The sequence below is a fragment of the Anabas testudineus genome, chromosome 7, assembly GCF_900324465.2.
Source record: "Anabas testudineus chromosome 7, fAnaTes1.2, whole genome shotgun sequence".
Taxonomy (NCBI): Eukaryota; Metazoa; Chordata; class Actinopteri; order Anabantiformes; family Anabantidae; genus Anabas; species Anabas testudineus.
In genome coordinates this window covers 15523179-16099894 of record NC_046616.1, presented here as the reverse complement: position 1 = coordinate 16099894, position 576716 = coordinate 15523179, and the positions used below count along the sequence as shown (strand labels likewise).

General features: G+C 41.3%; 17 protein-coding genes and 1 long non-coding RNA gene across 31 annotated transcripts; 9 read left to right on the top strand and 9 right to left on the bottom strand.

Moving 5' to 3' along the window:
• Positions 1-43786: 43786 nt before the first annotated feature.
• On the bottom strand, positions 43787-51737 carry LOC113167477 (YTH domain-containing family protein 1). The gene is made up of 6 exons (XM_026368116.1): positions 51288-51737; positions 50441-50465; positions 48502-48581; positions 45532-47184; positions 45297-45341; positions 43787-45084 (listed from the first exon to the last, which is right to left on the bottom strand). The coding sequence occupies exons 1-6, from the start codon at positions 51312-51314 to the stop codon at positions 45058-45060; spliced, it is 1857 nt and encodes a 618-aa protein (XP_026223901.1). The 5' UTR covers positions 51315-51737; the 3' UTR covers positions 43787-45057.
• A 2243-nt stretch (positions 51738-53980) lies between these two features.
• On the top strand, positions 53981-57598 carry birc7 (baculoviral IAP repeat containing 7). Its single transcript, XM_026368607.1, has 7 exons — positions 53981-54488; positions 55052-55151; positions 55320-55401; positions 55561-55606; positions 56328-56537; positions 57178-57243; positions 57332-57598. Exons 1-7 carry the CDS (start codon positions 53996-53998, stop codon positions 57529-57531), a joined length of 1197 nt encoding a protein of 398 aa, XP_026224392.1. The 5' UTR covers positions 53981-53995; the 3' UTR covers positions 57532-57598.
• Positions 57599-57683: 85 nt separating this feature from the next.
• nkain4 (sodium/potassium transporting ATPase interacting 4) lies at positions 57684-95574 on the bottom strand. The gene is made up of 7 exons (XM_026368687.1): positions 95305-95574; positions 82074-82211; positions 80406-80486; positions 75692-75892; positions 67689-67749; positions 61492-61576; positions 57684-59946 (listed from the first exon to the last, which is right to left on the bottom strand). The coding sequence occupies exons 1-7, from the start codon at positions 95356-95358 to the stop codon at positions 59937-59939; spliced, it is 630 nt and encodes a 209-aa protein (XP_026224472.1). The 5' UTR covers positions 95359-95574; the 3' UTR covers positions 57684-59936.
• Positions 95575-99497: 3923 nt separating this feature from the next.
• Positions 99498-135072, top strand: LOC113167561 (transcription factor mef2A). Of its 5 annotated transcripts, none has more exons than XM_026368289.1 (9): positions 99498-99808; positions 123105-123308; positions 124738-124792; positions 124959-125046; positions 125165-125580; positions 126046-126213; positions 126714-126875; positions 128906-129040; positions 132066-135072. In XM_026368289.1, the coding sequence occupies exons 2-9, from the start codon at positions 123181-123183 to the stop codon at positions 132618-132620; spliced, it is 1707 nt and encodes a 568-aa protein (XP_026224074.1). In that variant the 5' UTR covers positions 99498-99808; positions 123105-123180; the 3' UTR covers positions 132621-135072. The 5 variants fall into 5 exon arrangements, with proteins under 5 accessions (XP_026224074.1, XP_026224071.1, XP_026224072.1 ...); XM_026368286.1 differs by having other exon boundaries at positions 99499-99808; positions 124956-125046; XM_026368287.1 differs by lacking the exon at positions 99498-99808 and adding an exon at positions 100148-100306 and having other exon boundaries at positions 124956-125046.
• Positions 135073-137143: 2071 nt separating this feature from the next.
• Positions 137144-174043, top strand: si:rp71-79p20.2 (zinc finger protein 704). Of its 2 annotated transcripts, XM_026367729.1 has the most exons (9): positions 137144-137597; positions 139045-139280; positions 159213-159313; positions 160248-160486; positions 163282-163382; positions 164972-165245; positions 166264-166404; positions 167749-167876; positions 168275-174043. In XM_026367729.1, exons 1-9 carry the CDS (start codon positions 137355-137357, stop codon positions 168384-168386), a joined length of 1575 nt encoding a protein of 524 aa, XP_026223514.1. In that variant the 5' UTR covers positions 137144-137354; the 3' UTR covers positions 168387-174043. The 2 variants fall into 2 exon arrangements, with proteins under 2 accessions (XP_026223514.1, XP_026223515.1); XM_026367730.1 differs by lacking the exon at positions 166264-166404 and having other exon boundaries at positions 137145-137597.
• A 218-nt stretch (positions 174044-174261) lies between these two features.
• zbtb46 (zinc finger and BTB domain containing 46) lies at positions 174262-230039 on the bottom strand. Of its 4 annotated transcripts, XM_026367651.1 has the most exons (9): positions 229801-230034; positions 210723-210945; positions 209642-210566; positions 188809-189090; positions 184185-184495; positions 182674-182716; positions 182457-182582; positions 178726-178901; positions 174262-178622 (listed from the first exon to the last, which is right to left on the bottom strand). In XM_026367651.1, exons 2-9 carry the CDS (start codon positions 210906-210908, stop codon positions 178182-178184), a joined length of 2490 nt encoding a protein of 829 aa, XP_026223436.1. In that variant the 5' UTR covers positions 210909-210945; positions 229801-230034; the 3' UTR covers positions 174262-178181. The 4 variants fall into 4 exon arrangements, with proteins under 4 accessions (XP_026223436.1, XP_026223435.1, XP_026223434.1 ...); XM_026367649.1 differs by lacking the exons at positions 174262-178622; positions 178726-178901 and having other exon boundaries at positions 179546-182582; positions 210723-210942; positions 229801-230039; XM_026367648.1 differs by lacking the exons at positions 174262-178622; positions 178726-178901 and having other exon boundaries at positions 179546-182582; positions 229801-230038.
• Positions 230040-247248: 17209 nt separating this feature from the next.
• uckl1b (uridine-cytidine kinase 1-like 1b) lies at positions 247249-262540 on the bottom strand. Of its 4 annotated transcripts, none has more exons than XM_026367675.1 (15): positions 262398-262540; positions 256467-256660; positions 255928-256034; positions 254668-254838; positions 254233-254304; positions 253616-253805; positions 253397-253458; positions 250908-250927; positions 250079-250177; positions 249856-249949; positions 249276-249338; positions 249007-249129; positions 248573-248680; positions 248315-248471; positions 247249-248190 (listed from the first exon to the last, which is right to left on the bottom strand). In XM_026367675.1, exons 1-15 carry the CDS (start codon positions 262433-262435, stop codon positions 248111-248113), a joined length of 1578 nt encoding a protein of 525 aa, XP_026223460.1. In that variant the 5' UTR covers positions 262436-262540; the 3' UTR covers positions 247249-248110. The 4 variants fall into 4 exon arrangements, with proteins under 4 accessions (XP_026223460.1, XP_026223457.1, XP_026223458.1 ...); XM_026367672.1 differs by lacking the exon at positions 262398-262540 and adding an exon at positions 259666-260443; XM_026367673.1 differs by lacking the exons at positions 250908-250927; positions 262398-262540 and adding exons at positions 252108-252124; positions 259666-260442.
• A 1003-nt stretch (positions 262541-263543) lies between these two features.
• znf512b (zinc finger protein 512B) lies at positions 263544-288864 on the bottom strand. Of its 3 annotated transcripts, XM_026367720.1 has the most exons (18): positions 288677-288864; positions 287828-288390; positions 286259-286393; positions 278782-278861; positions 278502-278630; positions 277965-278140; positions 277581-277864; positions 277402-277473; positions 276547-276681; positions 276000-276127; positions 274086-274178; positions 271956-272054; positions 271146-271400; positions 270689-271030; positions 269393-269494; positions 269176-269238; positions 268670-268768; positions 263544-267456 (listed from the first exon to the last, which is right to left on the bottom strand). In XM_026367720.1, the coding sequence occupies exons 3-18, from the start codon at positions 286389-286391 to the stop codon at positions 267112-267114; spliced, it is 2535 nt and encodes an 844-aa protein (XP_026223505.1). In that variant the 5' UTR covers positions 286392-286393; positions 287828-288390; positions 288677-288864; the 3' UTR covers positions 263544-267111. The 3 variants fall into 3 exon arrangements, with proteins under 3 accessions (XP_026223505.1, XP_026223506.1, XP_026223507.1); XM_026367721.1 differs by having other exon boundaries at positions 271146-271298; positions 287828-288864; XM_026367722.1 differs by lacking the exon at positions 278502-278630 and having other exon boundaries at positions 287828-288864.
• Positions 288865-292155: 3291 nt separating this feature from the next.
• On the bottom strand, positions 292156-348618 carry samd10b (sterile alpha motif domain containing 10b). The gene is made up of 5 exons (XM_026368947.1): positions 348487-348618; positions 312436-312620; positions 303775-303943; positions 299008-299148; positions 292156-293792 (listed from the first exon to the last, which is right to left on the bottom strand). The coding sequence occupies exons 1-5, from the start codon at positions 348497-348499 to the stop codon at positions 293770-293772; spliced, it is 531 nt and encodes a 176-aa protein (XP_026224732.1). The 5' UTR covers positions 348500-348618; the 3' UTR covers positions 292156-293769.
• Positions 322272-323583, bottom strand: LOC113167957. Its single transcript, XR_003299325.1, has 3 exons — positions 323524-323583; positions 323191-323253; positions 322272-322433 (listed from the first exon to the last, which is right to left on the bottom strand). It is a non-coding gene; the product is annotated as an uncharacterized LOC113167957 (long non-coding RNA).
• An 8027-nt stretch (positions 348619-356645) lies between the features above and the next one.
• On the top strand, positions 356646-368411 carry prpf6 (PRP6 pre-mRNA processing factor 6 homolog (S. cerevisiae)). Its single transcript, XM_026368494.1, has 21 exons — positions 356646-356864; positions 357703-357865; positions 358023-358141; positions 358246-358324; positions 358742-358918; positions 359318-359446; positions 359571-359665; positions 359750-359906; positions 360133-360295; positions 361110-361228; positions 361353-361571; positions 362439-362561; positions 362675-362796; positions 362983-363121; positions 363251-363370; positions 364330-364506; positions 364620-364753; positions 365134-365225; positions 365441-365555; positions 366874-367000; positions 367511-368411. The coding sequence occupies exons 1-21, from the start codon at positions 356677-356679 to the stop codon at positions 367661-367663; spliced, it is 2910 nt and encodes a 969-aa protein (XP_026224279.1). The 5' UTR covers positions 356646-356676; the 3' UTR covers positions 367664-368411.
• Positions 368412-371416: 3005 nt separating this feature from the next.
• aar2 (AAR2 splicing factor) lies at positions 371417-374171 on the top strand. The gene is made up of 3 exons (XM_026366895.1): positions 371417-372486; positions 372574-372803; positions 373226-374171. Exons 1-3 carry the CDS (start codon positions 371721-371723, stop codon positions 373391-373393), a joined length of 1164 nt encoding a protein of 387 aa, XP_026222680.1. The 5' UTR covers positions 371417-371720; the 3' UTR covers positions 373394-374171.
• Positions 374172-414898: 40727 nt separating this feature from the next.
• Positions 414899-427968, top strand: LOC113166782 (EMILIN-3). The gene is made up of 6 exons (XM_026366932.1): positions 414899-415517; positions 423270-423392; positions 424354-424676; positions 424853-425199; positions 425318-425668; positions 425810-427968. Exons 1-6 carry the CDS (start codon positions 415333-415335, stop codon positions 426953-426955), a joined length of 2475 nt encoding a protein of 824 aa, XP_026222717.1. The 5' UTR covers positions 414899-415332; the 3' UTR covers positions 426956-427968.
• Positions 427969-435620: 7652 nt separating this feature from the next.
• On the bottom strand, positions 435621-459838 carry b4galt5 (UDP-Gal:betaGlcNAc beta 1,4- galactosyltransferase, polypeptide 5). Its single transcript, XM_026367430.1, has 9 exons — positions 459013-459838; positions 441415-441534; positions 441156-441269; positions 440779-440906; positions 439060-439176; positions 438731-438918; positions 438523-438645; positions 437869-437970; positions 435621-437410 (listed from the first exon to the last, which is right to left on the bottom strand). The coding sequence occupies exons 1-9, from the start codon at positions 459116-459118 to the stop codon at positions 437263-437265; spliced, it is 1146 nt and encodes a 381-aa protein (XP_026223215.1). The 5' UTR covers positions 459119-459838; the 3' UTR covers positions 435621-437262.
• A 2415-nt stretch (positions 459839-462253) lies between these two features.
• On the top strand, positions 462254-478529 carry slc9a8 (solute carrier family 9 member 8). The gene is made up of 16 exons (XM_026368419.2): positions 462254-462573; positions 463070-463251; positions 464478-464558; positions 465803-465861; positions 469919-470002; positions 470601-470702; positions 470829-470863; positions 471586-471729; positions 473245-473386; positions 473472-473577; positions 473681-473797; positions 473888-473970; positions 474055-474166; positions 474371-474591; positions 475310-475456; positions 476906-478529. The coding sequence occupies exons 1-16, from the start codon at positions 462341-462343 to the stop codon at positions 477017-477019; spliced, it is 1962 nt and encodes a 653-aa protein (XP_026224204.1). The 5' UTR covers positions 462254-462340; the 3' UTR covers positions 477020-478529.
• A 38590-nt stretch (positions 478530-517119) lies between these two features.
• Positions 517120-524893, top strand: opn7b (opsin 7, group member b). The gene is made up of 5 exons (XM_026368679.1): positions 517120-517210; positions 517294-517456; positions 518960-519087; positions 523940-524274; positions 524393-524893. The coding sequence occupies exons 1-5, from the start codon at positions 517123-517125 to the stop codon at positions 524891-524893; spliced, it is 1215 nt and encodes a 404-aa protein (XP_026224464.1). The 5' UTR covers positions 517120-517122.
• Positions 524894-543790: 18897 nt separating this feature from the next.
• spata2 (spermatogenesis associated 2) lies at positions 543791-553133 on the bottom strand. Its single transcript, XM_026368106.1, has 3 exons — positions 553078-553133; positions 551233-552063; positions 543791-550474 (listed from the first exon to the last, which is right to left on the bottom strand). The coding sequence occupies exons 2-3, from the start codon at positions 551581-551583 to the stop codon at positions 549119-549121; spliced, it is 1707 nt and encodes a 568-aa protein (XP_026223891.1). The 5' UTR covers positions 551584-552063; positions 553078-553133; the 3' UTR covers positions 543791-549118.
• Positions 553134-554411: 1278 nt separating this feature from the next.
• rnf114 (ring finger protein 114) lies at positions 554412-560360 on the top strand. The gene is made up of 6 exons (XM_026368824.1): positions 554412-554589; positions 555543-555693; positions 556158-556264; positions 558046-558160; positions 558265-558372; positions 558469-560360. Exons 1-6 carry the CDS (start codon positions 554453-554455, stop codon positions 558532-558534), a joined length of 684 nt encoding a protein of 227 aa, XP_026224609.1. The 5' UTR covers positions 554412-554452; the 3' UTR covers positions 558535-560360.
• Positions 560361-576716: the final 16356 nt, after the last annotated feature.

Genomic DNA, 576716 nt, shown 5'->3' with positions numbered 1-576716 from the left:
ATGAATAACCCCCCACAGCCACAATATGAAGTCATAATAAACCAAAGTCTAATTCTTAATCAGGAGGACATAACATATCACGCAGGTAACACGACAAGTGTTCTTTACAAGCAAAAGGTTTCTTGGGTATAATACACAAGTGTCCTAATTGCTATGAGCTAAGTCTGAAACTTCATAGTGAGGAGAAGGCTGCCACTCCGTGTCCAGTGTGGAGCATTACACTGATGAGCTTGTGGTGAACTAACAAACTACAGTTTGAGTTTCCATGTGACTTCCTGCAGCCTCCTGGTCATTGTAGTCTATATTCTTGGGGAACTATTGAGGTGATGATGCCACCTTTTGAAGAAGGAAGATTATAAAATGGTTCTAACCCAGCAAATACTGAGCTTCATAAGTTTTTTGTTATGTTTTGTTTGTTTTGCTGTTCACTTGCACTGAAGAATAAATCAGTTTTGCTCTTTATAACTTCACGTGGGATGTTTGACCTTTGCAGTGCAGAGCAATACAGAAACCGACTCTTTCATTTATATGTTGAAGGGGAGAAGTTTCTCTGTGTTCACGTCAAATCTGGACCCAAAATAAATAACACTTACAACAAATTCATTGTAACAGTCAACTATTTCCAGAGATGATGCGAATGAAATGTATTTCAATGAATTCAGTGTTTCTGTTTATTTGAGTGCCGTTGTACTTCTCTGTGTTTGTGTCAGTTCTGAATACAGTCCAGCGGTGAATCATACAGCAGCAAAACGACAAGCAAGAACATAAAACTGTGGAAAAGCAACTCAAGATAAATGTGCCAAAACAGGTGGGCGACAAGGTAAGAATTCATGCACACAACGTTAAGTCAAAACAACATGGTGTGAAAACACAGACAAACCAGGTTACAGAAAGCAAATGACAAGTTAAAAACCTTATAAACACACAGAAACATTTATAGACGTTTGTAGTATTTTTAATCTAAAAGAGAAATAGATTTCGATATGACACAAACAACAAGAAAAAGCTGCAACAGTGTTTTCTCATGACAGATAATGTGACTTCCTGTTGTGGTAAAAGCTGAAGTGTGTTCTGCAACAACAGTGTGATGATATGTTCTGGTTGTTATCATAGCTGTACACTGCTTCAACTAGCCTCTGACATTTCACAGCATCATACTAATGTTTTCAAGCCATTCTGACCCACTGTTCTAAATCCACTGTGAGAACATCAGAAGCAGTTTTCTGGACCGTGACTCACAGTGACATGTACAATACTTTAGCCAGCAGATGGCACAAAAGCCCATAAGTTGTCATTATACCTCAACCACAAGATTGACAACGCACTATTAATGTGTTATTCAGTAAAACTGTAGCATTTTGTGGGGTAATATTTAATGATTGTGGGGTAATGTTTTATGATTTAGTTCTCTGATTGGATATTTATTAATAACAACTGAAGAAAAACTATTCGTCAAGAGGCTGCAGACAAAAAAATGTCCATTTCTTTAAACCAGAAGGTGAATTGTTCACTTTAAAACAATTGAAAAATGTAGTAAGAGGTAAGAACAATATCCAGCACATGAAAATATTGACACAATTTTACTTCTTAGGTCGTTGTGATCACATCCCCTAGCGTTCACCCGCCAACACTGCACAGTCATCACCTTTTTCCAGGAGAACCGAGCACTAAAAGCTTCTGATTCACTGAGAATGTAAGAAACACAAAAGTGTCAACACTCCTACTAATAATACGTGATGCTTTTAAAGCCTGTGCTGCAGCTCTGAGTCACTATGGCAACTACATGCTTTAGCTCCCATACAATGGTGGCCTACCGCATTTGGCAGTGACTGGGTTCTGTGCACTGCAGTGACAGAAAAGGACCACCATGGGGCGGAAAAGTATTTTCTATTGGTGGGGATAAGGGGGGGGCTGTCATATTTGACAGAAATGGTGCATGTACGCCTGTATGAATGCATGCATGCATTCAGAGATTCACAGGCAGTGTACATGCGCTGTATCATCCCTATAGGCGTTCATTTTGTAGTTTCTAGTTATGTGAATGCAGTAGACACGGAGTCTTTTGCGTTTTAATAGGACGTTCAAAGTTACACCAGTTCTTCATTATTGCTAATATGACGTATATCAAGACCCAGCAGGCTCCGCGAGATCAGTTTTCTCTCAAGTCTGTTTCTCATATTTTAATTTTCATCCCCACTCTTGCTGTCCGACTGACTCACTCTCCTTTTTCCCTAACTCTCTCTCTCTCTCTCTCTCCCTCTCACACACACACACACACACACACACACACACACACACACACACACATCAAAGTGCTGCTCAGAGTAAAAGATGGAACAGGCTCCTTTGATCTCTCCCTGCCGACTCTGATTAATGTGTGGATTTACAGTGCAGACCTACAGGGACCTGGCAGCCATGACACCCCTCTGCTGCACTGGAATCTAGTTTTCCTCCCAACCAATCACAATCCTTGATTTTGTTCATTGCTCCAATCATGATGCTTTCAGTATAGGCACTCACAAAAGAACGAAACAAACTCAAGCCTCACACTCATTGAGCCTTAAGCACCCAACCCAAAGTCTGCGAAATCCCACCGCTGTCACACATTACTGGACCACTTTCTCTGTACTCGCCCAATCAGAGAGATTTCACAAAGTCTCTTCTCTGCAAAGCCTTCTCCCCAAATCCAAACCCTTTGCTTCATCTTAGAAGAGACAGAAAGTTGCATGAGGTATAGCTGTGGATCAGTTCGGTAAATGTTTAATTCAGCCTCTCTTGGCAATCATCTGCAACGGTGGATATGGTGTTGGTGTTTGGTGGGAGGTTTGCTGACAACGATGGAGCAAATGTTGGAAAGATTTAGCACTGAGCGTCAAAAGAAGTGTTTGCATGCTGCACATTGCACGTTGTACTTTGTGCATTGCACATTGCACCCACGTTTCATCACGAGCCAAGCCGGAATAAGTAAACAAAATACCCACTCTGTAGTCGCTCTTTTTTCCCTAAACCTTTCTCCTCCGTGTGTTCCCTCATTCCTTATCTCTCTCTCTCTCTGCTTTTCCCACTCTGTTCCATTTTGTATGGCAGCTGAGCATGCAGTGCAATGCAGACTTTTTCACAGGGTGGAGGAGGTATGGTAGAGATAGGCGGGGTCCCATGAATAATTGTTGAAGATATTTTTACTCTGACCCACTTTAGAGTCCCTTTTGCCCCCCTTAAAGGTGCAGCAGCCTAACTCTGTTTAAAGTCAACATAGGATGTTTAAATGAGTGCCACAGTAGCATGAACTAATTCACAGGAAACTTGTGTGGTCTCTGGTGTCAGATGAATCCTACAGCCATCTAAGAACCAATATGAGCAAGGACAGTCTACTTAGCTATAAAACCAAAGTGCCCACTCAATACTTTTATTGAAAGACGAGCACGAGATTTAGACCTGATAAAAAAAGGTTCCAGAAAGGCTGACACGCTATTCTCAAAATGGTCGAAACTGTGCATGGAATAATCAGCAATGTAGAGGTGCTCAGTATATACGAGCTCATCTTGATCCCCAAATTCTCAAGCTGAGACCCACCCTCAGTGGGGTGGATTATATGGGCAGTTAAATGCATTTCTTTTTGAGCAACAAACCTGCCTTGAAGATGGAGTGTTTGCTTCTTTTTCCTCCCTGTCAACAAGATACTGTCTCCCAAAATAGCCATATTTGATATTTCCAAATTAGACATAATGGCAAAAATATTCCCCAACAGAGTGATGCTTATAATAGATGCAGCCAATCCCCAGTCGATACATACATACCGTACGTGCTGTGGATCTTTATCAATCTTTTAGTTTGAGATATTATTATTATAACAGTCCATCAGGTGATTGATACACCTTTTGACCTTAAAACCTTTAACGTTGTTCGGCCCCTCCACATTTTCAAATATGTCCATTTCAACACAAAGCATCATTGCATTTACTACCCGTCCGATCACCAAAAAGACATTTAATTAAATGGAAGTAGAGTTGACTTAGAAGCCCAAATGAGTCCCAAATGAGAAGTTGACTTAAAGATGTTAGGACACAGAAAGTCATAACGGAGTCTGGAGAGAGAGATGTTTGCCTAATACATCACAGTGAGCTCTGGCTCAGCTGTCCCTTAACATCCATCCATGTGAATGTCTTCTTTATGGAATAACACATGCTGCCCCTGGACCTGGACAGCTTGCAATCATTCAGGGCAAAAGTAATTCCCAAATTTATCAAGGTATTCTACGGGATAATGTCAGCAATTCGAAGTTCAGAGGAAGCTGGTTGATGCAGCAACACAAGGACCCTACAGTCCAATGGAGATGCTGTGTTATGACCTGAAGAGAGCTGTCCGAACCAGACATCTTAAGAATATGTCTGAGCTGTAGAAGCTGTGAGAGAATGGTTGCTCCTGGACATTGTGCAGGTCTAATTCACAGCCACATCAAGCGCTTGCTTGAGGTTACTGCTGCACAGGGTGGTTCAAGCGGTTCTTAAAAAAATAACAGTTTCACTTTGTACGTTTAACAGGAGTGTTAACTAATAACGAAAGGGAGCAATTGTTTGTGTTTTAACGGCTGAGAAATGTTGTTTTTGTTGATATTTGTGACTTTGGTGAAGATCAGATCACGTTTTATGACCGATTTATGCAGAAAATCTGGAGATTGACAATAGTTCACTGACATTTTCTTGCAACTGTACAGTTACACATTAACTAGTTAACAGATTATAAATAATTGGCAGACCTGTTGAGAAATAGGCAGATTGCTGTGTTTGATCAAGTTGTGAGACTTCAGACGTGACACGGACTCTAAAAAAAAAAGACTCAACACTTGACTTGAACTTGTATTTTGAGACTTATGAAGCATCACTTGGTGAAAGACTCCGAGCTCATGTATTCTCTTTTAACGCCACACAAACGCATAACAAATTATTTATTTATAATGCAACAGTGAGCTGAACACAGCCTTCGAAAAATACAAAGGAAGCTATCAGATTTGAACATTTTACATAACTTCACATTTCTGAAAAAACTGTTTGATGCCAGACAGATTTTAAGCCTTTGAATTCTGAATGTTATTGTGCTGATTTTGGAGACCAACTCATTTTCCTCCCACTGCTTCTTTATCTTCTGCTATTTCTTCTTTTCCTTTAGTCTTATTTTTTTTTTGTCTGTGTAATGATTTTATTACATTTGTTTTCTATCAAGGTTTCAAATATAGATATAAAATAACACAACACAAAAAAGGGACACAGTGAGGATGTAAAACCGACCTGGTGTGTGCTCTGTGCAAATTTAGAGATCTGACAGGTCGTCGCCAAGTTCCACCTCACTGCTTCTGTTAACTCGCTTTGCTTGTCCTTTTTTTTTCCCCCAGCTCTGCTATATTTCTCTCCCTTTGTCTCTCTGTGCAATAGTTTCTTTTTCTGCCTTCATCTCCCATACACCCCTCTCCACCCCATATTTTACAATTTGAAAAGTCACCCAGAGTTTTCCTTCCAGGGTTTTTGCGGACAGGAAGTCCATATTTAATGAAGTGACTCTCTTGTTAAAATGCTTTTAAGTGCTCCTGTGCAAGGCTCCGGGCTGGAAGGGAGGGGAGGAGGTGGGAGCCGAGGCTTTTATTTATTCATTGGGCGGTTCAGTGCCTCTTCCACGCTCCAGCTCTGTGAAGAAGGGAGAGGATTAGAGGAATGAATCCCCCTCCCCAACACACACACACACACACACACACGCACACCCTTCCTTACTCTCTCTTGCTGGCCGTGTTCCCTCCCTCGGGGGACACCCCTGCGTCAGTCCACATTAACATCCATCAGAGCATGGTGCTCTGGAGGGGGACGAGCCTCTGTCCCACTGAGCTGCACATACATGCACAAATACACATAGGCTCCCGCAAACTCACGCACACCCATGTGCAAGGCAAGTGTGCGCACAGGAATATGCACGTTGTAGCAGCAGACACACTTTCAAATCAACAATCTACAGAGCTAGGAGTCAAAGATTCAAAGTGTCTGCAGTCACTCTACTGCTGTTCCTGCCTTGAGTAACACTCAAGCTCAGTTTTGTTTATGTGCCACATTCAAATTGGACGTGTTTCCAGAGAGCCCTACAGCATTTGAGTTACACAAGCGCAACTGTCCCCTAATTGATTAGTAGGAGCATTTGAACAAGTTTGAACAAGCATCTGAGGACTGTTGGGAAACAGACGGAGGAGAAAAGAGGTGGAGAAGAAGGGAAAGTTTCTCCGAGCGAAGGCTGAGATTGCGCGTTGCGCTGATTCCTCTCCTCTTTGTGTGAAGTTGTGCGAGGCTGTCTGCTCCCTCGTTATCTCTCCTCGCTCGCAGAATGGGAGGGGAGCAGAGACTCGGGCTGGATGAGAGAGGCATATCATTAACCAAGAGTGTTTCTACAACAAATCGCAGACTCCATCAAATCCCACTCATTCCCACACAGTGGTGTCACACTCATTCTCCAACACTGAACTGCTGCTTGAAAAAAAAAAAAAAAAGCCCTCATTTGTTGAAGGCACACATCATTTTTTTGTCAGCAGACCTAACAGGCCTTTAATACTTTCCTCACTCAAATATTTGAGATACTAATGTTCACATCTAAAATTGGATTATACTTGTGTAATGCTCAAATGATGCATGTGTGCGAGTGTGTTTGTGAGCGTGTGTGTGTGCGAGTGTTGCGTGCATGTGAAAGCACAACTACACAGATCCTCATTGGAGGTTCGCTGTAGCCACTCAGGGGGATGCAGATTTTTTTTTTTTTGTAATTCACCACGCTGACCTAGATTTCAAAATCAAGTACGTAAAAACAAGAGCTGTTGCCCCATGCCAGCAGGCACCCACATGCTCAAACGTGACAGACTAAAACATATTAACCAATTGCGCACCCTGATGTGCTGCGAGATCTCGTCAAGTTTTACCTTGAACAATCCCAATAACTGTTTCAGTCCGTACACACCAAAATCACACGTCTGTAATTCCTCCCATTTTGTTCATTTCAGTGCTTCTTCTCCTTTCCCTTCTCTTATCTTGGAATCTAGCTTCAGACCGAAATGTTAAAATGCAAATTAATTTTTTCCATCTAGCTCAGTTCACACAAACTTTATAATTGGATTCTGCCTATTAATATAAAAGCTTTCTTTATCCTCATCATTCGATCTCGTATTAGTGTCTCCACGATGCACACAGAGTTGCCCCATTCCACGATAACACAGATAGAAGAAGAAAGACAGAGAAGCAGAGGAGGCCACGGAGGACAGACGTCTCATTAGCATGGGAAAGTGTCTTATTGGAGTAAGCACAAACCAAGGTAGCATAGTCAAAAAAAATTAGGAATTAATCTGCAACATGATGAAAGTGTTCACATGTGTCTGGTTAATTTAAGGCCAGTGGTTTTCCTCTCAACATTCTTCCCCTTGGTCACACTAACCCTTCATTTCCCCTCCCCACTAGCCTGCTGCATTAAAGCCAATATTTTTTGAGGTGAATATTTTTAATGTGGATGTGAGATGCAATGCTCGGAGAGGCAGCGGAGGTGCAGCCACGCTCCATGACCTGTGCTAACCAGCATATCCAAGCTGAGAAAACACAGGGACTGATCCTAGCGGATGACAGAGAGAGGAAAAAGAAACGGAGAAGCAGAAAATCAGCGTGTGACAGTTGGGAAAGAGACAGACGGCCTGAGAGAGAGCACCAGATGCTGTGTGGGAGGGTTATTTAATTGATGATATCACACCTCTTTCCCTATTTCTCTCCCTCTTGTTCTCCCTCTTCTCTTTCGCAAACACACACATGCACGTCCACACACGCACACATACACAGAACAACACCCGTGCACACTGTATTTGCCCTGTCACCTTCTTATCCTTGCATGACACACCGCCTACTCTTCTCCCTGCTCCATCATGCCCACCTTGGCCCCCCTCTGGGATTCGTGAGGCCTGTAGCTTATGTGAACCCACAAAAACAAAGTTGACTCAGTCACTCCCATCAGAGCAAATAAATAATGGTGCGTGCATCCAAGATTAGCATCAAGAAAAGAAATGATTATGAGTGTGTTTAAACACACGGAAAACATATAAAGGATGAGCGGCGTCGTTTGAAATCACACAACGGTCGCTTCAGCTCTCACTTCACTTTCTAGCTTCTTGGCCTCGTTTTCGTCTTAGTCCGTACATGCAGGTAGAAACTGTTCCACATGTTTTCTGCCAAACTAGAAACGCCCCAGAAAACGAGTCTCATTAATTAGCTTCTCATTTGTAAATGCAAATGAGCTTAATTAAGAAATAGACTCTCCTTTTGTGGGCTTCAAAGGGAGACAGTGAGGCCTAATCAGGAGGTTTGTTCAGCTGTGGCACTAATGAGACATATTTGGCCTAACGAGGGAGCATTGCCCTAATTTGTTTATGTTAATGATATGAAACAGTGCTTGTCCTTTTGGTTTATCTGGGAAGGGATCAGTCACACACATGCCTCTGTGCGATGTACCTTCAGGGTTTGGTTCGGTGTTGGCGAGGTGGTGCAGCGATCTCACTGAATTGTTTCAGTAGGTTAATTAGCTTAATTAGCCCAATAGAGATCACTGGGGCGATGACTCAATGTCAAGGCGTATGTGGGTTTCTGAGGCATTTTCCATGCAAACGGTGTGCACCGAAAGCGAACGAAAAGAATATATAGCGCCTCTTGCCACAGTATAACATATAAAAGATTAACTCCCTCAGACTTTTCAGAACAAATATTTCTGGAGTGAAGTAAACAAAGAAAAACAAACTATGTACAGTTCAAGTGGGATCAAGTCCTCAAAAGACATCTCAGATGGCTTTTGAAAACGCAGCACCCTCACCAAACACTCCATCTGGACATAAACAGAAGCAGTTAGACACTGGTACAGACTTAAAGACTTAAAGCTGCTCTTGTCATTAGTTTATAAAATTAGTAGACATTCATGGTGATCCCCTAACTTTACTGTCAGTTGACAGTTTTAATTTTGAATAAAATGTCTCATTAAATTTGGCAAGAATTATGAATTGTACTTTAGGTTCACCGCTAATTAGCTGGTGTTGGCATACTTCCATGCTGAACTGCTAATATCTCCTAAAGATCATCATGTTAACAGTGCCATGATGTGCATGTTAGTATGCTAACATTTTTATTTGTCTCAAAGCTGACGGCCTCACAGAGTTGCTAGCATGCCAGTAGGCTCGTTATATGGATAGTAGCTCAAATACATCTATTATATTACAGGCATTATGTGTAAAGCTCAGTTCAGAACTATACTAAGGGGTTTTCACTGATGTTTCAGGTGTAATCTGGTCACACTAATTTATTGCAATGAATGTAAGAAATAATGGGCAGAATCCAAAATACCGCAGTAATAAACAGAAATTACTATTTAGGGCAAAGCAACATAATTCAAACTAAACTGATTCCAAATTGTGAGCGTGCTACGTTTGGTTTCTTATCCATCTTATGTGCCGTTCATTCTCATGCACATTTGTGAGTATGTGCGCTTCTGTGCGCGCTGTACGTGCATGCACGTGTTTGTGAGTGAAAGGGGTTCTCGCCACTATTTTGTTCACCGTTCACTGAGTGTGAGGCCGAGTGAGACGGCGGCATGGCTGGGCCTCACTGATAACTAGGCACAGCCAGAGCCCTGTGCTCTGCTCTGTCTATTCAAAACACACATGCATGCACACGCGGACATACACATGCGTTAATTAATCCAAAAAACGGAGGGGAAATTGAAAAAAACACTATCTCTACTTTTAATTGGACTGACTGTCGTCCAACCATAAAGAGAAAACAAGTTCAATCATTCTCCTCCATCTTGTCGCTTGTTGAATTATTGATGATAGACGGGGAGAAAACCGCACTAGAAAATGAAATGGGGAAGGAGCTCTTGGCCCGAGTGTGTTTGAATGTAGTGATAAAATTTGATTATTCATGTGTGATGCATGCTGTGTGGATTCTCATAACAGAGTGAGGAGGAGTACTGACTTTCTCCATGGTGACTGTAGAGAACCTGTATGTGCCAGACAAGCCAGCTGGTATCTTGTTGTACAAGTACACAATGCTCCAGCAAGAAGGGAAAAAAGGAAAAAAATAACTGATGTTGCTGAGGTAGTTAGTCAGAAGACATTTATTATTCAGTCATATCTGAATCACTGAGTAAATGCTCATCTTGTACCAATCATTACACGTTGCCTTTTTGAACCTTTCCCTTTTAGCTTGACCAGTATAGAGCATTGCCCCTGTGCACACTCTCTGAAAACACTGTAATCATCTCTTCATGTTTTACTCCGCATCTTGAATTAGCTGGAGAATTGGTCATTTATGTCAGACTGGCTTTCTCCCACAAGTTGCTCAGATTTTTTTTTTTTTTTGAGAGAAGATTTTGGAATCTGAGCTTTCTATTGTCATAATATTTGAGCTCTCATACCTGAGACTGACTGAAACCAGTGAGACCTTTCTACTAGTTGAGTTAAAAACTCAACTGTGGCACATCTTTAAAATCAAATGGTAGTTAGCATCCCTGTAGAGTACACATTATATTATATAGGAGATCTTTAATGTGGCAAATTAGACTTTAAGTCTCCATTACTGAAATGAATAAGTCTACACTGTTTTGTGGACCTTTTACTATATGACACCTTAATAGAGAGGCAATTAAAAACGATGACCTCTAATTTCAAGATACCTCAACCAGATAATGAGGATGGGGAAATCCCTGAATAGGCGTCTGTGCTTTGACAGTGACAAAACATGTTCAACTTAAACTTCTAGAGGCCAAATCGAGACCTTGAAATATTCCCCTCATCAATTAATCTCCATTCAATGACACACTGCTTTACTTAGCCAACCATTCAGCCTCCTCTGGCTGCTATAATTGTCCCAGTTAATTGCTTTTCAACTCTCTTTGATTACAAGGTCGGATTTGAATGGCTGGTGTACATGGCTCAAAGTTGGGTGCTGCTTGCTCTTCCCTTGGCCCCTCCTAGTTTTCCATCCAGCTCCTTATGCTCACAATGTCTTTCGTCACAACAGGTCACTCCATCCCTCCTCTCCTCTCCTCTCCTCTCCTCTCCTCTCCTCTCCTCTCCTCTCCTCTCCTCTTTCCCTGACCCCACAGTCCAAAGTATCAGTATGGCAACGTGATTTTCATAGACCTATTCATCACAGTGACATGTGTATTAAACATACTTTGTCTTTGATATACTGATACATAATAAACTCATGCACTTCAATAATGGCCATGGTAGAAAATAAATAAATCCTCAGGACTGGGGGAGTGGGAGGTGGGATAGTGTCGCAGTTTCACACAGGCAGTAATAATGTGTAATACAAGCACAAGAGAAAAAGGCAAACGTGTCAGTTGATTTATCATTTATAAACACATTATTGTACATTGTAATGAGATTGTAAACCAGTGATAATTTATGTAATTGTCAACAACTATAAGTCATCCTCCTGGCCATAATCTGAGGCTGTGACAATGAATGACAATATAGAAAAACAAAGTTATAGTAAAATGAAAAGTTAGTAAATGAAAATGTTCTGCATACAGCTGCATACAACTACATTATATTGGGTTTATGTTCATGTACTGCTTATAAATGCTAAATTGGGGTATTAACAAAAATATACAGTTTGTTTAAGTATCCTTATTTCACCATGAAGTGACAAAGTGGAAAACGCAGAGAAAAATATTCATGGGGGAAATGTGGAGAAATAAGGGTGTGTGTGTGTGTGTGTGTGTGTGTTGCCCCTGCATGTTTCTCCTCTCCCTCCACAGCTCACACGGAGGCGACAAAGTCCCGCTCATTACTGAACAGCAGAGCCCCTAAACAAAGGCTCACACACCAACGGCGGCGCGTGTTCAGTACCGATAACTAGTGTGGCTTCTCATGTGAATTCAGATGCTGTTGACACAAATTCCCAACAACACGAACACACACACACACACACACACACACACACACACACACACACACACACACAAGTATACATAAAAAATAACATACATACACCCTTATATGTAATTATACACACACATGCACACATACTCATCCAACAAACTCTTGGGTTGAACACAGTGATTACCAGATTACTCTGCAGTGGCAGCTTATATGCATTCAAGCTTTGCGTCGTCAGCATTCACTTTTGTTCACTTTTGTGGAGAAGAGCCGTACAAAGCCTTCAGACATCAAAGATCCTGAACAGAAATAGCAAATTGCTAAATACTAACTGTGGTTGTGAGGTACGCTGCTGGGTTGCTGCATAGACAAACCATGCAAATAAGCAACGCAGCCTTATTTCTGCTCCACTTAAATGTAGTTTTCTCCTCATCTGGCCTTCTGCACGTTTCACACCTGGCTGGTTAACTGTGCCACTGTGCCTTGAGATGTCTGCTGGAGGGTGAACAGCAATGAGGCAGCGTATGCACGCAAACGAGCGTGCGCGCAAACACGTGCACTCACACCAGGCCAACCTTTGCTCTTCCACGTTCATTTTAGACTTCGCAAGTGTCATTCGGTGTAAGATCAGCAGAAAACTGTGGCTTTAAAACATGTAGCCAATGAGCTCATTGCTATAAATAAATACCTTTCTCCGTTTGCCATTTGTGGACACCATGTGGTCAAAGCAGGCTACAGAAATTTTACCTCCTGTTGTGGCTAATATCTGCAATCTCCCAGTCTCTCTGTCACACACAGTCACAATGGCTTATGTTATTATTTATGTTGATGTCATATTTCTTTGATGCTATGCTTGCTTTTTCCTTTGGCTCGGTCAATAGTCTCTCTAGCTTAATGCAATAGCAGCAGGGATCAAAATGGGGGGCTTTTAAAACATTTTATGTTCTGGGCATGCAACCGCACACATCAATAATTGCACATTTGTGGCGAGAATGGAAGACTTTGCCCCTGTGAGTTGTACTATCTATATTTCAAAGGACACTTCAACACAGATGGCAGTCACCCTTTTTGCAAATGAGTTCAGGGTTAAGGAATATTTATCCAACAGGCACATTGCATGTCGTTTCTCATGCTGATAATGAGGGGGAAATGTGAGGGAAGAAAACATGGAAGAGGAGGAGTGGAGGAAGAAAAAGTGAGGAGAGGTTGAGTGCAGGAAGGGAAGCATGTCATCATGTGGATGACTGATAGCTTTCTGTGAAAGCTTCTCTTGTTGTGCGTGCGCGAGGCAGGCTTCTAATTGAGCGCTGCTGCCAATCACAAGTGTGTATGTGCGTATGCAGTGTTACATTCCCCCGCTGAAGCACTGAACACACACACACACACACACACACACACACACACACACACACACACACACACACACAGAACTCTGTGTCTTTGATCGTCTGAGTGAGACTGTTCTCTCCATGTTCTAATTAGCTTGGTGTTAAATGTGAGAGACAAGAGAGATCAAGCAGCAAAGCCAACAGATGATCAGTGCATAGTGAGAATGTAACTATCACCCTAAACTATCAATATCAGCCTGTAGGACCAACCATCCATCAGTGCTTACATCACTACTACAAAGACATACAGTGATATTTCTTTTCAATCTTTTGTTGCATATTCTACAAATGGGATGACTCGTACAAGTCACTACTGTTAGATGTCTCAAGTGGAAATGAAAAAATTAAAGTTAATCTGATTTAAAAGAGGTTTGTTTTTGTCTTTAACTTACCTCTAATGAACTAAAATGGCTACGGCTAAGTCCCAAGGCCACTGTGAGCTGTGAATAACAAGCATGTTTTTACTAACCCATAATTCTTTTGACTTCCTTTTGAAAAAAAAAAAAGATATCCATTTGAATAACTTTCTAAAAGGTCTTTTTATTCACCTGCAGACCTCATGTGGGTGTGTGTGTGTGTGTGTTTCATCCTGCACTTCCTCCCTCTGCTGGTCCACCATCTCAGCACATACAGACATGCGGGCAGCTCAGAGACAAGTAATATCAGTGTCTCCCACCTCCCCGCCATCCTTTATTACCCCTCTTTTTTGTAGTCTCTCCCTCTCTGTCTCTCCCTCATGAATAAACATCCCTTACATTCACTCAGTGCTGGCATGAAATGGCCACACAGCCCCTGGCACACGCAGGAGTAATGCCGCAATCATTATTCCACTGCAGTGGTCCTACACAAGCATATTTCACCAATCATGTGGCTCTCTCCCCTGGCTTTTGTTTGGATGACTTAAACAAATGATGTGGCAGTGAGGAGGGCGTGCGTACCACAGCTCCCCCTGTTAACACGGCAACCGTTGACACGGACACAGCAAAATTTGCATAAGAGTATGCTTGAGTGGTACTGGCAATTCCAACAGGGTTCCGCAGATTTTCCCTCCCTTTCTGTGAGAGGGTGGAGCTGAGGGTAGTGGTGTAAATGGGGGTGTGTTGTGTTATTTTTAGTTCTCCCGCTTTTCTCCTTCCTTTCATCCTGTTCTCCCTCTCTCCTGCGCTCCTCTCCGACTGCCAACTCCTCTTTTCTCTGGGGTTTAGTGCTGAATTGGAAGTAATGAAAGATCCACACATGCCATGAGCCTGACTGGGCTTTCAGCAATACAGATTGAGGAAGTCTATTTGGCAGATCTATAAAAAACACACAAGATAATGGTTGCATCCTAGAATTGGGCCAGTTACAAGTCACATTTACTGCACTGTGTAGTGGACCTGAAGCTGACTGGTCAGACTGGCAGTCACAGAAGTACGGTCTATGTTTTAGTAGGAAGATATAATTGTTTCTAATTAAATACTGCTGCTCTCATTTTTTTTGAATATATCAGCAATCGCTGGAGTATTTCTGAATGATGAGGATTGTTACGGGGATAGGTAAAGGGAGGAAGATTTAATAAAGTCCGATATGCGAAAGGGAGAAGGGCAGTGATACATGTAACAAGGACGGTGCTGCTGATGAAGGTGAGGAAGAGGAAGATAATCATTATAATACTTATTTCTGTTTTGCCTTTTTTGTTGATGTTAATATCTGAAAATAGAACAAGGAGTGCTGCATCCAGAGAAGTTAATCAAGCAGCCCGAAGGGCCACTTCTCTGTCCTTTTATGTGCCTATCTCACTCTCCAATTCTCCTATCTCTATCTCTTTCATTCGCCTTATCTTGCCCTGCTTTAATCACAGCATATCAATGTGACTGATACATCTAAGAGATCTATTTGCGTGCTGTTCACTTTGTGAGAAAGTTCTGTTTGAATTCCATGAATTTGCTCTCCGCTGACTTTCAGACTTCTCACAGTTAGACAGCAGCGCACAAGAATACCAAACAATGAAAACAAGCGACTCTGTCTTTCCAAATGTTTATGCTATGTACATGTGCAGCTAATGGGCGTGTATAGGTAACAATGACTCTGCTGAGTCCTTAGGGTGGGTGTGGTGCTCCGCCGTGCAAAGGTTGTCTCCATAGTGATAGATGTGGGGTCATCTCCATGACGATGGATCGCAGGGGATGTTGGTCGCCAAGGTCGCCGACCAAGGACAAGGCGAGAGTGATTGCAGCCACACAGACAGGAAATCGAAGAGGAGCACTCCAAGGGGGGGTCTAGGAAAAAGGTGCAATTTCACAAGCCAAATTACTTCTGGGATGGAGGAGAGAAAAATATCACAGCAATAACGGCACAAGGGATGAAAGGAGAGAAGGAAAGGGAGGTGGTGAAGGAGCAGGAGGCAGCAGGAAGGAGGAGGAAGGTCCAAAACAAAAGCTCAGTTATAAGTCATTGAACATGTATTCTCACACACTGTAACAAATAGAGTGACACTCTATTACCTTGACACCGTACAAACTTTCAGCCTCAGCGAGAGGCTTTTTTTTTCCGAGGTATCTGTCAGAGTTGAGCTGTGATTTTTCCATGTGGTTTATCAAGCTCGGTTTATTTCTGAGACTGATGCCGGCTATTACTAGAAAATATTGATTGAATTGTGCAACATGTTCCGCTGCAGCCCTACTGATTTCTTTTTCTGTTTTGTCTCTTCGCTCCTCCTCCGCTCTCTGGTGATTCCACAACATTAGTAATGTGGAACAACAGCACATCAGTAAATTGTTAACGAGAACAGGCTCGGTGAATAAATGACAATGTCTTGAAATTTCTGCCTTGCTGCCTTGTTCTCTTTCTGCTTAGAGTTTCCCCAACGTATTTTCTGCCTTAGTATGCGCTTTATTTTCTCTGTGCGTGTGTGTGTGTGTGATGTGAGTGTCTGTATCAGCAGGCTGAGTGCATTGAATCATTAAGTCCACAGTGCCACTGTGCCCATTGCCTCATTGCACCTAATTAAGACCCTTTTGTTTCCTATCAATTAACATTGTAATTAAAACTAGTCATGTTTCTGTTTATCCAGAGCCTGCTGATTCAGAGGAAATGACACACACACACACAGTGATGTGCAGGAATACAGCTCTTAAATGCCTCAATGACATATGCATAAACATGCAGCACTGGATGTACAAGTACACATCAAGACCAATACGAGTTTGCCTGTGATACTGTGCATCCACACACAGTCTCGCTCCGTCTTTTGCAGCGAAGCTCAATCGGGCCTCTCAGTTTACTCAAGAGTGTGATAGAACAAGGGGTGCTGATGGGAAATGAGAGCAGAATCCTTTGGTGTGTGTGTGTGTGTGTGAGAAAGAGAGCATGTGTGAACTTCTCTTGAGTCGTTAACAGAACCAGGGGATTCACCTTCTTATAATCTCACACTAATCACCTAATCCTCCATCCCACAGGTGAACCAACGAAAAAAAGAGTACTTGACATCAAGTGGAAGCCCAACAACATGAAATCCACTCTCTCACACACACACACACACACACACAAACACACACGTATGCATCCAGTTTACAATTAGGTATGTACACACAGACAAATGATTAAGTCAAAACAGTGAGTGCTATTCCACCCCACCCCCACCAGTCCCATCCTCCTTCCTCAACACGCCAATGTACATTTCACCAAAAAATATACACCCTACCCTCTTGTTTCCATGACAACTGATCGTAGAGCTGTGGGTATATGAGGCAGCAGGCGGCGGGCGAAATCACTGGAGTGAGAGGCGTATTGGTCTGTCACCTCAGCCTCCCCAGAGGAACAACACATAACACTGTACTACTGTACTCTCTCCTCCTTGTTTCTGTCTTTGCATCCGTTGCTCCAATTTTTAGGAGCGCGCTGATGTATCTCCGCGCACACTGATACACCATCTTCCATGTTGTCTCATGTACAGTAGCTAAGGGGAGATGCTATGACATCTGAATGTTAAACATATGGTCTTATTTAAACATGGACAGAACTGCCACCCAGACACAGCACCCATCACATTTTTTTTGTCCTGTTGGGGGCGAATGCTAGTGCTGATAGAGGCCAACCTGTCCTTCGGTGCAGAAAAGGATTACAGCAGCACACATCATGTGACCTTAATTCCCCTCTGCCTACTTCTGCCATGCTCAGCCAATAGGGATCAAGGATGAGCCAAACATGTATGCGTGTATGTTGTGTGTCTTTACTTGCAGGCTGCCGCGTTTGTCAAGAGCGCTTGTCTCAAGCGTACATTCACTAATAGATGGATTAAGTCAGATAAAAGGGCAATGCCGTGAGGTTTGATTGTGTATACATTTAACCATATGTGTGAGCTTGTGTTTTTAAAAGGGGGGTGAGGGGGCAGTTTGAATAAGCGGCAGCAGCCACCCTGGCACGTGTCGCACATTCAGACGACCTCATTCATCCCTAGCAACCCCAAAATCCCCATGCTCCTTCCCCTAACCCACAAACAGACCTCAACCCCCACACAGCCTCCGCTGTCAGCAGGCTCAGCTGGTGGCTGAAGGGGAGGAGGGGTGTGACAAAAAAGATGGAGCAGTAGATGGATGCATAGATGGACGGATAGAGGGAGGAGGAGGGCAGGTGCTGGGAAGATCATTTATTATGCAGCAGTTTTTGTCGTTGCTTGTGTTTTGTTTTGTTTTTTCTTAAGATGGAGCAGCAGAAAAGAACTGTAACAAAAAAAAATGTGGAGGGCCGTGAGGAAGGTGGGGAGGAACATGGGGGTGAACATCTGATCATGTGACAGTAATATGTATGTGTGTAGTGGGGGTAGAGGTCAGAGAGTCTGCACTGGGGGGGGGGGGTGCCAATTAGATATGGAGATCAGACAGAATAAGCAGTAGTTTAAACATGAGCATTACATTGGGGGAGACGTCCAGCTGTTACATCGGCTTGCACCCGCCAGATAAGGCCCGCAAAGCTTTGTGCGTGTCTGTGCCGAGTGTGCACGTCTTTGTGTCTGTGTGACGCAGCAGATGTAACAGACACAGCACCTTGCCTCATAAGATACCCGTTGTTGTTGTTGTTGGTGACCTTTGACCTTAACCAAACCTTGACCCCGGCAGAAGGAAACTGATTTACCCAACAAAGAGAGAGATGACACAGCAGAGCCTGAAGCCAGCGCTAAACTCCGACCTCCAACCCTCCAACCTGCCCTCACGACACACACACACACACACACACACACACTCAGACAATGAAGCAGGAGAAGCAGCACACTCATCTATCAAAGCAGAGTAAAACCAATACTACAAAAAAAACATACATATGCAAGTGACGCTATTGTTATTATGCTAACTAGTTCAGTTTGCTCATTAAAATGAGACATTTTAGTTTATCTGTCTTTGAATAAAAAGAAACTGTGTTGTCACCTTCTAAATCACAATTTTAAGTAAAGCTATAAAAACATGAAATATTATTTTGGATAGTACACTTTGGCTCTTTGGTCTCAAGCAGATATTAATTTTGGAGAGTGGAAAAAAAACAAAGAATGAAATAGCATTTTGAAAAAAAGCATGAACATTTCAAAGAGCTTAGTTTTTTTTTCCAAATGTATCACAAAGTTAACTAAGCTATTTTATTCAACTCAAAATACTAATTTGTTCTTCAGGGGCTGAGCAAAAAAAAAAAAAAAAAACTAAACAAAAAATATCACACCAACAATTCATTTCTGCACATAAAACAATCCAAAAATAAGAAATATGAAATTGTAAAAGAAATTCTTGAAACATGCAAGGGCTTGTGGCAGTGGCCAAGTTACATATAGTTATATATGTGTCCAACACAAAGGACATCATCATAAAGGAAAAGTGTTTTCCCTTTTCTTAATGCTTTTAGTTTTTTTAAATACACAGAATACTCCATAAATCATAAAATACTGAGAGATAGCATTCAAAGTATGTATACAGTATTTTAAAACGCAACATCATTGACAATTAAATATTGTTATTTTCAAAAAAGCTCTTGCTCCTTTGATCCGAAACAGGATACGTTTCATGTAAATCGTATGCAGCCCTGTCATGCATATTAACTACATATGGTATCTGGATGTGTTTCTGTCTCTGAGTCATGCAAAGTAAACGTCTGACCCCTTGCTCTGCCTGTGTGTCTGTGACAGATGGTGTGTGTGTGTGCGTGCGTGTGTGTGGGTGTGAATGTATGTGTGTGCGCGTGTGTGTGTGTGTGTGTGTGTGTGTGTGTGTGTGTGTGTGTGTGTGAGCCTGGCAGAAACACCTTGTCGCACTGTGGTGCATCATGCCAACTGCTTTTGGCCAACCATGCAGCGTCTTCCATTTTCTTGCCCTCATTTCCAGACTTGCATCATTTTCTTTTTGATTGTCAACAGTGAAAATGCAAACTAACATATTTTGTTCAATTTATGTGATTTTACATGCACCACACGATGACAAGAAAAAAAAAGTCTCATTTGAGTTACAAAAGATATATTAAAAATGCACTTTTAGACACAGAAGTCAATTATTTTGGGTTCTTCTCCTCCGTAAAAGTATCACTTTTATATATTTCTTGCACACGCCCCTTCAATTTCTATGCATACCAACGTTTCCCAAGTAAAATGAAAGTTTCTGAAGCTACCTTCAGACAGTGCATACTAATCTGCACACAGCATATTTGACACAATACAAACCTGTCAGTGTCATGGCTGCTGATCTGATCCTAGAGATAGACAGATAGATAGATAGATAGATAGATAGATAGATAGATAGATAGATAGATAGATAGATAGATAGATAGATAGATAGATAGATAGATAGATAGATAGATAGATAGATAGATCTTAAACAAAGAAACTAGTCAACACAAGAGGAACAAACATAAGGTCCACCGAGGATCACATTTCTCTGGTAATCCGTAACAGATTGGGCTTCAAAGTTTTCTCAGCAAACTTTGTGGATTCATTGAAAATGTGATTGAAATGACAAAAAGGGAATGAGGGCGATGAGAAGGGAGTGTGCAAGAGAGACCCGTTCACGCCTCTGAAAATCTGTCAAAGTATTTTGGAATTCATGAGTGTTCCTTGGGAAAGACACACACACACACACACACACAGAGATACATGGATTTCATTTCATAAAAGCAGAAAATGCAATACCCAGCAGACGAACGACGGCACTACAGAATTCTCTTTGGCACCACTTTGGTACCATCAAGAGCCGACTACAAACAGCACACCAACACTGATTTGACACGTGTCATGGGTGTTTTGTAAATACTTTGGATATTTTCCTCCCCCAGCATTAGACTATGGCTGCCTCCTGTCACAGTGCTGCTGCTGTGACAAATACGCCAAAGCACCCTTTCTCACAGGTCAAGCGCAAAACATTTTCAGGGTTTAATGTGGGCGGGTGAAATTTTACATTCATTAATAAAAGGCTGGATGGATTAGCAAATTATTATTTTCAGCAAGGAGATGGAGTAGGTGTGAAAAGAAGCAGGCGTGTGAACTTGCAAACATCTTAGTGGATGTGTTTTCTGTTTCCAGCCCCTCTCTCTCTCCCTCTCCCTCTCTCTCTCTCTCTCTCGTCTGTATGCAGACTCTGTCTCAGGGTTTCTCATGGCGTGCTGCTGCTGCTGATTCTGCTGCTCAGGGAGGCAGAGGTAGGCTTGGGCTTATGGTGGGAGCAGCGGGGTGGGTGACAGGGCAGCATCCATGCCCAGACAGACACAGCCTCTCCTGGGTTGATGCTACCAACATTCCCTGCTTGTGGAGACACGCACAGATGAGCCCTGTCTGGAACCGCCGCTGCAGCCACACAGCGTCTTTGTCAGTGTCGTCAAGCGTTTGAGCGTGTGCTTGTTCTCAGATGTGGTCAAGCTGGTGGTGAAAAGAAACATATTATATATATTTAATCATTTATGGTACTTACTATGGGGCTATAATCTTATAATATATAAATGGAGTTTGATATATCACACTACTAGTATCATAAGAATTTTTCATATAAAATCTAAATGACAACGTGAAAACAATGTCACAGAGAATTACAACCGAAATCTGCAGGGTCACTGTCACTGTCCTAACATAATTCTGATACAGACACAGCCGGTGAACATACAGTGGTACATTTAGCAACTGAAGAGCCAGATAGTTACTTCAGGGGTTGGTAGAGACCAAAAACATAGAGAAAATTGAGTGAATATTGCACATGTTGCATAACATTCACCAGGTGGCCAGAAACTCCAAATGAACCCTAATGTTGCTTATTAACTTCTGGATGTGTGAATAAGCAACTGTTTGCTAATGTCTCAGTGGTGTGTGCCAGTTGACAGCTGTCCCTGCCGCACACAAAAATATGAAGAGTGAATCAAATATGTATAATGTCTCCAGAAACGGCTCACCCTGGTGGATGTTTTCATGTTTTAAATTGGATTCAATTTGGCATTTTGACACTGATCAAAAGAACAAAACCTTGAGTGAGTAATGCAGATAGTGAGACTCAGTGTCCAGACTCTGAGCTGTAACTGCTGCTAATTGTGTTCCTACAAAATTATTAAATCTGTAAAATAGCCGAATAATTCATTTTCATTTTGATTTATCAAAACATCACATGTAATGCTGTTAATACTGTATACCCATTTATATAAAGTTATTAAAATAAGCTCCACCTCGACAAGCGTCGATAACTTATTTCTGTCTACAGAACATGTTAATGCAATATCAATCAATAGCAATAATTCAATAATGTTTGTACCAGCCTATATAAAAACATAACCCTGTGATAGGGGCATTACTGCATTATTACTGTTACTTTTGGAACTTAATATACATTGTGATGAAATTACTATTCTTTGAGTTGCATAAGATTTTGTCAATTTTTTGAAGCTGCATTTTTGTCAATATAACTTCTTAACATACTTCTACTACCAAACATCTTGTAAAGATACTGTATGATAATTGTGAAATGTTTCATATATTTTTAAAGATTTAACTAGTTAAACAAAAAAAAATATATATATATATATTTAAAATATCTAAAGGTATGTCTGAGTCAACCAGCTACAACATTGTGCTTAAATGTAAAGATTCTCAGTACTTACTATATCTTGGTACTACTTTGATAGTTGTTTTTAGGTTTATTGGGTACACCTAGACCTAGAGTAGATAACACTATTCCAGCCTTAAACAACAGTCCTGCAACAAATCCTACCTTTGTTAGGACTGTAATTGTTTTATTTGAAGTCTGTTGCACCAGTTTTAGTACGTAATACGCTGATAGTTGAGTGTAATTGGTGCTATTGTATTTTTGGTAGTATTCAAAATCCACAGAGCACTTAGTGAAAGCGTGTCCAAATCAGCTTCTTCATAAAGACAATCAACCTCTCCACTACATCCCACGTGAGTGACTGGTGGAGCTGTATAGGTGCAATGAGATGAGGTGTCAGGGGTGAGGGGCAAAAAGGGGAGGGGGAGCAGGGTCACTGGGAGAAAAGAAACGATGGATACAGTGCTGCAGGGTCTTGGCATCGCCTCCTTATAATGATATTACAGTGGATAGAACAAGCGGCAATGAGCGACACTGTTATTAACCTCTGGCTGGGCTATAAATCAACATCAGTTCACGCAAATTAGAGCAATTCCCCTCGATCTGCCTCCAAAGGCCTTCTCTAGGACTGTGCCATTATAAATTACAAACGGGAGGAGGAGACGCACAAACACAGACACACACACACACACACACACACACACAGATAGGCAAAGAAACCATGCAGACACTTTTATTGGTAGTGTTTTACACTGTGAGTTATATAAGCTAAAATAATTACATTTCTCAGGTTGCCCTTTGTGATTCATACATATTTTCACCATGGCTGCTTATTACAGATAGCATTTCATTTTGTCTAGGGGCTTAAAGATATACAGTAAGTGTCTGAGATTTACAGGTGTGAAGAGGAAATAATTTCATTTCATTTTTCTCAACAGCAAACAACAAGTTAACAACATCTACACAAAGAAGATGTTTCCCTTTTCACCATAATATGATTTTTTTTTTCTATAGACATTTTCCGCCACATTAGGATTGGGCTGCTGGTGAACTGTGCTTGTGTCCTTGCAGGGTGGTGTGGGGAGAGGGATGGACAGCTGCCGTCTCTCAGCAGTCGTCTGTACGAAAGAGTACATATTGCACGTCACTCGGAAAGGTAACAGATATGGCAGTATGTCCCTGCCATCTGTCACTGGAGCGTCACACGTCCACACAGACAAAAGAGAGTCAGGCCGCCGAGACAGCAACATGGCCCCAGCATGCTATTGTCCTTCAGGCTCGTGGGCGAATGTAGGGCCCCTTTATAATCAGACCCTGCTGGAGGAGTGCAGTGTGTTCACCACACAAACTTAACCTAGAGGATAATTTACATTTTAGCACATCATTTCTAACAGCAGTAATAATTCAGCTGGTGCCACGAATCCAAGGTTTTATACAGAATATTAGTACATCAGCTGAGGAATATCTAAAAACTGTAGTCAGTTTAGCTTGTTTGATTTGTCTGTCACTGATTTCAGCACTTATTTTTTTTGGCCTTTTTCATCCTTTGAATAACTTCTTAAATGCACACACTTCCATCCAGTGCAGTGTCCCACAGATAAGGTCTCGGGCTTAGTGGACAGGGTCGATTTTCCATTATGGAATTTTATAATAAAGATAAACTGTCACAGCAATCAAAGCATCACTTAAGGCTATCTTAAAGCAAAGCCAGGACCTCTGTTTTCATCAAGCACGCCCCTGACTGACAATAATCAGCCTCAATCCTCCCAAACACTGCAGACTCTCCAAGAGACCCATCTTTTCCTTCATCTCTTTCTTAGAAGAAAAAAAAAATTAAATATGAGGAAGGTCAACTATCTGTCAGCAGTAGATAAAGACGGATAAGCGAAAGAAGAGGTCGATCAAGAAATCTCAAAAACTTCTGTTTAAAACATTTTTGTTCTGAAAAGAAAACAGGAAGATAAAGTGCTGTCAGACTCCATAAGTCCCCAAGTTTCTGTGTTTATTATTTGGAGCTGGTGCAGTCATGACATGTATGTGTAAAATTCTTTCTTTGTGTCTGAATGCAAAAAAAAAAAAAAAAAAAAAAAAAACAAGCTTCACTAACTCCTTTTTTTGGACAGCCTCGCAGAGCAACATGTGAGATTACACCAGCTAATCCCTGTGTAATCTCTGTGTTCCTTTGCTGTGGAAGCTCTCTCAGCATGAAAGTCCAGTGGCCTTGCAAATCAGTTTTTAATACAGTAATGCAGAGTAGAGGGCAACAAAATCAGAAATAAGCTGAAAATGGGAACGTATAATAGTTCTGGGGATAATTATATCATTGCAAGACATTTTAAACCACTTTTTAAAATGATCTTAAAGATTCATGGTAAAAATAGCAACAATCAAAGTTAACGTTTGATGTATGAGACGTAGCACTGTGAAAAAAGAAGAGTGAGGTGTGGTAAGAGTTTACAGAGAAAGGTGACAACATAAGAAAACTACTGTCATTAAATGTTGGGGTTCACAGAAAAAAAATATGCCCTTTTCCAAACTGAGCTCTGCCCACTTTCACACTAAGAAACTGAATTAAATGAATTAAAAAATACGTTCCAAGGCCTTTAAAGACAATTTCATTATGAATGCACACTGAGTCCTGCTGTGCTTGCGTGGAAGGTGCAGCTGAAGGGAACCGGCACACCCCTCATCTGAGGAGGTCAAGGTCTGACCCCTCAGATGAAGGCTCCCTGTGCGGGAGGGTGGCTCCTCCATGTTTTGAAGTTGGATTTCCAATCGAGCAGATTGGTGTTGGGGGGCCCCTTATGACACGAGGGGCCCAGCACTGCTTCACAACCCTGGTAAACCAACTGGCAGCTTCTCAGGAAACCTATTTCAATTACCATAAGAGCCTTGGCTTGTTTCCCTCTATCCTATCCTTTAATGGACTATGCATGTAGCATCTCATGCAAATGATTTATAACAAGGTGCTCTCTTTCTAGTGCTTCTGTTTTTTTCCACCATGTTTACTTGGTGCTTGTTTGTGCCTCTGCATGTCGGCGTGTTTCCCCCAGTGCATCTCAGTGCATGTGATTATAAAATCTATTATCTGTGAGGCTTCTCTGACCCTGTGGCCCCAGTGTTTTGGGACATTTGATGAAAACAAAGACTCCAGAAACATACAATTGCTGAGGCAGTCTGTGTTGACATTAAATGAACAGGAATGATATTTAGAAACCAACCAAAACAAGCATTAGGAGCTCTAGATCAGACACAAGTCATATCTGTTTGTTCTTCAGAAGCAGAGGGGGAGAGACCCCGACGAAAGACCGCAGCGACAGAGAAGATGAGCTGGGAGGAGGGCGTGAGCAGGCATAACGTTGACCGTGTTCACCGTTTTAGTTTTAGTTTTTTTAGTTTAGGCTGATTGTTGGACATGTCACACAGTTTTGTGGGTATTTAACAATCCCGGTGATGTGTTTTAGTGGCTGTACAGATAAACTGACAATTCGAGTATTTAATCTCAAGTCAAATTATCCTAGAAGCCAGTAGTGTCTCTTACATAAACTGTCATTTTTAAACCAGTTAGAGACTTTTCTGCAAGCTATGCAGGGATAGCCCCATTTCGCATCATGGAGCAGGTCATAAATTGATCTCTGAAGTAGCTGAATTACTCTTACTCTGCTCTCCACAAGCAGTGTTGGTAAACGATGCCTCTTACTTGAACTTAAGCACATTTCTGAAAAAATGATGTCCCCTGCAGCAAAAAGGTTGCATCTCCACACTCACTTCAGCTCTCCTATTGGTTTGGGTACATGCTCTGCATAACATTTGTTGGTAATCACTCTAATTCAATAGCAGCTGAGGTATTTCAGTCTCATGCATAGTGGTGGATTGACCCAAACGCTGACATGTCCAGTCCTAGCGCTAAAGCTAAAAATAAAACGTAAATACATGCAGTGGTGGCATGCATTGATGAAATCAATGTTGTTGTATCTCTCCAGAGACTTGTCGAATTTATGCCGAGGTGGTGTGTTGCAGCTTACTGAAACACTTTAAGCTGTGTGGGCCTTTAATTTCTTATCATTTCATAAGTCTGCATAATGGCAGTTGGAGCACATTTAACAGTGTGACTGCAGAATTTATCTTGCGTTTATGGCTCCTCATTTATCAACATGATCTATGTTTGCTCATGTTTCAGTTGCTCGTGTTAATTAGCAAGCTGGGTGAGGTATTGCACAGATGTGAAAGAAGGACTGAGCACCCATACAATCAAATAAAGTCGTTATTAATGTGTATGTTATCCGTAAATAAATACATACTGGGACTGTACAGAAGGCATACATGACGTGTTACATGTTCTGTACATTAGCTACACACCAGGGTGTGGATGTAGGTATTTCATTCTTCTGAAGTGAAAGCAAACCCAACTACAACTCTGGACCTGCATGAGATCCAATTATGAGAGGTGGAGGAGATCTTCCTGCTGCTCTCGCCAGGATAAGAGTTCATCTGCCAGGGATGAGCTGTGGGATTACCTGGCCATGGGACTGATTTTAAGGCCACAGGAAAAGTCTATTAGGTACTAGGTAATCTTCCGTAGTTAAAAGAGGTGAACGACAGCATGCTGAAACAGATCAGCTTTCTATTTTATTAAATTTTTTGGTTTATATGTGTGTTTGAGTGTGTGTCCATCTATCCAGTGTCTCTGATTAGTATGCTCGAGCCATGAGGCTACACTGACAGCGAGGCCTCTGAGAGCGCCGGTGCCATGAATTCTTCAGCATGAGCTTGTATGTACCTTTGCTCTCATCACGCCTGAGAGGACAAGTCCAGTCAACAGGAGACAAGGAAACACACACACATACACACACACGTGCGTGCGTGCGCGCAAACCATCATTTGCCGCATTATGCCTGTCAGCCTACTCCGAGTTAACTGAAGGTCCCTCTGGCCTACTGTACATGCAAACATACTCTGCATTTAACCATCTCATCAGCACTCAACACATTTCCCTCTGACTCATAGAAGAGGAGCCAAACATGTCCATGTCCACACATTTTCTCTCTCCCTCTGTCTCTCTCTCTCTCTCACACACACACAAAAAAAAAATCTAAGGGAATTTTCAATCTCTTCTTCTCCTTTTCTCTCTCCCTCTGCCTGTGGAGAACACTGGCAGGAATCAGGGAGAAGAGCAGGGTTGCTAGGCAACAGGTTGTGGTTGCCATGGTGAATTTAAGTGGAACAGCTGGTCCAATCAGCATAAAGTGCGGGCAGGCGGGGGCAGAGCCAGGGAGGCTCATGCCAACACAGACAGACAGGAAGGAGAGGCTGCTAAGGCATGCAGGATGGAGAGGAGAGGAGAGGAGAGGAGAGGAGAGGAGAGGAGAGGAGAGGAGAGGAGAGGAGGAGAGGAGAGGAGAGGAGAGGAGAGGAGACTAATGAGTGAAAAAGACCAAATGATGGGAGGATGCAAAAAAGGAGAGATGAAGAAAAAGAGGTATAAGGTCAGAAGGACAAGAACAGGCTCAACAAGGAAAGATTGCAATAAAAGAAGCTGGAGTTAGTTCAGGAACACTGTGTATTGCCTCTCAGAGATCCTCATCAGCACAACCACAAACACCGCTTTAGCAATCTCACGTGTTTCACCATGGCACCGCAAGTAAAGTGGGAGCCATGGTGATCAAAACCTGACGGAAAATATTTAAAGGCACAACACAGACTGGAATAGAGAAAATCAACACAGGCCGCATCCCAGTTAGATGCAGCTAATGACAACACGATGATAACATGGTGATAACGATAATGGGCTGGGAAAACGTGTGGGTGTGGGGATCGGGGATTTCACAGTCCCATCATCGCTGTGTGTAATGGGGCCTCTTTTGTTGTTGTTGTTGTTTTCTTAAATAAAAAAAAACAGGGTTTCTGGAGGGTGTTAGAAGACAGGGCCTGTTTTGTGTTAAAGTTTTTTTAGCCAAGTGCAATCAACACATTAATTGGAGGCCTGAGGAATCCAGGTGAGACTTTAATGATGCAGTCAGAAGAGGCCTGTGGATTATTGTTCCAAAAGGACTAATTAATCTGCAGAGACAACCTTCAAACCTTTGTAATTTATCACCATTTCACTGCTTACTATTGCCTTTACGTGTGCATATTCATGGCTGCCATGTTTGTTTACCTCATCTATGTGTCACCTTTATTTTTGCATGAAAGCGGCAACAGGAAACAGAAACTCTCCAAACAGTTGCGCTACACGTCAGACAGCACCTGACAGGAGCTCCCCAGCTCCCCCCTGATTTTGCTTATCTGGTCAGTGTTCAGAAAAAGATCCGTTTCAGTCAGTTCAATCAGTTATTGCTTTATCACTTTATCAGCCTTTTGAGATTAAACCCTGCACAGACACACACGCATTAACACAAGATGTGACATGCAGGAGTTGATTACACTGATTTCTCTGACAGTCATTGCAGCACACTTGTATACATACTTGTATTATTGTGGACTTTACTAGTACTACTGTGCAAACTGTCCTTTAACAAATTAACCGTACACATATTACACACTTTTTACAGACGCACTGTACGATGCAAAGCTGATATCGAGTTTTACTCATATTCAGAGGAAAATGCAGACTAACATTCTGTGGACGCTCATGTCTTCTCGAAGGAGGACACACTCTCAGAGCGTTTCGCATGAGCAAGCACGGAGGGGAGTGAGATGAACACAGACTGCCACTGCTGTAACCAATCATGGCAGCCACTTATCCTGCTCATTCCCCTCAACAATAAAATTATGTTGCAGCTATGCACGTCTCTTCCCTGACAATACGAACTTGAACTTGAGCAGAACAAGGTAATTGTAAGATGTTTTTGCTTTCCCTTCAGGTTTGGTAAAGCGATTGTACAGAACTGATGAGGATGATAATATTGTTTCCAGAATGTGAGAGCATGTGAAGGAAACAGTGCATTTAGGCATTGTTGATTGGAAGAAAAGGTTTTAGAGCTCGCACAGCTCCCAAGATGTCCATTTGCACAAAGCTCTCACTCTGTCACACCTTCCTCCTGTCACTCACACAAAGCATGCTGGGAGGCATGGTTTCCAGGGCGACCAACAGGCACCTTTCCTTGACAACGGTTCCAAATGCGTAGATGGAGGACATTAGCTTGCACCTCAGGTGTGGCGATGTGGGTGCCTATAGTTCGACCGTGAGCAGAACAAAGCAAGCATGACCACTTTGGTGGAGACAAAACAACACAAGAGTTTGGGATAAAGCAGCGGGAACATACAAGAAAACAAAAATGACAGCAGAGCACACGGAAGAAACAGCAGACGATGTGGGAAGTGACATTACCAACAAGCAATTGTTCCTCAATGAACTTTGTAGTTTTTGGTTTTGCAGCTAGTTAGAGCTCAGCGTGACAGAGGACCTACTGGGAGTTGAAACAGCTCTCTGGGTATCTCCTCGCAGTGATAAATGAACTAAGCTGCTTCACACTTATAGTGTGAATTAAAATTTCACACACACTCTCCCTCTCAAAAGACCCTCACACACTGTCCTAAATATGCAATAACACACTCCTGAATCCCCCTCAAGGCTCCAAAATACATCTTCAAAGAAACCCTCAATCTGCTTAACACATTTTACACACTGCGCACACACACACACACACACACACACACACACACTCTTTCTCATACACGGATGGTCATAGCTGCGCACACGGGTGCACAAAAGAACACCTTCAGAGCAGACAGATCAATGCAAAAAAATGGGCAGCCTTTGTAATACTGTGTTACTCTCAGCAAAGGCCAAACCCATGAAATTCATGAAGAGGAGACAGAACCAGAGACGGGTGTGCCGTGTGCACAGAAAATACACAGGGAAGAAGCACAGAGTCACTCACACGTCTCAAAAGAAACACGCGGCACAGGGCGAGAGAAAATGTGTGTGTGTGTGTGTGTGTGTTTGTGCAAGTAAGTGAGAAGGAGACCGAGTGCATAGAGAATTGAGTGCAGTTAGTAGTGTTTCCCCCTCGGCTGAAGCATTAACAAGCCTATAATGGACCCTCTTAAAAAGCCGACTAGGATCTCCTCCAAAACTAACTGATTTAGAGTGGCCAGGGCCCCCATGGGCAGTGGCCAAGTCCCCTTCTGTCCCTCCCCAGCACAGCCACAGCCAGCCCCGGTGGCAGGCGGCACAGAAACACATTGTGTTTGTCTACTGAACCAAAAGCAATAGCAGTTTATAACACAATAAAACACCATGAGGAGGCATTAATTGGATATAATAGCCAGGGAATGATTTAGATGATTTAACACCTTTTTTCCAAGACGAGTACATAAAAGAGGGAGAAAATAAGAGCGAAATAAAAGGGAATTATAATTGACTTACACACCGTTTTTTGACTTTGATTTTGAATGCCACACACACACACACACACACACACACACACACACACAAATATAAATGTAAACACACATTAGTATACACAGCCAGCTGTGTTTCAGTTTATGATACTATAGTCTATCTAATGCATGTACAGTCAAATATACATATTTATGGTAAGACATGTCTGCAACAAATTAAACTGTAATCAAATAAAGTAATTGACATGGTTGAATGCAAGAATGGAGATATAGCAGAGTGAACAATCAGCCAATCTAACAAATAAAATAAAATCATCTAATCTGTGTTGCATCAAAACCAAACCAGTGTAATACTCTGTCTTTCTGGAATCTGGTAAACCTTGAAATGAAGACAATAATCAGTCCATCACCAATGCAGCTGATGCTGATAAGATATGACAGGCTGGCTAGTAGAAAAAGCACACACACACACACACACACACACCACATAACCTCTTTATTGCACATCAGTGTTTCCGTGGCAGCATTTTATTGACAACATAAGGATCAGGAAAATAACAGAGAAGATTCTTTGCGGCAAATTATTCTCAAGACCTGCCCGCTTCCCCTTCAAGATATTCTGTCTCCTTATCTTTCCTCGCCTCTCTTTCTCACCTCTCTGTCTTTTCAGTCCACATAGAGCTGAAAGGGAGCAGGGCCTTGCATGTATGTACATAATTGGCACTTTACTGTCATATCAAATTCATATCAGCGCAGGGTCTCGGGCTGGGAAGAACAATGAGGGCCAGACAAAAGCGTGGCTCCGTGCACTGAGAGTTGCCCTGATAACTGCAGCATAGGCCGGTCAATAAAACCAATCATCTCTAATCTTCTTATGGGGGACTAAACAGTTCCCCTAGATACTCCACACGAGACCCAATGTGCACCACACTGTACAAATATAAGAACTGCACCAGCAGGGAGGAAAACAATGGCTGCACCGTAACCTCAGTGTGCGACCTCATCAACCTTTTTCTAATATTGAATCACTGGCACCTAAACATGCAAAGTTCTTCGGCACATAACATTAAGAAGCATTTATGGGATTTACAGCAAGATGTAGAGATTGTTCTGTTTAATAGAGGTCGGGATGTGATGCACAGTTTTTTTTATTTATTTCTTTTCTAAAAATAATGTTTGAAGGAAACCAAACATGCCGTGCATTTCAAAAAGAAATCTACTTAAAATAGCTGGAATATTTTGCACCAGTGTCTTCTTATAAAGTAGTCTTGCAAAGCCACTTATTACCTTTCATCATATTTTTAGAATAAAGCACAAGCGTTCGGAGACTGAGCCGTTACACAGTCTGTATGTCCTTGCATTCTCTGCTCTGTGTTACAGTGATGGCGAAAGATGTAAAGAAACACTTTGATCTCCTGGACTCCCATTTCTGCTGTTTGTCTGGAAGCAGCTCCTACAACACATAACAGAGATGATTAAAGGTCAGCACCCTCATCTTTTAGCATTTAACTTCCACCTTCCAGCCTTGTGATTTGCCGTGATGCAGCAATTCTCCCGCCGCTGCTGCTGTTGTGACCCAAATACACAAAAAAATATTTAATGATGCAAATGTCAGATTTGATCACATTTTTTACAGAACACTGCTACATTAGCCTGTCAATTGAGTTGCCCCGGACTTACATACAGCTGTATGCAAAATCTCTCTGATGCTCCAATGCCCAAACCTCTCTACTGGGGCCTACCCAATCTGTAAAGTAAGTATGGGGGATGGGGGAGGTCATGGGGGGTACGCTATATAGTTAGTGTAGCTTAATCATTCACAATGCATTTTTTAAAAAGATATATACAATGTCCTTTATCCAGCAAAGTGCAAAATATATGTCAGGCGGAGAAAAACAAACACACACCACAAGATTTATAAAATACAACATGTAAAAAATAGAAGAAAACTCCCCATTTAAAATGATGCATTTACAGAAAAAGTTAGCTGGTTATTTAAAGTTTTTCATGTTTAAATTTCCTATTTATGTGTGACTAGATCCCAATTTATCACGCTCTCTGTTTATCTGTCTCCCCTCTTTCTCTCTCCCTAATGATGTTTGGCTGAGTTGCAGGTTAATTGCAGGGTTAACTGGCTGCACACAGGAGCAAGGTGCTGTAAATATGAGACCAAAACAAGGTATGCTGTGCTGCTGGTGGAAAACCTGTGCACAAGCTTATTGAATTGTTGCAGGTTTGCATGTGTGTGTCGGTGAGTGTGTGTGTGTGTGTGTGTGTGTGTGTGTGTGAGAGAGATACAGCTGAAAAATAACTAAAGAAGGACTTGTGTGTCTGTCCTAGTCCACATGAACTTACAAAACAGCATCAGGGTGTGAATGAGCATCAGTAAGAGCAACGCTTTAAAAGGAGGCTAAATGTGCACCTTTGTTTGTATGTGAACGACTGACGTGCAGGATTTGTGTAAGACTCACTGCAGCAGCAGTGTCACCTCTGCTCTCTGTCTCAGCGGAATAAATAAAAAACTACTTTTGCCGCAGCAGAAGTGCACACTGAGTTTTGACTTGTTTTATACCATGAAGTAATGAATGTATCTATGAAGGCGCTAAATGTTCCTGGTTATTCAGTGTGTCCTGTTCAGCCTCCTGACTGGTCAGGCTTCAGTACACGACTAAGAAACAGCTTCAGCATATTTGTATGAAGTAATAGGACACATGTACGTGTGAGAGACCCTTTCAGGTGAATTCTGCACCACTTGTATATGAATCTGTGCCTGTTGTTGGACATTATCCGCACCCAGCCGTCCAGGCTGACTCTTCGTCCATTTATTCCAGTAGATATTGATTTGAGGCGTCATTGTCTTGTCACTTAATACACACACACGTACATGTTCAGATGCAGACTTAAATGTGCGCACTCACACTCACTTGGGGGAGAGTTCAGGGGACATCTGAGATTCAGCAGCCTTTCAAACATACAATAAACGTACAGAAACAGACAGGATAATGACCCTTTTTCTACTGGCTGTGTCACAAACAGATCAATGCAAACAGCTCATGACATTTATCAGATAGAGACAAGGACCTCCACATTAGTACTGATGCTCAGCTCGCTGCTCAAGTGGCTCAACATTATTGATATGGAGTCCACAAAGAAAAGGACAAACGTAATTCATTCATTCTATGTAACATCCAAAGAAAAAAAGAAATTGCTAAAGGCTGCGTGCATCAAATGATGATTTGAGCAATCACCCTTTTTGGTGTTTACAACGTGCCAGAGTGTGTGTGTGTGTGTATGTGTGCGCGCTTGTGTGTGTGTGTGGACAAGTCATTGTTCTGAGACATACAAGTGACAGTCCATCTCTCAACAAATGTGCGGAGCAATTTTTCTCATTGGGAAATGATGAACAGTGACATCTGGGATTTTTTGGTCTTTTTTTTTTTTTTTTCTTTATTTTTGTGCGGCGAAGATTCAACAGAGTCAACACAGAAAAAGGACGATTTTAAACACAGAAAACTTTTCTTTTTGCTCTTTTTCATTTTTTCTGTGTGTGTGGATGTCTGCATAAAAGGATTGATTTTGCTTGAATATAGTAAATTAAAAACAAACAAAATAAATTTAAAAAACACAAATTTTAACTGCAGACAGGATTTTTGCAGGTTAAAACAACTCTAAAATAGCAGATAATAATAACACGCCTGCCTTCATGGATAAAGTAGAGTGTAAACTAAGCCTTAAAATATTAACTAACATCATAATATTTAGGATCACCTTGGGAACCTCTGAACAACTGCAGCAATCAGATAAGGCTGTAAAGTTTATTAAAATGTATTATCACATTTCATTTCTATATTTATAATAAAAAATGCTAAAAGCTTTTCTATAATTTTTGGAAATATTTCCAAGCTTACCTGTAACCACGTGGAGAACATAAGCTTTACTGAGCCTCTAAAGACATCAAGTATCCTGAGAGCAGCTGTAAACTCACTGTATCCAAACAGTAACTTACAGGAAACTTGAAGTTTTTCTCCAAACTTGCAGGTTTTCAGCTTTGTCTGTCGCTCTCTGCTGTGCGTGTGCGCGTGTGTACAGGACGTGGTGGCCTGCACGGTTTCATATAGGCTACTGTTTGTTATATCTTGTCATATATTACCATTTCTCCTTGGAGGGGCCCCCTTGCATTCAAATCAGCGGCCGGCTGCCTGATCGTAGAGGACAGCTTACTAGGCCTCTTGAATTGTTCACTGGGAACAATGGGTGCCTTTGTCAACGTGTTTCTCTTTCTCTCCCTGGACAATACTAGAGGGTCCTTCTGGCTCTCTGCACTTAAGAAATGTTTGCAAAATTACACCTCTTTATATGCCTCTCAAAACAAGAGGCAGTGCCAGAATAAAAGTGTGGGAGGTTTAGGAGAGAAAATGCACCGGAGATTCGTTTCTTTTCTCTTTGATAAACTTCAGTCAGTGCTTTAAAGGAAATTTCCTGTATTTAAGAACAGCTTGCCAACACTTTTTTGTTTTGTTTTGTTTTGTTTTTTTCCTGCAGCCCTTCGCTGATTTGAAATGTTTTTGCCCACCAATAAGCTGTAAGTGAATAAAACAACAAGAAGAAAAAAAAAAAAGCAGGGGTAACCTACATATTTTAAAACACATATATATAAAAAGGGAAGATATGAAACTGCCACAAATAAAACCTTTGTGTAAAAAAATGAACGCAATACGTCAAACTATTCCAAAAATCTGTGTTGGAAAATGTTAAATTGGCGCATTGACTCCCAAAATGCTTCTGATTACCTGGCGAAGGTGATGTGTTTAATCTCAGGATGTTTCTTTTTTCGTTTTACACGAGATCCCCGTTGAAAAGTAGGAGCTGTGTATCTGCATAACAAGCTTATGGTGCGGAGCTGGCCGCAGCGCTGACCTCTCCCTCCTCCTGATGAATAGGCCCATAAGCAGATGCCCAGCTGTGCCTATTCGGGCCTTCAACAGCATTTCGGAAATCGGTATGATTTCCCTGGGAAAGCTGGTTCTTCACACCAAGAATATTTCTCCAACAATGTCCACAGTCTCAATCTGGCATCTATATTTATTATTATTATTATTATTATTATTATTATTATTATTATTATTATTATTATTATTATTTAATTAGATGAGATGATTGCTGCTCGCTTGTGTAAATGATCATCTGCTGTACATTTTTTGAAAATCCCTAATTTTCAGAACACATATTTCTGTGTTTCTATGAGTGTATCCATTAGGCTACACTAAATAAAATTGTCTGTGCCCGGTGTGGTGTTTGAGGTCGTGCAGTTTGTCCGCAGTTGGCGTCTTGTATGGTCGCTGTCTCGCCAATTTCACTCAGCGGTTTGCGCCAACTTCGCAGTTTGCGGGGACTGTGGCACCCTGTGCGCGCCCTTCGCGATAAAACCAGACCACGCTGCCCTTGTTACATCACACTTGATTAGGCGTTTTATTTTGAAAGGGCTCCTGAAGACAGGCGGGTACACATTAAAATTAGTTTTGAGATGCTTTTGGTGACAACCCAACATTAAACTCCGCCGCGGCACGTTCCTTAATATGATTCAAATGCACAGGAAATTTTCCCAGCGTACCTCCAAAATCCAGGGGCTGCAGTCCGCACAACTGGGGCCGACTCCCCTCTCTCTTTTGTTGGGGCTATTGTATGGGGTCTGCATGTTGGGATTGGGGGTGTAATGAGGGGGCTGCGACCCCCCGATGGGGGTGCATTTGCTGTCCAAAGACCGTTAGACAGTGGCTGAATGAATGGGGCCTGAATGTCATTGTAATGCACAGGGACAACTCCCCCTTCATTCAGCTTAAGATGTGGAGGCCGCTCAGCTCGGCAGAGGGAGAGACGTGGGGAGAAAAAGCAACTGCAATTCAGTTCTCAATCTCGCTCTCCTTTCTTTTTTTTTTTTTTTTTTTTTTTTGGCTTCGCCGTGCATGAGGGGAGACGCGGAGGCTCTTTTCACTGAAGTTGGGCGTTATGCTGCTGCATCCCCGTGCGTTTCTGCACAGCGCGAGAGGCCTGCGCTTGCACAAAATGGAGAGAAGATGTGGTGGAGCCATATCATGGTGCACAAGCTGAAGGATACTCGCAGCGACGAGAGTAAGACTGAACAAAGGATTGTGAGTCCAAGCCTGGATTTATCAGTGTAGGCTATATTTGGACAGAGGACGCCTCTCCTGTAGCAGGTGGCAGCAAGTGGGAGCTGGGTTATCACGTTTTCCTTCTTTTTTGGCAGTGGGGCACCAACAGACCTATAGGCCTGACACATGGCTTACATCAGTGCATTTCCTTTCATTAATGTAAATGCAGCACGCTGGTTTTGAGATGTAGATTGCGACGGAGACGCGAATGAGACAATAGGCATGCCTGTTAAAGTAGTTAATAATTGCTTTTGTTTGAAAAAGACCACATTTGCGCTTCTATAGGCTCCGTTATCAGGAATAAAGGGCAGCGGTTTGGTCCTGAAACGCTGACGGTTCCACCTCTCCAGCTCTTTGTTCAGCCAACAGTGGGAGGTAGATACAAGCTACGGAAGGAGGGAAAACATTTGAAAATCCAATGACATTTTCTTCCGGGACAAAAATCAATATATTGCGCGCAGCGTTTAATTGGAACAGTGTTTAAATGCATTGAAAGAAAACACATAGATTTGCTGCAAGGACTTTTAAAGCAAAAGATAAATGTTTACATTTATGATATATAAATGTATTGCATTATTTGAGCTGCAGAATATCTGACCACACCTTTGGGTCACTTTGAAAAGAAAAAAAAAACATATGTGGTTTAAAAAATTATAATAGAAAATAATAAGTATGCATATAGATAAGCTGACAGACGTTTAGGCCTAATATAGGTCGTAACACCAAACTTGCAGACAGCACATCAAGTCATCTCCTCTCAAACTAAATCTAAATATCTCTCTTCCCCCCTTTTACGCAAATTACAAGGTGATGCACGGTGCAGCAGCATGTGGTGTTCGTCCTGACCATCTGGGATCCCAGGTCACAGGCCTTAGAGGAATAATCAAGAACACAGTCACAGTACTCTTACGCACATTTGGCATAGACTACAGCTCCGAGTAGATGTTGCGTAAAATATTTAGTCCTAATAGGAAAAGAAGGACATGCTACGTTGGCCTACTTGCACCTGGAAAGGTTGTTGAATGTTGTGAGGGTTGGTGCATTTACTAAATCTGAAAACCAGAAAAGCAGAATCCATTTATTACATCTCAGCGTAATAGATCTGTAAAGTCCACCAGGCTGAACCTTGGCACTAAAGTAAAACTTTATTTGGTGCTTTTTGGAAATGAGTTTTGCCTCTCAGGGATCATAAAGTACAGCTCACATTGGAACATATTCACCTTGCTATTTACCAAACACTGTTATATTTGTTTGAAGCAGCAATTAGCTGCTTGACAAGCACCTGCTCGGGTAATACCTTCAAGTATTTAGGTGCACGCAAGTGACGGTGGAACAGCCACGTTATTGTGGCATCTTCTGCATGCAGGGTCCATAGCACTCGTTAGCAAATGCAAACCATCCGCTGCCACTATTATCTGGAAACAGTCGTCTGCCCCGATGCATGCATGCATGACGCGCTGCAGAAAGTCAGACCGATGGTTTCAAGGACATTTGGGGCTGATGAGGATTTGGTTTTAATGGGGGGAGGGAGGGAGGGGGGGGGGGGGGAAGGAGTGGGGGAGCTTGGGCCTCGGGCCATGACGTCATTGTGCGCCCATGTAATCCTCTTGCGCTGAAGCCCAATCAGCAGAGACTCGCAATTGTCTAGGATGGGAAGAGAGGGGCGCTCTAATCCGGGAGGCAGTGGATCACACAGCCGAAAAGAGAGAGAGGAGAACGAGAGAGGGGGGCATGCATCCAGGACTGGAATGAGCCTGAAATGGGTCAGATTAAAAAGACGCCAACCGAAAGGGGGCTGACGGACTCTCGGCGGAGAAAAAGGACCTTTCTGAAGACGAAGCAATTTTTTTTTTTGCCTCCTTCAAACACGAGAAATCCAGCCGTCTGGTTCAAACCAGCTTTAGGGATATGCTAGAGTGCCACGAATGTGTGGCGCATAGAAGACCCGCTTGCTTTTTCATAGATATGCTGTGTCCTTATGTAAAACTAGCCTTCTGTAGTGTGTCAGCTGGTTGAGAGGAGAGAGGAGAGAGGAGGCACCGCGCGTTTTGTCCGAGGGCGTTGATCGTGGACAAGTCGGGGAACTGCATTCAAGCCAAGTTAATGGAACATACAGTGCTCTTCGCAGTGGGATGTACGACTTCTAACAAATAGCCGTGTGATGTGCCACCATCGTTATTTTCTTGCTTTTCACTTTTGCCTTGTTTTGCCTATGTTGGGTCCCACTAATGTAAATTGAGCGGTTTTTAAGGAAAAAGGACAAAGCGAGAGCCCCGTGTAGCTTCAGCTGTCATTCTGTGCGAGGTAACCTGCCGAGAGATGCGTAAAGACGCACAGCGACAGAATCTGAGGGCAGAAGTGTTTACAAGCGTTATGCCTATAAGGCTCTTTTTTTTCAGGTGCAGGCTTTGATCCACTTCCTTTCAATATATGGGCCGTATGCTAAAGGGCTTTAATGCCGAGCTGTGTCGCAGTGATATCAATATTTCTTTTGAGGCGCAGCAGAAGAATGTGGCCGCACGCATTGTTGCTGGTGTAGGCTTTAAATCGGCTTTACGTTTAAGTGTCTCCATCCGTGTGAGTGTGTGTGTGTGTGTGTGCGCGCGCGCGCGCGATTGTGATGCAAAATCGGCTTTAAATTCTTGTATGTGTGTGTGTGTGTGTGTGTGTGTGTGTGTGTGTGTGTCCGGGCGCGCGCACGGAAACGGGGAGCTGTACTTAAATTGCAGCCGTGCCAGCGTTGCATCCTCGCACATCCTCTTTGGCGGCAAACGCTGGAGTTTTGAGCGTGTGGAAGTCAGGCGGGGTCGGGGTGGCTCGCTGGCTTCACTCTGCTCTCATCAGCAGCGTGAGAAGGCGACTTCTTGGAAAAGGGTTGTCACTCTGCGTGTTCACAGCGGACCTTGATTTAATGTCCATACAATTAAGGCACGCGGTGAATGCCAAGAGAGGAATCTACGCAGCATCACGCTTCGCATTTTACCCCCTTCGTTGATTCACCAGGCCGCAGGCTTTAGTTTTCTTTGACCCCTAACGTTGCAGAAACAGGGCCCTGGCTGCCAACCATGGCGGCAGGATGGAGCTGACTGCTGTGCTGTCAAAGAGCTGCGCGTGAGTGTGCGTGTGCGCACGGGCATGTATGTGAATCTGATCTGTGTGGTGCTTTGACTGCGTGGACGCAATGCGTACTTTAATATTACAGGTGTTATTATAGGTATTACAACATGGCGTGACGTTACTCCGGGGTAACTCTGATGTCGTGGATTTCATTGAAAAGTGTTTTTTTTTTAAATGTGTGATTGGGTGAAAACGCGTAAAACGCGTCACACAGAAAACAACGCACGTTTACGGAGGCTGGTGGACTTCAGCCAAACAGGGTCAGTGACCTACCTCGAGGTTTTACAAAAAATATGGTCGGAAGTTATTTACATTTTGTAGCTCTAGCTGCATTTTAATATTCAGCTTGGCGAGAGGCTATCTTCATTTTCAAGTGCGCCATTTTTATCCATCCGAATGCATAAAAATCTGTTTATCGTAATCATAAGGTTTAAAAGCGGGAGACCTAGATGTTGACTTAAAATATAAACCCAGTCAATAAACTGGAGCCATTTCAAATACAGCCTAACGTTTGTGAAAGCTGCCCACAACATGAAGCGCCTGATGCCTTAGTGTTCAATCATTTCTCTTTAGGAGCCTGTGCGGTTTTCTCTACAGGCCTCCGGGCTACAATAGGAGCTTTAGATCAAACTGGTCTATGATAAACTGCTTCCTGGGCAAAAGTAGGCCAAGACCTCCAGTCCACCACACGTCGAGCGTGCGGCTCAGACCTCGGGCCTACAGCAGGAGGACACTGAGTGACGACGGCTTAATGTCATTGAGTTTAGTCAGAAGGAGCCAACATATAGAGATATAAGTGATTTAATGCCACCTACAGGCGTCCACCTGTCAGCGCAGCGTTAAACTGGAGCGCACAAAGGCCGCAAGACTTCATACTGGATCAAGACCAGACTAAGAGAAACACACATAATAATCATAATAATAATAATAATAATGCAACAACACTTTCCTCTAGGGGATCAATAGACTATTTCATTATTATATATTCAAACAGCTAATTTCAGTGTAACATGGTTTTAAACTTAAAGAACAAACACATATTTTTAAATAAACACTTCACTCAGTATGAATCGATAAAAAAAACTAACATTTAGAATAAAAATGACTAGACAGCAGAATGTGACAACATGTACTTTCTTTCTTTCAGTTCACAGTTTACGTCACAAGATTGGTATGTAACTATAGAGCATTCAGGTTGTTGTTGTTTAGATGTAAATAACCTCAATATATGTCCCTGTTCTATTTATAATTTGAGCGTTAGGCCAAATATATTTTCTGTATGCTACGCTGATCTCCTCAGTCTGGATCTCTCCAACTCACCTAATTTGTCTCAGCTGGATGCATGCTTTGTAATGATGTGATGACAAATAAAGCCGGAGCTGCACTGAGTTTTATGCTTGTTCTTGTGATAATTTATAAGGAATTGTACATGGCATGCATGTCCATTTGTTCACCGCATAAGCAATATCTACAGAAGCACATCTGAACCAAGTTATGATTCCGAATAGTGGTGTGAAAACGTGTTCTTTTCGAAGGCATTTCAACAATACTGAGAGGTGTCTGTGTACCAGAGAAGTGCTGATGTAAAAATCCCCGTGCAGCACAATATTTTATGGTTTACATTTTACATTACAACATTTTTTAAATACATTTCTATATCACACAAACACCTAAATCTACATTTCTTGTGAGATCACTTACTTGTGAGAGGAACGTCCCACCAGAAGCTCCTCCGGATGATGAAATCAGCACCACAGAGAGCTCCTATCAAGGAAAGAAAAGAACATCTTTTGGCATCTATGGAACAAATATAACTATTATTACACAAACTGGTGTCAAAGACTAAGCTATTGTAGATTTTTTGTATCCAGAACAGCATGTGTGAAGGTAATATTAGGCTAAAGCTTGGATTACTGGAACTGAATTATCAAAAGAGGTATATAGAAGTGAACAATATGAGGTGACCTGTACCATCTAACAGGATCCAATACAGCTGCTCTGCCATGAAGTTTGTTATTTCTCAGCTTTTGTTGAAACTGTCAGAAGGGTGATCATCCTACTGTTTATTTTTTAGGTGATGAAGGTGACAGTGGAGGATAAATATAGAGGTTTCTAATGCTTTTGGGGCAAAACTTTGCAAACACCTCTAAATATAAGACATTGTATTATAACCTTGTAAATATGGAATTCACTTTAGACGAAGCTGCTGCAATAGATTGCATTAGATGTGAATAATAATGACCTGGGGCATCCTGATTTCAATGGTTAAAGTGAGATAGTTCTATTTAATATACTTTAAATAGAATGAACTTGAAGGGTCTGCTTTGACAGCAGCATTTATAGATAAAGTAGTCAACTAGTGAGAGCATGAAAGAAGCGATCCCAACTGAGAAAACCTTTCAGTGACATTTAAGCACTGGGGCTGCACTACAGAGCGTCATGTCTTTGTATAAGGCCACTATAGGTGCATATATCTTTATAAGAGAATTCATGAGATCAAGACAGAGTAATTTCTGAATGGACAGTTTATTAAGGCTTGATTTCCTCTATAAAGAAAAACCAAGATAGATCTTTTGAACAAGTTATGTCCACTACAACGGTGGTCTATAAGATGATCAACGTTTCTTTAATATTTCTTGTCATTAATTCTTTTGTAGTGTTGATACATATACGTTCATGGCTAACCTGACATCCCCATATTGCAGTACGCATGTTAGCCCTGTTCTAAAATCACAACCAGCTCGTTTCCTGTGGCTGCAATGTCGACAGCATCCTTCAGCTTCTCGTCTCCCCGACTCTAAGCCGGTTAGAGTGCACGGTGTTGGTGAAGGCAAATATGTGACGGGAGTTCACCGTATTGCTTAGGATCAACCTTGCTATTGATTAGCGTAGGTGTAGGTAAAAAGGACAAGAGATGGAGAAAAAAAATGTATCCTGTTAGAGTGCAGCTCTTTAGATTACAGTGGGACACTCTAGCCAGATAAAAAAAAAAAAAAAAAAAACACAGCTTCACACATCTGGAAATGCAGTTGTGAAGCATACGATTCATTTCCACAGTCAAGTGATTTCAGCAAAGTGCAGTACTCCTACCAGCTCAATGCTATAACCGAGCAAAGGTCTGACATAATCAACATCGATCATAGCATTTACATGGTCTAACATCAAATGAAGAGACCGATGTGAGAGAGAGAGAGAGTCCACATTTATATGAGGCCACATTTCCTATACAGGTCAAACCGTCATTATTATTTCAGTTTCAAATCAAATACTGTTAATATTTGATTTGGTTATCACAAAGCTACACCAGATTTTAAAAAAATGTCAAAAAGAGAAAAGGTCCCTTAACATGAAGCCGTCTCTCCATGGCTATTAGCAGAATTCCTTTCAACAACATGGTAACTTTGCAATCTACAAAATACTTTGGTGACAATGTTGAACTAATTAAGAGGACAGAACCTGCTGATCTCAAATGCTCATCAACACATAAACTGCATTCTGGTTCTGAATGACACAAGGGGCATTGTCCTTTACAGGACTAGACAACATCACCACTCACACCTCACCGACAAGCTGCAGGATGGATAATAGTTTTAACATTTCCAGCAGAATTACTGTAATGCAGCTTGCCACGCATGGCACAAACATCTATTAGTGACTTTGTTCTTTTAATAGCCTTAATTTTTTCTCCCTTAACATACCTGAAAGTACTTTACTGTATCATCATCAATTGTTTTAGTCTAGAACTTTTTTCTTTTTTTTTTTTTTTGCAACAGCCAAAATAAAAACCACAGAAACCATGTTTCATTCTTATTTTTTCTTACTCGATAGTAAATCAGTTACATTAATTTTTAGGTTATACATTTTAGGCTTTCTCCATGAATATATAGGCTCCTACGTTAAAGCTTAGCATTACGACCAACATGATAGACTTAGCAAAACCAAATTCAAGGAAAACAAAAACAGGATTAAGACAGACTGATGGTGAATGGACTAATCAGTGAACCCTCCCCCCCATTCTGTGGAACAAAAATGCAAAAGCAACAATTCATTCAATGTAGCAGTTACATCATTACATAATTCTGATTATAAAACAATTTAAAATGGTGGATGCGACAATTCTCTCAGACTGGGTTGCGTACACAGGCAGAATCTCCTGATGAAACATACAAAAGGCTCCTTCAGACAAACATCAAAAGAAAGCAAAGCAGAGGGGTGTGAAGGATGTCAACAGTACAATTTCTTTTATTTAAATGGTGAGAGTTCTGGTTGTGGAGGGCACATCTATTATTTCTTTTCCAGAGGCCTTTGCAATTCCTCCTCTGAAATGTCTCGAGTCCCGTGTGACTTCACACTATCCCTGATTTCTCCAGCAGTGTCACTGTTTGCGCAGTTCTTTTGAGAAGTCACCAATAGTTAGAAAAAAAAAAAAACATTAAGGCTCCAGAAAACAGGTTTCTGAAATGAAAATTGTCAGTAGTAAGCCAAAAAATAGAGATTTTGTCAATCTGAATGAAAAATAGATAAACCATTGAAGTTTATTATCGCACAGTTCCAAGTCCGACATTGCCTTTGGGATCCTCCAACCCTGTTGGCACAGTTAAAACTCTGAAGCATGGCAATGTTGCCCCCAAATGGACAAAATGGGGCAGGACACATCCGTTCCTGATTGTACTGATATATAAAGTGGCAGATTTTTTTTCCATGGTGCAGTCAAACCCTGATTCAATTGGAAAGAGGAGAGGGTTGGGGGGGGCAGGAGAGAGTAAACCAGTCTGGCGAGAGAAAAGTACAAGATGGAACAAGAAGAAAAAAAAAATGTATTAAAAAAAAAAAAAAGAACTGTGTGTGGTGGTGGCTAGGTAATACATTAAATCAGCTTGGTATCCCTGCACAAGAACTGGGTGGAACATGGGCAAAAAAAGCACAAGTTTCAACGATGGCAAAGATTCACCAGGATTAAATAGAAAAAAATCTTTTTGAAGGGCTTGGTTGCATTTTCATATTCTTCTGTCTTTTAAATCAAAAGTCCTAGTGTAACTGTTGATCAAGCCGAAGATAAATGTCTTCTATTGTTTATTCCTGTTCTGGCGCTCCTGTATGGAAAAGGCAATAAATAAACATTAAACATAACACAGTAAACATGGTCACAGATAACCTAAAATGTAATCTAAAACAACATAACCAAGAGCAATTGTCAATGACATTAATAAAAAAAAGTAAGAAGAAGAAGAAGAAGAAGAAAAAAAAAAAACAGCACTTAATATTTCTAGTATGAACACAAACGAGAAAATTTGACATTATTTACCTGATCCAACCGAGAGCGGTTCTGTATCTGAGCAGGTTCAAAAGTCTGTCAAAAGCAGCAAGTGAAAGCAAAAGAGACATGAGAATTAGGCTCTCACACATCAGATGCAAGTTATAATAAATTAAATGATAAAAGAAAATACCATCTACATAGCGAAAGTGATAATGTCCCTGTGTCTTAGTAAGACGTTCCAAAGAGTTATGGAATATTTAAGGTAACAGAGAAATGGACCCACCTTGCGCACCTCCTCCTCTTCTTCCTGCCTCTTCTCATAATGGGAGAAGTCATCAAAGATGGAGGTGGTGTGTTTGTAGGTGGCGATGATCTTGAGCACCTGTTTGGCCTTCTCCAGAGGAACCTCCTGGGTGTCACGGGAGTTGGTCACTGGCTTGTTGTCGTTGTTCTCCAGGCGAATGTGGCGCAGCTGACTATTAGGCACGTCCTTAACAAACAACCAGTCCACGTCAAACTTGCCCTTCCACTTATCCTGTGCCCAAACACCAGCACTGGTGCCATAGTCCACTGGAGAACGCATCTCTGCCACTCCACAAAAATGACCACTGCCATTGACGCTGAACAACAGGTACACAGGACCTTTACCATTCATGGCCCGGAAGGCGGAGTCCAAGCGCTTGTTTCCGTGCTCCGTGCTGCACCAGATGGAGTACTTGATGGAGCGATGGATATCATCCTCAGAGTAGCTCTTAATGATGAAAACACGGCCATTCTTCAGGTTCCATTCAAAGTCCTTCGGGTTGTAGCTGTGGGAGGCACGCAACTTCTCCAGCACTGGGTGGGACTCTCCTCCAGGTCCTTGGCTGGCAGAAGTTTGGGAGCCATTGTTCCCGCTGCCAACCACACCCATCATACCACTACCATCTAGTCCGGGGCCACCCTGCCCGTAGCCTTGGTTACGGTTGCGAGGGGCAACCCAGCGGGTCTGAGGTTGTGGGGGCTGGGTATGGTTTTGGTAGGGCTGTGGTGGTGGCTGATGGTGCTGGTGATGGGGAGGCTGGGGCTGTAAGGCCATAGGTTGCATCTGGGGCTGCACCAAAGACTGGGGAGGGGGCGGCTGCATGGGTCCTTGCTGCATGGGGGCTTGAGGTGGCACAACATGAGGCAAGCCAAGAGGCTGCTGCTGTTGCTGCAGTGGAGCTGTGGCTACTTTAGTCACTGGGCCCTTGTCCCAGGTCCCAATGTTCATGTTGTGTTTGATGGGTGGAGGAGGCAGAGCTCCCCCTGGGTTGGGCATTCCCGGCTTCACTTTAGCTTTCAGTTGCTGTGGCTTGGCAGGCTTGCTGGCAATGGCTGCCCAGGAGGTGGGTTTGGGTGGGGGCATGCCAATAGGTGTGGCTCCGTTTCCTGTGGCTGCCACCCCAGGTCCACCAATCACAGATCCCACAGCCTTGACAGCTGACCCTTGGCCAGTGACATCCCCTCCAATCTTCAAGCCAACCATACCCTGCTCCAGGCTGTTCATACCAGGGGCTTTGTTGAGGGTGTCACTGTGAAAACCTGTCTGACCATCAGCCACCAGGGTGCCCCCCAAGGAGCTGGGAGGATAGCTGTAGCTGCCACCATAGGCTGAACTTTGAGTCTGCTGGCCCTGGGAGCCACTTGTGCCCCATGCAGAGAAAGCAGGGTTTTCAGGGAAAAAGTTAAACCTGTGGGGATAGATGCTGCTTCCCAGGCCCCCTGGCTGGCCAAACACTGTGTCCGGCATGAAGTGATGGTCTCCATTACTTAAGGGTCCATAGGGAGTGAGGTATGGAATAGGGGGGTCCCCACCTGTAGACCAGGGAGCCTCACTAAGGGGGTACGGAAATCCAATAGAGGGGGCGTAGTAGCTGGACATGTAGGGATCGGTGATGGACTGGTAGCTGTTGTTCTGGATGAATGAGTCAGCAGAACCACAACATAAGCAAATGACGTAAAATTTGATTTAAAACTACACTACACTATATACAGTGGCCAGAAAAAAAGTATGTGAACCTTTTGGAAATTTGTGGTTTTCTGCATTAATTTGTCAAACCGTTATCTGATCTTCATCTACGTCAAGAGTATTAACAAATATGATGTTCCTAAGAAAAACAACAAATTCTGATCTTTTGCATCTTTATTCAGATTAACTATAAAAACCTCATAGTGCTAGTGGAAACACTATGTGAACCCTTGAAATAATGACCTCGAAAAAGCTAACTGAGATCCGGTGGTAGCATGCCTGAAATTTCGTTAAGAAAACTAGTTTTAGCGCCGGAAAGGATTACAAAGTCACTTCAAAGACTTTCTTTGGAAATTGACCGGTAGAGTTAGGAAAACAAACTACAAATGGAGACACTGGGACTGTGACTACTCTACCAAGAATTGGGCAGTCAAAATGACCCAAAGAGCACAACAAACACTCATCAATGAGGTAAAGAAACAAACCAGAGTGACAGCCAAAGATTTGAAGGCACCATTGGAAATGGCCAACATCTGTATTCATGTGTCTACAGTAAGTAAAACATTGAACAAGCAGGGTGTCTATGGCAGGACATCACACCTGATGTTTGCCAAAGAGCACATTAACACTCCACAGCAGTATTGGCAAAATGTTTTGTTTCTAATGAAACTGTATTGAACTATTTGGAAAGAACACACAGCACTACATCTGGCGTAAAGAGAGCACTGCATATCATCATGAAAACATCATCCCAACTGTAAGGTGTATGGTGGAGGAAACATGATTTGTGCCTGCTTTGTTGCATCAGTGCTTGGCCAGCATGCAGTGATTGGGGGAAGGATAACTTCCCAAGTTCATGAAAAAAATTCTTCAGCATAATGTGAGAATATCTGTACATCAGTTGAAACTTTGCAGAAATTGGGTGACTCTACAGGACAATGACCCAAAACACCAAAGCAAGACCACAAAAGAATGGCTTCAGAAAAGCAAAATCTGCCTTTTGGAGTTGCCAAGTCAAAGACCAGACCCCAAACCAAAGGAAAACCACATAATTCAGCAAAAGGTTCACACACTTTTTCTTGCGACTGTATGAATAGTTAATTATACTTAATTAGAAGCACCTTGTTCTACTCCATACAAAATATCTGTTTTCTAACATCATTGAACACAAATTATCAACCAGTTCTGGTGAAATGATCATATTCTCCACACCATATATCTGTTTATTATTTGCATTTTAAATTTCAGAAGATGAAGCTTTACCTGAGTTGACTGACCAGTGAGGTATGGCTCAAAGTCATTGTCATGGACAGTTTCCTTCTGATGCAATGAACCATTTTGCACTACAACAAAACAAAATATCACTGGTGAAGATGTAAATATACAGAATATTATTTTTAAGGAACAGATAGTACTGTTTTAGGCAAGTAGTTTTTCCAAACTTACACAGTTTATGCAGATATTAAGTTGTGGTATAAGGAGTATATAAAAGAGATACTCGTAGCATTTAAAACAATTAACAGTTTTAGTAATCAAATATGTCTGTCTCTATTGAATGTGCTCTTTCCAAAAATAAATAAATAAATAAATAAAAATAAAAATCAGTTAGCCATGTCAAACCGCTTGTTATCCTGTTATCCTGGAGGTGAATCAGCATGTGGCTTGCTGCCAGCCAGAACCTAAAAGTACTGAATGAGTCAAGACCTGCCAGCTACTCAACCTCATCCAAAAACTGCAGCAAATCAAAGATGACATGAACATCATCACTATTATGAGGCCATAACAACACCATCCACAACATTAAGTTTAGTAACGGTTAACAATAAACCAATTGTAAATCATCTTGAAGTTTAGTGGTGGTTTTGAGAGAACAGTGAGATTAGAACAGCCCTCTCATCCAAAATTATACTGACTGATTTATGTTTACCTTTAGACATAATAGTCACTAGAGACACTGTTGGACACTAACAGGGACATAGATAGTGACTATAACGATTGATTTGTTAAAAATAAATAAAATAAATAAAATAGAGGCCCAGATCAGATTTAGTGCAGTCAGAAAGTAAAGCAATGACTTTGTTGAGAAAAAAGACTCATAACTAAACTAAAACACCTGCTTTTTCCTGTTATTCTACTCTAGTATGTTTGCCGTTGAACAGTCAAGGTTATTTATTATTAAAAAATTATAATAAAAAAATTAAAAAATTTAAATCAACCCTGGTGCCCAAAGATATCATAACAGACAAAACAAACAACTGCTAGTTGGATGCCTCCTGCAGTTACAACTGATTCTGATCACAACAATTTTGTCATGATTAATTTTGTGGACCAAAGCATGAAAACTGCTCAAAATTGCTATATAGGTTTCAGATTTTGGTAAATCTGTGGAGTCCTAGGACATTGTCTTCAACTGCCACACAGGTGGTGGCCAGGAGACCTCCTCCTTCCCAGTTCTGATGGACTAATGTATGAGGAGGAGATTCACAATTAATGTGCACAAACCAACAACTGGCACGTTGTGAGGACCAAGACTGAACCAGTGTGTTTGTCCAAATTTGTGATATAACTAATAAAAGAATCAGAGGTAGCAAAGTAGATTTGCTGTAAATGTGGTTTGAACAATTTCTACTAGAAAAACCAAGCTGACCACAAGCTCCATTATGTATGAAATAGAAATTACAGACATTTTAAGGACATCTCTAAAAGCTACAAAGCTGTTTATGTCATACTCAAAAGTTAGAAATAAATAAAGTATCAACACATAAGGAGACTAAAAAAACAAAAAAAAACTATGAGCATCATGGGCATCTTCCTATCACACTATATAAAAGCAATAAATACTTTTCTGCACACATGTTGCCACTGGTGGTGCAGCTCAATATTTGTATTGAATATTCATATTTATCTTCTGAAGAATCTATTCCTGACGCAGTGTGTCAATCTATTTAGGATGAAATGTTTATCCCTAAATAGTACTGGTCATCCCAGGTAACAGTACAAGATTTAATTTGCACATTTTTAATCACACTGTGTCCTGCATACACAAAATCGTGTGTAGTCCGATAGTAATATTAAACAGAGCCAGATTATGAGGCCATGAAAGGCTAGTGCATACAATGCTGGTTTGGTCAGAAAAGATAGGCCCAAACTAGATTGCTAAATCAATCATCCTGATTCAGTCTTCTGTGATGCCGCAACTCACCTTTAGATGCTTGTCCCTTTGATCTCTGCATCCACGTTGGGCCATAGAAAGAAAGAAAGAAAGGAAGAAAGGAAGGAGTGACATGGTTATTTTGAGTTGGTTTGAGGTTTCGCAGATGGGTACAGACTCAACTGTTATGCATTTGTTGCTCAGGAGCTTAAGATTACTTCTTGCAATGCAAACATTTCATCTAACGCTATTCTACCGTGAAAGCTGATCCTTACAGTTGACTACTGTCGCTATTGCCACTTGTTTGGTGTATTGCAAAATTGGGGTTCCGCTGTTATTTCATTAACCAGCTAACGTTATGTTAGCGTTAATTCACACAACTTTGCTAACTAACGCAGCCCTCTCATCGGGGCTTTCTAAACACCAATAGCATTTTTTTCAACCTTGCTACTCAGTTTAAGTGGCTGCACACATCGGAGGCAACCTAGAAATCACTGAGGTATTTGTAGCTGCTTCCATTAAAAGTTATGAATCACAAGATAACTTAGCGTTAGCTAGCTTAAGCCTCTGTGTGATTCTTTTAACGTTAGCTTTAGGTTTCACATATTCAGCCATCCGTGATGAGTTTTTCCTGCTGCATCAGATAAACAAACTTATAGTTGGAGTTACAGGTTTGACAACGACCTGCACTGTAACACAGAAGTGCCGTCTTTCTTAAATGTCCATTAAAACATTTAGCCGTTTCACGGAATATCGCTAACTTGCTAGCTACACGCACCGGCCACCGCTAGTGGTTCGTAGCACTTCCGAGGAATAGCCGTAGCCCAGTGAATCGTTAACGTTAGCAGGTGGCTAGCTTGCAAGCACTCTACAGGCGAGATAACATCGTCCTTCCTACCTGAGGGTCAATGCTTGTGGCAGACATAATTCATCAAGCAAATCCCTGGATTCTCACAGAGCCTGAGCTTGTGACCGAATTTCAAGCCCCGTGATTTGAAAGCAATTCACAGCTCACAGTTAGTTAGCTATGTGGCTAGTTGTGCCGCTTAGCGTGTGGCTAGTAGTTGCAGCGCAGGCTCAGCTGTAACTCTATTTTCCGCTGTGTGCTCGTATCCCAACTTCCACAGTTCAAGTCTGTCGCCTCCGATACTGTGTCCGAAAGCAGTCAAGTCCTGGTACAGGTTTTCAAGTTAAGGTTATGTGTCGCCGAACGGGCCTTTCGGATGTTGAATATTTCTGTCCTCGGTCGCCTTTTACTTTGTCTTTTTTTATTCCAGAGAGAGAGAGAGAGCCCTCCTCGGTTACGTTAAAGCCCTGTGCACTTCCCCAATGGCTGCTCCATCCGGGCTTTGAGCCACCGCTGCAGTTCACCGTGTTCACCGCGAGGTGGCGAAGCATCCTCTCCATTTAACAACGTGACTGGAGCAGGCAGCTGGAAATTAGACTAATAATCTGAGTCAGTATTGATATTTATGTTATAAAGTGAGGGGGCTGTAGGTGCAACTCAAGTCTTTTACAAGACCTTATTCAATGCATAACGTATGATGTTTATTACAGAATTGAATCGACTACAGTGACTTAATAGAAGCTGATGGTTAATTCCCACTTTATTTCTAAAACTGTAGATCTGTATAGTCTTGCTGCAAAGTTAGTGTTATTGAAACCATATATAAAATGCAAACGGTTCAGTTAGTCTATCAGATGGAGTGAAAGAATGAAATAAAACAGTCATGGTGAAAACAAACCATCACTCTTTATTCCTGCAGCTCAATAACAGTACTCTAAAAACCCAACTTGCTGCTTTTAGCCAGCAGATTTTAATTAGTCAGCTTACTGATGATACAGCGGTTTTGTTTTCTCAAAAGTCTAGAATAAATTCCCAGAGCACCTGATTACATTAACATGTTTCTCTAAAGCTTCTGGTTTAAAATTAAAGCTTAATAATGGTAATTGACGCCCCTCAAGGATTGAGCCCTCACTGTGGTGTATCACACAGGCCTAACTGTAAAATCATCTGTCAAATAACTTGGCATTTATGTAGCATAAAATGATTGCAAGTGAGAACTTAGATGTATGTAAACTATAAACTACTAATATAAACATATGGACTCAAAGAGACATACATTTGGGAAAGAACGTGAGAATTAGCAGATGTTTTTAAGGTGGCCCTAATCCTCTTCTGTCTGAACCTGACAATCATAAATATGAACCAAATTAATCATCTTCACAAACAAATCTTTGCGTTATCACCTTACCGACATAATTAATCAAAAGGAAATGCAATTAATCAGATTTTTCCCTGAACAAAACACTCATAGAATACAAAATATCTCAGATTTCCATGATATGCATAGATGGTTGAAAGGATATTATAGGCTATGTAGTATGTCACTTCCTGAAAGTAGATCAGATTTTCTTATACATGTCCTGCTTTTATATGGGAAGTTCTTTATTCACAAATGTAATACCTAAAAAGCAGAGCCCGCTTCTCAGTTTTCACAAGAGCTCTAGAAAATAACTTAATAAAAATGGGATGAAGTTGCTCACTATATGTCATCATCAGTGAATATTAAAGGCACCCTCCAGCCCGCTCTTCTCTTCTTCCTCCTCCTTTGTTTGCTGGTTTATTTCCATTTACTTTCCACACTTATTTTCTCTTTGTTTTGTGTAATTATTTTTGGGAAATTCACACACTGTTCAAAAAGTATCATATTATTAAGTTCATTCATTCCCCTTCATGTGGATCTACTCCAGCTACTCAACCTTTTCAGTGAAAAGCCCAGGGCTGCTGAAGTAGGCTCCACATTATCATTTCTATTTAGTAACACCAGGCTGATCATATTTGTGCATGTGGTAGAAATAGTGTGCTGTGATATATTTAAATAACTGACATTTGACAAAAGTAGGCTAAATGCAGAACCAGCCTTTTAAATAAATAAACTCCTTCTGCCGAAATTATTTGCTCATGTGCATCCATCAAGAACTAATGTACATTTGCGGTCTGACAGATGTGAGCACAGTGAGAACTCAGAATGCATTTTTCAATAAATATGCAGATGCTTGTCAGACTGAAAGTAGTTATTACTCTCATTCTCCAGCAGGAGGTAGCAACGATGCAGCCACAATCCCCTGAACTCTGTGAACATCTAATGCTACATATTAAAGGTAACACCTTTAACTGTATTTTCAATGAAAATATAAGTACATGTTACCAATAACACAGATACTATAAGTTTAATTTTAGTAAATAAAGTGTCCTATTCATACAGCTGAATTTTCTGTAAGATCTTTTTAATACACAACAACCATTTTAGGCCACATCATGCTTCTGAAACAATTTGCATGATTGACCCTTTTTTCCTAAGAGGCTGGGCAACACGTTATGTTCAGGCTGTCATTCATCTAAGCATCAATGAGCATAGCTTCTGGCATTTAGTGGCTTTTCTGGAAAGCAGTCTCCTGTAGGCCCCTGTGCATGCCCCCACAGCTGATCACATTATTTCAGCTGGGGTGCTGCACTCACCTTCAGTGCGCGCTCCACTATGGACCGCAAGAGAGTTGACTGGCACAGGGCAGATAGAGGAAAGAAAACCTTTATGTCACAGAATGATGGATGACAGCAGTACTATGCTACACGTCCTCGAAGAGCCTCAGATGCGGAGAGAAGTGGAGAGACTTCGAACTTTTCAGAACTGGCCGGCAGATGCGCCTGTCACATCTGAAGAGCTGGCCAAAGCAGGCTTCTTCTTCCTAGGCCCTGGGGATAAAGTACAATGTTTCTGCTGTGGTGGGATTTTAAGATGTTGGGTGCATGGGGACAGCCCGTCCACGGAGCACCAGAGGCATTTCCCCACTTGTAGTTTCATACTAGGCCGGGCCGTGGGAAATATTCCTCTCCAAGTTGGATCTTCAGACTCTGTGGACGGCCAGCTGTTGAGTCAGCTCCAAAGGATGACTATGGATGATCAGGGGACAGCAGGACAAGCTGTTTACCCAGAAATGGAGGCGGAGGATTCCCGGCTCACCACCTTCCACAACTGGCCCACTGAGGCCTCAGTCGAGCCAGATGTTCTCGCTAGAGCAGGATTTTTCTACACAGGTGCTCACTGTCTCACTAGAAACCCTTTAGAACATTTATAAGCTAATCATCGCCTTCCTTCAATATTTTTTAACGTGTGTACGCATGAGTTTATTGCAGTGAGATATTCAGCACTGACCCAGGCACTGCTAGAGTGACCTCTCTTTGTGAGAGAGTTCATGGTACAATTGTCATGCTGAATCATGATGTTGTGGACAGAACAACCTGGACAAAGCTGGGGCTGCTAAAGAAGTAGGGTCTCACAGCTTCAGGCAAAACACAGGGTTGAGCACATTATCGTGAAAACCTATACAAAGTAATCCAATCAGATAAAGTAGCTTAACAGTGACTAATAATGTTAACATTGTGTTGAGACTGTGTCGGAGAAAGGTGGATTCCCCTTTGTTTTAAGTTTTACAGGCATTAGTTTGCTTCTATGTCATCAAACGTATAAGTTTAGTCTTAAAATATGAGTTGTTTTTTGTTGCTGTCTGTTAGTTTGTTTATTTAAGAGGAAGGAAGTGAAAAAATGTGTTCTGTGTCTACTCCGTGTCAGCACTTTCTCCTCCTGTTCATCTTGACAGGTCATGGTGACAATGTCAAATGCTTCTACTGTGATGGAGGGTTGAGAAACTGGGAGCCCGGAGATGACCCCTGGCAAGAGCACGCCAAGTGGTTTCCACGGTAACAACAGACAGACATAAAGACATGGATTGAATACAAAATATATCTATTCACTGTCTATTTTTAAAGTTATTTTTCCAATACACTGGAAAGACAACAGTATTAGACAAAAAGCAAACAAATGCTTTTGTTTTGTGCTCTGCATTTATGTGTCTTCATATTTCTCAGATGTGAGTTTTTAATCCAGTCGAGGGGGCAGGATTATATCAGCAACATACAGGATACTCACTTCCATCTGGGTGACACTGTGGTGAGAACCTTTTTCCTCTCATCTGCTCAGGATGAAATCTATTTGCGTCATATTGTACACCTAATAATAGTCACACATTGATAAATCACTGGTTGTTATTACTGTATTTAAGTCCTTCATGACTTTAGTTGTCCATTTGGATTATGATTACCTTTCTAGGGTGGATCACAAACCTCAACAGGCAGAGATGCTGGCTCCAGACATGGTAAGTCATATAAAGCGAAAAAGGCTGTGAGCGAAGGCAAACATCAAAAAACTTAATTTCTATCACGTAGACGGGGATAACAAGACTGCAACCTCCTGCTTTGATGCCAGTAATTATCCTTGTGCATCCTGCAGTGCAAAGCACCAGAGTGTCAACATCCACTCTTGCCTGATCACACAAAAAGGGGAGAGGTAGAGCAAACATTTTGAGTTGCTACAGGTTTAGCAGGGAAAATAAAATGCCTTGGTTGAAACATGGATTAGAAGCATAAAAGCATAGTTTGCACCAGCACTTCTTAAAATCTCAAACGAGACACCGAGCGGGCTGTTTTGCATTGTTTTTCTTTGTGAGGCTGCTGAAAACGAAATAACTGAATGTTCAATTACCTGAGTTAATGTTTACTCTGGGATAATTAGTCAGTGCTATGGAAACCATTTACTGTTGCTACTGGTTGCAGGGCAGTCGTGAGAGGGCAGCTATTCCCAACAGTGAAGGAATCAAAGTTCAATTTCAATTTCAGTAGATATGCACAAGACGGAGGTTTTAAATAGCAATATATGAACAGACAAAAGTAAGCAGCACAAGTTATTACCTATCTCTACTTATCTAGTAGGTTGTGTAGTGTGTGGCACTTGGCCCTTTATAAAATTGACCCTCCAGTGACTGGTCGCTATGCTGCTTCTCTTGTCTTCCTCATTCTCCCCTTCCTCTCATCTGCCAGACATGGTCGGAGGTCTGGGAGCGTCCTCGGCCATGCTTTCTCCTGTGGTGCAGACTGTGATCCAGATGGGCTTTGAGGCCAGCCTGGTGGAGAGTCTGGTCCAGACTAAGTACCTTTTGACAGGCCAGCATTACACTTCTGTTTCTGACCTGGTCACTGACATACTGCAGGCAGAGGAGGAGGACAGACATAGGGAGCCACAGAGCAGAGGTAACAGTCAGTGGTGGAGAGTAACTATTTACTGAAGTCCTGTATTTAAACACAAACCTTAGGTGTTTTCCTTTATCATTTCCATTTTGTGCTGCTTTTTACTTTTGTTCCACAACAGTTCCATTTAAAAGTAGCACATTTAACTAACAGCAGAAGAAAGTAGATATTTTTTAAATTCATGTTTTACATTAAGCACATGATAAGAACATGAACATGTTGTTAGAGATGAAACTAGTGGCTTCCCACCTTCTAGGCACATGATCTATTACAAGAAACTTCTGGTTTGAGCGACTTGTCTTAATTCAAATGAGAGTTTTCAGCAGTTTCTTAGAGCGGATTCTCTGAATTTCAAACTTGGTTTTACTTAAATCACCATCATCATTTGAGTCCCAGAAAAGAGGAATTGTTTGATGTTCCATCAAAAATCCAAATTCAAAGAGTTTTGTAGTGGAACTTTTCTTACAGTCTCATTAATCATCTACACTGCTGACTGAATCAGTTTTTGACTATCTAACATACAGTAGCGCAGTGCCACTCTCACTCAATATACAGTAATATAGAAGTGCCTTCACTTATTAATTTAGTTTAAATGGATGTCTGAGCTGATTCTGAGGTTTTTTTTTATGTTTCTGTGCTTCAGAGTCAGACGTGAGACAAGGCTCCAGCGCTGGAAATGTGACGACACAAACACCTATCAGAGAAAAAGGTCAGGGGTCCACCCCCTATATGATTTGCAATCTGTGTATGTGTGTGTGTGTGTTCAACTGTTTTTCTCTATGTGGTTTCTCTGACAGTCAAGGACCCCAGTCCAGAGGAGCTGCTGAGGCAGCTGCAGGAGGAGAGGACCTGTAAGGTATGCATGGACAAGCTGGTGTCCATTGTCTTCATCCCCTGTGGTCACCTGGTGGTGTGTGGTGATTGTGCTGCCAGCCTACGTCATTGCCCCATCTGCAGAGCAGTGATCAGAGGCAGTGTCCGAGCTTTCATGTCCTAAGGCTGTAATATGAAGCAACTGCTATACAAGTGTTTCATGAGTGGCTTTGAGTATTCCTCTCAATTCATTTCCCAATTTTCTTTAATAAAAAAATATGCTATTAAATTTGTGAGTTTGTCTACTAAATGACACACAAATCATTAGAAGCACATTCTTTTATTAACAAACACCTATTTACATGAACATAAAGCACAAATCTGGATAAATAGGATCACACAATAAGGTCACGTGGGTACAGAGCGACACAGGACACAAAACAGAAGAGAGAAATACAAAAAAAAAAAAAACATCGTTTCCACTTCCTATACAAAGAAAGAGATTTATCTACAAAGAGCTGGAATCTTTTTTTCAGTGGAGACTAGCACTGTTTAGATTAAACTAACTCTAGTCACAAGGTTTTAGGAAGAGGCTGTATTGCACTCAGAGGAAGACTAGTTTTTACATAACAATTTTAGTAGCATTTGACTACTAATACTGATTATGTTACAATATGAGGTGCTTTGTGTTTTTACTGACCCACACACCAGGTAGTCTACCAGCAGTATGTAAACCTATAAACAAATAAATTATTAGATGGGTGACCAACAGTATATAAAATAAATGGATCTCTTTGATCAGTCTGAAGAAGTGGTTTGATCATTTTTAGAATCATAGGAGTTTGTAGATGGGTTCTCTGGCAGTGAAGTACATGTAACACTCAGCAGGATATTTTCAGGTGCTGACAACAGATAAAAAGGCTGAAATTATAATAAAAAAAACCCATTTCTCTGCTGTTATTTTGGTTATAGAACAAAAGATCGGTGTGTTCAATATAAGTCTGGCACCTTCTCTTACAGGAAATGAAGTCAGTGTTAATATACCATTTCATGGTTTACCTTTTTACATAGATTGGTGAAATAAAATAAACAACCAAAAAAACTAAGAAACTCAGTGACCTTGCAACATGTCCACCAGGTGGCAGTAGGGACACACAAACAGTAAGGCAACAGGGGATCTAACTATAACTGACTAAGTCCTGACAGAGGAAACACTAAGAAAAGAGTTTGGGAGATACAATCGGGGTGTGTGCACTTTTGCCTATGAATCAGAATAAAATAAAGCAGAGTTATGAACTACTCAGTTTCAGCTACAGATTAAACAGCTCATATGTAGCCAGCTATTTTTTCATGACTTAATATTGTATACACATAATTACAATACAAACCCTGTAAAAAAAACATGCTATAAAACAATCACAACCAGGACTATCACCACGGAGCATCTAAACTGCTGAACTGACATGAGACAATGCTCTGATCCACTCAGGTACGGCCATGCTACCTCTATACTTAGGACAATACCCAAACGACTCAACACTGTTCTGTGCAACTTGAAGAGCGAGACAATTTCTATTGTTGACTTGAAGTTAAGAATATATCTAACCTTTTCTTGAGTGTGTGTAATGATCACCCCTGTCAGCAGCCTGATGTGTCAGTAGTCAGAGAAGTGAAGTGAAAACAATGCTTTCAGAAGGTCGTCTAACACACACACACACACCTGACACTTCAGATACACTGACTTCTATACTGATTGTAGGTGAATTAAGTCACAATCACACGATTCCAGATATAAAAGTAAGACTCACATGCCATTCCTTGTGTTTGAACACGTCTTACGTGCTCTTTTGCATTCTTGATAGTTCACATTTCAAACTCTGAATCCCAAATTCTTCTCCCCTTGTTCCATTATTTACATTTTCTATTTTTGACAGATGCCCCTGTAGGTTTGGTGCTTTTTGTTCCCTCCCCTCCTTCTACCTCTCTACCCCCCCTCCCTGCCTCTTCCTGATTTGCTTGTGTATTTATGCACACAGATCCTGGCCTAAAGTAAACAGGGAGCACACAATAGCTCATTCCACAGACTCCACTGTAATTCAGCCCTCTGGCCAAGATCTGAGCCAAACCAGCAATAATATGCTAAATCACTGAGTCTTCTAAGACACAATACCACAGACTGGTAATGCTGGGCAGTCCCTGATTACATAGACATTGTATTTACTGTATCTGCTGTACATGCTCTATCCAGTCATGTTCGTGAGAAGTATTAGACCGTTATGGGCAGGTAACAGCTATGGGACCTCAGCAGAGAACTCAACACAAAGGAGACTGATACCTCCCTAAATACACAATATGAGGCTTTGTTACACTGTAATCCCCTCGTTCCCTGAATCCGTCATCCCTCCCTAGAAAACAATGGACCCTGACTGACAAATGTTGGCTTTTCTGGGCAGGACACCAGTAAATGACATGTTTAAAGTACTGAAATCAAGAAGGGGAGGAATGTGTACTGGGATGTTTGTTTCAAAACAGCCATTTCGCCTCCGTGGGAATCTGATGTGTCACCTTCTTGCTGGGTCACTCTCCTATTTACGTAGACCTGAAGAGAAGAAAAACATGGGATAAAAAGCAGGGGCTTAGTGGTTTTTGAGCAATTCATATATTTATATATCATATACACATTTATACATACAGCCTGCTTGTCTGGGTGAATTTATCTACAAGGTATTCCCAGTACATTGGGATGGTAAAAACTCCACTAAAAACTCAGCCTATATGATGAGTATTTCAAGCACATTATATTGACCCACAGTTTGGTTTAAATGTTAGGCGACCTCTAGTGGCTGTCGCAATTATGATGCGATCCAGGAAAGGGAGTCTAGTCGAGCAGCATAAAAAACAAAAGGTCCACAAAGGGAGGAGGTCAGGGTGGTGGGTGGTTCGACAAAACGCAGCAATCTGACCACAGGAGATGAATGTTTATTTCCTGTTTCAAACAGATGGTCATTGTTGTTCCTTTTAACCATGACCATTTCATAATCTTAAATGCGTGTGTATTACTGTAACCATGGCGATGAAGGTCAACTTAGCTTAACAACGTCCTTAACTGACTCAAAACCATAGTTGTTCTCTAAACCCGACTAAGTTGTTTTTGTGCCCAAGGCTTACCAAACCACGACTTTCCCGTAATTAGAACCACGTGTATATTGTTGTAACCATGATAATGCCAGTCTGGACTTCATCTTGCTGTAGGAACGTGGCTTCAAGAAACCCTCCTATGGCTTGTACCGGTGGATAGTGACAAACGACCCAGGCAGGAGGACGTGTTACTCTCATTAGGATAATAATCCAATTGCAGACCTCACATATGGGGACACTCAGGTCTGTGAGCCAATGGGAAGAGGCTAAATTCACAAATGTGACGTCTGCAGTGGGGCACTATTGCCGATTAGAGACGGAGCTGATTAAACTGTCAAGAAGCTAATAAAATATTCATTTCATGTTGGCAGAGAATTATTACATGACTTCCCAAGCTTATTGTTATCAAGTTCTCTGCAGAACCTAATTGATTAATCCAATTTTAGGCACATTTTCTGTATCATTCTCCGCTGCCTCAGGTGTGAGGCCACACAAGCAAAGTCCACACAAAATCACACAAGAGTTTTGTTGTTATTCAAAGCGCTGTGACAGGACGTAGCATGTTTCACACAGTAGTTTTCTACCGAGACATGACTCAAACCTCCAGATACTGAGCAAGCAACCACCTCAGTGTTGTGTTGAAACCTACTGGATCCCGTTCAAACGTTGAACAGCTCTGGAAAAAGTAAGTACGCAAATCTTGACTCAAATAAATCTCTAATAAAATCCCTGTATTGATTGATGACTAGTTTTCCATCTGTGAAGGTAACCTTGAAGAGGAAACTATTACATGTAGGAAATACAAGCCCCATTTTCAGAAAGGGTGGGACGTTTTCTGAAATCTGTGATCTGTCAATGTGCTTTTGTTGGATGAAGTAACAAATCACAGATTCCAGCAAATAAACACATACAGTGCAATTCACATGCAAATTCACATGCACCTGCTCTTACAGTCACATTTAAAAGACACAGGAACACATACACATGATGGGATGATCATACTTACGGGTACATGGGCTTTAAGAGGAGATGAGATGGTTTCTCATTGACATGGTAGAGTGGGAATGGGTCAAATCCACCAATAAAATCAACTGAAAATAAGGATTAAACACACACATTATGGAGTAAATCAAACGACAGCCAATAAATGAATAACTTAAAAGACATGCATGATCAAAAAAAAAAAAAAAGACAAAAACAAGCTGAATGGGGACTGAAATGGAAACGAAAGGTACAGCAGGAACAGATGTTATGCAGGGATGTTGAAAGGTAGACAGCTTGCCAAGAGTGGTACATGCTGTAAGCTCTTCTTTTGTTTGTTTGTTTTAACTCAAACAAATTCAAAATCCTGAAAAAAAAAATAAAAGAAAATCGCTGCCTAAACTTTTTTTCATCTGCGTATCTGCCTCAAGCCAGAGGGGAAGCTCAGGAACAGGTGAAAGCTGGCCAGCTGTCAAAACAGCCTAAGCCTTTTATCAGCCAGAAACAGAGGTGACCTTCAGCCACCGACCAAATGCTCAACCCTTTCTGTTTATTCTCTCACACAAGAGTTCAGACACCAGACGAAGTGCGGATGAGCAAACGAGTGTTATGTCATGCAAGAAGGACGTGGGACATGCCGGTACCAAAGAGCTGTGTATTTTTCACAGATGCACAGATATAATTTTCAGATGAAGGAGAATGCTTGCAGCTCATGAGATGGAAAAATGGGGGCGTGTAATGTTTGCTGCTCTGACCGACAGTGGCCAAAGAGATTAGGTTGAAGAAGTGCATCCGAAACAGGCCAGCATGTCCAGGAGCTTTGAGTGTGCTGTAAACACCACGAGGGGAGGAAAAGGAGAAACTGAGATTTAGGGGGGGGGGGGCACCAAGCAAATACTGGAGAAAAACAAAAATGGGCAGATCGGTTACTTTCTGGGAACCACCAGCTATGGGGAAAAACAGACACAAGCCAGCCATGGAAACTACTGTAAGGCCAAATCAGCTCTATCCTGATAAGAAGAGGCAAGCCTGGCCTGCCGAATGCTGATAGGTAGACAGGATGAGGTCCTTTTCCTCTGACCCTGCCCTGGTTTCCTGGGATTCTCTATTTCACATGTACACCAGATAGACACAGACACATACACAAACACACACAGGGACCTCTTCTCTGCCCTTTTCTGTTAGTGATTTCCTCATTATAAGCAGGTGGGGATCCATCACCCGCCATGATAATGATGGTTGCCATTTTTAGACACGCTGGCAGCTCAGGGGCATGGCAATGTCAGTAGGTCCACCTGTCAGTCTGCCAATCCGTGAAATATCATGACTGGATGGATTGTTGTGGGATATGAAGCAGATATTCATTGTCCTCATAGAACGAGTCCTAGCGACTTTGGTGACATCCTGTTGTTTCATCTAATGCTACAAACAGGTCATGTTCACCACAAGAACAAAATACCTTTCATGCAAATGTCCAAATTCCTGCTGCACCTGTCTCTTGCCCTTTATTCACAAATAAAGTCTCTGCACATACTTCATCTTAAAGCTCAAACTGGTGCTTCATTTGGTGTCCCTAAGTGCTTCTGCCTGCTCTTACTCTAATTAAGACATCCTGAGTGTCAAACATCAATTAGCACCTTATTAAATGCTTCATTTAAAACTCTGATCTCCATCCTTCCTACACACTGTATAGTGTATGGCAGCTAGTTAATTGCTTGTCTCTCACTGAATCTTTTTTCTAATAATTATTACACACGTTGGTCTGACCCTGACCTTCTATGCAGCACACTAATCGCTAATGGTTGAGAAAGTGTTACATACATATATGTCAAGTAAGTTGGGGGAGAGGGACTATTAGAGACCTCTGAAGCAATCTGTTTGTTATGATTTATCTGTAAACAGCAAGCAACCCTTGAAACGAATGTGAAAAGCTGCTCAGATTAAATGTTGGAAATCTGCAACCCTGCAGACCCATTGATTCTGAATAGATTTTTTAAGAACATTTCTGTTTTGGCATTCAAATGTGGATGGAAAACATTTGAAAACCCCTGAGTAGATGGAAAACTTTCAGCATGAAATCATGTATTTTATTTATCCTTTCTGGTGTGCACAGTGGTCTCTCCCAGGGAGGGGTAGCAAGCTGAATTTCACTTGCAAGGACACACACAAGAAATGACGTGTGTACAGTAGGTCAACAGTTAAGCCCTTAAACAAACTGGGTGTAATGTAAGACAATTGTGTTTCGGTTCAAGTGAAGGGCTTTGTTGAAATAGGAGAGAGAGTGACAGTCAATCTACAGTATACTTCCACTACTGTGTGTGCACGTGTGTGTCAGTTTGTGTGTGAGGAGTTGGTGAGCTGACAGTGAAATGAAACAGAGGCATAGAGAGAACGGAAAAAAAGACCAGGAGGCAAAAAAACAGGGTTGGTGAGAATAAAAGAGCAGAGCGTGAGGAAGATCAAGACAGACAGAGGGAGATACAGGGCAGAGACAAAGACTGAGGAGAGAGAGAGATAAAGGGCAGACTCCTAGTTTGAGATTTCAGAGCCTGTCTGTAACGCTGTAAGAAATGAGATACAACATACTGGTGGGGTTACTCTGTCAGACACACTGTCTTTCTCTCAGCCCCTCACACACTCTGCATTTAAGGGAGCGCCTCGCACTCGGCTCCATTCTTCAACACGGCACCTTTTGTCCTCACACAGTATTACACAGCCACCAGCGCTGAACAGACTCCTCATTTACTTTAAAGACCAGTTCAGCGGTTTTATGCTTAGTTATTTTGTGTACAAATACTTCAGGTATGTTTGACTGAGAGCGTATTTAAAGTTAATCGTCCATACAAAGAGGAGAACGGTTCCAGGAAAAGGCGGAACAGAAAAACCTGAGCAAGTGTTTGTGAGAAATGAAAAGGAATAAGTATAGAAATATTGAATTGATGAGAAATGACTTTTAATTTGAATTTAAACACAAATGGAAAACAAATCGCCCTCAATGGGCATAAAAGAAAGAACGAGACCATAACTTTTAAAGCTAAATAACATCTAAAGCAAGTATTATTTTAAAAGTTACTTGAATGCATCCCGGTTTCACAACAGCGAGCAGGAAAAGCACACGTGTTACTAATAACTTTAACAGTGGCTCTGTTCTATTCAACTGCCCAGATAAGCCGGGACAGCGACAGCGAGTCAACATGCGCAGCACCAGGACCCTTGATATTGGACACTGTGATGCTTTTTTGATGTTTTCACCTTTTCACTCATTTCATCAATCCATCCATCCAGCTGCTCTGTCTGGAGGATTTTCTGGGGATGTGACTCAGCACAGAGGGCCACAGTATAATTAGCAGACATGCTAAAGTGAGCTTATCCCAGCGCTAGGAGGCTAACTCCATGACCTACTTTACAAAGAGGATTTTCCCCACCACTCACTCTGCCGGTGTGTCTGCTCAGCACCGATAACTCTGCGTAAAAGATTCATACACAAAACGCACACAAGCACTGACACTCGAACAGTTCGTCACACACGCGCTTGCAAAACAGAGGAGCAGAGGAAGAGAGCAAGTCACATCCAGGAGGTGGTCTCACGCGCGCACACACACACACACACACACACACACACACACACACACGCACACTTGAAGAAACAATGAGCAGAATATCAAGCATCATATACAATCACCTCAGGGTTTGACATGGCTTTCAGGCTTTATTACTGATACTATGTGTGTGTGTGTGTGTGTGTGTGTGTGTGTGTGTGTGTGTGTGTGTGTGTGTGTGTGTGTGTGCGTTTCATTACGTTATTCTTTACGCAAGCCTGAGCACTCAAATCTAACTCACCCCTTTCCCTGGAGAGTGAGAAAGTGCTCGGCGTGAGAGGAATTCCTGTCTTATCTAATATATTCGCAAAAAGCTCATCTTGTCTCATGTTGTTTGTTCCTCCATATTGCCCCATCTCCTTTTTACCCCCTTGGCTTTGTCCTCACAAACACGTCCCACTGCTCCACTCGTGTATTCATCTGTATTTCTTTCCCTCTCTCGTTCCTCTCCTCCTGTGTCTCCTGGGGATTCTGCCTACCTGTCTGGTCTTGGCGAAGCGCAATCAACTGTGGAAGTTATTGACCAGCAAGGCGCTTAATGAGGCTGATACACGAGTGACCAGAGACCTCTAACTTTTTACAAGCACACCTCATTAAAGCAGAAAATCCAGACGGGGGGAGAGACAGAGAGAGGGAGACGGCAAAGATTTCTTAAAGATGCTAAAATTGGATTCTGATACATGATTATTCCATCTACCTGTGAAGAAACTGGGGAATAGACATAAAGCGAACGCGGGAGAAGTAAAGAGAAGTTCTGAGTAGGAGGAGAGATGCTGAGGCAGCCGGGGAGCTCAATGCAGAAGCTTGCTTTAATCTACACATCAAATGAGAGGAGAAAATGAGAGCAGTAAGTAAGTGCCTTGGCTGCTTTTTGTGTTGGTGCGAGCGCGTGTGCATCTGCGCACCTGTGTCTGCATGAACAAATATGTGTGTATGTGGGTGCAGGCAAAGGGCTGATTACAATAACAAAGAGCTAGCAGTTGGAAGCGATACAGCAGCATTTTATTCTGCCACGGCCTGGATCAGAGTAGAACTACCTAATAATTAAAACCAATAAAAATCACAACATATTTAGTTTTCAACCCGAGCTTTTATCAAACCAACTTTTCTTTCTTGCCCTGTTGCAGTTTTTTTTTTTTATCTTTGTTTCTGCTTGTGTATAAATTTGCTATGATTTGTAACAAACACAGTATCAGTAGAGTCAATAGTCCATTCAGGGAACGAATGTGGCTCAAAGGTCATGGAAGAAAAAGTCTTTTTTTTTAGCTGACCGCGGTTCTGCTGAAAAGGTATGACCCTCAGAGGATTACTTAGGGGTGACTGGTGATTAAGTGGTACTGGCCAGAGCTGGGAGGAGGGGATCAGTTACAGAGTCAGCTATGCCAACCACTCACATCCAATGAATCTCTGGTATGTGACCACCAAAGAACAGCTTCAACTTCTGTACCATTAGTCAACAGCAACACACACAGAAAGCCCATCCGAAATCCCCAGACATACAAGAGCCTGCTCTTTAAGATGCAATTAGTATGTGTAGTGTTTTGTTCATTAGGCTGTTTTCAAATCAAAACTGGTTTGGATTTCTACTACAGGGACTGACATGATTAACACCAGGCACCAGATTCATCCTAATTAGTATTCTAACAATCGCACATGTAGGAATATGTACCTGAGAAGCTCTATGTAATTCCTGCTAATCCTCACAGATAGCAGTGGTTCCATTCAGCCTTTGCAAATCAAGCTATCTCAGCTATGCCATTTCAGATTTGGTTTCAAAGCACTAGTTGAAATATTTGTCAGGGCGGATTCTCATGCATGTGGACACAGATATGTGTCCTGTAGAGTTACTGCTGTGTTAATCTGATATTTATGACTCCCACTGACCTGTAGATAAAAAGGGTTCCTGTCCTCTGATTGGTTTACGTCCAGGACCTCTGACCTCTTCCTAGTGAGGTCACAGTAGCTGAGTCATTTATTACAAGTGTTTCTCGTTTCTCTGTCTCATTTAATGGTCCGACGCCATATTTTCCCAACCCCCTCTTCTCTGCATGTCAAAGTTAACTCAGCTCATTTGACTCCAGGTTAAATGTTTAATGCAACACACGACAACACAGACAAATGCTGAGACGTAGAGACTGGTATGGAGAGGGAAGGTGTGTGTGTTAGAGAGAGCTGGAGCAACAAACAAGAGGCACATGGGCAGAAAACAGCAAGGAAAGTGAAAGCCAGAGTACATTAAAGGAGCCGACGACCACACAGGACAAAGAGGAGGAGAGATGAGGCGACAAGTGTACATGTGCAAGAAAAAGAAAAGAAAAGACAAGGGCTGAATGAGGTGTGGAGAGTGAACACATGGCTCCTTTGGTTCTGAAGGGATAGAGAGAGCCCAGCTGGTGTGGGGGAGGAGAGAGAAGAGAGAAAGGGGAGAGCTGGAGTGGTGACAGTGTGGGGTGGGATAGGAAGAGAGGGGGGACGAGGATCGGTGTCGCTGTGCTCTCCTCAACTTGGGTGTTTTCCACTTCGTCTGTGTGAGTGAGTCTGGGTGTGATTCATTCACTGTTGTACGGCTCTGTTTCAATAATGCGTGTGTGTGTGTGTGTAAGGGTGAGGTCAAGAAACTCACAGCTGTCCTCCTCCTCGGTGATAGCGCTGACAACATAACAGGCGTATACGAAGCCCAGGAGCTGTGAACACACAAGCAAACAGGAGAGGTTAGACTCCACAGCGCAGGCAGTGTCCAGCCGATAAACAGCTGTGCGTCAGCCTTTTTAGACAAAAAGATAATACAGAAAGAACATCTGGAAAAGAGGGAGCGTGTGTGTCTCATTGTTTTGGTTATCAGTCCCATAATTTTACTGTTCTGGTTGGATCTGGCTGCTCCAATCTTTTCCAGCTGCAGCAGGCACCTGAAAAACCCAAAACTGAAAGCCCACAACCTGCCTAGCACCAAACGGCAAACACAATTATCGACTAGTTGGTAAACATAATGGAGCATTCATTTGCCAAAGAACCAGACATTTCCGAATCAAAAGTAACAAGAGAGTGAATACATTTCCTGACAAATCAGGTGGTCAGGAACATGACTCCACATTAATGTTAGTGTTGCTCCGTAACTGCTGGATGTATAAACTAAAAGTTCACCTTATCTGCTCAGTAGGTGATAATGTGATAGTGTGGTGTTTACAGCTCTACTGCGTTCTGTACTGTAATATCTGTGTTGGCACTGCAATCAGACCTGACAGGGTATGTTGTAGAGCGCGCACACAGTTCACAAACACACCAGGAAGCTAAGGAAAGCGCCACAGTACGGTGGCACACACGTGTGGGCAAACACACAGCGCTGAGAATAGCCTGTGGAACTGGCAGATGGCTGTCGCAGACTCCGAAACAAACACAGCGAGAGACAGTCTCTCTCCATCCAGCCGTCCATCCATCCATCATTTGGCACTGTGCCATGCCAATTAAAGCTGCGTCGGGCACGCTGCCCTCCTCAAACACTGGGTACACAAGAACAGAACCCAAGGGGGGGGGTGACTGTGTGTGATGGCACACATTTATATAAGATTCATCCAAACTATACAGCTTAGGTTGGCCTTGTAATTATAAGAGGAACAAAGAAAATACGGCATCTCTATCATTTGGGTTTCATTTCATTTTTCATGCCTATAATATATTTTGGCCTTTATTGAAGTTGGTCCAGATGTAGATTAAATGTTTTATTTATGAGTGAAGTACAGGTGGTGTCTAGTGCAAAAGGGAATGGGTCTCTCGCCGTGTGGGTTAGATAAGAAACACAACCCTCTCTCTCTGCCTCTCTCACTCAATTTTTCCCCTCTCGTATCTAATTGCTGGTCTCACCCCATCCATTACGGTTGCGGCAAAATGGAGGTGAATTAGCTTATGTGTAAAGCCAGTGTCAAACACAAGAGAGTTTTAACAACTGAGGGCACACCCTGTATTTCAACTGTATTGTGTCTGTGCGTGTGTGAGACCAGGTGTGTTTTTTTTTTTATGAATACACGGTTGTTGGATGGGCTCTGATTGCTGCTGACAGCAGAGGAGATTTGACGCAGAGAAAGAATCACGGTGTTTGTGTAGCGCACATGTACAGTAGGTGGGTGACAAATTAAAGATAACCACATTATGTGGATTAGTGAGGTGTAGGACCACCACAAGCTGCCAAAACAGCTTCAGGGCACCTTGGCACAAGTGCAGTATCTCAACTCTTAACCATTCTTCTCCACAATATATCCCCTTATTTTGTTTTAAAGATGGTGGTGGAGAGGGGCTGCCCTGACACAACCTCTCTCAATCATTTTACTGACCACAAAAAAAGTTTTACCTGTTCAACACTTGACACAACGTGACGAGACGTAACACTGTTGAGTAATCAAATGCGTGCAAGAGCGCGTTCCTGGCAAACAGCTTTGTAACACAGACAGGATAATTCTGCTTGTTTATCCTCAGTGAGACAGACAATAAAATAATTGCTGCATGATTACTTTCCAGAGTTGTAAAAGCCCGTCTCACTGTATCGTAAAAGGACGTCTGCTAAGTCTTAGTCGTCATGGACCCGTTTTACAAAAGTAATTTGTGATTACTGATACACTACTGCACTCATGATCAAGACTAAACATTTTACATTTAAAGTGAGAGGAAACTACCTCTGCTGCAAATCCCAGCTTGCAAGGTGCATATTTTGGTGAAACAGGCCCCTGGATTGTATTTCACAGCCTGAAACCAAATGTTACACAAACCCATTGTGTGAAAAACATTTTTATAGAGGAACCTGAGAACATCTAGACCCAAGGTGAACAGACTCGAGTATTATTAGACCCGGTCCAAAATGTGAACACTAATCTAGCAGCAGCATGATTATTGCATATGCTGTACATATGTTTCCGAGTCAAAGAAACTAAAAAGAATGATGATGACAGAAACATTATGAAGCCAGTTTTAGATCTGAGGCCAGGCTACTGCCCCAGAGATAAAAAGAACACAATATGACTGACACGCTGTGGCTACTTTTAGCTTCAGTGCACGCTTATAAATAGCAACGGTGAGTAAACAGCAGAGTACACATTTCCTGAAATTGAATACCTTTAATCAGTACAGCCCAAATGTCCATCACTGTTCAGCATTAGGGAATCACTGCCATGTCTCACATCTGGTCTGATAATAGCTGACAGCAAGGTAGTCTTGACAGTGAATTTGGATGGATTATGAAGAGGAACTGAGAGCAGTATCTCTCCTAATGCCTGCCTTTCCTTTGAAGAAGGTATCACTTTGACTCCTAGCTTTCCTTTGTGCTGCTTTGGTACAGTTACTGTGATGTATGGGGGGCTGATTAGATCAGAGAAGTGAACTTGAATCACTTGGTGATTTTTTGCTAGAGGCACTACTGTCCGTAGCCAATATAGGTCAGTGTCCTCAATAACAAGTGACAATTCCACTTATACTTACTTGCATATTAAATAACTCTCTCTCATACACACACACACACACACACACTTTCACTGACTCTCTCTGTCACTTCTGGAGTTCAGGGATCATTTTAGAAATTAATGTCATATTAATTAAGCTCATAAAGCCCCCGCATGTCCTCAGAGACTTGATCTCAGTCTGTCTATGAGGACATGACACATTGAAGTAAACTCTTCAGGCTGTCAATCTTTTTTTTATTGCACTCTGGACTTTTATTTTGTGTGTGTAAGTTACTTTCCAGACTCAAGTCTCCACATCAGTCACTCCACAACCTGCCCATCTCCTCTGTCAGTTTTTCCCCCACCTCTATATGTGTCCCTTTTTATTGTTAGTCTAAAAGTATTGCCACCCTCTCCTCTGTTGTCTCTCCTCCTCTGCAGGTTGCTGCACGGTGACCGGTGGTCTGGACAACTGACAGAAGGAAGCATGAAGGCAGAAAACCAGGCACAAAAAGTTCAGCAATGGATGTGGGAATACATCAAAAGCAGAGCTGTTCTCCAGTGGGCTCTTTATTTAATATTTAATATGTTGCGGAGAAAACTAAAGGAGGTATTTGTGATAGCTCAGCACTATCTTCATTTCCTCTCTCAGATAATGAAGAGTGAAAAGAAGTTGAAGGCTCGGGCTTTCATGTTTGTGGGCGTGAGAAGAAGGCCAGATGCTGAGCCAGAAAAAAGGTTACGCATATTTGCATAAGCTAATGAAGGTCACGTTTATATTGAATGTGTCCGTCCTACCTTTGACAACACACACATACACACCCATAAACACCAGTCCACCGTGCACGTGTCTTCATTATGATTAGTCCCTTTCACTGTTTTGAGCCGTTACAGACAAGTACAATAAATTAAAGCTAAATTCACTTATTTTGTCAATTGTTTGTCTAGGAATTCTAAAACTACATTTTTAAAAGAAAATATTTGTACTTACAGCTTCTTAGATAATAAAATCTGTCTCCTGTATTTTGTAAATTAAGCATTTTTGGATTTTTGACTATTGGTTGGTCAAAATAAGCTGAAATATACATGTGAACTTTTGATGGTTAATTTCTCAGATGATTTATTAAATTAGATCCTATTTATCAAATAGGACATAACTGCTATTTTGCTGTAGCATTCTCAGTTTAAATGCGTCCTCTTCACAGCCGACCGGCTTGCGCACGTGTGTGCAGTGATGGATATCTGAGTCGATCTACAAGCTAATTAACACACTATTGATTGTGGCTCAGTGTCGGAGAAAACTCACTGAGCGAATAAAAGGAATTTGTAGGTAAAATATATCACACGGGAGAGAGGAAGAACAGAAAGGAAGGTGGTGCAGCTGTCTTGTGGGTTAATTACACAGGACTTTTGTCTGACAATAAGGCACAAGCTTCTCTGCAGAAAATTGGATGTGTGTGGGCAGCTGCATGTTTAATGGCAAAACATGATGAGATCAGTACGCCAGAGACCACATCCACCTGTTCTTTTCTACCAGCCCCCCTCTCCAAATGCGAACACAGTGAAACGCACATATATCTTTGCAGTTTACATATGGTCGCATGGGATTGTTAAGAGTCAGTGGTGCTGATTTGCATCTTCCACAAATTACAGCATGTTAACGTCCAAAACCGGTCATATACACACACAAGAAGCTGTCCGTGTAGAAATAAAAGCTGTTTTTCACATACGGCCCCCAAAAAAGAAATTTTACTAACAAATGAACAGACTTGCATGAGCATGTTTCTACAGTAAGAATACTTCTTTAACTTCTTTTATGTTGTTTGCTTTTCTCTTCCGCAATCCTCTCTGTTGCCTCTTATATTCTCAAAACCCCAGAAGTTTAAAGACCAAATATTAGAGTAAAAATAATCACAGGAAAATCCATTTCCTTGCAAAACAGATTAACAATTAAAGCTCTTGGCTTAGACAGCCTTTGAAATACAATGGCGGTAGTCATGTTTTTATGATGTACTGTGAGTAGCCTGACATAATACTCAGTGGCCCACTGGAGACTGATTCCCTTCTCTGGTCTTGGGGTCTTTCTCTTCTTCTCCCTGTTTTTTTGGCAGAAGCAGGCAGACTTAATAACTGCTCACTACTGCATCATAAGTCTTTTAATCCTGGGATCTCTGTAATCCTTTGACGGAGATGCTGCAGAACTTACAGCATAGTTACAGTGCAGTGTTGACATATTGCAGAGGTGCGTTATAAATCACTATCACACTAGACAAAGTAAGGCCTGGACAAGCCTGGATAAATTACTGGACTTCAAATACAAGCACATCAAAGACCCCACCCCACCCCCAAAGCCACATAAAGTGGCAAGAAAAAGTATGTGGAATTTCATGGCTTTCTGCAATAATGTGTCATAAGGTGAGAGTATTAACGGATATGATATGCCTAAAATAATAACACAAAAAATCTTTATTGAGAACAACCATAAAAACCTCACAGTGATAGTGGAAAAACATATTCACTCCAGTGGTGACAACTGTTTAGCATTAGAGATTGAAACGATACCATGGACTAATGGACTTATCAAAGTAGGCACCTCTTGACCTTTTGGATGAGTGAGGGGGTGGGTGGGGTCGCCGTGCTGCTTTCATACAGCTTAATTGAGTGAACCTGAACCATCACAAAACAGAGAGATGGCCCTATAGGGAAGCACACCCCCAAGTGTTATTTAGAGGGGTCAGAACACGCCTCATCCCCCACCCTAGCCTCGCCCCTGGCTTTAAAACAAGAGGTTAGACTGACAAGGCAGAGTCTCTAAGCTGCAGAGAAAATGAGCAAAGCTGCAAAAGTGCAGCGAGTAAGAAATGCAGGAGGAGAGAGAAGTGCTTTGTCATATTTTGTCATTTAAGATCGACGTAAAGGTCAAAGAGTGTCGGATCTGAGCAGGAAAAAGGAGACAGGAAGACAGACAGCGGAGAGATTGTGTTAGTGGAAAAACAGATGAAAAAAATAGGAAATGAGCAATGGAACGAGAGAATGACGCAGGCTGCACACAATCCTCCCAAAGCAGGTTTACTGGGAATAGGGAGGTAACAGAAGAAAGCGTTGCCTGTGGCAGCAATAACCTTCACTAAATGATATGATATGTGTGTGTGTGCGTGCGTGTGTGTGCATGTTTGTGCGCTGTCTTTGGCTGTTTATGAGAAGCAAAGCAATTCTGACAACCCCTTGACATATTTCACTATTTCCTTTAGCATGTAAGAGTTATGTCTACAGATGTAAACTGAATATCACATCTTGCACCATTTTTCTTCATCTCTCTCATACCTTTCTTCCTAAGTACCCTCCATCTCGCTGGAGGGGTGGATGTTTTCTCAGACTCGACTGTTTTATTTAAGAGCGAAGGCGGTGCACAGCAGCAAAAGCAAACAGGAAAAAAAAAATTGTGTGGATTTTTTGCTGACCACACTGTCAGGGAAATCAGTCACTATTATGACAGGAGTAGGGAAACATCAGCCATTCAATAGCAATCAGTATTGTAGGATCGATGGAGAAGGTGGACTTAAGTCAAGACAACAAAGAATATGTCGACCTTAAAATATTCTCCCCACTTGCTGTAAAAAAATGAATAATATGTTATCCCAGTTTGAAAATGGTTCATGCTCATCCTTTAAAACTTTTTAAACTCCTTAAAATTACTTTTGGCTGAATGGCTTCTTAAACAGCTTCCTACTAACTTATGATGAATCAGAACAGAGAGATGACAATGATATCTCCATTAACGCACAATGGATCTGCATATTTCATCTCGAACATCCAACATGCACCTTGACCCCCAAACTAAATATTTAATGGTCTCTCGCTGTGACCTTGAAACCCCTCTACCCTTCTAAAGACAAAAGGGGCACCCCGCTTCCATCCTTTTCTTTTCATTCATCCCTTCCACTCTCTTTCTGTCTTGCCCGCTCTTCAATCGGAGAGGAAAAAGCACAAACCAAAACAAAAGTGGACATCTCAAAGGACTTCCTAAGCAGTGCTCTGCTTTTAGCGAGGATGGGTTTAGACATGCATAAGGAAAAAGATGCCATCTGTGGCACTGGGATTTCAGTACCAATTTCCCTTCTCCTCTAGGGAGCTGTTCCCACAGAGATGCCACTGAATTCTTGGTTGGTCGATACTATGTAAAAATGTAATGCAAAGTGGTGCCGTTTCATAAGGATAAGTCCATAGAAAGCAAGGAAAAGACAATTTCCTGTCTGCACTGTAAGGGCTAATGAGATTCAGTAAGAGAGTTAAGGCTGTATAGAGAGATCAGCCATTTTATTACGTTTCTCCATGGGGCGATGGGATGAATGGTACAATCCAGTGCTTCTTAACACAGGGTCCCTCTGCTGGCTTTCTAATCTGTCATGGACATTTAGAGTGCTTACTCAGGTGGAAATAAGTCCAAGAATCGATGGTAAGAATCATATTCGACAACAATCTGACAACCGCTGATATCAGACTGATACTGTACTGTAGTTGAAGCTGCTGTGTTATAGAGCTCTCTCTCTCTCTCTCTCTCTCTCTCTCTCTCTGTCAGCCACCAAGTGCCACCTTTAAATCCACTCCACATACATTAAAATGATAATGTTTACAAAAAATATGTTTAAGTGTGTATATATGTATCACCGTGGAGTCAGTAAGTGAGTTAATGTGTGTAATGTGCATGTCTAAACCCAAGTGCCTGCTGTGGTAGCTGCTACAAGTGTCCTGGCCCGCATCCAATGTGGGGTTAGTCAGTCATACATGAGTGTGTGCAAATGTGAATGTTGGCAGAATGTGAGTTTCTGGTGTATTTACAGAGAGCTGTTAAAAGAGGAGAATTCGAGTCCTCCCAATGTTTCGTTAACCTGTTTGCAGCTGGCAGGTCACTCAGACAAAACAACGGATGTATTTTTCATTCAGGGACTGGGGCAGAGGAATGGAGGCTGCAATAGACAAAATAACAGACACTGCGGAAGCATATAGGGAAAAGTGCTTGAAAAGAAACAAAAACATCACCTTCTTTTCTGTCATTATCACCTTTCACACACATGAATCCCCCCTAGTGAGTGTGATTACTGCTGGTGTTAAGCATGTAATATGATCAGTTCCCATGACATGTTGACACACGCATGTATCCACATGTGAATATGTCATGTGTGCATTTTTAACTTGTACTTACAGCAACAAGAATTTGAGTGCCGCTGTGCATAACCTCAATGTACTGGTAGTCCATGAGGCAGCCCATCACAGTGATGTAGGAGTGGCTCTCCGTGGTGTGGACGCCTGACGCCTGTGGCATCTCTCTCCTCACACAGCCGGGTCCATGTTCGCTCCACCAGGAGTGATGGGCTGAGATGTTAAATGTTAGGAGATCACTGTCCTGGAAGGAGAGAAGAACATTAACGTCTACATTTGCACAGGAGAAGTGAAATCAGAACCACATTCAAAATGGCATTTCTAACGTCACCTATAAATACAACTCCAGCCTTGTAACACAGCCTTTTTCAACAATATGTTGTGCAACATCATTGGTGTGTTAAGATAAGGACTACATTACTGTAGGCTTTTCCAACAATTATCTAATATCGTTGTTTATCCGATATTTAGCTTTGTAGCAGCCTTTGAAGCCTTTAAAGCCTTTCCCATGAGCCCTAGGAGTTCGCCGGCTAGACTCCATGGCTCAACAGAAGACGTGAGTCTGTGACTGAGTCAACGGGTCACAATGGGTTCAGACATGTCTGAAATAACAGCAGAACAGAGAGGACGGGATCCTGTAGGAAGCAGCGATTACAACTAGAACATTGAAATAACAACTTCATAGACACTGTTGGTGAGTGATTACGGATGTGGCCAAAACCATGTTACAGTTGTGTAAATAGCTGTATTTTGAACTGTATAGTCAAAACTGATATGTTGACTATTGTTCTTAAAGTTACAAAGGTTTTAATTTCCAATAGCTGGTGTTGTAGTGGTTGGCAACTGGTCTTGGAATAAGAGAAGAATCACAAGGAAAATACTTCACTTTTAACAAAGGATGATAAAATACATGGCTTAATGGAGTTGTTGATGATCCAGAGACTGGATGTAACATAATAGGCATCACATTGTCCACATTTGTGTGTAGCTTCAATTCCTTCACGACATGCCCCTAACATTTCAGAATGAGGAATACAGCTTATTCATTTCACTATTTTGACACCTAAGTATACCTAATATAAAAAGTAGATTTTTTTTGTCAGTTAAATTTGGCTAGGTGATTAATAATGTAAATGTAGTTGTTTTCACTTCTGTGAGCACTACAATTAAAATTACATCCACCTGCATGGTTAGATACCTGACTTGTGATATGCAAAAATATACAAATCTTAGTCATTAAAGTAAAAAGAACAATGAAAAAACTGAGACAGATGATGATGTATTTGCATGCATGTCATTTCCTGGAGATACACTGGTCACAAAGTTTCACGAGTTCTTAAACTTTAGAACTTTATCGATAAAGTCACTTTGATGGTGATGTCCAATTTGCACACACGCCATATGTGCCCGTACACACAGATGCTCAAACCAATCAATACCCCAATACACCATCTTATCCTGCGTCTGCCCCTCAGTGACAAGACATGCATTATTAACAGAGCCAAGTGCTGTCAGGAAACGTCTCTGATTCCTATCAACGCCCATTCACTCATATGCGGACACATCAACAACACGTATATGGCTTCAAAAGCAAGTGGCATTATTCCTTCATCCTACTCTCACCTTGTTGATACATCCCCTACTCACACACACACACACTGTGACAAAAACAAGGATAGCTGAAGGTCAGCGGGTAGGATTGAGAAGACCAATGGGTTGACAAATGCCATTGATTAAGCCTGCGAGCTCAAGGAACCATCTTTATCCAAGTTGTACACTACAACATCACTACATAAAGCACCGTATTCAATACTGGGAAGGATTTTGGCAACTTTCTGTCCCGAGTGTTATTGTTATGCTCTCATGCACCCCAAAGCACAAATCAATTCCTCCATATCATAGATTCAAGGTCAGTCTACTGATACTGCTCGAAATATTTTCATTAACAAAGTCAATACATATTTGGAGGCAATCCTGTAACTGGAATCACCAGAGACACGGGCTTCTATAAAGCTAAACATGAAATGATTAGTATTTTCTTTCTCATGATTTATTGTGTCTGAAGTATGGAGAAAAAAGTGAACGTTTCTGTGATCACACTGCAGAGAAAATCTGAGTGGCTATCTGTCTGATGCTCTTCACCGCTCTTCTGACTCTGACTGACTTCTGACACATTGTCTTAAATTTCCTGAAGGTGTCCATGCACTGGTTGTTGCATATTGATTCTGGAGCTGGGGACACTTTGCTCATGTTAGTCTGCTATCATCTCTAAAACAAAGTTTGCAGCCACTGTGTGTCTGAGGGGAGAGGGATAGCAAAATGACATTTGTCTATATCCAGTGTTTATTTCAAACAGGTACTGGCACCCTGATACTAACGATGTGATGTTAACGTTACGTCATACATGAAAAAATGATGAAGACTCCATACGACATGCAGCTGTAAAAATTACTTTCAACTTAATGTAAACATAGTGAGATCTCTATCTAAAAAGGGCTTATGTCTGCACCACCCACAGAGCGAGAGAGAAAAAATAAAAAGACAGGCAGTGGGTGACTGGGGACTGTTTAAAACAGAGGTTTGTGTAGACTAGCAGGGATCTGTCTGTCAGTCTGTTTTGCACCATGGGGGAGGAGATAAGGAATCAATAGGAGGTGACAGAACATGTGGCATATGACTCTGCCAGCCTGCCCTCTCACTTCGAGGGTCTTGTCATCTATATATATACAACAGTCACACATACATGAATACAAACACACCCTCCAGCACTGTTCTGTCAGCATCAGTCAAGGCAAGCCAGACAGAATAAGCAGACTCCAGTTTATGATAAAATATGTTGGGGTCCTCTCCGAAAGCTGTGAGTCCGGCATGCTCGCATGGGGTGTGGGTGTGTACTCCATTAGCCAGCTTTCCTCCTGGCCACCATATGCAGGCCTGTGAGCCCAGGCTGGCTCCATCTGTCGGGTTAATGCCCAGTCTCAGCCCCAAGCAGCTGGCCCCTACAAGCCTCATTATTCACCCACACATAGTGGGGACACATATGCAGTGAGAGACTGACATACTTGACATGAGCCATGGTCCATCTTACAAGGGAAAAAGGTTGAGATGGTGTTTTTGAACATTCTTTTGGCTGCCTGTTGAGCTAGTGTCAGATGAATGTTGCCTACATGAACTCTTTTTTATATACTGTGGTCAGGTAGGCAACTGGGCAAGATACCCATTAACAGGGCAGGAGGAGACGGGAATGCTCAGAAGAAAAGATATGCAAACTTGCAAACTCTTGTGAAGTAAATTTCCATATGTCAAAAGAGCACAGGTGACAACTGGATAAACACATATCTAATCTGCAGAGTGGAACCAGCGAGGATCTCCGAAGATTTAAGTGTGTATATGTGTGAACGTGGTGGTTTAAGAGGGCGATTGTTCCAGATTATTTGCCTATTAAGCTATAACCTCCACTTGAAACTCTACGGGGAGGAAACGGTCCTCCACGGGTCAGAAGAAACACACCATGCAAATGATTTTCCACAAACCTGCACATTTTTCAAGCCCATGTTATACATCTTTGCTCGTGTATTGCAGATGTGTATGCTGCAGATTCCTAAAGTGTTGGGAGTTATTTTTGGTGCAGAATTCATACTAGATCACTGTGTCGTATAGTCATTATGTTCTTCAAGCATGTGACGCATTTACTTACCAGGCTCGACATAATCAAAAACACCTGGTGGCAGTGCATCATATCTAATTATGGCTGAAATATATGTTCAGCACTGATAAAGCTGACAAATGCTCAATTATGCTTTTGTATTTTACAGCAGCTCTCATTGGAGCAGATACGCCTGGTGTAATAAACATAACATTGGCACAAGGTCAGAATTAAAGCTGGATAATTTTGAGAGGAGAAAAACCAACAGAGAATCATCTTTGCTTTTATCTGTGCCTGTTCCATTCGCTCTGTGAACAGGCGCTTTAGAAGAGATGGTTCATACCAACAATCCAACATTAGTACCCACTTTGTGTAATGACTGGCCAATTGTTGTGACAGTATCTCTCTGAATTATTTTTTACAGTCTTCACGCAGTTGTTTGTGCTTTTTTATAAATACTTTTGCTTTCTGACACGGTCAGACAACACGTCTAACAAACTAACTAGCATAAGCCGAACCCTTAGCCTAATTTAATCCGACACTGACGAGGGGGAAAAGAGTCTATACTGAACATCTGATGGTGGAATTTCCTGAATCATGATTAAAAATCAATCTACAGTATATTAGGACATCTCTCTTAGTGTATTTATGTGTTTATATAGTGGTCTGTCACCACTGGAAAAACATAAGCTTAGGTTAAACCATCAACCATTACATTTTAAAGCGAAATCAGTATCACAGTAACTGTTTGCTGAATTTCTTACAGTGGTTAATGTTAATATGTTTCAAGCATTTTCTTTTTTTGACTACTATGCATATTGGTACCTTAGGAAAAAAGCAATATCTGGCCATGACAAGTCTTCATTAGTCAAGACTGGGTTTTTCAGTGTGACTACAAAGACGTCTACAGTGTAGGTGGCTAGGTTCTTGGACACAGGAATATAAATCAGGCTACACTCCCCCACCAGCCTGAAAGCATGACCTTAGAAAGAAAAGAATATTCATCACAGTACAGACAAAGAGCCCTTCAGACTTTGCTGATAGATGCATGTTGAAAGATTAAAAAAAAAAAATAATTAAACAGAGCTGAACTTAGAACTGAAAGTCTCACCTTGGACAAGCCTCCCACGTTCAGGTAGAAACAGATGATGAAGATGTTCCAGGCTACCCACAGAGCAGCCCATACTGTATACTGGAAGACAGCGACACAGACAGATTAAACATAAAGGGAAGAAAAGGGGACCTGAAAAGTAAAGGCAGTGGCCAGTCTGCTCCCACACATACATTCTAGCCCTTTGCAGACATGGGATATGTAACATTGTTGGTTTCATCAGTCTGTTGATTCGGCCCCTTGTTAATGTTCTTCAATCAACATAAGACGACTGACGGAGAGGGCCACAGTACGTGCACAACATTTGCCATAAATGCCAAATTCTTTTCAGACTACTTAATGTGTGAGCCACAACAATATGACTGGTTTTTAACATCAGTCCTGTGTGTTTATCTAAAAACATTACTAACAGACTGATGCTCTGAAATAGTCTTTGCATTTTTCAGAGCAATAAATTAATGAATGTGTGCAGCCTCTGAAGTTTTGAATTTCAGATTAAGTGAAGCATTAAATTCTTTGAAAGCTTGTGTGTCACATAATGTGGCTAACATACTGTACCAGTCAGGCGAACAGATAGATGAGTGCGTTTTATAGTTAGGTCCTTTTTTTTTTTTTGAAGGTGCCAGTAAGTTCAGCGAGTCTATTTGGGCCCTGAGGGAGACGCAGCTTTTTAAACAGTTGAGGCTAAATGAAGTTCACAACATAACAATTTATGAAATTGTACAGTCAGACAGCCAACTGTTGACAGACTCAGAGCGATACATAATGGTATTCACTGACACAGAGAGAGAGTCATCAGTGTGAAGGTCGTTAAATCCTCTGACGCATGATGGGCTATGTGCTTATAATGTCAGAGGTGTCAGAGGAAGAGCGGAGGGCAAAACAGCACCTTTGTAAAAACATGCATGTTCAATCACGAACCACCTTAGCTTGCTCTCTCTAATTTTCCACTTACCATGAGACAATAGCTCTACTTTCTCTCTTCCCGCTCGTCTTTTCAATTCCTGTTTCCTCTCTTGCTTCATTCTATTCTGTGTAGCTCACAAATATGTTTCTGCAGCTCCTCTGCCTCTCTTTATTTACTACATTTTCCTCTGTATCTTTTTCTCCTTCCCCCAATTTTATCCCTAAATTAGGGATAGTCATTAATTAGTCATTAACATCACCATCTGCACTTGTGCTAATGCTGCTAAAAGTAGGCTTTTAATGCCTCAGACGAATGTGACGGCGTAGGATAGTGTGGCTAAAGTGCATAAATCACATTTATGAAGCCTCATAGTAACGCTTTCTAAGAAAAGCAGTGAATCAACAGGCAGTACATGTTTTTCACTGTGTGAAGAGAATGACCTTCTCTGTCCAGAAACCTGAAGGAGACCATAAATCTGATGAGCTCCTTAGTCCCCCAGCTCCCCACCCCCCTTTAATTAGCCCTAATTACCATGGGATTAGAGTGATTTAAGGGTGTCGCACAATGCACAAGAGAATGGAGCACACTTCGTAATTAGAGAGGAAAGGCATCAACATGTCCAATCTACATTACATGCACAGGCAGAGGGCTAATGCAAAGTGATGTGAAACCACTTAACAAAACTGTGAGGAACAGGATTATGTGACAGACCGCACCAAGTTTCACATGAACTTTTTAGCCTTTTAGTTACGTGTACTCACCACAACAATGTAGCGGGGCCGGTACTGGATGGTGCCAAAGAGGCCGAGGATGACGATGATGATGTGGAAGAAGTTGGCAAGGATGGGGGCCCACTGGTAACCCAGGAAGTCAAAGACCTGTCTTTCCAAAGCCAACACCTAAAGGGTGGAACAAAAAAGGAAAAGGGTTATGAGGTTCACTCAGACCATAAAAACTGCCCTAGAACAACGGCAGCATACAGGCAGCACGCACACTGCCAATATGGTCATGTGCTGGTAACAGTAGCTGGTGAACAATCCTTCACAAAGTGTGATGACATGAACAACTTAGTCTCCTACAGTGGGAGTGCCCAGAGGTGAAGACTAGAAGTTTCATAAAATAAACAATGACAGATTTATCAATTCAACCCCTGCTGAGTTAAAGACCAGTTCACTGTTTCCAGCTTTCCTGCCAATGGCTGCAAGGAATATAAATGTTCTGGGAACTTGACGGGAAGTGAGGGCATTCTTTAATAATAACACCGGAGTGAGCTAAGGTGCTTATTAAAATATGCGCTCACAAACAGCATGCGTATATGCGCAAGGACAGTTAAGCCTTCTACAATGAGTAGCGCCTTTTCTCAGTGCACCTCAGTCCTTCAACGCCAACAGCTGTTTGAGGCCAGGTCTTCTCACATGAAATACATTCATTCCTCATGTAATTTTTTTAACCATAGATTTGTTTTTCATCTCATCTTTACCCTCCACCTGAGATCCTTCTGTTGAACACCAAAACGAAAACGAAACACAAATTTGAGCCGTTAACACCGCAAGTCCCTATTTGCATCAAGTCAATTAGCATGCCATTTGGGTGAAAATACGGGGAGGGGGTGCGAACCATTTAATTAAAATTCCATTGCCAAACCAATTCCATTCTCAGTGTGTATGTGTGTGTGCTTGTATCTCAAGCAATGATGTGTTCAGTTGTGTGTCGACATGTCATTTCCAGCCAAGCGCTTGAAGATGGATGAGGGAAGGATGAATCTCGTCTCTTGCAGCGAGAGGATGCACCAATGAGCACATTCGCAGAAACACACACACACACACATATGCACACACACAGTCATGGCTGCTCTTCCTAATGTAATGGAAATGTTACCGGCGACCTGGTGAGACATTGTGACAGGCAGGGGACTGAAATGATCAAATAACGAGTGATAATTAAAAATGAACACTTCTTTTTTTATAGAGGCCGAGGGCAGAAACAATGCAGACACAACTGAAGGGGGTGAAGTGAGGCGAACTGGGATTTGCACCAAGTGTTTTGCCAAGTCAAGTCTAGAAACCTGAAGATAAAGCCTTTCACTCCAGTTGAAGTAGGAAAAATACTGATGTCTGGGAAATTAAAGTGGGGGATTGTAATGTCAATGAGTGCAAACCTTCATCCCCCAAGCGCACATACCATAGTTCCCCTGATGGCCATGGACTCTTACCCTAAAATATTTTTACCAGTCATTGAATTAAAGAAGTGTATAGGCATGAGGCGCACTGTGTCCTGCATGTGTGTGTGTGTGTGCCTGCTCTTGTATTCTTTCCTCTGAGATGCTGTACTAAGCCTATCACGTTCGCTGCTAACTCAATAATCCACCAAGATGACAACAATCAATCAAGGCTTGAAACGTCTCTGCCCGCCCAGACGCACACAGGCACACGCGCGCGCACACAATCACACAAACCCATATGGCACAATTAGCCCGCAATTCATAGGAAGCAGGTTGCTGGAGAGTGGGGTAGAATTGGATCAAAAGATACCAATGCTCTTCCAGGAATAGAGAGCCGGCTACATAACGGCCCGTAAAAGCTTCCCACCGACCTCCAGCAGGCACAAATGACTCCCTCTAGGGTGACGGGATCTCTTAGTGTGTATTTTGGTTTTGGGTGTGTATATGTGGAGAGGCATGTTGCCCACACATACCATTCCTCCCACCATAAATACTAAGCAGTTAGGGGGTGTGTACAACAGCAGGATGCAACAAGCCCCTCTTACACCTCCACTACTACTCATCCTGTGTTTGCACCATTGTTCCTTCTCGATTTACACTTTTTTTTTTATATCTCCATTCCAGGCTTATTAAAACCATTAATTACACTCTCCTTTAGCCATGCCATATTAGATTCTTAACAAGGATGGCAAATCTACTGCTTCTGGTTAGATAATGTTAGATGGTATTTGATGTGGATAAATGAGCAAACACAAACAGAGCAATGAGGAACACACAAGTGGATACAGTCTTACACTGTAATCCCTCCTTTCCTCAAAGTCCAAGCTGAGAATATTAAAGTCCCAAAACATTTCAATCAGTTAACATGGCATGAAGAAGATGAAGAAGAAGAAGAAGAAGAAGAAGAAGAGGGGGAAGTAAGCCACAGATAGTAGCAGTGAGAGGATCAGAGTAAATGTGTCTGAGAGAGAAAAATGTTTGATCCACATAATATGAGAGCTAATTAAAATGTGCATGTGTGCTCAAGATAAGTGGCTGAAACGTATGAAAAGCAGTTCAGCATTCAACCGGGATTTCAGACATTGAACCAAACGAGTGTCTGGCCTGACAGCTGCTTATGATAAATACGTCAACCGCGCTGACTGTGTTGTCACATGTTGCAGTAGTAGTGCGCACTTCTGACGAAGTGTTACGATGCATTCACACCTGCGGATACAAAGTAGTTGGCAGTATGTGGCCTCTTGTGAATCTGTAGTTGCGTGTTGAGCATGCAATGTGCATGTTCTGCTCCAGCTGGACAACTGTTTTCAGATGTATCCAACAATGTGTGCACACAGCCACCTTAGTTAAAAGAGTTTTCTTTACATAGTGAAGTAGTACAAAGCCCCACCGGTCCGTTAGAACTGAAGAAGATTTTCAGATTAGAGGTGAAACATCATCAAGATCTTTTTTGCCACAGTTTTGGAAAAATCATGTAGTAAATGACAGTGTGTGTCTGTTGGTTTCTCTAGAATCAAGATGATCATAACGGACTCTAATCCAGCTGTTGCTTGCACTGCATAAGAACATATTCACATACAGCTGAGCCTTCCTGAATCTGTCACGTCCTGATGAAACTCCTGATTGAAGGAATAAAGAACAAAATAAATGATGAGCTGACCGTCACAGTCTCCCAGTTTTTGTGTCTTTAACCTGGATATACTTGGACTTCCGTTTTTTTTATTATTCTTAATGTTATACAGAAGTAATCAACTCTTTTCCACTCGTGTCAAGATAATCACAAGTGTCTCTCTCTGATGCACTGCAGGCTGGAGAGGATATCTGCATTCATATTCAGCATTGAGTCCATCAGACTCAGCAGGGGTGCATGAGTGGATGGTTGCATCTTTTTCACAATGGATAGCAGCTGTCACTCACCTACCTTTTTCAATGTGTACACGGGAAAAGCCAGTTACGGGTAAAAGGAAGCGAGACAACAGAGGTGACTGCTCCCCCTCTAGATACTTATCAGCACTTCTCTTTCCATGTTTCCTCTGATAACATGTTACTGAATGTGTCATCGGGATCTATCGCTTTCAAAAGTATGCCTGTGTGTGTATTTGTCCATTATGTATGACTTTAGGCTGCATGAGTCAGTAAAACTCACGCAGCTGGGCAACACTGAGGAGATGTAAGGTGTGAGTTCCCACTACTAAGTTATCTTACTACACATTAGTCAATAAAGCCAAGTCTGACTAAATGATACTGCTTCAGCTGCCAACATGGAGACAGTCTATCCTGACTGCTGCAACTCACTGAGAATAAAGACAAGCCAGGGCAGGGCACGGCACACAGGAGAACTTCACAGATAAAGGATAATAAAATAAATATAATAATATCTTAGCTGCACAAACTCTGAGCGAGAATCACCATTTGGATTAAGCAGTGGAAATCTGTAGAAATGGTATAGAAACTATCACAAGAAGAAGTGGAGCTGAGATCTGACATGGGCTTTGAATCAAAATGAATGGCTACATACTATAAGTGATTACATTGTCATTCTCAGTGTCATAGTTTTAGAATTTGATTAGCAGATATTAAACTGGTTAGAAATGTATTACCATCCATCTATATCAACCACTTGGCTATTGACTGGGTAAAACTATTAAATTCATCTTTGAAGCATTTAAGCAAATTTCTGAAACTCTAGAGGGGAAGGTTGTAAAAGAGACAAGGCTAGCATTGTTTAATGTGCCTCTCTTTGCCCTGGCTTGTCTTTGCTCTATGACTCCCAGCAGGCAGTAAAGTATTTCTAAAAAACCTTCTTCAATCCAATTTTTCACCTCTCGCCCGAGTAAAGTCATTATACTCTGGTGTCTGCCTGGTCCTTGTGTAACTAATGGTGCCAATCTCGGTATGTGTGTGATCAGATGTGTGTGTGTGTGTGTTGGGCACATGAAGAGTTGGGTAGATAGATAGCCCTTGGTGGTGCCTGGTCTAGCAGAGCTGAGACAGGGATTAAGAGGCAGGGTGCCTTCAAAAGCCACTTTCTTCTTCACTGTTTGAAATATGGGCTGCACAGTAAAACACACAGCAGCTAGACCTTTTGTACTCCACTAAGTACCACTTGTTTTAGGTGGTGGTGCTAAGCAGACAGTGAGTGAAGTGCTCATCGTAGCTCTGATACAGTATTTGCAAAGTGACCATTGAAAGCTCATACGTATCAAAGAGCTCTTTATTTAAGATGAAATATGCTAAACCTCCGGTGCTCTTAGTGCTAATAACACACTAATCTCTCGGTACTACTGGGAACACACAACACCCAAATCCGTCCCACTGAAGGAAACATTATGAAGCCAGTGCTTTGAAGCGATTCTCCCTCTGGACACTGACACAATACGGTATTTTCAAGTTTTGCCTTTTGTAACATGTCCTGTGTTATAATGTTTATATTATAACACAGGACATGTTATATTATATATTATAATTATAACAGTTCAGTGGAGTTGGCAGCAGGTGAGTTTCATTCATTTGGGCTTGATCGGTTTCGCTGAATGAAGCTCTCCCTTCTTTACAGTTTATGTTCAGATTAATTAAGATCGTTTTAATCGTTTTTGCCCTCTCTGGTCCGACGACTGCCCTTGTCTGTGGTTAAAGTTCCCACTCTTTCTAACTCTCCATCTTGTCATCTGCTTTCCTGTTTAGTTTTGCAGTTAGCTCATCGAAGAGAAATAATGCACATACATGGGTGCCTGTCTACATTTCAGACAGTTAACAAACCCTATATTTCATTTGAACTAAACTTTCCATTAAGTGAAATTTAAATGATCTCCTTGATAAAATGATGTGTGGCACAGTTATGCAGGGATCACACATTCATGCACCAATCAGGACTCAACAAGATTTGAATAAGACACTGATGACATTTGCTGTTCAAATATAAACCAAACCACACTTACACAGTCGCAGTCGGTTTCTGAGTTTGAATTGCTGTGTATTTAGTCGTAATTAGGTTGCTAAGTCATACTTTGCAAGATTTCAGCCTACAATTTATTAGCAAACAGGCATTCATTCTACAATTCACAACTGACCAGACAGCATTTAAAGGATTTCAGCCCATAAAGTCAAAAAGCTGACGTGATTCATCAACTATGACAGTAAACATTCTTCCTCACATGGCTGGTATCTCTTGCAAAATGTCTATCTTGCTCAGTCGCTCATCTCTTTCTCCCTTTTTCTCCCTTCCTTCACTTTGCCGTCAGCCGTCATTTATTAAGTTTATCTGCAAAGGTGGCAGCAACGTTTGGATTATTAAAGGCTAATTTTGACTTTGCAGCGTCAACTTGAGGAGGAATGCAGCAGCAGCACTGGATGCTACGAGTTCAGCCTCAGCCAAAGGGATTAATGTCACTTGTGAGGTTTTTGTCTCCTTTCTCTGTGACTCACACACTCGCTCCATGTTGTGTGGGGGCGTTGCATGGAAAATTAGAGATGAGACAGCAGGCAGCATCACACACAGGTACATGTAAACAAAGTATATGGGGTATCAACCAATGTTCATCTACAAATACAGAGACACAAAAGCACACACACACTTTAATTTCTGACAGAAGAAAAGCATAATACCTACAGCAATACATGCACACAAACAAAGGATAGGATGGAAGAGAAGTGACGAAACGAGAGCAGCTTATACCAGCCAATCCTCTCTTCCTCACTGTCTCTCCCATGTCCCATATCCAACAAAAAGCTGTTTATGTTTCGCCCTAATTAACAAGTAGTCGATTTAGCTGCAACAGAGGAAGTTCTCATCAAGAATATGCAGTCAAGAACAGCAAACAGCTGTCAACAGTTTGTACCCTCCAGCTCTACTTTCCATAATTGAGTCAGGGATGTTGCTCTTTTCATCATAATAGCATCACTCCTCAACTTTCATCCACCAAAGTTATGCTGCGTGCGGCCCTGCTGTCCAATCATCTGATCACACGACACAATCAGGTCAAAAACATCCGTGAAGTCATCAGCTGCTTGTAAAACAAGGACTGAATGCCAAAAACAGTAGGGGCGGGGGGGGGGGGGTTCGAGTGAGATGAATATGCTTTCCAGCCATTCAACTGAGTGTGATCTGTCAAGATAGTCATCCCAGCTGTGGTGCTCCCAAAGCAATTTATTCGATGGCACACTATAACAAATGACACCGCTGGAACTGCTGGAATGGAAAAAGAGAAATGGGCTTGCAAATAGTTCTAGTTTTATCTCCATTATAGCTTAATATTGGAGCGTCATTCATGTGGAACACACACAGACACACTCACATGAGCCTGTGCATGGAAGTGTACACACACTCACATTTGCCAGCCCAAGGTTTTCACTATAACCACATAATTAATGGTCTGTTAAACTGAAGACATTAAAATGGAGAACTGCTGTAAAAAAGGCCACTAGGCAGAGAGAGAAGATGGCTTTTCCAAGAACACACATATTATTATAAACCAACATGCACGGAGCAAAGGCGGGGGGGGGCATTCCCGAACCTGGGGAAGGTCGAGAAACAACAGGAAGGTCACCCCCTCCTCTCAATTATCATAAAACCTACATGTAGTTGCGTTTAATCTCTGCTTCACAAGTAACCTCAGACAAATGTATAAAATAAATACAATTCACATCGAGTGGTAAAGCTGCATCTGCCTGGTTGCTATGCTGCATTTTGGGTGGATCATTTCTGTGGTGAGGTTAAAGGCTATATATGTAAGTAGAGCTATGTTTAGAGTGACAGTTGTCTTGAGAGCACGATGTGTACTGAGACCCATGTTCTGTGCAGCCCAACCCCCCCCACGAGGTCGTCTACCAGCACTACTCTCTCTCCTCAGCACGCTAAATCAGATTTGCATCATAAATTCCCATATCTCCATTTGACAGGTTGATTCTTATTTCCTGCGAGCTCGTCAGCATCTTATTGTATATGTAAAGGTTGCCACGGTAACAGTGCGCCAGGAACAGGGAGGGGAAAGGGATAGAAAATGAAAGAGAGGGAAGCCTAAATACGGAGACCTCAGGTCTCTAGGGCCATGCTCATAATTGGCCCAGAGTGAGAGGTCAAACCACCACCCTTCCCCCTCGTCTCACTCTATTGCTCTCCACCTCTCTATCCGCATCTCCCCCAAATCTCCAGTGGCTTTAGCCTCGCTGATAAATCAGATGGTAATCAATAATTCAAACATATTCCAACCTGGCATCCCAGAAGGAGGGGAAATGAGGAAGAGAGAAAGGCCTTGTTGTGTTTTAACAAAGGATACACATTATGGGTGGAACGTGAACATTTATTACTCATTGGAGCAGTGCTCCTCATCCCTGAGTGTCCTGGTTACACTGAGCTCTCAGGTGAGACGACGACACACTGGGGCAGCTCCACAAGTCTGAGCTGTGAGTTTGGGAGAATTGATTATATATTCACCTTGCCTTGTGACCTACAACACACACACACACACACACACTGGTGTTTAATTGTCTTTTTTGGTGGGCCTGTACTTGAAGCTAAGGCCAAGCAGGACCTGTCAGGGTCTGCTCTTCTGTGCATGGGGGCTGCAGGCACAGCAATCACAACAGTCAAGACCACAATCATCACCACAACACCAGGGGTCCAATTGACAACACAAGCACAGGACTCGCACACAGTACATAATTATGGTGACCTTTTGACCTCTAAAAGGAAAAGAAGAAGCTCCAGAGACAATGTAAGACCTTCATTTCTGAAATCATATCACTGCTTCTCGTGCAGCCTATGATCCCATACTGTACTGTTAGAACCTTCTGCCCTTCATCCTCCACTTTTACAATGTCTCTGGAAAGATAACAAACATGCCAACATGTGAACAATCATTTTAAAAACTGGCAAAGTATAATATGTATTTGTATATGTTGCAGTCTTGCAGAGAAATATTTGAGCAGTGTAACCCTAACCCTAAGTAGATCTTAATCAATTATTGTGTAATTCATTTTAATTGACTGGGAACATTGTTTCTATCAAGGACTGGGCACTTCCTGATTCTAAGCCCACAGCCTTTAGCGTGTAAACTGACGAGACAGTAAAATATGTGTCTCTCAGTCTTGGACATAAGTGGCTATAGGGCTGTAATCAATTTAACATTCATTTCTTTATTTTATCCTAATGTTAGCCTCTCTCTGTTTAATGATGGTCAGTGCTGGTACCACATGTTAAAAAATGGTAATGCAACAAAATAAGAGTCTCCGAAAAACTATGTTTCTATACAACTTAAGTACAGTCACAAATGCATTTATGTGGGAAACGTAACTACTGATTACGTTTTCTATAAATGCAATGTAACAATCTAATTAAGTTTGCCACAGAAATGTACACAGACTTGCAGTTTAGTTGCATAGAAACAGGCTTAAAGGCGGACTGTAACAGCTAACTTAAACATTATAAAGCAGTTAGGTATATGGCATCTTTAATAGGTTTAGAAAATCCCAACCAAAGTTGACATCTGGTGAATACACTCATGAGTGTATATGGCTGTTGGCATCTGTTGGCATATGGTATGTTAAATTACATACTGTATGTCTGTGTTTAACACACGGAGGCACCACATTTTGTTTCTGCATGGATAATTCAGACAGGGATGCTATCTTATTCCACCGTCGTCTGTTCAAGCCTAAGCAAACAGTAAAAAAAATATGTGTTTCTGCTCACCATGATATGAATCACTGTCCAGAGAGGCTTTATGAAAACTTAATAGCAGGCCCAGAAAGGCGAAGACGAACCGAGAGAAACATAGAGATAAAAGAGCTGTAACCATCCACTCTGTTCCCGCTGGCCTATCTCTTCCATCAACCTGGCAGTGCCAAGGAAACACAGTTCATTATCATTGATCACGCTACACTCCCCACTCACACAGACACTCTAAAGGAAGTTGCACGCATGCATTTACAAAAGCACCGACCAGACAAGTTACGCTAAGCAGATGTCTGTAGCATCTGTAAGCGGTAAAACTGAAATCATCTAGGTCTGGCCAAGAATAGCTTTTGTATTTCACAAGTTAACAGGTTTTGATGCAACACCTCAGGAACAGTGCACAAGTACGAGTACACAACAGGATTACGCGGGAGCAGTAACTCTCACACCCACAGCATACAATGTTTTATTGCGGTCCAATCTGTCCCAGCTGCAGTAATTACTCTTAATTACGGCTGCGCAGCGCATTAATATCAAAGCCATGGACCAAGTGTGTGTATGTCTGTCAGCCCACGTGCACGCGTAGACTGGTGAGAGACAGCGTGCTGATAGATACCCAGCATCTCCAAGCTCATGAATATTCAACTGAAATTTTGAATGTTAGTGCTTCCATAAAGCAAACGAGTTAGCGGTAAAAGCAGGGAAGGAAAAAAAAACCAAAAAAAACAGAGTAAATCCTTTGTAATGTGTGGGAGATGACGTGATGCCTGCCAAGGAAATAATGTTGTGCTTTTAGAGATAACACTCTTCAGGATGAGGAGCGCTTCTGCTCCTCTCCGCTGAAACTTTCTTGGAAGCACTTTGGTTGAACTCCGTCGTCTTCTCTGAAGCCTGCTCTACAAAGTTGGTGTATTCTCCAGCTATGTCATCAAAAGAGTGGAGCAAAACTGGGCAGCATGATGCAAGATATTACACACGTAGGCACTCGCACGGTGTTTGTGAGTAGTCTGACAATTCTGGCATGAAGATGAGGTAAAACTTGCATATCTCTGCCGCTACGCACTCTGGGTCACCGCACTCACAGCACTTCGTCCATTCAGGCCGTTCACTGTGCGAGATGGACCCTTTTTTTTCTCGTCCATGTCTGAGATCAAATAGAAGCGCTTCCAGCTCCTTTCCTCGTTTCTCTCATTATGCCAGAGGCACACAGGGCTGAGCTTCCTCCCCTCATACAAAGGCTGTAATCTTTACTGAACACTAGACCTACTAACCTATAACTCACAGTTCCAAATGTGCAGCTGTGTGTGTGTGCGTGTGTGAGTGACGAGGGGCTTGTGTGAGGTAACATCCATCAGCGCTGCCAGCACAGTTATGGCCAGGCATTTTCAGGGTCAATGTTCAGTTCTGAGCTCATTAACCTTGTTCCCTGTGATTATGTGTGTGGGTACTTGTGCGTATCAGCCTGTTCGCCCTTTCCCCCCCCAAAAAAACCAAAGCGACTGACGAAGAGGACTCTTTCATCAATCACCTGCTGTCCGCAGAGCGGCATTAACCAGCCGCTCCATTCGCGACCACGTCCGTGGCCTAGCTGCTGACATTCACAATATGTCTGGGCTGGGTCCCTTATCTGACCAATCGAAACGCTTCCACGCCGGTTCAGTTTCAGGTCAACACCTCTAAAGAGCGACCCGTTGAGACAAAAAACGAGCTTGACTGCGTCTCTGAGTACAAACAAATCATTAGACAGACAGGGCTTCCTTCCAATGCTTGCCATTCTCTGGGGTTGATCGGGGTTCTGACAACCATCCAACCCTACTGTCTGGAACAGTTAGGCTGCAGAGAGAAGAGGGAACAGAGGCGTTTCGATCAATACAGGCTCATTATCTGTTGCCTTCTGTCCTAGAGAGACGAGTCCCACCGCTCAGCCTGTTGATGAGGAAAGCGCACCACAATTCAATTAGGGGATGGCCGAGATGCCAAAAGAGGTTTGATCAAAGCACTCTGCTTGGCTAATTAGCACACACAGCGGTTCACAAGGGCTATTTTTACATCTGAGGAGCAGGGTATGTTGTTTTGTTAATGGTAGTTTTACCCTGTAATGGACTGGGAATAACCTGGCTCATTGTCAATGCATAGGTTTCAGCCAGGGGAGAGCGTGGGCCCCTTGTGCTGCGGCGCACGCACTCACACATGTTTATTAATGTGAATAGGCAAATGTATACACGCACACACACACACACACACACACACACACACACACACACACACATAAACACATTTGCCTACAACCTGATGACCTTTGAAAGGTTGTGCAGGGTTTAATGCAGCCCTTCCTCACAGGTTAAACTCATTAGAAGTGTGGAGGTGTGTGTGTCTGTGCCTGTGTGTGTTCCTGCAGACAGGAAGTGTCAGGTCATCCAGAAATAGTGCCAGGGGAAACTAAAGCTGTTTCCAGGAGTGTTCAGGGACTTTTTAGGCAGCCTGCTGACAGCTTTATAAACCCCTTAACAAATTGTCAACCTCCTTCTGTCTAATGAGGCAAAAAGGTCCAAAATCTGGCAAAGAAAAACAGGTGTGTCCCTCAAGATGAGCTCCCAGCCTCCGAGCGTGTGTTTGTCGTCAGACAGCGAGTCATAATTTCTAACACAGAGCATTACTGAGACCACTGCGACCAAAAGCACCCAGATTTCAGTTTCCCCCTCTTCCTCGCATCTAATGAATGTAGAGAAATGAAACCTGAAAGACACACACACACAAACACACACACATACACACCAGCTATTCATCTGGAAGATGAAGTGGGGGGAAAAAGGTAGCGGGAAACGAAGGCCGGAGGCAGTGGGATTTGGTTCAAACGGCGAAAAAGAAACAACTGCAACAAACACTTGTCTTAATCATGTTACTGGGAAAAAGCAAAACAGACTTGGGAAAAGTATTTCAACTCATTTGCAATCCACATTATCAGCTTCTTCTATTTCTAACCAGCAGTTTGCTTGAGAAGACATAATGAAACAGAATCAGTGCAATGAAAGACTTATCAATGGTATCAAACAACACCACCCATCATTCAGCCTTTCCTTTCATCATGTTTTCCTATTTCCTTTGTTTCTGCATCCTCCTGTGTGTGTCATAATACATTACAACTTTCCCCCTCCGACCCTTTTGTCTGAAGAAGATTTTATTGCTCCCTTAGCTGTTAAAAGCGGCATTTACTCAGGGGCTTATGGCGTGAGCAAGCTCAGTTATAATGCAGCCATAAATAACATTTCTCGCCGCCTGTCAAGTGAACTCCACTCACGGCTAGTGGCGAAGGCAGGGCTGGCCTGCGAGTCAGTGGGAAGCACAGTGCGAGACCGAGGCGGCTACCATCAGGAAAATGTCACAACCCACAGTTCACTGATCAAAAACTGAAATGTTCCATCAAGCTGTTAAGTCTCTGTGTCGGCCCGTTGGTGTGTGTGTGTGTGGATCAGCACTTCCCAACATACAGTGAGTTTGATTCTTCACATTTTGAGATAAGAGCACTGAATGTATTAGCAGACGTCTCATGAGACAACAGAAGCCCCTGATATCACTGTGCAACATATTACTTCTGGTAACACTGTGCATTTGAGTGGATCATATACTAGGTCATCATTACAATATTAAATAAATAAATGAAGAGCAAATGCATCTATTTGCTGATGCACTTTGATCATACATCACACAGCACAGTTACCCCAATACTGTCCATCACTGGTGCCACTGCTGACCAGGTCCAGAGCATCCACAGCACCACACGTCTCACAACAGTGAATTTCCTCATGGATCGAGTGAACACAAAACATGACTTTTACTTTCTTCAAATGGACATAAAAACACAGGGACGTGTTAGTGGGATAAGTTAGGGAAGTTTTAGGACAGGCTGGTGTTTCTGGAACACGTTTCACTTTCCACCGTGTGACTCCTCATCCAGCTGTGCGCTAAGTTTTCACACAAGACATCTCATTGCAGTTTTTTTTTTTTCTTCTTCTTCTTTTAAATAGGCTATAAAATTGTTAACCATAACCCTAAAAAAAAAAAAAAGCCAAACAGAACAGACGGACGCGGCTCGACTCACCAGCTGTAAAGTGCAGATGAAGATGAGGGTGCATCGCCCGCTGCAGCAGCCCATTGTGTCAGCGGCGAAAAAACGTGACTCTGCCGGGAGGAAGGGGACCTGGAAACAGGTCGGATGATCTTTCAGTGTGCCGACCAGCCTCAGTCCTGACTCGGATCACCGGGGTCTCATCCTCCTCTCGGTTTTGATCTGTCGGATCGCTCTCTGGCCGCTCTGCGTCTGCTTGTTCGCCTTCGCTCCAGCCGCCCGGTCGCACTTGAGGTGACTGGCTGGGTGGATGGCTGCGAGCCGGTGGGTAGAAGGAGGAGGAGGAGGAGGTGGTGGAGGAGGAGGAGGAGGAGGAGAGTGGGAGGCGGTGGTGTGGGGTGTGTGAGGCGCCGGGGCTCACCGCTCTCTGCAAACTGTCTGAGCGCGCTTGTTAGTTCAAAACAGTCCAAATCAACCAATTTATTGCCATGGCGACCACATCAGTTCCTATTAGACGAATGATCATGTGTGATCGGAAATTACAATTACAGCTGAAAAGAAGAAGCTTCGTTTCAGGGATTGATTTGAGAGGGAAAAGAAACATTTAGGTGTTTGTAAATAATGAATGTTGAACAACTTCATTGGGAGATTTAATGACTTTTCGGACGTCGAGCTGCTGGTGGAGAACAGGCGCCACCCTGTGGCCACGACGACGCATCGTCAGGCTGGAGGAAAAGCGCCGCGCCGCGCGTCCTGTCACCAGTTACACGATCATTACTTAAAATGGAGGCCAAACGTGTGTCAGCTGGATGCTTTCCCACACTCTGACTCCCTGTGCTCCTCCAGCGGGTCCGGGGCCACTTTGCTGGTTGAATTCTAACTTTTTCTTACTAGTTTATGTTTAAGACCTGTTCTCTTTCACTAGTGCTCTTTTTATTTGTCTGCACACCTTTTGTTCTCCATTACGCAGCTGAGCAGCCAGTTACTGTATTAAAAACACACTCTCTCTTCCTCCTCCTCCTCCTCCTCAGCAGCAGCTTGATGAATCTTTGAGGCGTCTGCGGCCCCAGTGAGGAAGCACTTCACATCTCATTTCATCACACACTCCTCCGCCGTCTCACGTCCACCTGAGTCCAGAAGATCCTCCCTCCCCCCATCAAGCCAAAAATAACCTGGGTTTATTTATAAAAACTAAAAAAAAAATCATCATGAGAGCCCAGCTTCTCAAATAATAAGCATCACTTTGAATCCTGTGTGTCACTAACACACACACACACACACACATACACACACACACCTATCTGCATCTGTCTAGCTTCAAGTCGATTAGGACTTGTGTGTGTGTGTGTGTGTGTGTGTGTACTCCAGTCATTATGTTCCAGTCATATCCGTGCAGCAGAGAAGAGTTTGCAGGCACAGCTCTGTCGTGTTATGTAAGCTGTGCACAGTCAGCCAGTAAATCCTGACATAATGAGTGTGCACATGTGAATCTACTGTACGTCTGCTTACGACTTTAAAAGCTTGTCTTCTTTCCGGGCTCACAGATACTTCATGTAGATTCTAGTTTTCCAGTGATGATAAAGACTGTGGGATATGGTTCGAGGGACCTTGTACCTTGAGTTGGGATCAGGTTTTTCAACAATGCTTCATATTTCGCACGAAATGTTCAAATCCATGTTTTATCTCAGCGTTACACGAACCTCATCCTTTACACACTTCACACCAGTAATAACATATTTACTGCTGTGTTTCATTCAGAGAGTACGAAAGCTGAGTTAGTAGACAGTGGACACGCCTCAGCTTTAACGTCTCTTATGTGTCTTGTGTGTCTTGTGTGCAGTCGGTGCATGCATGAAGATCTGCATTTCTTATGAGAACTTGCTTTCCAACGGTGTGCAGTGTAAAATGTGAGTGTCTGTGTGTGTGTGTGTGTGTGTGTGTGTGTGTACTTGGGTTGGTGGGTGGGGGACAGAAAGGAGAGTCGAGGCTGAAATAAGGTCACTGTTATACTACTATTAGATGCTGTGATGGAGGTTCTCCTTGTGTTCCCATTTTGCCCACTTTGCCTAACACCTCCTTATCGAATGTGTGTATGTGAGTGTGTATGTGTGTGTGTATGTGTGTGTGTGTGTGTGTCCAGAGCGCTTCTTTCATGACAAGTGTGTCCTTTCTCCACTAAGACACTAATGTGAAGTGACAGAACAGCCAGTGGTGCTCTGCTCTGAGGGGACCTGCTTTGTGGAGGAGACCCAAGAGTCTGGCTCATAGTGGACAACAATAGAAAAAAATAGGAGCCCAGAAGGACGGGGCTTTTCTGTCTTTGAAAGCGTCTCAGGCTGTCTCGTATTCTTTTCTTATCCTTCTCACACATTTTGGCGCTCAAACACAACACCAGTCTTCGCACACACACACACACACACACACACACACACACACACACACACACACACTCAAGGGAAGCCCGTTTTTGTCCAACAGCCAATTCAGCATTTCTGAGGCTGATGGAGACTCGAGAGCAAAACTGATTATATCCTTTTTTTACACTTCCAGCAGCCTGAATTACTCGACTTCCCCAAATTATTGTGGCTCAACAGTACCACAGGCGTACTAATGATGCTATTATTCATGCTGAATTATTGTATGGGTGCTGCTGTGGGTAACAGAAACAACAACAGGGCATTTTGCATTGATCCAACAAACACTTACTGTGACGAACAATCTATCATAAGCGAACCTTAAATCAGCAGCTAAACAAGCTGCCTTCATTTCAGTCCTCCACTACATTTAACAACACAAACTAGCCCACATAGCTGCAAAACCGCAGCTGCAAACTACCACTGGTTCTTCAACATGCATATGAATGCTTTTCACTTGGTCCTAGCTCATAAAAGTTTAAGATGGTGCATGTCCCCTTGAAGGCAGAGTCTCATCTGATTTGTTTCGACTATGAAGAAAGTTCCAGAGTCGATGAAGAATAAATACAAAGGCTATTGCATATCAATTATTTATAACTGGATTAAGCTTTGCTGAAGAAATGCTGAAATCATATTAGCAGCGTGTGTAATTCTAACAGCGGCCACCTGAGGGCGTCTGTCTGTGTCAGGTCGATCTCAGTTGAATGAGCTCCACCAAGTTAGACACAAGCAGGGGCAGTGCAGGAAACGAGGCAGATTCCCTTCAAAATAAAAGCTGACCAGTATTTACTACAAATGTAGCCAGTGAAGCTGAATTGTATACACAGTTTCTCCGTTCAACACGTTAAGAGAGGGGGGATTTGACTTATTTATTTAAAAGGCATATTCTAAGAAACAAGTATAAGAACTCACACATCTTTTTTTTTCCCACAGTTTAGCAACTAACATAAAGACTTAACAGAGCTGAGTGCAAGACGGCATCATTTAGCTACAATAATGGTAAATAATTTCATAAGCCTGAAAATAATAATGTATCTCTCAAGTAGTCTAATTGGTTAAAGAACCAGTTTCTATTTCTCCAAGGGGATTAATAAAGTATGTCATTATCATTATCATTAAACATAGCTATTGCTCACAGAGATTAGTATTATGTGTACCTGTGCATTGTTGGCTAACATTAGCAAATCCAGGTATATCCTGTCTTGCTTAATCCTGAATGTGAGTCGAAAATCTTCTGGTATTTCAGCTCCACTTTGTTGTAGAAACACTAAAAATGCATATTTGTTAGCGTTTAAAATGTTTAACTATGCTCAACAGCATGATAATAATGTGCCAATGGTACCTGTACAGTCTGTCATGTCTGATATTGTTTACTGGATTGAAAGTGTTTTATTAGTGTTTTGTGATTATTTGTTTAAATATAGTTATATCGTGAACTATGTCAACAGGAGGACACATTTGTATTTATTCTGCAAGAGTCATTAAATTAGCATTTAAGCCTTAGCTTTAAATGAAAGTGGCTACTAGTTGATTGATGGTTGTTTTCATCTGTATTTTCAATAAAAACGACATATTGCTTATACAAACTACACTATATATAACGTTTTCTCAAAGCATGTAATTTCATCATTTGCTGTTTTAGACTATGTCAGATTTGACCTCTTTGTTATTATTGTTTTATTCCTGAGCTTTACTAAAGTGCCTTACTTTTGGGTTGTGACTATTTTATTTTGAAAGCCTCCACCGGAAACCGCAGTGGCTCTCCCCTCTGCTTGACGGTGCTGCTAACGGAGAGAGCTGATGGAGCCAGATGCAAAAGGCAGGAGGCGAGCCCCTCCGGTTGCGCGTCAGCATCCCCTCAAATAGGAATCCGCTGCTGTCACTTGTGCTCTACATACTGAGAGACGGACGGCTGTGGCCCTGAAACGGCACCGAAAGGCGAATTTCTATTTGGCATGCAGCTGTTTTTTTCTCATGTGATGTCAGAGGAGAAGAGTCAGGGGAGGCTGTGAGGAGGCTGCAAAGAATGAGAGTGAGGATCAAGGCGCGCTGTCCCAGGAGAACTCATCCGAAGAGCTGGCCGTGAGAGACCGGGATGCTCCTATAACGCACCTGGGGGGCGAGTGAGTACATTTATTTCGATGCGTGCTTCTTTCAATGTGGTTCCACTTTGGTGACATGTGGCCAGTTTCGGCTGATGCCTCAGTCGATCACATCTGAGCGATGCCCTACTCGATCCCAGCGGTCTGATCGATCACTCGCAGGTTTCTTACTAAAGTGCTGCAGAACCGGTTGCTCGACGATGTGTGAAAGTTGCCATGTTCCACTGATGCACTCCCCCCCCCCCCCCCCCCCGCGCACATCCCCCTAACTTAACGCTCGTCCGCTTGAAGTCGATCCCGTCCCTTTAAAGTTTTGATTGGAGAGAACATGTGTGGCTAATTAACGAAAGCCTTTTGTCAGGGGCTCATCATTAATGCGCTGACGGCCCGGAGGGCGTGGGTTTACAGTGTGTGATGATAAGAGAGAGGCATCAGGCCCGCTTGCACAGAGGGGTTGATTAATTATGAAGTCGGAACTGATGAACTCGTTGGCTGTTGGGCGCACAAGAGGAGGCACGGGTGAAGTACAATTTCACTTTAAGTCATTTTCACTATTGATCAGTGAGGCTGAGGGTGGTTCTGACTAAATGAACAGCACCTGGCTTGAATGAAGGCTGCCTGCCTTCAAATGGCGTGGCTGCTGGGTGGTCATGCGTCTTTGCCTCCTCTACTAGTCCGACTGTAAAGATTTTCTCACCTGTGATAAGCTGCGTAGTGAAATGTTGGCTGTGCTGCTGAATGTGTGGGTGTGAGTGGAACTTCTACAGCAGTCTCAGTGCATGTCGATGAATGAAATCCACTTACTATGCTGCAAGGGTTCCCATCTCCAGTGTGTGTGTGTGTGTGTGTGTGTGTGTGTGTATTTCACCTCATTACACTCATTGTGTTGACTTAAGCAGGAGGGTCACCCCTGAGGCCCGTTCTCTCGCCTTATTGAGGAGTGAATCCCTGAATTACACTGCACACACATTGATTGCAGGAGTTTAGGAGCCAACTGGGACGAGACATTTCAGCTGACATGTTAACATGACTGGTTTTTGTTTTTTTTTGTTTTTTTGACAGCGGCATCGTGTATCAATGCTATTTCCTGGTACAGATAAGTCAAAGCATTACACGACCACACGTGTGGTGGGGTTCCTTACTCACAATAATTCAATTTTGTTAAAAAGGTGCTTTCCAGCTTCAGTGATCCTCTATGTCTGGTTCAAATCCTGGGAAATTCAGTCCACAACCTCTCCACACACACTTTGTGTAGGAGCGCCTCTATTCTTGGTTGTTCTACAAGCTGATAAAAACCTTCTCTCTTACAGCCTGTGTGCTGCATTTCTCTCGAGGCATTCTGAATATTCTCCCTGTGTATGTATTAAACATCCAGCGTGTCGAACTGCAGGCACAGGGCCGAGCACTTAAAGGCAGAGTCAGCCTTCTGTGGATGGTGACAGAACAGTCAGATGGCCCCCAGGGCAGAGATGCACCCAAGGCGACAGGAGTGGAGCGCTCCTTCCTCCTCCCTCCTCTTTCATCCACCCTCCATCCCATCATCCCTTCACACTTCATCTCATAGAAATAAACACACTCTCTCAGGCTCACTTGTACACACCTGCACCGCGGCTTCTTCCCTTTCATCTCCCGCACATACACACATGCGTGGATGAAAAATCCCTTTCACAAACACACGTGCAGACATTTGACTGAGGAGTAATATTTACGCGTGGTCTTAAGCATCACTATACTTTCCTATACATCTTATTATATCTATAGTAAGCAGTATTCTACTGTAAACAACACCATCAGTAATAAACATATAGGCCTAATTAAATTTATAAAGATAAGATAGAGCGTTTTAAACTTTGTAGAGGTTGAATTTATAAAAAAACAAGCTAAACAAGCTCAAACTGAAATCAGGGCAGAGCCTTGAGGTGATGCCTTTGCATAGAAATTAGTGGAAAGATGCAAGTAGAAGTGAACAGACCCAGTAAAAAATAGAGAAACAGGAAGAAAAAAAAAGAGAAACTGGAGAAAAATAATATAAAGAACTCAAGTTTCTGTTATTTTCAGGGAGGTCAGCTGTTACAGTGGCTAAACAGTGGCTGCATAAAGTGGATTTGTATGAATAAAGCAAGGCATGGAAAATAATAGTATACTAGTGTGTGACTGACAATGTGTAGTTTGTGTAAAACAGAATACACACACTGTACACTGTGTCTGGGGGAAAATACAGCGTATGTTACTTACCTCTCTATGTATGACAGAGAGGTTTGATTGAAATGTAAATAGCATCAAACTCTGTGAAGAAGGGAGAGCAAATCAAACAAATTAAGGCTCTTGTGACCTTGTTGTTCTGACAAATCTAGATGAATTTCAAGTTGCTCTTAAATGCAGAGAAGCTTGATTTAAATTCTCCTTGAAGCCTAAACATTGCTAGTGAGCCCACTGTGTAATCTGCTATAGGCCAATCAGCAACTGAGAATTTAAACTTCCTGTTCAATCACTATGCCTTCCTTTTCTAATTTCTAATTTCTAAGTACCACCGCCACACACACACACACACACACACACTTTCTCACTCATTATCATTCTCAAACACACACACACACACAGTTAGTGATACACACACCATTATATAAATGCATGTTACGCTGTATTGTACATAGCAAATGTTCGGTCTCACTGACAATCACACATTTTCTCTTGTAAACAGTGTAATCATTCCTCATAAAAGTGACCATTCCCTCCATGTACATAGTGTGTAGAGGGTGTATGATGGTGTGTTTGTTATTACAATGTTCATGAAAGTGAGCAGAGAGCACAGTGCTTCACTGAGGAGCACTGAGGAGTTTGAAAATGTCAGTCACAGGTTGTTGCTTTTAGTTTGTGAGAGGTGTGAGTGAGCTTTACAGGTCACAGAATGAATGCTTTGTGAAACCTCAAAGAGTGTACGTATGTGCACATGCACGTGTGGGTTAGCTGTGTGCTAAGGATCGGGGGCGACGTGGATTGGCCAGTGGGCCAGACAGATGTGTCCTAACCTGGACTTGGGAGTGCGGAGCCTCAAACTGATCTGCCACCCATCATTAGTGCCATGGATCTGTGACCAAAGCGCTCAGTGCACCAAAACTCACTGTCTGCATAAAAGGCTTTCAATTATTAATGCTGTGTATAGGGCAATAAGAGGCATTGCAGGAAGGAAACAAGGAGATGGGCACAGAAAGAAAGAAAGAAAGGAAGACAATGAGTCAACAAGGGATGTCAGGCAGACATAAATAGAATAAATCAAAGAAGGAAAAGGCTTTTACATAGTTGTCTTATTTATTTATGTGTAATTCAAGAGTGAACTAAATGTTGACAGTAAGGCCCGTGTAATACCCAATTTAAACAACAAAACATCACCATGGCAACCAGGGATAAAGGAAATGATGGTGCAGCACATTAGTGATACTCTCACCTTAGACACGTACATAGAAACAAAGATGAGTAAGACTTTTATTTTTCACACTGCATCTCAAAATGCAATATGGTTGGGATTTATCACTCCATATATTTAGAAGACGTATAGAATATTATACAGAATACTCCTCATTAATACCCACGTTTCTGGGTCGTTTAGCATCCGCTGTCTCAGTGTGCATAAATACATGCCAGGCTAGAAACAGTATTGCAGTACCTTGCTTTGAGTATTGAGTACTACAGAGTAGAAGCACTGTAATTCATAACTATTGATTCATGCCTCAGCAGCACTATAGCATAATGTTCCTGTACACACATATATACAAGAGTAATCGCAATAAATAAATCAGCAAAAACAAAACCCAGTAACTTTGATAGATACACTGGTAAGCCCTCATTATGTCTAAAGTGATACAATCATGAAACAATATTCTTTATTTTGAACACTGCAGCTCCATTATTGCGTTTCCATAATGTAATCTGCTCCATCCTCTGCTCCCATTTCAACCAAATCCATCCTCAGCTGAAGCTCGTGACAGCGCTTGGTGTTTTATTAAGTAGAAATCTACATGAAGTCTTAGTCTACATTAGTTTTTTTGGAACAACAGACCCACTATAGAGAGCCCGCAGTAATAGAAAGCTGCAGTGTGTGCACTGCATTTGTTTCCGCAGGTCACAATGCATCCAACGTAGCAACTGGTTTGAAGCGTTTGAAAACATCTCTACGTCGCAGTGGCAAGTGAAGCTTGAAACCTTTACTCATTTAGCATTACGCTGCTCTTTGATTTATTAGCCTAGCCGGTAATGACTTGTAAAAATGTCTTTAGAAATAAGCAAGTGAGTGTGGCATTTCATCTGTTACAGGGCCATCTGTTCCCCGTTCCTCATAACTTCCCAGCAAGCGTACACGGCACTCACTAGTTTAAAAGCACAAAAACACATTGGGTAAAGCCCGACCGTTCAGTGTGGATCTCATGTCTAAAAAAGTAAAACTCCAAAAGGACATGGAGATGTTTGTGCAAGTGCAGAGTTACTATTTTAAGTATGTTCAGTCAATCAGATTTGACTTAGCGTGACCCTTTGCAGCACTGTGAATACTCTGCAGTATGACCTCAGCTTCATGCTGCTGGCTGTTGGACTTTTCCACTCAGCAGTCAGTGTTCAGCGCACCACTGTAGCCTTACAGCCACAGTTACAGCAGCATGCTGTGTATCCACATCTAAAAAAAGAGCAGACAGTTTTGTTTTTCATTCTTAAAGTTTGTCACTTATTGTGGGTGGAGAAGGGTTTATACCAACAACAGTTTAATGTGCGCAAACAGAGCAAGTCATCTGGGTCTCATTAGCGGGGATGGGATTGTCTTCGCTATTTTGTGCCCTGTGCAGCTAGATTGGCATGCTTTAACATAAAAACACCGCCTGCTCCGGCTTTAGAGAAGGGGAGAATGTTATATAACTACTGATTTAGTCTGAGCGTCATTTCAGTGACATCATGGCTACAGGTGTATTTCTTCAGAACTCAACACAGTGTGTATCATAGTACTAATCAATGAAATTACAGCATTTTAAAACAAGTTTTAATGCAGTGTAGTCTTCTCAATTAATGTGCCGCCACTGAATTTATCTTGTGTGGTGATAGACTGATTATGAAGTAATTCATGCATAATGACTGAGCAGAGTAGGTGAGCGGCATCTTATATGGATTTAATGCAGTGTTGTGTATGATGTCTGTGTTTATGCAAGCATGTATGGGAATGTCTGTGTTTGAATTCACACGTTGCGCATTTATATTTGTATGTTTTGCTCATCACAGCTACACAGTTACTGCACTTCTGTGAATATAAACTGTGTCACTCTTCCTGTTCCAGACACAGACAGCCAGCGCAAACATTGCGTGCGCTGCTGAGCGAGTTCACCTTTGCAACAGTAGCTGCTTATTGATTTCTCTGACAGTCACACAGGTGTTGCAGATGGAGGAACAGCGTCTGCACTCAAAGAGCAAGAGGACAACAGAGCGTTCATGCTGACTGGTGTGCTTATTTATTCATTAACAGGCGGTGTGCTCCTCAGCTTTGCCTCACAGGACCATTGTCACCCGTTTCACCTCCTGAGGTTTGAGGCAGCGGTGAATTTGGACACACACACACACACACACACACACACACAGTAGCATACACTCCACACTCATGCCTACCATGAATGAGTGAGACTACAGGGACAGTGAAAGCTGGAGGAAGAATGAAGGGTGGAGTCGAGGCCTCCAGGGACCATGGCGAGGCAGATCCTTTATTGATTAGTTTAGTAAGAGAATCCTCGGGCTTTTAGTGGTGCTGCTTAATAAGAGTGGCTTGTGGAAAGAGAGATCACATCAGCTGAACTCCACTCCAGAGGCTGCCTTCAGCTTTCAAGAACAGTTCACAGCAGAATCAAAACATAAGCAACCAAGCGCCAATCCATTTAGATTATGGTCATCAACTTTTAACATTTGGAAACATATCTTCACATGAGGACTAGCGTCAAACATTGTCGGCTTAACATTTTCTCTGTCAGGTCATTTAGGCTCTTCAGATTGTCGAAAGTGAAACAAAGGTCATAAACTTTTGTTTTTGCGCAACCAGGTGTGTGATCGCCCTAAATTGAAACCGAAGCAACCCAATCTACGTGTGTGTCTCACACATACACACACTACCTAGCAGGAGCACGCCTCGCGAGTGGATCTCCAGATCTTGCAGCGGCTTTGTGTGCTCGTTGCAGCATCGATGTTGTGGTTTGTGCGTTGACAAACTCTTTTTTTTTTTTTTTTTTTTGCTGCACGCACCATATCTGTCTATCTTAGCGTTAAGTCAAGAACCTGGCTTCAGAGAAACACTGAGCTATTTTAGGAAGCAGCACATTGTGTTAAGTGAGGAAGCGAAGTGACACAACTGGGGTTGAGATTTCATGGTGCCTGAAAACCTTGCAAATATCTTTATTTAGTACTTCGCTCCCCCGACACCTTGCAGATTGCACCTGCCTTCTATCAGATAATGGAGAACTACAGAGGCATGCAGCGCATCAAAGACTGAAACTGCACAACTACACACTGACAATTATTTTTTTTTATACTTTTTGTGTTATAAAATGACATTTATAGTCAGGAAGAGCGTTGTCTCTGTAGACCATTTTAGGTCACTCTTGTATACTTGATGCAAAAAAGATCTTTTTGTCCCCATTTTTAGATTATTCGATTTGAATGCTGTTCAACCAACATAACTTTGAAAAATGTTGAGCGTATGTAACTTTGTGTGGATATTGGTGAGAAGGGCTGGGATTATTTTGGGCTTTTTGATGATACAGTAATTTTATTATTTATGTATTCACCTCCACATGAAAGAGAGCTGAGGTCCCAGGTGGTCTCTGTCTTTTTCTCTCTCACACACTCCTTCTCTCTTGTTCATGCAAACACACACACACACACACACACACACACACACACACACACACACACACACACACACACACACACAAACCATATTTATTCAGCTATTAAGGATGACATTTGTAAATACCCACCTTTACTTTGAGCATTTTTTATTTGATAGGATTTATTTACAGCCATCCCGCCCCGGATGTGTCAGAATGAGGTGTTCCAGTGTAATCTGACATGTGTGTCTGTGCAGTTCATTGTGTTTGCACTTGTTTAATGAAAGCACCTGCTGGGTTTGTCCTCTTCATTCACCCATCTGATCGATAGCAAGCTGAGTCAGTCAGCATGGTAGCTGTCATGGAATCTTTGCTAACCCAATTACCAAATCGAGCACAAACAATTAGCAGAACCTCTGCACTATATTAACCTGATTCTCACAGTCACACACATACATCTTACTGGGATCAAACATGAGGTCAAACAGGTCAAACATCAAGTGAAATAACTGATACCATCTGCCTCTTTCATACTGTGCAGTACAATGCCTTCAAAATACTAATGTGATGTAATTGTGCCCTTTGTTTTACTTGTTGCATTCATTGAAATGTCTGAGAAAACTCTCATCACTAAAATAACAATATGCTTAGCACAGCTAAGTAAATAACTAACTTTTAAAAAAAAAAGTCATACATAAGGTTTCTGGGTCAGGTCTGAACTACAAAATGATCTGTATAAAAAGTAATTACAATTCATTAAAATCTTGCAAAATATACTACACTATATTTACCACAGATCATATCCTCTGCCCCTAGATGTTTAATAAAAAGTGATCTAAGGTCTAAGGAGAAATAATCAAAGCAGGAAAAGTTAACGTACTGAAGTAAAAAATATTAAATAAATAAATATTGAAACCCAATGTGGGTGCACACAAAAATATATAGGGAATATTTAGATAAATACTCTTTAATCAGTATTTAATTTCTACAGTAGAAAATTTTGATTATCCTATCAAACAGAAAAGCAGACGTTGTACTTCAGGTGAATAATCACCCCTCACCCTGATTATAATCTTGATTATGTCACAAATAACAGTTACAGAATGAGCATGCAACAAAAGTGTAGAAGTGACTATTAAAAGGGTAACAATGTGCCTATTTTAGTTTAAACCATGGTCAAAACTCAAATCGTGAGCATTATGTAATCTCCCAGTTAGTTGCATAAATGTCTAAATACACAACCACTGGGAACAGTAAATATTAAGCATAATCCTAACAATAAATAAAAATATACCAGCTATGTAACAGTATCAAACTGATAAACAAGACCCATCTAAAATGTAGCTCCAGATATACATGTTTGAAGTAATAAAAAAATAAAGAGAAAGAGAAATCATCATTTAAGCCCCTGGGTTCTAGGTTATCTTGTGAACTACGCTGGATAGCGTCAAAATGCTCCTGCCTGTGTTTTTACATGTTTAATGCCTACAAGTCATTTGATGAGTCTGGGATGTTATAAAGGGTAAAAAAAAAGAGAACAAAAAGATAACTGAAGAAAACAGTCATCGAATTAATTATGCATATAAAACTTAGTGTCAGCCGTAATTGAATTTAATATACACTACCCGTCTACATGGCTTCTCCTTCACTGGTTGTGATGGTGACAGAGACGCTGTATCCAAACTCTAACATTTAACATCATTCAGTCTGCTGAATGACATATACTAATGATATGCTGCTAATTAATATAAGTCATACACTTTAAAAAATGTCCCTGCAGCAGCAGGTGTTTTACCTAGGTCATATTAGTCATCTGTGACTTTTCTACTGTGTCAAAGGCTGTGAGTAGTGTAATGGATGAGCAGGCATAGTAAGTTGGCAGTGGCTCTGCTTGAGAGGAGGTGTAAGGTAGGTGGCCTTGGACATGAAGTGTAATGAAAGGCAGCATGACTCACCTAGAGAGGAGCCTGCACACTCCATTGAGAAGCAACCCACAAAGCTCGCTCTCCTGTCTCCTCTCCATCTGTGGTGCTGTGTAGGATAGTCAGAGAGAGGGGGAGTGATGGCAAACATGCATGTAGGTTAACATTTCAGAATTCACCAGGGGTAATGGTTTTTCTATAAGCTGCCATTGTTGAGGCTGACCTGGCCTGTAAGACTGAATCAAATCGATGGCTTCTCCGTCTGAGGCTGGGAGGAGCGGTGCAGCTTCTCTCTGTCTGCTCAGCCACGATAACACTGCTCAATGGGCACTAACCACCTTTGTAAATGGAAATGGAATATCCAGGGAAAATCAGACACAGTCATCTGGATGGTACTTAGTACTGGGCCGTAAATGGGAGATGCTAGAGTGACGGTTGAAGGGTGTGTCTGTCTATAGCTTTGTTGTGTCAGAGCTTCGCTTTTACACAGCATTAGGGGTACGTGTTGTACTTTCCTCAAGATTTGCAAACACAAATAGACACAGAAACTGTGTTGCATACTGAGGGTTGTAAGACTGGTTGCAAGCTTGCAAGTGCAGAGAGTGACTCACCTAAAACCATGGGGGTGTGTGCTACAGGCAGTATGCTAACTTACAGTATACAGTCATCACACTGTCATTCAGTTCATTCTCCCAGTGTCTCTTCCTCTCTGTCCCCACATCTTTACTTCCCACCTCTCCCTCTGTCCTTCATTAGCTTCCAAACATGTTTGCACACCCAGGGGTGGATTCCTGAATTGCTGACATAGAAAACAAATGATCAGATTGAGCACCAGCTCAATCCTGCAAAGCCCCCCGGGAATGATTTAAAATAAATCATAGATTCTGCCTGCCCTAAAGATTAAAGTGGAAGAGGTTTGTGTGTGACTGCATGTGTGACAGTGTGATCTGTCTAAGGGAGACAGCTAGGTCTGCCTGTATGAGTGTATCCTTGTGTTTCTGTGACTTGCCTGCATGCACACAGTGTCTGTGTGAACTGTAAACCAGATGAAAAGAGCCACTGGGTGGGTGTGCTGTGGTAAATGGTTGCATGGAAGTGTCGACATGTGTAACTGCTCCAATTGGCTCTCAGGAGTTGTCCTCAGGGAAATAAAGGCAGCAGCACAAGTAGAGATAGGCTGCCACTGGCAAAGGGGTACATGTACTGTATGTGTCTACATGTGCACATTTTCACTTGTTTTAAGCCAAAGACTGTCATAAAACACACACATGTGTATTTGTATGCCTGTGTCAGTACATGTGCATGTAATTGGGTTTGCATTGTTGTTATATTTAAATAATTTGTGTGTGAAGACTCGGTTTGGTCATGTACATGTGCATATGTTTAAGGAATGTGTGTGTTTAAAGGCTATGTATGTGCAGTGTGTTTGCTTAGGCCTTCCCAGTACCCCATATGGTGTCAGGGGTGATCAATGTGCTCTAGGGGCAGCACACAGCAGCTGCTTCTGGACCCATGGCAGCATGCACACTGTGTAATGGCCTTTACAGTCAACTGCGTACAATACACAAATGTGTATTTTGCAGGTTTGAATCACCACCTCATTGGCCTCATACTTGATCTCTCTCCTGATACTGATATTTTCAGTTTGGCCCATTTCGAGTGGCAGCATATGATATATAGTGTGTGTGGAAAGTTTAACTTTACAATGTAAAATGTGTTTTGGTTTTAGACAGCAGGAGAAAGACTGTACAAGTTGCTTAAAATGCTCTCCTGTTAAGAGAGGTTGAATTCCACAGTAGCTGAGTTTCAGTTTTGCTGGTAATTCAAAAAGTCTTTTTCTTTGTAACCGTTTATTGAGCTAGAGAGGATTGGAAGGTGCACAGTTGGGCGCAGAGAGAAGATAAGGAAACTAATTCCTTCCCTCTTCTCTCCGTGCTCTTTGATCCTCACCTCCCGCTTCATATCGCTTTGATTGCCATGTTTATGACAGCTCCTTTTCCTTTTCACCTCTTGCCTCTCTCCTCTCCTACTGTTCTGTTGGAGGTCTGCTCGCACATGCGTGCACACTCAGGTGCTCACAAAGACACGCACACACAGAAAACACACCCGCCCCCTTCCTTAAAGAGGTAAAGTGAGTGCACCAGCATCCACAATGAATAATTGAGTTATCTGGCTCCGTGCAGAAATAGCAATCTCCCCACACAAGTGTGAAAACATCACTCGCCACTGGAGACCTGAAGGAACTAGCACTGCCGTGTGGGTCTACACGTGTGTGGGTGTGTGTGTTTGTGGGTGTGTGTGTTGTCTTGATTTGTGTTTTCTGAACATTTCAAACAGGTGTAATGCTGAAATCATCAGATGTTGCACTTTAGTACAAACTGAGTACTTGCAGCTTATTGTGAGAAAGCCCTTGGAAAAGGAAAAATCTTACATTTTGTTTATTAAATTCACAAATCTTGGCAGCCTTGAGTTGAGTGATAACGATCTCTGTGGGATGACAAAGATGTTTCGAGAGAGCATGTAACTCTGCTTTTGAGTCCATGTGCAAGAGAAATGTATCGTTTTTTGATCACAAAACACACACCATGAAGCAGGGTCGATCTTTGTTCATGACGTAAATTCTAATGCAACACAGCATAGTAGCCCTGTAATAAATTCTACTTTTGGGAGACTTATATTGTACTTTTAGACATCGTAATAATGGGATTAATTTAATTTTGTGCACATAATTTGCTGTATGGTATTATTGAATGGTGCTTGTAGTATTCATACATTTTTATTTTGTATTATTTATATTTTAGCATTTTATGTGAATTATATTAAAATAAATTGACAATGCCTCATAAAGACTGAGACTTATTTTACAACCCAGTTTGTTAGTAATGACAGCACCACTGAACATTATTGTAGTTGTTGAAATTCTCATAACTAGTGTTACTTGTAGATCTTAAACATTTCGTCTGTCTCTGTGAGGACTAACCGGATGTAAATCAGTAATGAGGTCTTGCATATACTCTCCATGTGGGCAACTCCCTGGAGCCTTCTGAGGCAATCTGAATGGTGACATGACAACGCTGAGGGAGCAGAATCGCAGCAAGCTGACAAATAAGGCCAAATCTGACAGGCGAATCCTCAGAGCAGCTCCATCGTTTGACAGATACTTCAGCAGAGGAGCGTGAGCCAACGCCCTTCACAGCAGCAGTATTCATTTATGCTATTTCATAACACTACAGTAGAAATTATCACATAGAAGCAAGGCTGCATGAAGTAATGAACTGTGTCACACAATACGGTACAGTACTGGAGCATGGCAAGGTTGATGGTGAGGTTAGTGGGTGTCCACAGCTAAAGGTAGCCTGTATGGTCCTCTGTTGAACAGATGCAACCAGCTGTTTAGTCTAAAAGCTCAGAGCTCCGTTATGGGGCGACAGCAGCAGATTAAACAGCAATCCTACTGATCCAGCCCACACATTTAGCCACCCCCCTCCCCCTCCCCCTCAGACACACGCACATATCCATCGTGGTGAAGAGGTGCTGCTACGAGTGACCACTTTATTGTGTGCTGGGTTGTGACGTTCCACAGATCTGCTCTGTACATGCAGCCAGGTAACAAACCTGGACGAGACAGAGGCTGAATGCGTGGGGTTAAATCTGGGACAGGCTGTCCCATCATGGACAGCTTCACCAGTTGCCAACGTGGATGTGGTTGACTGGATGGGATGCTGAGATGATCCTGACATTATGAAGGTACTCGAGCCAGTAACAAATGAGTGTGCAGTGAATCAAAATGGTAGTTCCCAGCATCACCATGCAGTTAGAAAAGTGCTCGCCTGTGTTTGACAGTGAGTGTTTGCTCTGGCATTCACATTGCCACTGAGATTTAGCAACAGCACACATTTCGCTTTCAGGCTAAATAAAGTGAGCTTCGGGCCTGTGGTCTTTGCTCCCTCTGTGTTTTTGACAGGGTTAAGAGCCTTTAGTGTGGAAATCATCATTAATCTGTTCTGCACAGACAAGTCAGACCCAGAGCTGGGAATATCAAAACATGTAGGGAGAAGTCTCCCAGGATCATTTGAAATCCTGTTTGGATGTTTCACTACATTGCAGCGGAGGGTATAGCCATTCCTGCTCCTGCTTTTCTGCATCTGTCTCTCTCATTCTTTTGTTCTCTCTCTCCTTTCTCTTTTTCTGTGTTTTTTCTTGTTCTGACGTTCTTGCTGCGACTTCTTTCTCTCTAGTCTGCCTGTCTCTCTCTCTTGCTTCTCCTCTTTTTGGTGCTAGCTGGGGGATAGGGAGGGTTCCTCCAAATTGGCACACAGATGAATAATGCATCTAAAGAAAAAGCTGAGAGCTGGGGTTGGATATATCTGTCTGTCAGACTCTTTCTCTGTATTACAGTTATGCAGGGAGTTGGGCTGATACTTCAGATGAGAAAAAACATGTGCAAAAAACATCTTTACCCAGCTTCCCATTTACTTCTCCCGCTGTCAGTAACTCTTTTAATGGCAGTAAATGTGTGCATGCATGGTCACAAATCGCTATGGGTAACATGCTTGAAAACTGATATATAGGAAGTTTTTTGATAAGGCTTCTAGCTTTTTTATAAACAACACATCCATAATGCATGTGTAGGATGCTGATTTCATTTGATTTTTTTTTTTGTCGCTGCATGCATGAGTTGTGTGTGTGTACATTTCTTGCCTTTCCCGAATTGCGGTGCTAAAAAGCAAACTACACTCCTGAGCCTAAGCTCACAGTAGCACCATCATTAAAGTAATGAGCAGGAAGTTAGCATTGAAGTCAACCATATACAGAGAGATAGAGAGAGCGGGAGAGAGAGAGAGAGAGAGAGAGAGAGAGAGAGAGATCCCCAATCCCACAAGGATAAATCTTAAATCCTGAATGTTGCTTCTGACTCATTCTGGTTAATTAAGTTGAGTCAAGTGAGAGGAAAATGGGGTCTTGCCTTGCCTGAGTCTGTGGGATCAGCACTCTGCTGTATTTGCATGAAGTCTCTCTCTGGAACTGTCCTCTGTACACTCAGAAAGCAGAGATAGAACAATTTGTATCCAGAGTATTTCTCCTATTTTTATTAGCTTGACCCGTGCAGCTGCTTTATTCACACGTGCCCTCAGGTTTTTTTTTTAAATTTATATACACACATGAATAAATGCTCTAATTCAGCTTTGGATTTCAGGGTATGCACACTAACAGAGTTTTCTTTATCACACTTTATCATTCAGCCCCCATTTGTTTTAGATGCTATTTGCACATTTTGCACTCAGTGGTAAAACACACACACACACACACACACACACATATCCAACCCGAAACTTAGAGAAACAAAGAAATGTTCTGAGCAACCTTTGGGATTTTCTTTGTTGTTTGATGGTGGAAATATTTCGCCATGCGACACAGGATGAGGCAAACAAGTAAAATGTCAAAATCCTGTGTTACTCTAAAAATAAAACTACACAAGGGTTGCCATTTGAGCACATCATAGGCACACGATTGGGTGTGGAACAGATAAAACAAACAGTTCTTTATACCCAACAGCAACCGGAGTGGAGCTTCCAACTGTCCTCTTCTGAGAATAGAAGAGAGTGGATTTTACAAATGTTTATGTACACTACCCGTCCAAAAAATAGTCACCACCTGGATGTAAGTAAGCAAATAGGTAAGAGCCTCCTATTGGATAATTACTGAATGGATGATTATGTTTCAGTTGCCAACAAGTTATTTAACCCTAACTGATATAGTCAGTAAATTCTCATTTCAACTATGTAAGAAGACACATCCTGTCGTGGAAAATATATTAATCTGTTTCAGAAGGGTCAAATTATTGTCAGGCATCAAGCAAAGAAACCATCTAAGGAGATTGTTAAACTACTAAAACTAGGTTAAGAACTGTCCAATAGTAAAAGGTCATGTGGTCTGAGGACTCCAGATTTACCCTGTTCCAGTGTGATGGGCACATCAGAGTAACTAGGAAGTGATGCACCCATCATGCCTAGTGCCTACTGTAAAAGTCTGTGGGGGCAGTGCTATGATCTGGGGTTGCTGCAGTTGGTCAGTTCTAGGTTCAGTAATGTAATGTGCCCAAAGAATGTGGTCAGCTGAATATACTGAATGACCAGGTTATTCCATCAAGTGGTTCAGGAAGCGAAACACATAATTTTCACACATGGATTCGGCACCACAGAGTCCAGATCTTAACCCCATTGAGAGTCTTTAGGATGTGCTGGAGAAGACTTTGTGGAGTGGTACAACTCCCCCATCATCAATACAAGATCTTGGCGATAAATGAATGCAACTCTGGAATAAATTTTGTGACATCGCAGAAGTCAAAACGAAACGATGCCACATAGACTGCGTGCTGTAATCAAAGCTAAAGGTGGTCCAACAAAATATTAGAATGTGATTTTTTTTTTTTTTTTTTTGGCAGGCAGTGTATTTAAAATGTTGTACAAAGTCCCTGCAAGATTATAATTTTTTTTCACTACCTGTAGTCATGACAGACGAACAAAATGGATATTTTAATCACATTATAGAGGATCACGATCACTGATCAAAGTGCAGCCGTAACAACTGTAACATTCATTATTTATTTCTATCATACTTTAATGAGGTTGATAAAAGAAAAAAAAATAAGGACACAAAGTTCTTATTTGAAACTGACATCTGCAGCACATTATGTAAAGAAAAAAAGCAAAAAGATTAATATTTAGTAGCATCATGCCAGCACTGCAAATCCTTTCTTGATCACAAAATAGATTGAATTTGCAGTAGTTTAATAATTATAATGATAAGTTATTTCCTAACACGGCTCTGCCAATTTCTCTAGCAATTTATACTCATACAGGAGTAAATTTATGGACTATTTATAACAGGTTTTGGATCAGACAATGAGGACTATTTATGGGATTTGTTAAAAATAAAACACAGAACATCAATGCCCTTAACCGTTAATCTATCAGCAAAAAGAGGTTTTATGTAAATCTATTTTTTTAACACTCTTGTTTAACCCAATACTTTACACTTACTACTCTCGCTTGAATCCTCTCATTAAGAGGATGATTATAGAAGCTGTGAGCAGACTTCAAATAAGATTTGTTCTTGCTTATGAGTTTAGGTTGTAAGTCCAGGACAAACAGCTCAGCAGGTTATGATCACTTAATGTGTTACATGACTGCTTGTAACAGGTCACTCTGGGATAGGTACAAAATTGCAAAGTGAATTTCCAAGTGCCGGTATTTGGTCTTAGTCCTCACAGGGTGTGTGTGAGGCTTAGAGATAGGAATTGCAGCTGATGGCAAAAATGTCACAGGGTTAAGCTGTAACCTCCCCTCCCACCAGTGCTTCCCACTGTCTCTCTGCCTCCCTCTCTCTCCCTTTTTTCTTCTCTGTCTCCCCATCACTTCGTGTTGTCATGCACAGTACAGCGGTGTCCCGCGGGGCTGGAGATTGCCATGGACATGATGTGATTTCTCATCTCCTCTGAGCTGTAATGTGCTGTAGTCCGGGCCTCTGATGAACTTGTCTCACAATGTTTGGAAGACATGATGTCCTCTACACTCCCCTACTCCCTTCCATATTCACCATTTTTCTTCTGGCCATCGCAGATGTGAAGCATATAGAGGACAGTTTGCTTGATCAGTTGATATAAGTTACAGTTTGGTGCTGAAGAGATGATCTAATTGAAAATATTTCATAGTGTCTGATAAGGATTGTTAGCCTGTAACTTTATGTCTTTGTTGTTTAAACTTTGTTAAAGTAATTTCATTCTTATATTGAGCGAGAGCAGTGCTTTACACTTCCTCATACACACATATACAGCAATTTTCACATCTCTGGGGTTTACTCCATTGTTGCTCTTGATAATAATCACTTAGTTGGATTTGTCCTAATGTGATGACACAGAGTGAAAGCTGCGCTACACAGGGACATATCGGCCTTGTGAATCTCAGGCTACAATTAGGAAAATTGCATGGGTGCTGGCCTTGTTAATCCAGTGTTGAGTGGGAAAAGAGGCTTTTTGGGGGAGTCCTTATGTGGGAAGTACAGTCAGCCTCGGCCGGAGACACACAAAGGCCAGAGAGCAATAGAAGGAGTGAGCTGTTCTAAGGACGAGCACCAGATCATATAGGTCATGTACTGTATGTAGAAAGAATAAACAGTTACACTTGATATTTACTGTCATTAAGGAGCATCTTAAAAATGTTCTCAAATGTAGAGCTGGAAAAAATACTAGACTTGTTTCTTGGACACACATGATGAATATTATTATACAGCATTTTGAAAGGACAGGCTAAGGTTTAGTCTGAGGTCTAATGCATTGACCAACCATATACTAACAACACATAATAACTTAATACCAGTTCATCCAAATCATATAATCAATAATGCAAAGGAGATGAATCTAAGCTTGAGTAAGGAAATAACTTGGCATTGTTTTCAAAATGGATTAAAATATTTAGAATTCAAAAGTCTCAAATGACCTTAATTGTATTGGATTAATGTCAAATGTATTTTGGCACGTACAGTTACCTATCAACATAATCATGCTCAAGTGTTGGAGGGATTGAGGGAATGTAAATATTTAGTATCATTGTTGTTATGGAGCTACATAATAGTAGGCACAGTTAGCTACGAGCATTTTCAGTTTGCAATGTCACCATGGAAGCATAATTATCACTGGATTTCATAGATACAGAAGACAACTTTAAACAATGACGATTTCTTCCAAGACTTTTTATTTTCTATTTCTAAGGATATTTATGGAAGTTTATTCATGAGAGACATCAGTAATAAAGATAAACTCTACAAGGTTTCTGTTTATTATGCAGCCTCTGCAGTACAACTTTGGGAAGAAATGAAGTTCTGGCAGGGTGATTCTCTATGTGTTCCTGTTTTTCTCACATGAACAAAACTATTTTGTATATTGTCAGGACAGAACAACAAGCTTCTGAACCAGCCATGAATGAAGCTAGTATGCATGTTCCCTTTTCCCTTCTCAGCACCACTAAGTGGTCATTATAGGAAAAAACTGTAGCAGAGCTTAGCTCACTGAGGAATTCAACCTTATTGGAGTGTTTCGCTAATCTGGAGAAGGGCATGAGTTGAATTTCTGAAGTGAAGATGTACTATACTAGTGAGTGTAAATGAATACTCGGGAACTGTTATCTGTGTATAATACTAGTTGACAGAGTATTGGTTGAGAAATGCTGAATAATTCAAATCTCTATTTGTGAATAAGAAAGTCGTCACATTTTAAATGATAGAATCAACCAAAGAAATGCTGAGGTTCACCTCTGTAGACTACATTAGACCACATTTTCTGCATTAATTTGTCATAAAACGTGAAATTCTGATTTTAATGTCTTTATTAAGAACAACCATTAAAACCTCACAGTGCGAGTGAAAAATGTGTGTGAACCCTTTGAATAATGACTTCAAAAGAAAATTAGTTGGTAGGTGTGAGCTAGAGCTAATTCAAAACAAAAAACACTCAAACTTTTTGAGTTTGCTCCGCACAAGAAGAATCCGCTTATGTGAGCCATGCCTCACCAAAAGGAGCTTTCAGAGGATCTGTGATCAAGAATTGATGATTTACATAAAGCAGGAGAAAAGCAGTTGCTAATTCCAAGGGTTTGTGTTATTATTTTAGGCACATCATATTTGTTAATACGCTTGACTAAGATGAAGATCAGATCACATTTTATGACAAATTAATGCAGAAAACCATAACATTTCAAAAGGTTCTTGCCACTGTACACACAGTCTCCCTGTGCGCTGCACAGTTCAAGCTTTATACAGTATTTAGCTATGGTAGGTACTGAACTCAATGCTTCCTTTTCTTCTGCTCTTTCAGTAAAAGCTACCCCATCAAAGGAAGCTGAGCCAACTTCTCCTGTCGACTGAAAACATTTACAATCTACTTGTTGTGTTGTGTGTGTGAACTGTAAATCTAAATTTCATCCCTGAAACGTAATTGAAATCAGGTTATACTTATTTTTAAACCTTAAAAATTGACCCACTTTTTAAGCATTACTGCAATCCAAGATACCCCAGTAGGATATTTTCGCAGTCAAAAGCATTGTTTATGAACCAGTTTCTTGGTAATTAATTACTCATTTAAAAATCTAATTAAGCAGATGAGACACTAAAAGACTGCCATATGCACGTTATTTGAAGAAGAAAAACATAATTACTTAGCCACCTTTTTTTTTATTTAACCTACAGGTGAGGAGGTTGGACAGCACTGTGAATAAATATATATAGGCTACATTAAAGAAACTATACTAGATACAAAAAGGTGAAAATGAATTGGTGTCCTTTGAGCTGCAACAGCTCTGATTATCTCAAGATCTGTTTTAATTCCCTCAAAAAAACAGCTGATCTTTGAAAATAGTCTATTTTAAGCATAACTGGGAGTAGACACTATAATTAGCTTTTGTTGAGCAAACATTCCAAAATTAAGAGGTTGCAAAGTCTGTTGGACCCCCAGTGGTACACGTGAGGGTTAAACAGTATGTCGGTTTGATATTTCATTCATTTAAGGGGTTGGTTGCGCAATAAAAAGATTGTTGTTAGATTTTTAACTTGACACGTATGGCATTTTATGCTGCTGTATGTGTGCATGTTAGTTGTGTGCGGTGTGCGTCTGTGTGATCTCAGAGGCACACAGAGGAAACCTTCCACCCTGTGGTTGCACTGCACCGCTGCATCCTGCTCGCTGCTCTGCCAGCTCTGCTGCCTGCATCCGCCCTTCAACGTGTCTCTCCACACTGCTGTTTAACCCCATTATCACCATTATTACAATCAGTATCAGTAGCTGCACCTTCACCACCATCAACATCACTGGTATCTTTATTAAAATCATCACCAGCAGCAGGCAGCAGTGGGTCTATCGCCACTGTTGTCATCATTCTCTATTTACTGTTATTGCCAGTGTCATCACTTCACTCATAATGCTCTGAAATGAAGACAGATGTTAGAATAAACATTGTTGCGCCCTAATTGTGCGCTGTTGTTGCGTGTGCTGCAGGGGCGTCGTGCACAACGTCGTGCCTCTCCTCCTCCCGAGTCTCGTTCACCACTTGTGAGCTTCACATGCTGTTGAGGATGCTGTTAGACATGTGCTCCCATCTTGCTTTGTGTTCGCTGGCGGTTCAGAAACGCGCCCTTTGTATGTGTTTCTTGTCTGAATATTTCAGGAGGTGGGGGCTGACAAAATGCAGGCAGAAACAGACCGCTGATGACCTCCTTCTCATTGCCTCCTCCTCCTTTTTTCTCCCTCTCTGTGCCACCCCTCCCTCCCCTCCCTGCGCTCATCGCACATTCTCCCAGGCTTCCCCGCAATTTCTCTCACTGTCTTCATCTTCCTAGTCTCATCACTCTTTTCTCTCCTCCCTCCTCCATTTCTTATGACACCCTACCCTCAAACACTGTGTTTCCCTCTTTTTCTGTCTCCCCCTGTTTTCTTGCATCTTCTCTCCCAACTGCCTGTCCTTTGATCCCACTCATTTACCCCCGTGTCTCAACACCTTCGTCTTCCCCTTCCCCTGTTTTTCCTCCCTACACAGCGTTGTACTCTGTCTGCCTGCTCGTCTGTCTGTCTATTCCATAAAGGGCTATCTGAGGCCTCTGCTGTGCTAATTCATTTGCTGTGCTTCGCCTCACATATCTGCAGGGTCAGGCAGACAGACAGACAGAGAGAGAGAGAGAAGAGGAGGAGGAGACCAGATCTGGAGTAAGAGAGAGGGAGAGGGACCAAGAAAAGAGGACATTGGAAAAAAAAAAAAAAAAAAAAAAAACAAGAAGCAGTTTTATCTCCAAGAAACAGAAAGCTAGAGCCAGATCCTGTGGTGGTATATTCCAGAATTGCGCTCACAAACACACACACACACATATATATATATATATATATATATACAGGAGCTTGCCATGACCTCCTTCTACTCACTGCTTGCTTTGTCATTTGGATCCCTGATGTTCAGCTTTTTCTCTAATCTAATACTTTACCACATTGTTGCCATTGTCTCTGCAGGAAAAGGAATGCACAGCATATGTAGCTTATGCGTGTCTGTATTGTTCTGCCTCTAGAAAATGTGCCCAGCAGTAAGGGCAGGTATTGACAACTGCTTTAAATTCCAAATGTGTTGTGCTGATAAAACAGTAATTCCAAACATACTGTGAACGCGAAGACGAGCACACTCTCTGCTCAATTTAAATTTTAAATTCAGATTAACATTTTGAAGGCTATACAGCTCTTTGTACATTCAAACTAGTCTATGTATAACTATGCGCTGTACCACATAGGCGTAGAGGTGTGCCAGGTGTAACTAAACCAGCAAACAAAGCTTCGTGATTGATTCAATTCAGTTCAATAAAATACCATCATCAGGGTTAATAGACTGCGACCAAAATACTCAAAATGCTGTTTTATGGTCTGTCTGGCTGGGAAACCTCAGCTAACATAATCCAATAATTCATTTTAAACTGCATGCATATTGCTAAAATCTGAAGCTCAGGTTTCAGGTCCACCTTTAGCTTTGATTACGGCACTCATTCGCGATAAGCTTCTGCGATGTCACAACATTTATTCTCGTCCTTAAAAATGTTTCGGCAAGATCTTGTATTGATGATGAGAGAGTCTGAGCGCTGCACAAAGTCTTCTCCAGCACATCCCAAAGATTCTCTCTGGTCTCAGCAGTCTCTTTAGATGTTTTCTTTGCTTGATGCATGACAATAATTTGACCCTTCTTAAACAGATTAACATCTTTTCCACGACCGCAGGATGTGTCTTTTGACATAGTGGTTTAAGAAATGAGCAGCTACTGACTGTATCAGTTAGGGTTAAATAACCTGTTGGCAGCTGAAACATAATCATCCATGTAGTAATTATCCAGTGGGAGGCTCTTACCTATTTGCTTAGTTAAATCCAGATGGTTCATTTTTTGGACGGGCAGTGTGTAATAAAGCAACAAAGGATTTATAGATAAGTTGAGTTTATTGTTTGGTTTAAAACTTTTTTTTTAAGTTTTTGTTTACCATTGCTTTTCATAGGGCAGTGATGCAGATGTTTCCTAGCAACTGGTGTACACATTACCAAGTTTTTTAAGTGCAGCTGCATTTTGTAACTAACTACATGGTAGTTACATGGTAACTAACACTATTTTTATTATAATTTTATTTTTTATCACTACTACTATTAATAGAGGTACATATTATTAGAAAACAAAATATATTCAGAAGAATTCTTTCAAAGTATAATAAAATAATTTTATTATATTAGCCACTGCAAGAGAGGCCTTTAGTTCCCTAAAAGTTACTGTGGCATCGGAGACTACGTGTTGCTCTTGGTGTGACCTGCTTGACGGTCAACTGGTGGAATCCAAACCCTGATCCAGCCTGGTGATCAGCCACAACTCTTCTTCTAAGCTTTTCAGAAATCTCCTTTGTTTAAGCCATGACACACTTTTTCAAACCCGTGTTGCCTTTCATAGCGAAGACCCAGATATTTCTCCTTTAAACTTTTGCCAAAGCTAATATTTAAGATTTCGTTTCCCTTTATCTAGTTTCAGGACTTACATAAAAAGCTGATTGTGTATTAGTCATACAGTATTTGTGTTGCACTCTGCAATAATCTGCAACATTATTAACAGCAAAATTCCTCATTTATGACTAATTGTTCCTTTTACAGGGTTTAGCCTGTAAGAAGCAATGCTTTATTAGTGCTTGGTTAGTTTAAAGAAATAAGTCAACATTTTGGGCTCTATTTGCTTTATTTCTGAGGATTGTATGTTGTAAGAAGCTGTTAGAGATGCAACAAACAAAATATGATGAAAATACCTCAGGTGATAGGCTGACAAGCATACTTTAACATAAATCTATCTGCAAAGTAGTGAACACATCTGTCCCATGTAGTCAAATAGCATACAAACCTCATCAGAGATAGTTAGATGTGTATGTAGAGTGGGTGGTTGTGGTGGTTTGTTTGCACTTGTGTGTCATAAAGGTAGAAGTGTTAGAGATTAATAAATGATCGTTCAGTATTTAATACTGTTTAACCAAGTGAAACTCTTTGGTGTGTCTGAGCCACTGTTGACGGGTGAAAAAGGAAAGTTCTGTGTCAGGAAGCAGAAGCGTAGCAGCCGTTGATCTGGTCCGTCCGTCAGTGAGATACTACTCTGGGGAGCTCAGTTGGTTTTTCCTGGCTAGTCAAATGAATGTTACATTATCATTTGATCTTTTTTTAACCACAACAAGAAAGGGTGTGATGAAACCTTTTTTGGCACGCTCATACTGGTTGCCTTGTAAGGCGTTCTATTTTCTGTGCATTATCCTTCTAGCGAGTCAAAAATAGAAACTGATATGTCAAAAAGAGACAGTGACAAAAAGCCAGAGGCAAACCCACACATACACACACACACACACACACACACACACACACCTCACTCTCTGCAGCATCTCCTCAGTCCGTTCTTACCTCTCATGTCACTCATATGTTGTATTTTTTTTATTTTTCTCTCCTTATCGCTGCAGGTTTTCCTCAGCAGACTGTCTGCGTGGCAGAGTTTCAGCTTGAGTGCAAGTGAGTGAGGGAGAGGGAGTGTGTGTCATGGAGAGTGAAACTAATAATAGGGAGGGCCCTCCCTACCAAAACTTGCTTCTCCTGGGAGCCATTGCTGCAGCCTCTGCTTTTGTGGTCACCATCCTGATTGTCCTCGTCTGTGTTGGCTGCCAAAGGTAAGAAGTCACATAACTTGAGAAATGTACATTAGAGGTGTGGGTTGAAACAGAAAACAGAACAGCCATAGTTTTTTTCACTTTTCAGCTTCATTCCTGCTCTCGGCTTTTTGTGTCCTCTTGGATCCCTCTTCATTACCCACTCCTTCTTTTATGTGTCTATTTGTCTTCTCAACTCTTCTCCTCCTTTCTTTCTATTCCATCTAGCCATCATCTCCGTCTCTTTTATCCCCTGCTCAGAGCACAGTGGCAGTAATGAATGTTAATGACTGCGAGTGTCAGATCAGATGAAATTATGTTTACAGGACACTGAGAAGACAGGCCAGCCAGAGTCAGAGCAGCATCCTATCATCCCTTATGAGTAGACTCCTCAGCAGGCAAAAGCAATAGAACACTCCACGGTTTAAAGAGGATCAGACTCTGAGCCAGGCAAGAGCAATGGAACAACCTAGTTTTTTTTTTCAGACCCCTCAGGGACCAATCAGAGGCTGCACTGTGGCTTTGTTGCCATGGGATACACAGATAAGGATGTAGAGAAATGACAAACCAGCACATATCATTGAAGTAAAACCACACTGTTAAGATCTAATGATTTAAATATGTGCTTCCCACAGTAATGTTGTCGGGTCGAGTAGTTCAGCAGTTTAAATTGACTGTGCCTGGAAAAAGATATCCACGTTTGTTGATTTCCTATTATTGATTTAAAACTGGTTTGTTGTTATTCAGTGGATTACGGTTGACATCTTGTAGGATCTCAGTCTAAACATTAAAAAACAATTGTTCATATCATTTTTACCTTAACCCTTCTCATGTACCATGTTATTATGAACATCTCCAATGGGAGCTCTCTGCACCTTCTCATGGTCCCCTAGGGGTATGACGGCCATATGTTTGTACTAATAGGAAGGAGTTCCAGCTCACTAAAGGAGACAAAAGCTATCTGCAGTAACATGGAGTGGACACATATTTCAAGCTACTTGTATATAAAATTAAACAAAATTTTTATGTATTCTTGCTCATTTTTTTAAATTAATTAATAGCATTTATTGCTACACTGAAATTTGAGGCTTATCAGAAAAATCTTGCATATTATGTGATGCAGATCCAGAGAAAAGACACGGGGTAGAACAGTTCTCACATTCACACCTGCACCCAGGAGCTTTGGTCCTCTTACTTCATTTCGTCACTCTTTCACCACATCAACAGTTTCCTATAGCTACTGTCACCTCCAGGGACCCACAATGGAAGCACTGAAAGTTTAAACAGCGAAGGTAGTATATAATAGTATTATTGACTTGTCATCAACCAAGGACTGCTATGCCCTAACCAGAGGTGGCTGTTGATAGTACTGTATCTATCTGCTTGGTGTGTGTATGTTGTCTCTGTCCACTGGCTCCTGTTGACCTTACTTACTTTGATCTTGTGGCAGAAAAAGCAAGACCAAGCACCCCCAAGCTGGAGAGAAAGGGACATCTGTAAATATGGTGAGACATGCTTTCATTATACTCTCTCTCTCTATCCCGGTCTAAATCTCCCTCTGCTCTTTTCCCTGCAAGTGCTCTTCCTCATTCTTATTCTCATATACAGATGCACATGCATGTATTTGCATGTTTCATTTCTGTGTTAACACGACCATGTGTGTGACAGCAGGGTACACTTCGGCATCCAAAACTGAACTCCATGAGCAAATCTGACACCAGGCTGCACGAGATCAACCGCTTCCCCTGCAATGGAAACTGTAAGTGATGACTGACAGTTCTTTGTCACCACATGGGATGTAAACCCCTAAGTTTTGACACTATTTCACTCCAGCCTCCTCGAACGCTTCCTTTTTCTTTCTTCTCCTCTTTGTACAGCTGTTAGTAAAAGCCGTCCAGCCAGTATGGACCTCCTGCTCCTTCACAGTCGGCGTTCCCAGACAGACCTGAGGCCCTCTCATGGGCGCCAGCTTCCCCAGATCCCTACCAGCCCCCAGGGATCTGGCAAGGGAGGAGCAGAAACAGGAGGAAATGGGGGAGGGGGAGGAGGAAGAGGAGGGAGCGAGACCAGAGACCACACCTACACAGAAGTCGGCTTGCGTAACAACCCCACCCCTACCCACTGCCTGGATGATGGTCTATATGAAAGTGTAGGAGTCCGGGAAAGTGACACGAGCCCCAAGGTACCCTCTGCCCCACCACCTACATCAGTCAACACTCCAGCTACAGTCAGAGCTGCCCAGAGCCCTCCAGCTCATGCCAACGGAGCCCGTAATGGAAACGGGCTTGGAAACGTATGTATGAACAAACAAATCCTAAACTTACAATATGATTTTAAATCACCCCATGGAACTTTATTCCTAGTCATACACCCAGTGTACTTTCCACTAGGCCCTTTCTAGAAATGCTAACCAGTTTGCCTACAGAAAATGAGATTACAGTATTAGCAGCAGCATTTTTTAGCTGCAGAGGTACCTGTGTTTATGCCAAATTTCAACCCTTGTGTAACTTGCATAAAATTGATGTACAGATTATTTTTTGTTTGCCTGTACGTTAGCGTGGTATCAGGTTGTCATATGTCAAGTGTAGGATCAGCAGCTCTGCTGCTGAATGACATCGCTTTGCTAAGAATGCTTTGCATCAGTGGTTTTGTGTTTACTTGTTCATGTATTTGTGACTGCAATTTGTTTGTAACTGACATCTTTAGTAATACAAAACCATGTGTGTGTGTGTGTGTTTGTGTGTGTTTGTGTTTATAGGGTGGCAGAGGAGGGAATGGCAGGGGGAATGGCACCTTCAACGGACAGATGACCGCAAGGGGTAATGGGGCGAGTGGGGTCAACAGGTCTCCTCTGTCTTCTGTAAACTCTCTGGCAATTCAAGATCCACCTGCAGCTGAGTATGCATCTATACGGAAATTCAGGAAGGTAACTACATAAACATATTGTTTTATCACAGTTGTTTAGGTGATAACTTGAAAAGAAAGAGGTTACACAAGAGATGCCACACAGAAATAACTGACAACCGAAAAATAAAGGCTGGTCTAATTAGCCTTAACCTGTTAGGATGTTATATTTCTTAGGAGGAAATGCTGAAGTTAAAAAGTAGTGTATTGAGAATGTGCATTATTTTACACCTGAGTGGAACAGTTTACCATTTACCACAGTACAAACTTTACACTGTGCAGAGTGACAAATAAAGACACTCACTTTACAACTTGTTTGTAATTGGGAAAAATAATAAATCAAGCGAAATTAAACAATTTCTTCTAGATACTAGTCAACTAGTATCAACTTAGCAGATCTAAAATAGTCCTTTGACATACACTAAATCTGAAAAATCTGAAACTATTTCATGATGTGGACTTCTTTGTTGCATTCTTGCACGCTTGTTTATAACATTTTCTTTGGTGACTCAATACCTCAAGGTTGACAAGACAAACAGGAAGGAAAATAACGGGGTCGACAGCCAGTCAGACAGCCAGTCGAGCGTGAGTGATTCACCCTCTGCTGCTCCTCCACCGCTACATCGAAGTCAGGAGTTTTCACGCAAGCCACTGGAGCCGTTTCACCTGCACTCATTCCCAAAGGTACAGGAATCATTGGATCAATAAGCTTCTTAGGCATTGAACAGTATCATTCGCACGTCTACCTTTCCACGCTGTAGGTTTTTCTGTTAACCACCAGAGGGCAGCGTCCACAAACAAACAGCTCATCATGATCACATATGGGGATTTATATTATATTGAATAATATATATTATACATATTTTACCATAATGCTACAACCCTTCATTATCATTGTCATCATTAATTGATATTAATATATGTAAATGTTCCAAGTGTGCATACAATTCAGAACCTCAGTGTCCAATCATTAGAACTTCTGTTTTTATCATTTTGGCATTCATTTGAATGTTTTCTTCACATAATACATTTGCATGACCCAGCTGGGATGTGCTTATAATCAGTCAAGGTCACAGTTTAGGGCAGTTCTAAGAGGGAAACGGTAGGACAATGATCGGATGGTGATCAGCCTTTCCTGTGGGTTTGCTGGCACACATATCTATTTTTCGTGTGTGTGTGTGTGTGTATGTCGGGGGTAATATGTGTTTGGCAGCGCATGAAGCAGGTGGCTTTTCTTTTGTGTTACTGATTTAAGTAGATTGATAAGGTTGTCTTGGTTATGGATGACAGCCCTATTGTTGACCTCTACTTTTAATCTGCACATGCTAAATCCTTGAGAGCGTGTGTGTGTGTGTGTAATGTGTGGGTATGTGCATATTTGTGTGTGTGTATGTATGTGTGTGTTTCCACCCTTTTGCACTATGTTGTGCAGTATTAGAGAGGCCTAAGTAAGGATGGATTATGTAAGAGCTTGGCAGGCTGCCAAAGCCTGTGAGTGTGTGTGTGTTCCTGTTGAATCTATCAGCAAGTCTATCTAGAAACGGGTAACAGGTAGCCAACAGCCACTGTGGGGATAAATAATGTTCACATATTGAAGCCATTTACTCTGCCCTGGCTTCTATTACTCATTCTCACTGCACAGGGGGAGCATATAAAAGTTTAATCATCATCCTGGGTTGTATGTGCACACACCACTACATGCTTTCTAATTGGTTTCTAATTGGTTTTGATCACCAGAAGTGATAAAAATTTAACAAGAGCATTACTTGTTTTATTTCAGGCAGCTAAGATTACATATAAACAGATACAATGCAAATACAGTTGGGGGGTTATGTTTTTGCAGCAATCCATCTTACTTGACAGCAGTCTGTCAGCAGGATATTTTTGACTGTGGGGATTTGGATGAAAATGTGACAAAGTTGAGTGCAGAGATGAAAATAATGAACTTATTCAACAATTGAGCAGGCGTTCCTTGACATTTAAATAAGTAGGAAATTAAACATTTGTTATTTCTGCTGTGGTTTTTGTAAAGAAATAGAATTCATTTTGCAATGAAACTCCCCATAGCAACAGAAAGGAAACGGTGGGGTTTTGAGGTATACTGTATACTATAATAAGATGTTAGCATCTGATTCTAGTTAGGAGTTGGTCTCAGAGGAGCTACCAGTTAAAGGGGCCATTTCTAATGCTTACTATATTTTACTATATTAGTGAATTTACAATAAGTAAGTACTATAGAAATAGAAGCATCTACCATGATAAAGAAGTGACACTTGATTGGAATAGTACTAACTAAATTTTATAAAAGCAGTCCGTATTCTTCCCACAGAGTGAGTGTGTTATCGTTCCATGCAGTCATGACCCTCAAAACAAATGCCCTCTCTCTCTTTCTGCCTCTCTCTTTCACACACAGACACATGCGCAATCTGCCCATGCTGTGCTACAAGGTCACTGTTTACCTGAGCATAGAGCAAACATGGCAAATGAAAACTTCCGCAACTCACAGGGCTTAGCACAGACACAGACAGCAAAACAGAAAAAAACACCAAGTTAGGCACGACACAATATATTGTATGTAATAACATTTTGTTGCTTTTTTACAAATGATGCACCGTTTCTATTAATTTTGTGACTTACTTTTGCATAAACACTTCTGTATCACAATTGCAAAGTACCTCAGTGCCTGACCTCCTTAATTTTCTTTTGCTTACCAGGAGCCAGTGTTCATAGGCAATGGGGAGCAGTACATCTGGAAGCCTCCAGAGGATGACGACATCATTACTTTGCACCCCCCTCCACACCGCGGAGAGAATGGACAGGGGCACCCATCTCCCCCAACTGCGAAGGAGGTATTTTCATACATATATATAAATATATATGTATATATATATATATGTGTGTGTGTGTGTGTGTGTCAACCTGAGGTGGTGGTTGGGGGGATGGTACCAGCTAGACAGACAGCTCTCTAATTTGTAACTGCTGTGTTTACCGAGCAGGGCGCCTATTTGATTGGGCATGCCCTGTGACCCACCTGTCATATGAGGAGTCTGCTTACAGCCAGAGGTTACATTACATAGATCCAGCACTTCCAGCTCCTTGCCTGAACCCTTACCTCAACCTCCCAGTCCTCCACTCATCTGTCTCTAACACACAACTGAACAGGCAGATTTGACATCGGTATCACCTACTCGCATATAATTGGCACTTTGCATTCCTAGAGATGTCTGTTAAAGGTCAGCTGCTTGACATCAGCAGGCCACGCCGACAGAATGTGATCTGTCCTGACTCGGATGCAGACTACAAACTGACCTAAATACATGTTGTAAATATGGTATAGTATGTCTCGTGGTGAGAGGGGGAAGTTTGTAGTCGCCAATCATGTCACATACACCACCACATGTGCTTCCACATGCAGCAACTCCACCCCCACCTCCTCACTCTGAATCTTTACTTGCCGGTAGACAAAGCACAACATGCTGAAAGAGTTAGAAGGGCCTGCCTGAGGGTTTGGTAGAGTAAATCTGCGTAGATGGAGGCTTGTTCCTAAGTAGACCACTGTCTATTATTAGTCTCCATTTGACTGAGCTTCTCTTTTCCATTATTTATATCTTCATCTCAAGGAATTGTTTTATTCCGTCTGCAACTTCATTTGTATGTTTATAACAGAGGTGAAAGTCAATCACTGTGTGATTATTATCATCTAAAAGAAAAATGAAATCTTAACTCTTCTGTAAGAGTTAAATCAAGTAGCAGACCTGACAGGTTTTAGGCTTGCCTACACCAGCATTGAGCCTTAGAGTTTGGATACTGTAAGTGGAGATTAAGGGGTTAAGTCTCTGCTGTTTGCCTCATAAATTAAACTCCTCCTCTTCAAATCAGACTGGTACACAGAACAGTTGGCCTTGAATGCATTCTGCAGTCTCTCACTCAGTTTATTTTTCTTTCTTTCAAACTTTTCGGTCATGTTTTTTTTTCTTTTGAAAACTTTTTCTGTCTTTTACCTGCTGTGTTTTTCCGTTGCCGAGTTTGTTGTTGTCCTAACATGCCCATATACTTCGTATCTTCTGCTATTTGTCAAAAGGTGTTGAGTTTCCACTCCCACTTAAATCCTTTCCCCTCCTCTGGCACTCTTTTCTTGTGCTCCACTCCCTTCCTGGCTATTAGGGGGCGCTGCCCTCCCCAGCCAATCACGTTGCACACAGTGTGTCTTACCAGATGAACATCAACTGTCTACAGACTGTTTGGAAACTTGTGCCATATTTGCTATTCATAACATTGATCGCACACAGATGCATCAGTCATACTGTTGTGTTTCCATGGATAATCAGTGTATGCAGAAATTCAATTTGGCTTCTAAAAGCCTCGTTGTGAGCAGAGAGCTAAAGCTGTATCAGAAGAGACATAGCAGAGAGAAGCACAGACACGGTGGAGGAAAAAAGAAAACATACAATGCACAAGCTTCCTCAACAGCTGCAGCCCAGTTTTGAAATCCCCATCATCTTGTGACTTCCTTCCTCTGCTGCACAGAGCTGCAAATACTGTGTGCACAAATGCTCACGCACAAACACACACTGCACGTTGTCTGCACACACTTGTAGCATACGCCAGGGTCTTTGTTTATCCAAAAAGGTCACACAAGAGATTTGTGGGGGCAGGGTATGTGCGTCGTTGTAGGTTTCACAGAAAGATAAAGAAATGTTCACAGCAAAAGTCACAGGGGTTTGCACTTTAATCATATTTGGTCAGCTTAACCATAATATAAACTTCCCCCATGTAAGGCTAAGAATATAAAGAAAGTAAAGGCAAGATGAAGACACACAGACGTTATACTCTGCAGTTTCTCTGAGCTCCCAGGTTTCAGTCTTTTTGAAAGCAGAAAAAAAATAGGTTAATCTATGTGTGCGTTTGTGTGAGAGAGCGAGAGTTTGCATAGCCAGAGATTCTCAGGGCCACTAGAGCAGAGCCGCTGGTCTGGGCGTGAACATGGAAGGTAAACATGACCATGTCCCACAATCCTCTTCTCTTGTGTCCGTCTCGTGGAACATTTCAACACAAATGCCAGTCACACTAAACATGTACCTTTCAGTTGTGTGTTGTAGATATCAAATCTTATTGTAGATGCTTCACTGTAAGCACAAACCAACAGTTAACACTACATGTGTATGGCCTGCACCTGCAGTTCACACAGTTACAATAACATGTACAGCACTGACTCTCCTATTCAAACTAAATGAGACGAGAACAAAGTCCATTAGTGAACACTACTGAACAGGTTTTTTTTTTAGCAAGTTGGCTGTTATCCAGATCTTTCACACCATGCCCTGCTGTTCTGTTGCCAAAGCAGTTGTGGTGACATTTTAACAGGTCCATCCACTGTAAAGCTAACTCTCTCTGCCTAGACTTCATCAGACTGATAACACGGTTTACTCTGTCATATCCTACCCTGTCAAATTAGGTCAGGTTGCAGCACAGAGCAAGTTCGGTCAACACATGTGCGCACACACCCACACAATTCATGATCAACCATTAATTTGCCGACATCAAATTCGCTGCATGACATGGTTACACCTACACTCATATATTGTACCTCATGAACACAGAAGTGTATACATAAGTATAAGATGTCTACACATATTCTAAGGTACTTGACACATAAAAGAGGGAAAGAGTTGATCCAGTGGCTGTCCATATAAAGCACAATACACCCGAGTGGTTGTGGTTTTAGACATTCCCTATAGAAACAAGGCCAAATAAAGCGGAGTAACAGCTACCTTCTATTTCAGAACTGTAGTTCATAGACATGATTGAGTTGTACTGTAGTTTAGTGACATTAACTGACAATGGGATCTGCTCTCCTTCTATTTTTTCTTACAGATTGCAGACACATACTCTATTGTGTGTAAAACACAGAAAAAGAAACCACCTATGGAAAACAATGGCGCAAAGACCCTCCCACGCTCTTTTGGTGGGGAAAAAGGCAATGCGGGTTCCCGAGGTCGAGGCAGAGGAGTGCAGGGCCAGGCACGTTCCCAGGAGGACCCCTGCTATGAGCCGGTAGGAGACAGGTCCTGGTCCACATGTGCCATGGCTGAGGCTGACCCTGCGTATGCTACTATTGACACCCATCGGAAACGTGAACAGGGGGCAACCAATAATGGCACAAATGGGGGTAATGCCACTCTGAGGAGAAAGAAGCAGACGCCGCAGCCACAGCCACAGCCACAGCCACAGCAGCAGCAGCAGCAGCAGCAGCAGCAGCAGCAGGTGGCACCTCAGGGCTCAGGACCTACTGCTCTGCCTGCTAAAGGCCTGCCTGGTGGCGAAAACTTCTATGAGACCATCAGTGATGTGAAACAAGGGGGCAGCTCTAGCACCACCACCATCTTCACCTTCAATGATGGTATGGAGATGTATGTCACTGGCCTGTAGCTGGCTGACAGGCAGAAAAGGCCCAAGGTGCAGAGTCATGAAAGGGACCTTCCTGATCACCGGCTAACAGGTTGCTGTACATAGATACAAGGCCCTCTAAAGACACACAACATGACGATCCATTTTGTGTTGACATCAGGTACAAACAGGGTCTTAAACCAGGTTCAGACATCCCTTGATTGGTCTGTACTTCAGAACCAGCCTAAGCCTAATCCAGCCTAAATATGGACCAAATACATTTCAACCAAAAAAAGAACAAAAAAAAAAAAAAAGAAAGCTGGAGTAGACATCTTCACCCTACTGTGTTACTGACCACATTCACCTGGTTTGTGCATCATTTTTCATAATAACTTTATTTTTATATGAACACTGTAATCTCGCAGTGTATCTCACAACCTGAGAAAACACAAAAAAAATGTGCATGCATTGTTCAAACTCAAACACACACACACACACACCTGAAAATAGGCAGTGGTAGCAAGGAATCTGGCTGTATTAGGAGCACAATGGACACTGTTGGCTACTGTCGCCCATATATGCACACACTGGTAATCTTGTAGGGGATACATCTGTGTTTTGATATATGGAGATGAAACAAATAATGTGGCAGGTGGATGCTACATAGACTAGCGGTGCTTAGATCTCCCTAAGAAAATACCTGATATGGGTTCTCTGCACCCTCCGGCCTGTTGCTGGGCAGCATTGTGCTGTTTTGTTTAAGCACTATAGCTATAATTTACAGGCCTGCTTTAAAAAAGAAGTAAGTGAAGGCTATTATTGAATTGATATCAGATCGACCCTTAATGTGCCTCTATTAGCAGTTATCAATAATATAATCAATATAAGTGACATTTTCTTAAAAATTTAGCCTTCACATAAATTGTGAGTTTAGTTACAAATCCCACAAAATGGCAAACATCTGTATGATGACACACCCCAACACATTCCCCACACAGATACACACATACTTGACAGAGTTGTGCAGGGTAAGGCAGTCAGGTCAGGGCCATTGAGGGAGTTGTGCAAGAATTTCCCCAGAGTGATGTGGGTGACAGATTTCACAATGCAAAACCTTAACTGTATTACTGGGATAAAGGACGGAAAAAAATTTAAAAAATAAGGAAGTGAAAGTGTGTTTACAATAACACAGGATGCTTCATCCTGTACAGTTTGTATGTCATGTCTTTTGGGCACTGTAAACATCTGATTTTATAACCATTGTAATTTTTGTAACAGCCGCAGGGCTGGTTGATTCAATTGCATATGAAGATACTGTAAAGGGCATTTCCAAGCACAGCTCTGATTCAGTCTCTGGTCTCAGGTTAAAACCAGAGCTCCCCTTAACTTGCCAGGCAAAAGTCTGGTGGTTGAAATAGCAACTGAGGCCTTGGACTTCCAAGGAAAATAAAGAGCTGGGCATAAAATTACCAGCTAGTGTCCTTTGGAAGGTTGACCCTCGCCCTCTCCCCCGTCATTCTCTTCCATTATAAATAGTGTCTTTCCCACGTAGCTTTGGGGAGCATTAAAATAAAGGGAAAGAACAGGGGACAAAAACAAAACAGAGTCTTAAATAATGGGCATAAAGATAGGAGGTGAACAGGGATAGAAACATCTCACAGAGCGAGAGCTGAAGGATGATCTCACTGTGAGGAAACCATGCAAAGAAACAAAGATTTATAATGGTTAGTAATGTAAATGCTACTGTGTCAGAAAGTATGTAAAAACAAATGCACTCTGTATTTTAATGCACTGTTTATTTTTTCTTACCTACTGACAATGCCATTGGTTAAATAGCTCATGCCACTGCCATAAAAACTGTCCGTTTTTGTTGTTGGTGCAGTTTTTTCCTGCTTGATCAAAAAAGTGCATGCTTTGATATATGGAAACAAATATTGTGGTACTTAAATGATCTCTCGTTTGTTGATCTTTTTTTGTTGTACCTTTTTTTTTTTGCCATGTGAAGCATAGCGGCACTAAGTTATTTCCAAAGCAACAAGTTGGTGGAGGACTTGTGAGAGACGGAGAAGGAGAAAAGCCACTGGGGGGTTTAAGGCAGAGCGTTGTTTATCCGGCGCTCTCTGGGAGCAAGAAAGAGGTGTGGGAGGGAGATGAAGAACAGCCAGTAAAAAGCTGGATGAGGATCACTGCAAATGGACACTAACCCAAAAGACCCTTGTCCACCCGTTCGTGTTTGTGTACATGCACACACACACGCTGGCAGGCACACACGCACCACAACACTGAGCGTTGTGCGTTTTCCAGGTTAGAGGAGGAAGCACATTTTGCTTCCACTCGGTCTGGCTGTTGCACACCCTCCCTCCCCCAGCTGTGTTCATCCTCCAGTTACTGACACAGACCTCTCTTTTCTCTGCTTCACCTCTCTTCCTCGCTGCGCAGGGGAGGGGCCTTTGATGTCCAGTTCTGAGGGACTCAGGGAGAATTATGGGGTTGGGTGGGGGGGGGGGGGGGTAAAGGCCGTGGGTCAGGCCAACCCCAGTCTGATATCAACACTGCACCAATGGCTCAACTACTGTCTGATATGAGAAATGGCTAACAGCTGAGATGCTTTAAAAAGCTGTGTTGAGGCTTCCCCTAAACAATGCTGGCTGGAAATTGCTATCACACTTAATCCCTTTTCTCTGGCTGTCACTTCACGTGTCACTTTTTCTTTGAGAGAAAGCACTGATATGATATATTTGTTGAACACTGTTATACACTGATCGAGGCAGATGTTTGTTGCACAACAAATACAGTATAATGATGTAAATGTGTAAAATATTCTGTTGCTGTTCTGATGTTGTTCCAATGTAACATACAGTATATATTATATTTCTTGGGAAAAAAAAGATGGTAATCACAGACACATTGTACTTTGTGGATGCAAAATGTTTCATGCTTTCCATGCTGATACAGATGCTGTTGGTTAATTGTCTTCAGATATAATTATGGGCCAATACTGCTGTGACAGCTGTAGCCAATGTTGTATGTTCTTAAAGCACAGGGTTTAGTTTCAAAATAATAAATATAATAAAATATAGTGTGACAGTGAAGATATGCAAAAGATTGTAATGTTTTATATTAACCTTCATAAAATATTAAATATTGAGTTTTTACTTTTCTAATAAAGTGGCACATTATAACGTGTGTTTGTTTGTTGCCTGCTGTCTTATTGCTTTGTATAGGGTATCATACTATGCAGCACTGCAGTTAAAGCGCTTTTAGCAACCTCACAGTAATAACAATAGCTTTCACTAAATGAAACTTGCAATAATATGTGTTTATATTTTACACTGTGTGTATTACAGTGTAAAACTGGGGTCTGCAGACATTGATAATAGGTTAGATAAAAAGGCATTTAGGCATCTCTAATTACTATAAAAGAAAAAAAAAGAGATATGAAAGAAAACAAATGTCATTATGGATACATTTGTTTGATAATGTTCATTAATTCCACATTTCTACTAAGCGTTTCAATTCTGGGTAGAGATATTTGTTGATTAAAGATAATATTGAGAGGCAGAAACACTTAAGTCTGTATTGTTGCACTGTGATTACTCTCTTCACAGTGTGCAGGAAGTGGAGACATGAACACGGTGCAAAAAAGAAAAAAAAAAGAGAGAGAGAGAGAGAAATAAGAAACGTTTTGTGAAACTTTATTGCAACCGCCTTAATCATGAATTGCAGTATATATTGCAAAGGGAGCCCTTTTTTTGTTGTATCCACCTTATAATGCAATCAAGTCCAAAAGAGGACCTTGACATTAGCACAGATTTCAATCAAACACACCTATGTAACAGTATAACCTATTATAATTATAAATATTGCTTCACACACCTCTGGATTGAACCTACTGCAAAGATATTGTAGTAAACACTTGTGCATTAACCTGATTTTTCCTCCACCACCTCTGTTTTACACGTTACAAGTTATTTTCCAGGTCAAGATTGTAAATCTCCAACATACACTGCAGATGCATTCTTATTACTTAAACTACATGTCAAAATATGAACTGCTACTCTGACAGCCTTAAAATACTATGTGTTATGTGCAGACACCACTTTAACGTTTTAACAACTATGGATGTCCGCATATGAATATTGTACATTTGTAATAATAGAGCGGTTTGTCACTTCTGGGGGAGTAAATCTGGCCAACGGTGGTTACGTCTGCGATAATAAGGCGCCTGTAAAGTGCAGTTAATGCCAGTTTAACACGAACCGCTAAAGCATCATTTGCTTTGCAAAAACATAAATGCGCAGTTTCCCGTGCGGGCCTGCAGCCCCCCCCCCCGCAGACCGGCTCGTCGTCGACAGACACCGGCCGGTAAACTGCTGGACACGCCCCCCCCTCTCTCTTCCACCCACTCGCGTTGGAAAAGAAAAGTGATTGACGCGGTGAAACGGGCCAATCAGAGGCCGCCTCGCCGTGGACGCGTGCCAAAGTGTAATGTTTATGTACGCAGCGGACCAATGGGAGCGCAGCAGAGGGGGCGTGGCATTCTTTTGGAGAAAAGAGGCAAAACAATGTTTTCTCCTCCTGAACCGGGCGGCGTGTAGGAAACCCCGAGAGGCGGCGGTGGAAAACTGTCCATGCAGACGAGGACGGAGGGCAGCACACCGACTTCACTCATCCAACCGCGACAATCTTGATAAATGTATCGAACTCCAGCAATTTGCACTAAAATCTATAGAAAGCTGGTTTTCTTCCTTTAGTCTCCATTCGCCCTGCCCGAGTATGGATTCCAGATATATTTTGGAGAAGCCTTTGGCCGGGACAAGGGTCGGCGGTCCGGATTTTAGCTGCCGGGCAGGCCGCTCCGTGCTCCACGACACCCGGGTCCACACGGTGGAAAAAAGCGGCCCCGTCCTTTACAAACATGCAATGGACGGCGGCTGTGCGGCGCTGAAAAGCGAGAAAGTGTCGCCAAAGGGGAACGGACTGTCTCCAGGGGGTCGAGTGTGGCACGACATGGAAAAAGTAAGTGTGTTTTGGTGTCGGCGAGTGGGCGCGCACCGCTCCGTGTGCCGGTAAAAGTCAAACGCGCAGCCAGGTGAAGTTGCAGCGCAGATACCGTGACGCCTGCTACGTGAGCCGGTCATTTAGCTGAAGTTTGGCAGCTCACGCCGCCCTCACACGGCGCTATCGCGTCGGAGCTGTTCAAATGTGCGACAGTGGTGATTACGCGAGACTCCGGCTGCTGCGCATGGTGTCGCACGGCGCACTGAACACTGGCTGTTGTGCTGTTTTTACTAAGTGTCAACTGTTTTTTCCAGCTTCTACCAACGCGTGCTCTCCGCTCATTACGTCGTATCCTAACCATTTTAAATGGCGGCTCATTCTGTGTGCAAAGTTTACAGAAAAGGGGGCAGGGACTCCAAACTACTAACCTTACCCCCTCCCCCATAACTTCAGGGTGGAGCTACAGTAAGAGCTTCCTGGCTGCACCGCACGTCCCGGCTCCTCACTCACTGCTGAAAAAGCACCTTTAGGAAGATATGGTGTATTTTTCTTTTCTTTCCCCCATGTAGCAGTTTTAAATGTGCATCCTTCTTAAGTTTGCATGTTTTTGCATTGCATTTTAAGTATTCTCTGGCCCGTACGTTTTTATCTTTGCAGGAATAGTAATTTAATGTGTCATGTGTTAACCCTGCAACATCAAATATACATAGATGGGGATATGCAATATCTACTAGTAGTAGGATAGAGGCAAGATTTTCTTTAGGTTTGTTTTTTTTATAACATGGAAGTAGGAGTAGGAATGAACCAAAGCTTTATTGTAGGTTTTTGTGAATGGACATTTGAATGAGTAGGTTTGCAATGGTTAACTTTTTTTTTAGTCATTATTTCAAGCAGCAATGTTCCTTGGCTACAGCTCCCAAATGTCAGTAATCAGCAGTAAGACATATCCAATAATATACAGATTTATCACAAATCAAAATGATGGTTAGCCTTTACATGTAATAAGTGTTTCACATGCAAAGTTAGCCAACTGCAAAAGAAAATCACAGAAAGTCACCCTCACATTTTTTAATTAATTCATACCGTAAATACAGTATTACTTTTTGAATCTATTCTGAATGTATACATAATTTGTATCAGGCAGCAGGGACAGAAGGTCAAGCTTAATTAGAGACTGCCTTCACTTGTTGGTTCCTGAAGGTTCATGTGCAAAAGTGAAAGAGGACAATAACCTCTGTGTTATTAAGTAAGAGTGAGAAACATTAAACAAGTACTTCTCTTTTTCTACTTTGTTCTAAAGTTAAAAAAAGTTAAACTCTGAGAGCACTGCCTTACTGATGGACCCACTGTAGGGTTTCTGTGATCAGTCAAATAGACAGCTAAGGTATCACAAGATATAACGTTTCTGTAGTAGCTGGCCTTAAATTTGAATATTGATTTTAATGTTTTTTTTTTTATCTTTTAGAATGGCCTGGGGGACCAAAGAGACACGGGTTACACTGGTATCCTGAAGAGGGCCAGTCCCACTCACTGCCCAGGCATAAACAGGCAGTTGCCATGCAGCTTCATGCATTTGGATATCAGGAACCCAGGGAAACAGGCAGATCTGGTCAGCAGCCTCAGGGCAACGCAAGGGCCGAATGCACCACTGACAGAAAAACAACCCCTCCCCTCCACCCACATCCCTGTCCCCAGAAACAGGTATGGAGAGACTGAAGATAGTGAAAGCCACGAACTCCTGTTGTCTTTATCTTTGGTTTTATTTTTTGAGGGTTGCATGGTATTTATATGTGAGGTGTTTCTACTTTTGGCCGAGCAGCTGAACATGAGATTCGGGCAGGTGTGTAAAATTCTGGACCATGTTGTGAACTGTGCACGTCTTAATTTGACATTGAATTTGTGGTGATTAAAATAATCAACATAGGCAGATTTCATTCTCGACTCCAAACCTGTGTTCCTTAACAGGGTTTTGACTGGAAGTGGAATTCACCCTCTGGCTATAACTGCACAGTGGTTTTGGGCATGAATGGTGTGGGGGCGTACTGGTCAACTGACCACATGTTTGGTGTTCCATCCAAAATAGTTTCGAAATATGCCCTAAGAGAGTCAGAGAGCCAGCATTGCCCAATCACTTGACACAAGGAATTGAGAGAGAGAGAGAGAGAGAAAGATAGTTGCAACTCTGTTGGTGTTGTGCATTGTTAAATCAGTGAACTACGTTTTGGAAAGTATGTACTTTGAGGGGTGGTACAGTAGTTTGGTGCGTTCCTGTGTGGAGTTCTCCTAGTGCCTGTGTGGTTTTCCTCTGGGTACTCTGGCTTCCTCCCACAGTCCAAATACATGCAGTTAGGTTAATTGCTGACTCTAAATTACCCATAGGTTGGATGAGTTGTTTCTCAGATGATGTATGGATGTACTTTTAGATTAGTGGATATGTCAATGATGTATGTGTGATGTGTATGTCCAGCAGGAAGTTGAGCTGTGTTGTGTGCTAGTGTGTTTTGTTTAAAGTTTCAACTTTTGATACCAGTGTTTTCACATGCACATTTCTGGCCAGTCTTCCATAGTCTTTGGGCAAACATACAGGCACATACAGAGCAAGCAGAGAGTGCATCCAGGAACAAGCCTGGTGCGCTGATAAGTGATTATGTAAAAGGACTGGGAGAGGCTGTAGGAGGTGCCTAAGCACTCTTTCCACAGCTTTGGGGATTGCCTGTGACAAATTGGTGTCTATGTGTCAAACTGTACTTAGACATTAGCAAAATGTGAACAATCTGTGCAGCTCTGTGTTTAATACATATAGAGTAGTTTTTTTCACAGTCACAGTATATTATAATTTTTTAACGTTAGCATGTTAAAGTCTTTTCCATGACACTTAGGCTTACTTACACTGCTTGACAGCAGGCCTACTGTGTGATGGGGTTAGAACAGCACACTTATCATCACATGAACTTTATGTACAGATGGTCATGTATGACATGATGGGGTGTCTCTGGGGAGTATGCTAGACTCAGTGTGATTTTAAACTTGAGTGATGTTGTACTTGCCTTTTGTGAGTGTATGTTGGACTGTGTATTCACAGTTGCCCACTATAGAGAGCAAAGGGACTGTAATCATTCCTCAGTTCAGATCTGAATCAGATTTGAAACACAGCATGTTGACAGCTACCTCAGCACACAGCTACCACAGTAACAAACTCTGAGGTGACACTACACAGCCACTAAAAGAGGTTGCATAATATTATATAACTGTGTGGTCATATTAGCCATGCCTTTCTGATGCTCCCTTGACCTTTCATGTTATCTTCCTGTCTTTAACCTGCTCATCTTGGCCCTTGTTTTGCAGCTGGTTCCACTGTTATTATAGGACAATCAACCTGATTGATTGACATTTTCGTAAAGGCCATTTTAGTATTCAGTCTATTGGGTGAACTTTCTCAAGCTCTTCCCAGCGCTGTCTGTTATCCAGATGTGTGTGTGTACACATATGGTTTTCATTACAAATTATAAGCATGGTTTGAAAAGGGACTCTGGTTGTTACATAAACAGTATTTTTGTTTGAACAAACAATTTTACACAGTTGTACTATGCTCATATACTTTTGACTACAAAATGAGGCACCTGTTTTTATCCAAGTAATGGTCACAGTGGCGAGATTGTGCTTGACATCCTAGTGTGTGTGTGTGTGTGTGTGTGTGCACAGCAGTGTGTGTGGGTGTGACCCATTGTGCTCAATGCCCTGTTCTGGATAAAGTCAACAAAACCATTTATTTTCATTTGCTCCCCACCAGTTTAGGTAATCCTACCATTGTGGTACAGGATTAAATATGTTTTAAGAGAAATTAAAGGTAAAGTTGTTTCTCACCTCTATATTTTTCATTGTAACAATTGCATCAATTGAGCTTTGTTTCGTTCTGGCAGTGCAGTCACATCTTGTCTTGTCAGTTTGCAAATGCTGCAAAGTAGGTCATGTCTTATAAACAAGCCTGGACAAAGATCCTGGAAGACGAAAGAGGAGGAACTAATACATTCATTTGCTCACACATGTGCATATTCATCTAAACACATTCAAACCTGCGCTGCATATTTAAACACTCCAATTCCCTTCCTTTTCCATGGGTGTGTGTGTGTGTGTCTCTCTCTCTCTTTCCCTTGTTCTGTCTGATTAAGTCTCTCTTTCACTCACACCCAAAAGCAGAGCTCGTTCTTCCTGTCAATACTCATCAGCGTGGGATCCAGCAAACTGATAACGAAACAAAGACCAGTTTGAATGAAGAGAAAAAGAAGTCTGATGAAATGAAGAGGGGAGGGGGCGTTTTGTTTTGATGTGAAAGGCTTTTCTTTCTTATCTGTCCTTGCTCAGGTACACTGTCACCGCAGTAGGCTAACATGAATAGAAAACACAGAGTCAGCACAAACAAGACACCAGAGCAACCAGCTACAGTTGAGAGGGGTTGGTGTTGGAGGGGAAAACTATAGCTCTGTTTTTAACATAATTACTCCCCAGCCGTTGAGTCAGTCATCATAGAGTCACCAGGGGGGTTTAGGTTAGGCAGGCAGGCAAAGTCCATCACCTTTCCATCCCCCATCCACCACCACACCACCAGTCGTCTTCTCCCAAAGCACAGTCAGTTGTTGAAAGTCAGAGTAACAGCTACCTGCCCCCACTCTTGTTTGGGATGTGTAACCCACATCCACACTGCTGACATGGTCGCGAGTAGAGCAGCCCACTTGGGTGTCTGTTGTCAGCCTAATGAGAGCAGGACAAAGATCACCTGTCCTGAGGGGTACTCTAATTATTTAGCTTAATGCTTTTGGCTCAGTATCGACAAATGTCTGTGCACAAGCCAGGAATCTAGGAATCATCTTTAAATCTTGACAAACAAATGCATTCTGTTGTCAGCAGTAGCTTCTTCTACATAAGGTAAATCGTTTTTCTTTTTCTTTTGAAGACTTTGAGACAGTCTTGCAAGTTTTCATTACCTCTTGTCTGATTATTCCGGCTCTCTTCATGTAGGAGTCAATCAGTTATGTCTGGCAGCTAGTTACAAATGCAGCAGCGAGACCTCTCACTGGTACCAGGAAGAAGAGCACTTTTCTCCCCTCTCCTGGTCTCTTTTGAATGGTTATAACTTAATTGTAGATTTGATTTTATTATTTTATTTATTAAAAAAAAAGGGGGTGAAAAAATGTATTCATCGTTCAGAGCCAGTGCTGATTTTCAAACCAGTTCTTTGCATTTCTATAGCCAAAGAACTGGCTCTTGGTCAGGAAACTGGTTTCAGAGTGGCACCAACTCTTTCCTGGTCTAGAGGGAACTGCTTGTGTCGTGGGCTGGAGGGCCAAGGAGAGCCACCTAAACCTTGTCGTAAGGATACAAATAAGTGCACAATAACATACATTAGATTAGTTTAACTGCAGAGTAATTCAAAATAAGTAGTTAGTGCTAATTAGGTAGCTAAAGGCTATAGCTAACATTTGCTAAGGATATTGATAACAGTATGTTTTGCACCTGCATGAGGAGAAAAAATAACTCCATACCAGCAGGTGGCTGTAGTCTGTATTGAAAGTGGAACACCTAGGACTGTGGATACAACCATAATCAAAGCAGACTTTGTTTGCCAGTTTCACACCACCCTCACTCGTTTCTATTTCTGTATTTCACATGACAAGTGTTCTTAGGTGTGTTGCCTACTTTTGTCACCACTGTTTCTCTTCTCATGCTGATTGATTAAGCTGAACAGCCATCAGATTTGTCTCTCACACTGATGGGAACCACCTCTAATTCAGTATGTCGAATTGACTGAAAAGCCGCCAGCTGGGGTCTGACTAGTGTTATTGGTGCGGGACATATCGTTGAGTCCCCATTATAAGTAGCATAATTACTCCAATCTACCTGTCACTGAGCATTTGTGGTTCTGTCATTAAACTTGTTTTAACTTGTGGCCTGCATTATGAGTGTCTCTACTCGTCCACACTTGTTGTTTTTGAATGTGCTCCGTAAATTTGAGTTCACTTTACTTGTCAATATAAACCATATTTGCTTTGAATGTAACATACCACTATCATTATTAGTTGTTAAATTACTTATGACTTTGATGCAGCAGTTTCATTCTTCACAGACAGTTTTCTTATTTCCAGACCACAGGAGGTTAAGGCTCTTCACACAGGCCGAGGTGAAAGGTTGTCTTCAGTGAATGGAGTCATGCAGGGGGTGGGGCCCCGCTCGTGTTATATCAGGACACAAGCAGGCATCTGGCATGTCCGCAAGTTCATCCTCAGGATCTGGGTTATGTGCTGCACAGACAATTTATGACCGCAAAAGATTGCAGGGGACAGTTCACCACCTCACACAGCAGACTTATCTGTGACTTTGAGGTGTATGGAGGAGTGAAGGATGAGTAGCCGAGAAAAAAAAATGCATTTAATCAGTATTTTTAGGGTGCAGCTTGGTGGCTGGCTCTGAATCATTCATTCTTTAACACTAATGAGAGCCTCTGGAAGAAGCGCTTGCTAATGAGTGAAATATGTGTACTGTGTGTGTGTGTGTGTGTGTGTGTGTGTGTGTGTGTGTGTGTGTGTGTGTGTGTGTGTGTGTGTGCGCACATCTCTTTCTGTGGTTGTGCAGACAATTTCATTTTCATACCATTGTGGGGACTTTTTGAACAACTTCAAAGGTCTGTTCGAGAGAATTAGTTTTGGCTTAAGGTAAGAGGCTAGTGAAGGCTTTATGTGAATAAGTGTCCTGACAAAGATAAAAGAAGATGAGACATTAATCATCTCATGTAGTGAAGGAGAGAGGCTAAATCAATTTCATAAGTGCAGAGGAGAGTAGCAGGCATGAAGGAATGTTTTTTTTAGCAAACTTCCTGTCTAAATTGTTACATAGACCACGTTACAAGTCGTTTCATTATACGTTTATTATAGCTTCCATTATACTCAGAGGTTTACGTTATACTGTACATCTGTCTCTTGTTGCTCAGCGCTGGCATTGCTGCAGTAAAATGCTTTATCGCTTGCTCACCCACACTAATAGTTAACCGTCTCTTCTTCTCGTCAGTCAGTCTTTGTACTACCAAGCTCTTCATACCAGAAGCAGCTGCTCTGTGGCTTTTCCTCTTGTCAAACCAGCCTCTCACACCTTCTCATCGTATTCATTATATCTCTTCAACTCTTTCTTTATTTTTCATACAAATATTATCGCTGTCTTCAGATTATTCCCTTTCTATCAAAGAGTCATGACTCATAAAAGTGCCTAAGATTATGTTAGAGTGAGGTCAGAGTTTACCTTAATGGTGGTGCTTCCTCAGTAGTGATGGTATACTGTATATTTTTTTGGTCCTAACTTTGATACCACAGTATACAAAATAAAAGTAATTACACCATCATTGCAACATATTTTGCTGAAATGTTGAAACCTTTTCTGTTTTGTTGTAAAATGTTCATACTTCTCTTTTTATGTTTTTTGGATTCCATACATCCCATTTTCCATTTTCCCTTGGTCTTTTGCTCTGTGCCCCTTTGTTTGAAGAATTTCTAGCTAAGTCCTCCTCAAATCCAGAAGACATGAAGCTTAACTAAACCTGGTCTTCCAGGTTCCAATTTGTTACACGTAGTCTTTCTTGTTAGCACATTTTCAGCACTGATGTAATACTGTTTAATTAGCACTACTTTTCAATTGCTATGTCCATTCATAGGGTAGAAAATGATACCGTACTCATCAATGGAATGTTAACAATGTTACCATTGGCTGGAAAATGGCACATTCACAGACACGACTCTCTCATGCCAAGGGTTGATTTTGGTTAGATGTATTTTTCTACACTGTTAAGCATGTTCAAAGTTTAAAAGTCACAGAAGTTGATTAGATAATCTAAATAGCAATAATGCTAATCTTGCAGGTTTTATTACTTCTCTCTGTGGCAAATTAATCAGAACACTTTAGGAAAGTTTTCTGATTGTACTGTGCAATGCTCCACTGAATTCAAATTGGCTTCAAAAACCAGATCCATAGAAGCGGAGGATAAGCCATTTAAAGTCTGGACTAACAGTTTTTGAAATGTTCTATAAGCTTTTAGTTTCATGGGTTTTGCCTTCTCCTGCTCTCATTCACTGCATTTATAAATATCCTCACATACAATCTCTCTCTCTCTCACAAACACTCACACACTCACACACACAAACACACACCACACACAGTGTCTTGCGCAACTCTATCATAAGTCATCCAAGTTTGCTGATGACAAGCAATGAAATGCAGTCCAGGCTGCAAACAGAGAGAGGTCTGAGAAACGCCTACCATTTTGTACTTTGCAGAGCTGAATAGCTCACATCTGTTTTAAAGTCAGTACTTTTCTTTAGTATTAGTGCTCATTGTTGTAGTTAAAGAGGCTGCCATTTATTTTTCAAAAAAACATTTTAGTTTTCTTTCTCTGTACTTTAATCCTTTATTTTTAATGGGGCTGCTTTTTCCAGCAACATTTAGCATGTTTAAGTGTTTTATATGTTTATAATTCAGCAGGTAATAATCTCCATTTCTACCATTTCCCTTTCAGTCCCCATAGCTATGTCAGCAACCCGTGAAACATCACAGTTACCTTTACCTTACTCTGGGTGGACTCGTTTGCAATTAAAGGATTATCGATAGACTTGTCCTTTAGTTTAATTGTGGAAGACAGCTGTACTAATCTTCCAGCATTTCAGTAGATGTTTTTGTCGACATGGTTAAGTAATGCGGGCATTGAGTTTTTAAAATGCTTGAGCTTACAAGAGACCAGGCAACTGCAAAAAAACCTTAAAGTGCTGATTAGGTTGAATAGATTGAATAGTTGTTAATAACATTGTTATAATGTATGTCAAAGATTCAGCTTGTTTAAACTATTTTAAGCTGCAGGCCACACCCAGGCTGCTCCAAGGGGCTGCTCTTAGAGACCCCTGTTCATTGCTATGCTCTGTGTGTGTGTGGTTGTGTGCTTGTTTGTGTGTTTGTGTGTGTATGCATGTGTGTGTAGACATGCATGTCTTTGTGGAGCAGAACAATAGAGCTTTGTGGGCTGACAAGCAGTCAAGCACATCTATACTGTAGGTAAGCAGGTTACTTGGTTTTCCTTTTTTCTCACCTATACTGTCATTCTTTGGCCATAGTGAGGTATTGAGGCAGTCAAGTCAGTCAAAACTGCTTTTATCACTGTTTTCTCACATCTTGGATATTGCATCACGTATTTTCTATGCTCTACTGGGCCGGTCAGTACACTGTTGCTTATCTTAAAGTACTCCTATTGTACATGGCTACTTTTTGCTTTAAATGCACAACATTTGTTTATTCACAGCTTGGGATCTGTGGTATCCATCCTGTGACTATGAAGTTGCCCCTAAAGATAAATATCCCATTTTTCCTAGTTTAAGTCGAGTAAAGAGTAGATGAATATATGAAATTTTAATGTCTGAAGTAATAATTTCCACAGTGATAATTGTGTTTAATCAGAATTAAGGCAGCATCATTTATTTCATTGTTATTAGTATTAAAACATATAGATTAGATTAATCTAGTGTGTGTTGTTGTAAATAGATATTTTTTAGAGATAAATTTATTTATTTATGAATTTGTGCTGAGTAGTCTCTTTAAACCGGCGCAGACACACACCCAAGGACTCCTGTGACTGCTGCCAAGATAATGTGGAGATTTCCGGCCTTGGGGAGAGGTAGAAAGTATTCCTGCTTACAGCACTGACATGAAACTGGACAAAGCAGTGAGTGTGTGAAGCTGTTAAGTCAGGTCCAGAGCAGTTCACTGCCCAAATAACCTCAACAATTCCAGGCATTGGACGACTGTGAGATTTTCACAAACTGGCAATTCTCTCTGATTGGCCCATTTCCACTCACACTTTTACCCAGACACACAAATGTTCACATTTTGTCTTGCTGATTTACAATAGGCAATGGTTTAGTCCCTTCAAGCATGGCATATTATAAAGTTTCACTTGTTTGGGATTCATGTAGAAGACAAGGTTGATGTCAAGTCTCTTGTCTAACAGCTTAGCTTTTTCTCGTTCCTGTCCGATCTGCCCCAATCCGGTTTGGACCAAAAATCAACACCATGGTCACAGTATATATACTAAGTTGTGTTTACAGTGTGTTTTCTTCACCATAATTACACCATGTGGAAAACAGTGAGGGCAGGAGTGACACAGACAAACACAGAGCGAAAAGGAGAGGAAGGGAGGGGCATAGGGAACCTAAATGCTAATACCAGTAAGTGTAAAATCTGTGACAGCCGTCTCCTTCAAATTGCATACAGCTGGTGTAACATCAAGATATTAGGGTTCACTATCTGTTGGAAGAATCAATTTGCTGCCAATTTCACTGATTTATCCAGCCGTATGTATAAAGTCAACCAATAAAAACTGAGAACTTAATTTGCTATTATCTTCATATCAGTTCATCACTTTATGCTCTGCTTCCTGTCAGTCATGTGGTGTCAAGAAGATGATAAACATGTTGTCTTGATATATTTTATTTTGTGTGTTTTTGTCTTTCAAGAAGAAGTAACCATAAAAAGATTTGGCATGTATTGCACAATAAAACAAGGTTTCTTGTGGATTACCTGCATCTTAAAAAGTCTTAAATTTGATTTGTTAAAATTGCAGGACCACTGAGTAAATGAACTATAACCAAGTGACTGCAAGATTGTTGTTTAAAACACTCAGATTAAAACAAATAATGAGGTAAAATGGAAGAATTAAGGGCATTTCTGTACTGAGGAGTAGAGGGGATCAAGGATTGGTGCCTCACTGTGATTTTTCTTAATGGGTGGTTCATGTTTGCTCCCTTATGTTTGCCCAGATTTATTAGAGATGTAGAGGCACTAACGAAGACTCAATATGTCAAGTATGTGCATACTTGATCTATCTGCAGCCTTTGAAACAGTTTGATCCTCTTTCTAATTTGGGCATCACTGGTCCAGCTCTGATCTGTGTTAAGTCCTACTTGTCACATACCTTCAAGGTATCTTGGCATGGGGACGTTTCTAACTCTTACTGCCTCTCCACTGGTGTGCTGCAGGGCTCAGTTCTTGGTCCTCTTCTCTTTTCCATCTATACTACATCCCTAGGTGTTATTATCCAGTTTCATGGCTTTACCTGTCATTGCTACGCACGACACATGGCTCTTTCAGTCCTTTCCATCAGATGACACTGTCTCACTATGCATCTCTGCACTCCTCGCCGACATTGCTACTTGGATGGGAGAGAGGCATCTTTAACTAAACCTTTCCAATACAGAAGTTCTTGTCTTACTGGCTGGATCAGCATCAACAAAAGGTCTACAGTGATTGTCCCAACTAAGTCTTCAAGAAATCTGGGGGTGATCAATGATGTTCAACTGAGCTCTTTACTGACCACATCTTCTCTGTCTCAAGGACATGCAGATTTGCCCATTACAACATCAGAAAGATCAGACCCATTCAGACTATACAACACAACTTATTGTGCGGGCTTTGGTCGTATCTCGTCTAGGCTACTGCAATGTCTTACTGGCTACCAGCAAGGACTGTCAAACCGCTCCATATGATCCGAAATGCAGCAGCATCTCATTTGTGATCGGCCAAAAAGGTCATGGTCATGTTATCACTTTTCAGATCTCTGCATTAGCTTCCATTAGCTACCCGCATCAGGTTTGAAGCCCTGACCCTTGTCTACAAAGAGGTCAACTGAACAGCACCAGCCTACCTGAACTCCCTTATCCACGTCTACAGTCCCTCCTGCCCACTGTGCTCTGCCAGCGAACAACGTCTTATGGTTCCCTCACCTCACTTCAAAAGATCCCAGGCAAAACTTTTCAGCCCAGTGATTCCACAATGGTGGAACGACCTACCCACCTCTGCACGGTCAGCTGCCTCACTTGCTGAAAACAGAACTCTTCCGAATTATTCTTCACACTTAAATCTTTTTCTGCACAATCTTGCATATATACCCCATGAAACTGAAACGGCTCTCCCTAGAGCTCTTAACTCCAAATAAGTAAATGTAAATGTTACACTGTAACTCCCATACACTCTGCACAGATGTCCCTGCCCCTTGTCACAAGTATTTGGGTATTTTTCCCCATGTGAGGAAGCATCAGACTCAGACAATCTTTCGCTGTTTGGTGCCTCTACATCTGTAATAGGCTGAAAGAGAAATCTCAAAGGTCCCTCTTTCCACTTATTCAATTGGTTCTCATCAGCATACTGAGTATGCTCAGTGGACATAGAATTGTAGATACGTGAACACTGATGTGTGCCCATACACAAATAATTGTTACTTTTTTATATTCCCAAGTCGGCAATTCAATATTTTGCAACAGTGAGTATATTGAATGTTTTTTTTATGTTGGCTGGGTTTGCCTATGTGTCTGAAATTGAAGAGGGTGTGAGAGGCCAAACTGTTCAATATAAAAATACAAGGCATGACTTTCCCTGGGCCAGGACTGCAAGCTGCTTTTGGCAGACTCTGGTAAAAATGGTATAAACAAGCAGCCATTTAAGAGTCAGGGTTTTTAATTTCCTCTCTGAAATCTCACGGAGGAGCAATTCTCTGTCTCTTCACAGCTGTCTGTAGGTAGATGTTTTATCATCATCATCTCTCTAGTGCTTCCATGATGTGGTCTTATTGCCTCCATTCATCTTATTAACTATCCCACTGCTGGCATTGCTGGGTTATAGAGGGGCCATTTTACTTTCCTTACTCCGTATAGCGTCACTACTTTCTCCTGCAAGATGTTGAAACTTGAATGGCAATTGTTGCCAGAATGTCACTCCACAAGAACACTTAAATCACCCACAATCACAATGTATATTTATACAAAAGAGGATTTGATTCTGCTAGTGAAGTTAAACCTGTATTTTAATAATATGCATTAATATATCTGTTAAATATATCTGATAAACATTTACAAATGACTTCACCACTGTCCTATGTGGTGTACATTGACTTTATGATAGGTGATAATATATGTTGTTATATTATATATCATATATTATATTTCAAAGAATGTGTTCTGACATCAGTTTTTGCTCATAGCTTGTGATGATACAGCTCAGACATCAGATCTTAGCTTTATTCTCACAGTCAGTTCTACTCTGTCATATCTAAAAATCAAAGTATTTATGTGGTTGTACCCATTTTTATCCTTTTTTGTTATTACTGTGCTGCATATTTCTTGGTACTGGTGGAGGCAGATAATTGTGACATGCAGGCTTTGAGCATTTGAAGGGCATATTTTTGTCCTTGTTTAGTTGTTTTCCTTCAAATTATTTCATCATTATTTATTTCTGTTTCCAACAGCATCAAAGCCTTTGAAGAGTGCCTGCTTCTCACTCACCATCTCTATCACAGACACTCTCACAAAAAATATAAAAGTAAACAAAACATTGCTTTCTTGGGATTGGAGTTACTTCTGGCACTGCATGTCTAGGTGGGAGGAGTTTTAACTCCATAGGCCTCACCACACTGTAGACCTCAAAAGTCCTCATCCTTGCTTCCACTAACAGCTTTTCCCCCGCTTTAAGCATTTCTTTTTTCTAGTTCTAGCTCCCTCGCTTTCTCCCTCTAGAAAAAGATTCTGATCAGTTTATTTTTCTGGCAGAAGTCTTTGTCTGTCTGATGCTGCCCTGCAGTTATTTGACTCTATGGGAGTAAGCAGAGTAAAGTGGGGATTGGAAAAGCATTGGTTTGCTTTTGCAAAACACAGGAAACCAAGTGAAGGCCTGCTCTGGCTTGTGATGGCAGTAGGGCAAATTTCAAGAGCAGGCTAGAGAGGGAGTGGGACGTCAAGAATGAGGAACAAAATATGAGGATGAGTCCTGCACATGGAGAACTGACCGCTTTGTTTAGGGCCCTCCACTATTTTAATCTGTTATAAATTGCAAGACATGGTTCCTTCTATTTACTTTGGTTCCTGTCTTCTCTTGCTTCTCTCTACTTGCATGTTTTACTTCTGAATTATATATTTAGGTATGTGTTGTGACATCATCTGTATATTTTCTTCTGTTTTCTTATTAAAGTCCGATGGAAACGGGCTTAGTTGGTGACATGTTCAGCGAACTAATCTTACTTTATTTTTTCTGGTTTCCCTCAACTTCCACAGACCAAAGTAACATATCAGTTTGATATGATATGATTGATATGTAAGCTGCAGAGGTGATATGTTTTATGATTCTACAGGATTAAAATCTCAGTCTGTCACAGCGTGAGTGGGTTAGATTATTAGATACATAAAAATGAACGGATGTCTGATAGGAATAAAAGGTTTTCCAGGAAGAATGTAAAACATCCAGTTACTTAGCTGACTTCTCTGGTTCACTGCATCAACTCATGACTCCAATGAAAAATGACATGTGTTTTGATAAGGAAGCAGTGTTTTCAGGCAGAAGAGCCTATGTTGTTTGGTAATCTCAGTAGAAGAGGGTGAAAGTACTTAGGCCACTACTTAGGAGAGACTGCCCTGCATTCCCATAGCAACAATATTGTTATCAAGGAGGACTGACAGTATTTGCAAGGGAAGTTGCTATAGCTACACGATAATCTTATTGTATTATTGACAGTGGGGTAATAACAGAGTTTTTAGTTTTTTGTCAAACTAAGCAGCAAGTGCTCCATGTGTAGACCAATTGTAATTGTCTTTCACACAATGTTGTTTTTAATAGTGTTAGAGGTACAAATAACAGTATTAGGATTTATATCATAAAGTGGGCTATTAGCAGTAAGCAGAACTGTAATTTCTTTATTGGATAAAACTAGGAGTCATTGCGTGGTATATATCTGTTTTTAGATTAGATAGTTTAGACAGTGACTGTGTTTGCCAGCACTGCACTGACCTGTGTAGAGCTCACATTGCAAACACAACGACCAAAAGTTTCCCCATGTCTAGCCGTTTCCACAAGATGTGGGCATGGCATGCAAGTCATGAGGTGCGTCATGATCTACTCTGGTCAGCCAGTTAATTACTTGTGCTGTGTCAACATTTTCTCAATGTAAAATGTGCGTAACAAGCATTGCTCCGATCTTGGGATTACTTAATGCAGACTGACCCCTTTTCACTGATCTTTGACCTTTGATCTGCTGTTAAAGTAGAATAGTGTATGTGTACATTATTTTGTCTGTGTAGTTTATAACTTATATATAGAGCAGACATGGGGAGTTACGCACCATAGAGGGAATCATGCTGTTTGCACTGTGTCCATCCTGTATTTTTTTTGCCAAAACAAAGCTATCTGTTGTCTGTACTTCTCCCCAAGGCTACAGATTGCATTTGAGGATCAAGAGCGAAAGAGAGGGCTTTTTGTCCCAGGACTGAATAGCCATTACATTCACAGCCCACATTAAAGAGACACGACTCCTGCCTAACAGCCTCTACCTCTCAAGGGGGTTTAGACCCTGTGGATATGTGCAACGACTATGTATTGACTGCACAATAATGGCCGATTACTGAACATATGATACTGATGTTTACCCATGTTTATATATTTACATTATGTATGCAGTATGATGCAAATAATGGCTGAAATACAAAACAGGAAAAATGGAAAGTGGCAGCAGTCAAGACAGAGGCATCAAATCAGAGCTGTAAACATGGTGGGTGTAAGCCTGTGTTGGGTCAGTGGGCTAGACTGTTTACTGCCAATCATGACCATCTGCCTGCAAAGTGAGCAAGGAAGTGAAATGGATAGAGAGGGATGTTACATAATACATTGTATTCTAGGCAGGATGAAGGGGGATGGCCTAATTGCAGGATGGAGAGCAGTGGGTGTACTATTAATATTGGGTATGGATATAGCAGCTGTCACGACTGCACAGCAAACAAAAGAGCCTCTAGCTTGGTCAGTTTGGATACCTTCATTAGGCAGCATATACCATTTCAATTACCTTGTACCATTCCTTCTGCTCCATACAGGCACTGACAAGTAGCAAAACTTGATGTATGATTTTTATATGCTTTTACATGCACACTGGCTCTTTCTACATAAATATTGTGCAGTCTCATTTCCCTTTGGAGCCAGTAAGAATCCTGCAAGCTTTGAAACGAAAAAAAGGCAAAAAGAAAGAGAGATGCATATCAGAACATGTGACAGAAGAATGTATGGTTAACAATGCTCTTGTGGGTCTGTGGTTCCTGTCGCTTTCTCTGTCAACCTCCCTCACATTCTCTACCTCTGAGTCTGTCTGAGTGCCTGAGTGATGTGAACATATGTTTTAGAGATGAGTTAATAAAAAGCTTTGCCTAAGGAAAAGTCTGTCTCATGTCTGGAAATATTACCTCTATTTTTAGTGTACATATCTCTACTGCTGTGTGCATTTGCATTTGTTTGTGTTTAAGAGAGATAAAGAGAGACACTGAAAGAGACAGAAACTAATGTGAAAACACACTGAGTGTGTGTTGAATATCAAGACTGTGCTGTGTGGTGTTTTAAAGTTGGTTGTTTATGTGCATTTTATGACTCTTTTACTGTCAAGGACAAACACTATCTTCAGGCCAATCTAGGGTGCACATAACTGCTTTGGTACACACACATATACATACAGTACATACAGAAACACACAAATACATCCCAGTGCACGATGTCATTTTGATCATATTTGGATGATAATGTAAGTACCACTGGTTGCAAACCAGAGATTATTGTTGGCAACGTACAATCCCAGTGAAATCAAGACCAACCAGGGCAATGTATGTAGCTCCCTTCTCCCTTAATAATTGGTATGGTTTGTAGACAGTAGACGAATTACTAAATCTACAACTACTCAATCATGAAAAAGTGAGTTAAGATATTTCTTTCTTCATATGATCGGTATAACCAAGTAAAGGACCACCACATAACCTTTCTGCCTGTGATGGGTGTTGAGTGTTGCAAGAAATATTATATGGATTAGATAAACCGCCCACCCACCACCAAAAAACAAAAACAAAAAACAAAACAGCATTGCCTACCATATTAAACTCCACACAGCTTTGAATCTTCCTGATACATTAACGGATAAGCTGTGTGGTCAGCCAGCTCAAAACAATGTTGTCTACTGATACTGCCAAACTTTCCACTCTGTCTTCCTCTTTTCTCTTGACCTTCTAAAACTAGCTAGTTTCTTCCAAGCTGTCTGTGCAACACACAGTTTTTGTTCCCTGGTAAAACAAGATAGCCCTCTAGTGTGATACCCAGCGCTAAAATGATAAACCACCCAAAATCCATTCACTGACAATGAAACAATGACCTGTATATTTTGTATATGTATTTATTTTGCTCTGTCACCAACAGTGTACGTTGTGTGTAAAGTGATGTCACGTGTGGCATGCATATGCAGAAAGGTAGTTTGATTTAATTAGAAAAATGGAGATTAAAACATGCCATAGGAGTCAGTACATTGCTGATAAAAGTAAAGTTTTTAGCTATGTGTTTCTTGTCTCTTTGTGTGTGTGTGTTTGTGTGCACACCCGTGTGTGTGATTAGGTTTTGTGACAGTTGGCCTGGGTCTTACTTGCACTATAAACCAGGCAGATCCCGGGGATTTCTGGTGGGCTGATAAGTAGAGCAGAGGTGCTGTGTTAAATATAGAGGGACAGCCCTGTCATCTCCCCAACAACAGCGGAGCGCTGGGGTGGGGCTGGTACGTTGGGGAGGCCAAACAGCCACATGGTAGCATCATATCACCATTGGCTAAATCAAAGTCCAAGTTTCCTCTTAGTTTGAAAATCTACTGTGTTGGAAAGTTTCTTCCAAGCGTATTCATGCAAATCAACTCACAAAATTACTTAGTTGGGGCTAAACTCAAATGTAAGTTACTGCACTGTAGATGCAGTAAGGTCTACAGAGCTTATCCTTTAATTGCACATAATACACAGATACACACTCTTGGGTAAACGTTACTTTCCCCTTTTCTACACTCCAAGCTTGTTGTTGCTACTTGTCTTGGCTCAAATTGGTAGTCTCTCTCTCTCTCTCTCTACTCTCTGTATGTGCCTGGGCTTGGTTTGTTGACTTTAGCTGGCCCATGTGTTGTGCAGCTGCCAAAGGGGAGGGTTCTTGGCCGAGCCAAGGCCAATACATGTTGAGAGAGGAAGGAGGTAAGAGGGTGGGTGTGAGAGAGTAAGTGTATTTTGTTTGTGCATGCATTTAAGAGTGCCAGCTGCCTCAACCAAAGGCACTCACAAATGCTTGTTTTTCTACAGTTGCGAGGGCATTCGTCAACATAATACATTCTAAACCCTAACTTTAAGCTAAATATAATCTTAACCTTAAAAAAACAACAACTACTACTAAGGTTTAACTTAGAAACAGCCCCACAAAGTCGTAGAGACTGGCCAAAATGTCCTGACAGTGGTGATACTGAACAAATATTGCCCACACATCCATGGAAACACACTTGTGTGTGCACACACAAACACACACATATATACATATACTGTATGCAGGTATAGTAACTGGGCTTTAGACTTGTCCATTGATGCGTAGTACCTGTCTCATAAAACGCATTTGACAGTAACAGGGTAGCTCAATGCTGTTAACACCTCGATCACCACACAGTTCCACATGTTTATCTGCATTTGTGGTGAAGGACTGTTGTGTTTATCATGTCATCATCATTCAATTTACTGTATGTCATAAATATACCATGGTTAGGCTGAAAGGATCTTGTAAACATCCAGATTTGGGTCGTCAAGAACCAAAAACCCTAACCCCACCCTCAAACACGCATAAACATACATATACCATACACACATACACACAAGCAAGCTTTGTTGACAGTGGTCTCTTTTCTCAAAGCACCTCTTCCTGGGCACTAAATACTGTCATCCCCAAATTAACTCGGTCCAAACAAAACCTCTTAGAAGACGATTCAGGCAGATTTACTGTTGTGTCGGTGCAGTCTCTCCCCTATTCTTAGCATGTCTAATAGCTCTACATCACAGTCAGAGGAGGATTGATAAAGAGACCAGTAGACCGTGTCATTTACAGTAGGCCTACCTGCAGGCTCTGATGTTTTCATCTGAGTAGGCAGTGGACAGCGATGGCAGTGCTGTTATCTGTGAAAACTGGTTTTGTGATGGCTGAATGTGGCGGCCATCTGCTTCTAGCTGTGTAAATATTAATATCAAAGTAATTCTGATAGCAACAGTAGATTAGCTTCCCCGCTGCCAGTAAGACTTACAGTCAATCATAGAGTGGCCCTGTTAGAAACAGTGTCCCAAACATGCCACTAGTGTTTTATATTGATTAACACATGCACACATATTAAACACTGGCACCAGATGTGATGAAACTGCTGTGAAGTATCATGGTTCTGCCGGGAAACAGAAGAAGGAAAAAGCTCAATGTCAGGAAATCTGGGAGGGCTGGGAAGGGGAGTATTAATACGGTCTGTGTTGGTATCTGGCATCGTGTGTGTGTGTGTGTGTGTGTGTGTGTGTGTCTGTGTGTGACTGGCGAGGGAGAGAAAGTAAGAAGGATATCAAAGTTTAAATTAGCTCTGAAATAAACTAATAGGTCATTTGCACTTCCAGTTTTTGTTTGGTTTCTAATCTGTCTCACTGAAACATGCACAGACACACACTCACACACACACACACACCAAAAACAGACTGCATTACTGTCTAAGTGCAATGCAATTAGTTTACCACTTTTCTGCACAGTATGTAGGCAAAGGTGAGCTTAACCAGGACTCAGATATTGTAACTGGAAAAACTGAAAGGGCAGATTCTTTACCTCCAGAGTCAAACCAACAACGCATTGGCAACAAAATGAACAAAAACAAATGACAGAGGGACATAAATCAATAGTATGTCCCCGAATGGCCCTGTTTAGTGCCAAAAACAAGGCTAATGATTCAACAGGACACAGCTAATCTTGTTATCTTTTTATGTCTCATCCAACTGTGCGTGTGTGCATGAGTAACAGTATATTGCGCAGATGTGTGTTACCCGCCTCTCTTCTGTGTACGTCTTCTGTTTTAGCTGTGGTGTGAATATTATTCTTTGCGTAGTGTGATTCTCTTCATGTTGGTATTTTATAATTATACACAACTGTTTTGCCAACTCCCCGCATTGTAGTCAAAGCTCACAAACATACCCACACAGACAAACACACTTAGGCCATGTTTTGAGATGTTAAAGTGTAAAACCAGCATATTTTGTTTGAACATCACTGTTCGGTATGCGACCGATGCCGTTGTATCTGGTGCATTCCTCTGCAATTTGTTTGCGCCACATCCAACACATTCTCATCAGCGTGGGAGCTGAGATACTTTCTGAACTTTTTTCTATGTCCATAAAATGTTTTTATGGACACAGAAGTCTAATCACTTCTCAAAGAATGTGTGTGCACAGACACACGTATGCTTGCTGATTTACAGCATACTTTTGTACATGTTTGTGGACTCAGGAGTGAAGTTTTTGCGATGAGTGTGTGTGTGTGTGTGCGCTGAGTCTCACAGTGGATCTCTGCCAGGGCTTAGGGCTTGGCTGAGAGAACGCTTCAAACCAGTTTACTCTGGTTGTGTAGTGGAGAAGTCTGGGGGCGGGACGAGGACCTCTTAAAGCTGCAGACCAAGCCTGTCTTTGCCTCTGTCTGAGCATCAGTGTGTGTCTGCTTTGTGTCAGTACATCTGTCGTTGTGTGTTTGTGTGTGTGTGTGTTTTCAGATGTCAACATTTTACAGTATTTGGATATTAGATACAGTACGCAGTTGATGGATGCTGAACGCATTGCATAGGCCTTGAAAACACATGCTGGATTTTACATGAGAATTGAAATCCGCTTGTGTGTGAAAGTGCACACAAGTGTGTGGGTGTTCTTGGCCCTGCCTTGAATAATTTTCCCTGTATTGCTTTCAAGGACAGAAAGAACAGGGGTGAGGAGTGCAAAATAGAATAGATTGAGAGGATATAAGTGTATTGAAACAGAGACATTTGTGCTACATTGAAGGGTGACACATTATTACTGCAGTGTTGGTCACATTTTTATTAGAACACCAGATGCCTAAGCACACTCTTAGGGCTCACTTTGCATGTGAATGTGTTTTTTTTATGAATGCGTAGCTGTGTGTATGTGTATGGTGCCAGTTCAAGTGGGCAGTATAAATAAGGTTTGAAATGAGGGTGGACTGCTCAGCATGGGGTGCACTGAGCAGGAAGGGAGGAACAAGCATCTCTCCCCCTCTCTCTCTGTCGAGGTTTCAAAAGCAGAAACACACCATCAAACCCTTTCAGTCTAGAGCTTTCCTTTACATCCTCATGTACACACATGTAAATACTTACAGACAGGCGTTGGCCAATGTTTATTGTATATTTAATGAGATATCTCTCTGTGTTCTGGCTACTTATTTTTAATGGATTTGTTTGCCCCACCTTTCAAAGTTCTTCTAACATCAGTGTTGATATTTTTGGGGCTACAGAGATTTTGCCCCAGGGACATGACCAGGTCTTTTCTTCCAAAATAACTTTCCATTACTCTGATAAACCGTCAAAACAACCAACTGTTGTACAGATATTGGCTGACGTTTCTTGAGATCCTTCTGGGTCCTCTTGCATTCGAGGTGAAGCAGGGACATGCACATCTCAGAATTTCTTTCCTGTGTGGCTGATCAACAGTTTATTTTTGTGTTTTGCAGGAAGCCCTCAGGTCATGCTGATAAGGAGGTGATGGCTGCAACTGTGCTGACATCACTGTCCACATCCCCTTTGGTGCTGTACCCTTCTTCTGCACCCACAGGTAACATCACTGCCTCTTGAGTTACGTAACACTTGTGTATTTACCCAAGCCCAGCACTTATTGCCACCTTTTTACCCTTGACCATATCGCCACACCTCGTTTTGCTGTTTCCAGTATTGCTGTCACCATACCAACCTCAACAGACAATCAAAGTCCTGTCAGCTTTTTTATTTATTTTTATTCATTTTTTACCTCAGCATTAAACAAAGGCACCTGTAATGCTCTCAGTGCGGCATGTAGCAGTTCAGATTCATAGTGGCATTATCCCTGGAGTTCAAATCCATATAATAGAAAAAAATATCGAGCAGTGTTTTCAGCTTTTACTAGATCTTGTCAGAGGATGCTGTGGGTTTGGGAGGAGCTTTGCTTGATGATAGGCTTAATAGACACAAAATGTTACAGAGAGGAGATGCTGGCTGATTGTTTTGCTTTATCACAGTTTCAGAAAATGTCTGTGTGTGCAATTTGAGAGTGTGTCAATGCACCCCCTCTCTTAACACCACTCACTCCATGCCTCCCCAAACACTCCTTTATTGTTTTTTATGTTTAAACATAATAATGTGTTTTTTAAAAGAGTTGCATGGCTTGACAATAAAAGATTTGTGACAGTATTATGTTTCTTGTGCCTGTTATCTATACTATTTCAATATTAAAATGTGAATTCTGCACCTTATTATTTATATTAACTATTAGATATTAGTTTTTGGTTGTTATAATTGTATCCTTAACACACCCAATATTAAGCATTGGTCTATGTTTATGTTGCGTGACTATGAAGTCCTGTAAATTAAGTATTACTAGACTAGTCAAAAGGCCATAGAAAAGTTTGTGTGGCAAGATTTGAGAAAGCTTGTAGTATCTTGTCCAGGAGAATATTGTTGGCTCAAATATGTCAAATATGACACATCCTCTTTGTGTATTCTTTCAAATGCAGTTCCAGAGCCAGCCAACAGGGCTTGGAAAGAGGTGCTGTCTGCTAGCTACAGCAGTTCAACTAGTGGCAACTGGAGCTGGGATGCCAGCGACCAATCGGTGCCCTCCACACCGTCCCCTCCTCTCTCGAATGATAACAACAAGAACTTCCTCCTCTCATCCCACGGTGATGATGTCAATGAGGATATTACAGAAAGCACGCATTTCATGTTTGAGGACCCCATACCTAGGAAGCGAAAGGTAAAGATGGGGGGTCTGATAAAACATTTCTGCCACATCAGTCAATACATTTTGTTATGTAAATAGCATAGTTGTATGTATTTTCATGCGAATGGGAGGCTTCTGCCAAATTTCTGCTTGTAATGTTTAATTGAAAGCTAATTTTATCATATTTGTTCTTAGTCAGAAGCTCCAGTTACATTAATTTAGTAATGTTTCAACTTTATGTTTTAATGTTTCATCTTTTTCATTGTATTTTTTCAAAATGTCTTTATTCAGTGCTTGTAAAGCAGTGTAATACTGTATATGTGTGTCATCACAGCATGTGTAATGTATTTTTAAGATTAGCATATTCAGTTGAGCTAATGACAGCAGAGTCATAAAGGAGGTGATATGATTAATGTCAGCATTTCTAGATGTGGAATAAATGAGCTTTCCAAGTATGTTTCATAGTTATGGCTAAAGAACCTATTCTGACTTATGAGCAGATGGATTTTTATTATGAAACATCTGCAGAACTTTCATTAGTTCAATGACAAAGCACAGCAAAGGATCAGCTTAGTGATCTTATTGCTCAGAATCACACACACATATAGGGCCAACTGTATATAGTGACATATTCACTCAAATTCAAAAGTTGACTTTCACTGTCTCAGTACAGTTTCTTGACTCCACTTGTTGCTTGACACAGCCATGGTTACCACAGCATTCCCAGATGCTGTCGTATCCACTTTTAATTTAAATTAAAGACTTCAGGGCCACAGTTGTAGAAAAACAACTGTGATGCACTTATTATTTCTTTAATTTAGCAGCAGGGGGAGACCTTGGCAAACAGACCAGAAACATTCTAAAAATGTAAACACCATGTAGTTTAACAGCCCCTGAGCCCGTCTCTTTCTACTTGTGTTGATGATGGATTATTTTCTCTCACAACTCTTGCTCTCATTTTTCTTTTTGCTGCAGAAGCAGACTAGAATGTAGGAAAGGGATTTCACTGTCAGGAAGCTTTCCGTTGCCCTTTCAGCCTTTACAAGGGGAGAGGTGGGACTGTTTAGTGACGACAAGAAAGCAGGTGGGGGAAGAGATGAACAACAGTAGGTAGCAAAAGGTTCAAAGGATGAATTCAAATCAGTATGGTCAGATGGAGGAGAGTAGAATTGATGCTCAAGGTAGTGGCAGGAGGAATAATGGACGTCAGCGTTTCCTCCAGCCATACAATGACAGGAGGAGGGAGGAACACTCAGACACTGTACATTATGTGGGAGTTCTTACCTCCCAGGAGTGGGGCAGCAGCAAAATAATTTTTTGCTGCTGAATATATGAAAGCATAAAGACTCCAGGGAGGATGCTGCCAGAGACCTATGCCATTTCGCAGACAAGCAGACAGGAAATGAAATAGGACGATGGTGGGAGGAATGTAGACACACGTTATGTGGAAAAGGGCTAAAACGTGAGCTAACTTGCTCACTAGATCTATGTTGTAATATAGCTGACGCCAATCCCAGAGGTCTAAACCTTCTATGAACAGCTGCCCCTTTGATTGTAGGCTGTTTGATTTTGTGCAGGCTGTTTGTTAAGAGGATTATTAAACATGGCAATCACCAGTCTTACTGTAACAGCGTTAAGTTGCAAGAAAAACGCTTAGGGAATTAAGTGATTTGTGATTGTTTGTGGGATTAAAGACTAGCTTTACTGTGTAATTTTTATTAGGACAGTGGGTTTAAATGGCACCGTAGGGGACATGCACATAGACTGCACAAAGTGAGTGATAATCAGTTGGAAATACAAGGGGAGCAGAGAGATTGGAGATTCAGGACAGTGTTAGTAAAGCAATGGTAAAAAAGCAGTTCCACTCTCACTTATCCTCTGCCCAGCTCCCTTCCTCCCTTTTTACTTGGCCCTTTTTCTCCAGAGGTGAAAGCTGTTGAAAAGTAATGAGAATGAGTACACACTCACTGTCTTTCATTAGCAGTGGTGCAGGTCCCTGCCTGATCATGGGACAACTGCCAGCCCCTGATATGTGAGAGAGAAAATGAATAGAACGCCCACTCTATTCATCCATCTTCTAGCAATCACTGCTTATGAACCTAGGAGGGGGGGGCCTCTGGGTTTTAACAGATTTATCAAAATCGGATTTGTGAAGATGATCAGAGGTTAAAAAGTTAAAAAGAGGTCACAGGTGTGCTTTTGTTCTTGTGTGTTTATATATTACGTATGCACAGAGAAGCTAGTGTACATGTATGTTGTGTTTATTGTTAGGGGCAGCCCCAGCCTGCACCATAACACCAAACAATTTCCGTTATGATAGTGTGCACTTCCCACTGTGTGCACAGATAGCAGGAAGAGATCAAAATAGCACATTTATTCTGCTCGTCAATCTGTGAACATGAAAGTGCTGTCGGGTAGACGGAGAAGGGTACAGTTTCATTGTACCCCGTCGGTCCCTCTCTTTTTCATCTCTCTCTTTCCCTTTTACTTTGTATCTGTCTAAACTTGTCGCATATCAGGTTTCTATTTTTATAGACCTTCTTTCTAATGAGGTGTAGTGTTTGGCCCCTTGTAGAGTGGCAACCAATCCCACAGTGAGGCCTTTCTATTGAGCCTGCAAGTGAGGTACACACATACTATCTAAACCTCTATTTCCTTTTAAATAGGATCCCTTAAGATTACTTATTTTATGACTTTATTTGTCTACATTTGTGACACTACCTAGAAACACTTCATTGCGTTTATACTAACACTGTTAGTATAAACACATAAAGCTGTTTGAATCAACAGCTAATTCTTGTTGGTTTTGTGGTGATTGTCTCTTTCAGAACTCCATGAAGGTGATGTTCAAGTGCTTGTGGAAGAACTGTGAAAAGGTCCTCAGCACCTCCTCAGGGATCCAAAGACACATCCGCACCGTCCACCTTGGGTGAGTTGCTCTTCATCAGGGACACCACAAACACAGTTAACTTCTGTCAATAGGTCTGCATCAGTCCTATTTTCAGGGACTATGCAGTAAATGGTTTACATAACAGTTCAATCATTTAGTCTTTGTTTAATTTCTCCACATAGTCTCATATGCTGACTAGTTTTGCTTGTCGTGCACGTAGCCATTGTTTTTGTCTTAGCTAAATGCGCAGCACTAGCGGACAGTATGGTGATCTTCATGAGTCACACTCATGCTCCATACTGTTATTTATAGCTGTGTTTCTTATTTATATTCATATTAATAAATCATTTTCTGGATTTATCAGGATATCTGTTTGTATTACAAAACTAAGACCTTCACTGTGTAGGTGTCACTTTAGTAATCCTTTTTCAGCAGCTTTGCAGTAGCAGTGTCAAACATTGTGATGTAAATAGTGTGGTAAGACAAGAAAAGTGACACACATAACACAGCCCGGATGCTTTCCAACTGCCTGCCTTTACACCGGATTAGCTGAGCTTGTGCTGCCTCACACATCATCACGCCTTGTGCTTAAAGGTGTCCAATGCCGACTGATGATGTAAACATACGGTCTAAATGTAGGCATAAGATGTGATGCGTTGCAAATGATTCATATTGTGAGGTTTTTAACTACACAGCACTTGTTTACATCCACTGCTCTTGCTGACAGACAGACAGACAGGCTAAAGATAACAAAGCAGCAGGTGTTGTTAGAAACATTTGAAAGAAATTGCAGTTATGATACTTTTATGTGCCTCTATTACTAGAAAACAAGGAGATTCAGGGTGTCCTACTGTTACACCATGCATTAACTTAACCTCATACATTTTTAGAGGAATCAAGCCGCCTTGGCGCTTGGTGTTTCATCACCAGCCTGTTTGCAGCACACTGGCTTTCACTGCCCCCTGCTGTTGGAAAGAGTGACCATTTTGTTCACGGTTGATGGCTGTGCTTATTTATTAGTCAGTGGGACTTTAGTAAAATGGATCATTGTGGCAAAAACAGAGACATCTTTGTAAACCATTACAATTTCCAGAAAAAAAAACAATGTTAAATATGACACTGAATACAGATTTAAAGTTAAAATCATTCACACTTTCCCCTGAATAAAAAAAATAAAAATGTGTATATATATATATATATATATATATATATATATATATATATTTGAATTTCGAGATTGCGAGACGCCAAGTGCAATATATCACAGGCTTACTCCGCCACCTAGTACTGGTTTCAGTCTTTACCCTGATGCCCTTTAGAAGAATGTCAATTTGAGTTAATAGACCTCAGCCACCAAATTAGTGGTTGTAGATGAGAGCGGGAATCCTTTCAGATACCTGATATTTTTCGGCACCTATGTTTTTTAGATGTTAAATACAGCTAGATAATAGCTAGATAATAGCTACGTAATGAAGAAAAAGCTTAAAGGTTTTTGGGGTTTATTATGACTTTATAGGATTAAACAGAAATTCAAATAGAGTTATAAGAATCTGAAGTTGGAGAAATTGTTGTTGTTGTTGTTGTAGTTGTTTAGTCATTGTTAAGTATTTGCTGCTTCTCTCCTGCAGGAGAAACAGTGACTCGGACTACAGTGATGGAGAAGAGGACTTTTACTACTCAGAGATCGAGGTCAACATGGACAGCCTAACAGAGGGCTTGTCCAGCCTCACACCCACCTCGCCCACCACGGCTGGTCCTCCGCCTGTCTTCCCTCCACCGCTCACTGATGTCCCTCACTCTGAACACATCAGCATGAACAATTCGCAGAGCCACACCCCTTCATTGCTCAGTCAGTCAGCTCCCTCCACGCTCTGCCACATCCGCACTGACCATGCTTATCAGGTAATTCACACATGCAACAAGACAGATATTGGACACATACATAGAAACACCACGAACTGCAACTTTTTAGATATTCTACTGCAGAACCCATAAAAACAAGACAAAACACTAAGCACATTGGATGTTACTAAGCCACAAAAAAAGTTTCATTGTTCTATTCTTATGGAGATCAGTGTAGAAAAAAAAGGTCTCAGGTCAGGCTGAATTACTTAACTCCTACACCAGTGTGGGTGTATATATCAGGGAGAAAAAGAAAACAATTTCTTCTTGCAAATAGATACAGAAATTCACATGAAGAATGAAGTCAGAATATTTTAAAGCCAAATAATATGTTACAAGACTTGAGCTTAAGTTAACACTTTACTGAAACTGCTTTGTTGGAACTTTCAGCATAAATGCCTCCTCACTCTTCCTCTCCTTGTCTTTCTCCTTTCGTCTTTGTTTAACTGTATGTGGGCATTGCTCACTTCTGTGCCCTTACAGGAATAAAAAAAAACGTCTTCAGGTCAAAGAACATGCTTGGTTTAAGTATAAGCTTTCAAAGGTTTCACATTGAATTTGTTTTTCTACGATACTTTAAGTACTGAACTTTTAGTGGCCGTGATAACATAAAATGCACATATAAGAGACTCATATTATACATGTACAGTGAAACTACTTCCCATCTGTTGTTTTCTCTGTATTGCCTCATACTTATACTTATTATGGTCTTAGAAACTGTGTTGTGACCTGTCCTTCAAGGGTCTGCATATATTATTGAACTGCAGCTTTATCGTAAAGTGTAGTGGTGTGTTCTGCTAGACTTTTGTGTTAGGCCGTTGTTTTGATCTTGATTCATTATCAGTGTCTATATGAAGGTACGTTTCAGATTAAGAGGTGGAGAAATGCCTTCCTTACTAATCATATGATCTTTTTTTCTTTTGCGTCCTCTTTCTGTTTTTCTCTGAACCTTTCCTGTTCCTCCCTGTTTCTGTTGTGTCCTCTCCTGGCTATGTTGGGGTGCTTGTCCATGTTCCAGGCCACTGCGCCAGTGAGTATCCCAGCGGGTCCTGAGCTGGCTGGGTTAGGCAGTGGTAATGGGACTGGGCCTGGAACTGGGACTGGGAATGCCATCAGTGTGTCGTGGCAGTCCCCTCATGTCATTTTCAAAGGCGCCCCGGTGAGTGAGGCTTTGTCTCACGCCTTTTCTTTCTGTTTTTTTTTTTTTTATCTGAACTACTCTACTGCTGTTTCTCTACTTGTAGCCATTTGAACATGGTGTTTCACTCTCTCTGTTTCCTCATACCATCATCTTTTCATGTAGAGAGGCATCAATCTTTCTGTATAAAGCATTTTTCAAAAGTGCTAATGCTTTTTAAAATACAAATGTAATACAGCAGTACATCACACTATGTACTGTTGCTACTCTAGTTATGTAAAAGTTACCCAATGAAAATAAAACAGAAGTTAGAAATCAAAAGAAATTGAAGCAACATGTTATAACCATTTCAAGTACAAGTAGCACGTCCAGTGTGCTGTTTAACAGACTGGGATCATAATTGTTAAAGGCATCGCTACCTTGAGTCTAAGCTCATAGGACAACCAGGAGACAGGAGATACATATTGTGTGTTACAAGCCTTACATATCCATTATCATTCGAGATGTCACAGCTGAAGTGAAGCCATACCTGTGTTGATATCTGAAATACAGCAGTGCAAAGCTAGATGCCATCCAATTAAATATGACAACTGTGTAAATATCTTCCGATGAGGAAGTTTACAGAAGTTGCGCAGCACAGAGCTCCACTGCGTGATATTTGTGATTCTTGTAAATCCAAGCGAATAAATAATTATCTGCCAGTAAAATATCATAGGAATGGCAGCATTTACGGTGTCCAGTCTACTTCTAGGAACTAAAAGAGTAAACACATCAGTATTTAAAGATGCACTAGACTGAGAAGAAAAGACAAGCAACACTGATCCTTAACACATTCACAGCTGTCGCTAAATCTGTCTCTGTACTGTTAACCCTTTGTGTTCATGTCAGTTACACTCATAATGACTGTTACGAGTATACTGTGCTGTATATGAAGGCTTGGTTTGCTTTGAGAACTAAGAGACTATGGATAAAAATAAGAAAATGGAAGTTTTTGTACTTTATTATCACAGGGCGTCTTTCTGTACAGCTGTTGTTGTCATTTTGTTACACCTGTGGTTCTTAAACTGGGTCCTCAGGCCCCCTGCCCTGTTTGTGTTTTAGTGTTCAGTCAATCAGAAGCTAGAAAATACATCAGAGATGGTTTCGTCCAGCTTCTGATTGACTGAACACACCTGATCCAAGTAACCAGCAGTGGGTAGGGATAGCTGGAAAAACAAGCAGGACAGGGGGAGACTAGTTTTGGGAACCACTGAGCTGCACTTACAATAACTGATTTCTGTCCACTGTCTCATATTGAGTGTAGACCAGACACTGTGTCACTGCAATGCAGAACAGTCCACTTAAAATGTCTTTCTGCTTTTGCAGGGCCCTGTGACTCATGTCCGCACAGTCAGCATCGGTGAAAAGCGGCAGCCGGCAGCCAGCACACACACCACTGTTAACAAGAACCATGCTTTAATAACTCCGGCAGCTAAATCGACACCAGGAACCAGGTATGTAGCAGCTGCTTGCATGTGTCTATGTGATTGTGTCCTAAGAACTAGTTTAAGTCGATCACATAAAGGTGTGTGAAGGTTAATCAAATGGAAAAAAAGGACTGGCATACTCTAATTCATAGCATGATACTAATGCTGTGATGTTCCTGATCACTGTTAATCCCTATTGATCGTTTTTTTTTTGTCACATAAGTACTGTGGCTTCCTAATACTTGGTCACATTGATATTGACATCTCTGTAGGTGAAGCCTGTTGATTCGACCTCTACATTCGTATGGGCACATATAAGTGACTTTAAGCACACTGTACATACAGTATATGCATGTGTTTTGCCCGTGTGGGTGTCTGGATGTCTGTGTGCATGTCCTTATGCTGTCACATCTGCTGTTACCAAGGAAACCCCGCGGGGAGGCAAAGAAGTGCCGAAAGGTGTACGGCATGGAGAAGAGAGACATGTGGTGTACAGCCTGTCGCTGGAAAAAAGCCTGTCAGAGATTCACCGACTAATCCAGTCCGCTTCCCCTGTCCATGAGATGAGCTCTTCTTCACTCACAGTGACAGCGAGGTGGACTCTTCCACTGAGGAGATGAGGGGAGATTTCTTTATAATGGAGCTCTCAGTGCTGCTTCCTTCAGCCCAGCAGAGGCTTCGCCTTCGCTCTTTTCGATTTCCAAACACAAAAAGAAAATAAAACTGGTGGGTAAAAATAAACAACCACTCACAAAGAAAAAATAAAAGCGTTATGCAGGTTTGGAGACTTTTTTTCTAAGACTGAGACATTTTCATTCTGTTGATGGATAAGGAAAAAAAGAAACATTTAAATTGGATTCTGAAGCTTCTGATTTGATTTTTGTTTTTCACATGTCGTTTTCACAGCCTCAACGCAAGGCAAAAGACTACAGATAAGCTTTTATGGTATACTCTGTTGTGTATTATAGGAGCATCATGTAAGCTACTGTGTATGGGGTGGTTCATGGCTCTTATTGGAGGTTCCAGGGTTAACACCAGATTGCCCGGTTACACCTCTGTAGCATATCTGTTTTTTATTGTCACTGTTTAAGGGATTTCAAACCAACCAAAGGCAAAAAGCCTGTTCACGTATGAGCAACAATCTAGGTGGGAGTACCCAATCTAACATCACTGTCCTCTGCAGTCTTACTGGATATCAACTGTATGTTTGAACACATATTGTTCTATTTCTAACAGCCTGTTCTTTAATCACAGTACAGCCAGCCATACTTGTTGTAATTTTGCATAGATGCACAAAACCCTCACACCAAGAGGTACAAAAAAATGTTCCCCTCAACTTTCCAAAATATTTTTGAGAGAGGTACACAATATATGAAATATATTTCCCTCTCTTGCTTTGTATACTTGTGCCCTAGAGATATGCACCTTGAAGAAATAAGTTGTCTGTTTGAGAATCAAGTAACCACAATGTATGCCTGAGAGAGTGGATATCCATTTCTTATATAGAGTTTATTTTCAGCAGTTACTTGCTGAAGCAACTAGTAGTTGCAATGTGCAATCAGCAGAGCAGCATTTAATAATGTCTTTCTTACTTTGTGGTTATCATTGTTATTAAGGTGAGCTGTTGTTTTTTTTCTCGGACAGCTGATGTTCTGAAAGAGATTATTTACCACAGTGACTGATACATGAATGAACTGCCCGTTGAGTCTTTAACTTACAGCATGGCTCATGTAAATTGTGTATGTAGGTAATAACACACAGTTTGTAAAGCAAAAATCACTAACTGATAATATGTCGTGCATTCAAATTAATTTCATTTAGATTTTTAAACAGATAGCTTACTCAAGCTTTAGTCTTTGGACTAATCATCATTAAACAGCATTTGTAGATATAAACCTTCCTTTTTAGGAATCAAGAGTCTTTTCCCATGTTTTTATTAGATGCTGTGTTTAATGCTTTAGAATAATTTTTCAGTGTGGTCTAACATTTGAAAAAGAAAAATCATAATCAAATCAAGTCAGAGCAGCAGGTTGTCGCCTTTGACAAGTGACTCATACAGAAGTCGTTGTAGCAAAAGTTGTAGAATATAACCAAAAGTGGAGTCACTTTTTAAAAGCTGTCGATAAAAGAAAATGGCTGGTCACATTTCCAAGCTTTAGAGAAAACATAGGTGGTAGTTTTTTTTTTAGAAAGTAAGAAATTGTTGTTGATGTAGTCCGTTCTTCTGTGTTTTACAGAGGCATCAGTTTCCAGCAATATTGGCCAATCTAGGAAAAAACATTAGCTTTTAATTTCAAAGTCTATTTTGTCACATATTTGAATTTATAGATGTCCAAGATGCAAAAGAGGGGAAACATGCATTTGTTTTTTCTAAACATATTTCTAAGATGCTGCTCTGCAACTTGGTGATTTTATTAATCAAAGTAGAAGACAGATCAGTTTCAAGTAACTCAGAGATCCCCAGAAGAGTTGAGCTTATCTTTTTTCTTCCCTCATTAGTAGCATACAGCCACTGTTAAATTGCTCTGTGTTGACTCCAATATTAGATTTAAATAACGGTGATGAAAGACAGTACTGATTATTTCAAGAACCTGTTTCTCCACCCAGCATAAAGTCAGTTCATCGGTTAATTCATTTACAGTATATAGCTGAAAATCACAAATTTGCCTTAAAGGGCTCTACAGTGTGTAATCTCTCAATTCAGACAAGGATGAACTCCACAAGGAAAAAAAAAACTCTATCAGGTATTTTTCTGCTCTGTTCTCAGAGGAAGTGTGTATTTTTGAAGATTCACCCTTGTGCTATTTGTTAGCAGCTTTTTGAATGTAGATTCTGCTGCGTGCCCTCTGACAGTGACCTGTCCTGATCTCCATAGCTACACACACATACAAACACGCGGTGTCTGTAGTCCTTTATATGAGCAAACCACCGTTAAGCAGACTTCTTGACTGAGGTACAGTACGACATCAGACCTCCGTCACCATAGAAACACCTGTGCTGTCCTCTGTCGCCACAGGGTCTGCTGTCGGCCGACGAGAGCAGGGAGGCAGATGCCTGGCTATTAATTGGTGGCTTGAAGTCAATGGTCAGAAATGTATTAAGCACACATAGTTGCTGTAGTCAGTGATATTTCGTTCATTCTTGTTATAAAAAAAAACCAACATATTGTCCTGAAATTTAATTATCCTGCCTGTTGTGTGTTTATTCCACTGGCATCCCAGATAAGCTAGGTCTCCCATCCTCTCGGTATGTAGAGCAGGGGCAGGCCTCGTCGGGTCAGAAACTTCACAAAGTGCCAATGAAAAGAACATGAAAAGAAAAAGGTATACTGACCTAATGAAATTGCACTACATTGCACTACGCATAGACATGTTTTTATACATGGAACATTTTTAAATACACAAATTTGAAGTGAATTTTTTATTTTTTTTTTCCAAGGGGGTGGGAGGAGTGTCGTCACTGCCCGATGGGATAAAAAGGGTATTAGGGGTCGAGGTCCTGTACCTCTGGGGTCCCCCATTTTTAGCAAATGATCTCCACAGTTAATGAAACGCTCTCTGTGTCAGACGTATCGTACTGAACATAGTGGTGCCGGCAGTTGTAGTGTGGTACTGGAAAGTACAGTTTGGTACTTAGTCAGTCACTTTGCCTTTCCTTGGAGGAGTGCCAAGGGCCGAAAGCAGCACCTGCCTTGTCTCAGTGATGGGAAAACACCAGCCTCAGTCAGTAGCTACATATTACCATCTTTATAACCAATGCTTTACAGTCTTTTATTGCCTGGAGGTTTTTTTTTTCACAATATACACACAAAGTTCATCTTTGTGCTTCCTTTACTCAAAAAAAACAAAAAACAAAAATGAAGAAAAAAAAACAGGTTTTTGCTTCTTTACATTTTACTGAGCTGAGGTAGTAGCTGTGTAGATACTGTGTAGATACTGTTATTAGTGCTGGATACCACTTTTAATTCTCTTATCTCTGGTTTGGTCGTTGGGCTAGGATCAAGTGTCAACTGCAGCCCATCAGCTCTCTCCATCCTCAGCGTAAGCACTTTTTGATTTCACCGGCAGGGTTAGAGGCCGATGCTCTTGCTGGCAGTGAATGGGACTGTTAGCGTTTGTTGAGCTAACAAGTTCCTGTGCTCGCCGGCCACTTCTCCACCAGTTTTCGTTGCACTAAACTGGTCCGTGACAATTGAGGCCCGGGGATGCATCATGAAGAGCTCGGCTCCTCATGTGACTCCATGACCACGAAAGAATTCTGGGTACAACGTTGTACGCTTGTACACAGCAGAACTTTATAGGTAAACCTTTGAAAAGGAAGATTAACAATTATAATTCTCACCCAGATAATGAGAGGAGGAGAAGCTGTTAACGGGTGTGCAGGGAAACTGGAGATTTACAGTGGATGGAGAGCAGACATGAGACACGCAGTGACGATATAGATGGATTTGCAGTTTCAGGGCTTTCTTGTACATATGCAACATAATAAGAAGCGTATTGTTTTCTTTGTTGTCGTATCTCTGTTATATGAAAAGGAAACCTTTTTTTTTTTTTACCATACATTTGCAGAATATTTTTCTTTCGTTTTTCTTTTATTTTTAAGTCAATTGAAAAGCTATAGTGAACATAACACGTAAAGATTCATTGTATATTGTAGCTTAGAGGCAAAGGGGAGAAAAACAACTTGTTGAATGTAAAACCTACAAAAAGAAAAAAGTCTTGTGTGTTTTTTGTTACATTTTGCTGGCTTGTTTGTAATGCCTGTACTGAACCCGTAGCGCGTCCTGATTTTCGTATCCAAATCTTTTTAACACCCACAGACAACTGTCGCCACACTGCAAAATCATATCAAATAACACAACCGTGCAGTATTGCTTATTCTGTCTTACTTTGTGCAATGAGAGGCTTTTAAAATGCAACAAGAACTAACTTTTGGAGAATTCTTGGGGCTCCTCGCTCACACTGTTGCCGTTCATCTTTTTGTCTTTCTCCCTGCCAAATGGTGGTTTTTCTCAGAATATGTGTGGTTATTGTTGTCGTGGATGTTTGTTGGTGGCTTTGATGTTAAGTTCTTGTTAGGCAGGATACCTTTCAGCCTTGTTTAACCTTGTGGGAATCTTTATCCTGCCCTGCACATTCCAACACACAGCACGCTTTTGGTGTCTTCCACTTGTTTCCTAATACACATATAGACATATCCTCCCCGTTCTCCTTCAAACTACAGTGATTCTGTTTTGATCACTTAGTCCTTTTCCATTTTTTCTATTCTTGTGCTATCCAGCTTTACTGTGGTGCCACCCAAGCCTTTACCCAGTGTATTAAGCTAAACTAAACCCTTGAAATGTGCATTTAAAAAAAAAAAAAAGCCTTCGTTTTTTTTTTTCCAAATATGTCAAAATGTATGTGCTGCTTTCTTGAATGTCAGTTTTCAATTGCGTGTACACCAGCAGCAGCAAAGCCAATAGATCTCCTTCCAAATTAAATGTAATGTATTGCAAATGGCAGCTCCACTAAATTCTCAGCTTCTTCCACTGTGCTCTTAATTTTTGTCCAAGCCGTTACCCTCTGTTTGTCTGATTTCTTTTTTTTTTTTTGTGTTATGTTTTGCTGAACCTTACACTGGCTGGTGTGAAAACTGACTTTCGCTATCCTTTGTTTTCTCATGGATTGATTGATTGGTTTCCTGGTTGAATTTGAGGTTCTTTTGCTTGTCTAGCATTGCTCATTTTTTTTCCATTTTCTGTTTGTTTGTTTGTTTGTTTGTTTTTTTCGTTAGGAGATATAACACTGAAGGGTTTTATGTGTTTTCCCTTTTTAGTAACTGATGAGTCCAGGCTGATTCAATTTGTTTACCTCTAAACATAAAGATGCTCATTGCAGCGTGACGTGTGCTCGCGCACACACACACACACACACAGCGCTAAGTGTTTTGAGGGAAATGTGACATCAGCCTTGGGTCTTGGAGGAGCAAGATTTTCTCCTGCGTGTGGGCCGAGCCTCTGGCCTTCATCAGCAGTCCCACACACACGGAGGAAGCACTTTCTAAAGAGTGGTGCACTCGAGGAGTATTTGTGTGAATGTCAAGCCTACAGTATGATCAGTGCTTGAGAAGATGGATGATCATGTATGATGCTGATAATGTGATCTATGTGATGTAATGTGACAGAAAGAAAATAAACCTGAATTGAAGAAGTATGATGACTTATGTAACCTTAATATATCAGTTAATAAGAATCTGTGTGGATAAATTAATTCAGGAGATGTTCATAACGAAGTATCTTCTACCAAAGGAAATTTAAGATGAAAAACCTGATCTGTTCCTCTGCTTCCTCTGACTTGTGTGTTACGCCCCCTTGTGGACATCAGCAGGTAATAAAAAGGCATGAGAAAGCAAGAGGCACAGCACACGGTGGTCATTTCTTTACAGCAGCAATTTCAAAATTTATTGAGACTGATTGGTTTTTGCAAATAATAGTCAAGCTAATTCTTCCACTAAACATGAAGTTAGAAAGAGGCATGGACGCCCAGTGGGCCGGCCCCAACATCAAAACAGGAGGCTCATGGTTGACTGTAAAAATGTTTTGTGATCAGTACTATCAACCAAAAGAAAAAAAAATTATAATAATTTGCACAAGAGCACTTAAATCTGCCCAAAACAAAACAGGTGTAAAAACAGGACAGGTTTTTTTGATTATTTAACACATTTTGTTACAAACACAGGTTTATGATAATCATCAATATAAAGTCAGTATCATATTGAACAATATTCCCAATGAAAATAAACAAACCTCAAGCTTCAAGTGCGACCTTTTACAAATTAAAGACCCTCTGAAACTTGAGAGAAAATAAATAATATATAATAGTAATATAAATTCATATATATGAAGGTATACACACATCACTCTTAGTAGAAGAACAAATTCTAAAGTAAAAAGCGCCAATTTTGAAATATAGTATAATATAGATATACCCATATCTATGGCTTCATGATTTGCACATGTGAATCAAGCTATACAGGCTAAATGAGGATTGCAATTTGTACACGTCTAAGAATACCCATATTCATCTGCAATAGAGCAAACAGTTCCAGTTTTGCATCGTGTGGAATGAGACAGTTGTGTGCAGATGCCGAAGACGTCGCTTTGGTATGACAAAATGAACACAGGCATGCAGACTATTAAGACCACAGAATCAGGGCACAAAAGGTCATCAACACACGGTGGGAAGGAGAATCTAGTCGCCCATCATGATTTGTCTCTTTGAAGTTTTATCCTCAAAACAAAAAAAAAGAAAGAAAGTTTTTGCACCTCTAATCTGATCAGTCGCGTCTCAGTAATCTCTATCCGTCAATACAAATATTCAGTCATCTCTCGGAAACAAGCACTCTCACACGCACACAGGTGAAATGTCATTGAGGCACATATTGAGGGGTTGATGGCAGACGTTTTCCTGAAGTACAACCCAGTATGAGGAAGAAGACGTACAGTACAGATCGTGAGAAAAGCGCAGGGCCTGGGGAGTCACACATTCATCCAGACGTCTCTCAGTGGCCACAACAGCACCACAGGACACAGATTTGTCACTGATCATAGGCTCCTTCCACACCCACCATCGAACATTCATTAAAATCCTGCCCCATTGTCTTTATTTTTTCTTCCCGAAAAAATACAAATATTTGATAAATGGGTCAAACTAAAATGCAATAAATAATACAATTAAAATAAAGACAATTGCCAGACATGAAGAAAGCATCAAAAATCAAAGTTTCTCTGTGGGAGTTAATGGGAAGTGCAGTCCATGGCACCTGTAGCAGAGAGGCCTGATGTGTGCGACCAGCACTGGCAACGAAATGTTTCCCAGAGTTACTGCTGCAGCGCTCACGTTTCCCATATGTAAATGAACTAGTCAAGCCAGTACAATGCTGGCAGATAGAAATACAGCATGTAGAGTCAGCGTGCCTTTGGCTGCATGCTGAATTTCTCTTTGATTGTGTGTCATGCAAAGGCGTAAGAAAGTAGAGACGGAATAAACAAAAAAAACGGCTTGATTTTAAGATGCAGTCTTCAAGCTAGCCGGTCCTTTCACACAGCCCTTCATATTCACAATAATACCATAACATGTGCACTTTTTCACACCGTGACAAATAGTGACAGGTTCAAAAATAAAAACAACCCAACAACAAAACTGTTAACCACAACAATAAATCCAAAAGCACCTGCACACACAGACTGTGAAACAAAAGCACTTCATGTATACAAGGTACTAGATAGTTTTTGGTTTGATATAAATCAATTAGTGTACATTGTGTGATGCAAAAGCATGTGCTGAATATATGTTTCAATCAATATCTAACAGAGAAGATTGACGTGAAGTTGTTTTTCCCTTGGTAAAAAAAGCAAATACGACAGAAAAAGCGTAAACTGGCACAATAAAAGGTTGAGAAAAGCCTCATGGCTTGCTGTCCACAACAAGGCAAAGTATAAAAGCTTTTTTTTTTTTCTTGTACAAGATATAAAATATCAAAAAAAGAACACACAGTAAAGCTTAGCATCCAGCACTTAATAATAATTAATAATAGTAACATCAACAACAGTAATCATAGTTCTGATAATCATAATAATAAGACATCTGCCTCACTTGAATTGTCAATAACTTTGCCAAAAACATGGAAAGAATGTTAAAAAATCAATATAGACTTTTTTTTTTTTTGGACACCGGACACACACACATTCTCTCATTCAAACACCCATCCTGTTCCACACATGCACACACACACACACACACACAAGGAGAGAAAGGAGGGAATGACTTGTCAAAAACAGGTCTTTTCAATAAATAGCGGTTAAACAAAAATTAATATTACACTCTCTACACATATCACAAGTCTGAATTTCAAGCACGAATTCGCTCCTCTTCTTTTAAACCTTACCCAGCTGGAGAAAGCATATCACCAAAAGAAAGATAAACCATGGAAAGAGTCTGCATATTCTGTATTCAGAAACTGGAATTACATGAAAAAAAGAAAATTAAAACTGTAACCAAAGCCAGTTTCTCCTTAGGTGTGAGAGTCATGGCTCTCAGGTCCTGTCACCACAACCTCCAGTGTGAGCGAAACTGAACCAGAGACACAGAGAGAGACAGAAAGAGTTGCTATGGTAGGACGTGAGGATGCATTGTGTGCTTGGGTTGGTTTTCCAAACAGGGAAGCTGAAAGCGAGGTCCACTTGGTGTATAATGGTGTATAAGGAGGTTTTGAGCTCTCACATACACTGTAAAGGTCTCTTTCGTTCTCTCTCTGTCTCTCTGTCTCACACAAACCCACCTCGCTCCCCTTTTTTTTTAATTCCAAAAATCGTATGTACATTTGTCACATCTCCAGTTTTTGTTGGAATGAATCGATAGAAAGCATGTGGTAAAACTTAAGTGAAGAAAAGATTAAGGACCCCACTGAAAAGGCATAGGCTATATAAACAGCAATCTGCACAAAGATTCAGTGATTTCTATATCGTGATAACAGTCAAGAGGACATAAAGTATATCCTTAAAGGTAGGTGCGGTCACCGAGTTGTTTAGGTACGTAAAGATCAGATCAAAAAATGTAAACCATGGGTTCAGGGCTTTGATAGAAGAAGTCAGTTGTCATTAAAGTGCAAGTCTGTGGCAGTAGGACTCTGCATCAACAATGTGCCATCGGGCTGCCCGGTCCGGACGCACGTAGCTTTGCAATAGATTGAAACTCTCGCTTCACTTGTAGAGAGACACTTTCCTCAGAAACATTACAGCTGAGGCCGGATCAAGACATCCTCCTCTTGGCTTTTTCCCATACACTGTCAGTGATCCTTGGTTTCCATGGTGATTGTGATGGCGAACATACAAAGTTGCAGTCTAGCATTGGCCATGTCCTTGGCAGCGTCCTTGTTGATTCCAGTTTTGACAGAGTAGAAAACTACTGGACTCTGGCCTGAACCCTCAAGAAAAAGAAACACAAAAACACTGCATCAGAAGAAAAGGAGGTAAGCAGAAAAGCCTTGCACTGCAGCCATCTCTTGACCACTCTTCTACTATGGCAGTCGAGGTTGAGAATAGCCTAAGTGTATGTGTGTGTGTGCGCACGTGTGTGTGTGTGTGTGTATGTGTGTGTGTGCGCGCGCTCAAGTGTGTTACTGATAATGGTTTTAGATCATTGTCGTGCATCACCCTACAGCATTTCCATTCAAAGGAAGGCCTGTCCACAGTGGGACGAATGGGTAAAGAGGGCAGAGGTTTCTGCCTGAGAGATCGCAAGAGATCTTCAGAGATTGGTTGATGAGCCACTAACAGGAGCCTGGCAGATCCTAGGAGATCCAGGCAAAGTCCCTCTCGCTCCCATTTTGCTGCTCCCCCTCCTGTGCCGAGGAGTCGCTCTCCTCCTTCTCATTGTCCAGTGCTCCGTGTGTCTCAGCGGTAATCCCTGAGTCCTTCCACTTCCCTCCTTCCTCCTCCCCTTCTCCCATCATCTCTCCGTCCCCTTCGACCATCATCTCTTCCTCCCCCTCTCCGTCCCCATCGCACTCTGCCTGATCATCATGAAAACGATCGCCGGGGTATAGCTCCTCCTCTGGAGAGATGTCCCCGCCCACCTCTCCGTTGTGGTCCAGCAGTGCTGCCATGCCCCGGCCAGAGCAGTCGGCGCAGACGCCGTGGCGACGAGAGCCGTGTTTGATTCCCACGCTGGCTGCTGACATGAAGACTCGGCTGCACACTTTGCACACATACTTCTTGTCTTTGCTGTGAACCTATGGCATTGAAACACAGGATTTGAAAATGTTAACATACCCATTGGCTAAGGTATATACTGTGTACACTGCCCCCTACTGGTGACCATGTGCGTGCTCTCACCAGCGTGTGCCTCTTCATGTGCTCCCTTCTGGTGAACTTCTTGCCACAGATTTCACAAGGGTAGGGCCTCTCTCCAGTGTGAGAGCGCATGTGCCTCTTTAGGATGCACTGGTGCATAGCAGAGAAACTGCAGTAGGGGCACTTGAACTTTTTACGGATCACTGTGAAGTCATTCACTGTGGAAACAGAAGGGAAGGGGGGCCAGAAAAGAGAGAGAGAGAGAGAGAAAAAAAAAAGATTAGTGTTGAATGAAACTCGTTTATATAAACCGAGACGTCACTTTTCAGTTATTACATTTAATTAGCAGCATAGTCTAGCAATGTACCATCAATTCCCAGGGCCACCCCATACACAGTCAAAGCTACAGTTACCCTGGCAACAGCTCTTCCTCCATACTAAAGCAATAAAGGCAAAGAGATACTATAAACACACGACACAACAGTAAGTCTGCCTTAGTTGCTTTAGAAGGTCTCTGCTATGGACAGCAAAAACACAGACAAAAAGACAAACACAGACAGTGACAAGAAGGATGAAGGTTGGGAAATAAACATACGCACACAAAGGGAGGTTTCAGCATAATAAAAACAAAACAAAACAGAACGGAATAAGAATAATATTAATAATAAAGAAAGCTAAGATTCATACCATGTGCCAATTTTGTGTAGAGCTCAAGTAAGCCAATTATCTCAAGGTCTAGACTTAAATGGTCTTTAAGTCAAGTGAAGGACATCCAAGTAAACATACTGAGTGTGTATGTGTGTGTGTGTGTGTGTGAGTGTGTGTGTGTGTGTGAGTGTGTGTGTGTGTGTGTGTGTGTGTGTGTGTGTGTGTGTGTGTGTGTGGCCAATGAGAAACTTTTTTCTTTTTAAGTCAAGGCATACAGTACCGTATATGACCATGAACGTCAATGAATCAGGATTGGATTTACACAAGCACACTGGGACACACTGTACACACATACTGTAGATAGAGGAGGGATTCAAAGACACAGTTGATAAAATATAATTACCTCCATCTGCAAAATCGACTTCTGCTCTGATTAAACACCCGACAGCACAAGAAAAAAACAAAAAAAACAAAACAAAAAAAAACATGCAAGTATACAAAAAAAAAAAACGCACAACAGATTTAAGCATCCAGATTTTTGTATAATAAAATCCTAAAACGAAGTAAGAAATGATGCGATTGTGTTAATGTGTGCGTGTGACGCAGACGCCTACATAAAAAGAGGAAAACGACAGAGAAGTTTTCACAGTTTCCATAACAATTTAATTATAGCATAAAAACTACAACAACATCTCATACAGTCTAGAAAAGTACAGCACTTTGTACAGTACATGGAGCTTTTTCATGATCTATCTAATATTTACACATATTTCGACTCACCAATGCTTAAACCACGTCCATACAGTATTTACCATTTGTCCTCCGAGGATGGGGCTCTGCAGAGTTCCTGATTAGTTCCTAACTTCTCTAAGCATGCCTGTGTGTTCGGCAGATGGCTAGAACAGTGTGTGCTACCTGAGAAATGGGGTTTTGCATTAGAAAGGATTTGGCATTTGGGAGTTCCCTGTGTTGGGTACATTCCCAATAGACACCCTGTCTGCTTTCACTGCACACAGAAATTATAGGTCTATGCGCTGAAGTGACTGTGGATTATTAGCGAGAAACAAATGAACGTCTTCTGTTGGGTTTTCAAGATAAACTGCAGAAACTGCCCTGTATCAAGATAATGTCTTGGTGCAGGGGAAAAGCCTGGTGTAAACTCGAAGGAGGACATTTTGGCAGAAATTGGTGTGAATTTACATCTTTTAGCGATGATCTGAAGCCAGTGTTCACACTGAATCCAATATCCTGCAGCTTTGCTCGGGTTCCTCAGCACCCTCCCACACCGCCTTCCTTATTCCTTCCCTGCGTTTTCCCACTGCCCTCCCTTGAGCCCACATTTTCTACCTTGTACTCATAAACATACCATGATCTATCTGCAGCAGTGACATCACCAGGGTCATCTGCTTTAAGGGCATCTGCCACTGAGTCCACACTTCAGGGGTCAGGGGTTAAGAAGGGTCGGAGCCGTGAAGGACCAATTACTGTCCTTCTCCAGCCACACTCAGCAACTAGAAGACGTACAGATCCGACACAGTGGAGATGGACAGAGAGAGAGAAATTGACACCACCCAGCCCCCATCTGAACTGCTACTGGTCTATTGTTTTTGCTGGCTTTGTCTTGTTCGGCACATCCCCTCCATCTGCACTCATCTGACAGCGCTGACTGAAGGTAATCATGTCACACTGACAACTGCAGATAAGCTTCTGCATGTGGAAGTGTATCCGTGATTTGCTTTTCTTTCTGTTTGAGTCACAGCTTAATGAAAGGCAACCACAAACACACGTATACACTTCATTTTCGAGTTCTTTTATGTCAAATCTTGCCATCAGGTGCACCACCACTGACAACAGATAGAATCTGATTAGGGTTTCTATTCAGCTCTCACGCCTGTAACACTTGAAAGTTCCTGCAGGTGGTGTGGTTGTGTGGGCTGTGAGCCACAATAAAGCCTGGCAGATATTTCTGAGTGTCCTTGCGCCCGTAATGCAGGGGTGGACACCAAGATAAAGATCTTTCTGCCTAAAAAGGAGAGAAGAGTTTAGTCAGACTGGTGACTGGCGACAGAGAGTCAGACAAGTGGTTTAGGCCGGGGAGGTGGAAAGAAGCCCTCTGTCTCTCCACCCAGCACCACAGTGGAAAGTAATTCACCTGTTCATGCGTCGAGCTAGTTCTCACTAAAACGCCTCACAAACCCCAAAGACACCACATATAATTTCAGTCAGTGTCTTGTTTAAAATATCAGCTTTGCATAGCAAATGTGCATTTTTGACATATAAATTGTCAAGTAGTGATGAATCATTCTTAAAAAATGATGACAACAGGTTGTAAAAAAGTGTGCCTACGTATTTAGAATCACATCGAATATCCGTTTTAAAAGGAATTCACCCCCTCTCCACCCAGCTGATGGGTTTAAATGTGTGACCACGGACCCGCAGCTTGTAGACTCACTCTTAATTTTCCACGTTGATACTGTGATTATGATCAACTTTCATCTCATGCGAAAGCCGCCACAATGGATGTACAACCTCACCCTGAGACATTTCTATCCCAGCACTGCCTCCCAGGATGACTCCCGGCACCGCCCCCACCTGGCAGCACAGTTTAACATGTGTCGCCAGGTTTTTCTGAGTGCTAAAAGCCTTGGCACAGGCGGGACAAGTGTGCCCTCTTTCTTTCGAGTGCACGGATGACAGGTGCCTGTGCAGGTCGGTGCGGTCTCTGAAGTGTTTCAGGCAGTACATACACTGCATCAGCTTCTTCTTGAAGTGGATTGTCTTCTCGTGGCGGTCTGCGTTGGATTTGAGGGTGAAGCTGGCGGGGCACTGGGAGCAGAGGTAGCGCGCTGGCGCATTCTCCGCCACTGCGGGACGATAGAAAGACTGGTGGAAGTGGAGAGACTGGGATTGTGGCTGGTGACGTGGCTGAGCAGATTGGTGGTGCGGACCCTGCATGCTCGGCCAGTCCAGGGACAAGGCCATCAAAGACAGGGTGTGGCGGTACTCGTGTTCCCTGAGATGCTCCAGGCTGCTGAACAGCCGTTTGCACAGGGAGCAGGCGAATCCCCGTGAGGACCAGGCGACAGGATCTGGCAGGACTCTGTCCCCTGATCCAGCCTCTTCGCCCAGCACCATCAGCCCTTTAGTCCCAATGCCAGCCACAGACACGGATGCGGGCACGGTCAAGCCATCACCACAGCTCCCATTTCCCATCTGATCCCTCTCGACAGGAGACTGGTCACCTTCCAAGGCTGACAGAGTGAGAAGAAGAGTGAGAGTGAGAGAAATATACAAGATACAAAAGAAACATGACATGAACTGATACTCTGAACTAATCCATACCTGTGCTGTATTCTTTCATGTCTTCTTTGTCTTTTACACCCTCCTGTAAACACAAAACATCTTATTATGTCACACAAACGCACATATTTATACAATTAGTATGGTATGTTGTCTGGGCATGCAGGAGGTAGGCAGGTGAGACAAGCTGTGAAGACAACTTTTTTCACACTTGAGAAACATGAACATGAAAAAAAAGAAAAACAAAACAAAAGAAAACCAAGAAAAAGAGCTAGGTCGGAATGATTTAAAGACATAAATTGTTAGACATTAGCAAGCAAAAAAGTCTTGCACAGTAAATAGCTAACAGTTCCTGATTCCTGAGATTTCTATGAGACAGAATGAGCACTTAGGGTGATCTACAGCCTTAATAATATTATCTGTGTGGCACTAATATGCTCAACCCACCCTTGGGTGTTAGCAAGGTGCAGCAAACACCGGTCCCCGCTCTCTTTCTGCTTTCTACATCTCCTCGGAACAGCATCCTTCCTTCATCTAGCCCATGCTCCTGCCATTCCTTTACCCCCACCACTTCCCTGGCCCCTACACTCCTACTCATCCTCCTCCTCCTCCTCCTCCTCTCTAAGAACAGAACACCATGCACTGGGCAAACAGATGGCTTGTCCGTAGAGATAGGGAAGCTTGTTGGGAGGCAGGTCCACTGAAATCAAACGCTGCTCCTAAATGCTCACCCGCACACACACGGCGCACACACACACACAAAGACACACAGACAGACTGGCACAAAACTCACATTCACACATGCTCATACTGCCATGTTCACACACACACACACACACACACACACACACACACACACACACACACACACACACACACACACTGAGCAGAACAAACAATTTCCTGGGCTGTGAGAGCAAACCTCTCATTGTCTACTAGTATTGATTTTACTCACATCTCATCTCACTACCTTACCCGTTATCTGCCATCTCTAGACACACACTGCCATTGTGAGTAGATGTGTCATCTCTAATGTAACCACTATAAACTACATTACCGCTAATGCTGAGCAAAGACTGCCGGCTTGGTCTAGCTATATTAAAAGATTATATGAAAAGTGAGACAAAGGTGAAGAATTGGAAACCTGAAATGAAGAGGAAGCAAGCAAAGCACAAAGAAGAGAAAGACAAACACAAATAAAGAGAAAAGAAAAAGTGCATGTTCTCCAGTGTAGCAGGAAATATGCCAAATTCCACACGGAGAATGAGACACGGAGAAGGGTTGAGCGCTGACGTGCGTGTGTAAAATATACTTTTTAGTGATGCAAAATAACCCCATTGCCACTTAGCTATGCCACCATGTCGCCAATCACTTTCTAGCTTCTGTCACCTCTCAACCCCCCTCAGTGTGTTTGCAGAAACAGGGCGAGGCGGCCCCCTGGATGCACATCTCCACTCAATCAGTTGATCAAACTTGCATCTGACTGGAGAAGTGGTACCCAGAGAGCAGCCTCCTCCCCAGAGGTGTACCAGGCTCTGTGTGAGTGTGCTTACCTCAGGCAAGGTGGAGGGCTCCGGACCTTCAGGAACATCTTCTACTTCCATGTCCAACCCTTCTGAGCGCAGCAGGCTTACCCCAGCCCGCAGACCGGGGGCCTCCAGGGGCCGAGGCTCAGAGGGGAGCAGTGGCGTGGGTGGGTAGTATGCCGACGATGATGGTGGTGGTGATGATGGAAGATGAGGAGAAAGAAGAGGAAGAGGAGAAGGAGAAGGAGAAGGAGAGGAGCCAGCCCCCTGTTTGTTATGAACAGTGGCCCCCGTGGCCCCTGGCCGGAGCGTGCTGCAGTAGTTGTTGGAGCGGAGCCCTGAGGAGCACAGGAAACGAGTCTCACCCACCCACTCACGTACAACTGCAACTCTGCTAGCAGCTGGCCACCAGAACACAACGGGAGAGAGTGGGCAGGGGGGCACACAGAGGCTGCCAGTGCTGCACTATCAAACACTATGGAGAGGGGGAGGAAGAAAAACTCTGAAGTTTCACTTTCCACCAGCCGAGGGGAAAGGGTTAGGGCTTCTCTACTCTCTTTCTCTCTCTTTTCCTTTCGCTCCTCTGCTCTCCTTCTCCTTCCACCCACATGCGTGCGCAGAGGATGGCAGCGTGTGTGTGCTTTGTGAGAGTGTGCGAATGTGCTGTGTGTGTGCGAGTAAAATGCATATAAGGAGAGGGCTTGAGGATCCTCTGTAGTGTGGAGGGAGATTGTTTTGGAGAGGAGCCATCTTGCAGCTCAAGACTTTTTGTACACGCGGGGTAAAGGACGACTATATCGACCATGTAAGATGTTTACCAGCAACAAGTTGAGGCACGCTGGATGAAGAATTTCAAATTTCTTACAGAGCCTTTAGCTCTCCGTACTTATTCACACAGAAGCTTTTTCTGCTACATTAACATCACCATTAGCTGCTACTCAGATCTCTTTTTCTTACAGTGCATATTGATCAAACTATAATGCATTGCAGGTTATTCCAAACTCTGTGCATGCAGATATGAATATGTGTGAGTGTGGGGAGTGTTTTGGGGAATGTCTCCAGAGTTATGCAGTGGGTTAGCCATTCATTGCCCTCCTCTGCACAACGGACAGAATCACACAACCATGAGGTTCAACCATGGACGGATTCCTGGAATGTTAAACTACCGCACCCGACACTCCCCACTCCCACCTACTGAGAACACACACAATCGTTTAACTCCCCATCTCTTCTTCCCCACCCCCGGTAGTGGCGGAAAGAACATTAAGAGGGAGTAAGAACGGGAGACAGAGACCAAGGAATGAGCTACAGGTAACAGGGAGCATCTAATTAAAAAATGGTGCATGAAAGGATCGTAGTGGAAAATCTGCATCTACTGGGTTCAAGCGTTTGAGTTTAAGGTTTTAAAGAAGTGTTCCAACTTACTACTGTCATTTTTGCCCTCTTGTCCCACTGAGGTTAATATAGCAGCTGTGCCTGGCAAGCCGTAAAAAAATACAAATAACTAATATCAGGCTGAATGTAGAGTAACAAAAACACAACATACATCATTTCCTCCACTTGCAACCAGAATGGGGTCAAGAACGACTAGGTTTATTCAGGGTTTAAGAGGCACTGTAAGGTGACTGACACATTGCCAACAGCTAATCAACTAAAACTAGGTAAGTCTGTTAGGAACAAATAGCCAAATGGGATTCCAGGGGTTCTCCATGACTCCATAGCAAATAGGCTTAATGATGCTGTTTTAGTAATAACCTCTTGTCAGTTTTTTATTCACGCTTTATTGTTGTAAAAATATAATGAACAAAACGAATGTATATGTCCAGGTGGATTAGGTGATGTGTAATAGAAAATGATGCTACCACAACAGAGTGATTTCCATCTGCATCGGCTTATATTGGCATCTACCTTTATACTCAGCCATACTGTTATTCTTTCACTGCTGCATTTAAAAACAGAGGGTATGATGTTGCGACATAGGATCCTTTAAACCTGAAATTGGTCTTTCATCAGACTGACAACATTTGCATCACAAACAAACAAAAAAAAAGATATAAGAAAATCTTTGGAGCTACAGTATGGAGCCACAGACGGCTACCGTGCAGAGTAAAATTTCAAATGAATGAGAGCAGGCAGTGGAAAGAAGGGTTCAATAAGTCAGTATGATCCCTATAGTTAATTGGATGTTCTTAACAGCCGGAACATGGTGGCAATGTGGACAGGTGCGCCGGGATGGTCAGGCAAAATCCATTGTCTGGCATTGATTGTCTGACGCACATATGGGTGGTGGGGCCAAATCCCAATGATCTTAATTGGATTCAGGAGGGTGATTGACATACAGACTGGTTCCACTGTATTTTGGCATTCCACATGATAGGAGGATGTAGTCCGTGACTCTCCAAGGATAGCAAGGAGAGAGGAGCCGTGCATTTGAATCATAAGCCCTGTCAACAAGGTGAGAGTCTGACTGGTTTGAATTGCTAAAATGTAAAATGTAAATGAAGGGTCTTTAGTGTTTAAACTGTACAACATTGATTTTCACTTTTGTCCGATTTCTGGTTGTATAAATCTGTGGAAAATGTTTTATTAAGAAGTAAATTATACAGAAAACGAGAGACGAGAGAAAAGAGGAGGTCGAGGCCTTTTCCTGATATTCAGTGGTGTCTCTTGACTTTGGCCAGGTGACCTTGCTCTACCTCCTCTCTGCCTAAATCAATAATTTCCTAGGATTTTTAAACCAACATACTTTGATACTTCACAGCTGAAGTAAAATAGGGGCAGGAGACGGGAGTGAGGGATGCGGAGGGACTGCAGGAGCTGGCCAGAAGGGGAGGGCGCGAGGGAGAGTTTGAGGGATGAGTGTTAAGGAGGGGTGAAGGAGAAATAGATGGAGGGAAGGAAGGAAGGACGGCGTGAGAGGGAGTACGGGAGGGGAAAAAAAAGGACAGGAAGCATGTTAAGCGGGGGTGAAGGAGAAGCAGGGAGAAGAACAGGAGGAGGGGGGAAAAAGGGCTGAATGGAGGGAGGGAGGCAGAGAGCAGTGATCTGTCAAACCAGGCAGACATATCCTCCGCCCAGTAATCTGAGGTACAGTGTTTGTTTATTTTCTGTCCTCATTTAGACACAGGGACAGACCCGCGGAGGGAGGGGAGGTTGTTGGCCATCTCAACAAGCCCATTTCCCCAACCCGTATTGTCTGGGGAATTCAAAATAGGGTTTGGCTAACCAAAACCCCCCTTGAGGTTTCTTTGGTGACAACTGAAATACAGCTGTAAGACTGATTCAACATGTTTTTTTCCAAGCAGGGGGCAAATGATTAACATTCTCTGAATTCTCTGAATAGCCTATTCATATAGCCAAGGCTGAGTGTATGTGTAAAGTGTGAGTGTGTATCAAATAGCCTCTTCTTCTTATTCTTTCTCGAGCTTGTGTGGCTCGCCTAGCTGTGTGTGACTGCATCTGATTCTCCTCTTTAAGCCAACAGAAAACATCTCAATCCCACACACTTAACACTCACACAAAAGAGGTGATGTGATGTGGCGTGCGTGTGCGAGCATGTGCACGTATATGCAACTGCAAACGTGTGTTTTGGTCTATTCATTCTTGGCCCTGTCTTTTAGTTTGTAGGTGAGTGGGGCTCAACTCAAAAGGCATGACTAGGCTCGGAGTTGTACCCTTCCTTTGCTTTTCTTCCGCTCACAAAGGCAAGCAGAACTCAGGACAAAAGATCCAATTACTAGCCAGTAAAAGCAGAGAAACACAAACGCACGAGTCACACACACACACACACACACACACACACAAATGTGCCCACACGGACATGGCAAATATACGCTCACACTGGTGCACACACAGAGATACACACATGTACTGTAGACACACGTACAGTGTTAACATCAAACTAAGAGCATATAAACGCGTGTATTGGTCTACAATTACAAACGACAATGAGCCCATAGGGACCGTTTTTCTTATTACTGATGTACTATTGGTTCACATATGTAGGCTGGACAGTAATAATCACAAAATCCTGAACATGTATGGTGAACAAATAGTTGAAAAAACTTTATTTTTCATGATTAGTTGTAATCTACAATATTTGATATAGTCTGACATCGAATTTTGGAGCAGTGCAACTTTATTTTGAAGGCACGTTTAACAGCATGCAGAGGTTTTTGGTTTTGAGGTTTCGGTAATTAAATAATGTCTTAACAGTTGCTTGTTAGTTTGCTGCTGTGAAACAGAACCATAATACGCACAAAGAAACTGTCACATAAAACCAAACAAATTTTCTCACGACAGTGAGAGCGATCCCAGCAAAATGTTCTCTCACTGAGTCACCGCTGACTGGTCAGCGCTGGCAGTGCCACACAAACTTGTTACAAACTCAAGTGGCACCACACACACACACAAACACACAGTCGCTTGTGCGTTCAAAGTTATGCGAATACAGTGGCTGATGATGAAAAATACTCCTGACTAAAGCAGTCAGGTATGTATGGTTGACATCTCTCAGGTGACCACATGAGCCACAATACACTAGTAATTTTATGTATACTTGAGTTGTAAGTCATAATGAGATGTGCGGGAGGTTGGGTGTAAGTGTGTGTAACGATCAGGGTGAGCTCAGTGTTAGTAAATAATGACTTACATGACAGGGAGTGTCCTCCTTTGGGCAGGTACTCGTACAGCAAGGGGTTATCATCTCCCATCATGTCAGCCCGCAGCGACAACAGGCTGTTCTTACTCATCAGTGCAGCCTTCAGATTGGCTACAGACGAGATTGTTCCACCGCCGGTCCCTCCTCCGGCCTCCTCTGATTCGTGGGGACCCATAAAGCCGGGCTCCGTGGAGAGAGCTTCTTCCTGTTTGAGGAAGAAGTCGAGGCGTTCACCGCGGCTGTCTGAGCTGTTGGGTTCGGTCACGTCTGCCCCTGAACAGAAAAAAAAAACAGAAGAACAGGAGACAGATGAGACTCTTCTGTCCTTTTGTAGCCATCGATGACTGACATTAAAACGGTGCTGAAAGCCACACAAACTAAAGTGTAGGCGGCAAAAGACAATGCTTCAGAGCATTTCACACACCCCTCTTTTAAATTCATTTGCGGGATTACATGCTTCTCAAGGCTGAAAATCCTGACACTCTTGAATTAGTGAAAACATTTCAAAGGAGATAAAACAGGATAGTGGTCAAACAACAAAAACCCTAACACTGTACTTGAAAAGTTGTCACTTTGTCGATTTAAATGTTTCACCTGACAGCGATAACAGCTTGAGTGAAAAAAAAAAAAAAACACCATATTAAACCAATTCTTTCAAAGCTCTCAGCCGAGTCATAGTTTACACCCAGTGTTTTCAGTAGCGACTACCAACACGTCACTGCTCTGATTCATCTCCCTCTCTCTCCTCCACTCCCTAACGTACCTCATCATCACCAGCCTACAAAAATACAGGGAGATCATAAAAACACAGTGACAGAGAAAAAGTCAGACACAGACGTGGTGTGTATGTGCGTGCGTCACATCTACGTGTGTGTGTTTGTGTGTGTTTAGCCGTCACTGTCGTTGAAAGCCGAGCGTTTAGAGAAGCTGTCAGCAGTAGACACGCCGCTGGAGGTTCCACTGTAGATCTACAACACTGTCAGACCACATTGCTGACGACGGCTTTGCTCAACGCTACCACGGAAGCACACACACAGGCAAATACGGACAAACAAATGATCTTAATTGACATTTAACTGATGACAGGTTGCTTTCGCTAACAAAGACTAAGACAAAAATACACACCACGCACATCAGCAACTTAGAGACTTTGAAAGAATGGCTTGTCTACACCAAAAACAAACATACCCACAGACTTCTGAGCGCTAATGCAGACTTGCAAGTTGCCTTAAGGGGGGTGTGAGTGTAATTATGGGTGATTGTTCTGGACAGAAACCTTCTGACATCCTAATATATAAGTCTACCATTGCACAAAGGCCATGCGGTGACAGCTGAAATCACACTTAGAGCTAATGGGGAATAAACAAAGTGAAGACAGAAACGGGTGATGCGGGGGTGCAGGGAACAGCAACAGGAAGAAAAGCAAAGAAACAAAATGAAAAAGAAAAAATATAACATGGGAGCAAGGCAACAAATAGTCCTATTGTCCGTTTTAACTACAGTCAGGTTGTGCTAAGTGTTTCCTGTGCAGCCCAGTGCTCATCTGCAGCAGGGGGAGTCAAGGTGACAGAGACAGTGGTTTGCCTTCACGTCTGGAATACCGATGGGTATACAGCCTCTTCACAGCTTATTGGGTCACTGTTGACCCCCCTCTCTCTCTTGTTCTCTCTCTTTCTCTCTCTCTCACACACGTATACACATTGTCGGTCATTTTTCATGTTCAATATAGATAAATGATCATAGATTGGATGGATGGATACACGCGCTTTGTATACACATACATTAATCTGAAAAGTGTAGAGATACCAGCGAGGACGTGGGGAAGGATACGGGGCGTGACAGATAAGAGTGACATACATACGAAGTAATCAGCAGCAATCAAGCTACTAGCAGATACAGAGAAGAATTTTTGAAGAAAAAAGCGGCAGAGGAAGAATGAAGAGAGAAGAGAGGAGGCAGGAACAGGGTAGAAAGAGAAAGAGACAGAAAGACATTAAAAAAAAAAAAGGCAGGGGAGTGTAAAGCGGGGGTGTTGAGCTGTGGAGGAGGCACAGAAGATACACACAAAACACACACGCATGAATCCACGCGCACCCCCCCCCGGTCCACCCGCGCACACACAAACACACACAAAGTTAATTAAGGAGGGGGTGTCGGGGTTGGCGCAAAGGGGCACGAGGTGCAGGAATTCATTAGAGCTCTGCCCCCTCCTTCAGTGGGCAGCCCAGCAGCCACAGGAGTCAATCAATAACATAGATCTGCTGTTGGCCAACAACAAATACACACACACACACACACACACACACGTATATGGAGAAAGGAGAGGCAGACAAATGGAAGGAGAGAGGAAGTGAAGGAGAGAGAGAAAAGAGGGCCACCTCTGACCCCCATCTCCCGCCACTCATCTGTTCATTGGACAAGTGAATGACCCCTGACCACTTTTTCCCCGCATCCCCTGGACACGTGCATCTACAGATGGACCATGTCCACCCTCCTCACAGTCATACAGTAACAATGCTTCAGTCACACACACACTGCAAAGTAAATGGGCGAGTTATGGAAAAGTGATTGCTCGAAAGTGTCTGTCTTGTACCAAAATGCGTTCGTAAAAGGCTGCCTCTGTCCAGTCGACACTGTGCCATGCAGCATAAAGTATCCTAGCTTTCATATTCCCGAGACTAAGTGTGAGATATTAGAAATTCGAATCCAGCTGACCACAAACAGGCTTCTGCACCAAACAATCTGAACACGCACACAATCCTCATTTACTTATATAAGCTTTATCATCCATGCGGAGATAGTACGTTACTTAAACCTCATCCTTGTTCTGACAGATAAAATCATTTACCACACCAGAAACAGTGGCACCTAATCCCATGCACGCAGCTTATGGATTTCATCATACGTGTGCCGGGTTTCACTGGGGATTTATGGACACACATATTGTGGTGCCTCTCAATGCAATAGGTTTATCTGGAGTTTTACAGACAATGTGGTTACATCACTCCTTTGTGCACATATGCTAAGTGTTAATGTACCGCTTGTCACGAGACAACCTATGAATTTCAATGGTATGGGATATGCCTTTGAACAGCATGGTCAGATATATATATAAAAAAAAAAACAATAGCATTTTCTTCATCTTTTTTACTCCTTTATTCTGCCTTTACAGTGCAGTGGTCTCTGTACAGTGAAGGGAATTTTCATTTTCCCCTTCATAAAAGAGTCCGAATAATTTAGATTTCTGCTTTCTGAAGAGATCCTCCGTTTAATTTGGTTGCCATGGCAGCCGGGCACCCTTGGCTTCAACATTTATGCTAAATAAAACCCCCTTTTAAAAGGAGAGACAAATATGTGGAAATGGTGGTTCTCTTTGTTCGTGTGTGTGTGTGTGTGTGTGTGTGTGTGTGTGTGCGTGCGCGTGAGCCATGCTGCAAGCTATGTGGGTGCCTGAGTGGGAAAAAGCAAAGGCAGAATAAGACTTGCCTTGGAATAAAAGGTATGTGTGTTGAACTATACTTCAAATGTGTTTGAGAGGGATACTGCATTTATCATCCATTGAGAGAGTTACGGCTAATGGATAGAAGATACAGTTTTATGTTCTGTGGTTGGAGGCTGCGCTGTATATCTGAGCGTGAGTGTGTGTGTGTGTGTGTGTGCGCGCGGGTGTGTGTTTGGCTAGGGGAGTCGTGTTATTAGAGAGCGCACTTTGACGCAGTAAAGAGGAGGCGAGAGAAGGCCTGAAAAGGGAGGTATGGGTCAGCTGACCCAGTTTGACCTCTGATCTTCTGTTCTGATTGTGCTCAAAGAGTGTGTCAATATGTGTGTGTGTGTGTGTGTGTGTGTGTATCTCAAAATATGCCTCCTTTCTCTGAAAATGAAGCTAAACACTCACTACGAGGGAGTTTCCAATTTCTAAAAAAAGGTGATCGAAAAAAAAAAAAAAACACTGATACACATGCACTACTTGCACACTTCACAAATACGACCTGGCTGTTGATGGTCACACTCCTTCAACACCTCTAGTCACACACACACACACACACACACACGCCCATACACACAAAACACACCACGCCTTCAAATCAACAGAGACAGTAGCCAAACACAATGGAGAGAAAAAGTCCAGGGTGGTTAAGCAACGAGTTACTGAGGCTTGTCGACCACAAGAGAGCTGTCAGAGAAGAAAGTAGGGCTTGTGTGCATGTTTGAGTACGGGAGTACAAACAAAGGAGAAAGACTCGTGTGTGTGTGTGTGTGTGTGTGAGTGAGTGTGTGTGAGACAGAGAGAGACACAGAAAGAAGCCTTGCCCCAAGTCTGCTTGGTTAATGGCTCGGCCAGCCTGAGGTCAAAAAGGACAAGGCATTACAAGAGCTGTGTTGTCACAAGACTCTGCTGCTCACCGTATTGTCTACATGACATTACAGCGACATGCTTCCAAACGAGAAAACGAAAAGTCTCTCCTTCACCTTTTTTTTTTTTTTTTTTTTTTTCACAAACAGTTCCACACACTGTATGTGTGATTAGTGCGTGTTTGTCCTCGAGTGGACAAAGAGGGGAGGGAAGGTGGAACTTGCTTCCTCAGCATGCCAGAGTTTGAGAGGGTAAAAAAGTAATTTCAGCTGAGAAGGGGGAGTGAGGCACTAAAACAGCTCAAGAATTCAGAGGCAATTTAAAAAGCAGTGTGGGAGAGGGGAATGAAAAAAATGCTGGGTTAAAAAGGAGGGAGGATGGAAAGTAAAAGAGGTTGTTATTCTCTCTCTCTCTCTCTCCCGCTCTGTCTTGGTCTCTCGTACTTGCTCTCTCTCTGTTGTTTTTAGGGACTAGCCGGGCCACAACCTCCAGGAGAGATAGGGAGGGGTGGGTGGTGGTGGTGGGGTGTGTGCATGGATAGGGAGGGCAAGCATAAATCAAGCAGAGCCTGAAGGCTTTAGAGGAGGGAGGGACAGAGGGAAGAGAGTGGTAAGGGACAGGGAGGAGAGAGACAGAGAGAGATGATGGTGCTGGTGGTGATGGTGGTACTGCTGGGGGCTTGGAGAAAAAGAGAGAGTGTGGGTGGAGGGGAGGAGAGGAGAGATGAGGAGCACAGCGATTGCAAGGGTGGTGGGGTGAGAGGTGGACGGTGGGGTGATGGAGTGTGGGTGGGTGAGTGAGGAGAGGTGAGGGGGAGGTTACAGAGGCTGTGGGAGGGAGGGCGGATGCTGATGGTGGGGGTAAGCAAGTGAATGTGTGAGTGCGTCTACAGTAAGCTAAAGTAAATTTGAAAATGCTCGGTCCACGTTAAAGATGGCAGCGCTGCGAGATGTAATTAAACGTATGGATGATGAGGGCCGTACATAAAGACGTAAAGCCTGTCAGTCACCTCTAACATAGTTCCACCATTATCCTAATAACAACGTAGTCACATCCACAAATGCTGTTTGCTCTTAGAGAAGATGCTCACGAGAAAAATGTTCCTCGGTTGACCAGATTTGACCTTCATCTTTCTAAAGACCTGCTCACAGTGGTAAACGGCACAGCGTAAAATTCATCGCTGTAGCTGAACAGCTAACATAGTAACCAGCCTGGCTACTGCGAATCAGTCACAATATCTCTCCGAGTTTCTTCTTTGTACTGGTCCGTTCCCTTCCCCTGGCATTTTCTTCTCAGGAGGTGGGAAGAAAAGCTCTGCGAATGAGCAAGTTCGCTAACTGTTGCTTAGCAAATGGATTTGTGGTAGGTTCCTCACATTTGTGCCAAACACATAATGAAGGTGTAACAAAGCTAATAAAGTTATGCATCCATTTCAGACTTGATAAGTGGGGAACGTTTCAGTGTAAAAGTTCATCAAAGCTGCCTGACTATGCACGCTTACATTAAAAAGGAAATCACAGGTTTTAAAAGGATAATGATGACAATGATATAAGTGAAAGTTGAGGGGACAACTTTGCTTCACCTGTGATTATCTCTGTGTTGCTCATTTTAATATAGCTAGTCATACAATACTAATATAATACAGGATACTAACCAACCGGTCGAGGCAGCTGGCCGCCCACCCTGAGCCTGGTTCTGCTGGAGGTTTCTTCCTCTAAAGGGAGTTTTTCCTCTCCACTGTCACCTAGTGCTGCTCATGTGGGGTTGTTATATCTTGTAAGGTTTTAAACCTTAAACACTGTAAACTGTTTTGAAATTACTTTTGTTTTGATTTGGCGCAATATAAATAAAATAAAATTCAATTCAATTCAATTGAATAACTGATAAGCAGGTGATTATACAATGGTGATCGATATTTCAACACAGTAGGTTAACAGGTAGCTATCCATGATTCAGTTGCTATTTTATGGTACTACCATTAGGTGAGAAATGTGTCTGTCTTGGTGTTTGCACGTAGTGTACAGCTATTTCTGTAGAAATACAATAACAAAGAACATATTCTTTTTCCACGTTTAAGCGATTCGCTATTCATTGACATCTATAAAAATCTGGTCAAAAGTCATTTTCGTTTCAGTCATTTTGTTTTTGAAATTAGGTGTGATGGTGAGGGCCCAGTCTTGATGAGGAAGTGAATGAGTGAAAGAAGGGAGGAAAAGGGAGAGGGTGAGTGCGTGGGGGATGGAGAATTGCAGGGCTCAAGGTAATCTGGGGAGTTAATGCAGCTTAGAGGGACTGAGAGTGGGAGGGAGGTAGAGAGAGAGAGAGAAAGGGAGAGAGAGAGGGGGAGTGATGGCAGAGGGAAAGAGAATATAAAAATAATAGGGTCAGCAGGGAAAGAGGGAGAGAGAAATAAATGAAGATGTATCAGAAACAAAAGCTGAAGCAAGTGGGGGGGGGGAGTAAGAGAGAGAGAGAGAGCAAAAGCTGAAAAGATGAGCGAGTGGAGGGGTAGAGAGTGAGCCGAGTGAGTGTATGAGATAAAGAGTGGGCTAATGAAAGGTAGGGTGAGGCTGAGCGAGGTGGCGGGTAGGAGGGAAGTCGAGAGAGAAAGAGAGAGAGAGAGCGGGGGAGAGGTCTGCATGGGGAAAGAATGCTGGGTGGGGAAGGAAGGCAGACACGCTGGGCTTTGTGCTAAAAGCAAAGAGGGAGAGATGGAGAGATTGAGAGAGAGAGTGCAGTTATGTCTTGGCTTTATGCACAGGGGAGGAACTGGTGAGCAGGCACGAGCCCAAAAGCCCCGTCCAGCCCGGTCCAGGGTCGCATTTGAAGGGTAGGAGAGAGAGTGCTTGAGAGCAGGCATAATGGAAAGTGGAGGAGGAAAACGACAAAGACTCTGGGTGGGGATGCTGTACAGAGCCTGTGGGTTAACACACTCACAACACAGACTCACACTGACCAGCTCAGAAGCTCGAGGCAACTAACTAATCAGAGTTACTTCTTTACTGCTCCCTAACAAACAATAATCAAAATGTTTACAGCTCGACATTGTGTAGTGCATTATGAAACTATAAATTAGATTAATTACATGTTAACACACATAATATACACATGCAAAGCATCAAGGTGAAGCAGATATGTTGTGATTTGCACCATTAAACCTATTTCCTGCAAAAGAAGTCTCCATCAGAAAACCAAATTGTGCTTTCCCCATTTGCAAAGCCTTCATAGTTTATATCTATAAACATTTGCATAAGTATGCAGCGCCTGCTTCTTTATGTTTGACTCTCCTGGTCTTCTTTCACCTTTGCTCTGTGACATGAGTAAGTGCTACTCTCCTAAAAGGCCATCGGACCAAAATCACAAGGCAGAATAAGGATGATCGATGCACGAGAATTAAGAACGAACGCACCTGTTTCGAGATAACTCGTGAAACTGGTTCAATTGTATGGGAAATGTGATGGAAGTGTGATAATAGCTTGGACTAAATTGGTGGAAGTATATGTGTATACATATATATATATATATATATATATATAGAGAGAGAGAGAGAGAGAGAGAGAGAGAGAGAGAGAGAGAGAGAGAGAGAGAGAGAGAGACCCACAATCAAAAGGCTTGCCTAACAAATGTACAAAAACAGAAGCATGTAGATACACTGCAAACATACTACAGTCACAACAGGTGAGAGGTGACCAGCGCAACAGGTTCCTTGACAAACAGTCACAGTGTCACTGTGCTCCGTCCACAGAGGGACGCTCCTCTGACTGGGGAGCAGGGGGTGTTACATATTCTCTGGTGAGCATTAGTGTGTTGTCGGGCTGCCCACTGAGCAGAGGCTATTGCCCCTCTCCCCTCTCTATGCTCATCTCTCCCATCTCATAACATTAAGACTGTGCCTCTCTGTGCTTGTATCCTTGGCAACCTGCCTCCAACAATGGAGAGAGCTCTGGCCTCAGCATGGGAGGAGTACGATGCCATAGAGAGGAAAAGCGAGGGAGATAGAGGGAGATGGAAAACTGGCAGAGAGGTTGGGCAGAACAAGGGGAGTGGAGGAACGAGTCACAGCGTTTGCTGATCTCAGACATGTAGATCAAAATGAGGGTAGAGAGCAAAGGGTTAAACAGAGGAAGGAAGTGAGACAGATGAGACATAGGTGAGAGAGCCAAACCTGTGCAAGCTGTGAGCTTAGTGTAAGTGGATCAGTGAAGATCTGTGTCAGTCCTGAGCTGACAAAAGTTGGACACACCTGAAGACCAAGGAAGGACGGATCTGGACTGTAACCCTTGCACCATGAGCCTCCACGAGCCTTTCAGAAGTTCAAAGCATGCAAAGACACCACTGTAATAGAGGGCGGCCTTGGTGCAGCTCTGAATCTATAATCAGAGTAGTGGTGCTTGCAGCTGATTATGTGCAATTAACGTGTAAATCACATAAACAGAAAAGTGATTTGAATCATTTTTATTTTCACTTGATTTAAAAAAAATTTAAGTTATTCATATGTTTCATGACCCTGGGACTCTGCAGGGGAAAATCATGCGGTGAATATGACTATGATACGTGTATAAGATGTAAGAACAGTGGAAAATCATGCTGTGTGGACAAAGGTGGAAACCACAGCGAGGGACGCCTGCGTACTACAGGGGACTGTGTTCATCTTCTCTTCTCCCACTGCAGCTGAGCTGAGCCATTGAGATTAATTGCTTATGATCAAATCTGCAGAAGCTTCGCAAATTAAAGAGTGGGCCACCCCGCCCCCCCCCCCCCCCCCACACACACACCCCTCCTTCTCCCTCACCTCCACAACACCCCCCCTGCCTCCCCTGCAGCCAGATCCAGTGGACACTACATGTGATGAGCCCCGGAGCTTATTCAAGGCTACAAACGTGTCATTTCCTCTTTCCCCAGAGAGAAACATAAAGCTCGGAAAGGGCTCGAAATGGAGCAGGGGGTCAGCCAAATAGTGCAGACACATGCACACACACACACACACACACACACACACACACACACACACAATACCTCGCAAGCACATGCACATGCTCACACACAAAGTGTGCAAGAATCAGTGCCCTAAGCAGAACTGCTGACATCTCACCCCGCTTCTCAAAACTGCTCTTCTCCCTGCTCCTCTCTCACTCTCTCATTAAGAAGCCATTAGAGAGAAGGGCAGCGTGAGACCACATGACCCCTTCCTAACCCCTGAAACACACCCCTGAAAGAGACGAGACATAGAGGGAGGGATGGAAAGGGAGCAAGAGAGGACAAAAGATACAGAGTCAAATAGCAAAAGTGAAGGGAGGGAAAAAGGGGACAGATAAGAGGGTATAAGGGAGATACTGGGTAGAGGTGAAAGGTGAGAGCTTATGTAAGAGTTCAAGCAATGAGCAAAATGAAAATGAGGGTAAGCAGTGAGGCATCAATCAAATAAAAAAATGGAAATATGTGAAATGATCTAAGAGAATTTTAGTTTTTCTATAATGCAAAGTAGCTACACTTCACAATGAGTTCATTTCCACTGAGGTTTCTCATCATCTTGTAGCAAGTGACAGATCACCTCACAACCATCATGAAAATTTATAGAAGACACGTATTAAACACTCTTACATTTGCACTGTAGAAATGTGATAGTGTACTGGCAGCTCTGTTTCACTTGCTCCTGTAAAACCTTTTACAACTCCGATTAGATGATTGGTGCTGTTTGTGTGTTCAGTGAAAGGGTAGAGAGGCTGAAACATGCTAGATAGAGGAGATATGTATGAGTCAGAATGGAAGAGAGAGGTAGAGAGGCGTGTGATAAGTACGCAGTCACTTCAAGAGAAGGGGATAATTTGGGAGTGGAGGGGAAGACGGCTAGGCTGCTTCCTTAGTCGGACACAGGAATGTAGAGCGGGCGGATCCCAGTGTGTGTGCGTTTCTATGTTTATGTGTGTGTTTGTGCCAGACAGAAATCCCTAACCCCCACAGACTCCGGCTCCACTTATCAAGGCCTGAACAGAGGGGTATGGAGGGGGAGAGAGGAGAGAGGGGTCTGGGTGTCCTGCCCTATCAAATCCACCTCTAACTCCCATTGCTGGCTCCCTCCTCTCCTGTACAAAACACACGCACAGAGAAACACAGTAAACCTTGAAACTGAATGTCTCTCGGGCCAGAGGAACTATGGGAAGGCCAAACTGTGTAACCACAAAAAGAACAAAAAAAAAAAAAAAAAAAAAAACTGCCAGGGTGACAGACAATTACACCACGCTCACATGCAAACACACACTCTGTCTCTCTACCTCTCTATCTGTCATGTTTTCCCACACGCTCTTTAAACAAAGTCTGAAACTTCTCTCGGCCATCAAACATCACCTTTTATCACCAAACAAGTCTCGCCCTCGCTCTAAATTCAGATTAGGGCCACTTTGTTTTTTCACCGGGGTCAGGTGGAGTCTCAACTAGGGAATTAGTGTTAATGATAACAAAACAACGCAGGTATCTTTCTTGTTGAGGGTCCCACCTGAAACAAGCCTCTGACCCACATTCCATTTAGAAATTGTGGCTTATGATGTAGAAGGGTACGGGCTGAAGAAAGATAGAATAGAAAGGAGATCAAGTGGATCAGATTAAGTATTCTTTGCATGCTGCTGCTGGTGTATATGAGGGTAGCGAGGAGGAAAGAGTTGCAAGATGAGAGGGGGAGGAAGGTGGAAACAATAAGGAGCACAAGCAGGTGGGTGATTTGGGGCAAAGGGGTTGGGGGAGACAGCAGGAACAAAGGAGTTTTGGCCTCCTTTTAGAAAACTAACATCACATCCAATGAGAAAGAGCAGAAGATAAGGAGTAGAAAGTCCTGACATTAATTCCAGGTTAGCTGTTGTTGCAGAGTTTTAACATCTAAATGCTAAGTCTCTGTGAGGGAATCTGTGATTCTGTAATTACAATAAAGTTGCTTTAAAAAGGCACTAGTTAACAAATGATCTCAATTATTTTGTCTTTGCATCGGACTGTTTAGCATCTGAGTGATGAAGAACAGTCATAAGCAAACGGTGTAACCGTCAAATGTTAGTTTTAATTGATTACGGTTGGCTTACCTGTGCCACAATTAGTAATAATCTACATTAGAAACCTCAGCTGCACCAGTTTTAGGTAGAACAGTCGCTATAACATTAAGTGGCATGTCCGCCCTAGTAGCCTATATCCACTGTGCATGTGCAGTATGTACATTAACATCCAGGTATTACCTTTACTGCTTCAGTTTGTTTTGTCCAATTGCCAAAGTAGCTGTAGAGGGAAAATAGTCGGTGGGGAGGAGGAAATATCTGTAACGTACGTGAAGTGAACATTTAATACTGAGTTTATTTATTTTTATTATCAGTGAAGCAGTTAACTGGTAGGTAACTGGAAACCCTTTATGTTCTTCATCTTATGTTATATGTCCTGTTAATCCTGTTTCTTGCCTCCTTGGCCTCTCCATCCTCACAGCTGAGTGACTCAATTACATGACTACTGCACTTATTGACATTTTGTAGTACATTTACTGTTAGGCCACTACAGGTCAGAGGAAAACATTGTACTGTCTGCTCCATTATATGATCTGACTGTTTTAGTTACTTGTTTATTTGCAGATACAATCATCAAATACAATGTAGTCAATTAAAAGTGCTGTATTATAGCTAAATAATTAACCTAACATTAAAGAGTATTTAGGTAAAAACTCAAATATCTGTCCTTTTTTTATGCTTTTTAATAATTTCCATATTTTCCTACTTTATAGCTGAAAAATATAACATCAATCCGCAGTGAACCATTTCTTGTTCTCTGCTTTTTTTTACTGCTCCTAACTAAAGGGGAATAACCTAAAAAGAAGAAATGACACGAATGTTGTTTTTTCTTTTATTAAATGAAATTAAATCAAATTAAACTCTCAGGAAGAAGGTTTTTCAATTAGTTCTCTCCTTGAATCTCCACATGAATTAAACCTAACACTGCCCAAACATTTTAGATTTCTGCAGAAATGTTACCTATGAGGCACAACAACAAACTTCTAAACTCTAATCGTCTGGCAAGCTTGCAAAAAGCACACAACTTAAATAGAGAATCGTATAATATTGTGTCAGTAAACCTAACTTCCCTGTTCAAGCGAATCGCGCAAACCTACAATGTGACCTGGGTCATTTGAATTATTACAGATGTCAGTGTGATTATGAAGTAGTTTTCTAACTTTTGACAGAACCTGAAAGTTCTGGTTTTACACAACAAACAGACACAGATCCCACTAATGAGGAGAAAGTTTAACCCACAGCCCTGCCTTCATGTGAAGCCCATAGACTCGCTGCGAAACCACAGAAAGGCACACATACTGCAGACGAGAAATGGCCGTAGCTTCAGTGTACACGATGAGTGAAAACAGAAGTGACAGGGTGAATTGATGGAATGGAAAGGAAGGTCCAAACAGACAGAGGGAAGGAGTGATAGAGGAGAGAAGGAGGGGACAAATAGTTGTGAAGGACAGAGTGTGGCTTCCAGGACTGTCTTCAACGCCTCTATAACTATCAAACCCAAGAAGAACCACGCACAAATACACACACAAGCTCTTGTGTATGTACACAGCCCAAGCCATAATTGTCCCCTGTGGTGATTTTGGCCTCTCCCTCCTCGTTTCTCATTGCTGTTGGCCAACTCTTCTGTATCTTTAACACTTGCTTTTTTCTCCTCTTTTCAAAAGGAGGGGGGGGGGGGGGGGGGGGGTTGTCACAAGAGAAGGAATGAGGGATGAAGGAGAAAGAGAAAGGAAGGAGGTGTGGAAGGGTGTGACGGAGGAAAGGGGGAATGAAGGGAAGGAGGGAAAGGAGAGAATGAATGTGTAAGAGGAAGGGAGACTTTGCCCTCCAGCGGGAACACTCCCACGATTGTGTGTACACTTGTGTGTGAGTGTGTGCACGCGTGTGTGTGTTTGTGTGCTAGCTGCACCTCAGCCAAACTGACACACCCACAGGCTGTAGACCTCTATATCCTGTTCGGGTTGTCCGTTTGTCCAAACATCATGCACCTCCTGCCCTCATCCCCTCCCTCTGTCCCCCCCCCTCCTCTCCCCCTTTTCTAACTGGTTTGATGGGGGTAGAGGCTGCCGAGGGAGTGAGTACGGTAAACAGAACAAAGGCACCTTTCTAAAATAAACAGACCGGGAAAGAGGAACTTCAGGTCGACTGAAAACGAGAGAGAAAGAGAGCACAGATCCAGTCATGAGCTTACTGTAAATCACTTTGTTTTTTAAAGGAAACTCTTCACGAAAGTTAGTGTTTCTGCTTCTCCCTGTCAGTCAGTCAGTCTGCCAGCGTATACATGTCGGCCTCCCTTTCTCTCAGATACACACACACTTTACTAGTCTCAATATCCCGGCTGCTTGCGCTCGACTAACTCTTGTTGAATGCTGGATACAGTGTGACACATAAGCCACAGTGAGCTGTGCTGCCAGGCTCACGGCTACAAGGCCCATTACCGGCTATCAGATCACTGGAGGAGAGAGGAGAGAGGCATCATAACTCACATCAAATCACATCTCCATCTCATATCTCCAAAAGAGAGGCCTTGTCGTGGAGCTCCAGTTGAAAAGGAGCAGGACGAGGCCTTGATCAAATGTATGGTTTTAGTTGTTTTTATGGTTTTTCAATGAAAAGTAGCTTAATACCAACATACGAGATGTCACATGATGCAGACACATATAATGCATGAGATGCAAGGACGTTAAGTTACTTTAAAATCGTTTGCTGCCTATTGCATTCAAATTCATACTCTTTGAAGTAAAATCACACATAAAGGCATCATACACGGTGCATCCATAAGAAAATTGGCTCTGACATCCATTGCAAATACGTATCCATGAATCTACTTTGAAAGATGTGTCTCTTATATGAGAATCGTAATTTGAACCCTTTCTTTAGTACCAAGACAATCCAGTGATAGGTGTTTGTACATCCATGCAAATAGGAACTATTAATAGTTAATATTAATGCTACTAAACTGACTAAATCAATCACTATTCATGGTGCATTTTAAGTATATTCTATATATATAAAAAGGGACTGTGTTTGTCATACTTTGTAAATTCCTCATTTTCCTTTATGTATGCTTTAGAATAAATAACAGATGATTTTTACAGGCTACTGAGCATGTGTTTGGTCTACAGAGTTCACCACAACCATTAATATATCTGTGTATAGTCATTTGGGGTATGTGATGCAGTATAAAGTGTGTTGATGGGTGTGGGTGGGGTTTTAGCTGTGGGGATACTGCCGTGAATGTTCAACCACAGAAACCTCCTGACCCACCCACCCATGTACCGTGCCAACAGGACATCCTGTTGGGATGCATTCTGGGTAGTTTAATTCTTCGACCTGTACGATCAATGCCAAGAGATGTGTGTGAGCGCAGACAAAGTTTAACCACATATGTTTTTCAAATGCAACGTAGGACTTGTCCTGCACAAATATTTTATAGCACATCTGCAGGTGTTATGCATACGTTTATATTCTCGCATGTAAGTTGGTGGGTGAGTGTGTACAGTGTGTGTGGGCTGTGGCTAACTAAAGAACACACATGGGCCCAACCCAAGTACACTCAGGGTGGGATGGCTAATCTTTAACCCCCCACACACACATACACACACACACACTCCTTCTCCTCCTCCTCCTGCTCCTCATCTCCACCCAGCAATCCTTCTCTGTCCTGTTCCAGGGGCAGGAGGTGGAGAGGTGGGGGGTGCTGACGTTTTGGAAAAAAGCCACGGTCAGTAGTGGGGAGGGGGCAGCTTCCTGTCCAAAATGGTTCTTTTAAAGCCAGAGAATTATAAATAGAGCAGGTGTCAGTATTGAGAACTGAGAGAGAGAGAGAGAGAGAGAGTGCTGTGAGAGAAAAAGACAGACAGCAAGAGTGTGAAAAATTGTGTGAATGTGTGTGTGTGTGTGTGTGATGGCGTGGTGGAGTAGGAGAAGGGGCTTTTAGCTGGTGGACTGCCCATAATGTCCAGCAGGATGTGAGGTCATATGACAAAGATGGCTGGTGGGTGGTGAGAAATGGTTGGTTACCACGGTGATAATGGAACTTTTTTTTTTTATTTGATGGGGACCGAACAGGAGGTTGACATGAAAGAGAGAGAGAGAGAGACAGAAAGAAGAAAAGACGGGGACAGAAGAGTATTTTAATGTTCTGTCCCGAAAGAACAAAAAACAAAAAACAAAACCATTGTTTCTAACATAGAAGTTATGAGGGGGGAAATGTGTGTGTGTGGTGGCAGGGGACAAAAAGGGGAAGGAGAGGATGGAGGGGAAACTCACGGAGGTGGGGTGAGTAGGCCGCAAAAGTCAATAGGGTGAGAGGAAAGGGTTGAAATCATCTGTGCAGTCAGAGGACAAAGAGGCAGAGCAAATAGGGGGTGGGGGAGAACAAGACGCAGAGAGAGGCCTGGAGTACAAAGACACTGAGAGACAGAACTGATAATAGACTGACTGTGAAAAAAGTGAGAAAGATGAACAGAGAGCACCACACACACACACAGAGAAAGGCTTGGAGAGAGTGGTGAAAATACAGAGGGAGAGGCCTCAACATGATGTAGTTACAGAATCTCACCCACAGCATGTCAAGCACCGAGGCCACAAAGAAAGGGGTTAAAACTTAAGTCCACACAGTCTGAAATATTAAATCTATTTTGGTTTTTAATGAAGGAGGAGTGAATTAGGGAGGAAATATGAGAGTAGATTATTAAACCAAGAGCGAGGAGAAGGGAGAGAAGAAGTGGAGAGGTGTGCGAGGGGTGAGGGGGTTGAAATCTGTTCACGGTGTTTTAAATATTAAACCTATTTCAAGTTTAATGAAGTGCAAATACTATGGGGAGAGTCTTAACTGGAATACAGAGAGGAAGGGGGCGAAAGGGGGATCCGATTCATTATTTCAAGTGTTCACCTTTAGACTGCCGAGACTTGGGGAGAGGAGCGCAGGGAGAGAGAGAGAGAGAAAAGTGAGAAAGTTTATACGGAAGTGCAAACTAGAGGGCAGTTTTAAGAACGCCTGCCTGCAGGCCCCAGGTGAGTCCAGGAGGCTGGAGCTCCTGAAGATGATGGTCTGAACTGGAACAAGCCAAAACATGCAGCACTAAGTGCAGCACTCCCGCACTCACAGGAATAAACAGGACGGAGTTCTATGGAAAAATGATTTCACTTTTTAGTACGCCTTTGTGTGTCTGTAGGCATGTGTGTGAGTGTGTGTGTGTGTGTTAGTGGTTGAGGAGGGGAACTCTGAGGCCACACAGCGAAGAGGAAGACAGTCAGATAAAGATGTTGGATTTCAAAAAAGATTCTCGATGTAATCAATGTGCAACAGCTAGAGGGAAATGGAAAGAACAGCCCACGTGTGATTGAACTGTTCATGTCTACATAATCAGATGCTCTAAGCTGTGTGTGTGTGAATATGTGTACACCACACCGGCCATGTACCAGATTGCCAAAATCCCCCAAGCTGCCACTAAAGGTCACTGTGTGTGTGTGTATGTGTGTGTGTATTTTTTTTTTAATACCAGCGAGAAAAACAAACAAAAAGTATTTCCAGTGCTGTTATTATGTGGGATAAAGATCAAGTTGGTGTTTGCCCCAAGTATAAACGAAGTAAGAAAGAAATCAATCATTAGCTCATGTTTTCATCAGCTCAGACTTCGTTTGAATGAATGAATGAATGAAAATGGAGAACAGAAAGACACATTCACAGACTGAAAATCATATCAGTATTTTAGAAATTCTTATTTATTTCCTTATATCCTGTGGACTCTAAAGGGAAAAGATTTCATTTGAAATCTTTTGAGTCTGTCTGTAATGTGATAAGGATAGGTAGTAAACAGAGGTCAAAATACGCAATTCATTGATTTATTTTTACTGGTTAAAATATCACAAACTAGTTTTCTAAACTTATTTTGCAAAACCAAAATCCAGTGCAACAGAATTATTCAACTAAAATGTAAACAGAAATGATAAATCGGTCGTTAAAGTTTACAACAATCTAATTGAACAGTCAACTTATTGTTCTGGTACTACACGGTTTACAGGAGGAAAATCTGACGTGATGCATCAAAGATGAATATACTGAATTATTAAATAAATAAATAAATAAATAAAGCTTGACTGCAATTTTTAAACCGCTCTGTCTTTGATTTGCAGATGCTTTTTAATCCAGGTCTGGAAGAAGCAGCGAGGGCCAAACTAAAAATAATTTTAGGTAATTATTTAAAGGTGTACGACATAAGCAGACAGAAGAAGTAGAGACTATTTAAAACTCTCTCCCTCAAAATTGTCACTTCTAATATAGCATTGTGCAGAAAAAAATATACGCACGTGATCAGATCATAGGACTGCAAGCGCTGCAGGTTTCTTTGTTCCTGATTCACATGTAGCATGATATCAAATATTTGTGTCGGCAGACAAGGTGAGCATGAGATAGAGTGAGATCAAGCATTAGTGAGAGAGGGAGAAAAGGAAGTCGAGCGCTTAGTGACCTCAGTAATGACATCAAGTGAGCACAGCAGATGTTTGCAAGGGAAAGGGATCTAAAGACAACAAATCCTAATTCCTGAAGCTGTGTATGTCAACACAGGCACGCGGCATTTTCATACAAACGCTCTGAAACGGCTTTGTGCTAATACACTGATCCTTTACACCAGCAGATATTATCCTTATATCGCAGAATAATCCAGCACCGCCCTCGGTCAGACGGCCACTGTGTGGTATGTAACATAAGCATGTCCAACTGTAAAGCGTGGACGCACATCGCAGATGAATGAGAGCAGGCAAGAGAATGTGAGTCTAGGCACTTCTCATCAATAAAGAATGAAGCAATTAAGCTAATCTCAGACTGAAGGTGCCCTTTCTCTTTTATACCTACCATATCGCTTGATGGAAACCAACAACTAGACTTCATGGACGGGCAGCCGCACCACGCAGACACAGCCCTTACAATAACCCTAAACTACTGAACCTGAACAGAAATGAGCCATGATACTGAAACGATAAGTTGATTAATCAACAGCAGACCTCTCTCACAGCGGACATGTCATATACTGCAGTAGGAGAAGCACAGGTGTAATTAATAACGTATCTGATATTGTGCCTGCTGGCTTCCTGTCATGGTTTACTGGGAATCGAGCCATTATTTGTGTTATTATTTAGACGTGTACTTTTCCTTGTTGCGACAACTCCGAATGTTTGCTATAAAAATTATTTATTAGTTGATAGATACAAACTTAATTTGTGTGTATTGGAAGTGATCAACCATTTATAAAGTGAAGATAGCAGGTTTAGATACTTAGATGTATTGTTCCACTCAGCAACATTATTTAACTTAATCAACATTATTTTATGAGAAAGAGGTCTAATCTGTGTTGTACAGACTCAATAGCTATTTGCTGTCTACCTTGTGACGTGTTGAAATTGTACCCTTTAAATAGTATTCATTATCACTTTGTAATTTGTTGGTCCTTCCATGTGGCTTTATATCTGATTCTGATCTTCTACCGAAGGTGACAAAATCCTGGACTTAAGGAGACTTAAGACTTAAGCAGACAAACTCTTTTAAGCCCTAATAAATCCTGTGTATTTATGACCCTGACTTGGTCAAAGTAAAATTGTAAGAACCATTGTAAGAGCTTCTGAGAAGTAGAAGAGCACTCCCACAAACAAAATATCACAACACCCCTGTCCCACACCAAAACCTGTTCAGCTGTCCCCCAAACTTAAATACACAGCACCCGCCTCCTGCAAACTGACTGAACACACAGTCGTGTGACATATCCTGCCCGTCATACACCACCACTCTTAAATAAAATGTCAGCTCACTGGTCACATGATCTCTTACTTCTAAATGGCAAGGTCAGCCCTCTGAAGGAGACCTAAATAGTTGATAATCTCACCAAACAAAGACTCTGATTTCTTCCTTCCCTGGCTCTTCGTGATGGTGAGCCCATTCCTGAAACTCGCTTGAATGTGGGGGGATAAATGGTGGTTCTTTGGCTTGCACCAGGTGAGCCTACACCAGCAGCAACACTAGACTTCCTCTAACCTTTAGGAGCGAAAACACTTCTCGCGGTAATGACTGCTTCACCACGGCCAGACTTAAACTCTACCTTCTACCACAGTGCAGAACTGTACAACTTGGTTTATGTGGTTTTGCATGTGTGTGTGTGTGTGTGTGACTCTGAAGCTCAACACAAGAAATACTTGGGCACCATAATAAGATCTGCCAGCAGGTCAGAAAATCGGGGACTCGGAGGTAAACACTATATCCATAAGCTCATATGGACCTGGATCTGTCCTCTCCAGCTTTCTTTTCTTACACTCTCTCACACTACCCCCTCTCATCCACCACTTTCTCTCCCTTTTCCCTCCTCTCGCCCTTTCTAGAAGGTCCTTCCCTAAACCCCAGAGAGAGGGGGAGGAGCCCGGGATGGTGAGGACGCGCTGGTAATCCGTGCAGTGACCCAGGTCAATTCAATTATCCTGTTTTCTTTCGCTGCGCGACGCGTGTGCCCATTTCACAGCCAACTCCCTTAATGCGCCCAGGATTAGCTTCTCTTACTTTTAATGATCTACCTATCGACGCCTTGGGCCCCACAGCACACATGCAGACACACACATATAGACCCACAAACAGAGAGACACACACACAGGTGTGTTTTTTATGTATTAGTTTTAGCGTAAAATATTTCACTAAATACACTCTACAAGAACGAGGATCAAGAGAGAGCGTGTGCGAGTGTGTCTGTGTGTACATTTGTTTGTTTATGTAGGAGTGCGGCTTACATAAACTACAGCAAGAAGAGGATTGTACTCACCATCTGCATTTACCCATCACCTCACACCTTCAAGAACTGGGATAATCATCTTATGCCTAACATGTTATTGAAGAAGCTCACTAATCTCAACCCCAGAGGAGGAAAAGAGGTCATTTTACACTAGTAAACTGAGTGGATGGCTGAAATATTCACACACTATTAAGCACAGACGTGCGGAAAGACATCACGCATGTTCTGGTAAGGTGTCTGATCACTGGCACGTGACTCTGTTGGTTCGAAGATGTCTTTTAAAAAAGCAGCATGGATAAATTAGATTCTGTTGTAGTTGGGTGTTGAGTCGTTACTCTCACCCAATTATCTAACTTAATTGTATTATCTCACTTGCCATTCACTAATTACATGACTGGATAACTAAGCAGGGGCCAAGATAGCGAGTGCAGTGACTCTGGTAAAGTCTAAAGTTACAAAGTCATAGAATCAGCTCTACTAAGTTATTTCCATGACGTGTTCTTCTACCAGTCCAAGTTAACACCACCTGCTGTTGTGAGATTAAACTAATAGCCTCTCCAACAAATCAACTATCAAGAGACTACTAGGACCTGAAAAGACAGTTTGCGCACGTCTCACATGTACTGGAACTGTAATAACTTGCTTGTCAGCCTTACCTGGGATGTCCTGTCCATTGTAGTTCCAACCAGCCACCGCCAGCATGGAAGGCAGGGGAGATCCAGGCCTACTGTCCCTGTCTCTCTCCCTGTCCCTGTCTCTGTCCCAGGTCCTCTCAGCCTGCTGGGTAATGTGTCTGACTGTGTCCTTGTTCTTCCTATTCTTCCTTCGCCCTGAACCTGACAGGGGTTGCCAGTGCCCCTCTCCACCTCCCACAGCAGCACCCCCGGTCCCTTGTTCTCCCTGACTCTGGGCTGCCCCCCTGGGAGTGTCCCGGGGATGAGAGGAGGAGGCGGGAGACACCTGTTCCTCTTTGACGGTGACGGGCCTGTAGTCGTGTGGCCAAGCGGGCTGGGAGTCATGGCAGGCTTCCTCCTGGCTCTCATGGCTCTTGGGGGGTTCTTGGTCCTCTTTGCCATATGTGCTGCCTCCCTCGTGGCAGCTGGCGATGGCCGAATCCCCAGAAGAGTTGGCCGGGCTGGTGCGGCGCGCCAGCCAAGGGGAGGTGCTGCGACCAGACATGATGGAGGCCAGTGCTTCAGAAGCCATGCCTACTATTCCTCCTCCTAAACCTGCTCCTGCAACACCCCCTGCTCCTGCTATACCCACTCCTCCTACACCCCCACCGCCTCCTCCACCTATGCTAGCAGCAGCAACAGCTCCCATTTCAAAGTCAGCCAGTTCATCCGCCATCTCAGAGCGGATGCTGATGTCCAGAGCTGCCTTGATGAAGCTGTGGCAGGCCTGGACAATGTCAGTCATTTGCAGGTAACTGGCAGCTGACATGACCTCGATCACGTTCTTACTGGTGAGAGCGAGGTGTGCTGAGTACATGAAGTCCAGGATGGCTTTGAAGCCTGTCGCCGTGACGATGTCCAGGTGAGTGACTGTAGTCTGGTGGTGAGGCTCCGCCCCTTTTTTAACCTAAAGGGTGAGGAACAGCGTTTTCATAGCGTTTTCTCGTTTAATTATCTCAAGCAGGAAAACATTACGACATTTCTCTAGCATTTTGTCATCAACTAAAAACACAATGAACTAAATTACTATGAGCAGAGACACCTGTCTCTCACAGTCCCTTACCTGGCAGTAAAGAGTCTTAAAGTAGCGTGAGGAGCCCAGGAGGACATTCTTATGGGCCTTGAAGATCTTTCCGTCCACAATGACACAGGCGTCGCAGAGGATGCCATGCTGCCTCTGTTCATTGAGCTCTCTGAGGAGCTGACGGTAGTGAGAGGAGATCTCCATGTCCTCCTTTCTGTTGTTCATCTGTGTAGCTGAACAGAACCTCTCCTACAAATGTCTGCTGCGAAATGAAACAACATGAAAGAAATCAATGTAGGACGCATCAAAATAGTGTAAACATACCAATGTTTAGTAGCAGTAAGATAGTAAACAGTACTAAACCAATAAAATCGAAGTCACATAGCAAATTTCTAAAAACGAAAACGAGGTTTCTGAAAATACAGTCACATATTTGTCCGTATATGTGGTTGACGGCTGTAGTTATGTACAAACCCTTTGCTTAAAATCTTGGTTTCCTTTTAATGTAAGGGGGGAGGAATAAGCGAATTTAGCTGAACCACTCCTTTAAAGACGAGCCAGGGTAAGGATATCTCAGTAATGACTGTGACATAAAAACGACATCAATAGAAACCACATCTCAACTGCCGTAGTTTGATGTCTAAAAACAGCTCAATAACAAATAGTCAAAAACCTCTGTGTTTAAACCGTGTCTGACAGGTTCAGTGGTGTGTAGGTGGGTGTGCGTGCGTGCATGTGTGTGTGAGCTCATTAAAAATGTCAGTTGAAAAGCATACCACTATCACAAAACAGTTCAGAGGAAGAAAAACACCTCATTTAGTACAGACTACTTTACCATTAAATTTATCAATAAACAGTTTCATTTCCTTGGTATTTTATTTCATCTTGTTTCGACTGAATATTCAATCAGTTGTCTAGTTAAGGCAAAAATTCACTCTTGAACCTTCACCTCAGTATTTCTGATCTTACACAGTTCAGTCCAGGTTGAGAACACAAAGTTTTTCTGAAAACTACAGAGAAAAGAAACCTAATGGCAATTTGTGGAGCTTCTCAATGGTCTGGTCGGCGAATGAAGATCCGACTCTCAATATCCATTGACAGGATTACAGAGATGTTACAGGGAGTCTGGTATATTTAATTGTTACTCTCGCAAAATAAAAGCACAAGAAAAGCAAAAGGATAAAACTGTAACCATCCATTAGCCCATAAGGTGCATTTAGGTGCATGTTTTGTTTTGTTTTTTTGGTTTATAAAAACTGATCTAAGACATGAGTGAGTTTTTTTCTTGAGCACATAACATAAAACAATAAAACACATAACAGCACAAAGCAATATTGCCTGTGTCATTTGGCCTGTTGTGCAAAGGTTAGATGGCGTATGAGAGCAGACGGGATACAGGTGAAGGCCGCAGAAGGAGACACACACACACACTCTCTGGTTTTCGTCATTTTAGGGGACAGTACGTTGACATAAATGTATTTCCTGGAGACTTACTCTAAACTTAACCACAAACCCAACCTGTACTCTAATCTTAAACCAAGGCATCACTCTTCTGCAAATTCTATGATTTCCTTGTGGGGACCAGCATCTGGAAATCCATGTCCGCACGACTAAGTGTGTAGTCAGATTTAAGTCCCCACAACATGAGTAATACCTTGTACACACACACACACACACACACACAAACATACACACACACACACACACACGCACAGAAGAAGCAGAAGATGAACACACACGCTCAGGCAGTGCATTAGCCAGAGCATTAGCAGCCGCCGCTCCTGCTCTCGTCTCGGTGAGGGCTAAATCGCGGGGACGCAGTGTTACCAAACGCAGCAGTGATTTGTTTTGGGAACGCCACAGCTGTCAGCTCTCATGGGCCATTCTGAGAGATGACAGCCTGGGTTGGCCAAGGTGACAGCAGCGTTTGCTCGGGGGCCGGCACACTTCAGGTCATGTTTAGCAAAGCTCTGCTCAACCTGATGGCTTGTAAGATCAGATAAATCCACAGTGTCTCCCACGTCCACTTGGACAAACACACCTCCTATGAACAGAAGTGGATGAGAGGATGGAGTGATGGTGACAACTGTTAAAACCTTCTTTGCTCAAGAAAAAAACAACTGTCCCGGACGCAGTCGATATATGGCCGGCTCAAACCTTTCACTTTGATTGGCGTTTCTTTAAGTCATAGAAAGAATTGTGAGGAGGATGAAACTTGGATGTGAATGCAGAGTTACAGTGTCCCTCAGAGTCACAAAAGGCAAGTTTTTACGCAAGCATTTATATCCTCCAGCTCACACATTTCTAAGAAAAAAAATGTACTGGCAGTCTAACCTTGAGATATTTTCCTTTCTGTGTTGCCCTGATGGAGGTATTGAGTCTTCACCCCTTACCTTTGGAAACAAACCGAGCGGCTTTAAAGACACAGCAACTCCCTTCCTCATTTCTCTGCTCTTCTTCTCTCATGGCCACAGGCACATTCAACTGTATAGTTCGATCTATAAGATAGACTCCCTCTAAGGGGCACAGCACAGAAGAAGCCATTTATTCACTGAGAACTACCTCAATACCCAGCTATTCCACATTTTTTCCAGTCAATGTGAATGATGAGATACAGGGTCACTGTACAGCACAAGCTGGTCAGCAGCTCCCATTTAAGAAGTGCAGTATCTATTGGTAGCACAGAGGAAGCAGTGAAAGAAAGCCAGCTATATCAAATCAGAAACCGGAATAAGACTGCCATTGCTCAAGTGATGCATTCAGGGCCCTCCGACTCCGACCATTTTCATCCCTGATACCATTTTCAAACTCATAGTATCAATTGTGAGAGAGTTTTTGTGAGGATTGTGCTACAATTAATAGTCAGTTAATTGATCAGCAGAATCTCTAGGTACAATAATGTGAGGAATCATTCAATCATTCAATAATCAGCCATTTTTTAAAGAAAATGTGGCAAACATGCACTGGTTCCAGCTTTTCAAATATTAGAATCTGATTATTTTAATTGTCATAATGATAGTAAACTGAATCTATTGGGGTTTTGGACAAAGTAAAGCAAATTAAGACCTCACATTGGACTGTGGGGAATTGTAACAGGCGCTATTCCTGCCGTTTAATTTAGAAAATAGTCAACAAATTAATAGCGAGAATAAATAATCGTTACTGTTGCACTCCTATTAGTTCATGATTCAATTTAGTCCTAGTTGGAGAAGGAAACAGAAATAAATAACCTAAATAAAAGAAACTATTAGCGTGGCTACATAAGGAGAGAGAGGATATATTTCACTGGGATGCACTTAATGCAGTTCAGTGAAATTTTAAACTATTGTAATGTTGTTTATATTGAAATAAAGTATGGTACCTGCGACTAAAGTTCGTCAGAGCAAAAAGTAATTGCATGTCAATATGGTGCCACAGTGTGATACAGGAAGCTGTGTGTGTGTGTGTGTGTGTGTATGTAGCATGTGGCTAATAAAATGTCTAAAGACATGATAGATAGTACTTATCAGTACTTTCCTTCGCTGATAAATTGAAGTGACAGAGACAAAGAGGCAGAGGTCCGATCCGATGCAGCAGACATATTAGAGACATACTGAGTTAGTAGTTAGGCAGAGAGGGGGATCTTTAAAGCAGAGTGCTTTGCCCTCTAAACTCTTTGTTTGTCTAATTGGCTTGTTTAATGTCAGTCATGTCCAAATCTCTCCAGTCAAAGAGCTGTTTTCCAAAGGAGCCAATCCCAATTCAACCCCTGCACAGAACTGACTTTTTCATTCCCTCAAACATCTACTCCATCTTACCCCACGAGCTTAGTCAAGCAAAAGGACCCAAACCCACTTCTTCTATTATGTGAGCGCAGCCTTGATTTATACCACCTTTTTTTTATTTCAAATATACCCTTGACGCATGATGGGAAAGTAAGGTGAAATGAACTTTGATTTCAGACAACCAACTAAAGTGAGAAAGGCACAGACTTCTGTGTTTCATTCAAAGCATTAGCAGTCTCACCAAGGCTACAGAAACTAAAGCCTGCTTTCAGGATGTCACAGAACAGAAAAAAAAGCGCTTTTTCATCCCTCTATGAAATTTCAGCACTAAAAAAAGCAAGGAAAAAGTCATCAGAAGGCAGGCTGACACTCTGAGAGGGCTTATTTGTGGTCAGAGACGATTGTTTTCAGTAAAGCATGCCACTACAGCTCCAAGTCCCTGTCACCCTTCTGAGGCCAAATCAAAAGTGACTGTCCTCCTTAACCCCCCCTTTTCTTATACACGCACAATCAAGAGCCCCGTTCCCCTCAAAACACACACACACACACACATGCACAGCCCCTGCCCCTAAATACACAAACACATGCAAGAACTAAGAACACACACGTTCACACGCTTAGTGGAGCCGTCATGGCATCACACTCGGTTTGTCCTGGTCACATCACAGAAAAGTCACTTTAGGCCCCAGCCAGACAACTAAAGAGATGAGACGTGTGATGGAGTGAGAGAATGGGGCTTCCTCCTTCTTGTGTTTCTCTTAATGCAGCCTGTCCCTTCAAGCCACTTCTCTGCCTCCTTGACCGAGCACAGGACCGAGGGGAGACGGAGCGCAAGGTCCTTGTGGATCAAAGGCAGACAGATACTTTGTTTGTACGAGTTTTACCACAGACAGTTTTCACAACGGGCTCATGCTGTGATTTCACAAGGTATTCAGATATCGCACTGTACCTAAGATGTGAACGGTGCTCACACAGGAGGAGGTTTTAAATTAATTGTATACAGTCCCCATACTGACTGTAAAACCACCTCCATCACCTCCACACGGGTCATTTTTCTCCTGCAACCTGGATTAGTTTATTCACCTGTTGTCCAAAGATGATTAAAAATGGGACATGACATGTTCATTTTAAAACACTCAGTTGAGATATTTTTAAAAAGATGTGCCAAGTGCATCATTTGCAAATGAGATTTTGAATCTGTTGACTGGTTTACTCACAAACTACTACAGACTATTGACTTACTATTACAGCAGACTACTGTACATCGTAATGGCAATTTTTAGCATTTGTGGCAAACTAAACTGAACTAAACCAGTGCAGACTGATGCACTCACCCGAGAGCAGAGGCAACTGATGTCGGTTTTAAGTATGAGTAAAAATACAACCTAAATAACCAAAGTCATCCTTTAACATTGACTCGAAGGAAAAGTAATGTATTGAAATGTGAAATTGAACCCACAGAGGAGCACTATCACTAGTGCTCTATCTGTGTGGACATTTTAAAATCTTTCAGCTCATTGTTTTGGGTTTCTAGCCCACAACTTTACTATTTTAATTTTCTTTCATCATTCTCATCAGCATTGTTTCCAGCAGCAGCAGGAAGCTGATACAAAATGACAGACATACTTTTCTCAGGTGTCCGTGGAGACTAAATATGACTCTAAATGAGTCATGCATGTGCTATGCCGTATCTACTGGATGTGTAAATAAGCTAACGTGTTTGCCCTATCTAGATTATAAGAAGATAATATGCTGTTTTTGCTTCTTGTTTTACCACTATAAAGTGACCAAAAAATAACTGAATGCAGAGTTAAATATGTTTTAAGAGCAGTTTTGAAAAAGAAGAAGAGACGTGCACTTACACTCCAATCTTTATCTACCAATACATGATCAGTTTCTCATTTCTACATGAAAGGATTCTTTGTTAGCAGTGAATTCCCTCCTTTTCACATCCCTACTTTTATCTTGGCGCTGTAGTTGTAAATCAGCAGGGAGGATGCAGTAAAAACTGGCCCGAGATTTAAGAAGTGAATGAACGTGAGGTGGAGGGAGGAGGGAACGTCAAGTTGGGATTCAGTAGCCAAGAGCTGGCATTTATATTGTCATCCATCCCAGCTTCAAATCGCAGCTACAAATTTTTTATCAGTTAGGCTAAAAAAGCAATGCATTCCTTTTTGCATATTTTCTAGTAGTAACTTGTACCAGCACACTATCTTCGAGCAGTTTGTATGGAAAAAGCAAACAGTTTGCAGAGCTGCACTGAATGAATTATGTATTATATAGCATAAAGCTTTCAAAACAAAGTGAAATAAATGATGTTAGTCTTAGCCTCAAGAAAAATCTATTAAGAGAATCTCTGACATGGTATGGTAATATATATGAAAAATTTAATGGTAAAAGATGAGCGACTTGGTTTGTTTGGAAATAAACTTTGAAATGAGGAGAAAACAAGTTACTGATGTGAACTGGACATCTACAAGTCAAACCAAACATCATTATGAACACGGAATGCGCAAAAATGGAGGAAAGTCAAAAGTCAAAAGGAGATAAAGCGAAAGAAAAAGGTAAGAGCCAGATTATGAGGAGGATTAAGAACAGTGAAAAAGAGAGAAAATAGATAGAGCAGAGACAGCATGGCCAGAAAGATAGAGACAGAAGATAGAAAGAGGGGGCGACAGGAAGAGAGGGGAGAGTGAGTCAGGCAGCCAATATTTTTTAAACAGCTTTGCTTCCACTCAACTGGGCATCAAGGCCATTATCCTGGGGTTAATCCCCAATCCGACGGAGCTGGCAGCCTTCCGGGACAAGCCAGGGTGGCAGCCCATCAACAAGGCAGGCACGGACAAAAATAACACACACATACTCACACACATGACACACAGGCACACACAGCCAGACACAGGCGAGCATGCAAGCTGCAAATAGACAAAATAACACAACACCGCTATTAACTGAGAATGACTTTCTCTTAGCCTTCTTCATCCTTTATTTTCAGTTGAAAACAATCAATTGTTCATGTTTTTTCTCTTATTTTATGTCTGACTCTGACTTCTTTATTTATTCCCTTGTTCCTTTTATCACACACCCTCCATCTGTCCACCTTTATTTTCTCTACCTTCCCCACCAGCTCTAATCATGCCACATTTCGCACAGCTACCTTGCTCTCCTTTTCACTGTTTGCTCTCTGTTTCTTTGGCCAGCATCCAAGGAGCCAAGGTGGAGGAAGAGATTGACTCAAAGAAGGATAGCCATGTCATGTGGAGAGGGACCAAAGAAGATCCAGGAGGCTTAGGGAGACTTAGCGCTATTCCCTTCATGCCTCACTCTTCCTCCCTTTAGTCCCATCCTGCACGCATTGCCAGAAAACAATACCTGGACCCTACCCATGGACACCTGAAGACCTCCATGTTGCTCATTGTGCTTCTTACAAAGATCTGTCGCTGTAATGCCGCTCGTCTAACCAGGCTGTACAGTGCAGCAGCTCCAGCACTTTCCAGCCATCTTGTCCTGTCCCTTTTAACAGCACAGGTGTTAAGCCTAGAGTGATCTTATAGACATCCAGCCATAGTAAGGATGGATTGGGATCATCCCGGAGTGACCAGGAAACTGTGTCTAAGGCGTTGTTGTCCTGTTGATAACCTCAACCCTACTGGTACAACTTCACCTCTAGCGCCTCCAATGACCTATACAGTCTCAGTGATAATATTTAACAAGAGCTTCAAAAAGGTGTGAGAAATGCTATATCACCCCATCTACCTATCAGTCTGTTTGTCTTTAATGTCATTCTTCCTCATTAGACTTGTGCATGTGTGTGTATTTGGGTGTGTGTGTAGTTTCTGGGCTATCTTTCTCTCTAGGCCTCTAAGCCTGCTATGTCTCCCATGGTAACTCCCTGACTGACGACCCGGGGCTTAGCCTAAATTCTCTCTCTATTAAAAGCTGTGAAATGCAAATAATGAAACATCTCATTACCACTGTCGGAGAACCCAAAATGAAAAGAGCGGAGAGGGGCGAATGGGAGGACTGTAAGACAACGAAAGAGGGCTACAGGGGAGGGGTGGGAAGGTGAGAGGACAGGGAGAAACGAGAGCGGGAGCCGGAAATAAAGGAGTAGAGCAAGAAGAGGGAAGGATGGGAGAAGAAAAGGGAAGGGAAAACCTGAAAGGCAGAAAGGGAGGGGGGGCAGGAGAGGTGAAGGCACAGAAACAGATAGATCGGACAGAGAGGCTTTTGTTTGAAATGTGTTGCCGTTCACATAGAGAGTAGCCAGGACTGGCCACCTATGCAAGCAGGGGTGGAGTCCTCGATGAACTGAGCCGTGAGCTGGGTGGCGTCATTCAAATGTTAAACAAGCAGCACATATCCACGTCACACTAAAGTTTCATGTAAACATGTGATGTCAAGTAATGTACGTGCACAAATATAAGCTTCTAAAATTCATTAAAAATGATCTTATGTCCAAAGATGATTATAAGTGTCTGAATTTTACTTTGGATCTCACACAACAGCTAAACGCACATGTATGACACTGCTTTCGCTCAATTTAGTGTAATTTTATTACAGGAAAGGACTCATTTAAAACAACTGATCTGTGTGGGACAGGGAAGTGAAATCACCTACAGGAAGTGTCTGTATTTGGGTTCGCAGGTGGGAGGAGAGTAATGGTTGTGGCAAAGAAGAGGCCTCATGTGACAATGACCACATCACTTTGCAAGGCCTCTTGATGTAAAACCCAGTTTCATAACTGCAATGGAGCAGAAGACTCATCTGCTGATGTACAAACCCCTGATATCATTGGGAGATTTAAGGTGTGACATGGTTTAAAAGTAGGATTAGTTCCTGACTTCTGGGAAATCTATGTGTTGTGTAAGGGTTTTTTTTTTCTGGTCACAGATGCATCATGTTTTTTCCCCTTTTGCTTTCCTAACAAGGTTCATTAGTGTACAAACTAGTGTCGCTCTGTAAATGTTTTATTTGTTTTATTTAAATATAAAATCAGGATTGTTGTTGTTGTTGTTTTTGTTGTTGTTGTAGCGATTAATACTGGACATAATACAAGTCAACTAAACTAGATGAGTTATCTCACACAGACATATGCATGCTGGGCTGTCCACATAGTTTTGGCCATGTAGTTTTTCAGATTGCTTCAGTGCAGTAAGGGGTTATGACCTTTAGGGTGGCATCTGCTGAATCAGTAATTTGACTTCTGCCCATCAGTCTATATGCCTGGAGAAAAAAACTGAATTTTCCTTTAATTCTCCCCTTGACCTTCTGCTTTTACTTCCCTTTGGCCTTTCTCCTCCACTTACAGTGATTTTGTTTTTTTTACTTCACTAAAGCACCAAATGGTTTTGTAGCTAAAGTGACGATGGCAATACAAAGTTATGGATGGGTTAAAAACTTACACTGAACACACACCCGGATCTCTCACTGCCAGTGAGCCACTCAGTCTGCGTGTGTGTGTGTGCATGTGCATGTGCATGGTTGTCCAGACTCTTTCATAGGTCTTAACACAAAACCTGTCACAGCAAAAAGCAACCTGTCACGACTCAGCTAGACATGACTGTAGCACACAGAACACAAGCAGCCTGTTCCCAAGCTGTTAAAACAGTCACTGCAGCCACAATCTCCAAAGGTCTCAGACAAGAAAATACACACTCACACACACAAAGAGCAAGAAAACAGTATGGAGGAAATGAAACAAAGGGCTACCAGGGGAAAGAAAATGTAAAAAATGGAACATATGGAACAATGAACACTACCAGTCCGTAAGGAACAAATGTCTGAAATGTCTGAGGACTGAGGGCTAATTGTTATTTGTTCAAATGTGTGGTTTTTGGATGTGCAAGTGAATGACTGAATGATGGTGACTCATTGCTGGTGGCCAGTCGCTATCTGGTGCCGAGGCGGGTGTCCAGAGAGTGTGTCTGTGTGTGTAAGGGTAACTTGGTGTGACTGTCGCTCTGTCAGACAGCAAACAGAGGCATCTTTCTCAAATCCACACTGGGCCGCAGCTTACAATGAGCTCATGAAAAGCGGGGAGCAAAAAAGCCGCGGCTTAAGTGTGTACTCGCAACTTCAACAGGCACACCCTCCATCCCCCCTGAGCAAATATTAAGAGAGACTTCACTCCCCGCTAATCTAATTCACAAACACTCGAGAGCACACACAAAGAAGAAAAACACATAATTTGACTGTTTAGTCAACAACCACTAGTTACTTACAACTACCATTCCTGCAAACTACTGTACAACAACTGAGCAGCACCGTGATTTACATATAGATAGAGAAGTGATTATAAAAAAACATTTGTATATAATAGCCTGAGGCTGTGTTGTCACTCATCAAGCTGATCAAAAAGCAACTACTATACAGCACTGATGAATCTTGGAGCGCTTTTGGGAACCTGTCCTTCAACAACGGAAATAAAGGAGGTGAGATAAAGGGAGAAAAATCAAGGGGAGAGGAGCATCTAAATATGGAGACACTCGCATTTTGGCGTCAGAAAAGAGACATGAATGGTAAGAAAGAGGGAGGGAGATAGGGGATGCAAGAGGAAACAAAAAAGGGAGGGAGAGCAGGAGAGGTGGGGAGCACACAAAAAAACAATAGATGGAATAAATGTAATGTTGAAGCTGAACAGAACATGAGATTGATGGTTGCTGAGCCTCTGTGGTTTCTTAATCATTGCAACGTTGCTTAGTGGACTACTGGAGTACTAAAACATGGAGGACACTCAATTTAGTCTGCAAGACTGGAGAGTTCACAAACGCACACTGTATCACCACAAACGCTCAATCGATGAGTAGCATCGATACTGGAGGTCTGCATCTCCAGTGATCACTGAAAGTGTTTCAGCGGTGCCGTTGTACGACCCGCCGTTCCCCGAGGAGTTACAGCAATTTGATAAAGAAACGTGAAGTGAAGTGAAGTCTGTGCTGAAATGCAACTGCTTAAAAACATACTTTTAAAGGAGTTTTGCATAGACAACAGCGTGGCTTGAGGCTACCACGTCCCCCGTGATTGACGAAGGGCGACGTTGAACCAGACAAATGCCTCACCTGAACTCTCCCTTTCGTCCTGAGTTCTCTTCTTCTGTCATTCTCTCCCCCCCCCCCCCCTCTTATCTGTCTGTCTGTTGCTTCACTCAGAGCCTGTTTACTCGAATGCAGTTTGACGTCTGACTGTCACCTGTTGACTAACGTGAACGGCTGCCATGGCTTGCAGGCTTTTGGAACTAGTGCTGCTTTTTTCCCCCCCCCCGACAGCCATGGAAAGAACTGCAAATTCACATAAAGAGTTGGCAAAGCCAGACATCAGAGACACAAAGACAGAGGGAGAGACAAAAGGACCACTGTGTAAACTCTCATGATCGTGCTCACCATCGCTAAGGACAACACCCACCTTGGAAACCTAATTTTGAAGAAGTCACACATTCCCACATTGTGAGGCAGTGCCAGTATCAGGTGTCCGTCCAAACCACCAACCACCAATCAACCACCACCCCCTTCGTGACACACCAGTGCACACACCAAAACAACCGGTGGGAGGTGGCGAGATAGAAGACAGGAGGGAGGGGATGGGAGTGCGGGGGTGAGAAAGCGAGAGTAAAAAAGAAGAGGGCAAAGGTATAGACCCAAGTGGAGACAAAGGCAGAGAGAAGGACAATGAGTGAAAAGTGGAAGAGTTGGGAAAAACAGGAAAATAGAGGTGATGAGATGAGGTGAAAAGCGCACCGCCAGCTCACCATGCGCATTCACAGAGCGAGAGAGAGAACAAAACCACGGCAACAATGAGACCTCCATGTATATGCATGTTTTGCTTGCATGCGTTTGTGCTACTGCAACATTGAAAAAAAAGCAAAAAGCAGTGAGAAAAGCAATTGGGGGAATCTGCCCCTGGCCACTGAAAAGGGGATGTGAACCTGCTCACTTCTGTTCGCATTTGGATTGACTTCACCTCTTTTGTTTATAAAGGGAACTAAAGGGACACAGGAGGGGCCGTGAAAATGTCCAGCAACAATGATAGAACTGTGCTTTCATCACAGATCCATAAAGTTCCAAGGATCAGTTGTTCAGCTCTGAAAATGTGTTTATGTATCACGTCCCCGTTGAGACGTCACCCTCTAACCTAAAGAGAAGTGTTATTCTTACTTGGATGGCACAACTTGGCAGGTAAGACAGTCCCAGGCCAGGTTTGTGCTTTAGCAGAAAACTGGACCCTGCGTCCGTGGTTACTAGTTGTGGAATTAACAGGAAGTATAAATATGAGCTAGGGTCAGGGGGAAGGATAAAAATGAGAAAGGGAACAGGGATAGGGTAAAAATGAGAAAGGGAGTAGAGGAAGGGTAAAAATGAGAAATGGAGTAGGGAAGGCCACAGGAGGCACCTGGCCCACTTACAGCACAGGGAGGGGGTGGAGGAGGAGGAGGAGGAGAGGTGGAAGATTAAGGAGTGGGAGGGAAAAAGAAAAGGAGAAGGTGGAGGAGGAGGACGAGGAGGGAGAAGACAAGGAGGCCTGGAGAAGAAGAAGGAAAAAAAAAAAAAAGCCACAGAGATGCACCTGGGACGGAGCGGAGGGCACGGGGGAGGAGGGTGGAGGCCAGGGTGAAGTGAAGGAAGAGGAAAAGGAGAGATGAGGAGGCAAGAAAAATTAGATTGGGGGGGGGGGGGGGGGGGGGAGCAGCAGAGAATGAGAGACGGAGAGAGGGAGAGAAAGGTGAGGGCTGGTGAAGTAGAGTTGGCCTTGTGATGCTGAGAATGGAGGTGGTGTATGAGTGCGTGCGCAGGATGAATGCGTGTCTTTCTGCGCACGCATGCGTGTGTGTGTGTGTGTGTGTGGGTGTCTAAAATTATGACGAAAAACTAACACCTCACCCAAAGTATGAATAACCGATCACAACAGGCCAATGTAGGTTCAATCTCTTCTCCCGGCACATTTGAGCAGCCTGCCGATACCACTAATATCCCACTAATACCACCCACAGTCCTCGCTCCACCTCACATCAATGAATATTTCATGTCCTGATGGCACTTTTAAAGCAAAAACTAATTAGCAAATCCAAGTTGATCTGGCATTAGTCATATCAGGCCAATTAAAAGCCCAGTCCTACTGTACATGTTAATGGCAGCGAAGTGGAATAATTGTATGTTGAGCAGGGGAGAGAATGTTAAACAGGCCTTGTTAGCAGCACTTTAGCACTCTAGCCTGAGTCCATGGCTGGATTACAAAACTCTACAAAGCAGGATAATGTTCGTCAAGAACACACACACACACATACAGAGGCGCACACACGTGTTTGAAAGCACCAAACGAAAACTCTATCCATTAATGAGAGTGTCGCCATCAATTCCATGGGGTCAGGTCCGATACTTATAGCTGAAGAAGAGAAATATTTCCAGGGAAAATGATGGTTTTATGCTTCAGTAATAATATTAAACAGGGATCCAAATATTGGCAGAAGCTCACAGGTCAGATGTTATGCTGTATTAGTGGCAGAAAACCATTTTGTGCTCCACACAGTTTCTCTGAGGTCAGCGCCAGTCAGCATAAGGTTGTAGAGACAGGATTTGTGTGGTACCGAGTAGAGAAAGGTGTTGGTTTTTATTTGAGTCTCTCCAACCTTCCCTCTGTGTGTTTTTTTTATGCAGGAGTTTAGATTGAGACAGACAGCACTGACACACACAGACTAAACTGTGCTGCACGAAAAAAAAAAAAAAAAAAAACCTGACAGAATAACAAGGGCTAGAACTCTTTTGGAGTGGATGTCTGTTTCATCAACCCCCCCCCCCCTCTTCTCCCCATTCTCTCTCCTTCACGTTCCCTCTTTTCATTCCTCTCTCTGCCTCCCCTGTCTCCCTCTCTCACCTGAGCTTTGATATGGAAATCTCTCACCAGCCAGAGCCGGAGGCTAGTTGACTGTTTCTAAAGATGTATTTGCTCAAAGCCGCTCAATTTCTCATCAAATGCTCACACTGTGTGTATAAAAGAAAAACTCTTTCACTGGGAAAATAACAACTAACAACCACATACTTATACGAGGCTTTCAGCAGTCTGCAGACCCCCGAATTCAACAAAGAGTTTTTTTCACCCCCAAACAATCAAGTTCTTAATAGCTTATATAAATTTGACTAAAAAGATGGCGACCTTTCCACAAAGTGGAGAGCTGAGGACGCTAACTATCTTGTCGATAGAGTACTTTTACTGAGCATGAGTGTTCTGTGTGGACGGTTTACCAGTCCTAATTATGCTGCATTAAGGATACCCACGTTTATATATAGAGAGAGAGACAACTGGAACTATTCAAAGAAAAATAAAACAATCTGTAGAAGAGCTCGAAATAAGTGAATATTTTAGGCATAAGTCCGAAAGTCAGTTTGGGAAGATAACACATTTAGTCAGAATGGAAAACCTGCGCTGCACAGTAATCTGTCCAACATCAGCTCATTACCAGAAAGTTAGTGATATCAGCGGTTAGTGATTCGAAAAAGTGTGAATCACCGTTTGCAAATAGAGGTAAATTTCTAGGTGTTTATAATTTGGAAAGCCTTTTCTCTCTTGATTCTAGCAGCAATGTAAAGTTTTCAGCCAGAATATCTAAAAAAATCCTCAGGTGAGATACAGCTTAACTGAGTATAACATAACATACAGAATAGCACATGGTTTTTAATTAACCGAGCTATACGGAGCAATTTATAGCCGGAATCAGCAAAGCTGAGGAGATGAGAAAATAGATGCAATTTCTGTCTCTGCCTTTGTTCTCTCATTAACGACTGACAGAAAACTAATTGAAAGGGTGATATGTGCATGTTATCAACCTGGCTTGCATTACCTGACGTGCAAAACAACCGCCATCATCACTTTGCTTGTTGCAATATTTGTTTTGACGACATCTGTACAAGTGAAAACATCACACAGTACACAAAGCAAAACCAACAATTAGTGCATTACGCTCGAACAAAAAATGGAGAGGGACTGATTAGATTTCAAGGCCTGCCCGACTTTGGACGTTGATGCAGTTGATAACTGCTGTTAGAAAATGTCATAAATTCCAGAAAATAACTCACAATACTGATAAGCATTGTGTGATCACGACGCCCTCGCTGGAAAGCGTCGATCTGCTTCGCATTCCAGCATAAAAGAAAAACACACCCTGATAAAAGCACACAAACTGAAACCCCTCATCTGTTTCCTCAGGAATGTGTGATCTAAAAGGTGTTTTGCAATATCAACAACTTCTTAGAAAAATTCTGACATCTTGCCATTTTCCCTGCACAAAACCCCGCTTGTGTTTATTTTTAGCACCAATTCAATTACAATTTATCTTCTGGACTTTCAATTCTCCCGCGCGCGTTAAAAAATGTGCAACAATCGCTGCAAATTGCCTTCTAATTTCAAATTCTGCGACCAAAATGAAAACAAAAGACAAGAACAGGGCGGCTTTTTTTATTATTTTTTGTTTTCCTTGACATCGCGTCACGCGTGCAGGTGCACACTTGGAGGTGCATGTGCGCTCACGCACACAGTTATGAAATATTAACACCTAAGTGAAAAGATCGGAGACAGTGCAGTGGAGAGCATTTCTGTGTGTGTGTGTCTGTGTGTGTGTGTGTGTGTCATGTGAGGTGGGGTTAAATTCACCTGTTCTCCCTGTTGTGGGAGGGGGTGAGCATGTCAGATAGGTGGATAGGGAAGACAGCTGTTACACACACAGAGACACACACACATCCCCCCACAGCATCCGTGTAACCCCAAGGGGATTAGGAACACCTGTATTCAGCGCTGCACAATGAGCTATAGGAGCAGTTAAGCTAAAAAGCCTTGGGAGTTATTAGGAAATAGAGGGGGGGATGGAGCCGGTGAGGATCTGGGGACTAATGCGCGCCAAACTGTCCTGACACAAAATCAGATGTGAGAATAACAATATTCAGGATGTGACAGAGAGAAGACAGAGTTGTCAGAAAACGCCAGGGAAGACACGGCGTGTCATGTAAGACGCGTACATGCGAGAGTAAACGGTTCATTTTGCAGTGTGTTAGCCAAACAGGTGTTCCCATTAACAAGTGAGCTCCGAGGGGGGATCGAAATGAGAAAAACTGGCAGAGAGAGATGGAGACAGGGAGATGAATGGAGTACAAGGCTGCTAACAGGGAACAAATGTGTCTTTATGGAGTGTGCGCCTTCTTCTCTCAGTTTCTGCAAGATGTACAGTAAAAGAAGTAAACTTACTACTCGGTTTGTTCCCATGCTGTCTAAATAAACACACACACACACACATATGCTTGTGAGGGGGTTGTACACTACATCCCCAGGGTATGCGTAGCTGAAAGCGACTAACCTGCTACCACACAGTTCAGCCCACAACCTGCATGGGAGCACTGAACACCACCTACACACCAGCAGGCTTACACACACACAACAACACAACACAACACAAACACACGCAGCTACGAGGCAAAAACAGTGTCCTGAGACTACCACCAAGAATCAAGACATTGTGCCCCACCTTCGCTGTTTCCCCCACAAACAGTACGAAGCTGTGCGTGGATAAAATTCACAGTAACAAACTCCACCGCCTTCAACAAACACCCGGCGAACACTCAACTTTAACCACGAGAAGCTGAAAGGTAAATTTTACTCACTTATCTCGTTTAATCAACTCTAAAGGTTCATTCATGAGAGATAACACAAGTCGAAAACGCTTCAAATCCTCCTTTGCAATTCCACAAGCACACGCACAGCTAAGATTTTTTTTTTTTTTTCCATCTTTCAGCCGATCTCGCCTACACTCCTCCTCCACTCCTCCTCGTAGCTGTTGTCTTGGTCTGTATTATTTTTTTTCCCCCGTGGAACACAGATGGAGAAGGTGCAGACACACACACACACACATGCACGGACATGCACACACTGATGTCCACTGTTCTCGCAATGGTGAAACTACACGGGCCCCGTTTCAGGGAAGCAACCTCGCCAGGGCAGCGGGTGTCGAACCCAAAGACACAAAGCATGCTGGGAGACAGTCCGTGGCGTGCTGAATTAGTTTTACCTCCATGACAGCTGAGAACTGTCAGCATTAAATCAGGCAGTTGAGTTTTCTCCCGCTCACGGGGTCTCAGATTAAATGTGTATGCATTGACACACATGCATGCAAACCCAAACGCACACAAACACACACACACAACACACAAACACACACACGGTAATTGAATTACTGAATAGAAGACTTTGGAGGGTTTATCATATCAAGCGCCAACCCTTAACTCTGTAGTAGGAAGGACAAAACAACCAGACAAATCCAGTGAGGCCTAAGACCATTTGGAAAAATGGCTACATGGTCTCTTAATCCCAAAGATCCAGTTAGCGGATGTCAAACTGTGGGAAGTGTTTAGATCGAACTGGCTTCACTTGTAGTTGCCACCATGAGCTCAGCGGGTTAACTTCAACCCAAAGTCAAAGCTGGCTTGGCTGTATTATAAAGTTTCTTAAAATATACTCTATAACTAAACACCTACAAACTGGGTCCTTTTGAGAGGACAGTTCCCAAATGGAGAGTGAGTTTAATAGTTTGGTAAGTGTGTGTCTGCCTCTCATCAGGCTTTACATTATAGAACAATTAGTAAAATCTCCCTCTTCTAAGTTTGAGTCATATCATTAAAAAGTTTGGAATTCCCAGTACAAAAAAATAAATAAATAAATAAATGATTATATGAAGAGTGACATAAGTGACATAAGTGAGCTCGCTGTCGCTTCTACGCATCATGTGCTGAGGAGTCACCTGGCTGCAGCCCGCTCAGGAGATGCACGACAGCCAGGCGCACAGGGCTCTCGACTACACACCGAGCGCGAATCAAGTGGGCTTGTCCCCCCCCCCATCTCTTGTGGTGAGCATGGCAGAAAATGGAGGAAGAAGACGGAGCTGACCGGTTTGAGAGGGCAGACAGCAGGCAGATCCACAGCACGGGAGACAGACAGAGGAGCGGCGAGGGAGGGAGAGAGAGAGCGGTCGCCAATAAACAGACAACACACTTGACGCCACACTTTTCAACTCATACGGATCAGATGCTGATCAGCGGCGGGCACCTCAACAATTACCAAAATTACCCAAAAGCACCATCTGCAAACAAAATCCCCCCCCCCCACCCCTACCACCACCACCACCACCCCTGTCTTGTCTGGCACAGTGGGGTTGGGTGTTGACGCAGCAGAAATTTCCAGCTGGAGAAATCCCCCTTTTGGAGGTTAATCGAGGGGAGAAGGAGGAGGGTTTAAGCCCTTGTCTTCTAGGCAGTGAGCGCTTTAATTCCGAATCCCCTCCAGACGGCTGCTCGGAGCATCACCCCTGTTTTGTGTGGCACGATATGTGTGCATGACAACCCCCCCCCCCCCCACACACACACACACACACACACACACACACAACAGCAGCAGCAGCAGCAGCAGCAGCCGATGTGGCAAGAGGTTGTCACGTTGTTCAAACTTTGCAAATATCACCAGGATCCTGCTGGGTTTTTTTTTTTTTTTTTTTTTTATCCAAGTCGATCAGCTGATGCGACGCGCGGTGAATTGACGACAATAAGAAGGGATTAAACATCATAAGCTTCGAGCATATGTGGAGACATTCATTAAAGTGTAGCCGAAAGCAGAAAGACACACTCGCGCAGGTATGTGGCATTCATTCAAAAATCATTCTGCAAACTGGACACGTATTTCTTTTTCTTTTTCTTTTTTTTTTTTTCTCCCGTGCACTGAAAAGTATTCCCACTGATCAATTCACTTAATGTGCCATCATTTCCACCGTGGAGCAGTTTCTCACGCACATTATAAAGTAGAGGTTTATTTAAATTCAACACCCCCCTCCCTCCTTCCACTCTAGGACAGTCATCTACATAATGTGTAAAATGTCCAATGTGCGAATCCGGTCAACGGATGACAGCTTCTCCAAACATCAACAAGCGCAACAGACAGCTGGCTGTCACGTATGGAACAGGTAGGCGGACTTTCAGACTGTCGCCCGCTCGCTCCGTCGGGTATTTAGCTGTCAGAACACACTCATGCTGGGAGCTAACGTGATGCCAATGGGCTGGAATAATAAGAAGAATCGTTTAAAAGAGGCACACGGGCAGGCCTCGGCACAACAGCGAGAGTGGCCACGGCCGCGAAGAGTTGCATCGTGTCATGTCTCCAACCTGTGCGCGCAGCAACTATCACTTGTGGACGCGACGGCTCCGCGAGGCGCCGAACTGATTGTTGACATGGCACAAAGGCGCAGGAAACCCTGCGATAGTCGCCGACTCTCCGTGAAACGTCCGACCTGTTAGCGGGGCTGCTGCTACACATGAGGAAGTCAGACGTACCTGTTACCCCATGGGGTCTGGGGTGGACGCGGTGTCGGTCCTTCGGAGTCCAATCTGGTGTGACAGCCTGAGAGAAGAAAGGAGAGGATGTCCAAAGCGCTAGATGCTGTCCTTCCTTTCTTTAAGTGTTATTCCCCCTGTTTTCTCCCACTCCCCAGTCTTCTTCGTCCACCAGCCCCTTTTTCTTTCTCTCTTTCCCTCCCCTGCTTTTCCGTGTCTTGGTATTAGGAGCCTCCCCCTCCTCCTCCTCTGTGCATGTCAATGTCTCTCTCTCTTCCTCTCTCTCCGTCTCTCTCTATCTCACTCTCCCCCCACACACACGCTCTCTCTCTCTCTCTCTCTCTCTCTCCGTGTCCCCGTATCTCCTCTCTCTCTCTCTCTCTCTCTCTCTCTCTCTCTGGGCAGAGTCAGGAAATGAGACAACGTGAGCGCACGCACCGCGTCTATCCATTTAATCTAAGACGAGCCCCTCGTTTATCAGCAACATCACAACACTCGTGCAAATGTTATCATTTAATATGACAATAATATTAATAATAATGGCAATAATAATAATAATAATAATAATAATAGTGACAATAATAATAACAAAGTGTTGGGGCTGTCATGGCCATGTGTGGTTCGTGGGGTCTTCTGCTTGTACGACTGTTGCCACAGGGCTTAATAATGACAAGGGGCTTACTGTAACCCCCTCTTGTGGCAACAACAAGAAAACACCAGACAGTCATATAAGAGCATAAGAAAGACATTTACAGTTTGACACTGTTCGGATGGAAAATACCTTTGAGGGCCTTGTGATGTGCAACACGCAGGCCATTTTTTTGGCTAAAAGTCTGGGGTAATTCCGCTTCAGCCTGACCTCTCCCTTACACACACATGGTGGATTTTTCGGTGTGCTAAGTAAGGGAGGAAATTATGAGGTGGCAAACTTTTAACACCTATCAGATATAATAAAGGGAGACAGACGTGGGAAGTGCTTCATTAAACTGTTCAGACAAAAGTCCATGTGTTGCAACATGTGCGTCCAACATTAAATGTGCAGCTCAGGACTTCACCTGCAGGTTTACAATAAGAGTCAGCTGAATTTGACCCAGTGGTGGAAAGTACTGTACCTGGACCGTAAAAGTACCAATAAAACTATGTAAGTGCAACAACCCATAAACAATTTACAAATGTTACAAGCAAAAGTAATATGTTCAAAATATACATTGTCATTACTGCAGACATTCACACATACACATGTACAGAGCAGCAATATCAGCAAATATATGGATGTATTACTGTTTAACTGCTGTAGCTGATTGAGGTGCTAGTTTATCTATTTATCTATTCAAGTGTAGTTACGTACCAGTAGTTTAGTCCAGTGTTTCCCAACTCCAAAGTGGACGAACCCAACCCGACATATCATTTTACTTCTCTAGGTAGGTACATTTAGAGGGAAAGGGTTTTTGGTGAAACTAATGTTATAACTGGCCTCAGCTAAACACACACTTTTTTTTAAAGACCTAAGGTCCATGTATGCAAGCCAAAGAAGTTGGGATCCGTTGGGTTCATCTTTATCAGTATTGTGTAACCTTATTATGTGTGTTTTTTTTTTACATAACCTTAAACTGAAAAATAAAAGGTAACTAGCTGTCAGATAAATTAAATTGATTCTGATATATGGTGGAGCACAAGAAAATAGTAGCATGAAGTGGATAAACTTTTTTTTTTGGAGTTAATGTAGTTAATTACTTACAAAATGAGCTGAACACCTAAAAGTGCATGATAATGGCATGACAATACAGAACCTGCCTGTTTTTTCAAATATTGTAAGGTTCAGCTTCTACAATTACAAGAAGAGTGAGGGGAGTGTGTGTGTGTGTGTCACTGTCAGCTTCCGTAGTCTACGCCTGTGTGTGAATGTCTGCAGTAATGAGGAACTGTGGATGGGCTTGTTTCTTTCTCAATAGTTGTATACATGCAGTGATCAGGAATCGTTGTAGGTTTGAGGAAGTGGGAGAAATTTATGGGGAAGAGAGTGGGTGGCACAGCAAAACATGTAGTACAGTATGTGTGGGTGTGTGTGTGTGTGTGTGTATGTGTTTGAGTGGAAAAAGACAGTGATGTGTGGCATGGAATAGAAGAGAGTAGAGCCGTGCCTCCATCAGTCTGGGTAGTTGGCTGCCGAGAACCGGATAACGGAGAATGTCAGGCCATGTGGATTAAGGCTGTAGGTCTGTAATGCCCAGGCACAGCTCTCTCTCTCTCTCTCTTACACACACACACACACACACACACACACACACACGCAAACACTGTCTCTCACTCTTTCCAAGTGGGGTCTAAAAACACAATCCCTGCCTGAAACAAGCTGCTTTACTCAAAGCTCTGCTCCCTCAGGCCAACATGGCCTTCCAGCTTGCCTGACATGACAGGCATGCCCCCAGTCGCCCTCTTCAGTACCTCCTCTCCACCCCATCCCTCCCCACTGTCTCCCCCTCTCTTCTCCTCTGTCTGCTCATGGATGGGTTTAGGCATCATTAGGCCACTTACACATGTATTCACTACTAGGAACCCTCATCACAGCAATCCACTCAGGAAGGAGAGTGGTGGTGTGAGGGAAAAGCAGGGTTTCAGCATGACGGTGTGTGTGTGTGTGTGTGTGTGTGTGTGTGTGGTACTTACATCCAGAAAAAGTCCTTGAAACACAAGGAGATGGGTGTGCTGCTGACTTACATTGAGGTCAGGCAGAGTTGTTGCTTACCCAAAGGGACACGGTTTCAACTGCATTGTGCTTTTACCACCACAGTTCGACTTTTACTAAATGTAAGTAACCACATTGTTTTTCTCTTTAAGAGGCCAGAGACAGACCTTTAAAACAGACATCGAGGAGAAAAGCACACATCTTTGCTTAACACCGGACGTGAGAGCGGGTCCTTCCGTGGTGTTTTTTTGAACGACGACAAAGGATTGAGCGACGTAAACGCACTTTAGGAAAACTTTTTGAAGTCGAGCATTCATTTCCTCTGCCCCCCTGCCGAGGAACGCAGCAGAGTAATTGGCCGCATCGAATTAAACAGCAAAAAAATCTACAACTGTCATAAAAATAGCACAAGGAAGCTTTCAAAGCCCCATCCACTACCCTTCACTATCAATTTACCAAGGGGAACAGCTGTGTGGTGCTTGTGCCATCCTAGCCCTGCTTGTATAGAAAGCAGAGCCTGCGGCTGAAAGAACACTATCTCTACCAGGTGCAGGCAGGGGATGGGGGAAGGCTTTACAAAGGAATATTTGGCACAAGGTGTGAGACTACAATATGTGTGAAGGTGCAGCTTAGTGATACTCAAATCAGTATTGGGAAACGACAAGGCATTTATAAAGAGTCCTCCCTCAGAGAGAAAGAGCAAATTAAGAGTATGGGAACCAAGTCCATTCATGGTGGGAAGGAGAAGAGGACAGAAAGGATTAAGGGGCAAGAGGAAAGGAAGGAAAGATGGCATTAATAAAGGAGGAAAGCAAGCCAGAGAATGAGCAGATTTCTCAAACAAAGTGTAAATGAATGAATTACAATGAAGAATGACACCAAAGAAGCAGAATGAATCAAGGTTATTGGATTTAAAGGATGTATAATCATCTGGAGGATACAGAGAATGTGTTTGTGCTTGCTGCCCACACATTTTGTTCCTGTGTGAAGGCGACACGCATGTAGGGGTGCCGGGGCTGTTCACACCGCCGCCTGTCCTTGTGTCACCCATAGGACTTCCTGTCCTCCCTACAGCGGCAGGCCTTTGTATCTATTGTATGTATATGATGGAAAGATGTCTCCGGACAGGGCTGTAGATAGCACGCTCATCACCCCTGAAGTCGTGGCGTTCTTTGATAAGAGTGACTCCTGGCTGACCTCGCCGTGTCCGTCTGCACGAGTGGAGAAAACACATGTTTTTCCCCAGTTCAGCGTAGGAATAATCTTCCTCCAAAATGAAAAATAGGCAGACTCATGCAGCCTCCTCATGCCCTGGATTTCAGAGGTTTCACCCCCTGTCTGCTTCATTCTAGTCCTCCTAGCCACTTTACTTTACGGGAACTCAGATCTTTCCTGTTTATCATATCTCAGCTCTGTGTGTTATGAATCCTACATTAAACTGCCCTCTCTTCCTTTGCATCTCGCTATCTCCATCTCTCTTGCTACATGTCTACCCTTTTGATCCCTTCCTCCACTATCCTACCCCCTCCAAATCTCATTTATTTTATTGGAAGTAGTAAGAGAGAGAGAGAGAGAGAGAGAGAGAGAGAGAGAGAGGAGTACAAAACGACCTTCTCTTCCCCGAAGCAAGAACATCTTCTTATTGTGGAGGTCACAGTCTCAGTGCAGCCCCACGCTCTGAACACTACTCTGCTTGTTTTAATGATGCACAGAGCGGAGGGAGAGGGAGGGAAAGAAAGAGAGAGGGAGACTAACAGAGAAGAAGACAGAAGTATGTGTGTGTGTGTGTGTTTGTGTGTGTGGGGTGAGGGGTGGGGGGTGGGGGGGTGAGATGGGAGGATTGGGCTATTTTTTTCCTACCGACTCTGTTCACCCCCACCCCCTCTCCTACCTTCCCTCCCCATCTTCTGCACAGAAAGTGCACCTCTATTTCCACATCCATCTTGAAAGGTTCTTCTAAGCTGTCTAACCTCTCAGCAATATTATATATTATTGCTTGCCTCAACCCACACTGAAACCTGGGTTGCTATGCTACAATAATATGACCTCTCATCTCTTCTCCTCCACTACATTTCCTTTCTCATTGCTTCTTCTCATTTCTGCAGGGAGGCAGGGGAAGGGGTTAACAGCATCCTCTGTTCAGCTTCCCCCCAGTCCGGGCTCTCTGTCTTTTTAAGGACCTTCTTGGGCTCCGTGCTGCTGCTTGATTTGACCCCACTGACTGTGGGAGGTCACGACCCCATTCCACACCACAACAAATTAGGTTTGACCCTTATGGAAGGGCTAGGATCCTTTTTGTGTTAGTCACCATTTATTCATGTAATTATCTATCTATCTATCTATCTATCTATCTGTCTATCTATCTATCTATCTATCTATCTATCTATCTATCTATCTATCTAGTAAGAGTACATGCGTATTATGCAACAAAGTGAACTCAAAGAATCAAAAAATAAAAGTACTCATTATACTGAATGGTCCCTCCCAGTGTAATACTGGACTATAATCATTATTATTGCTGTATTACTATGTCAGCATCACTTTTTGTAGCTGGCTGATGAGCTGATTTGAACTACTTACTATACTGTTGAGTATAAACTGTAACAGTGACTCATATGTTATAAGGTCATCATCATTTTTACATGTAAAACGTTAATCTAAAAAATAACCCAAGTAAACTACTGTAACACTTCAAAATTGGGCTTTAATACTTAATACTGCTTTAATTTCTGGAGTAAATTGGCAGGTATTCTATCAAGGTATACTACCCTCCTACTGCTGTTAGCTGCTTTCTATCAGCACAAAAATAATTTGAAAATGATTGTGAGGCAGAGATATTGATAGATGTGGGCTGATATATATGGCTGGTTCTGAAAGTCTCAACCCAAATCGTAATGCACAGCCAGAATTCCCTGTTACATCATCCTTCTCTAATCCCTTCCCCCTCCTCCTTGTTCTCTCCCTCTGCCATCCGCTTCTTTCTCTCTTATCTCTGTTGGCCCCGTCTCTTGGGGGTCGTTCGTTTTTGTCATAATCACCTTGGAGATTGGGGACCGGTGCCCATGGCAGAACTGAGCTGAGTGGAGGAGAGGAGTAAAAAAGATGAGAGAGAAAGAGAGAGTGAAAGTGAGAGAAGGGGGGGAGGCGGTGCGGTGTAGAGATGAGCAGTGGAGGACAGTCTTGCGGGGGGGATGACGGCTTGTCTGGCTCAGCCCCGGCTAATGTGAGGGGACAGCCTTGGCTTTGCCTTAACCACACTCGCGCCATCGATGCCAAGCAGAGCAGGGAGGAGAGAATAGACGGATGAAACGCTCTCCTTTTCAGCGCTGCCTTCTCCCACCCGCACTGACTGCTTTCGGAGGCGCGTGGGGCCCCGATGTCACACCCTGTAGGTGTTTAAGCTGCTTACTTACACCAGGAAGAGAAAGAGATGAGGCAATAGAAGACAGGGAGACAGAAAGGGAGAAGGAGCTGCAGAAAGGATGAGAGAGGTAGAATGGGAGAGAGTTAGAAGAGGATGGGGGCGGAGGTCACGGTTGTAGGAGGTTGTAATGTGTAAGTATCCCAGTTTGACTGTCTTCACATGGAGGAAGGGTTGTGTTATATGGGGAGATATTCATCACTCATTATGCCTGTGCAGTTTGAGTGTCTGACGCGCACCTGACTGTGACAATTACATACCACACTGACAAAGAGAAACTACAATAAGCAGTCATCAGGACGACAACATGATATGTGTTTTCCTCCAGCTCCACCCAGCTGACCCACAGTCAGTGAGAATTAAAATAAATTCCCAGATTCTTACACTGTTTGAGAACGGGAAGGCGAGGGATGCACAGTCAGGAGATGGTTTCATTGAGAGGGGGAGACCGAGTTCGCCGTGTGTTGTGTGAGTGTGAAAAATCCCATCTTGTGTATGTGTGTGTGTGTGTGTGTGTGTGTGTGTGTGTGTGTGTGTGTGTGTGTGTTTGTGTGTGTTCAGGCCTGTTGGTGTCTAACTGAGGTGTGAGCCATGATGATAATGAAGCACGGGGGCAGGGACTGATAAGAGTGGACACGAGAAAGACTTTCGTCAGGATTATACGGCGTTACAATGTAAGAATAGACACGCACACACAAGAGAAGGGTCAGGAGGTGACGGCTGGACAAAGACGACCCTCAGCAACCTGCGCGCTTGACGTTGTGCGCTCTCTTTTTCTCTGTGAGCTGCTCTCGTGGTTGTGTTTCTGTCCTCTCAGCAGCCTTCTTGTTGATGCATGTTGGGTAGGTTCTCAGACACTCCCTCCTCAGGTCACTGGCTCTGTTTGTCCTAGCCTTCCTTTCCCTTCTACCCTCTCCCCTCCCCTCCCCTCCCTCCTCCATCCCCTCCAACTCCTCTCTGCCTCTCCTCCTCGCCTGACCAGTTCCTCTAATTTGGTTTCTAATTTTTTTTTCTGTACCTCATCTCCTCTCCCTTCAGCTACGTGGGGGTAAAGTACAGCCCCACCTCCCCTTGGCTGTGTTTGTTTTTGCTTTGAGTGTGTGTGTGTAAGAGTATTTTTGTGCTGCATGCGTGTACACACACACGCTTGTATGTAAATCCCCTAAACTACCCAAGGTTTTAGCTGCACAGTCCTTCTTCAAAATGATGATTTAACACTGATGGCCTTTGGGAACACAAGCTCCATGTAACACGCAGAGAACCTGGGTTAATATTGTGTGATGTGTGTGTATTTGACAGAGAGGTAGTGAGAAAACGAGCCAACGTGGTGGTAGAGCTTACAGTAAATGGAGACATTTAGAAAAGCAGTAGATAGACAGACACAAACACGCAGATCAAAGAGGTTTGAGCATTAGCGTACACCGGGGAACACAAGGAATAGAAAGAGAAAGAGAGTGACTAAGAGAGAAAGAGGATGTGAGTTAAGGTGAGATAGAAACCCCAATCAATATGACGTCCAAGAACAGCTTGAGCCGGCGAAGGAGCAGAGGAACTGGAAGAGGGAGTGAGATGGAAAGAGGAAAAGTGGGTCAAATAATGAATCGAAAGGACCAGTGTTTGCACGGAGGACTCAGAGATGGAGGGAGGGAGACATGGCCGGAGCTGCTATAAACCAAGAGCAGGGTCAGGAGAGATCGACAGAGAGAGAGAGAGAGAGAGAGAGAGAGAGAGAGAGAGAGGAACGGGCCTGAAGGAACAAGATGTGAGCTTCTGACCCCTGCTGACCCCTACACCGGAGGGGCGGAGGAGCTTGGAGCGGTGGAAGGGGTGGAAGGGGGAGCAGGTTGGGGACTTGTGGAAGGTTTGAAAAGGCAGGTGGTGATTTTTATGTGGCCAAGAGACAGAAATGAGAGTTAATGTGTTGAAGGGGGTGAAGACCAAAGGAGGCTGGAGGTCAGCTGACCATGCACGTACGGGGGGGCGGGGGGGCTTTTTCCTCTTCACACACAAACCTGAGAACAAGTGGTCGATCACTGTACGACATCAAATTAAATTCAACATGACACTCACATCTGTCCTGTGTACCTGTTTATCTCTATACACAAATCATTCAGGTAGCTAAATGTCACTTAGCATCTTGTGCACATCACACATTTGGCTGGGTAGCATTACAGTTGCTGCTGGTTTTTCCACTGAGAGCACTCTGCACCGAATACCATTTGAAGAGAAATGATGTTCTGTTCAGAGCAGAACTGTCTGCCATTTAACAGTCATGTCTGATTGTCTAGTGAGAGTGAAATTATCCCACAATGCCACATAATATGTAGTGAGTAATTAGGAGATTAGTAGTCATTAATCGAGTGCCAACAATCACAGTTAAAGCTGGATTACCAACTAGGAAAAGCAGACAACTGCCCTGGGGCGCTATAAAACACTCCAGCACCCTCAGGGTTCCAGGCTTGCTGTGTCTACTAGTTGGTGCCAGGTTGAATGAAATTTATTTGGGCTCTCTGAAACACTAGAGTCACAACATTATCTATGGTATTATGATATAATCCTTCTGCCAAAAGTCCAGGTTTGTAATCTGTATCAGGGGCCACACACTGCAGGACGGGTAGTCAGGTAGCATAGAAGAAGTGAACACACTGCAGGCAGCTGTAAATAATCAAAATAACAATGACTGATGCATAAAATGTAGAAATAAAGTTTGACAAGTTTACAAATTAAGATCAGTAGGTAAATAGCTGCCAATGCTAACACACTAACTGCTGGCATTAGTTGATTAGCACAGGCCGCTTGTTAAGTCCGTGCACCTGATGTTGACACTGATCACATTTTGAGACTCTCTATACAACCGGCTTTTACTAAACGACGCGTTTTCTGTGTGTGCTGATAAATAACCAACTAATAACGCTCACATTTAACTCACTTGCTGTGAGTCTGGGAGAATAATAGTACCGTGACACAACAGCGAGCGCAGTAAAAAAAAAAAAAAAAAGTTGTGGGATGCTTTGGCAGCCTAATATTGCGTATACAGAATCTTCTTTATCATCGCTCTTCATAAAGAAAATACTTCGTGACTGTGGAGGCTTTGAAACACATTCTTCCTCAGCCTATGCTCACATGCGTGCGTTCACCCACTTATTCTGCCTCTATCAAGTAAAATCAATATATATTGCAGGATGTTGAGTAGTACAGTAGAAATGTATGTATGCGTAATGTAATGACCACAAGCAACATTCCTCCCTCTGTTGCGCTTCACGTACCTCCATCTTCTCTCCCACACCCTCAATTTTCAACTATCCCTCCCTCCTTCCTCCTCTCTTCTCGTCCCTACTCCCTCCTTCTTGTTTTTGCTCTCTCTGTCTCTCTCTCTCACGCACATACACACACACACACACACACACACTCCCTTTCTTCAGCCTCATCACAGTCCAGATGGCCTAGCTGCCCCCACATTCACTCCCCCACATACACTCACTCCATGCACTCCACTCCACCCCACTCCTCCTCTCCCCTACAGGAACAGCACTCCCTTTAGAGGAATAGACCCCCCCCCCCCCCCCCCCCCCAAAAAAAAAAAAAAAAAAAAAAAAAACACCACTACCACTGTGCTCACACACACATTCACACACCTCCCCACACAGGCTCTTCAACACATCTCCACTGTCCCTCCACAGACCACAGGCTTATATACGCCCACTCACATACACACTGACACAGAAGATCTCGTTCAGAATTCTCCTCTTCTGCAGCATAATGTCTGATGGGAATATAGTAGGAACGCTGGTATTGTAGGTGTGATAAATGACGCTGTGAGATGTGGCCAATAATCAGATCAGAGCACGGCTGTTCTTGACATTTAAGTGCTTTATTTTTGTAGTTTTGTTGTTTCATTCTTGTCGTTTAATCCTCAAAAAAAGGATCATCCTATCTCTTTTCGACAAAGGGGGAAAATGTAGATGAGTATCTGCTCATGGACATCTTGTAGTGGTGACTCAGCTGTTGCTAAGCACAGACAGAATGTCTTTCAATGAGATGCACGTGGTTGATGATATGATGAGAAACTAGCACTGGGAGGAATGCCGTCAACCTATCATAAGTGCAAAACTACCTGCATAGTCACAGCGGCTCAAGCACAAACATGCCTACATGTGTTTGTGCTGTTTTTATAATTAGCTGGCGAGGGGTCAGGCATGGCGCGGCACAGTGGAACAGAGAGATGGTTATCATTACAGGGAAAGGATCAGAGAAGGCAGAGGTGTGACTACTACAGTGCGAAGGAAGAGGACTATTGTTAGAGAGTGTGCGTGTGTTCATTGGCCAGGGAATAAAGGAGAAAGAGGGTAGAGTTGGTGTACGAGCGGAGTGTTTTCTAGGGTTTGGTGTTTGGTGATGGTGTGTGGGGGTGTAGGCCAGGGGAGGAGGGTGTGGTTAACGGTTATAGTGCTCACAGGAAGCCGTGAGGCAGTGAAAGGGGAAGTGAACCACCCCCACACTGTTCCAAGGCCATGGCAGCGCTCTCCTCAGGACTGGAACTAACTGACCTCAGCTCACCACCACACCTTTCAACCCTCAAACACACACACACACACACACACACAATACTAAATACGTACACACACGATAGATGATGCAGTCACTTGCTCACGCACAGTAAACAGTGATTGCCCATTTGCAAGGCGGCCATTACGTACCTACAGTATTTATCTGTCCTGGATGCAGTGACTGCACATCACTTCATTATTATACAGCTGAACAGAGCACTCTGCTGCCAGCAGCATTCCCACATCTTGTGTTTTCTGTCCATCTTGCAAAAAAATGACAGTAAAACAAGGATCACGCTGAAGAAGCGGCAGGCTCTGCTACAGATCTCACACTATTCTGCATGAGCACACCTACATCGTGAATTTCCTGCCACACTGCACACACATTCAAACAATCCTTCATAATCCATAATTTGGTACTTGTTAGGTATTTGTCGTGGAGTAGATTGAATTAGTAAGATAAATAAACTAAAAGTCACCTTGCGGGTGTGTTTAAGGACACGAGTTGTTAGCTGACCCTGCCAAAAAAGTACTGGATCAACACTGTAAACAATCACAAATCTAAACTAACATTCGTTTGTAACTGCAGCACCACACAACACTGACAGAAAATCATTAGACTAGATGATTAAATATTTATTGTGATGGATTAATTTAATTTTTAAGTCAGTGTGCCTTTACATATTGATTTTTGTACTGTGTAAATTCAGTGTGATCCACTGTGCAAACATTTCAAGATGCTCTGTATATATGAAGTCAAATCTATTTATTTACACATCATTAAATTTCATATTTAAATGCATACAGTTAAAAAAACGTTTTAGAATTAGTGACAACTAATCTGATGACACTCATTCAATTCATCCGTTCCCGGCCCTATGACCCAGTGCAACGTGGCTCAAACCTTTCACACAAAACGCCGAGGGGCAACCGGAATTAAAGCTGCTGTAGGAGACTCACACACACCCACACATGCACATAGACACATACTGTATGCACGCAAATCATAGTATACACACCTGGTGCTGTACTAATAATTCAAAAACAAACGCGAATATGTTTTGTTGAAACGTTTATTGTCAATTGACACAAACACAGTTAAGCACAAAGACAGATCACAAAAACATACACGTTCTTCCTCTCCAGTCATAAAAGTCAGTGTGTAGTATAATATCGGAGTCAGTGTTCACCGATGTGACCCTGGTCGACCTGGTGGCACATAATGTTACCTTGGTGACCGGGTTTAATCTCTCCACAGAGAGCTGGATCCCAATCTGACCCTTAACCCCGATGAAAGAAGGGTCACAGGGGTCACACACTCCTCTGGTCTATTTTCTACATGGCTATTTTCCCCTGAAAGAGTGTTGTTGAGATCAGTTTTCATGGTGACAGATAGCTGAAGTGAATATGTTTAATTGTAACAAAGCTGTCCTCAAACGGTTACTGCGCTCCTGATTAAAGATCGCGTGAGGATTTGGTGAAAAAATAACAACAACTGCAACACTCTATTATCCTTTAAACATGACACGGGTGTGTGTGGTGCACCTGCTGCCTTCTCAGTGTCTTTCAGAGTAAAAAGGGTAGCTGCTAACATAAAGACCTACAGTCAGAAAACAATGCCTGAAAACCAATGACGGGCAGCATAAGCAGTTTAGGACATCTATTACACACAATCGAACCACAAGCATATGTCGTTCAACTGCCACCCAGTGAATTTCTAACAAGACTTTGATGTTTACACCCTGAAATCACAACATGCCTCATTTTGAATCGAGTCTTTGCATAAAAACATGACTTTACTGTGTCCGGATGTGGGTCGTGCGTACTGCTGGAACACCATAGCCTAGTTATTTAGTATGGAAAAAGTTGCTGGTATAATTAGTGGAAAATGGAAACTTTTATTGTACCAAATTTAAAAGTTTGGAGAGATCTGATTGGATATTTCGAGGTTCTTCCGTTTCATTTTGCACTTCATTTTATAACTGTGAGTTTTAGATTGAATAACGTATTAATCTCAGTGAGAGGTCAGAATGTAAAAAGATATTGCATTTCCTCCCCTGAAAAGGGTTACGCACATGCCAGTGTTACAGAATTCACCAGAAATGACATTTTTAAAAGCAAATTTTCAAAGATGTCCTTCCTGGAGCTGAATGCCCAAAGCTCAATTTCTTTATAAAAATAATTTTCATGGAATTTATGATTTATTAAAGAGTTCGGGGAACAAAGGAACAAAAATGATGAACGATAAATTTTCCAGACCGAGTGACCAGAACAATCTAGAAACTGCCTGTCAGAGAGTGAAAGGAAACCAAAGTGTTACATCCGCAGGAGATAAGAGATGCTGGAAAATGCTGTGATGCATCTGAAGGCAATTTCGCTGGACCATTTTAAGAATAAAAAATATATATATACGTATATATATGTGTGTGTGTGTGTGTATGTGTGTGTGTGTGTGTGTGTGTGTTGTGCCTAAACGCACCAACAATTACTTTATTTGGTGCGGTTTTATTCTATTTTTATGTTACATTTTTACGCATGTTTGACTTTTCACATTAGCACATTCACTGTGTTTTATTCAAGATGCTGAATTCCTTTTTTACAAACGAGCAAAAATAATTGATCAGTTTCAGAACTCTAATTTTACATTTAGTAATTTTAGGATTTTGGGCACTTTGTAATTCATTCATTCAATTTTTTGCATATTTGCAGCAAACACAATTTGATGTGATTTACACATAAAAACAAGACGGAGAAAAGGCATTTCCTGAAACCAAATCAAATATAAAGGGGAACTTGATGTAGGCTATTATACTGTTTTTTTATTTGAAAAGTTTCTCGTTCTTTTAACTATTGCTAATAAAAAACAATAATTTTACACCTGATCATACAGCTTATTGTACTTGCTTCAGCACTCATATACAGTACAGCGTGTAAGTAAGAATATTTTTATTTTATATCATATATATGTTATTATTATTTTAATATCCTGCACCTTTTAAATCACTTGTGTGTATCATTTTTATTGATGTGACCAACAGTCCTTCATCTGTGAGCATGTCATGTAAGAACTGACAAACAACAGACTCATCTTGGAAGAATATCACTGACAAAAATTATTCAGTCTTTCATAATAATATCGTATTTTATCTCTGGTGGGTGTGTGCCAGTTCATACACTGTAAACGTGGAATAAAAACTGATCTTCACAGCCTGTTTTCCACAATTTTCCAGAAGAAAAAAGTCATTCTCAAACAAGTTAAAACAGAATTGTTGAATGGGTGATTCAGGTGAATGAGCCATGAGATCAAAATGCAAATTGTCAAAGTAATTTCTACAAGTAGCTGCAGTCTCTCGTCTCTAGTTGGTGTGTACATTGCTCCCTCTACTGGTGGGTTCTGTGTTAGTCATTGTTTTAAACATTGTCATATAAAAAACAAATTACCACAGTGTTGGCTTGCAATATTCAACTTGTTACTGTTTATTAGAGAGGAAGTGGAAATATTCATTTTGGCATGTGACATTATATATTTATCTAAAAAAGAATAGTGTGGTAGTTACTAGTTAGACCACGTGGTCAGCAGAATCCTTCAATTTTTGACTATATACCACCCCAGGCCGAGGCAGGTACTCTGCTGAAGCGAGTTAGCGTTTCATGGGCTGACGAACCTGAGATTGAGCCTAAAACCACCATTCTCAGGTTGGACAGTCCTAGAAAGAACTACTCAAGAGTTAAAACGGGACTGGGTGTCCCGTTAAGGCCGCGCGATGAGCCTCAGTGCGCAGTGTCCACCCTGAAGGCAAATTCTTAAAAAGAAATAAAAACACATCTGTCTTAGAAGAAGTGGTTGAGATATATTTGTGCAGTTTATTTCATATTTTGGTCATTTGATTATTCATTTTCGACTTTATAACAAAATCTGATGCACACACAATCGACTTAATGGCCTTATGAAAGAAAGGTGTAATAATGAAGTGTAACTATGTGTGTTAAGTTATTATTATTGTTTTTTTTTAAAGTGGAATTTAAAATAATGAGAGATTCCTAATGTAAAATAATTCAGAAAAGGCGCTGCATACACAATCACAGATGTGAGGATTTTTGGCGCCAGCATCAAAAGTTTCAATTGAAACAGTAAAGTTTTAAAAATGTAAAAATGCAAAAAAAAAAAAAAAAAAAGTAACAACGCTAATGTTCATTAATTCTGGGGATATCATTTTTACTTCCTTCTGTTAAAAAAAAAAAGACTTAATGTTTATGGGAAGACACGGATACTTTGCTCAATGTAAAACATCATCTCATTTCAATGAAATGAAGGTTTCAATAACGACAAACCCCAACCGCCACAATTAAACCTATTTAAACAACATATCTGACTTATACATATATATATATATATATATATATACATATATATATATATATATATATATATATATATATATATGTATATATATATATATATATATATATATATATATATATATATATGTATATATATATATATATATATATATATATATATATATATATACATATACATATGCAGATTTTCTCATTCATAAAACTTGAAGCACAATATTAAGAGGAACACACCACGTCTGACACTCGTCGTTGTTGGCTAACCCACACTGAAGCCACTCAGAGAGCAATGACAGCATCTGATCCTAAACACGTCTAAAGCACCCTGGCCTGACTGTCTGAGGTCCAGTCCAGACAGGTTTTCTAGTTTAAACCCTCAAGATAATCTATGCAGATGCAGAACACAACACACACACACACACATACACACACACACACACACACACACACAGAAAGACACAGTGAAGGAAGAAGGAAGAAGAGAAAGGCAAAGACAACACTTTAGCCTGTTCAGCAGACTAATTCAAACCCTCTTCACATGATTCAGAAATACTTCACCACCTGAATTATTCATCCTGGACTATCTGCATTAAGCACTGTGCTGCTACTCACCATCATTTACAGTCCACACACACTTAGTACCATTGAACAAACTAATAACTACCATAAAAAACATATGCACTGCCCATGTTTCCTCAACATATTTTACTATAATGCAAGATTGTGGCAGCTTTTTTAAATGTCTCCTGCTGTTTAAGAGCTCTACAAGACTCCTCTGCATACTTCTTACCGACATGGCAGACCCCGTGACTCCACAGACCCAGTCAAGGCAGACAGGGAAAAACAAATCTCGAGGCATCTTCCATCATGTAAAGTCAAGACCATAAGATGGCACACAGGAACAGAGCAGAGCAGAGCTGGTGACATGAGGATGAAAAAGAAACACAGGTCGCTGAGTTATAACGGCCACTCCTGCTGTCTTCACCAGGCTGTGACCTCATCATGCTTTGTACTACCAATGGGGATGCAACTCACACACTCACACACACACACAGACACACACTACCTTCCTGTTTGTCAGTGCTGGTGGTAAACTTTCCACTGACATCTTCATTCACTGTGCCATTGAGACGTTTGTGCATTTTGTCATCAAATTTTAAATACATGTGAACTAAATAAAAAAAAAAAAAACTTCATTTAGGCAAATGTCATCATGCGATCTCAGACAGCTCTTGTGTGCTGTGTGTGTGTGGGTGGAGGAGTAAAATTCAGCGAGTTAACAAGGCAAGCTAAAACCTTTTAAACTTCTGCAAAACAAAAAACCTAAAAGCTTTCAAATCTCTGACAGCTGAATATTGAACACTAGATAAACTAGAGCAGGACAAGAATATAAATGCTGCTGCTGCTGCTGAGCTTCCTGATATTCTTAGCTCATGCACGTCTTTTGACTGTCCTTCTCACGCCTCCTCCCTCAAAAAAAAAAAAAAAAGATGCCTCTTGGGGGTCAATATCTGCCTAATAGGCTGCTGGTTTGTAATTGTCCATCAGCCTCATCAAATGTGTGTCAATCATACTTTACCGCAGCTGACGTCTTGACAGCTGTCAGAGTGATAATTATGGAAAGTGATGGAAGATATCAAGGTTACTTTCCATGAGAAGAGGACAACCACAATATCCTTCCTGTTCATTGTCGAAGTGTAGGTAATGTGTCGTTCTGTGTTGAAATGTTTCAGAGAAGCAATAAAATAAATAAATAAGATAAAAATAAGAAAACATATATGCAGGTTATTCTAACAGGGTGATAAATTCACTTAATGTGCTTTGAGGTGTGTTAATAACCGTGACTACATTTTCAAATGACCCTGACTCTGTTAAACTAGTGGGCACTGAACACTATATGTATAACGTATATTCAACGTAAATGAATTGCAGTATGACACATTTTAAAAGATTTATTGCACTTTTATTAAATATATAAATATATATGTATATATATATGAAAACATGCTGAAGCAGAAGAGGTGAATGCAGAACTGCTGGTGCTGCCAACAGAATTAGTGAATTTCGGTACAGAACAGTTGCACACTGCATGGTAGCAGATGACTTAACGGAAAACTAATGGTGAGCTAACAATAGCAACAATACTAGCAGTTTAACCCTTATTTACACCAACATGCTTTATTTCATGTTTTTCATTTTAGTGTTGCACATTTCCTTTTCTCAATAAATGCAAATTAGCAATTAATCCAAAATACTGGATAATGATATCTGTCAAAGAACAAAGCCCATAATAAATAGGCACCAGCTTTAACAAGCATGTCTACACTGATACAAAGTAAAATCAAAGATCAGGCACGGTGAACAGGTCACTCTTTGACATGAAGATATTCTGAGTTCTTATGTATCCACAACTCAAGAGCCCCCTTTTTAAAATGTACAATTCTATCTGCTGCATGGAAAAACAGACATATATCAGAATATGAGAGACAGAAATAAACACCTTATCTGTTTGTTAAATGCAGATGACCCAATTTCATAGCAGTAAAAAGATGTACTCACTGGTAAGGTATATCCATAGAAAAATATGAAAATGAAGGATATGTTGCATAAATACATGCCACAAGTGCATACTTTCAGCTGTATAATGAAAAATGGCTTTCAACATTCTTTTCAGCTGGTTAGGTCAGCATCTTACCAGCAAGGAAAAGGGTGAACCAGAGAGCTATAAAAAAAAAAAAAAAAAAAAAGAGACACCTACACATTTTCCGATTGAATGGTCCTTCAGAAAGTGCTCATGGCGATGGAAGTTGAGAAACATAAGTTTGTGTTGCAATTTTACTTTTGTGAAAGTTGTGAGAAGGTGTGTGGTAAAAATAAACTTACATTTTTTTTCTTTTACAGCATGTGCAAAGTCACATTCAGTTGTGTCATCCACAGTACACGGCTTAAGGCGATTCCTTTTCAAAACAACATATCTGCACATTTCTACAGAGATTGTCACTGATATTCACACTGTACATATAAAAATAGTTTAGACTTGATAACACAACTCTCCACTACATTATTTAGTGTCTAATCTACATTAGATTAAATAATATTATTTTAAATTCTTTTAGGTTGACTGTACATTAGAATCATTTTGTCCCGTCTTCAGTTTGGTTTTTCTGGCCGCCCTTGTGTGGCCCTGTAAGAACGCACAGTACGGCTCGGCACAAACAATATTTTATCTTTATATTGTCCTCAGAGAGGCACAGCTCTGAATCATCCAGTAATCTTCGTGCATGGCTAATAATTCCATCAGTAACTGGGCTCATCTATATCTTCATCACTCCAGTCAGGGGGTGGATCTGTTCCAAAGTATCGATCCCCAAAGTTTCCTGTAGAAAATAAATAAATAAATAGGCAATATAGGTTAAATCAATATAGGTTAAATCAGTAAAAAAAATACTAGTTAGATAATGTGTTTACACATTGTTGTCCTAATTTCTCACCACTACTCACCTATGCCAGGTATGATGTGGAAGAGATCATTGACTTTTTTGTCCACAGCTGTGGTGATGATTTTGACCTGTGGGAATGCGTAAGCCACTGAATGGATTCCCATTTCAGCCATCAGCAACGACACCAGCAGGATCTTGTCTTCCTGAACATCATGGTCCTGAAGGCGAAAATAGGGCAAAAATGGCTTCATCAGAAACGTAATTCACTGCAGACATTGGTTTGTTTTTTGTTTTTTCTCCAACAACAAGGAGCACCCACCAGCAGGACTCGTACAGCCATCATGGCAGCAGCTCCAGTGGATACGGTGCAGTCCATCAGAATCACATGATCTTCACTTATGTCTTTTGGTAGACGCAGGTAATGAAGCTAACGATGTGTAGAGACAGAATGTGGGTTAAAGCAACATGTCCAGTACCTATATTGTGCAGTTATGGCATAGGTGGGATTATGTGGAAATCCCCCAGACCCAATTTCCTGAAAAGGTCATGTAGATAAGCAACAATAGGACGAAACAAGACGATGGGAACTCAATATAAATTAATGTCTTAATATGCAAATAAGCACATATTAGTTCAAAAGTTGTCATATTTCAAATATTCAGGGTGTATGTAGAATCTTTACAGCAAATGTTCTACACACTATCATGTAAAATTGTGCTATACTGGAGAACTTATTTGACTTTAAATCTGTACCTCTGGTTCTCCTGTATCCTGATTGGTCTGGATCAGGATCTTGCCGATGCGGACGTCTTTGCAGACGGCCCTCAGAGCTGGTTCCATGGTTTCCCCGGCTCGGAGGATGGACACGCCTGTTATCTAAAAAAAAAAAAAAAGGGAAGAAAGAAAATTAAACACAGGTTAATTGCATCAGTTTTAGTAAAGATAAATTCATCTTAATGATGTTTAAAATGAAAAAAAAAAACAGTTGAGGACACAGTAGGAAGTAAATGGAGTTCACTCACCCTCTTCCCGTGGAAGGTCCTGCCTTCATAATCCTCTCCTTGGGGGGTCTGGACTACGTGGACCTGAGATAATATTAAAAATCATAACAGTATGAGCAGCAGAAAGCTGAACTGCACTATACAAAGCAGGAAATAATTTGTGATAAGCTACACTGAGTTACAAACTGTCAGTCGTGTGTGTTCATGTAATGCAAATCTATATCTGATGGTTAAGGTACTGTACGGAAACTTTCCACTGTTGTAATGTAATAACTTTCCTTGCTCATGCTGCATGCACTGTGTGTGTATTTGTGCGATTCTCCTTTTAGCAATTACAACCACTTACTCTTTTTCCGTTAATCTTTATCTTTCAGGTTTTTCCCCATGTCAAGACCACACAGTATACTAGATCTCACTGTGTCGCTGTGTCTTCTCAGCATCTGTCTATTCATTGTTCATTGCAGTTGTCTCATTGTTGTGTCTGCTACATGTCTCTATTATCACATGTATGTAATGGTTCAGTGTCAGTGTCCTAGTGAATACACAGGGTTACAGAACCTTTGTGCAGTACTAAGATTTAGTGTATGTCTGTGTTATGCACCTGTGAAGGGAGGAAGGAGAGCGCTCGCTCGATTAACAGACGCATTAGCCTCTTGGAGTAGAAGATGAACTCATCGCGGCTGGTTTCCTTATTTCTAAAAGTGGTGATTAGGAAAACAAAGACACAAAGTTGGGGAAGCTGCAGAGTTGTTTTTTTTTTTTATGTAAACACATTGAGTAGTTGTTAGTAGTAGTTGTAACGGATAAGTGTTTTTAGCTTTTACCTGATGATGGTGTGCATGCCCCTGACCTGGGGTGTGCTCTCGAGAACGCTGAGGGTCTCAGGTAAGGGTTGAGCCTGGTGTGCAGAAGCCAGGGCTGCCCTGTAACCACGGCAACAGATAGCAGAGTGGAGGTAGTGCACGGTGAGAGGAGTGGAAAGAGGAAAGATGGACAGACACATGAACATGAGTGTGATTAACACTTTTCTGCACGCATTTTCACAGTATGGACATGTTCACACACCAGCGTGCGCACATACTGAATGCACATTTAGAAAACAAACACACACACACACACACACACACACACACACACACACAGACCAGTAAGTACATGCACAAATCATTTTTCAGGAGTAGTTAGAGCAAAGTTGATAATGGTACTGTGAAACCACTGTAATAGAACTGCTTGGGAAAAGGCAGGCACAGAAAATTGCAAAGCACACAGTGCCAGTGTTGAGTATTTCAGTGGAAAATTACATTAGCAGAGAGACCATGATAATGGAAAGAAACATCAAAATCAGTTTAAATTAAATGTAAAAATTAGCATAATGTATACAGAACTGAAACAAAGGAATTTTTTATAGCAAGACGTACACGTTGTCAATAAAATACATGATTGTTATTTTCCATGACAGGTCTCTGCTACTTGTAATTATACCCAGTATTCCACACTGTAAACATTAGGCTTCAATATTTAGTTAGCCAACATCTACCTTAGGCTCCAAATACTCAGTGATGCAGTCAAATTGAAACTACAATCTCCACAATGTCACTGAGATAAACATTAGCCATATGCAAAGGAAAGCGTAATCATAGCAAATCTGCTCACATATCCCAGCGAAGTTTCCTCTACGGGGAGGGATTTTTCGACGATACACATTAACAATCACGACAGAGGAGACACAGAACACGAAACACAACAAATAAGAGGAGGGAAAAAATGAGAAAAGGCACAATATCAGGTGAATGAAGGGATTATCACACACAGTGAAAAGTGTGACAGCAGAGACTTGAAAATGTCAAATGTCTTGTAAATACGCTCACCAAAGATGAAAGCTGACATTTTAAGTTAAATAATATTTCCTGCTTATAACTTAGTGGCATTGAGTAGAAATGATGTAACAGGCCATGATCTGAAACATTTTTTTAACAGAGGCTTGAGTTAAAAAGAGCACAACTGTGCACAATAGAGTTTTGGATCAGATTTTGATATCTTTACACGTGCATCCATTGTGTGTACGCGTGGGAGGTGCAAAAGCTATCGTGCGGCTGTCACTCTTTCACCATGTAGAACAGTAGAGGCTGGTATTTCAGCTCACAGGCCCCAGCACATCCTGTGTCTAAAGACAGACACCAAGCTCACTTCCTCTCACTCTCTGTCTCAGATACTGTGGCCGACATTCAATGGAAAAACTCAGCGCTTTGTAGTAGGGTATTGGAAACTTTCTCTGTGGCTAAGGTATGTGATAGTCAACAATAGCTCAAGCAAGAGCTTCCTCTCTCTCGCTTTTTCTTGTAGTCACTCTCTCTCTTATTCTTGTTTCTGCTGAAAGGAGGGGTCAGTGACTTGACTCACTGGTATATTTTTAGACACAGAAGGCAGGAAGAGTGTGAGTTGTCATTTCTCTAAAAGGTAGAGAGAGGGAAAACCAACATCTTTACATTAAATGCTGGCTGCCACATCACACCACATCACTTCCAAACTTTTGATCTAAGCTTCACTTTCGAATTGCTGACAGCAGTTCTCATGTGGTTTATATTTATTCCATGCTGGTGTGACCCAAGTCTTTACAATGTTTTGGCACAGTCTCAGTCTTGTGAGATTTATCCCTAATTAGTCATATTTAGTTTACAGATACAGTACAAGAGTGCCGCCTTGTGATGTGCCATGGCAGCCAGCAGATCAATAGAAGGTAGAAGTTGATTTTGCAGGCCTCTTGTTTTCACCCTCCTAGTAAGAAGCTGGAGCTGTTGGGGAAATGGGCAGATGGCGAAGAGAGAATGACAGACAGGATAAAGGCCACTCTACCTGACGCTGAGTTCACGCTGTGAGCCATGGAGGGATTTGGGGTGGGGGAGTGGGGGGGGGGGGGAGAGAGTGAGAGAGCAGTCCATCAGCCGCATGTGTGCTCCCGTGTGTATATAGTGGGTAGGAAACAAAGGAAAGTGTAGCTTTGCACAAAATCCCCCCCTTGAGCAAAAATGTGCCTTTTGAGGCAATTGGTAAAGGTTTTTACAACAAATCCTATGAACTCTTGATTGTCAAATGAACCTTGGGATAACAAGGTTAATTTAATAATTTAATTTCACAATTTATAAAATGTATAATTGTGAAACTGAAGCTGCAAATGTATGTGTGCGTGTGTGTGTGTGTATGTATATCTCCAATATTATCAAACAGACTTATAGAACATCTTATGTAACAACCTCTTTCACAATTTATAAAATGTATAATTGTGAAACTGAAGCTGCAAATGTATGTGTGCGTGTGTGTGTGTGTATGTATATCTCCAATATTATCAAACAGACTTATAGAACATCTTATGTAACAACCTTCAGCTGACTACATTTTAGAAAATGTAGTCAATTACTAAAATAAGATAAACATATTTGCAGAACATTAATATCCTGGTAAGGCTTGGTCCCAAAAATGAAAATATAATAATAAACTTGATATAAAACAGATTTTGATTCATCGAATAATGATTATGTCATCATAACAATAATAAAGTATGGATTCTGTGACTCTTTTAGGGTTTCAACTACAGTCAGGTATAACTGATGAGTGGTAATTTGTAAAGCATGAACCCAATAAGGACACGGAAAAACAAGAGTTAAGACTTAATATTTGTTACTTTGTCACTGCACCAAATAAAGACCAATTTAATTGCAATGATTGGAACAAGTTGTCCAATCCAAAAGGGGATTTCTTAAATATTTCTTCAATAGGACTTATCACTCCATGTTTTCATCTGGTAATCATTTACCTGATTATCATTTTCTATTTAAGCTCAGTGATCAAGACTAGAGCAATCACACACATTCATCCCCTCCTAAATATGTGCAGTGCATTGTCTGTCCACTAGAGGAAGTGATAGAGCTTGAAATTACAAAACATTAAGGGCTGGCTTCAACAACTTTCTGAAATGTATATACTGTGCCAAATATCTTCACGGCTGTACTTAAGATGAGCTAGAAACTAAAAACAAAACAACACAAAACAACAACACTAGAGTGGAAGAATGAAGGGCTGTAATGCACTAAATCAGCTTGATACATTTTCTACATGAGTGTGTGAGTATATGTGACCTCTCTTACCTCCTCCAGCTGACTGTGGACATGCTGCACAATCAAATCAATGGCCACCATGTTGCCACCACCTGACAGGATGACAAACCGGAGATGAAAGTGTCACAAGAGCATGAGTGGAATCACTGAACATGTATAAAAACAAAGAAAAACTGTATATATTATACATATATTATAAATTCTGTATAATATATGTATATGTATTTATATAAAATTTGGTGTACACACCACGTGGCACCACAATGTCAGCCAGGCGCATAGTGGGCTCAATGTACTGCTCAAACGCTGGCTTGACAAACTTGTTGTACTGTTTGATGACACCCTCGATCTCTCGTCCCCTTTCTGAAATGTCCCTCCTAAGACGACGCACGAGCCGGATGTCAGAGTCTGTGTCCACAAATAACTTCATGTCCAGCAACTGACATAAGAACATTATACAGAGACAAAATGTTTAGCTGACACAAATCACACATAAGAATATTGGCAGCAAAATATACCGTTTTGATTTTCATTTTTTGGTTTTGATGTCGCACTCACATTTTGCCAAAATTATGCTTGCAGTTGTGTCATGATAATAAATTATTTCATTCAATTATTTCAGAAATTATCTCTAGATATTTGTCTTAAAGTTAAACTGCTTGAGAATATACTACTTTAGCCTTGATAATTAGAAAAATATGCCTCTAAAATGGAATAATTTGATACAATATATATATATTGACCAATATACATGTTTCTATCCTGTGTTTTGAACTTGTTCTTTTTTGAATATGTTGCACAGGTAACAATTAACCTGAGGCCTTTCAGATAGCTGAACACATTCTATGACAATAACAATGCCCTACCTTCAAGAGCTCTTTATCTGCAAAGGACATGATTCCCTCAAAGATGATAACACTGGCTCCATAGACGGTTTTCTATGGTGGACAAAAGTGCATGCAGAATTGCAGTAAAACGTACATACAAACAAAATTATGAAGACATACTAGTTCTAAGTGTTCTGCAATATGATCAGACAGAATTGACAAGTGACACTAATGAGATAGTGTTTCAAATTTATATAATAACTTATATAAAAAACAAGTAGACAGAAATCACATTTGTCAGTGACCATCTGGAGTAGCAGATTTGCATTGTGACTCTTGAACCTCTGATGAGAGAGAGATTAAAACTCTCTGAGGTAACTGAGACACTGAGATTATATACAGTACCTCTGACACGCTATTCATAAAAACACAAAGTGTTCTAACACATTTTTAGATGTGTGCATTCATCCTTACCCAGTCTTTCTGTCTCCCATGAGTTGTAAAGTCATATACGGGAATTTTTACGCTCTTTCCTTGTTTGAGTTTGCGCAAGGTATGTGTCAGCAAATCAAAGTCAAAGGCATCAGGGTGGTCAAAGTTATAGTCGTTACTGGCAGCCTTAATCTGCTGTTCTGGAGACAGGACCTGAGGACAACCATCACAAGAATGATGTAACATGATTTAATAAGCAAAATACTTAAAAGTATTTCTCAGTTTCTGACATTTGCTTAGACACATGCAGTATTAACGTTTGCATACTAAGAATAGAAAAAGAGATAAAACATTACACACGTGTTCTAATAAATCTCTTACATGCTCAAATAATTTACACAAGCTTGTGCAAAACCACTTAGACACAGATCACTGTACAAGAGCAGTTGAAGTTGGGGGACCTAAATTTAGGAGAACATCATGCGCCACTGTGACGTCTGTACCAGGTGGTGTGTGTGTCTGTCTGTGCCCTTAGGATGGTCGGGCATTAAAACCCCAGATCTGGCATTTGGCAGTTTGAGAACAGCAACACCAGCTTCTAAAATGAACGAATTCCCTGTTAACATTATAAACTGGTGTTACAGGGTCTCAGGGAGCTGAGAGCAATCAGCAAACAACCTGTTTATTTCCATTAGAAAAAGAAATATTAATCTATGACATAGACATAAATTTGAGTCGAAATGTTTTGGATTCTGACCTATGGTAAGCAGTGCTAACTGGCACTTGCAGAGAGTTACATGGCTACTGGTCACTAGTAAATCCCTCCAACTCTGAACAGTCTGAACCGCTGCTGTCAGATTGTTACAGGATTACATAACTAAAGAGTGGGTGGAGGTCTGGGGAGGCACAAATGATGGCTCTTGCTTGACTGCGCTCCACTCTTTTTCTCCCCAGTGAGCTTGCCACTGTGCTTCTTTTTTGACTCATCCACTTTCTAATATTTTTTTTTTGTCTCCTTTCTCTCCAGTCACTCCTCTTATCCCTATTTTCTCTCTTTGCTCTGTCTTCTGCACTCTGTCTCACTCTATCTTTAGACTACTGGGGTTAGCAGCCATATATGACAGAGATGAGGTTATAACAAAAAGTGAGAAAAAGGGATTTCTTTCTTGGAATGATCTGATGTCAGTATTTTAATCTCCAGCATGTAAAAGCACTTGGGTTGATGTAAAGACATGTGTAAATATGTCAAAATTGGGGTAATGTATATTTGAAATAGTCTTCCAAGAGCATACATATGCATACCTTGTAAAAAGAGTCCATTGAGAGAAGTACAACCCATGGAACATCTAGAGCTTCGATGATTTTCCTGGCTACTGTTGTCTTTCCTGAAGCACTTCCGCCACACAGCCCTGTAACAGAACATTTACATAAAGACATCCACTATGTTTAATTCTTCTTGGCAGCAAATCAGCAGAGCCACCTTTAACTCGGTTAAATGTCATTAGTGACATTGAATGAGGTTCTCAATACCCATTAGCAGTAAAAATGGTGATTACTTATTTCTGCAAAAGCATGTCTTACTGTATCTGCTTAAACAGTTAACTTGTTTCAACCAGATAGAAATTCCTGTTTAGCAAAGACTGATAGGCTTAACAGTAGAATAGTAAGATAAACAATTCCTTAGATTCAGACTTCAAGTTACTCTAAAAATGATACATCTTGTATGATATTGCAAATGCATAAGAGAAACAGTCACTCACTGAATGTCACAAATTAGCAAAAAGGAAAGAAAAAAATTGATGTTAGGAAATCGTGTTGGGAATCTCTTTCAGGTCTCCTACCAATGACAAAGGCATCTTTGGACTGTGTTCCATGTTCGTTGTACCAGGGTGGCCGTCCAGCAGTGTAGATGGTTCGTTTAGAGGTGCGTAGAAGAGGAGGTTCAGACTTGCACTGGCTGGTGGTCCTTTTCCTGGGTGAAAGGCCTGTGCTTACCGAGGGGAGCAGTCGGTCCAGTGATCCCTCACCACCTCCACTATGAAGAAACAAACAAAAACACCATCACTGTCTGGAGCAGAAGGAAACTTTGCCTATAGTTGGTGTATATTTTATAAATCTGGAAAAATTCTGGTTTCCATTTATTGTCCATTCTTTGCCTAGGCATTACCCAAAGAACCACTCTTTCACAATTTGAGCCCAAGAGTGGTTGAATCCTGGCATTGTCATCTTAGAAAATGCCTGTGTCATCAGGGAAGAAAGAAATCCATTGATGGAATAACCTGGTCATTGGGTATATTCAGGTAGTCAACTGACCTCATTCTTGGGACACATAACATTGTTTAACTTAGACTCGACCAACTGCAGCAAGCCCAGATCATAGCACTGCCCCCACAGGCTTGTACAGTAGGCACTAGGCATGATCAGTGCATCACTTCACCTGCCTCTCTTCCTACCCTTATGCGTCCACCACTCTGGAACAGGGTAAATCTGGACTCAGATCACATGACCTTCTTCTATTGGACAGTTCTTAACCCAGTTTTAGTAGTTTCATCAATCTCCTTGGATGTTTTCTTTTCTTTATTCATGCCAATAATATGACCCTCCTGAAACAGATTAACATCTTTTCCACAACCATAGAATGTCTCTTCTGACATGATTGTTTAAGAAATGCATCAGTTAGGGTTAAATAACTTGTTGCCAGCTGAAACATAACCTGCCATGCTTTAACTATCCAAAGGGAGGCACTTACTTATTTGCTTAGTTAAATCAAGGTAGTGAGTATTTTTGGATGGACAGTGTACAATAAAAGCTCATTCCTGTAGACCTTTCAGTAAGTGATTCGTGTTTGCCAAATACATATAGCACAGCAAATACATATGTCAGTTGAGGTGGATGACTGTGCAATGGAAATGCAGATTAACTTCAAAGAAATATGACCCAGTTAACAGGATAGTAAAAAGGACTAAGCTAGTCCTGCGCTATCTGCTGCCATTGGTTAATGTTTAGTTTGTTCATTTTCAAAAAGGCGAATGTTGTCTAGTCTTGTATTGTAACTTTTGCTGTTGTCAAAGCACGATATTTTAACTCAGATAACAACTATATTCAGGCGAGGTATTGTGCAGCTGATTTGTGTGTGCATGCAATATGTTGATGTGGTTGCGAGTGACTAAGATCATTGTAATGAGCCTCATAAACAAATCCCAACAAGCCCATTCAAAACAGGTTTAAGGCTCTTCGGGGAGCCAGGTACACAGTGAATCTGCAAAAAGTATATGAAGTATACACAGTGGTCAAAAACACCTGTAATGGCTTTTAATTTTTATAACAGAGTTTGGCAATACATTGGCAATATGGGTAGAAGCTGCTCCAGCCAGAAAACAAGACTTTAATAATCAATAATGAACATTAATGTTTACTTAATACTTGTGGAATACATGGAAAATTATGACTCAAGGCAGAGAACAAAAGTACAAAGACATTATGTCATTACAGAATAAACCATCCAGATCTTAACTTTCCCTGAAAAACCTGCTTCATATTTCTTTTAACTCTGACAAAGTATGAGGCATCTGTAGTGGATTATGTATACATAATATATCAGTGACGCAACTGTTTTTGAATCCCTGATACTAAGTAGTATGCAAGTGAAATCAAAGAGAAACAATGCCAAAGCAAATGCTGCTTCAGTTGTTCTACAAACACAAACCCACTCTGTGTGATAAGACCAGGTGACGGTTGCTAGCAACACTTACCGCAGTAGCTGAGACATCCACACTTCACCTAGTGAGAACTGTAAAAGGCCAGATGCCATAGCTATAGTAGACAGTGTAAGAGAACAGTTCTAACTCTTCCTCTGTCTTTATATCTATTATCAAGTCAACAGCAGAGTTCCACGTCTTTATATAGGCCATATAGTTCCCCAGGTGGACTGCCTAGAGGTCAGAGTTGAAGCATACATGAGAGAGTAAGATTTATCTTATCTCACCAGAGTCACCTGAGCTTGGCTGGAGCCAGGGACAGGTTGAGACAGAGACACATAGACATGTATGAAGCATAGCATAGTGCAGCTGAGTTATCTGTTAAAACCAAACCAGGGTGCAATAAAAGATTAGCCCAGTTAATTATGCTGAATCATGCCCTTGTTCAGTGGTTACATTGACACAACAGTCAACAGTGCTTCTAAACATTACACATACTGATCTATGAATGTGCCTTTGTGAAGGACTGCGGGAGGGTTGACCTGAGTTCACAGTCCAGGGAACCTGAGGCTGGACTGTGAGAAGACTCTAATAGAGCAATCATGGGGGCCATCTAAGTCAGCAGTGGTCAAAGATATACAGTAAATAAGACACAGAGCCATAGAGTATCTTGTAAAACATACACAATGACTCACCAAAAACGTGTATTCATTTGACCCAACCCTAAATCTACAGAGGACAAATAGAGGTTTGTTCAGTTTTCATTTCATCCTCTCTTTACGTTCAGTTTTTGTTGAAACAGTCTTAAAGACGCACTGATTGGACTGTATGGACCTTCTGAAAGATACAGTATAGTTTGGGCTGATGTTGAACTGAAGTGCATTATACAGATAAGTGTTTCTGTCATTTAGCTTTTCCTCGCTGAAACACCAGCATTAGATAATTTTATAGGTGTGCAGAGATATGGTATATTTTTTATCTTGATCTTCTTTTAGATTTCAGGTACATGAATTGTATTCTCCTGCGTCACCTTTTACACCTGAAAAATTACTCAAACAGCCAAAACAAAACAACTTCAATTACAGTTTGTGTAGAATCATTATTTGCTATCATGTTAATATGAACATATCTGATGGCTCTACTACAACCTTGGCTGACAGGTCCAAATGTTCACAAAGCATGTCAACAAAACTCCTATGGTTATATTCCAGCAAGCTAGAGACGGGAGTCATCATTCCTGCTAATCCACATTTTAAAAAGAGAAACTATGCATATAATCTCTACTCGAGAATGCTAAAATTAAAAGAAAACAAAAGAATATAAATAAAAAAAATGTACTCACCTGCCATCAGATCTTAGAGTCCAACAGCCAGATATTCTAGCTCCTGAATAAGTCGGTAGTGAGTTCATAACTGGAAACAGTATAATTGCAACTTCCGCTTTATGCACTCTGCAAGTTGTGTCTTAATCGTATAGTTCTGACCAACTATGTATGTATATTATATACTATGCACAACAAAGCACTCTCTAGTATAACACATCCAGAGAGAGAAAAGCATAGAGGGTGGGAAATATAAAGGGTAATCAGCTTGGATGAGAAACAAAACTTTAAACTTCAGTTTAGCTTTCTATTTCTTCCGTTCAGTGCAACAACAGAGGGAGAGAAAAGGCACAGCAGCTTGTTGAAGAGAGAGCACGCTCAGACTGAAACTACTAGCTTTTCCCTCCTCTTTCCTTCGCTCTCCACTCCTCCCAGCCTACAAATGTAAGAGGATAACCTACCCTCCAGATTATGTTCATTAGGTGGTATTAATAGCATCAGGTCTAGGGTTAGACGTTCCCACTTCTGGCATACACACACATAAACACCTACACATGCCAAGTTCAAGTCATCTGTCTTTGACAATCAGTGTCGCAATATGTGGCTGGAGGTGAAAGAGGGACCAGAAGAGAGGGTGGAAACTGGGAAAAAAATGAAGAAAAAAAAAAAAAAACAGCAGGAAAAGACAAACAAACAGCTATTATTCTTCTCTGATGTTGACACAGTTGACTGAGTTCACAATAAAAATGCTTTAGGCTGTGCTGGGTAGCTAAAAAGACAGAGACTACAGAGGGGTAGAGCGGAGGGGAGGTGATGTGCTTTTTCCCCTGCAGGGACTCGGCATGTCTCTGTGTACCTTACACCTCAGTCTGGAGACTGAGCAAATGCAGCAAATGCACACATGTACAGACACATGTACACACAAACACACAGAGCTGTCCCCTCCCTAAGTTCACTCACAGGGAATAAACAGCATGATGAAACCTAACACTCCTTTACTGCTCTATCAGCTGACAGTCTGAGGAACAGCCCTGGGCACACATGTAACAACCAAACACACATGCACACCCGGCCACAAGACAAAGACAAACAAATCATTATTCTCAGAGATCAGAGGCGACAGACTTGTTTTCCAGTGCAACAAATACAAACCCAAGAACTGTTTGTGCCACGGAGAGCGTAAGAAGCACATTACTCAGAGTAGCTACCAGTAGATTTGATTAAAACTAACACTGGAAGGGTTTACAAATATTTGGAGAGAGGACTTGACAAGACCTAAATTCTGTATACTTCTTAAAACCACAGGAAGACTCAGGGGAACTTAGCGTTTTTCCTCTAATCTTTCCTGCACTTTTGTCTGTCGCTGTTGCTTTTCACCGCAGTTAGAAGACAGCTGCAAAGCAAGAGAGCCACTTGGAAACAAGAAGCCTGCACTGGTTGCTATGCCAAACATTCAACAATCTCTCTATGGCTACAGAGATGCACAGCAGGATTATATGCCTGTGCTGAGGTACCTCAGTAAAACTATTATTGTAAGTAGAGAAATGTTACACTTATTTATTAAACACAGCATAGCCTAGAAGACGGAACAATTCTCTTAACTTTGTCTCTTACATCTTATTACTGATTTAAAGTGCAGCAAAACTGGAAAAAGTGTGTTAAATGAAAAAGGGTCATATTTTAAAGATGCCATAAGGAAAAAACCTCATCTCAAACCTCTAACTTGATTTTATACTGTTTAACTTAAAGATCTTCATTCACCTGTGAATTTTTGAGACTTTGCAGTGCTCTGGTCTTAGATTATTTTACATGCATCTCCTAAAAGTACAGTCTGGAAGTAGTCCTCACTAGTATCTGCCAATTTCAAATGGCCAAATTAGTTTTTAAATGCTTGACCATCTACTCACATCCTCATGTACCACTGTGAGGCTGTCAGTACTCTCCTATTGAGAACTAAGTCTTTTCATTTCGCAACAAAGAGACAGATTTTTTCAAACACCATTAATTACCATTGACCATTAATTGGCACCATGTGATTTAGGTTTAACGCTCAATGCAGTAACACCCTCTTGTGGTACAGATATATATATATATATAAACCTGTACCAAGCTGCAGGCAGCTGCTGCTGTGGCTGGATGCAGAGAGATTCACTGACTTAAAGTGACAGCATGACGCGTGTATTAGTCAGTCTTAGGCATCTAACCCGATTTTCTTCTGTAGTGTTAAATTTTCCTGCTAAAACGGAATGTGTTAGTCAGAAACAAACACTTGACTCATCCGTGTTTAACGATAAACCCTGCCACGCTTCTCTTGTCGGCTAGCTAACGCTAAAGCTATCGCTATCGTCTCCGTATACAGTTAGCCTGCTCATTCCTCTGTGGCTTCACTCGCCACTCGTTGAACAATTGCCAGCATATTTCAGATAAGGCTAACATTAGGCGCTCGTAAGTATGTGTTACGTTGTCCTGGTTGGTGAAGGGGATAATTTTGTTAAGGGGCACCTCGTGTAAAATAGGACAAGTGTTACAGCGGCGGACTAAAACGTCCAGTTAGTAACACTAACACCTGTAATAAACTACCTACTACGGTCATTAAAGCGACTTGCTGCCGTTATAGTGACTGCACCCATTAGGACACAGCCTGATGTCAACCCAGCTGCCAGTGTGGCGAGACTTTTTTTTTTTTTTAACTCGCACAAAATGGATGTGTGATTTGACGCTAAGTGGTTTCCAAATAAAAGCAAAAACATTACCTGGTAGATACAGAAGAAGTTTTCTCTTCGTTCTCCATCTTTGCTAGCCTTTCCTCCCTGCTAACGGCAGATATTACTGACGTTACTCTGTTGACAATCAGATGAAGACCGTTGGCACCGAGGCATCATGGGACTTGTAGGCGAGTCGTGTTTCTCTGCCAGAAGGCTTCATCAGCATCAGGCCTGAGATGGACTTCAAACCCAGAATGCAGCTGTACCAAAATGACACATAGCAGCATGCAATGTGTCATCATCATACCAGGCCGTTCCCAGAGCTAGCAGTAGCATAACACCACGTGTGTGGTGATTTTACATGTGAATGCTTCACTAATACTAATTTTACTGTTTATTGCATATATGTATATTCTTTGTGTTTATAGCTGTGTTTCATTTGTAAGGTATACTTTAAATGTAGAAATGATTTCTGTCACTCTGTGATGCAATACACTTGATTAATCAGTCAATTACAGCATTCGTAAGGCAGTAAATAACTCAATCTGATGGTATTTCATATTGCCAATGCAAAGTTTCAGTAAAAAAAAAAAAAAATCTTATGTGGTAAAACCTTTCAAAAATAGCAGATACTCCACACACAAAACACTGGGAAAACCCTTCTGTGGTAATAGGCCTACTAATTTACATAACAGCATTTCATCACAGGGCATACCATATATGTACCAGAGTCATAAAGAACTTTAGTGACAACACCAAGTTCACTCTGTGATTAGTTTACACCAAGAGACAGAAGCAAATCAAACAACACAAATTCATAGGGGAACTGAGATTTGTGGAATTGACCTGCCAAGTACCTCTAAAAAGGTGTACAAAGGAGAATTGATGCTGTTCTGAAGGCAAATTAACAGTTTTTACCTCACTTTGTATGAATTTATATTTTATTAAAGCATCCTCACTTTACCTTTAGGGGCTAAAACATTTTCATAGTACTGTATGTGCATCAAACAGGACTCCTGAAACTGACACAAAGCAATACTGCTACTAATCTTACCGGCTTTATCCATGTTAGACAAGTCAAGAGATCCACTGTGAGAAAAGGTTATCACATTTACATCATAGCAACTACATCAAGTACGTCAGTTCTATTGACAGAAGATATCTAAACTTACTTAAATGCTGACACAGTTCATGCAAGTTTAGTCAACAAACGTTTATTAATTAGTTGAGGGATACTAATGCACAGGTAATACAACAAGTTTGGGAGAAAAAATTGTAACAGTTCAGACTCAAAGGAGGTCTTTATGCCTCTTATGTTAGGTACTATACAGTTTTATTTCAGATATGGAAATCATTAATACATCATTAGTCTCATTTCATCTGTTACCATTATATCATAACCAGTTATGAGCTACAACATAATTTCTTAAAACTCAACAGTTTCTTCACCATGGCCCTGACAACAGAGGCAGATGCCATTTCCTGCTTTTAAAGTAGGTAGCATATAAAATGAACCACTGCTGTCCAATAAAAGGGTACAGTTCTCAAGCTGTATAAGGGGATTTATAAGGATTAACATTGGTCGTGGAAATAACATTGCTGACAAAGGGAAGACACTTGAGCCTGCTGAATCCCCAGGTACAAAAGTCACACCACACACAGTCCAGGTAACTAGAAAGCTCCAACAACACTCCTAGTTCAAGCCTATTTCATGGTATAGTAAGTGCACTAAATACAGAAACAAACACACATACATACGCCTTTTTGTCCCATATTGAATAGATAATAATAAAGGACTTTCTCAATGTGTTTGTCATTGTGTACTGAAAAAGCTCAATTTATGTGCATCATCAAAATGGATAAAATAACAGTGTATGCCAACATACAGGCCTACAATGTTCTTTGTGGTCTACAAATTTTTTCAACCTTTTTTTTTTCTTTTTTATAATTTCATAATATGTAAAAAGCATTTTTAAAGCAAACAAAAAAAAAGTAAGGGGAGTGAAAAAGCCATACAATTTGAGAAGACACATAAATATTAAAATATCAGCAAGCCAACAAAACCAGCTAAATATGGTGTATTGCTGTACTCTCTAAACATGTTGCAGTTAGCTCACACTGCGGGATAGATATGTGTTTTCCACATCATAGGAAGACAGATAGTAAAGGGTGTGATAAAATATAAAATACCCACTGTTAAAAGCAGTGCTAAACTATCATATTGCAACACCAAAGCTTGTCAGGTAAACACAGTCAATGTGATGTTACTAATGAAATGAGTAACAAGCAGTTGATGAACTGATTCTGTGCCACAGCGTAACACTTGACAAAGTGTTATCATGTCTGACATCCAGTCATTACAAAGGTGCTAACTGTTTAATACACACCCACAGACACACTCAAACACACACACACACACACACACATAAGGTCTTGACAACTTATATTGAAATGGTCCGAGGACCAATCAGTGCTTGTCTTACTTATCATCTCCGCCAGTGAACCTGGATAGAAGATAAAGGTCCAGCCTGCTAACAGAGACAGACACATGCATGGTCATCCCCACCTGAATAAGCTCCATCAGTTGATTAATAATGGAGGAATTCAGCTCAAATGTTTAATCTACAATATAAAAGTTCATGGCCTGGGGATGACACCACCTGGGACACGAGGATACATTTTAAATTCAATGTTCGTTGAAAATGTTCTGCTGACATCAGTGCTTTTTTTAAGTGATGAAACTGACATTTGTTGGTGCAAAATTTAGAGGACTTGCCAGTAGAGAGAAAATGGCAGGATGGATTGGTGGACGTTAACTGAGTTGTATCAGGTCCTTAAGGTAGAGTGGCAAGAAGATCACCCTTATTATCTCTCCAGATTAACCTCACATCACAACTTAATCCAAAGCTATCAGATTCACATCTAGGTAACACACAAAAGAGAATATAAAATAGATTTGTGATAATTTCTTTTTTTTTTAAGTAAGCAAGTCATTATTTTTATGGACATAGACTGCAAATATAAATCAAACACATTGTTTTTTTAAACTGCTCAAATTGCTAATATAACTGTAGATTCAAGTATTTACTTTCAAAGTGAAAATATTCTCTGATTGCACACATTTTAGATTTGAAAAGTATTTAGATAGTGGATTCTTTTAAAATCTGAAGATAAACTAGCATATGTGGTAGAGCAACCTTAAAATTCAACAGACCAGTTATGGCTTTGTGCAGTGAGTCATAATCATGTGGCCATGTTGAATTAAAGATATTCACAAGGTAACCATGCTGCTCAGTATCCATGTAAAGACAAATTTAGTTTTTCCGTAATTATATTTTTTCATCAGCATAAAATATTCCTGCTTCTGTGCCTGACAGCCACTTGGTTAGGTTGAATACTCCTGGAGTGCAAAAATACAACAGGGTGGAGGGGTGGGGGGGGGGTGGGGCAAGAAGGGTTAAGGGTTAAAGTGCAAGGCAATAGCTTTGAGCATCCAGGAATTAATTCATAAACATCATTATATGTGAATCTTCATTTGCATTTTTATGTTTAATAAAAGATTTTTTTTCCTCAACCTCTCTATAAAAGATAGTTTTTTTATTCTCTCCTCAGCTCTTTGATTCAAGCTAAAGCAGTAGCCAAAATACGGCCTCCATTGAAATGGTGTCACATCATTTGATTGTGCTGCAATGGTGCAACAAGCTTCACACAATATTCATTCTTCTGTCCAACATTTAGCTTTGCCAGTCCTATTTTAGACAGAATACTTCAAGTTTTTATGTTAAAACTCAATTACACAATGCCATATTAACTATCAGTGTAAGTAATTTACACCTTATAGATGAAAATCTCAGTTGTTTTTAGGGTATCCTGCTTATTGACTTCAGTATAAAAGAAATCTTCTAACACTTAATTATTTTTGTCAAAGCAGATACCTTCCATCATCATGTTATGCAGATAAAATAAAAACAAACGTTACTGAAGGGACAGCCACATAGCTGTCAGATAAACTGAGTGGAACACCATTAACGTGACAGACCATCATTTCAGCTTACAGTATATGACATTTGCTTACTTGAAACATGAAAAGTAAAAAATAATAATTTTAAAAGAAAATTTAAAAAAATCAAATCATTGCACAAAAACACACACTGCAAATATTCTGATTGCTTATGATCCAATTTGACGTGTCAGGCTTGGAAATGACAGATGGCATCACTGCTTTGAGTATATAGATATATAGATATAGATATTGTTTATGTACACAGTACAGTATATCTGTGAAAAAATGTGAAAACACTAGCTATCATTAAATGACTTCACCATGCTAATAGAATATCCTTTTTAAAACCTCTCAAACACAACATGAATCTCACTGAGAGAATTACTCAATTTGTTTGGAATACTACCTCTGCTCACACAGCGCAGTTGACGTAGAAGTCTGAAGTTTGTCTTTGATTTCTAATGACGTTCTTGCTGTGAATACAGAAACTGAAATGTGCGCCTTCAAAAGGAGACAAAAGTGGAATGGAGAAATAAAACACTACTGTTAACATGAGTATTGTTAATAACAGTAGACACATTAACTGTGGAGGTTTTAAAACCAAGATTTGAAGTCTGTACTAAATGTTTTACTTCCTAATGGTTGATTTCACTTTCTTCTCAGTGCCAAGTCCTTGTGGAGTTAGAAAGGTCTTTTAGCTTCCTGGCATAACATTTACAGTACGCGTCACCTCTGGCTCCTGGGTCGAGAAAAGCAGAGCTACTCTGACAATGACAGCCTCTTGGGTTTGCTTCGTCTGGCGGCAGAGGGGATTGACTGTCTATTTAGGACTGACTTAGAACTGTCCGTTGGGTCAGGGATCAGGGTGGGGGATTGTGTTGGGCCCGAGGAAGGAATCACGGAAGCTGCTGAGTTTTGAGTAGTGGCAAGTGCTTCAGTTTTTGTTTGAGGAGGCGCAACTACAGGGGGCCGCTCTTTGGGCTTGCGGCCTCTCTTCTTACCAGTGGTGGCGCCATTTCTCACCTCTGCTTTGATCCCATTGTTCTCTGGTGGTTTGCTCTTGCTACTGGAGACAACTTGACTGGCTGCTGCCCGAAACCAGTTCTAGGGCAATAAAAAAACACTTACAGTAATTATCTTGAGTTTTGAAAAGCAACAGCATGTGTATATAACTGTACAACCTTTCTTGTAGTAGGGGAATCCATGTCGGGAATCAGTAGGGGTATGAAAATACTACTGAGCCCTTTAACAGAGCGTTCATACACACACCTACAAAGTATTTGGCTGTAGCTGGGCTGTGGAAAAGCTGTAGCTCTGGGGGTATGTTGTGTTGAGCAGGTAATTTACATGCCGTGCTTTGACTCAATGGTTGGTTTCTGACCTAGCCGCCACCCCCAAACACACCAACAATGTCATTCTCTTTTGTGTCCCAGTAAGTTACATAAAGTGGTCATGACACATTATAAAAAATCAGCAGAACACAGCTAGGCAAATTCCTTCATGTCGGGTAGCAAACACGCTGCTTTTGGTTTCCATTGAAAACACTTTCTTCTGGCTGTAACTGAACATCAGTTCATATTTACATAAAGTTAAGCCTTGCTGCAATAAAGCTGGGCTTTGTTGAACTTTTTCTTGTCATGTAGCTGTGCTCTTGTTGTATATGTCTGTCACTGGCCCAGGTGTTTGTATCTGTATGTGTAAATGCCCATTAAACCACAAAACTTGAAATTGTTCTGGATGTTAATCTTGTGAGAACAAGTTATTGTTTTATTCTGTTATTCTATTTTTATGGCATTTTGTTACATATGTTGCCCAGTGTTTTTGCTGCTTGTTGTTGTTGTTGTTTTTGTTTTTTGTTGCCTGCCTTCTCTCCTCTTTCCACTCCCTAACTCCCTAACTGGTCGAGGCAGATGGCCGCCCACCCTGAGCCTGGTTCGGCTCTAAAAGGAGTTCTTCATCTCCACTGGTGCCTAGTGCTTACTCAAGTGGGAGTGTTGCGTTTTCTTCATAATTCCGTATGCAGTTATATTTTGTAAGTTCTTGAACACTATAAAGTAGTAGAAGAGTAGACTTCTGTTGTGAGTTGGTGCTATACTATAAAATTGAATTGAATTTAATCTAATTGAACATTTATCTGCTAAAACACACAAGTCCTGTATGAATTTACTCACAGAAGTTAATGACTTTCATCTTGTTTCCCTGCAAGTTTGTTATCACAAAATAGATATTATACTAATTACTAACAGAAATGGAAATGCTACTAGTAGTGAGATACTAAATAACACAGTGGTCTGTTTAAAGGCTGAGACTGACCCACCTGTGAGTGTGTCTTACTGATGTGGTACTTCACCCCGCTCTCTGAGCTAAACTCTTTCTGACAGATCAGACAGGTGTACTTCCCCAGTTCTCTACCACCCTGCAACAGATATAAACACACACACACACACACACACACACACACCAATGCAGTTAACTGTATATCAATAATGTTCTCATCAAAAACTGCATATAATGATTTGTTACTTTTTTTCATTTAACCACCACATTTTCTCATGTGTTCCTGCTTATCATGAGCTGTATTGTGCTGAATTTTTTTCTCTTGTGATACATGCTGTTTCCAGAGGCTTGTACAATACCTCAGAAATAGACAAAATGCCTAATTACACAAAAAATAGTTTTGATGAAGGCATAAACAGTTGTGGGGTGGCTATTAACAACATTACAAATTTGGTTTACAGTAACATGGGGATTCTTATTATTACGTTATTGTCTATAGAAGCAAATGTAATGAAACTAGTGACTACTGCAGGTGGGTGTTCATACCTGGCTGCAGTTGGCAAGGTGGGCTTTTAGTCCTGACACACTGGAGTAGACAGCTTCACAGTTCTTAGAGGAAAAAAAATAAACAGTGAGTGAACAAATTCTCTCCATTCAAAAGCCTTAGTCCTATAAAGTGATCAAATCTCTGAATTAATCTTCTAGTGAATTCAAATACAGATTTTTTTTTTGTTGTGTGCTGTTGTGCCAGTGTTGTTCTTACTTCATTGGTGCAGCAGATAAATCCCTTCTCCTTGACTTGGTTCTTCCAAGTCTCTAATAGCTCTGGGCTGAAGTTGGGGAGGCCAGGACGGGTGTAGTTTAACTACACAACAGAGAACATTTATATCAGCATTTCTGATATTTTTGCATTTCAATGTGTAGAAAAAGATATACTGGCAGTCATATATTATTTATCTGTTGGTTTCACCTTTTACCACTTGCACCTGGTATTTTCATGGCAAGGTTTGGCTTAAATGCATGTCAGTGAATAATCCTGGTTGTTCTCCTGTACATATAAGTGTTCTTTTGTCTTCATGCTGTACACTATGCCGATGTGCTTTTGTAACAATGGGGGGGAATTGCAATATCAGAATCAAAAACAGGTTAATGGTCCATGGTTGCACATACAAGTCATTTAACTCAGTTCCTAGCAGCAATCGACATACTTACAGTCATAATATCAGTAACAAGCGTACACGAGTATGTGAGCAGAGTGGAGCGTGAGCCAACAATTTCTGGACTGAGCACAGAGATAAAGGAGAAAGTGAGTGGGATGCAATCTGAGTTGACCACTGAGTGACAATGAATGGAGAGGCCTGGTGTGGCTTTGAGCGCGAGTGCGAAATGGGGCATACAGCTCCGTCAGTGAGGAGTGGAAATTCTCATTGCTGCACTTTGCTCACATACACTGATAACAAGGAAAACTCACACCAACACACACACACGCATGATCGAAGATGAACAAAAATCACTACTGTATGTACAAGCATGCAGAAGAGAAACAAATGTACCTGCGGCGGGTACCTTAATAAGTTACATTATGTAAATACAGCAGTATTTACTTTAACCTCTTAAGACCCGAGCTCTAATTTGATATGCATTTTTTTATTTCTCTTTGCTGTTTGGGCTTATTGGAACCTGATAAGTATAAAAACTAAGCACCATCTTTTTACAAACAGTTTCAGGAAGACATCATATGCCTACAACAACAAATTATAACATATTCAAAACTATTTGCATTAAAAACAAGCAATGCCCTTTTCTTTACACACCTATTTGTGAAAGGCTGTGAAACAGTTGCGATCAGCTTGTATGCACAAGAACCCAAAATGTGCTGTACAACCATGTGTATGCCAGGTCCTAAGAGCGTATAGGTGCAGAGTAAACCTCATGAACTACCAAAATACAGACAACACGTCACATGTCCCAACCCATGCATGTGTCTGTGTGTACTGTGCTCAGGTCTATATGTCTGTTAGAAATGCAGATTATGTGTGCATTATGCATGTCTCCTTACTCTCTTACTGTCAGGTACCAGGTCATCCTTGATGCGACGCTTGGTGCCCCAGTCTTTGGCCAGCTCATCCTCTGCTATTTCTTGCAGGTGGAACACTGCTACCTGAGCTGACCGGCGCCTCACTCTGCCACTGGGGGTCCGTTCAAAATCATCTCCTGGCTTCTCATTCTGTGCTGTTTTGTCTTGGTCTCGCTCCCTCTCCTTTTCTTTTCCCCTCTCTTTCTCCCTGACTTCCCTTTCCTTCTCCTTAAGTTGGCTGGACAGTACTTTCTCCTGCCAGTCCTTCTTCTCAGGTTGGCTTTGCTCTTTCTTGCCTCCTGATGGGGACACCTCAGAGACCACCTAGAGGAGAAGTGAGACACTTGACTGAATAATATGTACAAGCATGGATACTTAATCAAATGCACGTATACAGTAAAAAGCAGTGTCATATAATAATTTGTAACAGTTTTCTTACCCTCTCTTTGCCGGTATTGTTGTTGGTGTCAGTGATATTGTCCTTGTTGTTGGTGGTGGTTGTGGATGCCATGGTGGTGGTAATAGCGGGAGAGTGTTCGGTACGCACATGGTAATCTCTGCCAGCCTTGGAGCGGTAGGTTTTTCCACAATGCTGGCATAGAAACACAGGCTTCTCATCATCAGAAAACTCTCCTCCACAACGCTTCTGGTGATACTGGTACCCCATCAGACTGGAAAAGTGGGCTGAGCAGCCCTGTACGTATGTGTGTGTTTGCACACATAATGTTTATATGATTGTGTGGGACCAGTGACAAAAATAAGAAAGAATTAAAACACACATTATGCAGGACCCTGGGTACTGGTTAATATTTTGTGGTTACACTGAAAAAAACAGGAGGAAAAAAAAAAAAAAAAACTGAAGGAACCAGCAGGAAACTGCTCATTTTTCAGTGTGAGGACATCACTGTACAGAGTTTTTTTTTTTCACAGTACTTTCTCTCTCTGCTTTTTGCACTCTAGTGTGAGTAATAGGAAGCAGAGTGTTGATGTGGTTTTGGGCAACATTTCAAGAACAAGGCATACAGTAAAGGAAAAAGTAGGGAGTGAGGTAAATGGAGGCAGACACAAAAAGAAGAGCCTGAGGAAAAGGGAGAAACAAAATCGGAACTGGCAGATGAGGAGTGAAGAAAATGTGACGTGAAAGACAGAAAAGTTGAATAATACCGATGAGGGACACAGGAAAGCAAGAGTAGTAAAGAACGAAAGAAAGCAAAATAGACAGGGACAGCAAGAGAGAAGGAGCGCATACCTCACTAGGACACTTGATTCGTCCCATCTGTTTGAGCACCCGTCGCAGCCTTTCTCTCTCTTCATGCTCATCGCCCGTCTGGCCTTCACTCCCTGAGGGCTGAAGGGAGACAAACACAATGTCACATAAGCATTTACCACCACAACACCTCCCCATCCCTCCTGACTTAGAAAATTGTGATGAAAACGTGTTTTCCATCTCGGGTGTTCACACTGCGCCAGGATCATTAAATGGTTTCATGGTGAGGCTGTTACTCAAGGCATGTTTATGACAACTGTCAAACTCATGTTTTCACTCAAGTGTTGGCTGGTGCCAAACCTCAGCCAAGGCCAGAACAACAGATGGCAAGGCTGCCAGCGAGAAGAAAGAAGAGAAGTGAAGGGGACTGGAGAGAGTCTGCACTGAGCAATCCCAGTGGAGCGAACTTCATTTGTTTTCTCATGTGTTAACACACAGACAAAGAACTGAGATGGCTTGGGTTTTGCACAGGTAAGAACATGAGATAGGCCTGAGTACTTAACTAATTCAACTACATCATGCTCAAGCCTGCAGGCAAGAGAACAGACACCAGCTCAGCCTTTGATTTACGCTGACAGGGGAAGAAACCATGAAACTACATCAAGATGTATTCTTAATGCCTCTATCAGAGACAGAAAAAGCAAAAGGGAAAGTATGAAAGTGGGAGAATAACAGTAGCAAAGGCGACATCAAGGTCAAACCCAGTGGGTGACCTGTGTCCTTCTGTCAGCATGCTGAGCTTTCTCATGCAGCATTGGGGCCAAGCCATGTGACCGCACAGACGACACACAGGACCCTGGGTCAGTGCAAATGCAAAATCAAATCATATCAAAGTCACATAATTTATGAGCCCGTCAGAGCACCGCTTATACAAAATGGAAGTACTAACTGCTTCCTATAGAAGCCGTGAAAAACAAAATCAATAACAACACAAATTCCATACAAAATGTAATAAAGCTGCTTGTGATTAGAGCAACATCAGACACAAACTAACACAGAAGTAACACTATGATTTCAACTTGTTATAAAAGTTTTCATTATCTAATCTGATAACAAACAACAACAAAAGTTTAGTGGTGAGGAAGACTAGATGGTGAAACCTTCGAGAATCTCGCTTTGAACACACAAACAGTGGTGTCTCTTGCTCTGCTGGACTGGAATGGTGCCAATAATGTCGGGGCACAACAAGTCCAAACCGAAGACAAATGGTGGCATCCAACAGTGTAATTTGGCTGACACAGATACCCCAGTCATCAATCATCATTATGAAACTGGCAATAATGAGACACCCAAAGCACTTCACAAACATATGGTATTGTACACAGGCATGTGAACATATAATGTATCATATATTACTGGAAAATGTGCTCAGACAAATACACAAGGAGACATGCAGCATGCCTCGAGGCCTGCATGTACATTCATCGGTCTTTCATGATACTTTCTAAAAGAGGCAGTGATGAATTATTCACCAAAGTTCATAGTGGTACCGTTGCACTAATGCACCAGTGTCATGATAATATCTTAATGAAGCCCTCTGCTGTCAGGGTTAAGACAGGTGCAGAAAGAAATGTGAGCACTTCAAGGACAGGAATGATCAGCAAGATCGTTTATGAACTCCAAGATCAAAAGAGCATAGCATCTGACTACTATATGAATATTCAACATATATATGAAATAATGAATATAGAATACATGTAGTATAGCACATTGGAAAGAAATGTGTTTTTTAACCCGTGTTAAAACCCGTGTGTCATATAGGTAGACGCCTAAAATAAATACAGGCCCCCCCCCGTCATCCAGTGAAATCTGACACTTGTATATGCATATGGTGGATTACCTTATATAGAGTCACATGTGTGAGTTAGAGTGCCTCCTGAATGGTGCTCTGGTGGAGTGTCTAATATCTAACTGCCCTGCTCAGTGGACCAGTGTGACAATGGTAAAACACTAACTCTCTGAGCACCCAAAACATTTCCATCTGGTCACTGTCTAATGATTGATGGACTTGGTGGTATACATAAATCAAAATAAACGGCCAACTTACAGGGTGACATTAATGGTTTGACAATTTGAGTTCAGCTTTAGGAAATGTAACATCTGTGACTGTACCTTGGTGCTGTGCTCAGCCATGGTGTGGTAGTTGAGGCCAGCCTTGGACCTGAATTGTTTGTGGCACTGTTTGCACTTCAGGGCATCCTGGAGCTGTTGAAGGCCAAACAGAGGATCAAACAACATTTCTATTGAAGGAAACAAACAAGTAGCCCTCTCTTGCTGGCTTTGCTCTTTATTGGAACTATCAATATAGCAACATTTCATCTAAAACCTAATAGAGTTTGCACAATTCTGGGCAAACTGAAAGGACAACGGACATATCAAGAAAATCTTGGAGAAAAGGGCCAATTTAGTGTAAAGACAGTGTTCTTTTTTTGTCCTCGCCTCAGTATTGATCTCAAGATCAAGGTGTTTTGATGGTGGTTGACCCAGTGGTAATGTGGTAATTCTGTCATTGCTTAACGGCAGTCTGTCACTTTAATGGAGTCACACAAGCCACTGGGCCAAGGAGCCATTAAAATGGCTGTATGAACATGTCTCTCTGAGGGGCTAGGGGTTTGCAATACTCAAGCTGGCTTGTCCTCAGGAAAACTCAATATAATGTAGTTGGATTTTCTGTGCACCAAGCCCTTCGCCGTTTATTACTATGGAACCACAACTGAGTGCAACGCAAACAAACTGCAGACGTTTACCTTGACTTTCACTCTAATCCATTTCTACTACATTAGCTTTAAGTAAAGGATACTACATGAGAAAACTGGTTGAGATTACTGTACTGAGAGACTGTCTGATGTTATTTCTACAGCCTACCAATCAATGTCTTTACTGTAAAGGCTCCCCAGACTACGCACAATTGGCTCCTCTGGGAGAGGTATTTAATATCATTGCAGAGAAAGTTATAATCTGTTGTGGAAATTACAGATCTAGGTTTAGAGAGCTTTATATCACATCCAGACAGGAAAAAGTTTATTGGCAATCGTGGTTCAGAAATGTTTTGTCAATATGTAAACAGTTTTTTTTATATGATATATGGTTTCTATTTGGGTTGGAAAGAATAACCAATTTATACTGACACACAAACACGCACGGGTATGATGCGAGATACCATTGTTAGAGCAGCACTGAATAGATTCAATTCAGGACTCATCAGTTATAACATGTCTGCATGAGGCTGAGTGTGTACACTCAACTGTAGACTACAAATCAAAAGTTACACAGTATGTTTTACAAGATAGACAGAAAGCTTGATGAGCCACGTGTAATTTGCAGAATGTGCTGTGCTGCTGTAAAGTACACAGGCAGTACAGCTAACCTTTTAACTCTTCTGAAGCAGAGACACAGTGTGGCCATGAAGGCAACTGCTAGCACCCCGGCATCCCCCGCTTTGGAATCTGATTCATCTCCGGTTACTAACCCCAAGAATGGTGAGCGACGTTTTTCCATGCACTGCTGGCGAACAGCTCCACTAGTTCATATTTCCTCTTTTGTAAACGAGCATAACGATTATTGTTAAAGATTAATTTCTTCTCAACAGAAATAGCTTTCTGCTGTTTACTGCTGCTAAGTTAACAAACCTGCTGCTTACAAACTGTTAACCACATAGTGTTTTATATCACACTTACTTGTTTTTGTTAATCTTGAGCATCCATTAATAATAAACTATACTGTAAACTTGATGCAGACAGAGAACACTTGTACAGAAACTGTGAAAGGCCTGTTTGTGAAAGGTCTTAAACATGAAATGCTCAATCGTAGTTTCCACTGAGGCATGGTGCTGTCAAACTGCCCGTACTCTATTCAGATTAACACATAATGTCTAGTGTACAATGTCACATGTTCCCCAGCATCCTGACAGCAATGATATTAATTAGACTGACAGGAAAACAATTCTTCATAGCAAGCTCTACTAGGAGTTGTGACAGCACACCCACACTGCTCCCATTCTGATGAGAAGCTGTATCACCCACTGACCTTCTGGCAAATCTCCATGTGTTTCTTGAGGCCATGGATTGTTTTCCTAGTGACGATGGAGCAGGTGGGACACACCACCTCACCACGCTCTGAGATTGCTCGCTGCCATTGGGTATCAGGAACAGCACCTTGGACAACATAAGAATTCGGTGTTACTTTGCTAGTTCGTTAATTTGTTATTACCGGTGTAATGTCCCTATACGCATAACACTTCCTTCTCTATACTTAGTACTTCTGCTCTCTTCTCTTCTCATTTTGTTTGATGCTTGTGTGATGAGTGAGTCACACTGTAATAATCAGGGCACTGTATTGTACCTTATATATACCATTTACTAGTCATCCTAAATTCCTATATTTTAATCATGAGATCACCAGTTTTCAAATTTCTGACATGCAGTATACAGACAAGATAATCAAATCAAACAGGAAAACCAATCAAAATAAACCACAGATCATGTTTGCATGTGTGTCACCAGTGATATTTTGAGTCAAAGGCCTACTTTTATCTCAAACTAATTAATTTAATAAAGTTGATTTAGCTGGTTACCAGAGCTGGCTGTGGCTGAGTCCTTCTTGGAGGAGTGACTTGAAGAAGGTCTTCTCTGACACTCCTCACTGTTTCCACTCCCCTCTGATCTCTTCATACGGCCCGCTTTCAGCTTCTCCTCTACCTTAGTCATACCTGCGTCACGCACAAACAAACAGACTCTTAGTCAGGGTAGTAATTAATACTCCAATTTAAAGTAGTACAGGTAAAGAGACGGACAGATGGAGGACAATGCTGAACAAGAGAGATGCTAAAAAGGAAAAGTTGATACTGAATATAAAGAAAAAGACTTAAGTAGTTCTAGTTTACAACCCGGTGTAGGCTATATGAGTCCTAAAACATTTTCAGTATTAGAATCAGACAGAAAGAGAGAGACTAGAAAAGATGTGTGTACTGTATATGATGTGTGCCTGGTGTGAGTCACTGATTTATTCAGCTGCATAACACCTCTGCATTTGCCACATTAGTACTGTTAACAGACAAGTACTATTGATCAGTTACAGTAGGGAGCGTTCATTGTCACCAGTCACACAATGTAGTAAAGTTCTGATGAACAACCCACAAACCCCAGCCCTATCTTCTAGTATTGGTGTATTAGCCTCCTTAAGCTTTCAGTTATTCACTAAGTCCTCACAGGGTTGTTGATGCCTGCTCTACTGTCAGCAATCAGTGATGAATCAGCCATCACATAATAATAATCTGTTCTTCACAAATTTGTTTTTGTATCCATTTAGTAATATTACACCCACACGACATTATTACACGGAGTTGTCTGATTAGTATAGGCATGTTTTCTTAAGACTATACGGCTTACTGTCAACAGCAGGGTGAGGTGAGAGAAGTTTTGGCACCTACCTTTCAATCCAAATGTTCCAGATATAGAAGGCTGCTCCCCTGTAAATTTCTTAGGCGTTTTCTGCTTCCGTCCTGGCTCAAAAGAAAAACAAAGCAAGGAATGGTCTAACAATCACAGTGCAAGCATTTACTATAATGAGAACTCAGAGAACACAACAAAAGATGTGCTGTAATCTTACTGTGCCTCATTCGCTCCGGGTCTTCGTCAGGGTAAGAAGGTGGAAGGCTGCCCCCCTCACTTTCACTGCCCCCTGCATCAGATGACGTGCTTTGGGACTGGGACTGCAGGGACTGAGGCTGGACTGGCTGGGACTGGTGAATCTGTTGTGAAGGCTGGCTGTTGCTGTGCTGTTTCCTCTCACTTTTCTGGTGGGTCAGCTCCCCGTTTAGAGCAGGAGTGGACACCTCATGGGTCTTTTTCACTTTGAAGAACACCGGAGAGGGGGGACTGTTCTCCATGGGCCTGAAGTCACAGACCAAGGGAGGACAATTTGGGCAGTCAGCATTATGATGTTACTAACACTATTATGTAGGTGGGAATCTGAGCTCTAAATCCCAGTCACCTTTTCTTGGGGTTGGACTTGACAGGAGTCTTTTGAAGTTTAGCCTGCTCGTCCTTGGGCTCCATACAAGCCCTGTCTGGGTGGTTCCACAGCTTGTGCTTCTGCAGGCGCACCTTTGTGGCAAAGACTGCTTCACAGTAGGGACAGCCATGACTCAGCTTCTCAGCTATGGTGGCCTAATACAAACACAGACATGAAGAGAGGGGATTTAGAGTGAGATTCCTCCCCATGCAAAATCAGTTGCAATGACAGTTGGTGGTTGTTACTGGAAGCCTTCAGTTGGCTAATGAAAGATTCTTGAAAAAGCCAGACTAATCACTCACGTATGGTGAATAATTACTAAAAAGTTGGAGCTTGATAAATATAAATTCCCCTCTCTTTTTTAAACTACCTTCACTGGTCATTTATCACTGACTATAATGACCTTTTATTTGAGGGTTCTCTCCAATACTACATTGTGATCCACTGCTTAAGTCTGCTCCGAAGCATTAGGTAGAATAGCTGCATAGCAGGAAAGAGCAGAGGTTAGTGACTCACCCCCTGGCAGCGTTGATAGTGGTACTTGACGCCATAGATGCTGGGAAACTCTAACCAGCAGCCTGAACACGGACACTTAACCCTGGAGCGGCGCTTAAACTCTTCCTTCCATTGTACTATCATATGGGCCTGCTCAGGGGTGAGGAAGACAGATTTGAATACATGCAAGGATTATGGCTATACTGTTCTGTATACCGTGCATATTAATGGGGAGCTGCTTCTGTGCAGGAAAAATGAAGCCCACTTCAAACGCCCACTCAGTTCAAACAGAGATACTTACAGGGATGCTTCTCAGTTCCTGCACTTCTGCTTTAGGACGACCTTTCCTCTTCCCCTCTGCTGGCTCATCACACACTGGACCTGGCAAAATGAGAGCGAACACAATTTCTGACTTAGCACAAAGTACTACCAGTGCTTCATATTTTCACAATAGAAATATTAATTATGATGGGAATCATTAAAACTCCCCAAACTAGTAGCATTCAGACCTGCTATGTTCTAGATATATCTCGATCTTAGCACTTCCAGATGTGTGTCTGTGAAAGAAAAAGGGAAAGAGAGAAGGAGAGAGTGTCCGTTGGGCCAAATAGATCAGCTATAAATCGCTACTTTGCTGAACCTCTGACACAGCACACAGTAGAACGACTGCCTCAGCCCTCTCTCTGCTCTCTGTTGCTCTCTCCCTCCATCTCACATTCTGACACTTTCCTCTTTTCTCACCCCTTGCCTAGCCCTTGTCACTTTCCTTCACTTTGTCTCTCCACACCCTTCGCAATCTTTCTCCACGTGAACCTCAGAGGACAGGCAGTGCACTGGCTCATTACTGCTCTCTTCTCTGCTACAATTAGACCTCTGCACTATCCCTGCACTCTATTTCCTCTATACACATCTACTTGAGATTGGGAGGGAAGATGGAGAGAGCTGAGGATGTGTGTGTGCATGTGGAAAAAGAGCAAGAGGGAGGGTGACAAAAAGAAGAGAGCAGAGGATGCTGAGGGAGAGAGAAGAGAATTGCAGAGGCGGATGACTTCTTCCTCTGACCAAGCAGAATACTGAATGACAATGCTGCAGGTAGGAGCTGAGGTTGTACTTCACAATGATATATCTTTACATGTGCTCTCAACTCTACTGCATTGATCTGGCAAGACCAGATAGTGGCAGCAGATACAAAGCAAGTAGGAGACAAGAGATGCTGCTAGAGCGTTTTCTGTCATATCAGATCTAGGAAATGTCAAAGGGAAACTACTTCAAGCAGAGATGATAGACCTTTGTTATCAAGTGGAATGCAGCAGTGGCCTTGCACAGATTCTCTATTGAATCCTTTTCACTTCCCCATGCTGAGGAACATGACGTTGTGTCTGCCAACTGCTTTCTTCTCCTGGAAACTTACTGACAAGCAGTGACAGGATGCACACATGCCTGGTACAGCCCATTTGTGTCGGGTCCCAAAGTGGATCAGAGCACTCCATGTGCCTACTCGGATTTTAAAAACGGTTGGAGGATTTCTCATCAAATAAATGAACTGACTTCCTGCAACTGCTGACGGGAACAGATCATGCTGGCAAAAGAATATCCTTCAATGCAAAAACCATCTCTGTGCCAGTGATGTTGATGTGTATAAGAAACTCTCCAGAACTAACCAATCACGGACACACCTCTGTGTTCTATCACACAGTATTAACTTTCCCCTTTACCTCGTTTGTCTTCTTTTTGTTTCTCACCCACAAGCACTAACACAAACACGGGTTGGCAGATTATATGTAATCTTTTACTTCAGAGTCACAATAATAAGGTAGAAAGAAAATAAGGCCAGGATGAATAAGAATGATTGAGGAGTAGCACAGCATTGCCGGCTGTGTTTGAGAATAGTTCATGACACAAGGTGTAAACACACACGCATAAAAGCACACACTGATAGAAATAAACAAGTACACAAAGCCATTACCAGTGTGTGTGAGTGTGATCTGTGTGCATGAATATGAGTTAATATTCTCCAGGCGACAGAGGATTTCTCTATTAGCTGTCTGGGTAGCAGCTGGAGAGGTGATGCAGTCGGCGTTGCAGCTCTTATGCTAAGGAGGAAATTGAGCATGCATTCTAATTCCTGTCTTAGAAAATAAAGGTCTTGTAAAAGAAAGGCATAATTAATGAATTCTGCTCTTGGGAAAGATATGTTCTTGTTGCTATGGGAATCAGATCTACTTGTCTTAGTTACCATTATCAGAGGCCTCTTTCCACCATGCAGAACAATTAAGCCCACATACTGTAGACTACAATGCAAGTAGGCACTGACACACACACACCACAGATGCAAACGTAAATTTAGTATAAAATCACACATACTGTACAACAGCATGCTTTTCTTTCCTGGGGTATTCAGTATTTTTCATTTTGCCTTTCTAGCTTGGATATGGGTAGCAAACTCTGGTACACAGACATTCCAGCAATCTCATCCATTGTCTTGGTATGAAACAAAGCAGGCCCATTGTGTCAAATCCAAACCCCCGGTTCTCAGGCACAGGCAATGGGGATAAAACAGCTGTTCAACTAATGTCGGAGTATGACTCGCTCTCAGCTGTCTGCAACTGTTGCTCCACACTGGTTAATCCTGACAGAGGCGACGAGCGGGGAGGAGAAGAGAGGCGAAGAACAGAGAGGAAAGGAGAGGAGAAAAGAGAAGCAAAGAGAAGGAAAGACAAGAGAAGAGTCAGGACCCAGGAGTGCTGGCAGCTGCCTAATGATCTCAAATAACCTCTGAGTTCTCCTAGCTACGCCTGCAACTGCTCCCCCTGAGTGCAAGGGTGCACGCATTACTCGCAAACACACACACAGGAGCACACAGAACAGTCATTTGTTTTCCTCGAAAAACACTCACACAGAAGTCTTTGTCTGTCTCTGCACAGCACAGTTTAGACATACTGTAGTGTAGGAAAAAAAAACACACACAAACACCACTCGCCACTGACACAAGACTACATGACATCACTATTTCCTTGATCTTAACAGAAAATAGATGGATAAACTGATACACCGGGAGAAAGTGCAAACACACTGAGACAGTTACACTGTAGCTATCATCTGGTTGTCTAAGCCTGTCTGATTTACACCGAATATACCACAGGGCCGTCTTTTTTTCTGCTTTCTAAGTTTATCATCTGTGTTTTTACTTCTACTTCTTCACAGCTTATCCCCTGTCTCACACATTCTCCGTGTGAAAGACAGGCATGTAAGCACTTTAACACACACACACACACACAAACATAAATAAACGTTTCCATCATATACACACCTCTCTTTGAAGATGTCCCCATAATTCCCTCCCAATCAGGCCTGATTCCAGAGAGTGAGTAAGAACAGAGGTGGAGCGGCACTAGAGCAGTCCTGCTACCCAGACACTGGCTGAGAGAAAATCCGACTCACTCTCTGTGTCCAGCTCTCATCCTGTGTCTTTGTTTTTTTTCCTTTCTCTCTCTTTTTTGCCCTCCCTCTTCTTCTCTCTTTCCCTGTAATTCCTTATCTAAGATCATTCCATACATGCACTTGTTGACACGCACGCAAACAAGTTCCATCATCATCATACCAAAACAATACACCTCCTTTTATAATTAGTAAAATTAAACACCCCAAAGAGGACAGCCACTTTTGCATCACTCCTCCTGACCTATAGGACATTAGAAGAAAAGGCGACTACACTATAATCTAAATGTGAGCTGCTTGCATCCTCTCTTTGTTTTATTTCTATGATATTTCATGGTTCCCAGACTTAAATAACTCAATGACAATGACACAGTGGGGTCAAATTTAGGGTGACACATGATGGACAATACTATTCCAAGGTATTCTGATGCTAAGAATTTCTGAAAAGTAGATGTAGTGTAAGCAATTGAGTCTATGCTATTTTCACTGCCTTCAGTGATCTGAACTACTTTTTGGGGACGCACTGAAACACACCTGCAGTCAGTTTAATATCAGCACCAAACACACCTAAAGCACACAAGATTCCTGCTACATAATCATAATAATTTTGGCCCATGTGTAACACTGTGCTTAGTGTCACCCAATCATACCAGCTTCAGACGAGTGGCCACATATGTGAATTCCAGGGGGACGATGCTGACAGGTGAACTGACCGAAAAGCAAACAGAGCACTTTTGAATGTAATGTCAAATGGACATGGCATTTGCCATCTGCTGCACTGAGGCATGCTGTTGTATACACACAGTGCACATAAAGGCACCCATAAAAACTGCATGTGTTTATGCAACAGCATATACAGTCCTGCATATGTGAGCCAGACAGACAATGCCTGCTCCAGACTGTTTGCAGTGCCCTCCTTATGGACCGTGACTCACCAACTCAGTCTCTCTCCCATTTCCCTGTTCTCCTCCTCAACCGTCCTCAAGTCTGCCAAATAAAGGTGTGACAAAAATGACAAAGGACTCTCCTCAAAATGAGATGCAGCATCGGGCTGAGAAAAGCACCAGAATTCAATTTCATCCCATAACAAACATCTATAGCTCTTTATCGATTTCATCTTTTGATATTACACCAATTTGGGAGACTCAAAGCACCAGCAGACGAGAACTACAAAGTATGCGAAAAAAGAAGAGGTGAGAAGAGTAAGGACTCAGGTGGGGTTAGTGGACATAGTGGGTGGGAGGATTAAATGGAAAGCACTGACTGTTTTGTGCAGAGAACTGGACAACAAACGTGCAAGAGCAAATGTGAGAAAGCAATGATAGAGAGGAAAAGTGAGAGATTGCTGGTGAGGCAAATGTGCAGAGTCAGCAGATGGCGAGTGTGGATCTAAATTGAAGGTCCTGGAGTCAGAGCAGTGGACTGACATTTGAGAATATACTTGTCTGCATGCATGCATGCATGCATACACACATAAATACAGGCATGTAAAATCAACCACAGACAAGGAGGCCCAATGGACAGGGTGTTCTGGGATCAGTTAGGGTACAGCACAGTAATCCATAATAGAGTGAGGAGAGTCACTTACACTTCCAGGCTTCACTCATTTAGGCTTTCATTAATGTTTGCAAATACTGGCATAATCTCAGCACTTGCCTGTAGCAATTAGAAGATTAGCATTTTTTTCTTTTGCAGTTGAAAGAAGAAGGTAGGAGTGAAAAATAACCAAACTAGGACTATAACAAGATATTAATATGAAAAATATGAACAAATCTGAGAGCAAGAGAAAAAAGGAAGAACCAAAGAGAGAGCAAGTCACCCTCAAGGACCACATCCTTTCATGTGATTTGTCTGGTGTGGCAAGGTGACAGCTCAACCACAACACTCTAGGAAAGCGTACAAGCTCTATGTGCAGTCTTTGTTTCTAAGTAATAAAACATGAAGGCATTTCAGGGAACCACCAGCAGAAAAACAGCCCAGCCAGACAGACAGTATTTCTTCATCGCTATATCATGCAAAGACTCTGACACAGACATTTATTGATCAGCATGTTAACTGATAAAACAACAGGGCATAACACTCCAAACTTTCCATATACATGGAATGAAAAATGAAGCTACCAGCAGGAAGAAAGTGGATAATGTGGCACCTGGTTACACTGTGTACAATGGGCATACACTGAGGACTGAAAAAACTCCACAAGGAGCCTTAGATATTGATGCCTTTATTTCCCTAAAGCAAGGCTCACAGTACCCCAGGGACTGACAATCTAGCGCCAGGCTCATTATGATTAGCACTGTAGGATTTCTCCTCATCATTAGCTACAGAAAGCTAAAGCCATCAGTCACTGATTAGTAATAAGCTAAGGAGGACATTTATAAAGCATTGTACTGTACGTTGCATGAAAAGTATTTTGATGTGGATAGAGTTGGTTGGTGGCTGGTGGTTTTGGTAGAGGAAGTCTTGCTGCCTCCTTCAGCCTCGATTACATCTAGGCAAATTATAACACAACAGAACACATGTTACGGTGTGATAATGAAGGATTTTTTTGTTAAATCTAATCCTTCATATGTATTTTCCTACATAAAGCAGATCAAACCTTGTATTTAAATACTGTTACATTATGCTGTGCATGTTTTCCAGTAGTCTTGTGTTTCCCCTTAAGGTTTCTGGATGCTCTTAGAAAATCTTCAAACCATAATGACACAAATCTTAGACTACTGGCAATGTTACCAACTAAGTCTCCCTAAAGGCCAGGGAAACCCCTGGTAATGTTCCAGATAAGAGCAACTTTCCAGCCAAACAAGAATATATTTCAACTACAATATAGTGAAATGTAGATTCTTATCTTGTCCAATCAAATTGTGCTTGAAGCTGTCCTTAACAACACAACAGATCAAATAAAAAAGCACCCTTAGCAAAGACTTGCAATATTAAAACCACTGATTATAATTACTTTACCACTATTTTTGAGAAGCTTTACTTTAATGAGAGTGAAAGCAGATCAACCGTGGAAAGACAAAACAAAGCAGACGCACAGAAACAGCCAGAGAAAAGAGAACAGAGTCAAATTACCTGAAAAAGTCCCGTAAAGACCAGAACCAAGCCCTCACCTGTGAAAGCACTACCTGAATACACACAGTCGCACTCACATTGATCGCCGTTATACATCAGTGAGCTTAAGCCAATTGTGTTTCTCTCAATTGTAGCTTTCAGTCTGAAACCAATCAGGGCAGAGCCACCACCAACTTTGCTTGGGCTGATTTATATACACGTCTTGTTCTTTGAGTAATAAAGTGTAAAAAAAAAAATCCATAGAACTTGAGAATCTGAGAGTCTGCAAAGACCTGTCATTCAAATATGCTGCATTCTGCTACAGTAAATTCTTGAAGAGCAAAGACAACACATCAGCTACCAGAAATGAAGAGCTGAAGAGCATACTGTGAGCTGGGCCATACTACAGACTATAACATTAGGAAGATAAATGTAGCTTGGCACAAATACATGAAATTAAATAAACGGCTTTGACACCTTGGCTGAGTTTCGTGTCATGCAAATGCAACCTGCAGGGCTGGATAGAAGGAAATAAAGTGAAGCACTTAGTCTGGTACTGGGGCTTTGTGTATCTGGGAATGAGAGGCTATTTTGTAGCAACCAAAACAACTGGGTCATATTAGAGCAGCCCCAGTTTTCCAAGTCTGCCTCACTCTATTAACAAAGTCCTGATGATCTCTTGGTTATTGGATTGAAACATAATTCCAGAGTCAGACCCTGTCCTTCCAAAATCTTCCATCTCCATCCAGATGGCTTAGGGGTTTCACTCATGTCAGTGCTTGGCAATGCTTGTTTGTTTTGGTTTTCTCACTGTAACACACTATAAGGCAGTGATGCTGTAGTTTCCAGGCCCTTTTGTGGTGAGAGGGGTAGAATTACATTGAGTCTGGGGAACCACTGACCCTTAGTAAAATATAACCCATTCAAAAAAGGCAGGGACGGGTATATGTACGGTATGGTAGGTTGATTAAACCCTTGAAAAACTAGCTAACCTAAATAGCTACAGTCAGTGGAACTTCAGTGGAATATTTAGATAATTATGCAAACACACAATTGCAATCATCACTTGTGTTAGCACACCATGCTGTATGTACGTAAAAGCTACTCTTTACCTATGCTTGCATTACACAGAATACATGCTGGGTTCAGTTCAGGGTCAAACCTGGGTCACACAGACAGACACTTCCCCAGTTACCACACTTAAAACAATCTGTGAAGAAAAACAACACAGCTCTAGTAGTCACACAAAGTTGTCATTCAACGAAGTGCAGCAGCTCTTCACTCACTATGTTTGTTGTTGTTTTCAGGGCCTGGCGTGGTTCTGACAGGCTCCTGGGGATGTCCATGCTTGGGGTTACGGCTCCTTGGCAGACCTGAGGAGGATAGCTTCCCAAGCCTGGGGCCACTGGGGCTCTCCATGCCTGCAATGGTAGTTTAGGGGGTACAAACACACATGAGAGATAGATATCTAAAGGCAATATGCTTTCTAGTTCTCATTGATCCTGTTGCACTTCTTATCAAAACATTATTAGCAACATCCACTTCATCAATAGTTGGTGATGATGCTGCCTGCTTGCTCTACAATGCACTTTCTTCATGTTGGCCATCAGTGCTATTGGACTGAGGATAATCTGAGTGGAGGCACACACATCATCTGCAGTGGTAATGAGAGTGCGACCTTCCATGTTTCATTTCAAAATCAATACACTAACTTATACACGAACTCTATGCTCTACCCATTAGACAAAAGATGAGTCAAAGAGAGGTGGAGGAAATAGACAGCCTTTCCTGAGCTATTTTCTTTTTCTTCTGTCTTTATTTTGAAAACCAGTGATGCCTCAGGTCACACAGACAGAAACAGAAGAGTTTTAGTTTAAGCCAGGCCGCGTCCTTATTTGCTTACTGCGAGATTATCATAGTCCACCAATCCATTATTAACTTCATGCCACCATCATCTTCTATAGCAAACCCTAAATGTCAAGTTCAGGTTCTTGCTACGGCACCCTGGTTCCCTGTCAGCATGGGACAGTCAGCTGGATGAAAGCTGACAATTGCTAATTATGTTAAGTGGGACTGACTACCATCCAACATGCTTTCTCTTAGCACACATTCATGTCACTGTCCTAATGAATTACAACAGCACACAAAGGGTCACTCTACGGGGGGGCACTCAGTGTCTGTTTACATACCATTCTGTTGCCTGTGCATTGAGTGATGAAGACTCATCCATCACTGCGATAAATACGCTCACAGTTTGCTGGTAATTTCACCTTAACAGGCACGGTGAGCTTGCTGCACAGTTGCAGAAATATTGCACACACAGCAACATCAGACACCTTCCTTTTCCTGTTTGACGTGAAGAGTGTGAAGAGATGAACGTTTAACTGCTTTAAATAAACAGATGTGATGAGCAAGATAAAGACACCGAGGCAGGCTGCTGAATTACCACTGGTTGAGAGACGAGCACGTTTCAACAGTGACCTCTATACTTTTATAAGAGCTGCATTAGTATTTGTTACTGTTCTAAACTGGGCATTGATGCTTTAGGTTGGTGGCATGAGAACAGCATCCTACTCTAAGCTTTTAAAAAAAAAAAAAAACACATAACAGTGCAGCTGGTGTTTCCATGAAAGACTAGTTCCACAAGTGACAGCCCTACATCCCCATACATTAAACTAGACACAACAAAACCTGGTGACACCCACTTACATCTGCTGACAAGCACCGTGGTAAGAAGCACTTTGGCTTGGGCACATGGCGCGGCGCCATGCTGTGCAACAACTCCGACAAGGAGACAAGAGTTGAAGAGCAATAAAAACCCAAGAGTGCTGCACTTTTGTTTGTGCCACACCTACCTGGACCGTCGGGCAGTAGTCAGCCAGCACCGGGGGGGGGGCCCGGTGGCCCCGGGTCACCCCACGCGTGAGGGAGGAGGAGGAGGAGGAGGAGGAAGGAGGTCAGGGGACGCAGACACCTAAGTGGGCGTTCTTCCACCACCGCGGAGTTACATGGCACTCGCACCTGCCGTGCGTCAAGGAGCGGTCACACCGGGGCCGGAGGGGGCTTCAAAGGAAGCGGACAGTCGTCAGCGTCGTCCTGTCCCCCCCCCCTCCTCTACACACACACACACACACACACACACTCTGCAGACGACGACGAGGTGGATGTTTAAAAAAAAAAAAAAACAGGAGCAGAGCAGGAGAAGAGAAATCAGAATGTGGTTCGTACATGAAAAGACATCCCGGATCCTTTCACCTTATTCCCAGTTTCCAATTGCCGTGCCCCCCCCCTCCTCCTCCTCCTTCTTCTTCTCCTGCATTAACATGTACACCACGAGGCTCCTTCTTCCACCTCTCGTCGCGTTAAACACTCCACAAACTGCACAAATCACCAGGAAACATGGAGAGGTCCCCGGCTCCTTGAGGGAGAAATATTAGAATACGGGATGGTTTATATAGGCAGTGAAGCAAAATGGCGACTTTATTACGAAGGAGGAGTAAAAAAAAAAAAAAAAAAAAAAAAAAAAAAAAAGAGCAGAAATATCCTTGCGCTGGCTGGAGCTAAAGGGAGGCACAAAAATATGTTTAGTGCAGTAATGTCGACGGCTGCGACACAGTTGGTTGGAGTAAAAGACAGCGAAGCGAAGGAAAAGCAGCGGAGACGCCAAATGTCGGTCGTTCGCGGTCCACTCCTCGGCTCCTTACCTCGGGATTATTTCGCTTTTTTATACGGATATTATCTCGGCGGCCGTGTACAGTATTACAGTAATGTGTGTTGGGTCATGCGCGGCTCCACTCCACCTTTGACAGTTGCAACTACAGTCTTGAGGCAACTTGCAAACTCTCGCGTTATTATTATTATCGCTCCCTCTCCAGCACATTAATATTGTGGCGTGTGTGTGTGTGTGTGTGTGTGGAGGGGGGAGGTGGTGGTGGGGGGGGGGGTCCTGTCTGATGAACTCGCTGCAATGCCGGCTGGCGCTGCTCTACCGACGTAACGGCGCTGGATCCTGACGACAAAAAAAAAAAAAAAAAAACAGGGGGGGGGGCACGGCTTCAATTCCTTAAATCAACTCTCGCCGAGTATTTGAGCGTCAGTTCTGCCGCTAAACTAAACGCTCCGGCCGCGCGTCCTCCGGCGCGTCGCACCGGAGCGAGCTTCAGCCGGGGCGAAGCATCGCAGTCCGGGCTGTGTGTGGCTATAGTGGCGCTCATTGCTGTACTGTAGGCCGGAGCTGGAGCCGCTCACTGCGAGGAGCTCTCTCTTTAAAAACAAAATAAAAATAAAAAACAAAAAAACACTGGAATCACAAATAGATGCCCAACGTTTGTTGAATCCTACAAGCTGCGCCCGACGCGTTTATTATCAGCTGCCACACAAATGAGAATCAAGGTCAGTGTTAAGAAGCGGGGGGTATTTGTGTCAGCTAAGCAAAGCAGTCAATATTAAATCTATTGGATTTCTAAGTGCTGTAGCTGAACATTGGCTACAGGCTATGTGCACGCTGATGCCCCCCCACCCCCTTATTCAACTCAGCTAATAGCACATGTTCCACTTGCGACTTGAAGCCACATATTTATTGTGTCACAGCTCGACACATGAATAATTCATGAAATCCGTAAGACAACAGAGGATCTCTCTGAAGTCTTTGATTGGTGCCAGTCATCATGACCTCAAATTTCCTATTAGTGGAAAATCATCTGTAACCATGATGTAATGTGGGAGTGATAAAGAGTTTGCAGCATTGCCAGTGGAGGGCAGGAGAGGCCTGTCAAAAGCAATTCCCCACATGTCTTAGTTTCATATTTAATAAAGTATGTCATGTCACAGACGGGGTGCATTACTTACTTTTTTAAATATTACTCGTTGGCTTACCACTTGGGTGCTTGCTTTGGATTGAATGGTTACAACTGGCAGCAACCAGTACATTTCCAACTTCTATTAAGTCCAGTTTGTCTGCAGCCATCTCCCACTAGGTGGCATTGCTCTACTGTGACTGCTAAGGAGTGAGGTTTTTTTTTTTTTTAAACCACATGAAAACACAAGACAACTGAAGCAGCACTGTCTGTTTAAAGTAAAGTCATGTTGGTTTAGACACAGTACTGGAGGGTCTGTGAGCCGGAGAGCTGTCTCTCCTTTCAGCTGACGGACTGCTGCCATTCTCCAGCCCGCTCCGTCCGGCTGATGAAGTTAAATCTGCTTCCTGTTCTCTCTAATGGCTGATGATGAATAGTTCACGCAGGGTCTTGTTTGACCCACGATTAATTATTTTACCATGGCAGTGATTTATGTTCCTACGCCTCCTCTGCTGAGTGAGTAAAAGTCTACCTAATGGTTTCTGAAGCTGACCAGGTGGAGTAGCCTGCACCCTAAAATGCTGAAGAGCACATCCAGCAGATGATTGTCTTATTGATCTTTTGACCTTTGCAGTCAAGTTGAGTGAGCACTCAGGCGCTTTTTTTGTGATCATATACTATCATAGTTTGTATACTGAACATTACCACCTGGATGCTGGAAAGATGATATACATTCCTCAGCTGTTTACACCACAGAGCAGCTCCCAGCGAGGAGCTCCTAAAAGGTCCTCTCAACAGTTGCTGATGAGAGAGGACAGTGTTTCTAATTCACTTTCAGCGCTGTCAGGGGAACTGAGCTCCATCTGATCAAAGCCACAAAGCAGATAACGATAAACAAGCTGGATGGAGAGTCTCAGCTTTTGGGTGTTTCAGAAGAATGAATGATGTAAGACAAGCTTTCAAAAAAAAAAAAAAAAATGAAAAAGAATCACACATTTCCAAACGTCACAGGGAGAAAGAAAAGACACTTAACAGTAAACAGCACCCAATTAGCCGCACCATCCAACCGTCTGCTCCACAGATTTATTCTCCGTCAGGGTTGAGAAGGCCACCGTTCGCTGAATCTGTTCATCATACATGTGCCTTCTTATTAAAAGGTGAGATGCTTCATGTCTCTCGGTAATTGGATCCCGGAGACAGGCAAGAATTATGTGTGTCTCTTTAGACATGCAGCACCGTTTTGCATCAACAAGGTTCGAAGTGTCGCGACTCGTGGGCCCTGAATGACAGGCCAGAGCTCAGGTGCAAGTATGAGACATTCTGTTTATATTTTGTTTCATGTCAGCTGTATTTCCTTTTTTTCCCCCCTTTTTGCACGACATTTCAGGAGTATGTATATAAACAAGCACTTTTTAAGGTAACAGCAAATTAATATGTGAATTCATTGTTGGGTGAACTAATGAATAAAAAGATGGAGGGGGAGGAGAAAGGAGAAAATAAATGAACACGCAGCTGAAGAATGGTCGTAGAAGAGGAAGGAAGAGAGAGTACGAGAAAGAGACGCAAGTATCCACAGGAGCTGTGTTGGGCTGCATTTCCTGGTTTTGGGCAGAATGGGGCATCCTGCAGCACTTTGGGGATTTGAGAGGAGAGCCACTGAGGTGAAGCACTTTTGTGCCACTTAAATCAAAGCAGCGGAGTTTCTGTGCGTTTGTGTGCAAACCGAGTGCACTGAAGCCCAGAGCCTAAAGAAAACTAAAATTTTAGCTGTCCACATACTTATGGTCTGGACTGTACGTGTGAGAAAGAGAAATAAAAGACCATGATAACTAAATAAATGAATTCATTGTAATTCACACGCATTCTGAAAACAACAGACAAAAGTCTTTTTACACACATTTTATTCCTTCCTGAATTTTGTTTAATATAAAACTAGAACAAAGAACCCTGTTGCATTTATTTGGGAATTGCCCAAAGTGGGATTTATTTTGCTTCTGAGTTATGTTCTAAGGATTCTTAGCCAGAAACTCATTTGCTGTTTCAGATACAAACTTTGTTTCTCAACTCAAAATGTCTACACGGGGGAAAAAAACCCTCTGTTCTCTCATGTCAGTGTCTACAGTCGAGAAAAATCAGAATTTACATTTTGTTTCTCATATCATGCCTTTAATCCAGCAGAGGTTTAGTGATGCCGTTTTTCTTATTGTGTTTTGTTGTTTTTTTCAGCTCATTTCATATCATCTTTGTCAAATTGTAGTTGCTTCAATATTCTGTCATATAGAAATAATAAGTAAAACAATAAAAAAAACATATAAACTCTAGTGTCGCACAATGTGAAAATCAGGACTAACACTCAATCGCATTTACTGTAGTTTATTCTAAAAAGACAGCTTTCATCATGTTGCATACCACGTGTCTTCCTATCTGCAAGGCAGACACATATCTGCCTTTGTTGCATTTTAATTCATCAGAAATGTGATGTAAAACCAAAGTGTTAATATCTACAGTATTCCAAAAAAAAATAAAACAGTGTGTTTTCACCTTTTTAACAGTCAGTTACTTACGCAGTAAGCATACATTAAGCAAAGATTCCTTGCCACAGGACAGGAGGATGGATGTTAGAATGGGAGGTTTTCTTGGAAATCCATTCATTCATTTTACAGTATGTGGATTTTTATTTATATGATTTAACTTTTCTCATCATACATAGCTCTCAAACCCGCTCGATTCAGTCACACCACACCGGGAATGTTGCATGTGAGTAGCTGTTACAGTATCTTGATTTCTGAGCGTTTGAAATCACAGTGAGTGACAGGAACAGAGAGTGGGTGGAATACAACAGAGGCTTGTCCTTTCACGTGTGTGTGTGTTTGAGATGACATACAGTACAGTATACAGTATAACACACACAGAAGCTATGAGGCTGGTAAATGCTGCCACCGTAACAGGCAAAAATCGGTATTTCTCTCAGAAGACACTCATATTGTGCATCCCATCTCTGTAAAAAAAAAATAAAAATCTTAATATTTATCCCAGACAGTGCTATTCATATCTATTACAATTTAAATTATTGCTTCATAAAGCATAAACATCACGCTAACTCTGTGTCTTCTGGATCATTTCCGTTATTAAAAGACTAAGGTACTGTTACAGTATACACAGATTGAACTGTATGTTTTCCTACAATGCACATACTCAATATATATTTCTAATTTCTCACTGACATATTGCAGATAAGTCACAATACAAAAAAGGTCGATTACGGGAATGACATTCAGCTGAAAGTTGATTCTCCAAACCTATAATTTCAAAAGTAAAGTCCTCAGAGGAAAATGCACTGTGACCTATGGGTGAGGAATTGATTATACTGTCATTGCTCAGATGCATTTAAGACCAGCTCTGCCTCCTAATTCCTGAAAAGGCTTGGCGTTACAACTTCAAAAGGAGACTGACTTTAGATTCAGTGGCTAAATGCTGGCGCTGCATGTAGATCTGCATTTAATTCAAGCAATCACTAACGTTTCCAGCATCAGTGGGTTGAGAGACTTGGGTGTTTTGTGTGGGAAACTGTAAATCGTATTTGCACATATGTAAAGCGGTGTGTTTTAATTTTCACCAAGCTTCTATTAGAATTATCCAATCAATCCAGTCTGATCGAGGCAGGAAACCAAAAGGAGATTTGTCGTGATCAAGCATATAACAGTGACAGGCCTACATCATGACTATGGTTGTGAATCTTACATCTTTTCACTATGTTTCAGTGGGTACGCCTGCCTTGAGCGGGGTTTTGTCCCTGTCTCGGTGTCTGCAAACCAGATTGCTTGTGTTGAATGAGAATCCTCCAGACTGGTTGGCATTGAGTCTATAGGCTTGTCCTCTCCCCTTTTCACTCGTTGATTCTCCACTCACATATCTGAAGACAGCAGCTCTTCCATGGCTCCTAGAGACGTATTGTGACAGGGGATGAGGGGAAACGGCTGCCAAATGTACCCAGTGATGAGCTAAGAGAAGTTTCCAAAGGAGGCTGCAGAGAGAGGGGCAGAAAGAAAGTGATATATAATTAGTTCACATAGATTAAAAAAATTGTTAAAATGCATGAATGGTTTAGTTAAGTTGGGTCATCAGACAGGTAGTGACTTCCATGTAACCATCTATCAGAAAGACCTGACTGATGAAGTACTACTGAGATTTTCAATCTTCTGCAGAGCACCTGTAAAGATCTTTTTGTCTGACCGTTGGGTCTTTTTGACGTTCACCTGTAATAAAAACCTTCCTTTCTTAACAACAGATAAACCAGGTGGTTTCCCACAACTATCCAGTGTGTTCCATCTTGAAATGACACCAAGTGCCAGTGGGAAGGCAGACTTTCCTCTCCCCAACAGCTCTAAAGTCCTCCTCTGCTGCTAATCGAGGAAGATGGGCCACCTGTCTCTAAGCACAGACAGATGCAACGTGGCACTGTGGTGAGCCTCAACCAGGAAACGATACTGAGAGAGAGAAGGATGGCGCGGTACGGATATGACAAGATCCTTGAAAAGACACAGGGATAAGAGACACAGGGATAATCACTTCTCTGATAGAAGTCCTTTTTAAAGCAGAGGAAGAGGTCTATAAAATGCAACTGGGCAAAATTTGTGTTGAAGAGAAAGAGAAAGCGACATGCTCCTCCTTTCTCTCTCGCTGAGTTTCATTCACATTCTAATGCACAGCCACAGTTCAGTTGGCAGGCGCCATATGGAGCCACGAGCAAAGCTTTGCAAGGATGGGCAACATCACAGGAGAGTTTCAGAGCTGCAAGGTTACCAAGACTCTCTCCCAGAGCAACCAACGTGCTGCTGACAACAGATCTTGTTGCGGTGGGTTAAGGTTCAAGGGTTGTTTTGAGGTTATTCACGTCATTTGGTTTTAGTTAATTACCTCTGAGAGTCCGAAACATAGCAGATGGCCATACACAAAGACAGACTCTGATAAAAACTGGATATGTTGAGGAGGAAAGAGGAACTCACAGTTTATTATAAAGACATACGAACAACGAGAGGCTGCAAAGAAGAAGGAGGGCACATCACCAAGTGGGCTCTGATCTGAATCCTCCTTCCCAAAGCTTCACACAAGTTCACAGTGCCCGGAGAGCAATACGACTCTGGGCTGTGGAAGATATCTTTCTTACCTTTCACTAACTGACTGATATAAGAAAGCCTTGCCTGCAGAAAATACATAATGTACAAAATTCATGCACAAATACTGCAAACACACAAATAAAAAGAATCCCAACAACAAACAAACTAAGAGACCGTTTCTTTCCCAGCTATGAAAGGGTGATGTACAAAACTTGAAATACTGCAATGGAAAGTTCAGCAGTGGGCTTCTATATATTATACATTTGCATTTACCTTTGAAGCTCACATTTACATTTCTACATGGCTTGCATTTTTCAAGTGTTAGTAGCATCTAAATTAGAATAAACTTTGATACTACTAAGATTTTCCAAACTAACTCCTAGACCTGCAAAGTGTCTCAATGAACATTTAGCTCCATTGCCCTCAGGCCGCAGGTACAAGGTCTAATCCCCTCTGTCATCACCTTCCTCAATAACTGACCTCGCTGAGCTACGCCGTTTGCTGCAGTTTATTGTCACTATTGTCGTTAATGTGATGTAAAATGTTTCATACATTATTTTGCAGTTGTGGGTGGACTTCATTTTTGCCTAGTGTCTAAATCAAATAACCTGTGATTCAGAGTTTGTGCTCATTTCATAAAATGTTTGTCTATACTCTGTTGATTCCTTCGCTGTCTGCTGTCTGTAGCTAAAGACGGATTCCCATTCTTCACACCCACAGTGTAAGATGCAGTTTGTTACATAAATCATTCAATTCACAATCAGGGCTTCATTCATGTATTCTAGCAGTAAAGAAGGAAAGAAACCAGTGAGAAATAGCCAGCAGAAAACATTCAGAGAAAGAAAGAGGAGTGCAATAGCAATATTATGTAGCACTAAAACCAAAAATAATGAATTGAAAGTAGCTTGAAAGCTCCACAAAGCTGAGAAAAACTATATATTGTGTATGGATTTGTCTCTCTGAGTATTCATAAAAACTATAACCATGGTGGCAAACATGGAGCTCATGTTCAAATGAGCACTTTTTTCATGGACTCCATGAAAAAATATGAAAAAAAAAAAAAATCAATCTTTTAGTCGTAGACACGGCTTTCTCCCATTGTTTTCTTTGTTATTGTGTGGATCATTTGTAACAGTAAGTAGCAATGCGATTCCATGTAGAGTGTGAAATGTTATTATGGTGCTTTGAGCAAGTGAGCCTGCCACAGACAGATTAGCATGGAGCAGAAAGCCAGGGAATCCAAATGCTATCAGACCAAGCTTTCTTTCACTATCCATGTCCCTTCATTAACCTCCTTAACAGCCTGGTTTCTTAATCTCCCCCCAGTATTTTTTTCCACCATCTATTTAACATTTTACTTCTAGTTGCATCTCTCTGTCCTCCTCTTTACTCCTCTTCCCTCTCTCCCCTCTCTATATTTAAAGATTTTCTGTGCTCCTGTTTAACATTTGTCCTTTTATTTTTGAACCACAACCCTGTATTTGATGCTATTTTTCAAAGGTTTAAGAAGTCACCAAAGAAAGCACTGATGACTGTGAATAATAGTAGTGCCTTGTGAGGGTTGTGTCAAATTTGTGGCTCACAGGGACGAGCTGACATCCAATTCAAGCATATTCACATTTTCATTCTCTTTTGAAAAAGTTATTGTGAGATCAATATTTAATTTTTGGTAAATCCATTGGAGATGAATCAGAGCTGACAGGTGGGGCGACGCAAGGCTCCGCTAAATCACACCAAAATTGTACACGTATTGGAAGAATGGCAGCGAAAGAGTAGCTGGAAGTGTGTCGGGTGCTGTGAGCAAAGATGAGCACGAGAGCAAATCCTGCATGTCCATTATCAAACTGTGTGAAAAGTCTGAAGTCTGGTTATTTATTCCTCACCTCCAGCCCTCAACCTTCCATTTCACTATCACCATGCTTCTCCACACTCATCACCTCCCACTCAAAACATCTTTTCCTTCTTACCTTTATCAAACTCTTGTTTTTTTTGTGTCTTTTTTTGACTGGTTTCAGTTGAGTTCAGTCACTTGTCACTCTGTAAATACTAACATCAAAGTCAGCTTATGAATAACTGTGAAGAAACTGCCTTTATCACCTCTACCCGCATCTACCACATTTTAGCCACCCCACGCTTTTCATTCCATTTCCAGCACTAAAACACCTCCATTATCACTACATCAGGTGCTTCCCAACCCACCCTACCTTTATCACCTCTGAATATAACCCTGTGAACCTCAGGTGTTTCACGAGGCCACCAAATTAGCTCGCTCTTATACTGTAGCGTAGAGTCAGAGCCTGCTGAACTGGGAAATTACATTTGCATTGCTCTATTAAAAGAAGTGTCCAACAGCACTTTAATTATTTCTCTTTACCAGGCAATTGCATTCCTTCCCTCAGTTTTATTCTGTTTAATTCAATTCAACGTACTTAATTGGCATAATTGTCACTATAAACAACCATGTGTCTAAGTAGGATAAGCTGAAACATTGGGAAACAATAAATGAGCACAAACCACAGTGAGTTTGGGTGTCCTAGTTCTTAGTTACCTTTAGTTGCAGTAGAGTGTTCCTAGAATCGTATTTAATTAATATTAAACAATCTTTGTTTTAACATTTAGGCTGGTAATATTTGACCCCGGCCCAATTCAGCCTCATATTCGTGTTCCTCTTGTCGTTGCGTTTGGCTTTAGATGACTTCAGATGAACTGGTTATATTCTAAATATCAGGAGGCCATTCATACACTTAGTTTGCATAGATTATCAGGCCCAGTCTTATATTTATCTTTCATATCGCACGTATCTCTTTCTGTCTCACTTTTCACATTGCTGTAAGGGTTGCAGAGCTCTCACAAAACTTGGTTCCAACAAAATTGGTGTCTGGAAAAAAAAACCCACTGGGGTGGGTCATGAATAGATTAAAATGGGCAGCAAAACCTGAGTTATTTATATAATATCTGTCAAGCACTTACCTCAAAGCAGGCGGCACAGAGTCGAAATAAGCAGAAAATAAAACACCAACAGCATCGGCAGCGATGAATAATCAGACAGTGAGAGTGGGATCTTGCCATCTGCTTGTTTGAATGTAACTGGTGATTGTATGAGCCCATTCACCATCGGTTCATAAAGATCAGTTGATTGCAAGAACAACTTCAGGGCTTTGCCTGAACTAACAAAATATTCTATTTTGGTCCAAAGCACTTATGCCAAGAGAGATTGGACCATTTAAATCAAATGTTTGTGCTTTTTTTTTTTTTTAAAGCCTCTGCTTTTCAGGATGCTCAGTGAATAAAAAGAGGACAGTAACACATCCACACATTGTTTAATACTGAATTTACTGAATTACTAGGGTACATAACATAACATTTATTTTGCAACTCAAGCAAAAATCATATTGCAATTCTCCTCACATGCTCCAGATCCCCTCTTATTCGGGGCACGAGCTCAGCCAGGATGCTGCAGGAGAATTTGGGTCATGATCCTGAAGATTATGGTGCCCAAAGAGAAAACCTGAGTGAAATAGCTGGAAGGCTAAAAAGTAAAAGTAGTGAAACACAAAAAACTGAGCCAGTCGTCGTCTATCAAGACACAACAATGTACCTTTTTAAAAGGTATATTTGCAGTACTTGAATTTTGGATGGTTTTCATCAAAGCATCCAGGAGAACATCTGGAATAGACGATGACTCCCAGCCTGACGGCTTCAGTCAATGAACTGCTACTCACAACGATCAGTCACAACAGGGTTGCAAGAGGTATGCCACAACCACTGCACAATCCAGGTCAGCAGTAATTAACTGAGCCAGTTTATTGATGGCTGGATAATAAAAGTGTTTACCTCAGTCATCATTCAGAGCTAATCGAGAGTTCCCGTCAATAAAACCACATAGAGCCGCCAACAAAGTCACTGGGATGTCCAGCTCGGCGTATGTCACAGCAGGCGTGCGTGATCTCAGACTGTGTCCTCCCAATTTAGACAAACCAAACTGCTCTCCTCCTCTTTGCTACTTTCTTAACTTTCTGAATAAATAATTACTTTATGAATTATTTACCAAAAAAAAATAGAGAAACATTATTCATTATTAACTATTCACTTAGTTAGTTGTTATTTTTTTAAAAAACTTACTTCTACTAAGCAGCTGCAGGTTGCGGACCTCTTCTCTGACCTGCAGCTGGAGGACTTGTTGGAGGACCTCCTGTCTCAGTGTCTCCTGGATGATTCCCATCCTCTCCAGCTTCTCCCCATTTAAGCGCAGCAACGCCCGTCCTGCCAGGAGGAGACATGGATGCGTTAGTCCACCTATTTAGAGAATTAGCTCTCTTTACACAGCCTCAGTTCTACTATACATGCTTGGTAATTTGATAACATGATTTACTACTCTCAATGTATTCATGTACATAGGGTATAAATGTGAAGGGAACCTCCCTTCAACTGTTTGCCTGTGCTTACATTTCGAAGAGATGCATTTCACTACAAAACTAATATTGTTCGTAAGAATGTATTGTATGTGTTGGAAATGTGTTTTCCAGCAGTGAGGTATTTGTTCTCTGCACTGCAGCCTTGCAGTTAGTAGCAGTAAAGTGAACTGGCATGCGGAGGTTTACTCAGGCTGGCTGTTTTCTGTGGCTGAGTTTTACTACAGAGTTTGGCTGTTAACCCCGGGGACACACACATTTAACATACCATTACCCACAGTAAACAGGGTTTACAACCAAGCTGCACTCACACAAACACAAGGCCCACTGTGATATGCACGTGTTCCAATGCAGGCGCACACTCAGGTCTCTATATGAGTGGGAGAGTTGTGTCCTTCACCAGTGCAGACACAAGAAGAATCCATCATATCTGTGGCAGCTCTGTACTATGACCAAATCATAATTAGACTCATTACTCATGCAGCTCACTCTATGCATCGTGACATTCAGTCTTATTTTCTTCTCCTGGATATTATATGTCCTCTGCACACAGTAATGCTTCTGTATGTCACTCTTTATTTCGATTTCTGTATGTGTGCATTATGCATGTACGGCAGATAAATAATCCTGTTTGCACTTATCTGCTGTGTAGTAAACAGTGTATCTCTCTCTCTCTCTCTCTCTCTCTCTCTCTCTTTTTCTGTTTCTCTTGTTTCGTCTTTGTTGCTGTTTTATTTATCCACAAGAGTTAATAAGCATAACTATCAGAAGAGTGCAAAGAGTGCAAGAGGGGAGCACAAACAGAACTGAACAAAGAAGAATAACATGAACAGGGAGAGGTAAAAGAAATAATAGTTAGGGGACATCTGTTCCTTTTCTGAGCCCATGAAATATAAATGTCCTTAATAGAGAGTTAATAGTCATATTTCATATGTCAAGCTTTAGGGTGGAGAACAGACTTACTACTGTGACAGACTGTGGGAGGAATGTTGTGACCCTCAGTGGGACCAGTCTTGGACTAAGGGCTTCGAAAACCATCTGTAAATATGTAACATGCCTGCACGTGTTACAGTAATAACCTGCATCTCCCCTTAAACAGATGAAACAGATGTAATACTACAATAAAATGTTCCCAAAAATGTTTGGGGTATCGTAATGCCAGTTTTTCTGTTCTGTTTTCCTCTATATGAGCCCTGTTCACACAAACCAAAGCACAACTCTGTCTGTTCCCATATTCATTACCTTCTTTTATGTGAGTACTGTGCATATAGGAAACTGAATTCCAGCTTGACAACAATTGTTTGAATAATAAACTGAATGTATAAAAGAATCCATATTGAATCCGATCTCTCTCTCTGTCGATTGAGCCGACTAGTTTTTACAAAGATATAACATGGAGGAAACACTTTTTTGCACAGTTTTGTTAAAGTGGAGTGATTGAGACTGAACATTATGTGAGAAAGCGGCAATAATTATGTATTGAATCCCAGCTCTTTGAGGTATGATATATAGCTCTCACTGGAACTAGGCAAAGGAGGACAGAACTGTCACCCAGCCGCTACTTTGCAACCAGATGGTCTGGAACAATACAGACAATAGCCATCTCAACTGTGGGCAAGACTCCACTCTCTGGGAGAACAAGCCATGACAAACCAGTTATCCTCCACAATGGTCTAATAGACATGCATGTGTGTCTGTGTGTGTGTGTGTGTGTGTGTGTGTGTGTGTGTATGTGCAGATGTGGCTTAAAGACAGATTATTTTCTTCTCCTCAGAGTGAACATGCTCTAGTTTATGGCATGTAGAGTGGAACAATACATTTTGCGTGAGGTCAACTACCTAAGGGATGCGACAATAACTTTCCATTTATTTTGTGCACAGTTACAGATTTATCTATTTATTTATTTTTTACGTTCTGTTTGTGTGCACACACTCATCAACCTCTTCATCCCCTACAGCCCTCCAGTGTGTGCTTGCCAACAGCAGTACCAGTGCGTCCTAGAAAAAACACTGCCCTTGGTTTCTTTGTGTGTGTGTGTCTGTGCGTGCGTGCGTGTGTGTGTGTGTGTACAATGAGACAAAGCAGATGAATGGAGCTCAAAGCAATTCCCCTCAGACAGACTTAATACATCTCCTAATAATTGCCTACAGATAGGGAAAGTAGTGCTGTCAAAGGGAGAAAAGAGACACAAAAACAAAAGCTGTTTCAATAGAGATCGCTTCTCTCAATTTGGCTTCAAAATAAATTGCTATTAACAATGTCTGTGGGTAAATGGAAAGCAGTTCTGCCTTGGTTGGGACAATAATGACTCTTAAAACAGTCTGAAAAGCTATCCAAATAGGAGGAAGAAAGACTTCCTTACAAAAGAACAACCTTTAGATTAAGGATTTGTTAGCAGACCCATTTAATCCATGCTTTCCATAATGGCCTGCACACTGTATGACATTCTCTGTCAATGTGTACTGTATGTACAGTATATTCATCGCATTTACCAGTATATGTTCTATATCTTCAACCTATCTGCAATCTCAGTCTTTCACACATGGTCTACAATTGTGACCTGTGTCAGGATATATTGCTCTGATTAGGAAAGTAGAATAATAATTAATTAATGCAGCAGCAGCAGCAGCTGGAACGCCATCCAGTTTGCAAGGTCACATGTGGAGGTGGTCCAGCGTGCTTTGTCAACTCAAAGCATGCAGCCCGCAGTCAGTAAAAAAATGCTCTTGGTGCTGAGGACAGCAAGGGACAGTTGATCGACATCAATTTTTCGAACCTGCCGACCTACCGTACAGTTGGGATTTCTTATCGCAGCACAGAATGCTACCAAATCTAGAGACAAAACGAATGAGTGAAAAAATAAATAAAACACCGGGTGTGAATAATAATGGTACAGTTATTCTGAGAAATAATCAAGATGACATCATTGATGCTCTGTGAGAACAGAGCTTCTGTCGGTAAATCACATACGTCCACAGCATGCTACCACTTTGAGTGTGGCTGAGCTGCAGCAGGTCTGTGAGGAAGACTGATCCAACGCTCCTCCTCAACATCGTGCAGGTCTCATTAACAGCTGGTTATGTATAAACAAAACTAATTGCACTAATTGTATTGATATTAATACTGTGTACGTGTGGTACGAAAGAGTTCACTGATATTATAGATGAAATGTAGTGAAGTGCAGCATTTCTCTTTGAAATGTAGTAAAGTAAATGTTCAAAAGTAAACCAAAACTTAATAATCTTGATCTACTACTACAAACAATGTCAGAAATAAAAAAGGCGATGGAATAGGAGAGACAAAATGAATAAAAGATGATAGCAGGGATCTTAAATGGAAAAAGCAAGAGACACTGAAGAGGCTGCACTGATCTCCTTAGGCACCTTGTACCACTGTGATGGTGCCCTTACTAAGAGGCTGAGGGAGACAGATTTACTTTTGGGTCACTGAACTAAGATGATACACACACAGAATCCATTTGCGGACTGCTGGAGGGATCCAACATCCTTCTGTGTACAAAAAAAAAAAAAGGCCGAACACTTATTGATGTTACTCTTTGATACTGACCATATGCATCAAAACAAAAACACACATTCACTCAATATTTGCACAAGAAAACACAGGTGCTAATAACCCGGGCAAAATCAAATCCAGCTGGATATCAGCAAGTGAATACATAAGAATAATTGGATCTAAGCCCCTCTCTCTCTCTTTCTCTCTCTCTCTGTTTGAGAATACATAAATAAAAAAGGGTTGCTGTAACTATGGCTGTCACAGCACTGTTAGCCCTGAAGCCAGTGTGTATGGACAGTATGTATCTGTGTGTGTGCGTGCAAATATAAGTGGTGGCTCAGCCTACGGCAGAAAAACAGCAATCTGTTCAATGTAAGACACGAGAAAAGAAACTACTCTACCGTCTGGCCTGTCGAGGCTGGAGATATGTGCGAATATGTGTGTGTTTATGCAGCGACATGCATTTTGTGAGCTCACTAAACGCATATGTGTATGAGAAAGGGTGTTATTTAAACTCATAACATAATAACCTACAATTTGTTCCACAGTTTTCTCTTTTTTTTTTTTACCTCCAAAAATAGGCCGCACTTCTTTCATTACCTCACATGAATGCCTTTTAAATCTCCTTTGGAGAGATTTGGATGTAAACCTGTTTCCAGTTGAAAAAGCTAAGCTGTGGAACCACAAACCTAAAAATACAACTTCTGTGAGATTTTTTAAAGCCTTTTACGGCATTGGTTTTCAATGTCTTAATCCAATGGACCGTGCCTGCTGTGCCTATAAAAAGGAACAGAGGTCAGTGAACAAGGTCTGGGGAAACCACTCTTTGAACAACACCTCCACAATGTCAATAGTTGCGGATATAAAAATAAGCTCTCATCAATCAAGAAAAGAAGTCCAATCAGACATACATGAGGCTAAACAAAGGCTGTGTGCATACCTATTAGTGTGCTGCGTACTCTACCTGTGATGGCATGATGAGAGAAGGCCTCTACATAGGTTAGGTAGTTGTGAGGACAGTATTTCTTAAGCCACTTGCAGACATCCTGCTGGGTCCACAGCACCACAGGTTTGGACAGACAGGACAGCGTAGGACTGGTGTGATACACAGTGAAAGCTTCACCTGGACGCAACTGGAAAACAAAAGAGGAAGAGAATTTATATTAACTGATGCACTTCTGCATGTGTGAGTGAGCCAGTGTGTGTGTGTGTGTGTGTGTGTGTGTGTGTGTGTGCAGGGTGCTGTAATAGCAAGATCAAGCCAGTGAGTGTAGGTATACGTGTGAACTTCTGTTTTAATTTCCTCTGTTACTATATGAAGGAAGTTGGAACCAAGCTTTTTATTGCTTTTTTTTTCTTTTGCAGATAATCACCTTATAATTGTGCTAGCTTCCTTAAATATGCAACCTGCTGAATTTTCTCATTAATGTGAAATTAGCTGGCATGATGTGTTCTAATGCTCCAATGTGCAACAAAATCCCTCCTGGTAGACAAATAAATCACAAAACATAAAAGTCATGTAATGAAAAGCAGCTTAGTGAAACTCAATAGCTATACTTGTACAGAAAGCAGTGTTATGTCTCATTCATCACATACAGAAGACAAAAATGTACTGTAGTGTAGCCTATACCACATTACAATTAGAATAAGCTGCTCTTTTCTCCCGTGTGGAACAAATGAAATACAAATAATGAAATTCAAATGTAGCCCAAATTAACAGTGAGCATAAGGTTCAAAAGCTTGTAGTCATAAAAGGGCAAACAGATGTTATTCTTTGGATTGAAAGAAGCACCCAGCTTTTCACCTTTCAACCCTAATTAAGAGGGAACAATGCAAATTCCCGCTGCATCACCGTGTTTTCTCTCTTAATATGTTATTCTCTGCTCTCTGGCACTTTACCCTTCCTCTCAACAACATGTCTTGATACAGTAATTACATTCCATATATTATTTCTGCTACCATGGGCCCTGACATTGTGTCATATTGTGGCTGGTATAGTATTTTTCTGGAGGTAATTTTCCCTGACAGCAGCACCTTCATTACGCAGTCAGCATAGCATTAGTGTGATTCTGTCATCTTCAAATACACATCTTTATTCCCATCGTCTCGATTTCTCTCGCTCTCCCCCTGTCTCTCCCCTTCTTCAGACGTTTTCTTCCGAGCCCTGAAACTTGTCAGGGCAGGCTTGTCTTTGTGTATCATGGCCGTGCGCAGGGAATTAATATGGACATTAATAAAGTCACAACCAGTTCATATGGCCAGAAAACACAACTATCTCCTTGTCCCCTCAGCTTTCTCTCCCTCTTGTGTGACTTTTTTTCATATCTAATCCATTCATTCATGCTCCGACTGAGCCAAGACTACAACAAAGGCCTTGGCTGATTTTCAACAGCAAAACACAGAAGTGCTGCCAAATGTTTCACTGCATAACTGGCTGCATTTAATGCGATTATGTATGCTGAAATGCCATACACACAAACGCAAGATGCACACACCAACCCTACTTCATATCCAATCTTTTCTCCGCGGCATTCTTGTTAATGACACAAAGGCCAGGTCCCAGAACATCTTCGCATTCCAGTACGTGACAGACACAGGTTCATAACTATTTCCATCTTTGCCAGCTGCTGTAATGAGATCTCCTCCTGTCAATTTAAGCATCAATCAGCCCTATCAAGTTCTGGCTGGTCCACTGGCTAAGTGTGTTCTGCTTTGTAGGCCTTAATTGAAAACAACTCTATTTGTCTGCTCCAGTGTGTTTGCTCGTTTCCTAATTACACACATACTTCTACCCTGACTCAATGGAGCACTAAAGTCATTTTAATAGCCAAAATTTTCTGCTCACCCCACCATCATCAATTAACAATGGGTAGGGAGAGGTATGGAAGAGCTCGCTAGCTCCCCATCATCCATACAATACTCATGCTGACATAGCTGAGTCAATGCTGGGATGAATGGACAATCATAAAGTGTGGCACATTAAATAACACAAACAGATCTGTCTGGAGGAAACACAACGTTTCCTTTAACCTGGAAGGCAGGGCAGCATTACACTGAATCTCACTTGAGATGGCAACGCTGCTTGTGCATCGTAAAAGCAGGTTATACTTCTAAGAAGGTTAGGAACCGCTGTGTTACAGTATATTGTGTGGTCAAATGTTGCTTTTAAGAAGTGATGCTTATCAGCTCCTCAGTATACGCCACTGTCCTATTTCCCTACATTGATGTGACTAAAGTCTTTGGAAAAGCAGCAGTTTTTAGTGCAGCTGAAGATTCAGCAGGGAGATTAATAATAACCCGAGGACCTATATTTTATGAGAATGAATGAAAAAAAAACGAATGATTGTTAATGAACAGTGCATATACTGTAATAACTTATCTTGAATAGTAGTGTAAAGGGAGCTACAGGTGCATTCAATTATTATGGAAGAAAAGTGATGAGCTTTAGATCCACTGAAGTACCCATAACAAGTATCGGAAACCCATCTCTGAAATCGTGGCACATAAATATGAGAGTTGTATTGATTCATTATTGAATATATCATGACTCGTTTATTTCCGTGAACAGGATACAGTGTGACATGAAACAATGAAGAAGACAGAGAAGCTGAGCGATGACAGAGAGGCTGACAAAAATCAGGAGAAGACAGTACTTTGGGGAGTGGGGTACTCTTTGCATGAGTAATGACGTTCATCATCAAGACGCCAGACAGAAGGGAAATGAAATGATAGCTCCCCATCATCCCTCTTTGTCTCTTCTTCACCTCGTGCTTTTCTTGCGCCATTTTTTGTCCATCCATCAGTGGATCTGCTCGGGTCGGCTCTCTGTCATCCCTGTTCACCCTTCACTACCTCCCCCACTCCTCCCGAGACCTACTTCTGTCCAGCGGGAGGAGCTCCCTCATTCATTATGCACAGGGCTGGGAGGGAAGGTGTATTTGAAGCGGAAATCTAATGAGAGATGGATGGAGGAGGGGAAGAAGATAAAGAAATATATTCTGGAAATTCTAGTACATAGCCAAATTGCTTTGTATAATTAAAATAGTGGTAATATTTACTTGATTGCTTAGAATAAACAAACATTATACACCGCAGCAAGTACCCAGTGCCACAACCAGGCTAGCTACTCCCTATAACTACTTTAGTTATATATCATACAGATTTGAGCGTGGTCTCAATCTTGAAACTCTCCTATTGAACGATAATGATAAACTCTACTTTTAATTCACACCGTGACTTGAAATTCTTTGGGAATTGACGCACCTAATAAATTATAATGAATAATAATGATCTAATACGATATTTTAGGAGTCTATATTCAACAAGGCAAGTTCTGTGTCTGTTTTATTCCCTGTCCTCTTGCTTCCTCCCCCCACACACTTCCCTCCAAACCACGTATTTTCTTCTTTGCTGTTCTCCATTGATCATTCTGTTTGTATCCTCAAACAGCTTATTTGTCCTTCCCTATTTACTTTGTTCTATCATGTCTCTTATCCCTCCCTCTACTTGCGCCTCATAAATTTTATCCTCTGCCTGCCTGACAGCCCCTCCCTGTCCCCCCCTTGCTCTTGTTTCCTCCGTTCGATCTTTCTCCTGCTTTGACTTCTGTGCACTGAGCTGCTTTTTGTCCATTTTAGTTTGTGTGTGTGTGTATGTGTGTGTGTGCGTGCGTGCGTGCGTGCGTGCGTGCGCATGGCCTGCTTCACTGTGTAGCTGAATCAGGGATTAACTGAAGTCAGGGGAGCGTGGGGAATCCGTAAAACTCACTCTTTGTGACCGATAACACCTCTCTTCCAATGCCTGCTTCTGTCTCTGCACATCCACACCCTGTCTGAGATTGATCAATGATGTTACGCCAATTAGCAGTAAAAATCCCAATGTGTGTGTGTGTGTGTGTGTGTGTGTGTTTATGTGCGTGCCTATTTAAGTGAGTGAATCTATCTTTCATAGCATACACACTGTTGCTCACACCTGCCTTTCCCCCTCTGCTCTGCATCTTTTCCTGCTGTCACTTTAACTTCCCACAGGATACTAAACACTCCTCCTCTATCTTCCCCATATGCTCTGCAGTCTGACCTAACAACTCTGTCTCTCTGACATCTACTGTCCCATCTATCCGTCCCTTTCTCTGCTGAGAATCAGATCTTCAATATGTCCCACCAACCACCAAAGACCCTGACAGATCATGACACACGATCCTTCATATCTCCTTCACACCTCTCTCGACCACTTCTCATTTCATCTTATCCTTCATTTCTCTCCACTCAGTAACACCCAATCCTCCCCTGGGTCCCTGACAGTTTCTGTTGCATCATTCATCGCCCCTGTGTCTTCCACCGCTCAGTCCAGCCTTGTGCTGTTGTGCGTCTGAGTGTGTCACTGTGATTCTGTGTGTGTAAATATCTTGCACTCATGCGAATGTGAGCAGGCTCTCTGTGGTTGAACAAAGAGCCAGATGGGATTTTCACAAAGCTCTCTATTTAGCATGAGTCAAACATGTCTCTTGGACAGAGCAACAACAGTGAGTGGCAGGACAAGGACAATACAGACTAAAGCATTTGTGACCCACTGCCAACAGCTCTTATATTTATCTTTCTACAGTGTCTTTCAAACCACAAGACTCCACTGCATCACTACACCAGTGCAGTGCACACACACACGACACTAAGGTGACGCTGACAAAATCCATCAATTGTCATTTCCTCCCATGGTAGCATGTTCGCATATCTGTCTGTGCCTTTCAAAATTGATTGAACTGTTTGACTATGTGCAATACAAGGAGACAAGCAGAGAGGAGAACCAAAATGTATTATTATGACTATAATGATTATTATAGTAATTATTATTATAATATAACTTGGCCTTCGCCTCACATTTACCATCTAAAAATACTGTGCAAGGCAATTTAGTGATGTTCTGCACGGTAAATTGCTTTAGCGATAACACTTTTCTACTGCAAAACACACCTGAAGAACGGCCTACATGTGGAGACAAAGGACAAGACCAATCACAGTGTTGCAAGTGTTGAAGAAATGAAGATGAATCAGGTTAAATAAGCATGTTTAGTGGTAATGTTAATTTAGTATAAATTTCACAGTCATAGAGGCATGCTTGCCTTTTTGTGTGTTTATGTGTGTGTGTGTGTGTGCGCGCATGTGGATCTGCATATAGAATAGTCACAACAGTGCGGTCGCTCTTGCAATCTCACTAAAAGCATTGCAACATGCATCATATTTTTAATCCTTGATTTTCAGACAAAATCTGCATTAAAATCAGGCATTTTTTAGACTGAAATATGTTGCTTCATCAGTCTGGACCAATGTGGTGGAAAGTTAATATGCAACAGGCAACAGTACCAACACTGCCATCCATTAATCTGTGCAGCTAGCGTAGCTAGAAAAAAGCAGGTGAAGTGAATGGAGGCTAAACAATATGCAAAGTGCTAAACATGTAGAATCAGGTTGTGAATAGTTTTTTTTACAATATGTGCTATACTGATTCTACCATTTTCATGTTGGTGAATGTCAATACTGTCACCACAGTAATGTCTGACATTGTGTCAGAATGTTTATCATTCACACACACACACACTAGCATCACCAAAGCAGACCATCAGGGCAATCAGAAAAACAGCGAATAATGATGTACCACAAACCCAGTTATAATGAGTTCGACTGAAGATCCTAAAAATGTGTGGTGTGTTGAGTGCATTTCCTTGCAAATGTCAAAATAAGAAGGTTTTGCATTGTGTTTTTGTGTGTTTCCTCTCCATTAGTCGACTGCTTTGTGTTGGTGTCAGCGGAGAAGGTCAGCCACTGTGTTCTGTAATGAGGAAGGGAAAATAACCACAGACTGCTCTTTCTCATTCGCCCACCTAGCACGGCAAATTAGTGAATAAGAGCCCAGCTTCCTGTAACAGGCTTGGTCCTGATACAGAAAAAAGAGGGTACAATGGCAGCTGCTACTTCCTAAACTGTGTCTCTGTTATTCCATCTAGTTATTCTCCGGTCCCATCTAAAGGCTCACCAACAAGCTGTGTGTCAGACAGCAAAATGAGCCACCCACAAACACCTCCCTTCAGCCCATCTGGCTACCACAACAACGACCAATTCAAGGATGGTACAGAAGGTGTGCCAACTACACAATGACTCATTATTCAGAAGAATCCCATTAGCAGATAGGTCTGCATACAGGTCCACCTAAAGCTGTAACAACACAAACGAGAGTAAAACCCCTATTTTAACAAATTATTTAAGCTGTCACTATTCATTAACATTAATTCACCTGTTTCTAATATAAATGATGTTGTTTAAAGTTTCATTTTAAACATTTTCCAGTACAGTAATCAAACTTGTTCTCTCCATTTGCTGACTTTGGTAATACGTACATCTGTATGCGACCCTACACTTGGTCAGTACTGCAAACACCTTGGTGTTGGGAGCATCCTTGATTTGTACATGCATGAACACAAATATATACAAAAATTCTTTTCTCACTCCCTGCTGTCACTATTTCTTATGCCTCCTGACAGTCTGGTCTGCATGGTTTATCTATGTGTGTGTGTGTGTGTGGATGGGTGTTTGCATACAAGTCCATTATGTGTTATATTAGCTTTGTTAAACAGATATGAGAGATTCCCAAGATGCCACCTTATATAAAGAAACTGAGTTGTGTTTCACTTAACTGGTTCCCTCATTAAAGCTGATGTGTGCACCACAAGTGTAATGGAGAATAATCTAATCAACACTCCTGAGAGAAGTGGACACACAAACGCAAATCCACCCTCATCCACAGCCATAATCACAAAACGCCAAAAATAGCATGAATGGACACTGGAAAATTCTTTGATTGCACACACAGGAAAGAAAGAGAGAGAGAGCCGGACTGCTCTGTCGTTTGTTGAATAATACATAAAGAGACTTGTTGCCAAAAGGAAATGATAAGCCTTACTTCTTATGGTATATAGGAGGTTTAATTATCTAGTCTCTGTGTAATCACATGGAAACAGCTTCCTACTCATATTTTATTAAACGTTTATAGCGGTTATAGCTGAGGGGGCACTCTTTTTTTACTAATTATTAAACAATCTTGCAGTGCATATGTGCATCTTACAGTCCCGCAGTGTCAAACGCTCTTAAAGTCAGTGGGGAAACCAAACACATCCCACTAGGGTCTCTGTTCTCTTTCATGTAGGAGCCAGGAAGGCGGTTGTTGTGTCATGTGCTGTTTTGGGTCAAACTCAGGCAGATTACTCTAAAATAAATGCTCATCCTCTTTGTTTTGCATGTCTCTGGTGTTGCACAGATGGGATTCAGTTTTGCTCAACAGCAATCTGTGGAAGTTAATGATGCTCTGGCGGCCATGCTGACTGTAGGCATTTCTTACCAACTGAGCTCAACTGAAATCATGGACATGCATGTTGCAGCTGTTGTTGAGCTTTCAGGGAAAACATGCATCTGAAATAAATTCTAATTTTAGATAAGTAATACTGGACGCATTGGACAGACAGTGACTGTACAGCTCTCAGTATGTGACTCTCTAGACTGCCCAAGCATTGTTACATCACAGGCCAGTTCTCGTACCACTCCTCGATTACATAACCAGCTTTTCTCTGGTGATATCTACTACAAGCTCAGGTATAACCACCCAACATCATGTACGAGATAAAGCAATTAGGAATGCTGGTACCGCTGAGATTGGACAACTACAGATGCAGCACCGACGCATTTATGTTTTCTCGTTTCTCTCTGACAGGAACAGATTATATGCCACGCTGCATGTTTGACGTTTTCCCCCATCAGTCGGAACAGCTTCTCCTTACCACCCTCTCTTTCATTTAGTGAAAGATCCTATTTGAAAAATACACAGCTTTTATGAGTTACTAGTTAAAGCTAATTGGATGATTTATTTACAACAATCTAACCTTAAGCTACTTTTTTAAAAAAAGTTCAGAATACTTCTACTACTATAATACTTAATATCACTCTGATGCTATTTAATAGAAAATGACACAGGTGAACCAAATTATTAATGATACTTTATATATCATTTTAAAATTATTATTTTTATAGCATGTGACTAGAACTTGGTCCATTTAGTACCCTATGATTTGTACCTTCACCTATATATAGAACTTCATGTTTTGTTTTAACCTGTGGGAGAGAGATAGAAAACATTTGTTTCCTTGAATAGTTCCAAAAATTTAATCAGAAGTCAAAAGAACAAAACTAAAATCTTAAATTTAAAAAGTGCAATTTCCTTCCCTTTGTTCATATTGAAAAATGTCACTTCCAGTGACAAATTATGCCTCATACTGATAAAAATAAACCACTAAAAGCAAGCTGAATGCGGAATTAGCTGATCCCAAGCTACTGCAAAATGTGATTAGAGTGAAAACTTGAAATCCTTTTTAGATTTTGGCAATGCTTTCTTTTCCTGCACTGCTGTGATATCCTGGTGACAGATTAAGCACAAAGCATTTCACAGCACATTGTTTAATGAGTGGAACAGAGTCCGGCTTCAGAGGCTCACTTTCCATGTATCATATGAATGAACCTGCCATTTAAAAGTCATATACATTCAACTCCACGTTGCGTCTGCTCTGTTTGTGTGGACGCCTTTATACCTGGATGCCCTCTGTGCCGGGCTGCTGCAGCAGTTTGACGGTGCGGGTGTGTGCTGTCTTCTGGCCGCGGCCATCGTGCCAGGTCAGATTGCTGCCTCCGGCACGACGCGGCAGCTGGTAGCTCAGCTCCTCAGCTGACACCGTGTGCTCCAGGGAGGCACGGCAAAAACTGAAGCTGGACGCGGCTGAGGGGAGAGAAAAGGAAGAGAGGAAAAGAGGAAAAGACGAGAGGGAGGGAGAAGAGCAAACACTTGGTAAGTACACACTTTGTACTGTCTTTGTTAAAAGGGTTTGCATAAACATTGTCTATGAATTCTGCAACAGGAAAAACAAAAAAACAACAAGATAAATAATTGATAATCCTCTGAGAACTTAACAGGCTGCATTCGATCCAGATTACACGCTTTGTGTGCTGACTCTCATACAGCTCCAAACAGATGGCTGTTTTGGTGATGGTGGTGGGCAGCAGAGCTACTCCACTGTGATCTCCAATTATGCTGAGTGCATATTCACAGAGGCAGCGCATGATTTTTGGAATTGTGTCTCTCTTGCTAGATTAGTCCTTGATTATTTAAATCCTACATCATGAATATTTGATTTTTTTTCTTCCCTCTATTTCTCTCTGTTCATCTCCCTGCCTTTCCTATTGGACGTCCAGTGTTCGCTGTGCGACAGCGAAACAGACATTAGTTCACATTAACTTTAACAGGCTACACTACTGCGGTTGGTCATCTGTGGACAAATATGACTACTGATCCCCTGAGCAGCAATTTGTCAGTAATGTGAATGATAAAATGCACTGCACAACAGAGTGGAGAGTACAACTATGCAAGTAATGTAAACAAGAAACCCATTCCTCAGGGATTAGGAGAAACCTGGTTAATATTAAATTAGATTTAAAATGTATTGTATAACCAATAATGTAACGTTAACCAGGACCTGAAATTGAGTTTTTCCATGTGAGCTCAGACAGTGAAGTGGAAGAGGAATGAAAGGAAAGCCTACTCACTGTGGTACATTATATTTTAGACAAAGTCCGACTGAAATTTAAACTCATTCAAACAGACTTAAAGACTCTCTGAGGCCACCAGTCCAGAAACACCATGCTGCATGATCCTGTACATCACAAATGGGACTTTTAAAATACTCTCACTTGATTGAAAACACGCTCTCCTTCTACATAACTGGGTTTTGCCTGAGAAGCCCTGGTTTCCCGTGTGCACGTAAATGCAGTCACTTGAAGAGAGACGGTATTATGCATTCATTATTTTTTAATATGTCAGAGAATTGTTGGAGAAAAGCCTCTCTTTCATCTCCCACAAATGACTTCTTAATTTCTCTTCTTTTCTTCTCCTTGGGGACTAGATTTAAAAACAAAAGAGAGAGAGATTGTATTTATTTGACCTCAGTATTTGAAGTTATATGAGATCTTTTCAATGTGGCCACCAGCAGTCTCTTTATTAGGTTGATTTTTGACCCTGTGATCATGATAAGTCTTTCTAAATAAGGAGAGGTGAATAGATGTGAAGTAGAAACAAAAACAGAACAAACAAGTAAGACCTGCCATCACCAACAAGGGGAAACACGCCATCCTGGAATATGGCTGTTTTAGAAGTGCACAAGAGACCAACGAGACCTCCTATATGACAGCTCAGGCTTGTGATAGACACTTGGTAGCATATGAGAGGACTAGGAGAGTGAAAAAACACTTTCTCAGCCAAGAAGTCTGTTCAAATGAGTAGTGGTGAATACAGAGTTCACACAGCCGTGATGGGGGAATGAAAAAGAAGGTGGAGATGCAAAAGAAAAAAAGATCTGCCAGGAATCACGGATGTGTAACCTTTTGTGCCTCTCTCCCATCATATACTGCTTTCTCCTTCTGCTCTCTTTCTTCTCAATTCCATATGTTGCTACCTCTGTATCTTCCTCTGCAGCAGCGCCCTTCTTGTTCCCCCCCCCGTCCCCCATTTTTTTCGCTGTCTCTTTCTGGTTGTCAGGTCTTCGGGGTCGTGAGGACAAACCAGGCCCAGCCCTGATGTAATTACTGCCAGTCAGACTGAGGGGGAGGAGACAGGAGGAAGGAACGTGGGAAGCTAGGCGCCCTCCAAACCTAAAGACCTGCCAGTCACACACACAAGAGATGAGGGAAAGCTCAAAAGGAAGAGCAAGACAGACAAGAAAGGAAGGAGGGGAGCATTGATGTAAATTAGCTCGAGATCCATGCAAACTGACAGTAAACTGATCAAACTGTATAGAGGTAAAAGAGCTCTGGGAGGAGGCGGGGCGGCACGTCACGAGACCGCAGAACATCTTTTCACAAGCCGTTAAAAGCAGAACTCCAGTTATTAGACAGAGACCACCTGATAGCTTATAGCGATCGCTTTTACAATGAAGAAGTGCAGCACGATGACTTCCGAGTTCCACTGAAAACTCAATCTCTGCCATATTGCCAGACCTCACTACCTCCAGCAGTCATAAAACGAAGACAAAGCACTCATTCTGCGAGCTTTAATGGACTCAGCCAGCTTAACCTCCTGCCTCACGATACGGGTGAGAATTTAGAACCAGCCAAAAGCGATTAAACATCCATACCTTCCTACTGGTGTCTATTTTTAAATGACTTTGCGACAGGGGTTAGGTTTGGAAAATAACTGTGCTAAAGCTTACTGTTTTTTTAAATGGATTCAGTGTTTGTGATGTGGGGTGATTACCATCTCTACCATTCAGTAGGAGGTGTTATCTGTCACCTTCCCTTGCCTGTCTCAACATACATTTGATCAGCCTGGACAACTGCCAAATCTCCTTTATCCTATTTATCACTAACTGGCGTTGTATTATCTCTCACTGCCCTTGCCGGTGACTTTTATTACCTCAAGTCGAGCTAGGGGAGAGACGACAAGGGATGATGGAGGGTGGTTAGAGGGAGGCAGCATGAAAAGCAAAAAGCATGATAAGTGTCTTCTGAGTTACAGTGAGTGACTGAAGAAAGAAATAAAATTTACAGTGGCGGAGTGCATTTTTAAAAGCTCAGGAGTCTGAAACTTCAGCGGCACATGCAAAGAATGAAGCAGAGCTGCTGCAGGTAACGGTGCCAAAATCAAGGGCAAAGTGTCAAGACAGGTGTTTGTGTGTGTGTGTGTCGGTGTATGTATGCATTTGTGCAGACAGTAGGTAGGTCAATACAACTCAGCCCAGTGAAGTGTAACCTCATATCACCTCCTCTTGACTGAGCAGCGTATCTGCTGTGCAGAGCAACTGCTAAATCTCAAAGGTATTCCCTTTTTTGAAAAGGTAATTAGGCTGTTGGGTACGGCACCATGGAAGGTCGTTCCAAGCCAAATCCCACGGCAGATTAACATGGCATCGCTGGACATTACTCATTTGAGTCCAAAAGAGAGCATTTAAATTAGTCAGTGTGGACAATTTCTGCTGTGTCGGCTTTTTTCTACAAGTTTGACTTTTGCATAACCTTGGCGTCGGCTTCAGGGGCACATGTGCGTGTTTGCTTCATCCCCTCACAGGGAGGATGAGGCAAGTGGTCTGGTTAATCCACCTTATTTCAGGCATCACGGAGAGGATGCCATGGTGTATTTCAACAGCGTGATATTGGCATCAGAGCCCTCCCCACTGAGCACCTCTTGTTCAACTGAAAGATGAAATTTCTACTTGCAGTCCAAGTTTATTATGAGAGAGGAAAGGAAAATATCACAGTTATCCCCGTTTGTCAATCATCTGCAGTCTACAACTTCATCATGCAGTGATTTCATGCCTGTGTGATGTACATTAAACCCGAAGTACTAAATATAGCAGTAAGCAGGTCAATGCTGCACATTCTCACTCTACGTCTAGTACATCTAGCAACGATCCAATGATCCACACCTCACTTTACCCCCAACACATTCATGGTCTTATATATAGTATGTTGGGGGTAAAGTGAGGGGCTATTTACAACTCTTCAACTCCTTCAGACCTGGTCTTAACCCCTGGAATGAGCCATGAAATTACTCAATTTTAAAAGAGCAAGGGGAGAAAAAAGAATTATCTAGTTGCAGCTTTAAAAATAAATATAAAACCCAGGACCCCAGGGGTTTTTCCCATGATGCATTGCAGTCTATTATCCACGCTGACATGAGACATTGTCGCAAAGGCTGGGGCTGAGATTTACCTTTCACAAACTATCAGTGTCATGGGAACGCGAAGATAGGGAAATAGGAGTAAACAATGGACATCCACAGTGCAGGCTGATTGAAGATAACAACACACCAACTCTCATCAGGACACAGATGAGGGAAATGCCAACTAAATCTGTGTGTTTGGTTGTGCGTGTGTGTGTGTGTGTGTGTGTGTAGCAAATGCCGACATGCTCATGCATACGTGAAAGTGACTCAGGATGCCAGCATGAGGACTCGCATATCCACACATCTGTATAATCCCTGTCTGCTCTTGTTTTTAAGCCAGTAGATGTGAATAAAGCTGCGGAGAGTCTGTATGTACAGCCATGTAGATGGAGGTTGGATTCTCAAACTGCAAGACAGTTATGGCTCGCCATGCACCGTGCAGCCCAAAACACAGGTGGAGTTGGCATTTCTTTTGTGATGGGTTAGTCAGTGTAGAAGTCCCTGTGAACCCTGAGAGCACCACAGTGAGAAATGCCAACTCGACCTTGGCTTCTTATTTTTAGGCAGTACAGTGAAAAAACAACAACACGAAAGGTCCGGCATTGAGGACAGGATGACTTTTATTCCCTAACTCTCCATTCTGGACCAGAGACAGGACTATTGATTCTCCATCACTGTGTCAGAGAACATACAATTACAGATCACTTTAGATAAAACACACACACACACACAGAAAAGCACACACAGAGACACAGTCCATCTAACTCCTCCACTCGAGGCCACTGGCTGTCATATCCACTCCTGCTCAAAGAAACTCACTACAGGTTTCACACAAGAGGAGGAAGAGGAAGACTGACACAGAAGACGAGATGGGATGCAAGGGTCTGACATGCCCGTGCCCTCTTTACGCCTAAATATAGGAAGAGAGAGAAATAAGCAACATGACGAACCACAAAAGAGAGAATGGATGGAAAAGTATGCTTCAGACTAGAACATTAATATTAATTACATAAGGAAATTAAGAAGAGGAAGTTGGAGACGGACAAATGTGAATAATCTGATCAGGTTTTAACAAACAAGATGACATGAGTGCTTTAACATGCGCAGTAGCTATGCGGTTAAAGTGTTCTGGTTCATGCAGTATTCCAGTAATGTGCTGTGCGTATCCTGATTTTTAGTAACGTACTTGCTAAAAAAATGAAAAATGTAGCATTGCACAATATAATGATGACTACAAGCAAATGAAAAACTCAATTGATAGTTTTATTTTCCATCATAGAGAAGTTTCAGTTTAGATGTGTAGCCCGGGTCATTGCTCACGTAGCATTGGATTTGGCTGCAACAAATATCTATAAATAATCAACTGTATGCTACCTGCTTGGCACTAAATGAAAGACAGGCACATTTAGCCACTAGCTGGTGAACACAGTGGACCAAATAACAGCTACAAAATGGATTTCTCCATATTGGTAGAGATTCAACACTGTGATAAGAAAGTGAATTTTGGTCCTACATATGCAGGTTGGTTATGAAACTATATGAATAAAACTCTTGTTCTGCCACTGCTGAATATGTAAATGAGCTACTATCTGCAATAAAAGTACAGTATACATCAAACTAAAAAACAAAAAGGTTAGTTTTTTGTTGACAATTTGTTTCTGTTGCCCCCAAGTGGTCAAGTCCGAGTTGAAGTATTTCATATCATTATAAGGGTCAAACTAAATTCTATCCTGTCTGATTGGTTGAACAACAATCATATTTACAAAGGTCAAATCCAAGAGGTCAGCTTCCTTCATTAGATCGAACCCACCAGCAGATCAAATATTCACACTTTGACTTGCAAATTCACAATTCAAGATGTTAGATGTGACGTGAAAATAACATGCTGTGACCTCAAGTGTCTTCACAGTTTGTCATGCTGAACATCCTCCTCTGTATTCAACTGGAAAATGAACAGAAGCACCCAACTCAGACAAGATTGGCTATTTAAATATTCAGTGTTTGTTTACAGTTACTCCCCTGAGTGGCAAGTTGTTCTGTCTGAGTGGATTAGCGGATGTTTGGGTACAAAACATTAGAGCTCTGATAAAGGCACACGCTGATTCAGTAGCAGGAAATGAGTCATTTAGCAGGTTACCATTAAAAATTATATATTTATATATATATATACAGTATATATCTGCATGGATTTCAATATCACAATATATAATCTTTTGAATTTAAGTGCAAATTAAGCCAATCATTTGGAACTAAGAGCCATAAGCCAGATGGTCTACTAATGAACTCTACAGTGATTTAAGCAATCAGATAAATAGTTTTTACTAATATCTCTCTATTAGTTTTTTCTCTAAACTAAATCAAAGCTATAATGTGCACAAGCAAAATGTGGCATGCTACTTCCCAGTTCAGAACACAAATACCTTCAGTGATAGCCTGCAACGCTGTCCGGCAGGGATCCACCACACTCTGTCTGCTGACCATAAAGAAACTAGCTCCACATACTCTCATGTTATAACTCTTCACATTTGGGCACAAGGAGAAGGCAGCCATGTGCAGAGGTTTCAACTTCCAAGAGTGAACCGACTGCACTCGCAGTGTGTACACTCTGCCATTCACACATGCACGCTCTAGCTCCTAGTGATGAGAATGAACTACAGTTCATTGTGTATTGTCACATGTGGTCTGGAAATCGATGAGGTGCACTCACACTGTGGCCTGGTGAGAGAACGGGATGTGAAGGGGTTGTGCACTCAATAATTTATTGAGTGTCCTGAAAGCCAAGACCATCACACAACTACCCTACTTTGCTTGTGCATGTATGTCAGCTCTCGTATACCTCTGTGTCATATTAGAGGAAAAATGTCTGAGCAATGTAGCGTGACAAAAATAATAACCAGTCAATGGCACAAAATGTATACACACACACACACACACACACACACAAATGCACAAAGAGCACAGAGGGGCTCGCAAACAATGATGTGAATAAATGGCCGTTGTGAGAGTTAGTTGATAATCTGCTCCAGACCATCCCAGAATCCACACAAAGAGACCAGGATGAAGGGATAAAAGAAGAGAGATGAATGGAAAGAGGAGGGAGCGGGCCTGCAGAAAGTGTGTGGAGCTGATGTGGGAAATACAGATAAAAGTTAATGCTCTGCAGAAGTTGAGAGGTAAACAGAGAGAGGGAGAGAGAGAGAGAAGAGAATGGAAATGTGCCAGTGAATTAGAAGCTGCGATGGATATAGAGAAAATGAAAATCACACACAGGTTTAGTTTGGAGAGTCGAAAGTAGCATGAATGACTAGAAGCAGCAACTTGGCCCAAGTGGTAGTGGCTGTGGTGGCGCTAGTACTACTCCTGTCAGCCAGCTGAAATAGAACTCAGAGCTTTGAAGTTTGTAAAGTTTGTTCTGCTCCTGTGTGATGTAAGCCAGGAGGATACCTGTAACCTTTCCCTGAGGGGAGGGAAAGGGGGGGAAAGATAACAAGAAGAAAGGCCAGAAGATGCAAAGGTTGTGCAAGGAGTCCACACACACACACACGCACACACACACACACACACAGACACACACACACACACACATACTTGTTTTTCCAGCCCGGTGGGGACTATTTTTTTCTTCCAGACTAGCAGGTTACGCATGGGGACACCATGTTTCTGAATGTAATAAAGGCATTATGAAGCCATTTTCATAATTTACAATTTTTTTAGATACAAAAAATCTACTTTGGTACCAAAATCTATGAAATTTACAGGGTTCCCTTTTGTCAGGTTTTTCCATCCTGGTGGGGACACTGCTATTGTTTTGTATAACAAACCACCACCAGGTGACACTGTTATGCATTTACCCGTAGAGGATTTATTTATGCAAATTTAAAACCCAGTTTAATAGAGGGTAAGTTTGTAATCAGTAGGTTCATAATCAAAAAACTTTCTTTAAAAGGTTGGTTGAATTTAATACAATGGCTTTTGCTTCATATATGTTTTTTTTTTTTATATATATACATTTAATTTTCTAATCTACCATTACCCCTTGTATTTGTCAAATAATATGTGCACTGGACACTGGAGAATAAAACATCACAGTACCAGAACTGGTACCACAACAATTAATATTTTACTGTGTAATATTTATTAATTAATTAACTTATTTATTTATATAAATAATGCTTTCAACAAACTACTTTGTTACAACTGATGATTGCATCCAATAATATGACTCATGTATATGACTAATATAATGTAAACAACAAATTAATTGCAGATTCTATGCATGTATGTCAGACTACATCTGCTCATTCAAGTGGATACCTGTGCTATATTTGAGGAAATTCCCTCAAAACACTGCTGAAGTATCGTGTTTGAGAGAATGGGACAGACATACAATCTATGAATATAACCTCTGACCATGGCTGTCACTAGCAAACATAGTTGGGCTAAAAAAAGCTAAAGCATATGTACCACAGTGCACATACATTTAAAATCTTTGATTTTATTTGGTCCAAATGAATGTAGTGCCTATAGTTCTTATGTATGCACACATACATATGGTAAAAGTCCTTAGTACTTCAAGTACAAATGTCAAGTACTGTTAATAATAATTTAAACAGTATAAAATTTGTTGCTGTTGACATAAATGTCCAAGTCTAATCACCAAGTCTTTGTTTTTCAACAAATTCAAAAGGTTAAAATTATGAAAAAGGAAAATAATTAGTAAAAATAAAAAAATAGGCATCAAAGTGGGTTGCATACAGACTTCTGGAACAAGTCTAAAATGTGGGACCAATTTGAACCACTATGAACAATACTGTACTGTATAATAGGGGTGTGCAATATTTATTGTCTGTAATAATTTGTTCTTTTGACAATGAGTAAGCTGACATTATTGTTGCATTATCTCTCAGTTTGCAAACATCAAAAACATATATTCACTGAATTACAAAGCCTAGCGGGATAGACCACTGTACATACACAACTGAAAGTGTATGCAGTGAACTAGAAAAATATCAAACCAAAACAGTGCCAGGAGACAAAATACAGACACTACCAGTTGCAGTCAACTATAAGTTCTTAATTGCTAGATGCAGATCACTGCATTGATGCTCAGTCACATGAAAAATGCAAACCGCTGCACAAAAAATGAAAAGTTGTCCATGGCAGGCCAAAACCAGAAAAGGCACCAGCATAACACACACAGCAGAATCATGCTGCAAAAAAAAAAAGCCCTACAAAATAAATAAATAAATAAATAAATACTACAGAAGAGAATTAGGGCCACCATAAAACTATTATTTGAATAGTACAACAAAGACTTTGTTCACAGAATTCTGAGATTAAAGTTAAACTTACTGAGACAAATTGTTTCAAACTAATTTTGTACTTTAGGTGCCAGCCTATTAGAAAATATTACTGTCCACAAATCCTTCCTAAATTGTATGATTCATGTTGGCAAACTCTGATGCAAAAGGTTTCACATTATTATTATCGACTTATGAGTACCCAAATGTCATTTGTCAATATTGCACACCCCTGTTGCTTATTCTACCCACCCTTCCACACTCTACACAACTCGGTTTTTACAGTAATTAAAAGTTATACTACCAAACCATGTTTAATCCATCTCTCAGCAATAGTGGAGAAATGTAAATGCTTACCTTCTTTTCATAGATTCTCGCTTTAAAGCGTCAATGCGATTTTTTGCATAAAATTTAACTCCCTCCCAAGTTCTCCCCTTTAATGCTACTGGGGATGTCTCTATGCACTTCAGACATTCTGCTTTCCCAGGAACCTTGCCAGAGCTGATGTAGTTCATCAGAGTCATCTCCACAGCCTGGACTTCATCTTCAGTCCACTTTCTTCTTTTGTTTTGTGATAACCCTGCATAAAGTAGAAAGAAACTGTGTTTAAAAAATAATAGCATAAAATGTTGTTGTGCAGTTGCATTATCCACAATGAGACTCAATTGATAAAGGTGACAACAATAACAGTTTACACAACACACATTATCACAAAAATGGAAGAATTTCAAGGTGGTGGCAGCAGGGGGTGGGGTGAAGTAGTACATGCAATAAGTATACTTGTGCAAAAGAATACATAATGGTGGTGGAATTTACACATTAATAGTCTGACTTTGGCAGAGCTTCTTTTACATTGATTGGACACTTTAAACACCTACGTTCCAGATTTAGAACAATTTAGAACAAAATTGGTTTTGACTTATTAACATGATATGAACATTTGAACTCTGACATTATGAAAATGACAGGTGGGCTCATGGTTTTACTAGAGAAGATCTCTCACTCACTCATTCAACATTGTTCAGAGGTATTACAGTACATATTATGTTCTAATATGGCTATATTTGGCTACATATAGCACTGTTGCCCATCTGTCCACCAACTCAAACCAACACCACACAGATCAAAAATAGCACGTTTGCTGTCATCAGGGAATTAAAGTTGGTGTCAGCTGATCTCAGCTGTTTTAAAAAGTAAACAAGTTACCTACAGGTATCTATGGTAGAGCACAAGATAAAATGTCAACTAGTTAATTGATCACAAATGGTGTTTTCAGACATCTAGAGCCAAAGTGTCAATAATACCAGAAACATAAGTGGAAACCTTGAACAGCTTACCCTTTGTGGTGTGCGACCTGCCAGAGACCTCACAGACTGGTGGCATCTCTTCATCTGACCTTCCTATTACAGACACATAAACAGACTTTCAATACATGCAGTCAAAATAACTGTTGGTGCTCACAGAATAAACTTTTCTTCTGTATTTCCTGTGGTTTAAACAATATCAGGTAAAGAAACTGTAAATAAAAATGACAGAAGCAAAGTAAAAAGTATCGTAATCACAAAAACTAACAATTGCACTGGACAGTATGCACTCTTTACAAGTGACAAACGTAATCTAAAATGCCCATAATCATTGCTTTTCTTTCCAAATACTAGAAAGAATACTACCTGTGGCTGGATATAGATGTTTGTTTTGTTTAGAAGTAGATCCAGTAGTCGATCTGTCTGTAAATTAAAAAAAATAATAATAAAAATTATATATCGCTTTTAGTAAATGAGTATTCAACAGTGAAAGCAGTCCATAGGCTTAGGTGCGTAGACAAGGCTCTTTAAAACTTTATGAATGTAAATTAAGAACTTAACACCAGTGGTGGAATAATTAATCACATGATTTACTGAAGTAAAAGTACTAAATAAAATGTTGTAATCCAACACAGCAAGTGCCTAGCAATTCACAAGTTATACCTGATGAAAGTGTAGATGAAAGTGAAGCTGATGATGCAGCATCTGTGACACTTGTGGCATCCTCATCTTCTGTGTCAGATGCATCACTGTCCACAGCTATATTCTCTGGGAAACACAGCAACCACATAGAAACAAATATTAAGACAGCATATGAACAAGATTAGGAAATCAATATTGCATAAAAGGGAATAGAGAGAGAAGCCTAGTTTATGCAGTTAAAACATGTATACATATTTGTGAAGGGATCATCCAGATGATGTCATCTGCAAGTCATAGCAATTTGACTTCTTTTTTGTTAGGTTGAAATGTTTCACTACTCATCCAAGTAGCTTCTTCAATATCAGGTAAGTTAGTAGGAGACTTCAAATGTATCCTCCAGGTCAGTTCTACATCATACATAACCTGCAAAGGCCTATTAAAGGGTCTCCCATTTGTGGTCTCCTACTAAATTTCCTCAAACTTTCATGAGAAATGAAACACTCAAACCTAACAAGGGTGCCATGAATCTACTTCCAGAAATACATACATACATACATATATATATTAGTTGTGCTTGTATATAGGGTCTGTACATCTGCTGATGCATTATTTGTAATGTACTGCATTACTACCCATCTGCTGGCTATGATATTGCTTTAATTTGAATTACTATTACTTTGATTTTAAATACATAAATTTGCACAGGCCTGTTTTACCTCGTGGATCAATGTGGATCTCATCAAGATTCTTTCCTTTGAATTCAGACAGCTGTCCTCGTTCCAGAGCCATAAGAACTTTACTTATTTTTGCCAGTTGTAATGTCCCTTCAGGCAGCCTGTAATACTGGCGACGCACTCTGATATGCACTCTGCCAAGGATGTCCACAAGGTCATCCATTTCGTTGTCCTTTAAGTTGAGGACCTTAGACATAGTGGCCATGTGCTTCCTCAACTTGGTGGAGGACAAGGCTTCTGGATGCTCTGCCCCACAGCTTTGAGCAATCTGCCGTATGACATCTGATCCTCTGAAGTGACTGAGTGTTTGTGGTCTCCCAAACATGAAGGGATTCTCATCCAACACATCACAGCTGCGGCGAGTCTTGACAAGTAATTCCATTGATGTCAGTATATCAGGTGTGAGGAGAATGGGGACCTTTCTTCCATGTTTGCCTCTTATCTCTATTCGCTGGAAGTGCTTACAAAGCTTCTTCTCAAGGTCAGATAAAGCAAGTTCTACATCTGGATGAGTCGAGGACGTGTCTCTCAATGTAAAAGCATTGAGAGACATTTTGGAAACCTCTCCTTCTCTTCTTCGGTTGAAGAGTATCACGTCACAGAGTGTGATTTTTGCTAGTTCTACCCAGTGCTTCCTCCTCAGCTCATCTTTGAGTTTTGTTTGGCATTCCACCCGTTTTATGTCGAGATACTGGTGCATCTTCTTTACATCTTCAGCGAAGGGAAGAAGTTGTGGAGCATTCCATTTTGCCTCAGTCAAATCAGAACTGTCAGGTGAAGAGGATTCTCTGGTGCCATCTTCATCAGGTGAAGAGGATTTTTTGGTGTAATTTGCAGTCAGGGAATAATAAGGTGTCCTGCACATTTTCTTCAGTGGCTGGACACCTACTTCCTGAAAGTTGGCTGAAGTTGTTTCCTGTAACTTTCGCTTCTTACTTTTTTGCCGTTTGATGCTTTCTGCCAAACTGTCACTTTCTGCAGAACTGTCAGTTTTTGTTTCTTCTGTAGATCGAGGAACATATTCATCCCTGCTGCTCTCAGAACATGAGAGAGAGTGTTCTGATGTGTAACCAAGCATTTCTCTGGTAAGCTTAAAAAAAAACAAATAAACAAATAATCAAATCATCATCAAGTATTTTGCTAAATCACATACATCGCATTTAAAGACTATAGATATTGGCAGATACACCAGTCATAGGAGCAGTAGGGGTGGTGGCAGTATAGTAGTAATTGTAACGGCTATGCAGTAATAATATGTGCAGCTGCAACAGTAGGAGTTGCTGCTGTAATATAGTTGGAAGTAGTAATAATAGTAGCTTGCAATAATACATGCTGTAGTAGCAATTGCCACAGTTGGGATTTGAAGTACTGACCTAATGGTCATAGTTACTATGTATTATTTTCCATTGCAAAACATTTGACAAACAATGCTATGAAGAATGTAAGTACAATATGCAGGTAAAAGATGAGTCTAATGCAATGGTGGAACAGAGTCAACACAGTCTAGCAGTCATGTCTTTTTTACTTGTTACAACTTCCTTTAAACTAGTTACATTAAGTAATAACTTTCCTTTGTTGTATCACATTCAACAAACATCCCTGCGTGGCTCTGTCTGGATATGCTGTCATTGCCAACTGATTCACAATACAGCTTGTCTGGTTCTGCTGGACGTTTCTTCCTCTAAAGGGAGTTTTTCCTCTCCACTGTTGCCTAAAGCTAGCTCAAATGGGATTGTTGGGTTTTCTCTAAAATTTTTTGTATAAATATTTTCTGTAAGGTCTTAAACCTTACACTGTAAAGTGCCTTGATATAACTTCTGTTGTAAATTGGCGCTATACAAATAAAACTGAATTGAATTGAATTGAGCTTTAATGGCACATTCATTAACTGAGTGGCCATGTCACATAGGTTGGTTTCAAACATCTGGAAAAACTTTCTATTCTCTAAGATATGTTTAAACACTGTTACTAGTAAACTGTAGACCTTTAGTTACCTTTTTGTTTTCATACTAATGTTAAAAATATGAAAAGCCTTATTTTTAAAGATAAACTATGGTAGTAAAAAAGTGTTGATTATTTTTATGTAAACTGAACATAGTTTTACATGTATGAATTATCTTTGCAGACCACTTTTTATGTTTGTAAGGTACACTAGTATAATACATTCAAGGCATCCAAGTCATCTATTTTGCCATGGCTGAATTATTAGTTCATTGTTGTAAAGGTGTATAGTAATTACTATCCACACAATCCTTTCATACTAAAAATTCCACAGCTTTGTCCCACTACACAGAAGAGACTTGGAAAAACAGCACAGGTAAAACTAAACTAGGCGAAAGAACATAAAAATTCTACCATTTCTGGCCTTATCGTGATAATGTGCAGAATATACAGCCGTTCACCTAAGTGGTTATGTAACAGCTATTCCTTAAATTAAGTCATAATTAAATTCTACAAACAATGCTAATTCAATTCAACCTACTGTTATAACATTTCTAACTACATGAGCCCTAAAAGCCTTTGTGAACTTGAAGCACTAAAACCTCTGCACTTTAACCACTAAATGACACACTAGACATCACTTTCCTTAGCAATTGTTTTGAGCAGGGAAACCCCTCTCATATCACACCGTCTCAGTATTACTGCTGTCATTTTTCCAGAGTTCACCTGTTAATTCCAAAATGCAACATGCAGGTGAAACAGGTCAGTTATTGTCATAGTATTTCTCAACACCAGGAAGTTTTTTGTGAAATATTTCCTCCTACTTTCTATTCACCTTGGCATCTATGCAGGCAAACCTGTGACAGGAGTCACCTGAGAGGTGCAATGGCATTTCTTTTCATTAGCATGTGAAGTTGTACAAATAAACTTACAATTACACTGTCAGTCCTTCTGAGCTCAGGTACATTTGGGTCTTTCTCAACATCAGCTGGAGTGAGTTCCAGAATAATTGTGCTCTCACTGTCGCTGGACCATTGCTGTTCGTCCTGAGGGGGAAAAAAATAAAAATTAGAAAATCTTTTACTATTAAACAGTGAAAATATCGCAGTTAGACTTGAAATCAAAATTATTATGTTGCTAACACACAGATCTCTATGTCTATTTTTGTCTAGTGGTGATTTGTTGTGTTGTCTAACAATATCACAGTTGTCCATTTTAAATAAGATGAATCACAATTTCACTTTGATCAGCATAATATAAACTCTAAACAAGGGAATGATTGGTTTTTGCTAAATTTGGAAGAGTTATTAACTAGTGGGCTATGTATTGTCACCTGCTTGACATGTACTCTTGATATGAAAGTATGCATTATTAAGATTAAAAAAATGTGATTTGGGTTTCCAAACAAACAAAACAGATCAAGACAAGTTTGAAACCGGTATCACAGTAAAACTCTTTAAGCTTGCTTACTTGCTCATGTGTTCTTGCAGGATGAGAACACCTTTCTCAACACTACACTGACTAAGACATTCAGTCGGCATCTTGCTAACCAAACTTTAGCTTCTCTGAAGGTGAAAAAGAAATCTATCAGTGCTATTGCAAACTCCTCTCCTCCAGCTCAAACCGATCTGTTTTTGACCTTAGTGACCTCAGTGGAGATCTGGAAAAAGTTTCTGAAAGCCAAGACTGACACTGCAAATGTGTCCATCCTTCTATGACTTCCATCTGCTCCCTCTAATGTATATTTTAAGAATGCGTGGTACGACTAACGTTGTTCACACATATTATGATGCCTTTTCAGATTCTGGAGGCGCCGCAAGTGACGGCTTTGAGACTGCAAACAGAAAACAAGACAAATCCCTTGTTATTTTATAGACTTTTTCCTTTTTTAGCTGTCATGCTTTATTAGAAAAGACGGTGTCTTTACATGCACTCAAGGAACCGGGTTTCTGGGTGAAATCTAGTTACCGCAATAATCAGGTAACACATTGCATGTTAAAAATAAGGTCACTTAAAAAGAGAGTATACATGAGCACCTAAGTAATTATGTTATCCTAACCCCACCACCGTCTCTGAAACAGGAAAGATGTTGTTAAGGTGCATCCTTTTACGTTTTATTGCATGCATAAAAACATATAGGTTCTTCATAAGGCAGCTGTACAGAACTATTTACAGTCCAGGAACAGTCCAAAGACTGATCATAAATTCAGTGACCGGACAACTTCTTGAATAACGTTGTCACCATTAACATTACGTTGTTTAGTGCCATCCAGAAAAAGTTACTCAAGCCAAACCTAAAGAAAGCGTTTACTCGCTTGTCATTACGTAACATTTCTTCATAAGTTCAGTAACAAGTTTTTTAACACTGCTGCTGCTGCTACTACTACTAGTACTACTACTACTGTCACAATATCAGCTGGTTACACCAGTGACAACTTTTTTTCTCCTGTGACATATGCATGAGAGACATTCAAGCTTCTCCACTGGCACATACATACTTGCTATGCTATGTGTATACATGGCAAAGTAATCTCAGAGTTCTCTGGAAGAAATCTACATGGGCAAAATCAGGTTTTGCTGATCCCCTACTCCAATTACAAGGACCAGTTTTCGCATTTACATGACACCCAAGAAGTTAAAGAAATCAGCGTACTCAAGAAAGCCAACTGTAAAATGGTTACTAAACCCCTTGAGCAAAGATGACATATCCTACCTCTTTCTTTTGTTCAGCATCACAGCCATCTGTCATATCAGCAACTGGACATACAATTACACAAAATGAAATGTTATGTTGGTTTGATCAACCAACAACGGCAATATGAGGCTGCAGCAGTGCATTTCCTTTACAGTAAAGGTTAATTAAAATAGCTTAAACCCTTGGGAAATTGTTTCATTTGGGAAACACCCATAGTTACAGCACTGTTTTGGCATAAGCTCCAGTTATGCAAAATTCAACATGATTTTTTATTGTATTTTCATACATCACATTTATTAACAAGATTTAAAACACTATTAATCCAAGAGGGAAATTACTGAAAAAATTACAATCTGTCACCTGCAGTGACAGTGGTCTCCACTGAACTGTTGAACATGTTTGCATTGCAGGTTTTCATCTTCTTAGTGGATGTTTATCCACTAAGAGATCTTAAGAGATTCACCTATGTTTTGCCAGCTAGGAGTGTGAACTTCATGCAAGGGTATAAGCTTGGCTCCAACCACACAACATGACCTCACTGTACCATCATATCATAATGACTCCCTTGTCTTACCTGTGTATTCAGTACTGCCAGTGGATCCAAAGCTTGGGCCATCCTCCTCTGCCTACAAGTGACACAGTAAAGGACCAACATTATCATATTTCAATTTCAAGCTTCAAATGTAGAATTTGACTGTATGTTGATGTAGCTAACTTTGTGACACTGAAAATAGCGAGAGGGATGCTGGTCATCATATTCTGACTAAAACTAAATAGTATTTTCTTTAGTATTAGATTATCCACAGTAAACAATTTCTTCATCTGTTCCTCTCTGTAAATTTCTTATGAAAGCACCAAGTCATCACCAACATACTATCTCAAATAATAAAGAAATTGACAAACGATTAAAGATTTTAGCAATAATGTTAGCCATTTTATCCATGGGCATTTATTATTACAATAGTAGTAATAGGTGTAACAGATTGTAGAAGTCAAGGATTAGATCATTTTTAGATCATCCCTACCTCCAATAAAATGTTTAAATTTTACATAACATAGTATGGGCTAATGTCTCCAAAGATAAAGCCTAATCAGGTACACATAGCTGAAAATATTTTAGTCCAATAAATCATCACTTATGTGATAAATACACTGAAGTCTTCACTTTAAGAAGTGGGTGAAGTACAAATAGAATACAATTCAGAGAACTGAGTTATCTCTTCATCTACTGCTGATGTTAGTCACTGCTGAGCACACAGTCTGGCAGAGTGTGGGATGCTGTCAGACACAGTACACCTGAATCTGTTCACTTTTAGTTTCTGCGTGTTTATAAAGAATAATTAATAAGGTTGTTGTAATTAACGAGCCTGGAGACGACGGTGGAAGGAGACCGCGCGGTTACACTTTCTGCGAGGTTGTCGCCAGTGCAGTAACTCGCTCTGTATCACGAACTGACGTCTCGGCTCCGTCTGTGTCGGCTGTGCGCGAGGTGCGGAGGAGCTGAACTCCGCCCCCGGCTACCGAGACACAGTGACAGCCCCACAGTGACATGTAACTGTATTTCCCACAGTGACAGCCCCACAGTGACATGTAACTGTATTTCCATCTGGCTGATCTCTCTCACTGTTCTTTTTAAGTGCTAATAATACGCAGTCTAGTTTGTTCCTCGACACCTGTGCACAAATCAATCGCTCGACGACTGATCATGTTATATCAAATAAAGAGGGAGACTGGAGTTTTTCCGCTCCTCCACTGACCATGACATTCACCCCAGCTGCTTTTCGCCATTTACGTGATAATAATATGATATTTTCACAGCAACTCTGTATGACGACGTTTTTTAGGTATTTTCTGAAAAGCAACACTGGCAGAAAACCCGTGAATTTGGCAATTAATCCGCGGATCAAATTATGAAACCGTGGAGGTTAAACTAATAACGGATAACCTTCGGTCCATTACACTACTACGAAAATAATTTATATAACAAAAAATACATTTTGATTAGTTTCAACTGCGCAGACCAGGTATTAACATCACTTCAATTAGCTAGCTAGCATCGTTGTTAGCTAACATTAGCTAATCAAGCTAGTAAAGTTCCAGTCCCACATTGCATATAACTCGTGTGTTGATTCAACGTGCAAACCGCACGCCAGTGAACTGAACAGCACAATATTATAATGGGAGTTTTACTGTAATACCTCAAAACTTACCATTTCAGTCGACGCTCCAAAAGCAGCTCCACTCTTCTGTGTCGCATGAGCTCTGTCTGTCCCTTCCGACGGAGCAGGTGTGGTGATCAAAAAGTAGCGCTGGATTTGCTATACGGCGCACACCAAATTAACTCCGCACGTAGTTACATATAGCACAACAGACACCGGCGGCTCGCGGTGTCTTAAAACAAACAGCAAAATCACTCGCGCAGCATCCCGCGCTGTGGACAGTAGGGTGGGGGAAGGGCATGGCCTAGGTGGGGACTTCAAATCTCAGGATCCGTGTAACATATCAAGGACTGCTGAGAATAAAACGAGGAACTATAAACATTTCCTGCTCCCTTAAAAATGAAATTACTCAACTGAAATTTGATTTAAACAAACTCACAAAATAACTTAAAACAATGCAGACATGCATAACTGAAAACAATTTCCAGTATTGTTTTTCCCCTCAGAGAGTGAATGAATACCCAAAACAACTGGTTTGGAAGACTTCATGCATGGCTTGGAAAAATGTATGCTAAATACATAATTCCAGACTAAAAGTGAAAGATTATAAATATTTACATATGAACGAGGTTGAGTTTTCTTTCCCAGTTAAGGGCTATAAAACAGTAAAAAGTTTGCTAGAAAAATTAGAGAATTGTTTTAACCCATTCTGGTATTTGTCACTGGTAGAGGTTTAACTACATCTTACCAGGGGACACGAGCAGAGTGGAGCAGTAAGTATTTATATTTTTCACTCAGACCTGCATCCACATATTCTACAAATAGGAAACAATCTACATGTAACTTAAACTGGAGCCTTACAAGCAAAGAAATAAAACCCAACAACTCGTAACAGTTGACTGAAAGCATTGTGGATCCATCTTAGGCATGCTTCAGGCTCGTAGTCTAAGCGATACTTGGAGTAAAATTGGAGTGGGACCTCGTGCGACACTTCCTCCTTTTTTAAAAAGCTGCTCTGTCCAAAATCTACAGGCTCCCACTTGCTTTCACTCCTGCTCACACACCTGCTCATGAGCTCTGCACTTGGCACAAATATCCACTTTGACTAATGGATGAACTGTTTAGAGCTTGTAGGTCAAAGGTCAAGGTCACTGTGACCTCACGTTATACATTTGTGACAAGAACTCAATAATTCATACACTAATCATGACCAGATTTCACACAAAAGTCTAATACGATAAAATGATAGATTTCAACATTTTATATCCTAGGAGGCTGTTTTGCAGTACATTGTGATGTTAGTGAAGGTCATTTTTGACCGTTTGAAACAGAAGTAACCTGGATTGGTTCCTCGATGCCAGCAAAAGTGCTGCACTGGCACCGTCATTACAGAGATTTAGTCACAATGGTTTACCAACCACATGGCTGGTTGATTAGTCAGTGAAACTGGTCTAAATGGTAGCTGTCAGTTCCTATGGCTTAGAGGTAGAGATTTCATTTCACATGACCAACTAAGGAGTACTCCTTGCTGCACTTGTCTTTGTCTGATAGTATTTTTAATAAGGAATTTACTAGAGGTATTATATTGTCTAAAGCAGAGGTATTCAACTAAAATTTAAAGAGGTCCGGTTACACAATATTTTTGGAAGCAAAGGTCCAGAAGATTATAATGTCTAACTATTTACTGTGATATATTATCAAGTAGCCTGCATGTAATCAATACTTGACTGTCAAATCAAATTAATTCATTACAATTCAAAAACCTTTTGACAAATTTATTGTTACGTAACATCAAACTGAGCATGTGGCTCAAGATCCTGGTGGACTGGTCTTATTACTGGTCTCATACTGGGCTCTGATACTAACAACTTTCTGTGATCGCACTTCAGATTTGAGTGGGTATGTGTGTTCAAAACCTTTGTGTTTTGTCTCATAATGCCGTTTGACATTGGCACTTTTAATTGGAGCCACAGTTTCTGAACATATCAGACACACTGGTTTAGTGCTCCCAGTGGGTAATATGAACAGAAAGGAGTCTGGAGGAGGAATCCAGATTAAAAACTCTTTGCTGTCCACTTTTCTCTTTTTGGACATTTTTATATTTAAACCTTCTTTTTTCAGTCTCACCGTCCTTTTATCAACTTTCTCCTCTCTGTCGTCTGTCTCTCTCCTCTCTGTCGTCTGTCTCTCTGTTTACCTTATTCATGTAGTATGCAGAACTCTGTTTACTGCATTTAACTTTATAGCAAAGGCATTCATATTTCCAAACAGCGTTACAAACAGTCACCTCCTTGGTTAAGAACGTGAGAAGCTGTGTTACCATACTATGATGGTACTGGATATTAGCAGGATCGATGTCTGATGCACAAGATACATAAAGAAAGTCCACAGACCATTATTTCTTGCTGCTGCTGTTGAGTACAATCATTCATTCATTCATTCATTTACTTAGAGTTGAATGCATGTAGCTACCTAGCAGCTAAACTTGATGTCCAATCTTTATCTCAATAGTAACTAGTAACAACATTTTACAGAAACGTTATGAAATAAAAAGTACAATATCTAAGATCTTTGAGAGCTAAAGTCCTACTTGTTTTCCAACTATCCTTGTATTTCTGATTGGCTGGACTAATCCAGGTAATCTGTAGAGAGTGCGAAAGGGATAACTGGAAAATAAGCAGGACTGTGGTTTCAAGGAACAGGGTTAGCCACCCCTGATCTACACAACAAATTATACAAAAATGCAACTTGGAGGTTGTCTAAAGGAAGGAACATGGCAAACTCTAATTCTTGATAAAGCCTTTATTGGTTGCAGCAACATGTTTCGACTTATTTGCCAGTATGTTGCAGCTAATGCAATATTCTTTGCCGCTATCTGATGGGGCAGCAGCATTACAGCCTCTGACACCAGCAAAATGATGAGAAAGGCTGGGGATTTTTTGGAAACCTTGACCCAGCTTATAGCTTGCTTTTTGGTATTACAATTTTATGACATGTATATAATTATACTTCAGTAATTCAGCAGCTGACTTACAGCAAAGGGAATTTGTTTCATGTAATTTCCAATATATAAGCAACTGCAGCTATGCAAGTGTTTTAGACATCACAATGGAAAGTCATCTTGATGGTCCTATGTAGCCTATAAACGCCCTACAGACTGGATTATTTTTAAAGGGAGTGACTGATTAGACACAACAGTAATATGATTTTCTAATATTGTGGTGAAGAGGGATCAGCATAAGTCCTGTATCAATTGTAGCCCCAGATTAATATCTTGGGCAACTAAATGACATGCAAATAACTATGCATAACAAGTTCTTTTGTTTTGTAGAAGTGTTACAGATGTGTTCAGTTTAATTATTTCTTCATTTTATGTTTAGGTTGAAAGAAATAATGTGCATTGAGATTAAAGTGTATGTTGTAGTTTGGTTGTGATGTACTGTGTGCCATGTGCTTGTTCTGTGAACAACCAATGATGTTTAACCCTGTTAATGTGATTGGAAAATGAAGTGTCAATGCCAGTGGTTTTGTATTGTGATTGGCTAAGGGGCGGGAGTTAGAGAGAGAGAGGTCGAGAGGTGAGGAGAGAGAGGAGAGACAGCGAAGCGAGCGGCACGCTGCGCTCGAAAAAAAAAATGTAAATGCGAGAGACAGTGACATTCAGGAGAGAAAGTACAGCTTTATGGTGAATATTGTGCTTGTTAGGAGGTGCAGCGGATGGACATTGATATTGACACTGGCTGTATGTGAGTACTCCAACTTTTATTTCTGCTCCTAGAGTGAAGTGATACTAATTAATGTTTTCTTTTATTTCAGTACAGACTTTTGTTACTGTGTTTTATGACCCTCTATTTTCAAAGGTTGAACACAGTACCTATATGTGACAGCAATCTGCTGATATTTTATTTGACTCAACCAAAAGTACTTTTATTTATTTTCTCTTAATTAATAAATTTGGTTATAATTTGGGGACATAGTTGTTTTGGTGATGTGTTTTATAGGTTGACACAGAATAATAGACAATTATACGGGGTAATGGTACTAATTGATTTCATTCTGTTGTTCTTTACACTTAAGGGGTGTTCATAAATTAACTTTGGGAGTAAAGTTTATGAGCTCAGGGCGCTGTCCTTCTGTTAAAGGGTGAAGGAAGCGTTACATAAGCTTTGCAGTCTGGGGGTTTATGTATGTAAATGTTCATGTTGATCTAGTGCAAAACATCATAGCAGTTCCAGGGTGGGTTGGACAGGCTGGCACAAACTCTTTGCTTGTCTAAATTAAGGGGCATCAGGAGCTGGGGGCTAAAATCTGTCATTTATTATATTAGTTTAACTACAGTGTGATTGCTAAAACTGAGTGGATGCTTATTAGTGAACTAACAGAAAAAGCTAACAAAGGCTAACATTAACAGCCAACATTTAGATTTAACAATGATCAAAATGTATCAAATCAAATGTAATCGATGTACATTGCGATCACAATGAGAAGCACATACAGTATGTGTTGGACTAGTAGTGTTTTATTGCATATATGTTTTATAGCTTTTTTTGGTACGTTACATTCTGTGACTTGCTTCCTGCATTCTGCAACTGCTTGAGATCTGTTTCTGCGTGAGTTCTGTATAATTAATCTATCATTTTCTGTATTTTTTAACATAACACTTTTCAAACTAGGCATCGTCTAGGCATAAATTTAGCGACTCAACAGTAGATGAGAGAAAGTGGAAAAGAGGTTGGAAAGGAATTAATAAATAAAGACCGTGATAACAAAGAGACAGAGAGACACAGACGACAGAGAGGAGAGATACAGATGATAGACAGGAGAGATACAGACGACAGAGAGGAGAGAGACACAGACGACAGAGAGGAGAGATACAGACGACAGAGAGGAGAGAGACAGACGAGAGAGAAGAGAGAGACAGACGAGAGAGAGGAGAGAGAGACAGACGACAGAGAGGAGAGAGATACAGACGACAGAGAGGAGAGATACAGACGACAGAGAGGAGAGATACAGACGACAGAGAGGAGAGATACAGACGAGAGAGAAGAGAGAGACAGACGAGAGAGAGGAGAGAGACGACAGAGAGAGAGAGATACAGACGACAGAGAGGAGAGATACAGACGACAGAGAGGAGAGATACAGACGACAGAGAGGAGAGATACAGACGACAGAGAGGAGAGATACAGACGACAGAGAGGAGAGAGAGACAGACGACAGAGAGGAAAGAGACAGACGACAGAGAGGAGAGAGACACAGACGACAGAGAGGAGAGAGACAGACGACAGAGAGGAGAGATACAGCTGACAGAGAGGAGAGAGAGAGACGACAGAGAGGAGAGATACAGACGACAGAGAGGAGAGAGACAGACGACAGAGAGGAGAGAGATACAGACGACAGAGAGGAGAGAGACACAGACGACAGAGAGGAGAGAGACACAGACGACAGAGAGGAGAGAGATACAGCTGACAGAGAGGAGAGAGAGAGACGACAGAGAGGAGAGAGACAGACGACAGAGAGGAGAGAGAGAGACGACAGAGAGGAGAGAGATACAGACGACAGAGAGGAGAGAGACAGACGACAGAGAGGAGAGAGATACAGCTGACAGAGAGGAGAGAGAGAGACACAGACGACAGAGAGGAGAGAGACAGACGACAGAGAGGAGAGAGAGAGACACAGACGACAGAGAGGAGAGAGACACAGACGACAGAGAGGAGAGAGATACAGCTGACAGAGAGGAGAGAGAGAGACGACAGAGAGGAGAGAGATACAGCTGACAGAGAGGGAGAGAGAGACACAGACGACAGAGAGGAGAGAGAGAGACACAAACGACAGAGAGGAGAGAGAGAGACACAAACGACAGAGAGGAGAGAGAGAGACACAAACGACAGAGAGGAGAGAGACACAGACGACAGAGAGGGAGAGAGAGACACAGACGACAGAGAGGAGAGATACAGACGACAGAGAGGAGAGACACAGACGACAGAGAGGAGAGACACAGACGACAGAGAGGAGAGACACAGACGACAGAGAGGAGAGATACAGACGACAGAGAGGAGAGACCCAGGAGAGAGACGCAGAGAGGAGAGAGACAGACGACAGAGAGGAGAGAGACAGACGACAGAGAGGAGAGAGAGACAGACGACAGAGAGGAGAGAGACAGCTGACAGAGAGGAGAGATACAGACGACAGAGAGGAGAGAGACAGACGACAGAGAGGCAAACGCTGATAAAGGTACACGTCAGACTGAAAAAGGAAGAGATAAATCTAAAAATGTCCAAAAAGATAAAGTGGACAGTGAAAATCGAGTTTTTAATCCAGAATGAACAGACTCCTTTCTGTTCATATTACCACTGGGAGCACTAAACCAGTGTGTCTGATATGTTCAGAAACTGGCTCTTATTAAAAGTACCAGTGTCAAACAGCATTATGAGACAAAACAAAGGTTTTGAACACACAAACCCACTCAAATCTGAAGTGCGATCACAGAAAGTTGTTAGTATCAGAGCCCAGTATGAGACCAGTAATAAGACCAGTCCACCAGGATCTTGAGCCACATGCTCAGTTTGATGTTACGTAACAATAAATTTGTCAAAAGGTTTTTGAATTGTAATGAATTAATTTGATTTGACAGTCAAGTATTGATTATATGCAGGCTACTTGATAATATATCACAGTAAATAGTTAGACATTATAATCTTCTGGACCTTTGCTTCCAAAAATATTGTGTAACCGGACCTCTTTAAATTTTAGTTGAATAATCCTAGTTTAGGCTCACAAAGTCAGAAGCAACACCTGTACAGAGATATTTTAGTAGTTATTTTTGTTCTTAATATTAGCGGACCAGAGAAGGCAGAAACGTATGCAGATATATATGGTAGTACATGATGGTGGCTCTCTAGCCCGCAAAAAAGCAGGTTGGTTCTTAGAAGGTTCGCACGTTAACAAACATTGAACCAACACTAGACCAGAATTAGTATGTGGGTCATGTAGCATGATGTGCCTAGGCCGACACCTGCCAATCTCTGATCACCTCAGAAAATCATTTACCAGCAAACCCGCTCAACAGTGGAGGTCTCAGCTAAAAGAGAGACATTTAGTATAAATGTCAATTGCAAATATCCGTCTCACTCACTCTATAATGAAATGTTACTCATTCAGCCACAGGATGAGGTCATTGAAAATAAATGCATTTTCATCTATTCATCTATTTACATCTATTTTACAAATTATATGTAGTAATATTGTATGTTTTGTCTGTCTGTCTGTCTGTCTGTATGTATTTTCAATGTAATAATTAAATCATAGATTTGGTAATGGGGTTTTTCCTAGGGGGCGCTAGAGAGTGAACAAATGGCAAGGCACACTTCCAGAACAACAAACATCATGGGGACTGCAATACACTAGTGTAACCACTAGGGTCGCATAGCTACACACATACACTGATTTTTGTCTGGAAATAGGGTCATGGGGACTTTTTAAAAAAACTGCATGGGACATGTTTAAATACTGTTTTGGAGCTGCTGGTAAGGCTGTGCCGGTGGGGACCAAATTTGAGGTCCCCACGGTAAAATGAGTCCCCATGGGTAGGTGTGCAATCAGGTTGAAGTCCCCACCAGATTGGAAAAACAAGAGCACACACACACACACACACACACACACACACACACACACACAGAGGCTTAGGCAAGACTACTGAGACAGGTGAGTGGAGAACGACAGCTCAGCCAAAAGCAAAAACTATCACAGACATAAAACTAGCTCTGCTCCATTTCTTCTCTTCCAAAGATAATTTTTTAGCAAGCAACACAAGATTTAACCCTGCACTCCCCGTTCAATGTGTGCAGTTTGAGTTCGAAAAAGATCCAACAAAACCAACAGCAGCAGCAGCAAGTGCCTCCTGGGTGCACGGTCTGTGTGCACAATATAGTCAGCCACGTTTGGTACAAGCCCTTCAGGAGCCTCCTTGTTTTCAGTCTAACAGTGAGACAAATTAACTCACACCTGGGGCCACTGGTCCATTCTCCCTGTCTCTGTTTTCACTCCCCGCAGTCCCACCTGTCTTTGTGGGTCTCTGCAGCGTGCTGCGCTGATTGGTGGTCTGTCTCTCCCAGCTTAATTGCTATGTTATCAGCTCCACTCCTGCACTGCCACTTCGCCCGGGCCTTTCAGTCAGATGGACATGCCAATTACTTCTCCACACACACACACACAAACACACACACACCCACACAGACACTTGTGCTTGCTCATGGTTTCCTGAAGCTGTGATTTCAGGTAGCACAGCACACGGCAGCTGGTACAAAGCCGGTCGTTTGACATGAAACACGAAAGAGATTCAAAGCTCTTCGGAGCCCCCTGCATGCACACATGCAGACAAATACATGTCAATACACATCAAGTCCCAGCAGGAGCTTCTTGTCAAGACCAAAATATCCCAAGGAAACAAACTGTCTTTAATTAATCTCTTCCCTTTTTCTTCCCTTTTCTTTAAAGGCACAGTTCAACATTTTGTGAACTATGTTCATTTTCACCAGTTTTGTACTGTACTATATCTGTGCGCACACACACACACACACAAACAGACTAAGGACAACTATTTAAGCTCATGCTTTGGATGAAAGACTTGTTGTTGTAAAGGGCAAATTCATCTATTTTCAACTCGCTTCTTTTGTTTGGGAGTACCGATGTACAGAAATAGTGCTGAACTTGCATCTGCTTGTTCTATTTCAAAATATATCTTTATTTCTAGCTGAATAAAGTTGAAATGCTTGCTCTGACCCAAGCTAGCCTCTGGCCAACACCATTGAGTTAAATCAAATATACAACTACCCCATCTAATGAATACTTCTGCCTCTTTCTCTGAGAATTTCATTATGCAACCATCTGACTTAATGGGACAGTCTACCATCATCAGCTGCAATAGTAAATCTCTTGAAAAATAATCACTCCGGCAATGGTGAATGTAATTAGGTGATTTAAAAACAACTTCTTTTACTCATTTCCAGTGGCAAACACATCACAGCACCTCATCGATGTCAGACTTTAAACACTATTAGCTCTCTATTGATAACTCCCCTAATGTTGACTTCTAATGATGCCAGATGTTCCATAGACAGCATGGTGAAGTAGGGACCCGCCAATTAATCAACCTCAGTGTGTGTGTGTGTGTGTGTGTGTGTGTGTGCGTGTGTGTGTGTGTGTAAACGTGTGTGTTGGCTTGTTAGCGCTGACAAGGCCACTTCTCATGGTGTGCATCAAAGCAATTTCAGTAATTCTGCTCCAGCATAGCAGTGCCAAACCAGCTCTCATTCCTACTCTCTCTTCCACTCCACTGAAGCATTTCGTTATTATCATCTAGCTACTGAGACGTCATAGCCAATCACACACACACACACATGCAGATACACGCACACAAGCTTGAACACACTCCAATTATTACACAGACACATCGTGTTAACAATAGGGCATGAGCAACTACATTTACTTCTCTCTCTTACGTCTATGACACATATGCACACACACATCCATGGCATTACATCTACTCGCATTCGCATTACTGGCTGATTGTGGGTAATTTTAACTATAGATGATAAGAAAAGACAAGAGAGGACAGCTTTATTATCCAACTCTTGATTATTTCACATTAACCCAAATTGGATACCCCTCAAACCCATACAACCTGATCTCCCACAGTTCAGTGCTTCTCTCTGCTATTACCAGCAATGGTCTCCTAAGCTCTGTCTCATCCCTGGTGATCCATTTTGAAAAGCTTTTTTTTTTTTCCAGCTACTGAAAACAGAATTTCTTACACGCTTAATATGTGACTTGTGTCAGTTTTTATTCCCAGCTGAAAATCTCTCTTTGTGCCACAGTCAGTGACTCAACCCACCAGTGCAAATGTGTACACACATGCACGAGTGCACTGTGAGTGCAATGTGTATTGTATATATGTAACTTGGGCGTGTGTGTGTAGAAGTGTGTATGTATTCATTTGTTTCTGCTAAGATCCAAAGCCTACAGAGCACCAATGACCTGATATTTGGGGCGAGACTGAAACGCTGGGATGACAGCGTAGAGCCCACCCCCACTAATTCTGACTGGCAATCCTGTGACATCAGCTGTCGACAATAGTTTGGGCTTGCTTAAACTTGGACGTCTGTCATTTCTAGCTCAATATAACAACTATTTCTGGGGCAGAGGCCCAGGCAGAGCATTGTTGCAGGACTGGAGGGCAAGACAATCTCAGATGAAGTGGAACAAGAGGGAATAACTGCTTTTTAGGTGATATATTGAGAGTAAAAACCTACATGGTTGTAATATATTACTACAGGTTTTTTTCTGTCTTTCAGTACTACACACTTTGTGACCAATGCAGCACTTAGGCATCTAAATCCTGCCACCACTATCGCCCACTCTTATGGGACAAATCCCTCCTAATCTAAGGATAAGGTACAACAGCCGCATGTCTCAGTGGATTTCAACAGAATCAGGTCAAAAGGGTGCAGACACTCAAAAGAGCATTATTGTATACAAAGAGTGCAGGGAGTCACAACCAGTTTTCCCACCACTTGAAGCTAAGAAAGCAATAGACCAAAGTAGAGGATTAAAACAACCACAAATCCTTAGAAAAGTAGGATAAAAAAACAATAATACCATGAAAGAGGGAGTTTTCAGCTTCACTTACACTCAGTTAAAACAAAAAACAGGTATAGGCTTTCAGTTTTGATTAGAATACAATATTTACTGGTTTTTTTTTTTGGGGGGGGTGTAAAATTTGATGTGTAGATGTTGTATTAGCGAATGAGTCTGGCAGCCACAGTCTCTTCCTGAAGAGAATGAATGATTTAATAGGAAGGCAGGAAAGGGCATATGAGGCAGTGGGTTTCATTTAGACTTAATGGGATCTCTTCTGTTCAGCCCCCAGGACATTTTCTGGGCTATGACATTAAGAAAATCAGAGTCAGAGTCACTTCTTATTTGTGACAAAGTAAAAACTGTGGCTATGTACATGCAACAGAAATCTGCACGTCACATTAAACTATTCACAAACATCCATGCAGTCTGGGGAGGTTATAAACCTCTGCAATATGTATTTGCCATGGCATGAGGCATTTCATGATAGTGCCATGTGGCTTTTAAATACTCTATCTCTGCCAGAGAGCGTCCCCTGGCTCAGTGAGTGTGGGAGGGAAAAAGTTTGCGAAGTGGAAATCTCAAAGTAACTCCGGAGAGACACCATAAGGGGATGACAACGGAGAGCAGGGGAAGAGGGGAATGCTGTCAAAATACAGGATGAGATGGAAGTGGGAATGAAGTGCAACTGAAAGAAAACATGGAAAACAGGCAAGGAATGCAGCAAATGTGTAAGAAAATATTGTAAAGTAGGGGGAACATTAGTTCCAGTGGTTAAAGAGGGTCACAGAGAGTCGAGTTGCATTTAAACAAGTCCTTCTCCCCACCTCAGCTGTGGAGCTGACACGCTGACACTTGGCTGCCTATTGGCATGGTAAATTGAGGGCCCATTCAAGCAGCACTGTGACAGCCAGTTGAGGCCATAGACTGTCAGAGCTGTACATTCACAGCACACTAGTACAACACATTAGGGGAACCGAGCGGGAAAGGAGAGAAAAAGTGAGTGGAATGTGGACGCAGAAGCAGAAATGCAACAGAAGGTGAACCGTATTGTAGCGCGATTTAAAAAAAAAAAAAGTGTGAAATATAGGCTGGAGGAGCAAGAGGAGGAGCAGAGAGAAAAGGAAGAGCTAAAAAGGCAGATAAGAGGGGAGGACAGAAAGCAAAATTGATTTCTATTTTTGGAAAAGGTATGAAGGATGGGTGGAATGAGCCTAAAACATGTTCAATTTCAAAGTCACACGCAGACACACGCAGACACACGCAGACACACGCAGACACACACAGATTTAGCGTAATGTTTGCATTTAAACTATCTCCCATGCAGATCCCCAGATCATGCTATTAGATTGCAAGTGGCAGTGTAATTGCTTTTCAAGTGGTTGGACGTGACTTGTGCGCCTGAGTGTGCACAAATGTATGTCTTGTTAGGGTGTAGCTGGTGCCATTAGCCATTTGGTTTAATGGGCAATCTGCACCACAAGCTCCACTGACCCCTGGCCCTTTGTAGGTGGAGCAGGTCAACCTATAACAAAGAGTGAAAAGCTCCAAGCTTACCCTATTACACAAGGCCACACTTAATTAGGGTGTTTGTTTAGCAGGCTCTAATGGGAGGGAGAGGCAGCGGGGAAAGATGTTGACTGCTCTCCTTGAAACTGGAAGCTGAAAGACATCTGGTGAGATGAGACGGAGGACACAAGCATAACAACAAAACACTGTCTCGGCACTATCTCGTTTTTTCAGTAATGCAATGAAGGGGAGCAACAATGGACAATATTTATGAATGCTAAATTGGGTCATTAAAATTCATCTAACATAATTATGGTCTAAAATAAAAGTACACAAACGTTTTGTCTGAAAGGTTAAAACGCATTGATTATATTGATTAAGGATGCGTAGGAAGAAATATGCAAATAGAAGTAGAGAGAGAGAAAAAGAGACAGTGATTGAGTTTATGGGAATTAAGTCAGTAAGTAACAACAGCGTGGTACACGAGGGATACAAGCCCTGTATGAAATGATACCTAATTAGTAAAATCCTTCAGAAAAATTACATCTATCTGCTTTATTCATCCCTGCAACCTTTCAGCCCCTCTCCCTTGATCCCTATCCCAGTGCAGAAGGCTAATTTAAGGAGAGAAATTGGATATGGGCCTGTGCACACTCTAATTCAGGGAGAGGAAGGAAGGAGGGAGGGAGGAGGGGCTGGCGGAGGGAGTCGGACCCAGGACAAGGGTACTGAATCACAATGGTGAGGGCGAGGTCTTGTCATTCGTGGACGCGCAGTATTACAGGAATGCAAACTCAGCAGAATCCAAAATTCACCACACTTGTTAATCCACTGCTGATTTATACTGAAGTCGACTCTTCCGCTTTTCCCACCTTGTCAGTCACTGAAAAGCCTGTAAGAGCTGAATGTAAATGTTTATCTACTGATTCACCCATTGATCCATTTTAGTCCTACACAATGGGTCAGAGGTCGAAACTGTTGGCGGATTGGCCTGAGAGGGCCACTTGACAAATCCATTAAATCAATAACTCATTGAAAGTGTTCTTGATCAACACCAACTCTCTGATGGATGTCTGAGTTTATCTGAAACTCATTAGTGCATTACTTCTATGAAGTAAGCATCTCAGTCTTTGAGAGATACAGGAGGTACATACACACACAGGAGTTCCTTTAAGGGTAATCGCTGTTTACTGTTACTCTGGCCTTACTTCCATAGCTGTGGCCACATTAATAACTCTGTTCTCACAGATCTAATCAATTAAATAATTAGGAAAGCTGCAAATTTGCCAGATCATGCATGAAACTTCAAGGGGATGTCCACACACTTTTCACAACAACGTGTGTTCAGAAATGTTATTTGTACTTTATGTGTGGAAAAATTGTAAAAGGACTTTTTAGGCTCCAGCATGAGCTGCTCATCTAATTTAGATAAACGTATTTAAAAGATCAAACAAACACAAACAGGAAATTAACACTGGACCTGTCCAAGTCCTACTTCCTGCTTTGATCTACTGTGTTTCACTGTCCAGTGAGAGACGTTTACATGAAGTCTTCTGTGTAATCTGGTTACAGTTTTGGTTTGTTTGTGTGGTTGTCTGAACCCCCGTCATTCTTGTCGCACCGTCGCTGTTTCCTGACTCGAGCAGTTACTTTGGTGACAATCGTATCATAGCTGGAAGAAAGGCACTCTATAAAACTGAGTCTGAGCCTCTGGCTACCTTTTAGAAAGGAAAATATCATCTTTAAGACATCCATCAACCGCCGTAGCACTTTCTCACCACTTTTCAAGGCCCTTTTTGTAAAGAAAAAAAAAAAAATCTACCAACTGATGGACCCATCCCTCTCTGTCTCTTCTCTCCGTTTGCCCAATTTGTCTTTCTTCATCTCTCTGTCCATCTAAAATCCACAGACTCGGGCCAGGTGCAGCTGCGGAGCAGTGGTGGATCAGGAAGGCGACAATGGATGACAGGAGGGTGCGTGTGTTTAAGAGGATTCCACATGCATTATATTGAGTGACACACTGCCTGCTGTGATGAAGCAGGAGCTCATGATGGACAGGGTAAAAGGGGTTAACAGCTTGCTGAGAGGGTTAACACACAATTACCATCTTTCTTTACTACAGAGGCCAGAAGCACATTTGGCTCCAACACCAAATGCACCAAATGGTCTGCACACTGTCTCCACCAAGCAACGTAACGCGCGCCAGGAAACCAACAAAGGGTGTATTTGTCGGTGTAAAGCTAACACTCCACACCCCCACCTCTCACATCATCCCACCAGCAGGGGTGCTGGCTCCTCATCTACATGTTCACACACACACACACAAACATAAACACATATGGAGGAAAACACATACTCGCATGTACACAGATTAGGAAACAGGCTATAGAAAAACTTTGTCAATTATTTTGTAATTCATGGTTTGAGTATGTTTTGAGTAGTGATCGAAAGAACATGATCGCAAATACAAGCAGCTGAAACGAGTTTCCTGCACAGTGTGACTACTGGGGATATAAGGTGTGAAGATTTGGACGGAGCTTAGGGTAGAGGCGATGCTCTGTAGCAGCTGAGTTAGGTCAGGACACGTTTGAGAGATTATATACCTCGTCTGGCCTGGGAACACCTCGGGATCCCCCAGGCGAAGATGAAAACATTGCTGGGGAGAGGTACAGCTGGACCACCTTGGTTAATCTGCTGCCACTACGACCCAAATCCAGAAAAGGGATGGATGGATAGATATTAATATAATGACAAGCAAAATCCATTGTATGTTCTCTTCTAATGTCAATAATGCCATTTTTTGAGGAACCATTTGTGTTTTCAGTGTAATTTCACTGTCCAAGCTTTCTTTTTTAGGTGGGGGGGCATCTACTGCACACATATTTCTCCACATCTGTCCCCTCCTACTCATCTGTCCACCAAGAAGGCAGCAAATAGACACCATCACCACTCCTACAGCAGACTGTCTACCCACATGCTTAGACAGACATGGGGGTTGAGATAAATAAACGGGTTGTGTCTGGATTCAGGATCTAGCTGTCTTCCTCTACATCAGCCCAAATCTTTGGATATCTGGCGCGCTGAGCTCAGCCAGGCTGGCCTCTTGTTGTGGACACGCACGCAAGCACACACTCGCACACTCACAAACTAGGTGGCACCCATGCTTGTTCCTGATGTGACTAGGGGATGAAGCATGCAAGCATGCTGCTCTCTCTCTCTCTCTCTCTCTCTTCCTGCTCTGAAAAAAATCCCTGCTTCTGGATGTTGTGCAGTGGACAATACAATAGCCCAGTAACATCATTTGTCTGGCTGGCTATCTCAGATATAACAATGCAGCCAGATGTTCTGGGCGATTTAAGCAAATGTTGGATGAATCTCATCCAGTCTGAATAGCCAAACATGGAGTGAAGCATGCAGCAATCAGTGCAACCCACTATGCAGAAGAGAGCAAGAAGGCAATTTACATCACACCATTTAAAATGCAGATCACCCTTGTAATAGATAGTGTCACAGGCCTGGAGCTGACAACCCACCCTGACATCAGACTGCATCCTGGTAATGTGAACATTACCAGTCAGCAATAATTCAGTTCATAGGTCCAGGGTTTCCCAGAGTACTGTGTGAAGCAGTTTTATTCTGCTGTCTGAATCCGGCCCCGTGACCAGTAAGAGCCATTTCAAGTTTCAAGTAGTCCCTGGTCCCAGTTATTGTCACAGGTAGTGAAACAATCCCTTTGTGTGCGTCTTCTAACAGTGTTGAGGACCAACACTCATTAAAGTAGTTAATGATGCCTAAGTAAACTATGAATTAATTATAGCCCAGCATGACACTAGGAATACAGTATATGCATCTCTGCCCGAATGTCCTACCTGCAGCCATGCTAATTAAGAGCTAACCTCCTTCAGCAGACACAGAGGACAGATGGGAAACACACTTGGCACTACACTAATGCTCTCACACACATTATTGCCCTTGAGCAGAGAGAGAGAGGCTCTGATTAGGCCTCAGTTAAGTTAGTTAGCCTGGAGCAAACACCAGCCAGCCAGGCAGAGAAAGGGGCAGGACAACAACAACAACAACAGACTGAAGAGCTTTTCATGCACAGTACAGTTATGGATAATTGATTTTGGAGGAAACACTTAGGAGGCCTAAACAGACATTTGGCTACATGAATGTTATTTAATAAAGATGTTTGTTCAATTTCCACATGGCTGTACAATAATTTAAAAACACAGTTACTCGATCCTGATGATCAATATACACATTTTCTGTTTCCGGCTTCTCAGATGTGACAATTTGCTTTTATATCACAATGAATGAAATATCTTACAAACAGGAATAATTTATTAAAACATTTTTACTGAGTGATTACGTTGCAATTTTAGAGTTTGGTTACGGTTTTGGTTAAATTCTTGCTACAAGAGAATAAGAAAAAGCTAACAAAACATGTCCCGGGGCTGACTTTTGTGATTTCATACCAGAGGCACCATGACATTTATTTATTTTAATAAAAAGAACACTGTTAGTCAATGGCACAATAAATAATGCTGCCAACCTGAATGCTTTATTATTCTATTCCTGAGCTAAGTATTGACTGTAATTTATACAGGTGAGCCAGGTGCTGGCCCACAAAAATAGACAATGCAAATATAGATCAAATACAAACAGAGCATGGGAAACACAGAACACCCAGCATCACATAGCTCTTCTCTCCAGCCTCCACCAGGGATTGACTAGACTTCTTATAAATATTAGATCATTTCTCAGTGCCACACTTATGTGTACATGCTTTCCACTGGGTTTCATTTCTAAGTTAAAGTGAATGGTGTTAAATTCAAAATGCAGCTGAAATGATCACATCAACTCAACTTCATATAGACTTGATATAAGATTATTATTTTTTTAAATGACATAAAAACACTGTACAGTCACTATAAAGTCATTACTGGCTGGCATGAAGTGATTCCTGAGAGGCTGGTCAGGATGCTCTAGGAAGCGGAATAGAAAGCGCTCCTACCGTCCACAGCCATAGTCGGTCTCAGCGTGTATCTCTCCGTGGTGTCAGCAGGACTCTCCCATCCTTCTGCGAGACGGATCAAATGTTCTCAGTGTGAGGATGAAGAGCGCTTCTTGCCCTCTCTCTAACCCACTATGTGAGCATGGAGGCAGCTGTTACTGTGGTCGCACAGAGAGAGAGGAAGAGAGAGAAAGAGAGAGAGAGAGAGAGAGAGAGAAAACTAGATCCCAGTCTCCCTCTCGGTCGGTTTTACGCGTTTGTTGTCCGGGACGCCGGCAGCAGTCCGATATGAAGCAGCTCCTCCTGAATCCCCGCCCCTCTCCCCGTACCTGACCACCAGGAGACAAAAGGTCATTACGCACTGACACCAGCAGCTTCTGGATGCACTCTACGCACAGCTCTCTCTCTCTCTCTCTCTCTTGCACAAATACAAACACAAACGCCCCATTTTATTTGTTATGGCACCATAAGCTCTACTGATGTAACCGAAGTCATTCTGAGCAGCAACTATAGTGAGTACTAAAACAAAATGTTCCAGGCTGCAGTAAGAACAGCAAGGAGCCAGCCTCTCCTGGATTTCCAAAGAGCTTTAATATAACTGAAGTCTTCTGCAGGACCTTTTTGTTCACCTCCTGTCATTAAACTGCAACAGCAATAAAATCTCTGCAGTGAGCATCTTGTCTTCTTGTTTTTGCATATTACAAACTTACAGTTTTGCTCCATCACCTTGCAACCAGTTCATTTTTCTCTAAACAATCCAGTGTGCATTCATGAATACAGCAAGTATATAAGTCAGCCCATAGGTTGATGGGGTGGGTTACTGTCAGTCAGACTGACTGAGAGTGAGCGTTTAAGGTGATATCTGTTTGTTTTACTCATATTTGACCTGCAAGTATAATTGGTGTTTAGTTATAATGATGAGGACCATTGATAACAGACAATAATATGTCACATGCTGAAGTTTAGTGCAGCACTTCCACAGTACTCCGGGACTCAGAGAGACACAAAAGAGCGTCTTCAATAGTATGAGATTCGAGCATGTGTCTGGTAATGCCCTTAATGCAACTAAATTGCGTTCTGCTGAACATTAATTATTGTTTTTATTCCCTCATTTTTCAACCCATACATCCTCAGTTTGAAAAGCTCTGTGTCATAAAAGTCAAATAAAAGTCACAACCCTGATGAACCCATCAGAGAATTTGTCCAAAAAAAAAAAAAGTAAAGAAAAGAAAAGTCCTTTCAGAACTGCAGAGACGGATGCAGCTGTTGCCACATGCTGAATGGTTCTCACCTTCATGAATGAAGTACACTATTTGTGTAAAATTGGTGGAGTGTGCTTTTACAGTGCTTCAGTGAAACAACAGAGAAGACTTGAGCCATGTGTTGGCTCCCTATGCACCTATGCAAGAACAGTCTTTGCATAAACCAAGACACAGACGTGAGGAGGAGATCAACCGGATGCTCGCAGACGAGCCTAAAAACAGCCATCCCTCGGTAGACGCCCACGTCAGCTGCGATTTCCCTGTCAAACAGCCAAGCTTCACTTCAAAGGCGCAGAATCCGGGAGCAAGTTGTGAACACGTCTTTGTTGATGTAATCTCAAAACATACATCGCTAATTGAATCTGCTGGCATTCAGTCGCATGCAGACTGCACAGCGCCAGGGTTTTTTTTTTTTTTTTTTTGAAGAACAGTGGAGACTACAAGCCAGTTCATCCATCTGCGCTGGAAGATGAGGAACCTCCCTGATGTGCTGGCACTGGATCATCAAAGGGTGCGGAACGGGGAGGAGAAGACTTATTGGTCCAGCAGGGCTGCAACAGAGCACATGCTGAGTGGGAATTAAAGCACCGCACATCCACCCACACACAAACACCCACACACACAAACATACTCAAACAGACTTATACATGATATTACACTCATTGTCTTTCTTTTTCTCAAGCCTGCACATGCAGAGAAACACAGACTTGTGCACACTCGTCGTAGTCTCATGGTCGAGAATCACAAGAGCCGGATCTGCAGAGATGGAGGGCGATGAAGGCTTGGTGTACTGGCCCATTGGGTGTCAGCTGGCAGATACACAGCCGCAATTGGGAAAAGCATTTTGTGCAGTCATTTAAATGTGTGAGTTTGATTAAAACATCTTCTCTGCGTGATAAGCTGTTGTGAAAGGGACGAGCGATGGAAACTCATACACTGCATATGGCCTTCCCTTATATTGTAACACATGATCCTAGTATTGCCATCACACAAGACACAGTGTGTAGCCAGTCCGCTTTAACAGATCTTTCTTCTCTTGCTTTGACACATGCACAAAACAGACACACATGCGCTCACACAGTTTGGAAAACAGATGTAACACAGAAGAACAGTGTGTTTGTACTGCAAACAGCCAGATTGAGGCTGATACCACAAAGAAAAAGGAATATCTTAGACTTGTGCTTGAGCTCTCTTCAAAAAGAGAAAGCGAGAGAGAGAGAGAGAGCGAGAGAGCGTGAGCACTTCCTCGCGAGACATAGAGAAGCCATTGATACTGGAGTGTAGCATCAGCCTTGCCAAAACTGGTGTCATAGTGAATGGCTGTCCCCGTGTTGGCAGCGAGAAATAATGGCACCAAATAGAACAGAAAAAAATTTTGGAGGAAAAAAGAGCAACCGAGGAGAGACTGGGCCAACCTTCGGTGCATCCAAATGCTCCGAAACAGAAAAGATTCAAAGGGGTTGGATTTCAATGGAACATAAGAGTTCTCATCTGCCTGTACTTAATCTGATCTGAAAAGGAGTGCTCTTTCAGGTGGAAGTGAAAGCAATCTAATGAATTCCCACAGGAAGCGATTTATTCTAGCGAGATGAGCGCAAATGATAGAGAGGAATCCACTTTATAGTGTTAAGTTCTGGCCCTGAGCTGTTTTCCTAATCAGAGACCTGGGGGAGTTTTCTGTAATTGTGTGCACATATTGTAGAGAGTCCTCCTTTGAAAAAGCTTTGTGTCCCCGCTCTGGATTTATTCAGGATGGGGAGCCGAAAATGACAGAACCTATTTGAGAGATATATTCCCTTTGCCACTCCCTGATCATTGCCTCTTGTCTCCTGCTCTGCACCCTGTGCGCGTGCCTTATTTGTGCCTCTATGTGTGCGTGTGTGTGTGGTGTGTGTGTGTGTGTGTGTGCATGTGTATACAAAATATGCACATATGTGCAGGGAAAGATTGATGGGAAAGGAAGGTGATTTTTATTCCACACACTCTCTGTTGGTGACCTCAAATAGCCACAGTGTAACAGACAGTGTCTGAAGCTAAGCTGTACAAAACAAACTCTCCTCACACACACACACACACACACACACCAACATAGCTCGGTGTTTTCTCCACTAAAGTCTGTAGAGTTTGTGTTGACTGCTGCTGAATATCATCGATTCCTTTGATGACTGTGTTTGTTTGTGCGTGTGCGTGTGTCAGAGAAAGTCAGTGAATGACTAAAAGAGGATCTGTATCTATAGAGAAAATCAACACAAATCTATTGCGAATCATCTCTGCTTTATGGTAGAACGTTCCTGTCCTGATTGGAGTGATCTCGTTCAGGATGTTTTCATGCTCAGCGACAAAGAAATCAGTTATGTCCTTCATAGTCATCACATCTCAGTGTAGATGATGGCTGTGAGTTCGTTTTGGACCATTGTTCGCCGTCACATCATCACAGAACAAGCTCACCTTATGACAATTTAACTCCAATGTTACTTGTTTTTGTACTTCTTATTCTTATTCTTATTCTTATTCTTATTCTTATTCTTATTCAGTTTTCTATCTGTTTTTATTTGGATGCATAGTTTAAGATGGACTGAAGGATTTTTCATCTTATCTAAAGTTTTAAAAAGAGTTTTAAACATGATATAGTTTCAGTTTCTATATATGAGACATTTAGACTGTAACAGTTTTTTTCTTTATTGGAATCATTGAAAATGTACCACTTTAGGTTCCTTAAAAAAACACGCACACATGCACATCAAAATAAAAAGAACAGCATGTTCTTATTACCGTAAGCACATTTTTGGCATCTAATGCAGTTCAGCATGTCTAGTAAGTAGAACTTTAAACCTTAAAATTACTAGTAGTTCCCATTTATATAACACATAGTACTATTCCTTTACCTTACTTTAACTGGAAGTTTGGATCTTTTCCACTGTTCTGATGGTGGTTGATAGAAGAGCAGCACATTAATGTAATCACCACGTCCATCACAAGGCAACAACTTGTGAATGCAAAGAACAGAGAATGTGAACAAATATCTAAACAATACATAGTGTCCCTGCTGAGTTAAGACAATACAAAGACAGATTTTTGGGCATGAAATGACAGATAAAAAGAACATTCACGTCATCTTCATAAAAGATCTCTTTTTTTTTCAGATCCCCTGGGATGATTCTGATTGGAAAGAATCCAAGCTGAATCAATCTTCATACTTCTGAGTATGGCAGGATGCTGAGTTCCTCTCTCACACTGTCACTCTCACGTTTTGAAATCCACTCAACTCCTCTCTCTATCTGTCTCTTCCACTACATGTATCTGTGTTTTTCTGTCCATACCTGTCAAAACTCGGGGAGTGGTGCAGTCTCCTCGCTTTTGAACGAAGAGTGTCATCCACAGTCTCCTCTCCTCTCCTCTCCTCTCCTCTCCTCTCCTCTCCTCTCCTCTCCTCTCCTCTCCTCTCCTCTCCTCTCCTCTCCTCTCCTCTCCTCTCCTCTCCTCCCCTCTCCACTGTGTCTAAATAACCAGGCCAAATACCGGTCTCATTGAAACAACGGGTCAGGAAAATGGCTTCAGTCAATAATCTCATTTATCTGCTCAGCCAACGGGGGGAACATGAGTGCTATTCACTTGGTTCCCTTTCTTCTACCATGCTGAGTAAAACTAAGCTCTTACAAGGACTAACATAACATGCAGATGCTGTTGCATCAAAAGAAAAGTAATGCAAATGCTGCAGCTGGATATTGTAAAATGCATTAACCATTCCTGATCACAATGAGGAGTCGTGAATGTTCAGTGTTGCCGGGTGTGCTTTCATAAATCTCCGACATGCGAGTCTTCAGGCTTAATGTTGCCACTTTTTCTTTACACTGCAGTATTTTCCAATATGATCGACCCAACATTGACGTATATCATGTTTGTCAATGCATTAGTATTCACAGCACAAAGTCCACCATCTTTTTGCCTTTGTACACAGTCTCAGATCTTGCTCCAGACTAATTACCGGACAGTCCTTATTCAAAGCTTTGTTGTTGCACTAAGCTCAGTGGATCAATGAAATTCGGAGCGTCTGTTGGGCAAAATGACTCTGGTTGGCCGCTCCTAAAGGAAGGGCCTAATAGCAATTTACTGTTGTCCTTTCACAAGGACACTTCTCTTTGTTTCAGAATAATACACAGTCAGTAATCAGTGCTAAATAAATCATTAATCCTCCCCCATGTTTCTTCTATGTATGAAGTCAGGCTTTGTGCACGTAGACTGTTTTCAACTAAGATGATAATTGAGTTGAACACGTGTGTGTAATAATGAAAAATGATGATGTCTGTGTCCTAGTTTTTTTTTCTTTGAGAATAATGAAGTTAAAATTAACTCACAAAGCAGCTCCGCTAATATGATGTATTTGTTTTTCTTTGTGTGTGTAGGTGATGCTTCAAAGTATATCTATCAATCAATCTGTCATCTCGGCACATCTCCGCCTGTTCTTCTGTCTTGCAAGCACTGGCTTTCTTTCAATGAACGGACCATGAATGAGTCATGACGTTAACTGCTGCAATGTTTCATCTTTTAATTCTTTGTATTTTCCAGTTGCTACTTCCACGCAGCTCCATGTATATTTATTATCACACTATAGAAATGAGTTGAGACAGTTGAGACAGTGGTCACCACCTCCATCCTGTGTGACATGCGCTAAAACAACAGATAAAATAGGGCCATGCAGCCGTGCAACTAACAAGGCTAGCTTACATGGATACACCAGCTTACACAAAGACACACACCCTAACACATGCACAGTAACACTGATGTAATGTGGCATGCTTATAGCACATTTACACATTATTTCTATTTATCAGAATATTAGAACTAATATTCTCACAATGAAGAAAATTATATTGTGAATACCCCTCATCCAAAATACAGTTACTATCAAAATAAAATAATTAGTCTTTGTTATAAAAAAATACAGACTCATGTAATTAGTGTATTTCATCTTTGCTCAAATAGAAAAGTCACAGTAACGGCTTACCCTAACTTGAAGTCTACAAATGGCCTGTCAATCAGAGCATCAACTTTTGTTGAGATCTCATAGCATTTATTTTTTTATTTTGGTGAAAACCAAATGGAACGTGCTTTATGAATAGATGTGCTGTCTTGTCAACAATCACAGCAATAATCTGTTATTGAACCAAGTTGTCTATAAATCAGGTAAAGTAGAAAAGTATGTAGATTTTATTATGTATGTGTCTCTGTATGTGAAGGTGGGTGGTTTCCTGCTGAATAATGGTATTTTTATAGAAACACACTTTCTTACATTAATATTTTAAGAAAAAAATTGGACTTCCTACTTTCTTCCGATTTTTGTTGATGAACCAATTTTGTATAAATTAAGCATGAGATTAGATGTGAGTGCACCGGGCTCTGAAGGATTATCACACTTTTAATATTGGCCAGTATTATTAACAACCTATTTATCTTTAGGATCACCTGTCCGTGGGCCAGCACAGTGATGAGCACCTTGTGTCTTCTCTTATTACACAAAACATAGTTTGTGAATTCAAGCAGTGTGTTGTGCCAGACTCTCTCTAAAAACCATTAAACTGAATTCCAATAATCTCTGATTACAGGAAAGTAAAAGAAGCAATGCAATACTTGGATGAAATCAAGGCTTGACCTGCTCTTCATGTTTAAATTAGTTGTCAGCTGTGTGAACTATACATCTTCTAATGTGTCTGATGGTCCATTTTCATCATAACAACATCCCCCAAGAGTGAAATAGTGTCTGCCCTCCAGGCAGTGTAAATGAAGAGAAATGTAAAGGCCTGAGCCGAGGCTCAGACTGTGGATGGGTGAAGTTAAATGTTATTGAAACTAATTGATGTATGGCCGCACTTCAGCTCATGGGATGAAACCCAGAAATGTCATATTAAAATGTGATTACCTTTATTGCAGTCAGTCTCTCTCGTGCTTGAGTACAGACTCTCCAACACAGACATTTTCACTCATCATGTAAGATTTTATTGTTAACATACAAACACTTGTCTTTCAGAATTACTCCACCCTGAATTAATTATTAAATGTATGGCTCCATCAGCTCTGCACATGTAAAAACCCTCTCTAAGAAAATGGTATGAAGCCCACGAGTGCTTCAGTTGAGAAGTGCATGCTGATCTTTTTTTTTTTTATGTAGCAGTCCTGATGATGTTATGAGTTTATGAAGAATGAGAAGGTGCAGTCTTCAAGGCCTGGCTGTTCATTCAATAAATGTCATATGACTGGGGTCACAACTTAGTTTACGACAGTTAGTAAAAGAAATGATGTAGCCTCTTGAAATACTTAATATAAAGATCTAATGAGCATATCATAACACTAATTACTAATTGAATTACCAGGTCTATTACATATTCCTTTAAAGTGCATTGCCTTAATGCACTGAAGAAAAGTGGTGGTGAGATTATTACAGTAAAGTAGAATAATTATTTACTCACTTCTGGAAGTATTATAGGCTGTTGTGTGTTATATTATATAACACATACAATTATGAAACATGACTTTAACGTACTTAAAAAAACGTCCCATTAGCGATGTTAATGTATATCGACCTACTTTTAATTTGATTAATTGCTGTTTGTCAATTATTTGTCAGGATGTAGCGACCCCATGTGGCCTTTGTGGAAACTGATGTCACCATCAAACATTATAAATATTCTGTAAAAAATAATTTTACACAGTCACACAGTGACATGTTAACCAATGTTTTGCACCATCGATGTTAAACTTAATTCATAATTACAATAAATTAAGGAAAAACAAACAGTAACCTTCCGGTCCTGCGGGGGCGCTGTTACAAACAGCGACAGACATTTCTGGACCGACGGGGTCGCCGTCTGCTGGAAGCGGAAGTGCGACTGTTGTTTATCCGGCATTGAGCCTCGTCGTCGTGAGAGCAACGATGGCTAGCGCTGCAGCGAAACAGGCGCCCAAAACTGCCCCTAAAGCATCTGCAGGGGCCACCGGGGCAGCGGGGGCTGGCGGTGGCCCCCCGATAATGCCCCTTGCTTCTCCACTTATGGGGAAAAAGAAGAAGCCGTTTCTGGGGATGCCCGCACCGCTGGGCTACGTTCCCGGTCTCGGCAGAGGGTGAGCTAGCTTACCTAGCTTGGTTAGCTAGCTTGCTAATTAACAGCAGCCCTTTAGCTAGCAAGCTAAGTTATACAGTCACTGGTTTAAGTATCGTACGTTGTGATATTTTTGTGCTGGCTACTGTGCTGAAGTGAAAATATGTATTACCAGTAGTGGCTACTCTAGTTTACGTTAAGTCGACAAATATAAAGTAACTTACACAGAAGTAAGTTGGCTCAGTTAACGCTAGTTACATGAGTAGTCATGTGAACTCTTCATATCTGAGATAATTCAATGTAATGAGGGCATCGGGTCTTTCTGTTTATTAATTCACAGCTGTGATTGTAGCTTTATTAATTTTTGAAACTTTCAATGATCCAGTGGATGCATTATGTTAAAATGCTGTTTTTATCTGAATACTAATCACTGCTTGGCTTAAATAACTACAGCTGTGAGGTAGTGTGTAGTGTAGTAAAATGTCTTTTTCAGAAATATACACGACTAGACGTATGAACTAGCATATATTACAAAAATAAAATGGAACTATCCCAACATTTTCAATGAAATAATTTGTATTTATAGCACTCATGTACACCCTGCTACAGTTAAACACCACAGTTAATATACAATGTCACTGATTGTAACAGAAGTTGCAATGTTTTGACTTTTCCTGTTCTGGGTTATGATGAATTTAAATAATGCTTGTTGGTAAACCCACAAAAAATATCAAAATGCTGCCGAACCGTGTAGATAATCTTGTCACACTAATTATTGAGCTTCACTGTGAACGCTAAGTTCTGTGAGTTTCATATTGTAAGTTTATTAGTGTAACATCTTAAACAATTGCTCTCTTCAGTGCAACTGGATTCACCACCCGATCTGATATTGGGCCTGCTCGTGATGCCAATGATCCAGTGGATGACCGTCATGCCCCCCCAGGAAAGAGGACAGTTGGGGACCAAATGAAAAAGAGCCAGGATGATGACGATGAAGATCTCAATGACACAAACTATGATGAGGTGCTTATGATTGAGTTGTTATTTGTTGTTGCAGGGTTGTTTGCAATATCTTAATTGAGCCACTCAAAATTCAAAGTTGAAGTTAAATCTATGTAGACTAATGATTACGTGATGTCTTTTGTAGTGTTGATCTTTATGTCGCCTTTCTTTGTTGTAGTTTAATGGATATGCAGGTAGCTTGTTCTCCAGTGGGCCCTATGAGAAAGATGATGAAGAGGCAGATGCTATATATGCAGCTCTGGACAAGAGGATGGATGAAAGACGCAAAGAAAGAAGGTTACTAAAAATTGTTTTCCACCTGGGTTAAAGTCAAGCGTCTTCATTTGATATTCCATACTGCATTTGAGTGGGAGTTTAAATGCTGTCTTGTGAATTTTTAGGGAGCTGAGAGAAAAGGAAGAAATTGAGAAATACCGTATGGAGCGACCCAAAATCCAGCAGCAGTTCTCTGACCTAAAGGTATTTAATTGCACATGATACACCTATTTCTCTTGTGTTTTTTGACACTTCTAAACATTTTAGAAACATCTCTCTCTTGGATGAATGTTAAATATTCCCATGTTAAGCTTTTAAGAATATGAAGCAGCATTTGTTTAAATGCAACCACTGTTACTTAAGATTATATAGTTGGGTATTTTAGGGTTCTTGGTGATTAAGCAGGCAAAACTGAAATACTTGTTTTTTATCCATAATCAGTCTAAAGTCACAGTATAACAGTGTAAATCACAACAAAATGATTTTAGATGTTTTCACAAGACAGTATAGACAAAACAGTATTCTGCTAAATGTTGTGCTAAATAAAAAAAAGCTCAATTCTGAAATTCCAAAGTGATTTTTCATTCTTCTTTACTCTCCCTTTTGTCTATTTATTCACAGAGGAAGTTGGCAGAGGTATCAGAGGAGGAGTGGCTGAGCATCCCTGAAGTGGGAGATGCAAGGAACAAGCGCCAGAGGAATCCTCGCTATGAGAAACTTACGCCCGTCCCTGACAGTTTCTTTTCTAAACACCTGCAGACTGGAGAGAACCACACCAGTGTCGACCCTTTGCAAGGGGTAAGTATGCACACAAAAACACGCCTTTATTAAAGACATCTGCATAAAAACACACACATCAGAAAACGACAATATGTATTTTCAGCCTGCACCAGCAGGAGTCAGGATATCTCTGGAAACAATCACATCAGCTGCACATGTGATAAAGCTTTTTCATGCAGCCATGTAACCTCACTGAACTTCCTCACTGTGCTTGAAGTTTGTTGCACAGTATCAGAAACCTATTTTTGTTGATGTGATCACATCTCTATCAGCACTTGATTGAGCGAATTGGTAGTCTGTATACCTTACCACATATTTGAATTCATATATTCAAATATGTTTATATAAATTTTGAATTATATATATACTATTGTTTTAATGCTTCAGTCCATTGATATTGTTTCTTTTTTCCACTAGCTGGGGGGTCTGAACACACCCTACCCAGGAAGCATGACTCCAGGCTTAATGACACCAGGGACAGGAGAGCTAGACATGAGGAAAATTGGTCAAGCCAGGAACACACTCATGGACATGAGGCTCAGTCAAGTAAGTAATGCATCATCTCCTGCCTCTTTTATTATCCATCCTCCTTATTCTGCAGGTGTTATCTTGATAAACAGGATTTATATGTTCTCTGATGCCTATGTGCCCACCTTTTTTCTATTTTAAGGTGTCAGACTCGGTGAGCGGACAGACGGTTGTGGATCCAAAAGGTTACCTGACAGATCTTAACTCAATGATCCCCACATATGGAGGGGACATCAGGTAGAGACACACAGGAGAAACCAAAGGTTCCTAGAGTACATTTATGTTTTTGTGTTTCTAACAGTTTGTCTTTGGCATGTGCAGTGATATTAAGAAGGCTCGTCTGCTGCTGAAATCTGTGAGGGAGACCAATCCCCATCACCCACCTGCCTGGATTGCCTCTGCCAGGCTAGAGGAGGTGACAGGAAAACTGCAGGTGGCCAGGAACCTGATCATGAAAGGCACAGAAATGTGTCCTAAGGTAAAGAATGATAGTGTACTAAATCTGTTACAAGCTTAAGTATATATGATAATAGTTGTATGTTATTAGGTCATTCATAATATAAAAGTTTGTTTTTATGTTCAAATTAAAATCTTAAAGTTGCAATACTTCCCTGGATCCAGTGTCATTACATTACTCATAGTATGAAATGCATGTCAGAGTGGAAAATAGCTCTTGTCCTCCCTCATTTATCTCTACCCACTAGAGTGAAGATGTTTGGCTGGAGGCAGCCCGGCTCCAGCCCGGGGACACGGCTAAAGCAGTAGTAGCCCAGGCTGTTCGCCACATGCCACAGTCTGTCCGCATCTACATCAGAGCTGCAGAGCTGGAGACAGACGTCAGGGCCAAAAAACGAGTTCTCAGAAAGGGTAAGGCTGTCGTATAGCATAACCTGTGACGATAAATATAGAAAGTAATGCTTTTAACTTGTTTGTGTATCCATTAGCAGATCCTGAGAAAGTCCTGTGTTGAATAGTCATGTTGCTTTTCTGTTCTACAGAAGAGGTTTTTGTTCTTCCCAGCATTGTATGCATCAGTGAATACATAATGATTTCCCTGTCAAAAAAGAAGACGCAAATTTCTGCAGGGAGCATATCCATAACCAGTTTCAAATTGTCTGTTGTCAAAGCCCACACACAGACCTGCTCAGTTTCTGTTCACATGAGATGGAATAAAAAATTTCATAAGGATTACATTTGGCAGCTGTGGTTCTGGCGTATTGTCAAAACCCGGCACCCTACTTGAACCATAGCGTCAATGCCCTAACACACCCACACACTTACACTCAAATGGATATTTCCCAGCAGCATACCCAAGTGGCAGAGATGGATGTGGAGCTTCCTCTCTTAAAGTATTAACTCCGCATCTACATGTTCAGTTACGTCTTGTCAAATTTTCTCCTTTACATAAGCAGCACACAGCCTTCCCACCGAGACACTTTTAACTCTTTTACTGTTACTCGATGTGCTGTTTGTATTGTTTTTGTCAACATAACTGTCAAAGTGAATGCTTAATTTCCCGTTTTGACACAGTTTTCAATCACATGTCCTCATTGTATCTTTTCCTTATTTTAAGTGTTGTAAGATTGGGTAAGCAAGCAGTCTGAAGTCACTTAGTGTAAGTTACTGACAATAAATATGTCAATAAGATGGCTTAACAGTTGTGTAACTGTAACCCATGTAGCCCTGGAAAATGTGTCCAAGTCAGTTCGACTGTGGAAGACAGCTGTTGAGCTGGAGGAGCCAGAGGATGCCAGGATCATGCTTAGCAGAGCTGTGGAGTGTTGCCCTACTAGTGTGGAGGTACTTTCAGCACGTCATTCTATGTTTTCTATCCCATTTGTGAAATAGATAGGACAGGATACCATGTGCTGCATTGCAGTAATAAAGCCTTGGCACCCACCTCTATATTATCTGTCTTCTCTAGCTGTGGCTGGCACTGGCACGGTTAGAAACATACGAGAATGCGCGTCGTGTCCTGAACAAAGCTCGAGAGAACATCCCCACTGATCGTCATATTTGGATCACCGCTGCCAAGTTGGAAGAGGCCAACGGCAACACTCAGATGGTAGACAAGATCATTGACAGAGCCATCACTTCTCTACGTGCCAACGGTGTAGAGATCAACAGAGAGCAGTGGATACAGGTGTGTTTCTTGTCATTAAAGAGAGAGAGAAGAATTTTCTGTAGCTGTTTAGGGAAAAGGGATACTTCTACCATTGATAAAATAAATACCTTAAGATCACAAGACATTTTTAAACTTTCTTGATATAACATTCTCAAGCTAAAAAAGGATGTTATTTTTCTTTTAATTGTGCAAAGGTTTTTTATTTTATAAGTACCTGTTTTGCTTAAATTACAGTATATCATTTTTAGATTTATTTCTAATACAGTATACAGGACCTCTCACATATTATAAGTTGGAAAAAAGACAATCATTGTCCCTTTTAATCGTAGGGATAAAGGAGTGGCAATTGCGTCATATGTTTGTCAGCTTTGATAACATGCCAGAATACTTTGGAAAAGTTGCTCTCTACTATTTCATCTGGCTGCAACAGATTACAAGCCAGTACAGTGACTGACTAACATGTTTAGTTCACAGTTTTGCAGTCATAGGCCTTCTCTGCAATACTTTTTCAAAAATGTTTTCCCATGATGACCCAGTGTTTTCTGCCTTAGTCAAAGTGTGTGGTTAGGGTGGTTTGTGGAGGCCATTTGCCAGTAAAATCATTGTAACAGGAGCAACAGGTTAAAATGTCAGGTTCCCCACTGTTCTTAAAAGGATTATTTTGTTTATAGAGCGACTCTTAAATGGTCTTTTGCTGTTCCATCTTTTCCTCTTATAAAAGACCAGTTGTCTCGGCTGTGTAAATATTTCAACATGAAAACACTGCATCATTCCTCTTAAGTTGCTTACTATATATGTAATTTTGTGCCTTAACATTTTGCATTCTCTTTTTGTGAATCACCTTTAGTGTCTATCCTCCTGAATGTTTCCTCTTGTCATCTGCAGGATGCAGAGGAGTGTGACAAAGCAGGCAGTGTCGCTACCTGTCAGGCTGTGATCAGGGCTGTCATAGGGATTGGTATCGAGGAGGAGGACTGCAAACACACCTGGATGGAGGATGCTGAGAGTGTGAGTAGCATTATATCTGTTTTACACAAGTCACGCTCAGATCCTGACACCCAGAGGATCATTTGCATACTTAGGTGTTGACTTGACTAAGAAGCCTATTTGTTGTGTTTCAGTGTGTGGCTCATGGAGCGTTGGAGTGTGCAAGGGCCATCTATGCACATGCTCTCCAGGTGTTTCCCAGCAAAAAAAGTGTCTGGCTTAGAGCTGCCTACTTTGAGAAGAACCACGGCACCAGGTAACCAGGTTTGGTTTCTAAATGTAGCAGACAGTATAATTCAAAAGCTGACATCTCCTCTAGTACATTGCATCTTTTTTTGTTAATGGCTATATGGTTTTCTCTAATTTCCATCTTGCCTACTTCACCAATTGCCACTGTGCTCCTCCCATTCATTATTCTTCAATGGTTCATTGCATCTCTCAGGGAGTCTTTGGAGGCCCTGCTCCAGAGAGCTGTGGCTCACTGTCCCAAAGCAGAGGTTCTGTGGTTGATGGGGGCGAAGTCCAAGTGGTTGGCTGAGGATGTGCCTGCAGCCAGAAGTATCCTTGCCCTGGCTTTCCAGGTGATGAAATATTCATATAAACTTTGACTTATTCATATAGTATGAATTTGAGCTTGTGTCTAACTCGGTTTTCTCTCCTCCTTTTAACCACATTCTATATCTCTGTCCCTCCTCTTTTTGTTTTCCCAGGCTAACCCTAACAGTGAAGAAATCTGGCTTGCTGCTGTGAAATTAGAGTCTGAGAATAATGAGTATGAAAGGGCTCGTCGACTGCTGGCCAAGGCCCGCAGCAGTGCACCAACAGCCAGGGTGAGTGTGTGAGGCTGGGAAGGAGTGAAAGACACAGGGAGGTTTTCATATTTTAAACTCTCACGAGTGTTACCTACAGTTCACAGTTCATCTTATTTCCTGCAGAAAAAAATGCTCTCCCTTTTAGGCTTTAAAAAAAACAGTGTTTTGTCAATCTAAACCTTCATCAAGGTCTATTATCAGTTGGTGTATACTGAATATAGAACAGTCTGAAAAGAGAATCTAAAATAAGGAAAAGCACTTTTCTTAAAAGGTTGATGTAGTAAAATACACTCCCCTACCCCTTTGGATTTATTCAGGTCAAGTATTTAACTGTCACGTACTTTCACTCTTTAAAGCCCCTTCTCTGACCCCATGCACTAGCACAGTTTGTTTTTCATTAAGTAATGTTGGTATAAACATAGCTCTAAACCATGTTTTCAGGATGTTTTGGTTTGATAGGGGTTATTCTTCTCTGCTTTAATACCTGCATTTAATAGTAAGCTAATAGTGCATTGTATTTTACCTAGCCTCTATGTCTGATTTTTCTCAGGTTCAGGCTTGCCAGATTTCTACAGCGCACAACAGTCAGCACCACTCAGGTTGACAGATGTTGTCAGTAGGGCTTTGAAACATCAATCCGTCTCCATTCTTTAGTTAGCTGTATTATATTTGCCGACAGATATGACTAAGTGCTTGCATCAGTGCTGGCTGTACTGATTGTACTGTTAGATAAGGCAACTTTGCGGTGTTAATGAAGCAGATAAGCATTTAGGCTACGAAGCTGGAATATGATACATCAGAAAGTAATGTATTTGCATGGTATAAACTAGGCTACAATACAAGTATTTGAAATAATTTAGCATCATAATTGTTCTATGTCAAAAATATTCCAAGCCCAGAGTTTGAAGTTTGAAGGGCACGTTTGTGGGTTCTGCTCATACACATTTCCTGACTGAATAGCTTCTCTGTTTCTGCAGGTATTTATGAAGTCAGTGAAGTTGGAGTGGGTGCTGGGAAACATAGAAGCTGCCCAGGAGTTGTGCACCGAGGCGCTGAAACACTATGAGGACTTCCCCAAACTTTGGATGATGAGAGGCCAAATAGAGGAGCAGTGTGAAAACATGGACAAGGCCCGAGAGGCCTACAACCAAGGGGTGAGGTGTTATAATAAGGAAATTTGAACTTTAAGGGAAGTATTTGGATGTATGAAAGTTAGTGATTCCTCAATAACTCTAAAAGATGCTTTATTTGTTGTTTGGTGCTGTAGTTGAAAAAATGTCCCCACTCGGTGCCCCTGTGGTTGCTGCTGTCTCGTCTTGAAGAGAGAGTAGGACAACTGACCAGAGCCAGAGCAATCCTGGAGAAAGCACGACTTAAGAACCCTCAGAGCCCTGAGCTATGGTAAGAAAACGCACAGCTATGAAAGTGTGGTGTGAATGTAACCTTCAGACATGTTACCAGTGTAAATTGTGTATTTAGCTTGTTCTTATGAGTCATTCAGGTGAGTTATGTAAACCGAGCAATTAATGATTAGGTGGCTTCCCTCTTTCCCTGCACTGATGTGTTTTTGGCTCTTTCGGGAACCTTGTCACTGTTGTAAAATAAGTACAAAATGATGTCAGACGCTCTGTGCCATTTCAACATTGATTGATTTGTTTCTCTATTAGTTGACATTACAGAAACTCAAACTGGGACTCATATCAAATAGAAAATAAAAATTACTTACTACTCTATGAAGTTATGTGCCTCTGGAATGATGTGTATCTTATTATATTACCCAGGTTGGAATCAGTAAGACTGGAGTTCAGGGCCGGACTGAAGAACATCGCCAATACACTGATGGCCAAAGCTTTGCAGGAGTGTCCCAATTCAGGTGAGAGTATATTGTTTTGTTTGTTTGTTTTTTGAATCTTTGTCAAATATAGATAGATTTTTTTTCAGGCGACAGGGTGTTTGCTAATATAATAATAATAATAATAATCATCACACAATGAATGCCAAAAAGATTGTGTTCATGTTTTCGTAAACATAAATATCTAAAACCTCAAATTGCCAATTTTCATCTCATTCCCTTTTCTTTCTGCAAAGGTATCCTGTGGGCTGAGGCAGTGTTTTTGGAGGCCAGGCCCCAGAGGAAGACTAAGAGTGTGGACGCTTTGAAGAAGTGTGAACATGATCCGCACGTTTTGCTTGCAGTAGCCAAGTATGTCTTGTCACAGTTTTACAGTCTTTTGCATACAGATCTTGATTATACATTGCCCATCCCCCAAAAAAGTTACCATGTGGATTTAACTAAGTAAATAGGTAAGAGCCTCCCATTGGATAATTACTGCATGGATGATTATGTTTCAGCTGCCAACAAGTTATTTAATTTTAACTGATGCAGTCAGTAGCTTCTCGTGTTTTTTAAACAACCATGTCAGAAGACACATCCTGTGGTCGTGGAAAAGATGTTAATCTGTTTCAGAAGGGTCAAATTATTGTCATGAATCAAGCAAAGAAAACATCTAAGGAGATTGATGAAACTACTAAAACTGGGTTAAGAACTGTCCAACGCATTATTAAAAACTGGAAGGATAGTGGGAAACTTCATCTTTGAGTAAAAAATGTGGTCGAAGCAAAATCTTGAATGATTAAGATCAGCGATCACTTAAACATTTGGTGAAATCAGATCAGTAAAAAAACAACAATAGAATTCACGGCTATGTCTAATAGTGAAAGTAAGAGCATTTCCACACACACAATGTGAAGAGAACTCAAGGGATTGAACTAAACAGCTGTGTAGCCTTTAGAAAACCACATGTCATTGAGACTAATTGAAAATATTGGCTTCAGTTTCCTAGGGAGTATAGAGATTTCACTCTGGAGTAATACATCATCATGTGGTTAAGATTTACTCTGTTCCAGAGTGATGGGCACATCAGGGGTAAAAAGATCGGCAGGTGAAGTGATGCCCCCATCATGCCTTGTGCCTACTGTCGTCTGTGGGGGCAGTGCAATGATCTGGGGTTGCTGCAGTTGTTCAGCAACGTTATGTGTCCAAAGAATGAGGTCAGCTGACTACCTGAATATACTGAAGGACCAGGTTATTCCATCAAGGAATTTTTTTCTTTAGAATTGTGAAAGAGTAGTTCTTTTTCACACATGTATTGGCCATTAGAGTCCAGACCTTAACCCCATTGAGAATCTCTGGGATGTGCTGGAGAAGATTTGGTGCAGCGGCCCGACTCTCCCACCATCAATACAAGATGTTGGTGGAAAATTAAGGCAACTCTGGAATAAATATTGTGACACTGCAGAAGCTTAACGAAACAATACCACTGTGAATTTTTGCCATAATGAAAGCTAAAGGTGGTCCAATTAAATATTAGTGTGTATGACTTTTTTTTGACGGGCAGTATATAAGAAAGACATAAAGGTTTCTGCACTTCTGATTGTACAGTGTATTTAGTGTTTTTATCATTTTTGTATTTGGACTCTTAAATAAAATGTTCAGAAGCAATTTCTTGTCTGCATTTTAGGTTGTTTTGGAGCGAGCGTAAGATCACCAAAGCCAGAGAGTGGTTCCTCAGGACAGTAAAGATTGAGCCAGACCTGGGAGATGCTTGGGCTCTCTTCTACAAATTTGAAATGCAACATGGCACAGAGGTAAGAAATTAATATTGTCTAAAGATCTGCCCACTGTAAAATTCACAAGACTCACGAGTCAGATGTAAGGCCAAACTCTCCTCTCTTTAAAGCTGATAGATCAGCTGATCTTCATATCATGTCGATAAAACAAGATAACTACTGGTTCTTAATGGAGACCTTTAATATTTAAAGCAAGTAGCTGTTAGAAAATAACCCTAACCCTGTTCAATTGACGATTATTTTCAGTGGCAGTTAACAAAATGCAATCCTTTTTCTAAAAACATTTCTTCTGCCACCATTGTTTAGTAGAATGACTTGTGTCTCTGGGATTGTTGTCCTGATCCACTTTCTGTTGAGCTCGAGTTCACAAACTGATACCATGACAACCGAATTTACTTGTACAACTCAGATTCATAGCTCCATCAAACTTTCAAGCACCAGTGATTATCATTGCTTTTAACCATAAAATATATGATGGACCTTACCAAAAAACTGTTGTATCTAACCTCACTGTTCTGCGTCCATCAGGAACAGCAGGAAGAGGTGCGGAAGCGCTGTGAGAATGCGGAGCCTCGCCACGGAGAGCTGTGGTGTGCTGAGTCTAAACATGTCCTGAACTGGCAGAAGAAGACAGGAGAGATCTTAGCAGAGGTAGCCAGCAAAATCAAGAACACATTCTGAGACTGGGAAGTATGGACTGGAAACACCTGGAGGACTAGCGGGGAACAGCTATGGGCATGCTCAGCTGCTGTTCTCTCCCAGAGCAATTGTTTTCCTCCAGGATACAAAGTATTTACACATACCCCCTTTTGTTTTACACATTTAAGTTGTAAAATTGTGGTTTAACGCCAAAGTGAAAACAAATCTAAACACATTTTAAATCAAGGACTAATAATGAGCAACATGTTTGATAGCAGTTATATTATTACATGTTTGTGCGTACTATAGATCTGTCATCTGTCAGGTTGCACAGGGACCAGCAATGACCTACAGGTCTAAAGTATTTTTTTAATCTCTGTGTAGCTTTGACTTCATTTTTGAGGTTTTTCTCTTTTTAGGAATTAAAACCTTTTCCAAAGTCTAGTTGCATTATACTGGAGGTTTTACTTTGGGTTTTCACTGAATTTTGCTGCATATTAAGTGTCTAATAATAATCTTATGTTTTGAATTGTTTTCACTTTGTCATTAGTCATTTTTTTCTGCTGGTATTCTACTCGAAATTCAAACCATTATGGTTGTGCAAATAGTTCAAACAAATAAACATGAAATAGCAGAGATGATGTCAACTGAGGGGTTATTGTGTTTGTTCAAAAAAATATCAAAGCATTTTTTGAGGATTTGTTTTTTTGTATGTGTTGTCTATGTAAGTCCACACTTGGCTCTGTCTGTCCAACAGTGTAAATAAATCTGTCATGGACTTGATTTCTCACATTGTAGTAAGGAGCAGCTTTTTTTTTTTTTACTTAGCCCTTAAACTGTGTTTAAAAAAAACTTTGCAGGCATCAAATAAACACATAAAACTGTTTATTGCACCATTCACTGTTTTTCCTTAAACAAGCCAAAATTATACAATGGTTTGTTGTGATCTCCAAGTCAAGTCTAATTCTGAGAGCGCATTTCTGTTCTTTGTGAGCCATGCTTTTCCCAGACCTTTGGTCCAAGAGTTGTACCCACAGTAATCTTCCCATGCAGCCCCCATGCTCGTTCAGCGTTATTGGTGGTCCTGAATGGGATTGCATTTGCATTTTGGTTTGGCTGCAACTAGTGAGGATCAATGCATGACCCAGCATTATAACTAGTAAGCACGGTTTCATTACTGCACTGTATATCTGTAGCTTACAGGGGTCTTTTACAATTAAACCATTAGACTGTGCTCTAAAATCTTTAAATGCGCTTTGCACAAATGCTCAAAGAAGTTAAACTCGCTCTTCACACGACTCCTCCTTGTCACGTCTTTGCAACGAAACCGAAAGAATAAAGGCAAGTGATTGATTGCAGAAGTTTTTCTCGACTTGACCGGACTGGATTTTAGTGAAATCCAAATCCCCCTCGTCAACAGTCCATGACGGGGAGAGAGAGAGTGGAGCGGCAGCGACTTTGGTGATGTTGGACACCAAGGAGCACCTACAATGAACTCGGATGGATCAGGAGTAACTCTTCGGATCTCCCTGCCACTGACAGATGGCTTTGCTCGTGTGAGGAGCCTGCAGTAGAACATGATAAATGGTAAGTGTGCTTCTAAATATCTGGTGCGTATTTACGCAGAAGATGAGCTCGTATAGAAATTGATCCACGGCGCAGTTGCTTATTATTCGGTCTGTGCACCGCAGTATTAAAACGCTCTTGACAATCTACTGACATTAATCAGGATGCCATGTGATGCAAATTGCTGGAATACCAGGTCAATGCAGGTCAAACAGTGGCAAACTGAACTATGTCTGACTCGTGGTTTTGTACTTACTGGTAATTTAACATTTGTAAAATAACAAACTTCTCTCTTTCACAGTGTCTGCCCGGAACCCTACTCCGCAGTATCCTGGTGGTTCTCTTGCTGGCCAACTCTTGTGGTAAACGTAGATGTAATTACAAAGAAATCCTGGGCTACTACAGAGAAATAGTCTTCGTTGAGCTGCAGAATCTGGTATGAGAACACGACAGAAAAGCGTTCACTTGTAACAGACACAGTCGTTTTACTGTCGTTAATTTTTAACCTGGATGCTCTCAGTATCAGCTCATTCGAGTCAAATCATAATGCGGGAGTCATTTTTGTGTATCTGGTAACAGGCTGCCCTCCAGTGTTTGCCACGGTGTTCACTGTGTGTCTTTTACAGAATTTGACTGACACATTTGAAACACCCAAAGACAAAGACCCATGTCCTTCAGGAAAGGTAAATCACACTACATTTTGTGGACTTTCAGCACCATGGACAGGGTAATAATAACACAATCATTTGTCCTTGAACCCATCATATTATTTACATGTGTGATTGCCGGACATTGAAGACAGTTACTCCAAGGAGATTATGAAATATGACTCAAATTCGTTGTTATATATAGTAGTTTGATCAATATATGAACTAGATGTTTGCTGTTTCTATTTATTTTTGTGAGCTATTGTCTCTTGGCAGGCACGCCGCATCCTGGCCTCCATCTATGTTAAGACACACAAGGTGCTCTGTCAGACTAATGGTACACAGCAGTCTGGTTTGGAAAAGCCACTGGAGAGCATGGAACAGCTCATCATTCACAACTGCAGACCTGTTTATATGGTGAGGGGAGCTATTTAGCTATATATTAAAATAGAGGTTTATTAGGTACAGGTTTTAGGTGTTAGGTAAGACGTTCATTCAACCCTATTATTATTTTTGAGCATGCAGTTTGTGCTCATGTTGAATTAAATTGTTCTATACAGACAGCAGACTTTTATTTTCTGTGTATACCTGTGTCTGTGAGGCTTGGCTAAATAAACAGAAACACCTCTCTAACAGGAACATGCAGCTCTTTGTTGCATACCAATGTTTTCTTTTTTCTGGTTGCATGCTTTCAGGAGAAAACAGCCCCTTGTTCAACTTACCAGAAAGTACAAGGAAAGAAAAGAAAGCAAATCCTATTAACCAAGGTTGTCAAGTCACTCATCACTTGTTGGCAGAAACTTCAGAGTGTCTACATGATCTCGAAATAGGAAACACCGTATCTTCCTGGTTCCTGTAAATCTGTGTTATTTTATCTCATGAAGACATTCGTATGTATGTATGTATGTGTTTAGTTATTATAGATGCAATGTCATGAATGTTTACTGTTTACTGTCAAGTTCTCAATGTTTAGTGTAACACAATTATGGCAGACTTTGCATGTCAGCAGTGCTACATGTTTTATGGAACAGTTTTCTATTAACCACAGATAAGCTAAAAATATCCACTATGCATTAAAATACACGTGCACATTTTCCACTGTCACAACCATTATTTTTGTGTTTGTCAGCCATATGTCACCATAACCATTAACTATTCTTTGTCAGTTATGTTGTGGAGTGGATGCCATTTAATAAAAACATGTAACCAAATCTTAATGAATGAATGAATCTGTCATTCTCACTGTTATCAAATTATTATTATTATTGGCTAAAGATGTAATGGTTTAGCAATATATAGGCAACAGTTGATTTAATTAATTTTAATTAAACAGGTATCAATGTATGTCAGAAACTTTATATATACTCATGTATTTTACTGGTGAGTGCTTTTAAGGAATCTGACAAAAAAGAGTACATTTGGGTAAAATTTTGAATTATCAAGTGAATCTAATATAACAAAGTTAATCATATTTCTTGCATTCAGTGGACGTTTAAAGTCAAAGTCTTCAATTTACGTCTGTGGTAAAGCTGTGTGGGAGCGGAACCAATGTAACTCAGCACTGTTTCTGTCCGGAGCAGAGCACGTGTTGTACAAGCTCGACTCAACGATTTCCTCACGTCAACAAGTAGCGACGCCGAGTGATGGATGGACTCCGACTAACGTTGTGGTAAACAGAGCTTAATACTAACACATTTTAATTAAGATTAGGAACCAGCCTGTGTTAAACACGGAAGAGTTAAACACTCCGGAGAAAAGCTACTAAATATTCTGGACATAGAAAAACTGAGTTCACAGGAGGAAGCGTTGAGTCCTTGTGTTACCCGGTTTGCTTTAGTCAGTAAGTTGAAATTAAAATAGTCCTCGACATTAGCAGTAGAGCAGGCATGGCCAGCAACAGCACCATAGACATGGATCCAGATGTTGCTCTGAGGCTGTTTGAGGAAGGGGCCACCCTGGTGTTGCTGGGTGTCCCTCAGGGTACAGAGCTGGGAATTGACTGCAAGAGTTGGCAGGTGGGTCCTCGATTCCGCGGTGTAAAGATGATCCCTCCAGGCCTGCACTTCCTCCACTACTGCTCTGTTAACTCGCCAAGCTGTGGAGGAGAAATTGGCCCAAAGACAGGCCTCTTCCTTACTCTCAAACCCAAAGAGATCCTGTTGGCTAACTGGGATCCCAAAGAAGAAGACCTGGACTTCTCAGCGTCCAAGAACGAAGAGGAGGTGAGCCGCATCAGGGCGACTTTGCGAGACCTAGATCCCTGCCTGGGTCCCTATCCGTATGAGGTGATGAGAAAGTGGGTGTCCCTCACTGATCGTCTCAGCGAAGAGGTGGCCAATAACTTGCAGCCTCTGTCCGGTCGAATATGCGCTTACAGCGATGTCGTTCCTGAGACTCAGTTCAGACACACCAAAGACCGGGCAGAGCAGCCGAGGAACGACACCGCCTGTCAGAGCATGAGAGAGGGACTTGACCGGCTCCCTAGAATGAAACAGAGAGAGGGCACAGAGATGCGCTTCTCTGTTATCCCCAAGAAGACCTACCCACCAGGAGCAACACCAGCTGAGATCACCCAGTGCAGCCTGGACTTCAGCTATGCTCTGGAGACTGTGCTGAAGGACAACTATGAGCTGCAGCCTCTCAATCTGCTCGGTATGTGTTAGATAAACCAAAACTTAATGATCACACGACCTTTAACAATGTGTTAAAACCATATAAACGTCCTCTTGTCCTTCACAGGTGAGCTACAGTTTGCCTTTGTATGTTTTCTGATTGGAAATGTTTACGAAGGCTTCGAGCACTGGAAGCGTCTCCTGGCTCTGCTGTGTCGCTCAGAGGAGGCCATGCGGAAGCATAAGGAACTCTATCTGGGGCTTATCGCCGTGCTCTACCACCAGCTCGGAGAAATCCCACCTGACTTCTTTGTCGACATTGTGTCACAGAACAATTTCCTCACCTCCACGCTGCAGGTAGATTAAAAATCTGATGTTGGGGTAAATGCAATCTCAAAGTACATTCGAATGAAAGCAACAACAATGTAACAAGGTATTTTAAATGGAAAGTTTTAGAGGTTTTGTTTGCTTGATTGATACCAATAATTTGACCCTTCTGAAACTGATTAACATAATTTCCACGACCACAGGATGTGTCTTCAGACAAGGTTGTTTAAGAAATGAGAAGCTACTGACTGCATTAGTTAGGGTTAAATAACTTGTTGCCAGCTGAAACATAATCATCCACACAGTAATTATCCAATTGGGAGGCTCTTACCTATTTACTTAAGTAAATTAAGGTGGTGATTTTTTCTTTGGCGGGCGGTGCATTTTATGTCTTCATGTTCTGATACATTTGCTCACATAAAAATTGGCTGGGTTCTCTTTTTTTCTCACAGGACTTTTTCCAGTTTGCCAGTGGACCTGGTGTAGACAGCACACTTCGTAAGAGAGCAGAGAAGTTCAAAGCCCACCTGACCAAGAAGTTTCGCTGGGACTTTGATGTAGACCAGGACGACTGTGCACCCGTGGTGGTGGAGCTGCCTGAAGGTGTTACAGTGGACTGAAACTGCTCCACTATAGAAGTCACACGGGAACTGTAAGCAGGGATCAGGAATGAAACCTACGTACAGAAGTGAATCCTGGTGAACCCAAGATCGAAATGTCAGCTCAGAAGAAGATGAGGAAACACCCTGGCTAAATGACGTTTTGTTTCAGTAACCACTTACTGTGGTTTTCTGACAGTGTGTGGTAAGGGTGTTGCAGCTGAATTGAACATGTGCACAATTTGCACCCTGTTATGAAGGCAGACGATATAAAGTCATAAATAATAACGTTAAGGCGGTCAGTACACTAAATATCAGGGGCGCCCTCTGGTGGCTTTGTCTGAGCTAAGGAAATATGTTGTCTTGTTTAGGCAACAATCGCATCACATTTCTTGCCGAAATCCTTCCCCTAGTATTCCTAACTTTAACCTCAGATTGTGGCAATTACAAATTATTTCATTAATAAATGTGTTATCTTCATCAGTGAAAGAATGTTCAGCAGAACAGTTTGGATAAAAGACTTGTGAACTGCACATGTGATACTGCTCAGCATTGTAAAAATGATACCCAAGATATACAGGGTTTTATTAGAGGAAAATAAAAGTATAAAAAGGAAGTGACTCGAGTGACTATATTTTACACACTACAGATTAAACATGGACTCAAATGGATCCTTCTTTGTGATATGTGCTGTTTGGAAGCATGGCAGCCATGGTGTGTAATGTAAAACGTAAAGACCACAACTCAGTTATGTTCCTTTAAAATATTACTTTTCAGTGTTGATTGAATTCAAATTTAATAAAAGTAATAAAAAGTCTGTGTAATTCTTCCTGGTAGTTTCATATCATGTATGATAATGCATCAATACCTGGTGAGGTGTCATCCCTTTCTCCACCACTTGATGGAGTTCGTAGACCTTTTTTATAAATATCTACAACTTGAGGTTTCATTGTAAATGCACATATTCACAACATTAACACAAAATTGAAAGCTGCTGTTTTTTAGTGCTCAGAAAACGAGGCTCCTATTGGAATTGACAGTAAGAACTGTGAACGACAGGGTGGGATTTTTTTTCTAAGCTTTCCCTCATCTCAATCAAGATGATTTGTGAGCAATAACAGGTGGAGGAATTAGTTTGTAGTGCACAGAGGACTGCTGGATTAGCTAGATAACATAATTACATGCCATTTATTAGCTCTCTCTCTATGTGTGTGTGCATGCATGTGTTCTTTGACTGTGATGGATGGGACAGGCCTTCCGTTGGCCTGTTGGTCCATCAGTCCATTCACACTTTAGTCTCTTGTCTGCCCCTCTTGAACCCTCTCTCTCTCCAGCTGGATGCCTTTGCTTTGACATGTCCCGGCTCCATAAACCCATCTATAGCCCTAAAGCTGCTGTGAAAAGGTCTAAAGCCATCTAATGTAATTATCTGAATAAATAGAGTCTGGGCCCTGTTGATGGAGGTCCAAATGCCAATACAAGAAACCCATTCTCTTCCCAGATGACAGATGGTATTGTGAAATCTATGGTAATGCTAGGCTTTACGATGAAAACTCCTCTTTTGAAGATTTACACACATCTTAAAAGAAGATCAGTTCTGTAGTTGTGGTCCTCTCGTAGACCGCCGCGGCCCTGTTTTCCTTTTGAATGCAATTAGATGGAGAAAATGGCTTGGAACACATGGTGGAAACCTATCAGCACAACATGGAAGGAAATATACTCCAATTATTTGTAGATTCATTTTCCTCTCAGGGGATGAAATACCATACATAGTCAATGAAGACAGTCTCAGAAATTACTCTACTGGGATGTCTCAGGCATTCCAGCCCCTTCATGAAAGCTGGAATTACAGTGTTCAGCATGTCAGCTCAGATCTTATTAAGCGGGCAGCTTCTCTGTGCCCGCCCTCAATGAACAGTCTCCTGCCATGTTCCTGGCACGGCAGCCATTTTCCTTCTAGTTTTAGATGCAGTCGCCCTCGGGAGTGAAGCACGCTGGGAATGGGCTGCGCTGATTGTGTAGAACTTCCAAGCCTAGCAGGCCCTGTCAGTCATGGTGGAGCTTTTTCTCCAGTAGATGTCAGCTGACCATTTCCATGGGGCTCACAAGCTGCTCACCCTGCCAATGTAAACACAGGCCCCTCTGTTTCGATCTCACTCACTCAGCCACTACCACCCCACCCCTTCATGGCAGAAAAGAGAAAGGATGTTGCTCCGTGTGTGTGTGTGTGTGTCTGACTGTGTGTAGGGAACTACTTCATTAATAACCGATAATTAATCCATTGGTTTCTGATCAACCTGCAATAAACAGAGAAATTTGATTGATTTTATCGGCCATTTCTTGTTTTCCCTCAGTAAAACACAGAACCGAACATTTCTCAACCTGCTGCTTGTCTTTCATCCATAGAAATGATGTCTGTTTCTTTCTACCAGTACTTTGATAAATGGCAAGTATGCATAATGACGATGAAGAGCTTATCACAAAGCGGGTTGTTTGGTGAGTGCATGTTGTTGAGTTGATGCATTTGCACAAATATATTTATAACCTTTGACAGCGTGGTGGTGTTGTGGGACAAGTTAACAGGCGTAACAATGAAAATAAATATTTCTGATTTGCTGTCATAAACTAATTATATAACTTTGGCATGGACATTTTGGACTCGCACATCTGCTGTGTGGATTTTTGTTCCTGTCCACACATACAGAGTTTCCAGCTGCTACAATCTCTCACCTTTTTTTTTTTTTTTATCTTGTTTTTCTTCTCCCTGCCTCAAAGAATGTGTTGATGACCGGGGCTGTGATTCCTCTGAAAAATTTTCTCTGTTGCAGTACCGGAGGGGCTTCACATGTCTGACTCACATGACCTGAATGTGAGGCAGGCACGTGTACATTTTCCCAGGCCGTGTATGTAAAAATACGGTGTGGGGCGCACGCACGCTTTGAGTGTCTGGTGCCCAGACATATGGATGGAGGCTGGTTAGGGGTGCTAAAGGACGAGGTTCAAAATCCTTCCTGGAAATTTCATACACACCAGGGGAGAGGGAGAGTGTGTGAGACAATATGTACTGTTATAGCGACCTGCTGAAGTGATTACAGGCAGGAGCTAAAAACAAGGCGGCAAACCTGTTGAGGTCTGGTCAGCAGCCATGCGTGTCTATCAGTGTCTGTGCGTCTGCCTTACTGATCGTGTACAGCAACAGTACAAGGGCATGACAGCTGGCCAATAAATTTCCCAGGCTAACTAAAGTCGTGGAGGTGATGATCACACACACACGGACGCAGCAGTAGGCTACAACACGGAGAGTGAGAACGTCCAATGTCACGCCTCGCTGTTGTCACGGAGCTCATAAACGTGACCGAGCATGTGTTGGAGGCTGTGTCACCGCTAAGAGCTCACTTTAAATGACAAACCACAGTACAGATCCTGATTCCCAGTCTACAGTTCATCAGATATCTTTCAGTGTTCCCCACCTGCCCATCAGATGACTGATCCCTGACTTCCATTTTTAGTGTGTGTTGTCTTTGGATGTTGCAGTCAGCGCATGAACTCTGGCAGACCTTGTCACAGCAGAAAGGATTCGAATACCCCTGCACACACACAGCCACACTAAATCTCTATTGCTCTTTTTTTTTTTTCTTACCTTCTCCCTGTTTTTCATGTGTGTCAGTGTGTGGGTAGGGGTTCTCAGATGAAATCGGACCCCTCCTGGTAGCCCCACACCCTTGGGAGAACCCGCCGAATGGTTACGGGGTGGGTAGGAAGTGCAGGAGGGAAACCCTGAGCAGATCGGGCCTTGCAGATTTTACCTTGTTTCTCTTCACCCTCAGCCTCCTGTACCAACACCCTCCACCTTGTGAATAATTCAGAGATGTCTGATGTATTATTCAGTCTTTTCTCACACACACACACACATTGACTGCTACTGTCTGCTTTGATTTTTTTCCCCCCTGAAAGTATAAATATAGAAACCCTTCCTTTGTCTATGCTCTCTGTGAAATTCTTCGTCGATGTGCCTCCTCTGCCGCCTCCAGCGCATCAGGCCTGACATATGATTTCAGCAGGTGTATTTCCAGCATGGAACAAAAGATTCAAACATGAAATACACAGGTGCACTTCCCTAATAGCATGTTAATTGCGTCTTACCCTCAGTGAATGTCAGAAATGTAGGGAATGTAACTGTAACCAGGGGTATCTGCTCTTTCTAAGTTATGAGTAAAGGGAGTTGGCCATGGAAGGGTTGTTAGTTTGAACTGCATCTATTCCTGTCCACGTGTCCCCATGTTAAGATTATTATAGTATATATTCATCAAATCCTATATGTATTACAATCCATCACATCAGTGCTCATTCTGAAAGGCACAGGATTTGTTTTCCGACACACGGAGCTTCTTTAAAGCCTCAGAAAAATCCCCAACCTGGCCTGTTGCATTACCACCTCTCTATGATACAGCGGTAAATCTCCCTCTTCCTGTCCTCCTCTGTGTGCTTTTTTCTCATCCCACTCTTTCCTACTGTATCCCACTTCCTCCAACCGCCTGCTTCTCCCGGCCCAGACTTAATTTGAGTTATGGGACTATCATCCAGAGTAGCAGAGCAGGGAGAGTCCGAACTGATCTGTTATCAGTATTTTCTATCTCTCTTTATGTTAATTCGTCTTGTGTTGTGTTGATACAGCTTTTAAATGTAAGTTGGTGGTAGGTCTGTGGTGGAGGCCTGCTGCTTCTTGACCTCCTCATCACATCTGTTCTACTTGTGCCATTTGTTTTCTGCTGCTGTGTTTTATTGCTACAAAATGAATAAAACTAAAACGAAACTATTCTGCACTCACATCACTCCCCACAATTCACTCCTAATCATTAGCAGAGCGCAATGGAACATCAATTCTCATCAGGGTAAGTTTCATTACAGATATTAACCAAGTAAATCTTATTTACCATTTTCTTCAAAGTCACTCCCTCCTCTTCAGCTCTAACTCTGCCTCAATGTTGCCAGAATCCCAGACTCATCTCATGTGATTGTCCCTAATCTGAGCCCTTGCTGTCTCCTGTCCTAGCCTGCTGCTGTCACCACTGCAATTAAGTCTGTCTAATTGGAAAAGCTTCTGTCAGTGTGTGCGAGTGCATGTGTGTGTCCATGTTGTGGCCAGGCTCACTGGAGCCAGGTGGCCACGTGTTTGGCTCACAGGAGCCCAGTTTTCTATCGATGTTAAACCACAGGCAATAAACACAGCCATGTGATTCACACAGCGCAAGGTTTGAAACAATTGCAGAGACTTGGCAACAGACGCATGGGAAGACATCAGATATTACCAGGAGAGGGACATTTGGCGATGAGATCCAAATTTGACTAAAGTTTGTATGCAGATTTGACCAAAGTGGTTTGCATTTATTCCAAGATGTTGATGGAAATGTGAAGAAGAGATAATGGCCCTGGCTAACCATGGATGACTGTAGCTGAGGAGTCAGTGGATCTCTGATGAGGAGGTTGGACCGTAAAGCTGATGCAGAAGAGTTTAGAAGAGTTCGAGGTCATAGAGCAGATCAGTACAAACTAAACTAAGAGACAACTGAGCATATTAAATCATCTAGATTTATTTTTACAAAAAAAAAACTGATCTGGCTTTAACCACAATCCAGCAGCTTTTTAGGTGTGGTATAATTGTGGTATGTCAGCTTACAGCTAATTAAGGGGCCTGTGACACTCAGCCTAAACCAACTAACAACTTGCAGTAGAAGAAGAACTTGCAGAACGTACCATCTATCACAACGTCATTAAAAGCAGCAACAGGGCATAGCACTAACAAACACTATCACAAACACTTTGGCTCGCTCTCTGTGTAGCAAACCCAAAAGGAGTATCACTTTCATTTTAACCCAAACACTCTTTCACTATGCTGCCCACATCCCTTCTCCCCATGTCACCTTCTTTCTATTATGCAGCTTTTTCTTGTGGTGCTGGTAATGTTTACCTCTCTGGCCTGTGGTGTCTGGCCAGTAAACAGACATTGGCCCTTGTCCTGGTCTGGACCAGCTCCATGTTTTCGCTCTGTGCCTTCTCCATATCTGCATTACCACTAAGCAGCTGCCTAATGAAAGTCAGGCCCTGCACGCCACAGAGTGAGTGCTCACAAACTGGAGGAGTGTCCCGAGTGGAGACGAGGACTGCTGCAGTTAACCTGTGATTTTGTAGATGTTAGTCTAAACATAATATATGAATTAATATTCTCGTTATATCAAAATAGTCTATTGTATAATATGAATATATCGCACTCGTGCAGCAAAAACATCAGTATTGTGTGAGTGTGTGTGACGTTTTCTGGTGAGCTTGTGTTCTTTTGAGACAGTAGCCCACACCGGATACTGTATCACCGTCACAAACTGTATGAATGCGCATGTTGTGTCATTTTGTATGCATCTAGTCAGATGTACTTTTTGCATGTGTGCAGGAACACACTCGCGCACATGCCAAATCCATTTCCTCTGTTTTGCCAGGTGGGGTGTCAGAACCTGACAAGGGTATCCACCTCTCTGTTCAGCTCCGAGATGTCTTGTTCTTGTAGTTTCTTGAGGGAAGACATCCAGTCCAAAGTAAACACTTGATGTGAGAGCTCACTCAGTAACATGCAGCTGGCTCTACAGAAGAGACAGCCCCATGCAGCCATATGTTGAGTTTATATACAGGGATACGCAGCGAGGATCTGCTCTAATGATATTCTACTCTCTACAACTTCCAGTCTGCATCTCTTCCTGCACCCCCCAACACCAGTGGTGCCGGGATTCATCTGCAGACAAACAAACACCTGCACTCAGACAGAGCATTGTTCTGGTTGCATTTAATGGAAAGCAATAATTTTCTGTCAATCACTCTTCAACACATACAGTACATCCAACCTGGACTTTACTTTGCTACTCGTGGAAGGTGGTATCAATCTTATATTACCATACGTCTAAATAAGACCATGTACATTTTTCTTCCTGCAAATGGAAGCATAAGAGAAACCCTTTTCTTCTTAAATTGAGACAATTATCTGCTCATGTGTAAAACATGTTTTTCCACCTTTTTATTGTGAATGAATGCAACGTAAACGCACATTTTCATTTTCACACAGCTGCTGCCGCTGTGGGAGAATGTGGGAGAGTGGACATGGTAAAAAAGAATAGCGAATTCATTAATTTAACAACTGAAACCGTTTGTTCCCTCTTCTCTTCTCTTCTCTTCTCTTCTCTTCTCTTCTCTTCTCTTCTCTTCTCTTCTCTTCTCTTCTCTTCTCTTCTCTTCTCTTCTCTTCTCTTCTCTTCTCTTCTCTTCTCTTCTCTTCTCTTCCCGCTTGTTTTTTATTTTTGTGTGCATGCATTTGTTTCTTTCTCTGTTGAAAAGTGTTTCACTCTCTTTTTCTTCTGGCAGCCCTGTCAGTCTCATAAAAGCAATGGAATGATTGGCAAATCAGGGACCGTCACACCCAACCAATTTGCAGTCCAGCTTTTCACACAATTATTTCACACGCCCGGGAAAGACCTCAGTCTGCATTAAGGACATGGGAGCTTATTGTAAGTGTGTTTGTTTGGGTTTTAATGCTTTAAATAAAAGATCCAGACATTTTAAAGTCAAGGGGGTGGGTAACTGAGACACAAGTATTATGAGGCCATTTATCAAATGTATACATACTATACAAAGCACTGAAACCTCCTTTCCCTTTGGGGTTTCACCACTGACGCCTACATGTTTTACTGAGATTGGGGGCTAATCTAACAGAATTCCTGACTGTTCCAGTTGGGAATTGCTTCAGTTGTAGCCATTCCTCAGTTTCATCAGTAGTACTGCGGTGCTAAGTGGATGCAGTCAGTCTTAACTTAGATATCTGGGGGCCCCTCATGCACAAATTCTTACCTTAATAAGTAAGAGCCAGAAAAAACACAAGGCAGTTTGTTGATGAGCACTTCGACTTTCTTAATCCAAACCACAGAAATATTTTACTCTATCTCTGTTAAGTCATCACAAACATCTCTGTATCAGATGAAAGTTGAGAGTGTGAATTACTATCAGTCATATGCACACATTACATACATACACACTCTTCATACTTAAAGCCCAAGACTGCAAAGGAGGATGAACAGTAAATTGGGATTTACTGAAAAGGAAATTCATTAGTCCTGCAGGCCCCTAGTGAGAAGCCAGAAAGCCCATGTAATAGGCATGAAGGTATTTTGTATGATTAATTGAGTCAGTGGAGAGATGGCCATGGGTCATGGGACCTGGGCTGGGGTCAAGGACAAGGTCATGTGGATCATGGTGTTGCCACATTAACAGTGGAAGAATGTTTGTTGACAGCCATGCGCTGATGAATTGCCAGTGTTCAGTTGTGACCAGCTCTGGCAAATACTTCCACTATTGTTCCACTGGACTACAGACAGCTATGAGTATTTTTTTTTTTATTAGTAATGGGAATATATAAACACAAAGCCATGATTTATGTTTCCTGCACTTTCCAATGCACTCTAATTGCAGTACTGGGAAATTTTCAATTTGGATGAAAAATATTTAAAAGAATATGAATACATATGAAATTGGGAGTAATATGTTATTATCATAATAGTATTTTGATTTATTTAACATTGGTTAGAAGAAAATAACACACATTTTTTCCTCTGTCTTTGGTCTCTACCGTCTTGTGAGAAAAGTATCCAGCCAAACGCTTCAACACTTCACCTCCTAATAGTTGCTAACTGTTTCAGTGTGCTGTTGGCACGGAGCACAATATAGTGTATAGTGGATATTTAGAGCCTGCTGTGGCTCTAAGACTGAAAACAGTGAGAGTGGACCAAAACAGTAAAGCTGTGGGCCAGACTGCTAAACAATGAGCAGCAAGTCAGTTGTTAGGAGTTTTAATATGTGCTTAAATTTGAAATATTTCATTTGTATTTGTGCCAGTGTATTCACAAACCCATAAACAATATTAGAAGAATTCCAACGGAGCACAGATTGCAGCGTCAAATGTGTTTTAAGTGACTTAATGATGGGTCCTTCCAGATGGATTAAAGAGGTGAGTCATTATTCTAGAGAAGTCTCTGTAAGTTTGTTAGTTAGGAGGTAAACCATTTCCTGTTTCTGTTTGTGCCTCACAGTCAAGTCTACTGAGCTAACTGCATACCTAAAGAACCAGATGTCAAAACCATTTCACTAAGACTGATGTCCTGACAGTAGGGGCATGACATATTGTGGGGAAAATTATGGTCTTCCATTATCCATGTCACACCCACTCATTAGTCCTGTGTATTTTGAGGCAGTACATTTGCAATGTGCCTTCCCCTCCAGCATCACACCTAATCCAGGCTCGGTCTTCTCACAGACTTGAGAGGAATTCCCATCTTTATTAAAATGTGAGATTTGTTTGTCTAGCGGTGTGTCATACGAAGGATTACACTGCCAGTCAAAAGAATCTGAATAAACCTTTCTGGGCCTATCAGTCTCCCTTAAATCAACATGGTCCAGCTCCCATGCTCGAGCTATGCACTCACTGATTTATTGATACTGATCCACCTATCTACCATGATTACATTCCAGCGTGAATTATGGCAACAGTCCTTCTGCAGTTAGCAAAAGTAAGTCAAAGTGTGAGACTTGGGGGCTTCCCTAAATGTGTTCTAGACATACAGTAGGTATGTGGAGAAGAAGCCCTGGCAGCAGCTGTTGTGTGTTTGATGTGGGTCCTATACATTAGGGTCATGAAAGCGTACCTCGGACATGGCATCAGGAGGTCCACAGCAGATCTAAGGGCAGACGCTCGTTCTTGCTTTGTACATTGCTTTGGTTGCCAAAAGATCCAGTCTGTTAATAGAGTATTTGCACTTTTGAAAGCAAACAATAGTTGCTATCAATAGTTCTATGTAGGTGCTTGTCACTCTTGGCTATACTTTGAAAGATGGATATGGATATGTATACGATATGACCTTAACTTGATATGAAAAATTATAACTGGTAAACACAGCTACAGGTTTCCATGCAATAAAAAAGCCTGCTAGTTCCTCCATTAGCACTCAACAGAGGAGAAGCCCTTAACACACACATACACACACACGCACATTTACAGCACCATGTGATTGGACCTCCAGCTTTCAAAACTCTCTGTGCTTCTCCTCAGTTCTGAACCTGTGCCAGAGGCTGTGAAATGAGATTATTAAGTGTGAAATCAGGAGCCCTCTGACTTCTTTTTATGATGCAGGTAGGACAAATCAGGGTTAAAGACAGCCAATGGACAGAGACGCACGACTGGGGCTACTATACTGGACTCAATTCCTCCACATCACTTCTTCTAACTTTCTTTGTATTCAGCAACATGAAGGAGAACGGTGGATAGGATCCCAGGTTGAACAAACATTCATCTGGGTGTTAAGTGTGGTCTTCATCTCCTAAACTGTGATTCCTTTTGCTTGCAGCTGTATACGTGTCTGTGTGATTCTGCTGCGATGACATTCCCTGCATACCTGTGCTCGCAACTGCTGGGGGCACAGGCACAGATCACAGGGTCACAATGGGGAGCGGATGTATGCGTATTATCTCAAATCTCCAATGACAACCCCATTTTCCCATTATTCCAGATTAATCTCTGCCAGCCTGTGAAGGTATAGGGAATATGGGTCAAGCTGCTGAGTGAAGAGAGTGTGGCGGGGGTGGGGCAGGGTGGGGGCGAAGGTGGATTTGTGACCTCTTAACTTTCTGAAGCGGACCTGAGGCAAAGTCAGTAGAGACCAACCTACTCTGACGGAGTAATTAGCGTGAACAATAACGCACAATTGGTTACAGTTGAATTAGCTTGAAGCAATCTAATAAGGCATGCAAGTGGCTCAGTGAGACGCGCAGGTTGGGGAATGATACACACTCTTTGATGTTTTAATGAAAGGCATCTTTCTTCTCAGCTCACTGGCTGTTTGATTGCCATATGCACTACAGATAATGATAGAGGTCGACGTTTCTGGAGCAAAGAAAGAGCAACGAATGACTAATTAAATACAAAAAGACTTTTTTACAATCTGTTTACATTATACACTCTACTATGTTTCACTCTTTATTTCCTTATTACTAATAATTTTAGTCCTTGTTTCTGCTCTCATCTTCAAAGAACGTACTGTTTACATAAGCTTCTCCATCTGTAAGTCCTTAATTCTTACTTTAGATGATGCAATAAATGATGCCCAGTGTAGGTTTATAATCATTTTCATTTTAATGTTCGTTTTGGACTTTGAAGAGTCCCAGAAGACAAAGACAATATTTCAAAGATTATAAACCATCAAACTGTGTAATCGATCTTCAGAGTTATTACATTTATATTAATGGAGTCCATTTTGAGGAGTGAGAACCAGAGGGCCGTCAGTGACATTTTGAGTGAAATTGAGATGTATATATCAAATAAAAGCTCTAGATGAGCTCTTCCTGCTGCCAAAAAGGGCACATGTGAATTCTCAATTAATTTCCTGCTATTAAACGAAAAGCAAAAAACTGAAATCACTAAGTTACTTTGTGGCAAAAAGACACACGTGCGCTCACACGCTTTTGGCAATGAGAAATGTATTGTGAAAAACCTTTGGATAGCACACGAGTCAAAATGGCTGGCACCACGTTCAAGAAAGGTCAGTCAACCATCAGAGGAAAACCGTTTTTAACTGCCTCCTGAAGCAGAGCTGGGAGCTGCTTACACAGGAGAGGAGCACAGAACTTGTTGAACTTATCTTTTGGGTGCATGATGCTTATGATTAACATGAACACATTTGTCTGATACTAATTACTCCAGTTATCCTGTTCAATGTTATTAATTAGTTTGGTTTTTATAAACATTGTAATGTAAAAAAAAAAAAAACTAGACCTGCCAATAAACTCAACGGTGCAGCATCAGGCTCCTTCAGCATTTCTGTCTACCACACTCCAAGAGAGTAGAATATTAAAACAGTATCTGGATCTTCTTTTGTAAATACATTTACATTTTATTTTTCCACTGTTTTACAATACTTTATAATTACATATATAATAGATCCAGTGTGGTTCTCTGCTATCCACCATTGTACCGCTCCATGACAGCTTAAATACAACATGATGAGGTGATCACATTGACTGTACATTCACAATTACTTTCACAGAGTCTCCAGTGGCAATTTGGTTTGTTTACTGCCTGGGTTGCTGATTGATTGCAGCCCCCTTTCTGTTTACTGCTGCAGAGCTGATTCCAGCATTAATAACAGACCCAAGTGGACTCTGCAAACCAGCCTCTGGTGAGCGTTGCTGTGTTCGGATCCTGATCAGCTTCCAACAAACTAAAGCTGTCGGATCTTCTCTCTGTCCAGTCCCCCGTTTGCTGGCACTTGCTTTCACACTTTGAAATGTGTCCATCCTTGTTTTTTCCACTGTATAGTATCAGTCTGTAAAGCAGCACACAGTGAAGTCCATTGCTGCACATACCCTGAACAATTCTCATCTAATTACAACATCGCTTTTTAAAATGCAAAGATTTTCTCCCTTGCAGTGGGGGAATGTCAAAGAGCAGAACATGCCAACTTGGTCCACTCAGGCTGTTTCCTGGGGAAATGACTCTGACTAGCCCTTCTGGCTTGTGGTCTGTGTGGATCAAGAGCATATCAACAGTAACACATGCTGTCCTCATTCTCTCATGCTTCAGATTCAAGCTCTTGTTCTAACATGGTGGGACTGAGAACATCATTTGGGATTTTTACAGGCATCAAAGTCACACAGATTGTGAAGTGAGATAAAGGTCTTGCTGATATACAGAAAGTAGCCACTTAACTTGATTACTTTACCCTAGTGGGAGCAGAACACAATAATTCAATGCACAATTACTGCCTGCTCTGGACAATTACAGGGTCAGATTGTCTGGTACAATGCAAAGGCAAGTTAAGGAAAAAAAAACTCAACTAAGAGCAGAATTAATCAACCGAGGATTTATAGCATACTGTGCACCACCAGTGCTATTTAATTAGAACAAGGGTGTCGGGGGAGTACTAGGCTCTATTACCTCTGATTTGTGAAGCTGAAATTATTTCCATTCCATCAATTAAGTTGAGTGGTAAAGGACCCATCTGTTTGTGGTTACAGTGCCTACAGTGAAATATTCTACCTTCTGCTGTACTTTTATTTTAATGCTGGATGGGTTTCGTTTTGATCAGAGAAGTATGCAATCCATGGCGTTCAGTATAAAATACCATTCAGTATAGTAAGCGTATCTGTGTGTGTGTGTGTGTGCGTGTGTGTGTGTGTGTGTGTGTGTATGTGTGTGTGCACTCCCAACTGAAATTAGACTCCAATCCATTTGGCAGTGTAAAGGGAAATTTATCCAATGGCTCTGCATGAGATTTCATCAGTGAATATGTTGTTTACCACGGTTGAATTTCACACAGCGCATAGAATAGTTTGGTTCCTGTCAGTGGAATGTTAAATGTACATTCAAGCGATCATATAAATCAAGTTTATGAAAGCAGGGCCTATTATATTAATGAGATCATCCCCAGTTGTGTAAAAGAGGTCATACTTTTATTGTGGGAAGGAAAATTATTGTGGTATTGCTATTTTAATTTGAGTGCGATGGGATGATGACACAGACAAAAGCCAGCGTGTTCACAAATCGTAAAGTTGAATTGAGACTGTGTCTAACAATAAAAACATCTCGTGCATATCTGGTCTGTTGCTCTGTGTGTCAGTGCTTACAAGCTGGTGAGGATAACTTCGATGTTAGCAAACATTGTACTACATCATCAGTTTCTGTGCAGATCTGCTAAAGAAGAAGAAAAAAACATGGGTCATTTGTTAAAGCAGCTTATTATTATTAACTACTGTTAGTTATTATGAAGTGATATCCAGTGGTTTTGCCCCAACACAACATGACAAAGCCTTCTACTGGCTGCAGTAATTATAACGAGAGCAACAGAGGAAGAGTGGTGATGAAGTCACTAGGAGGAGGTCAGGGTGGGTGGATGGGTTGACAAAAACATTGGACATTAACAGAGAAGACTGCCCTTCGTTATCTATTTGCAACCCACCGCGCCTTTTCTATTAACCATGTCCACTACCATTCTATTTCTTAAAACACATGTTTAATACGGTGACAGTCAGTACAAATGACAGAGTAGTACCTGAAGTAATAGTTAAAATAAATATATTTCACAACAACAATCATCTCAACTTTACTTTACCTGGCCAAGTGCCGTAAATTTCACTGTTTATGAACAGTTTAAGCGGCTGGTTCGGGTCCATGTTTGTTTTCACCCAAGAACATGTGATATTTCCTCTTGTTGTGGGTTTTGTTGTATGTAATTGGTCCTTAAAATCTGACCAGCAGTTGAAATTAGCCCTCTGGCTAACACTGACACATTTACAGTAATGGTAATTTATTTGCAATGTGTCTACAATAAAATAATAATAACAAAATATGATGTGACAGCAAATTACAACACTGTCAAGACTCCTAGCAACATGGAGATCTGGGCTCTCAGCCCTCATCACAACAGCCTCTACATTACTCTCTTATTAATGCCTTCCCAGACATATACTGGGCAGGGTCATCACATCAAGGGTCACTCTGGATTCACGTGTCTCACTGAGCCATGCAGAGTAAAGTTCCTGTAGATCCCACAGTTCAGAGAGAACGAGGGTTGAATGAGTGCATGACGCTGAAAGCTCTGATTCAGTGGACTGAACATGTTTGGAATTCTTGGTCGATCTCCAGGAGAAACAGCTTTCATTTGTGTGATCACAATCATGTAACTTATTGTTATGCGTCACCAACCTGACCCAGGGGGCCCTGGCTTTGAAACTGGGAGCAATTTGTTGTTTTCATTGAGGAGAACTCGAAACGAGGCAGCTTTTACTGTCTCACTGTTGTTGCGTGAGGGTTTGTTGATGGGAGTTTCTTTTTTATTATTTTTATAGTGATGTAAGAAGCAAACTAAAACCATTTTCTACCCATTTTAAGAAGCTCTTAACGTGTGCTGCAGCTTCACATGTGGCAGTAGGGTGCTTGCATAAACTCAGCGCAGATATCACACATAAATATGTTACCAATTTGAACCCACACCTACACACACACACACACACACACACACACACACACACACACACACACACGCACACACACACCACCTAAGCTGTTCATTTGCTGTTCCTCCATATGGCAGTCACATTGAGTGAGAGCGAGAGAGGGACCATGCAGGGCTGTTATGATGTGCTTGGCCACCAGCCTATGTTAGAAGGAGTTGTCTAGTTCTGTAGAAGTGACCAGAGAGATTTCAGTGATTTTCATTTCTAATTTGGATTTTTCATGTGGCTCCAGAGCTTATGTAACAGCCTGGCCTGCAGCTGCTGTTACATCAGCAGCAACAGGACAGTGATGTCCTTGGAGCTGCAAGCACAGCTGAAGTCACTCTGAGCAGCACATGTTAGGGTACGGCCGATACTAAAAGGCACTTATCTGTTTTCAGGGACCGTTTGGACACATTGCTGATAGATTGCATTTGTTTCAATAGCCTAATCTCCACCAGATACGTCCGCAGGATCAAAACCATAAAACGATAGTCTGACGAGGATGGCGTCTGGCTGATGATGAACAGGATACACCACATTGGTGGAAAGTAAAATTTCTGTAAATTCTTGGCATGAACCTCCAGTGAGGTTAATAAATAATATGGGAAATAATACGGGAAGCCAGGATAACATCTGGCTTTTCTGGCTTTTGTTTGATCAGCAGGCCACAGAGCCATCCTGTATCTCTTTCTGTATCTGTTTATCTGTTCCGTTTACCTCTCTGTTGTCCTCATAAACAGCCAGCTGTGTCAACAGATGCAAGCGGTTATGTTGGGCTAGTACTGACGATAGGGCAAATAGACTTGTCTGAGCCAACCTGCCTGCTTTCACCATCAGAAGTGAAATGCAATGACCCTAAAGCGACTGACTACAAGGAGGCAATAGTGAAATTGTGAAGAGGTTGATTGATTATAATTTTGGTAAAACCAGATATAATAAGACACAGTGATAAGGTGTTCTCGTGTTTATTCAGGAAATACACTGATTAGGCCAGTCACATGTTTGCACATGTTTTCACATCATCTGTGAGGTGACACCTTACCCTCCATTGCCCTCACACCCTTTAAAAGCATGGGACTGCATCAGGTGCTTTCATTAGACCGACGTCAGTAATTTCTGTCATGTTAGACAATGATGAACTGGGGGTCCACCAAGAAAACTGGTTTCATGACTTCATGTTATTTGTTGCCCATTTTCTGGATCCGTGTCACCGTTGCCCCGAAACACACCACGACAAAGAAACAATCTCTCACCTAACACAAAGGCTAACCAGATGTATGACCAGTATTTTTGCAAATAATCTTGCCAAGGTGCTCTCTCCCTCCTTTGTGAAGCAGGATTTACAGCGTGCGTGGACTCTGTGAGAACCCCATTATGCTACTCTACTCCAGTGACTACGACTCTGTTCATGTCACACACTTGCTGAAACTCTTCCCAATCGCACAGACATTTGGGGAATAATTAGAAATTCCTCTTGACGAGAGGCCATGTGGATCATTATTTTGTCATTTCAGTGACCCCTGAGCTTGACCTCAGACTTTAGAAACCTATGGCAGATGACTATATTGACTCAGGCAGTCACTGTTACTCCATAGCAACTGCAGGAGCACTTGAGAACACAACAGAGGAGTGGCATTCAAGTCACTGCTGCAATAGATAACCGTTTTAAAAAAAAGGAATGGAAAAGAGAGAGAGAGAGAGCAGATGAAAGCTGCAAAAGAACGGTCCGAGGAAAGAATACAAGGCAAAGATAAACAAAAGGCTGAAGGTGCAGGAAACAAAGGATAAAATATATTTGGATGAGGCAAGTCAGAGGAACATGATGCAGACAGATGTGGAAACCCAAGGGGTCAGAAGGAGAGAGAGAAAGAGAGAGAGCAGTGGCTAAACTAACAGTCAACAATCAGGTCAGAGGTCAAACTGGCAACGTGTCTTTGGTGGTCCAAAATGCAAACTGGAGGTCTCGAGTGTCTTAAGAGGTCAACTTTATGCATAGGGGAATCCAATTTGTCAATGTGCATTAGTAAATAATTAGAAAAATTGGCTTTGCATGTCACACAGACGGAGAAATGAAGGTCTAACAGGTGAAAAAATAGCTGAATAGGTCACGAGTTGTTTGTGAGTCAGTGAGCTGTGTGACAGTGAGCATAACAGCCCCTCTGCAGGACAGGTCTCCACCTGTGACTTTGATATTAGACCAGTGCAGAAAAAAGACTGACCCGCAGGACACAAAGGAAGGAGTAGAAAGTAGAAAAACACTGAAGTGGAGATGTTCCTGGAAGGAAAGGAGCTCATTTGGAATTCTGGAATTCCAGGAAGCTGCAGGAACCAGATCAACTTGAAGAGAAAGTCGACTTCCTGAGAGGAGGACAGTGTGATTTGTGTGCAGATAACCCAGCAGCTCACGCGTTTTATTCCTCTCTCTCATCTCCAGTCAGCTTAAGGTCAAACTGAAATTTGAATTATTTTGTGAATTGTCAGGTTTTTAAAGGAAAGGTTAAATGTAATGATGATTTGGGAAAGAGCATGGTAACTTCAGGCCTCTGGTGTGACATATCCCACTGTAACAGCTGGATCACAATTGAGCCAGTGTTGATAAGGGACGAGCTGTCTACTTCGACCGTGCTGATCTCTGCCTGTGTTGCATGACTCAGGCGTTCCCAGTGGTGCTGACATTGTGTTGGGTGGTCTTACACATATAAAGGGATCGGATTGCCTCAGCGTTGTCATTGTCACAATTGATTAACACACATGCCTTGCGTAGTGTTTACACCCTGAAACAAGTCCACAACATCTTCCTCGAATGTTTTTTTGATTAGCAAAAACTACAATGTGGGGGTAACATAATACATCAAACATTGGTTCATTATGTTTCGAAACAATAGTAAAGTGCCCCAATACAGTACACTCAAGTCTTTTTATTGTTTCCCTGTTGAATTGCAGTATAAGGAAAGTAAACATGATAGATTTCTGTGCTAAAATGGCTTCACTATTGGAAGATATCCACTTAATGTGGCTAAACGGGAAGGTTGAAGCCACATGTTAGCATAAATTATAAATGATTTTTTTAAGGATGGACGATTGGAAGACACATACACACTGTAGGAAGCAACTTGTAGAGGGATCTCTTAAGAGTCAGTATGGTTATGAAATTGACGAGAGCAAGTAAAACCTGTCTCAGTGGTCATATGGACACTTGACTGTTGTTTAAAGGCAGATGGGACAAATTGGGAGTGTATCCTTTAGTGTACTTGGAAATTTGAAGATGTGCAGTAACATCTGGGAGCAGATAGTAGCCAGCATAGTAAACATTACCTGCATGTATGTATGTACTCTGCAACTTTACCAATCGTGCCTAACATTTATTGAACATATGGAAGCAGTATGTGATTATTTTGGAGTGTTGGCCGGACATGAGAGAAAATACAAAAGGTGGGATGAAATCTAAAACACTAACTGTAAATTCAGTAACTTCTGTGTTTGTCAGAGGTCTCACAGTGAAGTTTGAACACCTTCACCTGGAATTCCAGCATCATATTTTATGCATGACTCTGTTGTTGGGCACCAGCAAGACGTTTTATGGTCGAGATTTGTGAGAACATATTACATTACTATTTCACAGCAAAACAGAAGTGGGGTTCAACCCTGTGTGTGTGTGTGTGTGTGTACATGTGTAGCTGGAGAAGGAAAAAGATTGTCTGTGTAAACATTTGTGTGTGTTTTTGCTCCATTATCACTGGGTGGACCCTGATCCACCCTGAATTTTATTCTCTTAAACACACTGACAGCTAATATTGCAATCTCCGACTGCCCACAACTCGAACCCACATGAATTCTTTGCACTTGTTGTCCTCTGTAGTTCAAAGTGGGGCTGTGCTGACACTGAATTTATTCGAACATCCAAAAAACACCAATCAAATTATGGCAACAGTCGACATCGTTTAAAATGACTTTAATGCTAGATGACACGTCTTACCATTAACCCCATCCTCTGTGACATTTAGCAGCGATCTGATGTCAGCTGTCAGGTGCAACAAGGCAGGTGTGTTTAGAGTTTTGCAGCAAAAAGCTGTCATAGGTCAGAGATTTGAAAACGCCTGCCGGGTGATTTTCTGACACATTTTTACTTGTTTCACTTCCCTTCTAAAAAGGCCAAGCATAAAGGGATTAAAGGGTATAGACATGTCCAAATATGCCCATCATCACTGTGGGCTCCAGATGTCAGGTCACATTAGGATCAGTGCCCCCCACCAAACACATCTGTCCCCCTGCATTAAGTTCTGAATCTAACCCCAGGCTTCCCAGACCCAGGACAGGCCACACCTGGTTTAACCTGTCCACAGATGTTGATTTAGTTTGGGTGAGAGAAGAGAGTAGAGCTGCTGAAAAGTGGGATAAGACTGATTCATTGGCAGAGTCCCAGCATTTGATTCCATGATCTAGTATCCTTGAGCTACTGTCTGATAAGATTAAAGTGCTCAGTGGCCTGGATTGTCTGAAGAGCAAGCTTTTAAAAATACTCTTTTTGCCTTTTAGTAACTGCGCTCAAGCGTCGGCTGCGTTAAAGAATCCAAGTGTAATGTCTGCACTGATGAATGAAATTAGTGTGTTTCTCTCTTAGTATATTATATGTCAAATTCAGCTTTATGTTATGTTTTTCTGCCACTGAGAAGAAATAATTCTAGTTTATAATTCTTTATAATTCTAGTTTAATATATAGTTTTTAAAGAAATATTAGCTTATTATTTACACAGGAAAATTCAGTGTTTTCCTTCATACAGTTAATATTCAGTGGTCTAATTTTTATTTATGATTATTTGCAATAAAATCAATATACTAAATAGAATCAACATCAGCTGCATCCCAGTATGCTGCATAACCAAAAAGCATTTTAATTAATGTGTGATTGAATTAAAGACAGTTTAACTGAAGATAGCATCCACATTATCCCTTCAAATATATACGTCCCATCTTGGCCCTGGACATACAAAAACAACTTGTTCAATGCACAGAAACCTAAAACACACAAACTTTAGAACCACACTTCAACAATATAAATCATCACCTCCTCTGCTTCTTACCTTGTCATTATTCCTGTACAGGACAGCAAAAGAGTTTTGAGCTCAGGACAGGTCAGAATCCACACACACACACACACACACACACACGCACACACACACACATACACACACTCGTTGGATCTGCTGATCTCCTGGGCTGTGATACGTTCCAGCTTCCCCCCCTTCTCTCCTCTCTCATGGGTCCAATGCGTCCCAGATGTCTCACGCTGACTGGCTGGATAGGCTCACAGCTGGCTAGAAGAAGAGGGGACGAGTGGGAAAAAATGAGAGAGAGAAAGACAGGAAAGGAAGAAAGACAGAGTCTTAAGAGTCTACCTGCCAAACCTAGATAGCTCTGCTGGTCTGACACACTGCAGACTATGTGGTTTATCTTTTTCAGCTCAGTACAAATGAAACACTATATTACAGATAAGCTGAAAGCATCTGTTTGTACCTTCCAGTGGCAAAATATTTCATGAACAAAGGGTAACGGCACAGTATTTTGAGATAGTGTACGTGCACAGACACAAACCAGCTCAGTTGTTTCTTCTTCTTCTGCCCATCATAGATACTTTTCCATGCCTTTAACTAACCATATTATCCACTGGCTCTGCTTACGTACAGTATCTACACTGAATGTAATCATTGCTATCACTGTCTTTGAGAAAAGATTTCATTAACTGTTGCTGCCACAGTGTCTCCAGAAAGCTGAGCAGAGATGGACCTAAGAGGCAGCGGACCGCCTGCCGTCACACCGGCACTCCCTCCTTAACCCAGATCTGCCTCTCCTCCGTGTCAAATAAAACTCCTGCGTAAGCTGCACGGCCCGCACACTTGCACACAGGCAGGCAGATTTTCCCAAGTGTTTTTTTTTCTCTGGAACAATCTATTAAACTGCAGAACACACCTTTAAATTTGTCTTCTGGGGATGAGACCTAACGCGCATTTCATTAGATGTTTTGACACACTGTTGTTTTATTTATTACGTCTGACAACGTTTTCCATGAGAGAAGGCAGTTGTGCACACATGTACTTGTGTGCATTCAGTCATTGTACATGTCTACGTAGAAGAAATTCATTAGTGGTGTCGAAGAAAATGACGAATGCACTAAAAACATTATCCCATTATTTTATATTCTAATAAAATGCTGCACACAAACGCTCATTTTCACATTTTTACGATGCTTTCAAACATGAGTATAAAATACAAAAAACACCTTTTAACCTTTTGACCTTTTAACTTGTAATTTAAAAGCTGGAGAGTTTCATGGAACCGAGCAGGGATGAGTAGTGAACTTAGGGGACTTATTAAAACTGTGATCCAGTGCTGGTGAAGAACACCCTCTCACAGCTATTCACACTTCCAGGTTCCTCTAAGGGTTTTCAGATCACCACCATTTTACAACAATGCATTCTTAGCTCACTGAATCATGTGTTTAAGCTTCAACTAGATGGTGGTTTTCACGTGAATTTGACCATGTCAGTTCGCTGTGGGATCTGTTGTGGTTTTTTTAACAGGAGACATCTGATGTGAGAGGCCCTGTCAAACCAGATGGCCCATCCATTATGTTTCCAAACTCAGCTTCAGGACCAGCGACGGCAACACATGGGAGCTGCTAATGACATGTTGAGTTAAAAGAAGGGCGGGGGGGGGGGTACATTTCTGCTGCCTCTACTTCATGTGTAAAAAATTGTTTATGTCCATTAGTGCTCAAATTGTCCCGGACATATTGAGATTATTCCGTCCTATGGTCAGAATTTGTCAGATTGCAATGCTGATTTCCACACACACCATAACGTGGACATGTCACATAAACCTACAGACACAGTGCTTAAATACTATTATATAAATACTAAATAAAATACTAAATACTATGACTCATACTATTATTACATAATTACAGCAAAAACGCTGTATAATAGATCATGATACAATGTTATGCTGTTCACCCCTAATGACCACATTCTACAGCATTTTGGGAACTCTTTGGCTTTGAGATATATAATTATATGAGACTGAGCAATTACAGCAATTAGGCTTTCTTATAATATCCAAATTAAAGTTTTACAGTGTCAGTAATAATGGGGAAAAGAACAAAATGCAATTCAAACACATGTGTTGCTTTAAGAAAATTGCTTACTCCAATAAATGCCTCATAAATCCTGTGGCAAAATTACATTGAACGGTGTTTCCAAACCCAAACATTATCAACAAACATGACAGGTCTATCAAGATAGCAGGCTAATACTTCAGCAGAAATAATAGAAACTCGGGTTAATGTTAGATTTTCTTCAAGACCAAAGAACATGCAATATAATTAATAACTGTGTGTGAGACTATAGCACATTTGTGTAGAGATGGGAAAGTTCCCGATGTCAATGACTTGCAAGCACAGTCTAACATAGCACGACAGCCTAACAATAACTTAATTATTATTATTATTATTGTTGTGTGGTTACAGAATTAGTCAAGTAAGAGTTGATGCTGTGTAATGACAACATGTAATATTGTAACAGTAATATAATATCAATTAAATGTGGATTTAATTATAATGACTGATGCTCTGTGGCTGATGTGAGGTGTCTGTATCAAAGTAACTATGACTTGGGTGTTGACATGAATGTCATTCAACGAGAAGCTGCTCATTGCTGTAACTACCACATGATATAAAAGCAGTTGTGTAGAAACAAAGCCTGTTCAGAACCTGCACATCTGATGCTGAGGATGTGGAAGGGTAATAACAAGGGTAAGAACAAAATAACATGAACTGAAGTAAATCATTATCTGATCTTTCATTTCACTTATGGTATGGAATATAAACGAGGAGCTCCTTGACATTTAAATCTGTGATATGGTTCAATTCTTTACATCATTAGTTAATTGTGTTGTTGTCCACCCCAATAACCCATGTCAGTTCCTGTCTTTTCTGCAGAGCTATGTTTCTAGAGGAGTGGATAATGATTTAGCGTGTAAACTAATAAAAATATTTTCAACAGGCTTCAAATCTTTAAAGTGCAGCAAAAGAAAATTATAATGATCGACAGCGATACATCATGTGAAGCTCTGCATCTGCTTAATCAGTAGAGGGAAGACAGGAGATGGAGACACAGGCGGCTAGGAGAACAGAAACGAGGTGGGAAGAATGTTTTGTGATATACAGATTCCTGAGATCACATGTAGCTGTAAGCAGGCTGCATGTGTGAAAGAGCTCTTTGTCTGCAGCCCTGGTTCTTGGGTTCGGCTAATCAAATGGATTATAGACAGCTTTGAAAGTCTGCCCATCAGAATTGGCCTTCTACACAAAAAAACAAGCACACTGTAGGGGCTGGAACCATCCATTTTCATTAAGGTGCCCGCTTGTGTTTGTGCATGTGTGCAGTCTGCTTATCAGCGTGCTGGATTGTATCTGACACATGCCAAGCAGCGAGTACTAAATTGCAATCTTGAAAATTGTGTGTTTCCCTTGACGGCGTTTGCTGGTGATTGACAGGAGGTGCACACGTGGTGGAGGAGGTTCCCCTTAAATGAGAGTTTAAGGGTTTCACTGGTGTCATAGAAGGTTTGGAGAGTGACAACCTCTAACGAATGCTCCTGATACGGTAAAGGAGAGAGAGATTTATGAGTAAGAAAACCGTGCAGACTGTGTATATCTACAGAACATACATTATTACGCTGTGCTGTTTCTTTTCCGACATGACACATCAGCATTGTCTGTACCGATTTCTGGCATTTTAATAAGACCCAGAACTTGTTATTCTCTGTCCCTTTCAAGTGCAGCATCTGTTTGTACTGCTGTGTCAAACCTAATCAGTGGCTATTATTCAGAGCTAAATGATGTTGAATGAAATGTTTCAAGAATGTGTTGTAGGAAAATCTATTTAATCACATGGATTCATTTATATTTGAATCAAACACTTGGGGCTGTTGTACATCTCCAAACAAACCAGTAATTAAAACGATTCGTACTTGGTACAGGTTCATTCTCACGGCTATTGGGTTAGGCAAGATCTCTGGGGTTGTAGGGAAGATTTTTTTGTAAGAGCTTCAAACGAGCTTCCTCAAATCCAAGAGCATTTCTGACATTGTTTGTGAATCAAGAGGTTAGAGCCTAATATCAGGAGGGCTCAAGCTTATCAGTGAGGATGCAGACTTGTAACACTGCTCCTGATCCTGAGGCTTGATTACTCAGCTCTACTCAAACTGGAAAACACGAGGACTTTCCACTTGATCCACTCCATGTGCATGTCTCCCTCTCTCAGTGTGTGTATTTTCTTTCCACTGGGTTGAGGAGTTTCCACTGAGTGTTTGCTTAAAAGAACAAAAAGGTCACATTGCGAAGGACTCAGTTTACCCTTATGTTTAGGTCATGGAATTGCACATATCGTTGTCTCTTTGTCGCTTGCTTGTGTTGTGTTTTTAAATGCTGGACGCCCACAAATACATGATATCAATTCAGTATTCAAGCATTCAACAACACGCAGGCGCTCACACACACACACCCATGAACGCCCTGAGCTCCCAGGTGACCAACAAACTGCCTGGAAGTGAAGCCCCTTGAGACATTAAGAATGAACTCTCCCATCCAAAAGATAGATAGAGTGATACAGCACCACACCACTGGTTACACGGACACAGATTGACCCGGTGGGACATGAGAAGTATACAGTATGGCTATGTTTACGGTCACAATGCTCACAAGGCTACAAATACACAGCACATACACGTACATACTAGGCATATGTCTGTTTGTGTGATTTAAACATAGGTTAAAAGCAAAATATGAGTTGTTTTTATCAACACCACAAAAGAAAACTGCAAAATCCTGTCTTTAGTTTAGTTTTTTTTTTTCTTTTTATTGGAAAATGTAACTGACTACTGTGTCTGTGTCTAATCAACCACAATGGTGATGCACTGAGCTTTGCGCAATGGGATAATTTACGGTTGATTGCAATTCAATGTTCTTTGCTTTGTTTACTTCCAGTATATGATGCAAGATCGCCATAATGAAATCATGCAGGCACCACAAGACGCACTTTTCACATATCGTCACTTTCACTTTCTCTCTGTCGGTCCACTGGCTTTTGTTGCATTAGGAAACATAAATGTACCGTCTTGCCTTTCTCGCTGACATTTCTTTTTCCTGTGTTTGGTGTATTTGTATGCAACTCTGTGCGGCAGATGTGCATTTTTGTGGTGAATTTATCTACACAGCTGATGCCTGTCAACTCTATCTAGAAAACAAAGGCAGAGTGGACCAGATAACTGGATCCAAAACTTTTTTTTTTCTTTTTTTTATATCACCGCTTGACCTTGATGGGCTCTCTGGAACAATACTGCAGTAGATTATGATTGCTTAAAAAAAAAGTGAAGAGAGGGCTTTAAACATGATTAAAAGAAGGATTAGATATGATTACGTTTCCACCCTCCATATGTCTATGACGACAAACAAAAAACATTAGAAACTGAAGATGTGGCTTCTAGACTTTGTTAGATATGTAGACACACATGCATGAACACGATTAATTCAAGCCTTCACGCACCCACACACACACACACACACACACACACACACACACACACACAGTAAGTAAGTACTTCCATGTCTTCTTCTTCCATGAATTCCACTCGGCTTCGTGTCCTTTCATCATTTAAGTCACACTGCATTGTCTCCCTTTGTTTTTGTTTCCAAATTCTTCAGCTACCACTGGCGTTATCTTCAGTTACTTCTATAAAAGCTGTCACTAATCCTTTGGATGTTCTGAACTGTGCCTAACTATGCTACTAATTCCAGCAATTATACCAGGAAATTTGTTCCCTGTCTCCCTGGCTCCTGTCCCTGTGGTCCCAGTGGCTCCCAGGGCCTTGATGTGTCCAGCTGCTATGGCAGAGGGACCTGGGACAGCTGGGATACTTGACCACCAGGATTACAGCAACCCATTCATCATCATCAACAGCCCATCAAGCCATAGAGCTTTCCATTTGAAACCCACTAGAAATGTCTCCAAGTTCCCAGCCATCACGCCAATCCAATCAAATGTTTCAGATTTAAACATAAAAGTGAGCTTTTCTCTAATCTGTGACTTTCTACTTCCTCCAGCATGACCGACTGTTAAACCTCGTACGTGATCTTGAACAGGTTTTGGCTTGCAGACTACGTCTCCTGCGTGGCTATAGTTTTCTTAACGTGCAGTGTGATCACAGAGTACTGTGGACGTGACCAAAACAGGAAAAGGTTTTCATCAGTAACACATCGAAATGTGAGAAAGATGTAGTTCGGGAAAAAAAATCCCATTAAGTAACATTGATGGTTCCCAAAAGTTTGAATTTGGACTTTACGCTGCTCACTTCGGCCCTCCATCTGTCTATAAGAGCTGACTAGATAAATACTGTAGAAAGTGTTGAATCAGAATTTGGAATTGGAAATGTGTATAGCACTTTTCAAACACTGCTAATTCAACTATCTGTGCAAATAATCACCTTTTTTGGGCTTTCAAGCACTGGTTATAAATGATGGGACTGTTATGGTCGGAGCTACATTACACACACACACCACACTGTCTGTCATCAGATACATGTGAGCTAGTTAAAACACACACACACCTAACCCTTAAACCTAAAACTTTGTCTTAAGCTTGAAAACGCTCTTTGAAGTTGTGCTGATCGGTTAATATGTCCTCACAAGAATTTGTTTGTGGGGTTTTTAAAGAATGTTTTTTACACCACATTACTTATTTTAATCTCACTGCTGGCATGCCATCTGTTTTGCAGCTTTGCCCTTCCACTACCACACTGCTGCCAAGTCACCATCTATTGGCTGGCTGGCTATTTTCATGTTAATTCTATCTAATTAATGGCATCAAGTCTTTTAACAAATAATACTTCTGTATTTTTGTTAACTTGTGTCTTTCCTGGTTGCATGTACACACTGAGTTACTAAATGAACCGTGTAGTGTGATTGTTTTGTCAACTACGTTTTCCAAGATCGCTCTCAACCTTTAAGCCAACATGGATACAGAGTCCCTAAAGCATTTGTTTAATTTGAACAGCTGCAGCAGTGTGTATTATGGACAAAAACTTCAGAGCAGCTACTGATTTGGCCTGTTGTTGATGCTCTGTGTTCTTTTTGCATAAAATGAATAATTGAATGATAAATTTATGTTGCTTGGAAGGCAGAAAAAGACACACTGTTCTGTCTTTGAATTAACCTTGAGTTGTTCAATTTGTTACAAAAACGTCAATTAACACATAACGTTGCATGAAATATTAATGAATAATTGGCTTATTTACATTTAAAAAAAGAGACAAAAGTCAGCAATAATGTCCTACCTATAAATTTTGCATCAATGGCCCATTATACAAATAAATAAGCAGATCATAAGAATCATACTGCAGGTACAAATCCTATTGTGAATGTTGTTGTTGCAGAATATTCTTAATTATCCCTCCACTAACATACACAGCTGTCTCATAGACACAGTCCAGTAATGATTACATTAAGTAAGGAGGTTTACACATTGGCCCTGGCTTGTCCTCACACATGGGCAGAGGGCATAGATGAACTGACACTAGGCCCCTGTTTGGCGTAGGGACCTGCCTGTGCAGACTAGCAGACTCCTGCCTTTATTGCATGCAGTCCTTTGAAAAAGTCTAACAGTTAGGGTCTGAATGTTGAACCTAGTGGTAAACTCCAGCCAAATACCAAACAAAGAAAAGGAAAACAAGCAGAGAGCTCATTATCTTCGTAATGAGTTCTTCCTCTCTTCTCCTCTTCACTTTGTCTCCTCGCGTCCCCTGGAAAGCCTCCGTGGTTAGTGTGCTAATTTAACATCAGGACATGAAATGAGTGGCCAGCACCAGGAGCGGTCCAGAGTTCATTCAAATCCATCCATTTTTTGGATGGATTTGGAGTTGGATTTCATCCATTGAAATCCAACTCAAGTTTGTTTACATATTCAGTCAGGATAACTTGGTTCTAAACCATTTGAGTTTCTTCTCCATTTAGATTTTTGCCCTTTTCCCTTCATTTACGGTGTTTCTGAGAGCGTTTTGGACTCAAATCCATGTCTTTTCTTTTTGCCAGTTTATACCAGGACTCCCATGCACAAACCTACACATAACACAGTCACATGATGATAAATGTGTGGTTCCACAAGCACCAGCACAGCTGTTACAGTGGTTAATGGTCCGTGGTCTTGTCTCTCCCTCTTATGCACAGTCAACTAATCTAGTGCCAACATAACCAGAGCCAAATCCTGGTTATGAGGTAGTCGATGGCAGGACTCCATTAGTTTTGGCCCAATGGGCGCCAGTGTGTTTCAGGCTTGACCAGCAACACTGGTTCACAACCTCTGACCTTTTGTGTAGACTACTGCCTTAGTTCAGAACACCTGTAACTGAGACTAATGAAGTAATAGATGTTATCACTGTACTATAAACACCACACACCGTTTAATTGCTCTAATCCCGCAGCCAAGAAGTGTTGAACCTGTACGTTCGCAGGTAGCATGTATGTAAAAAGTTACTACGGACAACTGAACAACATTGTGTGATGTTTTGTCTCTCTCTGGGTCTCTACGTCTCTCCCTGTTGTTGTCCATTCAGAATTTTAACTGGCTCATGTCTTTCTTCCTCCCAGTGTTTTCCTTCAGATAACTACGCCTGCTGTTTTAGAGCTCTGCTTTTCATTGGCTTTATGAGACCCACTGTAAATTCCTGAATGTGTTGTGTCTCACGGTGGACTCTGTCCAGTTTTTCTCTCACTCCACTGAATTCTGCCTCCCTCAACTTAACTGCCTGGCAAGCACTTGCCCTGGCACACCTTTGACACTTTCTGTTTGCCTCTTGAAAACCTGGGCCACTAATTATGAGGTGATAATTACTGAGTACAGCTGATGAAGTGTGCACTGGTTCTGGTGAAGGAAGCAGCGCTCCCTTGCTGTCTGTTTCCCTCAGAAGGAGTAATGGCTTAATGAGCTCAGAGAGGCCCAGTGCATTTTACACACATAATGGATAGACAACAAGCAGCTTTAGGAAATAATGGTTTATGGTTTTTGCAAGTGTATGATGTTTTCAAAAAAACAGAAATGTGTTTCACGGCTTTGTCAGAATGGGCTAATCTTTACGATAACAGGCCATATGCACAAAGCTACGAGTGACTGAGCACATTCTTCTACCTATTTGTTGTTCTCTGTGAGTGCTTGCATGTGTTTGTGGCCTGAGTGCATCAGCTCGTGAGCGGTGACGATGGAACTGAAGAAATGCGAAGGATCGGAGCCAGACCTGCTGACTGGTTACATGCAGAGTGTGCGTTTGCAATGCGCTGGCTGAAGGAGGTTCTTTAAACATCTGTTAATGATTTTGCAGATGCGTGTTGGGGACAGAGAGGGGTGAGTTTCACTTTAACAACAGAAGCTGCATTGTGCTTTGTTTAATTTAGGTGCATTATGTTCTGTTTTGTGACCCGAGAGCTCCAAGTGTTGGCTCGCAGAGCTTACTGAATGGTTACCGTCACTCAGAGTGAAAGGCCAGTACACACATGCCGTCATCGAGACAGCTTACACATGTACTTACTCTATGTGCACACAGAAGTACACAGCCACACACACACACAAACGTGTCTTTTTATTTTTGTGGGGAAACTCATTGACATAACAGATTCTCTAGCTCCTGACCCTAACCTAAATTTAAACCTACCTCTAAAACCAGGTCTTAACCCTCACTTTGTCACTTCAGTGGCTTATTTACTTAAAATGCCTGCACACACACACACACACACACACACACACACACACACACACACACACACACACACACACACACACAGACATACCAGTAATGCCAGTAATAACTCATAAGTATGTCCCATAACACTTTAAATATGCTGTTAAAGCTTTAGTGTGATAGAAAGGAGTCAAAGGTCAATCCTGAAGTCTCTAAACAAAAAGGTTATGACAGCTGACTTTGAGGTTTGATCGTAGCTAATGACACTCTGAAACATACCATACTCAGCCAGGGAAATGACAGTCCACTATACATGAACTGAAATCTGCCCCATCTCTTTACCACTAGAGAGGAGGAGAATAGGAAAAGCCCAAATGAAAGGAGCATAGAAAAAGAGGCGAAGCGCGGGGTTGAAGGTGAAAGGACCTGATAGACAGGGGACAGAGATGGGAGGGGATGAGAGGGTTTAAAGAATGATGTAACCAAGCAGTTGAGGGGTTCGTGGTTTTTGGGTCTGATAGCTTGATGTGCATCACTGATCCCAGTCTGCTCCCAGTCCATACACACTCGTCCCCCTATTCTAGCTCCAGCATTCAGAAGCACTTTCCCACTGGGAAGGTCAGAGGCCATTTAGTTGCTGTTTTGTTTTTGTTGTGAGCATATTCAGAGGAAAAGACAGTCTGACAATAGAAAGAATCTGTATCTGAAGCCTCTCACTCAATAGTCCCCACTCACTGCTGCCACAGTGACCAGCAAAGGAAAAACAAAACAAAACAAGTAAACACAAATAGTCTTGTGGAGAGGGAATAAGTGTGTGTGAGTGCATGTAGATGTCCTGGTATGCTCATACATATGTGCTGAAGTTATGCTTTTATGTTTATTGGCACAGGTGCATGCTGCAGCACAGTCCACACACACTTTGAAAATGCCAGATCAGGAAGTAGGGAGGACTAGGAGGGGTTCTGATGAAAGAGAAGTTAAGAACCAGTGAAAGGTGGAGGAGAGTGTTTTACTTACACCAGATGTAATCTATGAGTGGTTTTACTCGTGTTCTGGTCTGTCCACAGACATCAATGTGTCTTATATTGTTTCTGTTCAGATGCTGGCTCTACTGTTTGACTGCCGTGCTGAGAAGCCTGCTAATTGCGGTTAGATTGTGAGGAGAAACAGATGCAGCAATGAGACACCTATTGGGATTAGATAGACGAAGAGCTGGTGCGCTCGTAGAGCTGGAGTGTAAATCTCTGTCCCTACTGGTTGAACAGCACCATCAGAGTTTTAGAGATTCCAATTTGCTTCCACAATGTCAGTATTTATAGTACGCAGACTGCGTTCTTCATAAATCATGAAATATAGCCACAAACCTCTCAGCTTGAGGAGCTCTGTTGCAGTATGGTGACTGGCACCGGGAAGTGATTGGGCGTGACACAGGAAGCCTTATTTTAGTTTTTGATTTGTGCTAAATTGTGCTGTTTGAATAAGAGGACTAAAATACATCAACCTCAAAGGATCTGAGTCAGGAAATTCTGCACAATTACACTGCAAGCTAGTCATTTTTAACCTAACCTGTACAATATTGCACTGCACGAAACGTCAGAAGGACAAGTCATGTTAACACCATCTTAAGCAGAGATTCAGCCAGAGTCCGTGTGGCAGCTCTGACGTGCATGCATCTTCTGTGTGCACATGTGATTGCACTTTAGTGTCTACCTACAACACATTTCAAGTGTAGATCTATGATTACTGTTGTCAGATTATGAGCTAAGGGGCTGTTCAGCATGAAATCCTTGTTAGCCCTTTGGTGGACACACAAACAATAATTATGTAATAAAAGCCACATCATTCACTGGAAAACAAGACCCAGTGCTTTGGTTTTTCAGTAATGTTTCGCTTTCGCCCGCACCCCACTGGAGTCTTTCGATTGTGGTCTCTTTCTGGTAAAGTTTAACGTAGTAATGGCTGCTGGCACCAGCCAGTGTGGCCTCTGCTGGATTTCCTGGTTTTCTTTTGTACCTAATTGCTCACCACATGTGTGACAAATGACGCCAAATGCCACAATGGAGAGAAATCCAGCTCAGCTCAGATTTATGAGCTCCAGAAAAACAGTTGGCCTTATTTATAGAAACCATTTTACTAGACCTGGCCCCAAGAAGTGGGGAGTGACTGTCTGACAAATGCCAATACACACTGTGGCACATGTGATCCATTAAGTATACTGGAATAATTCAGTCAGGTGTGTGGAGCAGCAGGTTGTTCGACAGTATGCGACTGTGTGATCTTGAGTTTGTGAGTGAGAACAGACGAGGAGAAGGAGAGTTTGCTTTTATTTGCCTGGGTCTGAGATTTATGCATCTACCATATTATGTAGTTTTCTTTACTTTCAATTGAGGATGAAACCTTTGATAGGTAAAAGGTCAATGGGCCATCATTCATTCGCATGCATGCATTCAGCAGAAAAATACACTGGTGACCTCACACTAGATAAGCTGTGGCAGTATGTGCTTATAAATGATCATAATCCCACTGCAGTGGTTGGATGTTTCCAGCCAACAAGTGCTTCACCACTCCATGAGTCTATTATTCATCCATTTGTGTTCTTTACAACTCACTTAAATGTAAATGCAGCCTGGAGTTAAGCTTCTCAGTGTCCAGAAAAATAAGAGCACACAACAGAAGATCGGATCGATACTGCTGATTATAGCTTAAAGGTAAGTGAGGACTCTCAGCATACTGCAGCGTTTGCACTGCAGGGTGAGTGGTTAATACAGCTCCCCTGACTCCACTGTGCTGTCTCAGCTCCCTTGGATACGCAATCCAGGGGTTCTTGGCATCCGCCAGCTTGAGACTGCATCCCAGATGAGCTTTACTTTGGTACATGTCTGCTGTGCACGGCCCACAGGAAATTAGGGAGGAAAAAGGAAGATCGAGGATTCAAGGAAACAGTTTAATCATATGAATTTACAGTTTACTGTATATGAGCTCAGTTGACTGGATTGCCCATTTAACATGAATAACAGATACAGTTACGTACAGTAGGTGATGAAGTGTAGTGGTCATTGCACTCAATTTCCACTTTCTTGATGAGGAGTCTACTGGAGTGATGAAGACCCATTTTCCCCCTGAATGCTCACAAAGTCATTTATAAAACGCACACTTTAGATGTCACTGACAGCCGGCCGCTGCATTTTCTATTAAGCAGTTCTTGTAAATGTTTGTATGCGTGTGTCCTGGGAGTGATGCGTGGGTCAGAAAGAAAAGCAAATTACAAGCAGTGATGCCAGTTCCACCGGTGCGATTAAAAGTCTTCCTCCCAGATCATAACACAGCAAATTGTCCCTCTTGGCCTGCTGCTCTTGCCAAATGCTCTTCTTTCTTCTTCTCTGTCAGTGGTGTTTATAAATCATAAACTCAACACGCAGGCAGAAGAATTCCCTAGACATGCATCCATTGTGCTCCCTGTGCACCTATGTACATGTGGAAGTAGCAGATTCATTCTCCTGAGTGCTCCCAAATGGAGCACGATGTCTTAAGTTGAAGCGTTTCTTTATTTTATGAATACAATGGTGAACGTTTTGTTCAACCAACAACTTGATTTCAGCTCTTTTTATTTTTTACATGTTTCTTATTTAGCAAGGATCAAAGCCTTAGGCTAAAATCTGTTTGACATCTTTGAACTACTTGACGTACAGTGTTGCGACAATCCTATAGTTTGCACAAGGTTTCGTTTTTCTCCCTTAATGAGACTTTCCTTTCTGTTTTCTTTTGTTCTCACTGAGGCCATAAGTTAAGGGAGAGTTTTCATTTAATGTGTCATATTGTGGCTGTTTTGAAGCCCTTTGAGACTGCAACTTTGATTAAGGACTATACAAACAAATCTAGCATGACATGACTAAAATCATGGACACTGGTGTGATGGGATTGCCAGAAACACAGTTCCAGGATTCCTGTTGCAGCAAATTGTATTTACTTCATCACAAGTTTTTATTTCACAAATCTATTTATGTTTTCAACAGCATCAACAGCAGCACTACCAAAAAATTAATCATCAAATAAACTGTAGCGTGATGTTACGGATTACTCAGCCTCACATTTACCAGCTGCCGTTTTTGGGTCACATTAAGTTTGTAAAATAAAATCTGGACTAAACTTGTTCAGGTGTACCTAATAAAGTGACCAGGGAACCTCTTTTTGCACTGAGAGACCATTTATCTGTGACTGTTTAAACTCTTTCTGTATTTGGAGACTGAAAGTGAGTGGCTTGGTGTTTCAAGGTTTGTTGTTGTTGATTGACGTGCTAACGGGGTTTTTCAGTTCCAGGCTTTCTACACAGATGGGCCAGGAGAAACCAGTTGGCGCCAGTCACCGAAGCTGCAGAAAAGTGAAAGCTTATTGTGACTGGTCTTTGTAAAGGGTGGTTTTGGACGAAGTCCGAGTGTTTCAGAGGGTGGTGACACCGGCACCAATCGCAGTGAACATACTACAGAATCAGCTTAGAAAAAGGCACCAAGCTGGGGCTAGAGAGCTGCACTGGTCTGTCTCAACAATGAAATGCCTTTAGTATGATGGAGCCATGAAGGAGGTGGATAGAGGGGAGTCAGTAAGCATCTGAAGTCAGGAACAGAATAAAAAATTACCATCAGTGTACGCCATGTACTGCTGAGGGTGGAGAGAGGAAGGCGAGGAATGGGACTTGACAAGCTTTTCAGACAGATGAGTGATATTCAAGGATATTGGCAATGAAAGGCAATGATGGCTTTAGTATTGTGAGTTTATGACCCTTGTAAGTATTGACCTCACCTGAACTATTAACAACCCCTTCCCCAGTGCATGTGGGAAAGACACACACACACACACACACACACACACACTTACCAATTTGCAAATGTTTCTAAGACTGACTGGCCCATTCCTGACGTTTTCACCACCAGCCATGGGACAGAGAACAAACACAAGAACACAGGGATACTATTGTATTCTCCAGCCACCACCACAGATAAGAACAGGATAACATTAGCAGTTATCAGTAGAAAACAACGAAAGCCTGTTTATTCAGTTCCTTCTTAGGTTAATGGCACAATCTAAAGTGATATTAGCAACGAAAACCAACAGTCAAGATGAGTTTTACATGAATTCCCACAGTGAGGAGATAAAGAGGGACAAAAATACTATGGCCAAGACTTCTTCCACCCCATCGCCCGCTTGAGTCACAGCAAAGATCCTAAACTCACTGACCTAGAGTGGGCTAAATACTGTGGAACCCTGTTTCAAGTCTTTCCAAATAACAATAATCCTTCTTCATCATGTGTGTCTATTTTGCTTCTGGAGAGGTTTCAGAGAGAGGGGGGAAAAAAAAGGTAAAAACCACGTCTCACACACATGGAGAAAGTTATGCCCGTTCACACACCCTGCAGCACTATCATAAGACCCATCTGCTTGGCGTGGTCATTTCTCTGCAAAAACACACAACCTGCACAGTGCATACCAGTCTGAGCCATGGATACAAGCTGACTAAGATCCAGTAATATTTACACACAATATATACTCATCCTCAAAGATTTGCTTTTGTTGTAACAGTGAGAACCATTTGCGTAACCTTTTCTTGTTCAAGCCCACGGATGAAAGGTGACTGACTGTGACTAATTAATTAATATTTAGCTGGAACTGAGATTTTCCTGCCATTTCACCGGGTAGATAGGTTTTTACAGAGGGTAGGAAAGAATTGGGAATGTTAGTGTACTTTTCTGTTTCATTTTTTTATTTTTCTATAAAAAACGTCAAGCAGGTGGAAATTGACATCACAAGTGAGAAACGCAGCCTTATATTTAGATCTATTCCTGTAAAAATACAAGGTTAACACTGGACTCTGTGTTCGACAAAGTTCTGTTGAGTTAACACATTTACAACTTCATGTGACTTCATCGTAGAGGTTCTGTCACTCATCTAGATTTACCGTTATTGTAAGATTGGTAAAGTAAGAACCACATACAGACCGTGCCTTGTGCTGCAATAACATGGCGTGTTTTCCCTCTGCCAACTCTGGCTAAGCTTAAATGGTGTGTGCATACCTGTGCATGTGCACACACTTGCATGAGTCCACATGTGCCTCTTATGCCCCCCCCCAGCACCCACGTGCACATATGCTTTTGTTTGTGCTTGCTGGTGTGGGCTGCCCATCACTCAGCCTTCAGCTGGGCAAACTTGGAGGATTGCGTCACAGTCAGAAAAGAGCAGTCCTGGCCAGTAAACTAGCCTTTAATTGCGTTGCAACTGAGAACACATTGCCGAGGAAACAAGGGCCTCATTGTGAGCGAGTGTTCATCTCAACACACCTCATATTTTCTGCAGACCACTGACCCCCACCAGCTCTGCAGCATTTACAATAAAAAACAAGGCCAGCAATTAAAGTACTAAGTGTTTGCATGCATACTCACATGCAGATACGATTAGCATGTGCGTCTCCACTTATATGTGCTGATGTATTCCAACAACAGGTCAAGCTCCTGTGTATTACAGTGTTTAAGCACTAAGGATTGATGGGAAGTCAGTTTACTGGAAGATGAGGTACAAAATTGCGCTTCTGTGTTTCGACCTGGATGAGGCGCACAAATGATGAGGTATTAAAAAGTGATGTGTGTGTGTGTGTGTGTGTGTGTGTATGTGTCTCATGATAGATGTGGGGTGGGTGGTGGTCTGGCTATAATGTAAACCAGATGTGAACTGGATGCAAACTATCGTACCAACTCGAAGGAGAATGAAGCCTGTGCGTGAGTGTATGTTGGTTACATGCGGAGTGCCCACATTGATTACAAATCAAATGTAATTTTGCTTTGCATCAACCGCATTTGGCAGATGGTGGATTCTGCGCCGGCTGGAATGAGCTCATGATTCCTATGAATGACCCACGAATCATGTAGACTTCATATAGTCACTGCTGTCACCGAACATGGTGGCTCGGAGTATAAAATCAGATAAACTCTGTCAGTACAGTGTGATTCTGTTTAATCATTTACATCTATTGCAGTGCAGCTGATGTAAAGATTCAGATGGCACAGTGATTTGGCACAGAAGGGTCAACATCTGAAACACTAAAAGCAATTGAATAATAAACTCAACTAATAAAACCTGCTGAGGAAGTTCTTAATTAGGAAAATGTAATCAACCAGCCTATCCTGCACAGAGTACACAAAGTTCATCTGTTAGCACTGATAGCACTGGGCGTAGGGCGTACAATGCCACATGTGTATTTGAGCACCAATCCAATTTCCAATCTGTACAAATTGATGTATCCTGTCCTGGTTTTATTTTTAGAAAACACTGTTGGAAGAGAAAGAATAGACTTATTCAACTCATGAAAACGATGGCATGAATGAACTTGCATAGTTGTGAGCAAACTCATGTGGAACCGATTTATCATTATATGAAACCAGAGTCTGTTTGCTGCATGTATAGCTTTCACTTTGAATCTGTTCTCTGACCTCATCCCTCTCTGTAAGAGCACTGTAAATCTTCTCTGTGTTGGCTGGACCCTGGATGACCATTCTCCTACTGGGCACCTCCAATCACTGAGCAAAATCTACTGTAATACATAGTTTACATATAAAGACAGGAAAAAGCAGCTATACACTAGTTACCTATAAATTTGCTCCATATTTGTGCATACTGGACCAGGCAGACATATATGAGGGCAATTGTATTACACCTGGAGCATAATCTGTAAAACAGGAACATTTAGAAAACGTTAGACTTGATTGTGACTTTAAAAGGAAGTTTGAAAATAATATTACAAAAACCCAGTTATGTGAATGAACAAATAAAAAAAAAGAAATAAAAAAACAAAAACACATACAGTGTTAGCTGGTACTAGAGTCAGGAGTCAATAAACCCTTTCAAACAACACTAACTGTTAATGTGGCCCTGGTCAATTCAGCCAGTGAGTAAATGTGTGTATTCATATTTCAACACTTCACAAATCTGCAGCATGAAAGTATCACAATGCATCATGAGACGCCTGTCAAACAACATCCAAAAGAAAAACGACCTCATTTGCTACCAGGGACAAACTGAAAAAGAAACATGGCCCAGACCTCTGGCTCAGAGCAGTGCCTCGTTTCAATTGTTCTCTCCCCTAAGAAGGTTTCTGGTACTGCAAATGCCTACTAGTACAAATTTATTTAAGTCATTCAGTGCAAAAACGTTTGGCTGCTCAAGACGAAGTCCAAAGAAATCAGGGTTTCACAGTCAGCCGGCCATTACAGAGCAGAGAGGGGTATAAACCTGGTATAAGGGGATTAGCTGCAGCAGCAGCAGCAGTTCAGCAGCTTCCCAAGTGGTAATTTATCACACTACAGTTTGCTTTACTCTAACTGTGTCTTTGCTTTAAGTTCCAGCTCAGTAATGCTAAGATGCAGCAGACAAAACAATGGTTACAGTGACAATCCTGAAGAGTTATTTTGATTTCTTTTGCACTCGTTCTTATCTCTCTCTGATGAAATCTCCAGAGGTTAATGGCTCATTTTCAGCTCACACTGAGACTTTGTGTCAGCAGTGGAAATTGTCACATCATACAGTCTCTGTGCCCTATTCACCTCTTTTTACCATTAGTTGAAGACCAGGACAGACGGCAAACACTGGCACAAAGCTGACGTGGAGTGACAACGACACTGAGAAGCTTAGTCCACATTGTCTGCTCTTTGGTTTATTGTTTGAACGTCCGAACTTCTAACTAAATGCAAACCTGAGTGTGTGCTTCATGGACATTTTTCTTTGCGCTCAATGTGAAATCTTATCATCCCCAGGCCAATACACACTACTTCCTCACTCTCTGGTTGGAAACCACCAATGGGTCTTTAATATCCTCAGAGTGGAGAGAGTGGGTCATTTTTCACCGTCCATCTTGAACTGCTGTTGATGGAGTTCGGTTTTACTGCATGTGTCACAAGTTAACGAGCTGATTTTATGGTGGAAGTGATTGAGAGTCACACCATCTAGGAATTACCACACCACATAGCTTAGCAGCAAGTACATTAAAAGTAGCAGACATTTGTTCTTTGGGTGCGGATTAACATAAATGCACTTTTTGCTTTTTCAAACTTTTTCCATTTGGTCTTTGGTAGAAGCTCTCGTTCACAGTTTGGAACAACTGTATGTACATATGTGCAACAATTTTCTTTGTGCCTTGGGAATAGACAAATGACTCCTTGTCTGTATTTCTTCATGAGTCACTTCCCAGGTCACTACTGTCTGAAAGGATCAAGTGTCCCTCTCCCTGCTAAGCAGCTCATGTCACTTAACTGGAATCCATCCATTTTCACTATGTCTGTGCCCCTGGGTCGAAATCTAAAATAAAAGGTCCTGTAAAAATCCTAGCAAAGACTGATGGCTAATAATAGAGATGGTTCATGGAGGGGTTAGAGCAATGAAACTAATTGAGTGGTGTCCTGTTTCCCTGAAGTGGATTCATTACCATTGTCTCTCATCGCTGCAGGACTGTGCACAGACACTCCTCATACCGATGGCTCCTATAAGCAGTGCAGATAAAATAATAATAAAAAAAAAAAGAAAATCAAAACTGGACACATGCTGCACAGTATGTCACATGGAAAAGGATGATGACAAACATGAGAACACTGTACACTGAGTAGTATCATATTGATGGAGTAGTATAAAAGCTGCATGTGTGTCTGCAAATGTCTTCTAATATTTCCAAGAAACACAAGGAGATAAAAAAATATAAGTGAAAGCAACCAAAACTGTGAGAGTCTTCCTAAATCTACCACAGTGTGCATAGATAAGCATGGACAACATTCATCTCATTGTTGGCTTACAGCACGCAGCTAATTCTCCATTTAGTTATTGCAAAATGTTAATGTTCGTTATTTGATGTGCGTTGGTTGCATTATTTGTCACTAACAAAGCCCAGATGCAGTGTCACTTCACTTAATGTCTGGACAGTGTGCTGGAACAGACATCTGTTTGAAATTGTGCCAGTCGTTCCAGTGAAGAATTTCAGTATTTCAGTGCTGAGCTGGCAGCCAACATAGACAAAACTGTAGAATCATTTCCTCTTTCACTGTCTCCCTGCTTTTGTGAGGTTCTGGTGATGGGACAAATCTTCGGCAGGCCACATAACACTATCCTAACCCTTGACAGACTTTAAAATGTGTGCAACTAAAAGAGCAGGAAACTGCAATAGGGTAAATGTGATTCCACACTACAGTGCACACCATGGGATAAGTAAATAAAATAAATGGTTTGCTACGTGCTTGTGGTTTGAGAATATATTTGCCAACCACTTATGTGATGTGTCTTTTTGCATACTGTGAAACTGTGGTTTTTGATTTCACACTGGCTTGTAAATGAAGAGTAAATAGAGAAGGATGGTGCACAGTCCACACAAAGGCGAGAAGGACAGTGCAAACCAACCATCCAAACAAAGAGGCCAACTCAGACACATGCCTTCCTTCCCCAGGATATAAATTAAGTCAAGTTGGGACAATTCATTTGGTCATTGTCTGCTAATAACCCTGCTGGTGGGGCTTGATCATAATCATTTACCACAGCAATTTGAAATATTACAGCATCATGAAACACTGAGATCAGTTTGCTCAGAGAAACGTTGGGCAGAAGTTTTTCAATTAATCAGCTGTTGTGTTCTCGGCGCTAGTCCAAAATGATTTAAGCATTTTGTTGGCCCCATTTTGCTACAAACAAATAAGTATTGAACAAAATAAGTCACCATGTCACCAGCAAGTCACCAGCACTTATTTTGGACCCATTGCAGATACAAATGAACCTTACTTTGCCATTTGTGGTGTTATAATAACTATAGATGACCCTAAATGAGGTACTATACATATTATGCTAATATAACATCATTTACTTCTTGTTTGGTGCAAGTTTCAATATTAAGCTATATGCTTCCAAAACTAGTTGTATAGTTTAATATTAAAGGTTTATAGAACAAAATATCATTCAGACGTCTTATTGCCACTGAACTGTGCTATTCCCACAGTAAACCTTCTGAAAGACACAGGAGGCATTTATGCATGAATTCAAGAACTATATGGACGTGCAGTAAAGACATATGCAGGGGGTCGGGGTGTGGATCGCAACTGAAGCTTTGGCTGGGATTTTTAATGACTGACCGCAGTGAAGCAAGGAGGAGGTCCATTGTGTCCAGATCTGCAGCGTCTTAACTGGCCGCAGCCATGCACATGACGCTGCACACTGGGGCTACACTTTGATGTACAGCAGCAGATGGAGAAAGAATAGGAGAGGGTGAAGAAATAAAAAATCGTTAAGGGATTAATGGGATGAAAAGTTTTGTTTGATAGTGGAGAATAGGAAAGCGCACAGAGGAGGACAAAGGATGGCAAACATAGTACTTTTTTGGTCTTCTGAATTTCGGAAGTGTGTTATATTTGTTTTTAGTTATGTGTGTGTGAGAGAGGAGAAAGAAAGAGAAAGAGACTAAATTATACTACCAGTCAGTCAGCCCCTTGTACAAAGCAGCTAGGCTGAAGTTGGAGTTAGGGTGGGAAATGCAAATACAGGCTGTCTGTCTGCCTGCCCCTTCAGAGGCAGCAGAGCAGCACGCTGCTTCTTACACACACGCCCTCACTCATACAGAGTGCAGAGGACTTGGATGGTCGAGCCTAGTCAGCAGGTTTCAAACACTCTTGCATATGCATGTCCATGGAGCTGAAGCTTTTCTAGCGACACGCTCACAGGCTCTATTGTCTCTGCCCTCTTTCTTTCCTCTGTCCTGCTCTCCTCTTTCTCCTCTCCCCTCCTCCAGCACACCTTTGTGTTGTTTTCCTTGCCCCTATTCCTGTCTCCCCTCCCTCTTCAGCCTGACTAGGTTTCCCTCTGCTCTGTCCTTTGCACTTAGAGTGAGGTTAGTAAGGCGTACAGAGTGACATGCTGCTGATGCTGGTCGGGCTCCCTGCCTCCTTCAGGGCCCACTGAAGAAGACAAGACTGCACGTGTGCTGAGGAACTTGACCAAAACTCCCTGAGGAAGCTAAAACTAGCACCTTTTTCACCTTGTTTTCCTCAGCAGCCAGTTCTGTTTTCAAGAGGGGGAAAAAACAGAAAACAACAATGAGGACCAACTTGTGTCAACTGGTTGCCCAGTTCTTTTTCTTAGGAGTGTTGCCATGTTTTGTGGACAGCAAAGGAACTTTCTATGGAGGGCATGTCAACCCATTCTATGGAAACAGATACAACCTGTACAAGGCTGGACTCAACCCTCCTCACTCGCCAAACAAGCCCATGACCCGTCACAAGTAAGTGCTCTGTCCAGGACATGTCACAGAGACTTATGCATGTTTTACTTCCCTTCTCACGCTGCAGGATATTGCATTCAAAAATCATTCCAAGTAGCTCGAATGCTTGCGAGCGAGACCCACCTCATACTGTATTTCCCCAGAGAAACACATGTCACCGGCAAGTTGAAGCAATGTGGTTTTAGTTAGGGCATCAACTTGGTAACAGATCCCTGAATTGACTCTCTGTTTCTCTCTTACTCACCATCAGCCTTTTTCTGCGGTTCACACCTAAAACCATCTGTGGCTGGAGATAAACATTATAGAGCAACAATGACATGCTGCATTATGAAAACAAAGCCATCATTATGGTTATTATTGTGCAAAGAGGAGGGGGGGTGTTGAGTTGATGACAACAGTATTGATCCCTCGCAGCCGTGTGTGTGTGTGTGTGTCCTAGAAGAAGGTTTCAAAGAGAGGCAAGACTTACAGTGCAGCTGGGCACCGGCTGCCAGAAGGGAGTGGTACAACTGATTTTCCATCAGTACTAAGGCAATAACACAGAGGTCCCAACTGTATTTACATTGAGATTACTATTGAAAGTTAGATTTCTGTATTTAACTCTTCCAGCAACAACAAGAAGTGGTGAATGATCCATGATAGATATATGTAAATACAAAGGGTTGATACTCTCAGGGCAGTCCAACCACATGTGAGGAGCGGAATAATAATCCGATAGCATGGATGATATTTGAAAGTCATGAAACTGTGAGATGAAATAGAACCTTGTGGATATGTTTTGCCTGGATGAGGATGGCTGATGTTTGGCCCACAGGGCCCTTTTCGGTTTTTCCTCCCTTTCCCCGTCTCTTTTGCTTGGCTTCCCCCGAGAGCGGTTATGGCTTTGGACAGCTCCCCAGCTACCTGCTGCTTCACTCAAACTGCCACAGAAGACCTCAGATTGCCCAGCCCTGCTTAGTCTCTCACCTATCTCTAAGAAAAAAAAAGACTCTTCAGCATCCCGCACCCTGAATGCAATGCTTATCACCTTTAACCCGCTCACCTAAGAATATGAACTCCATCCTTAGGTTTATTTATATTTTCACGTGATACCTTTCAAAGAATGAATCCCAGGGTCGGAAGATTAGCCACATGTTATACTGTATTAATTGTGGTGCTAAAAACCACAGTAATTGATTAGTAATGGTCAGTAATCACTTGTTGCTGGTTATATCCCCTTACATGTGTCCAGCTATTGTGTTTGTACAAGAGCTGCTGCACCACCTTGGACACTGTGGGCCCCAGGGATGTGTCAGTGTCAGACCACCACCACAGACATATGAGCTCAGTTGTTGTCAGCCTGACTGGTCAGTGGAAATAGAGACTTAAAAATAACACACAAGCTATGATGAGAGTGTGTGTCCTTGTCTTTGAAAGTGCAGGTCTGAGTGTGAACATATACAGTATGAATCTTCTGTATTTTCTGATTATATGTGTTTTTCTGAAGGTTTACACCATCATATGGGCAAAACTGCATTATTTATACAGAGATATTTAAACATTTTCAGCTCCCGGTGTACCACATACTTGTTTTATTTCTTTATTCTGAATTTTCATCTGTGTTTTGGCAGCAACACAGGTGATTAAATTTCACAGTCATTCCTTGCTGCTTTGAAAAATGTAGCCTTCTAGTTGCTGACCATGGCATCTTACACAGTTACAATACTGTACCTGTGCCTTTTATTTTCTTTCTTTCCTTCTTGCAGTGCAAGGCCATAGCTAAAACTATGCATATGTTGATTACGACTGCAGGGTTTTGAAGATAATTCAAATTCATTCAAAGAGGAAATCGGTGTCAGCATTTTTAATATTGAGGTTTTTGACTTTACATGCTCATCGTCTAGCGCAATTGATATAAAATTTGAGAAAGAGATTATCGGGTGCTATATTGAATAAGAGTAACACATTTCTAACACAAATGCTTTAGCTAAAAGAGAAGAAGAAGAAAAGAGCAAGTGAAAATATGTGTCCCATATCTCATAAGTGTTTCTTACCAGATTGCATCATGAGGTTTACACAGAATGCACTACAACAGGTGAAACCTTATCCATGGGTCATATATCCATCACTGTGTAAATCAATTAGGATTCCAGTAAATGTCACATCTTCACTGATCAGATAACAGGGCTTCTCAGTGATGTATGGGACAGAGGTCAATGGGGAAAGGTCAGTGAGTCGGTAGAGGTTAGAGGTTACGGGCTTCTGTAGTAAGTTTGTGTGGAGTGTCCAGTGGAGGACAAGACAGGAGCCAGTCTCCTGCTAAGGGTCACAGAGGCTTGTCAAAAACCCCCCAAGCTCCATACCATCACATATTTATCTAACTAACTGCCTTCACTGACCTTTCTGCTACAATGTGTGACATTTTTATGCAAACACAAGAACATATTTGTTACTATTTAAAAGGAGGAAACAATGCAGTTTATTCTTGGATGTTATATAGTTTATTATATAAGTTATATTAAAATAAACTGTATCATGTTGGTGTTCCCAAAGTCAATTCAGAATTCAGAACAAAAACCAGCCATTAAGGAAACCCACTTGTTAATTGGTTAATGTTCATAATGTTTTACAATCACTGCTAGTTTTGTTGTTAAATATATGTCACCTGTCCCTGTTATTAAGTCTTTATGCTAGGCTAAGCTAATCTGCTCTAATCTAGCCTACTCCTATTATTTTTCAGTATTTTACTTTTAAAAGTCAACATATTGCTACTGATTTCTCCCCCAATACATACAAAGTAAGTTTAATAAACATAATAATTGTATTTAAAAACTCTTATTCATAACCACAGATGTATTGTTACTTAAAGAAGATTATGTGCTTTGGAAAATGCCTAAGGGATAAGCTATTGTTGTGTTTTTTTAAGCCTCTTACTGTGTTCCAAGAGAAAAACAACCAAACATCATAAAAAATGCATCTTATGATTATGTCTAATAATGCAATTTATGAGAACTTATGCAGTTATGAAATGTTGACAACTAAAAGTTAATGAATAACACTGTAGCTAATGAATAATGTGTCTATACCCACATGATTTCATTGATGTAACAAGCATTAGAGGCCAATAGCCAAGATTTAAGCACATTAAAAAGCAGTGGTCTGCCTTTAAGCTATAATAACCAGATCTGGCTTACATATAACCCTGTGTATGAATCCCCTTAGCCACAGAGCTGGGAGTATCATATCTTTCCTTTAACCCTAATCAGTAGCCACAAGCGTAACGTCAATCAGCTCTACAGCACAGGGCCTTTGAGACATGACAGTTGGCAAAAAATAGGATTCATTAAAAGCATGTATGGAAAGGAATGGGTCCTGGAAGAGAGCTAGCCCATAGACATGGTTGTTAAAGGTCCTATTAAAGATTTCATGGTTTTCTATGTGGCCTGCTCTAGTCATAAATCTGTCAGAAGCAACAGCATTGGCCTGGGTTCAAATAGTCAGGACCCCTGCAGGTGAGAGAGTGATTAATTATGAAGTAGAGTGAGTCCTTGGTCAAAACAAGTGAGGCAGGGGAGGGAGAAGTGGCAGCAACAGGGCTAGGAAAGTCAAGGACATGATGATGAGACAACACGGAGAGGTTTCCTGAAAAGCAGAAACAGCAAAAAGAGGAAACTCTTAGATACTGTAAACATAAATTTCCTGCAGTTCACCTGCAGATGGAAAAAAGAAAAGCATAGGCTGAAAGGTGAGTTTTTTAGGTCCCAGCACAGGTTGGAGGTCTATCAGCAATAATATTTGTCAAAAGCGTTCCACATGAGAATCTGAGATGAGAATTCTGCTTTCCCCTTGGGAGGCTGTGAAGAGATTTAGGAACTGTAATGCTATACTGGAAATATTTGCAGTGGGACCAGACTAGCAGTCAAAAAATGACATGCTCCAACGCTAGAAAAAAAAAGCAGTGTTTTGGCACAGAGGTGGGGGAAGTGTAGTAAGAGAAAAGTTCGGCAAGAAAAATAGTAAGTGTGGCTTTCCTGAAAGGAGACGAAGACTGTTTTGATTTTGAGTGCAGAGGAAGAGAAAGTAAGATCAGATGAGGGCGGGAGGTCACCAGAGAGTCTAATGCACTGATGAATTTGAATTAGTATAGAATCAGTTGGGGCTGGGTGGTTCAGTGAGGGTGTGGATCAGCTGAAGTCATTTGTTTTTTCAATATATTTTGGGTGTTTTTACAAAAAAAAAAGAAGTGTTTATTTAACATGAAGAAATCAGTCCAAAATATGTCAGTTGTCAAAAATGCAATTTACAGCAGTTGGGGAAGCCAATTTACATTGTGTGAGCAGTTCATGGAGCTACCGGCATACTCTGAAAGAGTTAAACGGGCAATGAATAACACTGGACCGAGCTCAGTTAATATGAACATTCATAAGCATATTAAATAGGAGCAGTCATGGCTAGTGTCATGTCTTCTGTGATGGCTATAGAAATTTGACCTTCAGCATTGATGGATTGAGTGGCTGGAAACACACTCTGCGATGTTGCCTACATTTCCTACTCTGTCACAGAGGTAAAACAAGCATTTGAGGTTTTTTAGTGAAATATCTCAATAACTATTGGACTGTTCATGTATGTAATGAAATCAAATGAAACATAACCCAGAATTAAATAAAAGTTTTATTTTGGTTGACCAAACACCCACGAAACTAATTTCCATCTACCTCAGATGTATTGTGCATTCAGTGCTGAAAATGTTAGCGTGCAGCAAGGATGGTGGACATTACACTTACTAATCATCAGCATGTTAACATTGTCATTGTAAACATGTTAGCATTTTGCTTAGCACACCACTGTGTCTAATTACAGCCTGACAGTGCAGCTCGCATGGCTGTAGACTCATCCCGCCAGGATTTATTAGGTATGTTGGAGGCTTCCTATTTCTCAGACCTCCATTGGTGTCTACAATAGGTCACTCCGATGCTTTTTTTCTTTCCCACGGGCAAATTTAAAGCTCACTCATTATACTTTTGAAGTTGCTGGCAAAAAAACAAAAAGGGGCAGTTTACTTGCTCCCTCATTTTGACATCTTTATCTGATGTTATCTGATAGATAATCTCTTCCTGGCCAGTTATTATAGTGACTGGCAGTGCCAGATGTTTTTAAATGTAAGTCATAAATAAGGCTGACTTGACCTAAGGGACTTTTATTGTCCGGCACCTAATAGATTATCCCACTCATTTTAGATCATGCTAGATCAAATCTATTCATCCCCGTTCTCATTCCTCCCACACAAGCAGCCTAAATACCCTACCCTACAGTAGCTGGACACTGCTGAGACGATAGCAAACACTGAAGACTTTTTCTCTTGCATGAAGACATCGTGGGTTCATATTTCTGGAGATAATCGTCATCCTGCAGAGCTGCGTGGTCTCTGTAGACGTGAGATCAAAGAGCTTTCTTATGAATGTATAATACGTGCACAGACGCAAGTGAATATACAGTTAACACACCATCACCATCCCTCAAGTTAAAAATTCAACATTTATCCTCTGAAGGTGTCTTTTGACAGAGCAGTAGAGGTGACCTCCTGTTGCCATGCTGAAGACACTGCAGTCTAAAGGAACTGGATTGATCTTAGATCTCGACTTTGATTCTCACAAAGCCAGGAAACCTGTGTAAGACACCAAGGATAAAATATCACTCACAGACCCAAATGACATTGACAGATCTGTGAAAACAGGCAAAGAGTGGAGTGGAGAGAAAGGGGCAGAAATAGACCTGTGTGTGTTTCCTTTCTCATGTCCGTACATCTGGATTCCTGCACTTCAGCCATTGTGTGTGAGTCTGAAACTCACTGGCTTCCCCAGATGTGCACCTGATAAACAAATCAGTGAACATAGTCGTTTTTCACTCAACTGATCGGCCATGCACATAATGTGAGAAGAATGAGACACTTATGATCCATTATACACATACACACTCAAGTCTTCTTTCTACCTGCTTTATTAAACCTTTTCCCAAATGTCATGTACACATAAAAAAAATCGCATAAAGCATAAATTTTGTGACAGTGAACGCCCTATAGTGCTTCGATTCTCTAGATGACAGTATCTACCCTTTTTCATAACTTCAGAAATCGCTAGCACCCATTCGAATTTCATCTTGTACAAATGTATATTTGTATTTGTGCCAGACTTCTCACATGAAAATAAATAAATCAATGGATCTGTGTATTCCTTGACCAGCAGATGAGAACAGGGGGAGTGATAAGTCTTAACCCCTCTCAGGGATCATAAACAGACATTTCTGCAGGTGGGGCTGAAAAAAAATGTTTGAAAGCAAATTATTAGCAGTATTATAACAGTACATGTGTCAAAGTATTTGTCTCATGTCGGGGGAAAAATGTTTTCTTGGGCTGTAAAACCATCTGCAGAGAGGTAATTGCCCGTGTGAGTTTGAAGTGCTTTAAGTACTTGGGTATACCACATCAGTTCAGGTCATAACAGCCACTTCCTTAACAACTCGTGACCTGGCAGCAGGTTGTCAGGCTGGTATGAAAGGATCTCTGTCATTCTGACTCCTGCCCTTTTCCTTCTACTACTATTAGCATATGTCAACACGCAGACACACACACAGATACTGTCAACACAGTCAGCGTTTTGCAGAAAGCAGCAGCCGTGCAGTGGTTTCTCACAGACTCTGACAGTCCTGTCTGTTTGCCCTCTGAACCTATTAACTTGGCGTGCAGACAGACCCTCCTCAGTCCCCGAGTCCCTCCCTGCTCCTCCGAACACTACTATTTGTCCTGAAACAGCTGTGGAGCAACTTTAAGTACTGCATGTGTTGCTAAATGCTCCCCTCTGAATAGAAGAAATGCTTCACGTGAGCCTAAAAAGTGTGGATCATCGTTTCCTGTGTTGCGCAGGGACCAAAGGAACATTCAGCAGTTGCTATAGCTGCACTGGCAACGAAGGGAAAAGAAAGAGAAGATCCAGCTCCGGCATGATGCAACACATGTTCAAAGTAGTTATAGTGAAGTTACTGTGTGTTGGATTGTGCACACTTATGTCTTAGTAATGTGTCTATGCTGCTGAATTACTAGTTTTAAAAGACAGATCCATGCATTTGTGTTTTTAAAGACTGAAAACATAGTTGTTATAATTCATCCCTAGGGAATTTACAGGTTAGCTCATCTGTCAAAAACCACCTCAAAGATTTTAAGCTTGAAATGTTGTCTGAAGCATCCATTGTCATGAGTAAGAGATTAAAATTAGTCGGAAAAACTAAGAAATACTATCACCAAGCAACTAGAGATGAAGTAGCACTAATATTAATGCTTTAAAAATAAATTACACTGACTGTGATTGTTAATCAAGCAAGGTTTTAATGTTTAATATTTTAAACTGCATTTTTTTGTAATTCTTCCATGCACATTAAAGAAATATATATATAAAACACACAGGCTTTGCCAATGCAACCTCCATGGTCCAGTCATGTTGGCTGATGATGGGTACGGACAGGACAACGGACGCTGCTGAGTGAGAGTTCCACGTTCTGACTCTGTCTTCACATGTCCTGCTATTACACTACATTCCAGCATTTACCATCATCACTGTGAATTGACCGCACAGTTCAGTTCAGTGCAGTAAAGTTAAAGTTAGTCACACTTTAATGCGCCGGATTTGCCCGATACATCTCAATGAAATTACTCTTCTGATAAAAGTGTTTATGCATTAGTGCTGTAAATCATTTAAGTGCAATGTCCCTGTTTCCCCACAGAAACCACTGTGCCTATGTGGTCCAGAGGAACATCACATGCACCATGCAGGACGGAGTGGCTACCTATGTGAAGGCTGAGTACACCACCAAGTGCATCTGGGGTCAGAAGTGCCCTGTTGTCATGTAAGCTCACACAATGTAATAAAAAAATGGCACAAACATCTGGCAGTTGTTTGGATGTGAAGTGTTCAATTTTATTACCTTATGTTCAGAACTGAAGCTGGGAGCCCTTTGAAAAACATACACTATGTCAATGCTGCCCTCTAGTGTCTATGTTATGTGATGTTATAAGATGTTCAAAGAAGTAAAGTGGTGAGAGTCTATGCAGGTTCTCAGCTGCATGCACATCTGTTTACAATTAAAATTGCTCTACGGAGAGTTGTCAGTGGTAGGGAACAGTTTTGATAAAGCATTTGATTAAAATGCTCCTCGTCATTAGTTAATCGTTTGGTTTAAGCTGTGGTCACACATGCTTCCTACATAGAGTGATTGTAGAATAAGATAATATATATAAAGAATATTTATCATTAATGTATTGTGATACACATTGTGGCTATGAAGCAATACTTACTTAAACTTCTCTTTATTATTATTATTAAATGTGAGTGTACATGTATGTAGGTTTTCAAAGCGATTGTGCTTCATTCCAGTATTCTCTTTAATGTGCCGTTCTAATCCAAACACAGAAAATGATGAGTGGATTTTCTCTTCAAAAAAAAGAGATAAATCACAGTGTACCTGCATGTGTGTGTGTGTGTGTGTGTGTGTGTGTGTGTGTGTGTGTGTGTGTGTGTGTGTGTGTGTGTGTGCGTGTGAGTGTGCATGAGTTTAATTCGTAATTGAAAGCGAATTCTTAAACAAGATAACACTGAAGTTCAGTGCTGCCCCTGGTTCAATCCTCTGATGCCACATCATTTACACTACAGTTAATCTTAATCTCCTAATCTGCCTCTAATCTGTGTTTAATCTCATAGAGAACAACCTCATCCCTTTATGTCTGCTCTGCCCCCATCTTTCCATTCTCTGTCTCAGTCTCTGTGCTTTAATTATGTTTTCTTTCTAATCTTTATCATATTTTCTTTAGGTACAGGACATTTTACAAACCAAAGTACAAGGTGGGTTTTAAGACAGTGACAGAGCTGGAGTGGAGATGTTGTCCTGGTTACTCTGGAGAAAACTGCCATGATGGACCCACATCATTGCCTGACATCATGATGCCACCTTTCAAGGGTGCTGCTTTGCCCCATCGCCCAGGGTTCAAAGGTTTGCCCCATGGGCCTAGACCCCCTCTGGTCCAGAGGCCTGGAGAAGGCCAGCTGGAACCAGGCAGGCCTTTCCCCAGTGTGCCTGACCACAGGCCAATACCCACAGGACAACTGCCTGCTGGAAGTGGAAAACCAAGCTTTGGTGAGTACAAGTCACATTTAAAACATCAGAGGTTGACTGTATAATAGTATGTATATATGGGTATAGTTCTTGTAAAGGCTCTCAAAGCTGCTTCATTCCTTATTCAGTGCTGGCAGATTTTGTTTAATACAATCCTGCTTTCTCCATTGCTTCTAATCTAATCCTTGGAAATGCAGGAAGCAAGTTTGGGATATCCGGTGTGACTGGGGAACGTTTGGATCGTATGGAGGAGGACCTGCGTCGCCTCACTCTAGGTCTAGACACTCTTAATGGAGTGGTGGCTGGCCTTGAGGAGCGTCTGCGCACATCGCTTAGGGAAGACACCAACAAAATCCTTGTGTCCCTACTACCCAATATGCCGCGAGTGCCCGACTCCACTGTGGGATTCGGGGTGATGCCCGAGGGGGCTCCTGATGGAGTGGATGGAGGAGAACGCTTCACTGGATTTGGAGACTTGGCAGGAAGAGTGACGGAAGTGAAGGATGAGCTGCGAGCCAAAACTCACATCTTGGAGGAGATTCAGGTACGGTGCCATACTCTAGTTGCGAGATCAACTGAATATGTCCCACAGCTTCATCAAACCAGGTCTCTCAGTTTTCGATCTCCTTCATTTTCTTCTTCTCACTTGTGTGCGTCTTTAGGGAATGGTCCTGGGTCATGATGGCCAGCTGAAGAGGCTGTTGGAAGGAGCTAGCGGTAGGCCCATCCCTGGGCCTGGCTCTACCGCTCATCTGGATGAAATCCTAGACGCCAAGCTGGCTAGTGTGCGGGCTGAGATCCTGGATGGCTTTGAACGCCGTCTATCTGGCCTGGAGAACCATTGCGATGAGAAGATTGGGGAGGTGCAGCAGCAGTGCCACAGGGAGCACATGGATGGCCAGGAGCAGATACAGCAGTCTCTGGATGGAACAGAGACCGGGCTCAGGGAGGAGCTGGGATCTTTGCAAGCTCAGATCCAGGGACTAACTCTGACAGAAAGTTGCTGTGGACAGGTAAAACATATACATGCTTACAAGATGATCAGAATGCAGTAAACTCATACACTTTACAAGCCATTAAATTCATTCACTTTTGTGCCACTACTATTCCTTATTTATTGCACAGCTGAGCTAATATGCTATTAATTATTACAGGTTAACAGCCTGTCCCAGCATATGCTGCTGCTTGAGGACTCAGTGAAAGGTCTGACAGAATCTCAGAGACAGCTCCAGAATGCCCTCACTGACCAGAGCATCCACGTAGAGACGCTGATTGAGACCCGCCTGGTGGATATAGAGGGCCGCCTCAATGCCACTGAGGGTGGATCTGAGGGAGTAGGAGGGCTCCCTGGTGGTCTGGATGGCTTCAAGACCTTGCTGGAAGACAAGTTGAAGACCCTTGAGGAGAGAGTGTTTGTGGCCGTGGAGGAGCTGAGTAATGCTACAGCCCCTGCACTCCTGGAGGGCCAGGTGGTCCCTGCACTGGAGACAGAGATCGAGTCTGTGCGGAGGAGAGTGGAAGGTGACCTGGATGGTATTCAGAAACAGCTAATAGACCTGGAACTCCTCTGCACCTCCTCCTGCTCACCTGCCACCCCATCAGCGGGAGGTGTTAGTGTCTCTGAAGTAGAAGAGGGGTGTGAAGGAATGGAGAAGAAGGTGACAGACCGCCTGAACACCCACTCTAACCAGATAGAGCGCATAAACAATACCCTGCAGAACCTGCTTTTCCGGATCGCTCAGGAAGACGCAGAGGGCTCCGTGCAGGGAGAGATCACCCTGCTGAAGGTCAACATTAACTCTGTGAACCGCACTATTAAAGGCCTAAAAGACTCCATTAGCTTCATTGCAAGTGAAGTGGGCCAAGCGAACGCCACCTGGGAGCAGAGAGAGCACCAGCTAGTCAACCAGGTGCAAGGAATCACCAAACTAGTGGGCCACCAAGCCTCCCTGCTGGGGGCAGGGGAGAGGCGGTTGGCCCAGCTGAAGGGAGAGCTAGTGGCCTTGAAGAGAAGGTTGGCTGGGGAACTGCTGGGCTGCCGGAGCACGGCAATAGAAGTACAGAGGGAGGTGAAGGATGTCGATAGCAGGGTTAGCCAGGTAGAGGGACAGTGCAGCAGCCTGGGGGATATGGCAGAGCAGCTGGAACGGATCAGAGCAGAGCTAGAGAGACACTCGGACTCGTACCTGGCCCAGGTGAATGGCACCCTGGCCACCCAGTCAGAACAGTTAGCTGAGCTGAAAGGAAAGGTCAAAGACTGCGCGTCCAAGGAGGAAGCCAACCAAAAAGAAGACCAGTAGCACCTGAGCTACAGATTATTAAAAACAAAGCAGACTTACGTGTGCTTCCCATTAGGCTCAAATGACTCCCTCGGCTTCTCTCCTCTCTCGTTCAAATCCCACGAGCACGGATGCAAATTAACTGAACCGGTGAAGTCTTTTCCCATAAGCTCTCCACCTTAGTGCCTCCAGATGTCCTGGGTATTTAGTTTAGTGAAGTGAGGAGAAGGAGAATACAAAGACACACCTATGGTTGTATAACTGCGCAATATTTTGTTCTTTAGGGCATTTGTTTCTTCTCTGATCACGACTTGTTTTCACATTTTACCTTTTTTTTTAACTTATCTGAAGTGACTGCATTGTTATGCTGTTAAACTGTTTGTATTAGATCATTCGTAACTAAACTAGGTGAATGTTATGGGACTGATACGCTGCTACGGGTTTCAAGCACACTCAACATCCTCTGTGTGGACTCTTCTCTTGTTGAAGAACACTGTACATCAACTTGGTGCTATTTACATTCTTGAAAACTCCTGTTTTACATGTTTTAAAAATTGTATATGTTTTTCTACACTGACAGCTGTGTTTTGTTTTCTGCCACATTACACCAAGTTGTAGAGAAGTTCCATAATTCACCATCGGGGGACAGTGACATCACATTACTTGGCATGGTAGATGAAGGAGAAATAAAAGCTAAACCACTCAAGGGCTGCTCATGGAATTAAACTGTTTTAGATACATATTTGGCCAAGTAAGCCTTTGTCTCGCAAAAACTTATGGCTAATGATTGTGTGCAGTTTGATAAGCATAGAGTTTTGAGTTATTTTTTTGACATACATGTTTGAGTTATTATTAGTTCGTGTTAAGCAGTTTCTTGTACTTTAATTATTGAACAATAGTAGGTCTATGCTCTCACACGATTTATTGTGTACCAACATAAAAAAGAAAAAAAGGGAAGAAAAGAAAGAAAAACCGAGAATCACAGAACTAAACATTTTACTGTTTTAAAATTGAAACCTTAGGGAGGAATTCATTAAAAGAGGGAAAAGAAAAGAAAAGAAAAAACATATTTTCAACTAAATTTCATATAACACAAAAGTGAATATGTAAAAAAAAAAAAAAAAAAGCAGATTTATAATCCAAAAAGGATATTGGCATTAAAATAAATTTTGTGACCCAGTTTTAACTAACTAGCTGACTAACTCATTGAAAAAGCCTCCACAATATTAACTGTAGATACGGTCACACACATTTTGAAAGCAGTAACGAGAAAAACGTTACCCCATAGTTTTGCAGAGAGTCACAGATTCCTCAGACGATTCTAATATTTGAAGAGATTTGAAAAAAATGTTGTTATTGCTGTTTCAGTCCTTCAGCCAACCTGCAAATAAAAGAGAATATTTCCAACAAAAGGCTGACAATAACGATCAAGAAGAACTGTACTGAAGAGAGTTTTCAATCAGTTTTGGAGAAGGTAAACTCAGCTGGGAACACTTGACAATATACAGTCAATGGTCAAAAACTACAGCTGGAGTTTTCATGTTGACACCGACATGACAAATGAGAAGTCACAGTGTTAACCTAAGAAATAATGAACCACTGAATGAATGAGCCTTTAAAGGGATGCATCGCCTTTTTCTTTCAACATCAACATCACAGAGTTACGACAGGAAACTGATTTTGAATTATGAGTAAGCCTGTAGTCAAGTTGCAGTGTCTGCAGGTTTCACAGAATATCAGCACATTATTTAGGATAGCGGCATCTCGCTCCAATTAACTGGCTGTCAGCCTGTAATGGGGACTAGAAATGTATCATTAATATATATGCTGAACAGCGTATTGACTGCACAGAGTAAGCAGTTTAAGTGGAATTTCCTTGTTAAAATTACTGACTTTACCCAAAATGGTAGATAAAGGAGAGACCGGAGGGTGTGTTCTAACTGTTTGTGTCTCACACTGCTGGTTAAGCTTACGTCAGGGTGCTGGAAGGGAGGCTTTGACTTACTGTCAAACCTTAGATTCAGGAGAACAATGTGGATGCTGTCCTGGACATGGAATATTGAACCGGCTCTTGTAAAGCTCCTGAAGACATCATGGAAGTTTGCATCTCCAGTCTACATGTATTTTGTGGATCTGGAGAAGGCATGTTCACTTGTCTTATTGTTACTACTCATCAGTCCCAAGCCTCACCTATGTTTATGAGCTCTGGGTAGTGACCAAAAGAATAAGACTGCCACCAGTAGTGGCATAATGAGTTTCCTTCATAGGGTGTCCAGGTTCAGCCAGTGAGATAGACTATCAAGTTTGGACATCCACTTCAGAATAGTGCCGCTGCCTATTTGTGTCGAAAGAAGCCAGTTGAGGTTGTCTGGCATGAATGCCTATCATTGTAGCCATACTAGGAATGTCAAACTAGTAGACCACAGGGCAGAACCAGAACAGACTGAGGGGGTTACATGTCTGATCCGCCTTGCATGGGAACATCTTGAGATCCCCCAGGAGGGGCTGGAAAAAGTGACAGGGGAGACGTAAAGATATAGATGCCACCTGACCTGCTGCTGTCCATGTGCAGCGATGTGTCAACTCTGCTACGCTGCTCCGTCACAGAATCTGTCTCCTAATGCAACTTTGTGTATGAAGGAAAGGGTTTATCCAAAATTAAAATCTCCAGAAATTGATGGATATACAGCCAGTAAGCCACTAAAAGTCTGTCTATAATATTTGATATGAACTTTTCCCATGTAATTATTATTTTAATATCAATATTATTTGTTCTTAATGCATTGATCAGTACTTTCTTAAATGTGTTTTTGCACCCAGTCCTATAAAATTCTGCTACTGCACTCCTGTCTCCTCAGTACTGCTCCTTGCCCTGTGTTTAACTATATCATTTGGCAGGATATAAATATTAATTATAAATAATATTCTCTTACTTTATATGTTAAAGAGAAAAGTCTGGACCACTGCAACCATGGGTAAGTGTCACATAATTGAAAGGAATGCAAATGAAACCACAAGACGGCAGTCACATGGACCAATTTAGATAATAAGGTGGATTATTAGGTAAAAGTGTGAGGCATATTAAAGTGTTAGCAGAGTCAGAGGTTAAGTGAAACTCAATGATAATGAACAAAACAGGGTAAATGAACTGTAAAAAAGTGTTGACCTTGCACCACTGAAGCGCTGTCAGCAGGTCTTCTGCACAGCATCAGCACATAGCTTATAAAGACAACATCTCACCATAACTAGAACAGGATGAAGGGCTCACAGTATGATCAGAACCAGAGGCTAGACATAAAAATAAAAATGCTGGAGGGGCAATACAGAGCGGATGAAGAGGGTTTGAGGTCACAGGCAAATTAAGGATGGGAAGGAAATAAAAGGAGACTATTGTAAGCATAACAGGAGAACTAAAGTGGAATGGGCGGGAAAGAGATGGTGTAAAACAACAAAATGAGCTGACACAATGGATCAGTATGGCTGTAGGAGTCAGTGCAGGGAGGTTGTGAGCTCAGAGGATGAGCTCAGCTTGCTAAGGAGGAATATTGAAAGTGATAGAGATGTGACAGGAGCAGGCCAGGGCAGACAGGAGAGCAAAGGATAGACACAGAGAGAGAGAGAGAGAGAGTACAGCACTGTGAAGCAGGATGAAAAATGTGAGAAGTGGAAGCAGATGTGTTTACAGCCTCCTTGTCCCTCGGCTGCATCCCTTCCATCCTGACAGGAAAGCAGGCAGCAGTCACAACACGAGCTGAAGAAAATACGCATGCTCAAGCCTTACAACACAAACAGCGCTCTACAACATGGCAAACAGAAGCAATTTAAACCCCCAGGGCTCAACAGCAGCTGGATGCTCTGCCGTCCCCTGGGAAGCAGCACTGCACCAAAGCACCGTCCTATTGGTTATCTGGAAAAGACAGAAAGACGCAAAAGAAGAGGGAGGACGATGAGAGAAAATAGAGGGGAGGGATCAAAGATGAGCGAGAGCTGGTTGGTGTAATGATGGGTGAAGCTTATATCTGAGACCATGACAAATAGTTATGTAATCCGAGCAATGTTACAAATTCATGTGACATCCACACATGAGCATTGTGGCTTCTCTCCTTCTCCGCCTTCTCGTTTTTGCACATGCATGAGACAACACACACTCACGCACATGTGCACACTGCGTCCCGTAAGGCAACGCCGTGCTCTATTACTCACACATCTGATTTAAGCAGATATGAGAGCACGGCCTCTGTACGCACGGCCGCAGCGCGTATAACATATAGAAGGTATGCACAAAGCCAAAAATTGTGAAGGGGCTAAAGGGCATGTCTCTCTGGTTGTTTCTCAGTGTTGAGCCTGTGTTTGGAGAAGGCACGCGTGCACACACACACAGAGGCAGGAGCAGGGAGAGTGGGAATGAAGAGTGTTCCACCATTCTGCACCACTAAAAGCCACAAATTCAGTTATTCAGCTATTTCCTGATGCGGATTCAAGTTTAAGGCTCTCTGCAGGGAGAGGCGCATTGAAATAGACAAGCAGCACACAAAGGCGAAGGCGCCACAAGAGGACATCAAAGCCTTTGAGTGGTACAGTACTCAAAAGGGGTGCATGTGGATGAATTAATGATAGCAGTGCCTGTGGTGCCTGGTGTGTGTTGTGTTCACATGCCAGGGCGGCACTCGAGTTCTTAAAGAGCTGCGCCCCGTGTGTGTGTGTGTGTGTGTGTGTGTGTGTCGGACAGCACAGTGACACTAATGTTAGCATACCAAAGCCTTGTGTTTCCAAGGCTCCATTAAGATGTGGCTACTCCAGCCAGCTCTGTGTGCCTCTGCCAAGCGTCTCTCTTCAACACATGCACAGTGCTACTACTGTTACACAGAAGGACAGAAGCGGGGGCTTCTCTTCAGCGGGAATAAAGTGAGATGTTTTTCCACTATTTCAAACAGAAAGGCTGCCATTGTCATCTTTTTCTTTACATTCGGATGAGGCGACACTGGTAAATTGTGCTCGGTGCAATACATTTCAACTCCTGTGCAGATATCCAATCTCTGCCGCTTAGCTTTTGGTTTTTTTTTCCAAGAGCATAATTAAAACGACAGCTTTCACTTCCGTTAAACGAGCAGAAATGAGCAGTTAATGTGCTAAATGCCACAGGGCAGGAGCTGTTGTGATTTAATGAATCTTAAGTGACCTCTGCTTGTCTTCTCTAACTGGACAATCCCAATAAGCATCACCTGTGTCTTAGATCCAGACATGGAAACACACATCCACACTGTCAGCAGAGCAGTTAAGGTGACAAGAGCAGAGAGCGGGACTATTAAAAGAAGTGTACTAGAACTGAGCAAATCTGGCTCCGGGATGCTGGTACTTAGTAACTGTGGATCACAAGAGCCAGTATCCTAGTATTTGAGCCAGATACACAGACAATAATCCTCTGTCCGGGTCAGAGTGTTTGAAAGGAGTGTTGTATCTCTTGTCACAGTACAGAACGAGGGACCCAATGCAGGAATTTAATTCTCATTACAGTATTGGAAGATAATACTAGAAAGATAAACATCCTCTTGGACACTCACCTCACCTACCACTATCATCACTAAGAAACCGTGCTGGTTACAGGAAGTGAGAGCAGTCGTCTGAAACCATAATATCATTTTTCACTGGCAGCTCATGTTACGGTATGCGGCCAGTTTGTGCTCTGTTTTGTTAAAGTAACGAGGCGTAAACTTAACGTCTTCTCACTGGAAGCAGCCTGTGTGTGTGTGTGTGTGTGTGTGTGTGTGTGTCTTAGGCAGCAGTTGTGGTGTAGAGCAGAACCACAGTATTATCCTGAGCATTTAAAGCCCAGCACTGAGAACACCCAAGGAAATGCCTGGGAGGAGGCAGCAGATCCACAAGTGCACTGTAGGGACACAACAGACAGACTGAGACAAGGATGGATCTTTACAAGTTTCATTTTATTGGTGTACTTTGACAATAACAATGATGGTATAAAAGAAAATCTCCATCATACAAATTTCATTAATCAAAAGATAATATGCCAATACACAGATTCACATAAGGCTGACATCAAGTTTTGACAAGTGGCTTCAAATGGCTTCAATTCAAGGAGATTGATTTTTTTTTTTTTCCTCCTTACAATCAGAGAAGCTAGATTTTAAATTTAGCAATCTGTATCCTTTTTCTTTTTTTAAACAGTTTATGTTCATACAAAATAACAAATAATGTATGAAATTTGGAGTGGATTGTGTCGCTGGTTTGGGTGCCTGTGTTTCATTGCTTTATAAGCATATGGTGTTTTTGGCTGAAACATTAATATCCTGCGATGCTTTCCAATGACCCACACCTTACCCCGACTCCTGTCACTATCAAAGATACATCACATGTAGCAACAAGGACGCTGATCTTCATCTGAAGACTGATACCTACATCTCCCATAATATGCCTCTCCTACCGCTACAGCATATTAAGCACGGGGAGGCCTCTGGAATGCAGAACACCTCTGAGATAGTGAGAGGAATCTAAAATTTATGGGATGAGGATATTTTTAATTAAAAGAAAAAAAGGCTGTGCTGGGAAGCGGTGATGTACAAACACCAATGTTGAAGTGTAAACCTCACTAGCACTTAAATGGCACCGGATAACCCCCCCAGTCACACTCCTCCAAAAGCCTTGTTCTTTATGCTAGCATCTGTAGTGATTTAAGACCTTATAGAATTTCTAAAACACTACACACAACAATATTTACAATGTATCATTGTCTTGATATGCACTTTGAAATTTAAATATTTTGCTTATAAAAACAAATAAAAATTTGAGTGAAAAAACACTGCAATAAATTAAAAAGCTTTAAGGCTGCCAGTTTTGTCAGATGCCCCTTAAAAAAAAATGGCCCCTTCATTTAAACTGGCACATCATGGATCAGAGCAGATGAGAATATGGTATGGTGAAGACTCTTTAGAGCAGCAGGCTTGGACTTGGTTTGGATTAAGACCATGTGGGCTATATATATATATATATATATATATGTATATAACAGGACCAAATAAAAACAAGCCGCTGTGTGTGGATGATAAAAGCAACAACCCTCTGACTGATTTGGTCCTGTTACTGAGTCACCTAGTGGACAAAGGTGTTAAGTCGCCACAGAAAACCAGTCTTTTTAAATATGGTGTCTGCTGATGAAGCTGCTCATTCTACACTGTTCACTATAGAGCCTAATACTGACTCTAAGAATATTTATGTCATCGAGAGGGCGTCGTTATATGGAGAGGTCCCTCCGGATCTGAATTTTTACCTTTCAAAACTAAAACCATTTTGGCTTTTTCTATGTCTCTTTCTAGCTTTTAATTTAAAGCAATGACAAGATTAAAAATATATAATATACATTGTGTCATGTAAGCGCCAAAAACTAAAAAACAAACAAAAAAACAAAAACAAACAAACAAACAAAAAAATAAAGTTGTTCACAACAAAGTCACTATAAATAATTTTTATCAGTGCTGGAAAACAAAATGAACAACAAAAACTAGATGGAGGAAAGTTAGACCTCTGAAAGGCTTAGCCATTTCACTCAAACGCACGTGGAAAAGAAAACTTAACACAAATGTTGCTACCGTCGCCGGACTTCCACTGAGTACCTCCTAAGTGACTGGCTAGGAGGTAAACACGTGCCTCTGCTTGTGGCAATGAACCAGAACAAATTATATATATATATATATACATATACATATATATACACATATACACATATATATATGGATTAGCTTTACCTGGCAGTATGACATGGTGACATGTTTGCCAACGTATGGATTCAAAAGCATCTACACCACTTACATGCAGAGTGGAATTAAATGAAAGGCCTTAAAAGTCAGAAGCATGTTTTGCCTGTTCGTGTGAGCCTTTATGATTGATTGGTTCCAGTAAGCACGTAGAAAGAAACTCCCTCAAAAGGAGCTCTGGAAGTTCAGCACCATTGATCAATTAGTATAAAGGAGGTGCTCAGTGAAAGACAGTGACCAGTAGCATTTTCTGATTAGGCGTCTTGCTCTTCCTGTGGTTGTCACACAAAATGGCCTCCTCCAATGTATCTTTTCAGCGGATTAATACACACTAGGCTACGGGTCCCGTTCCATTTCACCAAAAACCAGCTGATCGTAAAAATTCTGAAGATGACATCTGTAACTGAATGAAATGGAACAGCTCCCTTTTTTTGTTTTTACACAGACCTGAACCTCACAATCCCAAACAAATCACTACAACTTTCAGTGCATCTAACACAGTCTGTCTCATGTCACCTACTAAATCATCACATCAACCACAAAAAAAATAAATGGAACAATTATAGAATATAATTGGTAAAAAGGTCAAATAAATAAAATGAGGTCCAGCCTCTTTACTTCTTATTTCATTGTGGGAACACAACAGTTTGTTAACCACCCACATTTTCCCCAAAAGATGCATCTTCAGAAATGCTTACAAGGCGATTTGTGTGAAATGAAGTAGCTGCATGACTAGAGGACAGAGTGTGAGGAGAGAGAGTGTCTGTATGTTTTCTTGTAAAAGGAACTACATTTACAGTATTGGGATTTTTTAATGAAAATCAACACTGTCAAACACACAAATCAGAGCGGGATATTTTAGCAACGGCTGTCAGTCTGTGTCAACGCGCAGAGTTGGGCTCTGTGTCATCAAGCAAAAACTTTACTAAGAGCAACACCCCACAGTCTGATTTATGCAAAGAAAAATTATGCCAAAGCCTGACCATGAGCTAACAAAGCTAATCAGTCATTTTTCACCTGATGTTTTAGATAAGTGTTCATCTCCTAACCATTTGCTTCCCCCCCCCCATCATGGTCATATGTAGACAGGGAAGTAAGTTGAAAAAAACAAAACAAAACATAAAGGCAGCGGTAGATATGTTGTTGAAGAGATTCCACAGTGCCCACAGTGAAGAAGGGCTGGCTAACAGTATTACAAAAACTAGACAATCTGAAAAATAACAAAGCAAAAGCTTCTGTAAACACCAGTGACAGTGACAGCAATCAAGTATTCTCTACCTCCAAATCTCTTCCGTAAAAATGAAGGTGAGTAAACATCAAGGACGCAGGCTCTAAAATTAAAACTATATCTGCTTATCTCTCCCTGGCTTGGACTTGCACGCCACACGCGAAGTGAGGTCCAAAGTCACTCTGTCACTATTTCAGGGGTGAAGTCCTCTGCAGGTCACCCTGAAGACCTTGCACTAACAACAACAACAAGGATACATACAGGCTATTTGCATAGCTCTCCCTCACTTATACACACACACAGATACACAGAGGTTGTGAAAAGGGTGGCATGTTTGCTTAGGCAGAGGGTGTGTTGAGTGTGAAGTTTGCATACGCAGTCATTCCTTCCTGCAGTCGAATAAGGGTATGCTAGCACCCATGCTATTGCATCTCTAGAACTAGGAAGTCAGATCTAAGTCCTGCTCTCTGATATTACAACTTATTGCTTATTGCCACTTGCAGGCAGCCAGAACATCCGATGCAATTATGCAAACACAAACATCACAGTCTTTAAATTGTATGTTCACAGGATAAAATGAAGTTACTAGGAGATGAATATGGTAATAATATTCTTTAAACTTAGAATAAACTATTCTACATACAGTATATATGACAGAAAAACACTCACTCTGCATATCATTTTCGCTCGTTCGCTTCACTTGTAGATTTGGCATACCTTCTGCAGAACCAGCTGCAAGAGTCCACTCTGTTAAAGTTGTCGTGTGGTGGTGTCTGTGTATGCATGCAAATGTTTTCACAGGTTAACTGCATTTGTGGAAAGAAAAAAAAAAAAAAAAAAAAAAGCCTCGGGAATCATGTCAGCACACGTCAAAGTCAAGTCGAACTGTTTTGTATGTGCATGCGTGGCATGTGCATTCACTTGAATGTGCGCGTGTGTGTGTATCATGGTATATTTTAATAACAAGCACAACAGTGTAGGGCTGAGCGATTTTTTTTTTTTTTTTTTTTTTGACGAAATTAGAAAATGAATGCTGAAGGCCAAAATGGTGCAAAAGGCATGTGGAGACTGAGTACTAGATAAGACTAGATAAGCCCAGATGAGAGAAGTGATGGACTGTGGCACAAACAAGTGCAGCATTTATCCCTATTTTCTTAGATGATTTATCCAACATACTTTTTGGAGCCTCGAATTTTTTTTTTCTTGCATACAAACAAAACAAACAAAGCAAAGAATCATCAACTAAAAAGTCCTAGTGCTGCAACTGGTGAGATATGGCTGATGTCCCAGAGGACTTTGATTCCCAGGTGGTCCGCAGTCCAGCTGTACCTATGTCAGTAGTCTGCTATGGGTGCAAGCTTTCTGCTCAAGCCGACTGTGACGTTGGTGTAAAGAGGCCTCCTGGACACTAGGGGGGAGTAGTTTAAGTTGTTAAGACCATCCACTTTCTGTCTCTCCTTTGAGTGGCGTAGTAGGCTATACCTGCAGGAAGGAAGGACAGATTAACCAAGAAGACAAGAGGCAGCATCTCATCACCCAGTGCAATGCAGCTTTAGCAGTCACATTAGAGATGTATAGTTAAAATGAGAGGTGCCTCAGCAGATCGTGACCAACTGTATAGGAGTTTTCACCAAACTAATTAATTTTAGATAGATTATTTGTTTGATTTCTAACTAGCAGCTGATTTATTTGCTGCATTTTTTTCTCAAGCTATTTGAAGAGAGAGAGAGGTAATGACTGGAATTTCGCCCTGAAGCGTACAACCGTGTCACATGCAAAGTCTTTAAAAGAGCTGAAATTCTCCCAAAGTCACTGCTCTGGCTTTTCATGTGACTGGCTTATATCACATGAGCCTACATCTAATCAGCTTCTGCTTTTAAGCAAATGGTGTGTATGCATGTGTGTGCGTGCAAATTAGCTGTGCACACAGCGATACCAACCTTCCCAGGAACTGGACTTCTCCACGGTGGTGATGTGGAATTGACATGTAGCGTCCGTGCTCTCCATGTGGTCTGCTTACTGTGTAGTTGGCATACTGCACCCTACACAAACATATTTATTGTTCATTAATCCACATTGGAAAATTTAATATATTCTCATATAACGTATATCAGTCTTATAACATGCATAACATAAAAACACATACACTCAATTTAAGTCAAGAACCAGCAAGGATTTGCAATGAAAATTGAAATCCCTGAGTGTGTACAGCTGTTTGTGGTGCGTGGGTGGGGGAAGGACAATGTTACTGTGTAGCAAAGGCAAGGATGGCGGGGGGGACTCGCACACAATACAAAAGGCTTCTATGTGCCTAACCAATGTGTCGAGCACGCCTAATGTCATCGATACTGACAGTCCTGTTCTGCAGCTTTGCCAGATAAGGTAGTGGCTGAGTCCTAGTGTGCTTGCATATGTTTTATACGGTTGTATGGACAATAACACCATTGTGTGGCATTGCAAAGACAATTTAGCCAGTCCTCACAACTGGATTAGGTTAATTTAGTTGCACCTGTTAAGATAGCAGCTAGAAAATCAATGAGTGTCCTCGCAGACAGAGAAAGACAGACATCTGTGTGTACATGTATTCCTGTCACCTGTTCCAGAGGTCGTCGTCCTCTCCTCCCCAGCCCCAGAACGCATTAGGAAATCCATTAATCTTTTTGAACTGCTTCACTGTCAGGCCACTGACACCGCCGAAGAATTCATTATACGGAAGCCTGGGAGGGACGATTACAGAATTCGTATTGACGAAGGAATTGTACGTTTATTGTACATGCCTATGGAGATTAAGTGAGGACTCACATATAGGAGTACTTGTCAAGCTTGACCGCAAAGTGACGGGGCATGCCTGTGCAGCCGTAGTAGTTCCTGTCGTTCTCCATGAGGTGGTCCACATCATGGAAGATCAGGCAGTCCCAGTTCAGGTCCTTCATAGCTTCCTTGTAGCCCACATTAAACAACATGGCACGGTTAAATGGCTCTGTGCCCACCTGTAGAAAAAGAGATCCTCGCACGTCATCACAAATCCCATTTTTCTAGGCTGTTATGTAAATCTTTGATATGTTCACTGACATCAGGGCATTGGAGTATGTTAATTTCAGAAAAAGGACAATAAATATGTTTGAGCATACCTGCTCTATGACGTAAAAGGCAAACTGGAGTCTCTGTTTCTGCAGTACTGGCACCAGGTGTCTCAGGAGGATGGGTAAGTGTTCATGTCGGTTCCTGAACGGGACCAGGATTGCCACCTAGTGACACAAAATGTAGCAGAATACAACAGAAATGGTCACTGACCAACCTTACTGTGTTTTGTTTGAGTGGGTGACAGGTGTGAAACTAAATTTGCTTACATTTACGGAATAGAATTTATTTAGTCAGTGAGAACGTTGACAATCTTTGATTGTACCTTTGTCAAATAAATAATAGTTTAAGTAATTAAACAATTCTCTTTCATTCTAAAAACAAACATTAACATGAATATTAAAACAATGAGAGATATACTATATATACACATTCAAATGTTTTCGGACTTAGAGTCATAGAGCAGTTTGATCTGTGCTACTAAGTAAACTGTAGTATTTGTACAGTGTTACAAAGTCTCATGACTTCTCTGCAGTATGTAAATGAGACCTGATCAATCACTAATGCACTACATGACTGTGTGGTAGCCGTATTTTGTGTTTCTTTTGAAACTTAAGAAAAAGCTATTTGTCACTGGAAGGGAACAAAAGGCAAAGGAAGTCAAAAACAATGAGGAAAAATACTGTGGTAGATGAGAGTGTGATTGCTGCCTAATCAAAGGACATACACTGTCCCCTTTGGGCAAATAAATGTGAGAGACAGACAAACAGATGACACACAAGACTGCAGTGTTGCCAAAAAGATAAACGTAGATACAGCCTTTTGATAGTTAATTGTATTGGCTTCTCATGTGCACTTCCTACACTGAAATGTGACAGACCACATCTTCCTGATTTGCAAAGTGAGGAGGCAAATGATGCAAAACCCTCACGACTCATAATGTAGGAAATGAGTCAGAATTGAAGTAACTGGTTTATCCTTGTGTGAAGATGTATTTGTCTCACATTAAAGCTACTACTGTACATTCTCCCACTTACATCTCAGTGCATTTAAAGTAATGTGTTGTGATGTTTGAATATATGATTGTAGCTCAGTTGCATGTTGAGGTCAAAGCAAAATCAAGACTTATTACAACATGTGACAGCATTGTCCGTTTTCAAAGTAGAACACGGTTACCCAGTCATTTTTTAACACTTTTCTTTAGCTACAAAGTTGTTGGGCTTGCTTCGGTAGTAGTTTAATAAAACTGTTCACACCGAGATGTGTATTACAGCGAGACAGAGTGAGGGAGTGGCACTGTTCTTTGAAAAGGACACCGTTTCCAGTTTGTTAGGGACACCCATGTAAAATTAATGCAGTCTAATGCAACAGTCCTGCAACACAGTCTCCCTTTATTAAGGTGATAATGTTCCACTTCTGTGTGTTGATTCCACTGCATGATCACCATCACAGAGGTTAGCTGTGCTACTGAAGTGAACTGTATTATACAGAGAGGTGTTTCTGTTATTTACCCTGTTCTCACAGTTATATATGGTATGGACAATATAATAGATACAGCTGTCAGTATGACACAACACAATTTACCACAAACTGCCAGTTTAGTCCAAAATAATAAAAATACACATCTCTGAAATATTGCTGCCAAACTTGTTTTTACAGCATTGAACTTTAGCTAATAAATTAGAAACTTCCTCTGCATTTGTTATATTTCTCTTCTCAGTCACCTGTGTATCAAACAGTGAACTGTCCAATGTTCCACCCACACATACCTTCCAGCGAGGTAAACAGTCTTTGGGCTTCCAGTGGCCTCCTGGGGCTATGCTAAGCTCTCCCTCCAACAGGGACCTCTCCACCTCCTCCAGAGATACCTCAGTCATGTTCACCTCCAACCTGCCCTCTGTTTGTGCAGGAGAAAACGAGAGGGGGAGACAGAAAAGACAGATTGAACGAGGTAAAAAAGCCATTCGAGTGAAGATAAAAAAGAGAGAACAAGCCATGAGGAATAACGTAGAAAATATTGGCAATAAAAGAAGGTATGGAGGAGGAGGGAGAAGAATAAAACTAAGAACAATGTGCATCCGAGCCTGACCAAAGGTCAACCACAGAGACCTTGTCTTGTCTGGTGTTATCTTAATACTGTACTTACTCATGGAGGGCAGCCTCTCAGGGCAAACCTGTGAGGGGAGGTAGGTGAAGCCTTCAGGGAGGTAGGTGGTGGGAGGAGCATCACTCTCGCTCATGTTGAAGTCATAGGAATAATCTGGATTAAGACACACATGTATCGAGTAGCAACATCACCAATGGGAGCCTCTTAAAACTGTCTTTAAATGCATGTCTCTAGCTGTGTGACCTACTGTGATGCTGTTCTATCCCTTCTTTGGTATCTTAATTTCATTTTTTTTTACCTGTGCCATTGACGCTGTAGGCTCCTCTCACCACCTGCTCCAGAACCTGAGCCCCAATGTTCTTCACGTTCTCTCTGATTTGGATCCCTCTGGCTTGGACCATGAACACATACTCATTAACTGTAGAAATAGAGAAAGAAAGATGGAAACTTAATTCTTGTACCTAATGTGCTATATGCAGCTATATCAGGGAGTGAGGATGGTGAACATCTTAATGAGAGAGATGAGAAAATGATCCTAGTATAAAAAGCCATTTTGACGCACTAAATGCAAAATGATGCTCGTAGTTCTCAGACTTTCCTCCTTTCCATTCTTCTTCCTTTTTGAGAAATAAAATGGAACAGTACCCATGTTAAAGGCCGTGCTCTCAGGTTAATGCCTGCTCTGGTGTAAGCACACTCTTCCAGCTAATCTCACCCAAACTGATTATCTGCCTTGGTGACTTGGGATTTCCCAACCACACATCAATGGGCTTTCATTCCAAAGAAACCAACTGCTGGAATGTTAATCTGCTATGATGGGGGAGGAAAAATATGCTATTCAAAGCTATTCCAGAGGCAGAAAGAGAATGCAATTATGAATTTGCAATTATTGGTTTCTTCCTTTATTCTGTAGTTTTGGCCATTATCTATTGTAAATTTGACGCATTTGTTTTTCACAAGAAGAAACCAAAACACACAAATAGGATGAGATGGCATGAGTCACACCAAGTGAAAGCAGAGTTTCGGTCTGCTTTTATACGTCAGCTAAACATCACAATGACCAGCAACATCAACCTTCAATCTCACACACACGCACACACGCACACACACACACAGACACACAGACACACAGACACACACACACACACAGACACACACACACACACACACACACACACACACACACACACACACACACACACACACACACACACACGACCTGCCTACACCCTCACATTTCACAGGAAATCTCTTGTTCAGTTGATTTGCATGATTACGACTATTGGTAACTTCACCAGAAAAGCTTAGCTGAATTTCCACTTAGCGTGGTGTGACCTCAAAACTAACAATAGATGAGGGCAACCTACCAAATAGGAGCAACACAGTGGAACGAAAACAGGATATGTGGCCTTTGAATCACCCAAAACTCCATCCTGGTCTAAAACACACACCTACAGTATGTTGCAATCTGACCTTGCATGAGGTTGTATATGCATCATAAAAGACTGTGTGACTCACTCTTAGGACAACAAAGAATGCCGGAGAATACCACAACCTCTGGAATAATTCTAGGATAACTGACCACTACTTTGGTTTCTTTATTTAGCGCACAATCCTGCCAAATTGTTGGATCTCTGCCTCAGTGAATCTGTATCCAACTGCACAATCTCTGGCCATTAATCCAATCAACATTTATCTTAAAGCAATCCCAGTAACGTCCACACCCTCCTGCAAGTGCACATACTGTAGATATGTGTCTGTGTAAGTGCTGGTGTGGGGAATACTGCTGAGCGAGAAATCCAAAGGATGTGATTTGTCATTAGTAATTGTATTACAGTTTCCATCACATTCATCTTGTTTTATACAGAATGCCTGGCTTGCAGGACTAGAGACTAGTGGCTAAGTGGTAACTGAAATCAATGTTCCCATTTTACCTCTACAACACTCAAATACTGTATTACAGTACAGCTGGGGCAAATCTTCAAAGGATAATAAAAAAAAAATAATCTTAATAAATAAGAACACAGAATAGATCCGGTGCACTCTCAATGTAATACATGCAGAAGTAGATTAATACACACATACACACGCATGTACGCACACATACACATACATGGCACCATATGATGGAAAAATGCTGTAGGGTTTCTGGTCTGTGATCCAGTGCTGCAGGCTCTAATGTATTTTGGAGCCGGTTTATCGCCTTTTTTCACCACCTACATACATCCATTACCATTTTTCCGCTAAGGAGGAAACAAACATTCTGCATTGCTACACATTCTGACACACAAAATAATGTGCAATGTATTTAGCATGCATTTACTAACCATGCTGAACCACTGTAACCCCAAGCAGTGCAAAGCAAACTGGAACCTCACTCACTTTTTTCCTCATGCAACAAACGAGCACACTAAAGACTGAATGGTTAGTAATGGTGTTTGAGGTTACAGTCTGTGACAAATGCAACTAGAAACAAGAAATGTGGAGTTTAAAGGAAGCCAATACAGACAGACACAGACACACACAGACATAGACACAGAGGACGATGTGCAATTAGTAAGTGACACTTAAATAGATACAGAACTACATGATACGCAAGAAGACCAGGAGGACCCTCCAACCCCACCCCCACTGCAACCCATCAAGCATGACAGGAGACCTTGAATGACCTTGTCCTCTATAGCTCTCATAGTACATGCTGTCCGCATGCCAAGCCAAGCCCACCTCTCCCCCTCTTACCCCCTCTCTCTCTCTGCCCCCCTCTCCCCATGTTTCTCCTTTACTCTATCTTCCCTCTTCATCTCCTCTGTGCTGCTGTCTCTGTTTAATGTGGTTTGTATCACTTTCTGTCAAGTGCATTTGTTCCCATCATTTAAGGAAATAGTCTGCATGATGGATTGCAGGCTGATGGGGACAATTCCAAGCAGAGGTCCTGCACCATACTGTACTGTAACTGCTCTAACTGAGGTTAATAGGAAAAAACTAAACAAAAGAAGGAAACACACACACACACACACACACACACACACACACACACACACACACAAGCACACACAACCCTCCCTTCTTTGCCTTTGAGAGGGGCAATTAACTTCATATTGATATCTCAGCAGTATGGGGTGATCGGTCCTGTTCTGCAAGCTGCCTAATAAAGCAGGAATGGTTTCTGCATGCACACACAAGTACATCTATGCAGTTGCACAGGCTATACACTACTAAAGATTTCTCCATACAGCAGCTGATTTCTACACCTTCATGGAAAGTAAACGGCAACTATTCAACTCATTAGCACATTACAACAGACTAGCAAATGCTACAAACATTTAAAACATTTAAATCTCATTTGTGCAATCTAAGATTTTACTCTTCCTTTGTTTTATCACTGTGCAAAAACAGCAAATACCTGTAAAGGTTTAGTTTTTCACTTTGCTAATGTAGTCATTAATATAAAGAATGTGCAGCTAGGTGAATTAAATTGTCACAAAGAGCTACATCCTGTTCGTTTACGAACATCACTCACTCAAAACCACTCTTTACCTTTAACACGCACATACGCCCACACGCCACAGACTTTGTTTCCTTTTAGAATGGGCGTGTGTAACTCTGGATATTTCAAAGAACACTGAGGGTTACTACAGAGCATTTCAGTCAGAGAGAGTGTCAAAGTTCACTTCAGTAATTCATCATACATGCTCACAAAGTAAGCCCTACCTTAGGGTGGTATTTTTTGTCTCACAATCTTACTCTGTCTTAATTAGTCTTTGTTCATGAGTATTTAGACACATAAGTACTGTGTAAAGTTCACATTTTTTAACATTTGATTTGTCGATACCTTTTTTTTTTTTTTTTTTTGAAACATGGCCAGATTTGCATAATCCTACATATTTCCAGCTGTCCAGAAAAGAAAAGCTACACCAAACAACAAGCTTAATTTTTTTTCCCCCATCTTAGTCTCAAAGGCTGATTGTGTTTTTTTCCCCCCTTTCATTCATCTGGGTTCCCTCTCATTCACCGTGTCTTATCTTTGTCTTTATTTATCTTTCTCAGTCCCATTTCTACTTATCTCGCTAGCTGCGACACTCTTCCTCTCTCTTCTCCATTTCAGGTTTCACAGCTAAGTTGAACTTGCTTGACCAGTAATTTGTAATGTTTTGTCATTCAGTGCACATTGCAATAGACAAATATTTGTAAAAGGCAAAGAGTTGTGTATCCTCTTGCTGTATCCACAAAGAGATACAATGAGGTCTCTTAGTACTAAAGATGTCACCAGAACTGATACTTCAGTAGCAGGTTTATAGCAAAACGTGGAGTATGTGATGGTAGTTGTTTTCTGTGGTACTTAAAGCCACTCAGTGGTCAGTGTGATAGCAACTAACTAAGATAATAAACCTAGAAGTGTAATCTGATGTTAAAAGTGAACAGGAGAACAAAGTTCATGCTAATAAAAATACATGAAATGGTGCAGCTGCAGCTGAACTGCCACGACTTGCAAGAAAAAGACTTCCATGTCGTGTATAGAGATATTGTGCATTTGACTTGGATGATCAGGGGCAAGTATGGACTACCAAAAGCTGGCTGTGAGCTTAGCTTGATGTGCCACCCCCTTAATGACAACTTGTCATTAACATGATCATATCCTGAAAAGTTACTGTTAGTGTTTGTGAAATGTGACACAGCTGTTTGTCACATCAGTTGTTGCAATGATTCACACACAATGTGCACGAAGGCTAACATGAGTTTGTGTAGGGAGCTAAAACCACGAACTGGGTGCTGCTCATAAAGTTACTACATAACCATTGTTGCTGTTTAGGTGTGTGTGTGTGTGTGTAGCAGCTTCTGTGGTCTTCTCTGAGCTATACATAATAACTGAGATCTCCTATTAGGCATACACTTAAGTTATTTATTATTTACATTATTATTACATTATTATATTTTTTAGCCATGTATTGAAATGAATGTTGATTGGTATTGGTACAAACATTTCTAGTATTGTAACATCCCTTATTTTGTACGATGGCTAACCACAACTTTAACACCATCTAGGGGCGTTAATATTGCAACAGTGTTGTCATAACCATGATACACTGTGCAAAAATCACTCAGTATTTCACATAAATAGACTAAATAGAATGATCTATATCCCATACTGAAGTCACTCTTGATGCCATTTCCACTTACATTAATCAACATATTTCTCCAGCACTTTAAATACCATGAAATCTAAGCACTATTTAAAAAAAAAAGAATAAAAAAAGGTTTTCATGATGATATTAAAACATTTTTAAAAGTTTTAAGCAGAGCAGCAAATGTTTCTATTATATTATTATATTTAACAATCCAGGAATTATTAGAATTGGGATCTACAACAGCATCATGATACAGTGCCCTCTCCTTGGCAGTGTTTTTGTTATTCTCTACCGTCTAGGATACAGAAACATCACTAGAGAATCCTTATTAGCCACCAACCTTAGCAACAGCCTCTTATACATATCTAAAAATAATTTACATGCATTTGTTGCTTCATCATAACAAACCACCATCCCCCAAACTACCTATATAGGCTGCAGCCTTATGGAAAGACTCTGTTTGTCACGCAATACGCCAGATTGGTTAATGGGTAGGTCACATTCACACATCGCCCTTCTGTGGCTTCGACATGCTATTTCTTTCCACACAGGAAGGAAGGAGAACCAGTTAAAAGCAAGTGAAGGAGGGAGAATGGATGTATTAGTAGTAATGTACTAACACTTTGGGGCACAACAGACCAATCCAAGGAATAAACATGTATTTATGAACTGCAAGTCTGTTTTCTGATCGTTTTCTTACTGAAACACACCAAGATGAATCGTAGCGGTTGCTGCTGATAATGAGGACAATGTTATTCTGTGCTAGTTACAGTCACATGACAGTCATAAGTGGATCATGAGACTTCCTCCAAATACACAGCTGCACTGTACACACACCCACCCACCCACCCACACACACCCAGCCTTCCAGAAAATAACTGTGTGGGGGGGACCTACAATGGCTGGATAATCATCTGGACTGCACCGACAAAAATGTACAGGAACAACTCCATTTCTTGATCACACTTAAGAACACAGACGTCTGGGCTGATAGGAGATAGAGAAGGTAAGAGCCCATGACAGGGGAAAAAAAAAGACACTAAAGACAAGATTCTTAGAGCAGATGTCTCTTTGACAGGCTGAGTACTCTTCATGTACTGCAACAGAAATGATGTCAGCACTTTTCACAGTCCCTGGCATCCTGCCTGCTTCCTGAGAGCATCCAAATCACTTGTACTCCCATTCCCCTCGCCTCTGCTTCCCACTTCCTCTCTTGCGGTTATTTTCACTCATTCTCCACACATCCCGCAAAAACCTGCTCTTGCTTTCTTTCTTTCTTTGTCTTTTTTTTTTTTCTTTACCATGTTCCAGGATCGCACACACACACACACACACACACAGAACGTCAGTAAAACTTTCACTCTGACCGTGTGACTGTGTGAAATGCAATAGGGAAAACGTTTGAGCATGTTTTCAAAATCCCTGTGTGTCAAAAGAATGAAAAACTGTCCTTGAGAAATGTAGGTACTTCCCAAAACTGTGTAAGCTGCTACTTATCACCACATAGTTTTTTGTTGCATCCTCCCAGAAATTAAACCAGACTTGACTCACAAACTCTCAAATGTACACACATGCATTCACAACTGTGTGGTTTTATTGCAGACACCATGTTGTCCTCTCTCTCTCTCTCTCTCTCTTTTTTTTTTTATTATTTCATCCATGCACGAGGGTGAGATTTCAGTCACTAGAATTATTGCATAATGTGGGGTCACATTCTTCAAGCTTTCCACCGTCTTTCCACAGCATGAGCCTTTCAGGGGTAACGATGAGGAAAAGCTGCATGTGCATGAAAATCATTTTCTGTCTCACCACAAAGAGACAACAAGCATGATGTGAAAAAAGGGATTTAAGTAAGATTATTTAGTTGTTTTTTTTTCTGAGCCTAGTAATAGAAAGAAGAATGCAAGATAAAAAAAAAAAAAAAAGAAATACTGTATTTTTAAATCTACAAAGGTCCTGTTCCATAATTTCTTTATGGGAGCATTTAAGTATGTAAAAGATTAAGTTTGAAAATCTTTAAGCAGGCAGTGTAAGAGAAATAACAAACAATAACAACTGTACTGCCAATAGTGGGGCAACAGTGATGAGTCAGACATTCCTTAGTCCTGGTGGGTCACTGTATGTCTAAATGAGCAAGATCACTACTATTGTTGTAGGTTCTGTGTAATGAGCATACCGTATGTACAGTACTGGCCAACATTACATTTAACCACCTGTATAAGGTCTAAAAACGGAGATGGTAATATGTAACTCAGACCACATCTCTCTACAGTCAAACTGTAGAGAGATGTGCATCAGACTTAACAGCTCTGGTTCATCAGTGACACTACGACATTGCAGTGTCAAGAATGTTTTACTTTTCCACCCTGAAATTATACCAAAAATAAAACAAGAAGAGTGGAGCTGATCTCACACACACAAATACACACACAATACTCTATCTATCTATCTATCTATCTATCTATCTATATATATGTCATAATGTAAAATCTGTGCAATGAGATACTATGAGTAACAGAAAATGTTTTGTAGAGAGATCGCTCCCAAATACAATATCACACTCAGACACAGCATACACTAGCAAATGCCAGCAGGGAAAGCATGAGGTCTAGATGGAGTTCATTTTTGGTCTTGCACTAGTCACTCTGCCCCTCCATCTGCTCTGCGGTCCCAAGAGTGTGTGTGTGTGTGTGTGTGTGTGCATATCCGTCTGTTTGTGTATATGCGTGACCCTCTCCTGAGTCAATGTGTCTGCTGAACTACTACATGGCAGAGAAACACAGGGACCAGACGCAGTGAGGAGAATTACATAAACGACACAGTGGTGCCAGGGCCCCTTGTTTTCACTCTGCTGCAAGCAAATACTGGAAAACAGATCTGAGGGAGGGAAAGTGAGAGACAGACAGATTGTGTATATGTCTGTGTGGGAGAGATGGAGAGAGACACTCTGTTTTTCTTTAGTACATGCTCAGACTCTCTTTATTCTCCAGTCGATGGCTGCCTCTGCCATTGCTTGGTCGGGTCAGACAATATGCAATCGGAAACAATTGGGTTATTTCTCAGTGTCGACTCATTTAAGCTGATTGCAAAAACTGGTTAAACCTGTATCCTAGATTTGGTCTGTAATGGATATTAGAGCATAGAGAACAAGGAGGACAGAGTGTTCCATACTATACTGTAAAGCTGGGTCAGTGAACACATCACCTCTCCAAGTTTTCTATGGTTGGATGTCTGACAATTGACAACAACTCATTTCTGAGGACTGTCAACTTTGATCAAACTTCAAAACTGTGAATGTGAGTTGGTCATCTTGTTTTAGTTAGTTTATTTTTAATCTCAACTTGATTCTATTTTTTAAGAGACACTATGAGCTGGCTCTTGTAAAGTGTGACCTTGCAGAACGCTGAGGGTGGTGGAGTCACTGGGCAGCAACATGAACTGAGGAAGAATGAGATAAAGACTAAGGAAGACTTAAAAACTTAAAAAAAAAATGCACCTACATAGAAGATATATGAAATATACTATATTTAGTACATATATTAAAACATACAAATGGATGAAACATGGATAAGAAAGAGAAACTCGTCAAAAAATAATATTTAAATAAATCCTACAGAGCAGACACAGGCGCATAAACAAACAGCTTTTCAAGCTTGTCTGACCTGTTGGATTATCTTCCAGTAACTTGTAGCTGCTGTAGTAAATGTGCAACCTCTTCTCTCTCCTTCTTTTGTTTTTGTTTTTTTTTTGCCCAAGACATTTTCTCTGGAGTGTTTATATTACTAAATAAATGCGAGTTGTACATCTATAGAAATCTGTGAACTCCACCCAAAGTCTTGACCCAGTGAGAGGGCTTAAAGCAAGTTAGACAGCTGTGACGTCTGTAGGCCTAGGCAAAGCAAGTATGATTTATTTCTGCAGCACTTCCGCCACTGACGTCTGCCAGCCCATTTCCGCATTTGCTTTTTATTTGGCGGTTGCCCAGAACAGATCTCTTGTTATTGCAGTGGCTTCGTGCACAAGAAGTGTACTGAAAATATGCAGGCAGGTGCACACGTGAGGAAATACATAGGAGTAGCTAATAACACCCCTCACTCACGCTATAACACACATACACACACCCCATACGGCCTCTTCCTATTTTCTCCTGCTCCATTTTCCTGCCCCCATCCCCACCCAGCAGCAAGATGAGGTCTCCTCACAGCTAGAGGTTACTCCTGCTGACTGAACAAATGGGCCAAAACAGGGAGCTACTATACCACATGGCCACAGTAGCTCACACAGCGGAGTGTGACGGAGGAAAAAAAAAAACACTATGACAAAACGTGTCTGTATGAATTTTTACAGAATTTTTTGTCTGTATGAATTTTTACATCTAGCAATGTAACGCTAGTGTACTTCAGTGCATCTGGTACTTCACTACATTCATGCAGTGTGCACTGTGCACTGTGCATAGACGCCCTGCAAACATAGCAAAGCTGCAAATTTCACGACACCAGATGTGCTGCTTTAATGTACCGACGGTTACGTAATGTACAAGTAGCCTAAATTGATTAATGAGTTTCAAATTTGAACTACAACACCAACATGAATCCAGGTCGCGACACAGATTCTAATGAAACTCTAACACTAAAAATATTTTACTGTTGGCAGTGCTCTCTAGTGAAGTTAAGTTTTTTATGCAAGCAGCAATACAGATTATGGCAAGTAAGAGAATATTATAGTAATACAAAGAAACTCGGACTGCTTTATGTAGTTTCTTAAAATCCGTATGAAATATATTTGTGTTTCTCAACATCTGATCTCCTTTTGTTATTAAAGCTACCTCTGCCTGAAGATCTATAAATGGTGTCTCGTCTGACTACTTTGTCGTATATCCCCTAATCTTAGAGGCCAACGCCAAAGTATAACATAATTAGTGCTAATTAAATTTGCACTATTATCATACCGTGGCTGTAAATCTGCTCCAGTCAAGGTGCCCTCGTGAGATTTTATTAGGGGACCTGTCTAATGATGCTCTTACGTGGGTTCTGTGCTCATTGTTTGCATTTGCTGCCATGGCCAACCTTAAGTGTTTATCTGGATATTTGAGAATCAGGCAGGTGTGTGTGACAGACGGGAACATCGTAGGAGCCAAAGTATCACTTAGGTTGTGTTTAGACCAAGACAAATTTAGACCACTTCACTGACATAGTGCAGGTTCCACCACAGAGGAGTCAAAAGACAACACATGCTGAAGTACTATTGAAACAGTTACTGTAATAAATATCAATGCCACAGTCTATTCAACAAATTCATTAGACGTTAAACAGATTTGCAGTCTTTTACTCTACACTTTACTGAATTTTTCTTTTGGTTTTACTTTCTCTTCCTTGTCCATAAAAATGGAAGTAGATATTTCTGAAAGATCCTTGTGTGGTTTGGGTAACTGAAGCTGAACTCATTCTCTTCAATGGAAAATGTGGAACTGTAACGTACTTTGCTGTTGAACGACAACTGCAGGGTTGACGTATATTAAAATCAAATGGGAAAGGAATCTTTCACTGTCACTATGGGCACGAGTAACAGTTTCCGCAATTGTGTTTAACGGTTATATAGGCAGAACACACACACACACACACACACACACACACACTATTTTAAAAAATTACACATTCCAGTATCATTTAGTCTTTTAACATTTCCATGTGCAGTTAATTACAGTAACCTTCTTAAGGTCACATTCAACGTATACATTCTATGTACAAAGACGTCACTTATATTGTGTCAACTTAAATCTGGTGTTGATATTTGATATTGTGTCACCGGAAACCAATGACATTTAAGTCAGTTTAACTTTAACTACATTTTAAAGACACACACAAAAAATGCTCTATTCATTCTCTTACTTACGGTAATGCAAACAAGCTTCAAAAAGCAACATATCCTTTCTTGTGAATAACATGAATATGTAAAACTTTGTGAGGTCAGTGTGGAAAATGGCAGACTGTCTACACAGAGCATACTTGCTTTCATTAAATGCGTATTGAGGGCACACTTTAAACAAAAGGTGCAGTCCTCACAATCATGATCCCTAGCATCAGCAGTACTCCACCCTCCATCAACATTGTAATCAAAATTTGCGTTTGGATTATGCTTGTCTGGCATCATCACTGCTGTGCACCAGCTCATCACAATTTACAGTCTGCCTGCCCTCAACCACATGACCAAAGTAACCATGGTAACAATCTCAATGACAAAGGGAGGCCCACACCAGGTCAACAAAGGAAGGGGATTCTCCTCAGGATGATTAGGTTACATACATGATTAGTGCCCCAACACAAGAGCTCCAGTCTTTCTCGGACTCTCTGTTCCCCATCTCAACATACGTTCGCCTTGACCACCCTTACCTCTGCTACACTCAGCTCCACCATCTGTCTGTGGTCAAATATCAAGGCTACAGGGTTCGGACATGGGTCATCTCACCATCAATAATCTAAAACATGAGAGTAGGATCACTTCAGGATTATCTGTAATCTTCAGTTAGTTACAAAAATCTATCTTAAGAATGGGAAGTTAAATTAAGGGAAGCTGGGATTTTTAGTGCAACGTGCAACAATAAAATTTAGGAAGCCAATCTCAACACAGTGTGTTAAAAGTGCAGCTAAATACATGTGAGAATATGTCTTGACTGTACATTTTGTAGCATTTGCCAGATTCAGAATTGCAGTGGTTGACTATCCAAACAACAACAACAAAGGAAAACATTAGAAACACCGTAGTCAAACAAAGTGAAGCATAGAGTTGAAAATAACTGAGTAATGTAAACAGTTTACAATCCATTTTCCATATAGGCCATTGAAGGAGTAGCCAAAATGGTGATTCAAGAGTACTAAAATATGTATCAAGAAAGAAAAGGGAGACAGACCATGGACTATAAACACAAGATGCTCCCATCTGTGAAATACACACAGTGATGCACATTGATTTACTTTGAACAGGAAAGTCATATTGTGTTTGTTTATACCCAGGAAAATATTTTAATTTATCATTATCACCACAGCAGGCGGATTTGCCATGTGGATGCTTAACAATCCAGACAAAAGTAGGAATTTAGGAATTTCGACACGTTTAGTTAAAGAATGGAGCAAGAGTTGTCCTGACCTGTCAGTAGGAAGGAGCAGGACAAATTTAGCATTCTTTGAAGCTATTTATAAAAGTTGTAATAACTTTTTACTCAGAGGTCCCATTTACAGTGTACAGATGTCCCAGTCAAAGACAGTCCATGGCTCTCTCCCAACAACTGTAACGACTGTGTCCTTTGGGATTTGTTGTCACCCAGATCATCATGGGAACACGGATGGCATGTTTCTGTGGTTGCCATGATAATAAAAAGGAGTTAGTCGAGGATGAGAACTAACCCTCAAGGGAACCATGGCAACTAGAGGGAAAATGTCAAACGCCAGACCCTTAGTGCTTGAGCCACAGAAATTTCAATGATTGAACTGCAGAGTATCTACCTTTCCATTCATTATGATCTTCTGTTTTAGATTTATCATTACTAAGTCCATTTGTAAACTGCTGAACAACCAAAGTGAAATAAGAGGCTGTATAATTTATCACTATGTAACATGCTTGTTTATTAACACTGCACTCTAAAAGAGCTTGGCACCAAGTTAATATTTCACCACGGATATCCCTAGCCTCTGGAAACTAGCCTTAGGAGACTGGCAGGATTGAGCTAAATGGATGGATCAGTTAGGCAGCAGAAAGCGGACGGGGGCAGGGGTAGAGGTATAGCAGTACACTGGGCCTTGAGGGCTAGAGATGGATGGGTGTAAGAGTGCCAGAGAAGCACTACTGCATTAATAGACACAGGGTATCTGCAGCAGGCCCAAGAAGCACAAATGGGCAAAACTACTGCCATAGACACCAACCTGTACTTTCCATAGACACATCTACACTTCAAATACACATAAATATAAACACACTCACTCACCACTGCAGTGCACAAAGACAGACACCTCTATTAACACAGCAAATGGATCTGTGTTGGTGTCTGGCCAATGCTGAGTACTACGGTTACCCCAACAATGTCAATAAGTTTTGATACCTTTAAATTTCAGAAGATTAGATTAGTATCAGCTAACGCTTATTTAGCTGATCCACAACGTTCAATGTGCAGTACGTTAAACACCCCGTCTTCCTCCTGAAAACAGTTAATGATTCAGTCCCGTTAAGTCTTTTGAAAATATTATGTCACAGCATCTAAACAGTGTTGTCACAAACACATTAGAATCTGGGGTAGGACCAGCCGTAGGGGGCCCTTTTCCATTTCCCTCTAACGTCCTTCTTTAATACTTCTACATCTCAGGCACCAGTTTTTACCCAAATTAGGATTCAAATGTCCTCAGGCTGAAGCAGCTGCCCATTGCAGGAGGTGGCTTCATGAACAAATAGACACATAGATGGATCATGTGTGCACAGTCACACACAGTTTGGTGGGTGTGACCAAAGGGAATGTTAAAAAAAAAAAAAAAAAACTAGGAAAACACACTAGACAAAGAGCAGGAAACCCTGTAGCAGTGAGGAAAAAGTACAAAACATACAGTGACACTTTTTAAACACACATACGACTACACAAACATGTGATGTCATTTAAAGGTTAACAAGCTTTAAACTAAATGCCAGAGGCCAGGGTAGATTCAGTAGGATTATTAAATAGTATCAAAAACGACAAACACAGCTCTGCTGCACTGGTATCACTGTTGATAATGTCAAACCAGTTGACTGTAAAAATACTGCTATATGAATTAGTTTTGTCCATCTTTAATTTGTGACGCTCAAGCTCGAAAACAATGCTTTAAAAACAAAGGGAGGCCATGTGAGCAGGATGGTTTAGTCTGGCAGGCAAAAGAGGTTCACATGGGTTTCTGGGTAGTTTACATTTAGCTGAGACGCTGTAAACATCTTTGGGAACAATTACTAATTTTGTCAACAGTTTCATGCTCTCTCTTCCCATTACTGGCCCACTGGGCCAGATATTCTATATTTAGAGATTCTCAAAAGCCTGACAGTAAGGGCCAGACATAATTGCACTGGGCAGCTGAGAGCATGTTTATCATTAGTTATCCGGAGTATTATAGTTGCTGATAAAGCAGACCGGCTTCAAGACACGCTACCTTCAAACCTGTAATTATGTCCAGTCTGTAAGAGCAGGAGGTGTGTTTACGTCCATAGACACCGACTATGATTTGCATCCGAGACGTGTACTTAGTGGCAATCTACAATCTCACCACAGTTCTGGCGAAAGGATGGCAGTTACTCATGTGTGTGTCAATACATGGACGAGAAGTTAGAGGTGGGGTTAGGCCACTTCAGCGTCTAATGTCTAATCACTTAGTCTCTGAAAACAAAGTCTACACTGCTGTTGGCAAATGGTTTGCTGTTAACTTGCCGAGACAGGGCAGCAAATCCAAATGTTGTGTTAGCTACCTGTTTGTTGTTTGACAAACTATGCACACTAGAGCACAACGCTACTTTCAAACCCCTGTGGATTTTTGCATTCCTAAAGCAACCTGAAAAACTGTCTGAGACGAAAAGCCTATCTGTGCTGGCTGTCAGCAGGCCACACCTAGAAATTCTGCGACTCAGGTACATCATCTGTGTGAGTCTTACACCGCACACGCCACACAAACACACAACGTTCAGATGGGAGCATAAGCCTGGTCTCCAGAGTTAAAGGGAAGCACCTGGCTTCTTGTCTTCCTATTGCTATCCCCGGATGTGGAGGTGGTTGTGTGTGGAGGCACATCTGTGTTCAAACCCATAAATAGATCTTCTGTCTTTCCAAGCTCTCGCTCCAGTGGGATCCTCTCATGTTTTAATTAAATAAACTGCTGCAATCAGACCCAGCTGTGCCCTGCATCCCCAGCCTGCATCAGTCAGCATCCATGCTCAGGGGCAACGTAGAGGCTGAGGTGCCAGCGCATGAGTACAAGGAGGCAGAGAAAACCAGAGAGAGAGAGAGAGAGATACAGAGGCAGACAGGGAGGGAGAGAGTGAAAAATGGACTAAGCTATGAAATTGGGGCATTCTGCAAGGAAGCCACTTCAGTGTCATAGGAAGCCCTGCTCAGGTATTCTGGATGGGTTCCCTGATGTGCAAACTAGCAGGAGGAAAGAAACTCATCTCATCTCTTTCATCCTTCCCTCTCCACTTACCCCTCTTCATCCTCATCGCACCCTTTTCCATTTTTTCAATTTGATGAGATGCATGGTGCAGTCTAATGCTACAGGAGACACCAACTAGGAAGACTTTGTTGTTAACTCATGCTTTCACTCATTGTTACCTCTTGTTTTATTGTGGGAGGAAAATAATGGCAATGCATATACACATGTGGTGGTATTAATTAGTGAGAATTGAGCTGCAAAAAGCCACATATAATAATGGTGATAAACATTATTTATATAAAGTAATGGTGTGTGGACAGGACCATGTGGAATATGTAGACTGTCAGATATATTTTAACACCAACCAAAATATGAGGTCAAAGCAATTCAGTATTGCCAAAGAGACGCAGCAGAATACAGCCCCTTGTACAGTATATCGGATGAATGACGTAGCCTATATGTCAAATTTCCTCATGTCATTGAACTGTCTGTTGGACAGGTCCACAGTATTAACCACTAACCCTAATGCTGTGTCGTGGTTTGAAATGGCTTTGTTAACTGGCCCCATTTGACGAGCTGTGGGCTCACTAGTGCATCACTGACCACAGGATCTGAAAGTACCACGGCTAATATATATGCATTGCTTTTGCAATCAGTGAGTAAATCATCACACCTAATGTGAAAAATAACAACAACAACAAAAAAAAGAAAAACAGCACCAACCCGACTTCCGTGTTCAGGTTTGCTACTAGAGCTCACCCGGGCACCCCACATGTAAAAGACTTAACAGCAGCTTTTAGCAACAAGAGGCAGAAGCTGTCTTGTTGCTGGTAACCATTCATCATTAATGAACTGGTGCCGTTGGTTCTTGTTCCTTTTCTGAACTAACCGCCATGAAGCCATGTGGCCCCTGCAGCCCTATACAATCAAAAAACCAGGAGAATGGGTACATCCAAGTGCAGCTCTCAGTTACCGGACACTGTCAATATTTGAGCAGGAAAAATAGTGAACAAGTGAATTAAGCATTATTTTTATCACAGTTACTCAATGATTTATTTGTTTCACATTTAGAGGAATCATTGCTCACTGCTATTGGGACTTACACAGGCTATTCCTGTCAGTAATGTGTCCTCCATATGAGAATTGATTCATTTATTGATTAAGTTGTCCGCAGCAGATAAAAAGCGTGAATGGATCAATACCCATTTTGATGAGTAAGAAGGACCAGCTTTCTCTTTGATGTTTTAGAAAGGCTACACTTGTCGGACATAAACAGTATTTCATACAGTCACACCCGACTTCAACAATCATGGCTCACAGTGGCAGTAAAAAGCCTTTGCTCATAAATTTACAATCAAAGTGATTAAGACTTGCTCCTGACAACTTTAAACTTGTCTCTTGGTGTATTTTGGTTCATAGGTGAGGTGTTTATTGCTTTAAGAAAGCATACTTGGTTTTTAAAAAGGTTTCTAGGAAGCCCAACCCCAAAACGCATGCTTGTTCTGCCAGCACAACAAGATATCCAACTAACGGTGGATTAGGCGGCAAATAGGTAAAATGTCAGAGTGGCTAATGTTCAAATGCACCTTGCAACCCTAAAATAATTCCTTATGAACTTTTGTCTTCTGTTGTCAAAACTAGAAATATAAAGTAAAGACAAGTTGACTACTGCCTATCTGCATATTCAGCAGTTTGCTTAAATCCAGTCAGTGGAAAGTTATTACACATCTGATTTTGACAGGGTCAAGGACAGAGTGGGGCAAAAGTCCGGCTTTTACAATGCGTACAATGCATCAAGATAAGCTCTGTCAGTTCAGCTACAATTGAGTAACTGATATTTGGGCGTCACAGGGGTGATAGAGATCAAGATAGCTGGCATGACTACCCTGACATATCTGTGCAGATAGGATGAGTTAACTATGGCCTACGCTAAGGCCTCCAAGAGGGTGAGGTACTCAAGAAGTGAGGTGTTCTCTCACACACACACACACACACACAGCCATTCAATGAGAAAGAAACCAGTGACAAAAAAAAGGAGGGGATGATGAGGCACAATAATGAATTAATGATAGCTGGGATTCAGGGCATGCGGTATTACACAACTGCATGTGACTTACAAGCAGCAAATGATGTAAGGTGTGACTTGGTTCTCGGTGATCTCAGCTTGACATCACAAATCACTTAGGGCCTATGAAACCAATACTGATAGCATGACCTTTGACGGGGGAGCTATGTGAAATACACATGCTCTATGGATGCCAACGACGATCCCCGAATCAAAGCGAAAATGTCATATTTTGCCTGTGGACCCAGCGAGCGCTACAATCAGAGCTGTCAGGCCTACGAACATCCACATGATTGTAGTCGCCATGATGCTCATTAGTGGAGCGATTATTACCATGGTCAGGTATGTGGATATTACAGGACTGAGGTCCACCGACGTTCATCATCGATTGAGATCAAAGCTCAGCATAAGGCGCATGGTTTCCTGCCTGGTCTACACTCCCGATGGCAGCGGAGCTGTCACACATGACCCAGCAGCCCATACAAACACCCCCGCTTCATCCCATCGACTGAATATTTCGCATAACATCATCCATTTGGTTTGGTTTCACTTACCGATTCCGGGGGCGGAGTAGATGAAGTACAAAACAGAGGTGGACAGTGAAAAAAGGAATAAAAGCCCAAGGAATGACCTTCTTCGGAACCGCAAGTGTGTCGGCATTATACACGCAGCAGAAGCACACACACACACACACACAGGCACGTTTCCGGATCTCGATCGACGACAGACCAGTTGTGATGTGTCCAGATGCCAAAAATACGGTACGTTAGTCCGCGGACAGTCTGGGTTCAATGAGGCGAGGAGGAGGAGGGTGGTCAGTCTGCGGCAGCGGCGAGGACACAGGCGACTAGGAAGTCGAGTCTATTTCCGCGGCGGTTCCGAGCACAGGAAAGCAGCGATATTTAATCAAGACATTCACGAGCCATATCCTGAGAGGGTGCTTTCAGCTTGAGCAAAGAGCGGTTCAAATCAGGCCTGGCGGTTTCTGTGAGAGACCATCATTTAAGCCCGCACACTACGTCGTGGATGGTGCTCGGCGCTCCTCCGGTGTCGCTGCCTACCCTATGAATGGAGCGTCCCCTCCGCAAAAATGAGCAATACCCACAGTGGGCGTCAACTGCTCCGACAGACGGCACGCTGCTCGACGTCCGGCGCTGTAACCTAGCGACTAGCTGCGGCCCCGCTCTGGTAGCAGCTAGCAGAAATGGGACCAAAGGAAATCACGACGCAGCAGCCGACTAGTTAAACTCACATACTTGGACAGCACTGACTTCACAATGTGCTGCTATCACATGGCGGCAGAGGGATTTACTAAGAAGATAGACATGTGCGATTGCAGCCGCATTCTCGGGAGTCAAACCAGCTACAGACACCCAGCTTTAGCTAATGCCATAATTAGCATTAGCCGCTTATTAGTGTCATTCTCTAGTGTTTTCTGTGATTACAAAATAAATGTTAATACTGCGACATCGGAGGAATGTAGTATGTCACACAAGGCGTTGGCTTCTAACAGTCACTTAGAGGAAACAAAAGTAACACCAGTCTTGCTAATAGCTAACCACTTGGACATCCGTGGATGACTAACTGTTAGAGCATTTGATTTTTATCTGACGATGACTTTTTCCTCTTCTTGGAAAAAGTAAAAGACACAAAAGTGGAGCCCTTAAAACACTAACACTCTGATTTGAACTACAGCAATGCTAGTCAAAAAAAAAAAAGAAGAAATCTTAACAGAAGCTACTTAGTAGTTCTGTGATGAGAAATCATAACAAAATATGATAGAAAAAAATGCCACTCAGTCAGACATCAGCTTTCCAGGAAGTCTGGAGAATGTGGATATTGCACCAGAGCAGAGTTGCACTGTTGGTCAGGTAACTTCTGCAAGAGCATGCAATAACTTCTCTGATCATTTGTTAATACTGTAAATAGCCACAACCCACACTGAAGAAAACTGACAACTAATATACCTATGTGTAGTTTTACAGGTTCCAAAAACAGATATCTTAATACTTTTCACACGAGTTTACAATACAGCTTCATGCAGTAAGCCTGGGACTTAAACTGGCCCTAAGCAAAATAACCCCAATCTCTTTGGGAGTATCCGTAGCCTACTACTGCTACTACTACTGCTATTACTACCACCACTACTAATACTTCCCAGCGTACAATTCACATAACATAGGGTCTATGTATAACTGATCAAAGCACCCTTAACTATTCACAGCTCATGTAGCTTCAGTTTTGCACTGAAAACATAAACCTTATTTGAAACCTGCAAGTTGTGGGTAATTGTGCTTAACTTGTTCTGTTGCTCTGGTAAAATCTGCTGAGTTATGAATAAAGGTGGTAAACCATTAAAACACAGCAACAACCTACAAAATGACCATTATTATTGTACAATATTCTGAATCAGATGATTCTGAAATAGATTATCATCTATGACCACAGGATGTGTCGTTTAAGATATGAGATACCATATTAGGGTTAAATAACTTGTTGGCAGCTGAAATATAAATATAATACTCTCTCTCTCTCTCTCTCTCTCTCTCTCTCTCTCTCTCTCTCTCTCTCTCTCTCTATATATATATATATATATATATATATATATCAGTCATACATAGACCCTATGTTATGTGAATTGTACGCTGGGAAGTATTAGTAGTGGTGGTAGTAATAGCAGTAGTAGTAGCAGTATTAGGCTACGATACTCCCAAGGATTGGGGTATTTTGCTTAGGCAGTTTAAGTCCCAGGCTTACTGCATGAAGCTGTATTGTAAACTCGTGTGAAAAGTATTAAGATATCTGTTTTTGGAACCTGTAAAACTACACATAGGTATATTAGTTGTCAGTTTTCTTCAGTGTGGGTTGTGGCTATTTACAGTATTAACAAATGATCAGAGAAGTTATTGCATGCTCTTGCAGAAGTTACCTGACCAACAGTGCAACTCTGCTCTGGTGCAATATCCACATTCTCCAGACTTCCTGGAAAGCTGATGTCTGACTGAGTGGCATTTTTTTCTATCATATTTTGTTATGATTTCTCATCACAGAAACCCTTTAGAAAACAGTTTAACTGCTTTTTAGATTTCTTTTTTTTTTTACTGCCATTGCTGTAGTTCAACTCAGAATGTTAGTGTTTTAAGGGTAAACAATTGTACAGATTTTATAATTTACAATTATAGTAAATGAATATCAACTGGGGTTTCTTGCCATTTATGAATATTAAATGTAAATTAAATTAATTTAGCTAGCAAAATTAATAAATTACAGATATACACCTGAGATGAAAAGATAGCTGTTTGGCTGCTTAGCTGTCCAAGCAGCTAAAATATTTTATATATCCCCTTGGGGGTTTTGGAGAAATGGGGAAAAACAAAAATGTTCTTTGATGAGTGTTAATATAGGTGCAAAAGTCAGTCCAAAATGTTTTCACAAATGGGCAATGCCAAAATAAATGAACAGCAGTCTCAGGAGAGTTATTAGAGGGTAGTATGCAGTTTTGTGACTTAATAAAACTACAATATCCACAAAACATTGAGTGGAAAGCTGACGCTACACAACGATGATTCATGGGAAATTGAGTACAAAAGAATAACCATGCACATCGACGAGTTCTTTAAATCACACCAAAGTAAAATGTTATCCGGTATGACAAAAAATATAGGGATTAAAAACTAGATATAGGACAACAACAGTTGTTGTTTCGTTGCCGTTCTTTCATGCCGTATATATAACGTAAAAACTACAACACCCGGCAAAAACGTAACCAGGAAATTGAGTTGTGACGTCATACACACACACACACGGAACTGTCGACATGTAACTGGCCGTGTTTTTTTACTACAAAACGTTGATTTCGTGTTTAAACGCATTGGTTTCAGAATGAGAGGCATCACCCGCAAAGTTTTGTTGCTGCCCTTGTTGCTGTTATTAGTAAATCCGTGCCTGCTAGAGCGAGCTGAGAGAGAAAACCCGCTGGATCTGCAAGAGAGAAATGACGAGAAAGGCGATGGGAGTCAGGATAGTCCAGTTGAAAACAAGCAAACAGTAACAAAACATGTCAAAGAAGACGGACGCGATTCAGATCACCTAAACAAGGACCCACAATTAGTCAGGTTTGAGACAACATATCTATTTCTCTAACCCTCTTTGGAGCCCAGTGCAACGTTAGCTAAAGCTAGCAATAGCTAAATTTATAATCACGTATCCTGGGTAGCGTTGCAATCTGATGGGCATCTTAAAAACAAGTTGTTAACCTGCGCAAGAACAGCTGACATTCACTGACTTCACGTTCAGTTGAGCCTAACAAACATACAATTTTCATTCATCCTTAAAATGGATAAGAGTTTCCTTTTTTTATTATTATTATTGTTTCTATTTTTGGTCTGGCTATTTATATGATCTTAGTGTTGTCAACAACAAATGGAATATTCAAAAACTAGACCCACCACCATCTAACGACACATTAAACTGAACTCATACCTCAAACAAATATAGATCAACCCGGATCTCTTGTTGGATCAGGGTTGATCCTACTAGAGGTAAATACAAGTAATTTGGTTTAGTTTATGTTTCACCAACATGCTTTTGCTTCTGACTGTCTCCTTGCAGCAAATCAAATGACACTGAAAACTACAGCAATGACACCCTTCACTCTACAACACCTACTGTCAAGCCAACGACCCCAGCACCGCCAACCCCTAAGCCCATTCTGCCTGTCCAGACAGGGGTCAAGGCCCAAGAAGAAGAGCAATCCAGTGGGATGACCATATTCTTTAGCCTACTGGTTATTGGTGGGTAGTGTACTGTATCTTTTCTTAACTGTCAGCATTATCCCCTCTCACACAGTTGTTTCAAATAGGAATCTAATTCTGTCTTGACTTCCTACACTACAAGACAAATATTTTTCTTGTCGCCCATGCAAAATGCGTAATTTCCTCATACAGCTAATAAAAAAGGGGGTGGGAGGTTTTTACCATCATTTCAGTGTCAAATGTCAAGCCAAGCATGTGGTTGGTGATACAGGATGAAGGAAGAGGAAATAATGTAGTTACGCAATGATAGCCACGAAGTGCTTATTTAGATATTCAAAGTGCCCATTATGCACTTTTAGTTCACTGTAGGTTAAGTCGCATGTTTACCACTAGAAGGGTTTAAATGAAGGAAACAGCATAAATGATGCATAAGGCTCCAATTAGGCTCATTTACTTGGTAGACAGATAATGATAAATTATTTTCTTCTTCACCTAATATGTTCCATGAAACAAACGTTTGATTGGTTTCAAGAACAGCTTGCAGGAAATGACACTCTTCTGTTTAAGTGAGTGGCTTTATAAAGTAATAGTAAAGGTAATATTGACTCATAAGTGATTTGATTAAGTATTTCTCAATAAAAGAGAAAAGACTTTAGAATACAACGTTGAAACCAAACATTAGTCCCAAATTAGTTTACTTAGTGCTTTTTGCAATGTTTTTTAATGTTGTCATATTAACATGATGCATCATTTTCCTTCATGTATGTGCATGCTTTAATTATGCCAGAATTTATTCCTTATAATAAAACAGTCCAGCTCTGATGAACCGTAATCATAATTATGCTAATGTTCATAAACGCTGATTTAGCGAATTTTTATACATATGGTAGTTGTCTATGATACTGGCACAAGCTAATGATATGTTTTAATTGGGTGGCAATTATCTTTTATTGTAAGTTTCAGACCTCCAGTGTGTATGACAAGCAACTGCTTTGTAGTGATTTTTATGCCAAGCTAATTCATTTGAATGCAAGTGCAATTTATTTTTAGACTAATGTGCGTTCAAGTGAGTGCAAGGGAAATAAAGTTAGAGGTACACCATACTGATAAACATCTCTGTCCAGTCAACAGTAGAGAGAAGATGTTAACTCTAAATGATGTGGAGGCTATTTTGGGGCTGATCTGAGTTGCTGTGACATGGTGTTGCAGATGAACGTATGTATTTGTCCTAAATGTTCATCCAGAGCTCTCCTCATTCACCCCAGGTATCTGCATCATATTGGTGCACCTGCTCATCAAGTTCAAGCTGCATTTTCTTCCAGAGAGTGTGGCTGTCGTGTCACTGGGTGAGTACCTCTTAGGTAACGTGTAGCTCTGCTCTGACTGAATCTAGGAATGTAGATTGTTGCTGTATTTTCAGTTCATCTAGGAGATGCTCCTCATTTTAAAAAGGCAGTGGCAGCTTTTAGTACATTCAAAGTCGAAACTTTGGCGGATTACAAAATGGTATACTTCTGCTTTTTACTGTGTGCTGAATATGATGTACAAATAAGGAAGAATACCTGCTGTCATGATTTTTATCATCTACTATAGCCTCTTTGCTGTACATTTTCTCTGAAACATATTGTGCGTCATTCCTGTCAACATTAATACCCTAATGGCTTTTTTGTGTGGGGCCAGTAGGGAATTAGCTTTTTCAACTAATTTAAGCTTAAGATGAGCAAAGGCAACAACAATTTGTATTATCAATAGCTTTACACAAGATTTAGGAACTTTTCTCAGAGATACAGTTAAGTTCTGTTATGTGTGTGTGTGTGTGTGTGTGTGTGTGTGTGTGTGTGTGTGTGTGTGTGTGTGTGTGTTGTGTGTGTGTGTGTGTTGTGTGTGTGTGTGTGTGTGTGTGTGTGTTGTGTGTGTGTGTGTGTTTGTGTGTGTGTGTGTGAGATCACTCCAGGCTGACTCTGCTTACTCTAAATCACTCCATTGTGTCACCAGATACTTGTTTGTGCTGTTACGCTCCAACTCGGACGCACATCTGTCTTGGCCTTTTCCTTTTTGTGTGTCCTGCATGCAGCATCTGAGACAGAGCTCACTGGGAGCAGGCACTCTGCAAAAGAGAGATAACACTCTGCTTACAATTCAGAAAGCGCTGCTTTTCCTTCCTCATTGCTCCTTATCTTTCATCTGCTGTGTGTCTTCCTTTGCACTACAGCTTCTATCTACCGTTTTCTAGGTGTTACACAATGCTTTGATGATTTTTCATAATTTCCTTTTACATCTTTTCTCCCTCTTTTTAATAGGTGCTTTACTTGTATTTTTTGCTCTTTCCTCACCCTTTTAATTCTTCTTCTTCGTGGCTCTGTAGCATAAGAGCTGAAGGCCCAGGAGGGATTTGTCAAAGACAAAAACCAAGACATTAGCTTTTCATATCCAATTCATCCATGAAGTATGGTGGACATTTACAAGGCAGCCGATTGTTTTAACCACTAAAAAAACACTTTGCATGAGATCTGCCCATCCATGTTGTGGTTGTGTTGAAAATTTCATATGAAGCACTAAAATATTTAAGCAGTGGTTTTTCTCTTTCCAGGAATTCTAATGGGAGGATTCATTAAGATCATTGAGTTCCAGGAACTGGCCAACTGGAAGGTATAGTGTTCACACTCTGCTCTATAGCTCTCTTTTTGTGTCCACACTATACTATCTGTTTACGATAAAAATGGTGATTTGGTTAGCATGAAGCAAAACAACCATATGTTCCCGCAGATGAACACGATCACACAGGACACACACACACATACACAATGCATCAAGATTTTGCACATGGTCCGGTGTAGATACTGCATCTCATTTAGTCTAGTTCCATAAATGCATAAAGATTTTTGTCAGTCTTTAATTTTAGGGCTGCTGCTTTTGTCACAAATCCCATTTCTCTGTCTCCATCCTATCAGTAGTGACACACGCACTATTCTTTTCCCTCTGTGTCCCTATGAGTCCGCCTTGTTTCTTCTGGTTCTCACAGCCTTTAATTAACATTCCTTGTTCTCTACCAGCGAGTGAGAGAATGATAGAACAAGAGAGGCAGGGAGATATGTAGAGTGAATGGGAGGGAGGGAAAGAGGACAGGTTGTGTCAATGTGTCTTGCATACAGCAGGCCATTGTTTTTCAGTTGGGGGGCCCCAGGGTGCTGCTACACTAGTATTTAGAGCCCCTATCCCATGAGAGTCTCTGTGTTAAACTTGCAGCAAGTAGATCTGCTCACCTGTCCGTATACAGCGTAGTATGCTGTGGCTTCATGACCCGTTATCACTAAGCTGCTTCATGAAATCCATCTGAGTTTAAGCAAATTATGCTGTGATATGCAGCAGCTTCTTTACAGGAGGACAGATATGCTAAGTGGTTTATAGCCCGTTGGAGACTTCAAAATACAGAGGCTGTGATGCAGATCCATTATGTCTGACCCATTTGTTTTTGAAAGAGCCCCTAGGAGCAGGATGCCCCATGTAACCTGCTATGTGAGTAATACAGCCAGTGAAGAAAAAAACGGTGATCACTTTTCTTTTTCTTTTTTTTTTTTAACTGCGTCTCTTTTGAAATTGTGCATACAGTGCACTTAGAGCTTCATGTTTTAGCATCACAGTTAATGGAAGGCGTCTCTCCGCCCCTATCAAGTGGCAATCACAGTTGATCTCATTTTTGCAGGTTCAAACCGGGTGCGGATGGTTATCTTTAAGGCTTGCAGCATCTCTTCCTACTCCACGTTTCTAAAGTTGGCCCAGTTGGCTAATTTAGCAAGCCTCCGGGAGTCCCCCCACAAATGTACAAACCCCTCGGGCAGCAGCATCCTGTCATCACTGCCTTAGCCCTTGCCTTTTATGACCAGTCTGTTTTCTTTTTTCAAACCCTGTCCTCTCCTATAGGTGCTTTTCATGTACTGTTCACTGCTTTCTCTTTTCTCTCATGTGCCCATCTCTCCCCTGTGCTGTGACACAGATTGAAGAAGAAATAGCATGCTGGTACAAAGTAACACACCAGCAGCAATTTGCCTGCTAGGCAGAAGCACAGAGAAAGAGATTCGTAGGTGATTTTTGTATCTGTTGTGTTTTTTTTTTCTGATTTTAGAATTCTTGCATGTGCTGTATTGTCTGAACTTATAATTTGATTATAATTATAATTTTATAAACTTAGTGGCTCCAGTAGTGTGTTTTAAGACCCAAAGGGCAGCAGGTACCTTTAACGGGTCTCTCTCCACGCCATGAAAAGACAGCAATGTAGCTTTCTCACTATTTGTCAAAGCTGGGCTTCACTCTGATCGAAGGCCTCTCCATCGTTCCAGTTAACTTTCTCCATCTTTTAACTGTGCTCCCTTCATCTTTGCTATTCATCTTTTCTCATTAAGTTCAAGCTCTGTCTCTGCACTACCCTGGAGCATGCCTATCGTCTGCTCTCTGGATTTATCTGTTTCATCTGCCTTTTCTTCCTACAACATAAATATTTCTCTGCTGCGTGTCAGTCTCAGTGTTTCTGAATTCTCATTACCCCCTGTAAGTCTACAGCTTTTCTCGTGTTGTCAGGAGGTCATCCGAGTACAGGGGTGTCCTTTCCTGGTCCTTAAGGCGCCACTGTTTGCTTGTTTTTCAACTATTACTGTCCTGCCCACCGCTGATTACCTGGCTCATTTGTGTTCAGCCACTCAGAAGCTGTAGGTACAGGGATAATTGAGAAAACAAGCAGGACAGTGCCCATCAAGGACCAGGGTTAGACATCCCTGGTCCAGTGCATTCTTTCCTAACATTAAGTGCTAAACCAATTAATCTATAAGCAGAGTAATAATCAACAAGACTACAATAAATGATGAATTGTCAGTTAGTTATATTTTTTGTCTCTTTTTTTGCTTGGTAAGATTTTCGCTGGGCTTTGTTTCTTTAAACTTGATAATTGGCTGCTTGGCTTTGTTTGATGTCATTGTACATTGGAAATCTTCTGTTTTTGCCTGACATAGGAGCCAATATCTCCCCTTGGGCTGTGGGAATTGTATTAACTAAAAGGTTAATCACCTAACAGAATAAGTGACTCACAGGTTAATTAATAATGAGTTTAACCCTCACTCGAAGCCTGAAAACAGCATTGAGAAGTAGTAGTAGAAGAGGTATTTAAATTTGTGTAAATATGTGTGTGCACGAATGGACATTTGTGCTTCTTCAGGTGTTAATATTCATTTGTGACCTTTTACCTGGCCTGGGGAGTAAAGGTCTATGGGGGTAACCTGGAAGCAAATCGTGTTGGCCTACTTTTCCTGAAATTTGAATGCATAACAAGACAGTGTAAGCAGAAGCATAGCCTTTTACTCCAGCATTCTCTATAGGCTTTACTCTATGCCTGACCTATTTTAAGAGCTAGTACCTAGAGCTGTGGAGGTTTGTGTCACTGAATTTATCATTATTATTATCACATAATAACATACCACATAATCTTTGGTTAACCAGTGGTCATCACATGTCTCATTGTCATCTCATTTTCCATCTTCTGGTAAATTCAGAAGATTATGAAACTAATGATTGTCATTCTAGATACAAGCATTATCCATTTTGAACGTTTGAGCTGTTAGTTTCACCAACCTTAATCTTCTGGTGCATTCATATTTTAGATTACTGTACATTAACTGATTTGGAAGAAAGTTATTGTACCACAAAGGCCTTTTTTTGGGGAAATGTAAAAGAAATTGTGCCCATGTCCATCTGTTTATGGGGCTGTACTCAAGACTCTGGTTTTACCAGCTGTTAAAGCTGGATGCCATAATACAATGAGGGACATTGTTGCCTGGATGGAGTAAATATGCTCTCTTCTATGTTTCTCACAGACACAGCTGCAATGTCAGGCACAGCCCAGAAATAGATGGTCTCTATGAACTTTCACTGATGCATGGCACATATTGGCTATTACATTATTAACTTAGATTGTGCACAGAACACTCTCTCTCTCTCTGCCTTTCCCTTCCTCTTCCTCTCCCCCACCAATTGGCTTATAAAGAAGCACATGGTGCATCATGCACACACTGGCAGCCAGAGTGCAATGCATGGGCACATGATTCCTATGCCTGGTCTGGGAGGCTGGCCCATTCTGCCGAGAAGCAACAATGATTTCATTATATTGCTGAAATAACCGAAGAGCTAAGGTCACTGGGGGAGAGAGAATGAGAGATTTTAAAAAAAGGCAAACATGAGAGAGCCTGTCAGCAGTTGTTTAAATGTATTCATGATTTCCGCTAGCAGGCAGACAGCTCCTTCTGATGAGCACATGAGAGTTGTGTGTGTGTGTGTGTGTGTCATCCTGATGTCAACATCTAGTATCTGTTTAGTCACTGAACCAACTTTCAGATGAATGGTTGGGAATATGTGTTGAGGATTACGTAATAACCACAAGCACATATTTAATGGTTCAGCGACACACACATAAAGCGCTCACATGTCATAGTGCTGATTAGCATTAGGATTTGTGTTCGGATTAGGAGACTGTTGTAATTTATTTAATCTGAAAGGATTTCTGAATGTTTATACAACTCTCAACTTCACAGTAGTTCACAGTATTGACCCTAACAGTAGACAAGGTTAGGGTCACCTGACCCCTGCTACCTTTTATTGTATTATAATAACACATTATTACAATGTGGACTGTGCTGTATGTAACTTTATCCTTCTTTCAAAGGAGGAGGAAATGTTCCGGCCCAACATGTTCTTCCTTTTGCTGCTTCCACCAATCATCTTCGAATCTGGGTACTCTTTACATAAGGTACGGCAGAATGCATGAATGGAGCTGAATTGACACAGGTCACGCCCTTCATTCCGTCTTTAAAACACTGTGTGATCCACATGTGCCGAACAAGAATCACAACCACAATTAAAGCCACCCAGAGTTTGTAGTAGCTTTTTATTGTGCTTTTAAAATAAAGCACAATGCAATTTACAGTAAATGAAGACAGCAGATGAACAGGAATCAAAGTTTGCTTCCACCTTATGAAAACATGATGCATTAGCACATTTTTCTGCTATTTTTATTGCTAATATGTGTTTAGCCTGTTGTCATTACTGTGCACTGTTTTCATGTTATGACTAAGTTTAGAAGAATCAGCAGATATGAAAGGGTGGCTCCTAACATTTTATTTTTATCTTTTTATGGTTACGACCTGTTAACAGCATTGAAAAAGTCAATTGTTCCGATACGTTTACTTCCTGTGAATATAGTGTAATCGTAAATCTTTTCAATGGGCTTGCTTACCGCGCCCTGCTTTTCATTTTAACGTCAGCTGCTTGTGGTGTATCAGTGTAAGTCAGTAACGTCATACTACTAAGCTCATGACTACCTGTGCCATGTGTTTCTTTGTGTTCAGGGTAATTTCTTCCAGAACATTGGCTCCATTACCCTCTTTGCTGTGATTGGCACAGCCATCTCTGCCTTCATAGTCGGAGGGGGTATCTATTTTCTTGGGCAGGTGAGTTGGCCAAAAACTGAACATCATAATGAATTATTTTCAGAGTTCTGTCAGAAATTACTTTTTTACTCATTTACAGACCATCAGATATAAAAGAGATGTTTTTGTACGTTTGATTTTTCTCAGGCCGATGTGATCTATAAGATGACCATGACTGATAGGTGAGTGCAAGTCTCTCACTAGCATTAATATGTGTCTAATATCCCTGTATAAGAATGACAATGAATTGATCCAGACTTCTGTATTTTAACTATGAAAAAACTTTTTTTTAGGGGAACTGAAATATTAGATTCCATAGTAGCAACACCTGACACCCTCAGTCCACTTTAAATCTTTAGAGGACCAGTTCCAGACAGAAAGATAATCCAGCCAGCAGCCAAAGATAAATAACACAGAAGCAGCATACTACTCCACACCCATGTGTTTTTTTTTTTCTGGTGGTTGTTATTGTGCACAAATGTTTTTCCGTCTTGGTGCACAGTCAGCACGAGTGTGCGTGGTGAGATCAAACTGGCTTTTGCCTACTCATTTGCTTCACCAATAAAATAAAAATATGTTTTCAGCCCCGTCTGACTGTAGCAGAATCTATTTAGCAGCTTTTACTGACATTTTATGGGAAGTCCCAAAATGGAGCCATTTACTGCATTGTTGTCGTGCCAGCATCTACTGGACTGTATCTGTGTACCCAGTTCTGCCCACATAAGCACTCCACTCTATTTTTATGCAATAATTTAATTCAGGCTTTACTAAGTTTGGCACAAGACATATGTGGGTGATGAACTAATTCACTGGGCGCACATGCCACAATATTGTTGTGTCATCAGATAGCTGAGTGAAGCTGTTCATTTCCACTAATTTATCTCTCACCTATGCTTTGCTCTAGCTTTGCCTTTGGCTCGCTGATCTCAGCTGTGGACCCTGTAGCTACCATCGCCATCTTTAACGCCCTTAACGTGGACCCAGTCCTGAACATGCTGGTGTTTGGTGAAAGCATTCTCAATGACGCCGTTTCCATTGTCCTCACCAAGTAAGAGTCTCTGTCTATTCACTCTTTTTTTATTTTTATGATGTTTATATACCTTTGTATCAAGCTCTAAAATTTTAAATGAGAAGTCTAACGGCTTGGACTCATTATGGTGATGTAATAAATGGGTGGAGGATTGTTAATGGCAGGTTTTCTTTGTATCTGTACTGTGTCATTCCAGAAAGCCAGCTTTTCCGTGATGAGGGTAAAGAAGTCCCTTTGCCATTTATATATTTCTAAATGCGACACCAAACTTGCTGTGACACATAGGGGACAGTCTATTTAGAGTATCTCTGTCTCAGAAGTGTTTATCAAGACTGTACAGTGTCAACAGACAGGTGGCCCCACACAAACAAAATCTTGACAGACGAGTTTGACAGAAACAGTTGGCAGAACACCTTTGTTTGCACACGTCTCTGCCATCCTTCAGTATCTGCTGTCTCTGTGCTCACTTTATTGTTGCGTTATCTCTCCTACTTACAACCTGTTATATGTGCAAAGTGATCTCGAGTGTCTGCACGCCCCTATAGAGTAAATGAACGCATCAATAATAGATGGGATGAACAACCCTGGCAGTTTGCTTGCTGTTAGCTTTTTGTAGGCTTTCATACGCCTTTGCCTGGGAGCATGTTAATCAGCATTAAAATGGGATTATTAATTATTAATTGCACTGTGTTTTCTGGCTGTTTATCTTGATAAGGGTATTTGTAAATGGGTTTTAAATAGTATCAACTAGAATTATTAAACAACCAAAATGTTGTTTTTTTTGCAGACATGATGTTAAATCGTTTTCACTCATGATTCAAAGATGAATGTATAAATTCATATAAATTCAGAATACATATTTTGTTATTTAAAAATACGGAACAACGTTGAAGATAGCGCCCTTTGTATCAGATGACCCAGATGTTAAGTTAGCAAAAGCATTGGACTGTGACTGCCAGGTGTGTCCAGGTGTGTCTTTTGAGACTGATTGTTCAAACAATAAACACAGTAACTCTAAATAACCTCCACTGAACAGAGGTGGAGTTACTATAGTTCACAATCTGAAGAAGGCTCGATGAGCAGAAATATAAAGGCCCTACCACAAGAAGGAAACCAGTCAGCAGTGAGAATCATTATAATGTGCCATTATAATGTATATTATGATTTGGTTCTAAATGTAAAAGTCATGCTGAAAATGTCATGAAACGTAGGTTCAAAATTCAAAAACACATTAGTGTGGTTTAGATGAGATTCAAATTTGATCCAATTTCACAATAAATCCCTTCATCTTATTATACTTAAGTCGTTGAACGACTGATACTATATAACCAACTGTTATCTAGCAGGACTTTAGTGGTGGGATTATTCACAGTGCATGTAATCCACACAAGTACTGTACTCCTGAGTTTGTTGGATTCAGTGGATTCAGTGGTGGGGTGTTTCTGCCCTCTGTTGTTAGAAAGTAGCAACACAAACGGAGACAGTGATAGTGCGGCTTTGTCACTTTCCTGTTCGTTTTCTTTCGTCTTTCAGCACAGCTGAGGGTTTCTTTTCCCGCTCAGACAACTCCATGGTAACAGGCTGGGAGACGTTTTTGCAAGCGTTGGGTTATTTCCTTAAGATGTTCTTCGGATCCGCTGCTCTGGGAACCCTCACTGGACTCATCTCGGCACTTGTATCCAGATTCATTCTGTGTGTGTGTTTGATATTCCTGAGTGTATTCTTTTAATATTTCATTAAATCCCTAACTTTGCGACCAGTTTCTAAAACACTTTGACCTGAGGAAGACACCTTCACTGGAGTTTGGTATGATGATCATCTTTGCATACCTGCCCTATGGCCTGGCAGAGGGCATCAAACTGTCTGGTGGGTGCTGACGTACACAGACACTTATTCTTATACATTGTTAAGCTAAACAAGTATTTTTTTATGTTTGACTTCGGGTTCTATGTTGACTTTCTTACAACAGGAATTATGTCTATCCTGTTTGCTGGAATTGCGATGTCCCACTACACCCATCACAACTTATCTCCTGTCACTCAGATCCTTATGCAGCAGACATTGCGCACGATGGCCTTCATGTGTGGTCAGTGATGTCCTTCTTGTTTCACCACTCTCCTCTTTGTTTTCATTTTATAAAAACGTTTTAATGCCATTTTTCACCTTCTCTTTCCAGAGACGTGTGTGTTTGCCTTCCTCGGTCTCTCCATCTTCAGCTTCCCCCACAAGTTTGAAATTTCCTTCGTCATCTGGTGCATAGTAAGTGCTTTGGCTTTTAAACGCTTTTTTTCACTGGCGATGTCAAGTTCTGGTTTCTCTGATTGTCTGTTGTTCTAATTGCAGGTCCTGGTCCTTCTCGGCCGAGCGGTGAACATCTTCCCTCTGTCGTTCCTGCTGAACTTTTTCAGAGACCACAAGATCACACCCAAGATGATGTTCATTATGTGGTTTAGCGGTGAGACGACAGAACAAACCTTCTGACCAATGTGTTACGAGAATCACGAGTTAAGCTCTTTGTTAGCGTCCAAGCTGTGGTCATTGCTCTAACTTAAATTTGGGCGAACAATGAAATTAGCTTTGGCTGAGACAACTAGTTAAATAATTATTCAATTAAACACACATATTCAAACTATTCTCCATCTCTTTCTTTGCCTGGTAGGTTTGCGAGGTGCTATCCCTTACGCTTTGAGCCTTCATTTGGGCCTGGAGCCCATTGAGAAGCGCCAGCTAATTGGCACCACCACCATCATCATCGTACTCTTTACGATCCTCTTCCTGGGGGGCGGGACGATGCCGCTGATCCGCATCATGGACATTGAGGAAAGCCAGTCACGGCGTAAGAACAAGAAAGACATCAATCTGAGCAAGACAGAGAAAATGGTAATAGATGAAGCACACACACACACACACACACACAAAGGCTGACAGTACTTGTTGTTACAGTGCTTGATGTGTCACCCTCTCATCTACCATCAGACTCCTACTGTTCTCTTTAGGATGAAAGGCATCTAAGAGTTGATTGTGGTTTGTGTGAAGGACACTGGATCAGCAGGGATCAAACCACTCTCATTACAGAGATCGGTGTCTAGAAACACCAGAAGTCAGACAAGCACAAGAAACCATAGGAAACGGCTTTAGTACAACTTCCAGACAACCCGGAATACATGATATTATTATTAATTATTGATATTGCTCTTAATATTTTCAGCTGCCTCTAACTCTAGATAATAGTTCACTCTTGTGAAGAAATCCAGCCATTGAGGTCATTGATAGCATGTGGTGGTCTGTTCGAATGCCGTGTGTGTACAGTACTCACGTGTTTGATGTCTCACAAAGCAAAGTGTTACACTCAGGGTGCCGGCAACTGCATCTATCAATCCTCTGTTTTTTTCCAGCGGCTCTGCCGTTGTCTTTGATGTAATTCACTCCCTCTGCTCTTTCTCCCTTATCAGCAATGTATGAGCTCGATTCAACCACATTTGCCTTGCACCCAGCTTCCTCTCCTTCATGTCTTTCACCTCTGTCTTATATTTTGGCCTCTTTCCTTTCATTTATTATTATTTATCTAAGCGCCTCTTTCTCTTTTCTCTCTCTCTAGGGTAATACCATTGAATCCGAACACCTATCAGAACTAACTGAGGAGGAGTATGAGGCTCATATCTACCAGAGACAAGATCTCAAAGGCTTTATGTGGCTTGATGCGAAGTACCTTAACCCCTTTTTCACTCGCAGGCTTACCCAAGAGGTAAGAAGATGGGAGGAACAGAAATCCTCTCAGTTACATTCAAAACTCTTTAATAATCCCGGAGAGAAATAGTTTTGCCTTGTTACAGTTGCTCTCAACTCAGACAAGAAGAAAGCACAACCAGAACAACCAGAAAAAAAAAGATTCACACCAACACAACCTGGAATCTATTGAAAAACATATTAAATTCGTTGGCTCGGTGCTCACGCCCCTCAGTCACTTGGCTGCTGGCCTTGTAGCCAGTGATTTTCCTCATGCCCCTCCACACCTCCCTGTGTTGTTATGTTGAAGGCTTTGTTTCAGTTTTCTGCTGCAAGTCTCCTTCCTCTCCCCGATCCTGACAGACAGCAGTCTATGGACCCTCCTCGCTGCCTCCCTGTCATCTGACCTGAATGCCTTCTTTTTGTCATTAAGGATGGCTTTAATGTCCTTGGTGACCCAGGGCTTGTTGTCATGAAAGCAGCAAATAGTTTTCGTGGGTACCTGGGTGACCACACTGAAATTGATGTAGTCAGTGATGCAGTCTGTCAGTCCATCAATGTCCTCACTGTGAGGTTTACAGAGAGTCCCCCAGTCTGTAGCTTCAAAGTATCCCTGCAGGGCAACATTGACCCCTTCTGTCCACTTCTTTATGGTTTTAATGATGGCAGGCTGTCTCTGAACCAAAGGTGTGTGCTGTGGGAGGAGATGCACCATCTTGTGATCTGGTCTACCTAGAGGGGGAGGGCAGTGGAGCTGTAGACCTCTCTAAGCATACATGTTGGAATTAATGAGGGTGGAGTGATTAAAGTCTCCAGAGATCATAAAGAAGGCGTCAGGTTGTCTGGTCTGCGGATTGGCAGTGACCGTCTGAATGATGTCACATGCAGCAGTGGTGTTAACGGATGGAGGAACGTAAACAGCGTTTATTATGGTGTGTGAAAACTCCCCTGGCAAATAACATGGACGGAGCTTCTGCTGCACACCGGTCTTTGAGATGAATGAATCACTTGTAAGTCGCTTTGGATACAAGCGTCTGCTAAATGACTAAAAGTAAATGTAAATGTAATGAATGTATGAATCCAAAAGTGAAAACGGAGATAAAAACTCTCTCGAACAGCATGATGTGAGAGGGTGGAACTCAATTTCCTATACTAGTTACTTATCTACACGAAAAGTAAATAAATTAAACAAAGTCATCACAAGGAGGAGAGCACCTGCAGTAGGCTGCTGCACAGCTCACGTCCTGTGCACTCGAAAAAACAAAAATCAAACACAAAATAAAAATACTCAGTTTGGAGACGACATCAAAGAACTGCAGCACATTAAATACAATTTATTTTAAAACAAAACTGAAGTCATCATTAAATTAGATTTTCCTATAGGGCCACTCTATTTTAAGATGTGGTGTGTGCCTCTACCTGTTCACGTGTGCTCATGTGCATGTGTTTGCATATGTTTACCCTTCAGGACCTGTTACATGGCCGCATCCAGATGAAGACCCTGACCAACAAGTGGTACGAAGAGGTTCGCCAGGGACCCTCAGGCTCTGAAGATGATGAGGATGAAGCAGAACTTCTGTGAACTGAACAAACACTTGCAGTTTGTATGAAAACAAGAAAGCACTGTTCTCAGTGTCAGTCAAATATACGAGGTGCCCGTGAGGGACTATTCAGAAATATCCTCTCAGAGACACACGTGAAACTGAAGTCACTGAAAACCAGACACAGCTGAAAAGTTCTCACACAAACTACTAAAAAGCTTTCGTACACACCAGTATAACATCTCATATACACAGCGGAAAAGTCTTTTTTCACACATACATGTTAAAATCATGTTAGTAGTTAGTGTGAGAACTTTTCAGTTGTGTATAATTTTTTATTTGTCTATGTGAAAGCATTTCATTTGTATGTATGAGCAGTTTTCAGTATAGTATGACTTTAGTTCCACGTGTGTCTGCAAGAGGATAATTCTGAATTAAGTCCCTCTCTGCACACACCTCTTGTCTGTTCACTCGTCACCGGGTTTATGTGACACAAGAGTTTCACTCACATAGTTGGCTGGAATGTGTCAACCCATGGTCCCAAGTAAAACGGGCTTTAAACATTTTAACACTGGATGAAGCAAAGAAAAAAAACAAAACAAAAAAGAAAAGCCTCTTTGAAAAATGGTGTTACTTATATAGATGTTGCATTGTTACAAGTTCAAGAATCTGCTGGTTTACATAAAGGTTTGTTGCTTTCAATGCAGGCATTTCTTTGATGAAAGTGTAGGTCTGAAGGGAAGCTGTGAGGAAACATTTTCATGTAAAGCAATACAAGTGCACCTTTATACTTTTCCCTTTTGTATTGCTGCGTGGCACTAACTTCTTTTAGGTCTGCTGGATGTTTTACTTTATGTCATTGCAAAAACACAACTTGATTTCTCTACAGAGTGGGATTTGTGGTAAGCCGTATTCCTGCTGAACTACATTTGATTTGCTCTGCGTCTTCACATTTGTATGCATTAATGATTCAAAGTTAATTTATAAAAATTGAAATGAAAAAAAAACACCTAACATGCAGGAGCTATCACTATACCCCCCAGCTACGCAACAAAGAGAAGTGGAGGATAGTTGAAACTGAGACGTGCTGGGTAAAATTAATCATTTTCACGTCATTAAACATCTAGATTACAGGAGAATAATTTACTTCAAGAGTTTGGAAATTGCTTTCACTTTCAAGTGTAATTCCCTTAATGAACTTGTTTAACTTGTGTTTATTTTCATTCTGCTGCCACCACACTGTGTCTAAAGTACACGTAGTACTTGAAATGTGATTTTTGGATTTCGAACGAAGATACTGTACCTATGGGTGGGGAGCTGTTCTTCTTTTCATCATACATCTTTTGATTTTGAGGATTCAGCTCTTAGGCTGAGTGTGCTGTTTATCATTTAATGAAGATACTGGTAATGAATGTGTGGGTACCTGGAAATATGAATGTTAATATATATTTTTTCTATTTATTCATCATATGTTAATGTGCTGTTTGTGGGATAAACACTTTTATACAAGCTCTATGAGCACTGCACATGATTAAAAATCTAAATCGTTGATATTCCTGTATTTTGTCTTTAATTCTACTTGAAGGAAGGAAAACATTTTTGTGCCAAGTACAACATTTTTCAATGACTGGATTCAATAATTTCTGTAAATCTTTGCAACCAGTAGGGGGGTCTAAAGCTACAGCATCAGCCCATGACAAGTTAATAGAGTAACAGTGGCTGTAGTGTACTATTAGTGTACTACTATACAGTACTGTACTATTTACTATTTACTAAACAATTATACCCCTTAATTAGACTGTATATTATAGATACTCTGATTACAGCTTCACATATAGCAGTTGGAATAAACGTAAGAGCAAACCAGTGTAAAAGGAGTAAATTGCAATACTTATAAAGGATTTCTACTTCATCTTCATTCACTGTATACTGTATGAGATCACTGCTTTACTAGGTTTGTACTACGTGGTACCTGTATCAAACCATAACCAAGAAGTTGGACATAGTGATGCACATTTGAAACAAAGTGTCTTATTCGTTAAAGCATCTTATAAGAAAAATATGGCGCCATGTTCCTAAATTCTTAAATTATGATGTATTTGGTATTCCTCACCTGAGCCAGTTTTTCTATATCTGGGGAGAGCAAGTGTCATCACTTAAGATGTCATTGCTTGTAGATTTTAGATTAAGAAGCATACAGCGAGGGAATCTCAGCCAAATAGCAAATGAAAATGTGTTGAATCAATGAGAAAATGTAATTACCATCTTGGTTTGCACAGGTGATAAATTAATATCTTAGGAGACATGCTAACACTGTCGGATTTAGTACATGTACTGGCAAGCAAATGTGTAAGTGTGATAGATTTTAATAGCTAACATGAGGCCTATGTTCCACAGCAGGATATTTCACTAATTAACATGCTCTGAATAAGAAAGATGATAAGAAGTTGATCATCAGTTGAGGTGAGCACATGTCCTGTATGAAACATCACTCTACGTCCCTAAAAGTTAGAATTCATCATGCATGAACAATGGAAGCTTATTTAAACAACACTACAGCAGAACAGGCATTGTTTTCCAGTTCTTCTGCTTTTTTCTTCACTCAGTTGTTTTATTCTCATTATTTTGTTCCCAGTGCTGTGTTTTCACTTACTGACTCACTTCATTAATGTTGTGAGAGTGGTAGCAGTTTAAGTATTAAAAAAAAATATTTTGAATAAATGCAGTAATTAATTGAACTCCAGTCACAAGTGTGTTTAAGGAATAGTTTGTACTTCATTCATTTCACATTTATAGCACAAACATGAAGCACGAAAGCACAGGGGGAAACAACTGGCCGGGCTCTTTTCAGCAGTACCGACATCTGCTCATCAGCAAACACCTAGAGCTCATTATTTACATTATTTGTTTGTTTGGGGTTGAATATCTCACTGCAAACTTCAGTACTGAGGAGGACAGAATCATTTTCATTTTCAAGAAACTGACAAATGCCAGAGCAGTGTTGAGTTTGAGCGTTCACTCACAGAAATAAATAGTATTGTCTATTTTTCTACAGCAGGTTGAATAAGGTGCTAGTAGAGATTTATTAGTGTTGTAAGGCTGCAAGGAAAGATCTGCAGGGAGTTGGGATGACCAACACTAAACCCCCGTGTTGCTCGATTGACAGTGGAGAGAGTTGGTGGAGCCATTTAAACACAGACACAGCTTTACAGTGTCTTGCAGGTATGGACCTCGAACTGCTGTGCTTGACTGACATCAAGGTTGACATTTTAGCCACATCCAGCAGCCAGCAGGGCACTTAGTGTCGTCATGCATGGAGTGTAATGAAAAACATCAAATGATTTATCAAGTTTTTCCACACTACACATTAAACCTATTTCATCAAAAGACTCAGAAATACATATTCAGCCTTCAGGCCACAGACATGTCTAGAGTTCATTAACAAACTATACACCGTGTGTGCTTCTAATTGCATCACTGCGCTGAGATGGATGTCAGGTAAACACATCTTATTCATATCAACAGTTCACAAGAAAAAGAAACACGTTCTGTTTTACGAAATGGCTCAGACAACTCATATGATAGATACTAGTTGACGTGTCAGACTGCAGCAGGAGCTGCAGAACCTTAAGTTCAGTGTTAATATCTAGTTCAACTGTGTATTTAGTGATTTAATAATAAAGTCTTAATGAGTGGTCACATGTCTAATATATCCAGAATGACAGTAAACCAAGTTAATGTGCTAACAACATCTAAAATAAACAAAGACTGACTAGGAGTCTATGCCAAGTCATTAACTGTCCCCTAAATGTGGCCTCATTTATCTACCTCACACAGTCTGGGTGAGTGTGAGGATTTTCCAGAGACTGTAATTGCCCCGGGACTCACAGTGCTTAAATGTTTGTTCTGTCAGCAGCCACGTTTCGAATGCATCTTACGGTCTGTCGTGTGTGCAAGAGCGAGCACGTTTGCACGTCTTTGTTTGCGTGCCAACTCGACAAACTGATGCACACTGGAGAGAGAGAACATGGAGTACATGTGAGAGGGGTAGATTGACCCCCATTAGCATAAAGTCGATGATGGCAATAAAAGCGGTCAATAATGCACGGTTGAGACTGATGGTTAATGTTCTGGTGGTAATTAGTTGATAGGATTAAGAGGCTCATGGTGGCTAACCACATTGACATTTTAGTGGACATTCGTCCAAATGGAACATCAATAAGTGCACCCAGTGATTCAGGAGGGTGAGGCGGTGTTTCAGACCAGTGCGCGACACACAAACTCCATCAATAACCTGTGTTCTTCTTGGATCATTTCTGACAAGAATCGAGTGTCATGAATGCCACTTATGTGCAAGAACGAATGCACTATGGGAGTGTCCTTTCGCCCTGAATTTTACCAAGATCCTCTGAGCTAAATGCTAACACCGGTGTGCTAACATGCTCAGAATGCTGACGTTAACAGGTATACTATTTACTACGCTCAGCATTTTAGTGTCGTGTGCTAGCATGCTCACACATGCTGATTAGTGGTAGCGCAATGTACAGATGGAGCTGATGGGCATGATGTTAGTGTTGCACATGTTTGGTGATATGTGAAGAGTCAGAGGATCACCAAGGAAAGAAATAAGAAAAAGAAATCAAGAAAATCTGAAGAATCACCTGAGTTCTTCCAACTCCGTCTGTTGTTGTTGTATAAATCTTAACCTCATGGTAGCACTTAAGGAAATCCTGACCAAAGTCATTAGTATTCATTGTATGAGAACCATGAATAGTTGTTTGAAATGTTATAGCATCCATTGAATAGTTGCAGCAGAATAAACATGTCAGCGAATTCATTTTAAATAGCAGAATAATGTATGGTCAGCCTCCAACAGGCTGTCTGGTGCCCTAGAGTTTCCATAATGAAGTAAACATCAGCATTGCACAAACATCATTGCTGTAGATTACATTTATTTGAGCAAGGAAAAAAATAGAATTAGAGGTAAAAATGAAATATACACAAACTGGGACTTAATGGCCATTCAACCAGTCAGTCAGACTGGTGCAGCGAAATCACTGTAATAGAAACAATAGTGACCAAAGTTTACAGTCAAATAAACAGGTACAAGAACAAAAACAATGTATGAAAACCACAACACCTGGCAGCGAGCAGGTGGAACAGGCAGGTTTTAAATACTGGCTAAATAATGGGAACATGAAATGTGTGGGCGGGGGGGGCGGAGGTCAGGTAAGTGGAACAGGAGAGAGATTGAGGGCATGTGGTGGATAGCGTGAGACACGTCACAAACAAATGCCGTTCCCTGGAAACTGGACTTGTTTTCTTCTTGGTTAGTTCTTGGTAGGTTCTTCATGGAAGGTGAAGGATGTTTCAAAGTAAGATCATAACTAACACATAGGGGATTTCTTTTCTAGTTATGCAATAAAAGTATATCATTTACATCACCTGGTGTTTGATCAATAATTTCTAAAGAGATCAAACAAGACCAGAGGCACCCTGGTGTCCTTTGCTCTACACACCTCCCATCAACTGATGGTTGATTCTTATGATTATTACATGTTATAATGACAGACTGTGGGTAGTTTTAATAAAGCAGGCTCACAGACATATATTCTTTACTGCTGATTACTGGTGGAGTGGGGCTTGACATAAGGAAGAGGTTGCAAATATTTCTTTATTTTGTACATTAGCTGTACGCATGTGCTTAGATCGTCTGGTGAAGCACAGAGAAACAGACAATAAAATAATCAAATGCAGACTATTTTAACCTCTGTAACAAAAATCTACTATAACTATTGATATAACTGGCAAAACGTTGTTGATGTTTCCCTAGTCGCTGTCCGTGGTGCTGATCTTCAGTCAAAAACTATGTTAAAACGCCTTTTCCCACGATTCCAGGTCCCATTGGTCCATATATCACATTTGGTATTAATTACAGATTGCTTCAGTTTCTATTGTTTGTTAAGGTTTGACAGGAACATTTTTGAGAGACAGCGTGTTCTCTGTTCTCCTTTCTATACTTACTCACCATGGTTCAGCCTTGCACCGAAACACTTGTACTTACTGAATATTCTCCTTGTTTGGCCACTGTTTGGTTTTCTTTTTACCTTTACCTTCTTTTTACCTTCTTTTTCTTTGTGCTGTCTAGTCAGATTTTAGTTACTTTGACCTTCTTGGCGTTAGTGTTTGTACAGTAGCTTAACTTTATAGAGAATTTGTGCTGCTATAAAAAAAACTGAGAGGACAGCTTACCTGGCCTCTGCATTTCATGCCTGACTGTTGAAGAGAAATGATGAAAATTCCAAATAGTTACAAGAAAGAAAAAAACATTGTAGGTTTCTGTCAGTCTGCACTTTGTCCGACACTACCTCAGTAAATCATTTTGGTCGGCATGAGCATGTAGCCTCAGTGCACATATGTAAATGTGATCTGTCTTTCCGTGACAATGATCCAACGTATACAGCAAAGACAATGCTGGAGTGGCTTCAGAATAAATCTCTGACTGCCCTTGAGTGGCTCAACCAAAGCCTATAATTAAAAGCTTTGGCAGAGAAGGATGGAGCATCCTGCTGAGGGAAAAGGAAGAAGAATTATTCTTAATGACAGTGAACACAATTTCATTCCAACTTTTCTGCCCAAGGTCATCCAGACTTCTATCGTATGTGCCAGTTTGAAGTGTTGTAATGTAATGACAAGACACAAATTGGGTGTGAAAGAAAAGACTCAAAGGGTGAATCATGGTTGTCATTGTAGCCTAACAGCTTTTGTTTTACACGGCTCTAGTTTAATGCCAATGATGCATGGAGAAAGCATCAGAGCATCCATGCATTTCAAACAGTGCTATGAAGTACCCATAGATTGTTTTCATTAAGACAGATCTGTGAGTACAGAAACAGTATTTATCACAGTTTATGTCAAGTGCTGATCAAGTCATTTATGGTTATGTCTTTTCTGAATTGACATCTGTCACGGTGTCTTGGGTTTTTAAATTCCTTGTCAACAGATGCTGTGTTCAAACAGTTTCCCACTGAAAGAGAGTATTCGATGACCCACCATAACAGCTTGGGGCCATTTGGTAAAACAAGGTCTCTTTGATTAAAACTAAAAAGATCACTTATAAATACTGTTCTAGGCCCATATGTGTATTGAAGCCTGATTACCATCCGCACTGTGTTTGGAGGTTGTCACTCTTTACAGCGCAATCATTAAAGCTGTTTACTCTCTGTACTCTGGATCAATGAAGAGGGTAAAAGGGGAGGACAGTGAAACGAGGTGGGCTGCAGGCGGGATTGGTGTCATTTCATCTACAGGGACTTGCCCTTGAGCATACACAGCCCTTGCATTCCCACAGTATCCCACAAAGAAGAGGAGGAATCATAATGGAGCATAATCAAGGCTGCTGGCTGCCTAAAGTACAATGAGGCATGACGTGATTTACAATGAGCTACAAGTCAGGTGCACAGAAGGTAAAGGCTGTTACACACCCCCTCCATACCACAAGCTCTCACATGGCCACATTTCTTTTCTGTATGTAATAGATGTAGGGGTGGATTAGACATATGGGGTGTTCAAAGTGACTGTTTTCCCCTACGCCTCTTCTACATGAGACACGTGGCGTGTGGTTGTGAAAAATCAATTGTCTGTTGAAAATTAATGTGGCCTGGGCTTCTTGTAGAAAGCCCCCCCAGCAATTGGAATAGATGGGTGGGCAGTGCACAACGCAGCACCAGAAAGGCATAATGGACAGAAAGACAGATACATACAGGTAGCTGCAACTCAGAGACAGTGGAGAATAAAGACGCTGTTACCGTCAACAGTAACTGTGAGAGGCTGAAGGCTGCGGCAGCTGGTAATGCAACAAAAAGATAATCTACAAAAGAAATTTAAAAAAAGTGAAGGTGGACCAGCTGATGAGACACAAGGCCGTGTCACCACTTCATATTTTCACAATCATCTACACTGACACGAACACAGCTGATGAAATAATACGCTCAGTATATAAAAAAAGAACAGACAAACACAACAAGTTGAACCAACTCCAGTGTAGAGATGCTTCTCTCATTGTCAGCTTTGATAACACCTGCAGATAGTGGGCAGGTGTTTATAACCAAGAAATTCATCTAGTTCTGTTTGATCAGTAGGTTTTCAAGCTTTTTAGCTATTGGAATTTTACAACTGCATGAAGGGCTGTGCACAGCGTGTTGGGTACCACAGTGTAGCAGGGGGAGGATGGATGGATTGACGTGTTATGGTAGCGCCAGCTTAAATTGCATGTTGTAGATTTAAGTGGTTGAAATATTCTGTGGGAATACATTCTTCCAACAAGGTTTATTTATAAGCTTTAACTTTTTTGTGCAAATTGCTGTAAGTAGCTTATAACCAAAGTTTTGTACATATGCAACACATAAATCAGGTCCCTGACTGGAAAATATCACTATAGCAACAGTCTTGTCTTCTCAGTGACATGCTGCCTTCGTGTTCAATCTTAAGGCTGTGTCTATTTTCACAGTTTGTAAATGCTTAACCTTTAATGTAATTACTTGTTTCTAAAAACATACAGGTAGCAAAGTAATTTAATTAAATTACCATATATTCACAAAAAAAAAAAAAAAAAAACATTTTAGATGCACTTACCTGAAACTGAAGGGACACAAACACATAGTATACAGAAAAACTGATCTTAAGTATAGAAGTGAAACACAACATCTGTGTTTGGAAAGATAAGTTAAACCAATATGCATGAATTATGGATAATTAGAGGAGAGGAAAAATTAGAGACCCAGCAGAAGGGAACAAGACAACATGTGATCATCAGACAATTTGTAATGTGGCAAGGTGGAGTTACAGCATGCTGCAATTCATGTATTGTATTAATTAGCATTAGTGATGAGCAGGGCTCTCTGCAGCAACCAGCATGTCTTGTCCCCACCTTCAGCCAGTCAGTCTGCATAAGCACAGGGACAGGGTGATGTGCTGTGTGACCTTCTGCTACCCTTTGGGACACCATGTAGCATCTGCTCCCCCCAGCTGTTGTACTTACATTAACACATAGACAATAGTAATTCTGGCAGTGTTGGATTTTGAAAAGCAGCTGTGTGCACAGCACACGTGTACAGACTATGACTGGATGCAGATACAAAGTAAATTAATTAAAGCAACATAAATAGTTCTTAGAAACCTTTTTTTTTTTATCATTTGCATATTTTACTTCACACTGGAAAAGCTCTAGAAATGCAGCTTTCTGAGAACTCTGTGAGGTGAAGTAATTCACTCACAATTGCTGCTGTTTCTGGTCTGTAATCACAGACCAGTAATCTGTCCCTACTCTAACCACAAACACTCCTGCATTACAATGGCTGCTCTGATGTTAATCTGCACCTCAGCTTCAGCCAGCCCATGATGCTCTATACTGTGAGGGCCTGATTTACTGAGATCCCAGATATGGGTGTGTGTGTGTCAGTCAGCAAAGATTCACCATCTGGCGGGTGCATGAAGTGGTGAACATCAGCTCCACCTTCATCATACTGAATGGAAAATGTTACGTTAACATGCTCAACTAAGATGCTAGTAACGGTAAACATTATACCTGCTTGGCATGAACAGGATGGCATGCTGATGTTAGTCTTTATGCTAGTGCAGCCGTATATGTCCTCATGACCGAGTCTGATCAATATTCTGATCAGACTCTCAAACAATAAGCTAAAATGTATATTTCCAAAATATGCTGCTCATCATAATCTGACAACAAGCCTTAATGCTTTCACACACATAATGTAAACATGTATAGATGTACAGACTTGCATCATGCCTGCATCTAATGTGAATGTCCCACATCCGGCTACTGATTTCTCATTCTCTCGTTGTCCTTAGTCCACAATGGGTTGCTGTTGACTCTCTAATGTGGACACAAGGGGCTATTTTAAGAACCTCATATCTTTGTTATGGTCTGAGCCACGAGGAGAATAAGCCAGACCTCAAGCTTAATTCTTTTGTTTTCTCTCTCTGTTGGTGTTTTGATTATGTAACTCTTTTTACAGAAGTGCAAAGAGAGACATATCTTGAACTGACACACACACACACACACACACACACACACACAAAGGAAGTGCACACACAGGTACAGTCACTTAAGACCCCCTTTACTTTTTGCACACTTTAATGTGCTACCATTTTTACTTTAAATAGAACTGACACTATATAACTCAGTACTATGTAGAATTCTCTTTTGCAACAATTGGAGCTTTCAGCATCCTTAGGTAAGTCTCTGCAGGCTCTACACTCCTGGATTTGGACACTTTACCTCGTGCTTCCTGACAGATCCTCTCAAGTGTGATCAGATTTAATGGGAAGCTGCTTGAGATCCCTCCACGGCTGTTCTGTGGGCTTTAAGTCTGGGCTTTGGTTAGGCTCCTCAAAGACAGTCAGAGACATGTCCCAAAGACACTCTGGTGTGGTCTTGGCTGTATGAGTCAGGTCATTGTTGTGCTGCAGGGGAACTGCTGCGTCAGTCTCAGCTCTCATGCACTCTGTACAGTAGCTAGTTTTCTTTCTTATTGGAGTTCTCTGTATTTTGGTTCAGTCGTGCTTGCTTAAACTCGCACCAGCCTTCCTGCCCCTGCAATTGAGAGGACTCTCATAGCTGTGAGTGCTTGGAGTTCTGCATAACATTCATTACATCGTAATGCAATTATAAATACGTATAAATAATCTGGTAAGTTTTTCAGACATATTTACAGTATAACAGTAATCTGGCTTTTGAGCCCCATAGGGAATCAACCAACACTCAGTCCTGTGTGCCAGTATTTCATAATTTTGCTTATAACCTCGTCACAATTCATAACTATGTACACTATTACATTTATGACAGCATTTCCCCTTTGATGAAAATGTGCTTGTGCAGCCTGAAAGAACCACGTGGGACTTTGCTTTGGCACAGAGTTTGTTTGGACAAATGAGGGCTTCTGCAGTCGGACATAGCTGGCTTGGACAGACGGATGGGTCAGCATGTGCTTTCAAGATGAAAGATTCTCAATAGGGATTTTGCCATCAGTCAGGGGTTGAGTCACATATGTTACTTCCAGGATAGTTATTCAGCAGTGTGCAGACTGTGTACAGATAAATATTTCTTCACCTCATGTGTGACTCACCAGAGGAGGAGAAACCGATGGTAGAGGTATTAAAATTTGTAACATTTTCAGAAACATGAAACATGATTAAATGAGTGATTCAGAATATGCCCTCATCATTTAAATCCATCATTGCCATATACATGGATAAATGAATCATCATTTGTTTCTTCTGTTTGAAACATGACTATTAACTGCCTCAGTTGTGTTTTTGCATGTACAGTATTTTTGTCCTTACTTAACGGAGTTTACCTGGAGTTTACTGTAACAATGTCCTGTTGAGATGAATTGATTATTATGCTCAAAGTCCTTTTGCATAAGTAAGTGTAATGGCTAAACTTCAGAGTTTCTCATTGCCACACCATAAATCATGTTCCAAGGCCAATTTTTCTCCTGTATTAAAACAAATTAAAGTAAATTAAAAGCTTAAAAAAATACTTTTTGCTGTCTAAACTTACACACTTTGTACCTCATGCAGTTTCCTCATTTATTTCATGTACATTGGTAATTCCTGCATGTGCATGAGCATCCAGCTGTTTTTGGATTGGCCTCAGAGTTTTGACTGCGGAGAAATGATTTCAATCTTCAGCTCAGGACTCCATTAGAGTTTTGTGGGTATGTTTGATTGCCAACCTGCCAGCGTGAATTTGATACCCCTGGGAATTTACGTCATCACTGGTGGGGGCAATCTGTATTAACTGCCAAATAAAATGTCTGTTTTAGTGGCTGGAACCAAAGCACTTCTCTATCTCACACACTGACAGATGCACACATTACCACCCACAACATTAAGAGGATTGCAGGATTCTTTCAGCAATAGCAGAACCAATTTACTAGCTGACAAAGGTCGTGTGAATATCACTCATCCAATGCACCCATCAATCCTATTTATATCATATTCATCCCTGTAACAGGCACAAAATCTGATCCAATTGACACACTGTACTGCATAATGCAACTTAAATCAATCTCCAAGTCAAGCAGTGAGCAGTGAGTCAACACATGCACAAGTACACTCGTGACTCGACTCAATCTGTATCCCTTAAGCTATTTTGATTGAGTCAGTTGAGGGTTTATTGCAGCGTATTCTCGTGAGCAGTTTTAACCTCTTGCAGGTTGATTAAATTTCCACAATCCATCTCTAGGTCATACGGGAGCATTCCTGTTGTATTGTACATCCTGGGGGTGGCCTGCACTGCAGTTAGCAATAATCAAACACAATATAAAACATTTCATTCATCATGTACACAGTTAGTGTGGTGGTATTTGTGTAATGTGAGTTGAATTAAAGTGGGTTTTCTATGAAAACTGCTGAGGGTCAAGTCAGCTATAAGAGGGTTGTGGTGCATTTTAAGTATCTGTTTTATGTATTTTATTTTCAGCAGCTGGCGCCTTACAGCTATTACACACTAAGCACCATCTGCCTGACAGTATTCATCAGGAGTTTTATTTTATTTGAATGCATACTTAGAGTGTGAAGACGTAACAAGGATGAAGAAAAAAAAAAAGACAATGAAATGGGTCCATGTTCCCCAGCAAACACTATGCACTGCAGAAAATGCGTGACGCCTTTTATTCCAATGTCACCTCAATGAGTTTAGATGCAGCTTTTCCTTCACTGCTAAAGTGAATCTGCATCATTCTGCATCATTTCACTACTGCTGCTGGTAGTAGGAGTAGATATATAGAAAAGTATACTTAACACTAATCCTAATCTACGAAATACATCAAGTACATCATAGGACAGTTTTATAAAGAAGAATCGAATTGATGCAGCACAGCTAGTGAGATACAACTGACTGTGTTTACAGTTAGGCTCAAAAGGTCAAGGTCAATTAGAAATGTCCATGTTTTTGAAAGAAACGCTGATTTTATAACATCAAACTGTTCAACATACATTGTAGACGCTGTTAATATTGTAAATATATAGGTTGTTTTTTTTGTTAACTCTGCATATGGAAGCAGTTTAGAAGCTGCTGGGTTGATTCGCACAATGTCACTTCATATCTGCCTCTGCCTCATGGATTACCGTGATGATGGCATAAAATACAAGATTAGATACTGCAGGACTCACAGCAGAAGCCTCTGTGGCGTTTCATAATCTTTTCCACTGTTTGTTTCACTGACAGATCACACGCCAGTTTGTCGATGTCACGAGTGACGGTAAATAATCAGGCATGAATAACGTTAACGGTTCCTTCTTCACTGTGACTGTGACACAGCTGTTTGGATACTACTCGGTTATGCTCAGATGAACAGAGATGTTGCACAGAGACATTTAAAACTAAAGGAATATAAAGTGCTTTTTTTCCCACTCTAATGTAAACATGTGAATGGTATTGGTACCTGCTGATGGCAAACAGCTGTGCTCCAGCCATGTTCAGGTACTCTTAAGGCACTTTGCTCGATAATAGAACTTTTAATACTGTTGGATGAACCACACACAGATGTAGAGGAATTCTAAATACATCAGAAATGAAACTAGCAGCCAGCGTGGGTAGGCAGTAGTCTACAGCCAGGTATTATCCAGACAAGGTCAAGTTGCCGCTGTGACCTTTCCACCAAGAGTTTGATGAACACATTGATCAAACCTCTAACCATGACCAACTGTCAACTGGCTCATTGCCGCATTGCTCATTTCTTCACCTTTTTTTTGCTTTTCTCTGCTACTCACAAGAGGGAATCCACATACAGTGACAGTATGGCAAGGCCATAAGTATGACTGGTCAGTGAGCCCGTCAGAGAGGAGGAAGGAGGTGTGTTGTGAAGAGATAGGGGGTTCAAATAATCTATAGATGCTTTTCAAGATGTAAACTAATATTCTTTAATTGTCATTTTGTCTATAATGTAGGTGTGGCAGAATTTACTGAACAGAAATTAGTAATATTAAGTATTGTCTCATGAATTATCCAATAAGAATCATGATGTCAGAGAGCTCAGTCGTGGAGCTTGTAGTATCTCAGTGTATTAACATAAGTCATTATAAACTGTGCTTCATTGCAGCATTTATGTGAGACGGTGGTGACTAAGTAAGCACGTTCTGTTTCTAATGCTAGGAGCTACTCAAAGGTATGTATGTCAGTGTTTTATCGGCCATCTTTACTGGCAGGTGTTACCTTTTAGCTTTTAACGATCATCAACTTGTCTGAGTGGCTAGAAGGAGCTGAAGGAGCCATGATGATGTTACGTCATCATGGTCATCATGGTTATTGTAGGCCGACAGCAGTGACCCTGAAATGAAATTGATCAATTTATCTACAATGCATGGGCACCAAGTGACATCATAAGGACAGAGAAACGTGGCAGGAAAGAGTATGGAAGCATTAAACCTCCCAGGAGCATGCAGGCCAATAATGAATACAGTATGACATGTAGGAACAGTGCGACTGGAATAAGTATGTGAACCCTTAGATAGCTGGAGTCAGGTCCTAGCATACCTGGAGTCTTGTTAAGAAAATTAGTTTGGAGGTGGACACTAGAGCTACCTTGACTCACAAAAAACACTCCACACAAGAAGAACACACTTATGTGATCCATGACTCGCCAAAAGGAGCTTTCAGAGGATCTGGGATCAAGAAGGAAGCTGCTGCTTACTAAAAAGAACATTGCTGCACGCCTGAAGTATGCGAAAGAGCACATTGAGCCTCCACAGTAGCGGTCTGATGAAACTTTATTAATTTATTTGGAAGGACAACACAGCACTATATTTGCTGTAAAAAGCAAGTCAGTGTTAAGATGCAGATGAAGGGAACACTGAAATTATTAATTTGTTAATTTATTAACTGTATATACTCTATATTGGAAAGGAACGGATGACACTAGAAATTACTGTCACTGTTCTGACAAAGCAATGTTTACTTAAACTCAGACCTGTTTCATCCTACTATGTATACTCCTTACTTTAGAGGCTGACAGGTCATCTACCACTACAGAGCACTATGTATCTTCCTGGGATGCATGGGTTGATTGAAAATTAGGATGAGGCATAACCTGGCAGTAATTATTGCTGTGGTAAAGATAGAGATGCGGACACAGAGAGACAGGGCGTGAGCTCTGGATGAAGGTCACATTGCACAATCAGAGGGATTAGACAAGCGAGTAACAAGAAGGAGGTTGAGAGTGCAAAATGCAAGACAGCAAGACTAATCCTAGCGGATGACTTGAACTCTCAATTCCCGTGTCTCTGTCACCATGATGTCATAAAGGTAAAACAGCAGCACTATGATGAGGAATGTCTTACTATATGGAAATAATGAATGGGCCCGTACAGGGTCAAGCTGGAATATGAAGTTATCTGATTGTCCATGGGGTACTTATTGATTGTTTTAGTTCTGCTACTGCACTGTTAAAGGACATGATTCATAAAAGTCTAACAAAGACTTAAAGAAAAACCTTGGCTCACATCAATATTCACTCTTTTTATGTGTTATACAAACAGACACTGAAGTATGTAAAGTCAAGCTAATTGTGTACTAACAATAAGTTAAGTTAAGATGCAGAATGTGATCTAACTACCTGTTAGTGTTGAAAGCTGTTGCAATACTGCAAACATGCTTGATGTGTACAATACTCTATATGGCCCTGGGGCTTGCGAGGATGATTTATGTGTCAGCATATACTTAGTGGAAATGTCTATCAGAGCACATAGTTTACAGCTCAGTGTCCTGCCGAGCAGGAGATACTGCAGGTGAGTATGCATCTAGATGATAGAGACATATGCGTGTACGCGTGAAGGGAAAATAATGACAGAAGGAAAATGGCTGTGGTGTAGTGCAGGCGGGTATCTTCCTGGCTGTACTGCTTGTTTACTGCAGCCCAAGGTCACTATTGTTAGTTTGTCAAGTTGTAAAAAATAAATTGGTCATTAATCAGTTGGTTTCAGCTGGCTGAGCAGATAAGCTGCTTCTTTGGGATTCAACTTGAACTGACACTTAAACTCATCACCGCCATGATTAGAGTGAGTTGCACATGAAAGGAATCAAGTCTTTGTTTCAAAATGATGAGAAAGTTCAACTCTGTTGTGCACAAAAACGCCTTCTCACGTCCGCTGGATGTTTTCCAGTCAGTGTTTGTTAGCGGGTGCAGGTCAGTCAATTTTGTCATTACAGTGGAGGCTGTAATTTCCTTTGTGTCAGTTCTGCTTTGATGCCTTTACTTTCACCCTGTCTGTTTGCTGGTTGCCTGCCTATTTTCCGCCTTTGACACTCAACAACTCAAAGTCAACTTTTCCTGCCCTTTGCAGACCTGTGGTTTTCCAAAGACAAACATTTTATCCAGCACTTTGGATTGTGACAAATACCTGTTAAACTAATGACCCTCCTATTATCTTGAGCTATTCTCAATGTTCAGTGCTAATTATGAAATGATAACATGCATGACAACAGAATTTAAATAATGAACATGGCAAACAGACTCACTAAACGTCAGCACTGTCATTGTAACCATTAGCATTCTGTTAGCATTTATCTGAGGTAACACTGTTCTGCTTTCATGCTGACACCTGTGTCTGCATTGTTGGTCCAGACTCCTGCTGAGCTGTGACAGATGCTGTGGCATATTGAAAGTCGGCGATGTAAGATTGAATCAATAAAAAAACGATGTTCCCAACTCCACAGCTGAACTACGTATATCAACGCAATCATGTAACAGTAATGAAAGAGTTTGGTGGAGGACTGTCTGAGAACCAACCAGGTTCTTTAAATTACTCATAGAACAGTTTGTCCACCTACTCCGTCCTATGAGTCAAAGTGTCCTTCAGACCTGTCCTTGAGCTAGATACCAAACAACACAGTTGGAGGCTCCAACCCGAGCGGTTTGTCCACCAATCACAAGGTCTGTGTTCCTGGTTTGTAAGTTTGGATAAACATACACAACTTTACACCTTAGTGCCTGAATCAGTCCGGATGAGTTTGTAAACTTAGTGAGAAAAAAACAATTGAGCTAAAATGAGTCACGTCAAATCACGCGAGAACGTTCTCTCTGCTTATTGATGGGATGTGTCGGCCACGGGAACAGAAAAAGTAAATACAAGAAGATGGTGAAGTTTTGTGGTCTTCCCGTTGATTATAGTTTATTATATACGTTGCCTGCAGAGTCATCAGACCTGGTGTCTGTGAGGCACTTCACCTCCTCACGTCTCCACGTTTGTCCTCCATTAATCAGACAGCATGTTTTTGGGGGACAAACGAAAAAAAAAGGGAACCTACACACTACCCAGAGCCCTTTAATCATACAATTCATAGTGTTTGGTCGCACCAGAGTTTGCTAGATGATGCGGATTGGGACCACCTCTTTTTAAGGATTTTGGTGCGGTTGTTTTGGTGTGATTAACATTTGTCCCCAGTTATTTTATTTCCATCTTACTCATTTCTTAACTGAGGTTGTTACATTTTTGCTTAGCTAATATTTTCGGGGTAAACTTAAATACAGACAAGTGTTGTTTAAGTCTGCTGTTTATTGAGTTTCTGAGTTAGTCAAGTCAATGATACTCACCGTGCATGCAGGAGACAAAAGGAGGTGGCACTCCAATTACTCTTTTCATAACCTCTATGACACCATCAGTCATGTCATGAACTAGACCAAGTGTGGGGGAGCTGGGTTAATTATTTCTTTTAATGTTAATGGTCGAATACTCTGAATCCTGTCCAGCAAGAAGCAGATGGACAGAACAGAAACATATTCATATTCTTTGTACACTGGATTGGTCACACTGTCGATGGGTCGAGGTTTTCAGTATTGATAAGATGATAATATAAACATTATTGGTAAATGTTATTAGTAAACTGTATAAAAATAAGAAATTAACAAATTAGAGTAACTGAGCAGATTTTTCTCAATGTTAAAGTTATTGCTGTCAAGATGGCTGCATTATCAAATAGGATGATGTGAATGCTGATTGGACGCTACTTTGTCCCACCCCCTTTTTTTCCATCTCTGTGTTTTTAAATTCACGCACACACACACACACACACACACACACACACAGCTCTGCAATGAATGAGCGTACTTCCATGTCCAGATGTGTACAGGGATGGATGCAGTAGTACTACCATCGTCATTGTGCAGCATATATTGTATGAATACCATTTTTAAAGGGCACACGTTCATACCTTTGTTTGTGCACAGTAAAGGAATGAAGATTGTTTCTGTTTTATTCTTGATAAATGATCCTGGTAGATCCTCCATTGCTACCTGGAAGGAAATCACATTCAAATAGACCAGGGAGTAGGGGTGTGCACATCACTGTACCGTTAGTGGTGGCAACAAACAACCATCACTTGCATGTCAAGCCTAAATGCACACCCCAGTCTCAACTCACATACTCAGCTGAATAGTTCAACATCCTAATTAACATTAAAAAAATCCACTAATGATTGTGTAGCGTAGTAGAATGCAATTTAGTGAAAGTGAATTCATTTGCACGTAGGAACTACGGTGAGAGCATATGAAAACTGACAAAAGGGTGTGTGTGTGTGTGTGTGTGTGTGTGTGTGTGTGTGTGTGTGTGTGTGTGTGTGTGTGTGTGTGTGTGTGTGAGTGTGAGAGGTAGAGAGAGAGAGGAATGCATGTCTGTACAAAAAGGAGATTCAAGTGGAGGGGGAGAGCAGAGCAACAGAGAAGGGAGTCCGGGAGAGAGAGAGAGAGCGGGAGCTACAGATTGATAGAGAGAAGAAGAAGAGGAGGAGAGAACAGAGACCAGCGGCACAACACAGCAGAACGCCTCTCTCTATCTGCTTCCTCCTGGATCTCCTACAGCTGTCAGGCTGTTGCAGATGAAGTGGATGGTCTCGCTCAGTGACTGTGTGAGGAAGCGCCTCGGCGTGTAGTACACACAAGCACAAGTCTTTGTTCAGCTGTTCTGGTCCCGGTGCTACCACACATGGGTGAAGGGTTGACCAGCTTCGCTCTGGACCAGTTATCCCCAGCCAACTCTGGCGCACAAGCACATTAAGGTAAGCAGGAAAAAAAAACAGTTTTGAGTGTGTGCGGTGTTTGAGTTGGACTTGATACTGTATACTTAACTTTGTTCTTAGATAAGATAAACTTTAATCCCAATGAGAGTGTTATTATTTGAGCAGGCTTGACTAATTTAGAAAAATAACTATTAAACACAGTCTACAATTGTCTAGAATAGGTTTTCCTGGGCTCTAGTTTCACTGATGTGTGGTCTGACCTGCCTCCTGTACTACAGTATAGCAGGAAAAGACAGTTGGCTGATTGTTTTCATAAAGCTGAGACTGAGAAAGGTTGTTGTTGTTTTAATATGTAAAAAACCATGTGTGGAGTATAGTAGAATGTGAAGATGATTGAAATACACTAAACAGACTACACTGACTACATTTATTAGTGTATAATTTGTTTAATACTACATGTACAATAGATAACTACATTATAGAAAGTGGTTTTCAAACTACATACACTTTAAAATGGTAATAATATAATCATCTAATTGAAATGTAAATTAAATGAAGTTGTTCCGTGCCCATGTTTGACTTGACTAAGAAAGAATAATACAGTATGTTTGGAACTGATAAATATCTCCCCCAGGCGCTTTCATAATTTCAAATAATGAAATTAAATTCAAAAATGATCTGTTTCACATGAAGACGTATAAAACACTAACACTTCAACTGAGCATAGAGTGGCTTTGTCGACATTAATACGCTAATACATTGAGCTAATTAGTGTCCAGCGGCTCCTGACTCTTTGAGCGCTTTTTCATTCATTTCCAATTGCAATTTAGAAATACTCTTTTACATTTGCTGAACTAATTGAGGAGATGTTAAATTTGGTTTATCTAATTTATGCTGCCCAGTTTTGAAGCTGCTAACTTAACTGTAACTGTACATGTATATTTGAGAAAAACTCACTGGTCCAAATTAGATTTTTTTCTCAAATTGAATCAGCAAGAATAAATCTTTATACAAGTTACTTTAAATGGTAATGTGAGGGAACCATGTGTGTGATGTTTATCAAAACCTGACTGACAGAACTAGAGCTGCCTGACACGAGGAATTAACTAGAGAGGACACATATCTCTCCACTTGGTTTAGGACCAAACACCCGGACACACTGTAGAAATGCTACAGTTGTCCTGGAAGCCATCAAAATAATAATCACAGTATTCAAAGAAAGACCAAGCTTTGTCCAGCGTTGATGGAGGAAATCTGAAATGCCCACTTCTCTCAGCCAGATTTCTTAGTTCACATGATGTTCTGTACCACAATAGCTCCCTGTAATGAAATGCCAGTGGCATCATAGACTGAAGCAAAGCGATAAATCAGAGCAAATGACAAAGTAAGATAAGATACTGTACTGTAAATAGCTTGTGTGTGTGTGTGGGTGCGTGTTTGTTTTTTATTTTTTACTGGATTATTTGCAGTAGAAAATGTCAGACAACATGCGAAGATGACAAGGATGACAGAGAACAGTGCAGCATAATTTGTGTCATCGCTGGGTTTTATTGGAGGTTATGAGTCAATCACTGATGTATTTGAAAGACAATAAATCATTTTGATAATGTAAAAGTAATTTAAATAGTTTTACAAGCAAATATCTGCTGATTCTGCCTCCTCGCATGTGAGAGTCTGTTGTTCATGTGTTTGAGTAATGGACTGTGTCCTAGACTAAATAAGTAAGTTCTGAGAATCAGAGCTGCAGGTGGTGACGAGTTGGGTTAAATCACTATGAAAATAATTATTAGATCCTATGTGGCACAGAGTGAAAGTAAATCTTTACCCCTCATCGAAACGGTGACCAGGTTTTCATGAAAGGTGTTAAAATCAGCCTGTTTCTACTTCTCTATGTAATTGGACTTACAACGTGCAGGTGACATCCCTCAGTCCTGTCGTGTGACCCTACAGAAGTCCAGTTCCCACATCTGTGTCAGTGTGTGAGGGAAAACTGTTGTGTTGTGTTGTGCCAGTCAGTGAGGTAAAAGACAGAGTCCGCATATAATCAGGTTTGAGAACAGCTGCTTGAGTTCTTGCTCTGATGTGGCTCCCTCGTTGTGCCATGCTGTTCCAGATAATGCCCCTTCTCCTTCCTTTGCTCTTGGTATTTGTTTATTGTTATGTGTAATTGAAAAAAAAAAAAGACTATTCCTTATGGTTTCAGTGTCAGTATTTCGTACAGTCACTTCTGTACGACCATGCAAAGAGCACCTACCATCTGTGGATGCAGAAGATGTTTGTAGCCTATTGTTGTTGGCAAACCTGCTGAAGCCTTATAGTATTCAGAGGATACTCTTTGCTATTAATATATTGATGCACATGGTTTTCAATTGACTCTAATGTTAAATAACTTGCAGTAATAAAAAGACGCCTAGAGCAACTGCTCTGGCTGTCTGTTTTCTCCAGTGTGCACCTGCCTGTAGAAATGCTGGAGGCTTTAAAGCCTTGACATTTACAGTGGTGAGCTGCAGCATGATGCCCAAATCAACAGACAACAAGAAACAAGAGCAATCAGAGAGGTACATACAAGCGATCTCTTCACCCTGGTGTTTCTGTCCCTGGTGTTTAAATACAGCACATGCGCTACAAAGTTCCTACTTACTTTTATGTAGTTTTAGTCTTTCTGAATATGTTGGTTATCTTAACATCGGATGAGGACGAGGAAGTTGTTGGGTTGGTGTTCCTTCCAACCTATGAGCAAGTCACTTACGATGAACCTCACTCACAAAGCGTTTTTTAAAGGGAATTTCTTCTTCAACCCCACTTAAGCAAAACTCCGATGTTAAACAATATTTCCTTGTTTGGGACACAGTCCTGCAGTCTCATGAACCACTAGAATATGATCTCAACGATGGGATTCATCAGTAAAGGGTACAAGCAAATCCATAGTTTCTTCTGAAATCTTAAACTTTAAGTTTAAGTTTAAAATAAAAAATATATTATTGAATGAGGCCCAATGAGCTGTGCACTAATGCAACTGTAATAACAAACCATGAATGCATTTATTAGATTACACCATTAACTCATGAAGCATTAAAATACTTAAACATCTTGACTAAAAACTACAGAAATCTACAATTTTCTGTACAATCTGTACAACAATCTTCTGCAGTTTGACAAAATGTTTAAATGTAGAACTGCAGCATCTCGTACAGACCTTGTGTTACGGTTAGTGAAGCTGGCTTATTTCTCCTCTGCAGTTTTAGGGGTTCAGTTTTTGTAATCCTTATGGCATGCAGTACATGCTGCTTCAGGGTTTCCCTCATTTCTGCAAAATATAGCTAAAATTGACATTTTTCTTTAATTTCCCTCGTGTCAAATGGGGATTATGAGGGCGCCACAGGCATGGCTTTCACAGGAGACAAGGGGGAACCAGCTTATTCAGAATATGACAATTGTAAATTACCATAATCACATTCGCTTTCTCTGCAATTAAAGCTTTTGACTCAATGCCTAGAACTCATGTTTGTATTCAATATTCTCTCCCTCATCTATTCCTCAGGCACGTTGAATCCAAAGATATTGAACAATGTTGTCTTGCTCTGATAAAATCTAAATAGTTAATACTTCTGCAATGACAGGATAAAGTATGACAATATGACTATATATTTTGTCATATAAAAATCTGTGTTTAATTTATGTCAGATTTATTATATCCTGGCTCATCAAATCAGGTTTGGGTCAGGTTGAAACTGAATTGAAATCCTTGCCAGCACAGTTTATACTGAAACAAACAAATGCTTAATCCTGATGCTAACTTTTCACAACCCTTAAACCAAATATATACAGATTTATTGTGGTTGTACGATATGACAAATGTTACGATGAAATGCACAAGAAAAGCAACTTAGTTCAATTCAATTTTAATCAAAAAAACTCTGAGAAGCTGAAAAAGGAAACTGACAAAGCATTTATGCTTTAAATATCCATGCCTGGCTCGTTTGTAATAAAATGCCCAGATTAAATTTGAGATATTTGAATGGGAATTTAACCCTTTACGGTGTATGTGCATTATGTGTGTTTGTACAGTATAAATATCCATGTGTCATTATCTGTGAGCAAGGTGTTTTGAATAATAAGACTCCAAAAACCCTTATATCTGTGTGGTGAATCACTTATGAGGCTGTAGCTCCCAGCTTAGACTGTAACGATGAACTAATAACTCCACAACTGCTATATGCTTCATACATACAAACGCCAACTTAAAGGGTCAAGTTTGACCTTTTTTAAACTTCATTTAAAAATTATTTTTTTTAAATAATGGCCCTATCATCTTAGCAAATAACAGTACAATATAACAGTACATGATATTTTTTGTATTCACATTACAATGTGCCTACACTCACAGGTCAGTCACACAAACCCTTTTTGTGGTGGGAAATTAGAAATGTAATAAGCATGTGTAAGATCTGACAAACTATTAGGGGACTCGGCACTGATGATCACAAATGATCACATTGTTCAGTGTTTTTATCTTTGTATACATTTTTGAATTTGTGAACTTGTTATTTTATTCTTATTGTTCTCTCCTTTCTCATTGTTTTGCATCATACTTTAGAACATTATTATATTATTATATGATATTATATTATATTACATAAGAGTTATGTTGTAGACAAGCTATGTGTAGTGATAGTGTGTAGTGCAGTGATCCCACACAATATTTAGCTTTCTCCTACTTTGTCTAATTAAGAAAACACTGAAAGAATGAAAAATAGCATGATGCAACTACAATTTAATTATTTTTCCTTTTTGTGTTGATAAAAAGTGTGAATACTAAACAACATTAGTAAGAAAGACCTTCATATTACAAAAGCATTACAATTAGAGATATTATAGCAGTACACTGGTTCAGTACACTGGTGGGATGATTGGAAATATTAATAACTAGAGTTTTACTTAAGGATTTACAAATGATGATGTGTAACAGTGTAACACCTTTTCTTTTCTTTTTTACTTACTGTTGCTTTGCTTACTTGTTCTGTTTGGTTTCTGCAATCCTCTGCTGTTGTAGTGACAGTAACTATAATCAACTCAACTCGCAGTCATGAAGATGATAAAATGGCTCCTAAGTTTTATCCAGAGCCAGAGCTCAAGTCTGTTTGCTTCAGCATCACAGCGCTGGTGTTGTCACAAATCACATTTCAGACACTGTCTCACTCTGACAAACAAATGGCTGTATTTTATTTTATTTACAATGTAAAAAATAATAAATTTTCAAATGATACAAAAAAAAATATATATATTACTTGAAACAATACAGAACTTTATATTTATTTGGTTTAAACTGAATATTGTGCTTTTGTGCCTCTGCCATGTGGGTCTGACACAGATCTTAAGCTAAAGCACCCCTATAAGTCTTAACACCTACAATTATGCCATTGTGTCAGGTCCGAGTCCGATATATTCTGATGAGAGACATTAAAAAGAGATGCTGGAAAAGGACAGAAAAGGACAGAGCTCAGCACGAGAAGAATTGATGGAGATGGTTATGATGGATGGAAGTGCAAGGGAGGAGACGTTGGTTTGCAAAAGACTAACAGACTCATGTATAATGCAAGAATAGTTTAATAGTATACGATGAAGTTCAGAGGGCAAACTATAAGGCTAAGGAAGTGCTGGTGCCTTCATAAGTCATATCTCATCAATCGACTTTTATGAATTCCTGACAAGTCAGTTATGTGGACAGCAATGATGAATTATACTACTCAGGAAAATGTAATAAAGTCCATGAGCTATAGGAAGAGTAAGTTTATAGTATCAAGCAGAGAGAGGTCATTCTCTGGCAAGCAAAATCCATTATTCACTTCTCCTCAACTCCCAATTTCAAAAGAGCAAATAAATAGACTAAACGGTAATTGTGTTGCAAGGCCATGCTAAAATAAACACAATATCGTTGGGAGCTGAGTGGTTGTTTGTTCGGTCTCTTTACAGCACCTTTGCCCCCACTTATGACTATTTGGGAAGAAGTTTGTTTATGAAATCTCAAACCAAAACATAGCCCGGGTCTCTTTCACTTTGTTTTCTTACAATGGCAATCACATGGAAAATTGGGTTGAAAATAATGATGTTGACTTGCACAAGCATTTGTGGTACCTGAGGATAATTTCTTGGTGACTTTGTGATGTCCACACTCTCTAGCACCAGCACATGGCTGAGTGAACTATTCAAATTAATTTTACAGACATATTTACTGGCAATGCTCGGACTTATACAAATTTATAAGGCACTAAAAGTAATAAAATAGGACACCTAAATGTATAACTAAAGATTATATGTTCATGTGAAAGCACAGCGTTGTCATTTCTGACTTAAAAACAGACAGTAAAAGAAGGAGATTAAATTTGCAAGGCCAGGTGTCAATTAGATGCAGATGATCAAGGATGCACTGAAGGGACACAGAGGGGACAAATAGAGACATGGGACAGAGTGCCCTTCAGCGAGTTGTCTGGTGAGTGAAGTACCATGCCCTCAGTGGGTGACAGAAAACAGACTGAGTCAGTGTAGATAAGAAGGCAGACAGTTTCATTTATATAACACCATCACAATGACATCAGAGGGAAATATTAATAGCTTTTATTAAAAATAGTATTACTTTGGTATATAGAGGAATACGCTGCTATACATGACAGATATGTATTGAATAGAATAGGTAGCTTTCTTTCTCCGAGTTTGTAGCGACAGTGTTCATTTGGTTATAGTATTCAGATTCCCAGAATTCACGGCAAATCAGTCAAGAATAGGACAGAGCTGTGCGACAGCTGGGCTTATTTGTCTTTGAGAAACTGGCTTTGGTTTTGTTAGGTTTCAGTTTTGAACTGATGGTATTGAAAAGGAACCTAATTCATCGTCTGGCCACAGATGGATTATGAGATGATGGGTCTATGGGCTGTAAACACTCCCTTTAAAGGAGTCATAGTGGCTTCTTTCATGTGACAGCCTGGGTCATGTTGCATAAGAAATAACAGTCACAATCATATTGAGATTGTGACACACTGACCTTTGTGCCCAGAGGGTGTTTGGTTATCTTCCCATGCCCTGCAATTTTCTCACAAATCTGTTCCACTACACAAAAATGCAATTTACCTTATTACTAAGGCTCTTCCACTTCAGTTAAGCTCACTGTTAATGAACTGGATGTGTTGCATTTTTAATGCTTTCCAGTCATTGGATTCTCAATCTGTAACTACTGGAGTGTAAGAGCAGAGGTTTTCTGTAGGTGCTGCTTTCATTAGACAAAAAAATCCCTTCCCACAGTCCTCGAAAGAGCAAACACTTCAAAACGATCCTTCACTAGGAAATAATTTAACACAACACTGTGTCACGAATGTACATCAGCTCCAAACAAGGCGAATAAGTGAGATTATTCCTCAAAGACTGGATCAGCTCTCGTTGTTTTGAACTTACATTAAATCTAAACCATATTAATCGCGCTGAAATCATCTAACTCAAACACTACAACCCTATCACAACAAAGGCTAACAAGTCAATATGTTGTAGAATAGTTGAGCTCGGGTTAAGCAGCCGATGTCTGTAATCTGTCAAAAAATAAACTAAACAGAAACAACAATGAACATGTGGTATATAAAAACTGTGTTCTTGATACCGTGGCAGTAATGTCTTCAATAGACTCAATACTTGCAAGATAAATAATAATTCAAGTAACATGCTGGGATGAATTCAACATTAAGCTGCACTGGAGGGACTTTCTTTGCTGCAGGCCATTTGTCCAAACGGACCTTAATGATGTGCTGGCTACACATTTTAGTCCAATCCGTCCAGTGAATGATTACACGCCTCCCTTTTCTAATCTCGTCCCCCCACCATCAACAACTGCTGCAGTTCCTGTTGTCAGTGTCTGACAAGAATTGACCTGGGATCCATCTGTCTATCAGCACTATACTCAGCTAGCGCCACCACAGAAAAGCACTTTTTTCCCTGTTATAAAACTTTCAGGCTGATGTCTTGAATGCAGCCTAACGTGAAGAATAATTGACACCTTGTTAAGAAAGACAAAGAGCCTTGTCTTCTCATCTGGACCAGCCTGCAGCAACTAGTGCATGCTAAAGAACAGAAGTCCAGCAGTGGCTGGAAATAAAGAGAGAAACATCTGTGGAACATTTTGTTAGGGTTGTTTGACCTTCACTCAGACTGGATGTAAATTGAATAAGAGAGAAAGCTGTATGAGTGAGTGAACATGGCATCTTACTTTTTGAATTCTCTCCTGAAGGCTTTTAGCATGTATGTTGCTCTGCTCGCAATCCATGAACTGGCTCTGAATCTTCTGCCTTTCAGACATATTCTAATGTTCAACAACTGAGGCTTTTATGGAAAGTTCATGGTTTTCACGCTACATGCGACGATACAGTTTGACAGACCCATTACTGCAGACCTGAAATTAGCTATTTTATTAAAAGTCACAGGGGTTGGCATCAGTGACTCCTTTTCTCCAAGCTACTGTACAGAACTCTGTGATTTTGTAGAGAAGGTCAGCATCAATGGCAGAAACGCTTTTTAAAAAGATGAAGACGTGGCTGCAGCCTCCTTGTAGATCTCCAAATGAGCTCTGCAATGGCCATTAAGATTTTCTTTTACATCCTGTATGACTAGGAAATAAAAGCTTGACCTTTAAAAAGGTTAAACATATATATAAAACGGTCTAAAAACTAAAACTGTTTCATAAGCGCGTCATTGATTTTGTGCTGATTCAAAAATGGTGTGATGAAGGACACATAAAGGATGAATAAAGGCTACCCTGGCACAATTAGGGGAACAAACAACAACAACAAAACAAACAAAAATGATTTTATTATTTTTAATAATGGTAATCGTATCTTACTTACTTATAAACTTATAAAATTGGTACTACTCTCGCATCCATCTGGTAAATCTGAATCTGCAGCCAATTAGCAAGAGTATCCAGTGAAACTGTTTATTCGTTGTACTCTGACAAAAGTCTTAAACAGACCCTGTAACTTCATCATCTATGTGATCAGCCTATTTCCCTCCAGCACTGGTCAGTTCAGGAGTTCACAGTTAAAAGAGGAACAAAAGATTCACTGTACATATTGTTTTTATTCCCTCTCGATGACATCCTCGTGCAGAGCGGCGGACCAACTGCGGCCCATGAGTCTGGAAGAATGCATTGATCTGAATTTTTCAATCTCTATCATCTAACCAGATGACATGACTCCTGTCCCTGCCCGGGGCACCAAAGATAATGTTTGTGCTCACTGAAAGACTCTATTGGCTTTCCCATTTTTATTTACTGCTTGTTCATATCCTTCAAAACCACAGACGTCAAGCTCAGTCACAGTTAACCTGATGGAGAATAAGTCCAAGGCTGCACGACTTTCAATGTAATGTAATCTAACAACAGAGCAGTACATTATTCTAAATATAACAGACAAGTAGATAATCTAATTTATCATGTACAATGGAGCACAGTGTTGCAGGTTATAATGAACAGTTCACTTCAAGTTATGTTCTTCTGTTTAAATGGGTTGAGTAAATTCGGTTTGTGTAATTTAAGTGACATACTGAAAAGTGGAAAAGTGCGGAGCTTTCTTCTTGTGTTTTATTCACAAACAATTTTGTTGGAAAGCCTTTGAACGCATCATGCGTGTCCGTGATCCTGTTTTCATCTCGGTAGTTACACATGTCAAACAGATAAGTGAGGGTAAAGATTTATTTCTGATCCACAGAGAGTGACGGTGAGGCGGTTTTTCCTCACAGCACAGGGAGAATTAAATTGAATTGAATTATGTAGGTATTCAAAATATTCACATGGGAGACATACGGAGAGACGCATTACATTTGTTCGCACTTGAAACTACACTTTTTTCATCAAGTCTAATTTCCTCAACATTTTCTGTATTTTACCTGCCATCATACTTGCTTTATTTTGCATTTATCAAAAGCAGAAAATGTGATTCTAAGAGCAGAAGGTTGAATAGGGTTAAGTTCTTGACTAGTGGGTGGCGTATGTAGCTCTGGAGACAACAATAAGTGAGTGTGATTAATGGATAAGAGTGGCATCAACAGAGAGTGAGCAACAGGCCTGTCTGTGAATAAAGTTTGTAATTTTTATAGACCAAGGGCATTACATTGTAGCCTACTATCTATCAGATAACATAGCAACATTATACTGGTTACAGGAAGTAAATAGTTCTCCCACAATAACCTGAGGAGTAATCTTGTAGCACTGGAGTGTTTACTTCTTCACAGACTTATGGATGTCTATTAAACAATAACTTAAGTAGGAAGGAAGAATGTGAGATAATCTGCTGTGTGTTGGCACCAGGTGACAGGCACGTACCCAGAAAACCTGACCATCACTCATCGTTAGAATCACACCTTGGACCCCTCTGTCATCCACATTTTTGTGTTCTGCTATCCTCTCCTTCATGCACTCTGCTCCACTGCTCCGATGAAAACATCACCTGAGACTCACTTTTCTCCGTGCTCCAAATGCCTCTACTTGTTTTCCCTTCATGCAACAGCGTTATGGCAGAAATCTGAATCCCTAAATCCCAAAACACCTACAACAATACAAAGCACCAAAGCAAAGACACACGCAGCACACAAAGGCACAAAAAGACACATTAAAAGACAAATTCTATTACTGTCAAAACTAATATTAAGATAAATACTGGTTCAAAGAGATCTACTGAGTCCATTTCTGAAATATTTCACTATAATGTTGCACTTAAACCTTACTTGTGCATGCTCTCATGTCTGCCCTTATCCATCTTCATGAGAATCCCCTCACCACCAACACACACTCAAACATAACTCCTTACTAGCTACTTCATCTTTTGTGGAACAGAGCAGGAAGTGAAAAGTGGGGGCAGGTGCAGCACTCTCTCACAGGGTGACCTTGAGTGGCCCTCTGTCTTAGACCAGATCAGGGCCGTATATATGCACTGATGTTGTGTTCTGACCCACAGAAACTGCTTTCCTCTTGGCTGGCTTGTCCTTGATAGGGCTGACAATCCAGTCACATTGGTGAACAACCGCTCAGCAACTGGTTATTATACTGAAATACATGGAGTCTTCCAGACGCTGGGCGAAAAAAAAAACACATTATGCAGTTGGGAATAAACCCAGAAAAAAACTTTCATCCACACTATCATCCTGTGGCTGAAGTGCCATTAGCCATTCACAGGAAGGAATATTCAAAACCAATAAATATCAGAATACCCATTTCTCATTTTATCATTTACACCTAGCTATTACTAGATAGGAAGATAAATGTAATGCAATAAAATATAAATAAATAGGTACAAATAGTAGGTAGTGTGTACAGGTGCAAATGTTTTTTTAAATAACCTCATATACCACAATTTCAAAGAATCACTTCAGATTTTAAATTAGAAGAAAACCATTTATCAGAATGACACAGGTTAAATAAAAAAAACAGACAATGACACACATAACTCTTCGTTAATTAAACCTGACAGTATCCTGTGGAGAACATGCTTGTGCAAAATTAGAGACAATGCATACAAAGTAATAATTCCAGTGTTTTACATTTAAATTCTTTCTGCATCCCGTTTTGCATGCATGAAAACACTAAAGGAAATGCCCATTTTTCAGGCCTGAGCTGTTTCAGCTTTTGCCAAGATTGATTACAAGACTTTAATTAATCAAACTTAATGAATTGATTTACTTCAAACACTTTTACTTTGTATGTCAGCAGTTAATAGGCTGTAAAAGATTGCACACGAGCTGTAAGAAACATAATCTTGTTATGAATGTAAAGTGACTGTGGTGCTTAGTGGGCGTAATTAGAAATAGAATGGCCGCAGGCAGGCGAAAACCAAATGAATTGTTAAATTGTACACTGTGAGTTATGCAATCAAATTAAGGTCTGAGTTTGGAACAAGTGATATCAGTTACTCCTCCTTCACCTCTGGTTTACCGCAAGATTTGAAATTTTAAATAAGTCAGTGTCAGTGTCAGTGTGACAAAGTTTAGAAGCAGAACGTCTAAAGAAACTTAAGAAATGTGAACATTAGTGAACGTCAGAATGTTTATGAATGAGGCCAGTTTTAGCACAGTTTCACTAGCTGGTTAATCTAAATCTAGTTCATCTACTTTAGTTTGCTACCACTGTTTTGACCCTGGGAGGAAATCTTCCGGCTGTTTCTGGCTTAAGACTTGGTTTTAATTAGGTTAGGGTAAGGGCTGGGTGGTAGGAGAGAACATACAGAGCATAAACAATATACAATACAGTATGTTTCTATTTAAGCATAGCATGGTGTGCTGTGACTAATGCATCATAAAGGAATCTGAGCAAACAAGAACAGATGACACTCAAAACCCAGAGTAAGCTGGGTCATGACTAGTAGTGAAGACTCGTGCTCAGACGTCGGATTAGTAATGAGACGTGCTTCTAAATAGTTACAAGTCATTTTTTTATGATGATTATTATGATCCCAAATTCTTAACAGTAGATGATTGATTACATGCAGCACAAACAGTAGATGACTGGTGACTTGCCTCTAGCAATATCTCAAGTATCACTCTGACTGTGTGTTTGTGTGAGTGTCTGCCTGCATCTGTCTCCTAACGTTGCCCACTCTTCTCTAACTGCTGAACTCCCCAAGTTAATCTTGACCTGGCAGGCTGCAGCGAGGCAGGGAGCTCACTCTGTTTGGTGTTTGGAGACTGATCAAACTCCTGGTCTTTGCTACTTTTCTCAGATACAGCTGTGTGTTCCTGGAGTGAGGCCATTTGCGCACATAATTAGATTTTGACAAATGAGAGATTATTGAGGAGCGACATGGTCGGAGACTCGTCCATCTGAGTTTTTGTGACCATGTTTCAGCTGTATGGATACAAATTATACGTGAAATGAAACAGCCAGTCAAAATAAGACAACCAAAGCTTCTTTATTTCAGAACTAGCTTGCTGCTCCACGCTAATCCTTCTTTCACTTCATCTGCAGCTTATGAAAACTTGATATTTGATGAGGGGCTAAGCAGGGAGAAGTTGTGTGATGTAAAAACCGTGTCATACATTTTTAGGAATGATAGCAGGGATAGAAGGACTTGAAGGTGAAATTCTTGATACAGAGAGATGGAGCAACTGTTTGACTTTTTTAATATATTTGATATTTACTTCAGTTATATTTACAACTTACACAACATATACATCACATTTTACTATACACCAGATTCTCTGTTATCGTTATTCTGTATATTCTGTACATTTGGCAGCTAATTTGTTTGCTGGAAGCAGGTTCCCTTCTCTGTTGTGCTTTCTGGGGTTTTGCATGGTTTGCATGCTTATCCAAATCAAGGGTCTGTGTAAAGCGAGTGCACAGCTGAGCACCTCCCTGCTCACTGCCTGCTTCCTAAAGGCAAATAAATGTGGGGGTTACACCATCTGTTGCAGGACCCACTGTTCCCAAAGAATTTGGGAAGGATAAGACTTCTCTCGATTGTACTATAGTATGGACGAGAGTCTAGTCATCTAAAATATAAATGAAAACACTTTTGCACAATACTGTATATGATCAAACTATGAGTTGCATGTAAATATAATACAATCTTAAAACAGGGTTAATCCATCAAGTAAACGACTAGTAGGGAAAGAGGGAAATACATTATTTAAACTAAGTAGTATGTGTATAAAAGCTGAAGATTTCAGGTGAGATATGAAGATTAGCAACAAACATTATAATTGATGAACTTTAATTGGAGACTAGTACAGTAAAATACACACAGCTGAGCCTTACTTTGAAAATACAGCAAACTGCCCAGTGCACTAGATAGCACCCAAATATTGACAGAGTTTTCTCTTCACCTGCGACAGATGCATCTGCTGCTCATCTGTATTCTCTGTTTGCTCTTCTGTCAGCGTTTAAGAAGATTCCAGTTTGAGGTTTTCACCTGCTGAAGTTGTTTGTGACACATGCTGCTGTGTTGACCGGCTGGAGAATCGACAATGAAAATGAAATGTTTCACCTCCTCCGTGCACCGTGTAATTTACCTACATAAATGACTGTATTCAAACGTAATGTAAATGTTGGTCTGTAAAACATAAGTGACACTTCTCACAACACCCATTAGGAGAGAGTGCAGAGAGGAGGAAGGCACATTCACAGTGAAGAAGATGATGTATGGAGGAGGAGGGACATTAGTTATCTTTTAGACGCAAGCTTCCTGAATGATGTAGCTTGATGTGCGTCAATAGCAACTCATTTTATTGTTGCTTCAGAGTGGTGAACACTTGGATATCTAATTCTGTAGAGGTGGTAGAGATTTTTGACAAACTTTTCAAATTACTGAATACATTACATTAAAAAAATTCTTTAAAGAAAGATTTTTAGTTACTTATATGTAAAACCAGCTGCTTATAGAGCCAAGGTTGAATATGTGGGTTATTTTAAAAGCACTTTCCAGCACACGTCTTTAAATGAATAATTATAGATACATACGCAGATGCTTTAACCTCCAAAACTACCTTTGTGGTTTTACCATCTGTGTGTAAATGTTAACAGTTGGTTTTATTCAGGAGAGAAACAAAAATTGAAATGTACACAACTCTCTTTAACTGGTAAAACTGTGTAATCTGGTTTTACAGTAAAGTCAGTGAAAGCGGGAAGATGGAAAGAGAGAAAAGCTTAAAAACGAGGGGTTAGATGAATAAACTCCCTCAGGGAGAACATGAGGATGAAGACACGAGTTGGTTGAAGGAAAGCAGAGAGACGGCAAAGACTTAAAAGCATTTGGACTTTTCCTCCTTTCATTCCCTCGTTTACTAAGCGGTGCAACACGTGACAGAGAGAGCGCAGATGAGGAATGAAGGAAGAGAGACATAAGGGAGGCCGTTTGGAGAAGTTTGCACATCATCATCAAAAATGGACACGTTATTGATGAAGGAGCTTTGTCAGGAATGATGAAACTGACTGTTTCACTTACTTTTAGACTTGTTATGTTTTTTTTATGTTTTTTCTTTGTTGTTATACTCTTCTGACTTCCCAGTTTCTTCATTCACTGAATTGTTGTCCACAGAAAGTTCATATGAAAGCTAAAATGCTAAGACTGAGGAATAGAAAAGGGTGAGAGAGATACTAGGAAAGGAGGAAATTGTTCTCTACTGTATCTTTCTCATCAGTAATATCTCGAGGAAAAGATAATCACTCATCCTGTTTACATAATCATGCTTATTTGTTATGACTTGCTCCCGCTGTATCATTTCTTTGACTCCAGACTCTGCTCTGCTCTCGAAGACCGAACCCTTGCTGAGTGTTTCTCTTCTTTTTTGTTGGTCAGGGTCAGCTGCACCTTTAAATAAGCTGTGTACTGGGCGATTAGGGGAGTTGTGTCTGCTCACTTCTCCAGGGGACTGGCTTTTATTCCATGCATAGTTTCAGCACACATTATCTATGAGTCTAACTAGATTTGTAAAGGCTTAGTAAGTGCACAGCTCTGTGCAAATACAGTGACTTGCTGTAAATGTGTGCCGGCCGTTTTCAGCTGCCCATCGACTAGAATATTGCAAACATGCTCTTCTGTCAAAATGTATTAGTACATATGTGTTGTTATCTTTATTTAACCACAGGTGGAATAATGTAACAAACTGCACTCAAGTCTTCCCACGTCTGGCTGATGAAATATGCAGCCGCCTGGCGTTTTAAGTTCAACAATCAGGATTATATTACACTCTTGCCAGTGACAATTAAAGGTGAAGAGAGTCTTAGTGAACAGGTTACATTTTGGATGCGTACGTTCTTAATCAGCTTAAATTTTGCCTTAGAGCCTCTGATGGGGTCCTGCTGGGTGATTCTAAAGCACTCATCAATGTCAAGGATAAGAAAAGGTCTCTCCTGTCTGAGTGTTGCATCTCTGAAGTCTTTATGTACAGTACTTCTTGATTTAAGACATCCACACTATCACATCCTCCCACCACATACAAACACACACACACACACACACACACACACACACACACACACACACACACACACACACACATTCCTTTCCATGCCACGATTTTTTAATCCCCCTTTCTTACATGAAACAGTTGACCTCATTGAGCTCTTATGATTTGTTCAGTGGTGGATGTCAGTGATGTGCATCATTTTGAACAAATGTCACCAAAAATATCACATCGCATCAAAACACATTCGTGATATGTTGTATTTCCATAGTATGTCACATTAATGATTGTATTTGATCATTAACCACAGTGAACCACATTTATGAGACTGTATCCTGAGCTCGGGCATATATGCACTGTGGACATACAGTATGCTCTATTTAACTGTAGTAATCTATATTAAAAGTTGCTCGACTAAAAAGAAACACCCTGTTTAACAGCCAAGTTTGCCAAAAACACAAAGAATGGACATTACACCAGTGAAAATCTATCTGTACTTTGGCTGAAATAGTTCAAATTTGAGATGTTAGGGCCAAACCCAGCAGTTCATCAGATGATCCGACCGCCACAATCACCTGACCTAAACCCAAATGAGATGCACTGGGATGAGCTGGACCACAGAGTGAAGGAAAAGCAGTCAACAAGTGCTCACCATATGTGGGAACTCCTTCAAGACTGTTCGAAAACCACACCAGGTGACTACCTCATGAATCTGGCTGAGAGAATGTCGTGCAAAACTGTTATCAAAGCCAAATGTGGCTATTTTGAACCTTTTAAAACTAAACACATAACCCCACGTGTCTTTTCATAGTTTTGATGTCTCCAGTATTACAACATGGAAAATAAAAGAAAAAACATTCATGCTAATGCCCAGTAAAATAGTTTCTTCATATAAAATGTCCTCATATAAATATATAACATATAAAATATCCTCATAGAAGTTATGTCAAAATACTGTTTCACACTCAAAGTCTCCTTATAGCTGCTTACAGCTGAATTATAATGGGCTCTAAACCATAATTTCATGATGTTTACAGATGCGAGCGAGAGGGTTTAAATTAATAATATTACGTTTTGCTATAAAACAAGGTTTAGAGGCTACTCAAGTGTTAATATATTGTAGCTGGTACAAGAATGACATTATTTTTTAATCATTGTTGTGAGTTAATATCTGCTCATAATACAAAATAACAGCAACAATCCAACTTAAGTCCCGTGGATCAAACTGTGGGAGCAGCTTTTGGTGGCTCAAAGTGGAGTTGGTCCACAAATCTTCTGTATTTCCCTGATGTCAGAATGACAACTAGAGGTGACAGAGCGTTTGCAGCTAGAGCCCCCAAACTGTGGAACAACTTACCTGAGGAAATAAGATCAGCTGACTCAGTAACATCTTTTAAATCTCTCTTTACCTTTCAAATTCTTCTTCTTCTTTTTCTGTTCTTTAAACAAAGACAACGCCTCATTTAGGACGACTTCCTATTAACTTAGATGAATGTCTTTTCTTTGGAACTGGTTTTCTGATGCTGGTGTTGTAGTTGTTGTAAGTTTTGTATTATTGTTTATTGAGGCAGACGGCCGACTAACTCGAGCCTGGTTCTGCTGGAGGTTGGTCAAGTTGGTCTTGTTGGGGTACATGTGTCTCTTATGTGAAGCACTTTGTAACAAATGTTTAGAAAAGTGCTCTATGAATAAATTTTAGTATAATTTATTATTGGTGTCTAGGTGGAACACGTGCAACACGTTTCATCTACAATATTTAGCCTGTTCCACAATTCAGCTACATGCTGACAGTGACATTTTGACTTTTATTCACTCTGTCGCACATTACCCCCTCTCAAATTGATAGGAGTTAGCCAGGGTCCCTCCCTCTTACCCAGCCTCACTCCTCTCCCTCTGTCTAATTTTCAGTGTCTCTCTCTTGACTTCATCCTCTCAGACAGACTGTTGATCCCTTCGTGCCCCTTGTACTCCTGACACTGCTGTGAGGAGAGCTGACAGTAGAAGTGGAAGCAGGCAGTAATGTAAATAATCAGACAGGCAGCTGGACACAACGTCTGTAAGTGCTCAATCTGTCTGTTTTTTGGCAGGTGTTCCTCTACGGTTGTGCAAGGTCATTGCAGAAGCTTATCTTGACACTATAATGTTGGTACTGTTTGAAAACCTCCTGTACATGTCAGGTTTTCATGGCTTACTGGAACAAATCAACCTGCAATGATTAGTTGATTAAAATAAATAATGCCTGATCATAAAGATGAAGGCACGCAGCCTAAAACCTTATTTATTGTTTTCTGTTATTTCATTTTAAGTTGTCGACTGCCCTATAACTCACGCACTGGGAGAAACAAAACAAAGACAGTTAAACGTGCTGGTCTGAGCTCAAGCTATGAACTGCAACACAAATGAAAACCAGATGTCAAAACGTGATGCTCAGGTCAGATGGAATCTCTTGAAATAAAATCAGTAATTATAAATGTCCGGGAAAACATAAAGATACTTGTTGAGAGGGATCCTAGAAACCCATAGCAAAATCTACAGACACAGTACAGCTTGCAGTTTTTGTAGCAGCGGTCTTCCCATTGTTGGGCAAACAGTAGGATATCACACTCAGGACTGTTCTCAACAAGTGAAGAACGTCATTAATTCTGATAAAAAGCCACACACCCTGCAGGTGTTGGACCAAAACACAAGAAAACACTAACAAAAGATCGGCACACTGCACTACAAACTCCCAGGAAGTTATAAACTTTTATTAGCAAACTTGCTTGTGTTAGTTTTTTAACAAAACTCCCATCATGATAAAAATCATATATCATGAATGTTAGATAGTATGCAAAGTCCATTTGTAATATTTTATGTGGTTACGAAATGTCTCAGTATACATATTTACTGTTCCCTGCCCATTGAGTGTGTTCATGTTATTCATATTCTACACTTTACTGTGTTGACATTTTCATTAATACTAACTCTTCACAAAAGTGAATCATTCAGCCATTCTTAAGAACACATCTTTGTAATCATCTGTTGCTGGTGTGACCTCTTAAACTCCCCTCTAGGCTTAATAAACCACCGTTAAACCCCACTCATTCTCTCCCCAGTCTCCAGACCTCAACCCCCCTGAACATCTGTGGGAACATTTGAAGAGGGAAAGGGGAAACATATTATAACAACATAGGGCAGAACATTTTCCGGGGCACTGTCAGTGAGAATTAAATCTTGCACAGTACAAGTTGTGTTTGAAAAAAACTATGGACACGGGGGGGTAATTTATGAAAACCTTGTTAAACTTCGGGGAAAGCAGTAATAACTATCCACTCAAATCTGAACGATGTATAAAATATGGCATGTATAACACTGTGTTTCAACCTAATGAGGGTGTGTACAGTAAGGCTGCTGAAACATTGTTTCGACCACATTCACAAAACTCATCTCAACACTCGTCTAAAGTCGTTATTTCAATGTTCTAGCTGTAATCTCTGCTGACTGCTGACACACAGGCTCACTTCTTCTGTTGAACTGTGACATTTACCCAAGGCATCACGTAAAATGTTATTCTATAAACAGCATTATTACATTGTTCTTCTTATTGCACAATACGACTGTACTTATCTTAGCACAATATGCAATTTACAGGACATAGTGTTGAAAAAGGTTGTGTTTCAAGACCTAATTAAGTCAGGTTTTGGTAGTTCTGGCTTCATTTTGGTCCAATTGTGTGTGCAATCAAACTTTTCTTTTTTGTCCTGACCACAGAAATGATGAAAACCTGGTTTTTGATTTCACTCAACAATTCAGTACTTTATAATTTACAAAGCTCTGACACAGTTTTTAGCAACAATTTGTTTAGTAACAAATCAGTGATTTTACTTTATCTTGTCTTTAAATTGTATTTAAATTTGTTCTTTGTCTACTGTTATACATACACATAGTACTGTACATATAAAATTAAACACGCGTGAAAGTGCTCATACTATGGTTTAGTACTGTATATTGTGCACACATGCAAGAGACAGGTCTATACAGAGTAAATAGAGGATAAATATACTTTCATCTTATCTCCATGCATACATCCATTGCCTCGGTACGTTGCCTTGGTCACAGTGGATACTGAATGGGCAGCAGGTAATGCTGTGTATGTAACCTGCCTGGTTTACATTATGAGACTGATTTTGATGCAGCCTCACCTCTCCTCTGATCTTTGATGTCACTGTGTATAGGTTCCATAGATATACAAAAAAAAAGCAGGTGGAGACACACTCTTCATGCATATATATCAGCACTTATATAAGAAACTAACAGAAAATTGGCGAATCAATGACATAGTGCTAAAGACAGTGCTGGAGCAAATGCATCTTATGTGAATCTACGGTTCACAGTGGCCTTCATGAATAAAAGTACAGAGGCTACACCAGAAGATGCAAACCACTCATTAGTGGATCAGTACATAAATGAGCCTCACATAATTCTGGGACAAAGTTTTATAGACTAATGAGACAAAGATTAACCTATAAGAAAGTGATGGAAAGGCTAAAGCTTGGAGAAAGGAAGGATCTGCTCATGACCTCAAACATACAAGCTCATCTACGGAACACAGTGGGGGTGATGTCATGGCTTGGGCTGGTTTCTTCTGGGACAGAGTCAATGATCATCATAGATGATGTAACACATGATGGCAGCAGCAAAATGGACTGAGGTCTACAGGAACATTTTGTCTGCCAATTTAAGGAAAAATGCCACCAAACAACTGGAAGGTCATTTACCATGCAACAAGATAATGACACAAAACACACAAAGGAGATAATCAGGGGCAGGAAGTGGCAGGTTTTCAGTCAGGGTTCAAACATAAGGTGCTATCTTCTAAGTTGTGTATTGGATCCAGACATGAACTCCTAGAAATGAAAGCTGAAATGTTCATTTGTCTCATATTTATCTCTTGATGTCAAAACCAAGTGTTGCAGCAAAAAAAGTTTTCGGCCTCACTGTTCCAATACTTTTGGATATAAAAATATATATAGCATGACCAGATGAAGCTCTGTGAGGGTGAATATAGTCGGTTTGGCCTCTTACTCAAAACCCAAGTTGGGGATGTGAAGCGACATATTGTATATTATTGCGATTTGCAATAATAATAAAACGTATTCACAGTCTTGTTTGTCTGTTTTTCCATTTTTGCTCCAGATGGGAAATGCCTCCGAAACATTTTTGTTCGTGTCCAGAATTTCAAAAGGTAACGACTTCCTCATTGGGACTCTATACACCATTTTTGGTAAGTGATTTTCTTTTTCACAGTGTTGACGGCGTTTAACTGTACGAGTGTGTGCACATTTCCAACAGCACTTTTATGTCCAGGTGTGCTGTCAGTGCTGGGGAATGGGACACTGCTGTTTGTGGTGTATAGAAAGAAATCCTCCCTGAAGCCAGCGGAGTTCTTTGTTGTCAACTTGGCCATCAGTGACCTGAGCATGTCCATAAGCCTGTTCCCACTGGCCATCCCCTCAGCCTTCACACACATGTGAGTAAATGTTAAGTGTTCACTTATCACCTCTCACCATGTCATCTTCTTATTCATTATTCTCCTCAGAGACGAAATTAAAGGCAAATAGACTAGCAAAGACTTACAAATAGGAAATGGGATTGTAGCTTGAGGACATCAAGGTTGTCTGACAACGTGAGTGTTTTAAAACCTGAGAAGGAGCCCAGGAGTTATAGAGAGACCCTGTTCACAGAAAAGCAGATTTTTAAGGCTGATAAGTTAAATTAATAAATTCTAGTCAAAGTGAATTCACCTTTAATGGAATTACTGTTGCCTTTTTTAGAAACAGTATCTTACATCTCCCACAGAACTTCGTCGACTGATAATATCCCCACGTCAGCTGTTGTTAGCTCCATTGCTGATGGCAAAGCCGTGCTTGTCGGGCTTTTTCTCACGCCAGTGTCCTCTGTACACATACTATACACTTTACTCTCTGCAAATATTGTACACATATTTCTCTCCAGTTTGACCACTGTTAGTCATAACTTGGCTATTTCAGGGTGTCATCATTTATCAAGGCCATGCTGCCAATCTTTCAGGGCTGACAGTGCTTCCTATGTTACAGTTAATATTCTCCTAAAAAGGCACAACCACAGAGGACAGCAGAAGACACTTTGTAGTAAAGGCTAATTATCTACTCTGACATCAATGAAGAAAACAGAGTATTGTTTTAAGCAGAGTTACATTACAATTCTATTCACTTCAGTTTTACTTTTTGTAAGAAACTGAGTACTTTGACAGATCTGAGGAAAGGCACGACACTCTACGAGTGTCTAGGAGGCTCTGGTGAGAGGGAGAGGGAGCAGGATATTCAGGGGGTTTAGTAGATGTTTTCTGGAAAGAGGACTGACAGGGCAGAAGCGTAACAAATCAGGATGACTCGATGCAGGGAGCCGAGACCAGAATCCGCGGAGTAGAGGTAAGTGGCTGACGAAGACTGACGTCAGGAACAGGGGTACGAGATGGCGTCCACGTGGAGAGGGGTGTATGCAGGTTAGTAGTGAGGACCGGAAGAAAGGAGGTGAAAACGCCCGTGCAGAGAGTCTGTAACACAAAGACCGAGAACTGCCAAACGCGCACACAGAGTTTCCAAGGTCACAAAGAGAAAAACAGGTCCAGGATTAAGATCCAAATTAAGATATTATGAGTCTCTAATTTACTTCCAGGCCCTGTGGGGCAGCAGAATATCCACAACACACATCACATCGAAGGTGCTGACATAAAATAGCATTAAAAATAGTCAATGAAATGTTTGAACTCAGGTCATTTTCTCTCTTCTCTGTGTCCTGTTTCATTGCCAGGCCTTCCCTGTTAGCTTCTCATCCCCTGAGCATGTGCCATCACTGGCTCAATATCTGCCCCTGCTCACTGCAAAGGAAGGCCAGAAAACGTATTTCATTTTTCATCAACTGGGTGTGAAATCCTGAAAACAAGGCTGTCAATCGGAAACAGATATTCTCGTCTTCTTCTCTCCCGCTTCAGGTGGCTGTTTAATGAGACAACCTGCCACGTCTACGCCTTCTGTGGCGTTTTATTCGGTCTGTGCAGTCTGACTAACCTGATGGTGTTGTCCTGTGTCTGCTGGCTTAAGGTCTGCTGCCCAACCTATGGTAAGACAACCAGTTTTTACACTTTAATTCAGTAAAACTACCATCAAACCCACTGAAACCGCACGTTATGATAAAGAAAACCTTAAAATAATCTTTGATTTTATTGATTGACTAGAAGGCTGCTTTACCCTGCTATATTCATTACTTCATTGTTAAGTTGAGTTTTTTGTCCTTGCCTTCCTCTGAAGCCAAAAAGCTTGAATCTGAAGAGAAAAGCAAATAAAGTGCTTGTCAAAAAGTAAAAGACGCCATGCAGCAGTAATGTTAATGTTCATAACCATGTTTAGCTGCTTTAAAACAGCAGGACATGTAAATAAGGCGATGTTTACAAGGCCTTTTAATGCACTCTCTTCCTGTTTTAATGTATTCCCCTGCAGGGTCTTAGTTTGAAAAACTTACAAACCATCCAATGATTGGAATTGCACAATTCCCTGGCTGCACGGTTTGACTACATCCAAACTGTCAGTGTTTACTAATTAATTTCACTTCGTGCTGCTTAGTGAAGGAGCTGTGAGAAGATACAGTTTCTCTAACCAGAGCCACGAATAAAGCCCGTCAGAGTGTACAGAGTAAAAACTGCAGCTTCGACAGCTTTTGAAAAGGATCAGTGAGTGACTGAGGTACAGATGATGTTTTATTCATTCAGCGACTCTGTATGACTCGACTAACCACAGTTTGGTACCATTTGGTTTAAGTTGCCAAATTTAGCATAAAGCTTGTGCAGGAGAGTTTAGTTGCCTGTTTGTTCTCTAACGATCTGTGTGGATTAACTTCTGTAAGACTCATATACTGTATGTTTAGCTGGGATTGGAGTTCAGCCACGAGGGTCTTTACCACATGAAAAACTTGTCCTTACATGATCAGGGTTAGCGTTCATTAGCTTTAATGAATTTATACAAACTAAACTGTCACAAGCCGAAAGCTTTATCATCTACACAACTGTCATTCACACCACTTTCTTACCTACTGTGACTACATGTGGTGAAATCACTAGAGAATTAGTCTTTTTTACTAATATAAATAATTGAGATAACAAATAATAACCAAGAAGATGACATCTAATTTGATTACAATCTCAGCTGCTGTTGTCACATCGCACCCACTGTACCGGAAAATTAACTATTGCATCTACATCTACAAATACTCATAATGTTCTTGTAGACATGTTAATCAGCACTCATTTCCAGGGAAGATGCAACATTGCAATATTATCATGCAAATACATAATGGTGTTAAGAGGGTCAGCTAATTATTGACAGTCATGATTTTCTTTCTGTTTTACATAAAACCCAATGGAAAAAGTCTTTCTCTCTCTGTAAAGTCTTTTACTCCTTTAAAATTCCAAACTGATGGTACTCATGAAGCCATAATGAAGTGTTTTGTCAGACAGCACTGGGAGCCTTGACATTTATGGACAGCAGTAAAATATGTCTATTGCATGGCTTTAAATTAAAGACTGAGAGAAGGACAGTGGATTTTGTCTATACAGTATACACAGCTATACAGCAGGTAGAAGATAAGTGTTTAGCTCAAGGACACATACTGTATTTACTTTACCCAGCACTGACTCTCCACTCTGTGCCTGTGAGTTCCTTCCACTTTTCTTTTGTATGACTGCAAACATTTCAAGTAGCAGATTGCTAATGATCTTAATTAATCTTCTTGTCACTGAAGCAATTAGGAATTATTTACAGTTGTGAAAGAGTCTTAGAAAAATTTTGTAAGAAGAAGAACTGGGATTTTTATTTAAAGCACGGAGTCCACAGAGCACACATTTCTTCACAGAACGGATGACATAATTAACTATGCCTACAAAGATTTTTTATTCCAAGTAATAAACTGTATTGCCTTCTTAAACAGATCTCTCAGGGTTTGTCTGTGTGATTCAGTGTGAATATTAAAATAAACTAAGAGGAGAAAAACAAAACCAGCACAGCATTTCAATCTAGCACCAATCTTCCACTTCTTTGGTCGACTTACTAATGAGCAGTTTTAAGTTGAGCCTCTGTTTTAGGGTCACATAATTATTAATGTGGTCAAGGCACCAAAGAATATGCAAAATACAAAACTGATGAGTTTTACATGTAGGAGAGGTTCTAATGAGGAGGAATACGTTTGGTATAAATTAAGAATTAAGAAGAGGGAACTGCTTTACAGTTAAATAGGCTTGACTAACTTTCAAGCAACCCCATTAATGTGTCTTGATGTCAAGTATGATTCACATATTAAAAAAACAATAAAGAAATGGGTGGATCTGTATCAGCTGCAACCATTCCTACTAAATAATATGTTCCTGTGCAACTACAGTGCAACCAGATGTATGTTTTTGTAGGGAGTGTAATTTAATGTGATGCCCCCAGACTACACTGTCTATTAACATATTGAGGATGTTAATTTGTGTAAATGTCATGCTATGAATGGCGCTTGTCAATTTTCACACTGTTTTGATTTATGAGAATGTAGCGGTGTGCTGCCTGTCGCCTGCTGCTCCACATCTAACAGCTAACTCTACCTGCTCTGCCTTGTTCCATTATGTCTAAGAAAGAAAATGATATACGGACAAAAAGTGACCAAACAGTGCTTCGGATGACAGACTGTGGTCACGGTGGTTATAAATACACTTTTCTTTTGTTTACTCTGTTTTCTCCAATCTGCCCAGTGTGTCAGGACATTTAGTTCACAGTTCTCTTAACAGGAAGAGGAACAGAGGAAGCTTTTGTGCAGCTGGGAGCAGGTAAAGAAACGAGACTATACTGCTGCATCTGGAATCAAGGTCATGTACAGCGCTCATTTTAACAAGAGGGTTTGGGTTCCCTGCAATATAATGGAGCGCAGAAATGGGATGTCAATGCCAGGGCCATGGGAGACTGATAAATGTTGCACTTTTTTCAGTACATATAGCTGCTTGCTCAATCCCACTATCAGGAGCAGCTCCATTCACCATTTGTGTGACCTCAAACCTTCCCATCATTTATAAGGCTGCAGTTTAGTTATATACAGGTTAGATACTCACGTCAGCTCCATTACGCAGTGCTGCACAAAGTGATGATGGATCCTCCTCTACTTTCATGGACCAACATGGGGACATCACATGAAGCTTAAGGCAGAACTTGAGCAACATGAGTGAATCATTTGATGATAAGCCATGGAAGACTGTTATAGAATTTATGTACATGCTCATACTTTTGTCATCAAAATCTCTAAAGTTCAATGTTGATGTTGACTGTTTCACTCTTTGTGATGGAAAATCGGTGCACCGAATTTCACACACAGTTTTCTGCTTTGTGTCTGTTTACAGAGGTTAACAAACTTTTTGTTTGTTTTTTATAGTGTCTTTGTGAAGCATCACAACTGAAAGGCATGTATTATTTCCACCAAACTCCTTGTGTAAAGGCAATATGAATCCAATATGGAAAAGGATTGATGGATATAAATACAATGAATGCAACTGCAGAAAAGAAATCCTCCGTGAATAGTATCAAAATGGATTTTTGATTCTATGACCATTGAATCGCATTACATTCAATTACAGCAGGTTTCCGACACAGTTTCATGCCAGGAATGTTAAATAGAGCTGATACATAATCACTAGTCAGTATTGGGAGATAAGCTGGGAGGTTTCAAAATCGTCTCATGAATCATGTTTGAGGGCTTTTCTCAGAAATTGAATTCAGTTCTCAGTGTAAAAAGAAGCTCAGGTCAAAACTTTCATGTGCCACTCAGATAGCTGGAGAGCCTGATCAGTGAAGGGCTGCTTCACATCACATGAAAGCCATCTATAATTGCCAACCAGCCTCTTTCTATGGCACCAAGCAGTTGAGTGAGTGCCACAAGGCTTAATCACGACCCCCCACCTTCAATCTGAACTGTAAGAGGGCCTGACATCCCGCTGATGAGGCTGTTTGGTGCCGCAGATAAGGCTCCCCATGCTCTCCTTCTTACTGATTCCACGCAGAAAAAGCCCTTGTCTAAATAAATTACAGCAGACTGTTAGTGATAAAGGCTGTTTCGGTGATGGCCATGGATTCCCTTATTCACCCTCTTCACCAATAACCATGCGATATAGAGTATGGCATCGGTATTGGATGTGATTTACTTCTAATAGTTCAATACTGCATTTAATGTATTCATATAGGAATACAACAAAACCACAGAAGTTTAACTGCACTAACATAAGTATTGCAACATCTTTCTCCTGTAAAAAAGAAATATGTCCTCAAATGATTTGCCACAATATCATCACGGTCACTTGAGAGGAAACCAGCTGTGCAGAGCGGCGGCAGCAGCTCTGGGTGCTGCATATTGTGTCTCCATGGTAGGTGTTCAGACAAAGTGCAAAGATAAGGTCACCAGTATAAAAAAAAAACGAACTGTCCCGTGAGCTGACACATGGGCAGTGTGGACAGCTGCATTGCCTAAAGTTTTTGATGTACTTGCTTTTGACCAATGCTTACACATAAACTCCTGCAACTCTGGCATCATTGCTCACATGCGAGCTTATACTGACAAAATATCTGTATTAGAGGACAGTCCGATAACAGAACATTGTTCCTGTGAACATCCACTTTGTCACAGGGTAAACAGATGCCATGGTACACTCAAAAAAGACTGCAGCAGTGCAGATGTTAAGATCGCAGCAGAAGTTTTGATCATAGGCAGGCAAAACAGGCCCCATGCTCTGTCTCCACTCCATTTCTTTACAACACTTAACTATCCATCATCAGTACTTGGTAACCAGAATCAGCATGCTTGAGTAGAATATTGTTGCTATGCTGTTCTTCCTTTGACCTTCTTCTGTGTCCTCATATGTCAGTAATCACTCCCCCATATCCTCCTCTGTCTCTGCACTCAGGTAACAAGTTCTCGTACTGCCACGCCTCTCTGCTGGTTGCTGGGGCCTGGTGCTATGCTGGAGTGTTTGCTATAGGCCCCCTGTCCGGCTGGGGAGAGTATGGGGAAGAGCCTTATGGAACAGCATGCTGCATCAACTGGCATGCGCCAAGCCAAAGCTCTGCAGCTATGAGCTATATCATCTGCCTCTTTTTCTTTTGTTACATCATACCCTGCACTGTCATATTCTTGTCCTACACATTCATCCTGCTGACCGTCCGGGGGTCCCGCCAGGCTGTGCAGCAGCATATGTCCCCTCAGAACAAGATCACCAATGCACATGCACTTATTGTAAAGGTAGATGCATACAGTAGGACCACGTTTTACATAATATAATTGATTTAAATTTACTTTCACTAAGTACATTTATGTTCACATGACATATTTATTTGTGTTTTGTCATGTCTCTTTTCAGCTCTCCGTAGCAGTTTGCATCGGTTTCCTAACAGCATGGACTCCATATGCTATTGTGTCCATGTGGGCAGCATTTGGGAACCCAGCTACTGTACCACCCATGGCTTTTGCTATGGCAGCTATCTTTGCCAAGTCATCCACCCTTTACAATCCTATTGTCTACCTGGTGTTCAAGCCCAACTTCCGCAATTCCTTGTGTCGCGATGTGGCCCAGTGCAGAAGGACACTCTGTGGATGTCTGTGTCAGCACAGCTCAGCACAGAAGAGGACTTGCAGGCAATCTCATCACAGAGACAAGTGCAATTCGACAAGGTTGTCCAATGGGCTGCCAGAGAGCCACGGGACATGCAGACACTGTCCCTGCCCCGAAGCAGTCATTGGTACAACAAAAAACTTCACAGACTACAGTCCCCAGCAGACTGCCAGGATACTTAAAGGCTCAACGCACAGTGAAGTGGTTGTCAGTCAGCTCTCCAACGAGTTACAGAGCGACTTCCTCTAGAGAAACAAGACAGACAATGAGAAGGCGAGGAAAATAAGAGGAATGGAGAAAAAGACAGCAAAAGCAAAGCATGAAAGGCACTGATGTCAAGCTATGGAAAAGGGAAAATGTAATTAAAAACAAAGAAAGAAGAACACTGAAGGTCAAATTTTTAAATATAAGACCTTGTTTCATGCCTCAAATGGGTGATGCTGCCAAAAAACCACTACAGAAATAGAAGCCAACACAGAAGGATAAACAAGCCAAACAGCCAACATGCAAACGTAGATGTGTACATCAGTATTTTATCAGGTCGTCTGAGCAAGCCTCAGTCACTACCTGATCACTTTTGCTAATCAACATTAACCAAAAGAGACTGATAATTCTTTTAGTCAAGCTGGAGTAAGATGAATATGCTGATGTTGAACCTTTTCTATATTTATAATCACTAATTTAATTTAATTTGATGGTGTATGTAGTCATGCATGCCTCAAATAGAAGCATCACAGTGTTGCCATTGTTGTCTAACTGGAAATTCGCTGAGGTCACAAAGGTTTCCAACTCCCATTTAAATTAACTAAATACTTTAAGTCTCTGCATGTGTCTGCGAGGTCTAATATGAAATAAACAGTATAATTTAACATGTATATATAATATAATGTTATATTGGTCCCCCTGTAGATGGGAATTGCAGCTGTCTATTTGCAATTCATCTGTAGCCTTAAAGCATAGCTGAATTACAGAAGCAGAAGATTTGGGGTGTCTTAACAGGATCAAACTTCATCAGTTCTATCATCTCAATGTGGAGACCTAGAGTTTCAAATTGTATATTGTCCAGTTGTGATGGATACCCTGATCAGAGTAGTCAGCAGATAGCATCCTAGAGCTTTTAAAAATATGTTCATAAGCAGCCAGCTGGCTCTAAATAACATGTTCACACCAGACTTGTGATTACACATTGAGTTCAGGGAGATATGTCACCCTAAAAAGACAGTTAAAGGTTAATTCTGTCCTTTTCTTCAACAGTTTTCATCATTTCGGTCATGTTATTATATAATTATTTTTATGATAGCAATGTGCTCACAAAAGGCAGTGCAATGCAAACTGTCTGGAAGCCATTTCTTAGCCAGATTATCTAAACTTATAATGCTGGTTCTAATGCTTAATTGCAGAGGAGAACTACACACAATTGTGGCAAATATGTAGGTCCAAATTCCCAGGAGGTTTGTCTTTGGTCTTTGGGTAAAACTCATACAAAGTCACATTTGCACCTTTCATCATACATCTTACTTTTAAGTGATATTTCTAAGTCCAGATTTCAACAATTCACTTTATCGGCCTTTAGTGAAGGTTTTTTTTTTTTTTTTTTTTTTTTTTAGTGAAAGAGAGAGAGAAGAAAAATGTGTGTGGGTTGTGTATATATATTTGTGTGAGCATGTGCTTTCATGGGCAGAAGTGCAAATGTGCAGTTCCTGAGAGAAACAGTGCATCAGCAATTTCTTCTAATGATGCATAAACAACAACAATCGAACACTGAAATGGGCTTATTCAACATGTTTTCAGCCATTAGAACAAAAAAGAAGACATTAACTTCATGTCAATGCATAAAGTAGCAATAAAGGCAAGGTCATATTTTTTTGCTCCAGGTGCCTGTTGTTAAGTAAAGGGTTTTGTAACATGAGAGACACAAAGCTTTGTCTCAGCACCTGCCAAAATTATTCCAATAAAAAATGCCCAGCAAGCATAGTTGAGCTTAACCACAGTGTTTGTCAAACAAGCAGTTTTATCCTTTTCCCCCTGGCAGCATTTCCATGGGTTATCAAATAGAAGTACAAAAGACCTGCTATGAACTAGAATAATACGATTTGCTAGCGTGCATGTTGTTGGAGACTTTCATGTCATGTCATGAGATTTCTTTTTTTTTTTTCCATAGTGAGTGGAACATTTGCAGTTTCCATTTAATACCTGACTATAAGAGCAGTTTCTATTTTGTTCTCTCACTTTGATCCCTAACCACCATTGCCACATGAACTAAAACCCCGCTTAGGGCTTCCCATGATACTTAGCCCTTGGCAAATACTTGTAACTCAGGGCTTACAACACCGTTAGCTGTGGGCTTAGCCATGTTTAGATCTACACTGGCAATGCATTAAAAAACATACTCTAGGACCTGTTGAGCAGCTTTCACTGTAATGTAATACATGGTCCACCTCACTACATAACATGCACAAAACCTCCTGCATCACTGGACATAAATCATGATGACTCAGACACTGTGTATGTAATCTAATGGCAATGCAACGCACACATCAACATAGCTGCACAGCAGTAACAACTGTTGCAAACAACTACATGGGTGTACAGGGTAACAGCACATTACTGCTTATTACTGTGTAACCTCCAAACCTGAAGGGGGTATTACCCTGCATGGTACAACTGGACAAAAATGCATGATTGTACTTACTGCTCAAGAAGGACACTGGTTTAAAGTTGGCTCCGAGATTTAGGAGGACATGCGTTAAAGCTGAAGGATCAGTAAAATTCAGGAGAAATTATTTGCTTTTCATGCTGGAACCAAAGGTAGCACTCACCTTTACACTCCCTTTCAAAGCCCAAATGTTGTTTCAGGCACAGCTTTCTACCAATATGAAAGTTACCATTGAAAGAACATACATATCAAACACATGGCTTCCAGTCTTATGCTGGGTAGCCTTTTTTTGGCCCACACTTTTGGGCAAAGATGGACGTGCAAAGCAGATGTAATAGTGATATTTTTCTGTTTTTCAGTAGCCATATTTCTACTCATTGGTGGAGATAACAACCTTAGACTTGTTCCAATTATATATGTTCACATTAATGTGGTGTTAATTAACTGGAAGCATTTGACACTTGAAGTTCTCTAAAGGTCCAGATAGTTGTATTTGAAAATGTCTCAGTGTCTTGTTCAAGGGCTTATATACTGATCCACTTACGTATGTAGTAGGTACTCATACTATTTTTGAGAAATGAAACCTCGAAGCCTTTGCCAAAAGAAGATTTATAATTAAAATAATTTCAATTACAAGATCTTGTCATTGTTTGCCAGGCACATTCACAGCCTATGTTGGACTGCTAATTAGTGGTGTCACTCAGAATATGTACATGTATTTGGAGATTTGTGGTAGGTTTCCCCCTATGATCAGCATGACAAGTTGTAGTGCTTACATTTCATTCTAAATATGAATTCATTTAAAATTTTAACAGCTGTGGTGCGCTGCTGTTGAAAGGAGACAGAGGAAACACTGCACACTGTACATACAGGTATTTCATCTACCTACACGGTGGTTGGTTTGCATGTATGTATGTATGTAAGCCAAATTCAAATTATATATTATCATAAATATCAGCATGAATACTTAAATAGGGGGATAAAGAGATCCTTTGCAGTGTCTTGAAATGGGAATAATAGGTTTTATTTTAATGTTATTTCAGCCTCCAACTGGTGGCTTTGAACATATTTACCATATTTTTCTAATTATAATGTTTCAGTGCAACTTTCAGGTTTGTGGCTTTCCACAGTGCAACTGGAATCTATTTTCCTTTAGCTCCGTTGTATCGGTGTGAGACAAGAAAAGACCTTATAAATGATCCTTAGAGCAAGATCACTAATATCCAAAGTCTTAATATAAATACACAGCCCATACAAAAAAAAACAAAAAACATTTTAACCACCGGGATTTAGCTAAGCAAATAAGTAAGAGCCTCCCATTGGATAATTACTGCATGGACAGTTATTTTTCACCTGGCAAGAACTGTCCAATGGAAGAAGGTCATGTGGTCTGATGAGTCCAGATTTACCCTGTTCCAGAGTGATGGGCACCCATCATGCCTTGAGCCTTCTGTACAACCCTGTGGGGGCAGTGCTATGATCTGGGGTTGCTGCAGTTGGTCAGGTCTAGGTTAAGCAATGCTATGTTGTGTGCCCAAAGAATGAGGTCAGCTGACTACCTGCAGCCAGCGATCCAAAAAAATATTGGATTGTAAGACTCTTTTTTTGGGGGGGATGGGCAGTGTATGAGACTTTCTTAATCCCATTTAAAACAAGAGACTCTGAATTAGCAGGATTTCCTTATGCAGTATTTATAATTGTGTATAATGCACTTACTGAACTCTCTAAGCCTAGACTGGGTATGATTTAATCATATACTCAATGCTGTCTATACTGTATGTCGGTGCTAATCATCATGTAAACAAAGTTAAATGCAATCAGGAGGATGAGTCTTAACTGATTCTTCTGAATGCAGTCTTTGTATGAATTATTAGTTACTGTCTTAGGAAATTCAACGCTTTGTCCTCAGGAGATCTGCAACTTTAGACAGCAAATGCAGCCCCTCTCCCTCAGTTTTTATGACAAGGCTGAATGTGGTGTATTGTGCGTATGTATATGTGTGAGCGTTAGCGTATAGAAACTGTCTATCTATATAGGTTTAAAAATTTTATCATAACTGTTGAACTTATTATCAATGTTGTTACTGAATTTCAGATGCACTGTGAAAAATGTTTACATCTTTTGTTTAAAAGAATTGTATGAAATGTGTTAAATCCATTGATCCAGGGGCATATCAAATGTTCTTCGGTAAAATGGAATGACAAATAAATACTTCTATGTTGCTTTTCCTTGGTTGTTTTTACAGTATGACATGATTCAGTCACAACCTTGAAGGCAGCTCATTGGGAACAAAAGAATAGCGTGCTTGTGGAGCTGTAATGCCCATTGTGAAGAAACACAAATGGTAAGATAAATAAATCAATATAATGGACAAATTGAATTTTGACCTAATGAGAGTGCTAAAGTCAAAACACCATTAACAGGGAACCTGTTGTACCTACAGCATAGGTTTTAATTTGTTGTTCGTAGGGGCTTCGTTTTTTGTACGTCATTGGATCAAATTGCAGTTTAAAAAAAGTTAACCGTAATAAAAAAACTATTTTATTACACAATTGTGTGTTACTAAGTAAAGATAAGGAAACACACATGCATTAAAGAGATAGCATGCAGAACATTTCTTGTTGACTTGGCTGTGTTCTTTCTTTTTTGTGCATAGACGTCTGTTTCTGAAAACTGGAACTCTGTTTTGTGTCAGCACACCCACAGTCATAACCACCCGCCAAGGTTGTCTGGGACATATTTTTCCAGCCCACTTCAGTTGCAGGTATCTGCAACAACTTTTACATAAAGAAAGATTTTTTTAGGAGGCACACATAAGTCATAGCACACTGTGGACATCTGTAGGCTTAAGCGTACCTTATTTTATGGCAACTCACCCAACGGTTGACAGAACATTTCAAAATCATAGCATAGAGGAACAGACAGAGGCAAACAAATGGCTAGATGTCATTGTTTGGGGACCATCAATGTCTGTATTAATACCACTTCCAATTACCAATAGTTTATTAACTATTCCGTTCATTATATGCAGTGCACCAACTGACTGTCCGATATTAAATTTCCATAAATCTTTAAAAAAGCGGAAAAAACATATGTATAATCAAGGGTTTGCTGTCATATCAGCAAGATTTAGGTTTAAAAAACATTACTAACCCCAGAGGAAAATGATTTTGCCTTGTTACTGCTCTAAATTTAGACAGATGGAAAAGGAACCACAACCAGAAAACATTAATACCAACACAAATCAAAATAGCAACAATACAGAAAGAAAACTCACTATATATACAGAATATGTAAGGAGGGATGAAAATGGATGAAAATAGGGAATAATAGTCTGGGGTAGAATGACAATAAATATATGACATAAATTATGATTCTGATGATGTCAGTTCCCCCTCCTCTTGCATAGGGGGGAGGAGTTGTACAGTTTAATGGTAACAGGCAGAAAGGATCGCCTGTGGTGTGCTGTGTGGAGCACTTAATGTTGATCAGTCACTGGCTGAACGTGCTGCTCTGTCCAGCCAACACACTGTGTAGTGGGTGGGAGGGATTGTCCAGGACTGAGAGGAGTTGAACAGCATCCTCCCCTCAGCTTCAATATGTAGAAGGTCCAGCTCCACCCCCAGAACAGTGCCAGCCCTCCTGATCAGTTTGTTAGCGTCTGCCACCTTCATGTTTCTGCCCCAGCAGACCACAGCATAGAAGATACCACTGGAACTACAGACTCATAGAACATCAGCAGCATAGTGCTGCAGACGTTGAAGGACCTGAGCCTCTTCAGAAAGTACATCCAGCTCTGAGCCTTTTTGTATAGTGTTGATGAGTTCTTCGTCCACGCACACTTGCAGTACATCCTACAACTGCAGAGTTATCAGAGAACTTTTGAAGAACTGGCAGAACTCTGAGTTGTACCTGGAGTTTGAGGTACACAGGGTGAAAAGGAAGGGAGACTGAACTGTTCCCTGTGCAACAGACCACAGTGTTAATCACGCAGTGAGGTATGAGGTCAGAGCCACTGGTCTGTAGTCACTGAGGACACTGGGACGAGGTTTCTTATTCACAGGGAATAAGCGCAACTATTTCCACCCAAGATAACCTCTTTCAAGATGCAGGCTGAGATTGAAGATGTGTTGGAGAACACCACCTTTGTTTTTGGGCTGATTCCCTCTGGCCCTGCAGCCTTTGTGGGGTAAAGTCTTTGAGCTGCATCGTCACCTGACTAATTACCACTAATGAGTACTGAACCCAGTACAAAAATACACAATAATTGCTTTGTCAGTCCTCACGTTTCTTGTCATATGCAAATCCATGTTTTCTAGATTATGTACTGGATGTATACTGGTCCATAACATAAGTGTCTTGCTGGGATCTGTTATCAGGATGGCAAGGATTTTTAGCTTTAATTGGTTCTGTCACAGTGCTCTTCATCATCAAAACAAAACTATTGATTACATTCACAATGTTTCGTGTTACTGGAAAAATCAATTTTACTAATTATAACTTCCCACCTCATGTTCAGTGTGAGCATATTGAGTGGAAACATGTAAAAACTACTGATATAGGAACGGACACAAGAACGTTTCCTTTATTTTTCATTATGGAGAATCAATAATCTCGTATGAGAAGCTAAACCATTGGAATTTCATGAGGCTTTTCTGAAATATGACCATAAATTATACACTCAGTTTTAATCTTAAACTTTAATCATGATTTCAGTAACATCACTGACCTTGGAATAAATAAGAATAAATAAGGAGAGAAAACTTTTTCCCACTTCCCTCACTGAACATGTACTGTATTTAGAAAAAGTATCTGATGCAGCAGATTCCTCCCCCCTCCCCCGACATATCCTTGCACACCTGGCCTACTGCAGTAACCTCACATATTTAGATGTGGTCAAGAGCAGTTGGAATATATGCAAACAGATGGACATGATCTAGCTGCCTCACCTTAACAAGATGTCCCTGCTGAACACCATCTGCCAAAATATTCACATTCGCCAGATCTGTATTAAAGCAGGATGAGGAGACAAGTTAAGCTGCTTGCCGCAGCTAAGCATAAGTCCATTCACTCATTAATTCGTATGGTTGATGTGCTTTACAGGTGTTTAAATGGATAAATAGTGTCTGTACAGATGTATACATACAAGTTTTCATATTTTATTCTTTAACAACAAAGAATCATCAAAAATCCTGATAAATTGTGCTTAAGTGACCAATTACAAATGATGTTGTTACATTAGAATGAATAAAGTAATAAAATGTATAAGGTTTCAATGCATTTTAACAGTTGCATTCATTATTCTTGTAATATTTGTTTAATGTTGTTTCTTACTTGTTCATCCTTTTCCCAGGTTTCTGTTTTTCCTGGTCCAACTTCCATTTCTCATGATGTGAAAATGTGTGTGTTGGGAACTAAGCCAGGCATTCATTGCCTGTGGGCAAACTCACTGAAAACAAGCATTCATTCAGTATGACTGTCCTTTTCCTCACTCCCACAGTCTGTACGGTATATTGAACCAAACTGCTCCACATTTTGAGTATAAATTATTTTACTTGAATTATCCCTTACATAAATGTTGCATCGACTAATAGGGTGCTGACATAAGATGTATGTCTTATGTCAGTTTGAGACATACATGACTCTTCACACTGCCTTTCCTAATTTTTATATATGGACAGAAAACAGTATCAATAAGGGGAAGATGTTTAGTCTGTTTATTAACTTTTGGATTTGACATCTAACAAACAGTAAACTGTTAATCTCTTGTGTGCTTAATATTTGCTTCAGAGGGGTTTTACGAATTATTCTGGTGCCAGAAATACTTTGAAGTGAAACATGGTGATGTATGAAATGCTTCCCTGTCAAATAAAGATAGCACCAGACTTCAAATCAAACCATACTGTACTTTCACTTTGTTTGGCACAGATAAAAACTAAATAAAGATATAATGAGTACTGATGAAAAATAATTGCGGTCATGGATAAATCATGATGAGCTATTGCAGTTTTATTTTTATGTGGTAAGCTGGATTTTAAAAATGGCCAGAAGTAATATAAAATAAGTAAAATGTACAGACCCACATGTGGTTCTTGAAATTTAAGATTAAGATGTGTGCAGGACAGATAAGTGAACCAATCTGCAGCTACAGCTGTGATAACAACCCAGCGCTTAAGGCGGAGAAGTAAAATTGTCCTAGTGTACTGTGTCAAGGCTGGATTACAGCGTGAACTTGCAGTCTACCGCATCAACTCCATAAAAGAATTTCATTACTGATTCAAAGATTTGTTAATAATTATAGGTCTTTCTTCTCTTAGAGATGTCTGCGTCAGGTTTTTAAAAGGGGGGTTAAACCAAAGCACATTAACTAGAGTTTATAAGAATAAAACTCTTATACAAGTTGAAGAATAACTTTATGCAGTATCAAATATTTTATATTATATTTTTAGTCTTAGATGTAGCTCCTGATGTATTTCTATGAACATCTCTAAATCTGATTGGACACTCACTCCTACAAGAATTGGTAACTGTGTTGAATATTTTCCATTTTCTCAGTGTAGAACGTTGAACTCCAAATTGTTTGGAGATCGTTCTAAAACCCTTTCCTAATCGACTTGCAGCAACCATTGCTTATGCCTTTACCTCTTGGCATTCTGTTAACTCCCACCTGAAGTCTCCAGACTTGCACAATGACATAACATACATACATACATTTTGTATACGTGTCTGTATGCATGGAGAATTACCTGATATGTTTTGAGCTTTAATCTTATATGTTTTATTAACTTTTTTGCAATTTTGATGTGCTGGTGTATGATTTATACAGTCGAAGAAATCTCGTCTAAAACATTCACAACGATTCAATTGCAACAACAGAAATCAGAAAATCAGCAATCCATGAGGGACTGACTAAGTCCTACCCAACCTACCAGTTGTCTGATTTCTTGTAGACCATAAATGTACTGTTCTGTGTTTCCTAAAATGTTTTCAAGTCCCTGGAGAATGTGGCTGGGTTTGCTGCATCCTGTACTTGTAGTTAGACAGAAAAACCAACAGAAACAGTAAAAACATTCAGAGCAGCAGCTCATGTTTTTTTCCAGCCAGTGTCACAAACCCTAACTCAAAACACTACATCTCTGGATTTCAGTGCAGTGAAGAAATGTTATTCCCCCAGAGTTACTGAAAATGCAAACATGATTCCGTGTTCTTTGACTTCTACAGGACCCGCTATAAAAAGTGATGCATGCAGCTATTACACTCCACTACGACAGTGCAAGAAATATGTTAACATGATGTGACTTCATGTAGTCTACATTTAGACTGTCACTGCTTTTCTCGAATTTCTCCACATGACTGAACCATTGAATATGTTTTTGGCCTGAGCACATTAATAGTTTTGTTTATTTTTTGACAGTAAACAAATGTATGATGGCATGGTATCGTTCTGTTGTTATACTTCAACCCACACCATCAAACTACGGTATTAACACTATTAATGGATGAGCCACATTACTCCTGCATCCAGTGTGACAATGTCTCTCAGAAGCAACTGTCTCATCTAAATGACAAATACAAATACAGTATATCGTACATAAAGAGTGATTGTTGAATCCTCAATAAATGTTCACTTACAAATATTTTTGTCTTGTTATACCTAAATTTACTATTTAATGTTAAAGCACTCAGTCTAATCTTGATGATATGTATGATATTCAAAATGAAACATAGATAGATAGATGAAAGATCACAGGGATATAAGTTATATTGGCCCAGAGTTTTGCAGTTTATATTTGAGCTTTTTAAAAGCTAAATAAGCAAGTTTAAATAAGCAGCACATTTTGGATTTTCATATGGGAGAAAATATTCACAGATGGAAAAAAATATATGTAAAATAATATAAATAATGTAAAAAATGTAAGTGTTAGGTGCATATTTAGTCATTTCACTCATGTGCTGACAGATGTATATCGTGACATAGTTGATTTCTTGATGACATTCTTCATGAACATCACTGGTCACTTGAAGTTGTACCTTGTGTTTAATAATAAATTTAAAAAGCTGCACTTGCCCCTGCACGTTGTACTCCAGCTGTATCCCTCTGAGCAATAAAACTGGGCCAGTGTGTTTTCTCATCCGGGGATTTTAAAATCTGGCAAACCAGCTGACAGAGCAGAGCCACTCAATGTGCCAAGTATTCTTGAAATCATATGACGATATATTAGGGTTGATGCAGTTTAGCTAAACTGACACGGAGCTGTCTGCAAACTGAACTGGTGCACAAGGCAGAGGTTTTGCTTGTGAAATGACATTTTTCTAAGTGTCATCCAGCTTATTTAGATGAGACGTTTCCATTATCTCAGAACCATGAAGATCATGTCTGATTCAACATGAAAGCCACTAGTGCCAGAAAGTTGATGGTGGGGTGTCATCTTCACATCAAACAATAGATTGAAGAGAGCATCTATCACAAATCCAATTCAGCATCTAAAAGCAGTGTGGGGAAACAGACTAAAACTCACATCTTTCTCCAGCACTAACCTCACTACTTTTGTTGTCTGCTTTGGTCTCAAACCCACGTCTGCAGCTTGTCAGCTCTGCACAGTATACACGCACCATCCATCCCGTCCACCTGCTGGCGACTTTCTGTGTTTCAATCATCAAAAATATACATTTCATTCCAACATGATAATTATGTTTGGTACCAAAACATAATTGTAGTTGCAGTTTAGTTGTAGGAGAAACAGGGTTGGACATCCATGTAGCAGCTGCAGAACAAATACAGGGTACATCACCTATCTGTTCACAAATGTTCTGTGTAAAAGCCAAATATTTAGCTTAATTTGAAAACCTGCTAACTGTGACACCAGATGTTTGGTTTAAATTAGGGGGTTGTGAGACATCGGGAATACATGTATAAGCACAATTTTACAGTTTTACAAAGAGTTAAAAAACTAAATCAGATGAGAAAATAGAAACAACTGCTACCCAGAATACAAGTTTTACAGTGCTGTAGTGCTACTAAAATACTACTACTGAATTAGTACTTTTCCACCACTGACTGAAATAAAGAGTATCTCCATGGGCAGAATATTGCTCCTATAGAATACTACTTCATGATGTCATAATAATATACATTCTTTACTGAATATGAAACAAGAGAAGTGAATCTTTAGGCCCATTTCAACCGTACACTTCACTGTGTGAACATGTAAAAGTCAATTTTAAAAGGGAAGAACAAATATTGTCAGCTGACTGAGGTGTCAGTGAACAGAGTGGGTAAGTGCACAAATACTTCTCATATAGTAATATTGTTATAATTCATGTTCATATCACCCAACATCCATTGACGTTTTACAATTTTGATGTACTTGTGACTTGTAAGATCTTAGTTTTACATTAAAAACAACAACAACAAAACAATTCATTTATCTTTAAATTACATGAATGCCTTTAATTGCAGTAATGGCCAGTCCAAATGTTCTGTACACATGCACCCTAACCTCTAGAACAGCAAAACATTAATTAGCATAGAAGGAAAGAGAGCACAATTACAATGTTGGCGTTGGCTTTTATGTTTGTTTTTGTAAATGTGTGTGTGTGACAGCATCCCGTCTAATGCTATGGAATGTAATCCAAATCAGCAGGAGCATCAGCTATGTTCTGTATGAATGCATCAGCTTTACATAATTGTGTGTGTGTGTGCGCATATGACCATATGATCATAGCTAACCTGGCATCTTTCCTCACATTCACATGTTCACCACCCGTACCTATTGTGATCTATTGTGACGGCACCGTATGCCTTTTTCCCTGGCACTTTCTTTTACTCTTTATTTAATTTTATCCTACAATCCAAACACCCATAATGACTCATAACCCGTAGTGCAACTGAAATTTTAAATTACCTACTGACACTTAAGACATTTTCATGCATCCTAGGATCCCATTTTTGAGTCACATCCTGTTTTTGAACATGTTTGAGAGACGACTTATACAGTACATGGAACATGTGTTCAATGTAAGTACTGTAAATTAGAGTAAACCAGTTACAGTATGTGTCCACATACAGTATATAAGATAAATAAATGCATGTTACATGACTTTTGAAGATGATTCAAAGTCATCTAGAAGAAAGCGGTTTACATGTGTCTCATTGGGCATGCTAAGTAACTGAATGTTTAAGGTCTTTGGTAACTTATTTAAGTTTCACTGAGAGCAAAGGTCTCTTTTCCTGGAAAGTCCCGATCTCCCTCACACAGTTCTCACACATTCACACCCGGAGGTTGCAGAGTGTGCTCTGCTGATCACCGAGCAGCTCCTATGGAGAAGTAGGCGATTAAGGGGTTTGTCCAAAGGCAACTCGTTGGCAATAACGAGTGGTCTTCCAGTCTCATGCCAAATTCCGTTTTGGTCACCACTGCCCACATAAATGTAAATAATTGCTACAGCGGATAGAAATATTGTAATATACTGTACATTGAACAGGAGTATATCAAATGCACTCTATTTGTTATAGCTCTTTAATTATGTTAAGGGGTTCTTAATGGTTAGTAAAGTGAAATGAGTTAGACTGCAAAAAAATACTGCACTTTCTTCTTATACTACTAATGGCTAAATGTTGCAATAAACATTTAATTTCTATAATTTATTGACTGAGACATTCAGCAATATATATTTCAGCCTCTGATTTACTTTATTCTTAGTTCAGTTCACAAGTAATAAAATCCGCTTGAGCCAGACTTGAGCCGAATGAGTCCCTGAGCAGGTCGGCATTTTTTTCAGAGGGCTAACATCTATTCACACTCACATTGACACCTATTAGCAATTTAGTGTTGCCAGTTAACCTACAGTAATCTGCAAGAAGAAGAACTATGCAGGCACAGAAGCAACATCCAAATTCCCACACAGAAACGGGTTTGTCATGGTTTGAACTTTACAGGAAGTAGGATGTGTAAAGATCCAGGTCATCGTTTATCTGTTTTCATGCTCCATGACTGGACTCAGAGTCACACATTACCTCTCCTACCCACCTCTCCTTCACCTCTCTTACTTCCTGCATTTCACACATCACCACTGTTTCCTCCCTTAATTTCTCTGTCACTCTCTCTATCTCCTCCTGTCACTTTCTTGGCCTCTCCTGCCGTCACTCCTCGTCTCACTCCTCTGTCGACACATCTATCCGTCTCTCGCTTCATTTCAGTGAAGCCCTCAACACCTCTAGCTCATCTGCCGACTGCTTCCATTGATCTCCATCTCCTTCCTGCTCTCAATCTTTACGTTCTTTCTCATCTTGCAGAGTATTGCTCAAATTCTTCTGCTGCATCGACGCGTCTCATCATTTTTCATCACTTCAATTTATCAGCAAGTGTGTCCCACTGGCTCCTCACTCTTCAAGCAGCCAAAAACCTAACTTTCTCTCTGTCTAGTTCATAAACATAGACACACAGGAAGCTGTATATTCTCAAACATCATGAGACTAAAGAAGAGAGTTTAATTATAGTAGCACTACACGTCTTGCTCTTCTCTACATCTAAGGATCAAACCGGCTTCAACTCCAGAACATAAACCGTCCTCTGTACTGTAGGGTAGAAAATGTGTCTTCACTCTTGCTGCAGATCTGTGTTTTAGAGATTGGCAGAGAGCTGTGTGGTGCTGAAGTAATGAGCAGCCTATTAATCAGACCAAAGATCAATTTGTCTCCGGAGCTCAGGTTCTCCTCTTCACTATTTATACGCACACATATAGCACAAGGAAAACTAATGTTTATAATTAGTTTATGTTTTCAGTTTGACTCTTTTTCATTGAAAGTGTACTATTTAATGATCTAGAATTACACTTGAGATACTGTGTGAGAGCCCAACATTAGCAATAACTGGTTTTCTGTCTAAACATATGTTAATATAATTAAAATGAGTATTCACAGATGAATAGACAGACTAAGGATAATAATAATGATCATTTTTTGTTTTAACATGCCTCTAAAGGCTTCCTCATATTTGTGTTTTATAATGATACTAGAGTCAAGGGAGAAAAACACTTATTTATACATGGAGGTAAAAATAATAATTACAACTCTCTGCATGAAACCAATTAACACTCAAGGACACATTCTGAAGAGGTTTGAGTGGTAAGACCTTTTAGTTCATTTCAGCAATGGCTGCTTTGTTAAAACTTCTGTGTCTCTAAGGTTCAATAAACACAGCTTGTACAGACCGTATTACATCTCATTATGATCTACTGTGTATGTTTGCTTTCAGTAAATATCATTTGATGACTCATGAATCAGTGTAGTGAGTAGTGAAGTATAAGCTAAATGAGAAATTAGGCCTACCAGTCGCAAGAGGATTATTTTCTCAATCTGTCCAAGTTTATGGGTGAGTGTGCATTTTAAAACCAGTCAGACTGCAAGTCTTAGCATTAGTTTGAATCAAAGTGGCATCCAGCAGTGATCATACAGTAAGAAAAAAAGTTTAAGGCAAAGTTGACAGAAGTCTGGTATCGTTTTCTAACATTCTTGAAGGAGTGATTCACTTTCTTTCACTCTGGCGTCCAGCTCTTTCAAACCATCTTAATTGTGTTTAGATTAGATGGTTGTGGAAGCCAGGTGATCTAATGCAGAGCTCCATCATTCTCCTTCATTGTCAAATATCCTTTAAAGCGCCTGGAGGTATTTTCTGACTCCATGGTTTCTAGTGCCACACTGGCAGATACCACGCCTTCACCTTTGCTACATCATCAGATGTGATTCTGGTAACAAAAAGTCTCAAATTCAAAGTCATCCGCCCACAGTACTTGACTATAAAGACCTGATTCACACAGCCTAATTATGTTAAGATGTGTCCACTACTTCAAGTCTGGAAGGCATTGATGTGATCTCCAGTTTGAGGTGCTGTTAACTGGGGATTTCTAAAGCTGGTAAGGCCAATGACACGATCTTCTGCAGCTGAGATAACTCTTAAGAGTTCCTTCTCTTAGGGATGTCCTCATTATAGCCAGGTCATCTTACTGTTTGATGGTTTCTGTTACTGCGCTTGAAGAAATGTTCAAAGTTCTAGAGGTTTTTTAGATTTCTAGTTTGACATGTCTTAAAGAAATAGTAGAGGATTTTAGAAGATGTCACAGATTTAAAACTACAACCAGGAGTCTCTAATGATGTGCACTTTCAAAATCTTATATATAGGTGTTTACAAATTAAATTTACTGAATGACTTATAGTCCCAGTAATTAATAATAGCAAATGTACAGAAATATAATTACAGCTATAATTACAAATCTAGCTTGGTAGAACTAATAGACAGGGAGATCTTCTATGCCACAAGCACATAAAGCAAAAAAAGTAAAGAACACAAACATTTAATCTTATAGAGATTTTTATATTGATTCATAAAAACAATTCTCAGAACTTCGCTGTGATCTTACAAGAAAATACTGGTTTGTTAAAATTCTCCAGGAACAACGAAAACTAATTTCTTCCCACGGTCACAGATTAGCGGTCTTCAATTCGCTCAACACAATGCAGACGCACTGTTGTGTAGTGCATAACTCTACACACACACAGTGTATAGATGTGCCTTTTCTTTTTGTTTCCTCTTTGATTATTTTCTTCACCCACTAGAGTACGCATTACAGTCACAACACAAGCATATGTGGGAGGTGTCTGTCAATATAACCGATGATGTTTGATGTTTCTTCATCTTCACTTTTTCTTTTTGAAAAGGAACCATCGAGTTACCACTCTGCCATGCACAAGTCTGCCAATTCTGGTATATTGATTCTGTAAACTCTGTCAATGAAATCTAAAATAAAATACAGAAATTCTAACCAAAAAGTCATATACTTATATATACACACACACACACACACATATATATATACATATACATATATATACCCATTGACATCATCAAATGTTTGCATTCTTCTTTTCTGATGCTTTTCCAGGCTTGATGTCTTACTCCCTTCAGTCTCCTCTTTAGCAGGTGAAATGCTCCACAGGGTTTAAGTCAGACTGACTGGTCCAGTCTAAAACCTGCCACTTCTTGCCCCTGATGAACTCCTTTTGAACGCCTCTGTACTTATGTTCACTAAGTCTTCTGTGAACAGAAGATTGTGATACCATCAACTGTTATTTTAGTGTCTTTCTTTACAGCTCTCACAATATTTCTGTTTTATTCAAAATTTCCAAACATCACCAGGATTTATTGAAATATTCAACCAGCTACTACAAGTCGCCCAAACAATTATTATTATTACATTAGTTGTCAGTCGTCAAACTCAAACTCCAGTATACTTTACACACATTTGATTGAATAAGTTGTATTTAATGTAATTAATTACAGAGAGTGAAATGTTGAGTGTGAGTTTAATGAACTTTCGCTAATCAACTGTCAAGATAACAAATGACATGTTGAGCAAAAGAGAGGGGGATAAGATGAGAAAGAGAGAAGCAGAAGCCCCATGAGTGACACATGAGGAGAGAAACTATCACCATGATCATTCACTGACATGTAATTAACCTGCAGCCTTACACAGGTCTAAATCACATCTCTAAGACACATACACCCTCCTCCAAAAGTATTGGAAAAGTGAGGCCAGTCGCTTTATTTTTGCTGCAGACTGAACACATTTGGGTTCACATGAATGTCTATGTGTGAATAACAAGCTATGAAATGTCCTGAAGAAGAAAGAAACCACTGGTGTACTAAGTAACAGACGTTGAATGGGTAGACTAAAGAAGACAACAGCAGCTGAAGACAGAAATATTGTGAGAGCTGTAAAGAAAGACACTAAAACAACAGTTGATGGTATCACAATCTTCTGTTCACAGAAGACTTAGTGAACATAAGTACAGAGGCGTTCAGAAGGAGTTCATCAGGGGCAAGAAGTGGCAGGTTTTAGACTGGACCAGTCAGTCTGACTTAAACCCTGTGGAGCATTTCACCTGCTAAAGAGGAGACTGAAGGGAGTAAGACCTCAAAACACACAACAACTGAAAGAGGCTGCAGTGAAAGCCTGGAAAAGCATCAGAAAAGAAGAATGCAAACGTTTGGTGATGTCAGTGGGTCACAGGCTTTGCTCACAGGTGCTCTCTTCTAAGTTATGTATCAGATCCACATGTAAACACCTGGATATAAAAGCTAAAATGCTGATCATAAATGCACGAACATGAGTCAGTGTATGAATTTCTCTGGGTGCAGGTGCAGTGTTACATACGTCTCAGTGTATTTTAGGAGTGACGTGCTTTCTGTTTCTAAATGTACTTGTACATTAAAATCTGTGCTCACCTTCCTCCTCTAACAATAAACCCCGCGTCTTCACAATGAGCCATTTACGTCAGCAGTTACGGTTAAACGTCACTATGGAGATGAGTGAATGAATGAATGGAGGAAATCGAAAATGAGGCATTTGTAGGAAAAAAGGCATTAGAAAATACACGACATAAACAAACACATTTCTTTATGCATTTTGCACTGTGAAAATACACAATTTACATCTTGAATCATAAGAGTCGTCTAAATGCCTGTGCAATACGTACTGTATTTCTCTCATCAATGAGACCGTTAAAAGTGCTGTAATGTGCTGCCAGTGGTGGATTTATTCAAAGGTTAAGTAGTGTGCCATCTGTCATTATCTTTCTCTCCCGCTGAATAGTAATGTTCTTTAGTCGGTTTGTCCTATGGTCCCTCGAGGCTGCTAAAGGCTGTTAGTCAGCACAGCTCTGACATGTCCCAGAGGAGTGGAGGATACAGGGTGCAGGAATTGGCACTCGCTCAGCATTTCGGTCACTGCAGAGGTCCCGCTGACGTCTGTCTCTGCTTTTCCTTTGTAGTGGATAACCTCGGCTTCGGTTATATAACATGACTTTGTTCTGGTTCCGGAAACTCAATTTAATTGTTAATACCCAATATAGAAGCCGATTTTGAAATTGATCCAAGCAGGTATTCATTTCAAATGCCTTCAAATATATGTAGTTTATGATTTCTCAGTGTTTCTATGCCACTCAAACACTGTGTTGGATTGCTTTTTTCCTCCTTTGGTTTCTTTTGTCAGCACAATTGATGCTTACTGACTGCACTCCCATTGGGCTGCTCGCAACAGAAGCCTAATTAGTATTGACAAACTTGACAAATGGAGAAAACTTTCACTCTCTCATATTTGAGTCACTCAAATATAGTTAGAAGTAAACATTTTTACCGGGACTGGTGTGTTTTGTGTAGCTTCAGCCACTCTATGTGTGGTTATTTATCACCATCTACTGGTCAAAAGAGACAAACCATGAAGGACTTAGTCTGAAAACTTAAATTCTGGTACCTATGCCATATACTGTACCTAGGCACATGTAAGTCTCTCACGTTTGTACCTCCAACAGATCACTTCTCTAAGTACAATGTGTATACAAGTTTCACAACCACTCACAAAATTCAAAATACAACTTGTTTTTCTTTTTTTCAGAATTTTATTCTTTAAATTATTTTATAAAACTCATTTACATATATATATTTTCACCGATTAACAATTTTGGCTATTTTCCCTTTTCACCCTCATGTATGCCCACATGTTGATCGTAAGGTCCATACCCCTTCACATAGACATTGTGCAATGACCCTCAGTGCCAAAGTGGGGGTGGGGGGTGGGGGTGAGATGGAGGGTTTAGGGTACATGTAGGACTGAGGAAGGAAAAGTACAGGATTGGGCCTTGTACGGAGCATGCCAAGAAAGGGTTAGTGAGATAGGGTGTGGTAAAAGGGCTGCCTAACTACAACACCACTGGTAATATCAGTAAGATAACCACACAAGAGGTAAAGGGAGTATTGACTTCCACAATGACTTGAGTGTGTCTGGTGTGGGTTAAACCAATCATGTTCAAATGGCTCAATGTATTCCATGACACAAAATAAAAAATAGCTCTTTTGTTTTTTTCTAACATCAGTAATTTGAACCCACTGATGAATGGAAAGTCAGCTTCACTTTAGATGTTTCACTAAGACAAGGTAGTTGCTCACTAAAAGACTAAAACAGTTCCCACAAACCTAGCAGCAGCCCTGAAGACTGTTTAGCCCTTTGTAGTGACAAATTAGCAGTCCACTGATCAAAGTTAAATCCATGTCACATGGAGTGTGGGTAGGTATCTATGTTGATGATTCTTTCTGGGCTTCTTAAAAGGCCAACATCTACAGACACGAGGCTAAACTTTAGCAAAACCACAGATTTATGTTACATTAACTGTACATCCAGGAAAGCCACAGGATTGTTTTCTATTCCAATAAGATATTTGTTCTTCATTTGGCAAAATGATCACTCTTGCATCATGGCTCAATACTTCTCATCTTTGTTGCTGGTATGACGTGGAATGAACAGAACTGGCCAACTCAAACCAATCTGATAAACACTCAAAGTACGGTGCACACCCCCTTTAAGGTCAGTCAAGACTTTCATCATACCCATACTGACCTCACATTGAACACCATTCTTTCTCTTTCTTGTCCTCCTAAAACATTTAAGCTTTAAGGTATCGTAACATCCCCTATTTAAGGTGTTGAAAATGTTAAAGACAATCTCTTTTCAAGGGAAGGAATGAACAGAAGTACAAGACTAGATCTTTGTGGTCAGTTGTCTAGGTCATAGTTATCCCAAAGGTAAAACTCAGCGACAACTGGGCTTGTTTAAGGTTCTTAAAGATGATTTGCCTCTTATGTAAAAGGCTTCCTCACTTCCAACTAACTCCTATCAATTGGAGCTGAAGAAGTCTTCCAAGTGAAAAGCAAAACATCTCGACCCTCAAGCATGCCCAGTTGCCAAGCATCTCCTTTATATTCCAAATTAGCCCTTTTGGGATACAGGTGAGACATCACTCTCTGTAGTCCAACGTGTGTTTAGGTAATATATAGGCAAAACATATTGTGTCAAATTTGAATTCCATACAATACAACAATTTCATTACGGACAGTAACTCCTGTACGAGTTCATTATGTATATTAGTCTAAAATGTTCGCTGTAAAATGAATGGTTCAAAATCCTTTGTAGTGATTAATCCATGCTACAGTTAATGATTAGAGTTTCTCAAAGTTTCCTCAGTTGTCATGTACTATTAGTTCATGTCACCTGACCAAAAAAACAAAAAACAAAAAAAAGAAAACATATGTTAAAGTTTGGTCTACGGGCTGGTAAAACTATACAAATGACGATGTTAAAAACTTTCTTCTAGGATAAGGAACGTGAATGAGCTTAAGGCATTTATAGGTTATTCCTGACAGAACATAAAGGTCACAGTGGCCTAAATGGTTTGTCAAAATAACCCTTTTTTTTTTTATTAATGAAATGTGATTTAAAATTAGCCCTTACTAGCTATCAACTCCAGTACACTACAATAGGTCTCCTCTTACACAGGGTGTAAAACCCTGACCACTAAAGGTTGAAAGGTACCTTTTATATTAGCCTTTCTTGTGATGACCCTGACTCTGAAAATAAGTATTTAACCTCCAGTGGAAGTTTTCACCTTTCTTTTCTTTTCTTGTCATATAAAAGGGAAAAAAGATCTCTACAAATAATAGAAATTAATAAATAATATAAAGGTGAAATTCATTGCAGGTTTTCAGTCCCTTCTAAGTAACTCAACTAAACCATTAATGGTGCAGTCAACTGGTTTTAGGAAGTCACACAAATAGTGAAAATTAGATAATCTGAGAGCGAATGTTGTTTAACAGTTTGTATATCAATACACCTGAATCAGTACGTTATCAAAATGCCACCATGAAAAAAAAAAGACACTTAAAGCAACTCCCCAAGAGTTGGGGAGTTAGGGGATGAATACAAGAAAATTGTTGGCTACAAGAACAGTCTCTCCCATTTCAACCGTGGAATTCTGTGATTCCTCTGAAAGAGTTACAGGTGTCTTGGTGGTCTCACTTGACATGCAGTTTCAAGCGGGACTTTTCACTTTTTACTCACACACCTAATATTTTGTTGGACCTTTAGCTTTCATTACAGCATGCATTCAACGTGGCACCGTTTCAATAAGCTTCTGCAATTTCACATTTATTCCCGTGCAGAGTTGCATTAATTTTTCACCAACATCTTGTATTGATGATGGGAGAGTGTTGATGGGCAACGTGTTCTTCAGCACATCTCAAAGATTCTCAATGGGGTTAAAGTCTGGACTCTGTGCTCTGATGATGGGCATATAACTCATTGTGTGACTTCTTAAACTAATTGCAGTTAGTTAATTTATGAGAATTTAGGTAAATTACTTTAAAATGGATGAATATTTATGCAACAGCTTATTTTCATTTTATTTTTAGATTTTTAATGCATTCCTATTAGTTTGTAGAGATCTCCTCTCATTTTGCAAAGGTATTTTTTTGCCAGAAGAGACATGGACAACAATTCACTTCAGAAAGGTGAAAGCTTCAAAAGGGGCTAATACTTTTTTGGGCAAATTTACTTGGTGAGATTCCCACAGCAAACAGCAATAATTTGCTGGAGGACACTCAAGCTAACCACAAGAATCAAAACAGCCCAAAATCCTCAAGGGTCTAAGAGGGTGCCTTCAGGGTCGTAAATTAGGACGAAAAAACACAACATAACACTAAGAAACCTGGCATTTCAACACAAAACCTACATATTACTGCACACATGAAATCACTGTGCTGTATAAGTGGATGAATGCAACAGTGCGAATCTCTGTATGCACTGTATGTATATACTGCAATAGCCACTTGATAAATAAATAAATAAGGTTACATGTTATTAGCACAGTGGCAGACAGGCGTTGATCCAAATCTATAGTCAATCAAAAACAAATTTGAGCCCATATCTTGTGTTCTTAAGCTGCAATATATGGTAAGCTGTTGCTGTCATTTTATCTGCAAAATGAGTGATTCACAGTACTATGTCAGGCAGTACACCACTGATGCAAAATATACAGTAGGCTCAATCAGTCTCAACCAAATTTAACTATTTCACAAGTCTTTGTTGTAGAGCTGTTGTACAGGTGTTGATGTGTGTGTGTCCACCCTCTCTATGTACAGAAATTATACAAATTACAAAACCAATAATTATGTCACAAAATAAACATTAAAAAGTGATTGAATCAGTTGATTGTAAGAGGAGATGTTTTGTATTCAGCCAAACGTTGCGAGAGGAGAATCATATAATAATAAAAAAAACTGTATTTCTTAGGTTTTCAGGGCTAGTTTAAAACCACAATGTCAAACTGTGTGTGTATACTGAAGTCATTTGAGGTAGACAGAAACCATGTCAGAACATACACTTTCATATTGGCAAAAAACAATTAATGGGCCCACATACTGTCAAAGAACTGCAAACACTTGACTTGTGGCCCAGCGTGAGACTTCCTGTGACCCCACCTGAGATTGACAGGCAACCACTGATCTGGTAAAGAGGGGGCACTATAACACCATGGACCAAGGAGGCTTAAGGAGTGTAATGAAAAGAGGACGGGGAGCTTGGAACTGACACAACTTAACAGGCTATTTACCAGAAAGAATTCAACACCACAAATCTTCAACGTCTCAAGTCAACAGCAGCGTTTAAACCTCAGTCATATAATCAGAAACAATTGAGAGTTCATTTACAAGGCATAATCTTTTAAATAGAATATATGGCATCTGACTCAGTATGTCTGTTTGAGATATCACTCTATACCTCGATAGTCCCAATGCCAGACCTCATGCCCATTTAACAGTCTTACACTGTTCTAGAGAATAGAGATTAAAAATATATACTATTGACTTATTGACTTCCAGTGTTTTCTGTTTTTCCCTACTATTTTCAAGTTTAAAAAGATCCCCTTTGTCACAAAGCAAGCTCAGAGGTCTTTTTCACACACTCTCGCACACACCACGCACGCACGCACACACAAATATACCATTTATATATATATTTATATTTATATATATTTATATATTAGAGGAATTTTTAACTGACAAGTTAGGCAAAGTATATATGTTCATTTGGACAATTTTCATTCAAGATGAGTAAGAATTAAATTCACTTTTCTCCTGTTTCCCTTTTGAGGAGGACAAAATTTAAGGAATTTGGGAAGCGCTACTACATCACATGACTACTCAAGAGCAGGTAGCAAGGTAAAAGGAAGAAGAAACAGGCCTGAACTTGAACAGGTCAGAGAGATGGGCAGACGATATGGCTCTCTGTGGCATGTGTGTTTCAGGTCCCTACTGACATGATCGTAAGAGAAAATGTACAAAGTTCAAGGGGGGGTCAGAGAGAGTTAAAAGACTGTTAGATAAAGGGAATGATAGTGACCAAGTTATTTAAGTGAGATCAGAGCTAAAGCAATAGTGCAAGACTACATTGTGGGTTAATGGGCTGGTCACACATACAGATTCAAAAAGCTGGGCCAATGCCGCTATGCACTGTGAACAAGACCCGACTTTGCAGCCAACTAATCAGAGGCGACATCTTGATTCCAATGTAAACCAAACTGAGGAATTGTTTTACTACCCCACTCAACTACATGAAGGAAATTTTAACGTAGAGACGGAAAAGCTCTTTCCAAATTCTTTATGATATGCTGTCGAGTTACCCCGACATAAAAAAGAAGAAAGCTGTGTGGAAACAAACTGCTGACACTGTTGGTTTGTCTGGCAGTGGTGGATATGTCAGAACACAACTGTGCAGTCAGACTGGAGGAAGTAAATGATGTGCCAAAACAACACATTGCCAAATCTACAAAGTGATGGGAGGACAGATCTGCCAACAACGTTGTATCCATATGTGTGACGCGCCATAAGGGAGCAGACTTGAGGAGAGTAACCAATATATTCTGCCTGCCTGATTCATCGGTACACCAGATGAGATATGGTTCCAGATTTGAAGTTGAGCTGATGATTGGGCACAAAGCTGTGCTGGGGAGTCTTCCGTGTGCACATATCCTTTACATATAAGCCCATGCATGAGTCACATGACACCTTAGAGCAATTCACACAGGTGTGTGATGCACCTGGCTTGTTGCAAAACCCGCATCGCGATCCGCCCATGCTTATTCGCTCACTACTGCCTCCCTTTGGCGTTGTCAAGGCAATAGACTTGCTTGGAAACAGCTTAGTGGACATGAGGGGTTTTTCCACCATCTGTGGGTGAGGGTGGGGGTGAGAGTGCGAGTGAGTCAGTGTCAGGGGGTGCGGGTGGAGATGGGAGTGGGAGTGAGTATTAGAGTAGACAGAGAGCTTTTCTTTGACAGGGATGTATCCATCAAGGGGCCGTGGAGATTTGGGGTGGTAGTCCTGGAGGCCACAGCAAGGTGAGGGGTCTACGTCATGACAGGCAGCACAGAGGATCATGTCACACCTCTGGCAGGAGGCCATAGTGGAGCAGCCCAGCCCACAGCCTTGACATTTCACACTCCCATGAGCTTTGAGGAGCCACGCATCCCTTGCCTCCCGAGGCTCTCTGGATGGAGGTCGAGAGGGGGTCTGCCTTCCACCAGTCCCAGCACCACCTCTCTCAGTGTACAAGTCAATCTCATCCAAAGAGGACAGGTGGTAGGATGTGTAAGCATCAGCTGGAGGAGGTGACTGAATTGGGAAAAAATCTGCAACAGGGCTATAGGACGGTGGAGCTGCCACGGAGAAGAGAGACGCTGAGGTGCTGGGCCTGATGATCTCATCCTTCATATCCTCCTCTGCATCCACAAAAAGAGGTTCCTTCCTCAGGCTCAATGATGCTTTCAAGACAGGCTTGCTAACTGCTGGGTGCCAGTGACCAGCCCCATCTGTAACATCCACAGACTTAGACGGTCGGCTACCGCGCCTCAGGTGATGGGCATGGGGCCTCTCTATATCCAGTGGCCGCACAGACAGCCGAGCCATATCTGCCCCAAGGCTGTCACGTCTGCGGAGCGCCTCGGCACAGCCAGCTGCATCATCTCTACAACCTCTGCGAAGTTCCAGGGCCTCCAGCTCTGAGGCTGAACCTCGCGCCAGAGCCACAACCTCTCCCAGAAGACGACATTCTGCCTGGGCCAGGAAGAGCTCGAATGCCAGCTGGCGGAGATGATTTACATCTCCTGGGTGGTCCTGTAAATGGAACTGCGAATCATGGTCACAGGAGTAGCCAATGGTGCGCAATAGGAGCACCAGTTCAGCATCAGAAATCGCAGACTGCAGATGGTACACATATGGCCCAGTGAAGGTCTAAAAGAGAGATTAGTTCATCAGAATTAGCATCCATAGGTTAAAACAGCTTGGCATGATAAAGCTAGTACCAACCTCACATACTTAGATAGATATTATTGGAATAATTCATGTGTTGACAGAATGTTCAAAGAATTAGAAAGCTTTGCATACACATTAAGAAAAACAATCCTGTGTCAGGAATACCTTACATTAGTTCACGTTCAAGTTCAGGTATCTGACTAAGCATACAAAGGTCTGACACTGTATTTAGACTAAAAAGTTCATAAGCAGCCACACATAAAACCATAAATATGTGAAGTTTCTTTACTGGCAATGTACTTTACATGTGAAGTGAAAAAGTCGGGAAAATGTTTTCCGCCCCAAGGTTGATGTATGTCTGTCTGTAAAAAAAGACCTGATAGGTAGGGCCACGTTTGATCCTCGTAGCACCTTGGTGGATGTCTGAAGTGAGATTTTACAGCAGCATCACCTGTCTGTATCTTTATGTCTGAACATTATTTGTTTTCTTCAAATCTTAAACTTGCAGGACAGCTTTCTACAAATTTAACAAAAAAAATCTCTTTGGAGTGTCACTGTATTTTTCAGGCGTTATTAGAAAACTGCTCCTACAGTGATAAACTGTACTGTAAATACACACCCCTGGGGAAAGTTATCTTGGATGCTGATGGTTAGTTCTGTTGTAATCAGTGTCTTAATAACAAAATGTTGGATGATGTCAGAACATAACAACAACCATGTCTATAAACAAGACTCACCTTTATACATCTAAACTCCTTCTTCCAAGGGAAGAGCAAGAGGTTGGTACAGATGGTTTCCAGGGTGTGGAAGGCTCTCTCCAGGCTCTTGAGGTTGCCCCCTCTCTGACAGCGGAGTGAGTTCTCCACAACCTCATAGAAACGCACCATCCGGAAACGTTGTCCTGGATCTGGCTGGTAGGCTCCTAGTAGAGCTGTGGCTGTGGAGAGTAGGGCCTCACTGTCCTTGTGTCTGCTCTTGTCCCCCTCTGGTGCATTTCCAGTCACTGCATATCCCCCTCCTTCCTCCAGACGCCTCTCTAGTGCCGTCACATACCTCCGGAACAGGTCTTCTTTTAACTTGGCATCCATTATCAGGAGGACACTATCAGTCAGCGGTTATACTTCTCTGAGAGAGTCTCACCCCTTTGAGCATACTCTGCACCAGGATGCTACATTCAAGCACCATTTTTGGTCACCATTATTCACAGTACACACTGGCACACACTCAACATTAATAACGTCTTCAAGAGGAATGAGACTTTGTGGCCAATCAGCAGCACATCCTCTCAACAAGAGATGCAGTTGTCTGTTGCTTTCAGTTGGCGTAGCTAGGCTGCAGCCTGTAGGGATGCCTTCTTACGGGCATCTCTGGTACTGGCTCAAAGCCTGACTTGTTTCCAGACAAATAGGCCTATGTCATACAAGATGAGGTCAAAAGGAGTTTTTGCTTCACGCTCTGTTGATGCAGAGTTTATCTATTCCATTCCTTGGTTTCAGCACGTGCAGAGTTCAAGGTCACATCTTGAAGATATATTCATGATCATGTGAATCCTCTGAGCTGTCTCCAAGCTGTAATGACACAGGACACATCATAAAATGGAAAGGTCTCATTATCCCCACACAAAAATAGGACACTTAGACCACATACATTTGTATTGCTTGAGTCAGTTTTAATTCTGTCCAAAAGGAAATGTATTAGTAGAAGTCATCACTAAGAGTTGTATTTAAAAATTCTGATTATTCAGATTAGAACATGCATGCAAGTAGCACTATTTTGAGAAACAGTGGCTGTGTTCCGACTAGGATCATGTGAGGATGCGCAAGGCGGGCTACCTTATTTCAGTCATATGGCTAATAGGTTGGTCAAACGGTCATGATGCACCAGAAAAAGAGTAGGGGAATTTGGTGTTATAAACAGGATCGACACTTCCTGACTGACATATCCCGTTTGACTTGTGCTCCCGTTTCCGCCACTGAATGTGTGAACAGTACTAACCTACATGCGTGTGAACCTTGGTAGCACGCAGTTGGCTGTATTTAGGTCAAATTCAGAAAACGAAATTAGACACGTTTCAGCTTAAAAGCCTTTACGAGGCTTGAAGCACAGTGGAAGAGTGCTTCTGACCGGCTATTCCTGACTAACATATCAACCGTACTGACCATCCGTGTAGAGAGCTAACTAGCATGCCTTAGCTAACATCCCCATGCCTTACTATTGCGCATCAACTGTAACAGAAGCAGTCGGCCACGGCCAAAGTGAATTAAATACGAGACGCTCTGAGAACAACTTCTGCGTTTATTCTGCATGGATCTTGAACCCCACTAACCCGATGCTGTCACTGGCATGGGCCACAACTGGGGACCATCAGGGCAGTGAACGCCCATTTCAGCGCAGCTGGCTAGCTAGCAATGGGTTTAGCTAGCAGTGCGGTCCACCGCTAGACAAATATCTGTCGATATTATGGTCAGTTATCCCAACATGTAATGTCGTAGTGAAGTGGCTCATATACAGCCACATCTACTGCTTCAGCTGAGAAATTACACTGTTTTCTAGGTAGAAACACCACCATCCGCACATCTTACCTTTAACAACTGCTAGCCGTGGCTAGCTACGCCTCCTCAGCTGTTGGAAATTCCCATCATCCCAACGCGCATGCGCTCGGTTCTGACAGGTCATCAGCATCAGGGCCCCACGTGGTGGGGAGGAATGGATGCACAGCTCGCATCACTAGCGGGTTGGTATCCGTCATTTGCACGAATCTAGTATTTTGGGGCGTAAACGAAAACAAAACTACATACAGATTTGTGGAAATCTTACACATAAATAATAATAGAAACATGTTTCCAGAAACAACACCATCAATAGTTTTCATTTGCAGTATACATTTCTGTCTACTTCAACTGCAGTGCCTTTCTCTTTATGTAATCCCAGATTGTCCTGATGCAGAGATCAGGGCTCATGTAAATACATTTTACTCAGGTAGCTACTGTAGGCCTTCTATATGCCTGTGAAGATTCTCAGTCATCCAGGTCATGGTTAAAGACCAATGACACGCCAGTGGTTCCAAACATACACATATAGTATTAACTTTAAATAGCATAATAATAAGAGCAATTATTATGTAAAATGCAGGCAAGAGGTATATTGTATGCAACCACTTTAAGTAATCCTATAGTTTTCTTCCTTTTCGTATATGCATCTTTAAATGTAGATTCCTTAATTTATTCCAGCCATGTGCTACGAAGCATCTGTCTAAAGCTTCAGATGTAAAATTAAGGGTGGTGCAAAAGTCTTAACAGCTACACAATTACACAAAGAGACTGGGAGGTGACACAAGACAAGTTGTCAGGAATAAAGTAGTAGGACACAACTAGAAATCACAACTAAAGAAAAGAGTGGAGGCACAGAGTGGATAAAGCGTCAACACACTGCATGTTTTGTAGGCTATGTAGCCTGTGTGTGGGTGTGAGTCTGTGGGTGGTCATGTAGGAGAAAAAAAAATACTCTTAAGCAAAAGGCTAGTGTTACATTTAGTGAAGTTTGTGTTTCACCTCACCTGAACCCTATACTTACATCCAACAGTTCGCATCATGTACAACCCTACTCTTATGCTTGAACCCTTGAATCTACGTTTAGCATTAGTAAAATGACCAAACTTGTGCACAAGAGGAGAACTGTGGAAGAGAATTGTTGTTTAAATATATCATCCAGCCGCTGATTTTTATATGACTTTTATGAAATATCCTCCCCAGCTTTTGACATGGGGGAACAAACTCTTGATTTGACTACAGAGACACGACTGGAATAAACAAAGTGAGCGCTCTTCTCCTGTGTTGTTGTTGTCACGTGTTGTCTTGTCAGCAGTAGCCCCGCCCTCCTTCTTAAAAAGGAAGCAGGCGGCGGTGACGTCGTACGGGGGACGGTTGGTGGTGGGGACTGACTCAGTGAAGAAAAGAAATGGCGATGCTCGGAGGGTTTAGCGCAGCACAGCACAAGAAAGCCGCCTCTGACGGGAACAGCGACGTGTCAGAATTCGTCTGTCCAGTGTGTCTCGAAATTTTCGAGAGTCCCGTGAAAACACAATGCGGACATACGTGAGTATTTTTTTTTTTTTTGGCTTTCTCAGGTTTAGCACCAGCGATGCAATGGTACGGCGTGAAAACAATGGGGGGGAAAATGGTTGTTGTTAAACACGTCTCGCCGCCAGACTCACAACACACAGGCTACGCGTGTAAATGCGTTTGTTGTGATCCAGTGAATCTATTTGTCTCCCTGTGATACTTGGTAAAGCCAAAGCCAGCTTGTTAAATCAGTTTCACTTTTGTTTACATCAAAGCGGAGGCCTCACTTGGGAGTTGTAGTTTAGACGACTGTTTCTTGAACTCATCACACTACTTCAAAGGACTACAAGTCCCTACGCCCCCTTGAGGTGGGACTTTCCATCTGTTTTACAGGAAGCTCTCCTGTCACCAAATGACAGGATAGAATCCACTTTCCCATGTCAGTGGACAGTATTATAGCATATTAGTAGTAGTTAGCCTGATCCAGAGGTCCAATTAAGAACTGATCACATGCACATGTGTATCCTGGTTATCATCAAATCAAAGCATGTTCACCATGTTAAAGCTCATGTGCATGTTTTTATTGTTAAAAAGAAACACTACCAGTGGAGCGTTAATACTATGATTTACTATGACAATAAGTAAACACACAGCAGACTTGCCATTTCAATCCAGTGGAGGTAGAAATATTATTGTGGCCATGCACATTTACCTTTAAACAATGCAGCAGTAGTAGTAGTAAACACTTCTGATAGATAGAATGCAGGTTACTGTGTCATGTAAACACTTTATCCAGGTTTCTGTGTATTCTTGATTGGTATAGGACATGGTGACTGAAATGAGTAAACATGCTTTTTGTACGGCATGTTATTGTATCCTGAATGTAATCAAAAAACAGGATAAGATTCCAAACTAGGATACAAGTTTGCATGTAAACACACTGATAAAGTTTTTTTTCCTAAACTTGTTCATGTCTGTTTTGTCAGGTTCTGCCAGAGTTGTCTGCAGGAATGTTTGCGTCCACAGAAGCCAGTTTGTGCTGTATGTCGCACCACGCTGAACCACTGGACAAAAGCTGTTGATCTTGAGGCCGTCATTCAGTCATCTGTGGCGGCTTGCAAGGGGTGTGGAGTTCAGGTAGGCATTATGACAGCTGCTGGACAAACAGAACACACACCGCCAGAAATGGGACATCTTTATTGTCTGCAGTTCATTCATTGAAGAACGTCTTTAGCACTAAACCAGAAGGATATGTTTAGATGCTCATTATGCTAATTTTAGCAAGTTTTTGTAAACAAGCTAAAAACAAATGTTGAGTTGAATTAACTAGAAGTGTGATAATTAGTTGAATTATTGTAGATTTTGTGGTTAAGACTGATCAGTTCTTTCTCTCAATGAGTGAATGTGTAAGTATTGCCAAGGACATGGCCATGAAAATACTTGGGGAGGTCAAAATGTTTCCTTCCATTATCTTATAAGTCACTGAAGTATCAGATCAGAATCTGTATCAGCAGGCACCAAATACTGAAGGACTTGAACCTGGATATGACATTATTCATGCAGTAGTACTTACTGATATGTGTTTTTCTCTCACTTTTCAGGTCAGCCTTTCTCAGATGAGAAGCCACACAGCTGCCTGTTCAAAATACCAGGAGTACATTGAGGAGGGAGTGAGAACCACAGCCCAAAGCCAGCCGGCCATCATCAGGTGAAAGATATGGCACTGAACAAAGAGGACACTCAGTCACGATTACACATGTGATTATTGTTTATACTATAGAGTAAAAAGAGATTTTCAGGGCTTCCATGTGTCTTGGAGAACCTGAAAAGTTTATTAAAAATTGTAATCTTGAAATACACATGTAAAATGAGGGAAAGCAGTACAATGTTCTGAAAAAGATCCATCCTGGAAAATAATTCTGAGAGTGAACTGTTACTGTTGAAATTACAGCTATGCTCAGGACGTAGAGTAAGTCATTTTGATTTTTAATGCTTTGAAAGCCCTACTGAGTTGTGAGTGGTGAGGCTGGTTAGGACAGTGTACACTTCCTGAAGTTGCATATAAATCACTGTTGAAATATTGAGACAGAAATATAAAGTTTGTCATCTAACATCCACAGCAAATTGGTGATTGGCTAGCAAAGTTCTACTTTGGTCTCATCCATCCACAGAGCATTGTTATTAGCCTTCAGGGTCATCAACAGGCCTGGAGCAATCTACAGGGGGACAGAAATGTTTTTTTGAGATTAGGGGCATCCTTATTTCAACTCTGCCATGCGCACCATTGTTGTTTAGTATTCTCCTGATAGTGCACTCATTAACATTGATAAAACACATCAGCTACAGGCAGATAGTGTGTATCTTCTGCTCTTGCATGAAAAGAAATGGCTCTCCATACTAGCTAGGATGATAGGTCGGATGTTGCTTTGAAAATATTGTTGTATTGGACTGTTCAGATGAGAGGAAGATGGAAAGTGAAACAAGCCTTCTGTGTGGGCCCTCTTGAATTTGTTGCTGGGTTTGGTTTGGTTTGGTTTGGTTTCTCTTGTTGTGCACTGACTCCCTAATCTGAACAGTCAATCAGATTGGTCTCTCTCTTACTGACCGGGACCACTGCCAATTCACAGATTCAGATGAAAGGCTGCAAATGGTAGCCTGACCACAAACAGTGCCAGACACACCTGAACAAAAGGGAGTCTCACCAACAGCCCTACATTGGGTGACTGTCAGCTTGGTCCTGGCCAAGTCATGGCCCTAAGGTCCTGAGAAATATTGTGTGAGCAATACTGAACATCTTCTTTAAATAAGTTAGGACGGAAATAACTCCAATTTCTCAAACATTAGATCATTTTCCATAATTAATAAATCAATAAGTGCATTTTTGTCTGATTTGTCTAAATGTGTCCTATTTATTTATTTTTAGGACATGCATAAAAATCTGGCCATGTTTTAGGTCACACAGGAAAAATTCTAAATGGTTTTTAGACTGAAGCACTATTGAAAACAGTAGTGTGTATGTACTGTAGTGCTACAGTAGCAATTAAAAATAAGTGGTTGCTTGAGGTTATTGCTGCCAAAGGTGATTCAACCAGTTATTAAAAAATGGTTTCACTTTTTTTGTTTTTCACCATCACCTTGTATAATCAATGGGTGTGTTCAGTAAAGACATGAAAGATCATGACTGTTTGTGTTTTATATATTAGCTTAGAAATATGTCTTTGTTTATATTTGTGACTGAAGATCAGATCACATTTCATGACCAATTTATTCAGAAAAGCAGGAAATTACAAATAATTAATTTACTTTTTCTTATCACTGTAATTTGGGCACTCAAATAAATTGAAATGTATAGTTCATTTGACAAAGTGAACTTTTCCATTGCACCCATATCACAACTTTCCTATATCTAAGAGACAAACCTCGTAGAAAAAAATACACAAATACAGCACTGTAGCAATGACATTTCATTGTTTTGATTTCTCACCACAGTCATGTGCCAAACCGCTACACCTTCACCTGCCCATACTGTAACTGCCAGAACCTCGACCAGGATGGCCTGGTTGAACATTGCACTTCGCAGCATGCTCGAGATGCACGCCAAGTGGTAAGAAATCAGTCAGGAATGTGATTACATGACTTGGTCTCTACACAACTTTTGGATTTAGCCATTGTTAATAACTTGTTTATAAATGTTATAATATTCGATAGGTGTGCCCCATCTGTGCCTCAATGCCTTGGGGGGACCCAAACTACAGGAGTGCAGATTTTTTCCAGCACCTGAAGATCAGACACACCTTCTCTTATGATACGTTTGTTGTAAGTCAAGGCCTTATACACTACCTGGAGTTGCTATTTATTATTTTGCTCAGTTCACTCATTTTGTTTCTTGTTTTTTATCCTGTGCCTTTGCAGGACTACTCCACAGATGAGCACACAATGATCCAGGAGGCTCTACAGCGGTCCCTTTTGGACAACTGAAGTATGAAGAACAATCCGCCTAAGGAGAAATGCAGAGCAGTGAAGGGGACATTATGACATGAAGTCTTCAGAAGACAGAACAACCTACTTAATCACCATTCATCTATCATGAGGATGGTGGTACTGCATTATTATGGTTAATCAGTTTCACAGGGAATTGATTATGTATCTACAAATAAATCGGTTTATTATTTAGAAAATAAATCACGCAATATGGTAAAAGAAAAAAAAAAAGAAACATCTTGTACTGTCTGATTTAGGAGTGCTACTGTGTTTCTGATGTGATAATATCTTATCCTCCCCCCAACTGATTCTGTAGACTTGATTGTTTGTCAAATACCTACTAAGCTACGTTTGTAAAGCTGATAGCTCGTTGATGACATTGTGTCATACAGCCAAAAATCTTCAAATACACTCCCTGCTGTCAATAGTTGATGTTATAAGAGGGTTTGACCACTAGGTGGCTGACTATTGCCAGCAAATGACAAACTTTACTCAGTGAAGTCTGTCAAATGATGTAAACAATAATATATAATAATCTTAAGAGCGACCGTGCATGATTACCTACAAAAGAGATGAGACGATTTTGTGTCATTAGTTTTTGAGTTTATTGAGTTTTTGTGTTTAGCAGCTGTCTTTTTTTATGCTGTGTGTGTGTGTGTGTGTGTGTGTGTGTGTGTGTGTGAGTGTGAGAGAGATAGAGAGAGAGTATGTTTTCAGAGATCTACTTGAAAGAATTAACAATATGAGGGTCAAACAAAGCCACACACGGCTGTTTGCTTTATCGTAATGTTTCTCCCTTATGTCTTTGTGCCTGCTGGTAGATCCTGTTTCTGACTTCCAAAACTCATAGGGCTAATAGTTCATCCAGTGAACCAAAAGATGCAAGTAGGAGACCATCAACGTGTCATAATCGGTCAGTTGTGTGATTTACATTTAGTGTAAAGTCCTTTGCATGTTTGTGACCATAGGAGGGCAGTAGAGCTCCACCGTTCTCTGACTATCCATGTCAACTGGTGGCCTTTTCACCAGAAACCTGGCTCAGTTCTGATGCATAATTAAACACAGACTTTATTCTATTAGTGTGCTTTACTCAGTGTGTTATTCTCCACTTTAGCATTTTAACAGGATTTTGTTTCAATACAGCGAACTGAAATCATCTTTGGTCTTCAGAAGCCAAGTCGTTGTGAGGTTATTAAAGTTTTAACAGAATAACCTTCACTTGGAAAAAAAGGAATGGCATAATGACATAACTTTTAGTATTTACCTTACTGCAGTGTGTTTTTTGTTTTTTGTTTCATACCAGGTGTCTGGTTTTCATGTTTCTCACTATAACCATAAACACTTCAGAAATAATAAACACAGTCATTATTTGTATACTTCAGAAAATCGACAGCATGTGAAGTAACTCTTTTTACTTGGTTTGTGCTGGATGTTTATTTTAGGTCTTAAAATGTGAATTGTAACTATAATGTTACTAGAGTTGTTTTCCAAACCCGTGTAACCATCACACAATGACATACAGTAGTACAAATCACCACATATACAGTAGTTGCAAAGCATCTGTCTCCTATCATTAGGTAAATACAACTTATTACACCCAGATCAAGTAGCTCTAGAGCACAGCCTTAATGCCTTTTCACTTAGTTTTTGGTGCCTGTTAGGCCTAGATGTTTGTTTTTCACTCCAGTAAAATGTAATTTTGTATGTGTTTCTCATGTATAATGGCTTTTTTTTTTCCTCAGTATATCTTGCATTCTCTTTTGTCAGCCCTACTGTCAGGGGGTGCTAAATCCTGATAAATTAAAGCTCTTTAATTATTTAAACCCTGGCCCCTGAAATCAGGCGCAGTGATTTATACCTGTGTGTATGAGACATGTGGGGGAAGAAACAACACTCGCTGCTTTGATGGATGACCATTGTGTGTGTGTGTGTGTGTGTGTGTGTGTGTGTGTGTATAAGAGAGCAGTTAAAAGGAAGGTAATGTGCAGGGTGCATCAGTTGAAATTTGGATTTTATAAACAGGCAAAAGGAGTAATTGTGGAATATGTTAAATAAGGCAACCTTTCCACAAACCTTTGCTCATGTATTCGAAATCAGGGCAGTGCTATGTCACACCAACATCTTGCAATGTGTTTTTGCATGTACTTGTATTTGTGCTAAGTTTATGATGAAACTTAAGCCCTTCGGTGTACATTGTCCACAGGGAGAGAAAATCCTCTCTATTATTTCCTTTGTGCGCATCTTGTATTTGTAATTACTGTAGCTAAATGATATTACAGTTTCTCACCTAGCTCTACGGAGAATCTCGCCCACCAAACTTCTTGATGTAGTCCCCCCTTTCTTCTCTTTATTTCCCTTCCCGATCAGGTTTTGCTCCTGGCAGATAGAGGAGAGATGTTAGCTGTGAGAGAACTAACGAGATACTCGAATGCTTCTGGGCAGGAAGGAAGTCGAGCCGAAAAACATGGCAGAAGTCTTTCTTGTCTGTTTGGTGGCGGAGCTAAAAAAAAAAGGGGGGGGGGGGGGGGCAAGGGGGGGAATAGGAAGAAAGAGAGGGAAAAAGGGGAAGAGAAGTGAACATAATGAATAAAAATTTCATAAAGTTCTGAGTGTGGTTTCTTTGATGCGAGCAATACATAGTGTGCATGGAGTCTGCAGGCTCTATGGAGGCAGCAATTAATGCTACATTTGCCCAAAGGCACTTGTGAGAGGCGTGGGGACTGTGGCTTGTTTTAGAAGTGTGTCGCATCATCACTCTACCCTAGACACCCCTTAACCAGCCTTTTTTCTTTCAATGTATTTTAAACTCCCCCTTCCACCTCACTATCCTGTGATGAAGGCACTATGATTGAAATACAGCACCTCTGAGCTTAAAGTTCATACCTCTTGTTATTGCGAAACTATATGTAAATTATCATAAGTCAATAGCTTTTTTTGTTTAAATAACGTACTTTAGAGTCATGACTCACGATCCAGTAGCCGTTATCTGCCTGTTCTATTTTTGGCAGCAGGTGTTTTCTTTAAAATCAGTTTCAAAAATCCCTGAGCTAAAAATATAAGAGTGTGTCTGTGATATTAGAAACTGTTTTGTAACACTCTATGTGATACACACGAAGACTGACAAGAGAGGGGAACTCCTCAAATGCCTGGAAAGTTTTTTTTTTTTTTTTTTTTTGGTATCTCTCTCTCTCTCTAGTTTTGCTGAGGCAGGTATATGTGATGAGGTGTGGGGTGGATGAGTAGAGCACTGGGAGTTTGTTCACCGTAAAATTCCTCAAAGTCAGGAGAAACAGGAAGAGCAGAAATCCTGCCACCCGGGCACCGCCACTCGGCAGGTCGGTCCTCTCATATGTTTAAGCAGAAAGTGCCAGCGGGCTTCCCCGACATCAATACTGGTTCTACATCAACTCCACTTCCGCTTTTAAACTCTTAACAGCCGACCCCCTACCCCAGCCAGACACACACACACACACACACAAGTTTCTTGCTCTTAGCCCGAGAGCAACGAGTCTTAACTTTGATTTCATAATGCCTGCAACCAACCTGTCCCTGTATAAGCTAAAGTGAAACATGTGCGTGTGTGTGCATTTGTGCAAGGGTGTATGACACCCTCTCAAGCTCTTGGCATTAAATTACTCATGATAATATGGTTTATCTTGTTACTGTAAATGAAATGCAATCATTTCTTTAGGTCTGTATTGTGTAAACCCGTGCAAGGAGATTTGAACTGCTTGTGAAGCTACAGTGTGCGTCTCCTGTTTTAGGATCTTCTCTAAAAGCTTGGAAAGTTCTCAAAACCACTGCTTCTGCAGAAATATTCTCCTGGAAGTGAAAATTAATATGAAACACGTTGATGGAACTATCAGGAGGAATGCTAATCATTGCTTCCTCATTTATTTATTTATTTGAAATCCGCACAGCCACTGTGCTAATATTTGAAATTTAAGCCCTCTAAGGTGTAAGCGAAGTCCCTGGTGTGTATGTGTGTGTGTGTGTGCCCATGTCACAAAGGAAAAGCAGGCCAAGTGAGGCGAATGGTTCTAAATTTTACGCCCCCCCCCCCCCATGTCCCCCTGTAGACCAGCCAAGATGTGTGTGGAAGAGAGCGAGGCCCAAGGCTATTATTCTCCCATTAATTTTTCCATTTGAAATCAAACCTCAGCGGGTGTGCATGAGGGAATCAGAGACGGGGGAGAGGACGTGGAGATAACCTTATCAGGGTTAGGATACAAATGCCGATTGTAGCAACAATAATGTCCAATAAGGGAGGCAATTTCACTTTTGAAAGAATCCCTGTTATTTCTCACACCGTCTCCCTTCTTCTTCCTGAGTTTTGCTCCAGTGAGAACGCCGACTCCTATCAGGACGCTGTTTGGGGACTTTGTCTAACAGCTTGTTATAAGAGTGGCTGAATGCAAATACTGCATGCTTATAAATGAGTTTATTTAATTTAGTAAAAGATAAAAGATAAAAACTTTCAAGACGAGTGGGTTTTTGTGGGCATAAGTGAATTGTCGTCATCCTGATGTCTTTTTTCTGTTCCACTATCTCTCACTGACCCGCAGACACAGTCAGTCTACTGTACAATCCTGTACATGTTGTTTTAAAAGTCTGTTCCACCTTCAGCAGGAAAAAACTTTCAGTTCGTACAAGGTGTCTTACAGCTTTATCTTCCTCAGCACACACACAATAGAGAAGACCTGTTAACCTTCATTTCTCCACCCTACCTACCCACACAAACACCTCCTCTACCTCACACTTCCTCTTTCAGTCTCCTTCAATACCGATCCCTGCTCTCCACCCTGTTTTCCCTTGTCTTTCTTTGAAAAAGCGCCAGTGCTTGCTAATCTGTCAATCAGATGTTGTCCTGGTGTGGCGATGATGGGGGTCCATGACAGTGGGCCATACACCTCCAGCAGCTTGCAGCTCGGAGCAGCTCGATGATTAACCAGGCAGGTAGTGAGTCAAACTGCTGACAGCAGAAACATACTGACAGCTGATTTGGAAGACAATGGTTCTGCTCCCTCTACTTAACTTGTCAAGGCAGTCAAAGCTCCTTCTCTATTAACTTCTGACGTATCTGGAAAGATGGAGGGAAACACTCATTTCCTGCATTGCACTCATAGGTGTTTAGACGAATACACACTGGCGCACATGCACACAAATCCCTGTAAACATTCATGCATGTTTTGTTTTTAGAGTTTCAGTCAATAGCCATAAAAAAGGAACGAGCTAAATAATAATGATAAAAGCCGATGAATTGTTGATTAACATGAAACAAAATGCCGCGCAAAGTGTAACAGTGGGATTGATTAGTAACCCGAGGAAGCTTCTGTTCCGATTCATGGCATCAAAGTTACATTAGAGGTCCATCAGAGCGTCTTGAATATCACTACAGTGAATAACAGTAACATTTAATGGACATTAATAAAGTACTGCAAGTTGTTATTGTGGTTGTGATTACCGTGAATGGCTTATGGGAAACATTGTGAGATTTTTTTTTAAACTGTATATCCACTAGTGAAGGCCAGACAGTTTAGTGTCAGAGCCAGCAGCGGCAGCAAAACACAAAACCCAACATTGCTTTGTTATTTTTTTTTAGTCCAAAACTTCCCAATTATTAACCGCTCCCACAGTGTACCATTCATATTCAAGGCTATGGAACTCCCTCCACTTCCTGTGCTTTGTGTCTTGTGTCTTTACAGAAGGGAATGGACGAGGCAGGCAGATGTGTCAATCAAAACCTCCAGTGGCGGTCCGTAGACAGCCGTCCATATACTTCCACTGGCTCTGGTCCCTCCTCGGCTCAATGAGTAACTAACCTGCAGGTACTGAATCAAATTGCTGACAAGCATGTGGAGGGGAGTGAAGGGGTGGGGAGATGGTGGCTGTGTAGGTGGATGGAAGAAAGGGAGAGGAGGATGGAGATGACAATGGCATCGTTTTACAGCTTGGTGATGTAACCTTTAACTTTCCCTTCCCAGTTTATCCACTCTTACATTTTCCCTCTTTAACCCCCCATTTCTTCCTCTCCCTCTCTAAGTGGCATCCTTTGATGGGCTGTCCCCCGTCTCATCTCGTCTCCTCAGACAGATGAGTGCTGTCGGCGCTGCCATCACTGCCCAGCTAAACATTAATGACTCTCTTGCCTGACAAGTGTTGGTGGGGCAAAGGAGAGGTGAAAGGGGGACACCTCCGAACAAAACCAGGGATGAAAGGGAGAAGTGATGGCTTTATTTGCTTGACAGGTTCTCTTTTGTCTCTCCGAACTTGCGTATATGTATGTGTGCCATCAGCAGATTCTTGACTCGACATGACGGTTTTTATTGCCCCATTTTTTCCTCCCGTCGGAGAAGATGGACCCCTTTGTATTCCCATTGCCCCTCATCCTTCCCACTGGCATTGCTGACATTCCTCAGGTTTCTGTGGATGAGTGTGCGTTGTCTGTGCGCCCACGTATTTGTAGGTTCTAGTGCATTTCCTTCATATTCTCATGTGTGATTCTTGTAGAGACCATCCCGAGCTTTCATGTTGACCACAGTGAGAGTGATGACAGCAGGTTACAGGGAAGAGTCGTCCCAGAGGAGTAGGCATTGAGAGAAGAGGATGAGGAGGGAGAACCTGACTGGAGGGAAAGATCTTTTCTAGTGGAAGACTAGAGAGTTGAGCGCTTAGGTTAGATGTTGGGAATGGTCAACTACTACAACATCACATAAAGTTGCCTGCTGGAATATTTCTTCTTCTATTTCTTCATCCTTCTGCTGTCACTTTTTCATTCTGTCACTGGTCTCTGTCTACCTCTCTTCCACTATGTTGTCACTCAGGCCAATGGCCTCTTTCCCCTGTTCCCTTTGAATTATTAACTCCCCAGCTCAGGGGAGTGAATGGCTACTGCTGAGTAGACACGGCACAGATCCGGCTTCACATTGCCCACATTTTGGAAGTCCGTCCATTTAAAGGGATTACATTGCGGGACCCATCAGCCCCCACTCCATGCACATGCACTCACAAAGTCAAATGCATGCATATAACTGTCTGTCATTATAAACTGCAGATATTTGAGAAGCGAGATAAACAGACAAGTAGTTACGTCTTCCTGCCAGTATTCCTCTACTGTAGAGCTGCAGGCCTCCTGTGGTGCAGCCGCCCACTCTCCTGGCTTACTTCTCTCCAGGCAGCCTCTATCTCCTCTGGGTTCCCGAAGCAATGATTAACCCCAGTTCTGATCAATGCTTCTGCTGACTCTGATACATCACTGGAGCCTTGCAGCTGCCATGTAAAGGAAGCGTCAACTCTGCGCTGCTCATGATAGAGTATGCCCAGGGTGTGCACACAGACACACACACACGTGCACGCACCCACCCACACACATACACACAGGGTTCCTGCTGGTGAGCTTGTTAGAAATGCATTTAACCACTTCTTCTGTGGGTTTGTATTGCGTTGTATTATATATTAAGATGCTATTGTGTCCAGCCTTTGAATATGTGCAATATCTTTTAGCCTATCACTGTATTTGGAGCATCATATAAACAACAACAGAGACTGTCTTTTATGAATTCCCTTGAATAGTATTTAAAGTCAAAATGATAAAATAATGCTAAGTTTAAGTTTAGTTTGGTGTCTAAATGTGTCTCAGGTGATGTGCTGAATCTGTGATTCTGGGAACATGGAAAAATTGTTTTGAAGAGGGACATACAGAGAAGTAAACATAGAAACAGAAAAACAAAATGAAAGGAGGAACGAGGAGAAAGATTGGCATCGCTCATCACCCACTGGTGCTTTACCTCGACAGCAGGGGGAAGCCCCGATTTCCTGAAGATGACAGGAAGCACAATAGCAGAGTGTTCTGTCAGCACATCCTACTCACGGAGCCAGGTTAATGATTCTGTAGTCACAGCTGAGCTGGAGAGAGGGATGAGCAGAGGGAGGAACAAGGCAGAGAAAGAGGTGGAGGGGGCTGGCATTTAACTACACATAGGCCGTCATTTCAGCAGCATTAGGAATGATGGTGTGTTTTTGTCATTTTAATTAACTTTAATCTGATCTCTTCATACTCGGGCCGTTCGTTAATGAGGCAGAACAAAAACTACATGTCACACATGTTTAGCATGCGTCCAGACTATTCGTCATACAGCTAATGTGGCATAATAGTTACAGGTAGGAACATCCCCCGCTTTACTAGAAGTTATGCATCTTAGAAGAAAATTATAAAATATTGTGCTGAGGAATAAACCAACCATGTAAAACCATGTATTTTGGTCTGTAAAACACACGTTGGAGTGTGTGTGCTGGTGCCTGAGCCAAAATTCAGATTTTTTGCCCTAATCAACACATTTCTATTTTATTACATTAGAAAATGTCACATTTTTCAAGCTGTGTTTGGCCTCTAAAGGTTTTTATTCATATATTATATATATATAATATATATTAATCCTTCAAACCTAAAAGAACAAAAAGGTGTCATGCTACTATGGCGTGCCAGATGTTTATCATCTTTTTATTATGTCATTGTGTGATTGGAGTTGTTACTGTCATTTCATTGTCAGACAAAATGACAAAAGAAGCAGGAAATTCTAGATGTATCAGAGCAAACTGCTGTCAGAGGAGAGAGAGAGAGAGGTACAGAGTACCCCCCTCCTCCCTACATCTCCATTCCAGGTCTCGGTTAAAGTATTAACCAACTGCTGCTTAACAATATTGCTGACTGGTGTGTGGAAACAGGAGGGATCAAAGTTATCATGTCGAAGAGAAAGGCGCCTTTCACTGGCCCCATACAGCCTGTCCACTCAATCTTACCGGCCCATTCACATGAGCTAGCCAGAGCAGCACTCGAGACACTCCCATCCTCCCACTCCTCCCATGTTTTATTGCTCATCCTTTACTTTAACACTTCCTCTTTCTCCTTTTCCAAAACTTATCATCCTTTCATGTGCATGGCATTAAATAATTATTTATTCCCACCATCAACGTCTTCCTTTTGCACTCCAGCCCTTCCTTCACGACTGCCCATCCATCTCTTCGTCTGTCATCTGCCGGAGTAATCACATCTACATTTGATAAGGCTGGTTAGGTGGGTCATAAAAAGTTTATGCTTGTGATGCTGGAGTCTCATTTATTATCCTTGCTAATGTAGCAGCTGGGAGAAGGAGGAGGTGGAAGGCAGAAAGAGCACCAGAGGTTGAGAGCTAGAGGCCACCACATTAAGGGATCATTACTCCTCTATAAGCTCTGTCCCTAGCTTTCAACACTAGATAAGTCCTCTTTGTGCTTTATGACGATGACGAAGCGAGTACTCTCTGTGTTTAAGTGTTCCACAGCCACTAAGAGTTCAAGATGCTCAGATGGCTCAGGAGGTAGTTACTGTTCTCTAACCACAGAGCTATTGGCTTGGACCCTAATGCCTGTGTCTGTTTCCCTTACATGTATCACCAGTAAACGTAAAGATGTGCTGCCTTTTAACGGACATGGTTTTGTGCTCACTAATTCTGCGCCTGTTCTAAGAGCGATGTTTGCCGATCAGCTGCTAGTGTTGTGACAAACTGCATAATGTGGTCAATTCCAAAGAAAATGAAAGCATTGTGCATTTTGCATTATGCAACACTAAGTCAGTGTGTCCATTTTCATCTATTAAGTGGGATTTGTTGACAATGACACACGTATACAGTCGATTGTTCCTTCAAATGTGCTCAGACATTCAAACAATCTATATACTAATGTATGGTTTGGTAAGAAACAAAAAAAGATCACGATGGGACTGTGCAGATGGGACGATGAGGGAGTATGGGTATGTATGAGCATGTTAGGGTTGTGGGGGGGGGGGGGCTACCCAGAGGCGTAGATAGTGATAGATTGGCCTGGGAGAACTGTGATGCAGATCCACTCATCAAGATTGATGTTCTGCCATTCTGCTTTAAGTGCAATTAAATTGGCCCCTGTGTTAAAAAGCTCAGGCGATAACGTGGCTGAAGCTGAGATTACGCTACATTTCCCTTGCGCCTTCCTCCACCTACATCCCTGCCACAGCCATTCAGTGATTTACATCGCATTCTCAGCCTCTATTGGATGGGAACTTTCCCAGCATCCCGACCTGTTCGTCTACTACTTTATATACATCTTGTGTTTTATATATATATATATATATATATATATATATACATATATATATTTATTTATTCCACACAGCCCGCAAAGTAGTTTTCAAATCAATGCACCCTAAAAGTTTTTAATCACTTTCTGGTTGTTGTCTCACCACAGAATTGATCACTTGTACATTAGTGCATGTTTAATGTGTAATAATGCACGGTGATTACTGAGAGGAAGGAAGTTTAATGTCTTCATGAACAATTCCAACATAACTCATCTCTGGCGGCCAGGTTGACAAGCTTTAGTCCGAAAGTAATACTCTGAAGTAAGAACAAGGTTGTGAGCAAAATAGACTGCCGCTTGTTTTCACTTTTGCTCTGTTGAATTGTTCCTGAATTGATAGCTAGTGTACAGTTTTGATCAAACGCTGGGAAAATCACTCTCACTCTTCCAGCAGCATATTTAGTTCATAATGTACTCAATTTTCTGCTAAATGGAAATATTTACAATAATTCAAATTGAATGTCGATCACAGTCCAATCCATCTCTCTCTCTGTCTCAGTCTCCATTCTGCTGCAGGCCTCGCCCATCTCTGTCAGTGTCAAGTTGTTAACCCCGTGTCAACAGTGGCGCAGGGCGTATTTGGGCCCAGTTGATGGATGGGTCTTGGTGGACTTGTCCCACGCAAACATATTCTCAGAGTCAGCTGAGAGAGGTGCAGCGCGCGCCTGTGTCAACTCCTCCACCCACACTCGCCCATATATACATGTCCGACCCCGATCGAGTTCCTGGACTCAAGCAGCATGGTGCCCCCTCTCTGTCACCTACTGACACCCAGTGTATCTGGTTTAGAGCCAGATGGATAGAGCTCTGACCCCACTGTCACAGAACGAAGGAGAACAGAGTCAAGGTTTTTTTTTTTTACTGCAAATGATAAACTTGACCCATGTCCTTTGCATCATTACATTTCCTTGTGAGGGCTTGACACCCTGTTCCCTTAACAAAGCAGTAAAATTAACTTTGCCAGCTCAGCCCGAGGGAAACATAATAATCAAAGGGAGGGCCATTACAAATTGGCATAATCATCGCCATCTTTAACTGACGTTTCACTTATTAGATATGAATAAGTTACTTGATTTTCATCACATTTAAAATTGGTTCTTTCAGTTAAAGCTTTTATTAACATTCAAACAGGAAACTCTCTGCTGATGCCAGTGTGTTTTGTTGACATTTACTTTTTAATAGCAACTATTTCCTTCACTTCGCTTCATCAGAAGCTGTGAAATGCAGAAATTAACACAAATCATGATTGAATAAATAGGTTGACTGTATGAACATCTACAATATTTGGTCTTCTTTATTTGAATAGTTTAATTTTCTCTCCGAGCTTCTTCATGTTTTTATTTTGTTTTGTTTTTTTTACATGAAATCATTTGAGACCCGTCCATGAGGGTGATGCATCTTTTTCTAACAATCAAACAGGAAAAAAGAAATATATATAGCAGCAACATCACCACATCAACATGCTAGTGAACACATGGTTCGGAGCAGAGATGGAGTCGGTACATGACTGATCACTCGTCAATATCACAAGTTCATCCAGCACCATTAGTCATCTGCACTGCGCCCTGTCACTCCTCACAGCTGCTCGCCGTCTCTCTCTCCTACCTCTCATTTTTCTCCTTCTGCCCAACTTTCTCTGTTCTTTTTATACTCCTCACCAAACACACCCAGATTCTCAGGGATTCCTGTCATGGTTTATAGGTGCTTGGGGTGAAAATAGGCTGACTAAAAAAGAAAAGAGGCGAGTGCTGTGGCTCATGTGTAGGCGGGTGAGTTTAGTTAGATGCCATGTGTTCTCTTTTTTTTTTACTTTTTGGAGGGGGGGTTGTCATAATGTGTTGCGTTGTCCACTCTGGCTCAGAGGGTCAGATTAACAAGGAGTCCATGTCCCTCTCTGCAGTGGTTCCCTCACAGGGCACAATGACAGGGGCGATCCATCACTTCTGTCTCTAACAGGGTGGGGGTCAGTGGGAGTGGAGGCCACAGGGCTGGGCCAGGCTCTGGCTGGCTGATGGAGGGTTGTGGAGAACAGGATGGGGCTGGTTAAAGTTTAACCAGCTCTCTTCCTACACACTGAAGGCCACATTCAGCCACCATTATCTACTGTGAGAGTTGCCGATGTTTCATCAACCCAGGATCCATGACCCACCGCCCACTGGGACCCCCTCTCACCCACACATGGCTCTGCGCCCACCTGCTTCCATATGGATCACAACAGCAAAGAGCCAAACGTTTGGCCATAGCGTGGGAAGAAAGTGACTCTGAGGTCTCTCTCTCCATCTGTACACAGAGTGCGAAGCTGCATTTAACCGGCCCTCTGCACGTGCCACACAGCCCTCTGATATACTACCATGACTTCATATTCAAAATGGTCTCGCCTCTATTTGTCTTTGGTACTGTCATATGCGATGTTGACACATCCACGTTTGGATCAATAGCAGTAGTCTTCTTTGTGATTGCAGAGGGGTTAGGCCCAGGGCACACTGTGGTTATAGCATGAAAAATTATGGGTGGCCTTTTGATAGTCATTTAATACACAGTTGCACACTTTGATAGAATTTGGCAAAACCCCTCTCCCTGGTGAGTTAACAATGCGTACTGAAAATCATATTTCCGAGGCGGCCCATTCAATCTTACCCCTGTGTCCCAGGAAAAACTGCAGTGACAAATGGGATGTGAGTAACACTCTGGGTGGCTGTGGGTCATACCAGGTGCAGAGCAGGTTGGAGGTGTTAACCCAGTGCGTTCCTGTTCATTGGTCCAATCATCTTCATTGATTGAGCTGATGATTGAAAGGGTCCTGCTTTTCTTCCTGATACCAGTGGGAGAAGGGGAAGGCTGAAGGAAGGGATAAACCTTAAAGGAAAGAAAAGTACTCAGCTGCTCTGTTAAAGTACATTACAGTGCCTTCATGGTTCAAGTTATATTTAATAATTATTTAACACAAATAAGCAAAAAAAAAGGTTTGCCTTGTCATTTGAAACTGCATTCATGCATAACGGTCAATAGGAGTGGAAGTCATGTGACAACCTGATTTCATCAGATTTGAAGTGATGACTTGAGCCTCGACACACACTTAATAATGCAGTAATTTCCCCCTCTTTGCCTATGCATCAGTGATGGAGTGACTCTCTATGGAAAAAGAGGGAGGGGAAGACTTTTGGTAGTGGTAAAATAGAGACAGGGTGGTTTTGGGAAAAAAATGGAGGTAAGAGAGAAATAAGATGCTGCAGAGAGGCAGATAGGTGTGAGAAGTTTGTAAGGGAGGAGCGGAGCTGTCCATTTGTACAAACCTAAGAATCTGTCATGTGTCGGGTAGTGTTTTCTTTGCTGTAGCATTGAGGTGGTTTTGACAGGCAGGACTCAGGCAGGACTTTTTCTCCTTCATCCATGCTGTAAATGGCATTACGGAAATTGTGTTTGTGGCCTTGCCTAGGCCAGGGACTCCAGGGAAACTGACAGGGTCACGGGGGTCAGGTGGAAAAGACAGAGGAGAGAAAGTTAGAAAGAATGAGAAGGAGAAACGGAGACAGAATAAATAACAGACTCAGGAACACACGTGGAACATAATGAACCTTGACTATACAGTAGCAACCTGTTAAAAAAAAAACAATCATTGTTCAGATAAAATATGTGACGATGCATAAATGATGCCGAAATAGAGATTTGCCACAATGTTAGCTCTAAATTGTTTCAACATTTACTAAGCTCACCTGGGTGTGTGGATGTGCAGGGATTACTCCTTCCAGAATATACGCATGGCTGTGTCTAATATTTGCTACTTCCAGTCTCTTAAGGCATGCTCTGACTCTTAAATATTTCAGCAGTAGAAATGAACTGCTCTCTCAGGGGGGTAATTCTGTGCTTGATTGCCCTGGCCTGGTGTTTATAACCTAGGTAGGTCTGGGTCGAACTACCTGGGTTGGTCCCCACCATGCAGGTCTATACATCTCTAACCTTCACTAACAAGGACCAGGGGAGCGGCAGGACCAAAGCTCCTCCATAAAGCACAATTACAAGCTAAAGGCAGGATTTTGTGCAGTTATATGTGTGATTTCACCCTTTACAGCTCACAATCAATCTTTAATGAGCCATTGAATATTAACTGGATTTGTAGGAGCTGAGTGTCAACTCCCATGAGTGTAAGCTGGAGGCCTAAGATTTAGCAGACAGTGAAGATGAAGGAAAGAGGGGGAAGGTGGAGTGTTTTACATGGGGTTTATATGCAAAAGTGGTTATAGTCAATTACAATTACAATCATTCACCATGGGAAGGACAACCAGGGTAATTGTAGTCTCAGGACCCCCCTTGAAGCTACTACAGTAACTGAATTACAATGGAGCAAACACTGGTGCAAGAAGGATGAGGACAAATGTAATGGGATCACAGATCTTAGAGATTCTGATCCATCTGTAAAGTCCCAACTATTGATGATTAATAACATCAACCACAACAGAGTCCTTTGTCTGGCTCCTTATGAAGATCCCTACAAGCCTGGAGCACAGGCCGGGCCCTGCAGCAGGACTGGGTGACTCCCTGGACCCTAACCCCCTGCCAGGCTATCTTTTTGTCATTGTGCTGCCTTGCTACTGATTAATGGACGCAGGCTTGTGATCAGAAGGCTCGGACATGGCTGAGGTCCTGATCTTTCTCTGTCTGAGAGCAACAGACGAATCTTGGGGACTGAGACGGATTAGGCCTTGATGCTGACCCCTGTGGAGAGACCTCTAGGGTGGAGGAGCAGGCCAGGGGGCCTGGGGATAATGGGCCCCCTCTTACACCTTCTAAAAGAGAACATGTTTATGGCTACTTAGAGGAAATTGATTTGATTGTGCAAGAAACGCATGTGTGAACACCCCTGGCACTTTTATTGGCTATTTGTCTTTTAAGTCACAGCTGGAAAAATTTATGCCCATGATGGGGTTTTAGGAGAGTGGGTGCCTGGCTGTGTGTGTTTGTGTGTTTAAGAGAGTAATTATTAATATGTGTGAGCACATACAGGCATATGCACATGTGTGTGTTGGGCACCAGAGCGGGTCATGATAAGCGATGCACTGAAGGTGCACTTAAACTGGGTGTCAATCATTAGGTATCAGCCCTAATGACTAAAAGCGCATAATGGAAGCACTGGCGGAAATAAAACAACAAGATTTGTTGGGACACATTAATTCTCTGAATTGATGTCAACAGGCAGCTACTTTCCCCTGCTCGTGTTTTCCTGCTCATGCATCTTGACTCTATTAAATGACAAATGTTTGAACATGAATTTCAACTCATGATTTAATTGGGCCGTCGAAAGAAAACAGAGCGTTTCCTTTCTGCCTCTAGGGATTTAACTTTTCACAGGTTTTAGTGTATAGGATACAAATGTAAGGCAGTGAGTTATGGATCTTTAAACTGCTGATAGATGACACCTCTGCAACGGCACACATACTTATAATAGACAAAGAAACAGCAAAGTCATGTTATCATGTCATCACATGTTCACTTCTTTGACAATTTGAATCATTTCTGACGCCAGTAGAGTTAAAAATATTCCATATACTACAGTAACAAAGCAGGACGGCATGGTGGTGAGCTGGGTACCATTGTCACCTCAAAGCTAGAAGGATTGTGGAGGCAGGTTTCTGGGTGCTCCCACTTGTTCAGACACACAGGTAGGTTACTTGGTGATTCTCATTTGTCCATCAGTGGAATGGTAGTGTTAATGGTTGTCTGTCTCTACAAGTCAGCCCAAACTATTGAACTGACCAGAGTGTAAGGTGCCTCTCCCCCCAATGACAGCAACACCTCCACAAACTTAAGAGGAAAGGGGGTTAGCTAGGATAATGGATGGATGGACAATAATAAATAGAGAAAAATACAAAATACAAGTTTATTCTGCAAAATATCCCAAAATTGCTTTTCAGTGGCATTTGGATTTAACTATGACCTGAAATCTTCACAGACATTCTGCAAAATAGTTTCTACTTTATTTTCTCCTTTCTTCTCTTGTTTGTGATGTCACATTCCCTCAGATTTATGTTATGGCTTTCTGGGAACTTCCAATCCCCCCAGTTTAGGAACCACTTTAGAGTTATATTATACCATGTGCTGCAAAGAAACATAGTGGAACTGCTTGTTAAGTTATTCAAACTTTCTTGCCACAAAATACATTATGAAAACCAGATAAGTCATGTTCATGTGTAGTGATTCTAGCATAGATGGATTCAGACCTCTGTCCCCAGAGAACATTATATTGTTTTGTAAGCAACGTCACAACTGAGCTTGTGTAGAAAGACAGTTGCATGAAGGTGAAGGTGAAGGTGAAGAGGATTCTCTCTGGAACAGACACAAGCTTTATTCTGCTCAAAACATACTGATTTATGCAAATTGAAGAATCTTATCGATTGGTAATTGACTTTACTTTGATCCATCCATTCACGGCTGTAATGCACCCGCTACCTCACTGTTCGCCTGCACGGCGACAAATCAAATTCATCTGTCCATCCTTTCTCTCTACGCTGCCATCCATCAGCCTCATCAGATCTCCAGTGACAAAACCAATGCTGCGTGTTCATGTGTATGTGCAATGTTGACCTGGTCGGTAGTGACTGAAACAGAAAGACAGACCGGCAACACGTGAACGCACATAACCTCGGACAGTGTAACAAACACACAAAAGTGCGAGTGGAATGATTATTCACTCAGCCTGTGTGATCTAATGTCTTTCAGCAACTTTATTATGAATCTATTTAGTTGCTGTTTATTCACATGCAATATCGATTCTATTATCCTGCTGGTAAAAGGGGCTCATAGAAGCCGGCGCTCATCGTAATGATGGAGTGTGTGTGTCTGTGTAACTGTGTAGTTCGAATCTACTTAAGCCACAGAGTGTATGTTAATGTTTGTGTGTGCGTGAGAGAGAGTTATTTGGCCATCCCCAGAGGGACAGGGCTTCTGCTCCTCTCTCTTAGGTAGAGGAAGCAACGTGTCCATAATCCCAGTGAATGACTAATAAAAGAGAGTAGCGCCTTGGGCCTGTTCCCTCAGCCATATTATGGCTGAGTATTAAACTGAGTGCCTGTGTAATACTGTCAAGTCACTGTTTTCTCAAACACATACCACATGCAGTTCATTTATTTTTTTATTTTTTTGCATATCTTCGTATTTGCAAATTAAATCAAAAGTGTTCTTTATGAGGTGAGATTGTTTTCATTGACGTGAAAGCTGTTTATAAAGTCCTAGATATGTGAATCATCACATCACCGGTGCTGGATGCGGAGACACCTGAGGCGCTCGTGAACACTGCCTCCATGGAAACCAAACACAAATACAAATAAGCCACGACACAATAACCCACAACCCTCCATCCCATACCCCTGTATTTCTTTAAACGGTCTTTAATGGCCATGTTAGTGTTATACAAGGCGCTCATTAGACTGGTTAGATTGGTTTGGCCGGTGTTGACTGCCGTGGTGATGCTGCTTGCTGCCAGCAGAGCAATCCGTTCATAGCTCATAAGTTAAAATGAAGCACCCGCTGCTATCACACAGTCGGCTCTCATGTGCTGCTTTGAGTCACCTGGGGCAGCATAAAAGCAGCAGCAGTAGTAGTAGTTGACAAAACCAAAAAAAAAAAAAACTTCTCTAGCCAAACACAAAATGCCAGAATTCTTGTCAGCTTTATTTTCGGGGTCCTGGTCTTGTCATGGCTTACCAGGGCGCTTAAATAAAATCAATCATTAATGTTATTAGTCAAAATGCCAAATTTTCGCTGTGAAAACGGCCTTTGACCTTCCTGAGTGCACACGAGTACAGCGTAGATGCTCTCCTGTATTGCATTTCAACGACTTCATACGCCATCCTTATTTTACTATTCATCTTTGATCAAACTATAAAAGGAGTCGACTCATCCCTCCGTCCACTAACTGCACTGTCCCGGCTCGGCCCTTTAATTATGATTGATTTGGTTAAGGGGCATTTATTGCTTGGCGGGCCTATTCTGACTATACTTCATCACCAGGCATGGCTAAATGCTTTAAAAGCACT

Coding starts and splice junctions, on each gene's coding strand:
- aar2 (XM_026366895.1), top strand. CDS start 371,721: ATGGCCAGCAACAGCACCATAGACATGGATCCAGATGTTGCTCTGAGG. Junction 372,487..372,573: donor GCAGCCTCTCAATCTGCTCG/GTATGTGTTAGA, acceptor TGTCCTTCACAG/GTGAGCTACAGTTTGCCTTT. Junction 372,804..373,225: donor TCCTCACCTCCACGCTGCAG/GTAGATTAAAAA, acceptor TTTTTCTCACAG/GACTTTTTCCAGTTTGCCAG.
- LOC113167561 (XM_026368286.1), top strand. CDS start 123,181: ATGGAGAGTGAAACTAATAATAGGGAGGGCCCTCCCTACCAAAACTTG. Junction 123,309..124,737: donor GTCTGTGTTGGCTGCCAAAG/GTAAGAAGTCAC, acceptor ATCTTGTGGCAG/AAAAAGCAAGACCAAGCACC. Junction 125,581..126,045: donor ATGGAAACGGGCTTGGAAAC/GTATGTATGAAC, acceptor TTGTGTTTATAG/GGTGGCAGAGGAGGGAATGG.
- samd10b (XM_026368947.1), bottom strand. Junction 303,944..312,435: donor CCGGCACAGAGGGCATCCAG/GTATAAAGGCGT, acceptor TTTGTTTTCCAG/TTGCGTCCAGGTGAAGCTTT. Junction 299,149..303,774: donor CTCTCATCATGCCATCACAG/GTAGAGTACGCA, acceptor TCCTCCTGGCAG/GACGGGCGTTGCTGCGCTTA.
- slc9a8 (XM_026368419.2), top strand. CDS start 462,341: ATGAGAGGCATCACCCGCAAAGTTTTGTTGCTGCCCTTGTTGCTGTTA. Junction 463,252..464,477: donor CTTTAGCCTACTGGTTATTG/GTGGGTAGTGTA, acceptor CATTCACCCCAG/GTATCTGCATCATATTGGTG. Junction 470,864..471,585: donor AAGATGACCATGACTGATAG/GTGAGTGCAAGT, acceptor GCTTTGCTCTAG/CTTTGCCTTTGGCTCGCTGA.
- rnf114 (XM_026368824.1), top strand. CDS start 554,453: ATGGCGATGCTCGGAGGGTTTAGCGCAGCACAGCACAAGAAAGCCGCC. Junction 558,161..558,264: donor CTCGAGATGCACGCCAAGTG/GTAAGAAATCAG, acceptor AATATTCGATAG/GTGTGCCCCATCTGTGCCTC. Junction 558,373..558,468: donor TCTCTTATGATACGTTTGTT/GTAAGTCAAGGC, acceptor GTGCCTTTGCAG/GACTACTCCACAGATGAGCA.
- nkain4 (XM_026368687.1), bottom strand. CDS start 95,358: ATGGGCTGCTGCAGCGGGCGATGCACCCTCATCTTCATCTGCACTTTA. Junction 67,750..75,691: donor GCACTCAAATTCTTGTTGCT/GTAAGTACAAGT, acceptor GTGTGTTCACAG/CTCCTGGGCTTCGTATACGC. Junction 61,577..67,688: donor CACCGAGGAGGAGGACAGCT/GTGAGTTTCTTG, acceptor CCTTATTTTCAG/TTGATTTTATTGGTGGATTT.
- znf512b (XM_026367720.1), bottom strand. CDS start 286,391: ATGGAGAGCCCCAGTGGCCCCAGGCTTGGGAAGCTATCCTCCTCAGGT. Junction 269,495..270,688: donor TGGTACCTGACAGTAAGAGA/GTAAGGAGACAT, acceptor TCTGTTGTGTAG/TTAAACTACACCCGTCCTGG. Junction 268,769..269,175: donor ACCTTGCCAACTGCAGCCAG/GTATGAACACCC, acceptor TATCTGTTGCAG/GGTGGTAGAGAACTGGGGAA.
- zbtb46 (XM_026367649.1), bottom strand. CDS start 210,908: ATGAACAACAGAAAGGAGGACATGGAGATCTCCTCTCACTACCGTCAG. Junction 189,091..209,641: donor CAATGGACAGGACATCCCAG/GTAAGGCTGACA, acceptor TTTTCTGTTCAG/GGGCAGACGTGACCGAACCC. Junction 184,496..188,808: donor AGGAGGACACTCCCTGTCAT/GTAAGTCATTAT, acceptor TGTGCTCCTCAG/GGCTCCGCTCCAACAACTAC.
- si:rp71-79p20.2 (XM_026367729.1), top strand. CDS start 137,355: ATGGATTCCAGATATATTTTGGAGAAGCCTTTGGCCGGGACAAGGGTC. Junction 163,383..164,971: donor ATCCGCACCGTCCACCTTGG/GTGAGTTGCTCT, acceptor TCTCTCCTGCAG/GAGAAACAGTGACTCGGACT. Junction 166,405..167,748: donor TCATTTTCAAAGGCGCCCCG/GTGAGTGAGGCT, acceptor CTGCTTTTGCAG/GGCCCTGTGACTCATGTCCG.
- uckl1b (XM_026367672.1), bottom strand. CDS start 259,733: ATGAACTCACTACCGACTTATTCAGGAGCTAGAATATCTGGCTGTTGG. Junction 256,661..259,665: donor ACTCTAAGATCTGATGGCAG/GTGAGTACATTT, acceptor GTTTCTTCATAG/TGGAGGTGGTGAGGGATCAC. Junction 249,950..250,078: donor GGCATGCACACCATCATCAG/GTAAAAGCTAAA, acceptor CACCACTTTTAG/AAATAAGGAAACCAGCCGCG.
- LOC113167477 (XM_026368116.1), bottom strand. CDS start 51,314: ATGTCTGCCACAAGCATTGACCCTCAG. Junction 47,185..48,501: donor TCACTGGTCAGTCAACTCAG/GTAAAGCTTCAT, acceptor TCATTCATCCAG/AACAACAGCTACCAGTCCAT. Junction 45,342..45,531: donor AAGAGGAGGAGGTGCGCAAG/GTGGGTCCATTT, acceptor TGCTTTTGACAG/ACTTTTGAACCTGCTCAGAT.
- spata2 (XM_026368106.1), bottom strand. CDS start 551,583: ATGGATGCCAAGTTAAAAGAAGACCTGTTCCGGAGGTATGTGACGGCA. Junction 550,475..551,232: donor AGGAGTTTAGATGTATAAAG/GTGAGTCTTGTT, acceptor TCTCTCTTTTAG/ACCTTCACTGGGCCATATGT.
- birc7 (XM_026368607.1), top strand. CDS start 53,996: ATGATGGATGACAGCAGTACTATGCTACACGTCCTCGAAGAGCCTCAG. Junction 56,538..57,177: donor TAGGGAGCCACAGAGCAGAG/GTAACAGTCAGT, acceptor TCTGTGCTTCAG/AGTCAGACGTGAGACAAGGC. Junction 57,244..57,331: donor AACACCTATCAGAGAAAAAG/GTCAGGGGTCCA, acceptor TTTCTCTGACAG/TCAAGGACCCCAGTCCAGAG.
- opn7b (XM_026368679.1), top strand. CDS start 517,123: ATGGGAAATGCCTCCGAAACATTTTTGTTCGTGTCCAGAATTTCAAAA. Junction 517,211..517,293: donor GACTCTATACACCATTTTTG/GTAAGTGATTTT, acceptor TTTTATGTCCAG/GTGTGCTGTCAGTGCTGGGG. Junction 519,088..523,939: donor GGTCTGCTGCCCAACCTATG/GTAAGACAACCA, acceptor CTCTGCACTCAG/GTAACAAGTTCTCGTACTGC.
- LOC113166782 (XM_026366932.1), top strand. CDS start 415,333: ATGAGGACCAACTTGTGTCAACTGGTTGCCCAGTTCTTTTTCTTAGGA. Junction 425,200..425,317: donor ACATCTTGGAGGAGATTCAG/GTACGGTGCCAT, acceptor GTGCGTCTTTAG/GGAATGGTCCTGGGTCATGA. Junction 425,669..425,809: donor CAGAAAGTTGCTGTGGACAG/GTAAAACATATA, acceptor TAATTATTACAG/GTTAACAGCCTGTCCCAGCA.
- b4galt5 (XM_026367430.1), bottom strand. CDS start 459,118: ATGCCGACACACTTGCGGTTCCGAAGAAGGTCATTCCTTGGGCTTTTA. Junction 439,177..440,778: donor ACTGTTTACCTCGCTGGAAG/GTATGTGTGGGT, acceptor TTGTGTCACTAG/GTGGCAATCCTGGTCCCGTT. Junction 437,411..437,868: donor GAAGTCCAGTTCCTGGGAAG/GTTGGTATCGCT, acceptor TCCTTCCTGCAG/GTATAGCCTACTACGCCACT.
- prpf6 (XM_026368494.1), top strand. CDS start 356,677: ATGGCTAGCGCTGCAGCGAAACAGGCGCCCAAAACTGCCCCTAAAGCA. Junction 357,866..358,022: donor ATGACACAAACTATGATGAG/GTGCTTATGATT, acceptor TCTTTGTTGTAG/TTTAATGGATATGCAGGTAG. Junction 367,001..367,510: donor AAATGCAACATGGCACAGAG/GTAAGAAATTAA, acceptor TGCGTCCATCAG/GAACAGCAGGAAGAGGTGCG.